At 43.2% G+C, this 576716-nt stretch overlaps 7 protein-coding genes across 16 annotated transcripts; 4 read left to right on the top strand and 3 right to left on the bottom strand.

Annotated features, from left to right (window-relative positions):
• Positions 1-601: 601 nt before the first annotated feature.
• On the top strand, positions 602-222020 carry NEO1 (neogenin 1). Of its 8 annotated transcripts, none has more exons than XM_049812362.1 (29): positions 603-1028; positions 66941-67258; positions 88305-88580; positions 92472-92625; positions 102274-102410; positions 143121-143275; positions 144120-144240; positions 168509-168728; positions 174779-174933; positions 175480-175628; positions 176683-176821; positions 180941-180990; positions 181879-182023; positions 183415-183525; positions 187166-187360; positions 188178-188273; positions 189425-189648; positions 193343-193481; positions 196211-196318; positions 199425-199619; positions 200279-200311; positions 204923-204991; positions 205827-205974; positions 207782-208020; positions 208738-208830; positions 214400-214558; positions 215910-216164; positions 216503-216639; positions 219125-222020. In XM_049812362.1, the coding sequence occupies exons 1-29, from the start codon at positions 914-916 to the stop codon at positions 219206-219208; spliced, it is 4419 nt and encodes a 1472-aa protein (XP_049668319.1). In that variant the 5' UTR covers positions 603-913; the 3' UTR covers positions 219209-222020. The 8 variants fall into 8 exon arrangements, with proteins under 8 accessions (XP_049668325.1, XP_049668326.1, XP_049668319.1 ...); XM_049812364.1 differs by having other exon boundaries at positions 189473-189648; XM_049812365.1 differs by having other exon boundaries at positions 168569-168728.
• Positions 222021-237179: 15159 nt separating this feature from the next.
• HCN4 (hyperpolarization activated cyclic nucleotide gated potassium channel 4) lies at positions 237180-342293 on the bottom strand. Its single transcript, XM_049812393.1, has 8 exons — positions 340918-342293; positions 310846-311269; positions 278588-278749; positions 269751-269969; positions 256121-256267; positions 253879-254119; positions 251821-251985; positions 237180-238958 (listed from the first exon to the last, which is right to left on the bottom strand). The coding sequence occupies exons 1-8, from the start codon at positions 341619-341621 to the stop codon at positions 237385-237387; spliced, it is 3636 nt and encodes a 1211-aa protein (XP_049668350.1). The 5' UTR covers positions 341622-342293; the 3' UTR covers positions 237180-237384.
• A 48832-nt stretch (positions 342294-391125) lies between these two features.
• REC114 (REC114 meiotic recombination protein) lies at positions 391126-414889 on the top strand. The gene is made up of 6 exons (XM_049812392.1): positions 391126-391341; positions 391857-391946; positions 405218-405301; positions 409981-410193; positions 412050-412118; positions 414728-414889. The coding sequence occupies exons 1-6, from the start codon at positions 391126-391128 to the stop codon at positions 414887-414889; spliced, it is 834 nt and encodes a 277-aa protein (XP_049668349.1).
• Positions 414890-414998: 109 nt separating this feature from the next.
• Positions 414999-474236, bottom strand: NPTN (neuroplastin). The gene is made up of 9 exons (XM_049812386.1): positions 473969-474236; positions 448558-448905; positions 442853-443021; positions 438321-438415; positions 429002-429135; positions 427184-427457; positions 417105-417126; positions 416508-416581; positions 414999-416075 (listed from the first exon to the last, which is right to left on the bottom strand). The coding sequence occupies exons 1-8, from the start codon at positions 474054-474056 to the stop codon at positions 416521-416523; spliced, it is 1191 nt and encodes a 396-aa protein (XP_049668343.1). The 5' UTR covers positions 474057-474236; the 3' UTR covers positions 414999-416075; positions 416508-416520.
• A 16964-nt stretch (positions 474237-491200) lies between these two features.
• On the top strand, positions 491201-502088 carry CD276 (CD276 molecule). 3 transcript variants are annotated; one of them, XM_049812388.1, is made up of 8 exons: positions 491201-491259; positions 493782-493929; positions 495331-495681; positions 496077-496373; positions 497227-497364; positions 499009-499050; positions 499531-499566; positions 500973-502088. In XM_049812388.1, the coding sequence occupies exons 2-8, from the start codon at positions 493881-493883 to the stop codon at positions 500993-500995; spliced, it is 936 nt and encodes a 311-aa protein (XP_049668345.1). In that variant the 5' UTR covers positions 491201-491259; positions 493782-493880; the 3' UTR covers positions 500996-502088. The 3 variants fall into 3 exon arrangements, with proteins under 3 accessions (XP_049668345.1, XP_049668346.1, XP_049668344.1); XM_049812389.1 differs by lacking the exon at positions 491201-491259 and adding an exon at positions 491694-491971; XM_049812387.1 differs by lacking the exon at positions 491201-491259 and adding an exon at positions 491695-491975.
• A 5832-nt stretch (positions 502089-507920) lies between these two features.
• Positions 507921-511219, top strand: LOC126043693 (zona pellucida sperm-binding protein 3-like). Its single transcript, XM_049812479.1, has 9 exons — positions 507921-508322; positions 509154-509272; positions 509357-509460; positions 509668-509845; positions 509921-510041; positions 510145-510236; positions 510306-510451; positions 510734-510853; positions 511089-511219. The coding sequence occupies exons 1-9, from the start codon at positions 507921-507923 to the stop codon at positions 511217-511219; spliced, it is 1413 nt and encodes a 470-aa protein (XP_049668436.1).
• Positions 511220-524482: 13263 nt separating this feature from the next.
• INSYN1 (inhibitory synaptic factor 1) lies at positions 524483-537415 on the bottom strand. The gene is made up of 4 exons (XM_049812391.1): positions 537230-537415; positions 536302-536464; positions 535225-535984; positions 524483-525367 (listed from the first exon to the last, which is right to left on the bottom strand). The coding sequence occupies exons 3-4, from the start codon at positions 535405-535407 to the stop codon at positions 524684-524686; spliced, it is 867 nt and encodes a 288-aa protein (XP_049668348.1). The 5' UTR covers positions 535408-535984; positions 536302-536464; positions 537230-537415; the 3' UTR covers positions 524483-524683.
• Between the last annotated feature and the right edge of the window lie 39301 nt (positions 537416-576716).

Consider the following 576716-nt stretch of genomic DNA (forward strand, 5'->3'; position numbering starts at 1 on the left):
ATGTATATTTATAGCTCTTACTGTGTCCTTTGTAAGGATACGGGATCCAACAGTAAGGCTAAATCCGGCTGGTGGTGGCGATGCGGCATTCAAATGATTTGGATTTGATTGGCAAATGCTGTCTAAAACTAATTGCCCCCAGGAGGATGAAAACACATTTCCATTTGCCTTTTCAAAGTACGTTCGCGCTTTTCTTCCCATTTATCTTTCGGTTCGTTGAGAAACGTGCTTATTACGAAAGCCGACGTCCCAAACTGAACAGCAGAAATATCTCTTCCCCCCTAAGAAAACAAGTTTCTGCGAGTTATATTTTTACCACACGCGCGCGCTCCCCCCTCCCCGTTCCCGCCTCCCCTTCCCCGCGGGCGGGGGCGCCGCGCAGGCGCGGTGGCGGGCGGCCGGGCGCGCGCACACCTGGTGCGGGGGTCGGCGGCGGCGGTGGTGGCGGGAGGGAGGGGAGCGCGTGCGCCGCCGTCTACCCCGGGAGAGGCGGGGAGTGGAGGGCGCGGGCGCATGCGCGCTCCTGTGTGTGTGTGTGGGGAGGGGGGTGGGGAGGGGGGGAGTTGTGGGTGTGGGCGGGAGGGAGCGAGGGGAGGAGCGCGCGGCGAGCGCCCCTCTGGCTCCGTGTGAGGGAGCGGCGGAGCCCGGCGCTGGGACCGGCCCGCGATGGAGTGAGCCGCGGCCGCTCCCTCCCGCGCCTCGCCCTCGCTGGCCGCTCGTCCGGGGCGGCTGCGTGAGCCCCCGCCGCCCGGCTGAGGGCCGCCTGCTCTCGGGGTGCCGCAGGGGCGCAGCCCGGCGGCGGACAAGCGGGGAGCGCGCCCCGGCCGGCAGGCAGGCAGGCAGGCAGGAGGAGCCCCCCCCGGGGGAGGGGCTGGCGCTGGGTGCCCGGCTGCCGGGCGCGGGGAGCGGAGCGATGGCGGCGGGGAGAGCCCGGCGGCTCCTGGGCTCCCTCTGGATCGCCCTTCTCCTCGGGCAGCCGGACCCGGCCGGCGCCGCCGCTCGGAGCGGCTCCCAGAGCCTCCTCACAGGTAAGGAGCCAGGCGAGACCCTGACAGCGGCGGGGGGGCGGCGGGCGCCGAGGGGGCGGCGGCGGCGGCGTCGTCCTCGTCGTCGCGGGCTCGGCGGGCCCGGGGCTGTGAGGGAGCGGCTGGGGGCGATGGTTGGGGCGGGCGCGTGGCCCCGGGGGTCCGCGGGGGTGGTGGTGGTGGTGGTGGTGGGGGGCAGCGGGGCGCCCTCAGCGCGGCGGTGCCGGCGGCCCCAGGGAGGCGAGCGGCGGCGGTCCGCTCCGTTGGTCCGAGCGGGACGGTCTGGGCGGCGGTGAGCGCACCAGCAGAGGCCACTGCACACCTCCGTAAGCGGGCGGTCACCCCTGCCGGCGCCTGGCGCGGGGAGGAGGAGAACGGGAAACACCTGAAGCCCCTTTCTGCGGCGTCAGAGCTTCAGCGGTTCACCTGTGCTTCGTGCTCTCCCCGCCGTCTGTGGGCAGGAGCGCAGGTGAAACGATTAGGGGCGCGCACGGGCTCTGCCTGAGCCTGGAAGACCCGGCGAGCGGTACTGGAACCGGTAGGGACTCTTTACCGGAGAGGAGATGACAGGCAACCAACCTGTGGAGAGGGGGAAACTCGCCTGAAAACTGTGCCGCAACGGCCCAGAAATGAGCGATCTGGCAGCGTTTCAGACGCTGTAGTTCTCGCACCTTTTACCATTGTTACCTTTAACGATCCGTTATTGAATCCTGCTTCTTTATAGGCTACGAAAAACGTAATCTCGTCCAGATGAAGCGTGGTGCGCGTACGACAAGGCTTTCTAAAAAGGCCCTTGCGAAAGACCGTTAATGCCTTGGAAGGCTCCCTAGTTTTGCAGTAATGTTATCTGCTCGTTTTGCAAAATATTGGCTTTAAAAAGTAACTTTTTTTTTTCCTCCTTGTCGGCAGTAGAAACTAGGAGAAAGCTTGAAAGAAAATTTGGTCTTGAATGTTGAATGCTGGGATTTTTTTTTGAATACACCCCTGTAGATTGAAGTCCGGTATTTTAAAAGAAAGGTCTGTGCAAGTGGAATTTGGAAAAAAACCTGCTCGTTAAACGAGTGGTTTCTAGCAACTTGGAAAAGTGAGAACGGTTAAACTCTGATATTGAATGGTGTAATTGTCCTATTGCAGATCACATTAGGCAGAAATGTCCGTGGTAGTTCTCGTCTTGGATACTGCTGATGTAACTGTGTGTGCTGACTCCTGTTGACAGGGAATATTTTTATTTATTCTCTTACACAGTACAAGCTTTGCAGATTCCAGGTCTGAAGCAGATACTTTTTTTTTTTTCCCCCTTTTGAAAAATACCATACTTGGACTCAAAAGATCTTCAGAGTATGTGTAATAGATAAGTTACTTTTTTGATGTGTAAAATCTTACCACGTGACGATTCTTTTTCAGTATTTACTGCTCTACTGACAGCTCAATGTAGTTACTGTTGTGTTGGTTGCTCTTTCCTACTTTAAAAAATCCCTTATGCTCTGAGGAAATCAAATTGATAGGTGAAGTTTTATCTGTTGAAGCCAAATACGTGAATTAAGTCAGCAAAGAGGGAGTGATGTGCTGAAACATGCAAAATAAAACCTTCATTGAAGCTGACTGTTTATCGGAGCAGGAATTTAGAAGTAACAGCGTGGAAATCTTGGGAGTTCTGGTGAACCCCTACTCTCTCCCCTTTCTCTTTTGCAGCAAGCGCTTTTATGCCCTATCAATGGGTACTGTCCCGTTTCATCCCTGGTAAGGACCAGGAGCCGGGCTTTCCCTAACCCTGAGGGTGTTTGTACCAGTTATTTAGAGGGAGTGAGTAACTGAGGAGGGAGAGGCTTTCTTGGTTCTTTGTCTCAAGGAAGATGAGATGCTTCAGGCATAGTGGATGAGCTTCATCTTTAATTCACACTGTTTCCCACCTGATTATTACTATTTTTTTCTTAAATAGAGGATGTTCCACATACTTTTCATATTTGGCAGGTGGGAGAGGGACATTCAAGTCCCTCCCTGCTCAAAGGAGAGGGAGTCAGGTACAGATGTTCCACATCACACATGAAAGCGCTCCCCTTTGTGTTTCAGATGCAAGGGTCTTCTGTCCTGCGCTTTGTGTGAAGCTTGATCTCTTTAGCATGCTCGGAATAGTCTTAGATTGCTGTAGAGGGCCGGAGAGGCAGAGGAACACCTAGTTTCTAGGTCCAGATGGAGGTTTAGCTGTGAGACCTGTGGCTCTGCTTGTCAAGACTGAAGTGCCACTTGCGATGTCCAGAACAGCAGGTTTTTAATGCAGAAAAAAAAAAAGAAAAAAAAAAAGAAGCTGGCCTTTTTGGTGTTTATAAAGATGTCATAAATGAGCAGAAGTTATAGATTTGGAAACACATATTCTTTGTATGTAGCCATGTATGCTTAAGTGACATTTGATCCCATCTATAAATAGCCAGTCATTGCTCTCTGAAGAAGAAAAGAGTGTAGCTGAATTATTGTAGGAAAAAACTGCGTAACTTCATTTATTTGTGTGTCTGTAAACATTAGTGTGTTTCCTAATCTATTTGGTTGCTTTGCAAATAAGATAAAATGAGCTACTGATTTTAGAATTGGGACAATATTTCACTTAGCTAAGGGAATAAAACAAAAAAAAAATCAGTAGTAAGGAACAAGCATCAAATTAAGCTAAATCCTGCCTCTTGTAACTGTTTGACTTGAGATTAATGCAAAAACTTTGATCTATGCAGGACTGCATTATTAAGAATAAAGTTGAAGTTGGTGTCACTTTTAATTTTTAATAGAAAAGCTGTGATAACCTGTAAGATAACCATTAAGATTGCAAATTAGATTATTCAGAAGCAGGAAATTTGTTCTGTCTCTGCCTGGTATTCTTGAAGTCCTTGGAATCAGCATGTATTTTGTGCTTAAAGGATAAACTGGCAGTTTTGGAAGTGCACAATCAAATGTAATTAGAAATTGGCGGGCATGAAAGCTGCACAAGATTCCCAGAACTGAACAGGTCTTTTTAGCAACATGTTGATTACAGATGATTGGCACAGTATTCACTGTGATATAGGATGCTCTTTCTAGGGTGCGAGAGTAGTGTATTGAGAACTGAAGAAGGTGGGAGCATAGATCATCTGGGTTCCTTAGAAACATAAGGTCATAATTTGTTTCTGTTTTGTATGCATGTCTTGATTATTTCTAAATATATCACAAGTTAAAAATAGAGTAGAAATATTCAGGTGTCAGTTACATCCCAAGTCACTTAAGCACAGGTCTCCAGTTGATATTCCTGTTTCATATAAATATGGTACGCGTCAGCCTCCTGTATTCTGGGTGTTGCATATGATGTGATAGAAGCAGTTTGCTTATAGCTCCTGTGATGTGCGGAGACCAGCGCCACTGCTTATACGCGTCTATAAACAGGCAACAGTGAAAAGGTCTGTTGGTGCTGGAGCATATTTCTTGCGAGGGTGAACTATTGTTCTAATAATCTGTGAATCGAGATACCTTTCACTGGGGTTGTAGTGATGCATTGTCGCTTGTCCTCAGCTGTAAGTGCCCAAGTTACATACGGCTTTTGCAACGTGTCGTTATTTGTTTTATTAGTCATCTAAGAAAATGATTTGACTTGCTTATGAAGCTATCCCACTAAACTGACATTTCAATTTAAAAATTGTAAGATGTGCGTATACACCTGTGCTTAGTATTTATCACAGTGAAAAACAGTAAACAAAACCTGTCATCTTTAAAAAAAAAAAACACAACAAAAAACCAACAAAAAAACCCCAACCCCAAAAAACCCCCAAAACAAACCACTTGGCTTAGTTACCTCCCGCTGCATTAGCAGTGCAATTTAAGTAAGGAAATTACATAAGGAAGATATTTCTTTATATAAACAAGAGTATTTGGTAATTCCTGATGATAACATGTCCTTGTGATTTACAAGACATTAACTTTCAACCAAAGATTGTCAGAGAAATCTGAACACCTACGTAAGCACCTAACTCAAGTTTGCTGTGTTGCCGAGAAGAGGAGGGTGGTAAGAAGTGAGCTTGGAAATGGGAGGGGGAGTTCAAGAAGACCATACAGAGAGCAATACGATATGGTTCTTAACCTTTACTTTCAAAATATAAAAACATTTAACTTGTGCAGTATTACCCTGAGTATGATACAGGGCTTGAAAGCAAATTTTTCTACCATCACAAGTTTGGCATGGAAATAATTTTGTGTATAAAGTGTATGCCGGTATGTTTGTAGCTAAGTTTTCTAAACATGCAGTATTTTTATATATGTAGGGGTTTTAAAGTTTCATTTTGCATTGTCTGTGAGGAGGTATAACTGAAATTCTTGCTAATAACTAATTAATGCTCGTTTCCCATAAAGAATCTGTCCTAGTATCAAGATGTCAGTCAGTGGATTGCCTCCAGAAGCCTCAGTGGAAGGGAGGCTTCACTCTACTTTGGTTCAAACAGCTAGTAGGTCTTCAAGTGGCTGCAGTACCAGAATTCAGCTGGCTGCAGGGCCAAGATTGCAGCTTCTCATGGGTTCAGCTTCGATGCTGGTTACAGAAGAGGTTTATTTACTTTCCTATGCACCTTAAGAACTGGGTGTTCAACCCCTGAAAAATCCAAGGTCTTAGTACAGCACTTGGAAACGGCAGCTGAGGCAGCAATCTGTGTTTGCTTAGCCTGTGTGCCGGGTTCTGGGTGGAGAGGTACTGCTCCAGATATTCAGAGGGGTGCTGCTTCAGATTATCGTGCTGAAATAGATTTCTGTGCCCTGAATAGTTAAATATAATGCTCTAAGGCTATTGGAGAAAAAAAAAAGGGCAAACCAGTTCTTAATAGAGAAAATGTCTCAGTACTGTGGAAACAACAGTCATATTTACTGATTGGATGCTATTGATTTACTTCTCCAGTTAAATTGCCAAGATGAAAGTGGTAATCCTGATTAATTCCATATAGATAGATAAGCACCATTTGTATGTGTATAGTTGCAGAGTTCTTTAGGAAAACTGAAACCCTAGCTTTATATGGTCTATTAGGTGCTTTAATGTTAAGTGGGTTTTTTACTATTTAGTATTCATGCTGAAGAGAGTAACAATTTTGTAAAATAAGCGGACTGTCAATTTATGATAAATCCTTTTTGCATCAGTTAAAATAGCTTTTTTTTTTTTTTTAAAAAAAATATTATTAAAGCTGCCCTTACCAAAGGGAGTGAAGGAATTGGCAATATTCTGCTGCTGAACTTTCTTGGGAGTTTGGGTAATTCCCTGGAGTATCTAACAACTGTGAGATGTTTGAGTTGTGTAGAAAGTGAAGAGATTTAATGTTTAATTTTAATGAAGACTATCTAATGTCCCTTTAACACTGATTAAGAAGGAAATTACTACAAAGCAAAATGAGTTTTGTTTTTTTTACACTGTGACTGAACAGTATCACTCCACTCATTGCTTCTGGATGTTTTGGGATTCTTGAAAGTGACTGGACATGTTAGTAGGAAAGAAAATCACAATCAAATCCCTAAAGGTGCTGTTCAAAAGGGACTGTCTGACTCAGGAACTCCCTGGGTTCCAAATACATAAACTTTGGTATTTTTTTAATGGCGTTCACTGATTCTCATTGCCAGTGTTTGAACTTTCCCGGTTCAGCTTTGGTGCCATTGTGACGTGACCAGGACTGAGTATGGCATTTTTAGGAAGTAATGTACTGGTAATTACGATGTGACAATGTTTTATTCCTCCTGTTCCTTTTGCGTTCTAGTTTTCATAGTTACTTGGTGAGAAATCTTGTCTTGAGTTGAGAAGTTGATCTAGAAACCGTGAATTGCACATTAGAGAGAGCTTTTTTCCTTCAAAATGCATCATTCTGCATACATTAGCAGTGAATTTTCTTTGCTGTGAAGTAGTTTGTGCAGCTGACTTGGTACTGGTTACCACTGGAGAAATTCAGGTACTCTGCTTGTGCCGAATTTCTTAATTTGCAAATTTTAATCTCTTTATCTTCTTTTTCTTAGTGCATTGGATACGTGTTGGCTCATCTGAATGACTTCTTTTTGGTAGTATGAATTTTGATGATTCAGTTACTTTGTCTTATCAAAGCATGGCAGCTTGATAATTTTTGGTATCCTCTAGTCATATAGTTTTGTCCAGACGTCTTTTTAAAAGTGGAAAAACTGTTCTGTGGTTAAGTTGCCCACTACTTCATTCACCTGTTCAAAGAATTTGAATATCTTACTGTCCTTTGTAGTTAAGTTAGGTAAGATTTTAATTAAGTTACCCATACAGGAGTGAATCTTACTGTGGTTTTGTTAATAAATTTTTTTACTATTGCCTTAAAAAACCCAGAACTGCATACTTGCTGGTTTTTTTCATTTTTCACTTATCTACTACAGAAGCTTAGAAAATGTGTTAGTTTTTGAAAGTAGCTGCGCTTTTTATAGGTCCATCAAATGTTTCAGCCCTTCAGATCACCTGGTGTGTTTGTACTCGGTGATGATGGGAGAGCCATTCTGAAGAAATCGCTTACCTGTCTTTGACTGCCACTGAAGGCCTGAATGTCTTTGCTGTCTTGTTTAGTGTGACTAGTAATTCCTATGGTTTTGTACTTCTGCCCCCTGCTCCCTTAAAATTTCACTTCCTCTCTCCTAGTTTTCTAATCTCCTATGTACTTTATATCCTTTTGGGTTTCCCTGGGGTTGTATTTCTGCTTGACCGGTATAGCTCTGTTGAACTTTGCCACCTATTTATGTTTTTTTAATCTTTCTCTTGGGCTTAGAAGTATGGACAATTTAGGAGGTTTTTTTGATTGTAGTTTGCTGGCCTTACGTGTACTTGGGCTCTTAATATTTTACCTTTGTTTTTATTTGATGGTTTTTTTACATGTCTTGGAGCTGTCACATTTTGTGACACTGGGTCAAAGCGTGTGTCAGTAGCCAGCACGGTTGTCTTCCATTATTATTATACTTTGACAAATTTATCTTGTTTGATGTGCTTTTAGCTTTTTTGACATGTGTTTAATGTTGATGTTGACCTAGATGTGAATAATGCAGTGCTGCTAGTATGTGTATGATATTCTGTAGTTTGAGGTTTGTGCTGATATACGTTTAAGTGGAGTTTCTTGCCTATTAAAATACTTAGTTAGACTTTGTAATAGTTTTGGAGAGACCTTGTGCTTTTCTACGGCTTCCATCTATTTAATGTTCTGCATGTAGTGTACAGCCAGGTATTAATGAGTGCTTTTTTATAAAACTTCTGCTTTGAGTGTCATCTTTACTATGATGTTTTGAGCCATGGAACATCTAAGTTTGTATTTATGTGAATCTGTGAATAGATATAATATTTTTATGTCTATAACATAGCACTTCCTACTACATTGTCTTGGAATTAACAACTGTATCTCTAATAATTTTGGTCCTGTTGATTTCTCTTTTGTCTTACTTTTGGCAGAGACACCTTTGTATTACTGGCATCGCTAACAGACTTGAGCACGTGGAGGCAACTTCTAGCTTTTTTTCAGCTCCTGGTTTTCAGTGTAATGGTCCAGTAGCTTGCTTCCGCTTGGTGGAGTAAGTCCTTTGGTGTAAGCTTCATCTTTCACAGTTTTCCCCTGTAGTTAATGAACCTGAACATCTCTTCCTAATCCTGCTCTGCAGTTCATGCATTGAAACCTTATAATGTAACTGTAGCGAGAGAGGGAGAGCCACAAATAGAGGGGTTTGGATATTCTTTCTAAAAGTAGAACAGGCTGCCAAAAGTCATTTAAGTCATTAGACCTGTCATGAATTTTAAGATCTCTTGAGTGTGTATTGAGAAGCAGAGTATAGCTTGCTTTCTAAGTCTTAAGGGGTTACTGTCACATTGGTTAAAAAAAATGAGTAATTGCTTGAAACCAATGCCTGTTGCAGTGTTGTACATAGCAGAGAGGAGAGTTGGGTATTAACAAGAAGATGAAGTACCTCCAAAAGTAGTTTATAAAGCCAAATGTTCCTGTTTGAAAACAGGCAAGGAAGGAGGAAGTGTAAGAAAACTGGAAATAAAGGAAAACTGCATCCAGAAATGTTTTTTGGTGTGGTGGGACACCTAAACAGTTTGTAGTATACTCCTGTGTGGTTGGAATTGGCATTTTTGGTGTTGGGCTGTCAGCGTTCACGTTGCAGAAAATCCAGGTATTTTGTTACCAGTTTGTGAATCTTTTATTAGAAATGTGCCTGGGCAGATATGAAACATGGCAGATATGAAGTCGTTGCCAAATGTTAATCCTATTTTCACGTGTTTAGTTTCAGCATTTCAAGATGGTGGTGCCATTAAAAGGAGGAGGACCTGCGTACTATGCCCTTCCGTTTGCTTTCACAAGCATTTGCGGAGGATGTAGAGAATGGGATCAGTTCCCTGATCCGCTGCGCCATGTGCCTGCATGAGTACTTGTAGTAGCAGAAGGAGGAGGGTGACATGAGCATGTGGGAACAGTGTCGTGGGAAAGCAAGACTGCTTTTTCTGGTGGGGGTAGAGATTGGCTTAGTATTTGAACATGAAAAGCACTGTGAAGAAAATATATCACGTGTCTTATGTCACCATATTAATCTTTAATATTACGATGTATTATAGCATATCAATTTCAGATCCGTAGACTAAAATTTTGTGAGAAAGTGGGCATTATTGTTTTAAAATGAATTTGCTAAGAAAATGTTTCATAAAAGTTCATCTTTAGATTAGTAATGAATTCTCAATTTAGCTTAATTACTGTTTTGGTTTGTCACTTTTTTCCCCACACTGAAATCTCATTTGTTTGACTGGTTCTGAAGTGGGAATAACACTACAAGTTTCATCTTAAAATACTTAGCCTTGAGGAAAAGAAATGTAAAACTACCAAATAGGTTACACTTTCAGAAGAGGATAGTGGCCAGGTAGTTCTTCAAATGCACTAGCCTCTTACTTGCTTAAAGTCCAGAGGAAACTTCATTTAACAATGATTACCTTGCGCAGCATATCATTTCAGGGGTCACTTTGAATCTGTTGCGTGCTAACGGCTGTGTTGTAGCTTTGTGAGGCCAGGACTTTCAAAATCATCCCTGTACCAATAATGAAATCCTGTAAGGAAAACACTTAATTGAAGCCTGGTTGGGAGTGTAAGAAAAGCTTATGGGTGTCGTATGATGTGACAATATGCTGCTGAAGGTGCATGGGAAGCAAACTTGGCAGCCAGACCAACCCCCAATGTGTGGAGGCTTCCAGCCAATTTAATGGCTAAGGCTGCCATTGCTCAGTTTTTCTCAGGAAAAAATTAATGTTGCAATCAAGCGTCAGGGATGTGTGCACACACTGGGAGGCTGGCGTGAAGGTGAGGTGTACTCCGGCTGTGTAGCTGGGGACAAGGGGGGGATGGAATACTGCTCCCTTCCTGCGCTGTGGCCTATCTCGGTATATTTTTGGTGGTTCTGCAGAGCAGTTTAGGGGAGGGTTTTTTGAAATGACTTAGTTACTCCTTTTTGCTTGAGGAGATAATACAGGGGTAGAAGTCAGTTATGCTGATAGACCTGCCTCTTCCAACCAATGTAATGGTGCAATGCGTCTTGACTTGTTTAGATGCTGATAAAGGGACGGTCTCAGGGATTATATCTGAAATTACAGGAGTATGTTCTTACTCATTTGCAAGGGCAAATTTAAATACATTTTGTGACACACTTTTTTTGTTAGCATTAAGAGCTTTTAGAGAGTATACAGCAAATTTTGGGTGTGACAGCCTTCCTTCGTAATTTTCCCAGGTTGCTTCCTTTTTTGGAATCTGACATGGCTTGTCTTCTGTTTGAAGTGTAAAATAGCTTATTTATCCTAATCTTCACATGTAATTGTCTGCTTATACCTAGTTCAGGTCTTTGGAGCCTTAATTTTAGGTTCTGTAGTTTTTTCTTTTGTTGCTATGGTTTCTTTTTACTTATCTCATTATTTGAAGTTACGGTACTTTTTGAAAAATACCTGAATATTAAGAGGTCAGAAATGGCTTAGATATCTGCAGTGATTTGGTAACCATTTCTATGTTGTGGTTTTATGTAACTTTGTTGAAATGTGGATGAAAAAACACACACAAACCATAGCTACAGGAAATGCAATGTCATATTGGAACTACCGAGGGTTTTTTTTGGTTGTGCTATTGAGTGTAAATTGTTGTTCTTCACCTTTTAATTTGTTGTCTCCGAGTACAGACAAGTAGTATTCCTTTTAGGTGATGTAAATATTGTAGGTCTAGCCTAAAATAAGGAGGCAGAATATGCAAGGTAACACCACAGCATGTGAACAGAGGTTTGCATATTTCGAATTTGAGTCTTTTGGAGGGGAGAGAAATTGATTTCTGCATGTGGAAGGAGGAGAAGCCGGTAATCAAATGCATCCAAAGCAGGGTCTGATCTCTTCTGACTTCTAGGTGGTGCTAGTTAAAGGCATTTTTTTTCTGGTTCAGCTCGATTGGAATATTTTGTGCTCATGGTAACGGCGTTATCAACCCAATATCTAAAGTATTATTTTTCTGAAGTAGTGTTTTCCAATTGTTTTCTTTATTTACTGTTGTTGCCAGCTTTTCATATTACTGAGGAAATTAATCTAAAGGAAAAAAAGCCAGCATTCGTGGTAGCTGAAAGTACCTGTCTACACTAGATCTGATCTACGTGTGCATTTTAATCTGTCCTATTTTTTGTACTCTGTGAAATTTACTGTGGAGGCACCACTGGTCATGACTCCATAGCAGAGGTTGAGCCTATGCTTTGGAGTTTCTTCTTGTTAGCATTCACATTCATCATGCACAACCTTTATTAGTTTAGCATACTATTTTCAAGCACGTCCTTTGCTTATTTATTAAAATTAAAAGGACCTGTAAGAAATAGATTTTTGCCTTTATTTTTATCTCATGTGATCGTAAAGAAATGTTTTTCCCAAGTTTAGCCTATACACGTCATTCCTGTTTCTATAGAATGTGTTGAAAGATTATCAGCTGATTGTTTCTGTTATGATTACAGATTAATATGTGGAGCATATCGATTGTTTAAATCTAATTTAGCTCCTGTGAGTAACTTTATCATTCTTAACTTGCATGCTGAAGGGCTGTTGGTTATTGTGAGTGAGTGCACTGAGTGGAGGGAGAGGGTGTGATGGGGGTCATGGTGCTTATTTTTAAAAAAAAAAAAAAAAAAAAAAATTGGCATGTGTAGATTCTGCCTCAGCTACTGGTGGTATCAAGTGCCTTGTTGAATTACTACCAAATGCAAAGGCAGATTCACTGACCTGTCTTGTCTGTGATTCCCTTGGGATGCAAAGCAGCTGGATTGAATTGGTAAACTGAACCTCACATCACAACACATTCAGTGAACTACCTATGTTGCTAGCATCTAATTTCTTGTAACTTGTGCAGTCTTGCTGTATGTTGGTTTTATTAAGAAGGTAAAGTGGATTGCAGGTTGAGTTGATGGTTTGTATCAGTAGCCCAAAGATTAAAAAACTATGTATTTTTTAAAAAATGTGCAACTCTTGACACAGAACAAAATCAAGAAATGGTTTTAAGATACAAAATGCACTCAAGGAGTTCAGACAGACTTAACTTTGTCATGCAGTGTCAGAAAAAAGGTAGAGGTTGGTTTTCAGCTAGGGAGAGGTTGATGCATGTGTCATAATTCCTTTTTCATAGCTGTATGGTTATTGTCTGCCATTACCTGTTAGCACAGATCTTTGGAAAACTGAAGGGTAGAGGTCATGTCACTGCTTGAAACACCTGAAAGGTAATGGTAGAATGGGGTAGTACTCTGTTCCCTAGTGGCCAGGAAATTGTCATGGATGTTATTGCTGATTTTTTTTATAACTTTCTTATTAGTGGTTTCAGAAACAGGACTTAATCTTTCAGGGCTTCCAAAGGTGCTGTGTGGTTGGGGAATTGTTACTGGTTCTCTGCAAATAAGCAGAAATATTTCTGTTAGTGCTGAGCAGTTTTTTTAATTGTGGAAGCTGTTGCAGTTTTTTAGGTAGCATTTGGAATTCTAGTAACGAGAACACCTGCTTCATCATTTGGAAAATTTCTCTTCAGGCTGTTTTCTAAGAGATTGATAGAAGGGCTTTAGATGCTGACCAAATGATATCTGGGTATCACTGTAAAAGCAGATCCACATTTAATTCATTCTTCTACCTTTTATGATAATAACTGTTACATTTATGCAGTCTCTTACAGCAATTTGAATCGGAAACATCCGTGCTGGTTCTGTAATTGCTTATATACTCTTCCAAGGCTATAACACAGCCTTCAGTGGTGCCTGTGCAGAAGTGATTTCATTTTGAGGTGCCATTTCCTAAATGTTTTTAGAATAAAAAAATATAATACTTCTTTTCAGGTCTTCTGATTTGCATGTGGGGGGAAAGATTGATTGAAGAAGGTAGCTGTAATGTACTCTGCAGGTGCATTGTACTGCTCACTATAAACGAGGTGAAAATGAAAGCATGAGCTTCATAGACCAGTTGGGCAAAAAAACCTCTAATTTTTGTAACTGACCTGCATTTTAGTATACCAATGAGAGCGTATACATGACTCAGAACCAAATTAAGACGGTGTAAATATTTGGCAAAAATAGCTCATAAATGTAGTCTCTGAATGTTCCTTTTCTTAGCAGCCTTTTGATGCAGGAAAAGAGCAACTGCACAACTTTGCATTTACAACTCATTTAGCTTACCAGAAAGCTTATGTTCAGTAACTTCTCACAAAGGCATTACATGCTAATTATTTATTGTATGCTTTAAGGCCAGAGTTCTTGCTTTAATAAACTGTTCTGGTGGAGGTTGTTGCTGTTTCTTTTAGGTTAGCTCCTCCCACCCCTCCCCTTTGTGTAAACTTTGTAGTGCATTTTCTCAGCATTTGCCTCTGAAGTTACTACTAGGCTGGATTTCACAACTTTTTGATAAAATTAGAAACATACTTCTGTGATAATTGTTTAATTGCTGTGGTTTTGTCATCCCTGTGTCTAACTTTTTTCTCTATAAAGATCGAACTGGACCTGATTTAATTTCTCTTCTTTACATACAGTTTTGCACTTTCCAACTTTGCTTTACAGAAAACGATCAATAAAAAAAAAACGTTTATTGTGGAAGTCTGTTTAAAACTGTTTGTGACATCTGGCATTGCTCTTTATCTTACTGTACTTGACTAAAAAATCTGGTGATCAGAACTACGACAGAAAATCTAAACTGCTGTGGTCATTTTAAATTAAGCTTGCAAATTTTTGAGAAACTGTCCTGGTAACTTGGAGATGTTTTTGAGCATGGCTGTAATATCATGCAAGAGCTTTTTGAGATTGTGTCGTGATTCTTGGTGTACAAAAATAAAGATTTTTAGACTACACTTCTGGAGTGCAGACATAACCTGGCTTGTGTCATCCACAAGGCTAAACCTAAATAACAATTAGGAAAGTGTATGTAAGTCTTGTAGTTAAAATCCCTGTTAGAATATTAATCAAAAATTCTCTGTATGAATCTATTTGCTGATGGATTTATCAATCCTGAAAAAATCCTAGATTTCCTTTTGCAACCCCCCACCCCACAGCATCTGTGGGAAGTTGTAAGAGTTGGTTAATGTACACACAGATATAGTTAAGGGAGAAACACACATACAATACAAGAAAAATGGACAGAGTTGGATGTAATCTGGATGTGTAAGGGAACGAGGGAGGTGGTGAGCTGAGCTATAAAGTGCCACAGATGCTTCTTAGGCAAGTGCACTGACATGCATAGTGTATCAGATGATGGTAGTAAAAGAGTTTGTCAGATCTTTTAGTGTCTTCCTCTTTTCTGTGCAAATCCATCTTGGAGTGGGAATGAGTAGCATGTCGTGCTGAGCTTTGGGTTTTATGTGGGTGAATAATGTGTTTGTACACAAGTCCCTTACACCTTTGCTGGATTTACAAACTGAGGTGGTTATCTACATGTTTAAAAATTTAAAACTTGTGCATCTTTAATGCTAATGTAATGCATAAACATGTACATACTTTATAGAAGTAGGATTCCACTTGATAAAGTCACAGAAATATAGTTTGGTTTCGTAAGGAGATTGTTGTATTTACTTTGTGACTTGCTGTAAATCTGTGAGGCTCTGTAAGGATATTGAGCTATGAGGTGAATAGGGCTCCTGAGAATTGGGGTGGGGAGGGGGAGAACACTCTCCCTGCACCCCAGAATTGGAAAGGACAATGTTTACGCTCTTTTCTAGCTTTCTAGCTGTCAGCAATTAGTTTTTCAAGTAAACATGAAAAGGATTTTTAAATATGTGAAGAGGAGTATAATTATGAGAATTGTACTACCTTAATGTGGCCTGGAAGCCACACTGAGATCGAATAATTTTATTTAGATATATTTACTTGGCTAAGTAGGTGAATGTAAAATCCAAACCTGAATACTGTAGTGAGGGCCTTTGTCCTCAGGATTGTTTTCTTTCAATTAGCTTGGAGCCTTTCTCAAGTGTTCCTCTTGTTCCTCATTGTAGAAAAAAATCTTTTTCCTTTCTTAATGCTTTTTTTTAAACCACTTTAACCCTTGACCACTCTGGTATGAAGTTGAATAGAAGAGTAGAGTAGCTGGCTGTGCTTGTCCCAAGATTTGAAATAGGAAGAGAAGTCTTGCTTTCCAATTTTGCTTGTTCTCCTTTTTTTCTAGTACATATTAGTGCAAGAGCAGAGGTTTATGCCTTGCTTAACAAACACTTAGAAACTTTGGTTGCATCCTGCAGGGATGTAAGGCCTTTTATTGATGCAAAAGTATCACAGAATTTTTAGAGGTCTTAATTGGTCTGAAGCTCAAAAACCCGCCATTAACGGTTGTAATTTAGGGTCATTACCAGTATTGTGAACCCCAAAAGATGTCTGTGTTCTTTCCTAGGCTTTGGATGTTAGAGAGCTAGTCTTTCTTTCCGAGGCTTGCTCTAATCCTGTTGCTGATATTTTCATTGCTTGACAGAGCAGAGGAATGTCTGAGGCCACAGCAGGGGGCTGGAGAAAGCTGTTCGCCATCAATGGCAGCAGGAATTGAGCTGTGACTGGGGAAAGGCTGCTGCACTCCCTCCATTTGAAAAGAAGTGGCTAGAGCCTAGCAGATTTTCCTGCCCAGGATGAGGAGGAGTAATTTACACGTGGCCCAGCACACTTGTCTTGTGGTGTGGGAAGAGATGAGGGCTGAATTTATGCAGCTTTAGTTGCTGGAGAAATTAAATGTCTTTCTGTAACTGTGGGCACTGAGGAGCAGGATTGCATCTAATTGCTTTATACCCGAAGAGACTCTTGCCCTGCCATGCCTCTCTGATACCAGCTTTGGCTAATGGTTGTATCAAAATGATAACAGTTTTTAGTGGTGGTAAAGTCTAGAAAGACTAAGAACTTAAACTACTACTTCTAATGTGATGGTTATCAAAGACAGAGCTTTTTGTAATCTGTTGTGTCAGTTTTTCTAGGTGGTTATTGTTCTTAATTCACACTTGCATTGGAAACATTTTCATGGTGAAAAGCTACTTTGTAGATTTATACAAAGATATAAATCCTGAGTTATACTTCTTGGCAAGAAAAATACATATACTATGAGAGCTAAGTGAATTTCATTACCCCAAAGACAAATGCAGAAAAGCATCTAAGAAGTAAATATGTTCAAATTATATTTCTGTCAAAACAATTGATTTCACATATGACTTAAACATAAAAAATTTACTTTGTTTATGTCTGAGGTTAAACAGTTAAAATATTCTGGAACATGGCAAAATACTGGGATATGGACAAGTTACGTGGAAATGTAGCTGTGCATTCTTGATGTTGTTTATCCAAACATTAGTCAAGGGTGTAGCCCTTTGTATCCTTTGCTTGAAAAGTGTTATGAATATCACTGTTAGATGTTAATGATGCCAATATTAAGTAAATTTTCTGTGAAAACTGAGTCACTAATCAAAATTAAGATTTTTTTTTTTTTGTGCCAAAAATTGATTTTAATACTTCTTATCTGTGTCTAGCTTTCCTGGGTTCTCAGGACATTATTTTAAGAAAAGGGTAAAGAAGTCTTTTACATGGGTATTAGTTTTGTGGTACAGTACGGATCTGACAAAGGAATTAAACTTATGAAGTGTGTATAGTCATTGCAAGAATTTTTCATGTGGGCTAAACAGTATATTTTTAATGTATTAAAACAGAGAGGTTTGTGGGAATTAAACACCGCTGGCTGCCTTGTGTCTTGAGAGCTCCGAAGAAAGCACTTTAATGACATTCACTTCACTAATTCAGAAGAATACAACCTGTGAATTTGACTCAACAGCTTTTATCAGACACAGATGTCACAAAAATATATAAGTACTTGTTTTGGTGAGTTTACTAGACTTCTAGTATCCATCCAAAAATCTCCGTAGCATGAGAACTTCAGGATACAATTTTAATTTGCCTCAGTTGGAGATAGAGGATACCATGCATATAGATTTATGCTGTTAAATTTAGACATAAAGCATGATATTAGCTCAAAGACCTACTTAAAACAGTTTCAAAAGTGTACTTGCCTCTTGCTGTAGAGCAGTGCGGACAAGCTCGCCTTGTGGGGACTTAGTAAGTAGCGAAACCCCTCATAATCTCAAAGGCAGTTCTGCAAGTGAAACAAAGGTCTGCTGGGAGAGCATGTGTATTGGGCTCAGGGTGCTGAAAGGTTGATGGCTCTTACTGACCAGAGCTTAAAGTGTGGTGCAGCACAGCTTAAATTGTTAAAATACAATCATTTTACTGAAGCAACTGATACAGGGTGTAGGCAAAAAGGTGTGCTGGGTTGACCCTGGCTGGATGCCAGATGCCCACCAAAGCTGCTCTATCACTTCCCTCCTCAGCTGGACAGGGGAGAGAAAATATAATGAAAGGCTCATGGGTTGAGATAAGAACAGGAGAGATCACTCACCAATTACTGTCATGGGCAAAATAGACTTTACTTGGGGAAAATTAATTTATTACCAAGCAAATCAGAGTAGGGTAATGAGAAATAAAACCAAATCTTAAACCATCTTCCTCTCACCCCTCCCTTCTTCCCAGGCACAGCTTCACTCCTGATTTTCTCTGCCTACCCCCTACTAGTGGCACAGGGGACAGGGAATGGGGGTTGCGGTCTGTTCATCAGGCATTGTTACTACTGCTCCTTCCTCCTCAGGCAGAGGACTTGGACTCCTCACATTCTTCCCCTGCCCCAACGTGGGGCCTTTCCCAGAGGAGAGTCCTCTACGAACTTCTCCAACATGGGCCCTTTCTGTGGGCTGCAGTCCTTCAGGCACAGACTGCTCTGGCATGGGTCCCCCATGGGGTCACAAGTCCTGCCAGAAAACCTGCTCCATGGGCTCCTCTCTCCACAGATCCGCAGGTCCTGCCAGGAGCCTGCTCCAGTGTGGGCTTCCCATGGGGTCACAGCTTCCTTCGGGCACCCACCTGCTCCAGCGTGGGGTCCTCCCTGGGCTGCAGGTGGAGATCTGCTCCACCGTGGACCTCCCTGGACTGCAGGGGGACAGCCTGCCTCATCATGGTCTTCATCAGCACGGGCTGCAGGGGAATCTCTGCTCTGGCACCTGGAGCACCTTCTCCCCCTCCTTCTTCACTGACTCTGGGGTCTGCAGAGTTGTGTCACGTATTCTCACTTCTCTCTCCAGCTGCTGTTGCGCAGCATTCTTTCCCTTCTTCTTAAATACATTATCCCAGAGGCGTTACCACTGTTGCTGATGGGCTCAGCCTTGGCCAGCGGCGGGTCCATCTTAGAGCTGGCTGGCATTGGCTCTGTTGGACACCGGGGAAGCTTCTAGCAGCTTCTCACAGAAGCCACCCCTGTAGCCCCCCTGCTACCAAAACCTTGCCACACAAGCCCAATACACCTTTTTGCACTATTTCATAAGCCTGTGAATTGAGAAGGTGGTGTGTGGTGGTACTAGCAATTGCATTTCATTGTTTGTGCCATACTGCTTGCTTATTGTCTGAAATACAGAAGTTATTTTAGGCATTATTGGATACTTTGAATTTTGTGTAAAGGTGTAGTTGTGGAAGGTTGTCTGCAGGTGTCTGACGGGTAATGGAAGTGGAAGGAGTGGCTGCCTATCAGGGCTTCAGTACTGCTTTATTCCGGGAACTGGTCTCTGTTAATGACAAGGAACTGATGGTGAGACTAAGCTGCCCTTTCTGTCACACTGGCAAATCTTAATCAATTTATACTTGTATGCACTTCTTGTTTTCTTATCAGGATTTTGGTACCTTTTGTAGTATATTTTTTCTGTAGATTTTTACATATTTTGGCTGCTGTGTGAACTTAAAGGAATTCTGTAGACGTGAAACTGCATTAGCAATTGGTTGGGCACTACACTCCACAGTGTGCACCCTGTCTCCAGTAGCTGTTCCTGGTGGTGCTTTGCATGCATGCTGTTTATTTTGAAGAAAGCTAGAAACTAAAATAAAATGTGTCAGTCTTTTCATAAGAGTTTTCATATGGAAATAAATCTACTTGGCTTGTTACTTTGACAAGTGGATTTTATTGTAATGTGTTGTTTCACTGTTTTGTGCAGATTATACCATTCTTATGCATATAGTCTGGTCACATAATAGTTTATTCATGACTGAAAATTATTTTGGAGAAGTGCAGAGCTACTAGCGGTTGTCACCTTCCTGAGTCTTTCTGAATGGCTTGAAATCACTATGAACTCTTGAACTGTCTCTTCTTGTTCCTCAGAATACTAACTTTATCACTTGGGAAATGAGCACAATTTGTGTGCAAAGAATACACAACACTTCATCCTTTTAATCTCCAATTTTACTTTATATGGAAATCAAAATACCAAATTCCAAAACCTGAATATTCTCACGTGACTGCAGGGTGTAAGGTGACCTCCTTGGCTCTGGTCCCAGTCCAGGAATGTATCGTTTCTTTGAGTTAGACTTTGAAACAGGTATTACTTTACAATTTAATTGGCTGCATACATCTCAAAAAGGATATAAACCAGTGGGTTTTTCCACCATGGAGACATAAAGGCTTGTTTCACAGAAGAGAAGGCATAAACAAGCTGGTACAAGGAACCCTGTATGAACTGAGCTATACTGTATACTTCAAGGGGGGGGGGGGGGAAAGTCAGTTTGTTTTTTTTTCTTTGGCCTTGTGGGTTTTGGCAGTGTCAAACAAAACAGTCAGTGTTCTCCTAGAAAAACTAAAGAATTCTTTTATATCTTGAAAACAGATTTAAAGACCCCCCCAGTCTTTGTGCATTGCTGCAAATGTTCGGTTTTACTTTTGCTGGAGGTTCTTGCTTAGTATGGTCACTGATGTGTTTTATGTGTTCTGATGACAATTTCAGATCTGGGGCAGCAACCAGCTGCTTTGAAATCAAAGGCCACTGACAATTAGAGAAAAGAAAAAAATGCAAAATGTTTTGAGGGGTAAACCCTTTGTTTTGGAGGTCTTTTTCTTTTCTCTTTTTTTTTTTCTTTTTTAATAACTGAAATTGATCTAATTAGCGTTTGTAGCTGGATCCAGAAGCCTTTTGCTGACCTATATTCAGACCCCTTTCATCAGCTCCTGTGTGGTTTAGATCTTGGTAGTAGTTATTTAGCAGTAAGGAGCCAGACATTGCAAGGAGGGTGGATAAGCCTTTTAGTCCTTTGAATCTTGTTTTGCTAGTTGTTTGTTCATTCCGTACTTCAATATTTGTGGCTTATCTTCAATTTTAATCTTATTTTACTGTTTTGACCTTCCTTGTTTGTAATCTGTGGCTTTTAATGCCTAAAAGGTCCTAAGTATTTGATCAAAATAAGACCTAATTCCCCTTCTGAAGAGAATAAATCACTTTAAAAGTGGCAGAAAGAGAAACCATATGCTGGCAAAATGTAGTTTGAGGGGAGAGATATAGCGTGTAGGCATACACAATCAATTACGGAAACTTGGCACTAATGTTCTCTTTGCTCCCTACTTAGCCACTTTCAGGCTTGTAGTGCAACTTAGGTAGTTTCCATTAATCTTTTTAACATTGAGAGCTCTGGGTGTAGAACTTCTGCATGTGCATTCTCTTAAAATCTCATTTTCTCCCAGTTCCTTCTGTCCTGATTTCTCTAGTTTCTAGTTCAGGTGCACCTGGTGTGTTTCATTCAGTTAGCCAGCTGTGTCAAGACTACTTTCTTAATTATTTTGAGTGGAGAACAGGGATCTAAGTTAGTATCTCTCTACTGTGTCATAATTGCAAGTAGGATGTAGTAATAACGTGTATCCTTCCTAATACTCTTTTAGCAAAGTCTTCTTGCTGTCCACATTTATGACAAATTCTCTTTTCTAAAAAGCTGTTGGTGAAACTACTGCGTTTTTATTACTTAGACTGGGGGCTAGAGGATAATTTTGTTACTGCTAACTAGTGAAGGTTGTTAAAGAGCTTTGAAGATGTCGAGTGCTGCATAAGTGATAAACAGTCTTCATCCTGAGGCAGAGTTAATCACTGATGAACATGCAAAGGAGGCAGCAGATGGGGGTAGCATCATGGCAAAAGAGTTCATAGTTACTTGCTGAAATACTTTTAGTTACGATGTTTTTCTCTTGTGGATTTGGTTACTAATAACAAGTTGGAAAAAAAATTATTAGAAATTATCACTGTTCTCCCTTTTTACAAAATCTGAGATCTCATTTTCAATGGCAATTCCTGGCCCATTAACTCCTGTAAATTTTGTTTAATCCTATCTAAATATTTTCTAGTGAGGTGTTTAAAATATTATTTAAACACAGGGTATCACTTAAAGCTGAACTTTTTTTTTTAAAAAAAGCTAAATATAGTATTGCCTACTTTAAAATCAATATTTATATTAATGTGTAACTAAATACTTTTGGTAGTACAAGCCTGACATTTAAAAGAAATTCATAGGAGTAGGGGGAAGTCACTAGATAAGCACTGGAAGTAGAGTTTAAGCTATCATCTGGATTCTGACAGATATCAGGCTTTACGCTAGTGCAAGAAAGTCACTTCAATGAAGGTTCAGTAGATACTTCATGCAACCTTAAATATTAATGAGGAACAGAAAAATCGGGGCAACTGTGTCTTCTGCTCCAGTCTGTAAATTAAGAAGCGCTTGTGTGAAGCGGAGATCCTAGGACCTTGTGATCAAAGCTGTTCAGATCACCAGCTGTAGACACTTTTGTTCAACAGATAGATCTTAAATGTGCAGAACATGGTAAACTTGTAAGTCAAGAGCATTAATTGTCTATTGTTTACCCAACCAAAAAACACCCAAACAACTTTTCCACGTGTTTACAGCATTCAAGTTAATTCTCTAGAAAAGCAGTTTGACACCAATATTAAGTAATTTTATGAAATAAATATTTCTTTCTAATGTAATAACATGTAAAAAGTAATACAGGTGGGTTTTACGCAGTATGATTGCCTGATGATATATGTAAAATATCTTATGTGGTCCAAAAATTAAGGTTTTGTGTTGGGATTACAGGGTATCATCTTGAAAATTACCAGCCTGGCTTTTGGGGGGAAGGTTTATAAGAATAAAATCATTATTTTTAGAACAATTGGGGATGGGATGATACAACAAAACTCTTCTTTTCTTGTTCTTCAGAGTAATAGGATTAATAGATTGTGGTTTTTTTTACTGTTTTTTTTGTTTTGTTTTGTTTTGTTTTTTTTTTCCTTTGGTCTGACTAAGCACTGAAAGGCCACCACCTGACAAAATCCTGATTTAAAAGTTTTGGTGACCTGATTTTTTTTTAGTTTCAAGTACAGCACTTCTATGGAAAATAAGTCTGGAATTTTAGTAAGTAACTAGTATAATATACATTAAGATCAGTTGCAGGTAGAATTTTATTATGTAAAAATGGAACAAAAAAGATCTGTTGCACATGCAGACATATAACTGTTTTGGCAGGAATTATTTATTACCTTAAAGATGAGGGAAAAATAGGGTTTGGAGCATGAAGAAACATCAGGTTAAATGTGTTGCAAAAGAAATCCTTTTCTTCCCCCCATGATGTTGGTGGTGATTAACTACATATTACTTTTCTTCTCTCAAACTTGTCCCCCAGCTTGCTTTTCCATTTGTGATGAGAGACCATGCTGCTTACACATGAATTATAAAGAGCCTGAGACATTAGGCATTACCTGATCAGTTCATTCTTATTCTCCTTCCTTATAGCGACGGGTTTTGCCAAAAGAATAAACCTATTGTTAGTGAGCCAGAAACAGGTCTGTGTCTGCATTTTGGGAATGTGCTTTTAATATTCTTGGACAACTTACCTCTGAACAAGAATTGTTGGTGTTGGAGCTGCAAAGACTGAATAAACTTCCTGAGAGGAAGCAATTGTAAAATATCCAGGAAGTTATTAGGAAATGCAAACTTTTGCTCCTTTCTGCTAACTGCATGAAGTGCTCAGGCTTTAATAGCACCAACCTGCATGCCATAGAGCTTGAAAAAATGGACTTGTTCTTCAGTAATACGAAACTCTTTTGTAGACTAGATGTCAGAAATGTGACATCAAGTACTGTTAAAGCTTGGGCTTTTAAAAAGGTTCTTAACCACCCTGAGAAAAATGGTTCATGGAAGCTCTTGGCAATGTGCGGTAATCTGCACTGCTGTAGAAATGTACCTAATTTTCATTATTTTTCTTGTTGATCCAATTTTTATTTTTGAATACTATCTTGTCAACTTCACTGTACTTCTCTCTGGGAAAAATAGGCAGAATAGAAAAAATAGACAAGGAAAGTGTAACAAGAGAGCCAGGCCTGAAAAGGGAGGCATAAGAGAAGGTGAATTTCTGTATGTCACCATCTAGCTTGATGGGGGCCCCCCTGGTTTTCCTTATTTGAACTTTACTGTGTCTGAAAACAGCCTTACAGTTGCTGCCTGTATTGTGCTTTCTCTAGTAACACTTTTTATTAGTGGCAGATTGACATAATGTGGTTTTTGTTTTGGTCCGTTGTCCCCCCCCCGTCTCTCACCCACCAGCCAAACCTGGTTGGTCTGATGCAGGATGGGAGTCACTGTGCTGCTCCACTGCCATTCCTGTGTGTTTTATCCTTGCTAGATTTAGACTGATTTTAAAAGAAAGGAATATCTTTTTCATGTGATTAAATACCCTTTATGGTGTTTTTGTGAAGAACTGGAGTCTATGAGGATAAGGAAAATTTTAGGTGATTAAGTATGTTCTTTAGCTGCTATAATAGGTGTGATTGTTTTGTCTTATTAACGTGAGTCAGAACTGTGTAGCATGTAAGTACATAGTCTCAGGTGGAATCATGATTGGTTGGATAACTGCAAGCATTACAAAAGTATAAAATCAGCCTGTCCTCCTTCCTTATGATAATATAGTTGAGGAATAGCTTTTTTGTGTTTGAACGTGACTATTTTGAAACTTGAGCAATTTTGAGTTCAGATTTTTCCAAAATCTGGTAACATATAAAAATTTCTTTTGAATTTGAGAATGTTCTTGAGAACTGAAAAATCTGAGAAATTTCTCTAGCTTTCAGGGTGTGAAGGAAAAACATTAATGTGTAATGTATATTTTGCGGCAGTACTTTCACTGGTCGGCATAGATACTGTTAACTTCTTTTACTAAAAGACTCCAGGAGAAGGTTATTGATGGAGCTGAAACATATTTTTTGAAGCTTTGAAGCGCCATATTTCTCATGTTGATTTTGTAGTCTGCTTCAGGGTTGTTCACTGTTGCCCATTGCTGCTGCACAGACCATGCTACTAAGAACCCTATCCAGCTGCTTCATCTTCTCTTTCCTCTCCCTAAAGCTTAGCCTGACTCAATGAGACACCAGTATACAGTAAGAGCAAAATCTGTGGTGGGCCACATGAAGTAAGACAGACTGACTATCTTTAAATGTGGTCAGAGTTAGTTTGCAGATTGTCCTCCTAGAAGTAATTCTGTAATTACTCTTTGAGAGAGAATACTGTGTCTCTGGTACACTTGTGCTGAGAGATCTGTGTTATCCCAGAGGAATGTTGCTGTAATGGTGCTTTGCAAATTGAAATTCTGTCTTTGTAGCAATGGCTTTATCCAGTAGTTGCTTTGAAAACCAGAACCAGTTCATAGACTGATGCTGGAAGCTGGTCGAGCTGGTGAAAGAAGTTGCACTTGGTTACTGTTCCTTTGTCACCTGCCTTGGGAGGGAGAGGACAGCTGTGTTTGGTGTTGATTAAAGATTTTCTTCAAGTTCAGTTGTAAATGCAGTGAGCTGTAGATGACACTTTCAACAGGAATATGGGAGGGTGCTGCAGTTAAATCCTTACCTGAAGGGAAGAAGCTGTCCTAGCTAGTTGCAGACTGCAGACGTGCAGCCCAACTCCTCAGGAAATTAGATGATCCACTTCCCACCAGCACTGTATCTCCATGTACTGTATGCTTGTAATTGGCACTGCTGCTGAAAGAAGCAGTGCTGCTGTGTAACTACAAGTGTATTTTCACAGTTTGAGAGAAGTATTCAGTGTTTCTATTGCTTTGTTTTATTTCTATAACACAAATCTGGGAGGAAGGAGGGAAGTAATTAATAATTCTGCAAGCAATCTCATGAATAATTCTTTCAGTATATTTGTAATTAGCATTGAAGTACTGTGAGGGTTTTTTGATGATCTAAAAAGTTTGAGTTTGTGGCCTTTTTCCTCTTGAGAGCAGTAAAACTTCTTCCTTGATTTTATTGTTTTTTTTAAATTTTGTGGGACCTGTTTGGAAACTATCTCTCAAATTTGCTTAAAATTTGCAAATACAGACTCAGGAGTTTCTGTAAATGGGACTGTGTGTGCGCATACATACATATATACTCACATGTGCAAAATTAGCCTTGTTTACTTAAAAGCAGCTAGAAATGATGATGTGAGTATGGCTGATTGGTGGACAGAAGGATTTTGGACTTGCTATTTCCATCTTTGACATGCAGATAGTTTTCATTGCTCTGCTAAATTATAGTTTGAGCGTGGTTTTTTGGGTTCTTTTTTAGCTTTGGCCTCTCAGTGGGTTTAGGCGTTTTAGCAGCTTGTAGAATGAGTTAGCAAAATTCAGTCTGTTTTTTCTGTGCAGTTCCATAGTAGCTGGCCATGCTTGCTTGAACTGAACTAATTGGGGTGTGATTAAACTGATTTACTTCTGAAGAGAATGGAAGTCTAAGTACATCACTAATGAACTCTAGAAGGTCATTTAACTTGTTTCTCTTCCTTCCTTATGCATATCTTCCTGTTTAAACTGGCGACTTTGCAGGACTTGCATTAAGTTATGTTTGGGCAGCACCAAATTCAGCGATATCCAGACTTTTGAGACCTTCAGGCACAGTGCAATGTAAGTAGAACTTAAGCATGAACATGCAGGGTTCATCTTGTCCCTCTGTGGCCCTCTCCAGGGTTTAGAAAGCAATTTGATAAAGCAAAAGAACTTTGAAATCTATTTTATTCTAGAATTAATAATGTAGGAAGTGGTGCTAGAATTTGATCCAATATTTATAGATTTCTGCTGTGCAAGAGTTCGAACAGCCTCATGAGGACAGTTTAAAATTCACAGTTTTAATAATCTCTTAAAGCTGGAAGAATTGTGGAGTCCTCCAGAAGAGTTTTGAAAAGAATTTGATTAGGAAGAGTTCTGCATGTTGCTGTACTATCCAGTTCATCTTCTTTCTATTATCGCTGGAAATGCTTTTTGTCATCATCTTCAGTATTTTGCTATTCCTGCAATATAAACCTTAGAGAATGTAATTGTGGTGTTACAGAACAGGTGAGACTTCTAGCTGAGAACTCTTGTTCTTGGGAAAACCCATCTGCCCTTTCTTTTAATCCACATCATGCATTGATGTCTCTTGCTTAGCCTTCTTGATGGCAATTACGGGTTTTATCCAGCTGCTGTGTTAGTTTCGTTGATTACAAGTGTTGGGCACTTCCGTCATATTGCTGGTGTGTTGATACCACTGTAGTCTAAAAGTGAGAAAGTTCTAATGTATCTTAACTGTAATTGTTTCTTGAAGTATTTTAGTTGTGGTTTTTATAGGAGCTGGTACGTGCCTGTTAACCCTCTTGAGGAGAACTTGGGTAGAAAGCTTACAAAAGTAACAGTCAGTCTGTTCTCAGTTGAAGTATGGATTCATCTTTGTATGGATCTCTTTTTTTGGTCCGGCATTGCGTGCTGTGAGAGTCCTCACCCAATCCCCAAAATGATGCTTGGGAGATAATGATGTTCTTAAAATTGTAATGTGCTCATTTTCCACTGAGCTCCCTGAAACACTGGATTTTAGAGAAAGAGACTATATGTTTGCTTATAGAATGATTATGAAGTAGAGTCCACCTACATTCTGTGCAGGGCTAAAATTTCTTGTACTAATGAACATAGGTCTGAAACCTGCTCAAAGAGGAGGAGGAGGGGTACTGGGGCAGAAGGCAGTAGAGGGTCTGCTGTTGGGATTTTAGCTGTCCTCAGCTCACCTGAGAGCCATAAGCAGGTGTGGGGATGTGGGAGAGCGTTCTTACCGCACTTCAATGTGCAGTTTCCTTTTTGATTACCCAGTAGCTGGGGAGTTGCCATCTCTTTGAATTGAACTTGTGGTGTGTTGAACCTAGGGTTGTAGAATTCAAGAACTGATACCCATACCCACAGATCTGGAAAGAAAGAGAAAATTCCATGTTCAGAAGAACCCCTCAGTTAGTAGGTTGAGAGAGACTAGCTTGTGCTAGCCAAGATGATCACTCCAGCACTTGAGAAATTGCTGAATCATAGCAAAGACTTCCTAGGACATACTGATCTTGATGTTAGCCATGCTTCATGAAAATGCTTTGTTTCTCTTGACCCTGGCAGCGCAAACTGTTGGTCCATGCTGGTTCTGGTGTCCTTACATGACTTACATATTGGCTGTATTACAGACACAAGATATATTGGGCACTGTAACAACAGAGCTAACACTAGTCAAGCTCTAAGGAAATGGGCAGCAAGCTTTTTCAGGACTATTTTTGGTAATTTTTAAGTAGAGAATGCCTGAGCATAAATAGACTTCCTCATCCACTAATGAAAGGATTGGGGTTTAATTTGACTTAGCGTGTTTTCTGGTTATGCTAAATTACTTTGATGTGGCCCTTGTGGTTATGTATTGAATTTTTTTGCAGCATACTGGCTCCTCTAGCTTAAAGCCTGCATGGACCAATGTTGTAGCAGATTTTGTTGGTAAAACTTCCGTATGTGTAAGCAAATGGACAGGAAAAAATATTTGTGATTTATTAAACTGTATGTTAGTCTAATAAATATTGACTAAATGTAGTTTGGGGCAGGGGTAAGTCTTTTAAATGAAAAGACAGATTTCAGCCTAAAGGGAAACTTTAAATGTAGTATCTAGGTGTGTTTAAACGAAGTCTCCAGTGGTGTATAGGTAGGACTACCAGCTACTCGAGATTTATTATACATTACCACTGTGCTTGAGGTTTGACACACACTGAATTCCCAACAGTGCTAGCATCAGTGATTTTTATGGAAGATTTTGCCATGAGGATGAGGTAAACTTCAGTAGGTTTCCAAAATTTTTATCCAAAATAGCTTCTAATCTCTACCTGTATCTGTATAAGACTTTAGCCTGCTGTTTTTCTCCAAGCTTTATGTTGTTTCTCTGGAAGCTCCTCTTAATGTTTGTTGTAGTTTGTGTTTGAAAGTACTAGGGATTCTCATTAGGACCTCATGCTTTTTTTATCTCTGTGTCAGAAAGGTTGGAGAGACTGCCTCCTCAAAGAGTATTATCTCATCAAATGTGTGTATTGAGGTCCTCAGGAAACCCTTTCCCCTTTAAAGGTGTGTTTTGTAAAACCTCGAGCAACAGCGGTGGCTTCCTCTGAGCTGTACCAAAGGCAGATGTATTTGGTTACTTTGAACTGTTTATTTACAGCATAATTCACCAACTAAAATGTGCATAAGTGATGCAGCTTTTTTAAAGGATCTTTCCTGTGATTCTCCTTGAAATAATGGCTTTCCTTCAGATCATATGCGAATAGTACTCATTCGTAGGTACTATTTTTAATCAGCCTTATTTTGAATGGACGTGTAGACAGTTGCTTGAATGAAGAACATGAATTATTTCCCTTTAACTGTCTTTTAACAATTCACCACCCTCCTTGCTGTCTGAGTTCAGTTCACCTGAGACTGAGAAGAACTGGTTCATCCTTTATTATTGCCAGGTGTATGATGTACAGAGAGGTCCAAGCTTGCACCTTGCTCTTGTAGGTGCTGCTGAGGGGAAGAAAACCGTATCTTAGAGTGGTGGTGGAGTACTTGCTGAGTAAAGGAATGGGTAACACATCTAGAAGGACAGATAGAGTTATGTAGTCTGTCACTTCACAGCTTTAGGGATTATAATATAAATGTGTTTAAACTGGTGTTTATTTAAATAGGCGAGTTGAGTAATAAAGTTCTACTTTTGTTGCCCAGCCATGAGTCCCAGAACTCTATCATTATCTAAATTTGTTTCATTCTTCACAAAAAGTCTTTCTTTGTCTAGGAAAATAAAACCACTCTGAACACCTGTTTTGAAGAAGAAAAAACCTGGACTTTTATGTATCACTTTAATAACTGCATGGTTCATGGCTAACATGCAGCCTTTCTTATATTCCCTGAAGGTGCTAGCGTCTCTTCTAAAATCAGCCTGTGGACATTGACCAAGTGCAACTGCTTGCCATAATGCAAAAATTGAGGGCTATGTCAGTATAAGAACTTCCTGGCAAAATGAAATGTCAGATGTAAAAATTGACAAAAACTATGCAGATTCAGTGTTTTCCTTGTATTTCAGGATAGCAGTTCATAGTGTTCAAATTCTACTGATGACCATTGACCTCAGAAGAAATCGGGTCATGTCCTTCAATAGCAGTGGCCTCGTTAAGATTGCATGATGAACAAAACAGCTGAAATCTAGGATTATCTGGGAGAGGCTTTTCATTTAAGCAAAATGTTCTTACAAGGAAATTAATTTAGGCTACAACTGATTAGTTTTCTGTATTTTATGTCATTGTTTGATATTTAGAATTGTTAAAACAATTTTTTTAATGATCTGCTAATTTGCAGACTTTTTTTCACTTTCAAGCCATTTGCCGATTTAATAACTTCAGTAGTTTTGCAGTTATAGCAATATAAAGATATATAGAGAGGACAGTGTGAGTATAAAAGTGCTGTCTGTGGCTTGCTATATCTCTGAGTCACAATTCAAACTTTAATGCAAGTTTTGTGATTTGTAACTGTTTTAGTGGAATGGATAATCCATCTGTGGAGGATGACTGCTAAAGCTTATATAGGGGGGGTCTGTTATTGCTTCATCTGTTGTTTTCGAGGATGACGGATCACAATGCCTGAGCCGATGGAATAGCATCGTTGCTGTCTTTATTCATTACTTTTTATTTGTTGCATTAGGATTCTGAAATCTCCAAGGTTTGAAAAGAACTTGCATGATGAAGATTTTGGATAAGTTTTTGAGGTCAGCTTAAAGGTGATAATATTTGCTACAATTTCAATTTATTGAATTATTACAATAAAAATGTTTACTTTATAAAGCATTTTTTAAAATGAAAGGGCTGGGGGCGGGAACCCCCAACCCTGATGTTCAGAACTCTTACATCAAGGTCATAAAGAATCTCGTCTTTTTTAGCAGTTTTGTGCATACTCATTCATAGTGGGGAAAAATGCTGGTGTTGAAGGGATCTTGGTTAATCTAGCTTGTTTTTATGCTTTTGCACTATAGAGCTGTATTAATTATTGACAAGGCTAGCCTAATCCAAAGTCACTGCAGTCTGAGGCATTAATTTACTTCATAGCCTGGTGTGAGTAGGAAAAAAAAAAATTCTTTCTATATATGTGAACCATATTTCTAAAGCCAGAAACATTGCTTGATGTAGTGTTTTGCATAAAATAGATCAGGGTGGGAGGCTAAACATATGATGAAGTGGTGTGTTTGTACTGAAGTTCAGCTACAAATGTTAAGTTTTCTTTTAAATGAAAACTCATTCTGGAAATAGTGGTAAAGCTCTGCACATAGAAGTGATGTTCATAGTTTCTGGTGTTTAGGTAGGAGATTAAATTTGTGTTTCTGTGGCTCCATTTGTTCATATGTTCTCTGTCTTGCCTCTGGCAGAGAACTACTTTGTGGTTGCCTAAGAGCCATCGTTACGGCTGACGCAGCCATTTTGCATAAAGTAGGGTGAAGAAGTTTAGAGAACCTACTGCAGAGTAGATTTGAAATTAAATTATATATTGGTTATTAGTACATTGTTGTAGTAGCACTCAAATTTTGAGTGATCGGCAGTCAAAGTTACGGTAGCTTGGTATTTTGAGTCTTGGGTTTCAAGAGAAATGTTTAATTATGTTTTGCAGGTGGTATTACCTTGCTTTTTTTTTTCTGTTCAGCTGTGCTATGTTCCAGAGTCACAGTAGCTTTGAAACACTTAATTTGCATCACTGAATCGGTTATCCTCTCACTTATTATTTTTTTTTTTAATTTACTTCTCACCCCAACTTCAAGATTCATTGCTAATGTAGCCCTTCATTTTATATAAAAACTTGCCAGCAGTACAGGGTACAAAATAAAGTGGTCAGTTGTTTCAGTTATCTTTGTAAGAGTTGCTACCCAACTTTCACCTGTTGTTTTTGACTAACAGCAGGGTATTTCTGCTCATATATGAGTTTCAGAGAGTTCTCGTTTCATTTAAAATATTTCTTAGCATCTAATCTACATCTGGAAGAAAGAAAGGGGTTTTTTAATAGACGCTGTCATGGAAGCATACTCCATACTCTTTATTAGAACTTTTTAAAGGATTTGGACAAATTAGAGGAAACTGATTTTTGGTCTTAGTGATATTTCCATTATTTAAGTTCTTTGTAAAATTAGACATGTGATGTAAAACTGGTAGGTGCCTTAGGGAAGAGACGTGTGGGTTATTGTTTGTAGATGTCCAAATAGGTTCTTAGACCCTCAAACTCAAAAGGGCAGAGGTCTTAACCTGGTAGGAGGTGTGGTGCTGAGAAGATGCTGCTGGTTGGACAGGGAATACTGTGGGGAGAAATTGGTTAGGGATGAGGATGGGATGGAAGAAAAATAATGATGATAAGTTTCTGCCAGGAAGTGTAAAGAAGAGATGAATGGATGTTGGGAACTGCTGCTGCCTCTCTTCATCGTCATGATGATGTGCTGCTCCGTGATCTGCTGAAGAGTTGGTGATGCATTTCTTAACCATGAGCTCTTTATACTCAGTCATCTTCCTTGGTTACATTTTTTTCACTTGTTCCATCCTGTTTCATAACTCTGTCCTAGCCAGTTTCCTCTGGTCACGTTTCTTCCTCTTCACCCACCTTTCTGGACTTCCAAACCCCCGAGATGCATTCCACAGCAGTATGTTCCACCTGTTTTCGGAAGCCCCTGAATCTTGGTTATGAGGTATATTTTGCAGGAGCGTGCTTAAAGCAGAGCTTGAAAGCAACTCAAAATTATAATGCCTTCCCATAGTACCTGTTATGCATAAAATATCCTGTTTCTACTTACCGGTGGTTTGAAAGGTACCAGCTTTCTTGGGATAAGCTCGTTGATCTCTTTTCCCAGCCCCATGAATTTTGACTGTATAACTCTCAAGTTCAGAAACCACCCATGACACCCTACATACCTGACATATCATTCTGCAGAGGTAGTAATGTTATCCTACAGTTTCTTTGCCCATCTTTAACTTCTTGGTGTCCTGGGGGACTTCATAAATATCACTTCCTCCAGCAAAGCTGCTGACATGAAGCAAAAGCCATGAATAAATTATTCATGTGCTGTTGATTTTCTATGTTTAGGAGTTAATGCAGCTTCACTTAAAAATTCTCTTCCATGGCTGAAGTTGAGTAAAATTGCTGTATACTAGGTTATGTTTTAATTTTTGGTAAATTATTTTACATTTTTGAACTGGTGGTTTCAAAAATGATTGTTACAGAAAAACTCCCACGGTAATGTTTAAATACTGTAGGTAGGTCCTATTTAAAAGGATTCATGGTGTGTACTTTGTTAATGAGGGCTGTTTTTTAGACAGTCACATTTATGAAGCAGTGGCTTCAAACTAGGTAATTCTGAAGATGTTTGTTTCACTAAAGAGCAAAACAAAACCCGCAAGCTAAACTCCCAAACTTCTCTAAATCCCCCAAGCCTGTGGTGTTGATTGCTTTTATCACATTTATGTCATGTTATTTTTCAAGAATGTATTTTCTTTGTAATTTGAAGAAAGTGTGAAATTATGTTTTCTCTCACTTCAGCAATTAGCCGTGAGGCAAAGGCATATATATATATGTGTATATAAATAGGTTAATTTTTTTAATACTGTTACAGTCCACCTTATCTGTCTTTTTATTTATTTCTTTGAATCTTGGACTGTGCTTGTTATGGGAAATAAGCACTTTTCTTTAGGTCACGGATTTAGTTCATGAAAATGTCCAACTTTATTCCACAAACACTTTATTTCAGGCACTGAAACACTGAAAAGAACACACTGTGAAGGTAGATGGGGAATTTATGTCTTTCAAAAGGTAGTAAAGATGTTTGAAAGCATCTACCCTTTTGCTAAGACAGCAAATGAGGAGAAGCAGTATTAGCCTTGCTTATGGCAAGGAATAACGCAGTGTTAGGGTTTACTAGCTAGTTACTAAATGAGCACTTGCAACATCTCAGTCATCTCAATATTGCTTTTATTTTTCAGTGTTACTACAACTTGTCATAGTAGTTTGCTTGAAATTAGACAAAAGAAAATAATGTCAATATTTAATTGTGGTGATGATCCTAAAAGGCAGTTGCTGTGATTTGAAAGCATTTGTCCTGCTAGTTTGTCTTGGTTTTTTGCCTTGGGCATAACATGTAATTCACTGTAGCTTTTTTTAAACCTGTTTCCTCAGTGACTGAGTGGCAGAAGACATGGTCAAAGTGGGTATCAGTGTTGTGTATACACATGTTGGAGTACATAATAGAAAATAATATCTTATAGAAAACTTTGCTGTATTTCTTTTACCATGCAGAATCCAGTGTAAACCAATATAAGTATTATGAGATGGGTATATTTAGCTGCTGTAGAAACGTGGTACAGGAAAACGCAGTTAAGTGTTCTGCTCTGTTCTTGCCTAGTGAAATGTGCCAGATTGTGGATCAGGGTAGTTGCGGGCTGTGCTGATGGTGAGGAGCCTTAGAAGGACCTCATGGCATCGAGCAAGTGAGGAAGACAGCAGCAGGTGAACATCAGTGTAGTTTCAGCATATGTAAAGCTTTGAGGGGAGAAATAATCCAAACTTAACCCACCTGCTGCTATGCTCAGCTCTGGCAGTTACGGCTTGTTGAGTCACGGTTGACGGTTCTCTGATGTCATTAGCTCAGTACGCAGTGGCAGCCAAACCAGTCAATGAAGTGTAGTAGGGAAAGTGAAGTTCAGTAGGGAGAGAGAGTATTGAGAACATCGTTTGCTGCTATATAAAACGCTGGTGGTGTGCGCAGCTCTAGTCTCTTGACTTACTGCTTTCTTCTGAGATGCAGAGGAGAGAAGGTTAAAAGGTACGGGTGTTCGATCTGGGGCGGAGAAGGCCGAGGCTGGAGAAGAGTCTGAGGGAAGGCAGTGGGTGAGGTGAGTGCACAATACTCTTCATCAAACCCTGAAGTACCAGAAGGATGAGTCACTTGGTAAAACCAATAGCTTAGTTAAAAACAAGTTACAGAGAGAACCACATTACATATGGGGAATTGAACGTCTGGAACTTGCTGCCACAGGAAGATAGAGGCAGACAAATTCAGAAAGGGTTCAGGCGTGTTGAGGAGTGACAGGCCAATAACAAGACAGCAGAAGTCTAAGCAGCAATTTAACCCCTACAATTTCTATGTAACATCTGTAGGTACTGGAGGAGTACAAGGGGAATGGGTTATAGAGAATGGTCAGGCTTTGGTGTCTTCACTTAATAAAAAAAAGAAGATGCTGTTGTTGCTGAAAACTGAACTGTAGGTCTTGCCTGGTGTGGTATTATGTACGTGTTCTTAACCAAAGCGGAGGCAACTCTAGGAAGTGCATCCTACTTAAAAAGAAAGCTTCCAGCTGGTTGTCATGCATTTCTCTGCTTCTTTTTATGATACTGCTTCTACACCTCTCCATTCATGGAGTCTTGTATTTTGCAAATCCTGGAGCTGTTGTGACACACTGTGCACGTTCTCTGCTGCAAGGAATGTTTTCTTTTTTATTAGTACACTGCTGCACCGTATCAGTTAGAAAACAGGAGTGTCACTCCTTCGGTTTCATGACTAGAAATGTGAACTGTTGATATGCTACCAGGCTTACAATCTTTTTACATTCAATAGCTGTTAACCAACAATTACAGGATTTATATATGACTGTTGCCTAAAAAAATTCAAACAAGTCTGTCTCTATACAATGCAGGGTCTTCTGTGATGGCAAATAGATCCTTGAGAATCTTCCAGGTTTGATCAGAAGAGCCTAAGTGGTGGGGAGCTTTCCGCACTTGTTGGTCATCCAGTCAAGTGGTCAATTACTTACCTTAAAAACATGATGTCTCTAACTAAAGCTTGTGGACAGAGGCAACACAAGGAATTGAAATACATTCTAGTGTTCTTTGACGTTATTGTGTGCAAATAATTACTGCTTTTGAGTTGCCTTCTGATTTCCTCAATAAAAATTAGGTCTTCTGGAGGGACTTTTACATCGCTTGCTTTTGTAGGCTTCTGCTGTAGTCATCTCAGTTTGTAAGTTTGGCCTGTGTTGTAGGTGTTGCATCTGAATACAGATTTCGGATAAGTTCTTACCCTTATCGATAGCGGAATACATAGTTAATGTTAAATTTGTGTGATGGCTCTGACTGCAGAGGGAGTTACAGCACACACTCTCCCACTTGTACTGGCAGCACTGGAGTATGTGGCTTAGGGACTTAGGGACATGGTTTAGTGGTAGACTTGGCAGTGTTAAGTTTACGGCTGGACACAATCTTAAACATCTTTTCCGACCTAAATGATTCTATGATTGCTCAGGATTTGAGTTTTCTTGAGCATTAGCAGAATAATGCCGGTATTCTCAAAGTGAATGTTATAGGAGAGATGTGGAATGTTTGCTATGTTTTTCATCAAAAATTTTGAAACCTGTGTTTGTCTTAATTACAAATAAACCCTTTATTCTGTGCCCTTCTTGAGCTGTCTAAAGTCATCAAAGTCTCTGCCAAATGGATCCAAGATAACTCCCATCTATAAGGAATAAGAAATTCATTAGCAAAAGCTATAAAATGAGTAAGGTTATCAACTGAAGTTAGTGGAAATGCTGGCATCGCCTCTCTTGCCAGCAGACTGCATATTTCCTTAGGCTGAAGTGCCTGTCGTAACACTTTTCTTAGGAGACAGAAAGGTGCGGCAGTTGTGTTGAATACGTGTTGCAGGAGATTGACGTTGGGTAAGTGTGAAATGATGCTGTTTCATCTGAACCTTTCAGGCTTGAAGTGGTGCTTAGTATACAGTGTCTTTAAAAGCCTGAGATAAATTTCAAGTGATTGGTAATAATAATATGGTGGATTTGAAATGGAGCTTCTAAATCTAGACTAGGATGAAAGGGAACTTGTTTTTTGGAAGTACCTTGTGTTTATTGTGCTACATATACAAATGCTTTACAAAGTAACTGAATGATGGGCAGTGCATTATGGCTTGCAGCTGTAAATCGTCTGAAGCTCAGTGCATGCTATTTTACAAGGGAGAAAATGTGAGTCTGAATGTCAGAATTACCTGTTGTCTAACCTTACTGAAATACCACCTTAGATATTGGTGTGGTCTCCTTCGTCTCTTTTTCAGGAAAACCAAATAGTATGCTTCTTTTCAAAGTAATGTATAAGAATTGCAGTTAAGGCTTGGGTCACGTCAAATATGGTCCTGTATACACACACATCATATCTCTGCCAAAGAGCTTACGGTTTACTTTTAAAGAGTTAAATATGGAAATGATAGGACATGAGAAGGGCATTGAAGTTGTATAGTACAGTTTTAGCGTAGGCTAAACCCCCAAATCTTTTCTTTTTATATTTAGAAAAGCCAATGTTTTTGTGGCATGAGTAAACATCTGGATGTTCTGTCTTTGCTGTTGCAGCTTCACAGAAATTGCAATTGTTGCATTTATTTACATTTTCCCTCAAGACGTGAATGAAAATGAAAAAACCACAAACTTTGAACCATTTCTACGCTGCATATTGTATTGGAGTGCTGCTCTTGAAGAGCTAGTTATTAGGTTTTTGTGAATTCTTCTCTTGCAGGAACAAAAGAATGGGAAAGTCTGAAATGCATGAGAGAAAGTTGGAGTTGTATGCGACTACAATGTACTTCTGAGAAAAGAAATAGACTTGTGGGATTGGAAGTGTATTTTCAATATCAAACACATTCTGGTGTCGGACAGTATTTATTCTAGTCCACTTAAAGGACAAAGCAACATACTGAAGTGGTTCAAATGATAGACAAGGAGTTAAATGGAGTTGAAGGTTTAGTTTGGGGGACTCTAATGCAAGCACATCTTTCAGGTACACACTTCACTGAGTTTAGAGAACAGGTTTATCTCCTGGGGAAGGAAAGTTTGGCTTTGGAAACACCTGAAAATGTGACATCCAGCAATGTCTTTCTAGCTGATACTGGATTAACTTTTCAGCTGCAGCATCACAAAGCTACTTTATTTTGCAAAATACTCAACTTCCAAAAATACTTATTTCCTGAATGTGGAAAACTAATGCTGTTTGTATTACTGATCCCCGTCTTTACAGATTGCTTGCTTGTTTGGTTCGTTTTTATTTTTGTTACAGTTGGTTAGATAATAGCTTCAGCGTTTTTCAGTGAGACTTTATTTTAAAGGCAAAATGGCATCCTGGGGAAATGAGCAGCTCACAGGAGCCTTCAGTTTGCATCCACGAGTTAAGAAATAGCTTTCCTTTAAGTGTGTTGTGGCACTGTTAATCCAGATCAGGCAGTTCTCTTTTGTATGGTTAAAATCCTGTTACTGTTCTGTGGAGGATGGAAGTGTCCAATACACCGTTATTGAAACTCCTAACACCAAAAGGTTACTGCTGATATCTCCTAATCTGTATGTTCTTTTATTTTTTGAAATTGCACAGCTTAACCCCATTTTATAAAATACTATTTAAATTATAAAAACCTGTTGAACTTGCTAGTTATAGTTATGAATGTTTTGTAACCTCAAATGAAAAACTCTCTAAGCTTTATATTTTCTTCAAGAATATTTTCTTACTGTTTATGTTTTAATCTCAGTCTCTTTCCCAGAGCTTTTTGTAAAATAAAAAAAAAGGAAAGCTAAACCCAGTTATTTTGTTTGGGATCATCTTTTAATTTCCTTTGGTCTTTTTTCACCTGTTAGTGGTCTACTGTTTTTCCAGAGTGTAAAACTATATTTGAAAAGCTAGTAGGTGCCTTTTTGGATAGTTATGACCATAAATATATGGATTGTTGAAAGAAGAAAGTAGCCTTGCTTACTTGCTTTTAATGTGTTTGACACTTCTGTTTTCCGAACCACCGTCTCTTACCTTTGACCACAGTTGAAGGCAGACTGAGGCAGTCGCAATGTTCCAGCTGTTGCTTGTGCTGCATACCTTCAAATCTGGTCCATTTGATGTGGACTGTGAAAATACAGTGAAAGAGGAACAGATAAATTAAACGGATAAAGCAGGTGAAGTGGAAAAACTAATACAACTGAACATGGACATTGTAGGTTGGTAGCTGCAGGAAGGCGACCATGCCAACAATGAACACACGTTCTGCCTCTCTTCATAGCCTCTTCTATTTCTGCTCACACCTTGGAGAAAAAGGAGATTATTGTCGAGCATTAGGAAGGGAAGATTGAGTATTTTAAACAGCTTAGTAGTAGCCTTTTCTAATAGTATTTGGGATGCATCTCAAGAGTTTACATTATAACATACTGGCTCCGGTACATGCTGAGACAACTCTTGGCCAGTAAGAATGGGGGAGAGCAAAAACTGGTTCTAAAATGAAATGATTTTGTGGATATCTTGATTTCATGCAACAAACTTTGTTCTTAGCACCTTTACTATCTGAATGCATTCTGTTCATGTTGTGGACCTTTGTCTCCTTTCTTGGAGGTGGAGTACTGCTCTGAACTGTGTCAGTTTTCATATGGAGGACCGTATCTTTGTTAGAGCATGTGATTTGGGGTTTCCTTTGACATTTTCTGAAATTCTGAGTAAGATGTTTTTAATTTTGACTACTGCCTGCAGGTTGAGGGAGAGATGAATTTGATAAACTACTTAAATGTTTTGTCCTGTTTTAACGCTATCCTCTCTCTCCTTGTTGTAGTCTTGCCTTTCTGAAAAACAGGATTACTTCTGGGAGACCTGCTTGGCAAGCAATAATGAGAGCCACTGCCTGAAGATAGTTGGGCTATTTTTGTTGCCTTGAGTGTTTTGGGAAGTGTGTATCTGTATAACCCCCTTGCCCGTAAGTTTTTCAGCTTATAAAAGTGCAAAAAAATAGTAAAACAACATCAGTCTGCTCAAGGCATAGTATACAGAAATTTTAGGTGGCCCTGCGTCTGTAACAGTAAGTTGATTTGTTTTTAAGGCCCACAGTTGGGGCATGAGAGAGTCACTGAGGATAATCTTTTTTTTCCCAGAAGAGCTGTTTAGCAGAAATATGAGTGTTTTTCACAAAGGGCACATCCTGTTGTGTTGTATTGCTGTATTGTACTCTTGGCTTGTGAAGTGGTTGAAGGAAGATGGAAGAGCTTCCTGATTACTTCAGCACTTGCACTGATTCTGTAAATGACTCAAGTTTAAAAAGATTGGTTTATTTTCCATCGATCATTATCTCTGTAAGAGTGCAGGCTGTTACTGACTTACAGGAGTCTGTACATAAAAACTAGCAAAATGGAGAATAGGGGTTGCAGCAGCAAGTCATAACACGACAGTGGTGTACCTTCACAGGAATGTGATTGAATGTGAACAGAACTTTCCTGACAAGAATTCTGTTCACACAGAAGGGTAAGAAGTTTATGTTTTACAGAGAAGGGAATTCCTATGATAGATTTCTTTTTCCTCTTTGCAGCTTGAAGTTGCTAGAACTGCATTTGTCATTAACTTGGGAGATTCGGGTGTTTTTGGGGAAAACATTGAGTTTGTTTCCCCTAATGTTGCTGTGAGAAATGTTGAAATCGCTTTATATTGCTTAAAATGAGGAGCACAGAAAATCTGGAGACTTGTACTTTGTCTTGGTTGTGCTCTCCTGGTCCTAATGGAGTATCTGAAATGTTGGAGGAGTTGGTTTTGTTTAGTTCAAAGGGAATTTAAATGTTGGAGGAGTTGGCTTTGTTTAGTTCAAAGGGAATTTGCACTCTGAATGTCAACTGCTGTTGTTCTGCTTTGTGCAAGTGACAGAGATGTCAGCGATGGACATCCGTGGTACAACTGCAGGGGGGGGACACGACCAGCCCCACAGTCCTGCCCTTCCTCTTGTCGGAAGGGGATGCTTCCCTGTGAGTAAGTGCAGACAGCTGCAGAGTATCTAGTAATAGTTGAGTACGTCAGCCTTTCATGAGGATCTTCTGCAAACCACCTTCCAGATGCAGCCATGGGATGTAGGACTGGGCCTGCTTCTGCTTGAGTAGGAGGTTGAGGATGGTGAATTTGATTTCCATTAAAAGCTGTCAGGATTTCATTAAGTGGAGTTGTGGAGAATGAAAGAATGAAGGGTTCTTGCATTTCTTTGCTTTTCTTTCTAAATATTTTTTTGGGCCAACCTCCCCAAAGACCATTAGTGTTAATAAACTGGCCCTTGCTTTTTATCGCAGTTCTGAGAATTTCACTTTCTCACTCCTAATGTATTGTAAGAGAAACTCTTTGGCTGTACTCAATCAGAGGACAGATGTTACCACCTTCCCTGCTTACCATTATAAAGCTATTAAATGTTCATATTTTGCAGGTGACTGGCCAAAAAGAAATCCTAGGGTTTTCCATGCTGTACAGTTATAATACTATGCAACCATCTAAGTTTTATTGAACTAGAAACACTTTTTTCTTATTCTGATATATAGCTGCTGAAGTTTTACCTCACTTCTCTACCTGTGTAACTTATTGTTCATAATCTTATGTAGTCTTACGAACAATAAGATTCTTTTTAAGAGAATGGGTTTACTACCTATTTGATTTCCAAGGTTTTGGTTACACACACACATTGTACTAAAACAGCACGCAGTAAGACAACGCATGAATATGCACTCATACATCTGGTTTACATGGGTTTATTCTAAAGCTTTGTGTAAGTGTTTTTTTTTAGTACGGGCAGTTCTTATATTGATAACTGTTTCTTGAGTGTTAAGTGTAGTCGTGGCATTGCAAATTGATCTGTAACTTTCTGGTGAGCTAAACTGTACTTATGTTTTCACTGATATCCTTCCCTACTTCCCTTGCTGACAAATTTCTTCAGAGTTGTGGTTTCAAAAGTGTGTATATATATATTTTTAAATAACGTGTGCATATATGTGTATGTAGCTTGTTTTATCATCTTCCTGAACTAAAGCTTGGATTATTATTTCTTTCTTTTTCCAGTTGTAATGAATGAGTCACTTCTGTTTATAAGGATTTGATTGTTTACTCTGACAAACCCTTGATAGGAGACACTCGACAAGATCTCAGTAAATCAATTTGTTCAGGATCTATAAGCATCTCATTAGCATTTATTTGCAATGTTCATTCTAAGCTCAGCTGCAGCTGTTTAACACACTGAATCTCTCAAAGATTTCCAGGATTGTAAGCATATGTTTTGAGATTGTGCTTTAAGTGGAGGAATTTTGTGGGCTTTTTTCTTCTTTTCATTGCCGCTGTTAACAAAGATCTTTTTGAATTGAATTGCAGGCTCTGTGTCTATAATCTTTCCCATTTTTGACTGCTGAAAGCTTAGTTGGAAAAAACATCGCTGCTGAAGTGGCATGACTGAAAAACTGTTCTTCTTCCTCTCATTCTTTTATTTCACCACTGCTGTGAGGACAACACTCACATTTTAGCTGTAGTTTCTGAAATGATAGTTAAAAGGAATCATAATGCTCTTACCTTCAACAAATCCCACACGGAGGCGAGTGATGTCATTGTCTTTGGGACTTGCAGCACAACGCATCTGGAATTTACATGGCGCAGGCTGCAAGTCAAATGATAATGCTTTATTTCAGATTGACTGATGTGCCTTGTAACACAAAAGGAGGCCAGGACTACCTGCAGCTCTCAGTGATTGATTTTTCAATACAAATCTCATAATAGTCTATTTCAAAGAAGTGTAGTGGAAAACTAGTTGAATACCGACACTCAAAAGGTAACTAGCCGAAGTTATATCTCCAAGATTTTTACGAGGTTCAGTTATTCGTGTTTTTATCTTCATTTCACAAACTAGACTGTAGGGAAGGAGAAAATAAAAAAATGGAAGCTTTTTCAGAGAGTGACTGGGTAATTCAAATACTACTCGCCACAGATTGGAGCCAGAGGATGCTCTGTACACGGCAGTTAGTGATCAGCACGCCTGTACGTGTGTTGTTCATTAAAACTGCACCGTAACTTTTGCAAATACCAGTTTTTAGGAAGGTATGCGTGTGTATAAAATGATTCCACTCCTGCCATAGCAAGTGAAAATACCTTACTGGCAAAGCAAAAGCTGGTATTTGACGCTTACCCATAATATTTAAATTCCCCTGACTTCTGCAGTTCGTACCACTCTCCACGGCTCACCTCGGTTGAGATAACCCGCCTTTATTTTTCTTTTGTCTTCACGTGATGGAAAAACGACTGCAAGGCTTGTTTCGGCTTAAGCGGGGGTTTGCGTGACCCCTCCGCATCTACCCCTCTTTGGGGGGGGTCTTCCCCTCTCTATCAGCCTGCCCTTCCGAGAGTGACCATGGAGCATACATGGAGCATCCGCATCCCTACTCCGCTGGTGTAACCATGGAAACGGCGGGGTGGGATTCCCAGGGCGCCCCATCCCCCTCTCCCGCCCCACCAGCCTTGGGGGCCGGGGCTGGGGCCGGGAGGCTGCCCCTGGGAAAGCCACCCCGGGCCTTGGAAGGCTTCCCGGCACGGCCGGCCCTTTGACCTCTCGGGACAGGCGAAAAACGGGCAGGCAGTGCTGCCTGCCTGGTGAGCGGCGGGCGAGGCTGGGTGACGCAGCGGGCTGCAGAGCTTGCCTTAAGCTTTCCGGCTTGCTTTCGTATCTTGCAAGCAGTTTGGCTAGGAAACTCAGAATTAAAAGAAGTCGTGGGATGATAAGCTGTAGTAATTCTTTAAGGAATAGATATTAATTATGTCTTTGAATGGAGCTGTTTGAAAAACCTGGATTGCGTCAGTCAGCCCTAGTGTACCAACTTTTTTTGGTGAGTGTATCAGAATAGAAAGTGTCATCAGATACGTGTACCTGAGGTAAAAAAGGCTGTTTATTTGCAGAAGCTAGGGGAACTTGCCTGTGTCTGTAGAAAGTTTTCAAAAAATCATTCTTTGTTTTCAGCAAATGGGGATCACATTCTTTCACCGTAATCAGTACGTGATCTGCTGAAGTACAAGTAGTCTGCAGTCCAGCAAGCTGTTTAAATATTATTTTCTAAGTTTCTTTCCTTATACGGGATCGGAAATATCATAGCTCATTCCAGCTATTTACTTGTAGATTTCTAGTACTCTGGATATCTTGCTAGGATATCAGGCTGGGGTTAACCTAGCTTGATCAATAGTTCAGTGAAAAATTGATAACATTTTCAGCTTAGATCTGTAATGGATCAGTGGTTTGGGGAGAGTCAAAATATCACCTGTACAAAATGTTTCTTATGGACAAAAATGTTTTTATGGCTGAACCCATTATGCTGAAACAAAGGTCTAATAAGGAACTTGTGGTCTAGATGCATAACTGCAGGACAGGATGAAAGCTGAATCTTAATGTACAGCTTTGGAGTGATGAGGAAGACATTTATGACAGAGATTCTGTTAATGTTCCTTTTCCTGTAGTGTAACACAAAAGAGAACGTAGCTTGGAACAGGTGCAAAAATCCAAGGTTGTACTTAAGAAGATTGAACCAAGGAGGCAGCGTAGCTGTGAAGATAAAGACACAATTTGTAAGCACGTATGGAGTTCTGGAGAGTTTTGAAGGACAAGTGTTCATTTCTTGAACTTAATCTTCAAATAAAATTAAAAAAAGCATGCCACTAACCACCAGGAAAGGCCACATTTGAGAGATCGCTTGTCCATGCCCCAGGGCCGTGATCTCATTCAACCACCAGGTTAATTTTTAAAAGCCTCCACAAAACCCAGAGTGTTGTGCCCAGTCGTTCTTGTTCCACTTGCCCCAGTCCTTGCCAGTTGGGTCTTTGCAGCAGGCAGCCAGCAGCATCCCTCTGCCAGCTGCGAGCCTGCCCGTATTCCTGTCTGACCTCTTGCATCGCCTGGCAATCTTGCTCTGTTGCCTGGCGTTAGCCGAGTGCTTTTTCGATTCCGTATGTTAGAAAAATTAACTTTAGATCATGAATGTAGGGAGAATTATCTTCCAGATTTACTTTGCAAGTAGTAGTGTACCCTCTTTGTGGTGATAAACTCCAGTGCCTCTTCTACTTTGCCGTTTTGTACCAGTGTTGTCTTTTGTGTATTAAATTACCCACTTTTTCTTGTAAGTCTGGTTGCTAACTGTGAAATACTAGAAAGTAGATTTGTCCCAACACCACACACAAATAACAGAAGGGTAGCCCAATACAGCTGTGGTACGAGGTTGTTAAAGTAAGGCTGGGAAATTTTTTTGTCCTGACACTGATAGCACAAAGATGAAATGACAGGCATGTGCCTGAAAATGCAGCTTGTTTTATTTCAAGTTTAATTTACATTTAAACTTCGAAATAGTGTAGTGTAGGCTGGTGGTACACTCTAATTGTAGCTTGAAATAATTTCCTCTTACTTAAGCCCGTTTGACTACACTGAAAAATCTGTCTGTCTTTAGTACCTCCACCTATCTCATTCTTTCAAGGTTACCGGTAAACTGGAAGGAGGAGCCAGATGATAAGGGGGGAATCTGGAGTGAAGAAAATACAGACTACTTTTTTTTGTGTGTGTGTGTGTGTGTTTGTGGTTACTGAAGGTAAGGGTCTGTGGCAGTTCTTAATAATCCTTGGTGAGCTCCAGCTTAACCTTGAATTGTATAGTGGGGAAAGAGCTCCCATTTCCCATCTGATCACTTAATGAAGACTCAATTATATTTTTTTGGCATAGCATTTAGAGAATGATCCATGAGTTGCATGCAAAATTAATGATACTTAATTTAATCGATGAGATATCACAGACACCTTAGTCTAATAATAAGTTTTGACCATGTTAATACTAATTTCTTCCCTGTGAACTAAAAGCAAGTTATGCAGACTTAATGGGCTGCTCCTGTAATGTTCCCCTCAGGTTGCTGTTTGGATGTGAACTTTGCATCTGATACGCTTTTGGTTTGGTGGGGTGGCTTTCAGTCACCAGCCTTTTAGGTATTCGGTTTTGGTACAGAATAAACTTGTGACAGCCAGTGCTTTGTATTGCAGACCTGGGAAGTGGCACTGCAGGTTTCCCCAGCCATTAAGCTTACCTGGAGTCCCAGTCCAAGCGGTAAACCTTCAGATTAACTGGGGTTTTCTAGTTTGTATATTTGGGTTTATACATGCTCATTTCTTGTTGAAAAATTGACTCAGATCTGTGCGAACAATGCTAACTGCTTGCCAAAAGATGCTCTCCTTCCAGTGTCATCCTTGCCCCTTTGGTTTTGTTGTGCTTTGTGGTTGTGAGACTTTGCTTTGTCTTGCCTTTTTTCACTCGCCTGTTCCAGACAGAGCTCTCATTAGACAGCATCCTTTTATGTTTTGTGGTCTTTTTCCATCATGTGGTCCTGCAGTGTAGCCCCAGATTTTCTAAAATCTCTAGATAATTATACTTCCCAAGGAGATATTTCTGATTAAATGCATTCTGGTAAAAGTAGTTCACCTAGATTACCAACTTAGGTGGTGATAGTATCCAGGGCTACCTTTTTCTCTGTGTATTCAAACAGTTAAACTGGTGAGATGAAGCCCAAGTTCATTTCCCCAAATTGTGTGGGACTGGAAATACACAAGAAGTGATACCTTGTGCAAGAGATGTGCCCTTGGCCAGCACACCACCTGCTTCGTGGAATAGATTTATGAAGAGCACTTGGACCACTTTAGCAATAATATTAATTTGAATGCTGAGGTAGAGCTAATGCCATTATTGGTTAAGTCTCAAATGATCTGTTGTACGCTTTACCAAAACCCATGGATTTACTGTCTGCCCTGTTTATAGTTCTGGCTTAATTTTTGCTTTAGAAATCATTACATACATACATTCATACAGCTATGCTGATGTGTGTATTTTTTACATATAAGAATATATAAAAATCAGTCAGTATATAACTCGGTATAAGAAGATTTTTATATGCTTATGTTTGGGATGTCTGTATTGTGTGCAGACAGTAAGACGAAGGTGACCTAGCTCTGGGCGCTCAGATTAGATATTGTTGTATAATGTCTTATTTCTCAAGATTCCTGACACACTTTAGCCTGTGGCTCGCTGAGCACCAGCCCATCTGCCTGCCCTGGTTGCAGTTCCTCTCAGCAGCTGAGTCGCGCTGGGCTCTCCTGTAGGCATTTGTTACTGGCACAAACCCTCGTGCTAAACATTTAACAGTCCCCTCATCCCCCCGAACTCTTCCCTTATCTTCAGCCAAAGCAGGGAGGAAGCCTTGTGTGGATTGCTGTGGCTGGATGTACTGCTCTGGGAAGGAGATACTGTTAGAACTGAAACTGTTAAGCGTGAAAATGTGAATAACTTGCCCCTCCCTTTTTTACTTTATGTTTACAAAGATAAAAACCACTTTTAATATATGCAAGCTATGTATTTTAAAACTTTGGGAAACAAAGTAATTGCGTTTTAATATTGGCTGAAAGAAATCTCTGCTGCATAGAAACCCTAATGAAGTAAAGACAAAGCATCTTAATATTCTTTGATTCATATCCCCTCTCACGTGCAAGCGAGATAATAGTGCAATAAGTGAAGGAGGACCTCAGTAGTGCATGTTATTGGGGGATTGAAAGCCAGAAAAATCTAAGATAAACAATGTTTTACAGAAACTTAACAGTTTTTGATTAAAAAAAAAAAAGTGAACTTGTTAATGTTTTATTTGTATATGTGGAACGGTGCTGTTCTTAAAGCACATCACCTCATAGATAGATGCTGCTTCTTTTGACCAGTTCCTGGCTTTGGTTTGCCTGCTTCCTCTTATAATCAGATCAGTAGCAGTGGATGTTTCTGTTACGGAGCTGATAGAATGATTTTACATGCACTTGTCTGGGACTTTTTCATGGTTAACAGCGACATGAGTGCTTGGCTCTCCTGGAAAGCTGTGTTTCATCCCTCTTATGGCTGAAAGGAGGTGGTTCAGTCCTTCTGTTTTCTGGTTGTTGTTCTTAAACAAAAAACGCCCACCAAAAATTCTAAACAAAAAAACTCTACCACATGGTATTCAACAATTTTTTTTTCTTGGAATTTTTTGTTTAAAAACTGTAAATTGCTCTACTAGAAAATACAGCTTTCCATTTGTGACAGTAATTGTGCTGTGAATTGACAGAAGTAAAGCTTTTTTCCCCCCTTAAATATAGCTTCTAAGTGTTAATAGTAGACTTATCAGGGACTGCAATCTAATTATCTGATTATACTGTGATTAAAGTATGTTTGAGTTAAAGTTTCTCAGGAGAAGGCTGTACAGTCTATTTACATAAAACCTCGGAATGGATGAGGAAAATGAGACTAAAGAATTTTTAGCTTTATAATAGTGTGTGACGGTGGTCAGTGGTGGTTGCCTGTGCGGATTAGATTTGCCCTTCAGCTGAAAATGTTTGTGGTTTTTTCTTAAAGGTAGTGTTTTGGTGACTGGGACAAATGACAGCAGAAATTCTTAAAGAATCTGGGAAAAGCTTTCTTGTAACATCTTTTGGAACTTGTTTTATACTGTGATGCTTGAGCTAACTTATTTGTGTAAATTGCTTTATATTTTAATGCAGTTCTATCAACATGTGTTATTTAAAATAGAAAGCTTGTTGCAGCAAGCATCGACAGTGATGCAGATGTGAAGGATATGCCAAATACCTTACCTTAATGCTAGCTAGGAAGCTAAAATAGAAGGGAAAACCAGGTCTCTCGATGTATAGTTGAAAGGTTATAGTTGAAAGGGAATGAAAAAAGGCTGCAGTTGAAGGATGTTTAGATCCTTGTATTCCTTGCTTATGTTAGTGGTGATAATCAGTGCTGTTCTTGGAGGGAGCAGTCACATCTGAGAAGTTGTAGCAGCACCCTGTCCTTATGATCTGGAGCTGGCAGGTGGTAACACCTTACTCTGTGCTTCAGTTACGGTAAGCGCAGTGCAGCTGATAGATACGCAGTCAGAAACATCCAAACCAGTTTCCATTGCAGGTGAACGGATCAACTTCTGAAGTTTGGAGCTCACAAAGAGTCAAGAATGGATGTAAAGATGTGTTTGGGGATGTGGAAGGACATTACAAGGTAGTTAACAGCTCTTGTGTCAAAGTTGAAGTTGTCGCTGAGTCTCTTGGTCATTGGGCTTGTGTGCTCCGTGCTTAGTGCCAAAACAATGCACTTAACACCACTGGTAGCATAAGCAAAACCATAATTACAATGTCAGCAAGCTCAACAGTCAAGCGATTCTGTTCACATTAGGTGAGGTTATGTTACAGCCTCATGGATACTCCAAGAATGTGTTGCCTTTTTCAAATACGCTTTGCAAAATCCTACTTCTGGGGTGAATGGCAGGTGCAGTTTTAAGTGGTATCTGCTGAGAATCAATTATGTCCTTCCTGTTGCCAGTCTGAATACCTAGAAGGTGTGATTTTTGTTTTGTTTTGTTTTTTTTCAGAGTGTATTCATCTATTGTGTCCCCTTCCTTGTTTCTATGTATGGTAACAGATGGATCAGGCATGTGTAGCTTTTATGGCTGGATTCCTCAGAAAAGATCTTTCCTAATGGTACCAATATTGTGGCTTTATGTGCTGCTTCCTGTGATTTCTGTGCTTTTAATTTGAAGTTATTTAACCCTAGCTCACTGTTGTGCTATGTCAGAAACGAAATAATGGAAAGCCGGTTTGGGGGTGTATCTTTCACCACGCTTTCCTGCTTTGGATGCTTGTATACTTCTTGCTTGCTTGCTTTCTATCGTTGCATGTCCTTGGAGAAGTTTGAAGCTTGGCTGGCCAGATCTGTGAGCAACCTGGTCTAAACAGACCTGCTTGGAGCAGGTGGCTGGGCTAGATGACCTCCAGAGGTCCCTTCCGACCTGGATTATTCTGTTGTTCTGGGACATGCAACTCCTTCAGCTGCAACACGTGAAAGGAAGCTCAGAACTGCATCTAAACCACGTTTTGTGAAGTATTATCAACCAGAAGTTTATTTCAGACAGTAAGTTGTCAGGTAGTTTGATTCCGTTGTCCAAGCAGGTTGAAGAGCTTTTTGTCATATGGAGGTAAACGTTTCTCTTGAGAGAACACTTTAAATCTGGTTACAGTCTATGAATTGGAAGAAATGTTAAATATAAATACTTTGTGTCCTGTTTTTACTTAAAAGTTCTGTTCAGTAGCTCACACTTCAGCTCTCCCTAGTCAGGTAAGCTTTTGCATCTTAAAAACTCAGGAGGCAGAGCCAAAGCAAAGGCTGATATCAACACAGACTGCACAGGTTTTTTGAGCCATCTGTTACATGTCTGAAACTTGTGCAGTTGTCAGTGCTGGAAACAGGTATTGCTGTTTCTGTGGAGTCGTTGGTTCCTTCTGGGGTTCTGTTGCCATAATTAGTCAAATTAGTATTTCATCAGGTCTGTCTATTTGTTTAACAGCTTAAAAATGAAGTTGTGTGAATGAAGTGCTGTCCTCCAATGTGATATGTGGAGTTCAGATCTGGGTCCTGTTTTGATATTATTTGAGCTGAAAAATTCTGCTTTGTATTAAGGAGAGAAAAATCTTGAACTGGAACCTTTCAAATAGCCAACCAGGTAGCTGTCAGACTACAGAACACTGTCTGTGCCTGCCAATTCATGGCGCAAACAGGATTAGCTGCAGCAGAGCCAGCAGGTTGAGGGAAGCGAGCTTGATGCTCAGTAGGCTGCATCCAGAATATGGCATCCAGTTTTGGGCTCCCCAATATGTCAATGTCAAAGACTTCATTAAACTGGAGCGAGCTTGCTTGGCCATCTACTAGCATGGCTGGGAGCTGAAGCGTGTGCCTTAGGAGAGGCTTGTTTGGCCCAAAGAAGTCTCGTGATGAGGGGATGGACCTCCTAGCAGCCTGCCCGTACCTGAAAGGAGGTGATCGAGGAGATGGAGCCTGGCTTCTCACAGTGATGCATGGCAGAAGGAACAAGCCACAACAACCTAAATAGAAACCTTGGAAGTGAACTGTTAGCTGTTTATGAACAGCCTGATCCTGCCAGTAGTCTGTAGCCTCTATAACAACAGATGGCCTGTGCTGCCTTTTCTTTTCTTGACTTTTTTTAGTGGGCAGGATGAACGTAACTGAAGGGAGACATTTCTCAGCTGAATCTAAGGAGAAGTTGTGCGCTAAACCCATCTTGCACTCCTTAGTCAAATTATTGTTTAGGATGTTTTACATATTTAGTGAGAGTGAGATGAGAGCTTTTACAGTTATGGGGAAATAAGGATAAAAGGGATATAAGCAAATTCCTTCTAATGTTGACCTACGAATTTGATTTTCTTAACCATTTCTGACCAATGTAGTAATTCAGGTAATAATCATATCTGTATGATAATCCAGTTAATATACGCAATATTTGTATTTGCACTCTTACTTCTTTTTAAACATGCTTAGTTTTGTACTTTGAAAATAATCTGTATTATAAATGGGTAAATTATTTTTTCCTTGCACATCTACATAACATTTGCAAAGCTAATACTTGCAAATATTTTTGCTAACATATTTGCAAAGCTACAGTTAAGCTTTTTATTTTATTCTGACAAAAACTGTGCCAATCAAAGCTACAGTGCTTCATGGGAATTTAGGAGGTTAAGTCAGTAAACAAGCTAGATGAAAGCTTTTGTTTGTCTTTAGAAAATGAAACAGGAAGCCGTTTCATTAATACACTTTCAGAAGAGACAAGAATTTGCGTAAAGCTTTTAAAACTGGTCTTTCAGTTCACTTTACTGTACTTTCGACTGAGATCAAATAGGGAAAGCGACGGCAGTTAGACATGCTCCATTAACATCCCATGGTTTATATTCTCAGTTCAGGTTAGATGTACAACTCCACTGCTTTCCGGGAAGGTGCAGGAATGTCAATGTTAACCCAGGTGCTTTCCTTCTCCCCTTTCCCTAGTAGAGAAGTGGAGATAACCATATACTGTCCTACTCCCCGTTGGAAAAAGGAGACATCAAGAATTGGGAGTTAAATTGAGGCATTTGGCTATTTTTCTTCTAGCTTTTCTTGGCTTACAGAGAACTCACAGCTTAGTGGGAATCTGTTACGGAAAAATGTCAACTGGATAAAGTAACGTGACTGCAAAGTTATAATAAAGGATTAGTGCAATTAGATTTTTCATAGATCTGTTTTGAATATAAATATGTTGTTAATAGTCTGCAGTTGCCTTCCTGAAGTATAGCTGTTTGATTTAATATATAAAAAAAGTAATAAAAATCCAATAATTTGCTCTACTCTGTGTATGTTCAGTGCACTTGAAATAATTAAGTTACAGTAAATAAGACTTGGAGATCTTTATTATTTTTTTTTAATATTCCAGATCATGTTTGTGCATTTCATGGTAAAGGATCACTAAGATTTGCAAATAATTTCTGTCATGTTTTGGCTTGGGGTATGAAGTGAGGTTAATTTATAATGACAAAGGTTCTGAGGTAGCTATACTGTTCCTGGGACAACTTGTTTAATGCATGAATGTAGCCCAGAGTCAGTGGTGCAAAGCTGTAACTCACGTTTGCTTTAGAGCAATTTTGTCGTAGATGGATATTCCCCATTGGGGAAGGGAGTGCTAGGCCAGCCAGGGCCTTATTCTGGTTTTTAAACACATTCTCTAACTGTTATTGATCTTGACCCAGCCAAATTGTATAAAAGGCATTAAATGTTTCCAGGATCAATGTGCAGAACTCACAGTTGACAGGATGAAAAAAATGTTTGAAACTTGTAAAACTGGTGTATTGTTGAGATGATACAAATGGAGAGTTTTATCCACTGCTCAAAGTTAAAAAAACACCCAACCGACCAAACAAAAAAACCCACCAAAAAACCTTGAAGGAGTTAACTTAGTGACACGTTGTTTGAGTTATTGCTTAAACTGTTTTCCTGGTGGGCGCTGGTCTGTAACGTAGTTGAGTGTTGTTTCTTTGCTTATTCTTGGCCGCAGTTAAAATGTTGTTCAGTTGTGACTAGTTATCCTCTCTTTTTTTGGTACTGGAGCTGATTGGTATATCAGATTTTAATTTCTGCATTTGCAAATATCTCTACATTTTTTTACCAGTTCAGGACCTGCAAAGTTTTCCCAAAATCTTTGGTTCAGTAATGTTCTGGTTTGTAAGCCAGATTATGTTGGGTTTTTTAATATGGCTAATTTATCAATGGTACAAATAAGATGTATTTGGTTGATGGTTTTGATGTTTTTTATAATTTTTCAATGCTTATCTTGAAAAAAATAATTGAGGTTTGAAAAACAATTGGTTATAGAGTGTAGTGGTAGGTGTGTGTATAACTTATAAAAGTTGTGCATATTAATAAAGTTTATATATTTGAGGGGCATATGTATATGTAAATATAAATTAAAAAGAACTAAAAGGCATGGAGTACATGACTTAGTGATTTGTTGCTTAAAATACATCAAGGTAGTTTATGTGGACTTCTAGATGGTTGCTACTATATTACAGCTATAAATGTTCAACTTTAAAAGATCTTTGCCAAAGATTGTATCGCTGGAAAAGTCATGTTCATGTGATGTTGCAGTGGTACCCCACAACCACATACGTAACCCTGCAAGGTATCTGTAGAAGGGGCTGGTATGGCCGTTTAGTGCGTTTACCTCTTGTCTTTCTGCGTTTACAGTGCTCTTACTGAGCAGTATAGTAATATAAAAATTAAGCATAACTGCTTCTTTCAAAAATATTGCTGCTACTTACTGTGCAGTTGAGACATGTTGGTCATAATATTAGAGCTGCTCTTTCCTCTCTTATCTTTGCCAGTTTAGTATTTTCTCTGAGCAATGTTTCATGTGTGGCAAGCTCTTCTCACTTGGGTGATTTGTTGATGCAACCACAGGCTTCAATCTGCGAGTGGGTGTGCTTGGATGTAGGAGCATGTTACTGGGGAACAGAATCCAGATATTTTTTGCCTCCGTTCTCCATTTGATTAAAAGACAACTTTTTAAATTGCAAGGTTCCTTCTTACATTTTCCAAGGGGTCAAAACTAGGCAAATTTCTCATCTTTGTCTAGTGTAAAGTGCCTTGCTTATTTTTCTGTAGTTCAGTTAGTGTTGAGCGTGTGATTTTTTGCTCTTGCTAGAGAAATAAATTTAACTCTAATTACAGTAGCTTTTCCTCAGTGACCATCAAATGCTCTACCCCAAGGCATTTGTCTACCTCAGTTATCACAATGCTAGCAGGGTCTTCAAACCTGAACAGTCTACCCTCAAATTAAAAGTAAACGGATGGGGGGTAAAAACGTTGAGAACTCACTGCACAGAATCCGATGAAGACTTTGTATAGTGTTCAGTTTGCGTGGATGCTCTGACGCTGTGCACTGGTTAACAGAGAGACTCTCTGTATCAGAGGCTTGTATTTCGCTAACTGGAGCAAAAGTGGGTGTCTCAAGGTTTTTTATCTTGAGGTTGTACAGCTTTTGTTTTGGGCTTCTTGAACAACAAATATAGTAAACCCTTACACTCAGTACCAAATCTAAACAAGTTGGTGATAGTATTGGTTATCTGTTATTTCCTCTAGTTCCCCGATGCATTCATTGTTTGTCTTGGTGTTGGTGTAGCTGGAATGGGCCGCAGTTTTCTGTGTCGCTTGGGGGCACATGCTGCATCTCTGTCCTTTCCGTGTGACTGATGATGTACCTATCAGCTGGCTATATACCTTTCTGCTAAAAAAGTCTCAATTTTGAACTCCACAGTTGGTCAGCTTGCTTTTACAAGAGTAGCTTTACAACTTAAATTTGTGAAGGGTCAGTTTTATTGCAACTTCATTTACTCGTGCAATGAACTCTGCCACAAATGTTGAATTTTATGGGGTAGAAAAACTAGTGTAAATATTTTTTTGAAATAAGATTCTTAAAGACATTGCAGTACGTTTGTAGTACTGTTTGTTACATGCATCTTTTCCTTACCTTTCTACTGTTCTCATTTTTTTTCCACTGGTATCCTGAAAGATCAATAAAATCCTCATTTATAAATTGGTAAGGTTAGTACATTTTTATGTATCGTGGATCAATAGCATGATTGGACAGTGGTTGCTTTACTAGTGTAGGAAACCAGAGGAGTGAAAGAGGCTGTACAATTAGCTATGCTGAGTGTACAGAATCAACCGATTGTCTTAATCTTTCAGCATTAGTCCCCTAAATTAGGGACCCTCAAATTGAGTGCTGAAACTCGTATTCTTTTGCCCTTTCCCCTTCCTTCTTTCCTCTCACCCCCCTCCCAAGGCAGTTTGTAGGTGCCAGCAGAGGTTGCTGGTAGTTAATTTTTTTCCCAGAGCTATTGAGCTAAAGAACAAAACCCACTTCTGGCTGCAGGAGTCCCTCAGTTGCAAGTGGCGAGATGCTTAGAGGCTGAATTTGGGGAAGTTTTGCTGTATGTTTGTTCTGCATTTAGGTGCTCCCTAGCATCTGCTCTCAACTACTGTGACAAGACACGGAGTTAAAAGACTTTTTTGCTCTGATGTGATGCGGCTGTTGTTCTGTTTCCAGGTCCTCTTAGATAATCCTTGCTTGATCTAACTTTAAAGGTATTTGTTAAGATTCCCCCCCGCCTCCTCTTCTGTGAAGCATGACAGAGGTCTCTCTAGAAAGACACTGGAAGTGATGTTCGGCAACTTTCAATTTGGTTCTTGCTTGCATCTTTTTTCTTTTTTAATGTTCAACCCTTTTCACTTTAAGCTTCCTGTAGAAATCAGGTTCTTTTCCTCCTCATATATCTTCTTGTATGCCATTTTTGACCATTTTGACTGGAGCACCCCTGACTTTGACAGCATTCCCCCTTGCCCTTCACACTTCTGCAAGCATCCTTTGTAATCTCTGTAATCACCCTGAAGCAGTGAATTGAATAGGTGGGCTGCAGCAGGGAGATTGTTCACTGAAGTGCAACTATTGTCTCACTTAAAGTGCATCTTTAAATGAATTTGCTGCATTGAATGTGTTCTGTTGGGTGCCCCATAACCTTGTTGGCATCTGAGAAATAGTAATATTACTTTACCCTTCATGCAGACTTCTTGGATACCGCAGTATGTTTACTACTTGGAAAATATTTAAGTAATTGGTTTCAGCAAATAATTCTCTTGTGATGTGTGGGGATTTTTCTTCTGTATTTATATTCTAAACCATATTTGAAGTACCAGTCTGGCACAAAAAAACCCCCAAACAACCAAAGAGAGAGGCGAGGAATCTGCTCCCTGATTATCTGGCCTTGGTTTGCAAACCAACAGGGAACCTGTAGGGAGCTAAACTGCTTGTCTAGCCCTGGTGAGGGTTTGGGCGAACCAGTTACTCAAGTCTGAGGGCCTGGAGCCCTGGGAGAGCATTGGGTGGTTTGACCCAAGCCTAAACAGGGTGTAAGTAGGGGAAGATGGAGGAATCTTTTCCTAGATGTTTAGCATCTTGCCTGCATTGTGTGCAGAATGTATTATGAGTCTTATAAATGGGTTTTCTGGGTTTTTTTTAACGCTTTGAAAGCCACTGTTTGTTTTTACTGTTGCACATATCTGAAGAGGTAAATTATGTGCCTGACTGCCCAGAAGACTGGAACTCTAGGAAAGGAAATCCATTACTCCAGGAAAAAATGGAAATTCCTCTTCACCTGGTATAACAAACACCGTACTTTCAGTAGCTAACATATGGTAGCTATTTCTGTGGAAAAGTCAAAGTACTATTGTTCATGATGATGAACAGAAAGAAATTTTCTTCCTTTTGTAGGTGTCTTTACAGTGCCCTCTAGTAATATTTTGTAGAAATGCTAGATGTGTCTTTTCTAAGACCAATTTGATAAGGTAATGAAAATGGTCACTGGAAGAATTTTAAAAAAAATATAAAAAAATTGAACCCTGGTCCCTTGTAACTGATGTGCTTTCTGAAGGAAGCACTGATAATATTAAAAATAAGTAAAAATTGCTTGCCATTCTTTTCTTTTTCATACTTGGTCAGGAAGAATGTGAAAAACTATAAGGACTCTGAAGTCTGATTACTCTAAAAGCTACCAGAGCTGACAGCTGTAAATTGGGTACTCCAGTAATGGGGCTTCAGCCAGGGCTGTGAAGTTACAAGCAAAGAAACTAATATTATCTGTTTGCTTGAAGTATAAGGAAGAAAATTGCCAGGGGAAAAGAGCCATACAAAGCATTCAAAAATGAGCTGGAATAGGCAAAAAAAAAAAAAAAAAAAAAAATTCCTGGCATACTGTTAATTTCATATGAAAGGTAATCACTTTGTCTTATTTTGACAGGTGAGAAAAGACAATTTTGGCATTGGATGAAGACTCTGTTAGTGGGTAGAGCGCACATTGGTTTTCGTAGTGCTTGCTACCCTGATGACAGTCATCACCCTGTGAAAGCATCTTAGCTCTTTTGTTAGATCATATATTGAACAACTAATCCAAAGAGTTTTTGATTAAGGTACCGTCTGTGCCTGGAGTTTGAATCAAAAAGGTTTTAACTTATTATCATTCTAGTTCATTTCTGTCATTAATAGCAATAGAAAGGGGATATCATATGCAAGAATATTTTGTCCTTTGTATCAAGTGCAAACCGGTACCATTTTTAAATCCTATGCAAGCTTAAAGGGATGTGTTAGTTAAAGAGATTGGCTGTTTGAATGGAAACTGGTGGATTTCTGAAATGAGAGAAATACACCAGTAATTCCACAAAAAAAGGAAAAGGTGGATAAAATCCTTTAAGCCATCCTTCTGAAATGGTTATGAAAAGAAATTTTGCAGTTAGGATACTTGGAGTGGTTCCTTCATTGGCTTAACTTGGAATATATGGCGTTAGATGATTGACTTGTTTTTCCTTTGATTTATAAAAGCAAAATCTCTTTGAAAGGATGTTCTTGCAGAAGGTGAGAGGTCTGTGGGACTCGGTTCCCAGATGTGAGTTCTATAAAACCCACAGGTTGTTTTTAAGCAACCTGAAAGAAATTTAAATTTTTGGTCTTAGTGGTTATAAAGGATTCTTTTTCCTTGCACACCAGGAGGAATAAAAAGTCCAACAGAACTTATTTTTGAAGCACAACTGGAAGACAGTTTTCTAGGTTTGAGTGTAGATTTAAGGCAGATGAAGAAAGCCTTGTGAGAAGGTAACCATATAACATTGGGACTCTAGACCGGACAAGAGAGGAACATTTCCTTGGTGGGAATTTCTTTTGGGACAAGTTGCACAAGAATACCATGAGAAGTGGTTATAGTGAATTGCACTTTAGGAGAAACTACTGCAAGAGGAGTTTGTGCTATCTTCTCTCCTTCAGTTTTCCATGTTTAATGGAACTGCAGCCCCTTTGTAAAGAGGCATAAGGGTTATGACTCAAGATGGCAGCGTTTGTTAGCTGGCTGTTTAAGGGAGCCACCATCACAGAACTTTTGACAATTAGGCAGCAACACTGCAAGTAATAAAATCGCTTTCATGCGTTCAAAATTCAGGTAAAAATTTCTAACTCCCTAGTGGTGTTACAAAGGCCATGCAACTAGACACCAGACATAAATGCATCTCTTAAGACGTTTGATATTTGAGATTACAATCTGTGTTTGGATTTTGCTGTTGATGGTTATCTTGTTTTCCTTACCATTATTTAATAATATATGAGGAGATGGCATCACTTACAGAAAGAGTAGTTAGAGTAAATGAGTGGATGCTTACTTTTCAGTGTTTTACTGCAGGCACACTGTACACTATTTGGATACTTTTTTCTTGGTTCTATTTCTGCATACTTTTTTTTAATGGGCCAGTTTTTTTTTAAATATAACTTTGTGTTTGAGGTCTGTCAGGAAGGTCAGTTAAGATTAAGCCAACAATAATTTGTTCTTAACGAGTGAAAGCTAACTGGAAGTGTAGACAAAGCTGTAAAACAGTTGCGCAAAGCGTAGTTTGCTTTGTTTGAATTTGTTCTTTGTTTATTGACTGTGCTGTCTGAAAGGCAAGGATGCTCCTAAGTTACCGAAGGCGAAGTCTTGAAAGACATTATTTCTTTGTTACAGTAATTCCTACGGTGAGTATCTTGCGTTTTGTGTTCTTATTAGTACATGATGTCAAAAACCTCAACTCGGTAACACTAAACCATTGGAGAATTACATGCAAAAATACTTAGCTTTTTCAGAACTTAATATTTCTAGATGGATGTATTTTGAAAAACACGCGAGCAAAAAGGCAGAGCAGAGTTCCTTCTAAGTAGAAGCTGCCATCTGTGTATTGATGACAGCCTGCACGTAGGCCTGTTGGTATTCAGATAGGTGCTCTTCACAATGGACCGTAAAGAATCATTTCTCTAAACTTACCATTTTATTGAGTAGAATGAGGGTACAGGTTTTCTGGTGGTATCCTAGGCTGTTAATACTCACTCAGTATTGTCCGCTTGGTCTGTATTGTAAGAAGGCACCTGCGCACAGGATTGACAACTAAAGAGAAGAGGAGGACAAAAGCATCTGGCTTTATGCCGTGCTCTTTCAGGAGAATATGAACAAGCAGTTTTCTTGCTGTCTTTCTGCAGCACAGAAACAACCCCTTTTTAGTAAAGGAGGAAAGGGGCTCTGTACAGGTTGTTTCCCTGTATCTTCAAGAAAAGGATGTTTCTCCCTTGTAGATCTCGGAATGTAGCCCCTTAGCTTGTGGGCCAGGACGAATCTGATCCACCTTACTGTTCTTCAGACGTCATTGCTAGCCGGCAATGCTTAATGACGCTGGGGTGAAGATGAGTTACTCTTTTTGATGAATATCTTTGTTACAGTGTATTAAATCATAAAAAGAAGAAATCTGCTTGTGGTGAAGGAGAAAGGAATCTACTAAGCCTGCGAAAGTCTAGATTTATACATGGCATTACTTATCTTGTAATGTTACATCACTTGCTCTCCTAGGTTCCACTGTCAGCTTACCACTGGAATTATTAAAGTACCAGCAGGATTTATATTGTACATCTGCAGTCAGGGATAGCTCTTACACCTTCTCCTTTTTTTTTCCCTTGATGCTTAAGTGCAATATCATTTTTATCTCATAATTTATAGATTGTAGAGTCTTTGCAAAGAAAGAAATGAAATGGTGTTCAGAGAATGCAGTTTAGAGAATTTGGCCTTGGCTTTTCAGTACGAGTGAGCTTGCCAACCACCATGTATACAATTGGGCTTTGCATGTGCTTTAAAAAAAGTAAGGTCCTAAAGATCTTTGGTTGGCTGATGTATATGCCATCATGTGCAGTTTAATTTGGTCAGGTAGTCTTATATTCTACATTGCCTACAAGGGAAAAATGTAATATTAAGCAGAAAATATATCTTTGTCTAAACATTCGTTCTGCTGTGGTATATTGTAATACCCTATATAAATTTTGTTTATTGGGTAGTGCAGAATGTTTCCAATGTTGTCAAGGAAAAAAAAATTAACAACCTTCTAATAGTTACATTTTATTGAGAGATTAATGCATGTAGCAATTTATCTATATAGATAATGCGCTCCTTAGCAATGAATATTTTAACAAAACCACAAAACAAGTTCATTGTCAGCTCTTGCTGGCAGCTTGCAAAGAATAGGATTTGTAACATCTTCAATTAAAATATGTTTGGCTAATTCTTGAAGACAGCTTTTTTTAACGATCTAGGTTAGGAAGGGCATGACATACTGGTTTTAGGATTACGAGGGCTATTGGGAATGTTAATTAAATTCTGGTGAAAAGCCTTTTAGAAGTTCAATCCTGCAGCAAGAGAGCTTGAATCTTTTATCGTTGACTTGCAATACATAAAAAGGGGCTTTATAATAGTTCCTGCCAGTCTGATTAGGATTTTGTCAAATGCTTCTATTTTACATGTCAATTTTCAAGGGTGTTACATGTGTACTCTTAAACTGCTTTAGAGTCTAATGTAAAAGGACAAGCATCATCCACCCCTATTGACACATCCTTCCTCAACATGTAAAAAAGTAATCTTTCTTCATCAAAGCCCTATATGACTCCTTCTAACAGCTGAATCCTTGTGTCCTACTAATCTAAAGTCAGGTCCTTTTGATGAAATATAGATTTGGTTGCCTTAATTTATCGTTCTGTTTGGAAAAAGTGGTTCTGAAATGATACCTGTGCTTCACATTTTCTTTCTGGGTGGTTATTGCAGTTGGTCCTTGTAAAATGGGATGCAGTTTCTTTCTGAAAGTTGTGAAATCTGGCATTAAAGTTCTCTGCTTTGAATGCAGTTGATGATTGTCATCAGGAAAACATCACTATTAAATAGTTTTGGTGGCAACAGTGAATTAAAGTTGAATCTATAGCACTGGTAGTAGGGCGGTCTTCTGACATGTATTGCCATGTGCTGGTTTGAGGTAATTTATATGTACTAAGTAGAACTGAGATCAGAGTGGTTTTGTCTGCAGTTATTTTCCTAAACGCCATAATTTCTGAAGAGCTTGTGTCAGGCAGTTGTTAAAGCACCCATTTAAATGATTTAAGTTTGATACTGGAACGCTTGTGTCTTTCAGAAATTAACTGGATAACAAAGGGAAGCTTCCTCCCACTTGTGCAGCTGCTTTGCATTTGCTATTCTAAGCATTTCCTCACCTGGAGCTTTGTCGAAGCTGTACCACTGCACAAAATGTGATGTAGCTAGCAGAACATATAAAAAAAATGAAAGTGGTCCTTCTGTAGGCATAGTAGCAGTGAAAAGAAGGCTAAGGGAAGTCTTGGGTTTCTTTTTTCCACTGAGGTATACAGCCCTTTGAAAATGCAGCGTTTGGAAAGAGCGATTGATGAGCTCTTTCTGTCTTACCTAGCTGCTTTCAGACTTCCTTTAGCTGCAAAGTGTTACGTTAAAACTTCCTTCTTTTGAGTTTAAAAGCCTTTTCATGGTCTTTGGGGAAGCATGCTGTAAGGAGAAGTTTAGGCAGATTCGTCTTAACTTTGTGAACTCAGTGTCATATCTAAAATGTGCTTGCTTTGGTCCTTTTTCAGTGAGAAGAGTTGCATGCTTATGGTCCTTCATCCTTCTACTGAGAGGATAAGAGGTCAGCTAGACTTGGCAAAGAACAGGCTAAAAGTACTTCATTGTTAAATATTTTCAAATCAGTTCTGTGGGATGAGTTTTATCTTGGCTGAAACAGTTTCAGAGCTGTTGGTTAACTTTGAGAACTTGAGGAGAGATGAGCTACAAGGAGGACTAGAAAAACCCAAAATAATTTAAATGGGAGGAGAGGAGGAGCTAGGAATTTATGAAAGTAGTCAGCTTGGCTTCAGTTCCTGGAAAAATTGAGGGGTGAGTGAACAAACTTTTTTCCCCCTACCTTCTTATAGAAGGTAATGTGGGTAGAAGGGTTAATTGATATGGAATCATCAAGGAAATATTTTTCAGACCATTCTAATTCCCTTAGTATTTAAAAAGTTTCATAGAAAAAAATAATTTCCCTTATTCTTTCCTCAACCACTACCATCCTGATAAACTCTTGAAAGGAAATAAGGAAACGTGGTCTTAACTGACATAGGATAGCTATGAAAAAGGATGGATAAGTGTTGAAGAAAGAAGTAAAGACAATGATCTCGAAGGCTGCTTTGTGTAGGATTTTGCACTTGTTTATTCTGAGTAAACTTCTGTTATATGTCTTTCACTCACAGCCTGGATGACAGAGTAAGCTATATTTGTTAAATTTTCACGTGACTTAAAGCTTGGAAGAGGGAGGACAAGGTTAGAGTTCAAAATCGGTAAACTTTTTGGAAGGAGGAAAAATTTGGAGGAGCCAAGCAAAAGTTAATACAGTTAGGCAGGAATAATCAGCTAGTAAAACATTAAATGGAAAAGAACGAGCCTTACGGCAGTTTCCGAGAAAAGGATCTAGGGATTACGGTAGTGAAGGCATTACAGATTGATGTAGTCGGCAGTGTTATGCTTCTGCGCTAAAACCTAATGCCTGTATGTTGGGAGTGATGAAGAAAGGAGTCGTAGAGCTTCCAAGACATGTGAAATGGCACTGTACCTCCACCTAACGCTGACCTTGTCTCTGCTGGAGCACTCCGTCGTGTTTTGGGCACAGCACTTCAAGAAGAACGTTGGCTGGTTGGAAGGGATTCTGAGAGATGATTACCAGAGCCCTACTATCTACCTAGTACTAAGTTTTCTGCCTAGTACTAAACTAGAAATGTTTAGCCTAAAGAAAAGGCTAGAGAAGGATTTATGTCCTCTAAAAATATGTAGAAGACTGTTGGGAAAGATGAACAGCCTGTTGTGCATGCCCACAGTGGCAAAAAGAAATGTGCTTAAATCACACCAATACTGCTTGATAGTCCTAATAATAGAGAGTGCGAAGCACTGGAACTGAATGGCTGTAGGAATTGCTGGGTCCCTATCACAGGTCTTCAAGGGCAGATCTGGGGTGGGGGGGAAATATCTGTTGGAATGAGCAAAATTTAACTGTTCCTGTTTCTGAGCAGGAAGATAGACTTGTCTTGATTTTATTTAAGTTTCTTGGGCTAATATTAACACAAATCAAGCCACTGATGTGTACGTACCCATGTGTGTTGTATTGTCTCCCCCCCGGCTCCCCTCCCCCCCCCGCCCCCCTAAAGATGAGTATGTGGAAGGAGGAAGGACTCCCTCCACAAAATACACCAATTCTGTCCTAAGTAATGTGGTGTCATTTAACTGAATAATCAGTAGGTTGATGGGAGTGGGAGAAATGGCTTGTTGACAGAAATAGAAGTTTATTAAGGTCTTGTATGTACAAAGCCTTTTCATCCTAAATCGAGGTTTAAATGTGGCATGAACTCAGTTGGCTTGGGGGGCGGATGCAGCCTACCAGCACTTCTCCAGAGTGCCCTAACTCTAAATTGCAAAACCTTTCTGAGACTGTGGGCTAGAAAGGTCTCAATTCTAGTTAAACTTCCTTCAAGATGGGACATAGTAATTTACCAGTCCTTTTTTTTTTTTTTTTTTTTTATCCACTGCTTGCTTTCTGTGCAGGAGCGTGGTAGTATCCTGAGTTGAAGCAGGCTGTGCTGCGTCTTCACAGGGCTCTTGGCAAGAGCTTTTCTTATATTACCTCTGAACCTGTCTGAGAATCTGCTTCCCAGTCTTCCTGAAAGTCTTGAATCCCTTCTGTGCTGCTGTTTCTTCTTGGCATGCTCTCTTGATATCCTCTGCTCTATACTCTGCAACGCTATTTCCTTGGGCACCTTGTTGCTTCCAGGATAAGAACAATCTTATCCCATCAATGGATTTGATCTGCTGCAGTCTGCATCAAAGCTAGACAAGGCAAACAAGGAGCCAGCCTCCCCTTTCCAAGGGTTTGATAGCTTTTCTTTGAAAAGCCAGGGAAGAAGGGCAGAGAAAAACAAAATTCAAGAGTGTTTGTATTTTGTTCTGGTAGGTGTCTGGATCTGTACTGGAAAAACTTACAGAAGCTTGTAAATGAGGGGGGAAAAGGTTGACAGCTTGGGTAGAATGCGTTCTCTTGCAAAACCCAGGGACAATAAAGCTGAATCTTTTAATTTTAGAAAAGACCTTTAGGTTTCTGGAGCAATGGAAGAGATGATACTGATAAACAGGTTAAAGTATTTTCATGCTGCTCATGACTCTTGTTTGTTTTCTGCCATTTGGTATATTAGAGCTGAAACTTGGTACTCTGCACACAAAGAATCAAGTACATCTGCACATAAGTGTGATTATACAAACCAAAGTAACATAAGCAGCACATTGAAATTTTGTGATTTGTTTTGGGTTTTTTGTTGTGTATATTTGGGGGTTTTTTTGGTCTTTTTCTTATCCTTAGGAAAGACGTTATCTCAAGGATTTGGATACCAACATAACAGGTCTCCAGTCTGAGACTGTTGCTGTCACTAGGGAAACTTCAGTCTTTCTGTACTTTTTTTTTTTCTCCTTATTTCCTCTTTGAATTCTTGAAGGTAGAAGAATATTTGAATGATATAACCTACAGAAGCATAATTTATCTGTTGTTTCTCTTGCACCACTCCTGTCTTATCTTCAGGTTTCTGTGAATTCTGAGTAGCAAAGACAATAGGCTTTGTGCAGGAAGGCTGGAGTCCCTCTCCAGGGGGAAGCTGAAGTCTCTTTGGAGATGAGAGACTTGCTGTGCAATTCAGTGATAGAGGGAATCATATCAATTTGTTAATTAAGGCTATTTTAGAAGGTAAATCCGATTAAAAAAAAAAAAACCCCACCCACCCCAAACCAAAAACAAAACCACAACCAAGCAATTGAAGAAGCTAAAATGCTTACAGGACAGGCTTGCCTTACAAGTAAAGGTCTCTTTCATATGTGTACTTTTTCTAAAAACACAGGCTTCATAATTATTCTGTGACTTAATGAAACAAATCTGGTTATTGAATGCAGTCTTCTTCAAGGTGGTCTTAACATACTTCAGCATTTCATTATCAACCTTACTGTGGAAGATATAGTTTTGAGAGGAGTATTTTTATGACCCTTTCTGAAGGTTTTCATATGTGTGGTAGAAGCTTCATTTTTTATTTGGCAATGCATTTTAACCCTTTTCTAACAATGCCTCTCAAGTGGTACAGATGGCCTTCGCGTTCTTAGGAGAAGTGCTTAAATGGAGAAACGACGTCTTACTGTATCATGTATTGCTTACTGCCAGATCAAGTAAACTGGTTCATGGGTATGTTTGCTACGCCAGTGTCAGATAAAAATAATGTAGTCTTGACCTGTGCAGTACAATGGAGAAGAGGTCTGTCTTCACCGCTTTATTTATTGTCTGAATGTTCATCTTAAAGACTACATGTAACTGGGAGGCAATGCTCACTCCCCCAATTTCAAGACTCTGCTGTTAAGAACTATATACAGGCTTTAAAGACCAACTTTTTTTTTCCCATGTTGGCTTTGGAGTACATGCTAACAGATAGCTTAATGATGGAAACCACTTGCACTGTTTTGGGTTGGTTTTTTTTCTTGGAAGAACTACCCCCCCCCCCCCCCCCCCCCACCCCCCCCCCCCAAAAAAAAAAAAAAAAAAAGCAATACCATGATACCAGTGACTTCTTTCTGGTCTCTCTAAACAGCCTATTGTCCTGTAGATGGCCAGTAAAAAAACCCTGTTAGCAAAACTGTAAGGCTTTTTAGTTGAAGCTACTGTTTTTGTTTCCTCAGTGGTTGTATACTGCTGTGTAAAGGGAAATTGAACTCCTTTGCCATAGCTGTTAAAGAACATCCTCATATGGTATGCTTTGAGCATGTGACTTCAAAAAGTTATTTTTACAATTTTTTAGACAGTGGCGGTCCGAGTCTGCCATTTCATGCTGAGAGTACATTAGTAGACACAGTGCTTGCAAAATAAGCTTTATTCATTAGGATTGTCATTTAGCTGTTGCATCTATGGCAAATAGTTATTTTCGAGGCCTTGCAAAAAGGCTTTGTAAGTTTGGCTGTGTGTTTGTTTTCAGCTGGCATTTTTAAGTGTTTCCTTTTGTGGCTTGCTTTCTTTATATGAAGATAGGAGGAATCCTTGCAGCTCTGGGTTGAAGTGACTTGCTTCAAAAGCCCTATTAACCTTTTAGTCTGTGTGCTTTCATTTTTGGTTTGCTGGTAGACAGATAGTAGTATTTCAATTTATATCGCCGTGATGTTTTGTACATGTATCCTACTCCCTGTCCCCAAGTGGAGGAAAGGTGGAATTTGTCAGAGTGTAGGTGGGGAGCCTGGATGTTATTTCTAAGGTTGGCTTTGTTTTAAAAACAAAGACCTTGTTTTGTCTCAACCCAACTGTATGCTGATTTGGAAAACTGTTCTTCCCTGAAATAATTTTTCTTCTTTCTGTTTTCTGTTGATAATTAAGTTAAGACAAGTCAAAGTGATATTGATACACAATATTTCTGCTTGACCAAATACACCAGAAATACAGTACTTAAAATTCACTTCTTAATGCAAAGTAGATGTTAATTATAGAATTCTTTTGGGAATACTTAAAATGCAAAAGTAATCACATTGCAAGATGCGTTAAGCTCAGAATTGGAGACTCTTTTTCTCTTGAGGCCTGAGTTATTCTTAATGTTTCTTAATCTTTGTTATACAAAACAAATTACTGCACTGTTGTGGTATGACACCCATACCACAAAAGGCCAAGCGCCTTAAGAGTACGTATTGTTTGTTATAGATGTGGTACTCAAGCACATATATTTGCATAAGTTTTGATGAGGCAGACTTCTGCCTGCAATGGATTGGTCTGGACTATTAACCATATTGATTGCCATATGAGCAGACAAATATGTTTTAGGGAAGAAAACCTCTTTGTAAATAGTCAAAGCAAAAATGCTGTCATATAGACCAAACTATTTCTAATGTGTTCAGGGAGACAATACTGCGAGTAGTGATAGCTCTTGTGCACATTACGATATTTAGAAATGAGGATGCATTTTTTGTTTTAAAAATGTAGAAGGCTAACCCAAAAATTGTGTGGTGTGTGATTTGTGTTTTACAGGATCCCTTGTGAGAACCTTCACTCCTTTTTACTTTCTGGTGGAGCCAATGGATGTTCTGTCAGTTCGCGGAGCTTCTGTTATAATGAACTGTTCAGCTTATTGTGAAACTTCTCCAAAAATTGAATGGAAAAAAGATGGGACTTTTCTAAACTTGGTGTCAGATGACCGTCGCCAGTTGCTACCAGATGGATCTTTATTAATAAACAGTGTGGTGCATTCCAAGCATAATAAACCTGATGAAGGATATTATCAATGTGTGGCAACTGTGGAAAGCTTGGGGACCATTGTCAGCAGAACAGCAAAGCTCACGGTAGCAGGTAAGTCTCTTTTTGTTGTCAAGTATAACTAACACCATGATAACGTAGGTGCATGCTTTGCCCTTGCAAAAGAAGGAAGGTGCTTTCCAAGAACGGAAAATATAGTTTCATCAGTTACCAGTGAAACTGGGACTGTGTATCTCATTTTATTATGAGTGAAACTGGGACCGTATCTCCCATTTTACTGGCTGAAAGTTGTCATATATTCTATTCATCTAAGCGGCTTCATGTGTGGGTGTTTCTCAGAAAATGCTGAAGATCAGGAAAACTGGAATGAATGGATTAAAAAAAACCCTGTCAGGTGCATGTAGTCACGATGAAGATTTACCACAGCTTAGAAGGGGAAAAAAAGAGCAGGGTTCTACTTCCTTTATGTATAAATACCCTTAAAAATAACTTTCTCTGCCTGCTTATATGTTAAGATTTATCTGCCCTCTGTCATGAAACATTTGAGAACCTTCTAAAAGCTAGCAATGTGTACGGTCCCTCAAGAACTGGAAGACTGGCAGAGAAAGCAGGAGTGCTGGGGTTTTATATTTTTCTGTTTCTTGAGTATCAGGTATGAACAAGGAGGTTTGAAAAGTAACAACCAATCAAACGCTTAAAACTTTCCTGACATATATGAGAAACCCAAGTCATAATATTAGCTTTGGTGTTTTGAGTAACCTTTAGACATGACTGGGTAACAGCTTTAGGGGATAGAAAGCAGTGAGTGAGTGAAGTTTGCTTATAAAAAATAAAGAATATGACTGGGGAAAGCGATCTATTTTCAGAATGTCATTTGCTTGTATCTCAGGGCTTGGGAGTGTCAGACTGTGTGTCTTGTAAACAGTATAACTGGAAGAGACTTATAATTACTTAGTAAGAGTGAGGCTTCAAAAACCAACCAGAGGAAAAAAAGAAAAGATAAACTAAGGCAATGTAACTAGGAAAAAAGCCCATGAAGCAATTTTCTTTTGTTTCTCTAATGATGTTTGCCAGCCTTTTTCAAACAATTTTTTTTTCTTTGCTTAATAAATGTCTCGAGGTAATGAATTCTTCCTGACTAGTGCTACAGCATCTCCCAGAGCTGCTGCTTACTGTCATTTATATTCTGATGTTGTTTCGATTAAGTTAGCTTGTAGCATTGTTGTGAAACATCAGAAGTGTCAGAAATAAAAAAATGGGGGTTTTATACCTTAAAGGAGTAACTTTCAGAGTCTCTGAATGAGAAATACATTTCTAAGTTTCTTGGCAATGAGGACAATAAAAGCAGTTCTCACACACTTCTCAGGCAATTACCACCTTCTTGCATTGCTGCTGTCGTGATTAATTTTGCTGCTTTCCACATGAGATCATTCAGCGTCTTGCTTCTGTTATCATTCTGGTCTATATGATCATTAGGTAAGGTTAATGGGGTTAAAAATGGAGGTAATCCAAAATGTCTTCAAAATTTCCAGTTCAATTTTCTCCTGTATCAGTGGAGAAGATACTAGTTTAATTGATAGTTTTTATAGTTTTAAAAAAACCAAACAACAAAAACTCAAAACAAAACCAACAAAAACCAAAACAAAACAACCCCCAAAACCTAAGCCAACGCAGTTCTGGTGAGTTTTGTTTTCAAAAAATTTTTGCTAGAAAACTGAACAAGTATAGTCTAACTGGAGCCAATATGAATGTTTGCCACACAAATGGTTGCCCCTTTGTCTCATGTTGGCCTAACGGCTGTATTAGATTTTTGATCGATTCCATACAATAAAAATTGTAATTATTTTTTTTTTGTGTTCAGAACTAGAGGAAACTGTCTTGACGCATGTTCTGCATTGCCTTATGCCATCCTGTTAAGTTGGAAACCTGCACAAGAGCATCCTCTGGCTGCAGTGTGCATAAGTTGTTCTGCTGCTCCAAAAGATTTGTCAAATGTAGAGGTGTGAAAACCTATTTACTAACTCAATTAAGTGCCAAGAGCTGTGCAAGACTGCACAGTTTAATCCTTCAGTTTTGGGGGAAGGGTAGCTTTAGTTGCTGAAGGCTTTGGAGTAAGAGATGGAATGTTTAAATTCTGTTTTAACTATATTGCTTTTCTTGATCTCATTTGAATCCCTCAGTTTTATCGGTGGGTTTTAATATTCTCCCCCCCCCCCCCCCCCCCCCTTCCTTTTAATTGGAAGCTTTCAGGCTGCGGTAAGTGTGGGGATAGTTAGCATAGTAAGATCTCTCCTTGGCCTCAAGATAACAGTGGGAGGTAGCTAATTCCCTTCTTAATTGAGCAGTGGTATGTTGAGTTCGTATGGTGTGTGTGAATGTTGTACTGCAGTGCACCTGAGCTCTTTAAAAGAGAACATTATGAAGCATAGCTTGCAATTTTTAACTGCTTCTTATTTATTAAATAACTTCATTGCCTGAAAATGACAAATTCTGGTGAGTAACATAGGCCAGGGCAATGAAAATCCAGTAAAAACGTGCCGTGTTCCACCATACATAGGAATGAATACAGATTTTGAGTTTTTAGTCTTAAACCTGCATTGTTTTTCCTAACAGCCGATGGATAATGCTGAGCAATCTACCTGTAGTGAGTCTTGCATAAAGGTTTAACAGGCTGATAAATTTTCAGAAATTCCTCGAATTATTTAAAGAACTTTTTATGTATTATAGTTTGATGGATCTAAAATTTTGGATGTTAGAAACTAAAGCTCTTTTATTGCTATGGGATGACAGATACTGATAATTCAAGGTGTTGCAAGGTGACAGAGGGACTTAGTCACCCGTTGTATGAAAAAATCAAACCAAAACACACACTCTCAATACCTGAGTGTGGACTGTTCAGACAGTGACTGAGTGTGTTATGTTACAGACCTACTTTCTTGGTTTCTTGCTTCAATTTATGTTTCTGACACAGTGCTATAAACTTGTCACGGCAGGGGAAAATTGATGATGGTGTGGATTGGCAAGTTTGTAGTGCATTTGACAGTGTGCTTTTAAAGAACCTTTTCCATATGTGATAATAGATGAGGAGCCTTTACTCTTCAGGTTTTTTGAGGTGTGAGAGTTAAGGTTTCTTACTGAGAAAGAAGAGACTCCTTACTGAGGAGTAACTGAGACTCCTATAGAAATTGATCTTTTCCTTCTTTAATCTAGTTTCTCATGTGATTTTAAAAAAACAAGTCACAGGTAATGACAAAGTATTAAATTATGGAAAATACTTGAAATCAGCACGTTTAGTCTGTAACTTGAAATTGCATGCTACTGTACCTTGATAGAAAGTATTTTACTGTTGTACCATGCTTCTAGTAGTGAATCTTTAATTTTTAGAAATTGCAAACAACAAGAAATTTGTTAATTTTCTTTAATGATCAGTAGTATCACGATACATGTATCTGTCTTTCCCGTTAAGCGTGTGCTTCCACATTGTGGTTCCTTCTAGCAAATGGAGTTTGTCGTTGCCCCTGTTGCTTCCTTCTTTGCTTCCTCCAGCTGTGCAAACGTCTCTAAATTGTATTTGTGAAATAATTAGGGTTTTTGAAAGTGGTTTTGCTTGCTTTCTTTGAAACAAGAATACGACTGCACAAACATCTGGGTAGTGGAGGTATGGTGGTCTTATAGTCCATATAATATATAGGTTTTGCCATTATTATGTTGGGTTTGACCTAGGGAAAGTCAAAGGAACTGCTTAATTTATGTAATGCCACAACAGTTTTTAATCAGTGCCTTACTACGGTATATTGGCTTTTGAAATGCAAATCTGTCTTTTGATACGTAAGTGCTAGTTAGATCTTAAGAAGGGTGAAGGGTTGGAATAGCTCTTACAAAACATGGATTAAAAAGGGGAACTGTGTCCGTAATTCATCTTGGAAAAATAAATTTGTATGCATTTTAGTAAAACGTATAATGGTACTAGCTTAAAAATATTCCCAAGATCATCTTTTTTTCCAGTCACTATTTACTACTACTTAGTTAAAGCTTTCATAAAGCTTTTATTGAGAGGACACATATGCGAAGATCTAAAAGGTCTGAAGCATGACAGTGGCACTGAGTTTCTTCATACGGATTTATCAGTTCTATGTATCCATTTAAAGACAGTTCGCTAAATTATTTATTTCACCTCTTGTCATCTTTTTTTCCCCAAGTGAATCCATCTGTTTTTCTTCCTCCTCTTCCACTTATCTTTGCATTTGGTAATACTTGGCTTTGATCTTTGTATGTAATTCGCTTGGTTGTGACGAGGTAGCTGTATTGCTGCCTCGATACTAACCTTAGGTATGTCCAAATTTCATTAATTCAGAAAGCACTTGGTGATAACTTGGGACCTTCTTTTTTCCTTCCGTCTCAATTAAATAACTTCCTTGTATTATTATTTCTTATTTAAATATTCATAGCAATTTTATATTCAAACCTTTATTTTGTAATTACTTTTAGAAAAAGTACAGGCAAATCACTTCTGTTAAGAAATATTCCTGCTGTGTAATATCAAAATATTAAATGGTTCAATAGTTAGAAAAGGCAGGTTTGTATTTAGTAAAAATGTAGTATTTCTTTTGGAACCATCTGAAAACATTGCAGGTGCAGCACCGCACAGAATGAGCATTGCTTCTTCCCGAAAAGTAATGCTGAAAACTCATGGTGAAGCTTCCAGTATTGTTTTGTGTTGAAAACAGAAACGCTGAAACCTTGACAGACTTCCCACTTTTCCGTTTACAACTAGTAATACTTGTGTGGGTTGGGGCACATCATGTACACACTTGGGAAGAAGATTTGGAGTTTAATTCTGAGTATGCTCTAGCACTTAGTGCTCTTGGCACGGTGTTCTCTGTAGTTCTCTGCTTTTCTGACCTGAATAAACCCTCCTCCTTCTGCTCATTTGTTCAGCTAATCATGCAGCTACTGGACCGCTGAAGCCTTTGGCTTCAGATCTACTGCTGGGGCATGGTGGAGGGATTGTTGCAGCTTCGTGAATAAAATTTGTCTTCACTGTTTTTCTTATCAGAACTTCATTTAAAACCTTCATAGTAATGTTTTTGCCTGTGAAATCAAGTATCTGAAGGCTAAATGTCAGAATGTGTTGACTTTGCAATTACCTGTCCCTTTGTATATGGTACAGTCGCATCCATGTGATATGCAGTACATAATCACTTTCATTCCTTTTGCTGACCGGTCTCCCTCCATGTATAGAATCAAACTCGGGGGCCAGAAAACAGGATAGGGTTTTGTGGTGAAAGAAACGCTCCATGATATTGCTCCCTCAGGTCTTGTACAGCTTGGAAGATACATAACCCCTTGGTCAGGGGATTGCAAAAAGTGAAGATGATTCCTTAGTGAGCAGGAGACTTAAGACCGGGGCGGAAAACTGCAAACTGTATTCTCTGCCGTGCTGCGTAGCGTTGCACAGAACCTCTCAATAATGAGGATGTCAAGCCCTTGAGTTGTGCTTGACCAATGCGATTTACTTGATGTCACTACAGCGGATGTAGAGAATGAACTTCACTTGAGAAATTGTTCCAGTGTTTAGCTGACTAGATTGCCTTTTTAAGGTTTATTTGCATCTTGACTATATCTAGCTTTGGGCTTCCAAATTGATGACTAGAAGAGCTGTCTACAGCAACTACTGTGGTATTTAATGTAATGTGGCTTGGAGGAATTAATTGAGTTACGAGCCAGGAGATGTTGATGTCTTATCCTGCTTCTATTGCAGGCTCATTGTATGGTCTCAAGAAGATCTCCATGCTTTGCCTTTTTCTCAATGGGATAATAAAGAATTTCTCTTCAATAAATTTAGAGTATTACTTTTTATAACCAAGACGTTGTAAATGAGTATGCTAAGAGAAAACCATGTAGAAATAAGTAATTCTGTATCCATTACAGCTTTGGGGTGATATGCAGTAGGTAAAGTTGTGGCCAAGAAATTATTATCCCGGACATTGCTTGAGCGCAGTTTGTGGGAGAGAGGAGGACCTGGATGGATGTGTTCTTGCAGTTAAAGCTAGCTCTCTGCAAGGCACGTCATCAAAGAGATGTGTCATGGTTGTGAGAACTTAATTTCTGGAATTTTATAGTATTGGCTATTTAATATCAAATCACTTCTGTATAAACAATGATGAATAAATAAGAATTTTGCTCAAGCATTAATTTGGGCTGAAATTTTATCTCTGCTTTTTGCTGTAACTACTAAGAACTGCATAGAAGTTTGTGGTTCTGGAATCGCGTGTCTTTTGCAAGTTTTGTCTAACTTTGAAGGTTACAACTGAACAGCGTTTTATTTCTTCCTGGACTCTGTGTATGTCTGTGCCATCCCTAAAGGATAAGAGAGAAGCTTAGCTCAGTGGCTGAGTGGAACAAACTATGTGCATATATCAGCTCCTCGGAGATGCACTTAGGTTGGAAATAACAGAACGCTTTTTACTCAGCATTGCATATTTCCTTTAAGAGTGAGGGGGGAAAAAAAATCTTGATCTGGTCTTCATGAATAAAGAACTTCTAGTACCTTGGAATTGGAAAAAACCTAAGAGCATAGATACTACAGTTGGAGAGTACTTAAGAGCACTTGAGCAGTAAAAGTAAGTGACATGGGTGATAAAATTTCCTTGCAAAAATACATTTTCTGTGAAAAAAGCATCTGCATTTTTCGTAAATTGGCTTAGATCAAAATGCGTTTCTTGTCAATGACAGTCAAATGGGAAAGGTGTTTTTAACAAAACTGCACTTTGTACAGTTTCTGTCAGCCGTTACTAAAAACGTGAGAGTTTAGACATGTAAGATAATAAATGTTCTACCTTGTATGTCATTCTAAATTCTTACAGTCCACAGTTGTCCAGTTAAAGTAGGAAAAAAAATCTCTGCGAGCCCTTGGACTGATCTACATTAGTACTTGGAGTGAAAGCAAAGGTCCAAATTCAGAACTATTATAAATATTTTCAGTGTAAGGTTAGGAAAAATGCATTCATAGACTTGTCATCTTTTTCTTTTTTTTTTTTTTTTTTTTTTTTTTTTTTTTTTTTTTTTAAGCAGTAATTGCATAAATTTGGGAGACGGGAACCAAAGTGATTGAAGTAATTTGTGATATGGAGCGCTTCACTTTTTGGGTGTGCAGCCTGGAAGGCTTTGCCTTTGAGAGACTGCTAGCATACCATCTATTTCCTTTCCTTCTTCCTTTCTGACAAAACCCAAACAAATGCCAAAGCAAAATGATGTTGATGTTTTACTCTGATCTTGAATGACTTGTATACCTCTCACATGGTGTTAAATGAGAGTTAGGGTACAATTTTTCTCCCAGAGTTTGTTTGAATTTAATTCTTTTTAGGGGGCATGGCAGGGGAGGACTTGGAATTGCTTATGAATGAAATAATTATTTTAAAATGAATCAGCAGAAATATCATCAAACTAAATCTGTTGTTTCATACTTGAACTGAAAGCCTTGGAGAGATCAGCAGGGTATCAACATAGTAACTTCTAGACTTAAGAGCAGAGGAAGTGTTGCTTTTGATCCAGGATGTATTCTCTCTTGGGCAGCAATCGGTCTGTCTCCCTTATTTTTGTGGTGTGCATGCCAGGAATTGCTTCCTGTAATTCCTCGAGCCTGATTTCAGGTCCTTCTCTGTCCAGTGAATTTATCGTGCTTTTTAGAGCACTGTGTTCTCTCCAGCAACTCATATGAAAGCAGTCTACCAAGTCATGATTTAGTGTCAGGCAGCTTCTGGCCACATCCACAGCAGATAGCTGTACAATTTGTCTGCAGCTGAATTGATTATTCTCATCCTGGGTGAAAGCCCACAGCAGGAGAATTTTAGACCTGCTTCTTTTTAAACTCTTAATTGATATCTAGTGATCAAGTTATAGCCTAGGTGAAGAGATTCTAATTTGCTAGTTGGATGATATTGAAACCACTGTTTCTATTTAAAAATGCAGGTTTTCTTAAGCTTTTCTGTTTAAAGTTTATTACACCGAATATCGAGTAAAATCGGAGCCTATTTTGACTAGTACTATCCCTGTCCCTAATTGCATGGGTCAGTGAGCTAGTTAAAGCTTATTTGTGCTCATTGGAGGGTTACAAATCCTCCTGTAGCTATAGGAGAGGGGGCACAAGTAGATCTGTAACACCCGTGCCTGAACTTCATGCTGTAGTAACAATTTCATGTTACTGTTCAGGAAAAAACCAAACTAGTATGTATTTTCTAGAATAGAATTAATGTGCAATGAGAGATCCCTTATTAAGCCCAGCCAGAAAATGGGGGGGGTGGGTGGGTGGGGAGGGATGATTTTGGATCCTTTCTCAGATGGATAGATGTAGGAGGAAAAACCCAAATTGGTGAAACCTCAGATGTCCATTACCAGCTATCCCGTTTACATGTAGTGGAAATCTCCCTTCTTGCTGTGATTATCTTGTTTAAGATGGTTGTGGTAGCTAATATTCTTGATTCTTAAACACACAGCAGAGAAGTGTTTAAATCCTGTGGTCATTCATTAAGTTAAGATTTATCTTAATTAGGCATTATCTTAGGTGCAACATTCCATCTCATAAACCAAAAAGATTAGGTTTTATCAGTTTACCAGCTTGCAACTTAAATTGTTAAGTCTTGTAATTAGCAATGAAAGTATCCTTTGTGCATTGGTTAATGGACAAAGTTGTCTTTATGTTCATGTACTTCGAAAAATAATATCAACTTACTCTAAGTCATAAAAAATAAAAGCTCTTTGCAGTATACATTCAAATCTTGACCTTTGGTTTTGAAAATGCGGAAGGCAATATAGTTAATCTCTAGAGAAGCATGAATTCTGTAAAAGGGAGCTTCAGTGCCAAATTTCTGAAATCACTTGGGTTTATAGTAGATGATCTGTTGATGGGTGATCCTAGATGGTGATGCTAAAGTAGAAGGTGAGAGCATATTGATGATGCATCAGCACAGCCAGACAAGAAAGTTGGATGAACTTTGTTTAGATTAGCTTTCTCATTTGTTAATATTTTCACTCAAATATGTATTTTTCCTTATTTGTTTTGCACGTCAGCACCAGCAATCCCTTTTGTAATTTTGTTTGACAAATTTTCGCATAGATTACTCGCTAAATCCCAAACTGTCAGGCAAGTGATAGTTACATATGCAGCCTGTATTCTTAACTCACTTCATTTTCTAGTGTGGGATTCAACAAGACATTTCAGCTTTAGTTAGTGTAAAAGTGAAGGGTCTCCACACTGGCATTGTTTGGATTTAACTCAACTGAATATTGCATTTTGAAAATGATAAGAACTTGTACTATCACACCTACCCAAATGAAAGATGACACAAAAGCTGTAAGGGTAAGAAGTATCATGGCAGAAATATGTGTTTGATAAATTCTTTATTTTTTTCATAATAGAAATTCAAGAGGAAGTTTAATGACACTGAAAAGGAAACAAAATGGAGGAAAATTATTTTTAATAAGGAAAATTTAAGTTATGAAACTTGCTATGGTTGATATCAGTGAGGTTAGTTCTTGGTAGCATTTTTGAAAGCATATGATATGTCTTATCATTCACAAGTACACTAGAAATAAAAATGTGAAATTATTAAAAAACCCTGCAACTCCTCCTTACTTGCATATATAACCCCCTATTTTGGGGGAGGGGGCATGGGGAAATGTCTCTAGATAATTTATAGGTTTCTGTAAAGGTGTTGCTCTTCCTCCTTTAATAGCTTCTAAAGTAAAATTCCTGGATTAGCTGCACCATCACTCTGCTCTTTTGTGACTGTTCTCAAATTGAACACATTAAAAATAAAGCAAAGAAAGGCTTCATGATGGAGAGACCTTTAAAAAACTCTCTCTGATACGATGAGCTTAATTGCTAGCAACTGTCCATGATTCAAGGGTCAGTGCTGTGATAATCCACACCTTAGCTGTTTTTCTCCAGATCCCTTTGAGTGACCTACAGTTTTATCGAATAATTTGCTAGTTATAGTCCTTTTAGTTTTTCTCCTCCATTCTGCCATGTATCCTTATTGTCTCTAGACATCTTTTTCAGCTAGATGTTTGTATCTGTAGAAGTTCTTTCTTCTTTGTATTTATGTCTCCTGTTATGTCAGTCTTCAAGTACTCTATTTTTGAGGGGTTTCGTTGCTATTTATAGATTCTGAGTATTTCTCCGGGAAATTGTTTGGTTTATTTCCTATCTCTAAATGTCTGTTGTCAGGTACCAGCTGTCTTTGTCACTGTCTGTAGAGTTGCCTGTAAAAGTTTTTCTGATCTTTCCTTTCTTCCAGTTTCTTGATAAATTTATCATGACAGTCCTTTCTGTGCATTAATCTTCTTTGAATAGCTTGTTCACATGAGCTTTCGTAATTCATAGCCTCGCCTGGATCTAAAATTATTTAACCTGTCAAGCTCTTTTCTTTCACCAGAATACTCGGATCTTACTCTTCTTTTGTTATGGCTATTGATTTTGTTTTAGAAAGAGTAATTGTGAGCCTGTACTTTTTTTTTAAGGCAGTGTATTGATCAAGACCTGAGGTTTCTTAAATGATGGGGCAATCTGCATACCTTATCTAAAGGTCTTCTCTTGAAATCCCAGAGTGCTTTCTTCATTGTCCTCACTATTAGAATGATCTTCAACAGTACCAGCTAAATTATTCCATAGTTTGCACATGCTCAGTTCATTTTTTGTGGTATTAGAAATGTCTACTTACCATGTTTCCGAGTGTCTGTACAGATCAAATTCATTGTGGCTGCTGCAGCTTTTCCTGCTGCCTTGAACTGCTGCTATTGATGCTGGAGCTTTTGTGTTCTTTGGCCCCTTAATTGCAAGTCCTGTCTCTGATTTTAATGGGGCTATTATTTCACCTACTCCATTAGCCGAATTATATTTTCTGTATTCCTGTGCCGTTTTGTGCAGCACTTTCTGAGCCTGACCTTCTGCTGTGCCACGGACTGACATCCCCCACCTTGCCTCCCATTACCTTTCTTGTAGTTTATGGTTGTCATCAATGACCTCTATTTTTGAAGATCTTCCTTGAATCACGTTTCTTGTTCCCATTTTATTCCTGGAATAATTTATTGATCCTTTCTTGATATCACCGGACTAGAGTTTGGATTTGTTTGTTTAGCCTTGGTCTATTCTCTAGTCTTGTTGTTCTTCAACCATATTCAATATCTTAGCAAAGATCAGTTCTTAATTTCTGGTCTCTCTTGTTTCCTCCAAAAGGTCTGATCTACTTCCATTAAGGAAGGCTGGATTAACTTCTTGCTTAGCATTTCTTCCTTCTACATTATTAGGGTTTTTTAAAAATATGCTTGAATCTTACTACGTTAGGGTTTTCCATAAGTGCTTCACTCCTAACTTGAGCAGCTATACACATCCAGTTATCTTCATTAAAAATTCTGCCAGGATGTGTTCTGCAGTTGCAGAGCAACTGTCTTTCATTTTGAAGTTACCAGGTGCCAGGCATTCATCCTGTCTCATAGCCAGTCTTACTCATTCATGAAATTCCTCTACCGCTTCTCTTGGAGCTGGTCAGGCTGTGAGCCTGGATCATCACTACAGACTTGGGATGTCGGAGAACATAGCAAGCATACATTCAGCTGTTTAATTTTATTATTTTATTTTTCTTTCTGGTTAGGAGCCCATACCCCGGTTGTTACAATATCAGGATGTATACATCATGTCTGCTCTTTATTTCTTGGTCTGAGTACTTCGTTATTCCTGCGACTTCTGTCAAAAGTAGCGTTTGGCAAAGTTGGCATCATAGAGTTATTTCTAGATGTTTGACTTCTCTCTTACTCAGTATTGTGCTGTCAGTCACAAGTCTAGTGGTTTCACCAGGATTATCTTGCTGACTTTTGTCTCATTTCTTTTCATCAAGCTTTTGAGAGAGAAGTTCACGTGGGATTATTGTGTCCTGGTTAAGGTGTAAAGAGTTGTTCCAGGCTAAGCAAGGTTTCTTAACGGTCAGGATCTCTCTATTTGTTTCTGTTGATGGACTGAGTTCAGCAGGTACTCTGAGCTTTCTGTGGCCTGGTTCAGAATCAGAATTGACCTCTAATACAGTTCAGAATCAGAATTGATCTCTAATACTCTCTCAGATTTGATCACATCAATTTGTAAGTTTGTTTTTTTTCTGACATCTACATGACTGTGTTCTTATGCTGCTGTATTTTGGTTTGAGCTTTCAGGATATTAGGCTTTGCAAAGTCTACCACTGGTTTGTAAAGGACAACTCTATAAACATTTTTTGTTTAAAATAAATCCTAAGAGAAACGTTTTTGACAGGTAAAACTTAAGAATAGTCTGATGTGCTTTACTAGTCCAAACACCCTCTTAAATTTGTGCGTGTGTGGTTGCTTAGTTTTGTTTTTAGTTTGTGGTTCTGTGGCAAAGCTCAGATCCAAGTTTGAGAGGGGATGATGGCAACCTCAGATTGGTGTAATCTAATCTGGTGCTCCAGGGCATGATCAATTTTCCTCTAACTTTCCCTGTAAGAAGCTTGTTTTGACAGGTGTAATTCTGTTCTTCTTTGCGCAGTATTTTGTGCAGTATTTTGCTGTATCTCTCCATAGTTTTCTGTATAGCTTCCCCATAGCGTAGTGTCATCGTATAATTGAGCTTGGAAGGGACTTCAGGAGATCTCGTGTTCAGTTGCCAGTTCAAAACAGCTCTGGGGTCATACCAGGTTACTCTGTGTGTGTAATTATATGCATATAGGTACTTATGTCAATGTGCTTGTTACTGATGTGCACAATGACATCCTTTCCCTTTCCCCATTTCTTAATTCTGATCAAGGGACAGCTTTTTAAATCAGTATATGCCATGTTAATTATGTTACCAACTGTGTTTAACAAAGTTAGGAGTCTGATTACGTACTGAAATTTCGCATTCCTGTTGTGTATTTCACATACTTCCTGTTGTAGTTTAGCCAACAAGGACATTTGGTAGGTTTTCCTCTCTTCATGTTATAATCCTTCTAAGAATACTCTTATCTCCCCTGACCAGTTGTCTCCTCCCCAGATTTTAGGCCAGGTTGCATTCTCTCCTGTCTAGCTTTCCTAAGCAAGGGGGGGGAATACATGATAGTTGGTGTTTCTTCATTGTAAAAGGGATTAGAAGCATCTGGCCTTATCTTAATTCAGGTGATGCTGGACTTCTGTTCTCCGTGAATGTTTTGTAATTCTGAAGCCTAATCTATTTGCTAGTGAGATTCATGAAATATGTCTTATTAACAAAATTGTATTTTAAAACATGTTTCACACTTCTGCCACTCAGACAAATGATGCTGAATAATGTTCAAGCAAAGGAGAAGAAAAAGATCTGTGATAATTTAATGAAGTGTCCACAGATGGCTGGACTTATTAATTTTTAACAGGGTTCGGGTGAGAAGCTGATGCGCTAACAAAACATGCGGCATCTTTAAGATCCGCTGCTTCACTGAAGGATAACAGATGTTGTAGCTATTTTAACAATAGGGTATCATGTTTCTATACCCCTTTACCTACTTGCATTGCTAAAATCTTCACGCTTCCCAAGAGGCTATTTTAATGAAGTAGTAATAGAGTTATGGATTTGTCATAAGTTCAAATTCGATTAGGGAAGCAAGAATAGGGGAAAAAATTAAAGTGTCTTAAAATTATCAGCAGTTTGTGTAATCATTCACAGTCTCTTATGTTTGAACAGAACAGTTTAATGCAGAAGGATTGTAAGGTGAAAGCTATAGGGTGGCAATGTCTGTAGGTGATACTACTAAAGTTAGTTTAGACTTGGGTAAGTTACGAGAAACTTGTGTAAGAGTAACATTGGGCAACAGAGGATTTTCATAGCTGGTATACAGGAGGTAGTAGGTTTGGAAACACTGTCAGCTGCTCCAGTGTTTAACTTTTTCCATACTGCAATAGAAATAATCAGGGCAAAAAAACCAGGGAAAACATTTGCTGAGCACGAGATGCCACAAAAAAGGCCTGAAACTAGCTTTGGGAAGCAGTTAATTGCATAAGCATGTAATGTGTGTGTGTGTTTAGAGCTGTTTAGTGCTTATACAAAGTATTATATTAAATTCCAGTCTGTGCAGTAGGGGTAGAGGAGACTCAGGCACATGACAAAAATACTCACAAAGACTTGATCTGTCAGGCTTGTGACCATGTAGTAAAGGTATGCAACCCTGCAATAGGCAGGGAAAAAGTGAATTCCTGTGCAGTCTTGGGTTGCCCTAGAGATGAGGAAGTTATTCTCTTTTCTTATTTCTCTGTTGCATTCTTGATTTGGCAAGATTGGTGCCGAAAGGTTAGTAGGATTCTAAAGAGGATTAAATGTGTGTATGGTAATAGCATCCATGTTAAATAAAATTGAGCATTACAGTGACTGCTAACGGTCAGTATTTAGAGCAGAAGGCAAGCATTTACTCTGAAGTTAGTTAGAACATTGTCATATGAGCAAGTTATTTAGTAATTGTTGATTATGGAAGGGTTTTTTTCTTTCAGCCTCCTTGAAAATGATTGGCACTGGCCATGGTCGCAGAGAGACTGCTGAACTAGATTAGCATCTGGCTCAGTGCAATGAATTCCTCCTCTTCTGGAAAGTACAGGAGATGAAATACTGGCTCTATTGAAGGCAGCAGACTATAGCCAGAATTTTTACCATCTGTGTTTTCCAGGAGCATGGGAATTATTGCTCTTCTAGGCACATCTTTTTCAGAAATCGAGACAATGGGCTACAAATCTCAGTAACCCTTAGACTGGGAATGCCGGCTGAATGGAACAAATTTGCATTAAGTAGATTGTTCATTCACATTCCTGCCATTGCTCTGGTCTTTTGATGACTGGAAGAGAGAGACAAAAGAGAAGGAGAAAATAGGGACAGAGTTTATCCCCCCTCCCCCCCCCCCCCCCTTCATTGTCCTAGGAGAAAACTTGAAGTTTGTGCTGCATCTATTTCCTATTGTATGCATGTGAGAATCGCACTGTTCCTTAGGTGTTATCCTACCAGTGTTTAGAGAACATTCCAAGTGGAAAATAATCCTTCCTAAATTGAGTTTATTAACCTGCATTCCTGCTAGGTCAGTAGTATTTTCCTTCAGTGTCCTAAAATCGATAGATAATGTATGTGTGCTGCCACAGAATGATTAATGTACATACAAACGTGAAAAAATTGTCTTTAATATCAGAACCCCAAAGTATCACTTATTATGTTCATTTAGCAAAAGATGGGGTAATATCGTCAACTGAATGCCTTGCACCACGTGGATGAAGAGTGGGTGCTGCTTGCTCATTAGAAATGTAACTGATTTTCATTAGATATTCTTGCTCAGTCTTGTTGACTGAAGTGATTGGGAAATACAAACCACTGAGAAGAAAGTATCAATGTTTTTAAAATTTAACTTAAATAAAATAGTTTTAAATGTGTTTGTAGTTTAAATAGACTGAATTTGCTTAGGTGGTAATGCATTCGAAAACGATTATAGAAAGTTAAGGAAATGCAGGCTTACAAGTTGATCAATTGATATTTTGGAGAGGAAAAGAGAAGCTCTTTAATGGAAAGATTCTGGACTGGTAGGTGGAAGAGTATTTTCTAGTAGTGTGTTGCTGCAGGAGGTTTGCCAGCACTCTGGGACCTGTTACTGTATTTATAAACAGGTCTCAGAATTAATAGTAATTAAGGCTTATATTTAGAAATCCTTTTGTCATACATCATTATTGTTTTGTGGTTGTCTGTTGGCTAAAGCAAAAGGGTCCTCCTCCACAATGGAGGCTTTTAAGCAGTGCAAATTGCAAATAATCTTAGAATAAGAGAAAATTACTCTTCAGGACAAAATTATAGCCTAGGTCAAAATATACATTTTAAAAACACACAGGACTATGATCAAATAAAGGCTTTACTGGCATTTAAGATGACCTGGAAAATGAACTGTAATTTCATTGCTAGTGAGTAATGAAACCATCTTAAATAAAGCTTATTTAACCTTAATGGAGCACCTGCACACAACAGAATATACAATGCCTCTTTTTGTCCTAAAAGTGAATAGTACTAGTAAGGGATTTATTTTAAATTAAAGCATAGTTGAGATTATGTTAGAAATTGCAGGGCTTTAGTCCTCCTGTAATGTTCTCACTTACGCTGTAAGTTGCCAATGCAGTAACTGTGCAAGTGGTAGTTGTACAGGGTAAAGAGATTGCAACAGCTGAGGTGAAAACCGAAGTCACAGTGCTCATCTGACAAAACGAGGAGGTCCAGGACTCCCTTCTAGACTGGTGAAAGAATTAGAATTCGGTCTCTTAATCAAGATTTCTAATGAATTGTGAATTCAGGGGCTAGTACGTTCTTCTTGAAGAATAACTGATGTAGAATCTGTGTCCAAAAAGGCAAGGGGTGATCATAGACCAATTAGTCTGATCCCAACACTGTGCCCTTTTAAAAGGGATTTTGAAGGTGAGGGTAATTAAGACGGAGGAAAATGGGAAGAAGGCTGAACTGTAACATGACTTTTGTCTGCTGTTTGCATCTGAGTTTCTTGATGAAGCAATTGATGTATTAGAGCACTATAATATGATGGGCATGCCACAATACAGCCTTTTGATACCCTGTCCCGTTAGAAATTATTAAAGGTCAAAATGATAGGAATTTAAATGAGAATATTGAGATTGATAAGCATTTGAGGTAATTATGGAAATGTAATGGGTTATATTGAGAGGGAGATTCTCGGAATGGAAAGATGTCTCAGACTGGAGTTTAGAAAGATCATGTTTAACATCCTCATCGGTCATTTTGCTGTAAGAGCAAAGTCTATACCTACAAAATTAGCAAGTGTGGCAAATTTAGGACACCTTGTTACTCTTGCTGTGGCCTGGATGGTGTTATAGGAAGAATTAATTAAATAATGCTGTAGACTGAATAATGGTGAAACTTATTAACACACTGTGCAAAGTCAAGCAGATACAGCAACGTTCTTGGTATTGTACTAAATTGGGACAGAGGGACTGGTGATTTTACGACAGAAAAGAAGGCTAGTTGGTGGATTATAGGATTGATTGTAACCTGCCAGGGTGCAGAGAGTTAATGTGATTGTTAAATCTTTTGGGAAGACCTTTTCAATAGACACAGAGAAGCAATTTTGTTATATTTCCATGGATGTCTGTGATCTTAAATTACAATAGGCACTTCAATTTGTCTGTTGTCACTTTGTCATTCTCCCAGTGGTGCATGGTGGGAGGGTAAGAGGTGGAAGCAGAGGGTCTGACTGCATTTAAGGAAGACGTTCTTCACCGTGAAGTCAGTCATGGTAGAATGGATTGCCTGAGAGGTTGTGCAGTCTCCGTCCATGGGGATTTTCGAGATCTGACTGGACAAATCCCCGAGTAACCTGCACTGACCTTGTAGCTGACTCTGCTCCGACTGGGTCCCTTCCTACCCGAATGATTCTGTGATTCTGAGTCTTTAAAGATGGATAGGATGGTTACGGGAACGAGGAAAAGAAACTAAAGATTGTAGGTTCATTAAGCTGAAGGAGAGTTGAAAGAAGCTCTGATTTTTATTCCTATGAATACCTTAGAGGGAGGGAGTAATGGATAAATATCAAAGATGCAAAATAATTAATACCAAAACAAGGTTAAGATCAAAGGACTAGAAGTTGGTTGCAAATACACTGGGAGGGGAAACTAGAAACTTTTTTCTCAGAGGAATGAAGTTGTGGTAGGAGCCTCCAGATAGTATTCCAAGAGGGGTGAAAGTATGTGATGGTTGGAAAAGGACCTGTACAAGGTTATGGAAGGAATTGCTTGACAAAACAGAAGTGATTATATGTCAAAAACGTAAAGTGCTAGAATTCAGTCCAGCTGTTCTGAAAGATTGGGAAGGTCTCTGGTTTTGTACCCCCTCCCCAATTATGTATGTGTTCTATGTTCAGTTTGTTTTCTGTCTATAGCATCAGAGGTTAGCCACAACGAGAGAGCAGGTATGCTCCCGCTTCTCATTGCGTTAACATTTTTGATCTCTCACGTGGTGACACATGATAATTTGTGGATTTTGGTCTTTTACTGTAGGTCTTATGTTTAATATAAGATGTGAAGATGGTGTTTTATGGGTTTGCTCAAATTAATCTCTCACGTAGTTGGCTTTGATTGCAGAGCACTGGAGTTGGTGCCATTGGCCTGGTTCAGACTTATTTTTCTGTGGGAGAAATAATATACAGAAGTTTTATGAAAAGTATGTATTAAAATTTGTACTTAAGTGGATGCTAATAATGAACAATTCTACAGTCCAAGTAAAGAAGTTTTTCATTCCGGTGAGAAAAGCCTGAACATGTGACATCAGGTGTTGCTTCTTGCTACTTTTCCAAAGATTTCTACAAAAATTGGGGAGTGAAGATCAGACAGTTTAAAAAAAAACAAACAAAAAACCTGTGGGATTTTCTTGAAAGCAAATGGGGATTCAGGCTGAAAATGATAGAAAGTACTATTTAACTAAGAAGTACACGTTATAGATTCTTTCATAGGCAAATATAGTGAATATGGACAGAGAAAACTACAGGAGATGGAGTTTTGGCACCAGTGTATAACTGATAAGCAGCATGTGGTAATATACTTCACTAGGAAGTTGAGGCCCAAGAGGTAGATAACTCGTCCATGCCTTTTCCGCCCATTCATTTTGAAGACCATGCAGTATTTTTCATCTGTGGGTATCTTGCATATTTCAACATCAAGTTAAAGTCCCTGATCTGAGTGATTGTTTATTATTCCTTTTTAAAGGAAGAAAGAATTGCAAAGCACTGAACTAGGTATTTAAGAAATAAATGTAAAAATACAGAAAAATTGGTGCTATGTGAGACCTTGTAAAAATACTGGGTTGAACTGTTTGGAAATGAGTTGAGTGTCTAAAACAATGTAAAAGAATCATCTTCACAAGTGATAAATGAAATTTTTTCCGGTTAAGTCAAACTTCTGAAAATGGAAGATAATGAAGAAGGGATTTCACCCTTAGGCTTGCTAAAAGAAGTGGAAAAGGTGAGAGCTGACTTAAACTGTCCCAGCCTCATTCATGTATAATCATGACTATGAGGCATCACCTGTGAAGAGACCTTGTGTGTGTGTTTTCTGATCTGAGGTCTTGGCTGTGTGCCGTAGCACGGAATTAGAGGTTACCAGAGCCTACTGCTTCACAGCAAGCTCCATTCTCATGCTTGAATAATTGTATTAGGATGGTTTAATTTGTGCAACCCAGAGTCCCACTTCCCATCTTTTGTATTGAAGGTACATAGCGTACTGACTTTAAAGAAAAAAATCATAATGTGTACTTGAAGCTGTGCGGTATTGAGAGCGGAAGGTAAGATGTCGAGAGTACTGATGGGGTGTTTCTATGACAATATTAGTTTTAAGTGTGAGCATTAAAAAAAAAAAAAAAAAACAAGAAAAAAAATGAAAATTTTACTTTGAGACTGCTACTGCAGCAAGCAAGCTGTGCCTTGCCCTGTGTGTAAGTGTTGACCGCACAACTGCCTCTGTGCAAACTGCAAAAGGGAGAGCTGATAATATAGCTAACCACCATGGAAAAAGGAGAGTGAGGAGACTTTTCTTTTTCCTGCCCCATGCTTTGTCCTCTTTCTTCCCCCATACTGTATTCTGTTGCCTTTATTGATAAACCATTTGTTTATACCAGTAACGGTAGAAAGGATATTTCAGTTGGAAGAGCTGATACTTCCCTGTTATGGGAAGTTGTTGTGCAAAATATGGTGGGTTGACCTTGTCTGGCTGCTGGCTGCCCACCCAGCTGCTCTCTCACTCCGCTCCTCAACAGGATGGAAGGGGAGAAAAGAAGATTAAAAAGTTTGTGGACCAAGACAGGGAGATCACTCGCCAGTTATTGTAACGGGCAAAACAACCTTGACTTGGGGAAAAATCACATTTAATTTCTTGCCGATGAAAATAAATTGGGTGGTAAGAGAATGGAGGCATAATCGAAGACAACTCTCCCTGCCCTCTTCCCATTTCTCTGGCTCAACTTCCCGCCTTCTGCCGATTCTTCTGCCTCCTGCTCCAGCCCAGTCCCCCCAGAGCAGCACCCGGAGCTGCCCTTCCTCCTCTCCCTCCTCCTGCTCTGACCTGCCTGTTGCAGGGCTGTTTCTCAAGCTTTCCTCACTGCTGTGCAGTGGTTCCCCCTTTCTCGGATATGCTTTCACAGAGGTGCCACCAGCTTCACTAGCCAGCTCAGCTGTGGGCTCTGCGGGGCCGCTGTGGAAACGGCTGGAACCAGTGGCAACCGTGTCCGACATGGGGAGTCCCCAGCCTCTTCTCACAGAGGCCACCTTGGCAGCTCCCCCACTGCCAACACCAGGACGTGGCCGCCCAAAACAAATGTGAAGCCATTCAGTGGACTTGGGGTATTTCTGGAGAACGTTTTTACTCAAAAGGCGACACATTTGTTGTGCAGCGCTGCCGGGTCAGCGTGGCAGTGCTCGCTTTGTGCTGTGCTGTGGAGAAACTCAGTTCTCAGGTACACTAATGTGAGAAAGAGAAATATTTACAATATGAACAAATGCAATTTTTACCTTATGGAGCTATATGTAAGGCTTTTTGCAGCTGTAGGTGGTAAATAAAGATGTTGTGTAGACTGTAAACTCGAGAGTGGAAGGTATACAAGTACTCTCTTTGTGAGTACTAGAGGGTATCTGTGTTCCACTGCAAGTGAATCAGTAGCTCTTGCAGAATATGGTTCAAACTGTATTTATTTGGATGTAACAGGCAGAGAGACTATCTTGATTTTTGCCACTTCTGGCTATATACTCATTAAGGATAGCAGCAACACTGGAGAAGTGAGCAGAGGTTACTTGCATGTCTCCTCCCATTTTTGAGGACTCAAAAGACTTCTGTTTTGTTGTCAAGATTTGCTTGTTTCTAAAACTACTTCATTTTATTTTAAAATCAGTACTTTTATCACTGGTTTTATTTGCCTTTATGCCAGCTATATTTAGCATTGTGCTATCAAATGTTAAGGTTTTTAAAGAGTTGGAGAGCAGCTTAATTTTTTTAAAAACTATGTTCACGAATCTTGACTTGGACTTCAAAGTTTGGTGTCATCTTCAGAATACCTCTAACTTGTTGCTTTTTAAACTTTTCTATTTCCTATTTGCAGGCCTTCCCAGGTTTACCAGTCAGCCAGAATCATCATCTGTCTATAAAGGAAACAGTGCAATCCTTAACTGTGAAGTCAATGTTGACCTTGCACCGTTTGTGAGGTGGGAGCAGGATCGCCAGCCAGTCTTTCTGGATGATCGTGTATTTAAATTACCGAGTGGAGCTCTAATTATTAGCAATGCTACTGATCTGGATGGAGGACTCTATCGCTGCATCATTGAAAGTGGTGGGACCCCCAAATACAGTGACGAAGCGGAGCTCAAAATTCTTCCAGGTATTGATCTGTTTTTATTTTAAAAAAATTAGTAATTAAAACATTAGTCAAGCAATAGGAGGAAAAAACCTAACAAGAATACTTACAAAGGGGAACACGTGAGAATCTGCTGTGTTGCATTTTTGTGTATTTTAAGTTGAACTAAGTGTAATATGTTTTGTGGAAGCTGGGGGTTGGGTTTGTTTTGGGTTTTTTTCTATTTAGCTTAAAATGAGTGCAGGCACTTAAGCTAAAGGATTTTGGCCCTTGGGAAGACTAACCTATATCTTGCAGTTGGGAAACAGAAAAGCAAAATCAGTTATCGGTGTTGAAACCCTTTGCAGTGGTTGGAGATAGACCGGAGACACATGCATACTATTTTGCTGTATTTAATGGTTTAGCTTTTAAGGGCTTTTTGGGAAGGCCTTCTTCTAAAGTCACTAGTAATACACTTCCATTGTGACATGTTACAAAGAAGGAGCTGACTGTTTCTTTGAGTATAAAAGTTTGGGGACTTCTGAGTTTCTCAAGCTTGAATCCCATGTTTAAAATACTGTTGAAGTTTCCAAAAGAAATTGGTGCTTAGTCCCTTGCTCTTAGGATGCTTAAGCTGAGGCACTTTTGTTCTTAGCATGAAAAATCTAAACATTTCAGAACAACAGGCATAGCTAAACCTTTCAAAATAAAAAGTCATCTCCCCTTTTGGAGTCTGGAGAGTTGGACCAAAAGGTCCAGTGCTCAAAGAATCAGAAATTGCTAAATATTGGGACAGTTAAATGTCCAATTCTCATGTAAACTGTTTCTACCTTTAGTGTGTTCTGTTTCACATGACACTATTGCACAGAGCTGTGTGTCACCAGATGTTCTAACACAAGGTTTTGAAAATTGATCAATAATAAGACAGGAATGTGAATCTCACTTTCCCAAACTAGGGAAATACTAGCTGTGCTTTGTATGAGTTTTCATAATTCTTTCCAGAATTTTATGCTGTGTCTTCCGAAATAGTCTTCATGTTGGAATTCTGACTCAAGTTTTACTTCTTGGAGATCTGCCAGAGGGGGTTGGTGAATTTTGGTCTTTGGAGGCTTTCAGGGCTAGGCTGAGCAATGTCATGGTTGGCCTGACCTAGCGTTGGCAACCGGTAGGACGTCAAGCAGGTGGTGGCATCTTCAGAGGTCCCTTTCAATGAATATTTCTGTTTTTCATGACTCTGTCACTTTTCTACTTAAAATGCGGAAATACACTTTAAAATACCCCAATTTTACAATTGCGGTTCTCTTTTAAAGTTGAGGTTATTTGCTAGGCTTTGGAAATTAATCACGTTTGAAGTAGGATTTTGTTTCATTAAGTTCTTTAGCCTTTCTGAAAAGAAAGCCTTATCTTTTCTTCAACTAAGGATATAGTTTTTGAAGAATGGCACTTTTGGGAAAGATGCTTAATTGAATTATTTTAGTTTGGTTTGCCTTCATGTTTCTACAGCCCCTCAAATGAATGCTTAAGACTTTTGTGATTTTTGTCGATTGAAGCTTTCCTGATTAAACCTCTATATTTTGTTGATCTTTTGAATTCTTTTGATTCCAGATACTGTTTACTTGCTTTTGTAATGTTTTGCTGAAGGTGACTAAATATAACTCTATTAGGGAATACAAAAAATGCTGTTTCATTGCTCAGTCATGAGTCTGAACGTGTTGATAGTGAAGTTTTGTGAAAATCCCTTCCAGCAGGCTTTTGTTTTGTTTTGTTTTTTTTAAAGTGGGATTAAACTGTTGCACAGGAAGTGTGCTCAATCTTGAGTGGCCCCATAATCGATTGTTTGGTCTGAGATGTATTTGAAAGAAGAATTTGAATTAATCTGTTCTTCACTTGTTTTATTCCATTTTTAAATTGTTGTGCGCCTGACAGCAACCCCACCGCTCTGCTTCTGAATCCTTGAAATATACCCAGAACACAGTTGCATCACACAGATTTGCATCCACAGACAGTGTTCTACTTTTCCTGATAGTGAGCTTCCTTAGGGCTTTCAGTCTGCCTTTCATCTGCGCTGAGCAAGCAGGAGGATACATTTCTGAGCTCTGCTACTTGGTAGCAGGTGCTTTCATAGATAGGAATGCAGAGGAAAAAAAAAACAACTTAATTTTTCAATCCAGTTTCTGCTAATGTGAGAACTGAATTCGTTTTTGTGAGCTTGGAGCATTAATGAGTTCTGTCTCCAGTGAATCATACCGGCTCCTCTCCCTAGTGTAATGATCGCTTGCTGGCAATGTGTTATATCCATTTTTTGCAACTTGGCTTGCTCCATATGCCACTCCAGGTCACTCTCACTGTGTTACCCGCTTGTTCACACATGGTCTTATTTCTGGTGCAAGCAGACTAGTTCCGTCTAAGAGGGAACGTGGGCAGAGCTGCTATGATAGTTTGTGTGCGGGCCTGAGACAGATGGTGTGATCCAGGATTGCTCGAAGTTTGGCTCCTTCTGCCTAGGACAGTTCTGAAACATGATTTCCATCCGGCCTGCTTCTCTCGAATACCCTGGCAACCTCATCGTGTTATACCTTGGAGCACGTGCATGCCCTTAGCTTAGTGCTGTAAACACTCGGTTATTGTTTTTAGCACTTGGAGCTGAAGAACACCAAACCCAACAACTTTCAGAAATTCCTGCAAGTATTGCGTAGGTCCCAGGTGAGACAGGGGCCAAATACTGTGCGTGATAGGCACAGAGTGGGCTTCAGTGAGCAAAAGTAGTGTAGGTACAGGATAGTTTGCCCCCACTGAGGGGACCAAAAATAGCTTGTCTGATTCTGGAGCTTGCTTGTCAGCAAACTTGTCAGTGCACAGCTGAGTATTGAGAATACAGCAGCATAAAGACAGGGGTTTTTGAGCAGTTGGTAGAAAGAGTTACGATAACTAACACAGCAGAAATGCTGTAGCTGGTATTAGCAACTCATTTCCTCTAATTATGGTGCAAGGCACATGCTGAAGTTACTGCAGAGAAAAAGGGTACAAACTGCGTCTTTTGTCCAGGTGTTACTGAGGCCCCTTCATGAGTTGGTCACAGTTCTAGTTAAAATTGATTTTAGAACCTTTTTCCTAAGGTTACATTTTGAAGAGTCACGGATATTTTTAGGAAAGTAGAAAAATAGCCTTTTGTTCTGAATATTTACAGTGTAGATTGCTGGACAGCCTTTATTGGTGGGTATGTTTTCAGTTCTCTCAGTCAAAATGGCCTTTTCCTGTAGTAAAAGAGTGTGTAAATATGCACTTTGCTTGTGCTTGTTTTTAAGGGGGTGGGGGAGAAAAAAGAAACAAAATCATCTCCAGCCCAATTCAAAGCAAAATCAAAACTACTTCACTGTTTCCATAAAGATGGAAAACCATGGTGGATTTTTTTTTTTTTTAAGATAAAGGTTGTGTTACTTCAGCGTGCAAGTTGCCTAGTTATTTTATTTCCATTAGGGTTGACTCTCTACTGCAGTAGTTTCATTTTCCAGTGCATAAAAGCACTTTCTCAAGCAGCTACCCGAGGAAGTCAGGAGATTGCCCAAGGTTGGCCAGACAAAGTCAAACCTATACCTGCCTTTACTAAATCTCTACTAGCTGGTGGAAGCTCCAGTTTCAGGGCTGTAGCTTTTAGCTGAAATTGTTTCCCAGGGAGTTTGAAGAGTCAGAATCCCAATGGTGGCAAATCAGTTTGCGTGTCTGGAGGAAATGGTAAAGAGTTGTTCACATGGGAGGCTGAGAGAGTCTCTTACAGGAAACTGTTTATGTAGGTAAGATGATGATTGAATGCTGTGAAGATGCAGAATAGAAATTAGATGTTTCATTTGTGTTGGTTTTTGGTTTTTTTTAAAAAAATATGATCACCTTCTGATTTTGCATGTGGTAACAACTTTGTCATTTACAAAATATTTGCAGATCCTGAGGTGCCACAGAACTTGATGTTTGTGAGGCAGCCCTCTTCACTTACTAAAGTTAGTGGGCAAAGTGCAGTTTTTCCATGCGTTGCTGTAGGATTTCCAACTCCATATGTCCGGTGGACAAGAAATGAAGAAGAGCTTACCACAGAAGGGTGAGTAATGGCTAACGTATATATTTTTATATAACGGTAGGAATCCAGCCAGAGTTAGGATTTTAGATTAGCACACAACTTGCTTTCTACTTAATTTTAAACCAGGGGAACAGAAGCTAGTTTTCAAATGCTGAAGGTCTTCTAGGCTGAATGTTATGACAGGTAAGGTAGTTCATGAGACTTGTGGAACAATCTCATAGTATTTTTTATTGCACACATCTGAAACCACAAAATCTTATTTGAAGCAGGAAGGTTATTAAGAATATATTACTTTTAGATTGCCACTGGAGTAAAAGAAGCAACTGAGGGAATAAGGACACTGCAGAAAAGCTAAGATGTCTTCATATTGGCGTATTACGCGTATGAAGCCCTGCACTCGCATTACTCTTTCTGCAATGAAAATGTCCGGTATGCATCTGAATGTTCCATAAAAATTTAAGAAGAAGTGTTTAAAGCAGGATTTCATAATTTCTCATTAAAACAGAATATTAAAATGTTAGGCATGATTGGAAAAAAAAAAAAAGGTGGGCTTTCAGGAATGCATTAAGTGAAAACTATTATACATTGTTATTGCTGATGTATTCATTTGAAATAATGTAGAAAAATACATGTAAGAACACAGAACAAATCTTATGAAGAAAATTTTTGTCCATCTAATGAACATACTTATTAGAACAAGGAAATTACAGATACTTGAATGTCTTCTTAATGTCCCTCAAAGTCAGTGGTGAGATTAATGTAGAAACAAAATAATCATGAAACAACGAGAGGTAAAGTTATATTGTGGCATGGCTGACACAGAAAGCAGCTAAAGGAATATGCAAGTCTCTCTACAGTACCAGTGATAGTAGTATATCTCTTTTTTTGTCAACTCTTAAATGAAGAAAATCCAAGGGCTTGTAATTTGAACTGTCTTTATCTGGAAAATGCAAGCTACTGTGCGTAATGACTAACAGTTCTAATACCACTGAGAAATTGTGTTGATGTCAGTCTGATGACACATGATTTAAATTCATTTTTTTGGTAAATGTAAGGAATCATTCACGTACAAAGGGTGGTACAGACTCATTAGAGTTGCACAATCAAATGTGGTGAAATGTCAGAATAAATGTGCCTGGCAAGATCTTACTTTGTTTTTCTTGTATGTAAAATGATGTCGTGTCATGTCTTTATAAATTTTTGCTGCCCCGCCGCCCCATCCTTTTCTAGGTTATGTCACATTCAGTGCACAAGGAGGTTAAAACTTACTTACTAAAGAGCTCTCCTTTTTATTTTCTTCTCATTTTTTTGACATAGAGCCCAAACTTTCAAATCCTGCTCTCATTCCAATGCTGTTAATTCCCTTATGAACTTTTCTATGCAGGTTGTCACGATAAGTTCCGAAGGCTTCACAAATATTGTTTTTTCTTTCCAAAATTCAGAGTGAGAAATTTTATTGGAGAGCTGAGGCATAACAATTTGAACTGCTTATCACCTGTTTTTTCAGAATGTTTGGCGTTAGTTTTTAGCATTACGTTCCTTTGTTAGAAGAACAGATTCCGGTTGACTTAAGCAGTAAGTACAACTCCTTCTGTGAACTGTGTGTCAGGTTGCCGGTATGGGGAGTCAGAGGAGAGCTTCCTCTGTGCTGTCACCAGCTCTTTGCTTGAAGCCATTTTTTCTTGAGCATCTTTCCATCGTCACATGGACACTGTGTAGTAAGGCAGAAGCAGGAGCCACAAGGCTGTCAGTTTTCCCAAACGTCATTTTACTGAACACTTCTCTACTCCTGCAACAAATGAGCTATGTGCATTCTCTGCGAAGCCCAAGGAAAGCCTCTCGTGAAACTAAAAGCTGCAGGTGCCTGTATGTTCTTCAAATCTGCTTGTTCTCATGTCCTCTGGATGTGTTTTCACAAAGGAGGATAAAGTTGAAAAGACAAAGAAATATTCCTCTTCTATTTGAAATAAATATTTTCTTCTGCTCTAAGACAGAACCAAAAAGGAGTGAATAAGGGTTTTGAACAATGAATGTTTTATTTCTTTTGACTTACTATTACTTGCAGAACCTTTCTGGTCTGGCTGAAGATGAGTGAGTAAAGTTACCTTGCTGATGAAATTGATTTTTAAAGATTTTTAATTTTTTTTTTTCCTTGTTACAACACTTAGGTTGTTTTTTTTCTTACAGTGAAATGTGTGCTCATTATAGAGTTTACTTTTAAGGTAGGTAAATGAAAAAAATTTGTGTGTTTTTTTTCTTTCTTTCCACTCTGTAGGAGTAAGCTTCCTTCATTGTTCATTAAAGTGATCAAAGTGCCAAAACTCTGAAGTCTGCTACTCATGACTATGACTTAACAGAGAAAAGTTCAAACAGCAGATGATAAAAAGTTCTTAAACTCCATTTACCTCGACAGCTGTCGTATTATTCTTTTGAATAGAATAACTGGAAATTCTCTAGAACTAAAAATTAAGGTTCTTTGTTGGAGTAAAGCCTGCAGTTAGACTGTTGCAAAATAGGTACCTTAGCTTGTTATGCATGGTCTTTTAATTTAATTACAAATTAAATCACATTTAATTTGTATTTAAATCCCCTTTCGATATAAAAGTAAGACTTTTTCTTATTAGCATGGCTTTTCTTTATCCCAAGAAAGAACTGATCCTTCTCATCAGGACAGGTTTTACTGTACCTTCTGCCTGGGAAAAGCTCTTAAATCATGGTTTTTGTTTATACACACACACTGCAGACATTAAGATACATGTATGTAGGTATACACACATGTGTATATACCTGTGTATTGATACATGTCTCTGTTCATGTATGGGCTTAGGAAACAAAATTCGGATAGCATGGTCAGGTATTTCCCCATTTTTTTACCCCTTGTTAAATGGTTTAGGCACACAACCTTATTTTTACTTCTGTCTTTTTAACCATGGCAATTCATCTAATATAAAAAAATTAAATATTTTCCTTTGAAGCTGTATTCCAAAGGAGAATATGTGTAGGAGCCAGTATTTATAGGAAAAACAGATTATTTTTAACGATAGGGAGTGGTGGGGTTTTGGAATTAAATATTTGTTATAAGACCTGAAAAAATGGAAGGTGTTTAATTTCAATGGAATATTTGTCGAAGACTGCAATAAGATTTATGTTAATGGATAAATATGAGTAAACTATAATGATGACAGTCTTGGCACTTGTTCAAACAAGCAGCCTGTAATGCGATACGTTGTGAAATTAGCTTGCTGTGATAAAATATTTTCCAAACCAATTTGAGTGAAAGAGAAGGAAGCTTTGAGTGTTGAGTGAGAAGCTGCGTAAGTTAATGCAATGCTAAAAGTTGCCATTGTAGTAAAACTGTTAGAACTTCAAGGAGACCTTTCAGAACTTGTTAAGGATTTTAAAGAAATAGAAATGATAGTTAGACTGCTGACTTTTTGGTTCCTCATAAAGAAGTCCATTAAAGACTATGAAATACCCAGGACTTGGGTAGGTCTCAGTCCTCAGACGCTGAAGAGTGAGAGACTGTTTGGAGGAAGGGTCTCTCTGTGCTTGCATCATCCGTATGCCCTTCTCTAGGCATTGCTGTCTGGCTTTGGTCTGCTCCTTTCAGGTCATTCTTACTGTATTTACAATTTCAGAGATAAAAAACAATCACAAAGTTGAAAATCAGACCTGATAACCTGTCACCGGAAAAAACATTTGACTTGTGATGAAAGTTTTTTGTTGAATTGGCTTGCTAGTCAAGCTAGGAATCTTGATAATATGTAATAATTTTCTCAAAACTACATTGTTTGAAAAGAAAGGAAAAGGCTAGAACCCTGTTCTAGGTTTATGGTGCTTGTAGCTCCAAACTAGAGCTTCAAAATACAAAGCAAGCCTTGAGGCTTGTATGTGTTCGCATGTGCCTAATATTGTGATACAGGGTATGCTGCTCGTGGATCTTTAGGATAGGCACTAGGAGTGCACACCTCCCCCGTCATACCTGTGGTTCAGCAGGGCGAATATGCATTCTACTTTTTCAGCTGGATTTCCTCCATAAACTCAGAATGAGTAATATTTCTGCCAGGAATGTAGAAAATACTGAGAGAAATGGAAGGAACTGGGGAAAGCCACTGAAGTGTACAGTTATTTGAATAAATCTTATGTCCTTTACAGAAAACTTTCTAAAGTGAAATCTCCTGTATTGTCAATATTACCTGACATAAAAGACTAATGAAAATGTTATATACAGGTTGAATAGTTTTTAAGATTTTGCCAACTTTGAGCCTTTCATACTTTTTTTTTTAAAATGTCTTGTCTGGCTAAGCATCCTACTGCGTGAGGGACTGGTTTTTAGCAAATGAAGGAGTAATTTTGTGCTTTTGATGATTCTGAAGTTGAAAAGTGAGATTTCAGGTGAGGTGGCTGCCAAGATGGATATTCAGAGCTTGGGAGGCGGGCACAGAGTTTCAAATGTTTGGAAGATGATGTTCTGCTTTGAAACCTTTCCAGTGTGTGGATCAGTATGTGCTCAAACATCATAAATTGTGTATCTCGATTGATACTTGGACACTTACATGGAAGAAATCACAAATGCATGTGCCACAAATTCCTCAAAAAGCTACAGTAAATGAGATGGCTAATCTGAAAATAAACAGTTGAAAGGACCCTGAACAATAACATTGTATTTTAATAATGCTATTGAAGCACAGCTAAATCTTCAGCGTTTTGGGGCTATTGAATTTAGCAAAATTTCATGTCCTTGAAAGATGCCTAGAGAAAACTGTAACATGGTTGTATGATTAATAATTTTCTAAAGTGAGGAGATTGCAAAGCTGAGGTTGCATGTGTGGCATTAATTTTATACTGTTGCTGTATGGGTTCAAATATGATCACATACATATTCTTAATGCAGGGGTTTTTCCTTAAAACTTAACTCAAATGTGTGATATTTTTAATTATTACATACTACTGTTTGCAAGGTATTCTGCTTTGTATTAAGTGAATTACACTTGCCCAACTTAGTAAAGGTTAAACATAGCAGAGTAATTATGGAGATTTTTCTGGTAGTACATTCCACAAAACAATCTAATTTACTGTCTAATTTTATCTGCTCTACTTCACCAAGACTGCAAATAGATTATAAGATGTTTCGGGAATACTAATTTAAAGGCGGGGGGGGGGAAGCCAAAACCTCAGGGTATAACTGGCTGTTTGAATACAGTAAATTAATAAAGGCTTACTGTATTTTGTGATAATGAAACACAAAAAAGCATGTGAGTTAGGTATCCAGAGTGGCTCCAGTAATTGTATATTGTGAGTGTGTAACTGAGGGCTGTATGGAATGCATATAAAAGGCTTGAATTTGATTTTCCTGTTCCCTGACATTTGAATGATCAATCTTTGTTTTTAATGACACTTTAAATTATGTTATCACTTTTATATTAAGCTGATTCTTTGTCTCCAGTGTCTGAAATCTGATTGCTTCACTCTTTTGTGGAAATGCTTCATTGTTCTTACAAAATTAAGATGTTTTTACTTTATTACAAAAGCAGTTTTGCTTTAAGCCCAGAATTTTTCTACAGCCAATGCATACAGAAGGAATCACCAAGGAGTCTGACAGATTGTTTTCTTCCATGTTTTTAACAGTGGTAAACTTGTATTGGATCACGTATGGGTAAACTCTGGACTCAACTCTAGATTTTCTGGAGTAAAATGATCAAAGAGAATAAAAGCATAGCACACAATTTAGATGGCTGAAAACTATATAATGTTATTTCTTGATAAAAAGGACAATTCATGTAAATGCTATCACGTTGCAAGCAGTTTGTGAGATCTTATGCAACAAATTTTTGTTGCTTAATGTGACAGCGTGTAGTAAGGTTTAATAGTTTTAGTAACATCTTAACTGTTGGTTAGTAACCATGATAGTCTGCTGCCTCACGATGCACATTGCTTTTTCAGCAGCTGGTTATGGGAAAATGAACATCATAAGGGACGTGTTGCTTTTAGATGGATAACTATGGAAATTGGTAGATATCCAGAAGAAGGCACTATTTGTCATCAAAATTACACTAACTGTCTCTGTAGCCTTTTATGATTCCTTTGCAATTGTTTTAGTCTCAGCTCTCACATACAGTCACTTCTTTCTCCACAGCCTTCCTTCTTGTTTTGTATGCTGTCATTGATAGATCTAGCACATTTACCAATTAGCTCCATTTATTTCTGCATTCATCTTACCCTCAGCAGATTATATACTACTTGGATTAATTTAAGTCGCCATGGATGCTAGAACAAATAATCAAAGAAGCTATTTTACATGATAAAAGGAAATACAAAACTGTATATGTGAATGTGTCAAGGTCCAGACTTGTCTCACTCATTTATTTTTCTTTAGGAGTGGTTTTAGTGCAGACTTAACATGTCTAACGTGCCATTCTCACAAATAAGCTTCAGTGACATTGTTTCTGTTCACCTTGAGAATGTTTGAAAAGCTCTTCTGTGGTTGTGGACTGTTGGTGTCCAGATGCAGACAAAGAGTGTCAAGAATCGGGCACAGCATTGTTTTCATAGATCTTTTTAGATGGTCGTAGAGCTTTCTTAGATGGGATAACTTCAACAAACTTGTGTGGTTTAAATCTAATGAATTTACTACGGTAGAATACAGGTGAATAGATGTATTGGGTTTGTGTGGCAAGGTTTTGGTAGCAGGGGTTGGGGGGTTACAGGGGTGGCTTCTGTGAGAAGCTGCTGGAAGCTTCCCCGGTGTCCGACAGAGCCAATGCCAGCCGGCTCTGAGATGGACCTGCCGCCAGCCAAGGCTGAGCCCATCAGCGACGGTGGTAACGCCTCTGTGATAGCATATTTAAGAAGGAAAAAAAGTTGTGGGACACACAGAAACAGTAGCCGGAGAGAGGAGTGAGAACATGTAAGAGAAACAACCCTGCAGACCCCAGAGTCAGTGAAGGAGGAGGGGGAGAAGGTGCTCCAGGCGCCGGAGCAGAGATTCCCCTGCAGCCTGTGGTGAAGACCATGGTGAGGCAGGCTGTCCCCCTGCAGTCCAGGGAGGTCCACGGTGGAGCAGATCTCCACCTGCAGCCCATGGGGGACCCCACACCGGAGCAGGTGGGTGCCCAAAGGAGGCTGTGACCCCGTGGGAAGCCCACGCTGGAGCAGGCTCCTGGCAGGACTTGTGGCCCCATGGAGAGAGGAGTCCACGGAACAGGTTTTCTGGCAGGACTTGTGACCCTGTGGGGGACCCAGGCTGGAGCAGGCTGTGTCTGAAGGACTGCACGCTGTGGAAAGAACCCACGCTGGAGCAGTTTGTGAAGAACTGCAGCCCGTGGGAAGGCCCCACGTTGGAGAAGTTCGTGGAGGACTGTCTCCCGTAGGAGGGACCCCACGCTGGAGCAGGGGAAGAGTGTGATGGGTCCTGCCCCTGAAGAGGATGAAGCGGCAGAAAATAACGTGTGATGAACTGACTGTAAACCCCATTCCCCGTCCCTCTGTGCCGCTGGCGGGGAGGTTGGTAGAGAATCCAGGAGTGAAGTTGTGCCCAGGAAGAAGGGAGGGGTGGGGGGAAGGTGTTCTGAGATTTGGTTTTATTTCTCATTACCCTACTCTGGTTGATTGGTCATAAATTGAGTTAATTGTCCCCAAGGCGAGTCTGTTTTGCCTGTGATGGTAATGGGCTAGTGATCTCTCCTGTTCTTATCTCGACCCATGAGCCTTTCATTATATTTTCTCTCCCCTGTCCAGCTGAGGAGAGGGCAGTGATAGAACGGCTTTGGTGGGCACCTGGCGTCCAGCCAGGGTCAACCCACCACAATAGAATAGGAGGAAGTGGGAGAAGGGGGGGGGGAGGCAATACAGTTTTGGCAGCTCCTGTTCGCATCTCTTTTGTACAGATTTTTCTTGCTTGGGATAGGAGACAGACCATCCTTCACCATCTTTGATTACCACTAAAGCTCCTTTTTTTTTCTATGTATTAATTTTTCATCTGATGCATGATAGGAGGCTTCTGCCTTTTTTTGGCTGCTATGACAATAAAATACATATCAAAATACTCCAGCATATATCTTATCTTCTTACTTTCTGTCCTCAAACCACTGTCAAGCAGTTCCAAAACAGAGTTTAATGACAAACTTCTCACTGTTTTCCTCTTAGCTAGAACCTGTTTGCAGTGGTGTCCACATAATCCTCTACTATTTCTTCAGGCATTCCTTTTTCTAAAGCTCCTGATACATTTTTTTCAAACTTAGTTATATCTTCACGCAAATTCCCTACACTTCTTACAAAACAAACCTTTTGTAGTTGTCTTTTTACTAGATCCTGGAAGTAGGATGCCTTTCCTCATGGTATACCTGGATAGGACATCTCCCTGGATGCGTTTAAGACTGCTTGCTTTCACTTACTTCCAATAATGACTTTGTTTGCTCTGCTTTTTAATGTACTGAATCAGAAATTTGATCAACAATTACAGTAACATCATAAATCAATATTAATGTGGCAGCTAGGTGAGTCAAAAGTCTTTGTGTCCTAACAATTTACTTTTCTAAGCAGGTAGGAGCCTTGGTTTTACTAACGTAATTCTAGTAAAATTTCAAATGGAGAAAGCAATTAAGTTGATTTTGGTACATTGGCCACTCCACAGAGACCAAAAAAGTTTATTGTTGTAATGTGCTATTCAGTTAATATTTTGAAAGAATTCAATCTATTCCTGTCCACTAGGGCATTGCTTGATAATGCCAGAAAGGAAGCCATCTGGTAGACTCTTTCATTCTTCTCAGCTGCAAATAAGAATGGTTCTGGATCAGCATCCAGTCATGACTTGTTGTCTCGGCTTGGAGTTTTTGGTAATGTTGCTGGCATTTTATTGTAGGTGCTTGGAGCGATGAAGAATCTTGAAAAACTCTTGTATGAGTTTGTATCGTAGGAAGGGGAATGATGGTTGCAATGGGAGAAGGGTGTTGAGGGTACTACTGGTAGCATAAAATGCTGCATTTAGCTGCTACATTTAGCATAAAAAGCAGATAGTTTCTAAAGGCTGAATTTTGAACCCTCCCCCCACCCTTCACAGGTCAGAGGGAGAAAATTCTATACAGAAACTTAGCCAAATTATTGAATTTGTCTTTTGAAAATTTTTTTTAAGCTGTATCTAATTCTGAAATCTCACATCTTATTGAAATGGCTATCTTTCTACAAAAAATCAATTACTATACACTATACAATATACATTACTGTTCCTTATGTTGTACAGGCATAAGTCTGGCATGTTATAGTTCACTTTTCAAGCAATAAGTCATTCTAGCTGTATCTGCAAAATGTGGGTTTTTTTTAATGATGTGGTGGTGTTATTTTATTTTTCTTAAGTTTTAGTTCCTATTTTCTAAATACCTTGGATCACATTTAATTAAGAACTGAAGCTTAAAGTGCAAAAAGATGAGCTACTCTTGTGGAATTGATGTAGTTGAACTTAATTTTAAATGTGAAGCCAAAGTATAGAATTTGACCATCTAGTTAAAAATTCCTCTCTAATGTGGCTCCTTGTAAATGGCACCCAGGAATATTATATATAAACACTTCTTCAGTTTATGCAGACATTTCAGGCAGAGGACTTGTGTGTGCTTCTCTGGTAACACTTTAAGTCAATTTGTCCATCAAATCACCCGTATGTCCTGTTTTGCACAGCTACGAAAGATTTCTTCTGCTTGCGGGAGGCAGTCTGGAGATCAGTGATGTTACGGAAGAGGATGTTGGGACGTATACCTGCATAGCAGATAACGGAAATGAGACTGTTGAAGCTCAAGCAGAACTTACAGTTCAAGGTAGGCTGAACATTTAATTTTCAGAAAGAACAGATCTCCAGATGACTTCTCACAAGAGTTTTATTGTCTGATCAGTTAAGAGACTGTTGGTTTTTTTGTGCCCTGTTTAAAAAAAAGCAAACACATCACAAAACCCCACACAAAACAACCACCCACACACCCCAATTCTGTTATATTGTTTCCTATGTTACTCTGACTTATTATTCAAACTGCTTATAATTTCATAAATATTCAAATGAGGAATTTGCTTATATAATACATCTTGAGCCTGGTTAAAAGCTGCTGTATATGCTCATGTAATATTAAATGTGATCAATGCCATTACTTTTCTAAAGGAGGACCTAGGTCACAGTGTAGCTAATCGCATCTGAAAATTGACCTATAATACTACTACTTAGGTTTTCCTTGTAAAAGGCACATATAAAGTATTTTTCATAATCCTCAAACATACTGTTGTTTTCGAGGAGCTTGACAGAAGATAAAAGCCGAGATACTTATTTAGTAATACATGATTTATTGTGTGTATAACTGTCTTGCTTACTCTCAAAAGCTATTTTTACTAGAAACAGCACTGAAATGTTGATAACTGTTTAAAAAACATCTTGTGGAACCTGTGCAAATAAGGTAGACTTGTTAAGGAGCAGGAAAAAAAAGAAAGGTGTAAGTTTGGCTTCTTTACCTTTCTTACATTTCATGAGGAAAGCTGTCACTTTTTTTTTATTAATTGGATCTTAATATTGGTTTAAAACTCTTCAGCTAGAACTTGCTGGCATGTTAAGAGTGGTTCATATATACAGTATCCTTGTAAGAGCTTAACTGACGTGTTTTACAATGGATTGTGGTACCAGAAAGTTTGTCTTAGAAGTATGTCTGAAGGAATAAATTTAATCACTGAACAACCATAAAGGAAGGCTTATCTATAGATGAAACCTTTATGACAAAAACGGTATTGTTTTATGCTGTGGGTTACCTATACTTATACCATGTAGTGTTAATGTAAAGGCATGTTAGCAGAGTTCTTGCTTATCTATCAAAACAGTGTATGAATGTTTTGACAAATTTTAGTACTGAAGGCATATATACTTAAGGTAATACATTTGACATGTCATGGAACTTCTGAAATACGGCTGTGTTTCTGGTACAGAAGAGTTGGAGAAGGTCGGTTGGGTTTAAAAGAAAAATATTAAGGAGGGAGAACAAGTTTTCAAAGAAAGTTGATCATTGAGCTGCTCAGTATTGAACAGCTAATGTATTCCTCTTTAGGAAGGTGGAGTATGAAGGAAGGTTTATATTAGCATTTACAGCATTTCTGCATTTTGTCACAGCTATATTTAACCATGTCTATGTAAAACTGAACATTAATAAGGTGCAGAATTTGTTTATGAACATATTGGGGGAATATTCTCCTGAAAGTACACTGTCAGTGCTTGCTTAGCATTGTTATCTGCTACCTGTAACTTAAGCTTCATCTTGCTTTTTATTCACCACTGGTCTTGGGACTAGCTTTCCAAGCAAGTCTTCTGCTTTCTGTAGGTTACTGGTACAGCAGCATTTTAGCTAGCTCTGCCCTTCTTTAAAAGTTGGGGAAGAATATCTGAAAAATGCATTTTCTCTGAGGCCTGTTCAAATGCAATATAGCTTTACTTTGACTCAAAGCATTTTGAAAGCCAACAAATTCTGGTCATGCAGAAAAAAACCCATGTTTTTCTTACCTTGTCTCTTGGGCCAAAAGAATAAAGATAGGTGCTCTGTGTTTTTAAATACTTACATGCTTGATGCTTCATAGCAGTTTATGATGGTTTTACACAACTCACTGTGTGCTGTATTTAATTCAGTTCCAACCTATATATTTTGCAGAATTGGTATGAGGCTTTGAGTTTTATGGGCAATGGCAGAAATTAGTAATGTGAATTGATATGATACACTTAAGCCAAGCAAGTCATAGGTAAAACTGAGATTATAGCCTTAATGGGTGTATAGCCAGGTCACTTGGGGAATGAAAGTGATCTTGAGATCGCTCTTTGCTCCTTATCTAAACTAATGTAAGTGATTTCTTTATTTGGTTGGGAAGATTTAGAATATGTTCTGCTGGTTCTTTTATGCTGATTTTTTTCTTATATACCTGCACAAAAAAGGAAGTATTTCTTTTAATGCTTGAGTATTAAAATATATTACAGATTATGCAGAATGTGTTTTGGAAAGTTGCATTTCTAACTTAGTTCTAATCTTAATTCTGCTTTTCTTTGAGAGGTCACTATAGAGAGTAATTGTATTTCTGCATTACTGTAATTTGGTGAAGGGTTGAATAGTTTGAGTAACTGTTATCGGATCACTGTATCATTTTCTTCTAGACTAGAAAAATTGTCATCTCTTCACACCAAATAACTGCATGATCTTGCTTTAATTTAAGCTGCTTCTGTCATTCTTAGAAATTAGTCTAGCAGAAGTTCACACAAGAAATCTATTTTTGGGGGGTATTGAATTCCTTTGTCTCATCTATTTTTCCGCATCCCTTTCTTGAAGCACCTGGGGTTTTTTTGTTTGGAGATTTCAGTAGCATACCAGAGGTTGTACTAAGGCAGTCAGTCTTTGTTTCCTTCTATTAACATTTCACAATGGCAATTCAGTGAGACACTTGTAAATCTCTGCTTAAGTGTGAGTAAGATGGCATTGTTTGACAGTGTTAGGACAGTTAAAGTGAAATGGCGTTCTTGTTGATGCCTCTTAACTGGGATTTCCCTGCAGTGCCAGAATCGGGTTGACTGAAACTTGCACGTAGTTAGAAACAACGCGCTTTATCCAGTTGCAAGCTTAAATTGTGCACTTCGTTCCAAGACCAGCTTTTCTATATCCTTTAACAATGATATAAAAACCTGGAGGCTAACATGCTTTCTCTTTGATGCGGTACCAGTGGCAGCAAGCTACCATGCATCCACTGCGTTGGACTGATTACCCGTATACCTGTTCCTCTGTGGTGGTAAGGACAAAATTGGTGACCTTCATCGTTAAAGGGTAGGGTACTGTGAAGTGTCTCACAGGCACGTGTGCTGTGCTCAGCTGGCGAGGAGGAGGTATATTTTGCTGTGCTGCTTGTGTGTTTGTATAAGGTAAATGAGAGATAATTGGATATATCTTATTTCCAAGGGCATACAAGTATATGAAGTGGTCAGCCCTGGGGGTTCATGTTTTTTTCTGTTAAATTTGGCACCATTTTGAATTCAGATAAATGTTACCTTAAACTAATGCAGTTTACTCGGATCCTCTTGTTGGTGATACCTGAAGATACCATCTGTTTCACATACCTAGAGACAGTCTGTTGAATAACCTACCCTGTGTAATTTAAAAAAAAAAATAAAAACCCATAAGTGTTAGAGGAGCCTTCTACTGCCCTAAAGTTTGCTCAAAAAAAAAATTTGATTTAATTTCCCTCCATACATCATAGAAGGGCTAAAGCTGGAAAAATGACTTTAACTAGAAAGGAATACTTGACTAGAAAGGTCCAGAAGAACATTACACAAATTTGTTTCCTCACTCTCTTTATCTACAATGTGTGTCTGGGAGCTAGAGTTATGAGAATTTCATTCTATTCAGAGGATGATGGAAAATTAATGGGATATTTTGGTGAAGACCGTTCTGAGAATATGCAAAAGGTATGCAGTAGAGGTCCTGAGAATACAGGAAAAAATAGCATTTCATTATTGGTGAAACTAAATAGTGGTATTGAAAGTATGTTTAGTTGAGAAATCATTTACGTTTTAGACGGGTTTGGAGAGAAGAATGTGTTTTTTCAGTAGCCTACATTTTTGAGGAGGGCAAAAGAAAGAATCATAAATGAATACCTGTTTTTGTCATTAGTAACGTTCTTTTTACCTTTACTGGTGAATTATCTTTTAAATTTCAACCCTTTGTTAAACCTGGTTATTCTTTGATATGGTATGAAGGGATTTTTTTTTCTTCTGAAATGCTCAGGGAATTCAAAATACTAAAAAATCTAAAGTACGTCTGTGAAGATGACAGTTTTTGGTGTAGCTTCTATCAGCTGCCTGGAATTAATTCTGTATGTACTGCTGAGTGACACCAGCTGTTGCTGCCCTCCTCTTAGTGGGGCTGTGCCCACTGCAAAGGTGGGCACCGTCTCTACATCTCTCCTCCCCACAGTCCCCCGTCATCTCTTGGCTCAGCTGCTTTTTGTGAGCTTTAAGGCACTTCAGTTAACTGAAAACAGACTTTTTCAGGCTGGTTTGAGCTGTCTTAGATCACTGTGATGACAGTGGGTGAGGGAGCAACTGACTGAATAGCTCGGTGATGGATCTGTTGGAAGTGCAATTTTCAGGCCTTTTCCTTGAAAAGGGGGAGATGCGTGTTGCCACAAAGTGAGGAGACACCTTGAAGCAAACTCAGAAGACTGCTCTGCATCAAACAGTTACAGAAAATAAAGTTTCTAGTTATGTGTGTGCAAATTAGAGATTTCATGTACCCGTAACTCACGCACCAAATTTTTTACTACCACATTTGAGAAGTGGTTTGAATATGGAAGAGAACATGAAATGTCCCCAGAGAAGATCTGCGGCTGAGAGAGTCTCAGCCCCTAAAGTTTAACATCTCTGAATTGCATCCACATTTGAGATAAATGGGGATATCCTAACTTTAGAGATAAATATCAAGTGGATGAAATGTGTGTACAGCTTTGTACCGACACACTTTTCCCTGAGTTAATCTTGGACACAAAAAGTGTATATCATCACAGTCTCAGGCCAAGCACCTTGAAGGTACCTTTGCCAGGGTAGGTTACTTCCCATGAAGGGAGGCAATAATTTGGTGTTTGAAAATCTTTGGTAGAAAGTCAAATTTCCATGAGCTGTGTTGACAGTGTTCCTCCCCCTTGCTGTCAGCAGGAGGAATGGTGCTGGGTACCAGATTTATTTACAACACATTTAATGAATTTAGAGCACTGGAAAAATTTGTTTTGCTCTCACTAGCAATGAAAGAATCTGTAGTATTTCCGTTAGATAAGAGTGGAAAGTGATGAAAGCAAAGCTGGGGAAACAAGCAGTAAATGTATTTAAAATGTAGTTGGCTGGCTTCTGTTCAGTCTAAAACCTGTGGCCTGGAAGAGCCATAGTGGCAGTTAAATACCAGGGAGGTTATAAGTTCATTCTTCATCTGGGAAATATTTCAAATTTATTACTGTGCCAAGCACCCCTGGGATTTCTGCAAATACTGTGACGTGGGTTAGATCACTGCATGAGCTTCCCGTCGCCTGTCTTGGTACTTATGTTGTAGATAATGAGTTTAGAGGGAGTTACTTTCTGTTGAAATATTTACTGCAGTTAATACTGAACCACAAAATAATAAACCAAAAAAATTTCCATTTTCATTTTCCTTATAAACTGATATGGCAGGTCTGAAGTCTTTAAAATAAATGAATCGTTGCATTTGTGTGAGAATAGTCAGAATTGCTCTTTTTTGTTGTCTGTGTTATTACCTTTCAGTGTTTTTTGGAATTGCAGGACGTTGGCTCTTGAGTCATGTAGGACAGCATTCAGTGCCTGATAGCGTATCTTAAATACTATACATTAAATGCCTTGCTGTGTTAATGTACTAAAATTAAAAATAAAAAAGGAAAGCTTTGGATTTGGGTATCTGTGGTGATAAATTAGAGGTTGCACATGGCAATAGGCTGATCACTACCTCATTTGTGCTGCCAGAGGAAATTGCATGGGAAAAATACAGATGCAGAAGTAGTGTTTTGATAGAATTATCGATTTTGTGCTTTGAAAGGAAATGCTGGAAATATTTTCAGTATAGCTGAAAACCCTTCTGCTAATGGCAAATCCTTATTCTGCAAAAAATATGTATAGCAGTGTTGGTCTTGCAGTGTAAAAAACATTTTTTGTGCTTTCTATGCCAGGGCTGCGTAGTAATTTAGATAATAAAAGAAAGAGAGATAAAGTCTATATTTTGTCTAGCCAATAGTTTTTAAATTAATAGTCAGTGACAGAAATTAGATTTGAAAAGATGATGTTATTACGACGCAGCAGAACCGTAGTTGGTTGGTGGTCTAGACTATACGAGCTGAAACATTCTTCTTGCCAGTGTAGCATACCTAATGCATTGTCATGCACAAAAACATCTGAGACGGTGAAATTTACAGTCTCTAACACTTGGAGCAAGCTTTGGCACACCCAAAAGAGGAAAGAAACGTAGTTTTCGCAGATCTGTGAAAGGTGTCTGTAGGTCTGACTTTCTGGGAAGCGATCTGTAACCTTTGTAGTCATTCCACTGTACTTTTCATTTAGCCGTTCTGTTTGCTTTTGGAGTAATGGGTGCTTCTAGTACAGAAGACACTGGTTATTGATGGCAGGTAATTATTTTAAGTTTTTGTATTTGAAGATCTTGGCTTAAAACTAATTGTGATTATGCTCCTACTAATATATGAATACTTTTTGATTTTTATTTATGGGTTTAATTACTGTTGTTTATACTTAGAGACGCTGTAGTCTGAAGCTGTTGATGAGGCTTTAAAACAGTTTGAAAAATGGCTCCCCTTTACACTATTATTGAGAAACAGGACTTCAGTCAAATAGCTCCCCTCCTATCATTAAAATAAGGTGAATATGTACCAGGAAGTGTGAGGTGAGTCAAAACGTGTGGCCCTTTACCCATAGCTTTATTTTAAACATCTCATTTTAAACATTTTTTTTTTAAACATCTCAAAAAATATTGAAAAAGAACGATTTCTAAACTTCCTGCATGGGAAACAGGCTGACTCCTTTGTTGCATCTTTACAATCTGTATCAGTCACAGTTGCCTTATTTCCTATTGAGGTTGGAAAGAGCAACCATGCAATCCTATCTGTTTAGTTTCCTTGTCTGGCACAAAGAACAGTTTTATTCAGTTTTATTTACTAACTAGCCTAAGTTAAACTTGTGAAGACTTTAAAATCAAAACAGAACAGTCATAGAAGGAAGAGTCTTAACATAAAGAATCTTAAACTTGTCTTCAAAAGTACATCTGACCAGATCTTCGTATCTGTGGCAGATGCTTTGAAAAAAGATAATGCCATCCTTCTCAAGAAATTGTAGATGTTTGGAAAGCGCATTAAATCCTATAGCAATAGAATAATATGTCTGGCTAACTGATATTTGCATTAAGCTTTCATTGTTATTGGAAACAGTTCTAGGGAAGAAATTTAAACCAGCACTGAAAATTGCTAAAGCCTTTCTTGTACCTTCTAGATTATCTCTATCGATTTCTGTTTCTAATTAAGCTCAGTGCTGTATCTTGATAATAGGCTTGCACTTCAATTATAGATACAGAAGATACCGCACTAAACCTGATGTGGTCAAAGGCTCGTACTTGGGACCAAGTATTGTTTTTTTCTGGTTACCTCGGAACTACTCTGGCTGGGGGAAGCTGTTAATAGTAAAAAGAGTACCTCAGCTTCGTACACATTCTTTCTTTCCCTTGAAACTGTAGTGCGACTGCATTAATGATCTTTGTTCCCTAGTGGTAAAAAAGAAACGCAGTAAGTCAGAGGGGTCTGATGTGGGGAAGGTGTATAAGCTGAACTCAGTGTAATTTTTGTCAGTACCATTGCACTTCACTGTATTATCTGAAGACTTCCTAATAGTCCTTGCTGCTCTTCCTAAGTGTAGTTTAATGTTTATGGAGTTGTAAAGTTTACTTGTGAGTTCCATTAGATATGAATATAGATACTTTTTGAGTAATTTTTGCCTCTGTCACATTTGTGTTCAAGGATAATGTTACTAGTGAAAAAGTTCTAAACAAATACTCAGAAACATACATGGAATTGGGGAGGAAGGAGATGGTAGCATTATTTTACAACTACATCACTTGCTCAGGCTTTACCTGGAGACCAAAAATGCCCATCTACATGAGATGCATAGTTCTTAATACTAAATGTAAACTTCCACAAAAATAAATTGTTCTTTGCACCATGGAAAACATCACACTTCTGCTCTGTTTAAAGATACTATGATCTGATTTCCGTTGCTCGTTACTGTTATGCAGGACTTCAGTTCAGCATAACCTCTGATTGCCTCTGCTTGTAGCTGCTCAGTTAATAAAACTTGCTCTGTAGTTGGTGAACCGGTGTAAATTTTTTTGGTGTGTCTTGATGTTTTTGTAAGACCTGGAGGAACATTTGTTCAGTTCTTGCCATATTTCAGAAGCATAAGGCGATAAAGGTTGTTGAAGAGAGATTGCCACAATTCTTGATAAGGCCACAAAAATTTGCTTTCTTTAATCATATTTCCAAAACTTATGAATGACCTTTGCTAAAATTTTGTAGGCAAATTCCCTTGCAGCAGTGCAAAAGTTTAAAATTCGGTGTTGGTGTTACAGGACACTGAAAACAATGTTGTAACGAGAAGCACTGGGGACCCTTCGCAAGCAATGATCTCTGCCTTGCTGCTTACTCCTGTATTTCAGTGTTCAAAGGGGCCAAACACTCCATGAAGCTTAGGGCTGGGGTGGTTTTCTGACCTTACCTGAAGTCAGGGTTGAGCAGAGTCAGCTGCCATCGGTGCCTTGTGCTGTGCCCGTGAGCAGAACCTAACTCCTGGGGTCAGGGCAAGTACAGGGTGACGACTGAAACCTGACAGTGAAGACAAGGATTACGTGTGTGCCTTGCGGAGATGCATCCCCTCTGTGGTATGAGCCTTCCCCAGGTCGATGAGGTGGTGTGGAGGCTTCACAGAGTAGGCGCTCATTACAATAACAGATGCTTTTTGGTTTAAACTGTTCTGCTGCAGAGGTATGAGTGTGATGTGTTCAACTATCAGAGCATGATATCCACTGGCAGACCAGGATGGGGAACTGGAAATGGGTGTACTGTCTCTCTGAAGCTTCTGGCACGGGATGTGAAAGTCTACGTTTGTCAACCTGAAATCAATCCCACCCTTTGATCATGCTGTGACTGGGAACGTCATGCCTGTGCTGCATCCAGAAACATCAGCTCACAGCACGTGCTTTTCCCAGCAGCGGTGACTTCCTGCTAACCGGCAGGAAGGACCATGGATGTGGCCGTTTCCAGGGTTTGGACGCCGTCCTGGGGACAAGCTGTCTGTGGTAACAGTGCAGTGCAGGTGGAGCCCCAGTGGTCTGTAGATAATAGTGTTGCAAGGTAGGCTTTTTCGCTTAAAAGAATATCTTTTCTGAGTACCCGGCAACCATTAATCGTGAGGTTCTTTTATATGAAACATCTGTAATTCACTAGACAATTTGATTCTATTTGGGAAAATTTTCTTTGTGTTACATAGGTGCTACAGAGTTTTCAAACAGGTCTTTATGGCGCTGGAAAAACAATTGCAAACCAGCTCCAAATGGTTAGGTGTTAATAAAGACAAAGATTAGATCCTTTTGGCAAAGTGCCCATAGCTGAATTGCATGAGGGGTGGGAGGTAATGTCTCCAGAACTGCACATGCAAGGAAGATGAGGTACACTTTGAATTTAAAAAAAGCTTTGTGATTTATTTATATAGATATAAAATACCATTAAGAAAGACAAAACTAAATTATTGGTAACCCATGCAATTCACACAAATGGTTTTCCTTGTAAATGTTCTTGAGTAATCCTTGGGGATAATGAAAATGTTACTAAATTAAGCAGCAGTGTCTTAAATATCTACAACGTAGAAACTGATATTGAACTAAGGGAATTGTAAAAGCTGGTTTCTCTTTCGGCTAGGATTTCTAATAAATTAAGATCATATTAATGGGGCTTTGAACCAGCTGCTGCTTTATGGAAAGAAATACTTTTTCCCACAGAATGGCTTTTAAAAAAACAAGCTCAGGTTGCTATCAATGCCTTTGGCCTAGCCAGTCAGTTACAGAAAATGCACATTTTTGTCTAACTTTCATATTTAGATATATTTGTCTAGCCTCCAAACTAAAAATGTGCTTTTTTTAGTTTGGAGCAGGATTTACCTGACACAGGATTTACTGCCTTGATTCTCAAGTTGGTTACACGATGAGGAAGTATGTAACAAGGCAGATTAGAAAAGAGACGCATGCTGCAGTACAGGGTAATCAGTCGTGTGTTAGTCAGTATTCCACTCCTTTTCCTAGATTTTAATTCATCGTGCTGCTTCCTTGTACTAAAATGTCCATTTGAAATAATACCGTTGAGGTGACTTTTTAATTTTGGGAAGACATGCAGTGAAGCCTGCCATCTTATTTTCTATACCTAGTTTCAGCTTGTTTCTGGATGATGTGTTTTTCTTTAGATTGTTTGGAACAAAACCCTCTTAATTCCATGAATTTTGTGATATCATGTATGTCATGCATGAATATACATGGTATGCTATAAGAAGCATGCCATTAGGTTCTTTGAGTTAGGCAGGAGGAATAATTAATACTAAGTGGAAAGTTCCTCCTCTGCGCAACTGACCCGATATTATAAATGACTCATGTTTTTCATACAGTGCTGCAGGAAAGGTAAGCCAGTTGGGTAGCCCAACTGGTTCATTGTTCTGAGTGCTCTTGAATACTTGTTAAGGATTGAAGGATATATTAGATCTAATTATAAACTAGAGATAGACTATAGGGTTTTCTATTACTGGTTTTATTCCCTATCAAAAAGAGATGACAGTTACAATTTCAATTAAAAAATAAAAGCTGAAAGATTCAGTAGTAACTTTTTAAGTTGCATATGCCAAAGACTTCCAGGAATTTGAATGTGTGAACTAAGAAGCTCATTAAAATGGCTTCTTCCTCTAAGTGAGAGCTCTTTTTATAGAAATTGTGCCCTAAATGGCAAGTATTTTTCTCTATATATCAGGGTCACCCTTCTGTGTTTAATTGGCTGAATCAAGCTTTGGATTCTTGGATTTATGGGTTTTAGGGTTTTCTTCCATTTCGACAGAGACCTTTGCATTGTTTTTGCACCACCAAATTTCGTGAGGAAATCTGAGGGTGATGTGAAAATGGAAATACTGAAGAACACCATGCATTACTTAAGTAGACCATACCGTAAAGTATACATATACTTTCTACCAAGTTAAATTTTTATGATAGTTAAGCTGACTCTCATTCCACCAGATAATTTATTTATCTAATGGGAGCTAGATTATTGCAGTTACTAGATGTCTCATTATAAAAACTGTAGTCCTTGGCAGGGAAGTTTATTCCAAAGTTAGAAAGATGAAACAATTCAGTAATTTGTTGTAAGGAGGTGGGCTGTTATCTGTGGTGACTTATTCCCTATGCAGTCTTGCAGTTAATTAGTTTGTCGTCATGCTGAGAATAATTTAAAAGAAAAACACCACGGAGTTTTGTTTCCTTGAGTAAACACTGTTTCTTTAGTTACAGTGTCAATTTAAGTTAAATATACTGTTTTGTAGTAGATGTGAAGATCTTTGAGGCAGGTGTGATCTGTGTAATAAAGTTGTTATATGCTTTTCAGTGATACTTCTGAGGCACTCTCCTCAAAACAGTGCTTGAAGGAGGCCTATAAGAAAATGTGAACAGGATCCAAGATACTAGATGGAAGGAAACTGGGCTCACAGCAGGGTAGTTAATGGTTAGTAAATGGCACAAGGCTATTTTTATATTGACTATTTTGCTAAACAGTCCTGATTTCTGCCTGCTCGGCTAGTCTTGTTTGTTTTCAAGTGCTGACTCAAAGATTTCTTCAATGGTATTTCTTTTTTGCATTCTTAGGAGGTTAGGAATAGTATCACAAAGCGTTTTACAAGTGAGGACATAAATTGCTCTACTGTATGGTAATTCAAAGTACCCTTGTGCTCTAGAAGTAGCATTCCATGTTACGTGCCTCTGACTCACATCAAATGATTTTAGTTTTAAGTGAAATATTTTGTTCTGTAAATACAACTTAAGTACAAGGGGTTTGGGTTTTTTGTGTTCATCATAAGTTATAATACTTGAAAGGCCCAGGTTAGGGGTGTGGAAAGGCCTGCTGTAACCTTACTGTCACTGGCAAGTTATACACAGAATGTAGGCTTACTAAAGATTCTCTTTATAAAAGAATAAATGTACTGCCCGCAATGGTGGTAGGCATGCAATTTACAAAATCTTCCCCAAAAGTACTACTTTGACAGTACAGACCTGAATCTGTAAACACAAGTTCACTTAAGTAGGACAATGTATTTTTTGCATAGGTATGTTGCAGAGTAGAATTGTACTTGAAGGAGACACAAAAGTTTTAGCAGCCTTCAAAAATAATTGTGCTTCACGCTCTATAACTCGGCAAGCTCAATGGTATTTTGGAGTTCCAACTTCAAATTAATATTCTTTGTTTATTCTAATGGAATATCTTTTATTAAATGGATGATGCCCTTCATGTTTGCAAGTCTGCGTGCTGTCTTTTAAGAAGCTGAAGGCAGGCTTTATGCGTAGCAATGAAGCTAAGAGGCTAGAATTGCAATTTAAAATTTGTCAGTCTTCTGTAATGAAAATCTCTTTAAGAAGAGTTTAGCAGTTCATAGCTTCTGAGAGTTGAGTCAATGCTGCTAAGCATACATTTTAGTAAATTCAAGTGTTTTACTGGAAGCTATGCATGATGCTCTGGGGAGAATTTTTAAAATGTAATTCTGCCATTCTTATCCCCTTTGGGCAAATAATTTTTCTTCAGCTTTTCCAGCACATGTATAATTAATAACTTTGTTTACTGACAGTGTCAACAATAACATAGCTCTGATTTATAGCATTTATCTTTGTCTATTTGCTTCCTCTCTAGCATGTTATGAAATGCCACATAGACAGAATAAACCGTATCTTAGGAAGGTGGTTCTAGTGAGAAGATAATAGAAAAATAGAGTGCATAAGCACTATCCTGTTGCATTCTCTTTGCAGAAAAAACATAAGGCCCCAATCGTTGTGCTTTAAATAATTAGTTGAAACTTTGTTTTGGACAGCTATCCAAGAATTTGCATGGAGTGGGAAGGGAAAATAACCACTGGAGGCTTTGTGGCGATCAAAAAGGAGGTTTTGTTATGTACGATCAGGCTTCCGAGGTTTCGTGAACTGTAGTGTATCTATCCTTGGCACTGACTGTAGATTTCCTTCCAGTCATATACTTAATCTGAATGTTGCATGGTTATTGCTCTACTAATTTGCTTAAATTATCATTAGTGTGATTATCCATTATAGGAGTGATTTTCAGAGTTGCTAATCTCCCTGCTACTTCTTTTGATTAAACTGGAATAGTATAGGCATCAACTCGGAGGATTACAAGCAAGAAAACTGAGGATTTAAACAATTAACCTATTAACTTATGTAAAATTTAGCTGGATTGTAAGTAAGTGCAATAGAATACAAGGAATAAAGCTTTTGTGAAGCCTCTTAAGTGGTTTCCAGTGACTGTTTTCTCGGTGTTATTGTTAGTAAAGCTCTGCATCATCTTATTAAATATATAGTAACATTAAATCAGTAGTTTGGGTACTTGGGCAAAATATTGTGACTTCAAATCTTAAGCTGGTTCTCCTGCAAAACTTAAACTTGGTTTCTTTAGTTTCACATTGAATTATAATTGTTGATCATTGTTTTCTAAGTAAAAGAGAAATTTCTTTGAAGTGTAGAAAAAGTTACATATGAAGGGAAATAGTTTTAATTTCTTTGTTTGCCTAGAATAGCTCAGATATGTAAAACTTTATTTGAAAGAGCACTCTTCCCTCTTTATTAAAATAATGATCCTTTATTGCACCACCTTACAAAAAATACTAAATATTATAGGATATGCTTCAGAATTATATTCCAGCTTTTTTCTAGGGAGGTTATAGTGCTTTATGTTAAAGCGGTCACTATGTAATTTATTAAGTTGAAACATGAGTAGTTGAGACTTTTATATCACCTCTTCCTAATCTATAAACAGTTACTAGTTTGTACCAGTACTGTGTGAATGCTCCACAGTCTACTATTTCTGTTTGCTAGGAAGAATTATCTACTTTAAGGAATTCAAAACTTACTGGGTTTTTTTGTTGGTTGGTTGGGTGGGTTTGGTGGTTTTTTGTTTTGATTTTTTTTTTTTTTTTTTAATGTAAGAGAAAGCAACTTGACTGAGGTTTGTGCTTTCCTGAATTGCAGCTGCTTCCTGTGAGCTGTTTCCTGTGAGCTACTATAACTGAAAAGCAATGATTCTTGTACTGGGTAGTGTTTCAAGATAAGCAAACTGTAAAGGCAAAAGAGTCTGGCAAATTTATAACTGTGCTTTGGAATCATGCTGGTTTGCTGCTTTACTTCTGTGGTGTTGTTTTTTTTTCCTTGTACTGCAGAAATAGAGCCAGGGACTTAGTTCTTTTGGTTTAATTTTAAACCTAACAGACTGCAGGCTCAGTAGAGGACTTCATGCAAGTCGTGGGCATCTCTCAGCTAGCCCCCTGCCAGAGGGGGAAAGCACTGTAACACACAGCAAGACTTTTCTATATTCGCTTTAGCTGCCAGTTTGAGCTGGTTCTTGCAGTGTGATGAGAAACACATCCCCAAATTCCAACTTTAGTAGTTCTAGAAGGCTGAAAGATTAAAGACATACTTTTGTGCAACTAATCATACAGTTTACAAAGATTGCCTTAAGTTTATTTTGTATCTTTACATATTCAAGTTGTTAGGATCCATTTTTTAATTTTTTTTCTTTTAAATGGAAATCAGAACATAACATTTTGGTACAGCACAATTTTGTAGTGGTCTGATGTTTCTGTTCAGTCGTAGTTGAAAGATACTCCAAATCCATCCTGCCTTTAACTCAATTCATATTTAAATTTCTACGACTTGTGATCTTTCAGCACAGTGAAATGTTTTGTAAGGTTTGCCATACTGGCTCAAATATAACGCAGAGTGTCCAAGGTGCGAAAGGGTCTATTCTCTTTAGTCACAGGCTGTGCTTTTAGGAGGGTGTTAATTGTAATACCACTTGAAGAACTCTCCTAGTGTGCTCTCTTGGTAAAAACCGTGCTGATCAAGGCACCGTAGTCTTCACCTCACCCAGCTGCCGCTTTCATCAGTATCGTATCTAGGTGTTAAACCACCTATTGCAAGACGTGGCCCCTACAAGTTCTGATACCTGAGGTGTCCTCCTGTTTCCTTGATGAAAAGGAGCGTGGCTGAGATGGGACCAGGAGAGGGGAAAGGATGTGGTGGGGCAACCTGTGGGATGGGCAGGAGTGCAGGCTTTTTGTCACGGGGCGCTGGAGACTGAACAAGTGTCTGCTGTCAGGGCCAGAGGATGGCCGTGTGTTTAAAGTCCTCTTATTTTAATGATAACACTGTGCAAACAAAGGTGTGTGACGGTTTAGTTTTATTGTGCGCATATTTCTGTGACCGAAGTGAACGCAGCAATATAACAGTAGTTGTGCTAGACCAAGCGAAAGGCTCATGTAGTCACTACCTTGTTCCAAAAGCAGATGGCTGAGAGAATTTAAGTAAAGGGCAAGAATATTTGTTGCTTCCCTTGAGTAATGTCTCGTTCTCCAGCCATTTGCAGATTGGAGATTTTCTGAGCTACATGTAGTTTTACATTATTTAGCAATCCTCGATAGATTTCTTTTCTATTAATCTGTCTCCTGCTCCTGTCCCCCCTCCTCCCCATGTAAACATCTTGTATTCACAGCATCCCATGACACTGGGAGGAACAGCACCCTCTTTTTTGTTTCTTTTGAACCAATCCCCGTTAACTTTATTTGATTTTTCTTTTCCTAGCTTGCATGGGAAAAGGCTGAAGCAATCTGTCCTTATCCCCTGCTCCCCACCAGACATGGCTTTTATAGGCCTTTATTGTAGCCTTTTCAGTTGTTTCTTTTCAGACTGCAGAGTCTTAGCTTGTTTGCTTGTTCCTTATATGAAAGCTATTATTGAATTGGATTGTAATTAAGGTTATTTTGGGGGTTTGCAAATTAGAAGGGACTTTGATGTGAAGATAGGCCTGCGTTCATTGATCTGGAAATGAAAGTGATTGGATAACTCTTAATTGATGTGTAAAGCAAGCCTACAGAACTTGTGTCATTACGAGCCAAAAAAATGGAAAAGCATAAACTCTCAATCTTTGACTTGATCAGAAAAAAAAGGTTTTTTCCTAGTGGCGATTACTGTAGGATATGCCTGGTTCCTGCAGTAGCGTGCTGTTGGAGGTTAACATCGTGCTTCAGTAAAGATGAGAGGGGCTTAGTGGAGCAGTGGATCCAATCAATTATTTTTACTTTTTGCAGACCTAGTTTGGTTTTTTCCCCAGTGAACTGAGGTAATTTGTATTCAGCGAACAAATGGTTTAATATTTGAAATTGTCTTAAAATCTATGCCCTTTTTGGCCTTTGCCAGCTTCTCGGTCTCCAGCACGCAAATGCACTGCCCCATTGTAAAGGCGGCACAGGCAAATGTTCAAAAATAAGAAATTTCAAGGCTACCTGTCTTTAATTTGTCACCTCCCCCTTCCCCCTTGTTACGGGATGAAGTTACGAAAATCTTAAATATGTGTTCTCCTGCTGTTTCACCACAGGATCTTACTGCCTTGTGCAGTGCACAAACTTCATAGTATTACTTTATTGAGAAAATATTCAATATTTGATTTATTTTTTCCTTATTCAGGGCATAGTACCATGATTTATTTATTATGCTCAGTTGAAATCCATATTTATTTCTGTTTTGGTATTCAGCACCATGGAATCTGAATCATTCATAAACACTAATGAATGTATTTTTGCACTCTGCTGAAATGAAGTGGTATTGAATCCATTTTAAAAATTGACTGAGACACAGAAAAATCAAGATGAAATGTATCCAGCTGTTTTAGTGCCCAGTATGAGACACTTAAACATTGATTTTTCAGAATATGCATCTCTTAATATGTCCCTTTAGAGCTGTGATTGGCATTACGTACTGGAGAAGGGTGAGCGGCTCTGCTGCTCTGTCCGGCCACTGACTCCGATCACAAGGCTGACAGGTTGCAGCCACCTGTCAAAAACTGGATTTGCTTTTTAAACATCCACCCCACCTGCCACGGGTAAGGCAGAGATGGGACGGGCATCTGCTTTTCTAGGAGCCTGTTAGATACAGGACCGTTGGTCCCCGTTTCGTGGTGGCTTCGCCAGCCGCCGCTCACCTCTGACAGCAAACGAGTTGGAGTCAGAAGCTTTCATACAGATCTCTGCCACTCGAGCCAGGAGGGGAACAGCCACCTTTCTTCTGCGTGCCCAGCTACGAGGGGGCTCTTTGCTGGGCTGGGGGGGCAGATGGAAGTGGAAGGTTTATCTCCATTTGCTGAGGAAACGGGAGGGGGAGGCTGGCCATCCTGGGCACCTCCAGCCTCTAAAGGGGGGCAACACTTGCAGGATTTCTGCCAGCCGTGTCCTCTTCTTTCTCTGATATCCCAGCCTGTCCTGACCTTTCTTGTATGCCACATTCATCAATGGCTTCAATGGCTACCATACTCATTCTCTCGAGCGTCCTACTAAACCCTACTTTTGAGGTTTCGGGTCCCTTCAGATGCCTACTCTTTGCTCAGTTGATCCCTATTATTCAACCTCTTCAGGCAGTTTATGCCTTTTTACCCTTTTTCCTTTGCCACCTCTTTCTTTTTCTCCTGTCTCCAATAGTCCCTCTGCCTTGCTAAGATCTTCTACAAATTGTGGTGCTATTAGCACTCCTACTGCTCTGGCTGTCTTTGTCCAGCTGGGCCATTTCTCTTACTGTGCTGTCTCCCTCCATCTGTATCTGTCTGTGCCTGAATTTATCCCACTTCTCCCAGCTTTCTCACTCTATCCTGCTGTTCTCCAGGCCCCTCCGCTTTCTCCAGGCATCTCTTGTGTGTCTTTGACAAAATGAAAAATTTAAAAATAAAGTCCAATTTTTCCTTTGCTGATCAAAATGATCTGAAAAACTGTACATTTATGATTTGAGGTTTTGAAAAATGCAACTCAAGGAAGGTAATACCCGTGGAAAACTTGCCATATTCCCATTTTGGCAAGTTATAAACTTGTTCTTACCAAGGCACTCAGGTGTCGTTCACTGGAGATGGAACCTTTACCTACAACAATAATTTAGAAAATAACCATACCTTTGTTTTACAGTCTGCTGGAAAGGCTCATCCTTAGCTGTCATTAACCATTTACTAGCTTTATGATAACACTGGAGTGTTTACAAATGTGTTAAGTGTGGTAATCATCTTTGAAAAGTCTTTATACAATAATAAATGAGTAATGATAAGCAACGTGATACCGCATTTTGCTGAGGACTAAAACTTTGTGGTAGATGTGTTTGAATTTGTGTGTCATGACATGTGCTGCTATGCTGGCAATTGCTTTAAACATACCTTTCAGGAAAAAATCCCCATATCCAGGATAAATATCCGTAAATGCCAGAAGTAATGTTTTTTATTTTCCACAGTGATTGAAGCAGTGCTGCAGATCCTTTCATGAAATAGTCTCAGTATGGATGGAGGATCCATGTTTTGTTTTAGACAGTAGCATTTTAGAAGGGGTAGGGGGGATCTGAACAGAATTGTCTCCCAAGCTTCTCTTGCAGCTTTGCTTATGAGAGGTGGCATGATAGTAACTGAAATTGAGGGTTTCAATTGCAAGTAGCCTTGCACTGAAAATTGGAATCAAGGGCCTAAAGGCTATAGGCCTCCATCTTGCAGAGGGCTGTCTCTGCTGCTGCTTCACCGTGTGTTCTTTGTGTAGAAAATTAGGGCTCTGGAATTCAATAAAATTTTCATTGCCTTTGGCGCTGCTGTAAGAAGTTTAAATTTTGATGAGCATTCTTGTTATTCAGATGTTTCCATGGTACTTAGAGTAGATTCAGGGTCAAACAAGCTTGATTTCTCCTAGAAGGACTGGGGAGGGAAGGCATAGTAAAACATAGAAATAATGAATGTAACATTTTTACATTACTGATGCTTAGATTAAGGTTTTTACTTCTAAAAATCATCCTAGAAGTTGCTTAGAAGGCTTGCTTTGAATAATAATCAATAATATCCACTGACAAGCATTGTGAATGAGCTGTTTTAGTTTATTATGATTGATAAACTTTTGCATATGATCTGGTTATCTCATTTTAATATAGAAATCTCTTTTGTCATCTGTACTTTGTCATGAGTTCTTCCTTAATTGCGAAGTTCACCTTGATAACAGCATGTGTATCCCAGAGTGTGCCTTCAGAAGTCTTCACAGAGGTGTCCGTACACAAATGGTGGGCTCAGTCTTAACAAAAAGGAAATAAATCTTTGGTATCTAAAATTAAAAATGGTCATAGAGGGGTTTTACTACAAGCACTAGAGGGGAGATGACAAGTGCACAAGGTATTGAGGCAAAACCTCCGTATCCTCACATAAAAGGAAACAGAAATTAGCAAAGGTCAAATAGAAAGAAGGAAAGATAAAATCTAACTAGTCGGCGTTGGCCTGAAATGGGTGCAGAAAACTGGAACCAAGTTTTGTGTTGGAAGAAGGATCGCCAAACAACATGACGTTGCTATGCTGGATTGATTAAGCAGAGAAAGCAAAGGATAAGCTGCGTCAGGGAGAGCTACGTGTTGACACCGACACCAGCAACTGAGACCTGCCGCAGTTATCACTCCGGTGAGCCTGGGGGACACAACGTGCCCCTCACCAGCCTGCGTGTCGAGCTGTCAGGCAGTAGCTCTGCTGCAAAGCCTGCTGGCTCTGCCTTGGCACGAGCTACGTGCGGTTGGATGTCTGCCTGAGGGGCTTTCTCACCAGGTGCCGTCTGCTGCGTCAGGCCACGATGGTATGGTGGTATGCTTTTCCTGCGCTTTCTGGTGGAGTTCTCCTGTCCGTTGTTGGTCTGTGGCCTGTGCCAAGGCTCACTGCACTCGGTTCTTGTTTGCCTTGTCCTCCTGGCTGTGGTTCGCCATGCTCAGCCTCTGTGCTTTACTTACCTCTTGTCCAGAGTGAAGCCAGTGTGATAGTCCTGTGTCATTCCACATGTTGGTGTTGCTGACATCTGGCAAGTGCAGGTTTTGTACATACGCACAATTATTCATTCATTTACATCATACATCATTAGTTTACGAATAGTTGGAGCTTTCATGTGTGCATTCACCTGTTGTGTGCAAAACAATTGCAGTTTAAGTTAGTGTAGAACACTTACTATTGGGTCCTAACGCTCTTAAGTCTTATGAAAACAGCTTTTCACTGATCCTTGTATGAAGTTCAGTGTTTCATCCATGCAGAGACTATCTGGGAAGATTCTGGCACATCTCCCCTAGCTCAAATCTATGGGTTATTGCCATATTCCACCCCTTGATCTGTTATGGATGCTGTGAATCAGAGTGCAGTGGCTGTACAGCACGCACCTCGTGTCTGTCAGCCCAACGCACGCTGGAAATAAAACTACAGGGAGGGCTGTGCTGTTCCTACACCTGCTCTTCCATCTCTGTTGTGCTGTAGTTGTGGTTCACCCACAGGAACGGTCCTTCCAGGCACAGGGCAGTTCACATGTAGAGTACGGTAATATAGGCAAAACGTGATACAAATTACAATCGGTAACAAATCCCAGGCTTTGACCGTTGCCCTAAGTTACACCCCACAGGACAGCTAGTCTGTTTGAGGGTAGTTTTATTGCCATGGGCTTCCCAATTGCAGAGACAGCCACATTGATTTTTCAGGGAAATCTATAGAATACATGAAATTCTGTAAAACGAGCTAAAAACCATCTACCAGTATTTATCCTTTTGACTAATATTTGCAGGGATTACATTTAATTTTCTACCATATTCATCTGCACCACCTTGCAAACACGATGCCAGGCGCTGTAGCGTGCCCACACGCCGCTGCTTTGCTGTCCTAATGGAAGCGTTTGCCAGCTGTGTTGAGATCCCAGTTGCATTGCTTCAGATTTTTATACGCACAGCGACCCGCCACGGTATTGGTGTGTGTTGTGTGACCAGTGATTAAGCCACACATCCCAGGCCTCAACTGTGTATCGCAGCGAGGTAGGATGAGGCTCCTTGAGGGTGGCTTCTTTTTGTATGAAAAACAGTACTTGCTGTTGCTGTTGTGACACCGTGCAGCACACTTAACTCCAGTTCTTCCACATGGGCTGCCCTGAAAGCTATCTGTACACAGTCTGCTGAGGCTTGCCTGTGTTCTTCACCCCTTTGTGTCATGGAGGGTGATGGGGAACTAACACCAGACAGTGTGATACTGCTAAGCTCAGTTTATTAAGCGGACCAAGTGAGGGATAGGCCATGTTGGGGGAAGCATTTCATTTGCACTTCCACGAATGTCTCGTCAACCGAGACATACCCCAAATACCAGTCTCGTGAGTCGGTACAGTTGAGCCTGGGAAAGTGTTTCATAGGAGCAGAGTGCTCAAGGAGGAACCCTGAGCTGCTGGTGAAGAACCCAGGACAGACTGGTCAGAGGGAGAGTTGAGTTTCCCCTGAGGTCTACTGCACTCACTCACCAGGGTGGTATTTGGGTGGTTTGGGGTTGGTAACATGCATGTGTGTGAGCATAGCAGATTCCCTGCCATGACCTCTCTCTTGCTTGGTCTGCTTAATAAATTGAGCTTAGCAGCTTCATATTGCTGAGTGTTCATTCCTCCACCCATGACCTTGTCAGCTTCTGTCCAAATGCCAGAAGTTCACACAGATCAGAGGAGGTGTCATGCTTTGTTTTCATGAAGGTGGTGATAGAGTGGGTATGTTTGAAATTTTTAACACAGAATGTCCTTTAAATTGAGATTCCAGACTTAAATTTGCAAACCACAGTATTAGGGCTGTACAACTGATGCCTTTCCAGGGTGGTGACATTGATCATCAGCATTTAGTTTTATAAAAGGGGGATCTGTGTAATGTCGAGGAAGCTTACTAAAAACGAAATGAAAAGGCACAGCCAAAAAGGTTAAATACTTAGCAAGTGGCATGGTGCTTGTTTAAGGAACTATATGATGTTCAGAGTGAATGGCTAAGACCCGTCAAAGTTACACTGGAAAGACAAAACTCCCCTGCCTCCAAGACCCCATCAGAAATCTCATAGCAGCAAGGTAAAGCAAATTATTTTTCTCATGTTCATATGCAAGTAAAATAATACAGTGCTTTCAGTCATTTGCTAATAACATAAGAAAAATCTTCTAATAGTTTTTTTCCAAGCCTGTCAGAGACAGGAAGCCTGCCAGAGAAAGCTTAGGGTCACCAGATGATTGAACGTAAAGAGAAAGGGGTGAGAAGATGGCCTGAAGCAGAAAAGTGAATTCTTGATATCCATGTTCTCTGCAAAATGGAAGCTTTTTTGTTGTTTCTAATTATTGTTGTTAATTATATTTTATTTTTTAAAATAAGGGGGGGGGCACTACCTGAAATTGTAGAGCTAGTAAAATGTATTTCAGAACAAATCCATAAAGTGAACAGTAAGTAATCATCAGGACCAGATGGTATTCACTCAAAATTTCTCAACAAGTTTAAGTGTGAAATCCTGAGTTACCAAGTGTGGTGTGTAACCTATCACTTACGTTGGCTAATCAGACTTTAAAAAAAAAACACACAAAAAAAAAAACCCACCAAAACCCAGCCCACAAACAGACTAAAGATATTTGGTCAGTGTGACATGAGGGGTTTTTTTTTAAGAGTCTTTTGGGAGAAATCTGGGAAACTGTGGATGAGTTTATCTGATGTCTGGACCAGTTAAATTGATGAAAATTATAATAAAATATATTGTTGTTAGACATTTGGGAAATACCATGCATTGAATCCATTTATGTATATTTTGTGGGGAAAAAGCCATGCTTTACTATTGAGAACCTTCTGAAGGATGTTGAGGGCTCTTTCATTCCCAGAACACTTCTAACAGTCACTAAGAGCCTCAAACGATGGCACTGTAGAGTCTGAGGGAATGACCTCCTGCAGATAAAAGAGAATAAATAAATAGTTTAACAGATAGAAAATTAGAGTGGGACTAAGGAGTTAGTTTTATCAGTGGAGCCAGGTGTGCACTGTTCACCATTTTTGTAAGTGATCTGGAAAAGGGGATTGTAAGGTGACAAACTTTGTTGTTGCTTCTGAGTTGATTGGGGTTGTGAGAATGAATGCTGACTGTGAAGAGCCTCAGAAGCACCTTGTGTAAGAAACAATCAAGCAATTAAATGTGAGGTGAAGTTCAATGTACTTTAAGGTGGTATATACAGTTAAACTTAGTTCTGTAAATTTAGGTAGCAGTGGTCTCTGAACTGCCAGGTTTTGCATGGGCATAAAATACTGAGGCTGTAATATGTAGGTCTTCTGAAAATGCAAGATCTTGAAAAACAAATTAAATGTTAGCAATTGTTAGGAGAGGAATAGGCACCTAAACAGAAAAATCGTTACAGCACTGTCTAAATCTGATGGTCCTATATATCAAATTCTGTGAGCAGTTCTTGTTCCCTCCCCTCTTAAATGTAGCAAAGCTCTTACACTTAGTAAAGCCAAAGAAGGTGTAGAGTGTAACAACCATGATCAAAGACACACGGAATGTTGAAAACTGTTCTTTTCTGTAAAATCATGAGTGCTGTGGGGAAAGCAAATAGGAAATGAATGCTTGTTTCTTTTCATTTGCAAGAACCAAGAGATATCACGTGGTTGATTAACTCAAAGATGTCGTGGTAACAAAGGACCACGCAGCCGCTCGCTCACTCCTCCGCCCCCCTCCGGTGGGATGGGGAGGAGACGGAGGAGAGAAAAGACAGAAACTGGAACCTCGAGGGTTGAGATAAAGGCAGTTTACTGGGACAAACACAAAGAGATTACAACAACAACAACGGCACTAATGAAAAAGTGTACAAAAAGAGTGATGCACAGTGCACCTGCTCACCACCCGGGACCTGACGCTCCACCACTTCCCCCACTGAAAACAGAGAGCACCCCCCAGCCCGCTCCTCATTTCTATACTCAGCGTGATGGCACATGGTATGGAATAGCTCCTTGGCTAGTTCAGGTCAGCTGCCCCGGCTATGCCCCCACCTCCCAGGTTCCTGTAAAAATTAACTCTCTCCCAGCTGAACCCAGGACATTATCCACCCCTTATTCTATACCATCTACATCATGCCCAGATCTTACATTTTTTTTTCCAATCAACCACTACTACTTTTCTGGTCTTATATATAAGTATATGGACTCCACCCCCCGACCTCGCACACACACACACGGTGTTCCTTTAGCCTATGGGCTATCCCTCTAATGTGTCCATCGATTTTGGGGCTCTATCTGTTGTAACAGTTCTTCAGGATAAGAGAGAGATGGTGTGAGATGTTGGGTTGTTGTACGCTGCCTCTGGAACTTGTGGCTAGTACATTTGGTGTAACTCATTCCCTTGGTCTGCAGGTCGAATATGTTGCTCTTGAGGAATTTGCTGGGTGCCAGTTCAAGTTCTATCGCTGTTGTACTTGGCTCAGTTTCAGAAGTCCATCCTGTAGTCATTTAGATAATTCTCACAATAATACCCTTGATATGGCATATAGACACTATAGATACAATGACATGCATTGGCAGGTTATTTAGCAGTTAAATATCATACAGCCCAATTCACCGGCTATTCTCTCCCAAAATCAAATCTCCCTGAGGTACACATCGAACCTCCCCATCCTTCTACATCACCCACCAGGTGTACCCGGGTCCTTGAGCAAAAACAACCCCTTGAATGGGTTTGCCTCTGCTTGAGGGAGTACTAACCCAGACTGTCTTTCCTAACATACTCCTCATGCGCACTACAGGGACTTTATCCCCTTCTACAGTATGTGGAACTCTTGGTTGGGTGGGGCCAGCCGATTGGCGGATCCTCTAGTATTAACTAACCAGGTGGCTTTTGTTAAATGTGTATCCCAATGCTTGAAAGTTCCACCCCCCATCGCTTTTAATGTAGTTTTCAGCAGTCCATTGTATCGTTCAATTTTTCCGGAGGCTGGTGCGTGATAAGGGATGTGATACACCCACTCAATGCCATGTTCTTTGGCCCAGGTGTCTACGAGGTTGTTTCGGAAGTGAGTCCCATTGTCCGACTCGATTCTTTCTGGGGTGCCGTGTTGCCATAAAATTTTCTCTTCAAGGCCCAGGATAGTGTTCTGGGCAGTGGCATGGGACACAGGGTATGTTTCCAGCCATCTAGTGGTTGCTTCCACCATTGTAAGCACATGGCACTTGCCTTGGCGTGTTCGTGGGAGTGTGATATAGTCAATCTGCCAGGCCTCCCGCTGTTTGTATTTCAGCCATCGCCCTCCATGCGACAGGGGTTTTTGCCGCCTGGCTTGCTTAATTGCAGCACATGTTTCACATTCATGGATGACCTGTGCGATAGTGTCTATGGTCAAGTCCACCCCTCGATCTCGAGCCCATCTATATGTTGCATCTCTTCCCTGATGGCCTGAGGTATCGTGGGCCCACTGAGCCATAAATAGCTCACCCCTACGTTGCAGTCCAGGTCCACCTGAGACACTTCAATCTTGGCGGCCTGATCCGCCTGCTGGTTGTTTTGATGTTCTTCAGTGGCTCGACTCTTGGGTACATGAGCATCTACGTGACGTACTTTTACCACTAGCTTCTCTATCCAAACAGCGATATCTTGCCACAGTGCGGCAGCCCAGATGGGTTTACCTCTGCGCTGCCAATTGCCCTTCTTCCATTGCTGTAGCCACCCCCATAGGGCATTTGCCACCATCCATGAGTCAGTATAGAGATAGAGCACTGGCCACTTTTCTCTTTCAGCAATGTCTAACGTTAGCTGGATGGCTTTCACCTCTGCAAACTGACTCGATTCACCTTCTCCTTCAGCAGTTTCTGCGACTAGTCGTGTAGGACTCCATACAGCAGCCTTCCACCTTCGATGTTTTCCCACAATGTGACAGGACCCATCAGTGAACAGGGCATATTGTCTCTCATTTTCTGGCAGTTTATTATACAGTGGGGCTTCTTCAGCCCATGTCACCTCTTTCTCTGGCGACATTCCAAAATCTTTGCCTTCTGGCCAGTCCGTGATCACTTCTAATATTCCTGGGCGACTGGGATTTCCTATGCGAGCTCGCTGTGTGATCAGTGCGATCCACTTACTCCACATGGCGTCAGTCGCGTGAGCGTAGAGGAAACTTTCCCTTTGAACATCCAGCCCAGCACTGGCAGTCGAGGTGCTAAGAAGAGCTGTGTTTCAGTACCAACCACTTCTGAGGCGGCTCGAACTCCTTCATATGCTGCCAAGATCTCTTTTTCAGTTGGAGTATAGCGAGCCTCGGATCCTGGATATCCCCGACTCCAAAACCCCAGAGGTTGGCCATGGGTCTCCCCAGGTGCTTTCCGCCAAAGGCTCCAGGTAGGGCCATTCTCCCCAGCTGCAGTGTAGAGCATATTTTTAATATCTTGTACTGTCCAGACTGGCCCAAGAGCTACTGCGGGAACAATCTCCTGCTTAATCTGTTCAAAGGCTTGTCGTTGCTCAGGCCCCCATTTTAAATTGTTCTTCTTCCGAGTAACTTGGTAGAGAGGGCTTGCAATTTGGAATATGCATTCTTCAAAAACCCACAACACCTAAGAAAGCCTGTGTTTCCTTTTTATTAGTCGGTGAGGACATAGCTGCTATTTTGTTGATGATGTCCACAGGGATCTGACGACACCCATCTTGCCATTTTACTCCTAAGAACTGGATCTCCTGCGCAGGTCCCTTGACCTTACTTTCTTTTATGGCAAAACCAGCCTTCAAAAGGATTTGGATTATTTTCTTCCCTTTCTCAAAAACTTCTAATGCCGTGTTGCCCCATACGATGATGTCATCAATATATTGCAGGTGCTCTGGAGCTTCACCTTTTTCTAGTGCAGCCTGGATCAGTCCATGACAAATGGTGGGGCTGTGTTTTCACCCCTGGGGCAGTCGATTCCAGGTGTACTGGACGCCCCTCCAAGTGAAAGCAAACTGAGGCCTGCACTCCGCTGCCAAAGGAATGGAGAATAATGCATTAGCAATGTCAGTTGTGGCATACTACTTAGCTGCCTTTGATTCCAATTCATATTGAAGCTCTAACATATCTGGCACAGCAGCGCTCAGCGGTGGCGTGACTTCATTCAGCCCACGATAATCTACTGTTAGTCGCCATTCCCCATTGGATTTCTGCACGGGCCACATGGGACTATTAAAGGGTGAGTGAGTCTTGCTGATCACTCCTTGGCTCTCCAATTGGCAAATCAGCTTATGGATGGGGATCAGGGAGTCTCAGTTGGTGCGATATTGGCGCCGGTGCACCATCGTGGTAGCAATTGGCACCTGTTGTTCTTCAACCTTCAGCAACCCCACAACCGAAGGGTCTTGGGAGAGACCCGGCAGGGTAGACAGCTGTTCAATCTCCTCCGTCTCCAATGCAGCTATACCAAAGGCCCAACGGTACCCTTTTGGGTCCTTGAAATACCCCCTCCTGAGATAATCTATACCAAGGATGCACGGGGCCTCTGGGCCAGTCGCAGTGGGGTGTTTATGCCACTCATTCCCGGTTAGACTCATTTCAGCTTCCAATACGGTTAGCTCTTGGGATCCCCCTGTCACACCAGAGATACAGATGGGTTCTGCCCCTTTATAACTTGATGGCATTAGGGTACATTGTGCACCAGTGTCCACTAGAGCCTTATATTCCTGTGGGTCTGATGTTCCAGGCCATCAAATCCACACTGTCCAGTAGACTCGGTTGTCCCTCTCCTCCACCTGGCTGGAGGCAGGGCCCCTCTAATCCTGGTTAGAATGTCCGTTACTCACTTTCTGCACATGTGAATCAGAAGTCCCTTTAAGGGGATCAGAAATGAGATCAGCCCATCTACTGCGTCTGGGGGACTGCTCACGGGAAACTGGAGCAGCAGTTTTCCAAGAAGGATTCTCTTTCCTGGTTGCTTTCTCTCGCAACTCCTGTACCCGTGTATCCAAGACTGAGGTGGGTTTTCCATCCCACTTCCTCATGTCCTCTCCATGGTCACGCAGGTAAAACCACAGGTTAGCCCGTCGAGTGTACTTTCTCTCTCCTCTCTCTTGGGCAGAGGAACGCTTACTCCCAATAACTGCGATGCGGGCCTGTACAGGTGAGGAGGAGGACAGATCCACTTTGAATTGCTGGAACTCTCGGGACAACTCCTCTACAGCTGAGACACAGACCCGTAGGGAGGAAGAAAGACTTCCTTCGTATTGCCGGAGTTGGACAGCCAATTCATCCACCGTTTGTCCATAGCCTTCTCTCCAGGACATTACTGCCAATGAGTTGGCATAGGTTGGTGGTGCACTTCGTAGAAACTTCCGCCACATGGGTTGTGTGCATTGGACCTCATCTGGATCTGTGGGTGACTGCGCATTTTCTGGATCATTATAAATCACCTCCAGCACGGCTAATTCTCTCAGGTACTGGATACCTCTCTCCATGGTGGTCCACTTGCCTTGGTGACATGTAACTTCATCCCTGAAGGGGTATCTTTCCTTTACACCTAACAGAAGTCGCCTCCAGAGGCTGAGGACTTGTGTTTTTCTCCCATTCGCCTTGTCAATGTCCCCTTCCCTAGACAGAGATCCCAACTGCTTGGCTTCCTTACCCTCTAATTCCACACTACTAGCCCCGCTATCCCAGCATCGGAGCAGCCAGGTAACAATGTGCTCACCTGGGTGGCGGCTAAAATCTTTTCGCATGTCACGCAACTCACTCATGGATAGAGATCGGGTAATTATTTCAGGTTCTGCCTCTACCTCCTGTTCTCGCGATGACCCTGGTTCATCTTCATCTCTCGCTAAGCGAACTGATTTCTTTGTGTGTTTCTTTTTCTGTACAGGGGCGACTGATACTGGCACAGGCTGGTTCTCTGGTTTAGCTGAAGTGTCTTTCACCGGGGTAGGGGCAGTCACGGTACCTGTTGTCGGGGTAGGGGCAGCGATGGTGCTTGTTGTCGGGGTAGGGGCAGCCACGGTGCCTGTTGTTCTGTTTTCCATCTTTTCTCCCTGAGGGTGCTGCCTAGTATCAAGCAGTGTTTGGTAGATACTGGCCAGGGCCCAGCACAATGTAGTGAGTTGTGTGTCTCTGGGATAGCCACAGCATTTTTCTTTCAAATATTCTATCACTTCATGAGGGTTCTGTAGTGGTTCGGGAGTGAACTTCCAAGTCACTGGCGGTGAGAAGTTCTCTAGATACCTGCCCATATCCTCCCACATGCCGTGCCACCCATGAATATCCAGCTTTGGGGCAGATCTCTGGGTGGTCCTCTTAAAGAGCCTTTTTGTAGCCCTAAAGAAGACCTGAAACATATTCAGGAGGCATAGCACTAACAGCACACTGGCTTGCGCATCCCAAGGATATTCAAAATTCTCAAAAGCTATTGTAATTAGTCGGAAGGAGAAAAGGGAGGTGAACGGACGGGGGGAGGTATCCCCCCTAATTTCCCCATGGATTGGGTGTAATTACCAATAAAATCTGACAGAAGGTGCCCAAGTTATCACTGCCTCATACAGATACCAGCTTAACCTCATGACCAGTGATGTAATCATTTCATAAGTCAACATTGCCCAGTACAGCAAAATGATAATCCCAATCACTCTCCCAGAGATGAGATACGCAACTACAGGCAATACATAGAGCATATAAGAGCTTACAAAACGCCACCATGTAAACAAATGAAACAACATTGTGACTAACATCTATTTATCCAAGAAATGCGTTTGGCAAATTTGTTTCAACACGCTCTGGCCAGATCTGTCGTTATCTCAACCCTTCTGCCCCATGTTGGGCGCCAAAAAGGACTGTCGTGGTTTCAGCTCGGCCGGTAACAAAGGACCAGGCAGCCGCTCGCTCACTCCTCCACCCCCCTCCAGTGGGATGGGGAGGAGACGGAGGAGAGAAAAGAAGAAGAAACTGGAACCTCGAGGGTTGAGATAAAGGCAGTTTACTGGGACAAACACAAAGAGATTACAACAACAACAACGGCACTAATGAAAAAGTATACAAAAAGAGTGATGCACAGTGCAACTGCTCACCACCTGGGACCCGACGCTCCGCCACTTCCCCCACTGAAAACAGAGAGCACCCCCCGGCCCGCTCCTCATTTCTATACTGAGCATGATGGCACATGGTATGGAATAGCTCCTTGGCTAGTTCAGGTCAGCTGCCCCGGCTATGCCCCCACCTCCCAGGTTCCTGTAAAAATTAACTCTCTCCCAGCTGAACCCAGGACAAAAAACATGGAAAAAAATGGTGAATTTTCTCAGGGGGTGTCACATGGAACTTATTGCTGTGAATATTAGGGCTGCTGAAGGCTTACCTGGATCCAGAAAGCAGTGAGAAGAGGTTTTTTAAAGGCAAAATCTAACCAAAACTAGTAAACACAAAGGTATCTCCTCTTTCTCAGGGAGTCCCTTGTCCAGGGATTGCTTGATTCTGGGAGAATATATGGAGATGTCTTGCTTTTATGCTTTTCTTCTATTCTGGCCTTGATACCTGCAGTTGGCTGCTGTGCGGCACTGTGCAGCCTTCAGTGTTTTTATGTTCCTGGATGCGTCCTGCTGATAAGCAACCTTTGTTTGCCAGTTATCAGGGTATGGTTACTGTGAAAGCAGTGGAAAGCAGATGCTGCATCTTCAGCACACACTGGTTAGATAAGGTGGGTTCTCTAAACACTTCAGACTATTGCCGAACAGATTGGCTGACAATAATGGATGTTATTTACGTTTACCTTTGTGTAGATCGGATTAAGGGAAGTGTGGGTGATGTTGCAGTCTTGCCAAAGGTTTAATGCCAGCGTGCAATTAGTGTACTGAATTGGGCTGCAACTGCCAAGACACCTCACAAGTGAAAAACATAAAGAAAAATAGTGCTAGTGTATAGGATGCTCAGAGAACTCGCTGTATGTTTCTGCACCTGGAAAACTTCCCAGACAATTCCATTTGTGGGTATGTGTACATGACCTCTGATTGTCTGCAGTCCAGATCCATGTGCCAAGCTAATAGCTCACAGCTTTTAATGAGAGGTTTTGCTGAATATGTAGTCTCCTGCCTATTTAGAAGTTCATAAGGATTGCTCTAAAAGACAGGTTTTTGATTTTACTAAAGCTCATACTGAAAAGAAGAACCCATTTTCATACCAAAGTAGAAGAGTGAGCAATTAATTTTTTAGAGTATTATCTTTTTTAGAACAGGGCAAGAATCTAGATGTTACTCCTGTGTAGGAGTTCTTCCTGTGCAAGAATGATATGTGTTTATATATATATATATATATACACACACACACACACACGGTTTTTCTTCCTATTGCAGTATTTATGTATTAAGCTTTCTTACCTGTTTGAGGTGTCTGATTGTATGACTGCTTAATCCTGCCTTTGCTCATATAACTGAATCCAGGACTTCCATTTTTCTTTTGGAGCCAATTTTCTGAGTCATTGATCATTTTCATTGCTTTCTTGTAAATCAGAGTTCATGTTTTCCTTGAAACGTGGTGCTCGAATAACATGGTCAGCTGAGGCATTGGTGCATGTTGGATGGAAGAGAGTCTCGGGAGCTGCTGTTATACGTCCATTTAGGATCGCTTCTTTTCGTACCAGTATGATACTGGGAGTCACGTTTAGCTCACGGTCATATTTCTGATCTCTGATAAAAGTCCTAGTTTCTCAGACCTTTTTCTGCAAAGTTTATTGCTATTACTTCCTATTCTGTAAATGTACAGTTTACTTATTATTTCTCCCTGAAAAACAAATGCACATTTCTTGAACTACATCCTGACATTTTAATTCTACCTTTCTAATTGATCAATATGATTTTACATTACTATTGTTCTGTACTATTTATCTGTCTGGTTTCTCAGTAGTTGTAATATCACTGAATGTTGGTGGGGGGGTTTAGTTCCTGCTTCAGAAATGTTTATTTTGGGGTTGGCCTCTGAAGAATAGTTCATACTTTAGCAATTTCTGAATTAAAGCTTTTCACTGTAAAAGCAAAACATTTGTTTGCAAATTAATTGAAATGCAGTCTGGTCATCCCCTGCCCTTCTCTCACTACTGAAATCATATCTCCATGTAGTAGTTGTTTCAGCATTTGTGCAGGAAGCTGTAAAGCACCAGACAGTCTACATGAGCAGAAGCACAGAAACATTAAGTGCTCAGTTGGGCCCTTTCAGCTGATGAGCAGAGGCTAACATAGTCTACCAGAGATCCCATTAGCAGAACATAAAAATAGTCCCTCTTTCTCTGCTTCATCTGCTAAAGAAGTGGGGAAGAATTCATACTGGTCAGGATGCCATAGACAGAGAACCGTTTATCTGTAGGTATGTTAGCTTTAATTTTCTAAAATATTAAAAAAGTCAATTATTTACTTGTTAAAAACAGACACATGCAGTCATTATCTTACTAGGTAAGAAAATAATACAGTGTCGCTACCACAGAAACTTTCACCTGCAGTTTCTGTTCATAAACAGGAACTTTGGGTTTTGTGCAATAAAAAATGCTGTGCATGTAGTAGTTTACATTTTTATAACCTTTTTTGTGTCTTGGTGCACCAATATTTATTTATTTGTTTATATTCATTTGAGAGTTTTCTATTCTGTGGATATTTCTCTAAAAAGATTCCTTTTTGTCAGCTTTTGTTTGCTATGCAAATTTCTCAGCTGCATATTAAGTGTGTTTTAAGGATATGACAGCCCTGCTCAGAGGTTGGGAAGACTTTTGACTTGCCTGCAACAGTTTTGGGTTTTAAATCTGTTGTTTCAGAGTACTTATCCATACACCTTTGCCATTTTTAAGGAAGAACATTATAATTCCCCATTTCTGTTTAAAGTGTAATTCCTTTTTTTTTTTTTTTTTTTCAGGATACACTTGACAAAACCCAGCTAATTTGTACAACTAGAGTGTAGAATTAATCTATGCATTTTATCTGTGTTTTGGTGGGAGTGCCAGGAGGTGAAGGATGTCATGTCATTTTGGAGTGGAATCAAAATTCTGGAAAACATGTATCTAGAAGGCCAGTAGGCTTGCTAACTAGTTTGTAATTACGCTTTGATACCATGAAGCAGAAAATATTTTTGTAGACTTAGGTGAATATAAGATGTAACTGGGATGTTGACAACTATTGCTCTCACTTTAATGGTTTAATGTTCTAATTTATCCTGAATTTGTTTAATTTCATTGTTTGCCTTGCGATACTTAAACACTTCGCCTTTGTTTTTAACACAGTGGGTCTGCTCTGTGGGTGCTCCCAAGCACTATCATAATACAAATAAAATAAAACATTTTCATCGGTCTGCCCTATGTGTCGTGCTACCCGGCTGACGGAAAGTGGTTGGTTTCAGCTAACTGGCCAAGGAAATTGCTATTTAAATAAAATGCACTCTGTATGTAATGCAGTCTTCTCTGGGGCTGAAGTTCACTGAAAAGTGAACTTATCCCAGGCAATGAAATTATGTCCTGTGGTCTGATATGGGATTGGAAATATCGACTAAAACACCCTCCAGTTTGGCAAATTTACAAAAAAATTCAAAGATTTTTAAATCCTGTCAGACATCTTATTAAAATAGACTGGTTTGTCACTTGACAAGTAGATTTGGAGAAGGTCTTATGTATTTCGGTGATACCGCTGCATGTGTTAATACTGACTCAAGGTGTGATTGAATGGATTAACAGGGTGGTCATGGTATCGCAGAGTTCCATCCTTCTTAGAAACAAACTTGCAGTTCTTAAAATTAAGTTTAACTTTATTAGGATTCTGATAGGATGTGTAGCATATCCTAATAGAATATCTCGTTGTCCCTGGAGGAGGAAATAAAATTCCTCTGGGCTTACCATTGTAGGCTGATAGGAAATGGGTCTTATAGTTAAATGTCCAGTTTCAATACTATTGGTAATCCTGATTGTTAACTGAAGTACAAGATAGGGATTCTACCCACAGCATCCATCAGAAATGTAGTTATAAAATGGAAGTCATTTGACCAAGAATGCTTAAGTCATGATTAATCGGAGATACACTATGAAAATTTATCAGGTCTACTTAGTTTTTGTATCTGCTATTTGGAGTATGTGGAAACTTTTGGAATTAGAAAATACTTTTGTATTTGAATGGTAAGCATTGATTGCTAAAGAAATATTTGTAATAGACAAGAGTATAGAAGGAAGGGGATGCAGAGATGATAAGAACTATGATTTGATTGTATGACTTTGGAAAACACATTCTTTCTTTTGGGGGATTGAGGGCATTTGCAGGTGGCTGAGGAAGCAGAAATGTCTACTTCAGTCTTGTCCTTGCCAATTTCTGTCTGGAAATGAAGTTGTTGCAGTTCAGTCCCTTGGCTGCCTTAGACTGTTGAAGTCATAACGCTGCCTCAGTGTGCGAAGGGAGTAGTCCTACGGCGGGGTTGATGCATATTCTTTGTTCGTGCTATAGAAGACAGCAGGTGACAAAACATATGCATCATACTTAATTGGGAAACTTAATCCTGGTGTGAGGCGTCTTGCCAGTTTGTGACACTGTGAAGCTGAGTGAGATCTTGGGTTTTGCTTCAAGTTGCCTGTTGCTAGGCCAGCCTTCACAGGTGGATGAAGTTCTCCTGACTTAGAGATGGTGCTTTTTACCACTCCAGACTTAGGAGGGACCTGTTTAGACTGGTCAAAAGCTCCTGTGGTTAGTGGTGCTACTGAGTTTTAACTTGCAGGTAGGGAGGACCATGAAGTGGGTGTTGCACCTGTGTTGTGAGCCAGGATGTTATACATACAGGGTGCTTATATAGTCACATAGCTCTTGAGGGACTTAGAGTTAACAGCGGAGTCATGTCTGCAGGAGTTCGGTGACTTGATGGGAGCAAGGAGAGTAATTCATCTGCATGGAACAAGGAAGGTGATAGAGAACGTGGGGAGACAGCAAAACAGCGTAAAAGAGATGATCTCTACCTTTTACAGTTGATCATGTGTATGTTGTTTTTGTCTGATGCTATGCTTGGACCAACAGCCTATTTATTAATGCTTTTTAAAATGAGAGTAAGTCTTTTGGAAGTATAGTTAGCAATCTGTGTTTCTGGGCCGTCAAAATGAGACTATTTTAGCGCTTCATGTACGACAGACAGTGTTTTAAATATATTAGGAAGTGAGATAATGGTGCAGCTGCAGCTGCCTGTCCTTTGAGGAGTACTAGACATGTAACGCCTAGGTCTCTTTTGGATACTTTTTACAGAAAGATTTCAGGCTTATATATTTTTTTTCTCGTTATGGTGGTCTAAACGGCTGGCCTGCCTGCTTGTGGTCACTTCTCTGCCTCTGCAGGGTTTTCTTTGTTGCTCGAGTCCGATTATCAGGAATCGCTGCTTTGCCACCATTAGGGTTTTCTTCCTCCTTCTGGGGAACAGCATGGAGGGGATTTGACTTTCAGGAAAGGTTAACGTGCGTAAAAATGAGATCTTCTCTGGAATAGCAGCATTTTGATTTGGTTATTGTAGGAGAAGGTTCATTGTGCTTGTAACTAAGAAAGTTGAAAGTTCTGATTAGTTAATTATGCAGAACTTGAATTTTTCCATTTCTTGTGTAGTTATAGCTCAGCTTGATGTTTCAGGTTTGAAACAGGATTGAGAAACCAGACACCTTTGTTCTCAAGTCAGTGATTGTAAGACTGAAAGGAAAGCTCTTCAAGAGATGGAGAGGAGGACTGAATGTAGTTAATTTCTCTCTTATTTGAAGCAGTACAGATGGCTGAAGTGAAAACAGATTCTTTTGACTATGCCCATGAAGGCCACAAAATTTCTCTCTTAATGAGAGAGAACAGGCAAGAGCTACTGACCACCAAAAAGACATTTGAAGAAACAGTTGTTCTGTAAAGTTCAGAATAAATGATGTTACTTTAATAGTCTCCACATAGCTGTTCAAAGGTTTCTAATCCTTGAGCATTTAAAAAACAACGCACAGACAATGTGGATCCTAAGCCAATGTTTTACTTTGTGAATTCACCGCGTTGGATTGTGCCAGTGCACAAGGATGAAGCAGATCAGAGCTTCAGTCCTGTACAGCAGCGTGTTGCCTTTAGCCACTCCTATACCTGAAGAGATGGAGGAGCAGAGACTTGGGGCAATTTGTTCCCATTTCCTTCTGATCACCTGTACTCGTGGAATGGGATCCATGCCCAGCATCCATTCCCATTTCCACCTCAGCGTGGGTGCAGTTCCTCTTGCATATGTGTAGTTCCTCAGCTCTTCCCATCATGTTAGAGCTGCTGGCTGAAAAAAGCATGTTATTTTTCAAATATTTCACCTTTACTGGGATTTAGCTTAGAAGTTTGAATCGACTGCTGACACAGATTGTTTTGTTGTTGTTGTTTCTTTTTTTATCACTGTTGTGATCAAAATATTTTGTCTTCTAAATCTACAAAAGGGCGGAAGATACTCTTGGCTAGGGACTCTCTAAGGGTCCCACAGTGCATGTGAAATTCTGTGTAAGCATCTTGCAATTTAAATAGTTGTTATTTGCTTGCTAACATTAAGAGGGATAGAAGTGGGCTGAGCTGCCAAGTCATCTTTGAAGTTTAATTGTCTGTTTGGTAACAGAACACATAATCTTCCATTACAAATCTTATTTTCTATGGTAATTGGCACATTTGCTCTCTGGTTATCAATTTAACTTCTCTACCACAAACATCTGTACTTGCATTGTGTTAATCTGTGTGAATGCCAGACATTCACGTAGTTAAACTATAAAAGTGAATTTTAAAAGCATTTTTTTAATTCATTAACTGGAAAGTAACTGATAATAAAGCAAGCACTTCTCATATTATTGTCCCTTTGTAAGCAGCTTGGCATTTGCTCCATACGACAGAAAAGCAAAATCACTTTGAAAAAAGAATGTGTTTCACATTCTTAATCTCCTAAACCACAAATATTTGAGAGCAGGTAATAGGATATCTAGTTCAACTTTCATTTTTGTGGCAAAGAAATATTGAATCTTATGATTCAATGTTAATGCCTGCTTGTGGATGATGCCCCAAGTTAAAGCAATATCAGTTGCTAAAGATATTCGTCTGCTTTCCAAATGTCTTCATTACAAGTTAAACAGTGGTGGAGAAAACAGAAATAATCCCAGAACTTCCCTTTGCACTAATTTTGTTTCAGATGTGATGGTCCATCGGTTCCCTTATCGGTTCCTTCCTCCTTCCTTGTCACCCCCTACCTACTCACCTCTGAACCTTTCAGATTAGCGATAGCCATTCCCAAACTATTGCTGTTATTTCTTCTGCGGTTCAATTTTGGGTTTGCTTTTAAAAAGCTCCTATTTTCTGCTGGTTATTATGGAAGTCTCTTACCTGGTAGGTGGATGTTGAGGGAAGTCTAAACAGCTGGCGACATATTCAAAGAGGAAAATATGCAGAATGCCACTAGAGACACCTGTCTCGAAGAATTTAGGGTAGGATCCTCCTATCATACAGTCTGTGCTGGGCAGACGACATGAATATGCTGAGGAGTAGGGACTTGCCCTTCTGATGCTTCTCTTCTTGAGGGAAGGTCTGCTGTGTCTCCTCTGTGATGTTTATACTCATCATTTCCAAAATAAAAGGATGTCTAAATATGCTTTTGAAAGAGATAACCATTAAAAACATAGAAGTAAATGGAAAACTGGATAAAAATGTGGTTTAATTAAAGATAAATTTTATCATAATACTTCTTTTGATAAAGTAACCAACTTTGGCAGAGGCAGTCTTGAACCCAGAGCAGCTATTTTTTGTGTTAAGAGCCGCTGGTGATTTTACTGAACTTCTCTTATTCTATCCGGTTTCTCATGCTTGAGTTTTACAGTGTAGCTACTCAGTACAGCAATTTGCATGTATTCTGAGGTCATCAGATGAATTTTTTTACACAAGTTTTGTGCTTTTGACAGTGAATGCTCTTGGCTTATGTTTATTCAGATTCCTGTGACAAGTTTAATACCTGGGGAAGGAGTTAAATGTTAGCGTGTAACGAATGTTATGAAAATAGGAGCATTGTACATATACAGAAAACTAACTTTTCATGTTTCCAATTTTTATGGTCCCTTTTTTCAACCATGTTAGCATTTTGAGAGTCGATATGTGTGTGTGTGTGTCTGCATACATACGGAGAAAGAGATTGAAAGGAAATGAGAACATAAACTATTGATCAAGCAGACTGCAACAAAATTACTCATTAGTTAAAAATGGCAAACGATGAGAGAGCAATGATCTATCACAGGCTGACATCAGTATGCATCTAGGAGAGGGCAAATACAGTAGTAGAATGAATTGGGCAAGATATTTGCTATAGTGATAACACTGTATTTATGCCATTTTTCAAGTCACTGGTGAGACACATCTGAAATTGCATGCAAATAATTGAAACTCCATGGGCTACAAAGATTAATTCAAGCTAGAGCAAATACAGAGGGTCTGCGAGGAGGGCGCTGGTGACTTGTCATACCAGAACTAAGCAAATGTGACTTGTTGAGGCTGCCAAAATAAACGCTGGGATGTGGAAAGGGAGTGAAGAAATAGTGCAGATCACAATAAATAAAAATGCTGAGGATAAATGCCAGGGAGGAATAAAAATTTAAAATAAAAGGCACTGTTTTCATAAAGAATAAATAATCGCAATTTGGCTACAAATAAATTCAGAAGACAGTTTACAACTGTCAGAGTTATATATGGTTATGACAGCCATCTGACACAGATAGTAAGTACAAAAATATCTAAATCATTTTAAGGTGGAGTTTATGACGTGTGTGGTAAATTTATGGAAAGTTTATACAAAATGGATGTCTGAAGTCACCAGCAACTGGACTCAGCCCCATCCAGATTTTTGCTCCTATGTGAGAGAGTTCGAGTGATGAATATATATGTACATCTTTATGTAGTTTCTGGTATAGGTTTACCTGCTTACTGGAGAGTTAAGCCATTTTCTTGCTCTATAAAGAAGTATTTCTACATGTTCATGTTCTCTTATTTAATTTATAATCTGAAGCTTGAGGGTTTTTTGGAGAGCTGCTTGTCTCCAGCTTTTTAAAAATATTAAATCCACCTACAAACCTTTATAATCCTTTCACAGGAAGAAGTAAAACATGATCTAGTATTCCTTATTGCCTAGCATGAAAGAAACCCCATTGATAGGTGAAGCGTGTAAAATGTTTGCCTAAACTCTGTAGCCCTTCCATATTGACTTTCTTTGATAAATATTAAAGGGCAGAAGGCCACTTTTGACTTTCCTGGAACTTGAACAATCAGACCTGACAACATAAGCAAGCAAATCACCCTTGTGTCTGTGAGCATAGTAAAACCAAATAAATAGGTGAATGTTCTTCATAATAGATGATATTCAAATTGTACGTGCCTGCAAACAGCTGCTCTTTCTGCCGCTGAGCTAAAGCGGGGAGTCCTTATACGCTGCTGGATGCTTCTTAGTGGCACATTTGTTCACAGAAGAATTTTAACGTGTCTGCGTGTTGGACACTTTGGGGCTTGTTAACAAAAAATTCTGTATCTCTGATTTTTTTATGGATTTTAAATGAATTTAATTAATCTTACTCTGAGTACATAAGGACATCTAAAAAGGTAGCTAAAGAGCCAGAGGTAACAACTTTGGAACATGTCTTAAACGAAGAACCTTTCTGATTTACTGTGTTAGGCAATACATGCCTTTGGTCCTATCTATTTGTAATACATTATCAGTATGATACCAAGGCATGTGTGTAGTGCTGTACATAGTGTTCTTTAGGCTTATACAAACCAGAGAAGAAAATCTTTGGATAAATACAGCACTGTCCATTTGATAGGCTGCGTTTCTTCACAGAAGTACAAGGTAAGGGTACTCTAGGAAAGTTTCATCTTAGTTTTGTGCCCATTCATTTTAAAAAGTCTTTTTTTGTATCATTTTAGCTTTTGGTTACCTACTGACTTCAAGTATTGAGTAAAAGAACTCTCTGAAAAAATTCTTTTGTATCAACTGCAAAGTTTTGTCTGAATAAATAAATTGTTGCGAATCATGATATACTCTTGTATAACACAGCCTGACTGCACTACCTCTGGTCTGTGTTTTATGGAGCTGCAGGTGGACTTACTGGGCATCAAAGTGTAGATTATTGAAAAAGTTCCAGACAGCCATTTTAATCTTAGCCTGACTTTTTAATTTCAAATCTTAACTCACTATCTTTCTGTTTTATAAAATAATAAACTTCGCTGCAGGAAGGGGTGAAGGCTTTTGTAAAACCTTTCATTGTCTTGCTGCGAAGCCTATCCCACAAGAATCTTTATTCGTGAAAGGGACATAAAACTGTTGCACCACTAAGCACTAAATGATTTGCTTAGATGAACTCTTGAGTTGGTGAAGGAAGAGTGTGAATAACATCTGAAATCCACTGCCTGCTGTGGTCTCTTGAGCATGCAGCAACATGCCTATGGCAGATAAGAGACTGCAGTGTATTTTTCAACCATGGAAATACGTTTTTCCAAATGGCATCTATGTCTCTTGATTTTAAAATACTTTTTAACTTTACACTTTATACATCTCGGTTCAATTTCTTCTTTCATGTATTCTCAAGAGGTCATTTCAAATTAAAATGGCTGGCTGTTTAACTGGCCCAAATGTAATTTTGAAGCAAAACAGAGCTTGTATCAGCTTCTATCAAACCCTGATCTGAAAATTGCTGCCAACATTGCTACTGTTCGTGCTAGAGTCCCTGAAGTCATCTTTTTATGTGTTGAGTCTTACTGTAGTTTTGAGTGTGAGCACAACTGATGTGTTTTTGTGGATGCTAATACTGTCTTTTGTCTTTTTTCCATTTTATTTTAAGTTCCTCCTGAATTTCTGAAGCGCCCTGCAAATATTTACGCTCATGAATCCATGGACATTGTGTTTGAGTGTGAAGTGACTGGAAAACCTACTCCAACTGTGAAATGGGTCAAGAATGGAGACATGGTGATCCCAAGTGACTATTTCAAAATTGTTGTAAGTATATTGTCCATTTTGCAGATTTTTAAGCTGTTGACCTGTCTGTTAGTCCTCTAATACATATGCATGGAAGCTAGGTTCTTTTACAGGACCAGCTTCCTATTTTTGTGCTATTGATGTTTGGGGCCTGGAAGAGAAACGGTTTCTTGAAACCTTCAATGCTCCGTAATTCAGTTTTTTTACTGAACTGCTAAGACATGTTGCTTATATTGTATGAGTCAATTTCTTTATAGCTTAGGCTTTCCATGAGAGACAGACACACACACAATGACAAAACACACTTCGTTGGCTGAACGTGTTAAAGTGCAACCTTGCCATGAACACTGACTGTGTTTTCTGCAGTCATCTGTGATCAATGAAAATTACAATTTCAAACAGGAGTTTAAATATAAATGTAACTGAGTTGTGGATTGTGAGTCCTGGCACACTGGTACTTCTAGAGGGAAATTTTAGATGTAGTGAAAGTCATTAGTGAGGCACAGTTGAGAACTTAATGGTTGTATAATTGGGTATACCTGAGGTTGCAGGATTGTAACAGTGAGCTATGAGGCTATATTCAGTGCTTAAAATATCATAAAAATGGCCGTGGAAATGTTATGACTTGCCTGTGATATGTGATGCTAGAAAATGATAGCCATTAGTAAGAGCTTGTGCTGCTTTTTGATGCTGTATAATTTGAGGATTCAGTGCGAGAGAGATGAAATCTGACATGAACTCCAAATACACTTTTCCATGTTACTGTTCAGAAGTTTCTCCTGTCGTAGTAATGTGCCATAACACCACTATTGTTCTTGCAATTGCAACCTATTTTTAAGTGTTGCGTTTTTCCTTTACTCTTCAGAAAGAACATAATCTGCAAGTTTTGGGTCTGGTGAAATCAGATGAAGGATTCTATCAGTGCATTGCAGAAAATGATGTTGGAAATGCACAGGCTGGAGCCCAGCTGATAATACTTGACCTTGGTAAGATAAACTGTGACAATACAGTGCCAAAAGATGGGGAGGAGCAATTTCAGGGGACCATTTCCAGATGATGTGTTATATCTATAACTCAGCTAGAGTAGGATTTTTTTTTAAATCATATGAGTGGTTCAGTGTTTTCTTTTGTACACTTAAAATTACTTAGGAGAAATTAAGGATTCACCTTATATTTTGTAAAACACGTAGAAAATATTTAGTGCAATAATAAACTGTAGCCGGAAGTCTGAAATACTGTTGCATGCTGAGATTTTAAAAAAAGTAACAGGATAGCTGAAATGAAAACAATTACTGAAATTACACAAGTGAAAAGTAAGCACTTAGAGTGCACCACCAATGAAGTATTTTACACTGAAGTCATTCCAGTGTCAGAAGCTTTTTTTTGTGCTGTTAGTTTAAAAAGTAGTAAGCTTTGTCATTTCTGCAAACTGCAACTGCAAAAATTTTTTTGAGTTACAGCTGCAGTTTAAGATAAATGTGTGTTATTTTGCTCCGGTCAGTGGAATTAATAACAGAACTCACCTTCTTGCAATGTCCTGCATTGCATATTTTGGATGTAAAAAGAGAATAATTGCTGTTATGATTAAAGACCTACTGTCTTCCATAAAAAAAGATAGTACAAATATGGTTGCTAAGGCATCAGCTTGCTTTCCTCGCTCAGGTCATATAGTTCTTAAAAATAATTTCGAAGAGCACAAGGGAAGAAAACCAATAGTAAGAGGGATGAGGGGAGAGACAAGTCAGACAAGAAAATACTAATTCTATACTTTTGGGGCGTTTTGTGTTGCCTGTCTTTTTGGAGTATTGTTTCAAAATTCTAATTATTTTTTTGTTTGGATGGAAAGGATTTAGGAGAAACAGTCTTATGTATGGTCAGAGGCATGATGTAACTTCACACTTGCAATTTTAACATGTGAATTTGCTAGATCTGGTTTTGGTGTTCAACGTACAGAGAGTAAACTGTTACAAGAGTGCCATACAGAGAGATTTTTCCATTTCTTTTCTGATTGTTTTGTGGAGTAGTTGTGCACTTATAACTTCTTCTGAATTCTCATTTGGATATGGGTATGTTTCATTGCTGGCTGAAGAGATGCATGTACTTTCCACAATGATTTGGGGAAGGAAAGGTGCCCTCTACTGGATTCAGTAGCTTTAATACTATAGAGCCATGGGATTTCAATCTCCGAGTAGTGTTAGGCATCTGGATCCAGCAATGGCCTACTGTCATCAGGTTGCCATAAAAATTATTAAAAGTAATTTTATTTCTGCTATATGCATGAATCACCTGAGTAGTTTCCAAATCTTTCAAGCAGAAGCATTATTCCATATTTTCCACATTTGAAAAATAATGAATAATTAATGTACTTGGGTTTTGAAGCCCTGCCCAAGTCTGTACTTTCACCCAGTTCCCAGTAGTGGTTTATAAATTACTATTACTGTTATTATTTTAGTTCCTGTGGTCTCACTCTTCTTCCTTTCCCTCCCCTGTTGTTTGCCCAGTGGTTTCTCCTTCCTGTTCTACTCTGGCAACCTGTCCTGTTATACCAAAGGACTTTGCCTTATAATGCTGTCCTTTTTCTTTTGCATGCTGCCAAAGGATTATGGATGCAGTGTTGATGGAGTCTCATTTTGGGTGTAAAGATACACCCCCGAAGTCGTATCATTCTGTTACATGGCCTGCAGTGTTTTTAACAATGCACTCCCTGTGTAACACTGATGCATTTTAGTTGTTGTTTTCCAACAGTAGAGATAACCACATGGTACATCACTGAAAGTACATTTGATTTTTCTTTTTTGTGGTTGAGTAGTGGGATAACAAGTAGTGCAATTAGGAATTAATGTGCTGTGTCTTAGTTGTGATATATGAAAACTGGTATACACAGTCGAAGAAAATACAGATATCTTACATTTTCATACCTTCTCGCAATATATGAACAGCGAAGAAGGAAACAATATTCAGGCAAAGAGGGTAAAGGTATCGTGTAGTAGTTCTTTCACCACAACTATCTTGGTGTAAAAATTAAAAAACACTAATTTGAGCAAAAACTATTCTGAACACTTCAATCATTAATTTGGAAAGCTGGGGTTTTTCTCCCCATTTCATACCTGATGATGAGAAATACCTACTTTGCCAATTTGAAGAGTAATTTCAGTGAAAAAAACGTTGATTAAGTACTCATCGAAGTTCTTCCCAATTAGCAGTGTGTCCCTTCCCTTGCTGTTCTCTGTTTTCTCCTTCCTAAATGGAATTGGCAAACATCTGGCTATATAGAAACTATTTCCCATTAGCCCTTTTGCTTATCATATCAAATTGATCTTTAATAAATTAAATTTAAATTAGAAAGTAAAAGCCTTATGGAACTTCTCGGAGAGGCGGCATGCATTCTCTATGGGTCAGTGTTGAAGAAAGGGACCAAGACTATTGTGTAAGCTCTATAAATGGACTACGGTGTTGATTGTGGTATAATTGACAACAAGGAAGGGGGTCGTTTGCTGCCATCAGAGGTGAGTTTGAGTAGCTGGAAAAGGCAGAGTTACTCACAGTTTGAGGGAGGTATGCTGAGAAAGGTTACATAGAAATAAACCAATAAAACTGTTTGCACTTTGCATATTATATCAGAACTTAGTTGGCTCTTCTGTACGTTAACTTGTTTCGGTCTAAACTCTTCATATGGAGTCTTCCAACATGTTGGTTTTTGCTGCCTAGAACATGGCTGCTTTATCCATAGCTTTATTCATAGCTTTATTGAGGTGTACTGTAAGGATTTCTGAGTGGTCTGAAAGTAAAAATACCGCATCTGTATTTCCTTCAGTCTTGGACGGTAGCAGAATTTTTAAATACAATAGGCGTAAAGTATACAATGTGATTATCTGCTACAACAAAAGGTTTTCTGTATTTGGACATAGATGTCTGACTTTGCAGGTAGCAGTATTTTTGGTGACTCACCTTGTCTTCTGCACGGTGACAGTTTCAGTACGTGAATATGTGTGAGTGTTGTGCATAGCCGTGCAGATTCTCATCTGCTAGAATAAGCTTAATATAATTGTTGATCAGATATAAGTTTCTTTTGGCTTGGTCTTTTTTGTATTTGGGGTGAATTCTGAAAAGCTGGCAGTATATACGGAAGTTATTTGTGGAAAATGTTGAAGAATTGAGTGGCTAAAAAAGTTAGGGTAATTTGAAGGCTTATTGGAGTGGCTGTTTTATTTTAAAATTCTGTAATTCTCTGTTAATAAATTTAGAAAAGAAGACTGTACTTGGAAATGGATTGGCTCTACAGAGTTCACAGCTTTTGCTTTTTCTGGGATATATGGAAGAATTGTGGCATTGAGAGAAGAGATTTTTAGGACAACTGTTCATAATTGGAAAGGTTAAAAGGGGGAGGAGAGGGAGTAGGATTCAGGTAAACGGTCCAAGTTAAATACTCGTCTCCTACCAGTATCCCTTGTATTTAACTTCAAGTGGAGAATTCTGCGAGAGAGTTGAAAAGCATCCCATCTCCTTTCCAAATACTTTGAGATTTGAAATTTTGTCCTTCTTTCTCAGATACTGGCCTTCCCCTGAAGGGTGAGTACCTTTGGGAATTTCGCTGGAGTTGTGACTCTGCTGCCTGGTCTGCCTTTTAGGGAGAATTTAAGAACCACCTAAAGGAAGGGAAGAACCTCAATTACCACGTTTGTCTGCACTTGCCCTCTGCCAGTGTTTGACAGGCTCGATGCTCCTCTCTGCCTCACTGATTGAGAAATAGGTGGTCTTCTCTCATAACCTGCAAATGGCACCACAGAGGATTCCTGCATATCCCAGTGAGAGGGAAGAACCTTAGCTGTGCCTTAGGAATTACTTTCTCGGCAACCTCAGATCTCTCCCCCTCCTTCTTTACACAAAACCAGCCTTTTTTACTTAAAAATTGATCCTGATTGGTGAGCCTCTGACTGTCTCAATTACGGATCAGATATACTACTATGCTTATTTAATTATAACAAAGCTATTTCTTGTCATCATTTTTACGGCATTATTTTGTGTGGTCTGTGAAAACCTCAATAATGGATACATTTGGGTTTTCTTTGTGGAGGTTAAATGCTAGTGACAAGACTAAAAATTTCAGCCAGGACCTGTAACCTGGCCTTTTCCCGTGTATCTGGCATTGCTCAGAATTGCCATTTGGGGACTGAAAAAAGAACAGGTGGTAATAAGTAAAAGGAGGTGCCTTTGGGGGAGGGAGGCAGATGGTTCCCTATCACCCCTATGTGATAGGCATTTGACAAGTACTCAGGCACCAAAAAAAAGGAGTGATTCTTGAATGCTGTATAAAGAAAAATCATAGACTGTAAACAAATATGCCATGTTATTTAGAGAACAATTTCAAAACATTATTTGAGATGCACTGTATCACCTTCAAAATTCCAAAGTAAGTGTAGTGTGCTGCGTGATTTTTGTATTTTTATACCGCAAAAGTTAGTGTTTGCTATTCTGTGCCGCATTTGTGAGTTGCATAGGAGTGAGATCTTCAAGTGAATGAATTGAATATGCTGCTTGTGTCCAGTAGTACACCATGCCAAGATTTTTTGTAGTGGAACTATCTATTTCTTTAAACTTAATTTTTTCATGAGAAATAGTACATATCCAAGTAAGGATACCCTACGGGTGAAGTAATATCACCAGCATGGGAGACAAGGAGGAGGAATTAGAAGTGTGCCATGTTGTTGCAGAGCTGTGAGGCCTTTGGGATTGCTGAGGCATCTCAAGGTGGCTCCAAGGGATGGGTACAGGCTCTTTCAGAAGGATGGGGCAGGGAAGCAAGGAAGAGGGTCACGCTGTATGCAAAGGGGTGACTCGAATTTATGTAGCTTGGAGAGGGCGATGAGCCAGCCAAGAGCTTATGCATGAGGATCAGAGAATGGAAGGACGGCACTGTTGTGTGTGTCTACTAAAGACCAGCTAATCAAGTGGAAGAAGTAGATGAAGCTTTCTTTACACAACTGGAGATTGCAGGCCCTGGTATTTGTGGGGTTTTTAACCACCTGGTGTGCGTTGGAATGGCAACTTGGTGTAGCAGGTGATACAAGGAGGTTTTGGAGTAGGCAGAAGGGAATTTCTTGACGTGGGTTATCTGTGTCTGACTGGATGACTTAGTGGAGCTGGCGTGTTGGACCTGCTGTTCAAGAGCAAAAAAGGACTGATCAGAGATATAATGGTCAGGGCAGCCTTGGCAGCAGTGATGATGAGGTGCTTGAATTTGGGCTCCTAAGAGAATCGAGCAGAAAAAATAGTGGAATTACAGCCTTGAACTTCAAGGCAGGAGATTTTTTACTTGTTCAGGGATCTTTTTGGCAGGTTCCCATGGGAGATTGTGTTAATGGGTGAGAGGCAAACCATTTGATCCTGAAGGACAGTCTTCTCAAAGCACAAGAATGGTCTATTCGAAAGTGCAGGAATTTGAGCATGCGGGTCCAGGAGACCAGTAGGGATAAAGAAGAAGCCCCTAACTGGGCTCAAACACAAAAAGAAAGTACATAGAATTTGGAAGTAAAGGCAGAAAAGTGAGGGATGTTGCCTGGATGTGCAAGGACGGAACTAGCAAAGACAAAGCTCAGCTGGAGCTGGAACCATTTCAGGGAAGGTCATGGACCAAATCCCACTGGAAGCCATGGTATGGGTACATGAAAGAGAATGATGACTGGGAAAATCCAGCATGGATTTACCAAGGGCAAATTGTTCTCAACTATCCCAGTAGCCTTCTAAGATTAAACGGTTGGCCCTGTGGTCAAGAGGAGAGAAGTGAATATTGTTTACTTCACCTTTAGCAAGGCCTTTGACACCATCTCCAGTAGTATCCCTGAAGCTTAACTGGTGAAATACAGACTTGATGGGTGGATGGTGGGGCGCGGGGGGAGAGCTGGCTGGCCCAGCAGAGTCCCAGTGTCACGGTGAATGGGGTGAAAACTAAGCGGCAGCCCAGGAAACGAGTGGCGTTACCCAGGGCTTGATTTCTGGGCCAGAGAGGGGTTTGTATCATCAGTGACCTGGATGATGGGACAGAGAGCATCTGTACCAGGTCTGCAGGTTACACCAGACTGGTAGGAGCAGCAAATACGTTGGCAGAAAGAGACCTGACAGAGTGAAGTGGGCTGGAGGGAACCTCAGAGTTCACCACTAGCAAATGTGCAGTCCCGCATCGGGGCCAGAGTGACTCCATGCAGTGGCGGAGGCTGGCTGCCACCAAAGAAAGCAGCTTTGCAGAAAAGGACTTGGTGGGATAGGCAGGCGGTCAAGGGATGTAATTGTTTCCCCCTGCTTGGCACTTGTAAAACCATATTAGGACAGTTTTAAGCTTCCCAACACAAGAAAGACATTGGCATAGTGGAGCCCCACTGGAGACCTACCAAGATAATTAGGGAGCTGGAGCATGTGATGTACTGATATATACTATGAGTCTGAGAGAAATGAGTTTGATTAATCCTTATGAGTGGAAGCCTAAAGTCTTACCGCTCAACCAGCTGATGGAGGGCATAGGGCAGATGGAGGTAACAGTAAAAGACTACAAAAAGGGAATTTCCGATCAGATAAGAGAAAACAGCCTCACAGTGAGGGTAGTTGCAGTTGGAGCAGGTTGCCCAGGGAGGCCGTGAAATCTCTGTTCTTGGAGATCCTCAAGACACACCTAGACAAGGCCCTGAGCAACGTGGTCAAAGGTGGCTCTGCTCAAGTGAGAGTTTGCACAGATGAGCTCCTGAGATCCCTCCTAACTAGTAGTATTGTACGATTCAGAAAGACTCAGTCTGAGAGGTATGAATGGACCCCATTTATCTCTTTGTGTATAGTCTTAATGTAATAGTCTTAAAGTCAAATTATGACAATTTTGTGGTATGTATTTCCCTGCTGATCTCCTTAGGAGAAACATAGATGTCTGGTATTGGTGGCAGTTTGACAATACAAACCAGATTTGATTAAAGTATAACATGACTTCAGTTGCACTGTATGATATTAATTCCTCCACTGAATTGCATTAGGTGAATCCTAATTCTGAGAGAGTTTTAAAGACATCACTTACTGATATAAATTGGTGCTTTCTTTGTGTAATTTAATTCTGTCCAGGACCATTGCTGCGTGAATAATTTTGCTTTATGTTGATACTTCTCTGCCAGAGTTTGGCCATGAGCTATCACAAGCCTGATAGCAGTGAAATGAGGTGGACAGGATTCCTGGAGCTTCCCTGACCCGCAGCAAGGTGGAGAACATCAGAAGTCTGATCAAAGTTTTATAGAGTCAACACATTTCAGCTAAGATTGTGCTGAAAAACTGGCATTTCTATACTGCAAGTGGTATTCGGTTGTTTGTGGTTACTTCAGGCTGACACAGACTCGGAGGTTTCAGTGGATCAGAATCAGAATCCACTCTTAGAAGCTATTTCAGCTCCTCTAAACTGGCTCCAATCAAAAAAAATCCTAGCTATAGTTGGATTTCCCACTTCTTAGTCAAACCTCGGACCTTTTTCGCTTAACTTGTGGAGTGTCAAACCTTTGCTTTTTTCAGGCTGTTTCTCCACTTTGACAACATGCTCTGAAATTCTAAATGTGCCCTTTGGTGCGCTTGCAGCCCTCCTGACTTTGCATTTGTTTAAACCTTAACGAGCCTTTTCTCTGCTCTATCTGGATTCTTAAAAAAATATATTGAGTCATATGGAACTGAGCATCCCCTCCTGTCTACCCCAGTTCAATATCACCTTTCCTTCTGACACTAAAGCACTGAGAACTATTCTGCTTGTGATTTTTCAGCCAGTTATGAATCCACTTTTGTAGTAGCCTTATCTGCAAGATCTTTGCTTGCTTTTGAAATGTCATGCGAGGCAATGTCAAAAGCCTTATTTAAATCAAGATGTATGAAATACTCTGTTTTCCATATCTGTAAGTTCCATTATTCTGTTGTAGGAGGCAAATATAAGTTCTTTTTTGACAAATTTTGGCTTCTACTGAAAGAAATCCAAAAGTTGGCACTAACAAGCCTGTGCTCTGATTTGAAAAACTTTGTTGCACTTTTGGGTATTTTCCATATGTAAAAATTTACATAAATTTAACTTCTATCCGTGTCTGGTTCAAGCCCAGAGACAGACAACTCGCATGTTACTTCAGGACCTATTTTGGATGATTTCACAGATATCAAATGTAACTTCTCATGCTCTCTCACATCTTATAGAGGTAATTTTTTAAGAGTATTTTGTATGCAGCCGCATACTATGAGTCAAGAACATTTAGTGTTGTTGTCAAGGTAATATAGCAAATATTTTCTCAATCTATGGAATTCCTGGAGACTATAGAAGTCCTTGAAAAATATGCAGGGTATTGTGGATGAAATGTCAGAGCAAGATGAAAAAAAGTTTATTGACTAAAAGAGAAGGACTCTGGGTATTCCTCTTGAAGACTGCTCTATTTCTTCACTCAAACTGAAGTGTCTTTGTGTTCTTTCTGTCTTACGCAATTTTGTGTGTCTTAATGCAAGGAAAATTGGAAGAGGTCCCTGTGGTTTACGTGAGTGGCTTTCAGAAGTCTTAGGGTCCACCAGAGAAGAAATTATGTGTAGAGTAAAACTGAATAATAAGGCTGCAAACCCTTGCAGCCAAGAATTCAAATTTTCTGTAAAAAGGAAAAAGTACTTGAAAGAAATGAATCATGGATCTCAGGGGAGCAGGAAATAGTAATGAACCTGACAGCAGGTCTGTGCAAAGGGCACTCAACTCTGCTAGGACTGAAAACCTGGTGGGATGTGAGAGATCCCATCTGGTCTCATGGGGAGAAGGTCCAAAAGTAGGAGGATGGAAAATCCACTGCAGTGAGTATCTTTAGAGACAAGACTAGCAGGGGAATTTCCTCTCCCTTTGAGAAATCTCCCCACTTCTGTCTGTCATATATCAACATATATCCACATTTTCTTCACTCGGCAGACTTAAGACTTTGTTTAATGTAAGCAACCAGTTGCCATATTAAAACACGGTATTCATACAGCATGCATAAGTACTCGTCTTTTTAAAAGAAAGAGTTCTAGGATGCTGTAGATACTATACTACAATTCTGCAAACAACTTTAAAAGCAACAAATGGAACAAATATGACCTCAATACTGATGGCATAATGAAGTTTTGAAAAAATAATGACAGTGCTCGTATTACGTAGGCGAAAGCTTTTCCAAACTTGCTGCCTCAATCACTGTCTTATAATATCAAAATGGCTTCATAGGAATGACAGATGAACAGCTTGTAAGTCTCATTTTGAAAGTTGTGGTTTAGGAACATAAACAGCATCTGAAATCGCAAACTGAATTCAAACAGGGTTTTGTAAAACCAAAGCCAAACTCTGAGAATATTTTGTTACTGGCTGTGTACACTCATTGCTAATTTTCTGTAAACATAACAGTATGTTCTCCCCTTTAATGCTGAAAGACTTTTTTTTCATTTACTTTTGATTTTAATTTACATTACCTAGCTATTATTCCTCAATGAAAGTCAGCATTTGTTTCTCATGGCTGCATGTATGTTCAAAATTGCCAGAAAGCTGTTTTAATTCAGTTAGTTTCATTTCTTGACTCAATCCCTGTTTAAAAAATGGCCTTTATTCCCTCTTTATGGCCCCTGTTTATATATAGTCTTATTGAGAAGTCAAACTGATTAAAGTAAACCACACTAGATCTCAAACTTCTTGAATTTTAACTTCATGAAATTGGGAGCTAAACAGTTCTCATATTCTGCGTTCAATACGCTATTTGTGTTTAAAGTTGGCATGCGCTTTAAATAAATTGCTCTAATTTAGATTAAATTAGTAATAGATTAATGTTTGCCAGTGCGCGGTGAATTGCAGGAAGGCATAACAAAATTTATAGGATGCTTTGATTGTGCTTATTAGTTTTCATTTCTTGTTTTATGACTGTATTTACAGTTGGCTTGGCAAAGAAATTTGAAACCTCATGAAGGTAATCATACCAGATTGTGTGCACCATGACTTAAACTGAAGTCTGCTCAGCACAAATAAGGGTTACAGAGATTGCTACTTACGCAGTTATGCTTTGAAACACTTGGACTGTGTCACCTGTTTAATCTTGGTTTTCATGAGTAAAATTAATGGTTGAAAGGTACTTGTGTTTAAAGAAATTATATGTCATATTGTAAAGAGGAACAATAAGTAAGGAATGTTAGGTGGAGAAAGGGGAAGGATGTGTAGGAGCAAAAAGCTTTGAGGTATTTTGAGAAACATTCAACACACATTAATACAGGTTTTCTATCCTTCACCTGTATTTATTCTATATTTATTGTACCACAGCAAAAGTGGAGTGAACTAGGATGTGTATACACTGTATGACAACTGTGAAACAGGCTTGAAGGCTTTGAGTCCCTGTTTTATATCCTCTCTTCTGGGTTATCCTGAATTCCCAATGGAGTTTCTCGGTCCAGTAAAAGTCTCTTTGCCACTAGAAAGGCTACTAAAAGCAAACACACTTACTGTAATATCACTTACCAAATCCACCAATTTAATTTGCTGTTTATCCTCTTATATTTTATATAATTGTTGTTTCTGGCAGCTTGGCTGCTGCCTTACTAGATAATGTAATGTCGGCAATGGTTATTAGCAGGAACCAAAGCTTTGCGGCTCTGAAACGGTATTGAGCAAATGCAAGTACGTTCAGTGTGACCAGCTACAGTTGTTAAGTGATGGTTGATTGTTCCTCTGCCTATATATGGCTTCTAGTTATAGGTGAAAATAAAAATAATAGGGGTGAGGAACATCAACTGTATGGGATACATTTATTGTATCATGATGGGTGTTTGTTTTTAGTGGGGTTTTTTGTTTCTTGTTTAGATGAAGAATATAGTGGCTGGATTAGCTTTAGCTTGATACCTCTCATGACTACCAAAGGCATTTCCTCTGCCTTTATTATTCATAAACAGGATTGTGAAGATTGACAGAAGTAGCCTTAATTTGTAATTGATCCTAGCCTCATGTTGTAAAGGAAAAGATCAGATTTTGTCAGTCTCGCACCAGAGGGGGGAACAAGCATGTGGATATGGTCTTAATTGGTTGCTTATATTTCAAAGTTGCTAAATTATACAGTAATGTCAGAGACAGCTGAATGCCATTTGGAGAAAAAGAAGGATTGGTTTACAGTTTGGTTGCATATGTAATAGGATTCGTACAATTGAATATCTGAATTGAGGAGAACATTCTTTTACTTCTGATGTCAAGTATTTTTCCAGCAGTCTTGACAAGCTAACCTAAATAGGTTTATGGATTTTATACCATAAGAAAATCAAATCTAATAAATAAATAAGTCTAAACCTCATTTTTAGTAATGTGCATTCAAATTCGCCTAATTTCAGTATTGAAACTAACTGCAAATTGTCACTGTTCTCACTGCATTAGAAATATCCTGGTGTGTTCTTTTCTTATTTTCTTGATTGTTTCCCCTCTCCTACTGCCTCTCTTCCACCCACCCCCAAAGAAACTACTAATTGTGGAGCCAAAGTCTTTAAAAGACAAATGGATTCTGCATGGTTTTCCTGTGACACATTATTACTGAAGGTGCTAAAGGGAAATAAGGAGAAAGACGAAAGTTGTACGTGGGTCTGCTTTTCTGAGCCCAAGTCACAGAGCTAATAGGGGCTACTGTGTCTCAGCAATGGACATTTCACCTTGGGACTAGAGTCAGTGTCCTCTCTTCTCTTTTTCAGCACCATTTTACATATAACTGCTTTTTAATCTCCTTGGTCCAGACTTTTTAACAGTGGTCAATGACCAGAGTAATCCACGTTTAAAATGTTGCATCTGTTGCTATAGACTCCATCATGTACGTTTGGGAAATAACCTCACATTCTCGTGTGCTGTGATGTGCATACCAAATTCCCACGCTTCTGAGCTAGTGAAAGAAGGTACATTTTGTAAAACGCTGCTGGGGTGTACTATTTCTGTTAGAATTAGAAATATGAAGAAGCAAAAGAACATTACCTGGCTCTTTAAAAAATCTTAAGAGTTCATAAGATTGGGTTTTGTGTCCTTTATATGACTGCCAAAACATCCTGATACCTCATCTAGTTTCTATAAAAACAGTGGGTCTGAGGTAGCCTGTAAGTGGTAAGGAAGGAGCAGATACATACGGTCTTCAACAGAGAAGTCCAGTCAAAATTAATATAAAAACCCAATACCACATCTAATTGTATTGCTCTATACACAGTTATAGGCTAAAAGATGAAAGGTGGGGTTTGCTTGGTATCTTCTCTCCCTTAAAAAAAATTTTAAAACTGTACATATCAACCTAAATGAATGAAAATAGAGTACACTAGGTATGTAAAACAAACAAGTAGTTAAATAAGTAGATGTTTGATAAAGACATTGGCAGAAATGAGTACAATTTTGACATACAAACAACTCGTTCAGTCTCATCTGTTGCAACTTGAACTTGCCACAGTCGCTGTGGAGCTGCTTGAAGTGTCAGCAGATCCCAAACTGAGGGAAATTCTTTCACTTCCCAGTTATTTCTCAGAGAAGACCACGTAGGCCACCATTCAGAGAAATGCTGTGTGTGCTGTAGCCACCTCTGGATTGACACACATCAGCTGCAGATATCCTAAATGAGAAGATGCACATTTTATCCTGAGGAAACTCTGAGGAGTGTTATGGTCATTTAAATAAAATATTCCAGTTTAAAATCAAGGGTTATCAAAGTTATCTCTAAGAAGCAGCATTGAACAGTGGCAGGAATTGCACCTGGTAGATGAACAACTGCAGCTTGAGGGTGGGTTATTTATTTCAGTTTAGGCTGTTACTGAGAAAAGAGAGAAAGGGAGCAATTACCCTGTGGTGTTTCTTTGAAAATACATCCTTAAATAGTCCAGTAGTGTGGTTTGGTCACGCTGCCCGTGTATTGGTACTGCTCTGCAATCAAAGCAGTGATTTAATCCTAAACCTGGCTGGTTGAAATTGTTAATGTTAATTATTTGTAGCGTTTACAGAATTGACAGCGTGCGTGGCCGTGTTACCTCGGGTACACAAACAGTGGGTGAAAACTGAGAAACGCTGCAAAAACCACAAACGGTGAGATTGGAAATGAAGGCACGGTGAAGTGATTTGCTCAAGGTGATAAAATGAGTTATTGGCAGAGTCCCAGTGAAACTTTAGACTGAGGGAGCAATCTTGCCTAACTCTTCAACTATGCAAATGGCTCCACATCCTGTAAGAACCAACACTTTCCAAAAATACACGATATTTTTATTAGTAGCTATCCATAAAGAGCTTTGCTCAAATGTAGCACGTTTGCTTTTGAAATAAAATTATTGCTCTCCTGTTATTATTAAAGTCAAATTACAACATATTGTTGCAGGCTCTGCTGTTCTGGAGAGATTTTTATCCTGCATAAGAGTTCAACTTATGAATATTTACATTAAGAGGACAACCTGTACAGGGTTCTTTTGGTGCGTTTACATGCATTTTTACTGCCTTGGGTTCTATATGTGTGGGGTTTTTAGGGGTTTTGACTCTCTTTTTTCAAGGAGTGGCCATTTAAAAAAAAAAAAAAAAAAAGAAATTCACTACAGCATTTTAAGGTTGTTATGTCCATCATTTTGTAATATGTAGTTACGGTTTGAATTCTTTTCCAATAACAAAACCTGTTTAAAAGTAGTTAGCTTTAAACTCCTCAGGGACAGGTAGAGATATGTTTGGCTTTTTTCCTTCTTTTTTATAGTGTGAGTCTCATGATCCAAATGCACGCGGGGCTTTTTTTCTTTACATCCTCCCCTGAAACACTGCTATCTGATCTGAACTGGGGCGCTCCTGCTTAGGTCCATAGGAGAGGCTGCCTTCCTCTGCGGCCTCACTGCTGTGTGTAATGCGTCAATAAGGTCTGTCACGCCTTTTTAGTGGTTGTTTTATGAGACAGGAAAAAATCAAATTGTTTCCTCTACACCAAAGCATTTAATCATGAAATGAAAATGGGAGGAGTGTTCTTTATCAGAATGGATTTTATGACTTCCTTTGAAAAACAAGCTTATGGTCAGAACGTGTTTATCAGTATATTTATATAGTCACAATCTATTCAGTGCCCATCAGTGTCCATTTTACATTAGAATATAGAACCAAATGGATGCTTAAAAATCATAATCAGTGAGGAGTGTTTAGGAATTTGCTTGTTATGTATTTTTGGTGGGCTTTTTGCAAGTAATATGCATGGAGTGAAGAGTAAATAACGGTTCTCATTCCCAGTGGTAATGTAAATTAAGCTAAGGCAATTTAAAATTTAAAAAAAAAAAAAAAAAAGGCATTTTGCCTGCCTGCTTTAGGCAGAAAATGTCAGCATAGAGAAATAAGTAGGCAAGCATCTCAATTTCATTTAATGCTTTTGGGGGGGGGGAGGGTCTTTTCCTCGGGATGGGGGATTGCGTTTGGTTTTTGAAGTCTGCTAGAGACAAAGTTGATTCAGAGAGCTGTGTCAGGTTCTCGTCCTCAGTCCTCTTCCTTCTCTGAGATGATCTAGGGAAATACTTTTGTGAAAAAGTAGTTACTTGATTCAGGATGATAAAGCAGCAAGAAGGTTTATAGTACTGAAAAGAAGCGGATAATTAAGTCCAGGTGGAACTCCTTGAAATGGTTTCCCCATGGGTTCAGGTCGGTCAATACCCCCCTCCCAAGGCAGGAGTGGGAGTTGCTCTGGTGGGAGCTGGGTGCTCCTCTTAGCCTGGCTCCATCCTCCAGCTGCACCCACAGCGCTTGATGTTGTCTGCGTCCCCTTGGGTAGCTCACTTCAACTCGTCCTTGTTCCAGGCAACGGTTTCGTGGGCAGCGGAGACCATCTAAATGGCTCTTTATATCCCAAGGGGAAAGTCTGTAGTTGTGCCACCTCTGTTGAAGCAGTTCTGGTGCCTGTCATACCCCTTCAGTACCTTCAGCTCTCTTGTAGCCTGCATGGAAAGCTGCATCCTCTTTTTTTCTGCACTAACGAGGCAAATTGGCTTTGGGGTCTGTGCCTTAAAGCCAGTGCAGAGCTTTATGTTTGTATATATGTAAGTACAGACAGTTCTCCGACGTGCAAGGGGCACGTGGGAGAGGGGAATCTCTCCGGTCCAGCAGACAAACTCCAGACAATGTTGCCTTGTTTTGCCATCAGTCATTGATTGTGTATTATAGTCAAAAGTAGTTAAAATGCTACAGAAGTTAAAAGCGTTGGCTTTAATAAGACCAGTATATAAGCACATAGAGAAAAATGCCCAGGGTTGAAAATTGCTGGCAACTTGGAGGTTTCTTTGGCCAGGTGGAGTGGTGAAACGAGACACTAATATACTGTTGCCATGTGAACATGTTTAAAAAGAAGAAAGAAAGAAAAAAAAGTTACTGGAAAAATACCATTATCAAAGATTCTACTATTTTTCTGTCTGTTTGGGTACCAAATGTCTTTTCTATACAGCGGTGAGCACTACTAATGGATTTTCAGTTAATCACAGCAAGTAATGTATAAGGCACTGCAATATAAACCGTAAAAACTCTGTACTTTTTAATTTCTGAGCCCGTTGTCCCTGATCGGTAATACACCACTGTTACACAGTCGTGCAGGCATGAGGCAGCTTTTATGGGGGTCAGTTCCTCAGCGGATGTGCTTTGCATTTCTGAATGGGTTGTGCAATTTTAATTCTAGAAGTAATTTCAAGGTTAGTAGGCTTTATGTCCAGCTGGCCACAGTTGTGCTTTCTTGTAGGTGTTGGTCTGAACGTTTTTGTGTGTTTTCTTTTTCTGACAAATTTCCTTATATAGCAAAATCACACAAAGTTCTGCAGTTTAAGTTATCTCATGGAGTGCAATTTTGTATACGACTATTGATACAATTTTGAATTTTCTCTGAAATATTAAATTTTGTTGTCTTTTTACGGTCATGTCAAGCAGACATAGATCTGTGTCTTGCACCAGGTAAATGGAGGTGCTGGTGGTTGTCGTTATAAAATCCAGGATATTCAGGAAAAGTATGTTCATTATACACAGCAGAAATTAGTTTAATACACTCTTCTTTCCATGTCTGCTTATTCACTTTTTCAGTTTTGCATGAAAGCACCTCTTAGTAGAAGAATAGGAGTCTGATAGATTTCTTTTAATTAGTTTTTCCAAGGGAAGGAAGTAATTCAGTTATTACAACTGATCTATTGAGATGAAGTACCGATTTCAGCATTGTGGCTATTTGTCCTACAAGAACTTATTAGGGCCAGTTAACGTGTTTTTCTTTGATTATGGTTTCCTGCAGGGAACTACTAGGAATAACAAGATGATGTCCCTTCTGTCATAAATTTATGAATTAAGCATTTGAAGAAGGACGACAATTTGATACGAGTAAAAACACAGGGGAAAAAAAATAGGAGAGGAAGTAAAATTTTAAAGGATAGTTGTGTAGCGTGGACTTACTAACTTTATTTCATGCTTATTACACTGCAACCAATTACTGCTGGGTTTTTTTAATACTATGAGGGAAAGTGTCAGAAGAAAATCAATGGTTTTTTACTATGACGCTTTGAAGTATCATAGCTTCTTGATCAAAGTTGAATCCTTCTGTTCTGAAGCAGGAAGAATGATATCATACACTAAAGCTCAAATTTAGGAAAATGGTGCATTAGGTAAAAGAAAGAAAAATGTTTGAAAGTCTTGATTACCTTTCCAGAATCAGTTAAATAGCAATTTATGTGAAAAATATTCCTTTTTGAGTAAACAGTTTTATCTGAATACCCCAAGTCAAAATTAATGTATTGGTACCTCAGATGCATTTTTTTCTTATGGTATACAGATAAATATTAAAGGTCCTTAGAGATCTGAATGTCCTAGGTCATGTTTTTTCCAACAGCTTTTTTTGGCAAAATACGAATTTGCTATTCTTAGTTGTTGTAGGTATCTGTTGATGAAATCAAAGATTTATTTGCATTTAAAAGCTATAATATCCCCTCTAAAGTCCTTATAAAGAGGACTTTTCTTCTGCAATAGTATATATTAACCACTCTCTAATGCCCCAGGTTCCTCGGTTGTCCCCATAACTGATTCCCATTGGCCAGGTCTGTCTTTTTCTCCACTTGCTGCATTATCCGTCTCCTCTGAGGGTGCATCTACGTGAAAGTTTCCATTTCCATCAGGAGAGCACTCGTGAAATTGCCACTCATGCCTGCTGCTCACCCGTTGAATTGCATCTCAGAGTGGTCTTGGATCTCGATGTCTTTAGAATGAAACTGAACTGGAAGATGCACTCTGGCCCCTGTCGGCTGTTCAGGGTAAGAGCTAGTCCAAAGTGAAACCTATGGAATCCATAGGTCGTGGGTGCTGGGCTCTCAGAAGCAGCTGGTTCACCCTCCGGTGCCTCTCCTGCTGCCTTCCGTTGTAGATGCAGCCTCAACCACGGTTCAGAAATCCGTGATGCTCTCATTTGACAGGCACTGTAACTGTGACTTTGTGAGCAGTTGAATATGGCCAAGAATAGTTCAGATATGGCCAGTAACTAGTTCTTAAAGTGTTCATACAACTTAATTTCGTACGTCTCAATACTACCTTCGTGAGGTAGGTTGTAGCAGTGGCTTACTCGTTATACATACGAGGTAGCAGAGGGAATTGGACTCGTCCCAGGTCATTCAGATAACAGCGGCAAAGCTGAAGCAGATAACATTCCTATTCCGCCTTTCCTTTGTGTAGTATATCCAATGGTCTAATTGGAATGTTATTGCCCAAAGCAGGAGGAAGCTGTGAATATGCCAGTAATGTGCCGCAGGAGGAGAAAAGGAGGAAAAAGGAAATCTAAATCAGAGAGGCTGAACAACGTGGAAAATATTTCTAATAATTAGCTAACAAGTAGAGCATTTCAATTACTAGTTTTCAGGTGTGGCATGTTTGACAGAGTTGTTTTTAAAAGATCACATCAGCATCCTGAAATGATGATGATAGAATAGCACCACAGACACACATTCAAATCGTTCGTCATCTCACCGCAGTGAATTACGCTAATAGCAGTGGGGGTCATTTTTCGTACATGATTAAAAGCTGGGTACCACGTTAGTGTAGCAAACTGATAGGCATCCGTAGCCTTTGCCTTTTAGACTTTACCAGCCTAATGTTGGTAAAATTAAACATTGTGCTTTTGCCAGTGAAGGATTCAAGTTGTAGAACTCGCTGATGGTTATTTGTTTGTTTGAGTCCAACTCCTTGTGGGTATTCACATGCTCCCCAGAACCTTGGGATAAAATAGTGGCAGTAGGTGATGTCGGCCCAGAAGAAACCCTCGAAAGGAGCAGCTTGACAGAAGGGATTTGAGAAATGAGCAATCCAGATGTGTATCCCCGCGTCTTCATTCTGCACAGCAAAACGAGCTGGGAACCTTATGGTTTGCAAAACATGGGTCTGGAGAGAGAGAGACAGAGAGAAGGAATTTTCTCTGACACCGAGTCAGTGAGCTTTGTGCTACGGCTGTCTTAGCTGCGAGTCTTGGTGTTGCACCTGGGCAGCACAAATGCACAACGCTACTTGTTGGAATCCTGTATGAAGTATACGTACCCCAGGTAAAAACTGTTTTTAGTGGAAGGCTAGGAAAACTCTACTTTCTCATTTTCCTGCCTACCTCACCCTGTTGGTGGATTGCTGGGTGTCCTGCATTGAGTGGGCTTCAGTAGTCGAACGTTACCTGTATTTGTTCAGTAGTTTAGACATCCTTCTGTTGCCTAGGTTACTACACAAGCATTAGAAAAATTACTCTGTGAAGCAGAAAAAGGACTGCTTGAAATATTTTGCTTTTTTTTAAACTTATTTTTGTTAGCTTTCAACTTCGTTAGATGCAGACAGATAAATCAAGTGACTTTCCTTGTCTATTGATCCAGAATTTAAATTGTATTGCGACAGTTCTAATGTATCCTTTTAGCAACATTTATTTAACCTCGGTCTCCCCCTCTCAGCCCCTGAGTGCAGTGGAGCCGCTGTTTAAGGAGTGATTCATTTTATGTCAGCTGTTTCGCTGAATGATTTCTTTCAAATGCTATTCAAGACAACGTGCTATATCTCGACTGTACAGCCTTTGTGTGATGCCAATTGAACAAGGACTTTTTCTTGATCCCTTAGAAAAACACAAGCTCAGAAAAACTGATGTATCAGCAGTGGTTGAAAAGATAAATCTGTTGTATATAAGTCTGGCATGCAACGTCGTTCTTTTTCCGTGTTCTTAACGTGTCACTTGCTGAATATGCTTATTTTACTTTTTTTAAATGAGGTTAATGTGAAACTGTGTAGGAATAGGCCTGCAAAGAATTTTCCAGAGTATAGTTACTTTTTTTAAAAGTGACGAAATATATGTTAGAAAGAACAGAGTTGTTTTGCATGTTACTTGTTACACCATGCTTAAAAGCTTGAAGTAATAAAGCTGCTCCCTTATTGGCATTAAAACTAATTTTAGTGTAATTACTCATTAACACAGCTCGGCACTGCTGAGCATTCTGCTCACACGGCTGTGTACAAATCAGTTTGTAATGGCACTCGAGGCATTTTGAGGAAGAATGGGGGAAGAAGGAAAGGAAATAACCTAGTCTTCTAAATACGTTCCACAGCTATCAACAGTACCAAATTGCTACCAAGCTGATATTTAATTGCAGCTTTCAGTGGGTGAGTTTTCATGCCTATTCATTGCTTACCTGTACGATTTACAAGTCCTTTGTGCTTTTATTTGGTTCAGTTTATTTTTCTGATGCCACTAGTTTTTTGTTGTGCTTGACCAATCTACCTATAATGCTGTCAGAAGGAATATTTCTGGTTTTGAGTCTTGGCGTGAGGATAAAACTGGGTTTCTGTTCATCTAGGAAATCTTGGCAGCTCTCCCAGACTCTTCATCTTGATGCCTGCAGGTTCTTCGAGCACTGTGTGCGGATCACTTAAGTAAAAGATGGATCTTTTTCATTACATAGGAAGACAAATACATGAGTATGTGTGATGTGTTTTAGATTAAGCAGACGAATTTTAAAAATTTATCAGGGGAATAATTTTCCTTAAAGAAATTCCAGCATTTTGTTTCAATTTAATTATTTTTTTTAAAAAAGCATCCTTTGTGTCAAGAGCATGTAATTTGAAGCAGATCACCCTACCAATTACCTACAGTATTACCAAGACACGTAAGAGAAACCAAGTATTAATGTAAGGTGATGGAAAATAACATGGTTTGCAATTTGAGCGTGAACGGGTCTCCCAGCTCTAAAAAGACAACTGCTGTACTAGAGAATGGTGGTCTGATACTGTTCTTTGGCGTTTTGTTCTTTGTAAGTTCATACAGGAGAAATTAAACTCCTGCAGTCTTCCTAGAGTTAAAATGAACAACTAAAGTAGCAACTGCCTGTTGTGCTGGATGTGTTGTTCGTTCTTTTTAAAAAATGGAGGCGCTTCGTATGTTAAGTAGTTTAAATAAATGTGTGAAGCAATCAATCAAAGAGTTCACCAGAATGGTTCAGAAGATGCTACTTCAGAAGGCATTTGGCTATGCAGCTGTAAAACACAAGTTTGTTTTTATAACAGCTTCCCTACAGATTATTCCTCAAACTGTTTCATGGTTTTAAATAATATTATTAATGTAATTAGCTAATAGAAGGGTAGGAAATTAAAGCTCTCTGCAAGAGGAAAATATTCAACTGAAGTGTAAAGTGAAATTTGAAATTAAATCGGAGTCAATCAAGCAGGCGCTCTGGGAAGGAGGCTGAAAACTACAGGCACCAAGGAGGTTTTTGCAGAGTGCTGTACCTTGTTCCTCAGTGGCAACATGATGTGGAAGGAGTAAAGGTAGGTTCAGTGAGTAAGTCTCCAGTCCAAGGGAACTGTTAGCATGGGCTGAAATTTAAATGTGGGAGAAAGCTGGCTGATGTAACCAGGACCATAAACGTGATACTGAATTGGCACTCTAATTGTTGTTTAGGAGCAGAGAGATGATAGTTGGGAAGATTCCCTGACCGCGATGCAGGGCATTTTTCAGTGGTGAGCTCTGAGGTTCCCTCCAGCCCACTTCTCCACTCTGTCAGGTCTCTTTCTGCCAACGTTATTTGCTGCTCCTACCAGTCTGGTGTAACCTGCAGACCTGGTACAGATGCTCTCTGTCCCATCATCCAGGTCACTGATGATACAAACCCCTCTCTGGCCCAGAAATCAAGCCCTGGGTAACGCCACTCGTTTCCTGGGCTGCCGCTTAGTTTTCACCCCATTCACTGTGACGCTGGGACTCTCCCCCCGCGCCCCACCATCCCCCTGTCCAATTCAGATTTGGCTTTCCTAATTCCACCTCTGCATGCCTGGATGGTGTGACTCTGTTTCCTTTGGTTAGCCATCTTGGTCTCTGGTTCTGCTTCCTTTACACTTTCTGTGTTTAAGCTGGGCCAGGAGTTCTCTGTTCAGCCAAGCTGCCTTCTTGCCATGCCCATCTGTTTTCTTGCGTGGAGGAAAATGGATTGTTCTGAGTTTGTGAGTGGTTTGTCTTTGAAGATCAAAGCTCTCTTGATCTAAGTTGCCCCTGAGGGCAGCCCATCCATGGGATTACACGTGTCCTGTGACCACGCTCAAGTTTCTTCTCCTGTAGTTCAATGTCTTGATTATGCCAGATGCCTTCCTCGGTTTCCTCAGGATCTTAAATTTTACCATCTGAGGATCATTTCAGCTAAGGGTGCCATTGACTATCAAATCTCTGAACAGATCTTCCTTATTTACAAATAGCAAATGTAGAAGAGCATCTCTCCTGCTGGGTTATCCGGCACTGGTGTCAAGTTGTCCGCAAGACACTTCAGTGTTTACTGCTTTGAGGAATGGTGACGTTGTAGGTTGGAGTAAGGTTTTAGCAGTAACTGTAAGTGCTGATAACTTTAGCCGGAACCTTTTCTGCCCTGAGATGCTGCTGTTGCTCCTTGGTATGTGGTGCTGTACCATTGAACAAGGGGTGAAGCTGCGTAATGAAGTATGCTGTACTGAGTAGTCTGCAGTAACACGGTTATCCTTGGGGGCATAGGAGCCCTGTCTGAGCCCAGAAGAGCTAAAAACTTGGTGCATTTCTGTAAGAAATCTAATTATGGGAACATAAAAACAGTTTAGATTTTGCACTGAGTGTGAAATTAATGGTATAGTCTATTGATCGGGAGGGGCTTGCTGGAGAATCCTTAATTGTGATCTGTGGCTCTTACAGTGTGGCAGGGATAATTAGGAAGATATTCTTGAGTACTTGTCTTTTTGTGATATGTATTTTCAGTACCAAAAAATGTATGTTCCTGGTGCTGGGAGTCTTGCAGAGTCCTGTAAAGACACAGGTATTGAAATAAAAAGTCTCAATTTTAGTATGAAGGCAAGAAGGAACATGTAATTGAAATGTAATTAAATCGGTGATTGTATTTACACCAGCAGTTGTTGGGGGAGTGAAACTTTCCCAGTTGACAGAATGGGCAATATCCGAGAGAGGAGATAAAACATGAATGAGAGCTTCGGGAAAGGTGGAAGATGCGATGGAGCAGTAACAGGCACGCCGGCACATGGGAAGGGAGAGGGCACATTGCCAGTGTCCCCGTGGAGCTGGGCCTCTGTCGTGGTGGCCGTGGGTCCCCAGAAGTACACCCTTGTCTTTGTGGTGGTGTGTTCAGTAGTGTTTCATGTGAAACAATGAAGTGTCTCAGTTCTGCCCACGTACTCGTATTACGTCGGGCAAATCTGGTAAGAGTAAGTGGTTTGTTCTTCCACCATTGTCAGTAGTTGCCTAAGAAATAGAAAGGAAAAAATGAGAGTTCTGCCAATTCAAGACCTACATATAACATGATGCTTTGGTTGACAAAGGGTTTTTTAGAATTTTAAATTAGGTTGTTGTTGATGATAAACTTCAGTGCAGCTGAGGCGTTCGCGGTGTGTCTGCCTGAAGGTTTGGTTGTTCAGATAACGTTTTCTGGTTTAGTCGGGGTTTTTGTGTGCAGTTTTGTCCTTGTCTGTCAAGGCACAAGTCCACGTGTTCTGGTAGTATGTTAGGTGGAGATGCTGCAGCTCTCAATAAAAGCTGTGCTAGTCCTGAACTTCTTTCTGGGGAAAACTGGAGCCATTTTAGTTAGTGTCTGTAATTAATAAGTGAATAAATGTATTTGGCAGCACAGAGTCCCTTGTGGAAAATGTCATCGGGTGGCTGAAGCTTGGTAAATAGTTAAGAATCCAGAAGAATTCAGGATATCCTGAGCTTTAGGGTTTTGTTACTAATTGTGCTTCCTGTAATACTCTGTGGTAATTGGGGTCCAGCTGCTCAGAATATTACTGTTAGATTTACTGGATGGATTGCTTTAATAGGATTTGGAGAACAGCTATTTGTACGTTACAGCCTGTGCTGTTAACTTGCCAACCTTTTAATGCAATAATCCCAGAGATTTATCCTAGCTTTAAAGTAGTAATACAGGAAGACGTACATGACTTACCACAAAAAAAGTTTGCAAAGCCTTCGTATAATATGAAGCAAGAGTTGTTTATGCTTGTTAGTAACTTTGTAAAATGATGTAATATATGTTATGAGAGGGAGAAAAAGAGTTGATGGAAAGAAAACAGTGACCTTAGCGAAGGTTAAGAAAAACTCTGTATTTCCACTGCCATACCAAGTTTGTCACCACATCTTAACCGTTGGCAGTAGTAGAACCCAACCAGTTCAGAAAGCAGTTGCCTTGTGACTTGACTTCAGTGTTTAATTGCACAACCTGGATGAGTTTGCACTTCTTAAATGAATTTTGTGTATTTGTCTGTCTTTTTTTTTTTTTTTTTTTGATTGAGAATAGTATATATTAATTCTGCATGTTAATTAAATAAAGTAGAAAATTGGGTCTGGATGTATTTTTGAATAAATAATGCAAGTCGGGGGTTTTTTTATTGGTAAACATTTGGTATTACATCTGGTTTACAAAGAAATGAAAATATTGTTTGCCGCTGGTACGTCCTCTTCTGAGGTCATATTTTATCCTCAGTTTTCACCCTTCCCTTTCCCTTGCCACTTCCATTACAATGGAGATTTGGTCTGCTTGCTCGACAGTGATGTGTCCTTTAATATTTCCCATTAGTTTCCAGTAGTTACCTTTGCCTGCATGTCAGCCTTCAGTTTAATGGCCTTTTTTGTGTGTGTTCATTTTCTTTTGTTTCCCATCGTGGTTTTGTTTATTTCTTTTGTGTTTTTTTTCTGTTTTCTTTTTTTAAACCGTGGTGATGTTTGCCCTTCATATTCCCCAATGTTTGCACATGACAAGATGTTGCCATCCCAACATTACCTCCCACTTCACTGACCAGTGCCACTAATGACCATCTAGCACCAGCTACAACAGGACCATTGCCTTCAGCCCCGCGGGACGTCGTGGCCACCCTCGTCTCCACTCGCTTCATCAGACTGACGTGGCGGACGCCTGTATCAGACCCTCAAGGAGACAACCTCACCTATTCAATCTTCTACACGAAGGAAGGTATAAACAGGTAAAGATCTCGACGTGTAAAACGGGTCGTGCTCTTTCATGACTCTTCTTCATGCTAGCTTTGCTTAGAAGCACTATGAACTTTAACTCTTCCATGCTCAAAGTCTTAGAGGCTGTGGAGTCCGAGGGGTTGTGTCCCCTTCCCTCCTGCACCCTGATTAGAGGAAGTGCATTTTTATTTGCTTCGTTACTGCATATACTTATTCTTAGGAGCAATGCTTGTGCATGTGTTTGACTGCAAACAGTTGCTACCTGCTTTTAGCAGACTGCTTAGAAACCAAGGGCAAGCATAGACTGTAACACCTCTTCAGGAACACTGACACTGCTATAAATGCTGTCCACAGCGGGCACAGAAACGTTCTGCAGATAAACCGTGTGCTACTGAGAGTGAGCAGTCACTTCGTGCTTTCAAACCTTGTAAATGTAGTCTGATTCTAGAGAGAACCATGTGGTAGGTGTTGGTTAAATGTTGATTCTCTCCTAGTAATCCCTGTAAATAGAAGTTTCATGTATGTGAAACACCCATGAGGTTTTGACCTGTTATCCCAATGGTTTAGTTCAAGCTACCCATTTTAATTCCTGATGGGATCTACTGCTCGGAATTACAGTTTCAAATTGTTGTGATAAGTTTGAAGAAGTTAGAGCTAACAATCATTTTGAGCAATGCTTAATTAATTGCAAATTATCTTGCTTATCAGATTTATTACTCAAGAGAAAATTATCTGTCTACTTACTGACTGGAGCATGAGGCTCAAAGTCATTTGAAGAGAATATAAAAAAAAAGTGCTGCTATTTATGGTGAATTGCCACTCTTTCTTAATTCTGTAGATAGACATCTTGTCCAGGCTCATGACGAATAATTGAGGCAATTAGTAACATTTTCTTTGCCTCAGAACTGTTGTTTTTCTACTAATTCCTTACTTTGGTAATATTCATTCTTACTGGAGATGTTTTAAGTGGATAACAGGTGGGATCTGGCCAGCCATTCTTGCTTCTTGCCTCTAGTCCTTCATGTTCCTGGTTGTAACCGCTCTACCAGCTGGGTTTTTAGGAAGTAATTTGCTGGAGATGGCTTCGTGCCTTTCCCTGTACTGCTTTTGAGGAAACAAAATGCATCCCCTTCCACTACATAGAAGACTATAGAAATCTAGAAGATATTTCTCTTGAGCTAAAAGCATGCGCAGAACAAAGGGTAAGAGGAATCTCATAATTTGTGGTGCATAACTGAGGAAATTACAGGATAACCTGCAGAAACTGCTGTTTCCAGTTCTTGCACAGCAACCCTCCAGGCTTGAGTTAATGTAGTCCACAGAAAGTTTACACAGCAAAGTACTTAAGCTGGTCCTTATGTGCAAGCAGGTGGTTTCATCGACTTCAATGAGAACTTTGTTTGCTGAAGCATCCTTCTGGATCAGGGTTGAGAGTAGGCTCTGAAAGCTTTTTTTTATTAGCACATACTATTTTCTCAACTTTACCCCTCCTTTGCTTTTTTGGAATTTTGTTGGTTTTGTTTTTGCTTTTTTGTTATGCCTCATAAAGACAGTTGGTATCACACATTTCACAGACTGGTATGAAAATACTGTGAAATCCTGCCTTTCAGCCTGGATTTAGAGAATGAGAACAATAAAGTTTAAAAAGAAAGAAAAAAAGTTCTGTTTACCGTTTTGATGTTACGTGGTACTTTTTGACCAGTTGGTTGGGTCTTGTGGAAACATTGGTTGGTTAGTGGATAAAAAAACAGATGAGCATGTCACAAACACCTAAGCAGGTAGAAATCAGAAAATTTTAAAGTCAAGCTTGCATGTGCAACCCTCCTTTCTTCCTTAGCTTAAATGATTGCTTTGTAGTCCCTGAATTATACATGATCATATATCTTTGCTGTGGTTTAAGTGCATATGTATCATCCCCTCATACTATTATGTTTTTGCCTACATGTACCGTTTTCATTGCATGCATTGCTGGATCCTTTTAGTAACCTAAGTGTTGTCTCTTCCTCACTTGTATTTGAGCAGTGAACAGACTAGGTATTCGATTTATTCACCTTTTAAATCAGGCTTGTGAAAAAAATGAAAAAAATTTGTATAACGTGGAATGGGTTAGCTTAGATGTTCTGACATCTCTAAACCATCTTTAAAGGGCTGTAGAGAGTCATCTTCATACTGTGAATCATAGGAGTGCTTAAATCTCTCTGTAGTGTATGAGGCGTGCGGTTCCTGAGGTTATCAGCTGCCTCAACCACCGCTATTTACGTTCCCTTTATTTTTATCTGTTCAGTGCAAGGAGGTACACACAGAAACATGGTAAGGTGTTCCTTAACTATGCCCCTTGAACTTACTTAGAGGACTGCAAGACAACTAGAACGTGATTTCCCACCCCTTAATCACGGGGCACTCCTGCAAAAGGCTCTTCTGTGCCCCGTCTCTGCTTTACGCCACCAACTGCTTCAGCTGCCAAGAGGTGCCTTCTGCCCCTGCCCCCAGAGAAATTACCTACTTCAATTTTAAACTCAGTGTCTGCTTGCAGAACAATGTTGGCCCCTAAGTTGAATGCGACAGACGATTTGGAAGCGGCAGCAAACAAGGAATTCCAGCAAAAAGTGCTTTCATCACTTGTGAAATGATTAAAGTTGGGTTTAACAGTACGTAGTGTCTGCTGAGGAGGCGTGAGTGACAATAAAGATCTGTAGGACTTGGGGGTTACTCTCTTAACAGAGAAACTGAAACTGGCCATGGAAGAGGAGTGTTTCAAAGCCTGGAAATCAGCTGTGAAGACAGCTTGTTTCTGCTTGTTTCACTGGCTACAGGGTGTCACCAGCTGGTGGCATGTCTTCATGTTGGCTTGATAGTATCAGAGGCTTTGATTGAGGCAATTACGTACGGATGAAGCGGGTGTCTCGTGGCTTTATTGTCACACCTCTAGAAGAACTGAAATAATCTGATCAGATAGAGATTAGTCTTCCTCATAGGTTGTATAGTTACACGGTTATTTCATCTTTGCATTAGGTATTCCAAATTGAAGACAGTTCCCCTGAAAAGGGTATGAAAATTCCAGTGTGTTGGGGGGGGGGGGGCAAAAGGAGGTTTGGTTCTGTGAAACTTTGGACAAGCACTCGGGCAGAACAACTCCAAACTTTCAAGATTTGGACAAAAATAAAAGAAATAGCTAGCACATTGCTGGTACAAGATGGTAAATTACATGTGTGAGATGCTAAAATAATATTAAACCCACAGTTCAATGTAGTGTGCTTCAAACACAGAAAATGGAGTTTAATTGTGAGTAATCACACTGTCAAAATGGCTCTCTGAGCTCAGTGCCAGCTCTACAGTTGACGTGGCTGGCACATGATACTCACTTCTTAATAATTCCCTGAAGGTTGTTTTTTATATGTAAGTGCAACTTTAAATTTCACGTTTCCAGTTTAACGCTTGTTTCTGGTTTTGAACTGTAGGCTTTTTCCCTTAGGTACTTGATAGCTATTTTAAACCTTAAGTCCAGTTTACAAAGCTCTTTAGTTGGGGATTAAACTGGAATGAGTTAGAACAGTCATAATGTTCTGTAGGGTAATACAGTTATTCATATAGACCATCTGTTTTGTTACCTATTATGCCTACCTAAACACATCAGAGCTCGTAAAAGGTGCTCAAGGCTCCCTAAGAAAGGGCATAAATGAGAGATTCATGTAGCACTTAATTAGATTAATCTCAACATATTTTTAACATACTGTTGCGAGGGAAGGCACAGTTCCTAGTTATTACTGAAAACTGCAATACTTTGACGTGTCTATTTATTTTTTGATAAACGTTGTCTTTCCATTAAAAGAATTACTTTTTTTTTTTTGTAATTTTAGATAATAACCTTGGACTGCTGATGTTTGGGTTTGGGTTTTTTTCTGGATAAAATCAGTGAGTGCATTTACACTTGAGGCAGAAGATGCAATATATTTTGCATGTCAATGGGAGATGAATGTTATTACACAGCTGTGAATCAGTTGGCACTTAGTGTGGGTTTTCAAATACCATGATTGTATCTAAGACACGTCTTAAAGAAAATTATCCATTTGAAAATGCGTTTTCAAGCAAACATTTTGCACTAGCTATAACTGGAAAAGTTAGTAAGAGAAAATATTTACTTTTTTCCCTGCCCCCCTCCCCAGTCACATTCTCTGGTGGGTGTGAGATTTCTTCAGTGTGTGTCTCACTTCTCTGTCAGCTTCTTTCTTGCAAAAAATACTTTATAAACATTAAAAGAAGAATCTTTTGTAAACATTTTTAATTCAAATGTGCTATAATGATGCTGCTCATTTTACGATGGAAATTAATAAAAAACTGAAATAAAGCTGTTTATGCAATACCATTTTAGCTCAACTTTCATGAAGGAGAATATTCTAGAAAATGTGTTTTAAATGGATCTTCAGTTACAGTAAGCGTATTGTTTCCCTCTGTATAGATATAGTGTAATAGTGCAGAAATCAACAGGGATTTCAAAATGTTTTCAACCAAGTTATGCTAAATCAACCGTACCAATTGATTTAAAAAGAAATAAATTAAGAATGGGGATTTTGGCATCATATTTCTGTGATACAAACCAAAGCGTAATGGCTGGAAGGTAGGAAAGGGGGGAGAGACTGTGGAATAATTTTGCCTGGGCTTCTGTATTAAAAATGATTTAATAGCAGCTAATCGTCGGGATGAGAATTGTCTGCCCTCTGCTGTAGAGCTAAACAAAGTCTAGTAGACAAAAGGGAAAGAATTCAAAGCAGTCACATTTTCCCTTTATTTTCTCAGTGGGGAAGTTTTTGATTTCTTCTTTTGTAATAGCGTTTCTATTTGTATTTACAGGGAGGAGGTAGCTTCTTTTCAAGGAAGGACAGTACGTAGCTGTCATTGCCCAAACGTAGCTCTGTGAAAGTTCACGTGGCAACAGCAACGTGTTGGAAGTAAAGAATGGAGTTAGTTGATGATTAATCTTTTAATCTTCCCCTCAAGCCCGAGCTTGATAAGAACCGATCGAGTTTCCCGAACTATGCTCGGCGCAAGACCGTGCTTCCGCGGGGCTGAAGCCGCAGGTTCCCCGTGACTGGGGGTCGCGATGGAGGTTCGCTAAACACAGGGCAGTAATCCTCCCGGTTGCCTCAATACGCGAAGTGTATTCTCCCAGCCGGATTACTGCTTTCACCTTGCAAAATGTTGGCCTCTTTGCTGAGCCTGACAGAAATGCTCGTTCCCACCCAGCGTGCGCTTTCTTTGGGTGCTGGCAGACACCCGGGGGGGTCCGGCAGCCCGGCGCTGTCTCCTTGGTGTTGCTGGAGGTGAGCGGCTTCGCACCGGTCTGAGAGAAGCCTTTCTCACGGGCCCGATTCCCGGTGTGTGAGACGAGCGTGAACCCCTGCGGAGGGACGGTTTCTGCTCACGTCGGACCGAATGAGAGCACTGGAGACACGGGCAGACGCTGCCTTTTGTTGACTCCGCTACTTGTGTGGTAATAGCGTAAAGGCTGTCTGCTTGGGCGTATGTGAGTCGGAGTCCGTGGATGTTTTTAAAAAATCTAAATATTAGGGAGGAACTAAGTAAAGTTTGGAGGTAGAAGAATACATTAAAACAGCTTCTTTGAAAAATACGCAAAAAGCAGCCCCACAATATTAACAAAAACGCCTTAAATCTCACCAGACACTGTGTATGCCGCTTAAATATTTTTCTTCTTCTAACTTTGGAGCAGGGTAACTATGTCACTATGAATTATCGCATGCTGTTATGAGAATAACAGAGAAACTACTTAGAATTTCGTGATGTCGAGTATAATTTATTCTTTTACTTCAGTGCGTATTTTTTCTTCAAAGAGAAGTTACAAAATTAGAAGCCGTTTGTCACCAGCAATTTTGGCATATTACCATTTTATCGTGTAGTCAGTGCAGTATAAATAACCACATCATTAACACATTAGATATATTCAAAGGGGATACGTCTTAGTTGCAACTATTCCTTTATTTACCCCTCAAAAATCCTCATACTAATCAATAATTGTTTCTGTGCCCAAACCTTTTGTTTCCTAAAGGGAACGCATTGAAAATACAAGTCGTGCTGGAGAGACACAAGTGACGATCCAAAACCTGATGCCAGAAACAGTTTATGTCTTTCGGGTTGTGGCTCAGAACAAGCATGGCCCCGGAGAGAGCTCAGTACCGCTGAAGGTGGCAACTCAGCCTGAGGGTAAGCGGTAAATATTTTGAGTCTTCTTGACTTTGGGATCGATTTTGTTTGGTTTGTTTCGTTTCGTTTTCCCTATTCATTACCTTTCCCAGAATAAGTCGATACTCTTAAAAGTTGCACTTGCAGACCATAGTTTCAAAATGATTTGCCAGGTTGGTGTGATTATATGATTTATTCTCACCATTAAGAAACTGAGAAGACATTCCTTGTTAAATTCTCGAAACTTTCTGTTATAAGAGGAATACTTTTAAATTGTCATTAACTGAAAGAGAAAAAAGGAATACTTTAAGAAAATGCAAAGTCTGTCATTTGTTAGGATCATTCAGGACAAAAGGAACCTGACGCAGGGAGCCGGATCTCCTTCAGAAATTTGGTCCCACCTTTACACCCCCTAATGAATCCATGTGAAATGCTGAAATGTGGAAAAAAATGCCCATCTTTTAACTGGAGTTAATCAATAGTGAAAGTTGATGCTAAAACAATTAGCTCCTAAAAATGTTAATGGTTAAGCTTGGTGACTAGCAGAGTTTCATGCTTCCATTTCAGTTCAGCTTCCTGGCCCAGCACCAAATATCCGAGCGTACGCCAGTTCGCCCACCTCCGTTACTGTCACCTGGGAAACGCCGTTGTCTGGCAATGGAGAAATCCAGAACTACAAGCTCTATTACATGGAGAAGGGGCAGGACACTGAACAGGTACAGAGCCTGGCTCTTCCTGCGTGATACGCAATGGCATTAACCTTTTTATTATGGTTTTACCTTAAATTTCTAAAGACACCTTGTGAAGTGTTCATTTTTCTGATAGCCTGAATCGGTTAGCCTGAAATATGGAAATAATGAAAATTAAAAATCCAGCATGAAATGTATGTGTCTTGGAATTAAAACAATTTAATTTTTTTTTTTTTTTTTTTGTGATGGCTTATTTAGATATTCATCAGCATCAGGTAGCTTTTGGGGAAGTCCATCATACCATGAGAGGAGAACACAAATAGCAGCTCTATCATCACTTGACAGTTGTGATTCAGATGGTGTAAAGGATGCTTGCATAGTTTTCATAGGTTGGCTGGTTTTTAGTAAAGTAGGCTAACTACTGATTTTAGCATGATCCTTAATATGAACTGTTCTTGAGTTCTCTGATCCAGGGATTGATATTTTGATAGTGCTGAGTATCTAATTGATTAAATTTTCTTCTGATTCTACTGGAAGAATCCAGTGTGTTCTGTAGAAGTATATAGGCTGCCACCTGAGAATAATCACAACTTTGGGAGGATTAATCCCAGTCACTTGATTTCCCATCTGACTGCATATGAGTATGATTCCAGCTTTAAAAAGTGAAGGGAAGAATATTTTTGTTAGCCTTTAAAATAACTTTTTACAGCAGTTTTTAAATAGGAATGTTGTATTCCTCAGATATAATTACCTTTCCTCCTTCTGCATCCCCCTATTCAAAATATAGTACTAATTTTTACTAACAGGCAAGTTTCCCAAATTCCTTTTCATTTACAGAAGCAGTGCCCGTGTTATGTATGATTTAAATTGGATAGGTAGAATTTTCTCGTGCAAGGTCACTGTTGGCCTCTTTACAAGTCCCGGCTGTATATAAACTGTGGGTTTAATCTGCAGGTGCTACAGAAAGGTGTCATTCCTGCTTTTGACTTTGAGTCTTACTGTACAGAAATTCTTAAGACATTTATAATAGCTGCAGACCTGATTCTGCCCTTGACTTATATTTATGTTTCTTTACGAAAAGGATGTTGATGTCGGAGGACTCTCCTACACCATTAACGGATTAAAGAAATACACAGAGTATAGTTTCCGAGTGGTAGCTTACAATAAACACGGTCCTGGAGTCTCGACCCAAGATGTTGTTGTACGAACGTTGTCAGATGGTAAGCTGCCTTATTCTAGTTCCGCCCCACCCCGCCCCCAGAATTATCTGGTAATTTCCTTTAAGTGAATTTTTAACCAGACTTCTATGGGGTTTTGTTCATTGTTGTCCTGTTTTATTAATAACGTCATTGTTGCGTATGGCCATACGTGGTGGAAGTTCCCCCAGAGGCTTTCCAAACTGGGTGAAGGAAAATTACCATACCTGCAAAAGTATCTTGTATTCTGATTATGAAACAACAGTGTCCTTCATTTCAACATCAGTAGTTTATTTCATGGGTTATTGATTCTACAAAGTATTAGGAGCAGACAGAAAAAGCGCTATATTGAATGCAGCAACTCCACATTATTTTTTAGGTTCTATAAGCAGACTTTTGCTTGTGGAGTGGTTTTATTTTAATTGTGGTCATAAGGGAAAATGTTGCATGTCTTTGGACTCCGGCACAGATACTCTTAAATCAATTGCATATAATAATGAAAGCACAAAGTAGTAACTGTATTTTCTGTAATGCAATTAAAGAGGTAATGTGAGCAAATACAGATACATGAACAATTGTGGTATGATCAGAGTTAATGTTAACTTTTATTTTTTATAGAGAAGTTTGTTTCTATATAAAAAGAGTCAGACCAAAAGTGAGCCTAGCCTGGAATCCTCTCTCCAGGAGTCACCAGAAGCAGAATAGATGAGCAGAAAGGAGTATTGTCCCAAATTCTCTTTGTCTCCAAAAGTTTGTTTCTGGGGGACTTCTTGAATCTGTAGTGGTTTCTGCCTTTTATTAATTCAGTTTCTCTTTCATGAAACCCTGTCAGCATCCTCTTTAACTCACATCAGCTTTTATCATCCACAACATTAAGTGGACAAAGATTCTATAAATGAAAAATCACTCCTTTTTGTCTGTTTTGAACCTGCTGTATGTTAGCGTCATTTGTTGCCTATAGCCATGCTGCCTGACAGAGTGAATAATCAGTGTCCACCGGCTCTCTCTGTCCCACTCCTCATTTTTTAGACTTTTGCTGTGTTCTCCCCCATTCATCTCTTTTCCAGATTCCAAAGTCACGGAAATGGTTAGCCATTTCTTTTGTGAAAGTTGTTTCAACCTTCAGTGCCCTTTTCTGAGCTTTTTTCTAGGTTTCTCTTCTCCTACGTGCTTTTAAAAATGGAGATAGAGGGAACTAAAATCGTATCGAAGATGCAAGCGCGTAATTCCTAGCACTTGACTGACGTTTTTGGCTTATTCTGAGCACTGAGGTGATATTTTGGGGGTAGATGGATCTTGGTGGAATTGGTCTGCTTAGAGCCATCATGTTGCACGTAGCGGTAGGATCATTTTTCCCATGTGTGTAACTTTGTCTACCATGAATTTCATCTGTCACTTCAATATCCAGGCACAAAATATCCTAAGGTTTTTTCTGCAGTTTTTTACCATCAGATCTTGTCTGTACTAACAATTGTCACCTCGCTGCTCGTCCCCCTTTCGTCACTTAGGAATGTGTTGAGCAACAGGGGTCTTGGCACATACCGCGGTGGAGCTCCACAGGTCATCTCCCACTACATGTGTTCCTACCTTCTCTTTCAACCAATTGTTTACTCAGGCAAGGACTTCCCTCCTAGCCCCTTTTTGCGTTGTTTCTTAAGACCTCCCCAGCAGGTTTACAATGTGGGATTTCCCTTTAAAAAGTGACAAATATGTATTATTACTCCACATATCTATGAATTTCATGCTTTATTGCAGCTTCAATTTATTTGCTTAATATGGGTTTCTGACTTACTACTTGAAGTTTCTCAAATGGAACCCCCTTTTAAATACTGGCATCAAATTTGCCATCTCCCACTATCAAGATAATGTGTGAGAGGTTACATGTAAGTCACGCAACCGTTTCGCTCCCAAGTTCCTTGAGAAATCCTGGATGAATAGCATCTAACCCTTGGCAACGCGCTGCTTTTCGTTATGTCTGACTCTTCCGTAATCCCTTATATCGACATTTCCGTCTCAGAGATCCTGTAAGTCCCTTGTAAAGGGTGTCATGGAAACCTCTCCTCTTCCTTTTGCTCAGTACAAATGCAAAGCAGATAGTTGTGTGGTCTTATCGTTTTCTCCCTGTCATACCCTGACCGTTTGCTAACTCTACAATTTCTCTACAGGGCTTCCAGCTCCTTACTTGTTTGAAGAAGAATTCATTACTGGTTGTAATGTCATTTTCAAGTTTTCCTGAAGTTCTTTCTGGCCCAACTGACTTTTTCACATTTAACCTGTAGAAATTTATTTTCTAAAGCTTTCTGAAGGATGTTGTCTTGCTTCTTACAATCTTACAACCCTGCTGCTTAACCATGCTGTTCTCCCCTGTCAATCTCTCAAATCCTTCCAGATGAATGATGCACGTTTTCTTCTTGTGTTTTCTTATTGTGGTGTCTGTAAGCAATCTCCGTTGTTTCCTACAGGGATTTCTTTCTAAGCTTCCTTTAGCTTCTATTTAACAAGCTTCCGCATTTTTATGTAGGATTTTGCTCCTAATCTGTTACAGTGGTTTGTTGCAGGATAGCTCTTCATGTATTACAATTTGAACCAAGGTTTATGTGCTGCTTATAAGGATTCCTTCTCTTCTCGTGGTCTTCCTGATCTATAGGAACCAATCGTGTATTACAGCTAGAAATGTAATCTCTGCATCACACCCTGATGGAGGGCTTTTCCCTTACCGACTGGTCCTTGCGGTCTCTCTGAGCCACCAGCATGTCATGGGCCTCCTGCCTGGGTGGTTACTGTACAACATACCAGGCCAGGCTATGCCTTTCCTATTGAAGCGTGGTGTATCAGCCCGTAGGAAATCCATTTTATTTGCCGGCCTGGTTAAATTCTTAATCTGGTCTGAGCCTAAGCTTACTTCAACATAATGTGAACTGTGCACATGGCGAGATACATGTATATGAATACATTTACATGCATGTATCCTTTCCTGTGTCCTACTGACTTTCTCTCACCAAGACTGCAATATAGGCGTTCATTATTAATCACTCCTTGTGAAACCCATGAGTTTTTTTAAGGTTGTTCTGAAAGTAGGCACCAACTGCGTAACAGCAACAGCAAAGCAAAAAAGCTTAGCTTTATTTCATTTCCTCTTCTTAACTCCTGTTGCTTTTTAAAGGACGTAGCATTTAATCCCTAGGTCTGGTGATTTCAGACTCAGTTCAGTTGGCAAGAGAGAAGGAAAAACAAATCCTTGTCATCTCCATTTCTGTTGTGGGACAGTACGAGAGGGAGATTTATTTAACCACACCCCAGTGTACCTTTCACTTACCGCGGGGCTGCTTTCACTTCATGCACCCAGGAGAGTGTTTTCTTAGGTATTGTTGTGACTGGTGTGAGTTATTTGGAAAATACATTATTCCCACCAGAACGATCTTCACCCCTGTTGTGCTACTTCCCTGTCCTTGTGCTTTGCTGGAGCCTCACCTTCCTGTCTTTGTTATCTCTGCCTTTGAGATAACATTTGTGAGTCTGAAGTGCTGTGATGGGGATTTCCTTGGTCTCAGGTTCTCTCTTATATTGCCTTTTTGTCTAATGGCATTTAGCTGTCATGACCAGCAAGTTGCTACAAGTAGTAAAGAACTAACAAAGAGTGGAAGTTTAAGAGCAGAAACTGTCTTTGTGATGCACTTCACCTGTTCAGTGACACAGAGATGGGTCGCCTCTGAGGTTTTCCTGTTACAGAAAACCATAACAACAAAAACCATGGCTAGAATTTTAAATGCAGGTTCCCAGAATCAAGCATGTAAATTAAAGATTTGATTTTGAAAAGTACTGAGTGTGATCTCTTGTCTTAAGAGTTTATGGGAAGTACCTTTACATATAAAACTTTTTTTATTTAGATACCCGTGATAAGTAAAGACCTGAATAAAAACTGAGTTTGTTCTTTGTGATGAAAATACATAAACCTCCTAAGCCAGTCACTCTATGTCATAAAGTACCTCTGGTAGAATTTTGTAGTTACTTTATATAGTGTCTTAAACCAGAATGGTTTGTACTTTCATAGTGAATGATAGCAGAGAGTAGTTGTGTATGGAAATACAGTATTTGATACAGTATATGGAAATTTTGGAGTTGTAATTCCTTCAATGTTTCTAGTCCCCAGTGCTCCACCACAGAATCTAACAGTGGAGGTACGGAATTCCAAGGTAAGGTGTGGAGAATCTCCTCTTTGTAACGGGTAAATAAAAGGTTGGTGGGTCTTAGGTCGACCAAATTTTAGGGCTGCTTTGGGTCTTTTTTTCTACCATGCTGCTTTTCAGCTATTTGAGTTGCCCAACAGGAGCATATCTGAATGTGGGGCTTGAACCATTAGAAACTCCAGTCCAGCTGTGGATTGTACACATGGAATGCAGTGAAGACGGTGACAATGTACCAAAGCATGGAGGCTAATGAGGAAAGAGGTTTAATCAGGCACAAAAGCCAGAAGCACCGGAGCTTGAATGCATTCCTGTTGATTAACTATTGTTTACTGTGTGTGTGCACACATATGCATGTTTATACTGTCTGGGCACTTCAGAAGAGAAAATTATATACTTAGTCATTATGACTTCAGTGATTATGATTGGAGATTTTTTTTAAAAAGCCTTTTTTTCAAAACTCTTTTCCAAATACCTTCTTTTATTGCCTGTATGATTAAAAATAAATAACTTCATGCACATAAACTACAGGTAACTTGTACCCCTTAGAGAAAATACCAGTTCTTAAAGATAGATCCTCAAGTAAACCATGTCTTAAGATAACCTGAAGAAAATGAAGGGGAAACCCAAGAGGCTATTTGTGAAACTGGAATCAGAAGGTCTAATAGGATTGAAGTGCTTAGAGGTGAACTTCTATAGGAATGTGTATGACCTGGGCTGCTGCTGAATCATAGGTTTTTTACTTTTTACGTATAGCCTGTGGTTTACTGTATGAAAAGGCAGTATTTTCTGTATGCATGTTTTTCCGTCTTGTGTTTCATGAAGTATTGGCACTAGAGTAGTTTCTCGGGCTGTGTGGGAGGCGATGACTTTGTAATGACCTTCTACCTTCCACAGAGCATCATGCTACACTGGCAGCCTCCTCCTGCCGGGACACACAGTGGACAAATCACTGGCTACAAAATTCGCTACCGTAAAGTGTCCCGCAAGAGTGATGTAACAGAGAGCATTGGTGGGACCCAGCTTTTTCAGCTAATTGAAGGTGAGCTATTATTTGCAAGCATTTGTTATCAGAAGGGACTTTTCAGGTGCCTTTAGTGGGCTGAGGCTCAGAGGCAAGTTTATGTAAGGTTCTTGCCTTGGAAGAAAAAATGAAAACACTTAAAATGAACGTTTGTAGGTTACGAGGTAGCGTGGGCTGGCTAGTGATAACCAAAGTCTAGTGACCTGTTTTCTAGCCCTAATTTTGCCACTGATTGGCTAAGTGGACCGGACAAGTCATTTTAAAACCTTTATAAAAGGCATAGGGGTTACACGGAGAAGATGGTCCTGAGCTCATTGTGTCTGCCCAAGTGCCAGAAATAAATGTATGGAGAAGGATGCCAAAGAAATGCAGTTTGGCTGCGTGGTTGGCAGACTCACCTGTTTGCATGTGGGTTTAAGGTAGGGGTGCTCTGTCTTGGCAGTGCTCACCAACAAGCCCAGCTCAGAGTCCTGTGAACTTAACTCAGGCATCTGTGCAAGTCATCCCACCTAGTTTCACTGACATCAACCTTTTTTCTTCTTTCTGGCATGAATGTAATACATCTCTTTTTATTTGGTACACTGAAAAAATCCAATCTAGTACATTACTTAGTAAAAATTATATATTGTTACCAGAACTAGAATTTTGTTTAACAGAAATAAACAGTACATGAGAACAGGAGCAAGACTACGTTTTGTTCATTTTTTAAGTCTCTGTAAATGAACAGTTGGTTAAAAGAGAAGAAATTGTGTCTCTTAGAAAATTAATATGCGCTTTTTAACAGGATGTTCTGATTTGTTCTCAGAAAACTCCAGCTGTGACTGAGTAAGTTTCAGTTCTCTCACAGAGTAGTTGATACGTGCCTGTGCCTGTAACTAGAGTGAGTGTATTTGTGCCAGGAACAGGGCCTGTTTAAGAAGTTCCATATATCAAATTTTGAGTGCATTTTCATACTGCTTTGATTATCGATTATACATTCTTATATACAGTAAACAAACTGTTTGCAGAGTTTGGTCACTTGCTGTTGATACTCTACACCTAGGTTTAGTTATGGATGCAGGTGGTTCTGTACTTAAAGCTAATTAGTAGCCAGAAATTAAAGCTGGCTGCAAACAGTACCTCACAGTCTCTTCCAGTGGCCCACAGGGACAGGCTGCGGAGTGTCACAGCCGTGGGTGTCTCCAGTCACAGTTTAGCTGTTACGTCTTAATTTGTGTCAGCTTCTTTACCGGAGCTGCACTGTGGGTAGTGCTTTTCCATTCCTGACCTCATGTTACGCTCAAAAGGCAGTGGTGGGGTGAAAGGCTTTTTGCTGTCAGGTTATGCCTGTATTTTAATTAGGAACTGTGATTCCTGTGCTCACAGCTGGAATTCCTGTGTTGATATCTCGCATACTCTTTGTCTCTTAGGTCTTGAACGAGGTACGGAATACAGCTTCCGAGTAGCTGCCTTGACTGTTAATGGTACTGGACCAGCTACCGACTGGATATCAGCAGAAACGTTTGAGAGCGATCTAGATGGTAAGATCTTAAATGTGAACATACTTGTGACATCAGAAACATTAGAATTCGTTGACAGGGCACAGTAAAGTTTGATTTCCTTTAAAAAAAGGCAATCCTGATTTTGTTCAATTGTTTTTACTCTATTCTGATTATACAACATGCTTTATTTATGATTAAGTGAAATTAATTTCTATTTTAACACAAAATTCTTGACAAGTCAATTAAATGGCTTGAAATTAAACCCTACTTCTACACTTTCTAGTACTGTATATTGGCACTATGTTTTTTCTACTAAGAAATACCCAATTATTAATTACAATATCGGTGTTTCAATATTTAAGTAATAATACATTATAAGATTAATATAATAATAATAATAATGGCTCAATTTTTATATTGTAATAAAATTCATCTTGTTAATCATGCAAGGGTTTACATGCTATGAACCAGAGGCAGAAGGACTGTTTTCTGTGAGGGAAGTAAAATAGTGATTATGTATTTACGTAGCACCTAAGTTATGCTAACGAAACCATTGAATTATACCTCAGAGAGTTCAGAGTAGTGATGGGGTATTCGGAGATGCCGTCCGTCAGTTGACTAGATGTAGTCCTGCTGGCTGCAGTTTGCAGTATTAGTGCCCGCACTGCGGTTGCAGACTTGGAGTTGTAAACTTTGTCGAATGTGAGAGAGATGCCACAGTAGGAAAGAAACAGTGGAAAATGCTGTCGTCAGCCATAGACCTTTGCAATCCTATCATTATGTTTCATTGGTACCATGCTCTCTTACAATATTTCTCCTGAATTTTTTTTTTTTTTTTTTTTGGCTTAGCCTCTTTTTCTAAAGAGAACGTTTGACCCCCAGTAATTGTTATTTTGCTGCTTCAGAAGAAAAGGGAGATTGATTATGTTTTCAGTACTGATAGACTAGTAGAGACCACATCTTCCATCAGAAATGAAATATCTTCCACCAAATCCATATATTCATGATATGTGGTATACAAAACCATGTTAACACTTTGTTTTTCCAGTGTAGAGTTTAACAATAAAAGTAGATGCAGTGAAAAATTTTGACCTTTGATAGTTGCTCCAGATGTTTGGTATTTACTGCACTAGACTAATTTGCAAGTGGGAACCTGACTCTTGCAGAATTCAAATGAGAAGATTTGTGAGCATCTCCCAGAATCTGACTAAAAGCAATTGAAATTGAAGAGAGGTGCCATTTTTAAAAGGATGGCTGGGGCAGATCTCTTTGGAACTGCCTGCATGGAGCTGGTGATTCTGGGTAGACCATTCCTGTTTCAGAGAAGTGTTTAATTACTGCTGTTGCACAAAAGGTACCTTATGCTTTTTGCAGGCCAGTCTCCCTGCCAGCGGCTTTGTTAAAGTAGCTGGAGGGTCGTTCTAGCTTAATGCCACAGAATCCAGTAATGTCTTTGAGATCCGTGTGGCTCGAAATTCAGTTATACTGGCAGCTGAAAGACAGAATAATGGAAGAGCTGCAATACTTGCTCTACGCTGTCGGAAGATTGCTTCAACAGTCAGCTGATGAAAGCGCTTGAGAGCCCATGCTTTGTTACGCAAAGTTGATGCTCAACTTAATGCTTGTCCTCTTACTGCTTGCTCTCCATTGCTTAATCAAAAACAGTGCAAAATCCAATATTAACAGTAGAGTTCAGTTTTTTAGTTACTTAAAATTACTTTTTAGACTTGAAATTACTTTCACCTGTGTGTCTGTCTAACTGGATATGACACAACCTTGCAGCTTTGAGAAACCACTACTTCTCCAGACTGAAGTAGAGCTCTGTAAATGGGCAACATTTACACAAGGTAATGAAAATGTACTCTGCTTTTGAATTAGAGTTAACAATACTTTGCCAGAGGATAGCATCAGGCTTAAGTCTAAATAGGGAAGAAGGTGGGAGAAGAAAAGAACCTTTTCATTCTGTGTTGATTTTGTCATTTTAATTTTTTTTCCAAATTAGAATGTTGCGGTCCTTTCAGGAAATCTAACTTTATGCATATTCTTTACAATGAAAAAAAGTAATAAAAATTCACAGTTCATACAATGCAACATGGTATTCATATCACTCTGTATACCTGTATGAGATGTTTGTGTATGTCCATACTGGAAAGAAGATGTATATTTTTTGCTTTTCTTTAGTAAGCTCACCATGCAAATGTATTTACAGCTAATCTTTAATTTCTCAGGTTCAATAGACATATAAGGCATAATTCCTTTTTATTCCATGGCTGCTCTTTGAATTTAAATAGAAAATAATTCACTTTATAGTATCATCTATGTAAATGGGAGCCAGAGTGTTACAATTTAGCGTTAGGAGGGCTGTGTAATTTTGCAGAGGTGGTGCAAGTCCCACCAGGAGCGCATGTGCAAGAGGTGTTAAACAGTTGTACAAAGTTTATCCCCAGTGCACTAACTTCTGTGCAGTTAAAAATGTCATCTCTTATATTGCAATCCTGTAGTTTTTCTGTATTTAATAGTTGTGAACTTTAATTGATCAGCTGTGTCAGCTGGAGGCCGTAAACTCCCTGGTCTAGCAGTCCAGTGGCGTATTATGATCCAAATAATCCTATTGTGGTGCTTTATTAAATGTTTTTAGATAAATGCAGCATGTTTCATTAAAATGAAATCCCTGCAGGAAGCAGAACTCTCTGAACTGATTTTATTTTAGAGTGGGGAACTCAGCTCACTATTGCACAGAATTATTTATAATCTGTCAACATACAGCAGGCTCCAGTGGCTTGACAAAAGTACTTCCTTAATTTCTGGGAAGTTAAAACAAAGGTACGGACACTAGTAGGTACAGATGTGCTTTTAAGTTCTAATCAACAGTGGGGAAAAAACTTTTAGTAAAAACAGTAGGGGATTACAGTGACATACTGTGGAATTCCTTCTGTTATTAAGGATCCCCATTCCATCTCTCTGCTGGGTTGTGATGAGATTTGTGTTGCTTGTGGGGGTAGGATTTGAACATTTGATACGGACTCTCTGAGTATTTTTTGATCTTCTGGTGTGGTTGTGTAGCCCCTGCGTATATTTTGTGAATTATGTTAAAGAGACCCAAGGATTTAAACAGCAACAAGTGTAGCACAAATCAGAAGAAACCTTTGCAGCATGTGCAAGATCCAGTTTACTGACAATTCTTAGAGCTCGGAATATTCTATTTAATCCTACAACGAGCTCGGGAACCTTTCTTTCATCATCAGTGTGTTTGCAATATAATTATTTTAATGCCGACAAGTAAATAATACGATGGAACTATAAGTAGATTGCTTTATGGAGGGGAAAGATGTGATAAATTTAATGCGTATTTTGAAAAATTACGGATTGGAAAGAACATGCACAAACATCAAAAAGTCTGTCTTGAAGCAGATCTGATACTTTTCTGCAGTATGATTGTCCTTTCTTTTAAAGAGAGGATCTATTAAAATATATTAGTAGATGAAGCTATGTTAATTTTCTTTTGCTTACTAGAGTTCATTGCTCTCCCTTCTACAATAAAGTTCGCTCTTTTGGAACGTACTCATTTTAATAGAGATGCAGAGTAGAAGTGCTACATTTAACCTTACGAGCTCATAGCTCTTCATGTAATGACCTTTATTTAAGAGAAATCCTTCAAATCCATTCTTTTCTTTAACAGAAACTCGTGTTCCTGAAGTTCCAAGTTCTTTACATGTCCGTCCGCTTGTCACCAGTATCGTAGTAAGCTGGACTCCACCTGAAAACCAGAACATCGTGGTGAGAGGCTATGCTATAGGGTATGGCATTGGTAGTCCCCATGCACAGACCATCAAGGTGGACTATAAACAGAGATACTACACCATTGAAAACTTAGGTGAGGAAAGTGAAAGAGCATCAGCGCCCAAGTTTTACCTCTCATTTATGTTACTGTTTTCTAATCATGGTATTACAAATAAATAAAACTACATGCATGTTTTTAAGAGGATCTTTTTCCCTATTCAGATATTATACTGGATGCCAAACTGTTAATAAATTTTAAATAAACTCCATTTTCTGATGATAGTGAAAGAGGCAGAGGAATAAAAAACCCCTCAAACTCAGAATCCTAAATTCACCGAGTTTGAAACATAGTGCATTTTGATTTGATGCTTTTCCTTCAACACTTATTACAACACTTTCATGCTGAGCAGTATTCCATTATTCTCCTTCTGGAGCTGCAGAATGGGTGGCTTCAGGCAAAAAAAGAAACTAAAATGTCACCAAGATACAGCGGCATCTACTTTAAAAGAAAAATATAGATTCACCCCTCCACAGAATTCTCTGCAGTAGGTAAAATATCCTGAAAGCAAAATAAATATTAGTATTGCAAACTATTGAGAAGTTCCATAAAATTGGAGGTTTGAGTACTTTTATAGTAAAGCAACTTAAAATGTTCATTTTAAAATGTTTTTCCTCACTACTGTTTGGACAGTACTTAAGGTATATTTCCTGTGACTATAGACTTCTGCTGTATGAGAGCTATTGAACACCAACAGAAGGTCCGTATGGAGCCTTTTTCAGTTCAAATTTAGACTAGTTATTTCATGCATTTCAGTTAAAAAATAAAATACTGAACAAAGAGAATATGGAGAAGCAGAAGACAGGATTCACTAACAGCTTGCCCTAAAAAGATATTTCTTTTTTCCCTCTAGACCCAAGCTCCCACTATGTCATAACTCTGAAAGCTTTTAACAACGTTGGTGAAGGAATCCCTCTCTACGAGAGCGCGGTGACCAGGCCTCACTCAGGTAAAGGCAAGGGGCTGCTTTTGAGTTCTGCACAGCTGAAAATTGTTAACATGCACAGCAGCTGAAAATGTGATGATACGTAATTTAAGAGTCTTGTTTTTCAGCGTCATCAAGTACACTCCATTTCTTTAACTGATTGGTCTTACTGTTTCAATGATTGCCTTGCATGTTTTAGCTGTTTATTAAACCACCTAAAATTGGTTTCGTTTTTAAATTACAAAGCTTTCAACTACTTAGAGATGTTCTTATTCAAAAAGTTACCATTACATTAGCATGAATTGTGTGGATGCAGTTCTAAAGGCATGGCCCTTATTTTGCTTTTTATGGGCAAGTATAGATATTTTTTTTTTTTGTCTTCTACACTGAGATTTTGAATATGATACCTGCATTTTTTTATCTAAGTCTCAATCTGCTGTCACCTGCACTAAACCAGTTCTTGACATATTTTTTTTTCATCTTGTAATACATTAATAAAAGATTTTAAGTGGAGAAATTTGTTTGCAAGTGAGCTATTATTATGCTATGGCTCACTGTGCTCCCTCCTAGACTGTGGACATTACTTAGTTATTTTGTGTAGATGTTAACACTTCTGTTTGTTTTAGTCTTCTGAAGAGCAGGAATTCTTATAGATTTTAGAGGACATTGGAATTGCAGTTTCTTCAGTTATTGCAAATTTGTATGATACTTGGAAGTAGATTGCCATTACCATTCTTTAAAAGGTGATGGGATTTCCCGGTAATTTTTATGAAGTGGCATTTACCCATCTAGAAGTCCAGCTCTTTTTCCTCCTCGTTGTTTCCTGGAAGAGGAATCAGTGGACATTCTGAGGCAAATAAAGTTAAAATTACTGTATGTTTAGGGTTCTTAGGCCATGGTTGAATGCACTGAACACTGCTATGATTAGGTGTATATATTAGCATATATATGTTGCCTTACTGTCTTAAGAAGGGAACACGATGCAAGAGTAATTTTATTAGCCAGTCTTATGTCACCTATTATTAACTCTGGCTTTTCTCTCTTTTTCTCCATTTCTCACCTTTCATTTCATTGTACTACCCTGCATTTCCTCTTTTTTGTTTTTGTTTACATTAAAATGCCACCTTCTCGCTTTTTAATTATAAAACACTACATTTTACCCATCAATTCCCTAGACACTTCCGAGGTTGATTTGTTTGTTATTAATGCTCCATACACTCCAGTGCCAGATCCGTCTCCCATGATGCCACCGGTGGGAGTTCAGGCTTCCATTCTGAGTCATGACACCATTCGGATCACTTGGGCAGACAACTCTCTGCCAAAGAACCAGAAGATCACAGATGCTCGTTACTACACAGTTCGCTGGAAAACCAATATTCCTGCAAATACGAAGTACAAGGTATTGGAGTTTCAACAACGCTAACGCAGCTGCGTTATTTCTGTGAGAAGAAGTTTCATGTTCAAGTGAGGGTTAAGTGAAAGCTGAGAGTAAAGACAAGCGCTTAAAAAATGGTATAGAGGTGTGCCCACTTCCATTTGAGATGCCAGGACTGAGTTCCCATCAGTACTGCTCAGTTAAATTATCTCTTCAAAGATTCTTCTAGATTTAGTGGAAGTAGTTGCTTTTGTGGCCTCTTCTGCATATGTATGTGAAAGACTTTGAGACGGAGTGTTGTGTGTGAGTGAATGGAAGAGCTGACTCGGGGAGGGAAGGCAAACACTTCCTGCGTTACCTTCTGCTGTGGAACCAGGGACACGGTGACAATTTTATACCTTCTGCTTCACCCTAACGCAATTGCTTTGTATGACAGATGTGGGCTTACCTTTAGAGGAGCCAATAATGCGTTAATAAGGTATGTGTTGCTAATGGCTGCTCTCCAGTTAGCAGAAGAATCTGAATTTGTGGGGCGAGTCTTACCCTGACAGTTTTAAGTTTCCTTTTACAACCTTTTCTGTTCATATGATGTTGATAGTGAACCTTTCCTTTGGGAACTGAGTGAGTGCAAAATATATAACAATAACTTTATGATATCCCTGCCTTCCTTGATTTTTCATCTACTGTTTTGATTTGGAGACTAGATTTGGGGTTTGGTTTATTGGTTTGGATTTTTTTTAGTTGGTTGGTTGGATTTTAATTTTCAGAGTTATCTGGAGGCCTCAAAAATGCTGACTGCAAATTTTATGTTTGAAATGAGACTCAAAGGAAATGATTGTTAAAATATCCAGCTAGTGGAGCTCCCTTTACGCTCTTGCAGAGCAATCTTGTTACAAACCAGATTTTTTTTTTTATTGAAATGAAAAGATGTGTGTATGTGTGTTCTTCCTCTAAAGGCAAGTTATTTATGAACCCACGTTCCTGAGTCATGTGCAGAGGATGTCTCGGGAGTGATTTCTATAATGCTGCAGTTTCATTAGTTCAGTGCTTAAAAAAACCCACCCTCAGTGGTACATGAAATACTCCCACCCTTCTCAGTGCTGGTGGCCAGTGGCCAGGAAGTTTTATTGTGGACCAAAAATAATATGTAATGACGGAATATAGTTCAGAATTGCTCACTGTAAAAAGCGTTTGCCTGAAAGGACATAAGTTTGAGAACATTTGTTCTAATCATTTTTAACCTATGATGTTTGGAAAATGCACATCCTGCTTTTCTGTCTTTGTTTCAGTCATAAATTCTGTACTACTCTGTTGGACGATAACAATTGTTAATTTTAAGAAAGGCAAAACCTCTTTTCAGCAGTGCTGTTCAGTAAGCTGCTGCATTTCAGTCAGGTCTTTGGTAACTTTATTAAGTACGGGCTACTATGTTGTTTGTCATGGCTGGCTCTAGCAGCTTTGTTATTTCATTGCATGTTTTGAGGCTGTTCACCCAGTTGCATCAGCGCTTCTCCGTTACGCAGCCTTGCACACAGAAATTTTATCGTCGGTTCTCTAGTATCCAGAGCTACATCTGTTCAACACAGCATTGTTTCTTCCATCCCTCTCATCAGTAAATTGGATGTTGATATAGTTCATTCATATTTTCTACATTGGCTCCCGCTTCTACACTGACACTCTTAAACTATTACTAAAGAAGAGACTGCATGCTTCAAGTACAAGTTAAGAGGTTCCACCTTAAGGAGCCTTATCTTCTTAAATTTGTATAGCATTTGTGTCAATCTAGAGCATATAAACACAGGAACAGCTGCGATACAATTCCTGAAGCTGAAAGACTCCACTGTGCTTTGAAGTGTATAGTTCCACTAATGTGGATCAGAGAGCGTTTTTCAAAGAATCTTTGGTGGTGGTGCAGAGTTGTCCTGCTCGCAGGCTACCTGTGATTCCGTGTGCTTTCAGGCATGAGCTAGAATATTAAATCTTAACTTAGATCTTTTAGGACTGTGTAAAAGGAAAATAAATTTTACAGGGTACTATTTATGAAGTTTATTTCTAGTAGGTGAGCAGGGTTTAGGACTGTGGGATATGTTGTCATTTTAGAAATAGTAAGTGGTGGTAAAAAACGAGGAAAGTCGTCTAACACTCCAGTTTAGCCTTTCATGTGTCATTTGCGTTCAAGATGATGTGTGGTGAAACTAAAAGATGCCAAGTTTCAAAGCCATAGATGAAAACACAACTTTAACCTGCAAAAAGGATTCCAGCTGCCACATATGACTGCAGCTAGGAGCTAAAAGTACTATAAACAGAATCGAATGCTTAAATGCTGTTAGCAATTTCCATAGGTATTCTGGAGAGGAAGAAATGGTGTGCTTTTCAGAGAGCAAGTCAGCTTGTAATGCAAGATGCTAGGAAAAGATTTTTCCTTTGGACTTGTCATGACATAATTGTCCCAGCCAAAGGTCTTTGCTCTCCAACTTTACTAGGGAGGTTGTGCTCAGTCAGGCTTTGTGACTGAATAAAGAATCGTTCTGCTCTACACTTAAATGTTTGAACCAGTCGGTCCTGATCACGTTCACTTTGAAACCACACTGAGTTTGTATCGAGTAAGGGTTTAAAATTAATGGAGGATTTTATTTCCGTTAGGTTTGCGATGTCTTTGTTGTCTGTCCACTCCTGTAACGTCTTAACTGGCAAAACGCATGTCTGTGAACAAGCAAAATACTTTGTACAAATCTAAATATCACTTGGCTAACAGTTTCCTGCCCTGGTGTAAGAAAAAAAGCTGTCACTGATAACTTGAGAAATAAGGGGTTTCTTTGCAGAATTCAGACTATTTTATTCATAGAGTCTTCAAGAAACATGCCTTTTCCTTGAAAATTAATTAGGTGAAAACAGTTGTTTTCTGAAGGCAGTAGTCGTATACAGTTTATGGCCCTGCCAAATATTGAAACAACTAACTCTTTAATTCTGTTTAGATCGCTGTAGGTCAAGGTAAGGAATATACATATCTGTAGATACATCTTTTTTTTTAATAGGCCTCAAGTACATTATGTTCATGTTCAAGTCGTGTATAACAGATATCAGATATTTTAACCAAAAGATCAAAAATTCTAGCTAAATGGCCGAGTTACAAATTCCACTATAAACCATGTGTAGTTTCAGTGTGCGATCCTACATAAACATTTTTTCTCAAAAAAAATCTACATATTAGTAAAGCTTCATTATCTTCAAGTCTCAGCACCGGTATTTTTTTTAAGTATGTTAAAAATCTACTGAAAATTCTAATAGGAATTTGGAAGGCAGATACAGATTTCAAGAAGGACTGTTATTGCTAGCTGTGCTTCATTATTTTCCCTAGCCAGATCAGTTAATGAAATGCTGTAAATTAAACCCCCCAAGTAGGCAGTGATTTAACCTGCTGCATAACAAGTGTGCCCTGGACCTTGTATTGCCTTTTTTTTTTAATTTATAATTGACTGCTATTAAATGCTCTTGCTGATTGCAGAAAGAATTTCTCATTTAGGATAAAACAACTGCACATTAATACTTGATTAATGAATTTGCATGACAGAGCAAAGACGTTACAGAATTAATGACCATGGTTATGAAAACGTAGCAGTGCTGAAATGTTTTAAACACTTACCTGAGACAAGGGTGTTGGAGAGCTGGTGATTGATGGTTTTCAGTTCAGAAGTTACTGACTCTGTTTTTCTTACAGACTGCAAATGCGACCACTTTGAGCTATTTAGTGACTGGGTTAAAACCAAATACCTTGTATGAATTCTCCGTGATGGTGACTAAAGGTCGAAGATCAAGTACTTGGAGTATGACAGCGCATGGAACAACTTTTGAATTAGGTACTGTTTCGTGTCTTTCTGGAAGGGCTGACGTTCCTGACGAGATGCATAAAGTCGAGTCTACCAGAATTCTGGAGGAGGAAAAGCATGTATTTAAAATGATTACCCTGATGAATACTTGCTGGGGGGTTCTTTTCTTTATAGTTTAGTCAGAAATTCTGATTAAAAACCAACAACGTACTTCAAAATTCAAAGGGATGATTGCATGCAAAAGAGTTTACATGAAATTACAGAGAAGTAATGACTAATGTACTACAGTTCATGGACAGCAGAGAATAAGGAAGGGGTATGCTTGAAATGTCTCAGAGCACGTTAATAGCAAACACAAAGAAAATACTTTAGCAAATAATAATTAAAATTTGCTATAATTATGATGATAATTATTACAGAGTGAGGAAGTGCATGAGGCAAATGAAAAAAAAAAAAAAAAAATCCCAGTAGAATTAAGATATCCAAATCAGCCCTAAATTCTTGTTCTTCCACAGAAATTGCCGTCTTGGTCCTCACTGCTGTAGAAATGACACACTCTCCAAGTACAGAACAGAAAAGGGTTTGTAGCCACCGGGAGGAACTTGGGCCCACTGAGTAACTGTGAGGTCCAGAACCAATCTCTCCCTGGACCTTGTTAGCTTTCTTTTTTATCCTGCAGTGTTAAATGATCTTTGTGCAATTAAATTTACTGCCTATTATGTTTAGGTTTCTCTTTAGATGAACTGTGAGGACAAAAAAGAGCCTATCCAAATTGCCCTGTAGTTTTCATGCTATATTAAAATATAGCAAAAAAACCCAAGCGTGCAGAGAATTAGCGAGATCATCCAAATACTCTATAACAAGGCATAAGAAAAAGCAAAACTGGGATAAAATCGGAAATCTCCTAACCTACTCTGAAGTCCCATAAATCCTTAGTGAGCTTCAGTGCTTTTGAAAACATTGTCTTAGTTTTCAGTGGGAATTCTGTCATGCGGAGCCAGCTACCATTCTGACAGCACAGGTCTGGACCGAGGCTCCTTTCCCGTTCCAATTGCTATGCCCATCCCACGTTGAAACACTTTAGTTGGTATTTTTGCCGACGCGCATACAATTCTCATCCATAACTCTACACCAAGAGCAGTGACTGTACAAGTTGCGCAAATAAAGTTCTTAAAAGAGAATTTGAAACTCAAAAAAGTACAGGAGTGAGGATGAGATACAGGAGGCCTCATTTAATTTAAATAGCAAGTAAATTTCTAGTCAGGGTGGTTGTAAAAAGTATTTGCAAATATGACCTAAAAGCTTGGGAACTAAGCAGCAAATGAAAAAAAACAACAAAAAAGACTAAATGTATTTTCTCATAACGGATCTTGTGATTTATATTACTCGCCAAATTCCTGAGTGTTTGACTCATTATTTTTTGAATACTCTTGAGTAGCAGCCTTGTGTAGGACTTGCTTCTCAGCTAATGCTGAGGAAAAATACAGGATAGTGGGTTCAGTGATGGTCTGTGAATTAGTAATCTCTTGTGGGCTAGTCCTGATTTTTCTTTTTTTTTTTTTTTCTCTGAAGCTTACTGTAGGGCCTTGAATCGTGCTTCTGTTGAGCGTGTCTTTAAGTATTTGGGATAATAGTTACAGTAACTTTTGAGCTTTTGCTATCCCTGCTTTCCAACTATTATTCTGCACAGGGATAATAGGTAGGCCGTCTCAGAGGATGTACGGATTAATTTCTAATAGGCAATATACATAAAGCTCTTTAAATGCAGAAAGCACTGTGTAAGCACTAAATGTTACTATTACAGTATTAAATATCCGAGGCGGATTTACTTTGCTAAAAGTTACCTAATTAGAAGTCTCACATTTTTCATAACGTGGCATTTCAAACTGTGGCTGGTTAATGCACCTTTGGAGACATTGGCTCTGTACGTTTGAAAGCCGTTAATCTAAGCCCCAGCTGGATACTTCAGTTCACAGCAAGAAGGGTGTCGGATTTCAGTCTTTTGCTGGAGCAACTTGTGCCATTTCCTGAATTTTAGGCAAGAGGAGGCTGATGGGAGAAGGAAGTGCTTTCCCCTCCTTTTCCATCTTACTCTCTGGCAACCCAGGGTAAAACGTTGCACAGTTGTGTTCAGCAAATATTACTGGACTTCAAATGCTTCTGCAGTGCAGATTTCCTTGCAAATCACAAATAATTCTTCACTAAAGTAAGTCAGTAATTAAGAATTATGATTTTCAATCTCTGGTGAATTTACTTTCCTGATTCAGATTCGAGTGGCAAAATGGCATTACTAGGTCCCACCATAAACCTGAAAATACAGAGATGCGCCTGTGCATATAAAATGTATTTATTCACAAGTGCATGTAATTTTTACGATGACGGAAGAAATTCAGGTTAGAAGTCGTTGACCCCAGCTGTTACAGTTACACAAAGATGCCATGTTTCTGAAGACACGTGGGCTCATTCAGTTGTGAATCGCAGCATCTGTTGACAGAAGTGCTTTAGAAACAGGTAACTCCTTATGGAAAGGCGATGCTGCACACCAGATGGCGTTTGCCATTTGAATGGAGTAACTCGGTAAGACCGCTACGCTAGGGTGGTAGATTTATTTGAAGATTGAACATTCAGAGCTTTTATTATTGGAGGTGCCTTTTTTCAGTGGTAAAACAAATAGAAAGCGAAGGTGCTGAGGTTACTTGCTTATATCCAGTGAAACTGGGCAACCTGTTTCTGATAGTCTGGTTTTTGTTTGTTTGCAGTTCCAACTTCTCCTCCCAAAGACGTGACTGTGGTGAGCAAAGAGGGAAAACCTCGGACAATAATTGTTAACTGGCAGCCTCCATCCGAAGCCAATGGCAAAATTACAGGTGCAGTTTGCAATAGCAATAAAGGCAGATAATAAGATGCCTGGTTAACAGCAGAATATAATCTGCATAACTATGTGAACGTTTTCCGTACTTCATTTAGCCTAGAGCTAGCCAAGAGGTTTATATCTTCTTTGTCAATCTTTTTAGTGGCTCAGATTAATTATTTACTTTTGTACCTAGTAAAAAAATATTAAGATATAAACTAACTGCAGTGTGAAATTGGAGTCTAACCGGAAATATAATTGAAAGTTTAAATATCTCAGTAACCTTTGCCTTCATCAGCTTGTGCTATTCTAATAGCATGCCTCCAGAAATACATCTATAATGCCTCTGGCCCATCAGTATTTTATTTAGAAGAATCCATCCCCATGCTCTTTGTCATCTTCGTGTCATTTTTGTGGCACGGAACAGACTTCAAGTGAGTTTATTAGTCCCCTGACATAACCATTAGGAGTAAATGGTTATTTGCCTTTGTAACTGCATCACTTCCACATAGGATAAATCATTTTACAGAAAATAATAATTCCTGTTTCCCTTCTGTAATTTCTGTTTGGATTCCCCTTTCTAAAGGCTTTCTGAAATAATTCACTTCAACTTTCCTCTTTTTTTTTTTTTTTTACCCCAGGCTTTAAGCTTAAAGCAGATTTTATTGGCATAGTTTGCAGTCTATGATTTTGCTTTTGTTCTCAGAATTAACTATGGTGCAGAATCAAACCTTGGAAACCTGTCACCGACTGGCATCTGATTAGGCAGCACTGTAGCCCAGGTTCTAGACTGGAGACTAAAACTAACTAGATCCCTCTGAAAAGGCAGAATAGCGGAGACCCTTAACCTTCAGTAATTACAGTGAACTTTTACGTAAGCTGTAAGACAGACCCCTAAAAGGCAAAGAGGCACTATGCATGCAGCCCAAAGGCTGCGGGTAAGACGGCATGGCTGTAACAGGTCTGTCTTTCTGGTATCGGTGCTAAAACGAGAGGGCAGGAGGGGTTGTGCGACACAGCAGCGCGCTGCTCTGCTCTACAGTCGGGTGTCAAGTGTGTCTCACAAGTGGAGCTGTAAGGACGCAACTCTTAACAGACAGCATCTGAGACTGCAGCAGAACGCCTGTCTTGAGCTGTCTGTATGTCTCTGCATGCATATAGCTGTTTATATGTTGTATGGGTATATTTTTATTTGGGCTATAAAGCCAATTCTGTGTTCTTTTATTTATTATCAGCAAGATGTTTCCTCTACATGAGAAAGAAGGTTTGACTGGAGAAACAAGAGCCTTTATCTTAACTGCAGGTTAAAGGACTTGGTTGCTAGTGGTCAGTGAGGGTCATTCAGACGGGTGTGAATTGTCAGGCACAAATACGCTCCTAAAAAGATAGGCCTGCCATCTTACATCAAGCGCATACACGAGAAAGGGAAGACAGTGTACAAAGAGATCAGCACGATGTGGTTAGCAAAATTATCACACACGTTCAATTTTCCAGGTAAAAAAAAATCTCCTTGCAATGTCTATACTGTGAAGGAGAACCTTCCGTTTATTCCTACGTGTTGAACGACAACGTACAGTATTTATCAGGTTTTGCGTAAGCAGCAGTTAACAGGTGAAAACCAAACCAAAATAAGCCATTCTGCAGTAAGTCTGAGTTCCCCGAACAGGAGATGGCCTTTGCCAGGGGAGCGGGGCAGCTTTCGGGGCAGCGGGGGCTGAGTGCCCTCTGGGGGAAGAGCCACCGCCAGCGGGAGCAGCAGTCATTACTCATGAACTCGGCTCAGTTCCTTCTGTGCACTAAGTAATGCCGTAAAAAAACAAGTGATGATGTAATTCCATGCACTGGATAGCGTGTCCGTGGCATGCTTGTCTTTTCAGCTCTAATCTCCTTTGGATGGGGATAGAGTGGATGTGCAATACTGCACTGTGCTAGTCTGGATTCCAGATGCTTGTGCATCGTTATAGTTGCTGACTAATTAGCGCAGTCGTAAGTTAACTCGGTCATCTTCTGCCACGGTACTATATATAGTGCCTTTAACTGTCACTACATATATGTTGCCCCTTCTTAGACAAGTTACAGTTACGTCGCTTTGTGACCTGTACAAGTAGCAAATGATGAAATCTACTCCCCAGTAGTTCACTGTGCCACCGCGGGAAGAAATGAAGCGTGCCAGACCTACAGCTGACGTTTCAAGCGTCGCCCTCCGTGCCACACTGGTCACTGTGAATTATGTGAATGGGGGGCATTGGCAATATTTTTCAATTGCTTGAAAGAGCTGGAAGTCACTCGGGAGAACGTCTCCCCTTCCTTACTGTAACCCCCAGACTGGTGGTCTGTGGAACAAGGGAAGCAGCAATTTGTGCATGAAGCAGCTGATGACCCAGCCCTGTATTGGTGCAAGTATTTATTTTATGCTGGGGCTCTGTGTTTCTAATATTAAAAAGTTATAGAGCTTTTACTTTGTATTGTAACTGCAGTATATTTTAATAACAGAACATAAACTCTTCCCTGTGACATGCAAGATGACTTCAGTTCTCTTCAGATTATTGTCATCTTTGTGAATAAACTAAAATAATAAAATTATTATAAACTTATATTTTATATATTATTTAAGTTAATTTATTAAAAATTATCAAAATAAATTTATAATATCTATTATAAAATATTATAAACTTATATATAAATATTATAAACTACTGAACATGTTCTTTAGCTGTGTATGAGAATGTTGTTTTAACATTAACTATTTTCTATAAATATTAATATTTTGAGGATGTTTTGGTAATAACAGCTTTATGTTATTTTACCTTATTTGGTCTATGAACAGGTAAAGAGATGGAAATGAGGAATTCCTCCATATTCAGTGAGCAGTGGTCAAAAATAATTTTGATATTTTAAATGACTTTTTTCCTCTTAACATGCACTTTTGAACAGTTTTAAGATGGGAAGGCTGTCTAATATTTGAATGTTTTCTTAGTCTTTGAAAAAGAAAGAATACACTTTCAGAAAACCCATAAACATTTAGCTGTGCAAATATCATTAAAAGTCACTAGAACATTTTCCGTGACATCTTATGACTGTCCTTTTATGTATAAAGTTCTTTTGCTTTTTCCTTTGAATAGGATACATCATTTACTACAGTACGGATGTGAATGCTGAAATACACGATTGGGTTATTGAACCCGTTGTGGGAAACAGACTGACCCATCAGATACAAGAATTGACCCTTGATACACCGTATTATTTCAAAATTCAGGCCCGCAACTCGAAGGGCATGGGGCCTATGTCTGAGGCAGTTCAGTTCAGAACCCCAAAAGGTAAACTACCGTGTGGATCTAAATATCTTCCTCCTTGTTTTCTGAATTCAGCCTCTGTGAGGATAAGATACAACCAGCCTGTATTTTATATTTAAACTGGAAAAGACAGGAAGACAGTGGAGTTTGACTAGAATGAAATTTTCTGTTGAATTGCTCTTTCCTGTAGTTAATACATATGCAAATGTTGCTCAGCTGTTTGATTAATTGTGTTGTTTCAAAATGACTGGTGGGCACTTAGGTCATCTAGTTATTAATGCTGAGGGTCCATGTCCTAAACGTGCTTTTTAGAAAACCAGTTTTTAGTTCCTTTAAGATTCTAAGTCTTGTGTGTCGCGCTGCTCGCGGGTGACTCGGATGATAGAATAGCAACTAGTGTGACACAACGGGCTCTTAAATCAAGAACTGCTTGGTGATGGCTAACCAGTGAAATAGTATGAATGCATGGCAGCCTGGAAAAAAGTACTCTAAGGAGAGGTGAAAAATAAAAAGTTTTGAGTAGATTTTTTTAACAGTACTTTTTCCACGTGAGTATTGGTGGTTAGAAATGAGCGCTCTCGCTAGTCTACTTGTGCTACGTGAAACTTGAAATTCTGTCTCTCACTCCTTCAAGCCTTGTGATCTTTCTCTTGTTTTTTCCTTCCCTGTGCTTGTCCCACTAGCTGAATCCTCAGATAAAATGCCTAATGATCAAGGTAAATGAATAGCCATGCTTTCTCTTTTATTTCATCCTTCACACATTTTGTTTTTCCTGTGAATGTGCTGTTGCGTTTCTTAAATAAAACAAACATCTGCCGCTCTAACTGTAAATGAGCAAGTTCCTGTTGTGCTTTTAATAGTGGAAGAACTGGAAGTCTTATTTGTGCTTTGGGTGTTCGGAATATAAAGTGATCTCTGTAGTCAGATGTCACGTGAAGGGACGAGCGGGTTGTGCCAGAGCTGAATCATTCTGTCAACATGAATTTGGATTAAGTGATACTCCAGCCAGCCTCTGATCGTTGATGCAAGATCCTCAGTACACAGAGGTGGAAGATCAAACAGTTATCTAATTAGCACAAGTGCTGTTTTGTGAGCTCTACGTCTATAATTATTTTCATAATAAAGGAAAGTATGCCTGCTCTAGAAAGCTTTTTTGCAAGAGATTCTGCTTGTCAGCTCATTTAGACTCCAGACTCTCCTGAAGAGCACAGCATTAGCTACTAAAAGCCTTAAGGTTTTAAAATGCTAGCCTGAAAAATGGTAGCTTTGAGTTTACTACATTGAATTATAAGGTGAATGTCCCAGGGCTGGTTTTGCTTTCTTCCAAATAACCTACAAGCCAAATAAAAAGAGGAAGAATTAGTCTAAAGGGATGAGTTTAAAAGGACATTGGCAAGCAGCTTAGACATACAATTAAACGGCTCCTAAAGGGGTTGAGAATGAGCTTTTTTTTTTACTTGCTTTTCTACTTGTTACTTAGAAGTAATTTAGTAAATACGCTTTTACCTTCTGTGTACCAAATAATGCTGATACTAGACAGTTATGGAGTAAATTCATATCCAGACTTGTGTAACAGAGATGCTAGCTGATCTATGGGGAAGCAGATGCTCACCGTGTCATCATTACTGCTCAATTGCAAGTGGAAGGGAATAGGAGAAAATTAAAAGGTTTTATGTAAAAGTTGCTGGTTTATGTTTCGCACTATTCTAACCTCATTGCAGCAGATAACTAAACCTTCTCATCCATTGTTATCATCCTAAAGTAACGTGTTCTTTTAGTAACAGTTTGATTAATTTTTATCAAATTATGTAATTTATGAATCCTGAAACCCTACATAAAAGCCAAGAGAGTTTTGGTTCAGAATTCCTGTAAGAACACTTGAAGATTATAAATCATGGCAGCGGGCTAAATGTAGCAAAGGAGAAGATGAGCTGAAGAGCAGAAAAGCCTGCTCTGTGACAGTATCACTGGATTGCGGAATTGTCTCTTTCAGGAAAAATAGTAAGCAAGTTATTCAAGACTGGGAAAGACCAAAACCACAATGGGATTGACTCTCTGGCCTTAGTGGTTCTCTCTTCTTGTCTCTCCCCTGCTTTAATTTTTTCCTTCTGTATTAAGCACACTGTATTGGTCTTCCACACACTTCTATAGCACAGAGCTTGCGTTAAAAGTTAGTGGCTGTCGCCATCAGGCTTCAAGGAGTTGCACTGGCCTAGTACAAAAGCAAAGGTTAAGGTATCTGATCCCAGTAAAACTGTCCTAAAGTAACACAAAGTTAAAATGTGTTGTCTGGCTGCAGATACCTAATGGGCAACACGGAGATTGACAAGATTACATGAAACTGGTTTCAGGGTTTGTTTTTGTTGGGTCTTTTTAATGTTATCTTAAACTGTTCCTTAATGTAGAAGGAAATGGAAAACCTCAACAACAAGCTTTTTAAGATTCTGGAAAAAGGCCGGTGTCCATACAGATGATGCAGCATGTGCATATGCTTGTTCAGAGCATATCATGTAGAAGCAAGGCTTACGCTCCCTGTCGTGGTGGTGACTAGCTGCTTCCAAGAGAGGTGATGAGTTACAGTCCTTAAGCACGCACAAACTGCAGAGAAGAGTCGGGTCGTCTCTCAGGTTGCACTGCGTAAGAGATGAGCTCCCCAGAATTGAAAGGCTAAACTACTGATCCCTGGTTTCAGGAATTAGATACTGAGAAGCATCTTGGTTAGGTACCTAAATTCCATCGTATTTTGAAAACTGGACTTTGTAGTTACCTGTGCATTTTTGGAAATGTGCAGACACTTGGCACCATGCGGTCAGTGCCAGTATTAGGCGTCCCTGAGCTGCCACGCTCTACGAGGATCGTGCACACGTAGTTATTCCCAAGGACGTCTACACCATTTGGAAATACGACTGCTTGCCAGAATACTGCTTTCTCCGTATTGCTGCCTTCCAATGTTTTTATTGTCTAAGTATGGTTTATATACTTTGTCACACATACGCACACGTTTGGGGGGTATATTAAATCTGCAGTTGGCTGTGTGAGTATATACATTGTTCAGGGAGCGCAGACCCCATGACAAACTGCACCAGCTCAGTGTGTTACACCCACATGTACCACATGATCCCTGATGGTCTGCACCAGTGACTTTGTATATCTTATTATCTACTCCATTATTTTATGTCATCTGTTAACTTCAGTAGCAATTATTTTAATTTTCTTTCACGGTGTCATTAAGGATATTGAATTACACTTGGCCAAGCACAGGTCTTTGCAGAACTCATTAGAAATATCCCTCGTGAATAATGTTTCTGCAATTATAATTCTTATTCTTATCAGTTAATTAGTTGTTAATCATGTTAATATGTGCCACATTGCTTTTTTATTATGCTATTTTTAACAAAGCATTGTACAGTACATAGTAAAATGTTCTATGGAAGTCTAAATATAGTATGTCTGCATAGTTACTGTTACCAACCAAATTGATAGTCTGACATCTAGTTTGTTTGAAAATACCTGTTTTCAATAAAACAGAAAGATGGGCATAAAATATGCCACCATCTCCTATCTGTCGCCTTTTCCATGATCTTGCCTGTGTTAAGGCTCTGGCTGCTGCACTAAAAAGGCATAGGGTGTCTGTTTGTCCTTTTAAAATATTGTCAGTTATTTTTATTCCCCCCCTTCTCCCGCACCTTCTTGAGTGCTCCAACGTATCTTCAGCGCCAGGTTCAGTGATTCAGAGAGTTCATCTAGGGGTTTTTTCACTTCTTTGCAGTGCATGTTATCTGGTCATGCAGTTGTCAATATATTAAATACAAGCTGCTTAACATTCGGTTAAATTATTTAATTGCTGCTGCAAAATTATTAGTCCAGTACTTCAAAAAGAGAACACATTTTCACTGAATGCAGTGTCCTGTCTAGACTGGCAGGTGCAGTATGTCCGTTTCATTATAGATTTGTCCTGCAATACAGCTTTCCCGTTATTTTAGACTACATCTAACTCCTCACAGCATAGATCGAACATTCCTTCTTATTATCCTTCTCAGGGCTTAATCAGTATTCTTGCTGGTATCTTTTGCTGGTTTTACCAATTGTCTTTATTTCACAGTGACTAATGTACAGGCTTTGACTTTAGGTTCACAATTTCCATTTGTTAGACATCCTTTAACACTTAGTACTTCTTGATTAGAGTGGATTTTTAACTGAGAAAATCCTTCTGATTGTGGAACTGCTGAATTTGCAGACTCTTGGTTTTTTGTGGTTTTGGCTTTTTGTGCATAACAGTGTAAAAATGTGCAAAGTATTATGGATTCCTATAGCAAGAAGGATGTTGTTCTTTGCATCTTGCCATATGTTTCCCCTACTACAGTATTTTTATCATTCATGGTAATTTTGCATGAGTGCGTTTTAATGAAAACACAGAAGTGAAAACCAGGGGTTTGTATATCTTTATATGTGGGAAGAATTCTGCTAACTCAGGAGAGGTCTTAACATTGGAGGTGAACTTGTGACTTCGTGTGTCTTGCTGTGGCAGCAAGTGATCTAAAGTAGACTTGAATTACGCAAGGGGAAGTACTTGTTGGAGTAAAAAGAGGGCAGCGTTTCAGTTGGTAGGTCAGCTCTTGCATTAGCACCTAGGAGCCTGCTAGCAGAAGCTCAGGTTCGGGAGGGGCTGTGTAATGTGCCTCGGTTTGTTCAGTTGAGGTACAGATTGTCAGCCTTATAAGCATAAAGCTTTGAAACTAATTTGTTTTTCCAGGTTTCACCAAAACTGTTTTTGTGATACTTCATTCTCGCTTCTGGTAAAGGTGAAACAAGCAGAAAAGAATGGGGAGAAGTTGAAAGCAAGTTTTTATGGATAGGCAGGAACTGTGCTTTTGATCCTCCACTTATTTCCAGTCTTCCACAGTTACTGTAATTAGGTATTAGGAAAAGAAACCTGTATAATAATTGTTTCAAGATGATTAACTGTCTGTACAAGTGTGGCAAAGCCATTTGCCTCAGTGTGTACCTGTGTATTACTGCAAATAATTTTTATTATATTTTTTAAATGAATACTAGTAGAAGCTCCTAAACTTACTTAAGAAAATAGTAATGCAGGAAACTAATTATTAAGTAGCTCTTTTGAAGAAGTGGTTCTCTTCTTGGAGAAACACAGTTGCTGTTGAAAGCCAAATCATGTTGTCGGGGAGAGAAAAGGAGGAAAAAAAAGATGCTTACAGTGGTTCAGAGAAGGTCTGAAAGAGCTACCTTAGTAATTCTAAAGTCTGTGTTTATGTGTACGTGCGTGTATATATATGTGTATAAAATTACCACATATACAACGTTTTTAGCTTCAGGATCTGCAGGGAAAGGAAGCCGCCCAGTGGACGTAGGACCAGATTACAAACCACCACTTGGTGGTAAGTGTTGTTAAGAAGCTTTTCAATTTAAATGCAGTGTCTTTTGGTCTTTCACTGAGTGGGCTATATCCTACTGAAAATACTGAATACATCTGTTCCAGTAACTTTTTCTCTTTATGATGATAGTTGTTCCTGCTCAAGACATTGTATTGTACTTCTGTGATTAGTGTTCTTGCCTGCTGTGTGGGGTATATGGGAAAAAATAGCATCACGTGCATTTACATTTCAGTCTTGATAAGCAGATCTTGTTCCTGGTTTGGTTTTAAATTGCTGCTATAGTGCACAAGTGTAAAATTAATTGAGTAAGAACACATTAGGAAGGAAAAAAAAAATCATCTTAACTCCTTCTCCTTATTAGCAGTGTGCATTGCGGAAGCCTTGCCCTAAGGTAACACTCATTAGTGTTATATAAAATGTGTTTCTTTCAGAGGAAAGTGACCACTGTAGAGTACTGATACCAATTCATGTGATTATTGGGTCCAAGGGGATGCCTGCAGTGCTGTAGTTTTAGCAAGGTTCCACGTTAACTCTCCTTAGACTGTAAACTACTGAATTTTTTTACAATAACTACTTGAGTTGGGTGAACATAAATTTTTATAAACTTTTAGTTGGAAATGGATCTGTAAAGCATCTTACAGATTTAATTGTACAGAAGCACAATTGGCAAATGACAAAAAAATAATCAAGCACTTCACTTGAAATCCTAGCAGACAAACCATCTTTCTCATTCTGCTTAATCTGCATGATTCTAGAAGTCTTTGGGCACTGCTTGCTTTTGATTGGGATTTTTTCTATATAACAAATAACCCCTTTCTGCCATCTCAAACTCTTACAGGCAGTAACAGTCCCCATGGAAGTCCTACTTCTCCCTTGGACAGCAACATGCTCCTTGTAATCATAGTATCTGTTGGAGTGATCACCATTGTGATAGTGGTGATAGTCGCCATCTTCTGCACCCGTCGTACAACTTCTCACCAAAAAAAGTAAGATGTCTGGGTGGCACTTTGCCCTGCCTACCTTTCTCACATAATTCTATTATTTAATCTTTTCTTTATGATGCTTTCTTTTAAGCCTCGCGGGCTCTAGAAATTCTGTTCTGACAGTAGATCAGTAATGGAGTTTGAATTCTTGTGTTCAGAAGATAACCTGCATCAATGCAGCTAAGCTATCATGTGTGTGATGATGATGATGCTGTTTTTCCTAATCAGTGTTTCAGAGTTTACAAACCATCAACAGTTTACAGGCAAACTGGGGCAATGCTTTCATGCATACCTGCACTTGCCCTCTCTGAGGAGAAATTATTGTTTAAAATATTGTTTCCAAACTTGAGCCAATGCATCTGTTTCGAGCTGTGAGAGCTCAACAGCTCAGGCAGATTCTCACTTCTGCTCTTAGCATGTAGCTGTGTGGAGTAGCTTTACAAGCTGTGCATGATAATATCCAACTTGTAGATAGCTTACTGGAGTGGAATCTGAATCTGGTGCTGGACTCCTTAGAAAAGTGCTCCAAAATCCTAAATATAGGTGCACATCTGAATTCTTCCCTCAGAGCATCTGAATTAAGACTACAGCAGTGATGCTTCCATTTATGGGCTCCTGAAGGTTGTTCCTGCATGTTCTTTGAAAGAACTGAACAGAGCTGAAACCTTTTTTGGGGGTTTGAAAAGACTCTGTTATGCAAAATAGAGTTTTAAGAAAGAGATTAAAAGCCAGGCTTAGAATATAATCTCCACTTGCTTTGCTGAAGCTGAACCGGCCTGCAAAAATACAAGTTCTTCAGGAGAGGAGAGCAAGGATACGTAAGTGATGGTCTAGCACCTGGGGGATGTGCTTGGGAGAGGGCAAAATTCATGGGCCTGTGCCCAAGAGATGTATTTTATTTCCAAAGAGCAGAAATAACCCTGTGAAGTCTTGCCTTTGTTTTCCCAGTTTCTAAGTCCTACCTCTCTTGTATGCAGCAACCTACAACCAGTGAATAACCTTCTGACCTGTGTTACTCGTTCAGCGACAGTCCTCAAAGCAGGATGCCGGGAGCACACCTGGCTGCGGATCACCTACATGAGAGACTCTGTTCATTGATATTCTCAAAATTGTCTTTAGTCATATCTTAGCCATTTCTAGGAAAAGTGCTACCCAGAAGGGACACCTTCCTCCATCATTGCCAGGGTCCAAAGTGGGGAGTGTGTGTGGAGGGCAGTGCTGGAACTCTACGTTTTCCTTTTCCAAAATTCTGTCGTGTCAAATGCCTGCCTCACAATCAGTTTGCTGCTGCTATTCTACAGCAATGAAAAAGCGCATCAGTTAGATGTGTCTAATCTGAGCAGTGGTAAAATGAAAGTTCTTGTCATTAATCTTAAGAGTTGACCGTCCTATTGGGTTAATTGGCTATTTGCACACTCCTTCTATAGCTGTTCTCTGAGGTTGTTTGTAAGCCCTGGAGTACGGGCACAACATGATGTACATACACATCATGTTTAGAATATACTCTTAATAACCATAAGTACTGGAAACCTAATTTTTGTTAATGAAAGCTTTTGTTAATGAAAGACTGTAGAGCACAGTTCTGCAGCATGTGCTAGCATTTGAGACAAATTTCGTGGCATCAGAGTTGCAGAATATGCTTTGAGATGTCAGATGTGGTCATATGTAAAATTCAAAGCTTCCTGCCCAGTGGGTAGCTTTTGCTGAGCTGGATACAAGATCTGAAGGAAATCTGAGTGAAAATTTGCCTTTTTCAACAAGTGAAAGGAAGCCTACATCTAAGAACATTTCATTTGTTTTCCTTCCCAAGGAAACGAGCTGCCTGCAAATCAGTGAATGGGTCCCATAAGTACAAAGGAAACTCCAAAGATGTCAAGCCTCCTGACCTTTGGATCCATCATGAAAGACTGGAGCTAAAACCCATTGATAAATCTCCAGATCCCAATCCAATCATGACGGATACCCCAATCCCTCGCAACTCCCAAGACATCACCCCAGTTGATAATTCCATGGACAGCAATATCCATCAAAGGCGGAATTCCTACAGAGGTGAGCTATCAATGAGTACTTTGACCATGATGTCTAAAATTAAGTACATTTTACTGTAGCTGGTGAAATCACTTTATTGACCTATTATTCAGTTACTCTTATCTTTTTTGTTCTTATTTTCCAAGTAATGACTTGGTTTGTGCCTAGTTTTTAAGGCACTCTGAAAAGGATGGATCACATGTTTTAGTGAGAAAATGGAGTGCCTAAGAGTTAAATCATGAATTTCCCTTGGTAAATACTGATTAGTAATCAGAAGCTCATCTAACAAGTGTTTCATATTAAACTGTTCAGAAATGTGTGAGATGTTTTTTCAGCGGTCAAACACACAATCAGGTTTTGGTGCTTTAACCGGCTACTGCTAAGCTCTTGAGGTGTGGGTGAGTTTTCGCTTGGTGAGCGGTTAACTTCTTAATCCAGCACATCTTACCCATACATGTGACTCTGCACCAGCACTCATTGCGCAGAGCCGCACTGCCAGAGATTTGTGTTTGCGTTGTGGCCTGGAGAGTTTCTCCAGTGCCCAATAATCGTTACCCTAACTGTCCTCTTTTCCACCTTCTAGTGAAAGATGAAAGAACTGGTTTTATCCATTATGAGTCACAGAACTGCTTACAAACAGGACAGCCCAGAAATAGAGAGGAGGATTGAAAGCATCTGGTATGGTATCACAGAAGTCTTGCTGCAATGGTGAATAACCTTCGGTATTTTTTCCTTCAGGGCATGAGTCAGAGGATAGCATGTCCACACTGGCAGGAAGAAGGGGGATGAGGCCCAAGATGATGATGCCTTTTGATTCTCAACCGCCTCAGCGTAAGTCAACAGCCCGCCTACCAGCTGGCTTGAAATGGGGAGCACCCAAACAAGCCATGTTGATACTGTATGCAAGGGCGCACACACTCACATACTGCCTTCCTACTTACTTGTCCTAAGGAATTCTGTCGTATCTGCAGTGGAAACAGTTCGAGAAGGCATCCTGAATCCCTTATGGTGAAGGCAGAGTTAGATTAAGTTAAAAGGGAAAACTGAAGAGCTGTATTTGAGCGAGCAGGAGGCATGCTGTCAAAGTGGGCAAGAGTTAGGAATGTGTCAAACAGTCTGTCCCGGTCTCCAGCAGTGGCAACTGCAGGTGCTTTTTAGGGAGAGCCTGTGAGCCTGGCTGCTTTTTTACAGTCCATTCCCTTTGTACTCTGCCAGTATCCAGCTGTTACATAGGAACTGGTAGAGTTGGTAAATCTCTATCAGGTTCTTCTCCACTGTTAGTTCTCTCCTCTCCAGACCAGTCACAGCCTTTTTAGCCTCCTCTCACGAGGCAGCTACTCCATCCCCTTTATCACTTTAAGTACCATTCTGAGGACCTTCTCGAACTTCACTACATGCTTCTTGAGATTCAGAGAGGCCAGAGCTGCACACAGTACCACCAAGGTCTTAGAGAGCAGGAAATAGTGCCCTCTGCCTTGTTCTCAATACCTTCCTTGCTGAATGAGCTACTACATTCTGTTGGCTTTTTTGGCTGCCATTGCATATTGAGCAAACGATATCAGAGATGTCAACCATATCTCCAAAAACTCTTTGCTGAATTGTAACTGCCAGCTCTGAGTTCAGCATCATATAGGTACCGTTTGGATTATTTTTCCCTCAGTGTATTACTGTACATTGAAGCGACGCTAAAGTTTACCTGCCTTCTCTTTGCCTGCTTGCTCAGTCTTGTGAGGCCCTTCTGGAGTTCCTTGCCATCAGAACAGTATTTGACTAGCCTAAAGATCTTAATATCATTGACAAACTTAATGATTTCTCTGATTGCTTCCGTGTCTGGGTCACTGAGAAAGAGAATTGATTATAACTAGTCCTAGCACTGTTACCTGGGGAATCTCCTGCTTATTTTCCTCTGTCTTGAAAATTGATTATCGAGCCCCTCCCTTGGCTTCATATCTGTAACCAGCTTTCAGTCCATAAAAGTGCTTTCCTTCAGCAGCAACTTAGTGTTTTAACTTCGGAGTGGAGCCTGTCATAGTCTTTTTGAAAATGTAGCTGTTGTTATATTCGCTGGTTCCCTTTATTGATATATTTACTGTCTTGAAACTCTGAGGCTAGTGAAGCAGGTTTTACTTTTACATGAGTCATGCTTACTCTTTCTAAATGACCATGTTTACCCATAACTGCAGTGCTCTTACTTTTATACAGAAATATTAAACATAACTGCTGTCCCCACTGCATGGACAGCTATTTGTGAAGCAGTTCTTGACCAGCTGCAGTTTACAGTCCACCCTCCTACAGCAAACCAAAATCGGTATGGATTTATGCTAACTGTGATAGTGGCTCATGAGCAGCCTCAGAAACAACTCAGCTGCTCATCCAGTAGGAGAGAATTAAAGAGCTGGGGCGATAGATCATGTCTCGGTGCAAGACATCCCCACTTGTGAGCTAGTCCCCTGATTTACTGAGCAGAAGAAATGGCTCTGAAGGAGTAACAGTGCTCATCTTTTGAAAAGGATACCAAAAGCCTGCAATACGTACAGTAGCTTTGCTCTGCAATGTGTCTATTATACAAATCTGTTAGAACATGGATAGACTACTGATAGAGGGGGAGGTTTTGTGAGTCTGGCAGAACAGACTCTTAAATGAGGAGGATGTCTGGTTTTTATTTCTTATTCGTGTGTTTCCCTATCAGTTAATGATGATTTGAGAGAAGTGCAGAATTGAAATTTTGTTGAGGCAGTAGAAATATATTTCAATTATTATGAAATATTTTAAGAAATAAACAATATATCTAGTTTTCAAATGATGATTCTGAGTTAGAAAGGGACTTATCTAATCCTCTGGACAACTAGACTGAAACCCTGACTTGAGAACACAAGTAAGAAGTACAAAAGTTAACAAGCAGTGACAGAACTGTGAGGCAAAATAACACAGTGCTTATCTGGTCTGAGCTGTAGACTTCCCTGAGCACTATGTTCATGTTCAACCCTGTAGCCAGGTAATTGTTACCACAACTTCTTGTGTTTTACAGGATGATTTCAGGCCAGTCCATTATGTTTCAAGTTTCTAACTTTTTGCTTTATTTACCTGAAGCGAGTCCTTGATGACCTGATCAGCTCAGTTTGTGCGTTTTCAACTGCTACCTTGTTTTACAACCTTTTTACAAGAGTAGTATCTTTTTTCTTGGTTGTAAAGTAAGTAGTCTGACACTCCTTGTTTTCTTGCAGTTTTACATGTATGAGGAAGGAGTGGAGGATGCAGTTTTACACTAATGATCTTTACTCTGATGAGCTTCTTAAAAGCTTGTCTGCTGTCAAATATGGTTGTCTAACAAGGGACATTGCAGCTATTGGATTCTGGTGATTTCCTGTCCCATGCCAGGTGCTAGAACATGATGAATTCAGACTTGTGTGACCCCATAACAAATTCAGACTGCAATAAGTCTTACCTTGCACTCTTCTAAGTGTTTTTTCTCTAAATGGGATGCAGCATTCGATACACATAGCATAAGATAAACTCATAGAGGAGCCAGTGCTGAAGTGTGCAGAGTGCTCCACAGAAACAGCGTAGCCAAGTACCCCTCGTACTATGTTATTCAGTGAGGAAGATACTCAGCAACTTACATGATCAGTCCCACATAGGATGAAAAGATGTACAGTTGACACAAGTGACACAGTGGTGATACATATTTTAGGGAGGTAGCATATTCCAGTTCTACCTTTTGATTGTATTCAAGCTGATGTGATAATGCTGGCAGATACAGTTGTGGACATGATTTTTTCCTTGCAGCACTAAACCCAGCTGTGACATCCCTTTTTGATACCAGTCCTGCTGTGTACGTTTGAAGAGCCTATCTGTTTCCCCCCTTTTTATTAGATATTGCCTTGCCCAGAAAGAATGAACCAGACACAGACACAGCTGGCTTGGTGTGACAGGTTAGCATGATGCACTAAATGTCAGGAAGGATATATAAGGTCTTCTGGTGCCCTAGGGCTTGAGATTGTTTTTGTGACTTTGTTTGACTTTTTATCCTGTTTGCAAAAGTTCTAAGGGCTTCCAGCTGTAGGTTTCTATTTTATTGTAAGTGGAAACATTAATGTAATGTCTTTAGATACCTTTCTGCAGAAGCTACGCAGAAAGCTGACACTGGTACGTGAGGCCCTTTCTCAGCAAGCAACACAGAAGGCAGGACCCATTCAGTGTGTTTCAGTCTGTGCCTGCAGATACCTTCTTATGGCACTTTCCCCCCCACCCCTGTAGCATTCAAATCTAGTTATTTACCACTTAAATACTATGTTAGGATAATTTAGTATGTTCAGGTTTAGTATAATATACAGTAATGGTGTATGCCTAGTTAGTTGCTTCTTTGATAACTGGAACACAAAAATTCTGGAAGGATATTAGGAAGCAAAGGGCTATTTCTTTCTTAGCACACCACATTTCTCTTTATCCAGTTCTTCATCTCTTTTCCTTGAAATTAAACAGTGCATCATGATCATCATTACTTGGTGGTGGTACAACATACTGCTTTTTGAACTGTAAAGCTATACATGATTAAGGTCTGATAACTCAGCAAATTATTAGCAAAACCCAGCAGTTTAAGCTGGATGGCTAGGTGGCAGGGCAAACTTTCTGGCTTTTCACTGGGTCACGTTTTCCCCACTTGCTTACCTGATTCTGCTTTGGATAGTGTTTCAGAGCTACTATGATTTTGTGTTCTTCTCCTCATCTCCAAACTTTTAGGAAATGTCTTGAAAGGTGTGGGTTTTTTTTTTTTATTATGGTTGCAAAAACATATAGGCGATCTTCTGTACTAACATGCATTATATCTGATAGTGATTGAAACGCTTGCTGAAACACAGGTGTAGACCAGTGGTTTCTATAAATAGAAGTAATTAAAATGTTTATGCCTGTAAAATTTTATGCCTTAAAATATTTATGCCTCCTACCTTGCCAACACTTAAGAGAACTGGTGTCTCTGACTGTTGCCTTTGCCCAGATTCCTGATTGCCAAGCTTTTGTGGGTTTTTCCTCCATTTGCCAGTTCCCTGCAAGACAAAGTGGTATTTTAGTCTTGCTTGAAGCTTTTAGCGAGAATATCTGACTTTTGACATCCCCTTGACAGCTGTCTCACAGGACTTAAATCTAGAAGCTACTGATCACTCGGTATTAGAGTTTAGTTACTCTTCATTTACAAGAGATTGATAATGACGTTAGCTTTCTGTTGGCGTAACTCAATGGGAGAGAGAAATTGTTTATTACCAATAGCTGAAAATCTCGTAAGTATATTGCTTCCACTGATCAATTCACATATCCTGTCCTGCTGACAGGCTGTTTTCCAGTAAATTAGGAAGTCAGAGGGTTCAGATTTGTTTAGCCAGCCTCTGAGTTCAAACTGCATGCATCAATGTGATAAGTCTTAACTGAATTCACCATTATAATGATGGATTTCTGCTTCGTGTCACTCCTAGAAAGTAACTTTCACAGGCAGCACAACTGGAGAATTTCCAGAAAAGGTTCAAAAGAAAATAACCAACCACAACCTTTTTTTTTTTTTTCTTTATGCTGCTAGTGGTAGCAATTCCCTCCTGGTTTTTGTGTTGAGACTCTTTCTTTTGGACAATTTTAAGCAATTCAGTATTTCAGTCTGTTGTAAGAACTATATTCTGCGCATGTTTTTCCTCCCAGCTGGGGAGTAGCGAGAGTTTGTTTTGCTGTTACCACAAAAGGGTGAAGGCAAGGGATGATTTACATGAAGTGTAAAATTCATGTGTCTCAAACAGGAAAAAGAAAACAGCAAGATAAAAAAAGAGGGGAAAAAAGAAAAACAGGTTTTTGGTTTGAGTGTAATGGAGCAGAGCTTTACTAAGTCCGCACAGAGGGAATGCATGGAGCCTTTGGTGTCTTGTCCTACTCTTATCATTTGTCTTGCATTATTTAATTAACCAAAGATGCCACGTTTGGTTACAATGTTAAGAAATTCAATGACATCTAGAAATTATTTTGGAATTTAAGCTCATATGTCTCCTGTATTAGGTCTGACATTTATAGCACAGTGTGAAATACATGGAAGTTCTAAAGGGAGCTGAACTTTATTTTGCTCAAGTGTAACAGAAAGCGCTTGAAAGATACGACCAAGAGAGATGTACTTTCTGCACAGGAAAATGGAGAGCTCTGCCTCTTTGGGGGGGGTTGTGTCCTGGCACGGAGGGAGCTAAAGTGCTGCAGCACAGTTGGAAAATTGGTATTGAAACATGTCATCTTGGTGTCATTGTAAATCTGCTGAGCAGCTGGCTCCCCTGTTCAGTGGATTTGTGGGAGAAGGGAGGGATATGGTGCATTTCAGTACATGTGCATGCTTGTCTGTATGTTAAGCATTTTTCTGTCTTGTATTCATTCACAGCTGTGATTAGTGCTCATCCCATCCATTCACTTGATAACCCTCACCATCATTTCCACTCCGGCAGCCTCGCTTCTCCAACTCGCAGCTATCACCATCACCAGGTCAACCCGTGGCCGATTGGCACATCTATGTCACATTCAGACAGGGCCAATTCCACAGGTGAGATATAAATGATCAGACAGATTTTGCTTGTAATGGAACAATGAGTGAAACATGTGGAAATCAAAGCCTGAAACTTAACTTGGTTGGTCTCCATTGTGTGTTCCATGAGACATAGAACGAGGGGTTTAAGTACAGACAAAATCCTTGATAGGTTGAGTTTTCTGTAAGCAGTTTCTTGTGTAGATCTGATATTGATCCTTGAGATACATGATGATGTCCTTGGAAAAGGAGGCTTAGTGTTTTACATACAACTTCAAATAGGAAGATTCCTTATTCTGAAGCCTTCAGCCCTGGAGTCTGAAACATCAGATTAAATCTAATTTGAGCTACATAATATGATAACTTTTTTTCCTAATTAGTTGTGTTTAAAACTGAGAAGACAAAAGCCCAGACTTTGCTACTGAGAGCTGATATTAGTTAATCTCCCTGAAGCACACAGAAAATTGTGGTGATTTCTATGTGGCATTTTCAGGCTTGAAGCACAACCATTTTTAATAGTTTTTGTAATGTCTCCAGTGCTTTGAAAATTCTGAAGCAATGGTATTGCTAAATTGCACATAGATAACATCTTGAGATTAAGTGAATTCTGAGTTTCTCTAGTGCAAGGTCTACATTTTAATTAAGGTGCCACAACCAACAGCGTTGTTTCCTCATGAAAACAGTTCATGAGGCTGCAAATATAAGGCAGACAATATTTTAGAGGCAGAGGTTTCCCTTGTTCTGTTTATACTGCTGAAGCGACAGCTCTCACAATCCAGATCTTTTCCTGCACGTGGCCCGAGTAGGATCACGATGCCCTAAATTCAAGATACCATCTCGTCGTTCTCTTGGATCAGGGTGGAGCCTGCTGCAGACAAACAAATGGAGCCTGTGATTCCATTTTAGCTTTCAGCAAGTAAAGAGATTTCAAGTCTATCTCAGTAAAAAATGTGGCTTTTCTGTATGCACTACAGTGATAATGCTTAAAGTATACCTATTTAAGAAGGCCAATACTGTGAAATACTCAAGAGTAAAATGAGAAAGAAGATTTGTGTCCCATGCTGTTTATCTGAGGTCTTATTACATGTAGCTGTTTCAGTGCAAAACTGTTGGTTTGGTATTATGCCTGTGGAATCATTGAGTTCTCAAGCTTATTTTGTTATTAGACAGCCATTGCCCTTCACTTTAAAAACAGGACAGTTACACAGAATTGGTGGTGTTTGCTACAGAGATGGTTAATCTGTGACTTCAATTCTTAGCTTTTTAACAGCAATCTTGGAAAAGGTGCTTGCAAACACTATGGTTTTGTTTCCACCTGACCACAGAGAACATTGCTGTTAAAGAAAATAAACCACTTTTTTTGTTGTAGAATCTGTTCGAAACACACCTAGCACGGACACCATGCCGGCTTCCTCATCTCAGACGTGTGCTGACCACCAGGATCCTGAAAGCACCACAGGGTCTTACCTGGCTAATGCACAAGAAGAGGATTCAGCTCAGAACCTCCCTACGGCACATGTCCGTCCTTCCCACCCGCTGAAGAGTTTTGCAGTGCCAGCCGTTCCATCAGCTGGTTCCACATATGACCCTGCATTGCCAAGCACACCATTACTGACTCAGCAAGGTGAGCAGGTGAAAACTGGCGAGACACACTTGCCAAAAAGAGAAAAAGGCAATTTTAAGAAGCAAATGAGAGAAGCTCCTTAAGGGGCAGGGGGGTAGAGTTGGGCATCAAAGGAAATTATGTCAGAGGCTGGATTGAATTTTGTTGGTACAATTTTTCAAGGCCTTTCTCTGTTATCTACATAGATAAACTAGACAAAAACTCAAATTCTGTATTCCATAATTCAAACTGTTCATTTTCCTCTAATAGAATCCTTCTTCTCCTTCTTCCAAGTGCTTTCTGGATAGAAAAAAAGAATTTATTAACTGAGGCATGACTATGTAACAATTTATTTTAAGCTCCTAACCATCCAGTTCACTCGGTGAAGACTGCGTCAATTGGGACTTTAGGAAGAACTCGACCTCCTATGCCCGTGGTAGTTCCCAGTGCCCCTGATGTGCAGGAGACCACCAGGATGCTTGAGGACTCTGAAAGCGTAGGTACTCTTACACTGCCAGTGGCTTTCTTTGGCAGTGCTTATCAAACTGTGGTGAATCTCTCTTTAATATGATACTTGTAGACTTTAGTAATATCTGCACTGAGACTTTCAAAGGCAGAGGATGATGAAGCTTCTGACTTCCACTAAGTGCCATTGCCTGTTAAGCCATATGAAAAAATATAGTGCAGATACCTTCTACACAAGGCAGTAAATTCAGAGAATAAACATTAAAATAGCAAATACTAGTAGTGCTTTCAAAATCTGAAAATTACTTAAGAGCATACCTTCATCCCCAATTACACAACACTAAACAGATGCAGTGCTTCCATCTATTCCAGTCCACAAAGCCCACTTGGTCAAAAACTGAAAAACCTTTGACAACGTTTTGGCTGAACTGAGGCCATTAGCTGAACATAAAAGTAATGTTCTCTGAGATTTCCTTTCTTGACTCATGGTCAGTGCCTCTGGTTTCTGCTAACCTATCACAATTACAAGAAGAGGAGAGTCAAGACAGATACCATCTATTGCACTAGTCTTTTCATTCTTTACAGTAGGTAGTGCCTAATGGAGCTTTTGTTTATGACTTGGGCTTCTATACACAGGCTTCTGTATTGGAGCTGTAGAAGCGCCCTGCACGTGTGTTTTGCCTGCTTACCTTGATGTAAAGAGCATCTTCGTTTGCAGAGCTGAAGGCCTGCAGCAGTGCCGTTTGCTCTTCTGTACAGCCTGAGATGTTGTGTTCATGCTGGCTTTGAGATGTCATTTATTTCTGTCTGGTTTGCAAGCATACTGTACCTAGAGCCTGTTAAAGTTGTGCACCTGCAGCTTCCTCTGCTGCTGCAGAGCATCCAAAGTGTCATTGCAGATGGAAAATTTAGCGTTAATGCCAAAAGGTTTAAAGCCATCATCCCAAATATGTTTTCAGATACTCATATGAAAGTATTGTGACTTCTGGGGAAAAATGCAACCAACTGTTGGGCTGCTTTGGAAACAGCTTTTAAGAAGTGAGGAAGTTTCGAGTGTCAGGCTCTGGAAGAGCTGTTTTCCTTTCAAATTGCAAGCCGAGAAGTTACTGTATTAGCTATTGTATTACTGCTACAGGAAATGTTTATTTTGCATATTTTTTTTTCTTGTTTCCTTATTGTCCTTTCCTTTTGTCACATTGTTTTTGTCACCATCTGTATGCACTGGTCTAGAAACTGTATGCATGCTTGATTTGGTGCACTTTTGCCTTTCTGTAGAGTTGTCGCTCGTACTTAATTATTTTTTTTTTTTTTTGGTTGGTACCAAAAATATTCTCGTTAGTTTATTCATCAACAAATTTGTAATTAATTAATTTGCCATTAATAAATTTCTTCATTAATAAATTAGTACAATATAAAGTCACCACAGCACACTAAATACTAGTTAAATTATGAGGTTTAAAAATTAGGATTAGGTAGTGATTTGAATTGATTCTGCTTTTTTATGAGAGCCTGTAGGAATGAGTCTGAGTAATTCCAAGTCGCTGCTATTTATCACTGTCGGTAGTCAGCAGATCATATGTTGGACACGGGACAGAGATTACTTTTCTGATACAATCTGGATTGCTTGGTAAACTGGGAAGTGCCTGCTGCATTCATTTCTATTTAAATGAAAGAAAGAAAAGGTTTGTATCTAGAAGCAAAGGAAGTGAGATCACAGTCAAGGTTGAGGGCTGCACTCTGGGAAGGACTTCAGTTTTATGGTACACAATCAGCTGAGCAGTGGCTTTAATATTAGACTTTAACCAGAAGGTCTAATAACGGACCTTAAATATATAGAGGCAGAAACTATCAAACAGGAGTTCTGTTGCTTCTGATATGGCATTAGCAGAGCTGGTACTGGAATACTGGGTGCAGCCTGGCTTGCCTTCTGTGAAAACGATGCTGAGTGAAGAGGGTTTGGAGAAATGCTCCAAGAACATAAGGGGTTGAAAACTGCATGGTATTGGGAAAGACTTGGTCAGCTTAGAAAATCTCTCTACATACCTGCATTGATGTATGAATGATGATAGCTGTTCAATATAGCTGAAGCTAGACGTTGAGGCTAAAAACAGTGTATGATTTTTAGCAAGCGTAATGATTCTTAAAACAGTTCTACTGAAGTGATTCCTTCAACATTTTTTTCCAGTTAAGCTGGTAGGATTTTTATAAAACATCTGCTTTGGTTCAAAGGAAGCTGTTGTCTTGCAGCAGGAATTGATAGAAGGAAAACAGATATGATGATCACAGTCTTAAAAATTAGTGAAACTATGAATTGCTATTGCAAAAAGGTCTGCGCTTGAAACTACTCTCTATTTTAAGTTATTAATTCCTGTAACTTGATAAATCTTCTTCTGCTTATTCCTGTGTTGGGGTCATAATCTATACCAGAATTGCCAACCATTTCTTCTTACTTCTTATTCTGTCCCTCTTTAAAGAGAGCAAGTAATCTTATCAATAACTCTGTACATCTCCCATAGAATTATGAACCGGATGAGCTGACCAAAGAGATGGCCCACCTGGAAGGACTTATGAAGGACCTTAATGCCATCACTACAGCATGACCACCTTCACCAGGACATGACTCCAGACAGTTTCACAAGTCTTGGGACTCAGCCTTGGAACACAAGGAATTGTACAGAGGAAAAAGAAAAGATAAAAAGAAAAAAAAAAGGAGAAAAAAAAACAGAAAGAGGGACAGCACATGAGAGCATACACAGAAAGCAAACGAACCAACCAGTGCATTTGTGCTACAGCTGGTCAAAAAGAGATGACCTTGTCGTCATTCTGCAATGAAGTCATTGCCAAGTTGAATTCCATGTACCTGCTGAGACCGTGCAGGATGGGACGCATCAGGCTGAAATTTAGCATCCAGACAAAAGGAAAAAAAGTGGACTTCATGGTTGTTTTTTTTCTGGTCAGGTTTTGTCTCAGTGGTGTGATTGCCCTGCCTTTTCAGTGTTGGACATTCGCATTTATGTACAATTTTATTTGTGTTTTTATTTTATCTTTTTTTATAAAAAGGAAAAAATACTGTTAAAAAAAATAAGGAGAAACTGTTGTTTTCCACAGCCTAGACTGACATTTGACTGCTTGTTCTGTTGTGTATGAAAATTCATTGCCAGCGTGGGTTGTTCTGTTTTGTTTTTTACTCTGCGTATAATTACATCCCCTTCTGGCAGTTAATCCACGGCCTTTTGGGATGCTGCACTGCTATTTGTAAGCTTTTTTTATTATTTTTATATTATAATTATTAAAAGCCTGACTTTCTCCTCTCATCACTGTGAGATTACCAGTCTGTCTGAATTGAAATGTAATTTGAAAGGCTTGTTTGTCGCTTTTTGTGCAGTTTCAATATTTTGAGTGGGGAAAAGTAGATGGGGAAGGGGAGGGGATCCAGGGGGAGGTTTCATTATTGTTGTTTTCCTGTCTCTCTCTACATTGACTCAAAAGACTGAAGAAAATGAAAGCATCTTCTGTAACGTCCTTCCTTGTAACTTCAGCATACTGTGTCTCTGGTTACTGAATTGCAGTGAGAGTCTCATTTAGAAACATTAAAAAAAATTCCTCCTGTAAAGTAGGGTTCCTTATGTTTAGATGACACTACAGCTTATTTTGGCAACAGTGCTCTGTTTTGTTGTTGTTAGTTTAAAGATCACATCATGAAACTTTTAAAGTGCAGATTGAGCGCTCATTCAGCATGGAGAACTTAGCACAAGCAGCAGTGCACACAACACTTCTCTGCTGGTGGTGCTTAGGTTTGACCTACCTGGACCTCCCAGAAGCAGAGAACTGTGGACCTCTTCTCATCAGTGACATACCCTATCATACTTTTGAGAACACTACATGTCCACAGGATCCTTCAGCAGCAAGTTAACCCCAGTGCAATTTCTCTATCCCAGGCCATTTAAACAAGAATCCTTCTCTTAAGGATTCTTCAGAGACATAAGCAAGGCAAAAATGTATTTTTTTACACTTTTGAAACCATTTGAAAAGAAAAACAGTATTAGTGACTCAGGTGCTGTTAACATATCTGTCTAGAAAGGAAGGAAAGTTAAAAGGGAACTCCTATACGAGGGGAAGGAAAAGGGTTTTTTCTTTTCTCCATGTATGATGGCCTGGCTCTGCCATACTCTATGAAGAGGAATGGCATAAAAAGAGGGACTCTATTTTAGAGAAAAAAAACAATACCCAGCTGCCTGATGAACTCATGTGCAATTTCACTTTTAAGATTAAAGGAAACTCAAAACTTACGGACAATTCAGATGCCAAATCTGTTCCTCCTGAGCAGTCAGATTTGTGATCTCAGAAGCTCAGTGATAACAATGGCAGACATGCAGGTAACGGGCCTTTCAGGTGCAGGACACTGCTGCTGTAGTCCACAGTGCCTCTGCTAGATGGCTGTACCTGTTGGAACATGAAGAGGAAATACAGTAATCTGCTTAAATTGAAATTTTAAAAACCCAAGAACTTTGCTTCATTTATTTTCTTTTATCCATTTGACTAAAGCTAAAAGTCTGGCCCTATTTTCATAGTCCCTGGCACTAAGAGAAGGGCGAGCCAGTGAATCAGCCTGGAGAGCAGCAGGGGTTTGGGGTATAGTTTTACTTCCTTTCTTTTCCTGGACTCTTTGTATTGTCATTTCTAGGACATTTGCTGGGTTTATTTATTTGAGGGGGAGAAGGAATCAAATGAATTGGAGCACCGTGGGCCACCTGGATAATTAATGTTTGGACTTTTAATCAATACAATTCAGGGCAAAATAAGCTACAGAATATGTATTTAAATAATAAAATACACATCCTGTCCTGAAAGGAGGGGGAGTGTATGTTTTCCTTTGCCTATTTTTTACCTATACCCAAAGAAATACCATCATACATACACAGTATTCTTAGCTGGTGGGTCTTTGTGAATATTACTTATGTATAACACCATGAATGTTAATATTGTCATTGAATTTGGGGAGGGGGAATATTTTTAATGATAAAACAACTGTTCAAAGTTGGTTTTTTAAGGTTAAACTAAAAAAGAAAAAAACATTTATTCAATTCAGTGTACAATCTGTATTGCACTTTTTCACATTTTAATGCTACGTTTTCTTACATATCCTGTGATTTTAAATTTGGAACATTGTGTATCCTTGTAGTGTCATAGTCAAGCTGTTAAGTGACAGCTTCCCTCAGAGACATTTGGGGAAAAAAAAAACCAAACCTGTATATTGTTTTATGATTCTCATGTAGAATAATTTTGAGGACTGCTGTAGACGTCTACCTTTCTGTACAATTTTTTTGCTTTTCTGTAGTATTTGCTGTATACTCTATGGCTTTTTTTAATAACTTCATGTTTATTATTTTGTATTGGAAATCCAATACACTTTTTTTAATCCAATCAAATTCTGGTCTGCTTGGAGAGTTTGTTCTCTTTAATTATTCCTATCCTTTTTTTTTTTCTTAATCAATATGGTGACCAGGTTTGGAGTTTTACTCACCCCTTTTTTGGTGTGGCTTGGCAGGTTGTGTCTTCCCGAGAGAGAAGAGGAACTGTTATTCCCCACCCCCCTTCCTGTGGGCACTGAGCATGTAGCGTCTTTCTGGCTAACTCCCCTCCATTTCAAAGCTCAATAACATCACCTTCTAACAAGCGAGCATCAGAAGCAAAGGTTTCAAATCAGTGAAAGTACATTTAATAGCCATAGTATTTTCCTGTGATTTACGGGTTTACTACTATAATTTTTTGGATGTAGCACTTTCTGTCTATGGGTCTTAAAGTGCAGTAATTGATAGCCTCATTGTTAATCTCATGCTAACTCCAGACACTTTCTTTCAATGCTAGATACTCACGCTGATCATCAGCCTCTTCTCTGCAAGCCAGCCACTTTCCCCAGCCACTTGTGTCCCGTGTTCTTGGGAGCATTAGACCATTCCTCATCCTGACCTCTGCAAACAGGAATACAAGCTACTGCATTGGTTTACACCCCCTGCTCCCCCCTCTATTTTGCAAGTCAGATCCTTCTGTTCACTCATCAAATAGTGCAACCACGCTGAGGTGTCAGGTGGGAACTGGACCCTGAAATTCTGAAGGGATGCCACAACCCTGCAGCTGGCCAGGGACTTCTCAGCCACGCTAGAATTGGTGGGGTGTGTACATGTCTATGTGTACAGGAGAGGAGAAATAGGGAACAAAGGCATATATCATTAAGTAAGTTGAGAGTGCCACAAGGCAGTGGCTACAGCAACACACACTCCTGCTCCGCTTAATAACCTCTAGCTTTAAAAGCCAGAAGTTCTTGCTAGGTTAGTCAGTGCAGGGAATTTGCTGTGCTAGTTGCTTTGCACGTCAAGCCAGGTGAAAAAGGGATAAGTTTTACGGGGTGTTTATCAAGTAGCCCATTTTAAGACAGGTAGAAGTAATACCTGCTAGGACTTGTGCCTGCCTGTGCAGCCAGGCAGTGCAGGACAGGGACACTAGAGGGCAGCGATGACTTGCTGGTAAACAAAGCTGCAAAGCAAACCCACAGCCTACACCGCTTTTGCATCCACCACGAAGAGAGTAAGTTGTTTCTCTTCAGCCTAGGTTAAGGAGACTAACATTTGTGATGCTTTCTTGTTAGTAGCAGTTCAGTAAAGAACTCAAGCTGCAAACTATAGTTTTTTCATGCCTAGCTGTGGCTTTCCTTGATAGCAAGGGGTTGCCTCAAACACCTTGGATAAATTGGTGCAACACTTGCAGGTATTTGCCCATTAAGAACAGCCACCTGTTGTAAGACAAATCAAGACTGGATTTTTAAACTCATAGCAAATCACTGTTCATCTCAAATAAAAGCATTCCTGTAGGGGCTCAATGTGATTGAACTAAACTGCCTTTGCAAAAAATGTTAAGCCATTACAACTTTCCTGTGGGGCCAGGTCTCCCCTAACCCAACACAGGCTTCAGCCAGGTTACACGTCTCCCCTTACTACACAGGGTGTGAACACATACAGCCTGTGTGACTTTTAAAAGCCAAAATTTTGAGCTCTGGTGGGAGTCCTTAGAACCTTCCATAAGCAGACACGGCAAAATTCCTGCCTCCTGAAAAGCTTGCCAGGTCTCCAGTGTGATGGACACGCTGGAAGTCAAGGGGACAATCCTCCTAGCAAGCAAATGTGCAGGGCTGACAGGGACAGAGGCAGCAGACAGGACCAGCAGGTTTGTAAAAGGAAAGCCAACCCTTGGCAGGCACAATGTAGAAAAAGTGGCAAGGAGAACACAAGCGCAAGAGTGAAAGGGTGGCAAACACCCGCAGATCCAGACTGCACACCTGCCTTTGGAAAACGCAGGAAAAGCCTGAATGTGATAGAGTGCCAGGGAGACAAACTAAAATGCAATGAGGGGGAGCAAAGGATTCAGCCTACTCTGAGTGCTGCTGGTCCACCTTGCTGTGGGGGAAATTGTCCTCCACCAGCTGAGAGAGGGTCTCTGATCAGTACTCCCTACAGGCACAGGTGCCTGACTCATTTCCCTTCCACAGGCAGGGCTGGTCACAGTTGCACTAGGACAGTAACCTATTGCCTGTCCTTCAGTAACTGAGAATTTACTTTTTCCAGGTACTTCCCAATTTCAGCTCCTGTTTCCTAGCCTTCCAGCACACACTGCCTTTCCGCCAGGCCTTCCTTTCTGTAGGGACAGTGGCCAAGACAGCTGGGTCCCATAGGACTGCAATGCAGAGCAAATGCTAATTTTCCTTGGCAATTTCTTAGGAGGAAATTCTGTTCCCCAACCCAGGTGTCTCGTGACATCCCACCTTCAGTCAGCTGCCAAGTGGCCACTGGCTAAGGGGATGCTGCAGGGTCCTCTGCCCATAGGGCATTGGTCATGGTGGCAGTTTAACCACAGCCCTTTTGTTCAACACACAAATGCACTAGTAACGCCACTACCAGCCTTGGAAACATGATGCAGTGCTGCTCACTGTCTGCAAATCCTCACCACCTGAAACAGACACAGGACAGCCCTGTTCACAACATCCTGCAGCAACCCATCACTGCAAAGGCTGGGAGAATTAAATGACATGTTAGAGATGTAGCAATAAAATCATCAGATGATAACCCAAATCAGTAGTACTCACCCTTAGCAGGCTCCAGGCAAGGGAAGACTGAACTGCCACAGGCTCCTCTACCTGGAGGTTTTGCTGTGTCCTTTTCCCTTCTTTCATTTTAGGCTGTCTGTCAGTGCCTCCACCTCCTACAAAAGCAGGTGAGGTCCTCTGTTCTGGGCAGCAAACCTGAGGGGAAAAGAAAGAGCAACCCATTTGTAACCTCAGCCACTGTCGCTGGTTGGCAAGGCCTCTGCAGGCAGAGCTGGGATATTCAGATGTGCATGTCTGAAAGCCCTAGCCTGACTGCAGGCCTCCCTCAGGACCCTTTCACATGGAGCATGAGACTGCTGCCAGAGCTCAGCCTCCCAAGGGTACTGCTAATGCAGACACCCAGGTCCCATCTTGCAGGGGGACCAGGGTGGGGGCACCCAGCTCTTGGGCTGCAGCACCATCCAGGGGGTTGCAGGGCGCAGAGGTTTGTCCTCAGGCTCAGTAGAGCCTGGCTGTGATGCCAGACACATGCCCTGTGCCCTGGCCAGGGAGAGCCCAGGCAGGGGTTTCCCCAGTGAAATTGGGAAACTGGGAATAGCTGCGTGCCTGACAGCTCCATCCCACCCAGCATCCTTCCCCATCCTGACATCCTTGTACATGAGGAAGACATCCAACCCCATTTCTCCTCCATGGGCACCGTCACCATGGTAACAGCATCCACTTAATCTGGCCAAGCTCTGTGCTGACGACGGGAAGGCCTGGGCAGCTTCCCTCCTGCACAGGGGTTTCCCTGGCAGCTGCTGCTGGTTTATGAGGCACAGCCCTGGTCCCGCACTGCTCCTATCAATCTCGCTGTCTGCAGTGAGGATTTGGAGCCTTGTGGAAAAAAACCCCTGCCACTGGAGAAGGGCACTGAGGTACTGGCAGTGAGCAGCTACCAGGTAAAGCCCTTCCCCAGGGGCTCTACGCCACTCCCCAGTGCCATCTGTAAACCCTCTGCCAACACCCCTCAAACTCGAGGGCTGTGTGTCCTGTGTTATCCTGTGAGGGAGTGTCACTGCTGTCCCACAAGAAAAGCCACCCTGCCAAGCCCAAGGAGCAGGATCCCTCCAGCAGCTGGACCATATCTTGCCCTCCCCAGCCTGGGCCCTCTCCCTTTCATCTCCCCCGTCTCTGCCTGGCTGCTCTTGCTCCTCTGGAGCAAACCAAAGGTTACGGTATTTCTCCATCATTTTCTGAAGATGCACATAGCCCTCACAACATCCCCATCCCCCAGAGAAGAGGCTAGAGGCACAGCCACGTGAAGAGGTGCTTCGCAGGAGCTCCTTTGGCTGCATTCCCTCCCAGACCCCTACAGCATTTGCTGTCCTCCCTTGCCCCAGCTCTGCACACCAGCACAGATAACCAGGGCGGTCTATCCAGCCCAACCTGCCTAGGCTCCCCAAGTGGTTAGTACCTGGCTTGCAGCATTTCACCTGGCCCCAATCGCTGCCTTTTCAGGGAGCTCCAGCAGCCAAATGCTGTGACGGGCTCCGTAACAAACAGGGTTACTGAGCTGAGGCCACCTCAGCCCCGTGTGGGATCGGCCATAGTTGGAAGGGGAGAAAATATGCTGCTGCAGCCAGTGCTGGTGGAGTAGGGCTGGGTGTGCAGGGAAGGTGGTGAAAATGAAGGGACAAGGCACTCCCAGACGTGGGGCTTGGGGGAAAATACTGCCCAGTCCTAGCCCCAAACCTGCTAGCACTGAGGGGACTCTAAAGATAGGGCACACAGCCCAGCTACCGACACGCTGCAAGACACAGCACCTTCCAGACCCTTTCACTCCGTGTCCCCAGGGCCACCTCTAAGTGGAAGGCAGCCACAGCCAGGGAGACAGAGCCCCCAGCATGGACTGGGAGCCTAGAGCCAGGGCTCAGCCTTCCCCCCCCACAGTTGCTCCCAGCAGCCAGGAATTAGGATGACTACCAGCACCTCCCAAAAAATGGACTTCAGATAGCAAGACACCCCAAAATCCACCCCTCTTACCTAGCCAGACCTGGAGGAGCCTGCTGCTTGGTGTGAGAAGCCAGGGGCTCTGAGGAGCTGGGCTGGAGCCTGTCCCTGTGCCCCATCCTTCCCCAGGTGCTTCCTATCTCCATCCCAAGGGCAAGGGCCCCTTCCCAGCTGAGGGCACCAGCCTGAGCACCCACCCAGTGCTGCTCATCACTGTGGGCTGATTCTGGCCACCTGGCTGGGCTTTGTTTTGCAGGCCAGCCTGGCTCGTTTGCAGGCAGGCCTGGAAACAGGGGGCTGGGCAGCAGTGGAGTTTTAATGGGATGAGGGCTGGAGTGGGGACAGCCCTTTCTAACCAGGGTTGCTTTCGGTGCTGTGTGAGACATGCTATGAGCCACTGAGATCTAGTAAAACCCAGCAAGCAAACAACAACATCATGACAAACTAGAGATGGATGCTGAGTCCCCAGTGCTTGTGACTCATGGCTTCTCAGAGGAGAGACACCTCCCCAAGGCTCGTGTCTGCCTGTTTTCTTACTACTTGAACCAAATTCATACTACTTGAAACAAACCCTGTGATTTTGGAGACCATTTTGCTGGAGGCAGGGAGGAAAAAATGTGTGTTGTGCCCATGCCCAAGTGCCTCCAGGTCTCCCTGTTCATCCCTGGGCTATCTGCAGCTCCTATAGGTACCCTCACCATGGTTCTATGGGGTGACACTTGAGCCTTCATGGTAGCGCTGATTAAAACCTACACATTAAGCATCTTTCTAGAGCTAAGTATTTATGTTCTCAGTTGCCACAGCCTCTCCAGGAGGACAAGGCTTACAGTGACATGAAATATCAAGATGTCCTGGCACTAAATCTTTGCCACAAACTGTGAGCTGCAAGAGGGGCCTGAGGCACCAGGGAAAAGGTTAATAATCCATCAGGGACACTGTTCCTGCCTGGCAGTGCCACCACGAGCTACACATGTGGTTCAGGCCAGCAATGTCCTTCCCCCAACATAGAGCCCTCTCCCTCCCCAGGCTGGCCAGGGGTCCTGTGTTCCTGGCAATACATTCAGGCTGCTCTTTGGGAGGCAAGCATAAATGCTTACAAAGGAGCAGGATTGAAGCCCTGTCCTCCATCTTTCGTCCCCCACAAGAAGTCACTCCCAAGTCTGCTAGGCCCTTCTGACTCTGGTGGGTTTGCTCCAGCAGCACCGGGATGTGCTGTACCCCCCACCCCAGGCTGGATGGTATGGGTGAGCTCCCTTCTCCCAGGTGGCTGTTTCCAGGACGGTGAGGCAGCTGGGCCAACTGGAGCATCAGCAATAGCAAAGAGCAGCTCCCATCTCCAGCTCCCCCGCTCTCTGGTGAGCCACCCCAGGGCCTGTAGTGGCCCACACAGTGCGGCGGAGCAGCACGTCAGCACTGAGCCTCTGCAGAGAGGAGTTGACAGTGATTGGCATGCAGAAGGCCGGAGCTGACAGCATCCTTTGGCCACAGCAGGCGGCCAGCGTGGGTGGACAGGACACCTGAGAGTCAGCACCGGGTCTGGGGAGGGCAGCTGGCCATGCCCTCCCGTGGGCCACCCCCACTGTCCCTGCATGCTGTCTCCTCTCCGACAGAGCTGGAGGGGGAGAGCACCCGTGCTCTTCCAGAGAGGCTGCTGTGAGCCACATGTGGGCGAGCCCCAGCCATTCCCATCACAGCTGAAGAAAGCGGATGTATAAAAACAAAATAAAAGGGAAGAGGGGGGAAAATGACCCTGAAGAGCTCTCTAATTTGCAGCACAGTCAGGGAGAGCAGCTTCCCAGAGAGGGGAAGGCATGTTTAGACATGTGGCACTGGGAGATGCTGTTTTAACACCTTCCTGCCTAGCACTGCAGGACAGCTTCAGGCAGCTCCCATTCCCTTCCCAGCAGTGCAGCACGGCTGCCTTGGTTGGGGGATTTCTGGAGGAGGTGGCCGCCCCTGCACACAGGACAGGAGAGCTGGGTCCTGCAGCGCCCATGCCAACAAGAGGTCTCTCAGTGGAAGTCCTACAAAATGCCTGGCATTTGCTGGGCTAAAGCTCCCATTTTTAACCTGTCAAGCTGTTGTTTCTCCTCCATTAAAACAAAAGAGCATCTACCTCTTTTGAGAGACTTCAGTCAATGTCTTTTCTAATCAGGTGCCTGCTAAAAGGTGGACTTGAGCAGAACAGTCACTGCCGGTGATTAGGGTCAGCTGGTAGCTGGAGGCTGAAAGGCAGCTGGTTTGCAATGCCTTTTTAAAAGACAATCAATCTACTTCCCTGCAATTCTAAGTGGTAGAACCAAGTTAGGATTTTTCTTCCCTTAATTTGCCAAGAGTAGATGGCACCATAGCCAACTCCATTAAAATCAGAGCCTAAAGTCAAAGAGGGGCTTAGGCACAGGCTCAGTGTGCTGGAATTAGAGAGATAAAATGTCTGAGGCCTCTGCAAATGACGTGACAAAACCAATGTGCATATACTTGTGTTAAAATTCAACAACTCTTTATCAACAGGGAGAAAGCAGGCAGTGAGGGGATTTGTTTGAAGATACCTTGCCAATCCAGACAGCAGTCCCCTCGGATTGCTGTGATCAGAGCCAGGCAGGGACAGTGCCTGGCAGGACAGGGCTGGGGACATTGGAAAGGCCCCAGCACTGTCCTGGCTCTGATCACAGCACAGCCCCGGGCAGGCCAGACCCTCAGCTCCCCCCCAGATTCACTGAGGTGCTGCTAACAGGGTCATCAGGGAGGGTGGCAGTGATAGCAGACAGCTCATGTACAGGGTCATGGTGCATGTCCAGTGAGGCCTTTCAGCCCAATTCCTTAAACGTGGAAAAACTTGGGATCTCAGACTTCAGCACTGATGGCCTGTGTTGAAAAATAGGTGCTGCACAGCTGTGACTTGGGGCCAGGACCTTGGTGTGTCCCAGCTTCTCCACTTTGTTTCCTCCTGCCAGAAAAGCAGTGTTCAGCCAAGCCTATGCCTCTGCAAGGTGGGGGAGGGGGGGGGGGGTGTAGCATTCCTCACACTGTGCCTGAGCGGCTTGATTTAATTTCTGCAGACTTCTGAGTCTAGGGTTGAGCTAAGAAACCAAACTGGCTGCCGGTCACACCCTGGCTGAGGGGCCACATGCACACACAAAATTGGCATCACAAACTGAGCCTTTCTCTGTGTGGGGAAAGGGAGAAAAGTGACCAAGGAACTGCATGGCTGATGAAAAGCGGCTGCAAAACCACCTCCGACTCCTGAGGGCAAACCCAAACTGCATCTTTCCCTGCCCTGCTTCTCTTTCCCACTGCTGGGGGGAATTATTGAGCCCAGCTTTAGTTCAGTGGTAGGAAAGGGCCACCCACATCCCTACTCACAGGCCATCAATAGGTCACCTCAGCCAGGGATGGAGGGGGTGGGATACTGCCTCAAGGGGGTAATGGTGGATGGGGAGGGAGTCTATGGTGTTAAACTGCCACCAGCAAAAATGGCCTACTTGTTTATGCTAGTACCTCCCAGTTCCTGGGCTTTTACCCCCTGCAGCCATCACCCTGGCCCAGCTCTTCCGCAGCACTGCCCCACCAGCCTGGCAGAGGGGCTCGGCACTGGAGCAGAGCATTGGCAGTGGGTTCCCAGGGTCCCGGCATGGGCTGGCCTCTTTTCTCCCTTCTCCTGGGACTCACATGGTACTGATGCCCCACCTCAACCTCTCAGGGGCTTGGAGAGGTGGCTGCCACCCACCAGTGCTGGGCACGGAGAATTACCTTCAAGGGGAAAGATACTGCCTCATCAGGTGCTGGGCCCACGCTGGTGCCAGCAGCTGCTGTCTCCAGTTCACTAGCGGTGAAGCTGTAACACTGTCCTTGCCTAGGGGAAGCAGAAACTCCTGGTCAACCTTTCAGTCCAAGCATGATCCCCAGCACCTCACTGCCAGGGCTGTCGAGAAACCAACCCTGGCCCCCCTCCTTTCCTTCCTTGGCTTCCAGCTCCCTCAGCTACAGGACTTTGTTCCCACCCTGGTGCCTCCCCCAGGGTCTGTATTCCTGTCCTGTACCCTTGTCCCAGTGAGGTACATGGCCTGCTGGCAGAGATGGGCTGGGCTGGAAAGCATATGAATATATTGTCTGTGCCCTCACCTTCCTCCCTGCTCACCATGTCTCCAGTCCCACAGGGAGGTTTTGGGGCTCCTTCAGTCGCTCGTGTACTCTCCAGTGACGTGTGGTGTGATGGGCAGTCTGGCTGGAGGCGGTGCAGAGCAGCTTGTGTGGGAGACCTGCTCCAGCTGGGGCAGCAAGGTATCTGCAGGGGGTTGGAAAAGTCCTCTGCCATCCCGCAGGGGTATGAGCAGCGAGGTGTCGCCTTTTTGCCTGGACCCTGCTTCCTCCTGCTTCCGCCTGAAGGTGGAGGAGCAGCAGCAGGTGCCCCTGCACAAGCCATGCCAGGCCTAGAGCAACTTTCTCATTTGCTTTTTACATACTGTGGTTTGCACACGAATGGGGGCATTGCCTTGTGCACATCTTCCCTTCCACATGCCAAAGTGCTCCTCTTCCACAAAATAACAGGGACGCAGAGGTTTGCACGCTCACATGGTTTGCAGCTCAGGTCCCACTGCCATACTAGTGCCTTGGGCTGGCAGGTTACAAGCTTGGCTCCTGAGGCTGGATGGAGTGAATGAGTGAAAGTTGTCACCGGTGTCTGGTTTTCTTTATTTTAAATAAAATATATACTATGATGTATTAATTTCTTTAAAGTGGTGATTATTAATTTACTGATGTCTTCCCTAGCAAGGAGGAGAAAGGTGCAAATCCCTTTTCCTTTTGGGCATTAACCAGAGTACCTTGTAGGGTATCTGTTGCCTCCTCTGAGCTCACCAGTCCTGTGCCCAGTGCTACAAGATCCCTGAATTTGCAGAGGAGATAAAAAAAGGACTCAGCCAGGGCATGCACAACCCGATCCCCGGTGCAAGGCTTCCTGGAGACACATCAGAGATGTTGCGGGGTCTCTGTTACAGTGGTTGTGCCTGGAGGACAATGCTGAGCGAAACCGTCTGCTGAGGGTCCTGCTGCTGCCCACACAGTGCTCCACCATTCTGTGCTCAATGAACCTCATTACCTTGCTGGTCTGACCAGCTCAGTGAGTTTGCAAAGAGGAAGAAAAACCTCATTTCCAAGAGCTGAGCCTCAGCCTGCTTCTCACTGCAGCTCTGGCATCACTTTCTGTCTAAGGCTGGCTGGTGCAGGGGGTCAGACACTCCCAGTGTCTGCAGGAAAGCATTGCCAGGAATAGGTCTGTTCTATTGTCTCCAACACCCCAAAATCTCTCACAGGGTCCAAGAAGTATGAGCTTGGGAGCCCCTCCCTCTCTCCCACAACCTGAATCTTTTCTAGGAGGGAGGGTGAGTGGGGTGGGCAGCCAGTCCAGGACAGTTTCCCAAGACAAGGCTGAAATTCCCATGAACAGCCCTTGTCAAACTGACTGGGGAAAAGGAGAAATCACAAGAGCTGGTGATCCTGCATTTTTCCCACTCTGAGCCCCCACACCAGTGGGCTGGGTCTTCATAAGGCACTGCAGGGGAGTTAGTAGCGATCAGGAGGTGGAGAAACCACCCTGTTGATAGAAGGGTGACTTGGCTCTGGTATCTGAACATTTTGTTCCTGATAGCCAGCGTGCAAGTATCATGAAATCCCAGGGCAGTCTTAAGTCCCTTCAGTAAAATAAGGGGGCATCAACACATACGCTAAACCAGTCAAGCCCTTCCATGTGTGCTTTTCTACAACTGATGGGGCCTCTCTGGAGGGTGGAGCCAGGGCTTTTCTTTGGTCAGGGAAAAACTGTGTCCTACTGATCCACAACGGCCTAGAGCAGAGACATGGCTACTAGCTGTGTGGAAATGGTCTGGGTGAGGTAAAGATCAGACTCCATTAGCTAAGCCATGTCACTGACTCCTCTGGTTTCATGCTTGTTGAGAGGCCTTCATGGTTATTGTGTTACTGTGATCTGCTCTGTCCTCAGGTAGGGCATGAGAGCCTCCTGATGTAGTCCTGCCCATCTGTCTGCAACTCATGGCAGCGGGGCTGTGTCCTGAATCCCTGCTGGCTGTTCACGTAGAACAAAAGGCAGGTTTCACAGGGAAGTTTAAGAGCTCAAAACTTGGATTTTGTTCTACTCCAGCATGAAAACCTTCAGAGTTTACATATCATCTGTGAAATATAATTTTAAAATAAATTTTTGATTGGGCAGGACTGACTCACAATCCCAGTTTCGTCTGTAACAGTAATGGCACGTAAAATAAAAAAGCCTGGCACATACATTAATTTTGAAAGGCAAAACAAACATTTTACTGCCTGAACTTCCCTCACTGAAACTCCAGGACAACTGACCCACGAGGGCAGAGGCATCTGGTTTCAAGATAATGGCATTTACTGATTAAAAACTTTGGTTTACTCTTTCCCCACCAGCTCAGCTCATTTACAGCCAGACAAGGGCAGAGAATTGATGGAGGGCGACCGACAGGGTCTCCCATTTTCCTGTACCATCCAAAGCAGGAGGGAAGAGAAAAGGAGTGTCCCGCATGGACTGAGCCTGTGCTGCGCTGCGTCAGCGGGAGTGTGTGTGTGTGTCTGTGCACCCTTCTCTGCAAAATACTGATTTCATTCATGGCCCTCGGGCTCCTTCTTCTTTTGCCATCGCTGGCATTGGGAGTTCTGGTAAAGAAGGTCCTGGACCTTGTTCTCATGTCATCAGGAAAGACACACTGTTGACATGTTCACAAATTCAAGTCTTTCAGAGGCTGAGCAAAATGTCAGAGGGCTAAATGCAACCATTGCATGAAAAGGCACAAAAAAAAGAAATTTCAGAGAAGGAAAAATGAATGTAAGACTATCAGCAAGGCAGAGGTGAGGAACTGCATGGAGGTGAGAAGTGAGGCTCTTGAAATCAATTGGTTGGAGGAGAGGGAGCAGGGAGGATGGTATCTACCTATGTCTCACTGCCACAGGCTGTAGGACACACTCCAGCAGCTGGGCTGCTTGGCCCTACATTTTCTCAGCTATGAATAAAGGGCATGGGGCCATACAGCTCCCATGTGAGCTACTGACCCAAATCATCAATTTTGTGCATACTTCCTAGAATGGGTTTGGACAAAGACTCGAAGAGGGTATCACAGGAGTGAAATGAAAGCTAAGAGTTGAGGCTAGTTTTACCTTCCTAAAATACATCAGGTCCTGACCTTGGCACCATCATCCAGCTTAGTCTGAGACCTCGAAACGGCTACTTCCCTTCTTCTGTCTTTTATCCACTTTCCATGATAGTCTCTATTCCAAGTTGTTAATGTCTGTATCCTGTGGTAGGGCTCCTTAGACTCTTCTCTGAGGATCACAAAGTCAGCCAGAGTTTCCAAGTCTGCTATTAATGTGAAGGATTTTCATACACACATTTGCAAAGCAACTACCAGATTTCTGCTTTGTACTGTTAAAAATTCAAGTGTAGGCAAAAATTTTAAACTGTTACTGTCAATGGCTTAATACAGACTTCCTACAAGAATGTGTGAGGTGGAGATGTGACAGCAGGTAAACTACTAAAGCTCTTAAATACATTGGGAAAATACAGACAGGAAGTGAGCCAAAACCCTGCATCTTCTCTGTTCAACAGGAAAGAGAAGACTGAAATGCCACCCAAGTTTTTTTTTCTTCTTTAAACCTCATCTCATGTTGGCTGAAGTTCAACACTTAAAGCAGACAGCAAGTCAGAGGGATGCATTTTTCATGTTTTTATTTACTAAGGTTTTTATTGTGTGTTTTATATTGCAAACCCCACCCCTAGAACTCTTCCCTCCCTTTCCCCCAAAATAAACCAAAAAATAACAATAATAATAAATATAGTTCCACCTACTGAGACAAGCCTAGTGTTGACTGGGGTTCAGTCGGAATAACTCAATATTGGCTACTGCACTGCTAAGAACTGGAAAATCAAACAATATCCCCATGAAAAACAAAGCAAAGGAACCCAACTGAAGAAGAACGTTCACCAGACTGGTGGATGGAACGCATGTCTACCAGAGACAGCCCTCGGGGTGTTTCTGTGCACCTCCATTTGTCTGAGTGTCCACAGGGGTTGTTGAGATTCAAGTACCAATGCAGCAGTCACAGGACAGTCATCCATGAGGGCTTGGCATTGCTGGGCTGAAGACCTTTCCCACCTGCTTATGTTAGATACCCCAGACCCAAACAGCTTAGCTCCCAACCTCTTGAGATGCTCATTCTAGGGGCCCTCCAGCGTACAAGGAAAAAAGATTGCTACAACAAATATAAAACTTAAAAGGATATTGTGAGTCTTCCTTCTAGGAACTGTCTCATACCTACGAAAATATGAGAGGGTCTGTGAGTCTGCTTCAATTCCATCAACTGATTCTGTCTCAGGATGAACCTGTACATATTTGGAAAAGCAGGATCTATATATTATAATTATCACCTGCCAATCAGGCCTACAGGAGGGTCAAAATTGACATGTATTTTAAAACTAGGATATATATATATAAATATATGTGTGTGTGTGTGTGCTTACACATGTGCATAAATAGACTACATATGTGTATAACTGTATACTATATATATAAAAGCATGTGTGTATATATAGATAAATATATAAAATCTATACACACACACACACACACACACACACACATGCACCCCTCCCACCACACACACTCACACATATATAGTTGCATGTAGCTAGTAGAAAAAACATTTCTAGAGTTCCCCTGACCCTTTAAGGAAGACCAAAGCTGATTACATCTGAATTCTGAGCCACCAAAGCACGTTGAAGCAGGAGTGCCCAGGAATGCTTGCAGCAACATTCAAGATACAGGCACATTTCAAGAGTTTTGCAAACAACTCGGTATAAAAAACAATGATCAGCCAGTGTTTTGGGAGAGAGCTGGGGATAGGAGTAGGTAAGAGAGGGAGTTCTATGGACCTGTATCGTTACTGTGGTTAATAGTTTTTTGGCACTGCTGCATGAAATCCTGCTTTCCCTCTGAGGGCTGGAGGGACCCCATGATAGCTGGAAACAGAGGGAGGCTGGACATGTGTTTCTAACAAGTGTTAGAAAAGTTGAGCACCTGACTCTTTACAGTGAGGTGGCTGGAGACACCTCTTAGCCTAAGAAAAAAACAAAAGAGAAAGAAAGGATCAAAGTAAAAGAAAAGGAGACACTTGCTTGAGAGGTAAAGGCTGTAGCTTCTCAGTGCTGTGTGCACCCAATGGCCCCTTACTGTCTTCATCCCACTTTGACTGCCTTAAATCAGGGGAGCCCAAAAAATCCAGCTCAAGGTGCCTGCCAGGCCCCAGATGTGTCCAGTGATGCTGCAACTGCAGGGCAAGACCAAAGCCAATCAGGTGCAGGCTGTTATTGCTGGTGAAATCAAGCAAACGATTTCAATTCCCCCATCAGAAGAGAAGCATGGACCATGGCTGGCCAAATTTCTGGTCTAATCTGGTTTAATGGTATAAACAGAGTTGTAAATCTGGAGAATTCTTGGCTGGGCACCAGTATTACCCTTGGTGCCTCAAAGCTCAAACTCCCCTGGGCTAAGGAGGAAGAGGGGTGGGGTGACTGCACCCCCCTTTTCAATCTTTTGCTACCCAGTTCTCTTCAAAGCAGTCAGCCCATGGACACTGAGACATTAAAATGAGAAAGGGAAGGTTAAAGTGCTGCCTCTTTCTTCATCCCTCCCCTTGCTTTGCATGCCCCAATCTGGAAGGCAGCACACACGCTTTCCAAAACATGGAGAGGTTGAAGCTTGGGCTCTTCTGCTGGCCTAGGCCAGCTGCCTGGCATGCTGGCAGAGAAACAGGACTTCTCCCACAACCCACATCCATGACACCTACAAAAATACAGAGGGGATATTCACTGCCCTCCTTGTGACTTACAAGGGATTGCTTCTTGTTCCCACTAGAGCATCAGTGGAATAAGAAAGAGAAAAGCATCTGAAGTCAGGCCCGTCCATCTCCTGGTCACCTTTATCTTCTTCAGATGGAGTCCAAACAAAAACTCAGCCCTTCTGAAATCCCTACAGGGAACTGCATTAATGAAACTCACCCCTCTTCTTGCTTCCTCTGCAACCTGCTGATCACAGGAGAAGACCTGGGAGGAAGTGAAACTATCTGATGTGCACAGTGAGCCATCCAAGTGCCCCTATATCTAGGTGCTGCGGGCCAGGTTCACAGCTGTGCAAAGCAATGCAAAGCTGAGGTCACCCAAAGCTGTTCTAAAAACACCAGCTACAGGCCTGACCTGATGTTCCCTTTCATGGCCCACGTCAACCTCGGATCTTTGTCTCAACAGGATAACCTTTTTTGGTGGCTTCTATGGCTGATCATTCATATGTTCCAGCTCAGGCACACGCCTTGTCTGTGCGTTACCTCGTTGGATTAAATTTTCTCATATCCTTTTGTTTCATGTATTAAAATATTCTATAAAATCAAGTGACCAAAAATCTATAGCTCTAAGAATACCTGGTTATCTTCTTTTTTTGTTGTTTTTCATGTGTTTTTTGTTTGTTTCTAATCACAGTTAAACCTAAACAAAAGAAATGGAGAAAAAAAGCGGGGGTGGGGGGAGAAAAGGAAAAAAATGATTCATGAAAGTCTAATCAGGAACTGAATTGCACAGCTGACATAACCAGCTCTCAGAAGGAGTCCTCACAAATTGGAGGGCAGTTTGGATCTGACAGGTTCCAGATCCCCTGTGAGCACTATGGATTCTTTCCGCCCACCAGCAGTCAGAGAAGCAGCTCCTGCCGCGCTGGCCCCAAACACCAGCGGATGCGGTAAAGAACCTGAGGACATCTGACGTGGTAAAGTCACACGCCCAGGAATTGAGCTACAAGGCTTCCCAAGAAGTCCAGTCCCTCCACCAGGAAAAGGAGAGAAGCTGGAAATGGATTCTCTAGAGGAATGAGGAGAACTTTGGCTCAGTGTCTGAGCCAGCTCTTGGGGCAAAGATGGCTGGGAAGCAGAAATCAACTTGATGTCCTGGTTCAGACGTCCCGGTGGCACAGGTGGCGTGCTCTTGGACTGCAGTATCTGCGGAGGTGGGCTGGCGGTCTGAGGCAGGAGCAGAGATCCGTGAGAGCCTGAGGCCCCGGGAGGGCCACATTGAAAAGTTCTTGTTGCCACTGGGCTCTGACTAGGAGGACTAAGGCCAGAAGGGGTGTAACAGGGAGAGGCGACACCAGACTGTTGTAGTGGAGACATGGAGGCAAAAGGTGGCCGTTCTTGGTGGAGTTGGGCTATCGTTCCAGTTAAAGATCCTAATGCACTTGGATGTGTTTGGCACAGGCCTGAGGACGGCCCACCAGAGGCCTGTGCCAGCTGGCTTAGGCTGGAGGATGGAGAGTTGGAAGAAGGAGGGGGTTGGAAGTGATTAATTGCCCCCAAAGTCCCACTGCCCGAGAGCTGCTGTAACTGTCCCCCCTGCAGTGGTCTTGTGGTGGGCTGGAACTGGTTGAGAAGACTAGGGGGTGAGTTTGATGAGAGCTGGGTGAGTGATGTTGATGGAGAGCTAGTTGTAGCTTGCTGGAAGTGCCCAAATCCACTGCTGGAAAGGGCTGGCTGCTGCTGCTGCTGCTGTTGCTGCTGCAGGGGCTGAGCTGTACCCAAGGGTGATCCAGAAGGTGCGTGTTGGAACTGGCTCAGTCCCACTGAGGATGCACCGCTCAAACCCGGCTGGCTTGAGCCACCTGGAGGGGATCCCACCTGGAACTGGCCTAAGCCGGCAGCAGCTGAGAATCCTGCGAGCTGCTGGATGTGGAAGGAAGAGGATGAAGGGGTTTCTGCTCCTGGTGTATGCAGCTGGGATGGAGTACTGGAGGGAGAGCCAATGGCAGAAGGGCCAGTCGATGGGATTAGAGACTGAAGTCTTTTCAGCTGTCTTGGAGTCTGGTTGGATTGTTGTCCCAAGGAACCCAAGACGGACACTGGAGGACGGAAGATGGCTGTCGGGAGGCGTGGGTGGTGGGTCAGAGCTATAGCAACAGAAGTGGTGGCTGCTGCAGCTTGCAGGGGTGCCTGGATCAGTGGAGTCCAGATGACAGGGGTGGGTGTGGATGCGGCAGCGGCAGCAGCAGCAGCGGCAGCCTGGACATTGTGAGCACAGTGTGCCATCTCTCTGTCGTGCTGCACAATCTGCTGGATGATCTCATTCTCTTGGTAGTTGAAAACACCCGAATTGAGGTCATGCTGGACTTTATGCAGCAGAATGGAATTTTTCTTGCCTGTAGAGAAAGTGAAGAGAGAAAGAGTCATTCTGATATGTCAAAGTATGGGAGGCTTCCTCAAAGCTTCCTGCCAGACTTTCCTCGAATTGTTGGCACTGTCTCCCCTCCATTGTCATTATGGGATCTATGTACAGTCTCTGTGCTCCAGCAACAAGATGACAAACATCACATCTTCTGCTTTTGGGGTATGAACAACAAGCCTCAAGATCCCATAAAAATGTGCCTGAGAGGACACATATTCTTAGTCAGACAGGAAAGTCACTTTTGATAAGTGTGGCAGACGGGTAGCAAAGCTTATGAATCTGGAGGATTCCCATTTTGCACCTTATAATCTGAACTTCCATTAGAAAAAGAGAATAAATCCCAAGGCTGCATTTTTTTTGTGTGTTTGCAAAGGAAAACCTCAAAAATATAAGTCCAGTGAAGTCTCCTGAGTCTTCAGCTACTCTCCTTCAGCTACACCTTTTCCTCATCTGCCTCATGCAACTTGTTTGCTCTGGAGTCAAATATGTGGTTTTAGTTGAAAGGAGATTTCTCTATGAATAAGGGACAGAAGGACTTTACGTGCTGGAAAAGCTCAGCTGGCCCAAGAGACCTCAGACATGCTGAGCTGCCATCTTACTTGGCCATGCCCTTCTAGCCCCAACTTTAAGGAAAATGCAGGCTAGCAAACGTCACGTTCCAGCTGGACTTCCTAGCCTGCAGCAAAATATTAGCTCAGCGCTTTGCCTTTTCAATAGGCTGGAAAATGTGGCATAATGAGTTTATCTGGCCTGAGCATGCACCTGGCACTGAAGGGATGCACTCTCCTGGACTGAAGGACAGAACCATTCAACACAGGGGGATGAGATGCTGCCAGTGATGCCCTTTCACCAGAGCACAAATGCCTTCTCAAAGGAGAGGATTTCGGCTGTGGACAGCCTCTCTGTGTAAAGGCTTTCATATCTCTGTTCTCATAACAGCACACAAATTGGTAACTGTGCCAGCATTGATTTATAAGGAGCTGGTATATGCTGATTTGAATGATTTTCTTACAAAATTAGTGTGGATTAGATCCCTGTTCTTGCCTTTTCAAGGGTCCTCTATCCTGACCACATGCCAGTTTGAAATGATGACAGCACCTGCGTATGGGCTTCCTTTTTACTTTTGTTTACTGAAGCTGTTTGGATTTGAAGGGTTTGGCCTAGTAAGTTCTGTGCGTGTGTGTGTCTGTGTCTGTGAGTGTGCATGTGCATACCTGGTGCCCTGGTTGCTTGTCTGTACGCAGCTCATTTTGTAGCTGAACCCTGGTTGCTTGTCTGTACACAGCTCATTTTGTAGCTGAAGCTCAGGAAGTGAGTGTGGAAGGGTCATCTCTAGATGAGGCACCAGCCAGTTTGGATCAGATCAAAAGCTGTATTAACCCTCCTCCTGAACCAAATGTATCCTCAGGCCCCACACCCATTAGCAAACCTCTGCTTGGATTCAAATGTCATTTCTGCTGGTTCCTGTGTGGTCACTTCTAGTTCCTGTACAGGACCAGGGCGAACAGACAGCATCTTGCCAATTGCTGTGGATTTACAGGGCATGAGATAGCTGCAGGTATGGAATGGAGGCCTGGCTGTGGAAGGGCCTCTTTTTCTGTATTTTAACCCCCAAATCATGTCATGCTTTAAGAATTAAAGGCTGGCAGCACAGCTCACATCAATTAAGTTGCCTGCAAACAAAGGCCTGTCCATTAAACTTGTCTCCACACTTCCAGGAAATCACAACTTTCAAGATAAGTCAACTGTTGATATTAATGACTAAGACCACAGTATGACATTTAATTTGTCCCATACAGCATTCTAGTTTAAACTGGTCAGCTGATAGTTTCCAACAAGGAATGGTTAAAAGTGGACTGCCATGTTGGGTAATAGTTCCCAGTAAGATTCCAGAGCAATTTCCTTTCAATCCAATACCTATACCAGTCAGATCTCAGATCTTTATGTACAGATGTGGGTACATGTCTGGGCATGGATGACATCCAGATTGTTGTTTGGGATTTTTAGTGTATGATATATCTTTTACATCTGTAACAGATAAAAGAGTTTAAGGACATGCCTCTTACTCTAGCCAAATGTAAAATCAAACATCTGGCGGCAAAGAACTTGAATGACACTCTGAAGAGGGTAGCTGGTATCCTGGTGTCCTAAAAAGTAACACTGAAATGGTAGAGTCTTGAATATAACTAGCTGAGTTCCAAACCTACCACCAGAAGAAGGTAAAACAATTATTGCACAAATAAGGAGGAAATTGTAAAGTAGAAGGGAGATACTAGTCACTACCACATATAATGCTAGGAAGGCATACAGTATGATGTTTTAGTTCTAGTGTCTAGCTGCAAAGCATGAAAAGGTACAGAAAATATCCACAAGAATCAGGTTTGAAAAACATCAGTGAGTAAGTACAACGTATTCAGCTTCTCTCAGTGAAGAGGTGATTTGATACCACTTTATAGGGAACTTCACAGACAAAGGAAGCTGCTAAGAACCATTCCCTTCAGTTCCTGAAGGATGCATGAGATATTGTGATTGTAGACAAGCCCACAAAAAAAAAAAGAAGGAGCAATCTAATTGTAATTGTAGTTAAGCACTGGAAGAACACACTAAGGGTTTTTCCTCTACTGTACTTTTTAAAATCAAGCGTTTATCTCTTTATAAAGGACGAGGTGTGGTTCTATCAAGGGAGTGCTATGCAATAGTGCTAGGCAATTGTTCAGAGCGGGTGAAGCTTGCATTCTACAGTGGGCTGAACTGCACCATAAAACCAAACCACTAAAATGCTGACAGACTTTTGATTCTGGATCTGTAACTGGTGAATTTGGGACGTGTCTGTTGCGGCTAGTGGTATGGGATGCTTAATGCTTTTGTGTTTTACCTACTGCTAATCACTCCCCAAAAAAGCAGTAAGGCATATGAACTGGCCTTTCTTTTCTCACCTCGGGGAAAGATACCAGCCCTGGAAGAACACAATCCTAAAGACAAACAGTGTTCTGAGCTGCTCATGTCATTACAGAGCTTGTCTGCAGTGGAAGTGCCTGTGTAGAATATGTATCTATGTATCTGTTTCATCATATACCAGACTGGAATAGACAGCACTGGATATCCCCGAAACAGACAGATCCTGGTTCTACCTGCCATTCCTGCAGCCAGGCACACCAGAGGGAGCATGAATGTCACCTTTAAACTTAAAAGCATTTTTGCAGTGAACATACAGCGAAAGAGAGTGAATGGCACAGAGGGTTACACTGCACACACACACAGAGTAATTTCCACCTGGTATCTACCAGAAACATATACGCACTCACAAACAAGAGCTGCTTAAACAGAAACAGAAATACTACCTGCTCCAAGTCTGGAGAGAAGGACCAACCTATCTAAATAAAATTGACAGATAAGAGAGAATCTGGCCAGCACACTTGAGTTAAAGAGGGATTCGGACTGCAGGTTTGTAATCATTCTCTTTCTGGAGTTGAAGGTACAAATCCCAGCATGGGGAATCTGTAGCTATCTTGCACGACTGCAAGGTCAGGATGTGAATGGGAGATGGCATGCTGAGTTCAAAGCAGACAGGCAAAAAAAGCCACATTACCACATCTGCTTTCTTGCTAACAGACTGTAGCAAAACCAGTCTGAGGAGGAATGGCTAGGGGTAGAAGAAGGAGAATCAGCAGATGTTGCTAGTGCAGCTTTCCAAAAAGCTAAATACCGGGAACTGCTCTGTGTTTCCATCATTATACCTCATCTCAATCTTTTAATTCCATGTGACCTGTCTTTGGCTTCTGATTTGCTTGTCTGTGCTTGAATAGCCTGCAATTTTCAATGCTGCCCTCAATTCAAATGAGAACCCATAGCGATGTTAATCAGAGCTGCACGGATGAATTGAGGGGACTGATGTTTTCATAACCGGAGCTCTTGAAAACACAGAAAGAGCTGAACAGCAGACTCCGGTTTCCTTGGCAGAGCACTAAATAGAGAATATGCTAACATTTTCCAAACATGCAGACTATTTACTGGAAAATGGTTTGATCAAAGCTCCTTAAATTTGTGTCAAATTGATAAAATAGTTCCAGCCAAAAACCTTGGATTTTTTTTTTTAGTTTTTTAAAACAGAACATTTCAGTTTTCCTTTGACATTACATTACACTTTACTGTTTTCCTGAGCCCAACTTGAATGTATCAACTGTTTCATTAGATCAAATTTTTCTTTTCTGTTTTGCCAAGAAAGTCTCAAATTTCTCCTCCTGATCATTTAAAAAATTACTGAAAACACTTTTGCAGTTATTGAAAGGGAGAGGAATTTTTCAAAATCATTTTTCAAAATTGTAATTGGTTAGTAGACTGAAAAATTAATTGGTTCCACCATTCTAATTAATTGCATCATTTACATGATGATTCCACACACCAATATGTCTTATTAGCTGCTTCTGGAGAAAATCCTCCTTCCAACCAGCACCAGATGAGAACAGGCACACAGCAGAGTCCTGGTGGGACAAAGACATTTTCCTGGCAGGTCTGACTAAGGTCCTCCATGAAACATAAGCCAGCAGTGGAATGAGATACTAAGAGCAAGTTCGCTTGGGCCAGTGGTTCTGAGATTATTTCTCATCATCATCTTATTTATGAAATTGCTTCAGTTTCAAATTCATTTTTCCTGCTCTGGATTTACTGTCACAACACCTGCCTCAAAAGGAGAGCAGAAAAGACAGCAATCAGAGGACTAAAAGGCTGATTAGTTTGGCTCTGTGTAACCCTAATTGAAATGATGTTCTGCAGCTCACAGCTACATTCAGTGAACCGCAATAGAGTCCTGTGTTCTTGCTAACCCAATGAGAAGCTCCATTAGGAGAAAGGAAAAGGGACTCCTGTTTCCCCTTCAATCTAATCACGGCGGCATGGAGGCTGTATGTACAGAGTTTCTCCTATGTTTTTTATCCCACAAAAATTACAGTGCTGACCTGAGTCTAAGATACTGAGATAAACAATCCACACCAGCATTTCTCCGAAACCCAAAAGCACAATACAAATTTACTGACGTGCCGTGGAACTGGCATAGGGGCCATCTGCAACCACCTCATGCACCAACTCCCCACCCTTGCTTCCTCTGAGGTAGCTCAAGGCCCCTTACCTTTTCTACAAAGGAGAAAGAAGCTGCCTTGGGTTTCTGGAGGGCAAGTAGTATGCGACAACCTGATGAAGGGAGGACTGGGTCGCTCCCAAGCAGCCACTTGGACTGGATGTGCGCCTGAAGAGGACTAAGGGACAGTTAAACTAATGGAGCTACAGAAGCACAGTCAGTTAAAGGACTTAAGACTATAAGGTCTCCATGGCACAACTGACTTTTTTGTTGTCTTTGTACAGCTCGTAAGACAATATGATCTTTCCCCATAGTCGGGCAAAAATAAGTATCACCAATGGCGTGCTCTGGGTTCGAAAACCTCCCTATTTTCCCCGTGGCAACAATAGGCTAAATACAAGGGGAAAAGGAAGATATTTAGAGCCTAGAAGATGTTCATAGCAAAGCTACTGGTGCTTTGAAGTGGAGTGGGGTATTAAAATTATGGAAACTAAGCAAATAGATGTTGCTGCCTTAATAAAGAATTGCAAAGTCAGATTTTCCTCAACTGTAGATAGCACACAAAAGAAGAGGGAGAAAGGCTCATGTGATTTCATAAAAGGAGCCAGCACTCAACAATAATTCTTCTATCAAATAATCAAAATTAGCCTTCTGTTGTTAAAATTCTGCACAGACACAGGGGAAATTAGCTGTGACTTTCTGTTCATTTCTCTTTTCAGTTCTGTCTAAGCCCACTGGCTGCAGTTTAAGAATTCAGGTCACTAAATTGCTTTCTGAATTTACATGTATTTGAAATAATCTCACTTTATTAGGCTGGTTTATGACCTGGCCTGCCGTCAAAAGTGGCTGCCCTCCTGCCACATGGTTACTTCTTTCCAGTCTTCGCTTCTTATTATTCATACGACTGGGTACTAAACACCCTGCTTGGATCACTGGTTGCAGCAAAGGGCTCACAGCACATTGCACCTTTGAAGGCAGTCTTTAACCTCCGTCGCCTATGGGTTACTTGTGTCCTGAGCTGGTCTCCTGTGGTAATTCAGCTTGCTGCCATTGTCCCCAGAGGGGCAATACAGGCAAAGAAACCCTGGACATACTCAAAAACTGGCAGTTTGCCACAGCTGCTTCTGTGCCCCAGGGGAACTCTTCTGCACTGGCACTATATTGGTTGGAAGGTCTCACTGCACCAGCTCTTGCCACTGTCTTAAGAATCCGTGTATATAGATAAATTAGCTGGAACAGAGATTTCAAAATAATTCTTAACTCCCAGTATATGTGCTCTTTTCCTGTTCAAGCCTGATTTTCTCTTGAATGTAAGTTAACCCACACTGAACTGTTATTAACTGTCATGTAAAGGTTTCTGCTCAGACTTGAAGTAGCTCTTGGAAGCAAAGCAAAGCCAGCTGGATCAACTCTAAGAGCATCCACAGAGAGTTCAGCGCACTTAACAAATCTGCTCTAGAAACTAATTCAGATTAACTTTGCTGAGAGCCTGGTTGTGTAAATACATTACAAACTGGGTGTGCAGTTCTCGATGAACTAACTGCTCTGCAGTAGTTGCTATTTGTGTGCTCTTCCGCCGTATGTACAAGGCAGCACCCACCTGCATTCTGCAGTTTCATTTCTCTCTTGCTAAAGCTGTATCCTTTGAACTCTGGTGCTACATACAAAGTACTAACAGTATCTCCTTCTCCCCTGCTCTGTCCTCTGCAAGCCTATGTGGAGTTACACCTGTACACAGGGGTTTTATTGCAGGAAAGCTAAATACCAAAGTGAAAGGGAAATAAATTTTATCAGTGTAGAGCCCATTGTATTGGGGAGGTTAGCTGAATCTGTCTTCTTACTACCATCTTAACAAACAATAATGAGTTCAAAACTTTAAAATGGACAATTCCCTATCTTTCCAAGTGGAGGTCTTCCCTCCCTGTACAGCACAGGCCTGCCAGTGATTGCTTCTCCTCTCCCATAAACCAACTACATATCTTCCAAAATATAAAAAACACATAACTTTAACTGGGCCAAACTGCTGTATGTCAAATGATACAAAGTGAATAACGTTATCTGATGAATCTCGTGACAGTTAAACAAAACTTAAAATAAATTAAGCTCTTCCCTCACACTCTTCACATTTACGCCCATCATAGAGAGCTTTGCAGAAAAAAAAATTGAATATATAGAGCTATCTAGAGCAAACTGTTTGTGAATATCGATGAACAGGTGTAAGAATTGTGTACTTCTGGAGTGTCTGTGATGCCCTGTGCTGCCTGAAGCATGGTGTCCTGGCTGTTACTTATTGCTGGAGACTGAAGCCAAAGAGCTCCTTTCTCCTCAAGTGGCTTCTGTCTGGAGCCAAAGCTCCTGCACTCAATTCTCAGTGCCCTACTGGAGCTGACAGCTGTGACAGGGACAGATTCTGGAAGACTCTGATCATTCTGGCACTGGTTTTCTATCAGTTGTGTGCTTTGCAGTGTGGTCTGGTTGCAGATAGCTACTGGGCTACCTTCAAGGCAGCAAAAGTCCCCTGAGTCTAGAGGTGTGGTTGGTAAGCAGGTCCTACTTCGTGTAATCAAAGAAGGGGTTGAAATTTTTAAAGGTGTTGGAATGATAAAATGTTATCCGAACAGGTGTTTTATTTTGATACAGATAGCGAAGAGCTGTGGCCATGGGTCTCTAAATATAAAAGGAATTGGGTAACTTGGGGGACCCATAGAGATGGGGCACAAATATATTGTTATCTCCTACAACTCCCCTAACTCTCTCACTTCGGCTTAATGTCTCCCAGCTAGCCAACTACCCGTTTGTAGTACTAGTGACTCCTGCCTAGAAGACCACAATTCCCAGAGAACTTGTACCCTGCAACGTAGACGTGGCTTGGAATAAACTGATGTGACCAAGGTCATTTACAAAGTCAAAGACAGGTCTCTTGAGATCTCATCACCACCCCCACTGTCCCTTCTATTGGGGTGTCTTAGGCTTTATTTTCCTTCTAGAGTTGCATGAGAAATGGCACTTCATATTCAGGTGAACAGGGTTGCCAGTTCACCTTAATTAAGCTGAAGTAATTAGCATTCACTCATGGCTGGTGAATTGCTGATATCTTTCCCTAGGCTAAATAGAAAATACCCTGAGTCTGGACCTTTACTTCCAAATAAAAAGAAATTCAAATATTCAACTCCTGCTTAAGTCCAAGCTTCTACCCTGCATATCTGTGCTAGATAGTGTTTCCAGGGTGTGATTCACCTAAGCCATTTTAGATAGCCACCTTAGGAGAAGACAAATCACACTCTAAATGCCTTTTTCTCTCTGCTGACTATAAAAGTCAGATTCAGATCTCCACATTGTAGTGTTGCAAATGATGGGAGAGGATTTCAAGTCAGAGGAATACACACAGTGGTATTTGAACTTTGATTCCTCATAGACAGTTATGTTCGTGGGTTATTCAGGTGATGAGAGAGGACACAACACAGGACGACCTGTGTTATCTCTTGTCAGCCACTGATACCCTCACCTGCTCAGTACTTGGATAAGATTCCACCTCCTTAAAGGGCTGGACAGAGTTCAATGTGATTTTGAAATAAAGCTTTCTCCCAAAGCACACACACTCTAGCATTGTACACCTGGGCCACAGGAACTTTTATCCTTATTTCACCTGTGCCTGTATCAGCAGCCTCAAATAAGAAGCATATATATACACACACACACACACACACATATATAGTCTTATGACCAAATCTGCTTGCTCATTTCACATGTGCAGCTCTTTGGGGGTTACTCACTTGTGTACAGTAAACAAATTTGGGGACTACAGTCTGGATACAGTGTAAAATTTATGCTGAGTACATATGGTTTTATTTATACACATTTCAGTCCGTTTCATTTACTCATATGGTCTTGCACAGCAGCTGCCACAAGGGACTAAGCAGCTAAGAAGCATTCAAAGACCAAGCTCCACCCTTGTTAGCATTATTTTCCCTGTAGAAGAGATGAGGAACTGAGGCACAGAGCAAAGGCATGACAAGGACAAACAGTGAATCTGTGACAAAGCTTGGCACAGATCCCAGATCTTCTCATTCACAGTTCACCTAGCCTAACACAGGCCAGCCCTTCCTCTGAGGCAGCAGATCCCCGAGTATTAGTCATGACTTAGACAAGCAGGGTTGCAAACCCAACAGCATTTCAATTGCGGAAGTGTGATCACGAGCTGACAAAGAGGGTGCCCCATCAAAAAGTTTGGGAACAGCTATTTTTGTGGCTTGTTTATATGACAAAGCTTTTAAAACTTCTACCACTATAATATCTTTGAACAGACATTCTTGTACCCCAATAATACTATTTAATGATATTTAGAGACTGGTATTGTGTTGTCTTAGCTTTTCATTGTTTTTTCAGCATCTGCAATGCCTGGAGGAAATGCAAGGCACTTTTAATTCAGGGTTAACTGGGATCCTTGTATCAAAACATATGCAACCGGCATTCAAATTGTATGCATTTCAAACTATGTGGTGAAAAATTCCTGATGAAAATGAAAAAATAACTTCCTCTGGCTTTAAGTATGCTTTTAGCTCTCACCAGTGACCTCGATATGGATGGTAAGCAACCTTATGACAGACGTTTATGGTATTTGTTACACGACAACGAACAATGGAAAATAACTGTCCCCAATATTTTTTGAACGCAGCAGTGAATTTTGATTCGACAATATTCACGACCCATATTGTATTTACTTTCAATGACCATTTGAGCAGTTGTGTTTTACAAGTGCAAATACTTGTGAAAATATCATTTTAAGCTTCAATGGTCACTGAAACCTAGTTTCAAAGCCAGTCAGGACAGAATGATGCGACTTACGTAACTGACACACCACAAACTGGGACGATTCACAAATGCTTGTCAGACAAAGAATTACTCACTGGAGAAATGAACAAATTATTTCAACACACAAATACTACAAAAAATTTTACAGCTTGGTCAAGAACAAGAAAAAAGAGGGAGATTTAATGAGTGATAAAATTATCATTAATCTGTGATCAGCCTAATTTCCTTGAGCCTCAGTCTTCAAGGCCATCAGGCAGGTGATATTCTGCCGGTTGAGGAGTTCTTTAGTCTGAAGTTTCTCAGAGAGCAGAGTTAAGCAAGGACACAAATCTTTGTAGAATCCCAGCCTTAGTCAATTCATGGAGACTAATCCCTTCCAGTCTTTAAAGAGCTCTTGCAAGTGCAGAACACCTGGGAAACTTCTTTCCCAGCCATGCATGGCACAGGTAGGATGCCAATATCAATTGCCATTAACAACAGAGGTTACAAGGATACATCAACATGCTCTTTGCCCAGCGATAAGTGTAGCTGACAGCTCCCTGGGGGGCTGTGCCCTCCATGCTGCTGCACTGCCACCTACCAGCAGGAAGCGATGGGGGCACGCAGATCACGGTGCATCTGCCCCTCCCCTTCCCCTCTGCCTAGCCACAGGCTTTCAAACTGCATTTGCTCCGCAAAGTGAATGCCTCGTCGCACCTCCAGTCAACCAGTACTGCTCCTGTTGCTTCAAGGGATGAGATGAGGTCTTATGTTCTCATCCTGTCTCCCTGCTGCCTAGACAACCCTAGACCATGCTTTCCAAATCCTCCATATAGCAGGTAATCCTGTAACCAACTCTCCAGTCACTGTGACTGGATGGACTGAGATTTTTCTCCCTGCTCTCGATTCCTCACTGCACAGGGGGAATACTGGATGGATCTTATCCTAGTACCAGAACAGTGACAGAGCCCTCTGAATACATTTCATGTACTCAGTGAGGCATGGGCTTCTCAAGGACATGTTTCATCTGGGTAGAAGGGAGTTAGTGAATGCACCACTGACTTGGAAAGATGCTCCCATTTGCTTTCATCTTTTGTATAGATCCCGAGCTGAATGTAACAGGAACCAAAAATATGGTCCTGGTTCATACCTGCCTTTTACGAACTGCTGTTCCTTAACTTCAGTCCTCTAGAATAATTCCTCTACTTTCAGAGAGAGTCTCAGCAGAAGGCAGTAATCCCGACTTCCCTAAAAAGTCACATGCTGTTACACAGCTACTGCACTGCTCTTTCTGGATGGTGCGTGTTTCAGGGGAAGGTGAAGAAATGCCTTATTTATAAAGACAGGGATTTCCATGGGACCTGCCAATTTCAGTAGGGTGCGCATAACTCCCTTAGGCTCTTTGGGGAAATTCCAGCCAAAGAGTGTTGGGCACAAGGGCATTGGAAAGTGCTACAAAGATGCTATTTTGCAATAGTAGAGGATCTAAAGTTGAGAGAACAGGCAGCTCTCAAGTCTGATGGCCAGGGAAACAAGGGTAGCGCTAGGATTTTCAATGTACCACTCTGAAGGTCTCTGCCTTTTATATGGGATAGGGACTAATATTGTCTTAGGTCAGCAGAATGGCAAAAGGAGGGGAGGACAATGCCCGAGCTCTGCACCAAAGGGCCTGTTATTCCAGTTGCTCTGTGTCACCTTCTGACCTTATGTTGACATTTTGCAGCTGTCTGTGGAAGGGAATTCCTCCTAAGGGAAGAAGTGTGTGAGGTTCTTCATGCTGGTTCAGAATTTTCCATGAATTTTAGTTACGTGTGCAGTGGCACACAGAGCAAAAGACAAGAACCACAGGATGCCCTGCCCACCTATATACACAGTCACAGAGAGCATCAGGCTAGGAAGCTGAGCAGCACTGACCACCTAAAGCTGAAGAATCTGAGATAAGTCAAGCTGGCCCATCCCTGCTTGCACCTCACATTACGTTTTCTTAGCAGTTTGTACAGTCTAATTTAAATAACTCAAGTGATAGGACTATTGCCACTTACACTAGGGCCTCATTAGCATGGGCTTTGCCAAACTCTACATATTTAGCTCATAACCTTTTCCTCAGGGGTCATACTTTCTGATTTGCAGCAGGTAATGAGATGCACAGAATACAATGTTCCTGGCATGAAAAGCCCCAGAGGCACTGCACCCCTTGCTGGGATGCCAGCTTATTCCCTACACCCCTCACCCCATTATCCTCCTCACCTTCTGCATTGTACTCAGACCTGCACTGACCTTTTTGATTTTGAAAAGCAATGAAAATGTATGCAGTTTTAAGAGATGTATAATAAGAAGCTAAAGAAGTTAGACTGGGACTCTGAATGCTCAGTCCTCAGCTCTGCAAAGACTTCTTGCATGACCTTGCATAAGTTACTTAATCTCTCTGTGTTAAACGTCTCTGATTGTGACCAAGGAATGTTATCCTGGTCTTCTTTAGTTAGACAAGGATGTTTGCAGCACACATTATGTCTCCCACAGGATGGGAGAGCATCCTGGGATGGGTCACTGTAAGCTATAACAATCCAGTTATACCCTTTGGTTAATTGTGTTTACTTTGGGCTGCTGGAGGTTAGGTTTTTATCAATTGTGTATTTATACATTCTGAGCTGAGATTAAAAATCTAATGAATTCATCACCATGGCCCTGATGGCCTCAGATTGCAGATCTTGGTTCTTCAAAAAGACCTCTTGAAAACAAATGGAAGCAGGAGCTGGCAGAAATGTGTATATGTGAGAGAGAAAGTGAGAGAAGGATGTGGATTTAACTGGTTGTCAATGGAGCTCCTTGTAAGAGCTGACGTCAAGCAAGGAAAGACAGGCTGGGATCTCCTTCAGTTCACAACTCCAGCAAAGGAACTAAGGACCAAGCCTGGAGATGGGGTACCAAGGCAGCAGGTAGTGGGAGGGAGACCCTCGCACCTTCTACTTACCAATTCTGTCCAGCCTGTCAAGAGCCACGGTTTCAAAAGCTCGCCTCATCATGGGATACTCTTCCAGTACTTCGTTGAAGTTGTCCACCGAGAGGGAGTAGAGCCGGCAGTAGGTATCAGCTCGCACGCTGGCTGTGCGCCGCCCACGGGTCAGCAGGCAAATTTCTGTAAAGAAAGACCCAGCCTGAGAACACGAGGATAGACACCATCACCCCTGCGATACAAGACCTGGCACTATCACTCACAGGCAGTCCTGCCTGCCACCCAGTCTCCTCTCTAGCCGGACTCTACCTGCTCTCCCAGTGAAAACATGAACAGTGGTAATATGCTGCATATGCAGTAACATTTAAAAATACCAGGGGGCTCAGTTGTGGCAGCTGCAATTAGCCAGACAAGTTTTGTTATGGTGGATTACCAAAGATATCCTTTGTGCATTCAAACTGGAGAAGCCGTCTTTCTCCAGCTCCTCATGGGCACTGGGAGCAGAAGGTGAAGCCATGCTCTCATTGAAGCTCTCTCCCTAGATTTGCAGGAAAGGCTCTGGGCTGACCTGTGGCTTTGATGCCTGGTAGTAATTTTGATCTCCACACTCAGAACGTTTGTCTTTTCAAAGTTTTTTGTAGTTATGCCACAAGCGTACAGATTGCCAGGGAAAGCCAAGTTAGTGACACCTACTAACTCTTGGTGTATTTACACTGCAGTCCTCTACTCCTAGGAGGATGCTCAGCAGGTTACAGAACAGAAAGCCCTTGATCCTACCATAAATGCCTGACTTGGGCACAGATGCTCCCTGAACACTCAGCGGAGAGTGTTCCTGATTTTCCACTGATTACACACAGAGTACAGGCAGCTAAGACAGGCACTTAAAGACAGATGGTGTGACCTAAAGACTGACAGCACTCTTCTCTGTGCTGTATGTTGGGTGTCAATCCACCAGCACCATTCTCAGGATTCATTCTGGGTCTACCCCGAAGCACCAGTATAGCAGCACTGCAAGGTTATAAGTGCATTATTAGGCTGCTTTCCTAAGGAAATGATGCTTATGAGACCATGCCATGTGTGTAAGGAGAGGAGTTGTGTGTATGGTATCTAAACCACATTGAATGTCATGGGCAATTTTCATCAAATCTGTCAGAGTCAGGGTATCATGACTCAACCCTGTAACTTCAAACTGACCCAACTTGTCAGGGACATGCAAAATCCTTGTACTCCAGGTAGGTGCAGACAAGTTGTTTCACAGGAACTAAGAGTCTAAGAAGAGTGTATGAAAAACATGATAGGGATTTTCTAATAGAGAAAAGGCCTTATAGAAGGGAAGGCAGGTTTCATTCTGCCACCTCTCAGTAGGTCATTAATGTACCATAGTACATTCAGTGTTTGTTCTGAAACATGCATCTACCAGAGAACTGCCTGTCTTGGGCTGTCAGTGAGGTCTCTACAGGGCTCTGATAAGAGGGGTGTCTCTGTGTTACTCATAAGAGCAATATCCTAAATCTTCTCTTACAGTCTTTTCTGACCTCATGCTAGTTTCACTGTTCCAGAGTTCTGCTGCTGATACATTACGCCTGCCTGCTGACCTTCACGTCATTTTGCTGAGCCACAGGCTTGGGAGATGATGGACTATGTTTTTTCCTCCATGTTCATACAGTACCTCATATGATAGATGCCAGACAGTAGGACTAGGCAACACTATAAATATGCTTGGAGAATTGAGAACGCTCCATTTTTTTTATTTAGGTTCTCAGCTTCACAGATCTGTCAGTTTGCTTGAGGCAAAAAGAAATGAACCTACAAGAAATAAGTTTCCCTTCTCCGTTTTGTTATTATTTATTATCTAGACTCCTGCACTGCCCACGAGTCCCAGTCACCTCCCATTGCGCAATTTATTATATGGGAAGCTGCAAGACAGGTGAGATGAACAGAGATGGAGGGTGGAGGAGGAGGTGCCTGGGGTATCAGTTCCACATGCTGCCATCCCTGTGCATCCAGGACAAGTTAAGAAACGTATGAGCAATAGCAGTGGGTATCGCTGTGTAAGGTTGATTGACTAACACACACCTCCGAAGTAGGAGCCATCTGCCAGCTTGGTCTCCTTGTTGCCTTTGGTGAGGACGCTCACCACCCCGTGCTGGATGAAGTACATCTTCTTGCCAATGGTGCCCTCCCGGATGATGTAATCCCCTGGCTGAAACACCTCGAACCGCAACTTGGTCAACATGGATGTCACAAAGTTGGGATCTGCATTGGCAAAGAGGGGCATGGAGGCAACCAGCTTCCGGCAGTTGAAGTTTATGATTTCCTGACCATGATGTGATGCAAAAGAGAGAGAGAGAAAGAGAGAGTGGGAAGGGGGAGAAAAGATGGGACAGGGAGCAGAAAAGACACACATATGTTTAGTCAACATCTAATAGCCTTTGAAGATCCCCCACTTAACATCTACATTACAAAGTGGGGGAAAAAAAATTTCTGTTCCCTTAGTCTGGCTCCCCCAGTGCAGGCTGGAATGGGCTTCTAGATGCTCAGAGCATGTAGCAGTGCAAGCTGAAGCTGACAGCTTGGCACCATGCCTCATGGCTTTCCTTCATATGCTTTCTCTCTGAGCAGGGACAATACCCCCCAACTTCCCAAATACACACAATATACCTCTTTCTGCAGGAAACCTTGGACTGTGAGAGAAGTGCATAGCACTGGTGAAATGCTGTATGAAAAAGCCCAGGGCTCCTCTCTGGGAAAATGTTATAACTCACCTTGGCAGCCCTACATTCTCTGTTGCCCTTGCTTGTCAATGAGATATTAAACAGCACAAATGTGCCAAGGTGCTTAGAGAAAGAATTATCCCGGGCAGATGGGGACAGGGTCAAGAGAGGGGAGGGAGAGGTGCCCAGCAGTCACTGGGGCATGGGCTGGATCATCAACCTCAGATGAAGAAAACCCAATTCAGCTGTTCAGCTGTCATATAGCAGACAGGGACTGTGCCTCCTCCTGTGGCTTAGGGTCACCTGGAGGGTATGACAGCACTTTCCACTGCACAGGAGCTGCTCTGTGCCATGTCAGCTCAGACTCAGAAAGCAGCAGAAAGCGATACTGAGTAAATCACCTCAGCAAAACACTCCACAGCCAAGCAGGGAGGGAGCATCTGGATGACTGGAGCAAGAAGAAAGAGAGTTGGGGAAGCATCTGTCTCCTCCTCACTGGGATTCTTTTCAGGTTTGCCCTTTGAGGCTTCAGCAGAACTAGTTTTAAAATATGACTGGTAGATCCTCAGTTCTTCTCTCTCCTATGGAGGTACATTACTGGGGGGAGGAAGACAGAAGGAAGACCGCTTCTAGTGCTCATGGGTGACACTGGAGGCATATACTAGGGAGAACCTGCACTGCTAGGATTCAGCTATGGAAGGGGGTTTTCTGTAAAGACTCCTTTGAAGGGTGTGCCCTGCTAGAAGGCTCCTCCTTCCTTTGACTCTACATGCTGTTACAGCTGATGGAGGGGGCACAGAAGAGGCCAGCACACCGTGCAAAGGTTTATATAAACACATGAGATACAGCTTAATATTAGGGAGCACAAGGTGGGAGCTTACTGAGATGCCGTAGCAGGTAGCAGTACACATTTGCATGGGGAGGGAAGGGGTCTTGCAGAAGTGTGAGGTAACAGCAAGGCACTTTCCAGAGTGCTCTCCTGCAGGGGCTATTTGGGAAAGGGGATGACATTGCCAGAAGTTGCCATGACCTCAAAAGGTGCCAAGATGTACCTATTCACATACTGAGTGGGTGGCAGGGCCTGCATATTGCAGCCCCCACTGCCTTTACGTCAGACATCTCTTGTGCCGCAGCAATTAACAGACTCAGGCAGGAGTCCTGCAAATGCCAAAGGCCTGGGTTTCTCTCTCCACAGCAGTGACTTCTGCCGTGACCAAGGCAAGGGAATACCAGATGTACACCAATGGCTAGGACAGTGACTCCCTCTGAATGAAACTGTCTCCGACAAAGACATAGCCAAGCTGTGGACCACATTCTTCTTGGCCTTGCTCTCCTAGAAAGTTAGGCACAGCACAGCAACAGGTACAGCCCCAAGCAAAATGGGGCCTTTATGGCTGCTCAGACACATGGATGTGCTGTCTCTGCTGGGCGTGACACCAGAGCACGCACACAGCCAGGGCTAATGGGGAAGCTGGACTCCCACCACTCCTGTCACCTGATGGTGTCCTCTGCAAAGTAGTAGGACAGGACACTGCAAACCAGGAACTCCACAGCTGCTGAAGGTGACAGGAACATGCACTGCCCATTCACTGCCCCCTCCTTACCTCTCGGAGGGGCTCACTCAGCTCTCCCAGGATGCTCTCCTCATCAAACATCTTCCCCTGGTAGCGGTGCTCATAGTAATCATGGATGCGCTGCCGCATGTCTGCTGGGAGCTTGTGGAAAGACATATACTGTTCCACTTGTTTGTACTGTGCAGGGGAGAGAGGAAGAGAAGGAGTCACCAGGACATGCGACAAATGGTGCCCGCTCATGGACAAGCACATGCTAGACCGTACCCATACCTGCTTTCTTCACGCCAAGCCAGGCCCAGGCAGATAAATCTGGTGCAGGGGAGAGCAACTGTCTGAACACATGGGCAGTTTTTAGACATCTTTGGTATATTTCCCAAATGGCTGCCCCATGTTTTAACCTTTAAACTTATCCTCAGCCAGTTACACTGTGGAGACAACTTCTCATTCCCTGGGTGCTGAGCAGCCCAGGTGCCTGTTTTCCCCTACACACAGAGCAAAAGCTGGGAGCAGAGATGAGTAAGAGGTGCTCAGCTGGGAATCTCCTCTCAGCAAATATTGCTGAGTGAAGACTGTCCAAACCCTGTGCAGAACGAGAGCAAGGAAATTACAGAGTGCCCTCAAGAGAAGGTTTTCCCACGGCACATGGCAGAATGGGGGCCAGGGTGTATGACCTGGCAGCTTGGCTCTAGACCAGTAAGTGATGTGCAGCACCTTGAGGACTCAGCCAAGCACAGGAACCCACTGTACCAGGGGCCATACAAAACAGCAGAACACAGTTCTGCCTTGGATGTTCATAGTCACAAACTGAAGGACACATACAGACAGAAATCTGAGTTACTCAGTTGAAGCTGCAGTACCCGTGGCCTGCTTTTCCTCTCCTCTGCGTTATTCTTGTCTGCCCCACTATGATGGCACTTTTGCTCTCCCACCTGGGGCTGCACAGGTCCCTATTTTCTTCACCTTTTGCTTGGTCTCTATTGCCCCATGCACTTGTGCTATCTAACTTGTCCATGTTTTTACCTAATAATTTGCATTTCCATCATGTCACTTAGAGGGGAATATAAGGGCACGCTCTGACTGATGCAGAGCAGTATTTGGGGATGAATGGTGCTTTCTATGAATAAATGACACTACCTCAAGGGCACAAGACTGTAAATGGGTCCACTTGCCTTGAAGGTGCTGCAGGGACAAGGTATGTCCATTGCAATTGTCATGTTCCCTCCCACTCGTACATAGCACAGAATATGATCCTGACCGTATACCATACTAAATAATGCTGACAAAAGGACAACGCTCCCCCTTTGCCTTCCATCTTTCCCCTCTTCTCCCCAATAAATCTGTCCCTGAATGTCCCTTTACTGCAGCTTGTGCTGAAGAGCCTAATTACCGAACTTCTGCTCATTACAGACCTCCCCTGCACACACCAGTGTCACTCTGCTCTCAGTACAGTCTGTGCTGGCACTGCCTTGCATGCTAACAACTTGATCTGCACCAGAGAGGAGAAGGAATTACTCTAAGAAGCCAAGGTGGCAGAGGGGACACTCGGGGTTTCCTGGCATTTCCAGAGCTTTTTGTCTGTTGCTAGCAGCAGAGGAGCTGGCTGTAAATATTCATGATCACTACAGCATGATCAAAGTCAAGCAAGTCACCACCTCCCCACAGGGAGCCAAGCAGAGAATTGGCAATGAATGCTGCACTTTATTATTTGGATTGCTGAAGTTCTGTAGAGACTGGCAGGACGCTATGTCAGGTGGTGCTATGCTGGGTGCTGCACAGAGTCTGCAGCTTGTAAATGAGGGAGATAAAGGGAGCAGAAACCAACATCTCGCATGTGGACAACTCACTGGTCTAAGCCTGTTGAGAACTTTGCAGGTTATGCTCTTAAATACTGGAAGTTTAAAGGCTTGGCTCAGATGCCTAAACATAGATGTCTGCTGCAACTGCAGCATTTGAGACATCCATGGGACCTGGCGAATCTGACATAGGATATGCAGGACACTCATTATGGAAAGGGAAATCATTAGGCACTAGCTTTTGCTGACTCAGGTTTATTAAATTCATCCTAAATCCAGAAACAGTTCTCCTTGTTTTAATCCTGCCTTTTTGTTGAATAAATTATTTGCCAAAAATATCACTTATACTCTCAGTTTTAGCCCAATGTCTTGAAATGGACTACTGACCAGTGTGACAAGATGCCTCTCATCACCTGCTGCCAGCCACCTGCCAGCTACCCCTCTTCTCTCCACCATAAGCACTTGCTATCAATCTTCAACTGACCTTTGCTTCTCGGGAAAAATACCCCCAGCTTCTCAGATTCACAAGCACCGGCTGGATGGGGTGGCTCAGACTCTTTGCTTATTCACTGCTCTACATGGATTTATTGCTTTGTAACAAAGAGCAATAAATTACTGCTCTGCAAAGTCCCTAGGGCTTGTCAGATTCTCCTACAATCACTGTCCCTACATAAGGCTCAGAGTAAAAACAGGACAAATTTACTTCAACAGAAAAAAAGGTTCTGCTTCTGATTAAAAACATGGTTATAAAAGAAAATTGTAAAATAAGAAACCATAATTCTCTGTCATAGTTAAGAAGTACACATCTTGGCCCTCCTGTCTTTGCTAGTGCCACCTCCTCTCACCCACACCAGCTGGTGAGTTTTGTGGGCTCTTAACTCTCCCTCACACACAGATGGAGTCTGCAGAGGTGCTCAGAAATGAAAGCATCAGCCCCTTCTCTCTATGTTCGGTAAATTGAAGATTCATGTGGGGTTTTCCCCCTTTCCTTGGAGCTGCTCAACCAGGCTGAAGGCCACCACTCTTGCAGCAACAAGCATCAACAGCGACTAACCGAAAGGCCACTAAAAAACTGCATGAGGGAGGGCCTTTCAATGTGTAGTAGGAGGTACATCTCTTCTCAGCTCTACGCTCTAACCAAGAGCACGCCTGAGGTCACCAGCAACTCTCAGTGGTGGAACAAAGCAAAGGGGTAAGGGTAATCGTGCGGTGAACGTCAACAGCAGAGTGCGTGGGGATTAAAGTCGTTGCCTGATAACCCTGAATTGACAGGTCTTCCTTTTTTAACTGAGGCCCTGATAGCGTGCAGATCTGGCACTCTCTAAAGCCACTTCATGCCCTCTTGAGTTGGCACCCCTTTGAGTGCCTTTCAGATGTGGCCAGGCCTAACCCAACAGCCCCCTTTTGCATCCTTTCTCCCTTGTACTTGTCTGTTCTCATCTCCATGTCCCCAGTCTGACCTGTGCTCAGAGGAACGCACAGAGATTAGTGGCCTCTCTGAGTTCAGCTAAAAAGACTCATTAAGGAATTATTTAAATCTCTCTGAAGACAATAGAGTCCATTTAAATCCTAACTCATTTTTTTAAAGTGTTTCTCCTCAAATAAGCCCTTGAAGGAGGTATTAATATATCAAAAGGAAACCATTTAGCTGAGTATTTTTCCTTCTATAACTGGCCACTTTCCCTAGTTGTCTCATGACTTCCCTCCCCTTCTACCAAAGCTCAGATCACTCACAGTCCAAAGGGAACTAAATATTTTCAACTCCTTCCATGCCCTCAATCCCTGTCATGAATCCTCCTCTCTCTGGCAGTAATAAATCAGTGGCTGAAAAGGCTCGACTATTTCCTTGCCCTACTTCTGAACTTAAAACGGATCCTGCATCTTCTCTCTTCTTTTGCTCCACACACATCACTCTTCCGAGCTTCAGATAAATGCTGGTTTCCATTTTTGCATCTCAGTTAATTCAAACACACTTACACACTTTCACAGTATGCCTACCAACATGGGCACACCCCCATAACCTACTGTAATGAAGGCACTTGGGATGCTTGTCTACCTCTATCCAAAGATAAATATACATTTCCTATACAGAGCTGTTGTACTGTTTACATCCTTCCAGAAACAGGCTGAAATCTCTGTGGGACGTAGCTTAATCTTGGTCACAGTCTCCAGATATGGACTCCATGAAAGTCAACAGAGATGTACTTGCATAAGAAAAAGGAGAATTGAGCAGAGTAATGCGTTTTCAGTTAAGTGAAAAATTATGATGCTCTTGACAGTATTTCAAATGCTGGTAGTACACATCCCGTGAGACTCGATTAAGATACACATAAGCAGCCACGACATACAATGTTGTGGCTCTATCAAGTAAATTAGTGCTTCACAGGGGTAAAGATCAACTCATGAGATTCACCAGATGGAGTGTCTTGATGGGACACAGTTGCATCTTTGTTTTATTTAATCTGACCTATGATTAGGAGTAAAACAATGCAGCTCTCCAGCATTTAATAATCATCAAAACCAAATAAACGGTTCCTTTTTTTTTTTTTGTCTTTTAAGTCATTTATATTCCCATCCTCAGGATTTGTTCTATGACCAGATCTACATCTTACTCAAAATGATCGAGACACATGTTCTCATGGAGTCAAATGACTCCAGGAGTGAGTGTTTTAAAGGAAGAAAAGGGAACTTCTGTAACATGATAAAATCATGCTGACACTGCTGGTGTAATCTTTGTTGGTTTCTCTTTACAGAGCTCCGTGCTTGTACATATTTAGTGTCAGTCTTTGCTTATATAATTTTGCTCTTTCCTCTTGCTGAAATTTTACTGAGAACCGTTACTGGTGCAGGCTATCACAGTTTATCCGGAGTCTGCCAACACTTAGGAATGCAGTTGGCTCTACACACATACTCATGCTCAAGAGCACTGCCCTGCTGTTCTCCAACAAGAATATAGACATTCATAAAATTAAATGTGCACAGGGCTGTCTTCTCCGTAGCAATAGGAAGGTGATTGAGGGGGACTGTATTCAGGCATATGCTGTCCTTTCCATATTCCCCAGCTCCCAGGCAGCAAGAGGATGGGCTTACAGAGGAGGCTGAAGCAGGAGCTGAATTCCTTCACAGAGAGAACCAAAGGAAACTCTAAATGAATTAGTAAGTGGAAAGACAGCTGGGTTGCCTGCATGAGAGGAGTGGTAGTTGTGGGAGAGGATCAGAGTGTGGTACAGGCAAATTGTAGCAGGTTGTATAGGAACCGGTGGTTATTTCAATACCAATTCAACCAAAACAACTCAGACCACATCTAGCACAGCAGCAAACATTATCAGTGCTACTTTTGCTTTCTCATTCATGAGCTAAATGTAAACCCACGTCGATCTACTCTTCAGCTTTGGAAGCTATTTGATAGCTACCTCCATTCTGCAAAAAGCTTTATGTAATATACCTGGTTCTGAGTTCTTCCAAAGAGTGGGTTAATTTTGTACCACAGCACTAGCTCAATTTTCTACAGGAAGATGACTTTTAATTGTTGCATGTTAAATGCTGAAAAACATGGAACACTTTTACCCTTACTGCAGTGATACCTTCAGAAATTGCCTTACCTAGAATCAGGCTCTTTATTTCTTGCTGTGTTACAAAGACCACAGACACTAGCAGAAAATTCCTGGAGCTTTTTCCCCACTTTCTATACAACATTCACTACACTGAGGATGGCTGCAATGGTCAGCTGCTAGAGCTGCCTCCCCTTGCTGTTAATCAGTAGCTGTTCAGGCAAGGATTATGCTTCAGGATTATATTTCTGAGCTGTGAGATGTCAACAGGCTGTGTAGGGTCAATTATGAGCCTGATGAAACAGTTGTTTACTTCTGCCCATCAGCTGCATTGCTGCAGTAGCCACAGCACAAGCCAGGGAACCCCACCATGGGGGATGGTGCCGTTAGCACATAGCACTGAGTTTGTATTCACACACCCGGAGGACATGCCTGGCTCTGCTGCAAGCAATGGAAATGTCTGCTAACTTCAGGGATACAAGGAGAGCAGACCCAAGAACTTTGGGATAAATCTCTTTGCCTTAAATGTTGTGGGCAATGCCCCATTTGTATGCTCTTACAGGTGCTCAGCCTTAAGGTCTAATCCTGTGCATCACGGGAAGGTAGTGCAATGATGAATGTATTAGGTACAAACCTGTACAACATGGCTACAGAAACAGCTTGTTTTCCATGACTAGCTCCAGCCTGGGAAAAGCACCTGAAGAGGATGCCTTGCTGGGTTTGAGAGGTCACATCCTAGCATAAGTCAGTAATCCAGCATAGGAAACTTTTGGACCTGGTCAATGAATCTTCTATTATTCATTAAGCACTGTGAAACTTGTATCACAGGATATTCTGGAGATGTCAGGTCATGTCACAGGATTACATATCTGGAGGTGTTATGGGGAAAAAGAGATCAACATTACTTTTATCAGAAGAGCAAAATGAGAGAGATGAGGTAAAATCTTGCCACCAGACAAAAGCCAGGGATAGCGAAAAGGGAACAGTGAGTCTGTGCCATTTGAAATCAGTATTGCTGGGAGCAGCCTTTTGCCAGGAGAGATGGCTCAGCAGGGAGGCTTAGATCTTCGCATTATGATATATTTATTTATTTATTTATTTACAGTTCAAGTGCCAAAATGAATTTCAAAACTGATAATGAAGTTTGAAATCCCACACCGGGATACGAAGAACTGCTGAGGCAAGAGCACTTCCCTTTCCGTGACAACACATGCAGTGCGTGCATGCACAAACATACTGCTCAGACCAGGCTGTCATCGACATTGCTCAAGAACAGAACTATTTGTCTGGCTTCCACTCTCAGAAATAAGATGTCAAAATCCTAGCTATAATCACAGTATCTCTGATACAGCAAACCAAGACAAATCCCTAACATAAACCTGCTGACGGAAGGCAGTCTACACAGCAGCTTCGTTTTTCCTTCTGTAAAGATGTGCTACAAAGGCACTGCAATGTCACTGACTCCTTCCCTCCCTTGTTCGTGGGAGCATGGAGAAGGTACTGCATGTACCCCTGCACTTCATCATACAGTCATACAGGCACTGCCGCCCCTAAGATGGACACTCACACACCTGGGCACTGAACTGTCTACTTTAAGTGCTGATGACCACCTCATAGATATCAAGACATTTTTTACAGCTTCAGAATGGGGCTTCTTTTAGTAACACATGGGTAAACAGTTTCAAGGAATAGTAAGTTCACCAATGAAATATTCTTTTGCAAGAACAAAAACTACTCGACCCCAGTTTAGTTAAGGCCATAAAGGGAGGGCAATTTGAACTGCAAGATGTTTTTAAAAGAAACCATTAGGTTTTCCTTCAGAAAACATTTCCATTTTATAACCAGCCCAGGATTCTTTCATGAAAACCATTAAATAACCTTAAAACAATTGACACAAATTTCTGATTTTTTTGGTTTAGCTGAACTGAACGAATCATTATTTATACCACCTCATTACCTATTTCTTACAAACATTCTTCTAAAATCGAGATGGATGTAGTATCTGTAAAAGGACAGCTGCCTTGCAGCGCTGGATGCACAATCCTGAGCCAGCCATTCTCACCAAATTTTGGCTGCTTATTGCCTAAAAGCAGTTAGAGACTGAATCACAGAGTTAAAGAATGATATAAGTTGGAAGGGACCTCTGGGGATCGGTCATGTGGTCCACATCCCCACGCAAAGGAGGGCCAGCATACGTCAGGTTGCAATTTTCTGGCAGCCTCCTTGGACTTACTATCTCATGTGGGTGGGTATGCAGAGCAGGTGGGGATGGAGGACCCTTTGCTATTCCAGCCATTCTTTAATACATCGGGGGAAGCCAGACCCCTCCTGTTAACTTAAGCTGCATCTAACCTTGCTCCTTTCACTTGCTGACTCTGGACTGCAAACCAGCCAGAAAACCCAGGCCTGATTACAGAAAATACTACCTAGAGGCAGTGCTGAAACACCAAGCCCAGTGCACATCAGAAGCCCTTGCTTCTAGATACAATAAATAAAGCACATCATTTATAAGCCTTGTTATCAACCCCAAATGCTTTGATTGACAGTAACATGGGATATAATAGTTCTCAGGCCATCTCTTAACAGACTGAGATAATACACAACTAGTGCAGTCATAACAGGATAAAGCAAGGCTCTCCAAACTTTTTCCAATTAGGAAATTTGATTAAATTATGCATTTGATTAAATTTTTCAGACACCTTTAATTTCTGGAGTGCTGCACACTCCCTACCCTCTCCTTCACACACATTACCAGAAGAGTAAGGAAGCTTTGCAGCTTTCCTGACATCCAGAACTGAGACGTTAGCTCAGGAGGAGACTTCTACATAACCCCTCTGAACTCCAGGAATCTGGAAATGTCACCTGAGAACCTACAGACATTGGTGACCAATCATCTTGGGAATGTCACTTCAAATCTTGTCCAGACTGGTAATAAACATGAAATTTCCAATCTGACAGCTTTGTGGCAGAGTAAGCGTGGGAATAATGACGGTCTTTGCCCAACTCCACACTAACAGAGCAGCTGACACTAGCTATTTTAATGTATCTGTGCTGTGTCATCCCCAAGGTAGCACTGGCTGAGCCAACCCTGGAGCCACAAGAATTAATACTGCTTTGGTACAGTGCTGTGCTTGAGTTAATTAGCTCTGCTTAAAGGAGGGGTGGAGAGGGGCTAATCAGCAAGGGCATGTTGCCAGGCTAATGTGATTATACTGTATTCAGGACCCCAGCTAGGATCTCTGCACTGAATTCCCTGCACAGGTTCATTTGGAGGCAGCTCAGAACACCGAACTGCACAGTAGAACAGCCTAAAAACACAGGAGTAGCCATGAAGGGTCAGGCTGAGGGCTCCTCTCATCTGGTGGTGTGTCTCTGACAGTTTCAGGTGCTTTGAGGAAAAGGAGAACGAATGAGAGAGGCACACAGCAATCCAGGTCCTGGCCATACCTTCCTAGCTTTTCTGACAAAAGCAGATTAGGGATACCCACTGCCAGGGGTTGTATCTGCATGTTAGCATTCAACATTTGAAAGATTTTCCTTACATGAATTTGTCTGAATAGTCTGCGGCTAATCAAACTTTGGACCTCCGCAGCACCCTGTAGCTCTTAGAGTTCTACAGTTTAATTACATACCATTAAAAAATCCAAATCACTCCTTAAACCTGTTGCCTAGTAAGACTCTATACTGCTGGTCTCCAAAAAAGAGCAAGGACTGACTAAGCCCAGAAGACAGATTTTCAGCTCTTGTAGTAGACAGGCACAATGGCAGTGTCTCACTTTCCCTGTAATTAATATTGGTCTAACATCTGCTTTGTTCTCCAACAGAGATGGCACATTCCAGTTGTTATGCTTCAGCATTTACAATTACTAAATTTTCCCCAATTAGTCTTTGCTGAATCCAGGCTGATGACAGAAGGGCTGAAGTGTTGATAGTTGGACAGTAAAGTGCTTTTTTGCTTGGATAGACAGACCATGGGATAAACCTGTGGCAAGAAGGACTGTGCTGATGATTAAGCAGGGCAGTTTCAGGAACTGAGAGGTGATAGCATTAGTGCTTCTGTAGGATTTATAGACTGATTCTCTCTTTAGTGTTACCTGCTTGCCCACTTGCAACTGTGCTGCAGCAGGTGATTCTTCAGAATAATGACAAGTGAATATGCAAGTATCTATCCAGTTTCAATATATATTTTAAGAACAAGAGGCATTGGACAGACTGGCCAGGAAGGAAGAGGAGCAGGGGAATGAATGTGGAGTGCAGAGAGCTTGAAAGAATGCCAGTGTAGCAGACAGATCTTGAGGAGAGATGAGGCTCTGCAAGGAGAGATTACGGCTTTACTGGGCTCTGCAATGCTGACAGCAGCAATTCCTACCTCTCATCAGTCATTCTTCCATATGTACCTGAGAAGATAACACACGAGAGTTGAGCCTCTCTGCAGGATGCTCATCACTGCTTGCATCCTGCTGGGATGGGAGAGTGAAGCCCAGAGTCTCTCTCGGCGTTGTTCCAAGGAGCATGGCTGCAGTAAGCAGCACAATCACTGCTCTCAAAAGCCTCAAGGTTACAGAGTCTGCTGGGGAGGATGGTGTGTATCTGTGTGGTGACTTGACATAAATATTAATCCAGCTGAGCTTTAGGATTAGAGAAAGAAATTAATAGGGGAATCTGCAAAAAGCATGAAAATAACTTGCGTATCGGTTTAGTTTATTCATCTCCTGGGCAGGAAACACTCTTCCTCTCTTGTGAGCCACAGTTACTGCAGGTTGCGGGGTAATTTTGCAGTCAATTATGAACTTACATGTTAAGGCTTGAGCTGATCCACAAATAACTGAAAAGGGCCTTGCACCTCTGCTCTTGCTTATGGACTTCCTCCACTAGCACCCTGCACCAGCCCTGGAACTCAGTGGACTCTACAGTAAGCTAATTCAACCCAGTAATCTGGCAGAAAACTAATCTGGAAAAAAGAAATCAGCTCAGTAGAGGTCTGAGAAGCATGAAAGGTGGTGCACAAGAGTGAAACGGTGCAGTTGAGAATAATGGCAGGGAGCACTGGGTGAGAACAGGTATGTGAGGCTTCCCCACTTTGGTCAAAGCTGTTGAATCAATTCACTTATAATATGTAACTGCACAGCATGACTTGGGAAATTTTTCTATCAGAATCCTTCAGGATGGACTTGTAGTAATACTCTCTCACATGTAGGAAATAGACACCAATCTTGGGTGCAAAAATGTTTTGGTGTTAGACACCAGACTGGGTTAAGAGAGAAGAGTCAGCTCCTGATCCTGTCACTGACTCTCTCTGTGACCACGGGCAAGTAATTTAGGGCATGACACACTCTGCAATGCAAGATGGGACAGACAAGTCCCTTCTAAGTTTGCCTCTGGGACCAGAAATAAAACAGTCTCACTTCAGACTACCAGATCTAAAGAGCTATTCTGATTCAGAGCTTTTTAAGGGAGGCACAGAGCCAGACGTACGTGATGGCTGTGCCACTTCCAGTGCCTAAGCTGATGTGAGTGCTCTGTGCCACATGGGACTCTCCACTTGTACCCAGAAACCTCGGCACTACACTGTCTTGGAAGGTACACCTTCCCTTTCCAAATTCCCCATGCTTCCTACCACCCCATCGATCGGCTACAGCTTCCCTGCCTTGCAGAAACCAGCATAGCATGAAGTCAGATGCTACAGGAGGACATTTAGACAGGACTGGGATTGAATGTCCAAATGTTCAATGAATCCAACCCAGAGTGAGACAAGCCTGCTACCGAAGCCAACAGACAGCACATCTTGGCTTTTATTCCTGTTCTCAAAAGCCCTGTTTGTACAAGCGAAGAACAAGCTGGTTTGGCAGAGATCTAGACAATCTGAAACTTTACCACAAATTCACTCCTGAACCTTGTCCTGAAGGTTACACAAAGCAAAGCCTGTCAGTACTGTTACTAGCTATAACCTGTCCTGTCACTACGTTATTTCTGCCATTCCTCTCCCTCCCCACCCTCTCTCCTTTCTTTGGCTACTGCCAGAACAGCTGCTAAAGTCTCTGTAGCCTGAGCCTCTGCTGAGGTGAGAGGCAGAGCCCTGTTTGCAGCCCAAAGGTGTACTCAGCAGAGGTCTCTCAACTGCTGTCTGCTTCCACCAATCGACCTCCAAACTTGTTGAGATTCTTTGCTTGTAATATGCTTCAACAGACACATTGTCCCATGAGGACTGAACTAAATTGAGTTGCAGGGCTGCAAATCACAAAGCAGCCTCATTTTAATTATGGCTATTCAAGTGCTAAGGAATGCAGAAAGTAAATACATATTTGTTTTTAGGCCATCATTTGTCCCATTTGCAAGAGGAAAATGAACGTACTCAATCCCTGAGGCATTAATCCTAGGAGAATACCTTGGGAAATGAACCTGCTATAAGCACTACACAAGAAATACACCCTTTCTTAAACCCTCTACTCACTGCTTTTGTCGCAAAGCTTTTCTCCTGGATCTATTAACCCTCTTGTTCACATCTCCACATTCTAATAAGGCTTTAGCATTTCACACTTCTGCCACCCCCGCCGCAGTCCTTGCTGGCTCACTGGTGACTTATTTCCCTGAGCACTGACTGGAATCCAACTTCCACGGTCAAGTTCTGCCCTTGTCTTCAGACCTGGCTTGAGAAAAAAATCATAGTGCCCAGTCCTGTAGGTGTAAACTTGGCTGCAGCTAGGTTGACCAGGTGGTTGGATTTGCAAATCAGTCCTTGACTTCTATGCTACTTCAAACACATTTGAATATATACTCTGCATACACAGATTTGATCAGCTTGCACTCCTAGTGCTGCAGTGTCCTTCTCTTTGGCACGCTTTACCCTCAATTAGAATTAGTCCAGCCAATCTGTAACACAATGGTAAAACTCTATACAAAGCCCACTGCTCCAGTTGCATCCCAGTCCTCCACACTTCTCCCGGGCTTTTCCCACTTTTGGCCCTAGCTGTGGTTTGAGATCATCCCTATCCTCAAAGCATGATTCAGCCTCTGGTCATCTTTGCTTTCACTCTCTGCCCTACTCTCTTTCCAGGGCCCAGCATTGTAATCCTCACGTCTCAAACCTGTTCTTAGGCCATCTAACAAATCCTTTCTCCCACCTCCACCCTGAACCAAAAATTCACCTAGCCTGTGCATGCTAGCCATAGTTTACCCACTTGAATAACACCTACCCTTTCACCTAATCAAACTGCACCTGGCAGGGTCAGAATAGGGCTAGCAACTAATTCTTCCTCTTCTTAATCTTCAGATCAAATGTATCCATAAGATCCTGACCAGAAGACCTCCTTGCCTACAGCATCCTCAGCCCTACTAATCAAGGGCAGTTACTTTTGTTGATGCCTAAAAGTAACCTACAGCCTTTGTGGTGAAGTCTTTTCCTCACCTCTGAGATGCACAGGCCCTTGCTCTTAGTTGCACACAGTCACTCTTCAATTAGCTCTCCTGTTTTGTAGAGGTGCAGGCCTACTGGTTCAACCAGACGTTGAAGGCAGAAGTTTTGCCTGTCTATGTCCTAAAGGTAAAAGTATCATTGCACCAGCAGCCCCTTTGCGTTAGATAACAAAATGTCATTGTACAGACAGCGATATACTGAAGGCACGGAAAGAGGGAATGAATTGTCGCAGTTCCATGAGATACCCCTCATCAGCTGAATCACAGTAACTGACCCTGTTTGTCCCTTACCATCTTACAAATTCACAGCATCACCTTAAACCCACCACCACCAGTTACTGCTGCTGCAGTGGTAACCTGATCAGTTGTGACATTTCTGTCTGTGCCCTACATTATGCAATTCAACAACTGTGCAATTAATTTGATAGCTACCTGGGGAACCTGTTCGGAGCTCCTGAGCTTTGATCTGTGCTTTGGGGTTTGTTATGTAGTTTCACTCATGAGCACTGAAGTGAATAATCCAGATACTTTTAAAGAAAGTACTTGCTAAACAAAAGCTGCACATTCTGGAACATTCACTTGGGATTTGAAACAAGATCTCGGAAAGGAAAAAGTGACTTCCAATTTTAGATACCAGTGACATTGATAATGTTGATCCAACAAGACAGTCAGAGACAACAAGAATCACCCACTTGCCCTACTATTATTCATCTGATCTTGCATCTATTTCCTCCAGAGGGTCTGTTTGAGCAAACGGATGGGTATGATTACCAATAAACTGCCATGGTGACAAAGACACCGCTCCTTTGGCCTTTCACATGGGTCACTGACAGCCCTGGCTTCCTCCAGACAGTGCGGAAACCACCCCTGGGTCACATAAGGGTTGCAAAGCCCAGTCCTTACCTTCTCCTGGTACTGACGCCGTGAGGAGTCCAGAGATTGGATTAGGGCTGTGGCATGGCCGATGAACATGGCATAGCAGGTGGCACCGACAATCATGCTCAGCATAGTGAGCCACACATCTGACATGCCAACGGGTGCCTGCTGCCCATACCCAATGCAGAGCATGTGACTCATTGCCTTGAACAGCGCATAGGAATACTGCTTCCCCCAGGAGTCATTCTAAAGAGACAGATAGACAGACAAAGCTTTAGCAGTGGGACAAGACATTCTCTGAGATGTACACATTTCAGAAAAGGATACCTAACGTTAGACCTGAAAGTCCATGTTTAAAGCACCTCTATATGTTAAACAAGCAACTTAATTCTTTGATGGCTTGGAAGTGCTGGGCACAGTCAATTTAAAAAAAAAGCCCAAATTCAGTCATCTGACATTAACTGACTTTGGCCAGGGTTTTTACAAATTCCATGTACTCTTTCCAGCAAAACTTTCCAGAAAGGAAGCCAGACAGTCTGACACACTGGTAACCTGGGATAAACTTAGATGATGCATTGGGATATTTTCAAAATGACCCACATGTGGGAGAAGGAACTGAAGCAAATTATTATTTCACCGGGAAATGGACTTTAACAGAGAACTGGTAAAAGACAGCCTGAGCAAGGTTGCCAGCAGCAAGATCTTAGAGTGGGCAAAATCACTCCCCAGCAATTTAGGAAATGGTCAGGTTATCTGGTCATTACCTGAAGAGATGGGAAGGGCAGAAAATTAAGATGATAATGTCCAGACGGCAAGTTCTTCGCAGTGTAAAACAGGGCTTTTTTCAAGGAGCTGAGAAAACTACAAATGGTCTCATTTGAGAGATGCAATAAACCACTGTGAGAAGCCAGCTGAAGTCAACGGCTTCTTTCGGACACCCTGTGCTCTCCCACTGCAACTAACACAAGAAGCACCTCAGCAATTACATCATGGGGTAGAGAGGAAAAAAAAGCATAAGTTTCATGATAATTCTGATTAGCTTGAGTTCATGGAACAGCTCGAGGTACATTTACTATCCTGTGGGTATTATATGCTAGCAAGTCCTTGCCACAAAACTTTGTAAAATAAATGCACTGTCATCACACATTGCTATTACAAGGTATGTGAAAAAATACCTCTGCTACAGTGACATTCATTGCAGCACATAATCTGTATATTCATCAGTCTTCTTTCTGTTCCTGGGAAGGTGTTAACATTATGGCTATAGCTGTGCAGATACATACACCATGGCAACTTAGAAGGTCATTGTACAGAAGGCCTGTACAAATAGACAAGCAATACTTTTGTGAACTCCCTTCAGAGAGAAGCAGCAGCCTCCGCACCACTGACCAGCAATGCTGGGAGCCCTGGAGTTTACTGGATACCTCCTTGGAGGTGTCTAATCACAGTCGGGCGGATGGCTGATGACCTCTCTGCAAACAGCTCTCCGAGTGTCACTAACATTGATGGAAATTTTTCAGTAAGCTTACAAGTAGTAAACAGAAGCAAAGCGTACTGTTGCTGTTTGTGAGTTGTGGCAAAGAGCTGGAACCTCTGGAGAGTGTTAATGCTTGGTTAGGAGATAAGCACATGGACAAAGACAGGCGATAGTGTTACCCGGGCCATATTCAGTTACATTATGCAAGACAGGCCTGATTCACACTGCAACAAGAAGGGCAAAGCAACAGAAGTGGCAGCAAAGCAGACACAGAAGCAGCAGCACATTCACAGCCCCAGAAGAGACTGCTCCCTGCTGGCGCCAGCCTGTCTGGGCTCACCTTCTGAACAAAGCAAGAACCTGTTCACCTCCTGCACTGGAAAAAACTACCCTTGAGTCGTGAGAGAGACAAGAGACAATGTGGCCATTGGTGTCTCTATTCCTGGCTGTGCAGCTGGCTTGCCAGTGTGTGAGGAGTCCCAGCCCAAAGGGGAGCCTTGCTACAAATGAAGGCAAAGAGCATTAGCACTCCGCTGCCCACACAGGGCAGCAGGAAGGATCCGACCATGGGTGCTGCCTGAGGTGTAAGCACCAAAGGAGTGAATCTGCGTGCTCCTTTGCCTCAGCCGTGTCTGTGCTGTGGCCCCTAGAGTCCTGGCCGAAGAAGTGGGGAGGGGGGGGGACACGGCATTTTTCTACCACCCAGGTCTTATGTCATTTTGCTGACCCACTTCTGATCTGTGAAGGCATCAAACATCTCACACACCTTACACAGGCATCCCTGCATCTTCACTGTTAAAATTTCCAGGAGCCAGAGTCCCTTTCCCTCAGCCCTGTAATACTAGCAGTCATAAAGCCTTGGTCCCTGCACTTACAGAATGGCAAATGCTGTAAACTCTATGGCTTTAGCCCATCTATGGTCCATGCTTCAGCAGGGAAGTTGTCACCCTGAGACAACAGGCAGGAGCAGTCACACTTGACTAACCTTTGCTTAAAATGGTGTACCACTTGTAAAGGTAGGCAGGACATTCACAGCTTTACTGGGGCAGAGGCAGTAGTGCAGGTATCCTATCCCATCCCTTCCTTGTTAAATTAATTCCTTTCCCATGCAGGCATTTCTCACTGAACATTGCAGGAATGCTGCTGCCTTCAAAGTTCAGTGTGGCAGTAGTTTAACAGGGCAGCACATCTCCACAACAGAATTGAGAGCAGGGAGAAAAGAAATGCCAAGCTGAAATTCCAAAGGGAATGTGGGGGAGACAGAGTAAGAACAGCTGAGCTGGAATTTGATATATCAGGGAACTGGCTGCCAGGGTCTTTAATTGCCATGAATTATCAGGGCCTAAGAGGAACATCTGGGTATCAGGCAGGTTCAAGTTTTAAAAGCCATTCTTCCAGCAACTTACTGCTCAGGAGTGCTGCTTATGAGGAAGCTTGCCAGTATTTTGTAGGAATTAGTCATCCAAAACTACAACATCCAACATCATTGAGCCTCCATTGCCTGCAGAAACACTTCTGGCTCCCTGGGAAGTCTACACTTACAAGTCACAACCCCAATTCCCATCAGCAGCATGGCTCCCTGTGAGCACAGCCTGCTTCGTGCCAGACTGAGGAGATCGCTGAGTAATGACAGACTGAGGGACAAGAGCTGGAGAAAAACATGGAGTGTTTAAAAAAATATCCTGAGCAATGTGGTCTACTGGGAGAAGAGATCAAGGGCTGCTGAAAGAGAGGCACTTCCATGAAGGGGAAACCTTTCAAAGCAATTACCTTTAGGACACAACCTCCAAGCTCTTTGAGCATCTGTAAAGAGCACTGGATCCTCATGGCACAGTCTATGCGATGACTCTTTGCTTACAGGTCTCAGTATATCTTTAGTTTTTAGGCCTGCTCTACACTATTTGTTTTCCACAGAATAAGCAGGCAGGTCAAGAATGCAGCACTTTAAGCCAGACTAGTAGTAGTGGTTCCAAACGTACTGTGGACACAAGTTTACTAGCATCATGGTGCCTTATACTGATACAGCTTGTTTCTGTAAGAGCCATACCCCTACACTCAATACACCACTATGCCAGTCCCCGCAGTGGGAGGGTTGTACTACTTCAAATATACTGGAGTGGTTAAAATGGCCCATTAGGGTAGGTAAATGAGGCCTTAAACTGCAGAAAGAAAATCACTCCTTGTTAACCAAATCTCAAAGCAAGCTAAAATGGAGCTACAGATCTGTGCTTGAACATAGTCAAGAGGGATGTTATCTCAGACACATGCCAGGCACTAAGAGCATTTGCAAAAGCGAGTTAAAATTACTTTGAAGCTGTTTCTCAGACTATCTTGTTTTTAACATCCACACTGGCAGTACTATAAGGGTTTCTCTGGGATTAGTGTCTGGACTGCAATGCCTCTGCTCAGATCCGCCCTTGAATACTTGGAGACATGTTTCTGGAACTCTTCAAAGGCAGAGTTGGGTTCTGCAGTATCTTACAGAAGCACCTAAAGAAACGGTATGGTGTCTTACAGGATGTTCTGGGTTTGATGTACATTTGAGTGCACCTGGTTGAGCCCTTACTGGAGAAGATTACAAAGAGAGAAGTAAAGACACAGGGAAGTACTGGCAAATTCTTGACGTACAGGCATAGTCCACAGGCACAATGTTATGCCTGTCTTACACTACTAACATTTCACAGTATTAAGGAGCTGTCTGTAGTGAAAGGGCATATTTCAATCTTGTGAACTCCTACATTTGTCTCAGCAGTGATCTTATCAACAGAGCTGTTACTTGGGGGTTGCTACTGCACACCACTTATGTCAAGCTGCGAAATAAGGCCTCTGAACATCACTGCCCTCCCCTGGACAACACTGTAACTGCTGGGCCGGGAAAACAAACCTTCAGATCCAGTTTAAAGGAAGGGAATAGTGGGACGAGAAATGGAGATGACAGGTCGAACTTCACATCGGACAGAACCTGCCTGTTCTGGGCTTACTTCCAAGGAGAGCTTTGCATGGCCTTCACCTCAAGAAGATATTTTCTCAGGACTCTGAGTGCACCAGCCTTAACTGCCCCAGTCAGCCTTGCCTGGGACTGCCACCCATGCACCCATCGTTCCTGGAGCTCCATTTCAGCGCAGGCCTGAGCACCCAGACCTTGCCTGAGCTAGCTGTACCTGTGCCCAGTCCTGGGCCCTGAACATATGCTTTAGCCTTGTTTCCAGCCTTGCCTCTCATCCCATCTCCTGCTGCTCCTAACCAGACTCCCAGGGTAGACCCTGGACATGACTGTCACCCTGCCTTCACTGAAATGGTCAACGGACCCTGTTATCACCACTTCTGCTCTGCCCACCCTGTTTCGGACTCGTAGGACTGTGCCCAAGTTGGCGAGGGCACTGCCTGTGCAGTGGTCACCCTTGGCTCCTGGCTCATATCCCATCGTGGAGCAGCCCTACTCTTGCTGCTCAGTGACAGACTTTATGAAACATGATAATCTACTACACAGCTTCATATGCCTGCTGAGTGAGGGTAGGAGGGATCTGCTGGACCAGAGGCTTGTGGGGAGTGAGGAATCACACAGGAGATTGCTCTGTGTTCCACAACACATGCTGCATCTGTTTCTCTTCCTCCTTTCTATCAGCAACACTACAAGAATGTGTTGGGGGGCGGGGGGGGGGGGGGGTTAAGCTCAGAAGGAAAGCTACTCTCCTTCTTTTCGTAGAAGGGAAGATGGAAGACGATTAGTATTTCCTATGCAAGGTTGCTGCATTTGACATGGGGATATTTGCCTTCCCTGCAGGGTTTATCAGTTGAGCACAATACCCAAAGGAGTGAACCACGTGTTTCCAACAGCTTTCAGGTCTCAGCAGAGCTCAGATTTCTCTGATGAGGAGCTGCCAGGCAAGGGTCTTGGGGAGATGCTGCTGCCCGCACACATGCCGCTCTGCAGCTGACTCACTAGCTTTTCTCTTTTTAATAAAGTGCCCTGTAGGGAAGCTAATACTGAAGCCCCTGAGACTGGGGCTGAGCAATTAATACTGAAAACATCCTTCCCTGCCATTTTTGACCCAGTTCAGAAAGAAGTCAGAGACTCACTCCTTGTACAATTGCTAAAGATGAAACATGGTGCATGTAGAAAACACCAAGATGAATTGGACCCAGAGATTTATCGAGCCCCCGATATGCTTTTGGCAATACCAGACCCTTCACAGATCCCCTGGAAGAGGATCAAACCTTTAGGAAGCAGATGGAAGGTGATGAATCTTCTTTCCCTGCTGTGTCGGAATCAGAGCTGGTTTTATGGACTGCCAAGTGACTAGGTGGGAAACTCTGGTGGAAGAGCAGCACCAGCATACTCAAGGAGAAAGCCTCCAAAGCATCTGGTACATCACTTTTGGCTCCCTTTGGCTGTAGCAGCTTCAAAAGATTCCTTTTTTTTCCTACAGTGGTTCCCTCCCAGCTTTTTGGCTCCTGTGTGTAATCAGGGCAGTCGTGTACCAAGTATATTTATCTTCTCAAAGCTGTGACCAGGTCAGTACAGAAAGTCCCAAAATCCAACCTACCAACTCCCTGTCACAGACAGATGCCATCCTGGCCTCCCACCTTCCAAACCTGTCCATCACAATTCTCAGATAGAGCCATTCTAAAAACTATCAAGATCTTGGCACTGAAGTCTGAGAACAGCCCAGACCACCAGTTTCTTGTTGTTTCCTGACTCAGTGGCCTCTCCTATTACTTCACTATAGACTATATGTAAATTGTTGCACTAATCATGCCATCCAGATTCATCACTGGTCCCAATGACACATCTGGAAATCTTCTCAGGAGATTAGAGGACAGAACCTTAATGTGAGAAGAAACTAGCTGATTCCAGAAGAACTAATTATTCTCTTTGTTAAATGTTCTAAAACCAAGCTATTTTGGGGCTGGCATATTCCTCTACAGCTTCTGGAGTGAAAGCCACCTGAACTGTAGGTGGGGCATATAACAGTCTCTCCAGCTCTTCATCCCAGTTTCCTGAGGCTCCATTTCTGAGACAATCACTGAGATAATAATTTTTTTTTCACTTTCATTAAGTGGAAAAAGTGAAGGTGATTTAGCTGTAGAGGAGAAGTGCAAAAAATCACACAAGGCAAGTTTAATTCCCAGCTTCAGAGGCTCTCAAGGCTGCAGCATGAGCCCTTGCCTGGTAAAGGTCTGCTCTGGATAGAAGCTTTCTACCCTGCCCCTCCTGGAGACTCTGCTGAGCCCTCCTGCCTGTGGGATGCATCCTTCCCCCCTTCTCCTCAGTCTTGCTGCTAAGAAAGGTGCCTAAGCTAAATCTTTTCTTCCTTTGTCCTGTCTCCTGCGACCTTTCAAGACCCTCTCCCTTCACTATAGTTACCTTGATGGTCATTTATAGCCTCTGATCATAGTCTGGCCCAGGTAACTCTTTTTCTAGGTTATATGAATTTAGCTGTGTTTCCCTTCTCATCAGGCTCTGATCCCAATATGTTTGCAGCTCTTTGTTCCACTGGGTTACACAAGTGGTTTTCTGGCTTCACAGCCTGAGTGAAAAGTGTCCAAGAGCCAATTTGCATTAGCTTGTGCCATGCATTTCTGCAACATACTCAGTACAACCACAGGTCTCAGACTGTTTTAGATACCCACCATTACAATATTTACTTATCCTCAGAAGCATCTGGGGAGGCAGAGCTCTCTGAGACTCCCATCTGACTTGCCAACAGAACAGAGCTGGGAACTGAACCCAGGTGTCCCACTTTCAGTCAGTGCTCCAGCCACTGGATTATTCTTCCTCTTACTGCATGTGTCTGCCATTGCTAGTTATTATCTTCTGTGAAGGTTTTCCATGCACCAGTTACCAGTAGACCTGGTTGTTTTGACTCTTCAGGTCACATTGCGGCTTGTGTTGCAGCTCTCATCTGTTGGCCTTTGAGCCAAGTGTGCTACTCACACTTGTAACTCTGCAACCCTAGATTTTACCTCTTCCCCCAGGGTTGGATGGGAAAAGTAGATAGAAGTTGTTGCCATCAGACAACAGTCTCCACCCAAATGTTAGGGTAAAGGAAACATGGTTCAAATCTGCTGCTCTGAAGCTGTCCTGCAAGTGCACCATAGCCAAGTCACTTCACTGGATGGGGATGATACCTGTCTGAGCTCTCCAGGATGAGGAGTTGTATGTCCTTTTGAACTTGAATAGCACAAGCACAATGGGGCCCTGATCCTTCATTGTTCCTGCCACATAAATAATAAAAAGGCAGCATGGGGGAAGATAAGGCAGCTGCTGCATGCGTTGTTCTTCCATTGTAGATAAATAAAGGGTTCTAGTCTCCAGAACTGTCAGTCTGGCACCTTTCAACAGCAGGAAGTGAATTATTATTGCAGAGGGAAGAAATGAATAAATAAACAGACGACTTTTTCATGGATGCTCACTCTTCTCAGGCATGGGCAGCATGTGCCCATAGCTCTGCATGTGGGAGGCATGGGAAGTTAGCACTTCTTTTATACATTTTACATTTGTTCTGTTCTGCCCGACTGCCTGATTTTTTATTATTTTTTTTTAAGAAGAAATTGGCTGGGGGAATCTGGAGGTTAAGAGCTGCAATAAGAGGCAATTTTTTAAGCTTTGTCAGTTTTTGCTGCTTAATCAACTGGACATTGTCCCTTTGAATAAAAGATCCTGAATTCTCAGCGAAATGGTTGAAAGGTACCACGAACTCCCCGTGCATTTACCATATGGTATAAATCTCCCTCACAGCAAACAGCAGAGTGAGCAGCACAGCTTTGGATGTTATTGGGAAGTCTGGCTACTGATCCCAGGATGGGAGACCAAACTGTGCCTTGGCAGAGTCTGTTTCAGCCCCCTCTAATGGGATACTGTGCAGCTCCCCAGGGAGAAGGGTGGGTGACGACACTGACCCTTCAAGTGGATATGCAGGAGAAGGCTTAACAGTTGCCCTGGAACCAGTGATGGAAATTATGGATCAGTCCCGGCTATGGCTCTAGGACCCCCTCTGCCTCCTGCCTTTGGCTCAGAACATCCAGATACCAGCAGAAAACCGTTTTCAATCTTGTTCTTTGCTGTTTCCTGCCAGGAGGGGGAGCCTGGCTCCTGCCTTCTGCTGCAGGCAGCCCGCAGCAGGCTCTGCTGGGGCTGGTTCCTGCTCTGCAGCCCTGAGACTGTCTCGTTGCAGAGACCGCCTCCAAGGAGTCTCCATGCCCACAGTGCCGTGGCTTTACAAGTGCCTCCTGGACAGTGGACGAAGGCCCTAAAAGGAGGTGGGAGGAAATGGGAAGCTGGGGGATGCCACATTAGTGCTGGGAGGTCAATGCTGAAATGGTGATGCTATGACCGAGGGCCTGGGTTTAGGGCCATGAGGGAGCAAGCAGGGCAGGCACTTACCACCATGCGATTGAGGGACACCCAACAATCATCAGGGAAGTCCTGCAGCATAGGCACAAGGAACTGGAGGCAGCCATCCCAGTGACACAGCAGCAACATCATCCCAATCAGGTTCACAATCCGCACCACCGCACTGGCCAGATCGTAGGTCATGTGGAAGATCTGCAGGGGACAACAGGGAGCAGATTAGATGGCAGCTCCCCAGACAACCAACCCAACATAATTAGATGCAGTACCAGGGTCAAGAACCTTGCTAAAATAACAGAAAAGGCTGCATCAGCTCAGCTCAGGTCAGTCACAGTATGCAGGCAGAACCAGCTGAAAAACAGATTAAAAACCAAAATACAAAATCATAATCATTGACCCCTCTTGCCCTTTGATTTGCCTTCTAATTTACATTAAAAGCTCCACAACTCATTCTACAAAATAAATTGGTTGCAAATATTTCTGGAACATCAGCCACTCCTCAGAAATAAACTCTATCATTACATGTTTTTAACTGCAATGCCCTTCTTTGATTTCTGCTGTTGTTGAATATATGCCACACAGTGACCCATGGTGGAAGCTGTCTTTGTACTGGATGTCAGATGCAGTCTCTGCAAGTATCAAACGCAAGAAAGTATGGCCTCAAACTCAGCAGCAACTTCTAGAAGAGGATCTGATTCGACTATTTTCCTGTATTTCTTGTATCGTGCTGTTATATCACTTCCAGTCTTACGTGAAGGTGGGCAAGGAAAAGATAAACATGGCAGAGCTGTATAGCAGTTCTTAGCAAGGAAGCCCAGAAACCTGTCAATAGGCAACAGCAACCACACCTCTGCAGTCCATTCTCTAACGCAAAGGAAATCTATGGCCATGTTTTTCATAGTGCTAGTCATAAACAGGACACACTGAGAAATCCAGGTGCCCTATTACCAAAGCTGCATATGCAGTCAAGAATTACTTGATGGACACTATTTTTTTCCTATGCATGGTGTGCTGCAGAGAAATTGGGTGCGCTTGGGTCTTTTATGCCCAGCCTTGTGATGACTGTTAGACACACAGGGTGTGCCAGAGACCGCTATCCTGAGCTACATATCTGCCCAGGTTTGGTTTTCCCTACCTTACAACATGCCACAGTGAGGAAAGATGGGCTCTGGAGAGCGTGGCTGGCCCTGGGTGGCTCAGCACAGAGCCCACCTTCTGGCCTCTTTTGCCATTAACACAGCTTATGAAGAGAGATCTTCAAACTGTCCCTGGGCAATGGTTTGGATCCAGTAAGGACCATACACTTAGTCCTCACAGTGTGCTGGCTTCCAGCTAAAGAAGCCTACTGCATCACCCTGAAAACAGAGACCCTGAACACATCTGGCATCGTCTCTCACATGCTGCTATGTCACCACAGCAATTTGTGATAGAGCCAGGATGGATGGAAGCCTGACAGCCGTGTCCACAGCCCTGCCAACGTGTCCTGCCCTAGAGCCTCCTCTGGAGAAATGTTAATCACAGACACACAGTCTGGCTGTTTCTGGTAGAGGAGGAGTGAAATATTTGGACAGCTGCGTGTGAACGAAGTGGAGAAACTCACTGCTGTCAGCTGCTGTAGCTGGGACTTCTCAGGAGGCCTCCCCATGGTTTGAAGGCACATACAGCCTCCCTGTTTTGCAGCCCAGCCCACAATCTGGTGACACAATGTCCCGGTTGGATTTGATGGAAGGGAACAAAAAGCAGAGGAATGTGAGGAGCAAAGAAGACTACTGTGAATCAGATGCTGCTGCGTGTCCCAGCTCTATTCCCGCATTTCCGCCCTGACCTGTAGGATGGTATGCCCTTACAGGGTATATTTCAATCATCACCTCTGTCCTAATGTGGCTACATCAGCTTGAAGCTTCCCACAGAGCTTGTTTACCCCACCCTGCAGCCCCTCTTGCTCTCTCAGTCCTGGACTCCCTAACAGCCCTTCCATAGCCCCTGAACTCTGGCCCACAGCCTCTCCGCTATGTTACCTGCAGAGTCCTCCTCCACAGCTCTGCTCTTGTACCTCGGCCCTGCCCTGCTGCTCCAGCCCTGCGTAGTCACACTTTCTGTTTTCTGACCTGCCACCACACCTCTCATTACAGTGTGACTCCCAGTGCTGTTGTAAAACCGACCTCCAAGTGAGCCATGCAGAGCAGCACACAGCGACACCTATCCAACTTCACCATTTCCTTAGGGATGTAGAAGGATTAACTGTCAGTTCTTTGGATGTAGAACAAACCTGTAACCACAACTTTCTTATGGGGCACGAGGCAGTGGGCCCAAAGGCACAGAGACCCTGATACAGGCTTATATAAGACAGCAAAGTAATTTTCAGTTTGCTGAGTTATTAATAAAAACTATGTGACTGAAACTGCCAGGAGAAGCACTCCTAGAGCTTCCTGAGTGCGGAACACCTCCAGAGCACTGCCTGGGCTCCACTGAGCCCCAGTGTAGGAAGATGGGCATGCAGGGGGGTGACCCAGCTGCCTGGGAATCACCTCCAGAGGGGCAGGTGATTACCGAGGGAGATGACTCTCAGGGAAGTATCTAAAGCAGGGGATAGGCCATAGGCATGCTATGTGACTGTATGGCTAAGTCCATATAACTCCTTGCTGCTCTGACAGAGATAGTCCTGCTCCTCCCAAACACCCATGGCAATATGTACCTGCCATCTTTGCCTATACAAGGGATCAGCCTCCTCTGATCCCATAGTGAGTCAGTTCAAGCAGCTAAAAAGGCAGAAAACTTTTGTTATAAAAGAAAGGAATCATGGGTTGTCAGTTTAGCTGCCTAAACTGGCTCATCACTCTGTTGTCAGAGCTAGCTGTTCAATTTGAATGCCTGTTTCCACAGCAGATATTAACACTTCTCTACCTAATCAGGATGCCACGAGGTCATATGCATTGAGAGATGCCAACATGCTCAATCCAGACTGGGAGAGAGCCACAGAAGAATGCTAGAAACCAGAAGGATGAATGATTTGGATAACTGCTTCTAAACTCCATTATTTCCGCTGCATCCAAGATGCAGGTGGAGTCCACAGTGTCACTTAGTGTGAGAAAGGCTATTCTAGAGATATTTCTGGGCTGAAAAGAAGAAAATATCCAAAATCCAGCATGAAAGGCTGTTCTAGGAAATCCAACTCTCATTGCTGATTCAATAGGTCAGTATGAAAGCTGAGCACATAATTCATAAAGAATAATTCCTACTGGTTTCATCTTTTCTTTTTTTTTAGCCCATTGCAGAAATGATCATTCTCATAACCCAAAGTGAATCCAGCCTATTTGAGTGACAACCATGGGCTATGATTTTAATGAAGCCAGAGCGGCAATTTGCAGAAGGATCTCTGAATGGATCTTTTGTATCGCCAGGGTTTTACAGTGCTAATGACTTTTCCTCTCCCACCTATGTGTGTTTTTCAAATAGCTCCAGCCCTCCTGTACCCCAGGGAACTCCAGCCAGGGACAGGGAGAAACCCTGTCAGATTTAGGAAGTGCCTTTCTTCCTTTAATATATTAAAAGCAGAGAGTGAAGAGCCTGAGGAAATGGATGGTTTAGGGGAAATGTGAATGGATATGGAGCTTCTTATATGATGATTGGGATCTATTCTAGTCAGGCTAAGGCAGAAAGCCTTTATTCTTTGGTGCACCTCCAAAAAACAGGAATAAATGAGTGTGTTTGCTTCTGCCATTAGGCCCCACTGCCTCCTCTCATGCGCTAACAACTCACACATTTGCTGGTGGCTGAGAATGGCAGGTCTGTGCAGAGTGTGTGTATGACTTGGCTCAGAGGTCTTCCTTCACCGCTGGGTCACCACCCATCATGTAACCCACCTGTAAGCATAGGACCCAGTCTTGAAGCACAAAGGGGAGGAGAGTCCTGCCTCTGTATTAACACTCGGGTGCATCTGCTCTTGTAGTGCATGGATGTTCCCAGTCCACCACTCAAGAGAAGCCAGGAGCTCAGTGGCCATTCAGGATTGCCCTCTAATGCCCAGCACTGACTACGAGGGAAGGATCACAACTGAGCTGACACAAACTTCTCACACAGGTAAAGACAGCATCTGCTTTACGCAAGAGTGGATTCAGCTCACCTACTTTGGACCTAGAGATCGAGACTATATCATTAGAGTCATTGGATGGAAACACGCACCCAGAAGGTGACACATCTGGTTTGTGGAACTTTTTTACCTAAGAAGGAGATGCACTGTGTCTCAAGAATTCCTGTGTCTCTCGGCAGCCCATAAAGTAAGCCTAGATAATGAACTCCAACTGTAAATGTCTGAACTGCAGATGAGACAAATCCGATTTCAAATGTCAGTATCAGGAGTTACCAGCTCATGCCCACTCCTTGGGATACATTTGCATTCACGTGCAAGAGAAAAATAAGAAATACTCACTGTGCAGCACACATGAATAACTGTGAAGGGGTTTGAATGAACACCTTTCACTGAGAAGCAGCTCCTACTGTAAATAGGTGCCTGTGTTGCAGGGAATACTAACTCCAGTAGTGTGCTGGAGAGTGTCTAAGCCAGTGCTGCAGTGCCCTAAAGCAGTCTATATAGCTTGCCAGGGAGAGGTGGGGAAGAAACATTCTAGAATAGCTCACCCACGAGCAGAGGAACATGAGTGGTAATTGGAACTTCTCTGGTTTTCATCATTAACACTCAGGGCTTTCTTGTCCTGTTGTAACACAACCCAGCCTGGGTCCCAGAGCAGCACACCGCCTTCTGCCCCTGGAACTGTTTGTGCTTTCCGGCTTTCTGCTGCCTGTGATTTGGAAAAAGGGAGTGAGGAGGAGGAGAAGGACAAAGCACAGAATCACGCTTAGAAGCACCTCTTTCCAAGGGTATTCTCTGATAGAGCTAATATCCCCGTTTCTTGATTGTCCAAAACAAGCTGTGGCTTCAGAATCCCTGTTACAAAGTCGGCTCTGTCCTTCTAACCAAAGGACACCTTGCAACGCTTTCTGAAAGGACAGCTTGGGAAAGTGGGAGGATCAAAACTTTCCTCAACAAAGTCATCTCTGGTTATACAAGAGCTCCATCTTGGAAATCCCGCTTATACAGAACAAGCTATCGGGATCCTATCAGTATGAATCTGAAATCTTATCAGCCTCAAATAACTCTGTACAGTACTCCTCAGTTGGCTCTGTACTGCAGCAAGATTCCTCTAACCTGTTCACTTGAGCTGGAAGAAATCAAGGACACCTTGGAGAAGTGGGGGCTTGGCTCTGGCAGTGAAACAAGGACTTTGAAATCAAAGTTGGATGCTTAATTAGACGTGTTGGTTTATGTTGGCACTCAGCTCGGTGTGGCTATCCAAACGAACAGGTCACCAGAATTTCTCAGATCCTTGACAGCAATGTTACGTTAGTGCGTCTGTCTGTCTAGGGCCATGGAGGCTCGACTCCTCTGAGAGACTGAGAGCCCACCGAGAGGACGCTGCGGGGAGTGCTGTGCAGGGCGGCAGCTCAGTCCAGGCACACTCTGCACCAGCCCTGCCAGGCCCAGGCCAGCTGCAGCAAAGCCTCCGTCTCTGCGCTCGGCATCCCAGCATGTCAGGCTCTGCAGGCTGGGGTGCGACTGCACATCCCTGCTGGCTCTGAGTGTACCGGAGGTGCTATGCTTGAAACAAATGGGTTTTCCTGAGGGTCTGGGGACTGCAACACAGAGGCATACTAATGATTCTGCTTGGAGCCTGCATGGCTGAGCTGGAGCTAAACACCTTGCCAGAAAGAGCTAACAGCATCCATGCTCGCTCAGCTGAACACTGGCTCTACACAGAACCGACTTCCATCCACAGGGTTTATGAACAGATTCTGCACTACAGGAAAGCAGTGAAACTGCTTGTTGCCTTTCACTACCTCTACCAGCAACACAGCAGTATTTCTGTAGCACTGCATCCAAACTAAGAAAGCCTGCTGGTCCTGAGCCAGTGCTGGTGTCTCTATCCACACTATGGTTAATATAAAACTGTGATAAATCCCCTGTGGATAATCAAGTAGCTGTGACACTGCTCCAGCTTAATAGAAAACAAAGAATTTACTCTTAATTTATGGCTTAAAAAACCCAAAGAACTTAAAAGGAAATACAAATCTCAAAAGAGAATCAAAACAGTATCATATGTCTTTCTGAGTGCTCTAGGGTCAGAGTTAAGTTTGTTCTGCTGTGAGGAAATACGTGCTTACTTATATTTAAGAAGAGTATTTGTGTACTATGGGGAAGAAAGTTGACATGTCTTCCACTCTTCCTTTCTTTACTTGGCTTTTGTAGATAACAGAGGTAAAGATACATTTTCCTCACAGAGGCATTAGCTGCCTTTTCAAACCTAAGTGTTAATCTCTCGATATACTAGGGATAGGTGGTTGCTGTGAAGAGCTTTTCTGAGCCTAAAATACTATTAGACAGATTACTGTAGCGTTGTTGTACTAGGTCCCTGCATCATCGGCTACGGTGTCTCTGCACATCACCTATCTAATCACTGACTGGACCTCATCCTGTTTAGTTACGAAAACTGACTGGACAACAGTTTAAGCTCTTATTCATTCTGGCCAACATGCAAATTAAAGGCAGCTCATTGAAAAACCAGTGGTTTTGCTCATTGAGGAATCACTACCACAAATCAGTGCCAATTCTTGTGGCAAGGGGCAAAACATCACTTTCTCCACACTTAGCAAGAGTCTTGACTAACACAACCCAGGTAAGAGGGGAAGGGTTTGGGAGCCTTGATGTGCAGATCCATCCTGGGACGCTGGAGAGAGGGGAGAGACAAACAACATGCAGAATTCGCAGTATAGGCTTCCCCTAGAATGAAAAATCCTTTCCAGGCACACACAGCATTATGCACATCAGAGCACCAAAGCATGGAAGCCATGAGCATACACAAGGTGCACACAGAGCCCAAACCCCTGAGCACCTCAGACACTGTAAGGACACACAAGAAATCAGAGTTGAGAGAGAAAGGGCAGCTCCCCAAGAAATTCAGCCTGTTGAGTAAACCCAAACCCTTGGGAAACACAATGTTTCACCAACACAAAAGCAACACAAAAGATCTCAGCTGCTGTTTTCCCTCTCCTGATGCTGCTATAGGAAGTGCATCATCAACCCCTTTACTTGCTCCTTCCTCCCCAACTTTCTATTTATTCTTCCAGTGATGTCACGTTTAAGCTGTGCCAAAACATAAACCAATTTTACTCCAAAAGATTTGCTGTCTCGAGTAACTCACCAGGCCACACATTTGGTTCTTACCTAAGAATGGACAAAATGCTGTTCTTGCCACTAAAATATACAAAGATAAAAACTCCAAATTTCTGAGGCAACTGTTGCTTGGGCTGGCCTGCTGAAAAGGGCCTTAGTTAAGGAAGAAAAATTATGTAAAGGAACACAGTTGGGCTTATTTACAACTTCACAGTGTACTGGGAAGCAGGACTCCCTTATGAAGGATCAGCCTTGGGTCAGACAGTTTTGGCTGTGCTAATCACAATGTATTTGGCAGAACGGTGCAATGGTATGGGAGGGAGGGAGGGAGCTTTGGGATCCAGATTGTATTGGGACAACGCTGAAAGCACCAGCGAGCACACAGCAGATGGACTGGAGATGGGAAATCATCTGTGGTGCACAGATACATCTGCAAGCAGTGTGCAGATTCAGGGATGCACTCGACAGTTTGAGATAGTGTGGGATTTGGTTCTGCCTGCTTTTTGCTGTGCCAGCAAGGAAAACTATAGCCAGAAGATCAAGTTTTAGATGAAGGCAAGAGTTTGGGGTTGACTCTCTTTTTATGCTTGCCTTGCACCAAATGACATAATCAATGTCAGCAGAGTTGCTGATGCTGCCTTGAGTCAGTGCGACAGGAGAATCAGGTCCGTGATTCATTAGGTTTAATGCTCACAGGGGAAGGTATTGTGGAGTGTGCTTGTCTCAGGGCTGCCTGGAACAGCGAGTTTGAGGGAAGTGCACTGAGTGCCAGGTGTTAAGAGAGATACCCAAGTAGATTTTACACTTAAAATATAATAATCCTTTGTGCTGCTGTGGCAGTTTTCATCTGAACGTCTCAAAGGGCTCAGCTGACATTAATCTGGTATGCTTCAATATCTCCAGTGAATGTGTAATCTCCATTATTCTAGATGGGCAAAATGAGGCAAGGCACATAAAATGGAAAAGCCACTTGCCAGAGGCTGCACAGGAAGCTGAGAGCAAAGTTTTGAGCCAAATTTAGGGATGCCAGCTTTGATCTCGTGCTCTAACCACTGCCCACATACTGTGGCTACTAACTAAAGCCCAAGGAGATACCCTTCACGTTCAGCAACAGCCACTTCAGCACCAAGAAAAGCCAGAGTGTGTATGCGCATGCAGGGCTGGGAGAAGTGATCTTGCAGCAGCCTGGTGATGTTAAAAGCTCTGTAAGAACATGACTTCATGTAAGCCTGCAAGCCTCTAGCTCCTCCCGAGATGATTTAACTCTTCCCAGGCAGCTTGCTTCTGGCTAATGGAAGTTCTTCTCCAGGTAGGAGCTGAGGGGCCATAGACAGAGAACAGCAGAAAGCCCATACAAAAAATGAAAGGAAAAAAAAAAAGCATTTTCTTGCCTTCTCCCTCAGAGACTTGTGTCAACTGGAAAATATTTACAGCAGAGAAAGGTGAAATAGCAGGACTAATTAGCACTGAGAAAGCTGGCATAAATGGCAGATGTTTATATATATATATAAACCCCAAAGATCCTGCCACTACCATGTGTTTTGCCTCTCGCACTCTCAGAGTTGAGGTTGTCAAGACAACAGCCCCCCTTCCCCTCCCCATGCCACCGTTCCCAGCCTAGACTTTAATCTTCATCATTTTAAGAACTTTTGTCACCACGGCAACATGACACAGACTTTTAAAAATATTTTCTAGCACAACTCAAACGACTGTCTTTCCTGCGTAGTTTTCTTTAAACCTCTATGAAAAAACATTCAGGGTTGGATTCTGCCTCCACTGAACTGAGCTGTAAGCCTCCCATGGGTGCTAGCTAGAAGGGACAGGAGCTGGCCAGTGCCTGGCATTTTCACCTCCCAGAGCGAACGTGTCCCAGAGCAGCAATGCAAGGACTGGGGCCAGGGCTTTTTCAAGAACCTCTATGCCTTTGGAGGAAGCACCCCTTTGCTTTTCAATGGGGCTTATGTTCTCATACATCTACAGCTCAGATTTTCAACTTTATCTCTTGATATAGTTAAATCCCAGAGCTGTAATTAGGTTAGGTGTCTCATTCTCAGTGGGAATGAGCTATCTTACCTGCCTAGGCATTTTTTGTAATCCCTCATGGCTCTTATCTGCATCTTTGGGAATTGTAGTTCTTCCAAGAGGCTAGCAATGAATCACTTCTGGAAATAGGTCACAGACTTTTTTGGAAGTTTAAGAATGACCACAGTCATCATGCAAAAGGTCTGTCTAGCTCAGTAGCTATACATAGATATGCCTAGAGAAAGAAATACTCAGGAGGCTGAGGGGAAAGGAAGCAAAACTACCTGAGAAGGAGACAAGAAACACAACTGGTTTGAAACTGGGGCCTCAAGGCCTGGAAATGGCATCAAGAAGGAGCACTAAGTGGTCTGAGAAGCTGGTCCACATGGCTCTGTGCTGGACTGGCACTCAGTGAAGGTATTCATAGCTGGAAAAAGCAGCTGAGCAGCAAGATGAGGTAATCGATGGATGACTCAGATGATGTAGGTGAGTCCAGGCTGCAGACTATGTCAGAAGGACCTCATTTGCGGTCTGATCAAAAATTCACTGAGCTATGTGGGAAAACACCCCCTGAATGCAATGAGCTACCAGGCACAAAGTCAATTAAAACAGTTAGCATGGACAAGTAATGAGACAAAGTACTAACAGCAATATGGATCAGGTTATGCTATTACCTAGGTCAGTGACACCCTTTCCTTTTGAGCATGGATCTGTTTTCAGCTAGGAAGTTAAAAAATTTTATAAACAGGTGTCCTGAGGAAGGGGATCCCAATCTTCTTTCCTCCCAGCAGCAACATCAGGTCTCAAAGCTGGGCCATGTCACGTACTGTTTTGCTGTTTGCCTTCCACTATATGAGAACTTTACCATGGTTTGGGGAACCCCGATTAACAGGTAGGAGTTAAAAACCAGTAAATATAGAACACCTTCTGGGACAGTTTGGTCCAGGGAAGAAATAGTGACAGGCAGTCAAGACAGAAGTATCCCAGAAAGACATCAGTATCATGGGATAGGCTTAGTGCTCTTATCTATCCTCTCTTACCCAAACACAAGAGGAGTTTTTATCAAAGTGAAGGATCAGCTGATGAGAGGAAATGCTCTTTTTTTCCAAACAGTGTGCAGTTTAGCTTGCAGAATACATTGTCGCAGGAATCCTCCAGGCCAGGAACTTGGCAGGATATTAAAGACATGCCTAAATAAATAAATGGCTGACTAATAATAACTTTAAAAAATTGGTTTACATTCTTCCTTTTCACTGCTTAAAAAACCCCTGAGGAATAAATTTACCTGTGAGCAGATTATTTTACAGCTGTTGATTTGGAATTCATCACGTGCTCCCTCTGAAGCATTTGATCACTATTAAGCGCAGGAGAGTGGACTAAATGAATGTCTGGTCTGTCACAGTTTACACATATGAACGAGCCTGACCCAGAGAACTAGGGACTGCCAGCTGTATTTGTATCCATAAACACACAACCAGAACACGGAAGAAAAAAAATCAGATCAAGAGAACAGATCATTCAAATGAGAGAGAAAATTGTCTTCTCAAAATTCAGATGCCCATAAAATAGCCATAGTTCACATTCTAGAGAACGCTGTCACAAAAGAAATTGGCAGTGACCTTTGTCTTCGTATTTCTTTCAGTCCCACTTGAATTTTTTAGTTTAAGGTTCAGAACAGATTTTAAAAACTCCAAGATTGTCACTTAATGTGCTTACCGATTCATATGATTACCACCTGTGATATAATATAAACTCATGAGGTCCTGCCCAGTAAATGCAAACTTGCTGAAGAACTACAGAACTCATGCAGTTTACTCTTGATCAATTAGTATTTCTTTAATGCATCTTGCATTTCAATCAAGAGAGTAAAGCACATGCAGATTTACCCACTATTAAGCCCTATTCGGATGTCTGTAAGAGCACACTGAGAGACGCTGAGCCAAAAAATGCACGCCCCAAAACAGAATGTGCATGCGCCTGTTTGTCTCCAAAACACTTCTCTCTGCCTAATCAAGGCAACATCTGCACACGCAGGTGAGGCCTCCATCTCATCCTAGAATGGGCTTGAGCAGTTGGAAGCAGAGTTTATAGGCTCTTTCCCTACAGAAATCTGGCCCATGGCTCCACAGCTAAACCTTCATATCAGGGACCCTATAGAAGCAGTGCAGAGATCAGGGCAGCAGCCAAAATGAGTCCTACGGGCTCTTTAAAAGAACTGCAGCTACACATATTTTCACACTGATCTCTTCTCAGCTCTGCAGCTAACATTTGTTTAAAGGATCAGGCTTTCCGTCGACTGAAGTGATGGCAAGTTATTTCTTCCTGTTTTTAAACAGAGCCGATAATCTAAATATCTACATGCTGCATCTGCCCACTGAGGCTGGCGGTGTGTTATGTTTGATTATATTTATGTACAAAAGCATAACTATTGCTGCTTATAGCACAGTTCAGCCTGCCAGGATGGTTCACATTCTGCAGGGAGATTGAGTACTTTCACCTAACTCAATCCTCTAGTTTAATTTGATTACAACCACAGCAACCAAGCACAACTTCCACCCTTGACTTTTTTTATGCTGTTGGTGATTGTAACATCCATGAAAGGAAGCAGCCTGGCAGGCCTGGAGACTTGAATGGTTTCATGCGCCACGAGGCAGAGAGTTTGCACAAAGGTAACGAAAGCCCCACGGCCTGCAAACTCAGTGACACTGTATTTTAACGGAAACCAAAGTTCACAGATTGAGGGTGCTCAGCACAGCGGCCTGATTTTCAGAGGGGCTGAGCATTTGCCTGCAAAGTCTCCGTTGATCCACTTTGGGCACTCTTTCTTTTTCTTGCTAGTTAGCTTTCAGAAATGGCAGATGAAACGACTGGTGCACTTCGCACTGCAGTGATAAAAATTTTTGACTGCTGCCCTGGACAAATTCAGGAGAGAGGTGTGCCAGGCTGCTGGGTAGGGCTGCTGTTTGGTTCCTAGTAGCACAAACTGAAATTACTTTGTTAGTTTTGGGTTTTTTTCCTAAATTGCTTTGACAAAGACCACTCTGAACATTTCCAACAAGGTTCTGAATCATCTTTCGGGGGACCTCAACAGTCTGCTGGCAGAGTGCCAGAAGATTTCATTGCACAGACTGATGCAAATTTATTTGCATACAGTGTGTCACACACGTCGCATCTGGCCCAAGACAAGTAATGGATACAAATGCCCTCCTACTCTTTTAGAGTAATAATAGCAATATAACCTTTTCAATATTGCAACATCCACCTTAGAGAACACATCTCTTAAAAGAAAAGCGCAGTGAAAGTAACTCCCTGAGTAACATACCTCAGAAAACCTGTACCCTCCCGTAACCTTCATAGAGGAGACAGAGAAATTAGAGGAAGAGGAGCTGCTGGAGGATATACAGCCATTACCCTCACATGCACACAGGCCGCACTGATCCCAGAAGACCGAAGGGGGGAAAGTGGCTGGGTGCATTTTTTATTTGCTTTAAGAATCTGGGGCAGGGAAAACTGTTTTTTAACCAACAAGCAGTGTAGATTATATTTATGAAAGTACGATAGATTAATTCCTGCTGTGGTTGTATATAGGTACTTCGGCTGATTATGAACTAAGTCAGAACAAAGATGTTTAAAAGCCGTATTTAAACTCTACCTAAAATATTCTTAAACCTCCATTAATAGATGCTGGGCAGGAACATAGTCCCTAAAGGCTGCCATTTTAATTAGAAATCCAACAGGAAATGCTGCCTGATGACAGGTTATCAAGGCTAAAATCCCCAGAGCTGCAGCCCGGGAGGAGGAGACTTCCACAGCTCTTTTAGGGGTATATCATAATAATATTATAATAATCATAGTAATAGTAATACTAATAGTTTGATAAGGATGTTGTATGTTCCAGCAAAATACAAGGGTGTTATAAAAAAGTGCTGCTGTCCTGCCTGTTTCCAACTGTGCCTCAGAGGTTGAGGCCTGGAGGCATGTCAAGCTGATAATATAAAGGGGAGTCCCCCTTCTTATACACAGTATAGGCCTTTTCTGTCCTTGAAACAAATCTTCACACTTTGACATCCTTTCTTTGCAGCAAACCTATACCAACCAACCATCCAAAAAGCAAAAGCTATTTGTAAATGCTTTTAAAAGGCCACACCCTTCCACAGGCAGGTTTTAAACCTTTTCCCCTGCATTCGATACTAGATCCCTGTCTGTCATTGCTGGAATGGACTCAGACACCACCGCAGCATAGTGAGATGCTTGCACAAATGTTAACAAAGTCCTAATGAAAGCTTTTCTTCTTGTTGCATCATATGATCAGAAAGTATTTTATTGGTATTTCTCTCCAAAAAGCACATTGCATGATAGAATTACTTAAACAAAACTACTTTGACCCAATTTTTGCTATTTTCCTTCTGAAATGGCTTTGCTGCTACATCTATTCAACTTTTCCTTTTAAACCTGATGGGAATGGGACCCACCACGCTCTCCTGATTAATTCCTCTCCTGGCCTGTGAGCCTGACTTCCTTCACACTGGCGCACACAAAGAATAATTTCACCCACTTCAGTTGAAACTGCAACTGAACAAGGTCAAACCACGTCAGATGTGGAGCCCAACTGCTCCAGAAAGCTCTCTTTGGCAGCAACCAAGATCAGTTCATTCAGAACAAGGCATAAGAAACCTCACATCAGGCAGAGGGATGATAACCCACCTCCTTGGAAGATTTCACCTGAATGTGTAATAGTGAAAGATTGATTTAAACTTGGAAGCCAGAGTGTTTTTTAACCTTCCAAGCTCTTGTCTACCTTATAACTCTGAATATACTTATAGCTCACATAAACATCCAAACTGCCCTTGAATTGTGTTGTCTGTGGAAGAAGCTCCAATGTCTGAATACATGCTGTCTGAAAAAGTATTTCCTTGAATGCATTTGGAATTTGCTGCCTTTTCGGTTTCATTGACTGCTCTATATCTTTGCAGAATACAGCATGAAAAAAATATATGGTCCTCATCTTTTTCTAGCTCACTTATTACCTTACAGGCTTTTTCTTTTAATCTCTTCCCCTTAAGGGAAAGAATTTCAAACTTTTCATTTATTCCAGGTTGTTCTCAATCATTCTCATCAGTTTTTGCTCAATTCACTTTACTCCTACAGTGTAGAAGTAGCCCAAGTAACTAAAATTGGGATACTTTTATACTCAGTTATCCTACGGTGGACATTTATATTATCTTTTAGTGCTTGTCTCCACCCTGTGCTCCCCCAATCCCAGTTCTGCTTTTTTATCCCCTCCAGCAGAGAACCAGACAGTAAGAAGCTATACAGCAGAAGCTTCTATAAAGAAGCTATACTATGAAACAGAAATGGAGCTGCTTTAAGTGTTCATATTTGCTCTGCCTGGTTTCTTGTTCAGTTTTAAAAGAAATTGAGTCCTTTGAAAATTCACTTCATAACCTGCTTACTCAACCCCTCCTGCCTTGCCCTGTACAGTCTGGATCATTCTTCAACTTCTACTGCCTTGTCTGATTTAATGACACCTCATTGCTGTGAAAGCCCCCAGTCCAGCAGTAGGAAAATTTGCCCCCATCAGTGTAAGGAGAAATGGGCAGAAGAAATGATGTTAGCAGCACTGAAAAATTATCAGGGGAAATGAAGTACATAAAAATGACAGCATTGATCATTCTTTACAATCCCCTAGTAGCTCACTGCATGCTGCCGCAGCAGAGCCTCCCTTGTCAATATCTCTGAATATTTATTCAGAGAAATTAAGTCCGGGGTAGAATCTGCTTTACCTCTGTGACTGATCTACACTGGCTATGTCTACAAAGGCTACAGACTGTGTACACAGAGGCTATATGTATACCGGAAAGCAAGAATGAACTCCAAGCAAGCAATAGGTATGTGGACCCAGCCTTGTGGCACACACTCTTCCACCTCTAGCAGCGGCTGTAGCTGTAGCACCAGTTCAAAGGATCAACAGTGATTTCAGGAGGGCTGAGTATCTCAGGATATCTGCTCCTGGATGGTGTTCAGCCTTAGTCATGCTTGGTCTGTCCAGACCACATGAATGAGAGCTGTGGAAAAGGGCAGAAAATACTCAGGCCCTCCACCTTGGAAGAAGCAAGGCTATGGTGTAGTCCATGTCTGGATGTGTGCTTGTACAGATGCAGTGCAGATACTAGACAATCCAGGACTCAAGTGGTTCAGATTCTCACTGAAGTGACAGCAGGAGTCAAGAAAGAGTGACATTGCCATTTCTCCCCCCCAAAAGAGTAATAATAATAGAGTGGTAAAACTGCAACATAGGACTAGATTTCTGCCCTAGAGAGCAAGCCATGCTGTAAGAAGGGATGGAGAAGTGACCAGTGCAGTGCTTCAGTGGTTTGCTTTTACTATAATGAGCGTCTTTTCCATGAACACGTCTAACCTAAGGCAGAATTATTATTAAGTGTCAGCAGTGATTATAAATGAAGCTGGATCCCTGACCCCATAAAGCTTTGGCAGAGCAAGAAATGTGAATCAGGACACAAGCATGTCAGGCAGAGGACGTAGATACCAAGAGCAGATGCAACATATGGGATCAGGCAAGGAGAACCAGCAGGGCAGTAGGGACATTATATTCCTAGACAACATTGAAGTACTCATTTCAGAAAGCTTTAGCACTAGGACTAAATGATTATCTGTTTTAAATAATACTATTAGTTGCTTTCTTTGTGTTTACGGTGCTTTCCCCTCCACAAAGTGAACAGAGAGTTAAGTTCAGACAAGGAGTTATGCTAGAGCAACATGGGGTAAGAAACAGGCTGTTTTGAAACCCAACTTCAGGCAAACTCGACTCCTTCTCAGACTGCTGTCATCTCAGCAGCCTGAGAAGGGGTGGTGGGATGCCTCAAACAGATAAGGTTAAACTGAGGATGGGATGAAGCAAATGCAGGGCACCAAACTTGACCTCTTCAGATTTCAAAGCCTGAATGGGAAAACTCAGATATAAGCCTGCTCCATCAGTTTGGGGTTTAGCATGAATTCAGAACCATGGGATCTGATTTCCCAGTTCTGTGTCTGATACAGCTGAAATCTCACAAAATGAAAGATTTTGCCTCCTTTCACTAAACTTACAAAGAATATCTGTTGGGTTCACAGCATCATCATATTTCAGAATTTTGTGCACATGGTGGGCAGCTAGTGAGACAGACATGGGAATTGCACCGAAGCTTCTCTTCGTCATCACCTGCAAACTGGTGACCTCCTCAAGAGAATTTGCTCTGAAGCACACAGATGGGTGTAGGCACTCTGAAGAGCAGTAAACAAAAGAATCTGAGGGATCAAATATTTCACAGCCCCCAACAGGAAAAGAGTCAGGAACAGATGTCTGATATCCCAGTTATTAATTTGGATCTCCCTAAAACCCCAGGCACCTCAGTCCCCGGAAGGATTAGACTGGTGTCCAAATTTTTAACAAGTGATTGTTATTTGAATCTGAGCTACGTAACTCTCCCTTCCATAGAGACAAGAAATTATCTGAACATCGGGATTTCATTACAGATCCCATCTCCCATCTGTAGACTAAATATCATGGAGGATGCAAACACTTTTGACAAGACTAATGAGAAACAACTTGGCAATTGTCTCTTCTTCAGATCTACTGGGTGTCAAGAGGGAGGTGAGGAGGAAAGTGTTGAGGATCATCATGGATGAGGTGAGGGGCATAGAGCAGAATGTATTGGGATGCAATTAGAGAAAACCCTAAACTGAACATCAAGCAAAAATACTGATTGTAAGGCTCTTTTAGCAGCATGCTAAAGAAAAGGTAGGAAGCCATATAATTTAGGGCATCAGAAATGGATATGGAGTACAGCAGGCTTCTGTGAGCAGCTACGATTGCACCTAGATCTGCCCAAGCCAGCATATCTTCACTATGATTCAGTACAACCAAGGTGACCTGGCAAACCCTTATCATTGCAAAAGGCATAAAGGGAAGACCAGCAGTGACAGCAATGGACAGGACAGGCCAGCCACAAAGACAAGCATCTGGCCAGTATGTCCTGTCACCCTCCAGCAAGCCAGCTGGGCTTTGCTAAGTTGTCAGCCCCATACACACAAATATACACATGTACACAAGATGAAAGGATGTCTCCACCATAACTGATGACCACAGATGACCTCCAGCTGCCACCGCTCCAGGAATCAAGAAGATCTCTCCCTAGTAAGCCTGTGAACTGGCTGACATTGCTCTCCCATAATTTCCAGCTGCAGGGAGCTTAGCCCTTCGCACCTGGCTTCGAGTCTCTCCAGCAGTAAGCAGAAAAGCGCACAGCTTGCTATCCTGCTCCCAGGAGGCTGCGGACCAAGGACTCGGAGCACTCCGCTGCCCTTGCAGTCAAGCCTCCCAGCCAGCCACCTGGTCTGCCACAATTTCCTAGGCTTTCAACACAGAGTTATGCACTAACCCCCCTTGCATGGTTATGTCCCAGACTCGTTTCCCCAGTGTCACCCCAGCTTGCTCCTGGCCCTTTCTCCTACCACTTTTCTGATGCCAGTGCTGGCATCTGGAGTTGGCAGCTACCTCCCATCCATCAGCCAGCTGTCAATTAAGCTGGCGCATTGGTGCAACCTTCCCACCTTCCCGGCTCCAAAAAGCAACGCACAATGCACTGAGCTGCCAGCCTGAGAGGCAAGGAGCTGCTTGTTAGCTGTCACACAGGGTAAGCTCTGGACCATCTGCAAACAAATGATGGGAGCAAGAAGCCACGGTGTGGGGTGCTGATGCCTAGCCCTCATGCTGAGGAAATACCTTGTCTGGAACAAAATATGCTCTGTCCCTTTTAGGCTTGGTCTTTCCACTTCAATCACTGTGGAAATATCCTCTCCCTCCTCTTCTATTTGAAAGATCTCTCCAAAGAATAGTTTCTTCATACTTCCAATACAGTACAGGAAGTTTTGGGATGGTGTCCTACAGCTCACGTCTTCCCCAGGAAGGGGGAACACATGCAGGCAACTTTTCCTCCAAATGAACAGAAAAATTGCTAGCTAATCAAAACAAGCACTGTGAGGCACTTCACTCAAAGGGCTGATTGTAGCACTGGCTCTTCTCCCTTCCCTCACCCCATTAGTTGATCAGGGTCAAATGCAGGGCTCTGAGACTGCCTCCCCTCTGTCTGCTGCTGCTGGCCAGAGGCTGCAGAGGTAGGAAGGAAAGGTTGAAATGAGCAGCACATCCTGCAGCTGGCAATCGCTCAGGCTGGGGCAACATTTACCAGGCAAGGAAATGGCAGAGCAGTCCAACGCTTTCACCCTCAGGAGCTTGCTGCACTGCACTTGTAGCCCACAGTAGCAGGTTTGCTTGAATACAAAGAGCAGGGAAGATGAAGCTGTACAAGCCTCCGCAGGGGCTATGCAAATCTCGCCAAGGCCCATGGGTATTCAGTGGGGGTATGATCCTGCTCTGACATGTAAGCTCCCCCCTCCATGGTGCTATTGATATCCAGACTAGAGCAAAGTCAACAGAGATACATATGCATTTTTCTGCAATGCTGGTGAATCTTTAAAAGGAGGAGGGATGCCTCTCCTGTGACAGTGCATGGCTGGTTTAGCGGATGCACCGCTGCAGACAAGCTGGCAGGGAGGTCCAAAGAGCTTCCTCTTTTCAGGGGCAGATGGAAAGCTGCTGCCAGCTGCTGCAGGTCCCCAGTCAGCACTCTGTGCAGCACATCAACATCTGAAGGCTGCAGATAAGGGGAGAGTGCTTTGTGATAAGGTTCCTTTTTAAGGAACCATCTCCTGTAGGAGCTTGCAGCATTCTGTGTCTCAGGAAAGGGGGAGGGAGGGAGAGGGTAAAGGCCAGAGGAACTTGTTCCAGCCTGGCTCCAGACCTAATCGTCTGCATTCCCAGCACTCACAGCAAGCCAGGATGGCAACTGAAGGGTTTTTTCTGTCTTCCTAAAGTGGCCTGTGTTCTTCCTTCCCTGCCAGCTCCTAAAATGACCTTGAAGAGGGCAAGGAGAGGGGTAAAAAATCTGTATACAAGAAGCATCATCACAATGTGCTTGTATCTCATCTCCAGCAATGTTATTGCCATGGGTCATGAGAGAAGCTCCAGGAAGGGTTCCTCAAGTTCCCCTGAAGCATAGCTGCACTCTACCCACATGCACTCATGGGATGCACTGTTTAAGGCAGCAAAGCAGGCCAGAGCTGCAATCTGCTCACTGCTACATGCTCACCCCTCTTCCTCACAGTCGATACAAGAGAGATCTCTCCTTTTGCTTTCCATGCTGGAGAAGCCAATTTCTTCCGCCTGGCAACAGCAAAGCCCAGATCTCTACTCTCTGGCCCACTTGTTCTCTGTGGGCCAAAGCATAGTCAGATCCTGGCTAAGCATGGCAATCTACTGCATTGGAAAGCAATCAATCCCCTTCACAGTATATAAGACAATGCTGCAAGATGAACACCTCAAAAAAAGTGACAAGGTATTGCTGCTTGACACATTTAAAACTTATCTGACAACAGCTCTTGAAGATCACAGACAATTCTGTGCCAGGACAGACTAGATGATGCAGCAGGCCTTCCCCATCTCTCATTTCTACTGTCTCATTTCACAGAAGTCCTCTCCATTCTGCTTTCCTCCCACACTGCCAGCCTTCTTCCATATTTCTTTCACATTCCAGAGTTGGACTGGGTCTGCCTTACCCTCAAGACAAAATACAAACATGTCTTTCAAGTCTGGAGGGAAGAGAGCTAAAGGGAAAAGTTCTTATCTGCCCTTCCTCATACCTGCAAGCTTGAGGTGATTTATCAACTGAAAAAGGCAGTTGATAGGATGTCTGTGCATCCTGGCAGAGAACAGACCTTTGAAGAACTGCTCAGAGTGCAGAGGAGCAAGGCTCACCCACAGGCCTGGCCTGTGGGGAGGGGGAAGAGCCTGCTGGAGAAGGCACAACCAGCCTGAATCACACATATTTTTGTCCTCTCTCCACCTGTATGCAAATGACAGCCCTTTTTATCCTTTCTATGCACGAAAGAGTAATATGGAAATAGAGAGGAAGGTGATCACAGCACAAGCTCCCCATGACTTATTAGTGGCTCCACTTTGCATCTCCCATGGATACTCTAGCACAAGGCAGGGACGGAGATATAGGGAGATACAGGGGGAGTGAAGAAGTGCTGGGCTCCTGTGATACCCAAAGTTCATCAGTGCATTACAACACATTTACACAAACCCACCAGAAGAATATACCCCTCCAGCTGTGGGGGATATTGCCAGCCCCCAGGGAGCCCCTGGGAGGTGTGCGGTTGGCTAGCCTTTCTCTGGATGGTCTCTTCAGATATCCCTGTGGCACATAAGGGCAGGTAAGGGCCATGGTAAGGCTCTACCAGCCAAGCCGTTTGTCAGGGCTGCTCCAGAGCTTTTCTGACCTCTGTGATGTGCTGTAACAACTTGCCAGTGTAGCAGAGGCACAGTTCCCCTGACCAAGCACTTAGGTTTTTCAGAGAAGATTTAGAAGTGAGGTGAATTTAGGGGGATGTTGCATCCTTCTAGCACTGAAAAGGAGGAGCTTCCTCAGTGACATAGTCATGTTGACATGTCTCATCTCCCCTAGGTACACCCTGCTACTTGCAGAAACCAACTAGAGCTGGGCCCAGTAGATAGGACTAGTTTTGGGTGGAGGTGATGAGAGGATAACTGAAAGTTATTTATCTGTTCAGTACCTTTTATTGGTGATCACTGCTGGGCCCTGACAGAAGACTCTGGACTTTGGCTGCACCAAGTTTGTATAATTAACTACACAATTCCAGCTTAATTCTTTGTAGCATCAGAAAAGCCAGGCACACTGTTGGGATAAAGTGGAATTAGTGGATGTTTGGGTGATGCATACTGAAGAGGAGTCTAATCAACCCTATTCGAGGGACAGCCTCTCCAAACTGGGCTGCACTGAGACACAGCAAATCAAGAGGAATTAACACCCGGCAGTTTGCCGGGTGAAAAAAAAATATATAAATGAAAAAAAAAACCCAACAAACACAGCTGCTGCGTCTTAACTACTCTCCACCCCCTCCAGGGACTTGAGGAAGAGCAGGCCTGTCAGCTGCTTTAAGGGACATTATCCTCACAGTTTCTTCCCAGCGTTTACAAGGAAGCACTGCTGCTGCTTGTTTGATTGCTTGTCACTGCCAGCACAGAGGGAGGTTCTCTCAAAGTTCACCCTCCACAAGCTCCACCACACAAGAGCGGAGCCAGACCTAAAGTGATCCTACAGGAGGGTGGACTCCCAGCTGCTCCCTGCTCCCCGGGGTACAGTTCTGTGCACACCCCAGCACTGGGCAGTGTTTTGCAGAGTGACTTTCCCTCCCTGAGTGCGGTGCCCCCAGTGTTGCTGCTCTCTCCTCAACTAGTGTTGCATCAAGTCACTTCTTTTCCAATTTGTCTCTAGCCGTCTTCAGCTCCTGGCCCACACCTGACTCACTCCTTACCTCAAGGTTTCTTCTCAGACCAGTCTCTCTCTACTCCAGATCCACATACACGCTGCATAGACCATCATCCTTTCTTGACAATCCATCCTGGCTGGATCCAAACCTGAGAAACACACTCCCCAAATTTCTCCTTTTCTCCTAACTCTCAGGGATTAAAGATACAGAGTAACCATGATACCATCCTCTTCTATGCTCATCTACCTTGATGACCCCAAGTCAACAGGTCAAGCGAGAGGATATCAGATATATCACAGAATAATGAAAAGCCACGAGACAGTAGGGTGTGCTAAGATAAAGATATATATGGGCCACATTGGGTTAGGGCTCTGTTTCTAGAGAAGACTAGGAACAGTGTCCCCCCAGCCCTGAGGGCAGCCCTGCCAAAGCATACTTAGCAGAGAAGTGTATGTTTACGTCACATCTGATTGGGATGGTTCAGGGTCTATCTCAGAGCAGATCTCAGGCCTAATGGCACCTCAGAAGCGTGAATGAACTGCAGGTGTTTAAGATCTGTGAGGCAACTACATTATTATCTTCATTTTATAGAAAGAAACATTGCAGGACTACAGGCATGTATGGCTTATCCTAAGCCCAGAAGGAAACTAGAAGAAGGATTCTGGTGTATCTGTTTTCAGATCACATCTCTCACTTTCTTTTTCCAGCTGTCACGAAAGGCAGAATGTTTCCCATGATCAGGCCCTCCCTGATTTTTGGCTTCTCCCTCATAAATACTGGATGAGCAAGTCGCAAAGATAAAATCACCAGCAGTTCAGCAGGGAACTGCCTGCTGCGTGGCTCTGCCAAGGTACATAGGGCCACCACTGGCATTTTACATTGTCAGGGAAAATAGTTTTCTCTTTAGACTGAAAAGCCGAAGTCCACAGTCTTCATTCCCCTTTTCCTCTCTATATACACACATATACCCTTGCCTTCTGCCCTTGACCAACCAGATTGCATGGAGAACCACTGAGGTGAGAACTGAGAGTGCTGCATGGTCCAGGCTCCTCTGCAGCTGACGCAGCTCAGCACTGCACAGTGTGTGGCTGGCTGCCACCATCCGTCCCTCTGATGCTGCAGTGAATCCAACGGCGGCACTGCTGAGTCACACACTGTGACTTGCTCAGGGAGCCTTGGGGCGGGCTTGGGCTGCTCAGCTCTTCGGGACCATTGTGCCATTGATCCACTAGGAAAAGCTTGAAACAAGGGGCCCCAATGAAATGTTCTTCTCAAACAGTCACAGAGCACTGATCACGGGAGGGGGAGAGGTATAACTCACCTTTACCTGAAAGAATCAAAAAAGTAAAGCACTTTTACTTTCTTGAACATAAGAGAATCACAACGGGTAAGGTGGCAGCACAATACGCCTGGGCTGAAGATTTTTGTTGTAAAGTTTTATCTTTAGTCTGCAAGGATTTTGCATGTGTCACGACTAAAATACTGTACGTGTGGTGCAGTCCACTTCAGGAAGTGCCACGGGTAGAAGAGGAGGCATATTAATGAAAAGCAGGGCCATTACCCTACTCTCTTCAATTTTATGGCACAGTCTTACTGAGGAACTTCTGGACAGGCATTATCCAGCTCACAGCTCTGGCAGTTGCTGTTCTGCAGGACTTCTTGCTTAGGACGGGGGGAAGACACAAGGGAGGAATAGTTACCAAAATACCCCTGACCATGTAGGAGTAGAGAAGGTGACAGACGCTGTAAGAGCAGAGAACAGGGGACACACGTTCCTTGGAACAAAAAACTGGGGTGAAGATCAGCACCATCAACAACACTTTAGAATTATTCCCTGGTGAAGTGGTGCTTGAATGAAATGAATAAAAAGGTTCTTGTACTGAAGTCATAGATTACTTCCAAGTCCTTTTCCAAGAAGGCAGTAAGGAAAATTTTGCCACATATTGCAAAGAGATTTCAGAAATATTTTCCATTCTAATGTGACCCAGGGAATGTGGAAATTACCTCACCCTTTCCTCTAGCCCTTGAGGTATTCCTGCTTAATCAAAACTGGGAGAGGGAGGAGTTAAAGTAGAAGAGGAAGCTTAAAAATAGGTATCCTTATGAGAGAAGCAAGAATAAAATGTCTTCTCTCAGCTGTGAAAAAGTTACCACATTGATTTCTGCTTCATAAAAATGAGGTTAAGTTGAATGCATTAAGCTGGCAAACTGGATAATTGCACGTCCTGAAACTGTCTTCAAAACTGCTCTTTTCACAGTGGTGCTTAGAAAAATAACTTCATCAATAAGGCTCTTGCCCATTAAACCTTCACACCTCTCTCTGCCTCACTCAGGAGTGAAGCTTGTCTTTCCCAAGACAGAATTCTTCTTCCTTTCACCTCAAACTAGTGGGGAAAGTAAGGCTGTTTTGCATTACACTAGCATATTTCTGTCAAGAAGAAAAAGAGGATGAAAACCAAACAAGTTCTCAGGGCTGGGACTTTCCAGCTCCAGTTCCCCACAAATAGTGTGTGGCAGAGAGTCTTGCACTGTGTCTGGCAACCTCTTCTCTAGACTGGAAGTGAGAATTGCTCAAAAGCCAAAGCATGGCCTCGGGTTTTGCTGCCCCGTGGAAGAGCGTTCCTTACTTCCCCAGCCAGTCTGGCCAGGGTCAGGCCCTTCCAGCCAGCCGAGCCCTCACACAGCCCTGCCAGCAGGATGGGTCCTGACCTTTCTGCATGGCTGACAATGCCCTACCCCCCTTCCTCAGCGCACAGCTTGCCTTTGGCTACCTTGTTTGCATGGCAACGCATATAAATTCTTCAACTTACAGGATTACCTAATGGTGGTGCTAGATCCTGAGGTCCGAACACTGCACTCCATCCTAGTCATTTGTCTAGGAGACGGGTTCAGGCTTCTACTCTGCCTTGAGCTCTGCAACACAACAGCACTTGTCACAGGGTGTTGTGTCTACAGACAGTGAGGTGTACTGATAATTGATTGTTCTCTCCCACCAGCCCCATCCACTTACTAGAATAAAATGGACTAGGTAGGTACCCACTACCGTGGATTCCTCTGGTGTACAGTGGTGCCTCAGAGTGCTCACCAGCTTCAAGGGGGGAGACAAGCAAAGCAAACCAGACAGAAGAAACCACACACATATATATCTAAAGAGCTGTTCAGATACAGATTCTTTTCCAGAATACAACCCCTTAATTATGCCACTGAGTGGGGTATTTTTCTCTTCCTGCTAGCAGAGATTTGCTCTCCTTTTCACTCCAACTCCAGCAGGAGCAGCTGTTCAGGTCCCCATCTGTCACTTCCCCTTGCCCAGTGACTGGCTCAGAGCACATGAGGATGCTCTGTGGGGAGATGAAGTAACTGACTTCAATCTCTCTTGGCAAAAAGCAACTCCACGCTGCTGTGCTCCTTCTTATATTTCAAAATCTCCTTTTCTTTCTCCCCCACCAACCAGCTTGATTTTTTTTTTCATGGTCCTATTTGGGCCAAGCTCCTGCTTCATTCACACAGCGTATGGATTCGGCACGTTCCCTTCCAACCCTGTCTTGCTAAATACAAAAAGCAAGGCAAGGAAATGCTGTTCTCTTCAGCTACCTCATTAAAGTTTTTCACTTGATATGAATGCAATCAATAGTGCCCTCCTGGAAGAAGCTTCAATGAGAGGAGCAATTAATTTGCTACCACTTGCCAAGGCTAATGTGCCTTAGACACACTGGCCTTAAAGTATAGGGTGAGTTTGGCAGAACATGATTCCCATACCGCTAAAAGACAAAAACAGATTTGGCATTGGATCAGCAACCCAAATGGTAACAGGAATCTCCCTCTAAATGGCTTCAAAAGCTGTATCGGCTGCCCCCAACATCAGCACCATATATCATGTATGTATATATGTATTGACACAAAGCCATGCAGAGCACTGTGCAGGCCAGTTAGGGCACATACACAACCTGAGGTGCTCAGTTCCAGCTCCACAGAGGGTACAGCCCTTTCAGGCTGGCCTTCACAGTGCTTTTTCTATGGGGCACAGCCCTATTGATGCGTGAATCTGTGTTCCCAGACATCTACAGGAAGTGGGCACTGCCCTTGCTGGTTCCTGAGCTCACAGGATTTTTCTGTGATTTAGAAGGCTCCCAGAAGTTTTCCTTAAGCTTTGCAGTCAGAGTACAGGGTTGTCAAGACCCCTCTTCCTGCTACAAACGTATCTGATGTAGGTCACAACACCTCATATGTCACCTATATGACAGCAACATGGCAGGCTCTGTCAATATGCTGAGGGCCCAGGGTCCCTACATCACTGCAGCTGAGCATGCCCCATCAATAAAGTGTGTAGCCTACATGGTATTAAATCTTAGAAAACAACACTGATTGCAGGAGGAATCCTCATGCTAGACTCCAGCACTTCTCCTTTGAGGACCCTCTGGTTTTCTAACACAACAGCAATAATAAAGCCTGCCAGAACCCCCCCTCCAAAAACAATGGCCTGAAGAAAAATGACAGGCAGCTGGCAAGATATGGGCATTGAGCTGCAGGCAGCTGGTGCTGGCAGAGAAATACAGAGACGTGAGGTCCCCAAGAGAAAGGCAAACTTACCACAGTGTCCAGTGAAGGGACACGTAAGGAGTAGGCTAGGAGGAGTCTGAGGGAAGAGGAAAATGAAAGGCTGGAGCAGCAACTAGCTATCACAGTGATTAGAGATCATTAGGAGATCAGCCTTTCTCTTTTGAAAACCTTTATAATTCCATCCCGGCATAACAGCCCAGACTGATGATCCTTGTGACACAGAGAACCAGAGGCTGGGCACAGGCAAGACCCTCTTATTAAGATGCCTTACACCTCGGTCAGTGGGGACTTCACTTCAGATGTGTGGGGGAATTTAACCCCATTGCTACTGCTACAGAGAGCCTGAGGCTTACCAGGGCCAGTCCCCCAGATGATTTTGTCACACAGGCACCTGTCTACTAAGAACAAATCAGAGAAAAACACCCGTGAGACAGCAAATTACTTTCACTTGCTACAAGCTGGATCAGAGCTACTGACCTAGAGACAAATGGCTCTGTGTCCTAATCCCAACCCCTCAAGCCATCTATTCCCCCTATCATACCATCCTGTTGACAGAAGACACATTATGCACTGCCAGAAGGTGATTCTAAAAAAAATAAAAGGCTTTTTCCTTTTCATGGCAACCTCTGTAGCTGCACAGCTATTCAAATATTTGCCTGGCTCCTTATAATTCATTATAACCCATTTTTTATGATATTCTCTTTGAAACAGTATTCCCATTGCCCAGGTGGGAAGCTTAATTTGCATTATAGCAGTAGAACTTCCTGCTAAAGACAAACTCCACCAAAAAACTTTTTTAGGTTTCTTTCTCCTGAAACCTAACATGGCACAGGGCAGGGGATGGATCACTAGCTGCCCATGGGCAAGTGAGGGAAAATGCAATGTCTGTACAGGAATGGCTAAGATCTGTTTCCTTCTGTTGTCTGTCCTCCCTCCACAAGGATGTGTGCTGCACAAGTGAAAACAGTTCAATGTAAAAGGCTGTGGTAAAATCTTGAACAACCTTCTAATATGTCAACAAGAGTTTTTTGCCATCGATTTCAGTGCAGCCAGGATTTTCTTTAAAAGGAAAAGATGCTCCAGTTTTGGGTTACTTTTTGCACTGAGAATGAAAATTACTGTAACTTGCATTATGGTTCTAATAAGCTCCTGTAATGACATTAAAGACAAATGCTTGATAATGCTGCCTTCAGAAATGAGGTAATGCAAATTTAGGAGGAAACCCAGCCCATTTTCCCCCTCCCTGCCACATTACCAGTGTTTGTTGAGTCTGATTTTACTCAAGGGTGGCCAGAGGTTTTAATGAGTTACTCTCATGGGTCTGCCTTGCTATTTAACACGACAGAATTGCAAATCATATCGATAAAAAATCTGCTAAGCTATTTTGAACTGCTTATGGAATGGGACCCTGCTGTGCTACTCAAGAACAATCATTTGCCCAGCTCCTCCCCTCTCAGGATCCAGTTATGGATTTGGCCTAACATTACATCCCCCAGGCCACCAGCCATGTTATTTTAATTTAATTTAAGGAAGGCTACAAATAGGTCAGAAGAAACTAAGGGAATTAGCTGTTCAAATCAAAAAAAAAAATCAATTGGGAGCCATATTCTCATAGTCTTTGGAAGCTCTCTCCTAGTCCTTCCACATAGGCCCTCTAGCCTTTGAATCAATTTTCAGAATATGTCTGAATCTTCTTAAAAGTAATGTCATCTTTCAGATGATGTAATCTGTACTCAGTAACAGACCTGAGAAGATGCATTCCCTCCATTCTAAAACTTCTATGTAATATGGAAAAAGACAGCATTCAGGAAAGTTTTACATCAAATAAAACTTTTTTTACATCAAGTTTTCATTGATGTAATAGTTTGAAAATCACCAAATTGTCCTTTTCTTCAGGCTTCAGCTGCAAAAATTCAAAACTATTTTTTTTCTGACAAAAACCTCAAAAAATCCTCACTTATGATAACCTTATCATTGTGATATATATCAAAACCAGTTAGTTCCTTTCCTTACCATCATAATCCCTCATATAGATACTGAAATCAAAATATTTTGGTTATCGTAGCCTATGTGCTATTTGGAAACCAATTTATAGGAGTAGGATTTTACTGTTGTCCCAATAAATGTTCCTTGTTTGTAAGTCAAAATAGTTTGATCCTAAATATAGGTTACTGCATCCTGGCACCAAACATAGGGGTAGGTGCTGTACATAAAACAGGGAAAGCGCAGCAAATTGCTCTTAGGAAAAAAAAAAAAAAAATCAATCATTTTTGCCTATGAAAACCTAGAGGTTTTTTTGTCTAACTCACAATCTGAACTGCATTGGTTCATTTTGATTGAGTATATGGGATACATGGTATTATTCTGCTTTTATTCTTTCTGCTGGGTGACCTTGGGATAAAGTTTGTAGTTAATGTTCAGAGTCTGCTTTCTCTGAACAGTTTCTCAGAGACAACAGTGTGAAGGCCCAACTCCCTGACTCTGTAAGTGACAATGTGCCTCCATGTTCACATAGTGAAGAACCCCAAACCAAACCAGATACCCTGAAGAGCTGTTGTAGTGGTTCAAAGGCCAAGATGACGAGAGCTTCTGTGGGTATGAACAAGGCATGACTGGAATAGCCATGTTTGTTCTAACCCTGGCAGTACAGCTCCAGACACAGACTAGGCCAGCTCTCCTTGTTCTCTGCCTATGGACTTGGGAACTACCAGACACTGAAGTTTATAATACGATATTCAGGCAAGCCAGGCTTTAGCCAGTGCAAGTATGCCTTCCTACATTGCAATCAAGCTTCCTACTGCAGGGTAGATAAGGCAGACACTTCAAAAGGACTCTATTTATATTCTGCCTTACTAGTAAATTCATTTGTTGGATCACTCATGCAAAATGGATAATGCAAATGAAACTGCTACATTTGGAATTAAGCTTATTTTCATACTCCAGTGAACATGAGTGCATTAGATTGTTTTTCTTCTTTTTCTCTTTTTGTTTTTCTTTAGGTTATTTGCCCAGCTGTGGTCCCCAAAGCACTTGTTTCAGATCTGGGGGACGATGTCAGAGTAGTCCGCTGCTGAGCCAGAATGATGCAGGCACTTCAAACCGCTGGCTCTTGTGCCCACAGACTCATGACTAGCATTGATCTGGAACTGATGAGTGGCTGGCTGTTTTACAGCATTGCAGCCTTAGAGAAGGCTGCTCTCTCCTCACTGCAGGGTGAGTGATAAATTCATGCAGAGCATGGACAATTGCAGGGGAAGAAACGGAGAGGCTCACTGTGAACTCAGGAAGTGACCACTTACCCCTGTACTCACTCAGAGTTACACTAATGCACAGATGTAACATTCATCTAGGAGGCAAAGTAAGTAGGTTAACATCCCTGTGTACTCTGGATCCCCCTCTCCTCCTCATGCAGAGCCCAGAGCCTCAGCACTAGTTATAAACAAGGCAGCAGCAATTGCTTCATCAAAAGTCACTGCATCAGCTCAGTACAGGTGAGCAGGGATGCTCTATCCAGACACAAGTCTGCACGCTCCCTGACTAGTTCATCCACCTTTATTAACTCTGCCTCAGACTGTCCTACACATGTTCCTGTAGTTCACATACATACTCTTCTCCAGTGAACCAGTGTGCCCTACTCACAAGTCTTTTTTAGCTTATCTGGCCATATGCAAAGAGCCTGAGAGAAGGATACTACCTAGCAGATAAGACATAGAGTGGGATAGTGTGGAAGAACAAAGGAGAACAGAAGTCTTCAGCAACCCCCTCTCCCAACAGTCCTTCTCCTTTACCTCTGCACAGCAACCTGCCCCTTGTGTTCACCCAGAGTAAGTCTAGTCCAACAGTGCTCCGTCCTACAGGAATTAACACTTCCAGATCACCAGTGCTGATCTGTGCAGTGAGGAAAGATTAATGTGAACTTGCACAGATAGATCATCTGTAGGCACTTCAGAGTAAGAGGAAGAAAGAACTGTCAGTATGGTTCCAGGGAGCACAACCATTTACTCCCGCACAAAGATGAAGAGGCACTTCTTTTCCCTGTCTCCTTGTTGCTTTGTAGCATGCACTGCACCAATGACAAGGGATCACCCCTGCTCTCTGCTTCCCTCCCCCATTTGAGAACGTGGAAAACCTCCCAGTATCATAGTCTCTCCGGGAAACTGCTGCTTGGGTCGAGCCCTGTTTGAAAAAAGGACTATCACGTTTGCTCTGCTGGGCTCTGCAATGCATAACAGAGTCTGCATTGCAGTCTCAAACTGCAATCCAACACCATCTGTCCCTTCCACTTGCAGCACAGCATCACTCCAGGGAGTCTGTTCTTCAGCGGCGATCCAGAGAGTGCCTGGCTGTGCTGTCCCCCAGTACCCACAACAGCCAGCAAAAGGGAAAAATGCCCCACCAATTTGTATTATTGCAAGCCTGAAACTAGAAATGGCCGCTCAGTGAAACTGTATGAGATGCAAGACAGGGAAAGGGTGCTGATTTGCTTTCATTTTATTATTTTTAAAACAAATTCAGAACATTCAACAGCAAATATACTTAAATCCTCTTCAACCACCTCATGGAAAAGAACTCAAGGAGCAGAGACAAGCAAGCACAGAGCTCTGCACTGCTGTGGCTACATGTAAATCTGTATGAAGGAGCTACTTTAACAACAGCCTAAATCACCAACTTGCCTTTCCTGAGCATTCTCGGATTGGAGGACAGAGAAGCAATGCAACCAAGGGACAAGACAACAGACCTGGAGATATTTCATTGCTCTGCTAAGTCTCTGACTTACTGAGTCACACTGGGAAGGACACTTTTGCTTTATTTATCTCCATCTCTCTATGCACTTCCTGCCTGCCTGTGCTATGAAGCAAATTAACCTAGTAGTGAATTCTTCAGGGCTGTAGCTGTCTCTCCCTATACATCTGTAACAGCACCTTGCACAATGTCATCCCAAACTTCAACAAGGCATTATGCTCTGCTGTAAGTGAAGCATTCACAAATTATAACACCACAAAGACGAAGCCTGAAATTTGTAAAGTATGCACCAGTGCTCTCCCTCTGAGTCTGTGATGCTGGAAGGAGGAAAGAGTTCAGCTCTATGAATTAGTGTTCTGACAGCTCGGTGCAATCTAGCCATGACTTGCATGGCTGCTTTCCCTTCACATTCCCAGGAGCACACTCTGCATTAGATCATGCTCTGCATCAGGCTCTGCTCCAAAGCAGAGGAGAAAGTATGGGGAGGAAGATGAAATTGCCTTGACCAGCTTTCCTTGTCCTGAAAATATGCTCCTGACATGTGGAGAAAGCTGCAGGGAGCTTTCTCTCTGCTTTGGAGAGCATGGAGACAGGAAAAAATAACTAATTTTCAAGCTGCTTGTAATGTTGTGGCTTCACTTACACTAGGCCTGACAACTCAGTCTGCGTATTGGAACTCCCCTGGGAACAGCACAGGTTCCAGGGGTAGTGGGGCTCTTGCTTTTCACCAGACCTTTATGTCTTTAAAAAGACCCTATTTGTCTGCAGATTGCTCTTCTTTCCTCTTCCCCTTAACACAGTGTCACAGAATTTAGAAAGCAAGAAGGTTATAAATACATCGCCAAGCCATTTATTCAAGAGATAAGCATGTAAAAGAAGATGCTTGGGTAAACAAATGCCACAGGTTCTGCAAATCAGCTGTCTCTAGACCTTTCCTCTGAGCTCTTTCTGGACCTTTTGGGACTCTGAGGGGGCAAGACCCCACTGTCCAGCTAACTGCTCCAGTCACAAGCAGCTCTGTAACTACACACTTCCTGCAGGGGGTCCACCTGTACTTACTCTCCTTCCAGCCCACACATCATCTCCACAGATTATATATATTATGATTGTGAAGCATATAGTACAGTCTCAAGTGACTAAGTAACAATATGTTGAAGGCCCTCTTGGGAACCTGCTACAAGCAAAGCATTAGACTCAAGACACAATTCTTTAGCATTCACACTGGGATAAAGTAGGAGAATGGGCATTCAAGGAAAGCACTTTTGTGTAATACCAGAGTAAGTGGAGAAAAGATTTAGGATGCAAGTGCATCACAGCCTCTGCTCACCTCCTCCCACTGATGAATATAGCGGATGAGCCGGGAGAGCCGCAGCAGCCGCAGGAGGCTGAGGATCTTAGTGAAGCGTACGATGCGCAGTGCCCGGGCTGTCTTGTACACCTCAGAATCAATGCGGGTTTCAACGATCAGGAAGATATAGTCCACAGGGATGGAGGAGATAAAATCCACCACAAACCAGCTCTTCAGGTACTTCATCTTGATCCTCTGTGGGTCTAGGATGATCTCTGTGTTGTCCTCCACCACAATGCCTGTTCGGAAGTTGAGGACAAGGTCGATGAGGAAGAACGTGTCTGAAACCACATTGAAGACAATCCATGGGGTAGTATTTTCATCCTTGAAGAAAGTGATGCCCACAGGGATGATGATCAGGTTCCCTACCATCAGGAGCAGCATGGTCAAATCCCAGTAAAACCTGGACGGCAAGACAGAGACATGCGAGATCAGCTATAGCATAGGAGATCAGGGAGCCCAGGTCAACAGAACTGATGTGCTTCATACATCTCTACTGTCATTCATTCCTTATGCTCTGCTAGTCTGCCTGCTGTACTCAGAGTGCACAAGCTGCTAATTAAGTACTTAATATCATAGGAACACTCATCTTCTGGCTTAGAGGGTTCAGAAAGGAATTGAGTACATGGCTGGACATGCCCACTTGAAAACTTTGACTGGGACTTTAGAGCCACCCAAGAAGAGACTGACATACTTGCAGTTACTACAATGACTGTTAGGTAAAGAGAGAGAGAACAAGTATTTGGAAGGCCTCAAAGTTCATATGCCAATAGAGCCGTTTGGGGTTAAAATCATCAGGCTTGCTCCTACGGCCTGATCCTTCTTTAGAAGTAGCTAGCACTGACAGCATTGGGATCAGGATGGAACTGAAGACCGTGCTGTGATCTACAAGGTTCAGTTTAGATTTCCTGCTGAGCCAAGCTTATGCTGAGCCTGGACTTTAGGAGTTTAGTCCACACTCTCTAGACTCCTCTTTTGTACAGAAATAATCAATAAAGCTTGGAGTCATGTACCTGGAAATACCTATTTCATTTCTAAAGTAAGCAATGACAACATTTAAATACTGCTCCAAGAAGCACAGTCTCCAGGAAGCTTATCTCCACTTTAGTGGCAAGTCAACATTATCCAGTTACAGCAACATTCATTTTTGGTTTTGAAGGCACACACAGTCTGAATATAGTTCCTTATTCACTTGTTTGGGATTTTTTTCAAGATTTTCCCCAGGTATTAGTCTAAAAGATACACAATCACACAATGTTGCCACAACTCACCCAGACAGAGGAATAAAAACTTTCCTGGGTTTCATACTTTGTTGAGGAGTCTCACAAAGGAGCCTCATTGCCCAATACAATGGCGGTCCAGTCCCCTCCAAATGTCTCACATGTAGAGATGCCAATGGATTGTGGTTTCACATTGCCAACATTTCATGAGCTCTACACTGTATACTACAGGGTGGCTACTATAATATTGTGAGGTATCATAAATAACTTGTGTTAAGATGCACTTGTCGCAGCAAATGAGCAAAGTACACAGAGCAAACCGATTACCAGGTTTGGTTGCTTAAACCTGAAGATGCAACATGCAAAAAGCTGCAGTGGCTCTTCCAGTCAGTCACACAAATTAACATGGTGTTTACATTATTATTAATCTCTTGAGTACCAAATAAGCCTAACTTCCTAGACCATAAAAAAGACAACAGCAAGTTAACACAAGAGAGAGACTTGAGCCTTCCTTTAAACCAATCATCTCAATAGTGAAGTCAACAGCGTGACTCTGGATTTACAATGATGTAACAAAGAAAACTGCTGGGTTTGCTGAAGAAGGACATGCACATACTGCTTCTCTATCTGTCTAATGGATTACAGTCAAAATCACTGAAATGTTTTAGGAGAAATAATTTGCCTTAAAGATCCTCAAAATCTAGCTTTGATAAAGAGTTGTTCAGCTTAAGTCTGGGCCTTGGACCAGACTGAGCTGCTGCAGAACAGTATCACTGTAGTGAGGCGACTACGCCGATGCGTTAAACTCTCAGTTTAAGCCTGAGCCTTGGACCAGACTGAGTTGCTGCAGAACAGTATCACTGTAGTGAGGCAACTATGCCGATTCGTTAAACTCTCAGCAGGAAAACAAAATGGAAAGAATATGCCTTAAAAGCTTTCCCTGTATAGATTCTCTCTCCCTGTTAAGAATATAACACTTTAAAGCACCTAAAAGCATATTTAAGATTCCAGCTATTACACACATACAGACAGGGTCACAAACCAGCAGCACACCAGTGATTCTCAGAAACATTCAGCATAGGCTGATGGGAATGGATTTCAGTATGAGCAAAGGTATCCACTAACAAGGTTTCTAAAAATGTCATCAACTGCCTCTTTCTTGCTCTCAAGGTGCCATGCCCCTCGCAGGCAAGGTAGCCTGCAATCCTTCACTTAGTATAAAGGCACAGTTGGTGCTGGTAGACACTCAGCAATGAGATTTGTCCATATGCTTTTAAGAGCAAGGCCGTGTCACACAGTAATATGCATTAATACTGTACAAATCCATGTCGCGGTCTTCCTTATTAAGGGCCTGAGATGATGCTGCAGCTTTCCTAGTCGATTAATCCAGATAATCGCACAATAGCAGGAAGTCTGGAAGCAGTGTGTATATTATTACCGAAAATAAATAACCTCCCAGCCATCTTTAATTTGCCTTAGGGGATACAGAAGGAGATATGCACAAAGAAAATTATTTTTCCCAAGTTTCAGATTAATGGTATGAGACAGACATGGCCAGACATGCAGAGATGTAAAGGTAAATGGCTTTCTTCAAAGATCTTTGGATTTCTGTGCCTCTTATTTTTATGCTGGCTGGTGATTTCAATACTTAGTGGCAACTGGGGACAATGACAGCAGTGGCTAGGACGGCTCACAGTTTAAGTAAGATGTTTTCCACACACACAACCCCAGTAAAATGCTTTCTGCCTGACTGTAGCTCTTCCTGCTACCCCAGTCTCTTATAGTCAAGCATGGTCATACTATGGTCAGCTGTCCCGTATCCTGATTTACAGCATTTCTTGCTGTTCCAGTTCTAAGACCTTCAAACTCACTTCACACACACTCTTCAGTCCCAGTCTGCTATTACTGCTAAACTGTCCACAGAGAATCATGGTTTGCAATGTGGGCAAGCAAAGATGAAGTGCTAAAATTCATTGCCTGGTGTTTCTTAAACCACAGTTCTCCTCAAGGGTGTACTAGTGACTCAAGATTATTGTCACAGGCTCCCCTCAGTTCTGACCTTTAAAGCCATCACTTACAAAACACAGTTTTATCCAATGCACCCCTGCTAATAAAAGGGTATCCAAGGTGTCAGGGAGGAGATAATCTTTGGACTCTACAAAGGAGGCAGAAAAAGCTGAAAACCATGAAGAATTTGGTCTGCACACCAATTCCAGAACAGGAAATTCACCCGCCTCTACAATGTAAACTGCCTAGAAGTTAAAATTTAACTATTAAGATTCCACAGCTCCCAAACATTTTAATTTTACCCACATATGAAGTATGATCTGCTCAGGGTGGCATCACTGGATTTAGACTGAACAGACTCTCAGGGACCACAACACCTCAGAGGTCTAATATCATGCATGTGTCATTTTGTATTTACACTGAGGAACATCTTTTCACTCCCTGTAAATTATTGGCCAGACTGACTAACGGTGCATGTAACGTACACAAGGGCAAGCACCAGCTATTAATAACCCATGTTTTCTCTACTTTTGTTGTTTCTTTCACCCAGGGATTCCACAGAGCTGACAGTGATGAAATTGGCTCCGCTGCACCCATGAGAAGCAGATAGAGTCATTATCCTTGTCTTGCAGATAGAGAAGCTGCATGGCAAAACTAAGAGAATGGGATTTGTCCACGGAAGTCTAAGGCTAAATAAGGGTTAGGACCTGAATTTGATTCTTGAGTCTAACCAGATCTGAAGCTATTCATATGGCTTGAAAAAGAGTTTAACAGAGATGCATCTCATAGACATCTTCCTCTGATATCCTGTCTTCTTCTCACTTCTCTTCCTGTTTTCAAAAGCCTACATAAAAAATTAATAAATATGAATGTATTGTTTTATTATAGTTGACACAGTGCAACTGAACAGCTCACAGCACAGGGAACAGCCACCACTATATAAACCAGATGACTTGTTCAAACATACTTGTTTTTTATACTACATCCTGCTCTATGCACACTTCTTAGATCTGAAAATCACATTTTAACATGCACTGCTACCTCCAATCTTTTAATTCCTGATATATTATTTAGTTGTAACAGAATGCATCTTAGTGTGGCAAAGACACTTCAAGAATATATGTTCTTTAAGCATAGTTGGTGTCACTCAGTTGATTTGATAGTATGTACGCTTCATAGGTATTAGTTTGTGGGTCTTGACCAGAAAGTTAGATCATCTTTCTGTTCTGTCTAGTGCATGATGTAACAGCAGGCTAGGACTATTGCTTTCGGATGTAATTTCTTAAAATTAAATAAACCTTGATTTTTCAAAACTATTCCATGATGCAGTGTAACCAATTACAGTGCATAAGCTCAGGAAGGATTATGACCAATTGGAAAGAAAATAGTAAATTGCAGCAGTTAGCCTGGTCAGCATCACTGTGTCAGTATGGCATTCAAAACCTGCCCCTGAATGGGGCACATTTGTGGCCTTAACTTCTGTTCTTGCTCTGTAGTGTTTGCACTGTCAAGAGAAAATAGACTTGAGCAACCTCACCTCTAAATTAACAAAGCTTTTTGGATGTTTTCACTTCTGCTGAAAGGCAGCCAACTCTGGGTTGAACTGAGGTGCTGCCTGGAAGTGCACAGAAAGGAAGCAAAAATAAAAATGTATCTAACTGAAAATGCCAGGGAGCCACAATATTCTCACCAAGAATGGAATTTAGCTCAGACGCTGTGGCCAACCTTCCTAACCTTACAAGAACAGATCTTTAATGAACGTATCTTGCTAAAACCAAAGCCAGAGACAAATCTGATTGCTCTTTGAAGCCCAGGCAGGAGCACTGGCTCGGCGCTGACTCAAGAAACAGAGTGCCACCTACTGAATCACAAATGACATCTCCATCCTCTGCTTTGCATGGGAAGGAATTGCAACATTATTCCTTTAAAATGCTGATGAAAATCTACCCTTTTCTCCAGAGTGGCAGCTCCCTTCCTCTGCTCTGGATTGCATGTTGAATTAGACGCTGCTGTGCTCACCAGCAACTATACTGACAGGAAAGAGGTCGTATTTTAATTCCCAGCACTGCTAGTCAGGCTAGAAATAGAAATCATCTTTTGTAAAGAGCATTAGCGGATGTCAGTGTGGCTGGAGCAGCAATGGTGGGAGGAAAGTTTACTCCAGAAAGCAGCCATTCACATAGGTATCTGAACACAGAGGAGAGAGAAAGAGAAAGAAGCAGGAAGAGATCCTTCCCTGTCTTTGGAAGCATTCCTTCTCCCAGATATGAGTAGGCGTATTTCTACTGGAGAGTTACAAACTTTGCATTATTCACAGAGATAATAGGAGGAACACGGTGATTCACTGCTCCTAAACACACTAAAGGACACTTACCAGCTACCCAGTCCAAGAATTCACTTGCTAGAAGAATTCATTTATTTATAGGGAGTTATTCAAATACCTGTGTACTTGAAAACCTCCTTGAAATGAATACCCACTAAAAAAAGAGTCAAATGATGACTTACAAAAATATTCTGCATGCTATATAAGGGGAAATTATTAGGGGGACCTAGCTAAAGGATAAGACAAACAGTTTTAATTCCTTCTGACCAATCTATGCAAATAATATGTATCCTCTGCCATCCTGAATAAAACCCCTGAGAGCACTGATAATTAGCGATGCATTACGACAGCATGAGGAAAAGAGCTCTGCTGTGTCCCAGCCTCCTCTAGCCTCCTCTAGAATTCCCTGGCTGCCTGCTTCGGCAGCACTGGCTGCTTCTCATTCAGCTGTGGTTGTCCCTGTCTGCTAGAGAACATGGGCTGCACCAAATTCAACTTCACTGCCAGTTGTTGCTATGCAAATACATAGAAAATAAACAGTGCAGGTACACCCAGGGCTAATACAGTGGTTAAGGGCTACACTCAGATTACCTGCACCTGTGGACCTAAGGAAGATGTTCAACTATCTCCTCATGATGACAGTAAGGAGGCAGGACTGGGAGCCCTGTACAGCTAGTAGTCTGAACTATTTATCTTTCTTTTGAACTTAGATGCCATAGTCATCATGATGCCCCAGCTGGGTATTAGAGAGTAAGTGGTATCAGTGAGTTATTAAGAAGGGATACAATTCTGCATGTGATTAACTTTCCTATCAGGAGCAGAAGGACTATTAGCTAGTGATGAATTTTAAGTGCTTACATAAGCAGGTGTATGAATAGGGCTATCTCACAGTACACCATCCGCTACAAATGAGATGTATGCCTGGGAGCGCTTTGCATCCAGATTTCTTAAAACTCATGTGTTGTCTTTGAGAAAATTTTCATTGAATTCAACTGTCAGTTTTACTTGAGGCAAAATAATTTCCAAGGTCTGTATTTAGCCTTTGATTTAGATTATCTCCAATCTACATAATTGCTCACCTAATCCCCTCTGAACAGTGCAGAATTCCATACTGTGTTTCGAGTTTAACACATACGCTCATATTATTACACTAAAATGTAATTACATGGATTTTGGTGAGTGGAAAATTAAGAAAGCTATTGCTTATGTAATACTTCAAAATGGCACTTGCAGTCCAAACAAGGCAGCATGTTAGCTTTTTATTGCTTCTCATCAATTTTTAAATCTAACACTACATTATAAAGGAATAATCAACACCCTGCTTTTTGAAAGTAATGTCCATACATTAATTAAATCCCAATAGACATAATTAAGAAGGTATTATCATCCTATATTACAAATAGATAGACTATGAGATAGTAAAGATTTAAGTAACTTATTCAGAGGTAGAACTTCTATCCGGAAAATATGGTTGCCTAGTTTCAGAAGGTTTCCAGTCACGTTATATACTGTAATTTGATCAGTAGCAGCAAAGGGGAAATTTCCTTTCTTTTCCATTGTAAAAATACAAATATACACATTATGTAGCGATATTTTTATTCCAGCTATAATACTTGACAATTTGCAAACAACACGTTTGAGGCACTGATGCAGTTAACCAATTATAGTACATTGTGAATTATGCCCTTTCTTTAACTTACAAAATGCAATGCATTGTATCAATATGAGTTAGCTTAAATTATTAGTTGTTTGATAGTACCTACAATACACTTATTCTACTGTCAGGCTTCTTAAAGAGATGAAGATTTGCATGACATCCAGAGCGACCACCCAGAGGGGCTTGGACAAACTCCAGAACTGGACCCATGTGAACCTCATGAGGTTCAACAAGGCCAAGTGCAAGGTCCTGCACCTGGGTCGGGGCAACCCCTGGTATCAATACACGCTGGGGGATGAAGGGATTGAGAGCAGCCCTGTGGCGAAGGACTTGGGGGTACTAGTGGATGAAAAGCTGGACACGAGCCAACAATGTGCACTTGCAGCCCAGAAAGCCAACTGTACCCTGGGCTGCATCAAAAGAAGCATGGCCAGCAGACCAAGGAAGGTGATTCTGCCCCTCTACTCCACACTAGTGAGACCCCACCTGCAGTACTGCATCCAGCTCTGGGGTCCTCAGCACAGGAAAGACGTGGACCTGTTGGAGCAGGTCCAGAGGAGGGCCACAAAAATGATCCGAGGCCTGGAATACCTCTCCTATGAAGACAGGGTGAGAGACTTGGGGTTATTCAGCCTGGAGAAGGAAAGGCTCCAGGGAGGCCTTATTGCAGCCTTTCAGTACTTAAAGAGGGCTTATAAGAAAGATGGGGATAAACTTTTTAGCAGGGCCTGTTGCAATAGGACAAGGGGTAACAGTTTTAAACTGAAGGAGGGTAGATTTAGACCAGATATAAGGAAGAAATTTTTTACAATGAGCGTGATGAAACATTGGAACAGGTTGCCCAGGGAGGTGGTAGATGCCCCATCCCTGGAAACATTGATGGTCAGGTTGGACTGGCTCTCAGCAACCTGATCGAATTAAAGATGTCCCTGCTTACTGCAGGGGGGCTGGACTAGATGACGTTTAAAGGTACCTTCCAACCCAAACTGTTTTATGATTCTATGATTCAATGTGACAGAGATTTTTACAGGAGAAGTCAAAAGAATTGAGGACTAGTAAAGCAGACCTTATGTCAAAGGTAATCTACCAAGGAATGTGTTTGTCTGAACCACATAACAGCTCAATGCTCTCAATAAACACGGAGTTTGGTAGCTGTTGGCACAGCCCCTGCTGCCAGCGCAGTCAGAGTGGACGACAGACAGCACCACAGTGGGCAGCCCTCTCAGATGAGCCCAGGCTTTTACTGCTGTGATTATAAAAGCCTTGGACCTTGCACTTCCCACTGGCTCTGGTCAAAAACTGCAAAACACAAGGTGAACTCATTACCAGGGGAGTTACCTTTTTCAGCAAGTATTAGCTAAGGAGAAATGGCAAAGCCTTTGCCTTTGTGGGCTCTGGCCTCTGCAGGGAGGGAGAACGTGCCACATCCCGGGACCTCCAGGGAAATCTCCCCTCTAGTGCTCTTCTGGATAGCTGGGACACTCAGCATTGCCTATGCGAGCTGCTAGAGGAGCCACCAAGAAACTGTGGTGACTGTCCTTCACAAAAACTAGATTTATCAAGATAGAGACATTTCTATGGCCTCCATCTAGTCAGTTTAAAACAGGTTTGTGAATCAGCCAAGGCAGAGAGTCCTGACGTTCTGTGACTTTATTGGAACAACTTGTGTCTCTTGTTTTTCTGTCTCAGAAAACCCAAGCACTTTGTATTATCTTTGCGCTGAAATGCACCAGTCATAAACCAAAACCATGTTAAGAAAAGTATTGCTCGAGCACGTAAAAAAAAAAACAAACTTGAACGGTATCCTACAGAGCTTTCACTCAGATAGGGAACCTGATGATAGAATTTAAGTGACTTGGCTAGGACAACAGCACTCTAACTATTAGATAGAGCTATCTTTCACTCAAGTTCCTCCAAATGCCATATGGTGTATGTGAACAGCAAGTGGTATCACTAAGCTCAGTTTCACGGAGAGTGAGCAAACCTTGCAGGGTGTCATTTCATTACAGTCTGAGACATGTCAGGACAGAGAAGTTCATGAAGGCTACAGCGCTGCTGCCTGGCTTGCATGTGTCCTGGGATAACGAGGGTTCTGGACATCTAATCTGTAAAGTCAATGTCTACCACCTAACCCTACAGTGTGCTTAATAGAAATTGTATAAGCATTTTCAAGAGTTTTATGTGCAATCTGCCATTTGATAAATGCAAATGTATTGGAACATTTACACCTAGTCCTTGGTCTGCAGACATACTGTATCACACAGAAACAACATGCTCCTGCACTTCATTTCCAATAATGCTGAAACACAAACATGTCACAAGAATAAGAAAAGTCATGGTGGATTCTGCACGAAGTAGTCAATTGACCAGTCTCCTCAACTCCCACTGCCTTCCTGCCTGCAGATATCATCTTCACAAATTAAACCATATCTTAAATCTATACTTAGAGCCCAATCTTCCCAGAAAGGTAAAAATAAAGATTTCATTTCCCCCTTTGGGGAATGCACACACAGAAACAGACATAGCCACAAGAGACTTTGTTTGTTCCGGCTCTAAATTTAGAGCATGGAGGCCAATAGAGCACACATCCCATTTCCAACTAAAAACAGCATTAGTAATATTTTCTCACTTGCCTGGATGCAGCTATTACTACCTCGTGGAGAACTCCCTTGTAACAAGCTGCAAAAGCAGTGAAATTTTTGTGGGTACTACCTATAGGAAAGCTTATTCCCTCTCTTTTTGAAGGCCAAAAGGAAGAATATTTATACACTGAACCTAGACAATTTATTCCTGTTCTCATAGCACCAAGGTGATCAAAGATATAAATTGCAGCAGTGGCTGGAGACACCGTTGGGAAGATAATATGGTACAGATTCAGTGAGAGATGTATAAGCACAAGTTTCCTCTAGAAGGAAACCAGGTCAGTGTAACCACTGGCAAACCAAGCTCTAACCTGTCTGGACAGACTCCTCTCCCTGCTAGTGGTACGTTAGACCATTTCAGGCTCCTTGTTGAGGGAAGGTATAGACAGATTGCACACCAGCTGCTGGTGGTCTGGGATCACCTCCTACAGAGCCACGTCACTGCCTAAGATGTGTTCCACTCCATGGCTGTCTCATCAAACTTCATCAAAAGAAACCTGCAACACCACATCCTCCAAGAGTTAGAGAATTTAGTACAATTTTCTATTTGTAGCATTTAACCAAAACTGCGCTCATGGCAGAAAGCCCAAGTCAGAGAGCTTAACCATCTCTTCACATCCCACCCTACTGCACTCATAAATATTTCTTGATTCCCCCCTCCTCTGCCCCCACCTCCATGCTGAATCCCAAAGGTTTTCAAGGTGTTAGATGTGTATTGATTTCACAGAACTCCCAGAATACATTATGTATGAGACTGACATGCTAACGGCCTGGCAATTCTGCATTGTTTGATCTTCTGAAATCTCTTGCTTGTATGAATATGGAAAAGTTCCTTTTTGTTTGCTGTCCATTGATCCAGACGTTGACCCTTCTCTGTGTGCATTTATCTCTGATGATTTAATAATGAAAAAGACCAATAAACTGAGGAAAGGAAGGAAGCCCCTTTAGGGGGACCTATTGCCATGGAAACCTGCCATACGTTGTTATTGTAGAGAACGGATAGATCAATAAGGGCTGCAGCTTCCAAGTCATCATGAGTGTGTTGTGGAATGTGAAGGACTAAAGCCTAAAGACATGCATAAGTTGTGACATTATGAAGTTCGGGCCCTGGCCTATATCCAACATCTAGCATGAGTCAAATTCAAATGTTCGTGCTGTCTGTTAGAAAGGTGGATCTGCACTAGTGAGTTCTGAATTGTGTCAAAAAGCAGCAATATTGGGCCAAGGGTGTGATTTGTACCTAAATATATGAAGGAAAGCAACTGTATCTTATTTCAGTGCACAGACTCCAATTTCTCAGAGACATACAGGTGGAGATTTCAAAGCCTACTTCTCTGAATCTGATGTTTCACTGTTACTTGCCAGAGTATTAACAGCAGCTCACACTTACAGGATTCAGTGCTGCAGGTACAGACTTTACATCTACATAGATGATATAGATATATATGTACGTATGTGTGTTAGTTCAGAGTAAATGCTACTGCAAGAGTGGCAGAGGACATACAACACCAACTGATGGAACAGGTATCTTCCACCAACTTATCTTCTTGGTAAATTACAAGGATGACAGGCTGGAATCTTAACTATTTTGTATTGACATGGGTCTCCTGACATAATATGAGTTTACACGAGATGAGGATGTCAGCCTCACCACCAAGAACCCAATTTTACTAAAATTAAACACTAAAATAGGGCAGAGAGATGAGATGAGTCACACAACTAGATAAGAATCACAGTTTAGAAAGTGGGGGACAGTGGAGAGGACATTGCTCTGCTTTCTGCTAGCTGTTTTGCTTCGGATAGACAAATTTATGCCCTCATGCTCTGTAGCAGTCCACACAGAGGTGACAAACAAGCAGATAGGTAAGTCATCAGCCAGGCTCAGAAAAAGACTTCTAGCCATTCAAGATGCTAAAAATGTTCCTCCTAGGTATTGCTATGCTACAGCTTGGTGTTGATTAGGAATAACAACCCTAGCCTCCCCAAATGGAAAGCGAGGTCAAACAGGAGGTCTCTTATTACAACATCTAGGCTCTCATAGAGGCTCCTAGAAACCCAGGTTTGGGGTACCCACCATAACCTTTGAACCATGCACCACCAGGGCAACCATCACCTCAGCAGGTCACTGGTGGGCTTAAGCAGCCTTAGAAACAACTATGTATGTTGTTTAGCTGAGTAGCTGGCCATTTACATCCAGCTACCTTACGATGAAAGACCAAAAAACAGAGGAAGAGCTTCCTGTGCCTGAGAAGGATCAAACCTGAACCTGATGCAGCTGTTGTTCAGCTACATGAAGCAATTTACTCAGTGAGACACATCTCTGCTTGCAGAATAAGGCATACATGCTCTCATATTCTCTCTTAAACTTTTAAAGTTACTAGGATTTATGTCTGAGACAAGCAACAGCACCTGACAGATTTCAGCACCCATGCACGCTTGTTCCTACCACTCTGCATGAGCCCTAGATATGTCAGATGGGCAGGGAGACAAATTTTAACCTCTTTCCTGCTTAATGGCAGGACGGGATTCCAAAAAACAGAAAGAGGTAATAGAAAGTAGTTTGGGGTTTTCCAATGGTCTGCTGGAATGATCATATTCAAAGCTGTGTTACTCTACACACTCAAAACTTCCTCAACCACATGCTCACTGAGAAGAGAGAAAGCCAGAGTGACAGAACACGTTGCCTGCATATAGCTTTCATCCCTGACAAGGACACTTCACCACAGACCTAGCGGTTACACAGCACAGGGATAAGAAGACCTGGAAGAGAGGGTTCACTCCCAACTTACACTCCCAAGTCAAATGCCTTCTTTAACAGGTATTGCTCCTGGGTTAAAAACACTTTGGCCAACAGGGATGGCAACTCTAGTGCAAATTTTCTGCCTACTCTGTGAACAAAAGCATGGCTTCAAATGTTAGAGGCTGAGGAGGTGCCAAAGGAGCAATGTGTAAGGACCATGGATTGGGATGGATGGAGTATATATTTTGTACTGTTTCCAAACTTCAGCTCCTACTGATCAGTATTATTTTATAAGAAACAACAGAAGAACACTGATATACATCATTACTTTCAGCCCTGGTGGGAAATGTTAATGCTGGCGTCACTGTTTCAGACAAACTTCAGCACCGAGTGCCACAGCCATAAGCCTCTTTCTGAGGGAAGAGAAGATGGGGGTGGAAGGGAGTGACGAGGTAACAAGGTAGTGACTATGTGTGTTTCAGTTTCAAAAGCAGAAAATAGTTTTCCTCCCCAGCGCTCCTGCTGCTAACATCAGACTCTTGTTTGCAATGAGTTATTCAGGCTGGATTGGAGCACAATGAATCCTCAAAAAGACTAATGCTGCTGGGATCTTGGTACTATTCAGGTATCCGAGACCCCAGACAAGAGATGAATCACCTTCTAAAAATGCAGCAGTTAAGGAAAAAAAAGTCCAATTGCCTCTGATTATTTTAGGTCTCAGAAGAAACATACTGTGCTAAGGCTATGCTTATCTAAGGCATCCACGTGAATCCACTATCCCCTCCAAACACTGGATGCTGAATTAATTACTGCATGTACTGAAACAGTATGTAGCTCACAAGAGATTTTTTTTCCTTTTGACCTCAAAGCACTTCATGACAGGTGGCTGAGTCTCATCCTCAGCATCTGCTAGCAGGGGAAACTGAGGCACAGAGAGGCAGTTGTTTCCCAAGTGCCTCACTCACATGCAAGTCCACAGCAGAAAGAAGAGAGACCAGTAATCCTGACGTCCACTCAAGCATCTTAAGGGCACTCAATTCAGCTCACAACTCAGCACTTCAGCTCTACAGAAAGGCAGTTCCTTACACAAGGAGCCACTGTGCTCCAAAGCCTTTTTCAGTTTATTTGTTGTCTCCACAAACATATCTGCATTGAACTGACTGAAATGAGGAAACCCAGCAGAAGCTTAAGGGCAGCAGGAGACTTGGGGGAAAATGAGGAGGACTTGGTGCATACTCTGAGATAGGAGAATGAAAAACTCAGAAACTGGGCATTTAAAATATATTCACCCCTAGAAAGGATACTATCAGACACACTTGCCCAAAGAGAATGCTTTGAATCACTTATTATACAGAATATAAAAAATTCAGTGGCCACATTCAGGGCATATAAGGCTTCTCCCCTCCTGTCAGACTGGTAGGAGCCATTTTGGCTTTTCATTTTCCTGTGTGGCATGGAGCATGTTACATGACACCCCTGTAAAGGAAGCAGGTGCTAGGGGATCTGTGCATTTTCACTTAACACACATCTGGCTTTTGCCAAGATGCAGGATGTTGATGGATCTCTCCCGCTCTTTCCAGGACATGCTGCAAATTTCTGACTTCTGATCTTTTGTAGAAAGGACACAACTTGTGATGTGGTGGAGATTCCCAGGGGATTCTCCTTTATCAAAGCTCTAATCCATGTTGCAGGGTCTCAGTGACCCACACAGTCCTCTCCAGCCATTTGTTCCTGTCAAGAAACCTTCTGAAGCAAGCTGTAACTGCAGCTCCTTCTTTCCTCACCATTCTGAATCACCATTCTGATCAATGGGAATTTGCATAATACCTCTCTTTAAAAAATTATACAACACTGGTTGCAAAACACAGCAGCTTGCTGTAACTCTACTGTCACGTCCAGTGCTGCTCCTCCAATATATATAGTACTTTTCTGCCAGAGACATCCAGACAAATAGTGATGGGCACCATTAAAAAATGCTTAGATAAATCTTTTCCAGTATGGGCTGGACTTGATCTGCTCTATTTAAGTCAATGGAACACAGCCATTGAGCCCTGGGGGAGCAAGTGCCAGCCCTAAATCATTTCTTTGATTAATTGTTCTTGGGAAGGAAGAATTCATTAAGCATTCTGCTCAGCAATTAGAAATAAATATATTTTTAGAATGAACAACCTGCCAGAAACAAGTTGTTTCAGAAATATATTCAGATTGATGCAGCCCATTTTCCATCAATACATAACAAGGAGGCTCCAGCCTGCCAGTTTTCATCTTACCTAGAGGGACACTGCAGAAAAAGGTAGGACAGTCCTCTCACTGAAGAACTACTAGACTGTGCCGTCTACACAACTCAAGTTCAGATTCTGTGAGCAACTTGCTAGAAAATAATGTAGTTTCTCTATATATTAGTTTTCCAGAGATAAAATGGCAATATATATCCTTGCTATTTCACAGAAATATTACAAAGCTATTTCTACAAACAGCTGGGACAATGCAGATATGATAGTCATGAAAACCCAATCAATAATGAAAAAAACCCCTGTATTTGCACTTCAGCATCAGGGCTCAGACATGCTATAAATTAAATGTGAAATAATGTGAAATCTCTTTAAAGACTTTTGGACATATGACCAATATAATTACCACAGACTTCAGGTATAACTGAAACATGCAAGTAGTTTTGTTGACAAAGTAAACAATTACCAAAAGGATAGCAGGACAGGTATCTATTCCAAGGCAGTGATATTCAAGCACTTTCCTGCCTATTTAAGGTGCAGATTCCACTGACAAATGAGATGTAAGTATATATTTCAAATCTACCTGTTTTAAATTTTAAATCCCCTTACTTCAAGGCAGGAACTCACCACAGAGCTCTTTCTATTTTCTTTTCCTCTTTTGGTGAGGACGGGGTCTATTCATGCCTGAAGCCCAGAGAATCACATGCAACTGCAAGATGGACAATGGCACTTGGTGGATACCACAGCCCTCCTCGCCAATCTAGAAACATGTACTTCTGGTCCCAAGTCTGGAAGAAGAAACCCTAAAAGAACCTAAACATGCTCTTGGTACTGAAAGTTACAGCCACAAAAGACTATTCCAGACCTCTAAATTTTGTGTCTTAAAAGAAAAGACATGTCTTATCCTTTGCTTGTGGTGCCTAGAGGCAAGACTGTTCCCTGCCCTGTTTTGGGTACCTAGGATGGGAGCAATGTCTCAATGAATTCCAGCTTTTCCAAGAAGCAACACAAGAATGCGCTCTCAAAGGCCCTCTTCTCTAAATCATGGAATATACTTGTAGTTTTTTACTTCTACACATACAGGACCCAGTTTCAAGGCCACTGTTGCAGGCACTGACTTAAACTTTGATTTCAGCAGGAGCATATTATGTAAATTAGCCAGGAACTTGCGCACTTCAATAATGCTTGATTACATTATTTCAATGTTTTTCACCTTTTTAGTTAATCCAGTCCTTCTGTTTAAGTAAGCTTAGTAGTAAGGCAAAAGCTAGGGGTTTCCTCTGTGTTCTTTCAAATTCATCCCACCAGAAATACATGTGATATGACTCAGTCCAACTGGCTGGAACTCAATAGATCACAGGAAGGCTGAGAACAAGAAGTATAAAGATGGTTCAGTGATGTGGGTACCTGGAAGAAAGCTCTGCAAGTCACTTGAGCCAAGATCCTCAGCATACCCTGGTTTCAGTGGGGAACAGTGGAAGGTCTTCCACTGGAGTCCAGGAAAAGCAGATAGCAGATTAGCTCTGCTCTCAAGTATATAAAAAAACATTTTAGCTCATTAGCTATTCAGATTGTAAATTAGGGATCTCCTTTATGAAAGGCATCACTGAATCAAAAATAGCTATTTTGTGGGCGATGAGCAGAAAATTCAGTGCTCTAAAATACTTCCACTGTAGCAACAGAGAGCTAGCCTCACTAAATCCTGCTTTGAAGATCCATTCCACAAACATCAAAATGTGAATGTAATCTGTTATCTCTCACTGTAGTGCAGTATTAGCAGGTCTCAGACAGTGCTAGACACAGTGCCCATATGTGCTTCAGAGGTACGTATACAAGAGAGACAGGCCAGAAGTAGCTCTAAGGAATAAAACTGATTCCCAGTGTCACCCCCACTAGCTGCAATGGATTCTCACCAAGGAATCTGTCTCCATAAGTCTACTGAAAAAAACCTAATTTCAAAGAAATTATGATCTATCTTTCTGCATCCACAAGAGCCCCAGTGTGTGGAGAAATAATTTTACCCAGCACTGTTGCAAGGCTAACGCTGAGGTGAAATGCAGCAGTTACACAGTACACAGCAGAACAACATACAACTACTGCTTCAGGGCAGTGTGTGAATAAAGCTGAAGTACACCATTTAAACTACTAAAATTACTTGCAGTGTTATCTGTCTGCTAGTAGGCTGCTCTGTCAATAGCCATGGATTTTGAATGATCAGGGTAGTTTATATTACTACAAAACTACTTTATTTGGAATACCCTCCCTTCTGCTTTCTGAGCTAATCAGGACCATACACATTTTTCCTTTGAAAAAACAGTTTTCAAAGAGCTTGTGAAGAATTCTCTCCCCTCCTCTTGTGACCAGCTGTAGGAAAGCTATGCTCCACCTTGAACCATTACAACTGGAAGTATAGCCAACCATATGTCTTCTTCCCTAACTGGACTGCAGATCTTAGTATCCAAGTTTGGGGCAGGCACAAGTTTCCACTTATCTCTCCTCATTTGAATGAAGGTACCCTTTCCCTGAAAAAAAAAACTCAGCCACAAGGATGTGTACAGAAAACAAGGCCTAAAGCTTATTCGTGGGCCAAGCTGAGGAAATGTGAATGACTAACGTGGGCCAAGCTGAGGAAATGTGAATGACTAACGTCAAGGCATCTTGTTCAACTCTTTCACAGCTTGTCTCTGTACATCTTATCTAAGAAGACTGGAAAGAAATGCTGATGGCCTGCCATTACTGAGAAAATGTGTGTGTGACAATTACACTAGAGGAAGTGTTTAAGAACAGCTCAGTGTTGTGAAAATAATACCCTATAACAGCTGCCAAGTCCCAGAGGGGTTACATCTCCTGACTCCCCAAGTCATGCATGACTTCTATACATCAGTGTCTCCAAAAGCTACGCTCATGGATAAGCATTGTCTTTCATCTCTATGGACAAGCCAGCACCTCTGTCATTTCCTATTCACCAAGGGGTGCTCTGCCCTGCAAAGAGGGTTGTGCTGATCGGGAGACTGAGCTTTTGAGAAGTTTCACTGCTTTTTTTTTCTGCTTTAAAATTTTGGCTATGGGAAAGAGAGGACTGGAAGGATGTCTGAGGTGTTTTAGGGTGGGAGGAAGAGCAAAAAAGAGGTAGTGGTGGTCTGAACATAGGAATCACCACCCTGTGGTACCAGGGAGAGTGATAACTGTGCAGATGTTTGACATGCTCAGCTCTGTTTTACGCTTCTCACATCCACATCATTCACGAGGTATTGTATTATTAGATGCACCCCCAATGTTATGTATTAATTTCCAAAGCAGACTCATTCACACACACATAACACATCCACCCACATGCAGTAATGGTTAGACAGACACAAAGTCATCCAGCAGCCAATTATTTGGGGTGGGAACAGCTTGCATTAGCTCATGATGAAGCTTAGCCTTAATTCTACTGAGCTAGAGAGGCTGGGAGCCGTGCATTGCTCTCCTGACTGACTGCGGATCTCAGAGCAGGGCAGATGATGTCAAGGCAAATCTTTTTTTGTCTGCAGTGCAGACTTTGCTGTGTGAATTTACTTGCAGATGAGGCTTCCAGATCCCCTGTTCAAAAGCAGGAGCCCTAGGCCATACCCACATCTGCCTCTGTTAGCCTAAATTCCTGTTTGTGCTGCAAAAGGAGCATGCAACCAGCAGAGCTGCCCTTGTTTGGGAGTCATTGGCACAACTTTAGATCAATATATGTAGACAACAAGAAGCCAGAGGAATTCACCCCATTTGGATGATGGATCAGGAGTAGATGAGAGAGGAGTGCCTGTGGTGCAAAGAGGCAGCAGAGGAGCCCAGTCATAACGGGAATACACCGAGAGAAGCTCCGAACAATGTAACTTTATATGAGGTTTTGCAAAACTGAGGACCACAAACTTTCCAAATGCAGTCAGGGTTGAGCCAACAGTCATTGCAAAATCTGGAGTTTGATTTAATTATGTCTTCGACCCAGGCATTTGTTCCAACTCCCAACTGTGCAACAAGCCTTGCTGCTCTCTAACGATAGTATACACAGTGTATCACCTTAACCAGGGCTGGCATGATCTGAAGCACACTTGTGTTTGCAGTAAAAGCCAAGGGTCACAACAGATTATCCAAAAGATTCAACAGTCGGCGAGCTTAGAGAATGTTTTCTAAAGCTGCCACACCACAGAAAAGGACAGACATCTTGCCAGCTCCTGTGCTAGACCTTTTATTCGGGAGTGTTTACTAAAGTCAAGAAGTCACATATTCCCAAAGAAAAGGGTAGCACACCTTGCAATACACATGACCAGTGAGGAAAAGATGGAACATTTTCTTTTTAAAGCATCTCCAAACCCCATGCAGGGGCTGCACAATTCACATTTACAGACACAAAAGGTAAAATTCATCTTGTCTCCCTCCCCATGCAGGCTTTTTTCCTACCTTTTTTCAGCCTAGTTCTAAATGTGCCACACAATATAGCACCATACATGGAACTGCACAGGCGTTAGTAACCAGTTTCCTTATTAAGACAAAGGAACCAATTATTCAGAAATCACCTAACAGTACATGGATCTACTCATTTTTGTGGTCCTAAGAAAAGATGGACAAGAGATGTAACCAAATCTACAGCAGTACACAGAAAAGGATAATAATGAAGAAATTCTCATGAAACTGCCTTGTAGATATTAACCACACCCTTGCTGACATCTACTCTGGCATCTTCTGTTACACTAAAATATTTTTGAGTTTTACAGCTTCTTCCATGGCCCCTGGCAGTACCATCACCCCCTTTTCAAAGTTGGAGAAATCAAGGCACAGAGTATTCTGTTCAGATGGCTCACAGGGTCAAAACTAGATGCCTGCCCTGCCTTCCAGTTTGTCCTTCGATCTGTTATACACTGCTTATGATTCAAAGTGTATCTGCAGCTAAATCAGCATGGGAGAATGATACAAATGGTTTGTAGAGGCATCAAGGAGAACAGACCATGATCTGTAGTCTAGACTGGTCCTTTCTCCTGCCCTCCCCACAATTCACAGAAAACCAGGGATGGAAAAAAATATTCCTCTTGCTATTAATAGAAGTATGACTTGTGCGCGCATTAGTGCTTTAAAGCAAAGGGGAAAAGATGAAGCATAAAGAATTTGTGCTTACTGAAAGCGGGTTTCCTATTGTTAAAAAAGCCGCATAGAGTCAGTCATCATTATTGTTTCTGTTATCATTTTGACTGTTGGGAGAGCTAGTCCAAACCCTGACACTGCCAGGAAACGTCACCTTTGCACTGCTTCACTATGCCTAATGCAACTTCTGCTTCTCTGCAGAGAGCCAAGATGTCACTGCACTTGCTCAGCCCACACCCCTGTGCTCTGCACCATCCCTCCAGCCTGGTCACAAAGGTGGACAGAGGTGAGAGAACACACAGAGCAGGGCTGGATGATTAGGGGCCTCCACTTCCTCCGTCTCCTGGAGACATGCACAAACACATGTGCACACACAACTCCTTTGCAGACAAGACATTGCACTGGGTAACAATGAAGTTAGTACTGTGATGAGTTAGCACCTTGCCCTTAAATCACGTGTGAAGCAACGGCTGGGAGGAAGGGACTTATTCATGTAGAGTCCCCAGGTCTTTGGAATGCAGCTGTTATCTCCTTTACAAGCTTCAGAGCGCCGATAACTTTGCAAGACGTATCTTTCCCACACCCAGGCAAATCCAAACGCACTTCACTAGCCTTTCCATCCCCCAAACATGCAGAGGGTGGAACCAAGCATCAGATTAACAGTGCTCAGCAGCTCTGACCAGGAAAACTGAATCCCATCAGAGTTCCTCTGCATACAGTCTCACTGGAGCTGTGTACAGGGATGAGGAGTTACTCAGTGCACAGCCACTGACTTCCTGGGAGTCACAAAAACCCTGAGCAGTTGTGAAAATAAAAAAAAAAAAAAAAGGGTTACATCTCCCACACTAGAGTAACAGCTGGCAACCTGCAGCACCTCTCCTGCCTCCAAGCTCTTTAACAATAGATGCATAAACACAGACAACCTCTCCATCCAAAGAGGCAGAGATTTAAATCCTTAATTAGCACATTTGGACGAGTCACCACAAAAGAGATTAGCTTTTGTGCATCGCTGGGGAAGCATTTGTGCCCCTATAATGTCCAAGTGGTGGGCCCTCAAGCTGACCTTGGAATTCCCCTTTGGATGCTCATCTGCTTTGCTCCCACCAGCACTGTTTTCCCCTGCTGCATGCAGCGTCTCTTCAGGAGTTAACAGCCTGGTTTTACTACAGTCTGGTGCTAATACTAGGCACGGGGTGACCATATTTGATGTCAGCCACTGTGAATATACTGCGTGGAATGAATAATTTCAATTTGTAAAGGGACTTCCCAGGTAGCAAACCATTCAACACGGAAAAGGGGCAGAAAAAGGTCTCTATAATAGCACCTTGTTAGCCCCACACGCATCTGCTCTCTATTCTCTGTTTCTGGAGTCCTAACTGCTTTGTCTGCTGGCAAAACCCTGATTTTAGTGCTGTCAGCACTGCAGAGCTGTTAGAACTGCACAGAGCCAAGCTATGTTCTCATCTGCCTTGTGCTTACCAAAAAAATTGCCCACTTAAGCAAGGATACCTGAGCAGTTCTTACTGCTTGTCACATATAAAACAGCTTTGATTTGGAGACCCCAACATGAACTTGCAGTGCTGCTTGGTCAAGAAACCTTGTCCTGACTTGTAGAGTGAAAAGTGACTGGTTTACAACCATCTCACTAAGAAATGCCCAGATAATGTGGGAATAAGCACTGTATTGCTGCTAGAGGAAGAGGTTATCTAAACGTTTCAAAACGGAACTTAAATCAACCCTATTCACCATAATAACACTGACTCTTCTGCAACACAGAGCAAGTAAATCTCATGAAGTTATAGGTCACTGGACACCAAAAAGGTAATGATGTCACCAGCCAGGTGCTGCCTGATTTGAAAGATGGTTGTGGATACTACATCTGCACCAGCAGTCACAGGAATGCATATGGGACAATGAGAACCAATAAAGGAGGGGAAGAGGATGTAGGTCTCTCCACATGGAAATAAATCTATGCTCTGTTACAAGCCAGGGAAGGGATATAGGAGCATTTGTCAGAGTTGGTGATTTTCTTAATTCTTCCTCTTGGCCTTGAGTTCTGGAAATAGTCTCATCCCTCCACACATAGGAACAGCCTGGACCTTGTTCAGCCATAGACCTCCTGGCATAAACATTTAGGGGTAAAATCTTATGCTCTCACTAGTCACTTCCCTACAGACTGGCCTTTCCCTTACACTCATCAGTGGAAATGGGTTTTTTTGAAGTTCTCAAAGACAGAAAAGGAGTTGGCACCTTTGTTTTTGAGTGACATTCATCTGTAGGTAAATTGATTTAATAGCTTGTTAGAGTGCCAATTAGAACCAACAATAACTCAATTGACCTATAACTGCCTTGGCACCAACACAGTTTTCAAAAATAAGAGAAAGGAAGAAATCTATGCTCTGGCAGAGATGAGAGCTCAGATAGTTGGTTTCAAGAGCAAACGGAGGGATTCATGGGCTTGCTAATTGGATGCTCATAACACATCAGAAACAAAGACAAATTTCAATGGTTTCAAGCTAAAATGACACTATGTTATCTCCAGACAAAGATCACTCTTTTATCTGCATAATAAATGGATTTCAGTGCAGCAGCAGTGACTCTACAGCAGAAAAAACTCAGTGCAACAGAAAGCACTAGCACAGTTACCTAACCAGAGTAACACTGTATTGAAAGCTTAAGTGTACCTGCTTATAATAGTACTGAAAAGTCCTACACTGACTCTGTGCGTGCCTACCAATAAACACCTTTAGAAGACACATTTTTTTCCCATAAATAAAATCTGTTTCACACTAATGCAGTGGAGATTGTGCTTCTATACAAATTCATCATTTAAAATGCTTAGCTCCAAAGATTGAGATATTTCAAGTTTAAAAAATAAAAATGGGTAGAGTTTGTCTAAACATTGCTGAGGTGGCAGTGTCCAAGAATGGAAAGAGGGATCACGTCGAAGGGTTTTAAATTACTGGGCAAAATGATCCATTCTTAAATCAGGAAGAAAAGCATGAACTGAGAAAACTGAGATTCTTTGAAGAGTCAGAGGGACGATAGCAAGTAAGAATATATAGAAGGAAAGGAAACTAATCTGGGAACACTCGCCCAGAAAAAAACCTGAAGGATGGAGGCTGGCAAGGGAGGAAACCGGACTGCGTAAAGTGCCAAGAGCAACATACTGCAACTGGAACATGGCGGGGGGGGGGGGGGGAGGGATGCAGGAGAGGCATGAATAAAAAACTAAGGCAAGGTGGAAAACAGTGATCAGATGATAAGCTGAGTATTGGGACCCAAGACCGGCTGGACAAGAAACCTGCCACGAGAAGCCTAGAAAAGGGAGATGGGACGGGTGGGATAAGAAACACAAACTTGAAGTGAGCGATGGGGAAAACAACAGGTTGGACAGAGTGGGGCAGAAGGCATAATGGTTAGGTACTGGGGAGAAAACAAGCAGAGAGTTTATAATAAGCAGAGTCTATTTCCTTTGGAAGCCTGGAGAGTAACCCAAGAACCTGGTGCATCATTGTTTCTCTGCTGTAACTACCTGCTACAGGCATTGCTTAATTCAGAGCAGAGGGCAGTGCAGCATATCCTTGAAAAGATCCATACCTGTTAATAAATCCAGAGATATTATTATGATGAGGATAGGGATTTATTTGTTTTTTAAAACCTCAACAACTGTACAAAAACACTGTATTAAAAATTAGACTGCAAAGTCAAAAGCTGAAGTTATGAAAAAGCAGAATGGAGGTTAGTTGTACGTATGTATTATGTTACAGTCATTACATGATTCAAAACAGCTCTTCCCATAGAATTCATGCTTCATTCAAGATGAGAGGAAGGACTTGAGGCAGATGTGTGCAGGAAAGAGATTTTCTATAGGAGCTCATTTCTTGCACAATCTGGAAGGTTTGCAATAAAAGAGATAAGGAACTGCAGAATGAGATGTGATGGCTAGGGCAGATGAGCGGTGCCCTGGAGATTCCATCTCTGCCAAAAAGTTCCTGCAGAGGTGTTAGGCAAATCGCTCAATTCCAAACTGTAATTAGAATAATATTATTGGGTGAATACTATGTCCTTGTTTACAGTTTTTTTGTGTGGTTTTTTTTTTCTACAACAACAAATAAACTAACAAACATCAGAGGCTTAGGGAGAGGGTAGGTGGGATAGGCATGCCTATTTCTTAGTCTGGCTGCTCACCAAGCTAGTCTAAGAAATGGTCCAAATCAGAATGTCCCAATCCTCTTAAAGCACCCATTACTCTTAAAACAGGTAGTCATTATCTCTGTGCCCTTGTCTTCTGGGTCACAGCGGTGTTTGATCCCTTACTAAGCACCCACAGAGGCAGAGCTCTGAACATAAGGTATGCTGTGTAGTGCTACCTACTCTGCAAAACAGGTCCTCAAATTGACTACACCAAGTTAATGAATGGTTTTGACCTTAATCTCTATGAGTCTCTACCACCTTGCTATAAACTGGGGATGATAGTACCAGTTTCCTAGCCAAGGTGTCAGGAAGCAAAATGAACATCTACTGCTATTATAGTTGAATATTTTATAAGTGCTAAAGAAAAAAAAGGCCATGAGAAAATTAACCTGTTTTTTTCAGAATAGGATCTGAATAAGATATAATAAATATGGTATGCTATCTTACAAGGAGAGATGGAGAAAACGTTAAATAGTTTTTCACAAAGGAACCATCCCTGTGTGCACTGAATGAGGCATGGGTTTCTGTGGAAGAGATAATATGTTCATCTATTGGCAGAGATTTGTATGAAGGGCCTGAATTAAGTTTATGCAGAAAATCTTAATTAGCGCCTTCTTAAATCTCAGTGCTTGCTTTAGTATTTATTTATACTCTTTCATCTCATTTTCTGCACGTGAACATACATGAAAATACCGTAATATTATATGATTATAGTCTTAAAACATACTATGGTGATATACTGAGGTGTTTCATTTACTGAGACCTTCCTGTTTTCAAACACTGCCTTTTGTAGCATCTGAACATGTCTCATACAAAAAACTATATCTCCACATTGATTGGCTAGTGTGGGATTTTTTATCCTCTGCCTCATGACATGTGAACTAGGGCAGGAAACCTGTGATGACTTGCTATGGACATGGGAAGTACGGCTGCACTGGTTTGGTCCCCTTAGTTCATGGTCACAAAACCATGTTTCTTCTGCAGCCTGATTCACAGTCCACTGAAGACAACAGAAATCCAACCCATGCTGTTCAGCAGGGTTTGGATTATCCCTCATATTCTTGTTGTTTGGATCCCCTCACTCTGCTCCAGCAAAACTGCCCTGGGAATTAACAGGAAAGTTGTCTGCGTTCAACACAGCAAGATCTGACTTCAGGAAAGCATCTCCCGTCACTCAGCTAGGAGTGTCCCCATACTATTTTGAGGCAACTGCCATCAGCATGAACAAGAAAAGAAGATGAGCTGCCTACCAATAAACCTGTGCCTGATTTGCACTTGTATTTGTTTCTAACAACAGACACAGGTGCTGCTACTAATGCAACTGTTTTCCTGACCTTTCCCTCTAAGCAGAGGTTTCACTGAACCAGAATTTCAATTTGCTGAAAATAAGGCTCACACAATGGGTAGCTTTCATTTTACTTTAGTATGCGCAGTGGACAAGTCATAAGTTCAGAGTTTGTGGGCAGCTTCTGAATGTGGATAGGCGTGAAGTGAGGCCAGCACAAGAAGCAGCGTTCTGGGCATCAGGTACAGAAAAGGGGGTTACTGTCTGAGAGCAGGGGGAGCAACACCCCCCAAGTGAACTGCCAAAGTCAGTAAGCAGTGCTGTATGCTTCATAAATTGTTTATCCTTCTAACAAAATAGTGAAAAGCTTACGAATGAAAACAATCTCCACAGACAAAGCAGCACTCCCTGTGGCACTCTGGAAATCAGTTCTACTCCGAGGAGTGGAAAAGGTCCTTCCCACACACATCCTTCCCATTTTTGCTCAGTCCCACCAATGGTACTGGGTTCAGTATTTAGTACTACAATTAGTAAATCCCACTGATTCCCCATGAGAGACAGTCTGAATGACACTGCTTAGAGGGCTGGAGCAGTGTGAAGGGGAGCAAATGATTTTGTTCTTCAGGAATTCCCCTACCTTATACATCGCACCCGAGTGTCTATTTCTTTTGGTGCCACAGAAATCTCCCCAGGTTCCCAAGCAGATAGGGAGCTCTGGCAGAGGAAGCAAATGAAAAAAAGGATCTGTTTGCAGACAAGTATTACAAGTAAGGGAGAACAGTGAAAAGAAAAATTCTAAAACCTGAAGCTGGGACTGTTACCGAGTAGAATATTTTCCATTGTTTTCAAGGAGGTAGCAGCTTCTCTTTTCTGTGAAGAAGTTAATAGATTACTGGGCAGTGAATAATGTGCAGTTCTATTTACATCCACTGTTTGGACTATTTTGGTCCTTCGGACCGTGTATGCATTCTCAGGCCTTTCTAAAAGCAGCATGCTACACTTTTTTGCAAGCCATTCTGGATAGCACCTACAACCAGTATGCTTCAGTCAGCTACAAACTAGATAGATCATTGTTTGTCTGGAATTTTTTTATTAAACCAATTGTACTGGATCAATGCTTCCTCTAAGCAATAAATTACAATTCTACCGACCCAGTGAAAAAGCTTTCAAAGTCGCAGACAAATCTTGATCTAGGAAATAGTTTGGCTCTGCACCGATGTGCGATCAGCCACAGATGCAAATAAACTTAAGCCGCTAGCACATACATCTGCACCTCAGAATAGGAGCTAGTATTCTTACTTTCATTAGAAATTGCTAAGACACATTTTAAGTGCTTCTAGAACTAGTCCACTGCATTAGTCATGGGTACTCAGGGGCACTGAGTTTGGTTTTTATAAAGGTCATTTGGTGTCTTTTCCCCTCACAATGGACTAAAAGCAGAAATCAACAGAGCCTTAATCTATATTAATTTGCTTTACTCTTGGAGGGTCATGATTTGCCACTGGAATTAGCTGTATTAGATGCTAAAATGATAATTTAATGAGACTATGATGAAAGCCTCTGTTCTATTCTGAAACAGGAACTCCTCTCCCATAGCATGAAGAAGCAGCAACTCCGTGAAGTCAGAGAAATTACACCAATGTCATTTCGCAGCAGAATCAAGCTCCAGTAAATAGGGCTGGAGTGTTCCCTTCAAAACTTCTAATCTCAGACTGTACTAAGACAGGAGTCATGAAGTCCGGAGCTCTACCAAAATGCTTGGAGATGCACCTCACTCTCAGAAGTGAAACTGGTTTCTCCAAAAAGAGAACAAGATCTGGATCTAAATATTTATTAACTTGAAACTTGTACAGCAAATGCTGCTGCACAGCTTTGGTGACAGCAAAGTGCAGGATAATGGAGACTCATGCCTCTTACAAGATCCTAAAGCTCCAGAATCTGCACCCATCTATAACAAGGAGCAATCACGCATTGCACTGCGTAATTTGCAAAGCAGAAAATAGAGTCCTTTGGGTCAAGGATATATTTTGATAATATCTGCTCTTTGGTGCAATCTGCTGCATTTCAGAGGTCAAAAGATGTTATTCATATTCATGTGTTTTTTCCAAGACAGATGCTTTAGTAGCAGTCAGAGAAGGAGGGAACACAAAATCCGAACAGAATCTGGGAAAGCTCCCGCTCTTCTCCTTCCAAGCAGCCATTGTTCATAGGTCATTTTTCATGGAAGCCCACGCATTTTCTCTAAGCAGCATTCATATTCAAACAGATATGCTGCAAGTGACCTAGAAAGAGGGGTGAACCAAGTTGCACCCAAAATATACATACTGACCACACCGTGGTGCATCCAACTCCTCCTGGGCTCTTCAGATGTCTCTCTGTACAATCAGTACCTCTGCCCCATCTGATTTTGATATATAATAGTAGAGAGAAAGCACATATTTGTGTGCTAGGCTTCTAGCATCAATTTAGAAGAAACAAAAAGCAGCAAGATATCAGCCTACCTGGAATCTGACACCAAGCAGAGAATGTCTTGCACCAGGGTACGGATAGCCAACTCACTGTGCTTTCTCCGCACCAATGCAAAGCTATGTCAGGGGAGGATTTTGTTATTAATACTAACGAGTCATACATGTATTCATATATATCTGCATGCATACGAACATCTGAGTGTTAGCAGACTCAGTGTGATCAGCTGGCCTGGGAGAGTCTAAGCTTCCCTGCATATTTCCATTCCTTTGTGTAAGGCTAGGAGTGGCCCTATAGCCAAGTACCTCAGATATAAAAACTTAGCTCATAATTTACTGTTCCGTTTTAAGGAATAAGCACTGGTTCACTAGGAATCTTAAAAAATAAACTCTTAGGACCATCTCACCTTGGGCAAGGTGGTTACCTCAGCTACTGCTACAATCCTTTTACTTAAGTTTGCCAGGCTGGTTCTATGCTGAAAACATAGTCATAAAGATGGAAGGGAATAAATCCACTATACAGATACATAGAAGATATGCAAACTGAACACTACTTTTTCATAAATCCAAATACAATCCAGAGACTAAATCCAAAATTCCTTGAGGGTGCAACACACAGATAACATCTTGCTAGAATAACCTAAGAAAGCTCAGTACTTAGTTTTTAACTCCAGACTTGTGGCAAATAATACAAAGACCTATAGCCAAGAGTATGAAATCAGTTTTGTTATTTTTAAAGCTAATCACTCTCACATTTCACCGTGTTTGTGAGGTGTTACTTGATCAGTCACAACTGGGAAGCAATATTATACTCTTTCCAATCTCAGTTTGAATAAGACTGTACTTGCAAGGACTATGTATCATGATGTAGCTACTGGAAACCCTCATATGCTCCGTCAGCTGTGCGCCTAGGACACTTGAATGCACTGAATTTAAATGACAGTGCAGTCTTCCAATTCACATAGCCTTCTAATAACATTTGTTAATCCAAGCAAATATCAAGGAACCTGTTCACTGCCAGTGCTGAATCTCCTAAGTGTGTGGACTGCTTGCTAAATCCCTAAAAGGTAGGGTCAAGAGGTTTCTGTCATTTCTGTCTCTGAGCACTGAAATCCACCCTGGAACTCCTTCCTGCAATTATCTTCCTAACTGTATTTTAGGGAATAACGCAAGATTTCTTGAAGAGTCCAACAGTTCAATAAAATCATGTAGTTTGATAGATATGTGTTTGAATAATTTTCTTCTGTGTGCTTTTAAATGTGAGATGTAAGCCAGTTGTAATTAAAGTTGAAGCAATAAAGCCTTGCCATTGATTGCACTAAGTAATTAATTATTGATTGCAGTACTTTACATACATATTGCAGAGGACAATTCACCTGTGCAGTAGACAATACTTTACTCAGAAATACCCAAACACAACCCCTCTCCTATACAGAACTATACAAAAATTGGCTACAAATCAATTTCTTTATTAAGCTTCATGGAAATGTTGCCATCTGAGTGAAAGCAAGCCATTACTTTCATAAAGACAATGTTAACTATTACCTGCCCAATTTAATTTTGCAAATAAGGATTTATAGATGCAAAAAAGAAAATCTTTCTCTGTAAGACTCTGAAGGTGTTAAGTTCCCTTTTAATGAAGTCTGCTATCCCCTGCACACACCAATTCCTGACAAGCAATGCTGCAGTAAGAAGCCTACAGAACAGCAACAGTAGCAACATCCCTCCCTAACTCTTGGGAAAGCAGAAGGAAGAGGACTTGCAGGTACGAAAATGGGAACTGAAACATTAACCAGGCAGACCATACGTTCTGAACTGGAGATGCAGGACTAGTTAAGCAGCAGACACCACTCTTTTAGTCTAGAGTTGTGCATCAGGTGGGAATGTTTTTCCCCATTTACACTGAACTTATGGAGAGGCTTTCCCTTACAAAAAGCCAAAGCGAAAGACATTTGTTGGTTTAAAAACACAATTTAAAATTAATAATAGTGTGGGGACACTAAAATTAAGCTTAAATATAAATGAAACCTGCAGATTGTTTGACTGGAGCAGATCTTGGATGTGTTCTCCAGCTCCTCTGACTAGGAAATTAACAAGGAAAGTTAAGTCTGGGTGTGTGCGCTGTGCGGAAAGGTCTGAGCTGGACATGAGTGGGCCAGGAGGGGGGGATTGTACCTGAAGTCGCTGTAGGGATGGATGATCCAGAACCCGGCAGACTTAACCCTTTCCTGCTCCCTCTCCACGGCCTTCTGGCTGCCAAACATCCTCAAGGAGAATTTGTTGACCCCCGGCTGGAGCATGGCCCCGAACTGCCTCTGCATGAAACCGGCTTGGCCCAGCCTCTGCTCCTCATCTGGGGTGATCTGGTCGCACCCTCCTCCTCCTTCCACTTTGATGGAGGTAGAGGAGCAAGCCCGGGGGGGGTGCTGCTGGGGCTCCGGCGGGGATGCTGGTGGTGGGGGCGCTGGCAGTCCCTGCTCCAGCTCCCCACTGCCGGGGGGGCTCTTGTCCTCACTAGGGGAAGCCGGCTCCCCTTCACCGCCAATCAGCCTCTTCTCCTCGGCCGCGTCGTGGAGGTGCCTGCTGGTCAGCGAGGACAGGCTCCCTTTGAAGCGGCGGCAGTCCCCGTTGGTGCTGGTCTTGGCGCCCTTGCTGCCTGCCTCCGTCTCCTGGAGGCCGGGGTCCCCCCCTCTGCTGGGGTCTCCCCCGAGTGCCCGGGTGCTCCCAGCAGAGGGCGAAGGCAGTGGCTTCAGCCTGATGCTCTTCCTCCGGGTGTCCTTGTCGCTGTCTTCCTCCTCGTCCATGATCGACGCCTTGGGTCCTATCTGTTGGGGCAGGCTGTAGAGCCTCTTGCGCATGGAGGGGGGCAGCTTGTCCATGGCCGATGCTGCTCAGTTAGAGGGAGAGACCCCCCTGCTCTGCCCAAGGAGGGGAACCGTCACTGGCCCCAGGCCCCTGCCCCCAGCTCAAGGGGCAGAAAGGACCGGAGACTGGCGTGTCATCTCCTTACCAGACTGTGGCATCCACAGGCTCTGCATCAAAACACAGGCTCTGCATCCAGAAGGGAAGGAAAAAAAAGAGGGAAGGCAAAAAAGTCCCCCCCCACCTGCTCCGTTGTCCCAATTTGGCTACTTGCTGCTTGTCTCCCCTTGGTGAGTGTTACTGCAATCCCTGTCTGCTCAGATCCAGAGCACTGGGCAAGAAGTCTAGAGGAGAGCCACACTCTTCTGGCTGGAAGGCGAGGGAGAGAGGCAGCGGCAGCAGCAGCAGCCGCCTTGCCATGTTGGCTTCGAGATGCAAATGTGCTGTGTCTCCCGGCGGGCAGACATCATCCGGAAAGAGAAGCTCAAGCCCTGGTGCCTCAAACTCCTCAACCTGCCGGCCAATAACACAATGAACTGCAACCTGCAGCAGCCACTGCTTGCTTACATCACTGTCATCACTTATTCCTCATGCAGCCCCTGCTCCTGGGAATATTCATGAAGCGATCCCATTCTATTGGGTTGCCATAGGAGCGACTACTGCACACAGGCTCTGCCTACCTGAGCCAGCACCCGGGCTTCTTAAAAGGGCAACGCCTGGCTGCCAAGGGTGTGTGTGGCTGAACGGGCGCCGCAAAGCTGCTGCCGCTGCTGCCGCTGCTGCTGCCGCTGCTGCCGCTGCTGCCGGGCTGCAAGGACCGCGTCGCCCTGGCGCTGCAGAACTCCTGCCGCTGAGCAAAAGTCACCCGCGGCTCGGCTTTAGCTGACAGTGCCAGGCTTAATGCCATCCTTGGTTTAACGGTAAAAAATACCAGGCGGCCGTGAATTTAAAAGTAGCAGCATCATAAACATTAAAAAAAAAAAAAAAAAAAAAAGAGCAAGAAGATTCCTTTTTCTCTTAGATGCTGACGATCCTTTCTCCTTCTGGAGTTGTGGCTGCTTTGTTGCAGGTTTGCTTGTCAAGACCCGGGGTTTTGTGGGAAGGGGCAAATCCAAATCTAAAGAAAAAACAGCAGTTCACCTTGAAAATCTCACTTGCATGCAAAGCAGGGGCTTGGGGAGTGCCTGTCTTTTCTAGCAGAAGTTTGCCTGCTGGGAAACACGTTGTGTTTTGTACCTGTCTGCACTACCGAAGGTTTGGAAGGTTTCTTTTTCCGTTGCTGTCTTGCTTACCCGTTAGACATGCAAAACGTTACTATTTCTCCCTTGCGGGGTTGGATCTGTATAAGTAATTTAAAAAAAAAGCTGCATCTCTAAGAGCTCCCCTACTGGATTGAGGGAGGCTGGTCTGGGATGGCGAAAAAGGAGTGTGTGGGATGCGTGGGCTCTCTGTACTACTTGGGGAAACCCACTTCCCAGTGGGCACCTGAGTCAGCACTTTCTGCGGCTCACCCTCGACTAGCGTGTCTCGCAGGAAGCTGCTCCTGGGAAAATAACAGCTCCGGATGGGAATCCTTCTTTCTTTCACTGCTGGCTACAATGCACCTCGTACAATAGAGGCCAAAGCAGTGGAAAAAAGGCTAAAAAATCAGGCATTTCCCTACCTTTTGTTCTTTGAGACTTTTTTTTTGAGAAAAGGAGGAAAAGAGGTGGCAATCAATCCTGTCCTGTGCTTCTTTGGGAATGGCTGTTTATTCTGTTAAGAAGTTCTTACATTGATAAAACTGGTTCAAATTATTTCAAATTAGTGTAAAGCCTTTGAAACCAGTGGAGTTAAATTAAGAATCTGTTTAGCCATATGAGATACTGTTTACATATATTTTTGAATAGAGTCAATATCTGAAGCTTTCTAGATACATTTAAAATCATACCTCCTAGGAAAAGGAAACCACGTGAACCGTGCAGACAGGCAGGGAGGCTAAACACAGGCAACAAATGCCCACTGCAAACAGTGAGGAAATCCTCACCCCATCTCTGCACTTCTGCTTTCATAAACAAATATTCACCTTTTCCTTTCCAGAGTCACCTGTCACTCGCCTAAGGTAACTCTGCCATGTAAAGCAGCAGGATGTTACTTAAGCTCTTACTTCAAGGAAATGCAACCATCAGCAGTGACTTCACCATACACACAGACAGCACATGCTTCCTCATCTTTCTTTGCCTGCTCCCTCACTCTCTCTCTTGAATCCTTTCTCTGAAATATTCACCTGCTCCTCTTCTTCTCCCACCTCCTGGCACAACCTAGACGGGCTGTGACTCATTTGAAAAACTCTACAGTGAAGCTACCCAGTGCAAAAATTATTTAATATTATTATTTTCATCACAATTTCTGGTAGAACAAGCTTTTCAGGGGAAATAAATCTTGAGTTTCAAATGCTCCTGTAGATTAGATAATGTGAACTAAGCCAGTGATACAATTAAAGGTCTTTTTCCTCTTCTTCCCTCCTCCAGGCACTAGGGATGCTGAGGTGTAAGCACTTCTGTGCCTAAGCTGCAATCAACTGCTTTCCAAAAGGATGTGTTTTGATTAATGAGGTGCATAATATCTGAAACTGATGCAGCTTCTTAAACACAGTCCCTAATGTTCCCAGAGAATGACAGAGCAATAAAGGACGTGCTCAAGGAATCAAGCTGTTCGTCCTCTTTCAGCTATAGGTATTCTAGCTGGCTCTCAGAAAATGCCCACACTCTTCATTTCTTGGCCTTTCTGGGATTATTCTCTGAGTGCTGCCTTATTTGGTGACAAAAATAAGATTCTCTTACAGCCCTGAAGTGGGGAAAGAACATAACAGAGCATGCAAGAAGCAGAATGCTCCTTTATCACTTCTGTAGCTAGGAAAGAAAATTATCAGGTGCAAAGACTGAATCAGGCTGACTGGCACACTGCTGCACAATTACAGAAGCATGCAGATATCCCCCATGCCCGGAATTCTGGCTAGCACTTCCCAGCCACCAGTGTCCAGTCTATACGATGCATATGATTCCTCAGATGCAGTTAAGTTTTTTAAGTTTTTTTTGGGGGGGGGACCATGTTTGTTAACCTTTACACCTATCTATAAAGCATTAAGCTTCACTTCAGTATCACACCTGCTTTGAAGCAATTTTTCAAGCACATCATTTTAGCAAATACTGTAGTCCCATTTTGGGGAAGGAAAAAAAAAAAAAAAAAAAAGCTTAACCTGAAATAAGAGCCTAAGTGCTGTATTGAATCTAGGCCTTGTCTAGCAGATAGCCCAAAGCAGGTAGCCCAAAGTGCTAAAAACCAGAACATGCATTCTTGTGTAGCTCTGTCTCCAAGTGTGGGTTCCTAAGCACTTCTAAAAACTTGGCTCCAGGAGTTATAGGTACCAAACTCAGAGGGAGTTTTAAAGTCCTTAAAATGTAATGACAGTTTTGTGTCCAGAGAACTTCAAAGTAATGATATTTTCATTTGAGAGCCTTCCAAGAACTAAGTGCGGGAGGCTGGGAATTATCCTCATCTAATGGTATGAAACTACTATCATGGACATTATTTATCATCAGCATTATGGCAGTGCTTTCCATGTCAGCAAATGGACATTTATAGGCACATTTTTAGAACATTTCAGAAAAGCTAGGACAGTTGTTAAGACTAAGTCTTGCCTATCATTGGCTGCACAGTACATTCAAAGGGGGTATAGAGAACCCACCTGCCTGGAGACCTGGAAAGGGGAGAACAGGTTTTGAGGGAAACAGGTTCCTTTTAAACAATATTTGTCAGATACTGCTCCAAGATTTGGCATAGATACAAAGGGAATGGATTTAGTAGGGAGAACACAGGTGAAACAGCCACAGATTCATTTGTTTCTTAGGGGATTTTGCCAGCTCATATATACATATTTATATGTACAAATATACGTGGTGCTATTTTAATAAAAATCCAGTGCTGCAATGCAAATGTGAAAAATCACATTCCTAATGTGCTCAGAACTATAGAAGAATAGACTGAGAGCCATAAAAACTGATATCCTCTAGCTCAGGGTACAAAAAGCAGCAGTGCAAACTGCTGTGTTAGGACCACCCTTGCTTGGGTGAGTTTCAGTCATCACCCTTGAACCTTTGTATTCTCAGATAAAAAAGGAGTCAACAAACATGTGGTATAGATTCCAAGAATGGGAGCAAGTCCTTTCAAAGCTTCCTATTGTTCCTAGCAGGCAGCAGGAACCTGCAATTGGCATTTGAAATTAATGAAATATTCAATAACACAAAATGGGGAAATTCTACCTCAGAGTTTTAGTGGTGGAGTCTGCACTTGCTGCCTCTGCAGCTTATGTCATACCTAGAAGATAATAAAGAAATAATCACCATAAATACACAAATCTTATCTTCCCCTCACCCCTATTAATTACCCAAGTGTGCTGTCACACTTGTACTCTTTGAAATTCAGCCAATGCTTTCTCATTGCTCTATCATGTTCCTTATAGAAACTGTAAAGTGGGGGATTGAACTGCTGGAACATATGTTGAAACCTATTTAAGGTACAGAGAAGAGGGCACCTGAGCATCTGGCCAGGATAAAGGAAACAGCTGAGCAATGGGAAGTGAGATCCATGCCAGGATGCTGGACTCTGGGGAGTCACCCCAGAGGTCAAGGAGGAAAGAGAAGAGTCCCACAGAGCTGGACGTCAGGATAGAAGGAAGAAGTCCACTTTGGCTGTGCAAGAATTGTTTTGGACTGGGAGAAAGAACAGTTCAACAGCTCCCATCAGTGGGAGCAGAGATATACTAAACAGATCCCTAACAACAATGGACTGTGGAGCCTTGCAAGAGAGGCAGCAGCAGGAGATGAGATACACAACAGGACAGAAAAGCTTGTATCAGGAAGTACTTGGAAAGCTATATTAATTCCAGTTTCCAGTGGTAAACAAATCTGGAGCAATCCCATTCTCTTCACCCTTATAACCAAGATCAAAATATAAGCACTTGCCTAGGATATAGGGGGTTGCTGGGAATGTACTTATAACTAAAAAAGAGCTTTGCTGCCAGACTACGAAAAAAGAAATGTTATCCAAAGAATCAGCCATTTTGGTATCTATGGAAAGAAGTTGCAGACTATACAGAAAATAAACCTCTGAGATTTTCAGGATGTTTAGATGTTTTGCAAAAGCTGGTAATCCTCACTACAGCAAACTAGCTGAAAATGATAGCTAGAAACAGATTGAGTAGCATGAGCATCTTACCACCTGACCTTTAATATTCCCCTTGGAGAATAGAAAACTTAATAGAAATAGAAAAATAGAGACAAGTAACCAGCTATGAGGAAGAGAAATTACATAGAATCTGTAAACTGCTGAGATTAGAGCAACTATATGATTTAGTCACGATTACTTTTAGTTTATGAGGTACCTGCATTTTTACATTATGGTCTAAACAATAAAATTTGCCTTCCAAATGCATATTCCATCAAATTTCTATTTAAAAACCAAGCACTAGCTTATTTTCCTACCCTCATCTGGAATTATTCAGGAGAGGGTTGAGACAGCATGGGGAGATTTGCTCGAACTGGATCGGTTCAGTGACTATCAAATGACACTTTCTGAAAATAGCACCTTTCACCAGCATTTAATGAGCTGTAGCTTCACAAAGAATAATGGACCCCTTTTCAAGAGTCTGTCCCTGACGATGCATCTTCTGTCTACATGAACTGTACTATTTTTGATTATCATGCAGTGCTGGATTTGATGGGAAATGTGCTATTGTCTCCAACAACAGTAATGGCAGCTCCCAACTTTGGGAAGTCCAGACTCTGCTTTTAGTGAGCTGAATTCTGTCAGGGCTGACTTTAACCCTTTCTCTTCCTCAGTAAGTGAATCAAATGAACTCAACATCATGATGTTGATGCAACTGCAAACCAAAGTTTCACAGCCATACCACCTGTCAGACATTTATACAGCTCTGATTTAGGAACTCATAATCCTAATGGATGTATCTTAACAATGCCTCCCTGCAGAAACTTGCTGAAGACAGGCAGAAGATTTAAAAATTTGAAACAAGAGACTTAATTAGAAACAAGATGCTCTGTGAGCAAAATGGCTATGAAAGAAATGTCCCACAGGTTTATGCCTTGTGACTGGAGTCTCCCATGTCTAATGTGCAGGATTCAACACAAACTTTTCCTCCATAATTCAAAATTGTACTGTCATGGATTCTCTAATGTTTAGTAATTTGTTGATGCTGGTGCCATAGGCTGCAGCAGCTCTGAGCAGAAGACCCTCAGAGATCCCTTCCAACCTAAATTATCCTTTAATTCTATGATTCTATGGCTCAAGAGGAATTCGCTCTTTACTCCAGCTACCTACTTTCACAAATATGTAGGAATATACTATCTTTGAGACAAAATCCCTCTGTCAAATTTGTTTTAAACCATCAAACAGGTTGAAATATTAGTAGGAGGGAACTGACAAGACTGATGGATAGAAAGCATGACTGTATAAGCTGAATTTCCTCAGGTAAGCAGCTAGAAGTAATTTCATGATTTTGGAGAACTCAGACATTTCCATGCTTATTCATGATTTCTGAACTCCTGAAGATAGCAAAATTGCAAAAACAAGCTTAGCCAGCATGTCTAAACAATATGGCAGTAGAATAGCTTCAAGCAGAAGATTCTAGTTTATCGTTACCCCTTACATATACCCCTGGTCATGCTGCTACCCACAGAGGGATGTTTCAGGTAGTTATCCCTTCCACTCAGTAACCTAAATGGAATAGAATTTCACTCCCAATAAAAACAAGGCCAAAGGCTAGGGAGATACAGTATTTCTGCCTGCATTTCATTCCTTACTGGTATAAGTACATCCTCTACAAACAAGCAGCCAGGTTAGGCCAGTCTGAGTCCTCAAGACAGTCTGATTATCTTGCAAGAGAAAAGAATGATTTGTGCCACGGCCATGTCTGTTGCTCAGCAGCAGTGTCTGCAACTGTCAGCAATGCTGAGTGCCTCAGTGAGCCAGTAGATAAGTAGAAGAAAGGGAATAGGCTTCAGTTGATAAGGCTGCAAATAATTCTATGAGGTTAAAATAAAGGCCTCCTCTGTCTGGGCTTTGCTTTTAGAAATGAGCCCTTCAGTGGTACTGCATATAACCCACTGAACGCCAGAAAGATCTTGTGGTTATCCTAAATCTGGAGATTATTTCCTTGAGTTTGCACCTGCCTATGTCTACACATGCACATTTGTGTTTGTGCTATTAAGCTTTTATCTCAATTCTGGATCAAAAAAGCACTCCAGATCTAATTTGGACCTCTGTCTGTCACTTGCTACTGTTGTTTCATTATAGGTGTTACTGAAGCATTTAAAAAATCCTGCTGATATCAAAACCTCTGCAGAGGAAGGTAGTCCAGTCCCAGTCTAAAGAGCAGAGGAACAGAAAATAGCAGCAGAGTACATAATCTCATGGTCTTCAAACACTGGTTCAGTGCTGTCTGTTTCCTTTTTGCTTGTTTAGTTTTAAAGAAGGCTTTGTCAAGAGGAGCTAGAGCAGGGAAAAAAGACAGAGAAGGGTGGATCCAAACTGGAAGAGAAGAAACTAAGAACATGGAAAGAGGGCATGGAGAGAATTGTCTGCATTGCATTCACCTTTCTGTATGATAAAGTTGTGTTGCAATGCTACCATTAAGGAGGGTAAGAACTTCCATTATAAGCTTCTTTATGGTCATTCTTGTTCTCAACCCACTAAGATGACATTCTGAAATCCTTATCTTCACCAAAAAGTTCATTTCCTTCTTTTGAAAGTTATCCCTGCTGGTTTTGGAAACAAGGTTGTATGTATAGAAGAGAAAAAAAGAGAAAATGCACTTTTTCTGTTCTCTTTTTTAAATGGTATTTTAGGAACCAATGTATTACCCAAGTTGCTAATAATAAAATGAGATTTGGACTTCCTAATATAAGGAAGTGCAAGTGCTGTACACTTGACAAAGATTAAATATCCAGTAAACCCCGAAGGATGGAGGCAGAAGGTTCATTCAGCGTTTTTTTATCTGTGCTTCTTCCCTGGATGTTCCTTGCCAGCCACATCTATTCAGACTGTATGCCCTTGTGCTAATTAATATCTATCGTGCAGGCATCTCCCTAGTTCTTAGGCATACAGACTAAGAACTAAGATTTTATCTTACACAGTAACCACACAAGCTGGCCCTGATTAAACAATGTCAAATGCTCAGATGCTCTTGGAGCTGAGCTGCAAGGCTGTGTTCGGCTCTGCACAGGCAGGGAGTGACCAGCCCTGCACCACACTGCAGCAGTTCTAGAAGTCCATCCAGGGACTCCCCATTGATTAATTTTCACAGCCTGTACTTTCATTTGTTTTCAATACGCCGCTGACCTTTGTGTAAGGGTTTAAACAAAGCTCTACAGACTCTCGAGGCCATTGCCTTGATAGTATCAGTTCATCATTGTATAAATTTGTCTCAGTGGATGGTAGTCTTGTGTTTGTATGTGTGTTTTTTTGCAAGGGGGAGAGATCCCACTCACCTGGCTCTTCTGTGAATGCTGAAGCTTTTTTCTGGTGAAATCAATGAGAAAACTGCACACTGCATCTCATGTTACTACTCTGTGCTGTTTAATGCAAGGGCAAGACAAAAAACAACCGTTCTAGATGCTGCTTCCTGGACTCTGTCTTCTTTTCAGACAATGCCCTTTCCCATGTGATTTGTAGAAACATTCCTGGGAGCAGGACCAGAAGACAGGCTTTCCTGATTTTCCCCTAAACCATTAGCTGACAGAATCATATTCCCTCCTGTGCTCTCCTACCGATTGATGGTGTCTTAAATCTTCTGTTCAATGGAGCAACTTCACAAAGATGCTTCCTGTGGGACACTACAGGAACAGAAAAGCGGCATTTGCTTCACCAGCTGCAATTTAGGAGAAGAGTGAGAACTGGTCTGTTTGTTTTTTAAAAAAAAAACCCAAACTTAAATCTTTATGACAGTGTTCTAGATGATGTGAAGATATATGCAGCTCCACACACGGCTGAACTGTAGTGAGACAATGGGGAGAAGCAATTTGTGGCTACTTGATTTTGTCAGCATTTCCCTTGTGGCTAGGTTGCTTCCTGCTCAGCACACAGGCTGGCCCATAGTCCCTCAAGAGCAACCAGGGCACAGAACAGAAAGATTCAGTGTCCCACTCTGAGCTTGGTCGGGCCCTCAGGAGTTACACACTGTAATATACAACACCTTTGAGCGCCTATATCCTTCACTGGGTCTGGCATAAAAAACTTGCCTGAGGTGACACAGGACATCTGTCCATTTAGCTTCCCAGGTTATACATGTTCCTATGGTGTCTAGCAGAAAGTTACTAGCAAAAACCAGTTACTTCTGCTTGCTGCTCCCGTTCACTACTGCTGTAAAAAAACCTGTATACATACTTAGATATATATACTTTTATATATATACTTATATATATATATATATAAAGTAGCTTAGTGTTGTGGTTTAACCCCAGCCAGCAACTAAGCACCACGCAGCTGCTCACTCACTCCCCCCCATCCAGTGGGATTGGGGAGAAAATCGGGAAAAAGAAGTAAAACTCATGGGTTGAGATAAGAACAGTTTACTAGAACAGAAAAGAAGAAACTAATAATGATAATGATAACACTAATAAAATGACAACAGCAATAATAAAAGGATTGGAATGTACAAATGATGTGCAGGGCAATTGCTCACCACCCCCCGACCGACACCCAGCCAGTCCCCAAGCGGCCATTCCCTGCCCCCACTTCCCAGTTCCTATACTAGATGGGAAGTCCCATGGTATGGAATACACCGTTGGCCAGTTTGGGTCAGGTGCCCTGGCTGTGTCCTGTGCCAACTTCTTGTGCCTTGGCTGGGCATGAGAAGCTGAAAAATCCTTGACTATAGTCTAAACACTACTGAGCAACAACTGAAAACATCAGTGTTATCAACATTCTTCGCATACTGAACTCAAAACATAGCACTGTACCAGCTACTAGGGAGACAGTTAACTCCATCCCAGCTGAAACCAGGACACTTAGTAAAGCAGACCTAGACACTGCAATCATTTTCTCCTCCTACTCCCATAGAGGGATGTCAGACTAAATAGCACTCTGAAGCTGGCGACATCTCAGTGCATACTCTACCCCAGAGGAAGCACTTAAGGTTAAATAACAACAAATACCAATTTCCTCCTTCTGAGTAACTTCATGTCATAGTGGATGCTCGACAGGCTGCTGTTCAAAGTCTGCGTAAGAAAATTTGTACACACTATTAGCCATTTCTGTGCTTGTTAATTCTGTCCTTGGTTTTCACCATTCTGCAAACCCCTTCACAAATCCCTTTTTCAGTGGAGCAACAGACTTCTACTTCCTCGGATTTGCAGGTTTCACTTAACAGGATTAGGTGACATGATTTATTTAGAAATATGTGGTGATAAAAATACCCAGTTCATGAGTAAGGGGGGGAAGCTCACAATTTTGTTGTTGCTTTTTTAAATTCAAACTTCTCAGCAGGGAAAAAGGTTCAGATCAGGCATTTACCACCCACATTTTTCAGTACTCAAGAATGCTTAACTTTTTCTAGCAGGGAGAAGACTGGAGTGGAATAAATAGAGAAGACAGTCTTGCTGTGGGACCTAAAGAATGTGAGATTCAAAATTACTTGATCTTCCCATCAAGCCTAGGGCTGACACAGAATTTGTGAAAACATCTTCCTGCAACTTTAAGTAGTCTGAAGAAGACTTCACTAGCTTACTTTGGCTTTTCACAAGAAGCAGATCTACTAGTCTAAGCTAGCTAGAACATGTAGCCCTCAACCATGCACTTACTCCCTGCTCTACAAGAGGGTGGTATCAGAGCTGCTTTGGTGCTTCTGCCCTTCCCCTTTTCTTGGAAGGTCTCCCCAGTGCAGAGGACTCTCAAAAGCTGGTTAAACTGTACTCAGGACTGCCCTTGCTGCTTGTGGTAGAACATGTTAGCACCAAATCTAAGCTGAACCTTCTGCTCAGTGGAAAAGAACTGGAAGACATAATTTAATAGAAAAGATCCTGAGAGCTTAATCTTTTTTTTGGTTAAGCAAAAGGAAGTATAAGTAATTATTTGATAATAATCTGTAACTACCCACATGGAAAGGTGGAGACCTGAACACAGAGGAATCCTCACACCAGCAGACATAGCTGCAAAAGAGATGCTGCTTGGAAGCTACACACCTTCAGGCCAGAATTAAGTTAATATTTTTTAATGTTGAGGGCAACTAACCTCTAGATTAACACGATGAAGTTTTTTGTAGATTCTCTGTCACAGGAAATAATTTTAAAAACAAGATTAGATTATTTTTTATAAAAGATCTGCTTTAGCTCAATCCCAGATACTGGACTTGAATCTGCATTTAATTTGTGTTAGTCCTAAATCATGTCACACACGAGGCTAGAGTAAATGTTAATAATGTTTCTTTCTACATGAAAATCTGGAAAACTGGAAAAGCAAATGACCAGTGACCAGAATGCTGACACCCTTTCCTGGGTCATTTATGAATATGCTGAACTGCATACATCCCAGCACAAATCCCCGAAGAACTCTGTTGGCACTATTGTGAGGCTTGATCGTTTACTTTTACCATCTGTTTCTTTTGTTTACCCAACTACTTACCCATGTTGGGACCTTCCCTTATCCTCTTGGGCTGCTTAGTTTCCTCAAAAAACAGATTTGCCAAAGCCTTTTGAAAATTCAAATGGACAGTATAAATCAGATCACCATTTCCCCATTTATTGATGACTCTTCAAAGACGTCCAAGAGATTTGTAAACTATTAGGACTCCCCTTTTACAGAAGCCACTTTGACACTTCCCAAGTAGACTGAACTAGATCATATTTATCCAAGTTCATGTCCTGTAGGAGGTTTTTGGTCCTTAGAAGTTCAGGATTCTGGTTTTGGTTATAGTAGTCTATTTGACTATTAAAAGATTTCCTTTTAAGCTGGGAAAAATAGCTAGCCATTCATAGATTTTGTTTTGCTGCACTTTTAAAAGGGTTGCAGCCAAGTGCTGCATGTGTCCTTTATAAAACCAGTATTATAAACCAGAAATGGATTGGTCTTTATTCCTGCCTAAGAGCTGACAATACTATTGCCACAACACCCACCTGACGATGCACCTGATTTGCAATACTGACTTCAACTGACTTGCAATATCCCCGTTCTGTCCCCACCAACATCTTCTGCAAATGTCAACTGGCCCTCATATACACATACTGCTCCATTACTTGGAGTGGAAAATCTTTCTCCAGAGCAGAGCTGCAATAAGAATAGGGGTCTGAACATTCAGTTGTGTAAATCCTAGTCTATAGAGAAGGTGTACATCGCGTAGTTACTGTACTAAAAGGACAAGAATACTGAATTGTGTATTGCTTATTTGATCCAGCATACAGCAGAACGCTTGCCTAATATCGAGTCTTATCCCACTACATAGCTTTGCAAGTCAGCCAAGATCTTTCCACACTCCTCTTGTTGAAATCATACTATCCTCCTTATTCATCTCTGTGTTTTGCTTATGCTTCTGATACTCTTCAGTGCCAGCTCTGGCATTCTGATTAAAATCAGCCTGCAGGGGAACTGTTAGTCACATGTGCCTGAAGCTGAGACAATACCTTTCATTCTTATTCCTTGGCTTGTCTCATACTCTTGATGGAACTGCTAATATGCCTACATGGAAAATCACAGTGTCATATGGCCTTTGGGTCATTATCCCAAGAGTTCACACACACTTGTCAGATGCTTGTGCCCACATGAAATGGGAGTACATAGAGACTTTTTTTTAATGGGCTGACTATTGAGAGCATCTACCAGGCTGGACCATCACAATTCCATTTGCAATATGGACCTGCTTCAAAGAAAGACCCACAATGGATTCTCAGGGGTCATCTCTGCGTCTTGCAGATATTTTGCTGGGAGCGTGGCAGTATGACATAATGGTGAATCCAAATTAAAACCCATAAATGGTAAACTTTGCTGGTGCATAATGTTCATTTTCCTGTAGAAAATGCATGCAAAATAATGAGATTTCCCTGTCTGTGTAACTATACTGCATGGATTTCCAAGTGCAATGAAGTGAGCTTTAGCCTTTCATGTTTTATTAATGCCTGGTAGCTAAGTAAAATGACTAATAAACTGGCACTTTAAGGAACTGGATGAAGCCATTCTGAAGACTGAATAATAACTAACCATTCATTTACTACGTTCCCTCTAGCAGTTTTTCAGTATACATAGAGTGAAAATCATGGAGCTACTGAAATAAGTTCACTCTGTTTTGCACCAAAGATGCTACTTACAGTAGGTGCACAAATTCACTTCAGCAGCTTCTGTCTAGTTTCGCTGTAGGGAAAAGGAGGAAAAATGGTTACCTTGCCCAGATTACCACAACAAAGTCAATGCTGGACCCAGTATTAAAAACCTGTAACAGTCTTGCTGTCACTTCCTAATCGTTAGTCACCATTCTGCAGCATATTACAAAGGAAGAAAGTTAAAAAGCTAAAGATCCCCCAAAATCCAAATTAGTTTGAGGGGTTCTTTCCTTATAAATCCACTCTTTCATTCTAGTTCCTCTTTATAAAGGGACCAAAGAGAGGATTTCCTGAAATAGGGGAAAACTAGGCAGAAGCACTCTTCGATCTGTGTTTTCACCCAGTGAGAATAGGAAATTCACACACATATTATCACTCCCATGTGCACTGCTGGGACAATGCCGATTGCCAGTATTTTTGTCTCTACTAAAAATTAAAAGAGGGAAGCCATATGCACTGCTTAATTTTCTAAGCAAGCCACATTTGTACCGTATCAAACTCCTAGCCTTTGTGACTGTTTACTGAAGCAAGTTTTAATGCTACATGAGATGAAAGAAGCAAGATGCTCACTACAGAGAATCTAAAAGATTTCACCAAGGCCTCTCAGCAAAGCAGGGGCAAGCCAGGAACTAAAATACAGGATTTCCTAATTCCTCATCCCATAATCAGTCCATTGGAACAAGCTATTTCTTTCCACTTGTGCTTGTTCAACACTGCCTCTTAAAACCAAAATCCAGCTGTTGTTGCTGAACTCAAAGCAGCTTTTCTTAAGCGTTTTCCTAAATGCATTCCAAAACATACTTGTTTTCACTAAACCTGATCTACCAGCTGCCACGACCATTGAAACTGGAACAGCCCGCTTCAATATCCACCTGATATGAATGTTCTAAGTAGACATCTCTGACCAGAAAAGAAATCCCAGGCTGGAACTTTAGGACTAGATAGTCTCACATTTTTTTGCTTTGAATGTATAAGAAAAGAGATAATAATGCAGTATACAAAAGATTGTACTACATTATTCAGAGGGCCTTATTCACCTTTGATTCCTGTGCCACAGATACCATATACTGGCAAGTATCTGATTAGGAACTGGAAGATTTCATAAAACAAATAGAGCAAGTGAAATTAAAAAAAAAAAAAAAAAAAAAAAAGAGTCCAGGCTTGTAGTCAGAAAAGGTAGAAGGCACTGCTGTTTCAAGGTTGTTTTGCATTTCAGATCAATAACAATGAACGATCTCCCAGGCAAAGTCAGCTAAGGTCTCTGAGCCTCCAACAGCCACCTGGTCTCTCTGCTCCCATCCAGTTTTATGCACTGTGGGCCACTTCTGCAGATGAACATCACGGACTATATTCTGTATAAGTTGATGTGAAAGCTAATGTGAAGACAGAATCTGAGAGCTTTCCTAAGGTAATAAAATGGGGATCCTCAAAGCCTGTGTAGCCTCCGTTGAACTGAAACATGCCACAGTCAATGAGAATCATTATGTTAGGAGACAGTTGTTATCTTTTTGCCCTTGACAGAGGTCAGTCTGGAAATGCTAGAGGTGAGCATGTGTTTCCCAGAAGAAAAGGCAGTACATGCATGACATGTATTGATGCTAGCAATTCCAATAATTCTCCCTTCTTGAATTCAACCCTAATTGTAATGTGCCTCACTGATGATTTAGAACATTTGATTTACTGATCTTATTTTACTCTTCCTGCAATTCACCTCTTTGATCAGATTTTGCCAGCAGGTTTTCATTACCAAATAGGTGGGTTTTTTAAATAGCACAACTGCAAGTCATCATCATAAATATCAATCTTCATAACTCATCTGAGCACTCTATGTTCTTGTAATGTTGTGTGTCAGGATTCTGCTGTGGAGATAAACCCCCATCTTTGTGGCTGCCAGCTTCTCATTCCTTTCTTTATTGATTCTCCCCTCTTTGCTGTAATTGAGTTTTTATACTTACCTTGTTCTTCAGTACATAAATGCCTGTCAAGAGACAGCCAAAGATATAGACGAGGGATTTCCACTTCTCATCACCTCTCAGCAGAAGAGGGTGCTGTGCAACACTGATTAAAAGAGATACTTCAGAAACTGAGGCAGTTGAGTTGAGGATTGCCTATCCAGGTATCAAACCATGTACTACTCATGTCAGCTGGTGACTGTAGGAAAAAGCTTTTCCACTGAATGGGGAAGGTGAAAGGAATAATCTGCAATTTTCCAGCACTGACTTATCTGTTCTGAGTTGCCCATGTTAAAGCAAGCCTTAAAGGGAACTTTATTTTATTATACAGGACTGTAGAGAGGCTCCAGTACATGTCACTGTTCTGAAATGTTTGCATGTTTAAAGTCCAGATTCACCTTTAGTTTAGTATGGACTCAACTATATTTATAGGTATGTGTTTAAGGATTGTGTCCTTAGCTGACAGGCAGCAAATGAGCCTGTAGCCTCCCTGCTACAGGCTACTTTTACTACATGACCCCAGACTCAGATGGAGTGGTAGTTAACACAGATCACTCCACGCAGATCATGGTGGCTATGTCAGCATAAGGGATCACAGACGATGTGTAATGCTGCTGATGTCCTCAGCGGACACTTGTGAGCCACAATTAAATGATGAGTTAGCCACCCCTGAGAAAAGAGGCAGAGAGGTGGGTAAGGACTTTATTTCTAGTTTTTCATCCAGTTTTAATGGCCAATCTCTCAGTTTTCCAGTCTCTGAAAAGACAGTACAGACCTGCTTAGAGACCCTTTACAATAAATCAGTTAGCTATGACTAGATACAGGACCTCTGCTCTCCCAAGGAGGAAGCTACATCTCCCTGTCTTTCCATGAATTACCAGGAGCCGCCTTCGAGATGCCCGGGCAGACAAAGGTGATGACCACCTTCTACAGCAGGCTGCCACTTGCTTTCGGCATGCAGGACAGCCTCTCACACCACTTTTATTCCCTAATGAACCATGTCATAGGGCTGTTCAACTCTGGCATGAAACAGACTGTGTTGCTCACCAGGTGCTGCTCTGCGTATCCCGGCATAAAGTGGCAGCAAACTGGTGAGTGAGTCTGCTTACTGCTGCTATCTACTGTATGTAACCAAACTGAGCAACTGTGTGTCTTGGGGCTGTCTACTGCTAATGGCAGTGAGAAATTTTCATTCTGCAAAATCATTGCTGCAAGGGCTCCTAGAAAAGCAAAAAGGTCTCACTTTAAAAGCTTCCAGAATTCAGCATAATGATTGCTCTGACACTCTGAATTAATGTTATGCATATACATATACACTGGATTAAACTATTTCTTGTTCTTTTTTTGGGTAGTTCAGATAGTTCCATTTTCCAAGTTACCAACTTGGAATTTGGCAGCCATTTTCAGGTCTGTGCAGCAAGAACAAGGCATGCACGTATGAGTTTGTTCTGAATAAGCAGCACATTTTTGGGTTTTTTGTGCTTCTACCACTAGAGAGCAGGAGAATGGTTCTCCCAGCCGGCTCTCGCAGCTCCGGCAGGGATAGCTGCTGTGAATCACCGAGGAACTCGTTATATAAGTGAGTTTCTGAGGCTGACACTCGCTGTGAAGCTGGACAACCTTTCAATCCATTTATCAAACCCTAGCAATTGCCATTAACAGACAGATGAAACCAGGCTAAGTATGAAGCAAAAGAGAATAGTCTGCATCCAGAATAACGTGTTGAAGTTCTAACAGCAATACAGACAGACAGTCACGACCGTGTGTTTTACTGACACAAGCTAGTGCTTTTTTTTTTTTTTAACATAAGAGTCTTGCCTAGATTCCACCCAAGGTGAAGAAAATTCACTATTAATATTAAGGGTTGAACTCTGCCAAAATATACCTAGAACTAGAATTACAAGGGAAACTCTTATGTGCTTTGTAGTCTGTGATAATTACCCTGTGGATATTTTTGCATAATTCAGAGAGGTCTCCCTGAACCATGGAATTTGGTTCAAGGTTTTCAGTTTTTCCTAATGTTTAAGAAAATAATAGGATGAAACTACAGGTGTGGTTTCACACACTGATCTACCATCTGGCAGATGCTGAAAGAGGAGACATCTTTACCCTCCAGCTCTGCTCTCCCTTCCCCTTTCCTTGCACTCATGGGACCTTCAGAGCAAACATTTCTATTTGCTAATCCAGAAAAAGTGGGGGTTTTTTGTTTTGCTTCTTTAGTTGTTTGACAAATTAGTAGACTACATCAGTTTATTAAAGCACCTGATGAGAGCCAGAGGCAGTAAAAGCAGCAGAATGTAGGAGGTAGCTGGGGAAATAAAGCTTCCCTCTTTCAGCAGCAGTAACCTTTTGATCAGGTTCACTCTGACACCAAAACAGCAAGGTAAGGTAGAGACATCAGGAAAGGATTCTTTGCCAGGAAAGCTTCTGAGATGTTTTCAGAAGGAAGTGCTGGAAGCCCTGAAGAACATTCTGTACTGGGCTCTGACTGGGCAGTATCAGTACCTCTACAGGAGTCTCAGGACTCTAATTTCAGCAGTGTACGTAACTCCCTGTAAAAAAGGACAGAGCAACTGTGATTCGCCTTCCAGGATGAGATATCATGTGATAAAGGACAAAGCAGTGAATCACAAACTGAAGGAAGACCTCAAACAGAAACAACTGATCCAAACTGTATTTCCCACTCCACATACTGTGTTAATTCTTCAAGTGCAGGTTCTATGTAAGATTGTCCTGCCTGCGAGTCAGCATTACCCTGCAAAACCTTCTGGAAAAGGATGATGTAAACACAGCTCTTACAAAAAAGTGTTGCCTGCGTCTTGAGGTTATGATTGGCTGTGACTGGACTTTGCATCCAGCAGTCCTGTCACAGACATGCTACCGGCCCAAGAGTGACACTGATCCACTCAGGTTGATTCCAGTGATTTCTACAGTCCAAGAAGTATTGGGCTTGTTCTTCTGCTATATACTTCAGAGCAAATGCATTGTTAGGTGGGACAAAGGCAGGCAGATACCAAGTGGAGTTTCTCAGCTACTCTGAAGTAGATTCAAATTCCTCTCTGCTTTGTTCCTTCACAAAAGTAGCTTTTTACATTGAAGTAATTTTCCCACCAGGCTGTATCAGCAGATTGTGCTGAAACCCAAGACACTGATTTTCTCACCTGCGATAACTAGCTAAGGTTCCACTTTACATATTGACTGACCTATTTAAGAAACAGGCAAGTCCTAGGGAGCATGCTGCATAAATCAAATGTGGCAGGCAGGGGAGCAAAGGCTCGATTTCTAATGATAGTGAAGAATGTGCATCTGCTTGTACACTTAAGTTGCAAACTTCCTTAAGTGGACTGATGCAATCAAGGGACGAATTATCTCCGTTATGGCAATGTGCTCCAGACAAAAGTCCCGTTAAAAGTCCTGACTGTGAAGCCACCATTTCTCAGGTTTAGAATGAACAGGTCAAATTCTCTGATCTGAGCTTAGTTTATTTCACAAATTTGTTTTAGATTCTTGTTCAAGTTAATGAAATGAAATTCATTGTAGAAGTTAAAGCTAGAAAACAACAGAGAAGGAATGAAGATCAGACATAGCGTTGAGAAAGGAAGATGCAGAGTAGAAATCTGTCCCAAAACTTCATGACTTGCTCATGTTTTAATGAAGTATTAGGCAAGGCCTATATCTGTTACTAATGAATGTTAAAGAGGGCATTCATAGTACAAAAAGCTAGGTCTATTGCCTCCAACTTCCTTAGTGGGAAACTCTTCCAGAACATCCATGGCGTGATGCTTAGAAAGGTCTTTTCCTACTTTTCAGCCTAAATTTTACTTACGGCCAGCTTATGGCCATGTATTCTTGTCCCAGTGTATCTTAGCTCATACATGTTTTAGATGATTTCTCGCATTCCCTTTGCTGCCAGTCTTGTCCTCAGCAGATTCTGTGGGATTTAGCCCCGCTGTAGTTCAAATAACTTCGTGAGGGAGTTATCACTCTGCTCTATTTCTGTAGTTTGTCCTATTGTTATGGGCTTCATTATGGTGATTTATAGGAGAAACCTAGCTAAAACCAAGCCCAGCTGTGTTAGGGACTGCATAAAACATACCTTGAGAGACAGCTCTTGTTTCCGGGGGTTGATGTTCTAGATAGAGGGTCAGAGAGGAAAGAGAGGATGAGGGTGAGAAGGTGATTTAATCATGCTCACGTAGTCATTCAGTAGTGAAGGCAGGCGTAGGGCCAAGGTCTCCTGCATACCAACCCAGTTCAATATACCAATGTTGTTTCTCTGTTATGACACTTAAGAAACTTCAACTAATTTTCCATTTGCGCAGTTTCACCTTGTCACGATCTATGTAACAGATAACACCTAAACCAGCTCCAATCTGAACAGTGTAGTCTAGAATGTGTATAGCTGCTTTTGCAAATAAACACTGCTTTCCCTCCAGGGTCTTGCAGACACCAGCTCTGGTGTGCTTGCACACTAGATAAACATAAATTTGTAATTGATTCTGTTTAGCTTGCCACAGGCAGTTAAAAGCAAGCAGTTTCAGATACAGGCTATTCCTCAGTTGGGAAGGTGCCTGTGTATCTGAAGTGTGAGGTCAAATGTTGATGCAGAAAATTAGTAACCTGAGTTCCTATCTCCTGTTCTCAGCTCTGGCCATGACTCATTACCTGAATCTAATTCTATTTAAACTGGTACACTTTGAGGGATTCCTGCCACTAGCTCCATCCACCCTGATAAATAAGACCACCATCCTTCCTCTGCACAAAAAACAATCAAAAGAAGTTGGACTGTTCTTACAAATAACCTAAGGCCAATAGCTTCCTCAAGTCCTAAGTACTATGTGTGACCATGGGCAAGACCTGAGGCCTTAGTATAAACAGAAAATTGGAGATAAGTTTTCACTAAAATATACCAGCAAAAAGGAAGAGAAAACAAAGCAATTTGGTGGGAGAATCTGCAGTGGCATTGTATTATGAAACAAGGAAAGAGTAAAATGTCTTCTTTCCCACTGTGGTTAAATTGAATCTATAACATGGTGTTCTGTGATGGGCTCCTTATTATCATGAAGACATTGACAGATTTTGTAGGGAGTTCAGAAAAAAGCAACAGAAGTGATTAGGGAGCTGAAGGGATTGACTTGTGAAGAAAGATTAAATTAACAGAATTAAATATGTATAGATTGGCTCAGCAGTGACTGGGGGCCCATGATAGCCACCTACCAATAGCTCAAGGGTTTGAATACAAGAGGGGAGGGAAATTTAGTTAGTTATGAAGCACTATAATGAGAAGGAAGGGAAAGGGAATGGAGTAAAGGCAGCATAGGCTAAAGCCCAAGAGAGCTTCTTGACAGTGAGATGTTTTCTCGACAACATGTCTCGTTAACATGTCTCGACAGTGAGTGCTACACGAACATTGCAACTGATAAGAGAGGATTGTCCAAATCTTGTGGAAATGAATGTCTTGGGAACAAATGCCTAAACAGCTCTGGTATACAGAACTGGAGTACAGAAAGGGAAAGCACAGTTGCCCTGGAAAACACTCTGACGTCACTGTAGAAGTACACTTCACCTACTTCAAGTTCCTGGACAACTCTTTTGAGTCCTTAGTTGCAAACAGGCAACAATAGGGTATCAAGAAAAAGGAAGCACCAGCCTCTGTGAATTTGGGCAGTGTAACATAACAAATGTGTTAGCATCAGCAGGAGGCTTGTTCACGGACTGAGTGACTGCATCTGTTATGTAACAGAGACTCATGGTGACAGGAATGATAAGGTATCTATACGAAAAGGCACTTGAATGAGTCCAACTATTCTTAGTTTCCATGCGGCTGCCCTTGAATGCAGCCGAGGAGCAGAGTCAAAACTGAGGGAGGAAACATCTAAACAAGAGTGGCCTTCAACCTCACCCCTCAGTTTTCTTGTACACACATATTTTCAATTTCAGAGCAAATCGAAACTGGTCCAACACTTGCTAATTGCATATATATATATATATATATATATATATATGCACTATCCCACAGAGCTCTCACAAAAACAGAGACTAATCAGAGAACCTAGCAAGGGAGCGTGTGTGTGTGTGTACATGTGTGAAGCATAGCTACACCTGTTAAACTTCTGCAGGCAGTTCACAACTCTTCTATAAAGCATAATGTTGCCCTAATTCAGGAAAGAATCATATCTGTAACCTTCTACGGGTAAAATAGGGAGAATTGCATTCCCCTACTCCCTCACAATATTATGAACCTGATAAACTATATGTAAAAAAACTCAGAGATGTCTGGATGAAAGCACAAAGGGTTCATGTTTGCAGAATTCAGAAAAGGTTGTCTTTACATTAACAGGTCTGCAGAGAGCTAGCATTTTGTTATGGACAAAGGCTAAAAATTCTCATCTTTCTACAAATTATTCCACTACCATTAACTGGTATCTCCCAAACCAAGAACAATCAAACCTAGTTATTCCAAAATCCAGCTAATTATTTATTCTTAAGTAGTAAAGGTATATATCCAGTCATACTGTACAAGAGGCCTGTAGACACTTGAAGAGGTACAATGGCGAAGGTGTCAGGGACAACTGCTTTTTCTAAAATCTCATTTTAGAAAGAGAGAGGTCTTTTCAGCAGATGCTGATTTGCAAGGCTGGTGCTCTGGCCCTGAGGAGATCATCTCAGGGTATCTTTAGAAATTACAAAGTATTGAGTGCACACCTTGGAGAAAAAGCAACACAGATAAAATCGGGATATCGGTTTCAGCTAAAACGCTGGGATTGTGCTTGAAAGAAATAAAATGTCTTCAAATTACCAAGCTTATCTCTTGGCCTTGTGTTTTTCCTGTGCCTTGAAGATGTATGTGCTCAAAGCTTTTCCCTTTCTTTGGACAATAGGGGCTGCAAAGGAGCCTTTTCAGTGTGTCAGGTCAATAGTCCAAAGACTGAGAAGGATTTATGCTATAGATAGTAACAGCATCAAAGAGGCCATTACATCTTCAGCACCAGTAATCCCCATTTTAAAAACTCCATTATCTGACTGGTTCTTCATTTGCTTGTCACGTAGTCCTTGTTGTTGTGGTAACTCGGAAACGAATGATGTAAGCTTAATAGAGACAGTGACAGAATTGCCTGTCCCTGGAATTCAGTCAGGATGGTTACGGGCAAAACAGAAGGAAATCACAGACTAATAAGGGGTTTAAAGATGTTAACTGAACAACAGGAATAAAGTCTGTGAGGATGCTGCTGCAATTGTGAAATATGCATCAGACCTTCTTGGGGATCGACTATTTTCTGATTTTCATGCATCATTCAAGATCAAATCCCTGACTCTCTAGTTTTTCAGAAAACCTTTCAGTGTAGGTCATAAATAGTGAACAGATCTGTTCTCTGGGTTGGACATTGCTGGATTTCTACAGAAATCAATGTCTGCTCCTCCTGGGATGATGGAAAATGTGTTCCTTTATTAACTGGAACACCAATTATTTGTTAATATTTATATCCGCTTCTATGAAATTAGATGTCTTGGTAGAACAAAAAGATGCAGCACCTCTCTGCTCTTGGGCCACCAGTTGCAGTGTAGTTCAAACTGGTTCAAGACTCAATGTATTGACCTACACGAGAATATTTGGTTTATTCTGGAGGATGTGAGCTGTAACTCAGGCAGCCGCCTTCTCTTTGATCAGTAAACTGAAGGTAGAAGTGGGGCTCGTTTCTCAGCAAAAAGGAAAAGGAAGACCAATAGGTTTGTAAGCCGATCATGCCTTATCTGTGGAAGAATCCCTTGCCTTCAAAGACTCCTCTTAGTAGCCAAAAATAAGAGTCAAAAATAAGAGGCTGAGAATCAGAGTTATCATTCCAGGGAAGACCCCGTCAGGTGTAAGAAAGACCATGCTCCTGAGTGCATCTATATCCCAGATCCAACCTCTACAAATCACAGCCCTTAGCAGCCTAGTAAAAAACAGGTTTCTGCAGGATTAGGGAGAGATTATCAGAAAGCTCTAAGAATGTACTAAAATAGGGAACACAAACAAGACCAGTTATGGCACTAAATATTGTCAGATCATCTTTAACTCTCAGGAATCTGATGCAAAGTATGTTTTAAACCAACTTTTTAAGATGCAATGCCTCAGGCAGGGCCAAGGCACATGGCCTGTGACTAAAAACCTTGTAACAATGACACCAAGTGAGAAAACACAGCTTCTCCCTTAATGAGCAACTTCTGTAGTGTTTTTCTTGTATGGGACTGAAAGGACTCATCACTGAGCTGTAGCATCTGACTGAAATATGGACTTTCTTTTGGGGAATAGCCTAATATTTTTGTCTGGAATTGGAGCAAAGTATCCTGTGGAGTAGAAGCCAAGATGCAATGTCGAAAATGACAGCTCAGCAGCAGCCCATGGAAGAGCCTGTAAGATATGAAGACACTGGAGTAGTTAAGGAAATAAGTCAGCTATTTTGGTTGCCTAAAAAATAAACAGGAATTAAGGAAGAAAAGATAGCCTGGCCTAAGCTGCTGTATGTAGGAAGGAGGGTAGAAACAACTTGTTTCCTTTAAAAAAGGTTCTCAGTCGTTGGTTAGCAAATCATATGTAGTAAGGATGGATGCAGATTCTCTACTGCTGCTTAATGAATGGCAGCTGGCATACATCACAGACTAAAGAGATATGATAGCTGAATTTTCATGGCTAGAGTTGAGGGTGGGGGAAGGATCACCCTTCACTGACTTCATTGTCACCGTAACAATGATGTGCCATCTCTTTCTGTCTGCAGTTTTGGACACTCAGCAGCCTCAACAAGAGTAATTTATTACTATGTGCTCTTCATTTATTGTATCCTATGAATTTGGAGGAAACAGCAGTTAAAGAAATGGGAAGATAAACCCGCATTTCAAATGGGCTTGTGATGACACTTTGGCAAACAACAGAATTGTTTTACCATAAATTGCTTGTGATGGTCAGGCTGTGACTGCCTGTCATGGTTTCAGCCCAGCTGGTAATAAAGCACCACACAGCTGCTCACTCACTTCCCCCTGCCCCGCCACAGTGGGATGAGGAGAAAATAGGAGAAAATATAAAGGCAGGCTCGTGGGTTGAGATAAGGACTGGGAGGGATCACCCACCACTTATGGTCACAGGCAAAAGACAGGCTCAACTTGGGGAAGAAACGAAATCAATTTCATTTACTACAAATCAAAACAAAACAAGGACATTAGGAAGTAAATCCAAACCTGAGAACACTCTCCCCCCAGCCCTCCCTCCTGCCTGCCTCAACTCCACTCCCGGTTCTCTCCACCTTCTCCCTGCAGCGGCGCAGGGGAACAGGGGAGGGGGGCCTGGGTTGGTTCCTCGCATGTTGTCTCTGCCGCTCCTTCCTCCTCAGGGGCAGGACTCCTCACTCGTCCCCTGCTCCAGCATGGGGTCCCTCCCACGGGAGACAGTCCTCCATGAACTTCTCCAACATGAGTCCCTTCCGCAGGTTCCTCACAAACATCCCTGGCGTTGATCCTTTCCACGGGCCGATCTTCAGTGACAAACTGCTCCAGCACAGGCTTTCCCATGGCCATCTTCGGTGGCATCCGCTCCCCCGCTCACCTCCATGGGCTGGGGGGACAGCCTGCTGTCTCACCATGGGCTGCAGGGGCTGCAGGAACCTCTTCAGGCGTCCCTCCTCCCCCTCCTTCCTCAGTGACCTTGGTATCTGCACAGGGGTTCTTCTCACATCCCAATCCCACTACCCACTATGGGTTCCCCTTCTTAAATACGTTCTCCCAGAGGTGCTACCACTGTCACTGATGGGCTCGGCCTGGGCCAGAGGCAGGTTCGACTTGGAGCTGGGGAAGCTTCTAGCAGCTTCTCACAGGAGCCACCCCTGCAGCCCCTCCCCTGCTACCAAAAAACCTGTGCCACACAAACCCATAACACTGGCTTTAGTAGATTCATTTCATTCAAATGAAGGGAACAGCAACTCTGCATTCACAATGCCAGCCAGCACTGTGTGAGGAGAAAGGAAAGTAAGTGCTCATCTTCTAAAGACAGATCACTATTCAATTTGTAGTGTCAAGGTCCTCAGTGCACCAATAGGCCTTAGTTGCCCCACCAGCCCTACCCAAACATCCTCTGCTCTTTGCTTCAGGAGCTCCATTCAAGCTCAGGCCTGAGTACCCAGTCCTGGCCTAGGCTATGTTGTAGGTATATCTGTTTCCATGCTTGTTCCTAAGTTATTTGGCTTTCCTGGCCTGACCTTGGATCTGACTTGTTTTTTGCCTGAGGATGGCTGGACTGTTAATGGAATCTGTTACCATCACCAGCCCTGTCCTGCTTGCCCAGCTGAGGTACTGTGGGACTGTGCCCCACTGGTGAGGATGCTGCTCCTGCCTGTGCTGTGGTCTCCCTCAGCTGCTGGCTTGCCTATCCTTGTGGAACAGCCCTGCTCTTGCTGCTCCCTGAAACTTAGTAATTTCACCTACAACCTCTTTGTGAGGGCAAGGTGTGTGTGGATGAGAGCAATAGGGATGCTTGTGGGTAGAATTAAAGCAGCAATTCTTCCATAATTACTTTCTCATTCATAGTTCTCTCCTTTTGCATACATTCATTGTGTAATTCATTGTCAGTAACAAAATGAATGAAATTAAGTCTCAGGACTAACTCGGATGGGGGATTTGACAAAGAGTGTTTTATAAATTTGGGATAAGGTTAGAAAGAAGACAGAGCGACTAGAGAATGGCACTGGTAACCAGAGCCTCAAGAACAAATCTAGCTCACATGCTGACATCAGTAGAGAGCCAGAATCAATACCTTCTCTTGATTGCTGGATAGAGAGCATTAAATTATTTCAGTTCTGTTCCCAGACAAAAACTAGCTCGCCTATTAGGAACTGGATGAGCCATGGAAAGCAAACCTTCTCCCCTTTTAGAGTGGCACATGCACGCATAGGACAGGTTTTTCTGCTTGAATCATTTGATAGATGTGTAAAAGTCTGGAGTTCTTCAAGGCTGTTAAATATTTATCATTATGAAAATCATAAATATTCAATGGAAGTGTTGTAATTTGAAAAACAGGACAAGATTTTGGGCAGGTGAATAATCTGAAGGATGTGTGTGCCTCAGTTTCCCATATTAAGCTTTTCACAACATAGGCACAAACTACTTCCAATGGGATATACCCCTGTTTAGAGATATTAAAAAGGATGTGTGTATGCACTGAAGTATGCTTCCATTCCATAGGCTGATTTGCCTTCATGTTGTATTGATTTTAAAGAAACAGAATTATAACATCTCAGTACAACAGAATGAGGAAAATATTGCTAATGCTAATGCAGAGCTCACAGCAAATTGTAGTCAAGTCTCACTCAAGCATATGAATTGCAATGATGCTCACTTTCACAGCAGTCTTCCTCCTAGGAAACTTAATATAATTTTTCTTGCTCTTCTTCAAGAAGAAGATTAATATCCCAAACTTGCAAATAGGGTCATATGCAATTTCAAGACTTCCGCAAGGTTACGCTATCTTGGTTTCCAGCCTAAACACTAGACAGTTACTAAGCAAAGTAAATTTCAAGTGTAACTGTCACATTGGGGAAGATCTCCAGAAACAAAACTGCCTTAAAGCCAGAGCAGATCTAACTCTGTAAGGATTATTTGTCACACACACTCTTAAGCCATTTGCTTTCCTTGCTCTTAAGTTTACCTAGATAAAAGGAAGGTCAGGATTTGGGCACTGAACTCGTGACATAGAACTATTCGATGGACAACATAAACTAGATCAAACTTCATGCTGTTCAGACTCCCTCACACCCTGCCCCTAAAACATGGAGCCTTAAAATTAGTCAAAAGCCTTAGGCAGGTTTGTGTGGAGCAAGGTTTATGCAGATCAGGGGTTTTGGCCCTTACAGTACTTAAAAAAAGTTAGAAATAAATTACACTTTTCCCTGCAGGTAAAAAAGGCACTATGTGCATCTTTGCTTTTTAACAGTTCATCCTCCTTCCTGCTGTCAGTGACAGCAATATGCAGCAGAGGGACCCAAAGTCTTCTGCAGCTGTGTTTGAGCATTGTGTTACACACAGCAGGAACACGGCGAGGACAGCCTCTCACAGCAGTGCAGGAACTGGGACAGAGACTGACAAGGAAAAAGTCTTTTGAGCTCAGTCACCCAACACACCAATTAAAAAGGAGCAAGACACGCATCTATTTCTAAAGGCTTTTTTTCCTGCCATTGTTACAGGTTTTTAAAGGTAGATGGACGGATCAGACCAGTGAATAAGTGGGACAGTGGTAACGCTCCTAAAATAGCATCCCCTACCACTAATAGATCCTTTTCTCTGTACCTGAAGGGTAAAATGTCGGTTTCCTTTGCCTTTCTTCTTCTTGTTGCTACTACGTATAGCTCTGAAAATAGATTTTTACAGTAAACAGCTCTGGGGGCAAAACTTATAATTGATGATGATGTCTTGGACAAAGAGGCACCCTGTTGATAATCAGGCTGGGATAAAAAGCCATTTTCTACGCCATATATTTTCACTTTTTTTCACCCCAATGAAGTGAAGCTTTTGGGGTTCTTTTGAGTTTGTCTGAGGTCTGTATTGGCCTTCAAGTATGTGCAATAATACTGTCCAGCATATGACAATATGTTGTACTCCCCACAGGTCTGAGTGTGATAAACATTTCCTTTTATGCTCCTTTTGGTCTTTTAGCTCAAGCTGAACTTAAGAGTGGTGGTCCAGTGTTTTATCTCAAGTCAAAACCAAGATGGGGCTATGGAAGCAGCATTCTCAAAGGAGTCCAGAGCGTGATGTTCATTAAACAGCAAACGTATGAATGACATGAGACCTCCCTTGCAGTTCAGGCATCTACTGACTTGGAATAGAGTAAAGCAAGTCCCCTAACTAGCAATAAGCAATCTCAAGCTGCTGAACAACACTGCTCATCCAAACTGCACTCTTAGACTGTGAGTGAGACGTAATCTGAGAAGCAATACTGAACTACACAAATTGCAGCATTCAGAAGACAGAATGATCCCTCTCTGGCAGTAATCTGAAGTGTCAGCCATACTATCTTCTAATCACATAGGCAGATTGGCAACCAAGACACAAGCTCAAAACTGAGGTTTCATTTCGAGAGTCTATATAGATAAGCATGTATATGTATACATTTATGTAAATGTTTATGTAGGCAATGAACAAAGAAAGACACATCAGGGGCAGGGTTTCTTATCCAATATATGTCCAATCTAAATAGTGCACTTTTAAAAAAACTTTCACTTATTCATACATCACATCCACTGTTTTTCAGATAGACAGACACGTGCAACAAAACTGCATACAGCCTCCACGTATCCACTCCTTAGATCTAGAATACCAGGAATTTGCTCGGTTTGGGAATCTGTGATAAGGATTTAGTCTTTCTACAGACTCTACAACTATCATAAAAAATTACTCCTTGCAGCTACAGAAAGAAACCTCCTAAAAGTGAAACCAGGAATTTCACAACACAGCAGAAATCTGCCTGCTCCTTCCCCCAACCCATGTAGATACAACTTGTGGCGTAAGACAAGTGATGCTGAGTAACATGGACTAGAAATATACTGGGAGTCAGTACAAAATGAATAGTTTTGTTCCTTGACTGTCAATGGCATCTCAAAATCTTTAACTGCCCTCCCTCATTGTTCCAAAAGAAAGCAAGTTAATGTTATTAAGGAATATCTTTCCTTTCACCTGATCAGCTTATTCTCTCTTCTCCTTCCATCACACTTCTCTGCCACCTACTAAATGTGTACAGGGATGTTCTCACAGGCTTGCTCAGGTTCAGACAGATTTTTGCACAATATCTTTTCGGAAAGAATTTCTACTTTAGCAGTACCACTTCAAGTGTTTTAAACCAGGCCCCACTTCAAGTGCTTTAAACTAGGCCTTCAAAACCAAGAGACCTATATTAAAATAATGACTGCCTAACAATTCACTTAATGTTTTTCTACATCTACGAATGTTATCTTCTATCACCTCCCCCCACCCCAAAATATATAACAACATGAATCTGTGATATTTGCCTTGTACTCCTAACTTGGAAGCTGCTGCATTCAAGAAGTACCAAATGTTTTGAGACTCGAAAGAAAAAGAAAAAGAGATCTAACTATATTGTTGAAGAAACTATTTAAACTGCCACAGCTGACAAGCTCAGTCAGAAAGTCAAACTTAAAATATATGAGAGTTCTACCAGCGGGCTGTTCACTTACATGGGAAAAATGATCCAACTGCCCTCTCCAGATGGCAAAGGCAATATGAATTCTTTATGCCACCACAGAATGTAAAACAATGAATTTTAAAAAATCTGATTTAATATAAGAAACTCTAGAGTAACTGCACTGATGACATTGGGATGAATTCCTGTCTATTTACTCAGTGAAACTGAGAGCACACTTGGAGCCCATATATTCAGACCAAAAATTGACCATGCTTTGGAAACCATTTACTGCAAATAAGCAGTGATTCAGTCAACAACACCTTTCTCTTGAAGGCAGGTTAACTGCTTAAGTGAGGACTTGCCTTGCAGACATCAAGAAGCAAATATTTGAGATTTAAATTCTTGTATTTCAAAGAAGCTGTACCAGTGAGAAATTCTTATTTTGATAACCAAGTTGATGAAAAAATATCAGACTAGCATTTATGCTTGGAATTACAAATGTGCTTAAGTATCATTGAAGCCAATGCTTAAAGCTATACATTCCCAAATCATTACATCAGTCACTATGCTTCTGAGAATGTACAAGTTTTTTTAGGCCTGGGGCATTTTCTTACATATGCACAGGGCAAAACACAAACGGGTCCAAACATTGCTAAGAGCAGGAAAAGAACCCTAACCAATTCCAAATCCCACAATTACAATAAAAATAGTAAAAGCACTGATTAATTAAGCTCTAAATTTTCTACCTCCAGACCTCAGGAGCAGAAGGAATGATATAACCAATTACTATACAATGGAGAAATAAAGAGATCAGGCAACTATGTGAAATCCCATGAAATTCTAAAATAAGCACAATGCTGAAAATAACATTCAATTTTATTAACTTTTTAAATACTTAAGGACTAAACCCACTGCTTTTAACAGGCTGCTTACAGCCCTCACTATGCAGTGCTGTATGACCAACATATATGTTTGTTCATTTATTTATTCTTTGCAACAAAGACTGAAATTTACTTGGAATTTAGATTTTACTTGGAAAAAAAAATCTTACTTTGATCAGCAGATCCGTCCAAGTAAAAGGATGATTCTCGGATTTCACACTAACAACAACATGAATAATAACATAATTTAGTTGATTTATGTATTTACAGGGTTTAATATAGTAGTTGCTATTGAAGAATTTGTGACATGTAGGTTATATCTAGCACTTATGTATATGAAATAATAGTTAGCACTTGAAGTTCAAAAACCCTGTAGCCTAATTCTTGACTTCTGGAGGACAGAAAACATTCTGAATTGGTTCCCTTCCCATGGCTCTATGCACTGAGTTTTTGAACTTGTATTAATAGAGAGATTCCTAACATCATTCTTCCACTAACTGTGAGACTCCTAATAGCATCCAGTATCTTGACGGATAATCTCCTAAGGGGCTTGATGCTTCCAGAAAGCTGTGGCAGGGACTCGGGAGACTTCACCAGTAAATTCCAAAACCTGCTATATGCCTAACACATCTATGAGAAGAAAATGTACAAAATGTCTTGATTCTTCACAGTTCTCTTTATTTCTAGTTAGAAGGTGTCCAACATATGAATGAGGTGGCAGAAATAATCAGGGGTTTTTTTCTTATTTGTTTTGAGACTTTGTCCTCTCTGTCAAGCGCTCTTGTATTATGACCATGATAAGCAGTAAACTCTTCCAAGGGAATCTACAAAATGAGACAGTAAAGAGGGCTCCTGCAATCACACCAATCCTCTTAACTGCTGTAATGCTTTGTGCTGATGTATCTAGTCCTCTTCTGGCACCATAAAAATATCAAATGGTATTCACAGCTATCTGTACCTTCCAGAAGGACACACTGCTCCATCCACCAAAATGTATCTGCCAGAAATGGTCATAAAAAAAAGAGAAGCCTTTATGAGTCATGGGCAGAGCTTTTCAACAGTTGCTAAAGGAGGATTTTAGAACTTCATAGAGAGGTAAGAGTTACCTCTCTGTGACTTTAATAGCTGCAACTCTTTCCACTGACTTTAGTGAACTTAATGGAGCAACAGAAAGGCGACTGCTGTCTAAGGGGAGGTTACCTTAGTCGGTGCAGCACTCCAGCAGTTTTCATGCACACTTAAATCTTCCCAAATTCAGTGGGAATTCTACACATCTATACTACATCCATTACCTTGCACCAAAATATCTTTCAACAGTGCTTAGAGCACCATGAGTAATATCTGTCACTTGGTCTTACATCCTCTCAGTAAGGGGAAAAAGTACATGCAGGTCAATTGTTACCCACCTACACATGCACAGATTTGTTGTCAAATGTCAAGATGATGCAAACCTTGCATTTGAAGCAAAAAGTGATCAGATTTGTCAAAGAAGTCCTCCAATTCTTTCTAGAGGATAATAGTGATGAATGCATCCCTCAGATGTACGATTTGTTTGACCAAACATGGATGTCTGCAGTGTAGATCTAAGTTATTTACTCATCTCTCTTCATAATCAATGGAGGCACAATTCCTCACTCTTAATCTGTGTATCTGTATCTATAATGGGCTGGACACTCTGGTAGCATCTCCTTCTCTGCAGTGGCTATAAAGTGAGCTATGTTGTTACCAGCCTTGATGTGAACATCTGACGTGCAAAATTTTACACTAGGGGAAACAAATCCTACCCTTGCTGCCAAGAAATGTTCCTCCAGTCTCCTGATTCACTAACTGAAGTTGTCAAGTGTAGGCATGTGTCTTCAAACAGCAGAGGCTACAAGCATTGAGGAAAACAGTCTCTCTACCTTATCATCTACCATGATGGCTGTCTCATTCAGCTTTAACTGCTGCCACCTATTCTTCCCTTATGGGCTGACCTCATTCTAGATAGTACTGAAGTTGTGCCTGGAGAAGGATGAACCAAGCCAGTGACCTGGTAAGCCACTTAAAATGTGGAATGTGATCATATACTGCCTTGAGTGTGAACCAGAGTCTGTGGACACACAGGAGCATGAACGAAAATCCCAGAGTTTTAGAGACTAATGGATGGTTGCTACCGAAAACACACAAGACAGAGACTGAGGAGACACAGAGAAGCTACAGAGCTAACTTTTTCTTCAATAAAATGAGTCTTCTCCATATTGTTTTGTAACTACATAATACTACAAAATGCACAAGTTTGTAGATGCTTCTCTGTAACTTTTAACTGAGCTGTAGTTATGCAGCCTTGGTGTGGGTTTTCAGAATACAATGGGAGTATGTTTGACATCTCTGTAATGGTCTTCTGCTGGGAATGGACTTGCCCCTTCACAAGGAAATCCTATTTGATAACCTTCTTGTGTCAACACAGTCAGAACTAATCATGTCCTCTGTTACACAGGGGATAAGTTCCCATATCCCACCAGAATATGCTGCACCCTTAGTAAATAACTGTCCCTGAGTTACTGATTGTTCTGACAAGTAGGGTCAAAGTGTGTACCACAATTACCCTGGATTTCTGAACAGCTACAGTGTTTGGTGAGTTCAGGTATAGTAGCAGTGTCTAACTGACTGGAACCATTTGCTGTATTATCTGGAAACAGACATTCTAGTTGGAATGAAACAATATATAGTTGGTAGAAATTCCTGACTTTTCCTATGATCACAGTAAGCAACTAGAGCTGGATTCCTTTATAATTAATAGGGATCTAATAAAATAGTTCAGCATTACTTAGGAAGGAGCTTTAATCTGTGAAGTGACACTGCCCTCCATTCCCTTGCAGATGGAATGCATCACAACTGTGAATTCATTTTAGCATTACTTCTCTCTCTTCACAACCATAAAGCAGGGTAGTATCATTCCCATTTTCTAAACAGAGGACAGAGGTACAGCACAGACTGAGGAATATACATGATCTTTTCAGTGCAAAGAATGCTTGGGGGCAGATCAGAAAATTACCCCCAGTTTTGTACAGCTCTGTGTTCTAGGATCCTCATTCATTCATTGTTAAGTCTTCACAGCCACATGAAGAACATCTGGCAATAGAGATCTGAACAGGAAAGGCAAAGACTATCACTCTGCTCAATATCAACAAGCAGATTTTATCATCTTCTTTCTTGCCCTCGTATCAATAATGCCAGAGAAATTATTACCCTACAGTCTCCTTCCATGTCATAAGAACAGTTCTGTACTTCAGCAGAAATGAAGTGCTTCACGCCACGTATTTTCTAGAGAAGATTGCACATCTGGGGCATATACATTAGTTCAACACAAAGTGTGAGACAAACAGACCAGTATTCTATTGACTTACTCATCTTGGTACTGCTGCAGATATATATTACAGAAGGAAACTCCTACAGTCAGTTCAAATTGCTGGATAATACACTCGTCTGCCAGCCTTCTGAACACAAAACTAAGTGGAAATCATCTTAAACTCAATGAATGCATGTTTTTAGAGGCAGGATATGGATTACTGAGATTTTGACAGTATTTCAGAGCAAGGAATGGCTGCTGCAAATTGACTGAATGGAATTAAACTACTCCCTTGTTCACAATTTAACAAAAACTAGCACCTAAACTGCATCCATTTGTACAAGTGATGCACGAACCCTACAAATGTAGGTGTCACTGCTTTGCTGGGAATGCACTGGTTTTCCATTTGGCAAAGCTTCAGCACGTGGCTTCTTGCACAGCTAGAATTTGTGGCAGAAATTAGACTTCCCTATTCTTAAAATGCAACAAGAACGAACATGAAGACAGATTTCCAAGCAAATCTGTCTTGGTAGAATTGTTGTCAAAGTTGATCCAGGAAAAAGGGACCAGAAATAATAGCTCTGGATCCAACATTTAACAGTGATAACAAAGCAAACAGAAATGTGCATCTGCACACACACAAATACACACAGAAAGACATTCAAACTAACTTCCTGAGGATCCACATATGTGCAAAGTCTTTGCTGATTCCTTTTGTGAATGAAACAAAGATTGGCAAAGTGATAACAATTTATCTGTCAGCACAATATTGAGAGCACTTTGGTAAATTGAGATGATTTAACAAAGTGTGATTTAATACAGCAATATGCAAGGTCATACATGTAGAAACAAGATATGGAAATATCTGCAGATTAGGGGACTGTACCCTGACAAAGCAGTGGTCCTGAAAAGGTGCTTGCAGGTGCTCTCAGGGCTTTTGTGACCATGGACTGTAAGCAGCTAGGTAGTGAGGAAGAAGTGTGAAGGTCTCGGAAAGAAAAGCTTTAAAGTAAGAGAAGAGTTCAGTATGTTTAATCTATGATAAAAGGGGATCAAGAGGTCATATGCTTATTTATAAAAAGGCATTACACTAACAACTAAAGAACTTTGTAAGCGAGCACAGAAACACATAAAGATAACAAATGTCTCAAAGGAAGTGGGAGATTATAAATAGGGAGTACATTTTAAAAGCAAGCTAACTATCAGAACAAACTACCAAACAAGATGGTGACTTTTCAGTCATTTAATACCTTTGTATCAGGACTGGATGCTCTCCTGGAAGGTTTGCCTTAGCCAGATAGGACTTCTCATCCTTCAGTGAGGAATAGAAGGATGAAATGGTCCCTCTGCTTTTCCTTTCCGTGAATCTAGCACAGCTGTAGAATGGGTATTATCTTCATGGGAGAAATGGTGTAGGCCAACACCTACTCTTTTCTGAACTAACACATGTACATACACACAGAAGCCTATCGCTATGTATAAAATAGCACTGCCTGCTACTGCAGGTAGCAGACACATGTACAAAATGTTGTGCAGTTCAAGATACCTTAATTCCCAATCAGGTTCACATAAACTGTGTGAACATGCTGAAGAAATAATTTCATAATTAAGTACATTCATAATGGCTATTGGTACTACTTCTGTTAGATTCTTTAAAAAATAATAATGTAACAATGTTAGCCAAAACTGCATACCCAGTGTGTACAGATTAGGCTTTAGGTACCTAACTTAAACAGTGTGCTTCAGGCTATAGTTACTTGTGTCTGCCTCACGTATCAAGTGGTAACTGACAGTCTGAACTCTTCCCATACAGATAAAATATGTGTCCTTCATTCCTTTGCTCTCTTTGAATAACTGACTTGTTAAGACTGTTCAGCTCTGGCTGCTGAAAGCAAGTCCTGTACTAGCTAAACTTCTGTGCTTGTTTTCTTGCTTGGAGAAAACAAACTGGCTCTCACTAGGGCCCCTGTTTCTAGTGCTGTTAACAATCAACAACTTGCATGGCTCCAGAGGTATTACTGCCCAGTGTGCCATGCATTTATCTAACAGTACGTCAATTCAAATTACAACTGCTACGAGGAAAGAGCCTAAAAATAGAGGCCTTCCAGGTGGTTCAGCAGACGGATCCATTTGCCATACATGGTAGAACAAGTTAGCCTTTTCAGACTATGCTTTTCAGAGTAACAATATCCCATTAAATTATGGCAGGAGTCAGCGCTGGTCTTAGACCAGAGGAGGACTAAGCAAGTACCTAACTGCATCTTAGGTGATTGGCTGTGAGCAAACACTGAAGCTTCAGTGTTGCATGCCCACAACTGGGTATAGGTAATAGGCAGAAAAGCAAACAGGTTACTAGACAAAATGCGGGAATCCAAAGGAGTGTAGCTGGCAACTCTTTAAGACACTGCTTATCCTCTGGTCACAATTTCAGATCAGTCAGGACATAGCATTGGTGGCAGGCTTCTGTGTTTGAATGACTGCACAGTGGCTGTGCTCCTGTGGAATCTCATGCCAAGGCCTTGTGGAGGAATGAACACCCTCCCGTCCCACCTGCCCTTCTGCAGATACTTCTAATGGAGTCCATGGCTGCCAGACTAAGCAGAGAGGTGAATTCACAACCAGACTACAGTCCCAGACAACTTGAGTGGTTTGTTCATACCAGTGTAGGAATTCCCTCTCACTTCCTGCTCTCTCCTCTGGAGCCGGGCTGAGCATATGTGTAGTTGAGAGAGATATATGTTGCTATACTTTGACCTGTACCTGCTCTACAGGATAAATAGGGCCCATCAGTTTACTCTGCTCTTAGGCCTGTCATGTTCTCTGCTATCTGTTTGTGTTTTTTTTTAAAGTGTGGCAGGTAAGCATGGTCTTGGTTAGGCAATAGCAATGACTGTCATCATATACATACACACACCTAGATACCCTTCACAACATGGAGAAAGATTCCACCACCTTTCTCCATCACCCAGCAGGAAGAATCATTTCTACCCAAACTTAATTCAAAAGGACTTTGAGACAGTGCACTTTCTTCCTTGAATTTCCTGTGAGACGCATGTCTTCCTTTTTAACAGCAGCACCTGCCACTTGCATGAAACCTAGCAGGAATATTTTTTACTGGCCACAATAATGACTGACAGGGAAACTGCTCCATCTATCCTACTCTGTACGGCATAAGCCATGGCTCCGTAGACTCACAGCGAGAAGCACATTTGACTTTATTCAAGAACTTCAACATCATCTTCAAATGTTTCCACGTTCAAGCTCTGATAAGGAATGAAACAACTCTAACTGCTGGGATAAGTCTGAGAATATTAAGCCCAAAGAAGGAAATATGGGGTGCAGTATCAAAGAAGGTACATGTCCTTGCCTCAGTATTAAGAATAAGATACTTTTTAACTTGTATCTGGAAAAACAGTAACACTGCTAATACCACCTACTGAGGGCACTGAGCAATACTGACAGCAACCACAGGAAATGCGCAACTTAACAGAAGGTGAACAGCCTGTAACAGGCCTACTCAGCACCACCCTCTTTCTGCTGAATGCTTCAAGAGTTTGTATACAAAGTGTTATGATAACCAGTTTATGCCTGCCCTACTCCTCACAGAGTGGTGAAGAAGAAGAGGTACTACTGTTTTTACAAGGTGATTTTTTAAAAAGGATTTATCTTCCTGATTGAGCTGATTAAATTGAAATGGTACAACATCATTTAGTGGCTTTAAAACAAAATCAAATCACTGTTTCTGAGAGAAATGCTCTAGTTAATCTACAAGCTGCAGTAAGAAGCACTGGGTTAAATTCTACAGCTTATGGTATACAAGTCAGGCTACATGTTCCCAATGGAGTCTCCAATTCTCAAGAAACTGTATCCTGAACTGTACTGTAGCATTCTTTAATGCAGTGCATGTGTGTTACATAGATTCCTATACTGCTTTCCTCACTGTACCTGAATGTCATCCAGCTGTATGCCAAGCAACATGACCACAGGAAGTTTGTTCTTTTCCCTCCTTTTTTCCTTGAGGTCTGAATTCTATGGTGTATGAATAAAAGGACTGCCCAAGAACAACTTCTTAGGATCGTGAGAAGATTCCAACTAAATTGCTCATCTGATAGGATCCACAAAATATCTCAATACAATTGTAAAAATAAATTGTGTCCTTTCACTGTGCAAAAGGAAGAAGAAAAATGAATATTGAACAGTCACAGATCCAACCAGACATAGCTCCTGTCTGTCTCTGAGCCAAATTTATAATTACTTTTTCTATTTTATCAAGTTTCAAGCAATGCACTTCAATGGAGAAAGTTAGCAAGAACAATTCTGAAGTTAACGTGAGTGTAATGGAATTCGTAAACTCTCATATAAGAAAAGTCATCAGCTGGAACCTGAAGTCCCTGACTTGTTCTCTTTAATCAGCAATGACTTGCCAGTGTCTTCTGGATCTTCACACTGTTTCCGAAAGCATTTTGAAGCACCTAGATAAAGCAGTATTTTGCCTTCTATCCGTTTAACTTTAACTTCTTTTGGGACATTTCTTTCTTGAGTGTTCTTCTATACCCTTGCAATAATACATCCATACACTTCAATAATAGTAAGTATCATGATCCCTCTGGCACATAAGCCAGATTAAGCTTTAGAAGCTATAACATATGCTGAGGTCCTCAGTTCTTAGTGTCACATCATTAACAGATACTCCCACCTTTCTTGTAAAACAAAGAGTTTTATTTCTAACTTGCAAACTAGAGCTTGGAAAATATTATGCTCACATTATGAGTGTCTAAGCCTACTGTCATCCTAGAGCAAAAGAGGCAATGAACCGGCTCATGAACTAATGCTGGTGCTAAAAATTGTCCATCCATGTCTATAAAATGCAAGCAAGATGGCCTTAATGGAGTAAGGGGGTAGCTGCTTGCTGGTGCTAATTCCATATGAACTTGCAGTTAGGCTGAGTCTTTTCATCTCATTATTACTTCATAACTAAAGTATCCCATAGTGCTCATGGAATAAGCAAACACATCCTGCTCAGGCATTACTATTTGAATAGTTCGTCGCAGTAGGATGAACCCTTAACTCTCACCTATCAATTCTTGATTATTTTTTCAGAGAGATTGTTAGGGAGAAAATATTATTCATTTATATATTTATGAGCAGATGATAGCACTTTTAAAAACTGATTGAACATATTGTGTCATGAAAAGATTGTTTTATATGTACTTTAAAGGGAGAAAATTCCTGACAGTTTAAGTCCATGAGTTTGCGTATGAGGCTGATCAGTTACCATTATGAATGTAAGTGGCTATTATTCTTGTATTTCCTATTACAGCAATATGGAGTTACATTTATATTTCATATTACAGGCAAAGACACCCTGTATTCTGAATCAGGTCAAAGTTGCCTGCCATATGCACTTCTTACCCAATTTCTTCTTTGGCCCACAGCTGTAGGCTACGGGGGATGGTTGCCTAAAACACTGCTGGTGCATGATGTGCAACTATCAGATTAGCTAGTGCCTATGGAGTAATAAGCAGTAAAAAACAGAACTGCAAAAGAAACTCTTCTGATCTCTAGAAAACTGCCATCTGTTGTATACTTTTTCCCCATCCTACTGTCCATGCTGAACACTGCAAGCAGTGTTGCCCCATGCCTGGCACTGCTAGTTGGCCCTCTGATTCTGAAGGTTAATCTCACAAATTTACAACTATTTTAAGGCAAGACAAAAATCTGAGTTTAAAGCATATGACAGGGTGATTCTAATGGTTGCATCCTGGAATATTTCATGTAGCTGACCATTTACTCAGTTTTGTCTGTCTGCATTCTGACAACTGGAAATAATTTGGAAATCCTTCTTCAGGGAAATAACAACTCTGTGAAAAAGTTGTATGAGATGAGCTAAGTTCAGAGCTAAGTATCTGAAAATTGAGTGGCACTTCATGGTATATATTAAATACTGATGAGTGGTGCCTGGGCTTAAGTGATTTGGCAAATCTAGAAAAGGTCACTTAGCAATTAAGTAACCAACAGAAGTTGTTTCAGGACACGTGTTCTTGCTTCTTGAAGGCTTATTATTAAAGCAGGTAAGAGACAGAGGATGAATGTATGCACGCTGGTGGAATGAATAATGTGTGTGCATGTGTGCAAAATTCACAAAATTCTAGTTCCCCAGCTGCTGTGTATGATATGCTGAGAGTTTCTTTTAGTTTGGGTTATCTGGATATTTTTAAAGAAGGAACAAAGGGATTTTATTCATCCCTTTTAAAAGGATTAATAAAACAGCACTTTTTCAAAACTTTAATATTGATAAAGATTGGTGCCTGGATTTTGTGCCTGAAATGACTTCCTGTGTATTGTGCATGGCTAATGCAGCACATATTTCTGTATGGTTTCTAATATCCAAAGAAACAACTAGAAAAGCATGACTTTGAACTAAGAAAAGGGTCATATAGTAGAAGAACAGACATAGAGGTGCAGACTAAAGATTTGTTTAGCTAGAGTCCAGTCTCCAACAACAGCTAGTAGGCATGTTCATGACACAGTTCACAGGCTTTCCTGACTCATGTTTCCTCCGAGAAACAGGGAGACCACATGTGTACATTCAGTGTGCCAGGCTGCATTCTTTCAGGTCTGTTTTTACCCTCACATTTTTATTTATACTCACCCCACTCAAAGTTGCACTAAGTTGCAAGACTTTCTTGTCAGCCTCTTGATCTTAGCCAAGCTTGCCCTCCATAACACCCGGAAGGGACTGTGAAACCTCTCTCAGAATCCACCATCTCGCTGGATACCCTGAGGGAGCAGTGGGCACTGTTGGGAGTGTTTTGCTCAGTGTATCCATCTGTTTTCTTCTCCCTATATTTTTCACTACTTAACCCTCACCACTTTCTCTTTTGTTCATTTGTTGTCCCCTGAACTCATTTGTTTTTGTACTTCTTCCTGGTCTCTGTTTCCTGTACCTCTCACCCTGCTTTTTGGAGGGAAGGAGGGAGAAAGAAGGCACATGCTTTTGCTAGGGAAAGGCCGCTGACTATTCTTACGGGAGGGAATAATGAGTAGAGTAAATAATAGTGAAAAGTATAAGAACAGGAAAATCCTATTAAAAATTTCCCTGCTACAGTCTCAAAGATTCTAGCAAGCTATGGCTCAAGGACTTTCTGGTTATAAGGGCTATCTCTGTGTTTAACAGCCCATCACAGATTTTTTTCTCTTGCATTTGTCTAATTACTTTTCAGACCCATGTAAACTTTTGGCATCTGCAACACCCTATGGCAAAGACATCCATAGATGAATTGTGTGCTGCTGTACAGTCAGGTATGTATTCTGTATTTTTGTACATTTTTCTTAAAAAGAATAAATCCTTTAAACATATGAAATAATATATTCGTTTTACAAGAAACTCTCAGATCAATGCGGCCTACTCTGCTTTTCAAAACCTTAAGAAACAACACTCTTACAAAACTTACACCTGCGGGAAGAGAAAAGCTACAGATTGCATCACCTTGCTATGCTGCTTTGAATGTAAACGAAAAGCCCAGACATTTAAAGGATCATTTCTTCTCAATATGGAGAGTGGTTAGCTTTACTTGCAAGCATATGACTCTGCACTTACACCAAAAAGCAAAGTATTCTCTGCTGTACACTGTCCAGTAATACCTTTAAAATTTCCAAATACTTTCAAATTGCTTCTATGTTACTATTTTAAGTACTGAGCCTCTTTGCTATAATGGCTTTTACTCCACTAGTGAGATACCTACAAGTTGGAAAGACAGCACTCATGATGAATTAAAGCAGGGTCATCTTGCCCAGTACCTTCTATATGGCATTAAACTATCCTTAATACATACAGCTAGACTGGACCTTCATGGCCAGAAGCACAAATCCTAAAAACAACTTTCAGGCTGTTACTACCAAGACAAACAGGCACAGCTTACCAGCATGCCAGCAAGCTTAATTCTGTTTTGAAGGTAATTTAATGCAGTAGCCTCTATGATACCTTACTTCTAACAGGTTTGCCTGACCACCCAGGGAGCATGAAGAAATCTATGGTGAAGGATATGTGGAAACCACACCAAAATCACCTTTTTGAGGGAAGACATGCCAGAGTGGTAGAAAGTTTAGGTGATTTGTATATTTTCTACAGCAGTGGCTTTCAATCAGAGAGCCACACTACACAGAATGTGAAATAGACTCTGAGGCACTGGAAATGTTAGTACAATATAAAACTATTACCTTCCAGTCCTTTACCCTTCAAGTTAAAATATTCTGTCAGCCGTTTTTGGAAAGAGGCTGTTTTTGAAAAACATTGCTTTGCAGCATGTGAGGAGAAAAAGCAGCTTGAGAATAATCTCCAACCTTCTTCCACTGTGACCCTAAGCCTCACTTCTGTTCAGGTAGCAGAAATGTCTCTTAACAATTACATTTTTCTTGATTAATGTGAGAGCTTATGTCAAACGACATCTGAGTTTTCCACTGACATCAGGCCATTGTTAAATGTTAGCAAATACCCTACCTCTGGAATGCTAAGATAGGAAACCAAAATATCTTCTATCACAAATGGCATTGCATCTATCACACTTGATTTTTTTGCTGTGAATAATAACTAAGATATTGTGTTTATCTGCATCCCTGTCTATTCAGGTCTTGTGTAACAACAACAAATAAGACTGAGAGAGGCTCTTATTCTTACCTTCTGTCAAACAATATCAAGAAGAAATCAGCTGAAGCTGGCAAAACTGTTCTGCTGTGAATTTGCTGGATGATCAAAATCACACGCAGGTTCTGCAAAGAATGACAATTGATATCTCTCAGTTTTCATGCAGCAACTAAATTAGACTGAACTAAGCAGCTGCCTACTGTATTAAAATTAACAAAAACATAACTTAGACTACAGAGAAGACATTCCATATTTATTAAATGATGATACTATGCTTGGGTCTATAAAAACATGGGACAAAACCAGTTCTTGTCCAAGAGGTACTAAAGCAGGCTCAGAGATTATAAAACTGTAATTTGAAGGAACATCCAAAGCTTAATCATGCTTGCCTATTTGGCAAATGTCCCCAGTGAAGTCAGGGACAATGGAGGAGAGTTACTTTTGGCCACCTGTATCATAAGGGAGCATGAGAGATTGATATTTGCATTTATCGCAACTTAACAGATTAATTTCTTATGATATACAGGAAGATAGCACTCAAGAACAGGGAGATATCATCTGCCTGATACTGATTCAGAAAAGATAATCTTATAAAATATTCCCTTATGTTGAGTGTCTTTGAGTTAGTCAAATGCTGAGAGACTGTAATGCTGTTTGTCTACTATTACCAGCGAGATTTCATCAATGTAGGCTAAAGGGAACCTGACCCAAAGTGCTGACAGGAAAAATTGATGAATCTCACATATTTTAATTAACAAGAAAATAATCATGTACATTACAGTATAGCATAATTTCTACACTGCACCATATGCAATCCAATAGCAAAGCAGAAGTCTCTGAGGGCTGGAGAAAAAACAGGTCTGTAATTTTTGTTTTAGGCTATTAGAGCAAACAAAGATTTCCTGTGTAACACTGCATGCTTCTGATCAATACTCTTCTTCTATACATAATGATTCTGTCATCTTTGGTGAGATGGGAATGTCGCCAGTATCTAGTATTAGATTATTTCGGGAAACTACAAATACTTGATATCCCATTCCCTGGCTCAGAGACTCCTGGCATAGAATATAACTAACTCTCATGGAAGTTAATCTCCTGCACCAGGATACAAGAAAGACCTCCATTTTATGTGTGGTAAATACAAGTAACATTAACAAGTAATACATTAACCGTAAGCTGAAGAACATTTTGTTATAGAAGCACATCCTTGCTCCTATAATGCTATTCATATTAATAAAAAATACAGGGGAGATTAAGCAAGTAAATTAAATTTATTAGTATTCTGCTGCTTGCCTCCTAAACAGTGTGGTATTCAGGGGACTAGAGGCTTCTTCTCATGTGGCACATATTCCAGGTTATATGTCAGAGGGACAGCTGAACGTGGCAAGGTGGGTTTAAGTGTACCCCATAGTATACTTTTTATTGGAAGGTATAGCAACTGTTCAGCTGCATGTCAAAATCTCATGTCATTAACAGCTAGAAAAGATTCTTCTCTACTTTAAATGGCTGTATATTTGGAACAGGCTGCTTTGAGTCTTGGAGCTATCTGTCATTAAACTCTAAGTGGTTCTAATGTGGGTTGTTTCAATTGAAATATTCTATTCTATTCTATTCTGGCATGGAGATAGAGGCACAGATATACTACAGTAGCTGGACATGTTTAGAGTCCTCTATTCACCTGCTCCACTAAGTCCTAGGTTGAACACATGATAATCTAGTAGACTAGAAAGAGAATTCAAAAGGTGGGTGGTGGGGAGAGAATATCCTTCTTTGAGAATGCACAAAAGTTCAAGACATATTTTCTTCCTTCTCTATGTACATGTAACTCTCACTGACATCAGCTTTGGGGCTGAGACTTGAAGAGAGAATCAAAGTGGTATTTTCCCCTACAAGCTCACTGCAAGAACTGCTAAAACCAGTTAAATGTAGCTTGAGGGGAAAAAAATCTATTTTTTTTCTTCACAAAATCTCTTAATAATCTGCTATTTGTTTGGGCAGAAACAAACTTTCACAGAGTTGTGTACGAGTCAGAAGTCCCTTCCATTATTGCTGTGTTTATAGCAGTATATACAGGCTTATGTTAGGAAACATCCAGACTTAATCAGTGCAAGAGTTACAAAAGCAGAGATAATTACAGCTCCTGTCCACATCCAAGACTGTCAGGAATTCAGTTTACAATAATTACTCTAAGTCCATATTCTTCTCTTCCTGCTAGGGTCACTATTTAACCAGTGGTTAAATGAAAAACAGAGTTGATTGGTATGGGAAATCTTGGCAATGGTGAGGACTATTTCTCCTTCTACAATCCTCATCAAATAAGGGGCATACAACAAATTGCTTATCTTCAATCTGCAATTCTCCCTTCCACCCATCTGTAAATTTGAATTAATTAATAAACGCCCTTATGTTTTCAAGGTCATGGAAAATGAAAAGCACACAGCAAAATGGATGCACTGACAGTGAAGGGTGTTTGTGGGTGGGGTTTTTTTATGTAAATGGAAATTCTGTGAGGCAGAAGCTCCTTCATCTGAGCCATGAGTGCTAAAGTTAGAAAACTTAAAAGGAAATCAAGGGAATGCAAATAAATTATGTTTGAATAAATGTGACCCTCCCTAGAAGAAGTCTACGGCTTTATGGAACAGTCTCAAAATACACGAGGCCAAAGACATCACTAAGTCAGGGGTCGTCATGCAAATTCAGTCACGCTGCTGCCTTTTGTTTATACCTGCTGACTGTGGACAAGCTCTTCTTTCCATCAACACTGGCTGTTCACAAAAGAACTAGCACAGGGCTCTTCCACTTGTTGCACACCAGCCACACAGACCTCATGTAGATAGACTTTTTTGACATCTGTATCCACCTACCTATTTAAAGCTTCTGACTCAATTTGAAACACTCCAGCAAATCCCATGGCAGTGACCATTAAGCTATGCAAACCACAGAACTACATGGCTACTTTTTTTGTCACATGACTCAGTGTACACATCAACATACACTGCTATATAAGCTTCCACAGCTTCCTTGTAAATCTCAAGCATCCTCACAAATAATATAATTTAGGGAGTAAGATGAAGAGGTCATTTAGGTATACAACACTTGACAAGTTACAATGTCACCATTAGATAAACAGAAACAATACAAGAACTTAGGGAATCAATTTCTGGAGACACACTAAAACTGAGTAACTTCTGGAAAAAGGGATAATTAAAGACTTCACTGGAGAAAATGTTTTATTTTGGAAAATGAGAAGGATCAGCTGCTTAAAATACTGGAAGACACTGAGCTGAAAAGACCCTTTAATTCTTGTGGTGCTTAATGGGTGGATTCTCAATCCAATCTTAATCTTGATACGGCTATTAAAGAGAAAAGAGAGACTATGAAGTATAACTGCAAATTATAATTTGAGCCTGATGCCTAATACAAGTCATCAGACTTCATTCCTACCTTACAATACTTGAAGTATGTTCAGTCAGAAATGCACTGATTTGGTTTCTGGTTTTCACTTAAAAATGCAAAGCTCATTGCAAGGGGTAGATTTTAGCAAGGAAAAAAAGTGAAACAGGATAAAACCAATGAGTAAAATTCAGTGACTGCAGTTCACAACAGCTGGGGAATGAGGTCTCCTAATAGGTGTGTTAACGTCTGACACTCTTCAGGACAGCAGAGGCCATCATACCAGAGCCTAGAACACCACGTGGTCCTTGGGTTTGAGTTTTTTTGTAAGAAAACTAGAAGTTCATCTCCCTCAATGCTGACATATGTTGACAGAACTGGATGAAGTTATTTTTGTGATGGGTACAGAACTGCTATGCAATAATCAAATACCGAGATGCTGTAATTACATTAGCACTGAGAGATCTGGGCAGTGAAGTTGCCGACTGTCAGATCACATTCAGATGAAAATAGGTACAACTAACTGTGAAATGTTGATTAATGGAATGAACCTGTCAGTTACGAAGGAAGTCTCACAACTACTAAGAAAGCAACTAAAGCTTAAGATAGTGCTCTCTATTATAAAAATCAAAGCAATAAATCAAGTATTCTGAATAGAAAATTTTCACTAGACTGTTATTTATGCCACTGTGAGTAATCCTATTTATCCCTTTAACATAGCTGGGTAGAAGCAGATGGTAAGCTGTCAGTACCACAGGGAAACCTCCAGAATTTCTAAAATGTACCTTTTATTGCTTATTTTATCCGTTTCATTCATCTGGTAGCCTCTATTTTGCTAATACATTATTTGTCCAATTTGTCTAAGTTACTCCAGTCCACCCTTTGCACTTGTGGCAAATCTACACTCACACTTGACAATGAAGTTATGGTAATATGATTTCATTGTTGCTGTTACCACCACCGTTATTATTAAAAATCAGTAATGAGTAGATGGCTCAGCAAAATGCCTAGTATCAAAATCAACTGTTATACATACCACTCTTTCTCCATGGATCTCTGCTTCTGGCAGAGTTTAACTTACTAACAGTACTACTTACGTTTGCAGTGAGAGAATTAAATTTTAGCACTGCAGTCTGTGAAGTCTCAAGCAAATATAAAGCACACTACAGTGATAAACCTGCGGCACTTACATGGGATTTCCTATATCATCTCTGATGCAACACATTTTAATCTGTCAGGCTCACCTACCAGTCTCTTCCTTCTACATTCTGTAATTTTAAAAAATTGGCAAGCACTGTAGCCTTTTACAAAAAAACAACTTAAGCATCTTCCTACATGTCTTCTTGCTGAATACAGAACTAATCATGCAATTCCCCAAAGAAATCAGAATCAGCAAGAGCTTGTGTATCAGTCTTAATACAATGCTCATTTCTCCTGGTTCAAACCTTACTTTACATACATGTAAAAGCATAATGTATTCATGTGCAAAACCTAAAAGCAAACTAGTAGACCCTAGTCAAGCAAAAACCTATGATCAAAAAAATTAAAGGGTGCTAGAATCATGCCTAAAGTTCAGCATCCAAAGTAAACATGGTGGTGATTGGTACATCTAGACGAGAGCAGCATGAGATACTGCCCAGTCGTGGTCGAGTTGCGCTGGCTGAGCTTCAGGTCTAAATAAACTGCAGTTACTGTATACGCTACTGAGGTGTGAAGGAAAGAATATGTATAGCCTTTTACACACTGGCTTTAAGTTACCCTAATAACTCCTTCTTTTCATGTGTGATTTCAATAATACATTATTATTAAAGGATTTGATGGGACTCTCTGATGCTCTTAGTTTACTTCTCTCTCTTTTGAAACCACATTTTGAAATTTTTGTTTTGGTAAAAGACTGAGCTTTTGTTTTCCTCCAGCAGAAGCCTTTAGCACATCTGCCAGAAATCACTCTTGGAAACCAGACACTAGAAGATGCTGCAAACAAACTGTTTTCCACAGAACTTCAGCTGAATTAGGGGAAAATAGATTCAATGTATGTACTCATACTATCTTTCTCTGACAATAATATTTAGCTCCTTCTGTAGTTTCCAAGAAACTCCTAAGTCTACAGGCCAGTTCTGAATGTTTGACAAGTGCAATTTGATAAATCCTTCTGGGGAAGCAGTGATTAGAGAAGGCAACTGGCAGCTAGGAGGCCCACACTGCATTCCCTGTTTCATTACTGATATTTCTGGATGACCTTGTCAAGTCATTTAATGCCTTTCTGCCTGCGTTTCCCTATCTGCAAAATGTTCAGATAAACACCTTCCTTTTGAAAACACTGTAAAATTGTTTGTTATGGAAATAGTTCCTTGGATGTTAATCTGGCTCTTGGGGTGTAACATCAGATGAAAAACACAATGGCCACGTGACATAATTGTCAATCTAATATTTTCTAACAGATTAAGCCACCACAGTTTAAGTAATAGGTTAACCTTGTACCTGAAGGCTTTATTTCAGACCAGAAAGTAGTTACTCATTCCATTTTAATCTTCTTCATATCAGCCAAGCCAGCATCGTAAGTGCAAACCATAAAGGTAACACCCCCCCCCCCCCCAACTGGCATAAACTTCCTTGTTCTGCTTAATTTAAGAAGTATGACTATTTAGCAAAGCTTCATCTTGGTCAAGTATATGCTGCTGGCAGTAGGCAATGCTCAGAACTGGGATTAAAGCGTAGTACCCTCAAGCATGCAGATGGTTTAACAGCAGCTATTGGTGACTGGCATCCCTAAGTCTGTTCAGGTCAGTAGACTCTCATGCACATCTTCCTGAATGGTAGCAGGCTCTTCCATGCCCTCTCAATGACCTTGACTGGCTAATGCATGTTTTTATTCTTAATGGGCCAAGATATGTACTATAAATGGAATACCTAAGTGCAGTCTTATTATGAGTCATTTCACCATCACTCTTTTTCTAGAGAAAGTGTAGCATTACATAATCCTAGGAGGAACCTAATAGCAGAGCGGAAGCAAAATGGGAAGGGAGACAAGGGCAATTTTATTAATCCAGCTGTACAAACCTAGGCTGGCTAACAACATGCAACACACACTGGAAAGAGAGCTGCTTTTTAACACAGATCCCACTTCAGATATCACAAAAGCACTGCTGAAGTTCTGTGAAGCGAGCACAGCACCTTGCACCAGGAAATGAAACGGCAATTTAAGAGTTTAGGACAGCTTTTCTACAGGGACTTCGACATATTTCACCTTAGGAAGGAAGCATGCTGACATCGTGACCGGCTTCCACAGGCATTTCACTGCACGCAGCAACGGATCACGGCCGGTTACACCGCCACCTCCTTCTCGCAGCTCAGCGTTAATGGCGCTCCCTCACTCCCCACAAAATGGCGGCCGCGCGTGCCCCGGGGTCCGCCCTTCTCTCTCCCTCGGCACCGCCGGGCGGGCCAGCCACATCGGTACACCCGGAGACTGTTAGGAGAAGGGGGAGGCCAGTAGCCGTGCTCCCCTCGGAGAAGTAGCACCCAGGGAAGGGAAGGGAAGGGAAGGGAAGAGGATGGGGATGAGGATGAGGATGAGGACGGGACGGGACGAAGCCCCGCTGAAGAGAGCGCAGTGACTGCACCGCGGCTCGTGCGACTGAACCCTAGAGAAAGACCACGGCCCGCCCCAGCGCGCTACCTCATTGGCTCTCGTTTCTCTGCCTCCAGCTGATTGGCGAACAATTCCCCCCCACGCGCTCTCTCTTCCCTTCTATTGGCTCCCGCTTCCCGCCCAACTCCTGCTCGCCGGCCGTCGGCGCGATGCTTCTCCCTCCTGTGCAGCGCCGTCCCCTCAGCGCGGGGATGGCGGTGGCCGGCGAAGGTCGCAGTTCCGAGCCGGGGCAGGCCTCTGTGCCGGGAGGCACCGGCGACACCTCCCTCCTCGGCAGCGCCACAACGTGGCCCCTGAAACGCTACGGCCGCTTCCTACCCCCGACGGATGGCGACGACGAAGGGCAAAACACCTCCTCTTGGAAGGTGACGGGCGAGGGAGGTGGGGGGGTGGTGGCTGCTTGGTTTTGCTGTAACTGCCTCCAGTGGGGTCTAGGAGGCAGCTGTGTAGCAAGCAGTAATAAGTGAGGCCTTTGCAGGTATCTTTTTGCAAGTCCAGAGCTAATGCAGAAATCGGGAGAGATTTTGCTTCATGAATTATTAACGTAAACACATCAGTGATATGATAGTCTGTGGCCCACTTTTTTTTTATTCCTTCCTTCAGCAGTGACCTGTAGTATTAGGAACTATAGATCAAGTTGGAAGAGTCCAGGTAGTTGTTTAAAGTAGTTAAATCTGTATGAGACTTCAATTAGTAAAAAATTCTTAAGTGTGCCTCTTGTCTGTGAAAGTGCCGAGCAAGTTGCATTACTGAGAGGTAAATTAGACACCTAACTTCTAGCACCGACCTTTGAAACTTTTTATTTTGCACTAGAAATGGAAAATGTAGGTTCTGTGCTTACAGGGCTAGATTTTTTGGTTTTTTTTCTATCTTTTTAAAGGTTTTTGAGTCAAATGAAGAATCAGGCCATCTTATCCTTACCATTGTGGTATCTGGCCATTTCTTTATTTCCCAAGGGCGAACAGTACTGGTAAGTTTCTCAGGTAGGAAGAACACTTTTCCTCTCATGTTAGCATCAGTAGTAACTTTATTTCCCTTGTTCTCTCCTACTGAAAGGAAGCTGCCAATTTTATTTTGCTCATGGAAATTCTCATGTGCCGCTTTCTCTATACATTTATCAGAATAATACTGAAGGCATTATTTCATACTGAGGAACAGTGTTTCTTCTGTGGCTCTAAAAATCTAGATTAAGATGTAAGACTAAGTGCTGCTGATGTTGAAAGATACATGGGGGGGGGTTTATGATTCTTCTGCCTAAGAAAACAGAGAAAATACTCTGTTAAGATTTGCAATATGATCCAGCTAGTTTCTTGCCAATGATGTGTTAGTATTTTGGTTTTGATAATTTGGTTTATCAAAGGGTATGTTTTTTTCTATGTTGGGTAATGTGATCTAACATACAACTTGCATTCATGGAGAGAAAATACCAACTTCAAAGTTGTGTCAGCTGATTTTCTTGTAGCCTCTACTTACTTAAGCATGACCAGCTACTAAACTGTAAAGATTTCACAGTGACACTGAAGAGGTTAAAAGAAACACTCCATCTAGAAGGAGTTGGTTTGATACTCATGACAGAGAAGGCCTGTGCTGGAAAGTGGAATCAGGTGTGTTCAGTGCATATCACCAATACTCGGTGATGGTAACAAGTAGGAATTGGCTGATAAGTGTATTAGAAAGCTATTACAAACCACTGGAAGATGCTGCAGTATCAAGATAACACAGGCTTTTTAAAAAAAATACAGAATGTGTAAAAGAGTATGTTGTAGCTTTAAATATGTATAAGCTTATAAATTACTTTTTACTGTGCCTCTTAAAAGGTCTTAAACTTACAGAAATATCCTGTAAGTATAGGGGGAGAACCAAGGATGCCCTTGAGTTTTTTTGGCCTGTGAGTGTGTTAAGAATATTGAATAGACAATGATAGAGCTAACAGAGAGCTGTCAGTCTGGATATCCCTCATATAAGACATGGTATTTGGCTCACATATTTAGTGAGAACAAGTTGAATGTTCTTGGACGAGGTAAAAATGGAACATGGCAAGTATTTTAGCAGTTGTGTTGAATAAGAAAAAGGGATGGAGTAATTGAAAGTCCAGATAGTTAAAAGAAATGCAACTGAAATGAGACTTGCTGCCACCTCTTGCCAAATTCTGCTTGGAATGAATCAGTTCAGAATGCACCTCTCCTGGGGCTGGTCCTGTTTTCAGTACCCTGATCAGACAGCTGTAACTGTTTAGTAGCTAGTAGACTTACATCACTCTGTAGAATGTCCTTGAAATCACCATATAAAGGCTGACTGAAAGTAAGTTTTAATAACTAACTAAAGAGCAAAGGTGGCACAGACAGAAGCTGTAGCCCTTCAAATACTGTGTCTGGCAAAGGCTGAATCTGGCAAGTAACAATGGGCAGATAAAAGTGTGCCGTCATGATGAGTGCAGGAAGTATAAAAAAAGGTTTATAAAAAGACTTGGCTGAGAAAAGCACTTTCTTGCAGCTCTTAGGTTTAGTGGCTAGTGAAGCTTTCAGTTAGCTGCCTTGCTTGAAGTGCCAGATGAGGAATTTCTGAGCTCTATGAGGTCTGTTTCAGCTTCTAAGAGACACCAAGATACTGCAATAACAACCACAGCCTAAGAATAGTGGAGAATAGAGGTGGAACAGACGTGCTTGGTAAATGTGGCCAAAATATAATACCGAGAGTTGGAAAAAAAAAAAAGTTGTTTTTGTGTTGTTGTTTTTAAAAAAAAAGCACATTTATTTTGGCAATGCTTCTATACCAACCTTAAGGGCAATACCGACAACATTTTATTAAGTGTTAGAGAAGTTATGCAAAACTGGTGACATATGCATTTTAAAACCTGACTGTCAATTCCTTTGGGTGCATTTTTTTGAGCACATGTAATGTTCTGTGCATACAGAACTAAACTAGTGTGAAACGCACTGGTACAATATGCCCTATACCTATTTATATTTCTCAAGGCAGTTGCAGTCTTGCCACCGTTCCTCTTAAACACACTTGTCTTGCTGAAAAACCTAGGAAAAACCCAATCCACTAGTTCTGAAGCTGGGCAGGCATCTTCAGAACTATGTTAGGTTTCCTGTTTACAAGGAATTTGGTCCAGCGCATCTGGCTTAGTTTTACTGCTTAGGCTTGTTCCTTAGCCACATGCCCTCTCAGAAACGTGTCCCTTTTCCCAACACTATGCAAGATGGATATGCAGTGATAAAATTCTTCTTCCTGGACAATCTAAATCTACATGTGTCTTTTCAGTCTTTGAAGAACAGTCACTGGAATCTCTTTAGTAAAGCAGCCAGTATCATCAAAGAGAAAGATGATGCACAGGGGTTGTGATGAAGACGACAGCACAGGCAGTGATGCTGTTGGCCAGTAGCCGATAACAGCTTACAGTGCAGTAGATTCAAGCTAGCCAGAACTGCACAGGCCACTGCTGAAATTTTGCAAACTCCTTATTGAGATTGCAACAAAAAAGTTGCAATACTGTGCAGTCTATGTTATTGCTGTAGAAATAATTAGACTGTAGAAATGGTTAATCTCACTGGTTCTATCTCCCTCTAGTCTCCAGCTCTCAGGAGCTGTCGGAAACCTGTCACAATATTTAAACAGGCTTTGCACAACTAGGTACATCTAGTTCTTTTGAATCTGTCACAGACCAAATCCTCTCACTGTGGGTCCATTATAATGGACATTTTGTCACAGAGGATAATGCACAAGTTTCTGCTCCAGAGGGAATGTTTCAAGTTTGATAGAATTGTTGGAATTATTCAGCTCGTGGTTTTACTGTGTACACTCATTTCTATTTGCTGGCCTGGGCTACTGAATATTTTCTTTTTATTGCCAAGCTGTTCTCTGACACGTACGTGCTGCCTTACTCACTTGCATTGAAATTCCCTCTGATGTACTAACAGAGCTGTTTCTTGCTATGTAGTAACTGTACCATTTAAGTTGTTGATGTCTAGTCTTTTGATCTATCTTCTAATCCCTACTTTTCAGACCTTTTGATGTACTACAAGCTCCTGGTTTTGAGGGAACTGGATAACAATTATTGTAGCTTTGTACCTTGTACCTCTATGTAGGAACACAGTGATGTACAAGATCTGTGTCACGGGGACACCATTTCCTTCACAACTTGAATAACTATATTATATTTTTGTAAAATTTCCACGGATTAATAATAAAGGGATTTTTTTTTCCCCCTCTAACAATAATCCAAGAATGAACTGAACAGCTCATTAAATTCAAGAATTCATTCGGTGGTGAATGTTCCTAACTATTTTATTTTTTTTTAACTGTAGCAGTAATGGTAGAGCAGGAACTCTTGCTCCACCCCAAGAATTTTAACATGAACCATCCTAAGTAAGAGTTTTAAAAAAAGAGTTTTCACCCAACATCTGTAACAAAGAAGACTTATTAATTGGATGCTTTTAAAATGGGCAATACTGTAGTATGATACATTCTTATCTCTTCTAGTTTAAAATTGGCAAGCAACGTAGTAAAAACAGTGCATTAATAGATGCAAACTATCTTGGTTTGTACCTTCTGTTTTCTTTAGGATGATAAAAGTCAGAAAGCATCTGTTTTTCAGTGGTGTGTATGTTTTACAAAAGTCAAAATGAACCTTTTTAGCTGCCAGCAAGCTCTGTGTTATGCTGATAATACTATGGATGGATGCTATTACAAAGTCAAGCAAAAAAACCATCATCACATACTGAAAAGTGTGGACTTCCAGACTTCGGCTGTTTTGTATTTCACATATAACTTTTCTTTGTTCATTCTTCTGCAGTTAACTGTGATGTTAACTGAACTAATGCTTGCCTAAACTCAGTGCTGATTAGCATCATAGTTAGTTTTCCGCTAATCTCAGTTGGCCAACATGCTAGCGATAGCTCCCACTGTTTGCTCTCTCAGTGAGCATGGGCCCTACAAATACCTTTTTTGGATGAAGACATATTTTGTTCTGTTGCTTAGTGATTCTTTCATCAAACTTTTTTCATGTCAAGTAATCATTTATGAAATACTGAAGTACATAAACCATTTTCTGTAATGTACTCTCCTGTCTGTGAAAACAAGAGGAGATAGCTTTTATGTAAATTATTTACTTAGTGAATCCTCTTTGGTGTCTACCTTTCATCTACATACAACTTTCATTACAACTCCATTTGCACAAAATGGAGGTGGTGTAGAAATGGAAATCTTTATTTCATTGGCAGTGGGATTAACATGATCCATTTGTCCTGGTTTCAGCTGGGATAGAGTTAATTGTCTTCCTAGTAGCTGGTACAGTGCTATGTTTTGAGTTCAGTATACGAAGAATGTTGATAACACTGATGTTTTCAGTTGTTGCTCAGTAGTGTTTAGTCTCAAGTCAAGGATTTTTCAGCTTTTCATGCCCAGCCAGCGAGAAAGCTGGAGGGGCACAAGAAGTTGGCACAGGACACAGCCAGGGCACCTGACGCAAACTGGCCAACGGTGTATTCCATACCATGGGATGTCACATCTAGTATAGGAACTGGGGGAGTGGGGGCGGGGGGATTGCCACTCAGGGACTAACTGGGCATCGATTGGTGGGTGGTGAGCAATTGCACTGCACATCATTTGTATATTCCATTCCTTTTATCATTACTGCTGTCACTTTATTAGTGTTATCACTATCATTATTAGTTTCTTTTTTTTATATTGATTAAACCGTTCTTATCTCAACCCACAAGTTTTACTCCCACCCCCACCCCCACCCCAATTTTCTCCCCATCCCACTGCCGGGGCGGGGAGGGGGCGAGTGAGTGAGCAGCTGCATGGTGCTCAGTTGCTGGCTGTCGTTAAACCACGACACCATTCTACGAAGAATATTCAAGTGTTCCTGACTTGATATCAAACTATTTTCTGTACAATGGATGTATTTATGTATTCTTAGTCCTTTTTATTTTCTTAAAGCAGGAATGTTAAGAAAACTTTTCTTTTTCTTAAAGAATTGTAGCTATTTAGAGCCAAGTGAGACTCTGCCTCTTCTATGATCCATTTCCAAAAACAACATTTATAAAATAGTCACATATCCTAACAACCAATTTTTTTAATACATACAGAAGACTACAGAATTATTTTTGTGAGCAATAAAATAGTAGAATATTTCATTAATTCCCTTTTAGTAGTCTCTTTACTACTGGAAGCTGAAATACTATTTTCTTGCTAAAAAGAATGCTACAATGTATATACCAAGTCTCCAGGTTTCTAAACCAGGCAGATTAGTAAATACCTTGTGCTGCGTATGCTGCTATGTGGTGAGGTGCTGTAGGTTTGAAATAATTGATTACAGTATCTGAGAATGCTCCAGAACTGGCCATTAAAGTACTTCCACGCTACTGTGCCAAGTAATTGTGGACATGTTCAGTGTTTCCATCAGCTGCTCAAAGAGAACAAATTATTTATTTTAATGGATAAACTTTTGGGTAATGGGTATATGTTCAGGATCACTTCAGACATTCTTTAATGACACTGCCAGTGACATATTTGAAACTATTTTAACAACTGCTTTCCTTTTAAAAATACAATCTACTACTTGTGATCAGCCAAATGGAATGAAGAGGAGGTTAAATGGAACTTCAGAGCATGGAACATAAAAATCCCTGATGTGTAATGCAATTCAAAGGGTGTTTTGATATGGTTTGGTTTTGTTGGTTTTTTTTAAACCAAAGGTCTTAATTTGGAATTAAATTACATAACACTTTTAGGACCTCTTTTTTGCTGCAGTGTTGCCTAACAGACTGTAGAAAAATCTCATTCTTACATACTGTAGATAATGGAATCTTAACAGGAATATCTCAACAGCATCTCTCAATTTCTGGCTATACTCTCAAGATACATCATGTTCTATTTACCACAACTCTTATTTCCTTTCCCTCCTTCAAATTGGCATATCATGAAAATTGTATTTTGGCGTTTTATTCAACGCAATTGATTCTGGTGCTAGAATTCTTAATATCCTACAAATTAAACAAATTGAAATTGTGAAGAGGATTTATTTAAAAGGATAAAATTAATCCAGAGTAATTGATTTGTGACCCGATCTTTTAAAGTGTAGACTAAATGTCATCAGTGCCCTCCTGGTCCCCTCATGACTTCTAATAAGCTAACAGTGCTTAAGATACAGTAGATTCTAACTCATTAATTAGGCAAGCATTCAACAGCCATTCTGATGTTCTTGATGCTCTCTTAGCAGTGCCTGGAAGTTATGCACTAAATTTTTGAGATTATATTCACAGCAGTGCCCTGGGTAGATGAAGGTCCCTGTGCAATAAATGAGGACATCTGATGGAAACCTAGAGAAGTGAGCAGGTTGCTAATGCTGCTTAGTGGTAGTACATTGCAAAGCTAGCGGAAGGTTGTTTTTCTATTAAAGGTCCTGTGATTGCTATTTTAAAGAGTAGAAGGAATCTACTTAGCTTTATTGACTTATGTAGTACCACAATCGTAGTTCAAAAATTTCAATTCTAGTTTGTCTATTTCAACATGTGCTGTTGACATGATTGTTTTGGACGAGCCAAGTATCTTTCTGCATTAGCTTCCCCATTTATGCTTGATATAATGATACATTCCTGTTGTATAATGATTATGATTGGCAGCAGTAAAGAGTTTTAAGGAGTTCTGATCTCTACCTTTCTCTTGCCCCAATTCTTCTAAACCCAACTATTAGAATAGTTTTTAAAGAGTAGCGGTGTCTCTTAATGAAATGTATTTACCCTAAAGTTAGAGTTTAACGTATGGTATTGATCTACGGAAGTATATATTTTGTATCAAGAATTAAAGAAGAAATTGCTTAACTTGACTTACTAATGGGATGTCCTGAAGAGCTTTAGCCAGCTAAACCCATGAGCATCCAGTTCACTTCTCTAGGTCCCTGGTCAAGTGTCACTGTTCTAAAGTGTAGTTTAGGGGAAAAAAGATATTCCAGGTTCTCACTATGAAATATCGAGGTTCGTCCTGAGTTAGGGGGTATTCACTCCTTCAAGGGACTGTAGTTTGTACCCATCTGGGGGAACACTTTCTAGAAAGCTGATGCCTGGCAGCATGTGCTCCTGCACCCAACACTTTGCACTTTGGCAAAAGACATTCATCAGATGTGGAGTCCCCTGGGCATGGTTGTCTCAAGGGTGGCTGTGTGTGTCCTGTATTTGCTACTTCATTTAGCTTTCCTGCCTCTGTAGCGACAGAGCACTCTTGTTTAATGAGTTCAACACTGATGTGTTCTTTTCCACAATCAAACTTAATAGCGAGATTTAAGATCTGGCTTCTAAGAGATTAGGGTTTAAAAAAAATTGCATGCAAAAAAATAATGCAGAGCCTAACATCCTTTTATTCCTTATTCCAGTTATCTTGCTGTCTGTCTGCCTTGGTATTTTTTGGCCTCTCGCCTCCTTCCACTTCCTATTCTATATTCTGCAGATCTGTTTGAGAGAGCTAATGCTTACACTAAGATCTAAGTTACATACAGCCTGTGAAGCACATGATTTCTGCTGTGCTCTCATCTTTTCAACGATGCTATACATGACACATTTGGATACTGACATGTAGCTTGGAAATTTTTACAGGGACAAATTTCTGCTTCCCCCACTCTACAAGTTGTCATGTTTGGGGATTTTTTTTGTTGTTGTTTTGTTGACACTCCTACTCTCAACTTAGTTTTCAAGACAACTCGTACTGCAGGAATAAAAACTAATGTATTTGGCCTTATTTTGGTCTCAGAAAAAGATAAAAGTAAGGAAAATTTCTACTTCTAGGTGTGTTGCAAGGTAATTTGATTGGAATTATGCTCAAAGTTTAATTTTCACAACTTCTGACTTTAGAATTACATTTTTATTCTGCAGCCATTAATGAAAGGAAGAATTTTCAATTTTTTATAGAGCAAGCAATTATCTAATTTAAAAAGTGTAAAATGGCAACTCATTCTCTTTTGGGAAGGCAATGAGTTAAAAATTGGTATTTTTCAGATATTATGCAAGCATTTGATTTATAATCTATATATCAAGTTTAAAGCACACACTTCCTTGCGAACAACGTTTTCCAATTTTACTTAAGTTTTCTGAAAGCATCTCAGTTTGTCTCTAGTGTTCAGTATAATACTTGAACAGAATTTACAAGCTTTTTCAGATAATGCTTCATAACAGTCTTTTCAACTACAATATTTCTATGCTGTTGCAGACTTTTACCGGATGTATTAACCACATTGTGTAGATACCTGAAAATAACATTACCATTCCTTTGTTGTCAAATTAGTCACTTCTAAGAATAAGCAAGGTGTTACTCAGTATGAATGTTAAATAATAATAGTACCTAGAATATTAGAGGTCAAAAATATTGGTATTTGTAACTTAACAAATACCACTTCAAACCTAGATAGTATTATTTCTGAAAAGTTTTCTCACTGTACCTTATATCCGCACTGTGGTGAGTAGACCCATGGTGTGGAGCTCTGGATAGGACGACACAGTAACAGGGCAGTGCCTCTCCCTGTCTGGGGAAAATGGCAGGTTATTTAAGCCATCCCTACTGGTTTGGTGCAATGTTGCACGAGCTTGCAGGTGTGGTGCTAATAGCAGCAGAGCATCTTACCCTTCCCCAGAAAAGTGCTTTCCCCAAATCTCTTCTTTCACCCTACAAAGGCACTGTGAGGGGATACTGTGCTAGTTTGGGTGCCCAGTTGTGTCTTGGTAGCTTACCTTGGGAAATGAACGGATTAAGGAACTGTCACAGGTGCCTCCCTGGAAACTGAGCATGGCCTTTGCAAGTAGAAGATTGTTTTCTGGGGAATTGTACCATGGGTGCTGCCCAGCCTGAATCAGAATGGTGCAAGCGGGATGTTGTCTGAGGTCTTTAGCTTTTCTGTTCTGTCACCTTGCCTCTGTTTTCAGACAGGACCACTCTGGCAGCTATGCACAGGGATATTAATTAATACATTAAAATTCCTTTGATCTCATGCTGAACTCATAATTTCTTGCAAATGCACATTCCCAGTTTGTGGGATATCCAGCTGACTCCTTAACCCATTACATTATACAATGTATACATTCATTCTGAACTGTGAACTCTTGAGCACAAACTGTTTTATTTGCATTTCGTGAGCCTTTTATAAGTGGCAGCCAAAACTGGCATATGTGTGTCTTTGTGTGGCATCCTGGGTTTTTGTTTGTCTATTTTAGAATTGGTTGTAATTTAAGGGCAGAGTAAAGTTTGTGGCAAAAAGAAAGTTTTTCTTCCTAAGCTATTGTTTACACATAGTTCAGTTTCATTTGAAAGCATCTGTCTCGTGAATGAGTGAATCCAAACTAATTGATGCAAGCCAGCATAGCTGAATTGTGACACAAAAAACATTTCTTAAATATATATTATTTTTTAGTGAAGATAGGGTTGCCTAAAGACCTTATAATCTAACTTAAAATGGATAATCTGTTCCTGTGTTGCTTAGCACCACAATGTTTCTAGATGATACAATAATAAAAATATTCATAAATAGCATGCAATACCTTCCAACATAGATCACAGGCCTCATTATCCAGCAGCTTTTTGAATGCTGAAATGTAAAATCAGAATAAAAGTATTTCCCAATTAATGATGGACTAGACGGATGTAAGACTGGACCAGCATTATTAGCTTTTCTGCCTCATGTAAGGTGGTTGGTCGTATATTGCCTGCTTCCAAAACATTTAGGAAATGTCTTCCTTTGTCTTCTGCTTCAGCTTAATTCCTCTCAGGGTCCTCCCTCTGAGAGACTTAGATTTTTGTCAGAGCTGCATGAAGCTGTTTTCCTTTAATACAGTGTTCTTACAAGTACGATCCTGAGAATAACATGAGTATATGCATGACTGAAGGTTAATGATCAAACTTAGAAAAGTCCTGTGATTTACCTCTTCAAATTGTAAACATTTGAGGTCTTGCATTCCTGCCCAGTTCTAGGCTGCCTTTTTGTCTATATTGCTGGTTAATGTTATACTGCCATCTGTCTTTGCTCATGCCCAATACTGCTCAGCTACACCCAGCTCTGAATGTAAAGCAGCTATGGATGTTGCCTGCTCAAGGAGAACAATGACCACAGCTGCTTTGTTCTCTGTATTTGTCAACCTGGTGGCAGCAGCAATCTGGAGGGACTACTACAGTTTTTTTGTCAGTACATATGTCCAGAGCAGATTTAGAGTCAATTCATTATCTCTAGAAAGGCACAAATGGATTATAATCTCTATATATTGCCATGCAGTTTCTAGCTAGCTCCTGATGTTGGCAAAGATCCTCCTGACTTCGAGTGATGGAACAAGAGACAGATTTATTGTGGTCTTCATTCTTCTTGCATTGAATTTGTTCACCTAACTTCATATGCAGATTTCATAACTATTCCATTGTTGAAAAAAGAGAGAATTGTCATTGTTAAGAAGAATTGTATTTTGTCTTAATTCAGGCAGCCTCAAATACAGCCTGTGCGGATTGAGGTAACATGGAAAAAGCCACAAGGAACAGAATAGACTTTAACATGGTGCAAAATCGGGCTTATTTGCTGCTTGGAACTGAAGAACATCTAGAGGATCCTGACTGTAATGACAGTTACTGATGAAACAACTTAACGATGGAGTTCAGTCTGAGTAGTTCTGCAGATCCAAGTTTTATCTAAAACATTCACTCTCCTTTTTCAGGTAGCTTGCTTGTGCCAAATCAGGTCTGTTGTATTGCTCGAGTACTGCACTGAGTTCTTCTATTTGGTTTAACTGTTCTTAGTTATTTGTTTCAGCTTGGCAATAAACAATCAACCAAAGGTGCAAGAGGAAAGGAAATACTTTGTGCTTTGTTCTTCAGTTAATTAAACTTGAAGTAAATTAGATTTCAGTTAATCAAATTCTGGGGTTGGAGTTGAATGTTAGGAGTACATAAATAAAAATCCCAAATGCTGTTTTTTTCCAGCTTGCTTTACCTCAGAAACAGGACATATAAAAGGACGACAACCTGGGAAACACCAAATAATTGGTAGGGAAGTTAAACGTTGGCTACCTCTTATGATTTTTTTTAAGGCAGTTATTATTTTAAGGAGACAACATTTGTTCAACTTATGTCTTACAGTGAAAGGAAAAACACTATAAAAATAGACTTAATGTGGGAACAGCTATATTTAAATAAACACAGTTGGTGTATATCAAAACCAGTAACTATTTGAAATGAATAGAGTAAGCACAAATGGCCACAAGTTAAAGTGGCCTAGTGAAAGAATGGGATATTAGAATTGCTTCACTAACAGCATTTTGGGGCTTGGTAGTGGAATCGGAGGAAGACCAAGTGGCAGTGGAGAAATTGCCTATGGCAGGAAGCACTAAGTGTATAAGCACAAGCAGCTGTCATACTCCAACACAAAATCACTTCCTAGGCTGGTTGGTTGTCCAGGACTCAGCCTGGCTGCTTATCAAGAGTGAGCAGTTCTGAACTGGCCTGTGTGTTTTGAGAAGGTATGGATATTACCCTTGATATAAGTTAAGTTAAAAGATACTCAACATTTATAGGTTTAAATGAGAGAAATAAGTCCTCATGCCGAGATGAAATTCATCTCATGTCAGTGTTTATTTCACAAAAAATAAATATAAATGCACTTGGTCTACTGCATTCCAAACAGTGAGAACCTTTACTTTCAGGGTACTTGTATAAACATCAAGAATACACCCTTTCTGGAAGGGACAGTTTAAAATATTTTTTTCTGCTTTATATATTCCAGTTCTACATATCCTATCTTTCTCTCTGTTTGGGCTTGAGAGCCTGTTCCCTGCCCCAGTCTCTGCATCACTTTCAAAGAAATATCTTTCTTACCTTTCTGTTGCGAGGCCTATCATTTGCAGTTTGTCCCTCTTAGTATCCAGATTCCTTTACTAATTCCTGTAAGAGTAGAGGATAGCTTGGTACTTCCCATCAGTTGCAAAGTGAGGTCTTCCTATTTTGACCTTGAGGCCTTTCACACCTTAGCAAGTCTGACCTTGAGACCTTTTGAGAGCACTCAGTGCAAACAGACATGCTGCAAGTGACTGGCCCATCTTACCTGCTGTCATCATCCAGTTTTACAGTGTAGAGGGAAATTCTTGTCTCCCTCACCTCAAATCTTTTGGTAAGGATACTTGCATGCTGTCTCACCATTCTGGAGCCTATCATAGCATGTATCTGCTCAGCTACGTGTCTGTGATCCAGTTTGCCTTTGGTTCAACTCTTCAATGCTTTCTAGATGTTCCTCTTGTAAAAGTTCAGTTAAAAAATCTACATGCAACTGGTGCATGAGACTATAAAGCCAGTGCCAGCACATTAAAAGAGCAGTGTCTTACTGAGGTGACTTCTTGTACCAAAATAGAATGGCAGGTGGCTTCCCAGCCTGGACCTGTGTAAGATGGATAGTAACTCTGGCAAAACCACACTGCTGGTGGTCCACGGTGGACATGACTTGTGGTTCTTGACCCTCAGGACACCTATGAAAAGCAGCCTATGTGAAAAGCTGTGGCCATTGAAAGCATTATGAGTTCAGATAAAACAGGTAGGTAATTTCCTCCCTGCCCTCCCCCCCCCCCCCCCCCCCCCCCGACTTGCTAACTAATGCCTATGTGGCAGTCTGTGGAAAGCACCCTGGGAGACACAGTCCATTGCCTTGCAATATTTATATGATGTTTTCAGCTTCCTGCGGTATTTTTCCAGAATGCTGAGCAGTCTGTCTTGTTTGAAGAGACTGGCAGTTAATGCAACTGGAGTATAAAAACATCTTTATCGAGTTATCAAAGCTGCTTCTTGTTTACCTGAATTCCATCTGGAGAAAATGCCTCTCTGGGCCTTAGATAAACCAACTGCTGTCCCATTTTTCAGGTTTGCCTGCCCTCTGCTGCCCTCTCGGGCAACTTCATGGGATGCAGAAGAATTTAAAGCTCTCAGTGTTGCAGCTGTTTTATTATGCATTTCATGGAGACTTCTGTAACATGCACAAATATAAATGTAAAATGTATATGGAAATTAGAACGTACCTTGACATAGTATTGTTACTGGAGCTACAGATTTAGATTCAATGCCTAGTTTGGTAAAAACTATATATTGGCAATTGTTCAGATACAAAAGTTCCACGTATGCAGATGACTAATCTTTATTAGGGTTTAGATTACATCACATAACTTAAGTGTGTGCTTCTGAGTGTTACACGTTTGCTGTGCAAGTAGTATGTGTTCTGCTTTATTTCAGGAAGGCTTTTCCTTAATTGATTCCCACAAGTGGCTAAAGATAGTAAGAAGAGCAGACTGCCTGCTGCTTTGTGCACAGTCAAAGGTAAGTTGAGTTGCTTTTAATATTTCTAATAGCTAACAGTTCTGTATAAGATTTCTTAATATTGGATAAATTAAACCAGAAGTTCTGAGATACTGTAAATTTTCTACATAAATTAAAAGATTTGCTTTTACTCTAGGTATTAAAAATGGATTGAGTCATCTTTAATGTCTTTTGTAACTGCTACTATTCAGGTCTTTTAGACTGCTTTCTGAGAGTTAGCTACTAAAACAGCTAGACCTGTATTTATTTTAGAATTTATCATCTGCCATGGCTAACGATTAAAAAGATGAAGTGATTCTCTTACATGTACAGAAGCATGCTACCTATGAGTCATACTTCACTCTGGCAAACAAAGCATCTAAACAAACCATTATTTAGCCATTCTGTGGCCCCTGGCCCAGTACTGGCAGGCTGGTGATTCAGGCATTTGGTATTCAAGGCAATGAAAAGGACCTAGGTTTCTGGTCTTCATCTTGGGATCTCATGAAAAGTGGTTGATTAGCCTTTAAGTAATTAAATGGCACTTGCTTGTTACCCGCTTATGTATATATCTCAGTTTTCTTGGTTCTTAGATGAACTCTGAGAAGTTTCTTACTCATCTACACTGAGCACTCACCAGGTTTTTCAGAAACAAAACCTGTTTCAAAATGAGAAGAGTTCTCCCTTCTCCCCTGATAGTTTCTAGGCTTTTTTTCAGCAGAAACAGCTGCCTCTAGTTTAACTATCTCTGCTTGACAAGAGAATTCATCTCTAAGTTAGAAACAGGAATTCTGGAAAAAATATGAGCCCCTTGTTCAGTAGCTGCTAGAGACCAATTTTAACTCTTTGCCCCATTCACAGAACTGTAAAGGCATAAGAATATCTCAAGTATTCAGAGATGTTCTGGAATTCTCCCCTGACAGGAACTCTGGTACAGATTGGGTTATTGTAGCTGCAGGTAATGGCAGTATCCAGAATAGCTGGAAACTCTAAAAATTCCTGTTTAGTTGTATTTTATCTTTTATTTGATCTTTTTTATGAAAGACACAAATATTTCTTTATAGGATGTTGCAAACCAAACACTACAGTTTGCAGAGGGGAGAATGCCTTGCTGATTGCAAGATGAAAGCAGATGTGAGGCCTAATAAACATTGTTTAAATATAAGGACTCATCTTGTTTCAGAGTAAGCCTAGCCTAATGGTGGCACTAGGAACTGCAAAAATATCATAAACTGTTTTAAATTCATGGGTTATGCTTGCCTGAAACCAAAACACCTTTGCTATCTGATTTTATTTGTCAGATTCTTAAAAATGTGGAATATCACTGAAGAAGACTACCAAGCTGTTGCAGTAATTAGTTCTGATGAATCAGATCATCAGCTTCCTTTCCAGTTAATAGAACTAGTTCCCCAGCAGAGTGTTAAGGGATTCTGCTGCATCTCACAAGAAACACAAAATCAACATCACAATCACTTTGAGGCTTGAACAAAGCTCTGAGGGCCAGTTAAGAAAAGGAGGAATATTAACATAGTCTTAAATTAATTTAGTGCATTTAAATGTTTACTTACCATGAACTCACATGACAAACTGGATTTAGTGGCACTGCAGTGGTCCTATCGTACAGTTTCTCCACTGTATACCCTAAATTATAGCTGAAGTGATTCTGTAAATGCGGTCAGCGTATATAACTTCCATACTAATCTTCAAAAATACTTAAATTCAGGAAGCCAGCCACACCATGTAAGGGGTTACATCTCAACCCTGCTAGACCTAAGTAAGGAAAGAGTCAAGCAGAAGCCATTTAAGCAGAGGAAAGCAAGCTAGGTGTCCTGGTTTCAGCTGGGATAGAGCTAACTGTCTCCCTAGTAGCTGGTACAGTGCTGTGTTTTGAGTTCAGTATGCGAAGAATGTTGATAACACTGATGTTTTCAGTTGTTGCTCAGTAGTGTTTAGACTATAGTCAAGGATTTTTCAGCTTCTCATGCCCAGCCAAGGCACAAGAAGTTGGCACAGGACACAGCCAGGGCACCTGACCCAAACTGGCCAACGGTGTATTCCATACCATGGGTCTTCCCATCTAGTATAGGAACTGGGAAGTGGGGGCAGGGAATGGCCGCTTGGGGACTGGCTGGGTGTCGGTCGGGGGGTGGTGAGCAATTGCCCTGCACATCATTTGTACATTCCAATCCTTTTATTATTGCTGTTGTCATTTTATTAGTGTTATCATTATTAGTTTCTTCTTTTCTGTTCTATTAAACCGTTCTTATCTCAACCCATGAGTTTTACTTCTTTTTCCCCGATTTTCTCCCCCATCCCACTGGATGGGGGGGAGTGAGTGAGCGGCTGCGTGGTGCTTAGTTGCTGCCTGGGGTTAAACCACAACACTAGGTTTTCAGAAACCAGCTCCTACATGAGTGCACAGGGCAAATAAGGAACATGGGCAACTAAAAATTACACTATTATTTCTGATTTATACTGTGCTTGGGTTTTTTGAAAGTCATTAATATTGCATTTATAGTGAAACTTACTCTTTTCTTAAGAAATCTGATTTTAATAGGGCACTGTGGACTCTTAGCTAGCAGAATGAGTTTCTAAACTGTATTTTGAGAAGCTTAGTGTTAACATACTCAAAGGAACAAGAAACGTAGACGATACCTGTTGCGGATCACTGTTGAAACTCAGCTGTACTAGTGGAAATTTTATTCTGTGAAGCACACGAGTGTCTGATTCTGAAGCCGTACCTGTCAGATGCACATTTCTGTCTTAAACTTAGCTGAAACAGCTGCGTGGCTGTGACTGCCCTTTATACAGCTCCATCTCTAGTTATCACTTATCTCACATTAGTCTTTGATGTGCCTCTATGCATAACAATTTTTATATGAAACTATCTGTAAACAGCAGCAAGACAAATGTTCTTAATATTCTTGTACAAAGTCATTTTCCTTCACACTATTTTCGTTGAGCTTGGCCCTCTGTCCCAGCATGGGAAGAGGTGCAAATTTGATGATCCAAGTGACCTCAAGTTTCTCTAATACTTAGCTCTTGTATGGTTCAGATGTTACTGCCCAGTACTCAGTTTATGCTAAAACTTGACATCATCTTAGCTGAATTTGAGCACTCTCTCTCTTTTCATAAACGAAAAATGTTTAACTTACAAAGTCTACTGTTGTTTATAAACTGCAGTCTTAAGTATATACCAGTCCTTATGAAAAAAGAGAGGGCAATACAAATAGCTCAGACTGAAACTTGATTTGGGGATTATAGGGATAACTAAAACAAGTGTTCTTTGAAAGTGTCCAAAAGGAATTCAAATTAAGATGCAAGTTACCTTTCTGTCATTTTAATGAGAAGTCACCTGTCTGGCATATCCACAAATCATTTCTCAGTTATGTGAAGCTGACCCAGTTAAGCTGAATCTTAGTTAATTAGAGGAAATGTAACTGGGCACTGGTAAAACAAGTGCTATAGTTTGAATTATTTTGACATTTTTCCCTGTAAAAGGTGCTGAGACAAGCTTTTATGCTTACAATGCCCTAAAAATCATTTTATGCAATACAAGCATCTTAAAATAACATGCATGTAAACATACAGGCTGTCATAAGGGCTGGCTCATCTTTGAGACAAAAAACTTTGAAGTGAAAGATGTCCTTGTATTTGTGTAATCAGCAGGCTAGCAGCATATCTAGTCATTAAAAAAATGGTTTTGATGTTGAAATCCCAGAAAGATGAAGACTCAAATAAGCTAGGTCGGTCTAAGGAAAACTTTTCTAGTACTTCAACTGGGTTTTAAATTTGAAATTTCAAGATCAAACTGAAAGTCCCATTAAGTCACTTTCTAAACAAGGCTCTTTCTAAAAGAGCCTTCAGTATCTGCCTTATGCCAGTTGAACGGGCTTAGGGCAAGCTTATCATGCCTGACAGACTCTTCAGTCCTCCTTTTTCAGTGCAGTTTGCTAGACCTCATGTACTTAAAATATCTATTACGGTACAGCCTGACAACCTATACTGGGGGGTCAGAGCTATCCAGTTTGATTTTTAGCATTATTTCACTATTTGAAGCAATGCATGTGAGTTTCTTGCACTCCTAATCAACTGCGTTGGCATCTATTCAAGGAAAAGCAGCATTCAGTTGGGAGTGCCAAACAATTTGTATGTTTACACAGGCAGACGAGGTAGGTAGGTAAGGCTGGGTTTGATGCAGACAGGAACAAAAATCCTAAATGGAACATTCAGTTCCCAGAGCTTTTAGTTTAGATTCCAAAGTTAACTTCTGCTTACTTTAGTGTAATTTCATTTTTTGTCACAAGTAACTGTTCAGAGTTGGCATGTCCTTAGAGGATACTACCTGCAGCAACAATAAGAACTTAATTTCCCTGCTATACATGTAAAAACTCTGTCATCATGGCAAGGTTTGTTCACTTGGCTAGACCTTTAATTAGTTGACAAATGGCCCTGCTCACTTACCATTTTCTTGGGGTTGCTTGAACTGATTTTCAAACTGGGAATCATAGTCTTCTGGTTTAGCTGCTGGGAAAAATAATGAAGATACAGCAGGGAAAACTTGTTTGGTTTTAAGTTGGTGCAGTGATTTGAAAATTTATCGCCTTCTTCCTAACTTTAACAAATAGGAATTTAATTAAATCAAAATAGTTTGAGGGGATTCACAGTTAATTTAATTTCTCTTTTTGGCTTTTGAGCAGAATGAATGCCGCATGTTTCGTGTTCAGTTTAGTGGAGATTCAAAAGAGCAGATGCTGGAACACTGCTACAGTTGCATTCAGAAACTTGCAGAGTACGTACCAGTTCAAGTAACTGATGAACAAAGCCAGAAGCTCTATCACAGTCTCAATCAGCTGGCTAATGGTGAAAATCAAGCAAAGGACACTGAACAAAATGCATCAATACTACATACAGTAAGTAAGCAAGAACATACAGACAGAAAAATAATCGGCTATTCGTGTTAGATCTGTAAATGCCAAGCTTTACTTCTGAAGAAAAAGTTTTTTGGAACTATGTGACCATCTATATGAAACACAATTTGGGAAACCCAAAATTCAGTTTACATCCAGGGAAACCTAGTTAGTGAACAGGGCTAGAGCTATTCAGGAAGTCAACTGCTGGCTACCATCTTCCCAATTTCTTGGTGTACCTCAAGAAAGTTAACAGAAAAATGCTCAAAGAAGCGGTTCTAGGTCCTCAAGCTTATTGTAATGTACCTCAGAGCAATGAGATGCCTTCATTTTGGCCTCCAAGAGGTCACTAATAACCAAAATGAATATATACGTTTCATGTGATCATAGGAAGAATATTAGCAAGCATATGGAATGAGATTTATAGGTGGGGAAAAAAAGCTTTGCTCTGGGGTTTGAACTTTCCTTTGACTAGGGACCCTGGAAACAAGAGAACAATTTATGCAGGGCTCAGGCAAACATAGGAAGTTACTAACCATTAAAAGAAACTGCAGCAAACACTACAGCCAAGTGTTATTTACCAGTTCCCAATCAGATGGTGGTATGGTTTGATGGAAGACTTAGATGGTTTCTGCTGAGGTAAATGAACAAAAATGGGGCAGAAGACAAGAGCTGAATAGTTACCAAAAACCCATGTCTACAATTTCATCAGTGTGGATTTCAGCTAAGACTGCTGGGAACAACCTGGCAGACTTTCACATAAATTATACAGGGTAAGAAAAAGGATTAGAGCTGTTTAAGTAACCATGAATTGTGTCCTCCCTTTTGGGTTTACCTACTCCTGTTTTAGTGTTAATAATAGTAAATATGCAATTCTATCAATCTGAGCTTCACCTGACACATTTAAAAGTGATTTCAGGGTAGGAACAGAATGTTTCCCCTCTCCAAAACAAAGACCTAAGGTAAATGGAAAAGGCAAAGGCAGATAGTGTTTCTGAGGGTGACTAATTCTTAAACGTATGCTCTCTTGGGTATCCAGAGGATCACATTTACCAGCTCTAAAAAACATCCCTGCAGCTAACTTAGCCAGTAAAGCTCTTGATATGTGATAAAAATATCAGGACCAAGACTGAGCCCTGAAAAAGCAATGTCAAAGCTTTCAGCTACATCATTTTCATGATATAATCTAGGAAGGTTCTACTCTACTGGACAGTGGAATCATATTTGGTAGAGAAAGTGGGCAGGGGGGGAATATATTGGTAATTTAACTTACACCATTTCCAGGAAGGCATATGGGAGACCTTCAACAGCTGATATTCAATATTTATTGTTTATTCTTTAAGCAGATTACCTATACTTTGGGCTTTGCTCATTTCCTCATAAGCTAAAGAATGAAAGGCAAAGAAAATATTTCATGGCAGAATGCTATTGAACACCAACAGTCATACTGTTGGTATTAAAAATGTTCTTGCTCCAGAAGTTAAACTGAAAACTTCACTCAGAAAATAGAATTGACAGTTTAAACCATCTTTTCAGTGATGTGACCCATGGGAAGGAAAAAAGCATGCTCGTAGGGAGCACTCATACACAGCATTTTCTAGTTACTTCCAGTAAGTAGTTTAAAAGTTATCTGAGTTTAGACATGACAGTTTAACTACAGGCCCATTATTTCATGTCTTTCATTTTTAAAGACTTGAGCAGATGTGCATTCACGTTCCATAAAAAGATGCCTTTTTACTGCATAAGGTAGCTGAGCACATTCTCTTCCCGTTATCTCTAAAAATGGAACTACTTCCCTTCTTGCACATAACCACACTCTGCTTGGTAACAAGCCCTTATTTGCATTTGGTATTTTGTAGCCAGATGAGCCTCTATCAGATTCCTGTACAAGCCTTGGAGAAAGAAGATCTCTAACACAGCTAGCGCAGGTAAAAAAACCCAACCCCAAACTAAAAATCTATTATTTAGATCCTATAACTGATCTCTTGGGCATGGAGAGAAAGCAAGCTATCTCATATTCAGTAAACATCTGGTAAATGACTTCCCTGAACATCAGGATGCCATCATCTATACCAACAAAACCACAGGATTTTGTGTAATGATCTGGAGCTAGGAAATAAGCTGCAAAACCAGGTATTTCATGGTGTAATTACTTCATTTGCATAAGAACAAACCACACATTGAGAGCAAACAAATACCCGGAGGTCACATCCAAATAAATGGCTTTGTCACTCTTTTGGCTCTGAAGGAATTACTTCTGCTGTCATAGCTTAAGTCCGAAACTATCAATCCTCCTTGACCCACAGCAAAAGATTCCCTAATGCAACTGACAGCTTCCCTGTGATGTCCAGGGTAAAGCCGTATTTAAAAGTAACTGGAAGTTAATTGTTGCTTGTGTACTGTGAATTTGGGATAGTGCAGAATCAGATGACTGAGCAGAAGACTATACTCTTGCCCACCTCTGTTGCTGTGCAGTTGCTTCTAGGGGTCTTCCTTACCCTTTTTCCATATTCGCAAGATGATCAAGTCAATGTTTCTTCACATCAGTGGTACAAAGGATAATTCCTATCCTCCCTGTTACAAATCTTGTCATCTCTTAAACCCAAAAAAGCCTTTTAAACACCTCTTTTCAGAAAGTAAGAGTTCCCTATACTCTCAGTGGCGAGTGCTGTATTATGTGTGCTGCTGGTTGGTTCCCAACAGTTTTGTTAGTGTCCTTGTACAACACAGTGGGAGTGCATCAATGAGCACGAGTAGTCAAACAAGGGGCAGTTTGCCTTCAGCAACTGTATTTTCCATGACCAATCTCTGCTTTAAGAGGTAATACTAGGAAATGCAAGTTAAAACCAACATTATAAACAGCTTAGCTTCTAAAAACTGTTATTCTGTGGTCCCTGTGTAAGATGGGAGCACGATACCTGCTTCAAACAAAAAAAGCTTTCTGCCAGTGAGGCCTGCATTTGCTGTACATATTTTTCTGTCCCTCGCTTGAAGTACTAACAAATTCCCCAGCACAAGACAACTCCTTGATGTAGTAGTTTCCCACATCCTCCTCTACTTGCCCCTCTTACTTCTTAGTCAGCTTAACCCAGCTAGGATCTCCCATGCCCTGGCCCACACACTTGCCCTGCAAAGTTTGCTCCAGGCTGAACTTCTTTTCCCCACTCCCACGAGTCAAACACAGCTACACTCCCAGCTGTCAGTGTGCCTGGTCCATCTGCCAGTTGTCTCGCACCGATACAGGTTCATGCAGCAGAAGCTAGGGCCTGACTGAAGTTAACAGCAATTCCACCTTTCTCAGACAGAGAGGCTTGGTTTAGCCTGCGCTGCTCGTATCAGCATGTCAAAGAAGAGGCTAAAGTAGGCATCTGAAGTTTTTTAAAGCCAGATACAGACTTAACTAGCATTAGGCACTTCCCCCCAATAACAAAACCATCCACCTTGATCCCCAGCCGCCTCTGGACATCATACTTACCTCACCACAAAGTAAGTGTTGGTGATTTTCTTTGCTTCTGCTCTCCCATGCAAAGCATCCGTAACTGATGCTGCAGTTTTAATGACTTCAGCACAGACAGGTAAAAAAAAGTTAAAGGCTGAGCGGGGGATGAGGTCTATAGAACAGCTGCAGCCTGAACATGGAAACATTTTGGTACAAACACTCAGTCATTAACACATACTACACACAACGTCGTTTAGAGCGAGCAGCAGCCCTGGCTGCAGTAGGGCCTTTGAACTGTGAAGTTACTATTTCTTTACCATGGCTTACATCCAGCAGGAAAGCTGGCAGCTGGCCACAATGAAGTTTTAGTCGAGCTGCTTTCAGCTTGTTGTCATAGGAACAGCATCATGGAATTGCCCAATAACCTGCTGGTCCATTAGACTTGCGCATTTCTCTAGCGTAGAGCAGCAGCGTCACGTATGGATGCTGGGAGGCGGTCAGGGCTTCCTCAACCTCAGGACATGATGTTGTGCATCTTCTGCTCTGCTGCCACTAGTTTTACACCAAAAAGCAACATGATGCACACAGCTCGCCCACCAAGGGAAAAACCTGGGGGAAGGGCTTAAATGGGCATGAAAAGGATGTTTTAACTCTTTAAAAGCCCCATAATTAACTTCTAAAAGACATCTTGCTAAATTAAAAGCTTAGAACTGCATACTTGGTTATTCTGACACAATTCAAGTAGCCATACATATGCTTCCTACAGGATCCTTTTCTCTTACACAGAATGGATATTGAAAAGAAAGCCATGTTACCCAGGCAATTGGCATTTCTGATTTAAATAATTGCAAAAAAATCCAAAGTTGCATAACAGCTATATTGGAATTGAAGCTAGGTGTCAGAGAAAAAAATTTACAGACACGATTGCAGAAATCTTATCTGATGGAAGTATTCGAACAGCATTAACAATGAGGCAGATGCATCTTTATTAAATACTAAAGGAAAACTTTGACGTTGCTGCATTGTTACAAAAACACTGTAACATTACCTTTCATGTCCAAGACTAGTGCAACACCTTTGGTTTTTTTACTTTCGTAGTCTGTGCTGAAAAAGAAGTCTGAGCTCCCCCTTTTGTATCAGCATTCGGCGTGGCGTGCACAAGAGCTGAGGCCCTTCATTCGCTTATGCCTTATGGATCAGAATTTCCCAGCTTTTGTGGAAGATGTGGAGAAGGAATTGAAAAAACTTGTGGAAGGTTGAGAAATACCAAACACCAGCTTATTACCACTGGAATACACACTCCAGGGGATACCCAGCACTCAGGATACACAAGCTTAAGTGTGATTAAATATTTGAAGAAGTCTCACGCTGTTTTTTGTCAGTGTTTTATTTTTAAAAACAGGTGAATCCACTTTTTATACATCATTGCACTTCAACAAATACACAGAACACAAGTTCATGCATCTACAGTTACGCACATCATGAGAACCCTGTTAGGTCTATTTCTACAATCTTTAAATCATGAGAAATTACAGTGTCAAACTAAAGAGTATAACTAGTTGCATAGAATATCACCATGCTGTAACATTTCATCGTTTAAACAAAACAAAAAAAAAAAGAAAATTATAAAAGTTTGCCTGAATTGAATGTACAAGAATATGTTGAACACATCAGTGCAAAAGGATTTGAGAATTTACATGAGTTAACAAAAAAAAAATCACTTAAAAAGCAATCATATATATATATTTATAAACTGAAGTTTTGTTTTTGTTTTCAAACTGCATTCCTCCACCACCATGTCAGGCCATTCCAGCTTTTGAAGTCTGATTATAGGACACCCGAGTCTCTCTATATAGGTTAAGCCCTTAAGATAATTTCAATTTATATTACTTCTCTAAGTACCAGAACAGTATAATTCTCTCATCTTTCAGACATACAGTAAGGAATGAATATCAGCAGCTTAAAAATGAAACACAATTACTGTATTTTGGTTTTCCCCCTCCCCCCAAATATAAATATATACTGTATATATTTTTAAGTTTTGCTGTACTTTACAAAAAGTATCACTAGATGGCAGCAGTGCGTTTTAGAGCTTTGCCAATTTAACAGCTACAGGAAGTAAAAAATGGCGCATGCGTGAATCGACTTACTACTTCTAATGTTTAAATAGATTAAGGAAAAAAAAAAAAAAGCAACATTCACAGCACATCAAGCCCAAAATAGTTTACACCTTCTACACTGAAGCATTATTAAAATTTATCTGGCTAGGTCATCCTTGCAGGAGAGGCTAAATAAGGCATGCTTTAGACAGTCATATTGTTGCTCACTTGAAAAGGAGGAGGAAAAAAAAAAAAAAATCAGACAGAACTGGAGTTCTAGAACCAAGAGTTCCAACCCTTAAATTTAGCAGGTCATATTGCCATCAGTCTCTCAGAAACTTAAAGCTCTAAAAAAGAAATGAGAAAAGGTGCTAGTCAATGCCTGGCAGCATTTTCAACATCACGTGCCATAACAACGTGCAATCAAAGCGCTTAACATCTGGGTTTTGTCTTAAATGAAGATAAAGGCTTCCCAACCAAAGTTAGCTTCCAGATTTTAAGATTAAATGAGGAAACGTTTGGGGTTTTTTTTATTAGCAAGAGTAGTGATTATGTGGAGTTCAACAGCTACTGGATCATTAACTACCTGCATATTTTATGAAAAAAATCTTGTGCTAAGCCACAGTGCTCTCTGAAACGTGGCAGGAAGGCTAGCGCCATCCTCTGAGCAGCTGGTAACTTTTTAATACATGGAACGAGTTACACTTACGCACCCCAACCACTACAGAAAAAGGAGGACTTTAGCCTGACCATTTGAGATGTGTGCGAGTCATACTTACATGATAAGCATTTTTAATTTGTGTTTCTCTGGCGTAAGTTTTTATCTTTATGATTGTTTGTAGAATTGGTTTTCCTGGAGAAAGAAAGAATTAAAAAAATGCACCAAAATCAGTCACAAGCATAGGAAAAAAAATGTCTTTGTACATAACAAACAGCATTTCATTCTTCCTCCTCCTAAGTGGCTAAGGGCAACACAACTTCTAGACATTGTATCTTGCCACCTTCTTTCCCAGTGCAATTCACCTCCTACATCTGTCAGTCTGCTTCCTCGTTTTACTGCTTCCTTTTTTACAACTGAAGCAGCTTCCCCCCCACCCCCCTCCCGCCCCATGATATTTGTAAAAAGTGTATCAGATTGGCTATGCCAGGCTGTCAGGGAGACCATGTGTGGCTTCAGCAAAAGTACTTGTTTCGAACTCCTCCAGCAGTATTTGTTTTTCTAGCAAGGACCTCACAGATACCAACGCTAACAAACAACAAACCAAAGGCTCCAATACCATTAGTAATGTCGCACGTAATATCAACCTGATGTACTGCAACCTCTCATAAACCCTCAGATTAAGCGCAGTAAATTTTTTTTCTTAAAATGCACTTACATTGGCCCAGCTGGTTCATCATCTGCAGCAAGAATTCCAATGCAATCCAGGGAAAGACAAGGAAAGGAAAGAAAAAGTGAGTCAGTCTTTGCACCGTACACCGGCTGAACTGCAAACAGCAAACCAATCTATCTACAGCGTTAAAGGCCATTCCACTTGGTAGTGCAAAGATTCATGGAGTTATTTTTCTGGATTCAAGTTTTAATGGCAGGTATGTTGCTTCGATGGTTTTAGTTAACACTTTGAATGCTTGTCATGAAGAACTGCAACTGTAGCGGACAGATTGTTGCAATATGGTCAGACTCATCTTGTCCCCAAGTTCCAGTGGTTCAATCTCATAAAAAATAGATGAGAAGACAAACCAACGTTTCAGTTGTAAAATCCTGCTGGTTGTTTTCTTGCATTGATTTTTTTTTTTTTTTAATATACTTTTTTTTTAAGCTGTTCTTCAGCTGCTGATGGGTAATTACTGGTATATACACAACAGAGTATATACACCGTATACTCATCTTCCCCCATGGATGATACGACCTCTACATATTCCATTTTTCTCAATGTCTAATTAGAATGGACCAGGTTAGGAGGAGGTTGAAGGTGCAATACTTGAGTGAAGCACCCAAACGTAGTCCTTGGGCAGCAGCAGGCATTGTGTGTGCGCCTGATAGAGCCCAGGGCTCAAAACGCCAGGGAAAGTTAGGGGTGTTGTAATACCTCCAGACACAACAGACTTCAGCTACAGAAGACTGACAGCATTCTTCTGCCTGTGTCTCTTGGCAAAACTATTCTCTTTTAAGAATTGGAAAAAAATCTGCCAATGAGTAATGTTTTGCATTCGCTCTTTCGTGACCAATTGAACTTTTTTTTTTAAATTATGAAACACCTTATTTTGCTCCCAAGCTGCAGTACAGAAGACAGAATTGCATTTAAACAGCACTACAAAAATCAATCCAGAAAGTTAATGCTCCTGTAGAAGTATTTTGGGGGAACCAATTCAGTACCTGATGTTTTTGGCACTCGACAGTTGCTGTTCCCACCTCATGCTGGAGGGATTTTTCACTGAAGTCTTTAAGAAACTCTCAGCAGGATTCCACAAGGGTGCTTAGTGCACATGAAGCAGTTATGGAAATTACAATCTTAACAGTGTAGGCATCCGCATGAGCACACGCTAGGAGTAATGTCGGTCAAATGGGACATTACTCCACCTGTACCTTGAAGGCAACGGATAGGCAAAGCCACCGCTAGCACAGACAGTGACCGGAACAAAAAAAATACTTCAAAAAAATAAAGAACTAACCACAAACCAAGAGCTTTACAGCCAAAATAACACACTAGCGACACACCAGTGTCCACAGAAGTCCATTACCAGCAACAGTACACTATCGGACAAGATACAGAGAAAACTAGGACTAGTAAGGACAACCAGACATCAATGTGCTGTTGTATATACAGTGGAGATATACAGAGACACATCAGGTACTGAAACACAAAGCACAGTAAATCTAGAACTTCCTTCCACAAACATCTTTTGATTCACAAAAGATCTTAAAGCAGGCTGCGCTTCGCACTCCACACGCTGGCTGGGAAGAGCCTCGGACAGACAGCAAGCCCTTCGTTCCCCCACCCCCAGATCAGTACTTCTACCGATGCCATTCTGCTTTAAGACTCTGTTATCTCAGCTTTCTAACAAGCATAATTGACATCTTTGAGAGTTTGTTTGGCTGGACTTCAGAAATATCAGACTGCACCGTTAAGATACAAGCTCTCTCTCGCTATAAAAGAACCATTTTTCTTTCTCTATTAAAATATTTAGATGCCTATTTCAGATAAGTAGTTTTGTGTGTTTAAAAAAAAAAACACAAACCAAAACCCAACAAAGCTTCACATTTATAAAGGCTGCCATCGGGTGTTTTCCTAACAAAGATCCAACAAAAATGCCTATTAGAATACTTAAGCTTATATGGTGGATCGCCACCACTCGCCCCTTTCCCATCTATAACCTAAATGGAGATAAAATAAGACTGAGGAAAATTTCTCTGTGCATTACTATCCTGGTCAGCCATTTAACTGCTGGAAAAGCATCCCCAGTACAGTACAGACAAAGACCGAAACCTCAGTGAAATCAGGGGGCAACAGAACAACAGAAAAATAAGTACAAAATTAGACTAAATAAAGATTAAAAACAGCAAACTGAAATCCAAATTAGTTGTGAACGTGAATGAAGAAGTTTTAAGAAAAAGTGTTAACATTATGACTTGTGCATTGTATAGACTGAAGCGGAGATTAAACAAACTCCAAAGCATGCAGATCTCTCACTTACCACCATTTTTTTAAGGGTATGATGCAATTGAAGGGGAAAAAAAAAAAGTCATAGTAACTGACAAATATCAATATAACTCAAAACCTTTATGCCAGAAGACCTGCTCTAGTAATTGATTGTCTCTAATAGTATGTACAACCTATGGCCATAGAGAACATCCTCCCAGTATACTGCTTCATTCCATTCTGCACCCATGGGGCTCCCGAAATGCTGCCAGGTGAGCTGTAATTCTGTAATTGACCACACTAAACCCCTCCTTTTGCAGATACTTCCTTTTGAATTTGGAGGGGATCTGCAGACTCCAAAACCCCCATTGTTTATATAATACAAGATTTAAAAAAAAAAAACGCAAAAAAAACCCCAAACAAACAAAAAACCCAACCAGCCAAGCCTTTCCTGTGGGTATAGTGATCATCTGCTTAGTGTTGCCCTGAAACAACACATTTCTGAACTGAAAGGTTAGAATTGCTGCTGTCCTTAATGCATTGCGTAACATGTGTAATCAATTCTTCCAGGCAAAACTATATGGACATTAAAATTGCAAGATGATGACAAACTGATTTGCTTTAACTCCTCCACTTGTATTAACTGTTTGGGAATGTAACCCATGCTTTGGCAGTCTGAGAAGGGTGTGGTAGTGTTTTGTGCCCCCTCTCCCCCTTTCAGCCTTATAAATTTAGGCATTTTAGATGTTACTTGGTTTCTTTTACCTCCTTTGGAAAGCTACAGTATTTATTTTTAACATCAAATTAATCTTGTGTAGCCTCTTATGACTGCTGGAAGTTAAAAATGAAACAGTAATGGGTACTTCCAGCACTAAGTTTCAAATTTTTGCATGTGAAGGGACTCTACGTTTCTGCTTGTGCTTTAAAACTTGCAAGGAAATCTACACGGAGAGGAGTTGACACCAGCAGCTTCAACAATGGTTCTTACACTGGCACGTGGCAACCCTCAGACCTGCCTTTACAGATCAATAGTGAATGGGAGCATTATTAAAACAAAACTCATGTTCAGTTTCTGTTCAAATGCTCAAAAGGAAAAGCCAGCGTCTGTGGCAGCTTTGGGGTCCCGTTTTAAATCTTCTAAGGTCTGCAAAGCAATTGGTTGGAACTATTACAGAGACAGCTGGGGAATTTTTATATTGAAAAGCTAGGTTAAGATTTTGCTTTCTGGGAAGAGAAAATTTGACAGTAGCTTGAAAACTTTTGGGAAGAACATTTATAAGAATTTAGATGTTTGCCCAAGTTGGAAAAAAAAAAAAAATTCAAAATTTTTCAGTTCTTAACTCATAAAACATTTGGAAGGCTCTACATCGAGCACTCAAAGCAGTCCACAGCCATGCAGGACCGTGACGCTTTCTCACAAGGTAGCTGTTTGCAGGGACACAAGCGTTACAACCTGCATTAACCACTTAGGGCTTTGGTTGCATGCAAAGACTCAAAGGTGGCATTTACCACCACCATGCACGTCAGGTTTGGAGCAACGCTCTTCTCTTTGGCTTCATTAACAGGAATATATTGTGGGAGGAGGGGGAAGAAGAGGTGAATGGAGACGCTAATCTTGTTCCATGAAGCAAGCCAATAAAAATAAAGCAGTTGCTCTGAAATGGAAGGAAGGCACAAGTGTATCGGCAACAGAGGCTCTCTGGCAAAGGTTACTTACATCAGACTGGAGGAATTCTGATCCTCTAATAGCATCTAACAAACTAGTATACAAAGGCCCGGAGGAGCCAGGCTATTTGATTACCACTGTGATACAGTGATGCTTGCTGTTGGGTATAGTTGATAACTACATGGTTTTGCAATGCGCCCGTCTGATGAATTCTCCCGTTGATGAATTTTAAGTGTGGGAGAGAAAGGTGCGGGTAATAGAAAAAAAAAAATCAAAAAATTAAGTTGGTACAAGGTAAACCATTTCAGTGAAAACATTTTGTTCTTTAAATTACTTACAGTAACAGCAGGAACAGGGAAAGTCAAGAAAAAAAAAAAAGAGTATTAGAAAGAATGTGGGGATATGGATGGAGCTTCTGCAGAGCCAGAGCAGAAAAACATTTATGGAAAGTCTTTGTATTAAGCTGAGAAATGAGAAGGGAAGAATGAAAAAGGACATGTTATATATAACCCAGTCACCTCATGGTTTTGAACTAAAGATCATGTAGAATACAGATTTTAAAGTAAAAACTGTTTACATTCCTATGGGGGAATGTAGCCAAGAAGTTTTTACTTTCTACTTACCCCAGCGCACACCCTTTAAAACAGTATCTTTACTATTTTTAGGCTATATGATCCAACAATAACAGAATAGACACTTTCTTTAGGAATCTTTGATATACTACATTCAGGTCACAATGGCTAATTGCTACATCTGTCAAAAATAAGCAGCTTAAGCTATACCACAGAGGAATATAAAGCTATTTGCTTCCTTTTATTGTCAAGGGAAGTCCAAGCAACTTGCATTCTGAGCAAAACTCATCAGCAGCCCCCTGCTGAAACTGTTTCCCATTGTACATGCAGCAAGGTGCCAGCATCTCTGGCCTCAACATGCCACGTACATGCAGCTTTCATCACCAAAGGCCACTGGAAGCTGCACGTTATTCACCCACTCTTGATTTTACAAAACCTAGCCATTCTCTGGAAAGGGTATGCGATCCATATATTGCTTTACCACGTGTAAAGCAAGTCAAAACTCTCATTTTGAAAGGATGCAGAAATTCAAGTGCAATCTGCCCTCCCTTCCGCCTTCCAGCACGTAATTTGGATGCAATAGGGATCACACCTGCAGGCAGGTTACTGGAGGTACTCACTGCAGTCACCTCGCCTTCCCAGGAGAGCGAGAATGCCCCTAAATCCACAGGCAAGACAGCAAGAACCCACAGTGGGGATCCGCTAATGCCATCCTTGCACCATTTCTGGTGGAAAATACAAATTTCACGGGTTCCAAGTTCCTTTTTCTGCTATACAGCAGCAGGAAAAAAAAAAAAAAAACCACCAAAAACCAAATTCACTCACAAATCTGAATTACATGAAGGAGGAAATACTAGCAAAGTTGCTACTGAGCAGCCCTGTTCCGTGGCATAAAAAGCAATTCAACTAAACACAAAAAGCAAGGTCCATGCAAAAAAAATTGCAGTCAGGAAATGCCAAAGTTAAAGGAGTGTCCTCGCTCTTCCAGCATGGCAGCGCTTCTAGACAGAGGTAACACCTTTCACAAGGCCAGCGAACACATTGGATAAATGTCTTGTAACGCACAGCCCTTTATCCCCCCTGAACTCTGAAACCTAAGTACCCTCACTCCACAGCTAAACAGTAAACTGAGAAGAACTGCTCCAAATTTAACCAGGTATCTGTCACTCTACCCATCTGCCAAGAGATGAGGTAGTTGGCACGCTGAGACAGGTAATTTTTAGCCTGTGAAACACGGAGATGGGAGAAAGGGAATTAATTCAATTGGCTTTGTTTTGCCTGGCCAGGTAGAGTTCCCAAGTGCTCTGGAAAGCATCCCAGACACCTTCCAGGACAGAGATAATGTTTCTCTCCAAACAGTCACATTCCCCACTAGCAACTGGGTGCTTTTGTTTAGCATCAGTTATCAAAAGTCCTTTTTGGCACTTCTTTGTTAGGCCTCACCAAAATGGTACAGCACTCAAGCCTTGTTTTTTAAAGGCTGATGCAGCTGTAAGACCACTGACTTTTCCATGAAGTTCTTACAAATATCCTCTTGTGCGTATACAAGTGCACTGCAAACACAAACACCGAAATTACTGATCTGGTTTGTCAAAGGGTTTTATATATATTCTTCTGAGGTTTGCCTGAGAAACACCATATTCCTGTAAAAACAGTTCTTCATCAGTCAGGGTGGAGTGGGGGGACCCTCAGGATTTTCTGCCTCAGTACCTTATGCTACATTGAATTGGAGGATTCTCTGGAGATGTGGAAATGCTAAATAAATAGTTCAATACAGTTCTCAAAAAAGAACAGCAAGATGAGCAGTTTCTGGAAGGTGGCACCTCAGTGAAGGCAAGCTAATACAGCTGCGAAAGGCAAAAGGACTCAAATTAAGTGTGCCTTGTAGTAGTGGAGTCTGGAGCAACCCCGCTCCAGCTTCCAGCTTGGACTGGTTCTGTCTGAGGGGATGAAGTCAGCACACTCCAAAGGGCTGCCTGTAACTTGTGTAGGCTTAACTAAGCCAGCGCTAGAAACTATGTCACCTGGGTACTGCACAAGGTGAAAGCTCAGCGTGGGCACCAGCATCTCCCAGCAAGACACAAGATAAATGCAGCTCAACTGCATTTCATCCTACACTGTTACCAGTCAGGCTCTGCACAGGCTGCAGGTGTACTTCCAAACTGTCGATTTAACAGTTCCTTCAGCTCCAGAAAGGCTTTGATTTTTCTGTATACAGGGGAAGCTACCATGTTTAGCATCACTGTTTTTCTCCAAAACTTTAAGATAACCTTGAAGTGTCCTGAATAAGTCACCTTTACACTAGGTCTATGCAGAAATCCTCACTCCTGAGAACCCTTCAACAGGACAGACATTAGCCAGTACATCAGAGGATTCTCAAGGGGAAAGAAAGCCTGACTGAACATGGGAGACACCTCTTCCTAAGGTGGGATCTATGGCACCCTGAAGCATTGCAGAGGGGCAAGACTACAGGTACAAAGCTTTGCACCCCAACATTTAGGCTGTTTACTGGTAGGAGACACCTTATCTGCAGCAGGAGGACGTGCCAAGCCAAATGATAACAATCCACTAGGCAGCGGTCCAAAGAAAGATGCAAAATGGCTATCCATCCTCAAATGTGGCTGGGGGTTTTTTTGGCTGCTTTTACCTGCTACTCCAGAGCAAAGGAAGAATATCAGAGAAATCTAGTGACGAAGGAATGTCCAGAGTTATTCCACCATGGGAAGACAGGGACTAGGGTGATGGTGGGGAATATGAAAGAATCTCAGCGTCTAAGGAAAAATTTGGAGTGGTCCAAGGGCAAGATTCACACCCCAGCAAGAAGGGCCATCAGTGAGTTTACTCTGCTGATGAGACTATCAGTTTTTTCCCATTAGCAAGGAGGCACTAACAGCTCAATCATTTTTTGCTGCAGCAGCTTCACATGAAGATCTGGCATAACCACAACCCTTGTCCTTAAAGCTTAACACATTGAAACCTATACTAAAAAAAAAATATTCAGAAAACCAGCTGATAGTTGAGAGAGATCACAGTTGTTGCCAAATAATATTTATATTAAGTAATATGGTGTTTAGACTAATATCTGCATGAGTTGCTGGCTCAGCTCTAGGCTCATTGATGTTACCCGCTACAGCTCACCACAGCACGCGGAGGCGGACGTATGATTTTGGAAGCAGAGTTTAAATTCCAAATAAGCACGCTGTTGCATTAAAACATTAACTTTGGCATTTCATAACAATGTATTTAAAATAATAAAATTAAGAATAACCTAGAGTAGAACATCCAAGTGTGGAAATCAGCAGACTATTGATTTCTCACATATGCATTTGTCAAATGCCCCTGCTTCTAGGGTGTTTCCCACCACGATATCACAGAAAGCTTCAAATGCCATTACAGAAAACGCAAGAGTATCCAAGGGAATGCAAGACTCAAGTTGGCCTTTAGTTGAGAAGATGTTATGCCGACTGTGTCTCTTCATCCAGGCAAATCCAATATGCAGATATCGACTGTGATATTCAGTACTGGATTTTGTCCTCCAAGAAAGTGGACAGGGAAAACATTTGTCCACCACAGAGGTGCATCACTCTCCAGGACTCAAGCTTAGTTGCCTTTAAAGTAACAGCAGACCAAGCAAGCAAATTTAGTAACCTCAGTTACTTGGCTCATCATCTTGGACACCTTCATCAGAGATGAAGAGCCTGGATCCCTCAGGCATCTGAAGAGCAGCCAGACTAGCCAGGAAAACTTCAGCCCTTGAAACAAACAGGTAATGAACTCTTCACCTCCAATGTGTGCTTAGTCGCAATAACATGGTGGTTGCACTGCAATCTGGTCAAGTCAAAGCCAATTTCTATTGGATTAAGTCCATTAGAGGCTGTTTTCAACAAATATTTACACATCAAATTACAATCTCATATCTTGTTTCGGTCCTTGTGAAACTTCATCAAATGAAATTCTGAAAGGCAGGGAACTATGAACAGCCACCAAAGAGGCGAGTGTCTCCCCAGCCATCCAGACAAAGTTAGGCCAACGTGGCATAACAATATGGGAGATGTGCAAGAGAATGTTCAAATGGTCTTTTTTGAAGTTTTCTGGGCTGGTTGAGAGCCACTTTGAAGACAAACTGCTGGCAGTATAAACCCCTTAGCAACTGTGAAGCTGTTAGTTATGCAGAGGAACATGCACAGTTTATATTTTGTTGTCTACAAACCTAGACCAGTCTCAATGCATGCTCTATAAGCAGTTAGTAAATGCTACTCAAGTGGTTAAGATCAAAAGCTAGTTTCCTCTAGGTATGCACTATTTAAGACAGTTTTGATCTCCTACAGAAGTGACCCAAGCCTCAGCCATTCTCAAAGTATTAACATTTATTACTTGTTTTGTAAGATTATTTTTTTTCATTCTCTGAAACATAGCTCAGGAACCATGAAGTTGGTTTTGCCCAAACTTCACAAGCAGATCACTGTTTCAGCACCTGTATTTTCATCCCAAAAGACAAATGTCACGCTGCGTTGTTATCAATCCCTTATGCAGCTCGACAACCACATCGCTGCTGCAGAAGCTACAACACAGCTGCCTTTGGAAGTTATCTACTATGCTACAGGGCTTGTCCAACCCAGGAAGATGCTAATGATTCAACGCTTCCCGTACTGATCCAGCGTGTTGCCCTCCACGTACTCTGGAACACCTATGTTACTTGGACACGTCATGTTGCTACAGCATGATGGCATACCAGCTGCTTCTCACAAAGATTCCTTGGTTTTCTTGAGGAACACTGTAGTAAGCAGCTAGGTGTCACATTAAAGGCTGTTTCTTGATATGGTTCTTTCAAATACTCGTAGCCTCAAACGGCCCCTTCCCCCATCTTTTAAAGAGGAAGATATGCAGAAGCTCAAAGATGAAACACTTACTTTTTTTTGTATATGATAGTTTAACTAATTAGCGCTACCATCAAACCTGATAATGAAAACCTAATCTTTAGAAAACATATGTCAGTGGCTACTACAATTAGATACAGTTTCCAGAGTAAACTTAAGTAAAATTCAGTTACGCACCAAAATAAGAGCCCTACCCCCACTCACTGAAAACATGTTTTATTTTTGAAGCACCTTTGCGGTCCCAATCCCTTTAAGTGTAATGCTTCCTTACAAAACTTGCCCAGTGTCTGATCCAGATGCCACATGGAAGAGTGTTTCCAGCTCTCCCCCTGTGCTGCCCCATGCTCCTTAGGGCTGACACACAGGATTTCTCAGGGTTACTACAGCAGGAAACAGATGGGAGCACTACACCCCTTGTGCAACAAAAGCTTTAAAGATATTGAAATAACCGCCCTCCCACCCCATAGTCTGAGATCTGTGGGAAATCCAGTGTTAGGACTTCGGACAACACTTGGACCCTCTGTGCTTGCTGGGCTTAATGTCTGGAGAGGGAACAGATGAGAAAGCAAAGGGCTCAGAGCTGAATTAACTGGGCTGCTGATCCTTCCTGCCACAAAGCCCCACTCCCTTCTGCTTCCATAAGTTCGCTTTGCCTTTTTTTTTTTTTTCTTCCTCCTTACAAGTGGCTTTGAGCACACTTACCATCTGGGACTTCATCCGGCCGCTTCCTTTTCTCATAAACAACTATGATGACAACGAGGATAACGATTTCTGCCAAGATCCCCAAAAAGGGCCAGAGGGGAGCCAAGTGGCTGCGGACACGGAGGATGGTTGTGACTGAGACAGAGCCGACCTGGTTGGTTGCATTGCATTGGTACTCGCCAGGATCCTCGTTTATCTGTAGGTTTGTGATGCTGAGCTCAGTGTAGTTGTCTTTATTTGAAATAAAGAATCTGCCGGAGGAGTTGTTGATGTCCTGATAAAAGGAGAAAGGTGAAAAAGGACAAGAGCAAGAAATTTTATAAGTTCTGGTGCCTTTTCATTTCTGCGTCATGGCAACTAGAAGAGTTTTGAGGGATTCTTGCAAATAGGCTGGTTCCTTAGCGCAACAGAAAAGCCCACCACTAGTCTTTATTCTGTATCTCTCACTGAAGTGAACTGTGCTTCAAAACAACAACAAAAAATGCCAACTGAAAACCTGTATTTTCATCCTACTTTAACAGTATCAGCCATGAAATGCCAGTGCTTGTGATCATGTAAGCTACCATGTTATGTTCCCACCCTTTTGCTTCAAGAGAAACCGTTACACTCCATTCACCAGTGAACAGCAGTAAGATGACACAGGTTGACCTAAACAGATAAGACAAGTAACAGGAGAGAGGATACATTCCCTAGCAGGGGCCAAAACAATTTCAGTGTAGAGGGGGGGGAAAAGAGAAAAAGCAGTACCAGTTAAGATTATTCTACACCACATTAGATAGCATTTTCGAACTATCTGAGGTACGACGGCCCTAATAAAATTTTGCCTTTGCTATGTTTTTAAAAAGAAACACGCACTGCTCACAGATTTGTGGGCAGGGCAGCCTAGGCCACTGACTTTAGGAATATTTATAAAAGCTGGAATTCAAGGCACCACATTCTTTCTACATTTGAAAAAGAGAATTCCAGAGTTGCTTACATTTAAAGAATCAAAAAGGGGCAAACCTTTGACAAAATATGGATGTTTGACCTTCCTGAAAGTTAATCTTGGATGAATTTATCAAATAACTTCACCAGAAAAAGTGTGAAGGGAAGTCTGCACACCACTGCAGAGGACTCTGATGACTCACAGCACTTGGTAAGTCACTCATATAGCACTGTCCCATAAAAATTTAAGCTCGCACTTAACAGTGAACAATCAACTCATACTGTTGTTTGCTTAACATTTTTAGTTCATCTATCAATCAAATTGCTACCTCTCTGGTAGATCGTACAGCAACGTAAAAATAGATGGGCTGAAGGACTTAGCAACTTCCAGCTTCTCTTCTGCTATTCCAATTGCTGGTCAAATTTTCTTGCTCGCTAGATCAGTTGCTACATGGAAAAAATACGATCACTTAAAACACAGTAGGTATCACTACTGCATCCTCATAGTAAGTGTTGTGAGCTCAACCAGTGAAACTGAAAAACAGTTTGAGAAATTTATAACCAAATGCATTTTTAAATCACATTTCATAACTCACGTCTTGCAATTTGTAGCAGATACCCTGAACATCATATCTTTCTGGACAGTTCATAACTTTGCCCAACAGCAACGCAATGAGCAACTCTCTTCACACAACAATATAAATACCCATTTTATACTCACTGCTGCTGAAAAATTTCAGCTTCACTCACTAACATATCAGACGTTTGAGGAACTGCATTTTGAGAAGTTATAAGGCACCCTAAATAATATATGCCTAAACCCAAGGTGCTCATTTCGTGCCTTACTGGGGGTTTTGGCAGGTTAATACATGCCCGACACCCCAGTTTTCTTACCTCAAATACTCCATTGACCTTCTTGCGCCACACCCACTCGGGATGTGGGAAGCCCACAGACTTGCAGTACATGAGGGCCTCCTGCCCCTCATTTTTATTTTCACTTCGCTTGTGGCCAGTGATGTCAGGAGTAGCTACAAAACAAAAGAAAAACTGTGTTTACAAGCTGCTTGTTAAAGAGAGAGTTATTACAAGCTCTGAGAATTTGAACAGAAAATAAGTGCCAAGTTCCCTGGAAGCTGTTCCTTTCCCACATTGAGCCTATCTTAGACAAGAAAAATTGTGATTCCCGTGTCTCTCCAAGCAGCATCTCAACTGAAGATCTGCAAGAATGTGCTCCAGGCTTGGTTTGCCAGACAAATTGATGGACAAGGGAGAAATCTCAACATCAGACTTATCTACCAAAAGCCTACAAAACTAAGACAGCCCAGCTGTTCCCCAGTGTGGGAAGCTCAGAAACATCCATGTCTTGCTCCCCACTGCTCAGAAGGTCCCTGAGGCTCTGCAGTACCTTCAGCTTTAAAAGAGAGCTGTCAGAGATTCTGGTTACAACTTGCCCATGGTATCAGGACTCTGAACTGACACTGTCTTAACAGGAATTTCTGAAAGCTGAATCAAGGTGTTCCTCCTTGCAGCAAGATTTTAGATTTGGTCCGCACACATGCTGTGACTTGTTACACTTTATGCTTGTTACACCTTACAGTGACACTACTCCTGGGTACTGTTGAGTATTTGTAATGCAGCAGAAGTCAAAATCCCTCCAACACAGAATCATTTCATTTAGCCTATACACAAAAACATATATTCTAAGGAGGGTTGCAGGTGAAGCTGGGCAACTGCAAGCAAACCACAGCCCTGAATACCAACAGAGGGTCTTCTGAACTAATTTCTCTATAAATAATGTCACTGCTCTTTGCCACATTTGCCACAGCAGCCCGTTGCAGCCTAATACCTCACGAGAGATTACAATGGATCAATGGACTGCCTGAGCTGAACCTTGGCTTAAGCAGATGGCTCTGGTGCGGTAGTGATCACCTTTAAAGCCCATTCGCTTTCTAGCTTGCTAATTATGTCACACGTGGCCTGCTGTGTGATCGCAGGACACTGATCTGTTAATCCAGTCAAAGTCCTATCTGAGTGCTCCAGGAAAAGACCCCCAGACACTGGAATTTATCACAAGGGTCTATTGAAGGAGAGTTCCCTTTACCACTAGCAACCCCTACAGACAGATACAGAGAGGGAGCACAGGTTTGTGACAGCTTATCTGGAGCTGCAAGCTAAAAGAATTAAGCAAATTTCACAGTTCTGATCAGTCGCAGCAAACAAAAACAAGTAAAACATCTTGTGCAACCAGACAGCATCAGCTGAACCTGCTCTTTCCCCAAATTACATGACAACTCTTTGGGAAAGTGTTCGGCAAGTTTAAGTGCTAAAGGAATTATCCCATTTCAAAGGCAAGGGCTTTTCAAATGCAGAAAGCATCCCACGCCTTATTCCTGCAAGATTCTTTCTGGACAGTAATGCAGCTGATTGATAATGTTGTTAGAGGCAGAATTAAAATAAGCTTCTGAACAACAGAAAATGTTGTTAGAGGCAGAATTAAAATAAGCTTCTGAACAACAGAAAAATCATGGTTGTAAGAATACTTAAGCTATAGCCTTCCTTAGTATGTGTGTATTCATCTGAAAAGACACCATCAGGAGAGGCTGATCAACCCAAGCTTTTCTCAAAATGCCTGTGTAAATTCAAACAGGATTTCCAACATAAGTGTGAGCTTTGCAGAAGTTCTGCCCATTTGCCATATAAAGAAACATGCTTTTGCTGCTTACAGAATTATTAAGTCTTAGCTGCATTTTCTAAGGCATGATTTAGCTCCAACTCAGGAACAGCCAGAGCTGTCAGTATGCACTGACTAGCTGAAGAGATCCTCCACGCTGGATGCTGCTACAGAGGATGCAGAGGCCAGTTTCCTTAGCAGAGATACTGCCCACTGGAAATTAAAACTAACTCCAGGCCTTCTGGTAGAACCCTTAAGGCCACTTTAAAGTATTTTAATATGTTAAACATCTTCTCTTTTTTTCCTGATTTTTAAGTAAACATCTCTTCAGCAGGGAGCTGAAAAAGAGCTCATTACCTAAGAAAAATACTATGATTTTATCATCCCATAAGGATGATAGAATACCTAAGAAGGTAAAGGAAGTACTTATCAAAGTCTGTAAGCATTCACACAGGCAAAAAATGGCTTTGGTAACAATAGTCAATATACATGATCACATAGCAAAACTGACAGATGAAGCTAGACAAGTGTTGACTAATTGCAAGATGATGCTAACCATAACCATGATATAGAAGAACAAGGTACTACAGGTTTTATTCATCTTTAAGAAAACTGACACCTAAAAATCTATCTTTACACACCAAACATGAAAATACTTTGCAATACATTAGACACGAACTAAATGAAGACACCAGATCATAATAATTCTCTGGTCTTGTGCAAAAAGAAGCTGTGAGGTATAGAAACTGAAGCAAGCTGGACAGGAAAGAACATTCCATACTTGCTGAATGATCACATACTACCTGTCCCTACAAGGGGCAATAATACTTGGAGGAAATTAAGTTTTCAAGCTGAAGGTCTCCAAGCAGAAAATAAATCAGCTTTAGCATCGAAGGTGCTGCATTACATCTTCAGGATACTAAGCACCAATATGCACCTGCAACGTCCTTTCAAACCACCCTCTGCAGCCTCGAAGAGGAATATAACATTTATTCCAAAAGATGATGGTTCAACAAGAAGTGAGTTTCATCTTGTTATCTACTGAAAGGCGTCATCTCTTCCTTGCTAGGCTCGCAAAGTTCTCTTTTAAGCAGAAGCTAGGTAAGCCCAGTGACTTCCCTGCAGTTTTTGCTTACTTGAGGATGATATGCAGAGATCTCATCCAAAATAGTGAAAATGAAAGGCCAGCAAAAGCATAGCACAAGAGACAGACTTCAGGTGGCAAGGTGATGGTCCCCACACTGGCACTGATGGGTTGTCAAAAGCGATTGCAAATCACCCCCATTAGGAAAAGAAGAAATAGGATTCATCAGCTTAAAGTTGAAGCCCCATGGAGTCTCCATCTGTCAGCTCTTTGGTTTTCACTGCCATCTACCAGCAGACAGCGAGTTAAAGCAGAACCTTGCAGAGGAAAAGGGTACAGTAAGTCAGCACTCCGCAGCTGGCCCACTTTTTCTATATGGCTGCTGATAGAGAAAGAAAGAAAAGAAAGAAAGAAAGAAAGAGGGAAAGCTTTCTAGGACACCTTAACTTCTACTGCAGGGTGACCTAGTGTTCTCCTACAGCCAAGAGATAATTATATTTCTTTAAGAGGACATCTTCGCCGCGTTATCCCAATAAAAGCATAAGTGATAAGAATACGTTCTGCTCTTTCCTTGCCAGGCACAGTTACACAGCCACCATTTCCAGCTCTACTAGGACAGGGACTATTTTTGTATGCAGTCTGAGGGGAGCACTACATGAAATATTAATATTTCAGGGCATGATGCTAGCCAGTTTCAAGCTATGGCTGATTCAGTACTTACTCTACCAACCTATTTGGCTAATTGTGTTTTGCTGTACAAACTACAATTAAAATATGGCTGCAACTGACCTCAGTCACAGATTTAGCAACAGAGCAATGTTTGCATGTGAAGCTTTTCAAGACAACATTTTTCTTAACACCATTCTGCTCCAGTGCCAGTAACAGATAAAGCACAGAATGAAGCAGGTTTTGTACAGAAAGGATTTAGATTTCACTTCAGCTTTTAAGCAGCAGAATCCACGTCTCTGTTCAGATACAGTTGGCTGTGGAGATGTGGGCACAAAATGCTATGTCAGCTCCGACATCAACAAAACCAAGATAATGCCCCTGATAAAAGAAAGCAAGTTTTTTATTCTTACATTGTGAAACAGGAAAACTAAATACTGAAGGTTTGTTTGAAACAGCATAAGGAAGAACAAAGAGAGGCAGGGCTAGTTTAAATTAATTGCTACCAAAAAAAAATAAATAATCAAACCACAGATTTAGCCATTCTTGACACAAGAGTAAACTTCTGATAAGCATCATTCTTTTGATAGGCTTAAACTGAATCACAACAGAAAGGGGGTTTGTGCCAGAGCAAACATTGGACCTCCATGTTTCAAGTACCCAACAGGCACAAAATACACTGTACAGCAACTTTCTGAATGGTATGCTTTTAATACAGCCCTGAAAAAGAGGTGGGTTTTTTTCTTGTTAGAGGACATGCAATGTCTTTTCTTGATATATAGGAGGTATTCAGCCCTTAATTTCCAGGTATTTTCAAGATATTTTACTAGCATTGCTAAAAAGGAGAGGAGCAGTAACTTGCGTAACACCTCCAAATCATGTCCCAGTTCACAAACCCCCTTCAAGTTTTCCCATTAACAGACAAAATTAAAGCAAGGGCAAAAGCACCTAAAAATATTCTTGCATGTAAAAACTATTATGTCTTATGGGTGACCTAGTAAAAGGGCTCTGGAAGATTTATTTTTCTGCATTGGAATTCTAATCCATGTCTACCTTTATAGCCTGGGTAGAGAGCTAAGACACCAAAGGTACTGCAAGAAGGGAGAACGTGACATGCATTTTCTGTGTAATGCTTAAGATCACTCTAAGATGCCGTTGTGCTAAGAGAATGCCCGATTTCTTAATTAATTTCTGGTACAGCATGGTGAAACTGCAGCAGAGCTTTCTTAAGACAGCCAGGATTCAAGAAACCAAGACCTTCCAAGGCTGCTGAAATAACCACTCATTTTCCAGCATGCTGCTTGGGCTGGAGCCAGAGCAAAAATGGAAGAGTAAAATTCTGAGTGCAGGCATTGTTTGTGAAATAAGAGCCCCCGGCTCAGGTGAAGGTAGGGGGTATAATAAGCATTTTTCAGAAGTGGTAAGTTTTATGTCTCTCAGAAGGAGCGAACAGGACTGGTCTAAGCACTTGCCATGGGGAAATCAATAGCAACTGGGGAGGATAGAAGACAAAGGTGCAAAACAAGAAAGGGCTGAGGAGGGAAGTCAGAGGAATCCCCTTGATGAGATAATGGCAGAAAGGCCTTATAGGAAGAGGCATTAAAAAGCTCTACCTGTCCAGGTGCACAGAAAGAAGGGAGCCTTTCATGGGAAGGCAGGGCAGAGAGAACAGATGCCCTCCCATCAATATCTTTCTTGATGCTTGCACCACTTCTGAGCAGCCAGGGGGAACTGGAAGCATGTTCCTCCCCATCTGGTTCTCACTGCTGCTTCTCTGCACCAGACAATGGTTTGGACTACCAGAAGACAAAGACAAATTTGTTTCCTCCTCCTTCTCCCAAGATCTTCGTAAGAGCAGAAAGATTGCAGAAGCAGAATTCTTCAGGGTTGCACTTTGGGGTTTGTTTGGTTTTCTTGTTGTTGGGGGGGGGGTTTTGTCCTTTTTTGGGGGTGGGGGTGGTTTTTTTAATTTTAATCCTCAAGTTTTCAGAGCTCTAGCATCACAACAACACAGCAAAAGCACTGCAGGTATTTCCACCGCATGGCAACGGAGAAATTAAAAAAGCCTACTTCCAGATGGGGAGTAGACAGCACACTGCATTTTTGGCTACTGCCTAGCATGATCATCACTGTGTCTGCTGAAAATAACCACATCATACATCACAGCCTGCTTACCTGCAACGCTCTCAGCCAGATGACTTCACTGCAAAAGCAAAGGGTAGGGTAAGATCCCTATTTCAAGGCAGAATCTTCCCAATATCAGCATTTGCTCATCAGCCTGTTGTTTCAGGCTTAGAGCTGCGCTCACAAAATGCCCCTAACAGCTCTGAGAATTTGAGCAAGAATACTCAAAGTCTCCACTAGACACTTCATCCAAAAGCCAACTGTATGAGGGAAACCAGACTTATGCCATTCCTTGGAATTCCGACAGACTGACATTAAACCCCAGTATTTTCAACTGCTGTTATACTAGTGCTGCCCTAGTAATTTTTTTACCAGGAAAATCTGCTTTAAGTATGCAAGCACACCTAGCTATTCTAACAGCAATGCCTGCGTTTCTGCATTTTTATCTTCTTACATAGCACATGCAGAGATTCAGGAAGAAAATAGGCAACATTACATAAAAGGCAAATGGCACTGGTATATCCTGGATTACATCTGCTGCGAGGCATTTGTTAAAGTTGTTCACAAGTTGTCAGAAAGTCACTATTTTGGTCCACAAGGCACTTTCATATTCAGAACCATCTTTTCTATGTGCATCAGCAGTTAAAAATTGCAATATAATTACAATTAGCAATTAAATTTGTGTACAATTGTTTAACCATAAATACTGTGACAGGCCACACATGCAGCTAAGCATTAAATTATGGCATCTGCACGGTCAAACAAGATTCGTGCATCACTGATACATCACATATGCCTTGATTAACAGCTAGGTAACATCTCTACACATGAAGTAGTATCAAAAATCTGTTTGCTTTGAGAACTAGAACTGTTTTGGCAGAACATGTAGAATATTTACACCAAACTGCAGGAATCGCAGAGAATGCCTTCCTTTGCAAAGTAAAAAAAAAGCCTGTGTACCCCTTGCAACTAGCATGGATGTTATTCAGAGACGTTTACGTCCAAGAAAATATGTGCAATACCATACAAGTTTAGCTGTATGGCTCTTCCAGGAGCAGTAACTCAAATGAGTACTCTCTGATCAGAATGAATTTATGTACAGTGCTAGGACTGCAAGGGGACTGCAGAGCTCTCTAACTTGTGCTTTAAATGCAGTCCCAATTTACCACTACGTAAGTTTCCAAGTAACAGGAATTAGATAGGATAGATCTTTTCAGTCTTTTCAGTTTAAAAGTATACATGCATTCCAATTTTCTTTGTGGAAGACTTGACAAGGTACTTCCCACTCTAGACAACCCCTGGTACTTCTCTCTGCCAAGAAAGAATTCGAGGCCCATCAGCCACTCTTGTGATGCTGTAAGGAAGAGCTGGAGCGTAGGGTTACTGAGTCCTGAAATTGCGACTGCTGAGCAAGCTGCAGGTGTAATACCTCCTGAGAGCAGTGCTGGAGTCATTAACTTTTAACTGACGACTACTCATTTGTATTTATATATAAATTACCTGTGAAAAAGTTGTTAGTAGGATTAGTTATTTTTCTCACTCTGCCCTTTGTGCCAGTACTTCAATCAGATATATTGGCTTTTCTTTCTACAATGTTAAATCCTATGTCCCTGTAAACCTCTCTGCCAAGTTCTCTTGGTGTCCCCGCCTGGCACCAGACAGCGGAGAAGCCCTAAGCCAAACGTTTCCAACAGGTATTTTAAGAGATTATACAAAGCTAAGAAAGGTCTTAATCTATTACCAAAGTTAAATTTCCTGTCTCTGGAAGTGGTTTGACACCCAAAGCAGACTAGAGAAGGCAGAAAGTACTTAAGATCTTAATTAAGATAATATTGCAAGATATAGCAATTAGAGCGTAAAAGCAGAATGCAAAAAAATCCCCCCCCCCAATACAAAAAAAAAAATGCATGCCTGTGTACCTTGAACTCCCAGAAGATAAGTTCACCAGAAATACAACACAAGTTTGAATTCAATTTGCTGTAAGCAAGGCAATAATTACTTTTAGAGGTGCAGTTGGAGTCTTTTTTAATCCTAGGCCAACAGGAACTTCTGGTGCATTTGCATGAGCACATATTTTAGATTTCCTTTTTCCTTGCAGAGATAGCTTCTGCACCAGATTTGGTTAAACCCTAGATATATTTTGATAGGTTGTTTTATGCAAGATCATTGAAAAAAAAACATTTAAAATCAACACAGGAAAGCAGAAAGCTTTTCTTGGTACAGTATCACTCAGAATGCTTATTTATATGACAATATTTCTATTCCCCAGGAAACTGTTTGTATGGTTCAAAAGATGCTGTTCTCCAGAGAGGAAAGATGTATTCAGCATAATACTGTGCATTTGTCATTTCACACAGACTGCTGTATTACTCCCACTTCCTCACTTCGGCTTCAGGAACCTGACCATGCAGTCTTCAGTGAGGCACCAGAAATTCCCAGGAAAGAGGTCAGCTTTCAGCTTTTGCTGCAGATCTGTGGTACCTAATTTAAACAGTAATGATGACAATATAGATCAGGATAGGCTGCATCACTGCTACAGGGATGCTAAGAAATAGTGTAAAGCACCCTCCTTCCCATTCACTATTTTCAAACAGCAGCAGACGAAGCTCTACATTTAAGCTGCAGATGTAAGGAAGATGGTAGGTAATGTTAACTTAGATTTCAAGCAAGTTTACAGCACGCCTTCATAAAACAAGCATCAGTATAGTCACAGGCACGCACAGGCTGGTTGCAAGACTTTTTTTGCACGAACTCATCTGCCTTTGACTAACAAAGCTGCCATAAGGCATCAATTCCATCTTACTGCAGCACCTAAGGGGCAAACCACAGCTACTGCAGAGCAGTGGGCCAGTAATTTCCACAGTTATTGAATGAACAAACCACTGTATTGTGGCAGCAGTTTAACACTGTATAAAACACCATCATCTCTATGTTACCTCTATGTTTTATGTCTAACAGAAACACTGTTCTTTTGTTCAACAATTACAGTAAAACTCTATGGAAACCCTTCACATTTTGCAGTTCCTATCCACTATTTTAGGGTCCTAAAGATGTCAGAAGACTACTAACGTGCACAAGACAGAAAAAGGTGCATGAAAATAGAAAACCCCAACCTAGTACAGGGCACCTGTCCTAACCAGAACCCAGGCTTTCCCAGCAACTGAAATAGTCTCTGCAGACAAAAAACAGTTCCAAGATGCCACATGCAAGATACTCGTTCTTCTTTTTCTCCTATTCAGAACAGACAAATTCAAAGTACATTGAAAACATTCAGATGGCCACATTTACTGTGAAACAGGGAGGAATCCACAGCTGTCTTTGCATGAGCACAGACGTATTCTACAGCAACCTTGATCCTGCTGGACAGGCACACTCTCTTGTGATAGCCAGATTTACCAAAGGAGTGCAGAAGGGCATGCTAGAAGGTGTTGTAGTATCCCCTGTGTGGACCACAAATGCAATGGTGATATTCCCGTATCTGTGAGATCTCACCCCTACAACTGTGTGCAAGACTTTCCCTTGAAATTATAACCAAGGATTGGACTCTATATAATGAGGAAAGGCCTCCCGAGTTAGCTCTCTTGTACGGACACCAAGCGAGATGGCAGAGGCAGTGAAAGCACTTCACTTTCAGGGAGATGAAACAAAACAAAACAAAACAAGAGTACCTCTCACTTCTATAGTGGCGTTGGCTATAGGAGAGTTTGAAAACACAAACACGCACAAGTATTCCCCTGACTCTTCTGCTCTGGGCTTCAAAATCCTGCAGACAGGGAGAGAACACATGAGCCATGTTAAGTACTGTGTTAGCAACCAAAAGTGAGCAGGCTAGGAATTTATTCCTCCCCTCCCACCCTCCACTTTAATCTTTTAACTGAATTTCACAGCTATTACTTGTCAATTCAAGGGATGTTGTACAGACATACCTACTTGAAATAAAGGATGTTGTTTGCCCAGAAAAAGGGTGAGCTCTAGTCTGGAAAGTCAGTACCAATTTAGCTGGAAAAGCTGCATTTAACTGAAAAGCAAAGAAGGACCCTGACACCTGTTAATTATGCACTACAGTTAGCTTGATACAAGTCATCCTCAAGTCACTAGCCTATTAGACAGGTATCACCTCCATTGAGGGAGAAATGTGATTTGTATGTACTACCTGTATTGAAAAAAAATCATACATGGCCAACTGGAAAGTGACAGACTACAAATACAATCAAGGCTTACACTGTCATCTCAAACTGTTTTCTTTTTTTCATAACCAAAATGAAACTGGTCCATTAATAGTTTTCTCTAACTCAGAACGGATGCAGAAAAACTGCAAAAGCTGGTCAACTCATGACGGAAGGCACCACACAGGAACCCGCTGCCACTTAAAATTAGGAAAGACTAATACAATAACAACTAGTAGAGGAAAAAACAGATGCAAGCCAGCCAGAAGAAAATCAGAGCTGCAACAAATGCAAATGCAAAAAAAAAAAAAAAAATCAAGATGCATTTACACTCGAAATGGTGCTAACTTCAAGTCCACCAGCTTTTGCTGTCCTTTGAAAAGCTTTCGGATACAAATGACTTAAAAGCTCTATGCATATGTTCTTCAGATTTACCTACAAAAGACATCTTAGACTAGAGACGCATACAATGATGTGACGCAGTTTACATCTCCACACAGCACAGAATAAGGCAGAGTTCTCCCCACCCCTCTCTTCCGTTACTGAAAGGCTTCTTGGCTCTCTTTTTTAATTATTAATTTTTTAAAACACATTAAGTAAATAGCATGGAGATGAACAGAAACCCTGCAAAAGAGCATTGTAATAAAATAATTTAATTACACATGGAAACTGCATAGACACATGGAAAAAGCTGCTCAGTTTAACACAATACTTTGATTCAAGTCTTCACTGTGTTTACAGCACTTACATTACAGAGTCGCCAGTGAAACTTTGAAGTTAGTTATAAAGTTGTAAGTCTTTCAGATAAACAACAATATTACCACTTTTCACAGAGTTAAAGATTATCTTAATGACAGAAAGAACGATCATTTAGTATCAAACATCAAAGCGGTAACTGTGTTTAAACTGCAGGCAGGTACAGTATCCTTAGAAAGTACACAGCCACCCTGAACATTAGTGCCTGCCAATGTTGCTGGAAAAAGGTGCAGTGCTCACCCAGCTGCAATGGGGCAACTCCACCCAACTATTTCCATTACTAAGCTATCCTACAACACTGCAATAGTGAGGGAAGGCAGAGAAAAATACCTGGCTTTCTGTACTGGCATTTAGGACCTTAATAGTTAAATAATCATAGTCTGACCACTGCTTTTTATCCACTACAGTCCATGCTTAAAGCAGAGGGGAGGGGCGTAAGACATTGTATTCTTTCAGTTCTACATAAGCTTCTTTTTAAAGTCTGAAACTATGGCACCCTCTACTAGAGTATTATTCCTGTAAACCATTAAAGCAAGTGTAAGTTGATATAGCTGCAAAGTATTATAGACAAACAAGCACCTGAAACAAGTTTGCTTAGCCAACAACTTCCCTCAGTCCTGTGTTTTTAGGAAGAGCCCAGCTTTTTGTAGGTGTAGACTTTTCAGCAGATGCAAAACCACCCAAAAAAAACATTTTCTTCAATTTAGCTCAGTAACCTGCTACTTAACTCTGAATTAACTGATGAGGAATTTGAAAAGAAATCACTACTTTTCTCCTCCAAACTATGAACATAGACTGGGGAACAGGTCTCCAGAATGAAAGCACAGGATGGCCAAAACCACTTCCAGGTACTTTCTGCTTGTAAAAGAATACACTACAAATAATTCTTCCTCATTTTTAATTGAAATGGTGAACTAAAAAGCTGTACTTAACTCTGAGCTTTCTGACTATAGCTGCCTACCAGCAAGAGCAGCTACATCAAGTTTGAATGAAGAATTCTGAAAGATGTGTTCAATTTCTAATGTTGTATGATGCAGGATTTTTAAGATACATAGTTTAACTTACAAATTCTGAATCTTTCTGAATGGTAAACAACACTGAACTTCAATGAACTAACTACATTTCATAGTGAAACAACACAGCTTAATGACTGAAACACCAAACCTGAAATATTTTTTATTTTTTAAGAAAAATAAGTAGAATGCAAAAGACTAATCAATCATGTAAAAAAAGATGCTGAAGTTAAATAACCTCTTTTAACTGTAACTATGTTGACAATGTTTGCATTAATTTGGTATTTCTGGATCAAAAAAAAAGTAACCAAATGAAGCTAGAAATTAAGGAAGAAATCAAATGCAATATGACCACATGCAATGAAGAAATGCCACAGAAAGCCTGAAACCACAACATACAACAAAGCAGCTTATAAATGAGCAGGAATTTGAGGTCTACATTGCAAATGCAAATTTTCCCAAATTGTCGAGCTGTCCTGTGATTGCAGCATGCTCTACCAACCCTTCATTCATTGGGAACAAAGTGACTGTCTTACAGTCTGCCCACGTTACTTCCTCCTTCTCCAGGACATTAAAACTGAAGGCAAGTTTAATTCTTCCTTTACTGAGAAATTTGAAAGGAAAAATCCACCCTAGTTTGGAATAGAGAAGTCAGCCTTGATACTTAGTTTCCTGAATAATAATGTGCAAATTTCAGTGATCTTGATGCAATGTACCTTTAGTAGCACTCAAGCTCATCCTTTTGAACAAGACTGCTCATCAAGTTAATTGCCAGATAAGAAAGCAAAGCCTTTAAAACTAAGACCCAGTGTTAAACATTGTACTGAGGAAATAACAGGATGTAATTATGGAACTAAATGAGACTTTTTTAACTGCAAAGCTGAATAGATGATGCAAAGTGAGCTAAAGTGGAAAACAAAAGGAAAAACTTGAACACATCTTTATCAGAATCAAACACAACTTCCATAATCCTGTGGATGAAAGGATGCTTTGCTAAGGCACTGAAAGCCTTGACTATTTCTTAATCCTGTGCCAGTAAGCAACATCAGCATGGTAAAGAACCCACAGTACTCTGCCAGAGACAGAAAAAAGTCAGTTCAGCATGTAGGCACGTTTCCTTGCTTTAGTGCAGACAAGGCACAGTAAAAAAGATGTACTATAATACAGTGGGCCTTGCCCAGACATAACCATCTCTTTCTAACACCTGAGTAAGAGGGTCTGAAGTGGTCTCATGTCTCCAAAGAGTAAGTTACCACCAGTGGTTAAGACACTCCTTGAGTGATCTTCATCCTAGCTTAACACTGAACAGAAAGTTCTATTTGCTATCCACGCTGGCATCAAGAGAAGAAAATGGAAGGGGGGGGGGGGGGGGGGGGCGGGGGGGAAGGCAAGAAAATTACACATACAAAACAGATCTCTGATAGCATCACTGAGCAAGCTTCATATGCTGTCAGCAACTCAATGGCAAGAAAGCCCCATTTCAGGAATACAGAAACCCTGAAAGGATTTCTGCTTGATGCAAGCTACAGTGAAACAAAAGAGGTGGCTGTACATGTTCTGTTCTCCTTCACACCCTTAGATGGAAGGTAGAAATAAAGCCAGAGCATGTGCACATGGAACAGATTAATGCTGAAAATGTGGCTGTGCTGACAAATAAGAAACACAAGTGATACAGCTGTACTGGTTTAATCAAGATTTGGTATCATTTCATAGTAGTGGTCTGACAACTCATCAGTCACAACTCAGACAACACCATCGTTCATCTCCCAAGGCCAGAAAATTACTAAAACAGCTTATTTTAGCAGTGATTTATGTGCTGCATTTCCCTGCACACTAAAAATGCACAGCTGCAGATCCATCTTCATGTAGACATAAGCAAGACTAAGACTGCACAAGATACTCAGAGGAAAAGAAAACTAGACTATATGTCTGTGCCTATGTCCACACATTATGTATACTCTAGAAAAGAACTAAATGAGTTTAGATTGAAGAGAGAAGTTTACAGTATGTTTTTGTTGATATTATGTTTACATGAGCTAACTGGGACAGCTGTAGACAGCAATTTTTCCAGAATTGTTCTTCTAACGCTATTCACAGATGTACTTTTTGTGGAGCCTCTTATGCAGATCAACTCAATTTGTCTGACCACTGAAGCTGAAACAGGGACCTTGGAGTCCCAACTTCCCATCATCTATTCCAAAGCTGTATGTCTACCAGGCTTGTTGTTCTCCAGTGTAACATGGAGGTTATTCCAAAGAGACTTACTTGTATTCTGTAGTGTTTGAAGATTTTCTAGTGCCAGGGATCTCCTCTCCGTTCTTCACCCAGTAACTGGCAGAAAGGGGGCTGGGACTTGTGGTGAGGTTACACTGCAATGTGACAGCCGGACCATACAGATGAATGACTACATCCTCGCTGGCATTGATCCTGGGCTCTGAAACAAAGGACACACTAAATAGCAACAAATCTTCACTGGCAATTGTGCCACACTAATCTAAAATTCAAAGGGAAATTGGGAAGGGAAAAAGACTACACAAGGAATGTCACTGCACTAATTTGGGAGACATCAAGAAAGTCACAAGAAAACAGCTGACCACTAGTAAAGGCAACACCTTATGGATCAGCACCCCTATATGGAAAAAAGAAATTTGTTTAGATTGTTTACCTTAATATTTAATATCACTACAGATTTCTGTGTAACACCATTAATCATTTTTTACACACTACTGACCATAACATGGGAAAACACTTGTCCTGTGACTACACATAAGAGATCAGCTGGTCTCAGCTGCTGGAAGCAACTTCTTTCTGGCTATTACTTGGTTCCTCTACTTTGAGGTTTAAAACATACCCATTTTCTATATAGAATAACCCTCAAAATTAGACAGTCTTCTGAATAATATTTCTGGACATCCCCCTGCAAAAAGACTAATGTCTACCCAAGGAAAAACATCCTGTGCACACAAGATATTTCAAATAGCATGACTTTTCTGATGTCTGAAATTCAAGCAAGCACCCAGTGTGAATAAGGCACAAGTCTGATGAAGAATGGCTGAAAGCAGCCCTTAATGCTTAACAATAAAAAGTAAGAATATACACCATGTTAGAGTCGGGAACAATTTCATTTCTAAAGTAACCTTAATCATAAACATTTATGAAGGGGGGGGAAACCAACCCTGAGCCTCATTGCATAAACAGACCACAAGAGTTACACACTTTGCTCGTTGCATCACAAACTGAACCCAGGCTGTTTTACATTATATTTGATGGTAACATCAAATTCACATTTTTTAGGGGAAAGCCTTTCAGTAGTGAGAAGATTAGTATGAGGGCACTGTCCTTACATTTAATAACCACGTTTTCTTAAGATGATGCAGACAGATATTACTCTCCAATAAATAAGGCTGATGAATTTTTATAATAGTTGGAGACACACTTCTTCCCAAACTTGGAAAAAAGACCTTTCCCTTGAAGGTCTCATGGCTCACAGCTGGTTTCAAGTATTCTGTAAAAAAAAAAAAAACCCCAAACCAAAAAAACCACCAACCAAAAACCCAAACCAAACCCCTAACACAGGATGACAGAGCTTAAAGGAAATCTAAGAATTCTTGCTATTTGTCTTCCAAAAATATCTAGATTTAGTATTGGCTATAGTTACAGCTTGAACTAAAGACCACTGCTATAGCAGTCTCTACCATGTAAATGCTGCTGTGGTGTCCTCTCTCTGATGTATTTCCTTACTTTAAAGGGTGAAATGAATTCCAAGGAGGTAGCAGTCATCAGCTGCTCTTTTCAGCTACCACATTCCTGCAGCGCCAACCTCTCTGAATGCAAGGGCTGCCTCCTCTGCATTCTGGTTGGCAGCAAATGGCAGGAGGGTGAGCAAGTCGGTCAGTAATGAACGTCTTCATGACTTTTGCAAGTCAGCAACGGATTTTTAATTCTGTAAATTTTGTTATGCCTTGTGGTAACATATTTGGAATATAAATTTAATCACATCCATGCAGTCTTTTGGATATTCATCTGCAAAGTACTTGGAACACAAATTATGAAACGGAATGAGGGTAAGTGGAAAATACCAGTACCGTTAGAAACACTGCATTTTTCATCACATAAAACATTCACCTATCCAATAGTACAGTACTTAGATTATTGCCCAGAGAGGCAGGGAGAAAAATTATCTACCTACTAATAACCTGCCAAAGTCATTTGACTCCTGTATATCCTTTCCCCCTTTCTTCAGCAGGCTGGCTACATAGCTTCTTTCCACAGCTATTTAAAAGTAGGACTATCATTTAAATGCAGAAAAACACAGATAACTGTAGTAATGGAGTGGTTTTTGACACTTCTAATAGACACTTTGCTATTATCACACATTTTCAACTGTGTTTCTGCCTCATTGTTCCCATACTGGGAATTTTAACCATGCAAAGATCTGTTTGGGTCCTATGGGGTACAAAATTGTTTTGTTAAATTAAGCCATACCATTACTAGACTGCCCTAAATGGTTCTCCATACCCAACAAAAAGCTTGTGTCCATTCTCAGAAAAACACTAACAGAGCTCTGGAAATATTTTTAGTAACGTATTTGGAATAGTTGATTCAGTGTCAGAACACTTATCTAGAGAAATAACTTTTGGTAGAATTCACTGATCATACTGGGTTTTGTTTTAAGCGTTTTTCTTTGATGATGAAAGCAGCGTCTTCAAGTCTGTAGCCTGCAAAATAAATGCAGTGGTTTCCTTTCAGAAGGAGGATGCTGGCAGGACAGGCTTCAGGCCGCTGTAACAGACTGCAACGCATCTAGCGAGCATTGTTACAACAGATGCTGATGCTGTCTGTGCTGTGCTGAGACACAACCTAAAGTGCTGATCAGCCTGCAGCGATCCTGGAAACGGAAAGCATACATATGGAATGCTATCATCAGAAAGGATTACACAAATGCTAGCAACAGGAAAAAGTCAGAAAAAAAATAATCTGAATCAAGTCCCTAGAGAAACTGGAAAGTTACAAGACTTAATCCAGAAGGGTTTTGACAGTGGTAATCTTCTGGCTTTCATATTCTGTTGATAATGGACTCTTCAGCCTCTACCACTGATGAACCAGGACATAGAAGAAAAACCTGCCTGGAGCTCCAATGACTACTTCTGCCAACTCATACCTATTCCTACCTACATCTCTGCTAAACTGCGATGTCCAGAGTATATTTACAGTTGTCTCAAGCTTGCTTTGCTGGAGTTTGCTGGGGCCTTTTTTTCCTGACTTGCAACTTTTTAAGTTTTAGGGTAAGAAAATTAAAGGCAACTGCAGTCTCATTTACATCTTTTACCTGCATTTATGTTACTTTAGTTTATTAAAGAAAAAAAAAGCAGCAATCAGGCACTCCTAGCATGATTTAATTCTAGAAGACAAACTGAAAATGGAATACTACTGGGACAGCGACATCCCAAGAAGAATGTCCACTTGAAAGAGCAAGATGCTGAAGAGTCTTTCTTTAAATATCATTTAAACTGCCCATTTTATGTAAGAGCAGGTTGTAAAGTTAAAAACCAACCAACCAAAAAAACCCCTACCATCAGTAAGTGAAATTCTTTATCCAAATTAGGAATAAGATAGAAGCCAGATGCTAGTTCTTGGATGCTAACTTTTAAAAATCAAGTTGCATTTTAACTCTCTGCATTCAAGTTCTGGTATTTGAGACAAGATGTGATTTAAAGGACAGTGAAAGATGTTGTGCTCTTTTGATACATTTGATATTTCTTTTCAGTGATGTTGATGTCAAATAAGGCCAGCAGCAAAATGTCCACCATTAGCTGGAAACTCCAACACTGTTTAGTCAGGAAATGCCCATTTCAAAGACAAATTGTGTTTTCGCACACACAGTACAGCAGCTGAGACATTTTGGGCAGTTTCAGATAAGATGGTCTCCACCTTCCAGGGACAGCTTAGAAACCTGCCTCCCCCCTTATCTCTGTTTCCAGCATGGTCACGCAGGAGTTTGATGTCCAAGTGGTCTGTTTCCCAAGCAGTAGCTGGTCAGATCTCTTAACATACACAATATTACAGTGTAAAAGCATTAAAGTATTTGGCTCAACATTTCCCCACACCATGAATAAAACACAAAAGCAGAATTATTATCCCAGGCACAAGGCACTTAACAATGAAGTCACAATACACACACTCCAGAATTAGTAGCACCAGATGCAATAAGACAATGTTAACTGGGGAGGAAGACGAAAGGTTAAACTTCAGTCCCCGGAGCAGGTTAGTATCAATGGCCTGAGAGAAGAAAAACCCACTTTCCATATGGAGACATTTTCACAACAATTCATTCCCAAATGGTGACTTTTCATATGAAAAGGATTTTCTCCCTCAGTAGGTTACTAAAACTGACTGGACACAAAGAGAGGTACACAGGACCACCACAGACTTGCCACACTCAAGAAAAACTAAAGGTCTCAACAGGGGCAGAAGAACATTTGCAGGAGACATTACTTCCTAGAAGACAATTTTTTTTAGCTTTGTCTTAAGGTAGTATCATTTCCTAAAGTTACATGGCTCTTGCCGTGGTAGGTGATGCAAGCAATGTACCCATCTGAGTCCTTTGGGACCTCAAAGGACAAAGGAGAAATCAAGCATTAGGACTGAAAGCTGAGCAGGTTTGAGCTGAATGACCCAATGCCACTTAAGTTTTCAAGTCAATCCACATCACTGGGTTCACTGTCTATTTTTCCACATATATTGATGTTGTTTCCATTTTCCAGAGGGAAGGTCTCTGATCCAGCAGTGCCAACTGCAGCACCACACTTTAGGGAGAGTTTTGGGGGTTTTTTTGTTTGGTTGGTTTTTTAAAAGGTATCCAAAACCATAACTGAGACATAATTACAGAGTTTGACATTTTTATACCCATACAAAACTCAAAAGTGGTACAGAAAAGGTTTATTTACGCTATTGTGCTCTGTGCTAGTCAACACCTGTGCTCTATTCTTTGCCATCTTGGGTCACTGAGAAAGCAAATTCAGTACCTCCATGCAGCAGGCTCATGTTGCAGATTTAATTCACTCAACCTATAACTCATTAGACATTTGCTTCACCTTGCTAGCAAATGCAAGAGTTTTGCATCTTACACAAAATGAAACACGGTTCTTCTCTACTGACTCTGATGATACAAATTTCCAAACTCATTTGGGACTGCTTTAAAAGCAAGCTGAATGCAGAAAAGCCTTGTAACAAAAAAAGAACAAAAAGCAATTCTGGGTCAACCATATTCTCTGCTTTTGAAAGCTCTGCTGCTGCCAAAAGTTGCATTCTCAGATGAAAGTCATTTAGCTAAAGTTATTAGTTCAACACTGGGGGAGGATATTCCCCCCCCTCTTTCATAGGCTGGATTAAGAATAGCTGCATCAGTTCAGTGCTGCTGCATCAGAGAACTCATTAGGAACATGCTGCTGTTCAGAAAGGAAAAGAAACACCACCACTTCATGGAAAAATCCAAACATTAACAGTCACAGGTTACTGAAAGGGAAGGATTTGTACAGAAGCACATATGCAACCAAAACCATGTGAGAAGGCATTCAGAGAAATTCCAAGAGAACAGAAGAAATAAACCGGTTAGACCTGGGAAGAACACCAAAATCAAATACAAAGGCACTCATGGAGAAGCCAGCATTAGCATGGCTGGAAACCTACTACAAAACTAAAGGGGGTAGGGAAGAAACACAAATTCAACACCAAGCTTGTTTTCACACAGAAGCTATAAAACAGATCCATAGATTTTCCCAAGTCCTTTGATCCTAAGGAGAAGAGACACAGATGGCAGACAACGTCAGCACTACAGGCAGAGGAGCAGTCTCAGGTTCAAAACAACAGGACAAGGTAGCAGAGGGTTTTTATTGGGGTAACGGGAGGGTAAGGGTCACTAGACTGCCTCTAGATACTACAGTACCACTACTGTAGGGTGCCGGACTCACTCTGAAGGACGCTTATAGTAGCCTGGGCTCGAATCCATGTTATGGAGGGATTTTGCCTCAAGTCATTCCTCCTGGGATCGTTGCTGGCCCTGCACTCGTAAGTCCCAGAGTCTTCCAAGGTAAGGCGGGTTATTCTCAGCACACTCACCCCATTCGCCCCGTAGGCAGTGTTAATGGTGACACGGCGCTTCCGAGCGCCATCCCACAGCTGTTTGAAAGACTCAGCCCGGTTGACTTCAGCATACCACCACTGGATCTCTGGAGTGGGGTTCCCAACCACATCACAGTACAGTTCAAAGGCGTCCCCCGTGAGTTTAGTTTCTGACATGGGCGACTTGACAAACCCAGCTAGAGGGAGGGGCAGCAGAAATGCAGTGACAGAGTGGCAGAAAACAAAAGATCTTATAAAGAACAAAGCAATGAGGTGCAGAAAACAAAGAGTTAGATAAGACATTAGCATCTACAATAACACAACTTGCATAGAAAAAGCACAACACGGAACACCTGCGGATGGAGGTCAATAGTTTGAGAGCAGTGTGCTCCCACTCAGAGTATTCATGGGAAGCACAGCTTCACGGCATGAAGTGCTTATCCTCGCCACTCCAGGGCATCCATCCATGGCAGCTGTACTTGGGAAGCCATGGGCTGCAAAGCACACCAGCTAGGAGGCACCTCCAAGCCGCAGAGCAGACTGATGGGTTTTCAAGCCTTTTTCAGTCACATGGACCTTGTAATTGGCAAGTGTTAAGTGTTAAGTGTTCATGACCAGATGACTTTTCTCTAAAGAGTTTTCTTGCTTTATATGACCTGTTTACAGGGGGGGAAAGGGTAAAACCCTAACCTTCTGCCCTATACCGCTCACAATTGTGAACTCTGCTTTGACCTCTTCTTCCATTTATTTCAGACTTCTGAGGCAGGGAATTCCCCAAGATACAAGCAACCTACTTTCCTGAAGTAGCTGGATCACCACAGCTCCAGGAGTCTCATAACCTTCTAAGGTGAGGGGAATTTCAGTGATATATATATATATATATATACACACACACACACACAGATAATTTCATTAGTTACAAAACGGACAGCAAAGGTACTTCAACAAACCACATGATTTTTGCCTTCTGAAATGAGATGCCATGCTGATATTTGTGACCAGGCCAAAATATCCTTATTATGTCATGAAATCCTTCAATACTTACCAGCTTCAGAGCTGTGTTAAGAGCACAGACATACTAAATTGTCCTTCAATCCTATTTTCAAAGGTATCTATTGAAAACAGTGTTGCCTTAAAGCTAGTCTCTTCCCCCGCCAGGCCCCCCCTAAAACTAAAAGATTAGAATACAGCTGGCCAGACAGATTATGCAGCAAAACCCGTCATATTGCTGTGTTCCCTGGGCAGCAGGACTCCTCATCAGCAAGCAGAGTTAAGAGTGCCACACAGCTGATAAAACTCAGATTGTTTCATCCCTTTCCTCAAATTCACAGCTTATTTTCAGGAAGAGGATTGAAAGACAATTCAAAGGATTTTAGAAAATGGAAAGGTGGACTTAAAGCCTTGTTCTGATGCACACTCATTAAATAGCATTCATTCCCCCCTCATCATTTGACCACACACACTCATGAAACAGTGAAACAAACAGTTGTACGCTGACAGACAATGACATGGGAAGTTTGTGCTATAGATGCATCTCCAAAGAATCATTTGGGCCAGAAAAGACCAAGAGTCTCTAAAGCACACACACAAACTGTTCCTTGCCGGGACAGTCCTGTTTGAAGAGCAACTGTGCCGCAGCTGTGAGTAACAGCTACAAGAACAAACACTCAAAAATAAAAAATACTAACCTCAGAAATTGTTTCAGTTACAAACTCATTTGACAAGGATTCTCCAGCCTTGTACTCCAGCGCTAAAGGAGATGAGCTCTACGCTCAGTACAAATACTACAGCAAATAATCCATTGCTGCAGGGAGAGAGAGGAAGAGCTATTGCTCTAGAAGTGCCCTAATTACTAGCAGTTACAAACTGCATTAAGACCACCGTTGTTGTTTCTTGAGGTTAACAAGGATCACACTGTTTTCACGCTGCTGCTTGAGATAACACAAGAGACCAGGTTATGATCTTGCTCTGCTGGACTGTCCCCATTTCAAGGGATTCTGAACGAGGAAGGCTTTGTATTCCCATAAAGGCATAAATCAAACAGCGAGACTGGCATCTATCTCAATGTGGTTTACTAGATGCAATAGGCTAAAGCAGTAGCATATGGCACAGGCTAGCTTCTTTCCAAATCTTAGGGGTTCTCTCTCCTATACTATAGCCTTTTTTTTCTCCTACCTTCCACCATAATATTGAAACACCACTCACAGCTGAAGAGATGACTAGCTCAGGGAAGACTGCTCAGAACACTATCCCCCTTCTATGGGTTCCCAGTTTCCACTAAACACTGCTGTACAAAGATGATGAACTCTCCTGTTGTGAAATGCATCCCTGAAGTCAAAGGCCAAGTGACCCAAACCCCTAAAGCTGCAATTCAATCCTACTTCTCCAGCTGTCCTGGCTATTAAGCAACCATTTCTGCAAGAAAAGGCTTCTTACCTAGCCTTTGTGGCAGGGATAAATGGGTGTAATTGTATATTTTAAAATAACTGTGAGCTGCACTGTTGCTGGGGCTACACAATAGACATATGTGGTATGAAAGAGTACTGTAAATCCTCTTATTAAAAGGAATATCAGTAATTTGAATAAAACAGGCTGTCAAAAGCTTTTGGTTTTGAATCTGATTCTGTATTTGCTAAGCTGTTAAAAGTATTATAACTTTTGCACAAAGCCTAAAAATAATTTAAAAAGATTAAACTGGACAACTGCATCAAAAGGTCTCTTTAGTAAATATTCTCCCAGTTTAAGTTTTAAACCCTACCATTTCCATCAGTTTCAAATCCTCTTGAAAAACAATGTCTCAGATTATGATATATTTCAATGCAACACTCTCTCTTTATCTGAGTAACCATGTCATCAGCACAGATAACTCCATAATGATGGCAAAGAAAAAACAAACTGGATTTGGTGGCATTCCCCACCAAAAAGTGCTCTTTAAAAAGTTATTCCAGGTTAGAATAAAATCCTGGAAGGACAAATGGGAATGAAAGTGGTAGAAATGCCTCCATATACAAATTAATAAAAACTCTGCATTACAAAGGAGTGGCAGTGCTATTAAAAACCCTACACAAGAGCCTCAGATTAACGTTTTGCATTTTCAGTCATTCAGAAACAGCAAAGGCAATACATCAAACAGCATTGGTAAGTTGAGGCGATGCTTCCAGCTACAGTATATCTGCCAGAAGGCCATTTCTGATTAAGATATCTAGCCAGAAGCTGCAAAAAGAGCTGAAATCTGCCAGTACCAAGCAGACATGTTTAAAAAAAATTTTAAAAAAGGCTAAATATTACAGAGTATGAATGCTCCCTGTCACACAACAGGAGTCTGGAAACTGAAGTACTCCTGCTTTTTGGCAATTGTCACTGATTTCCATAATTGTTCAAAACCAAACAGAAAATGATACCATACAGATTTCATTGCTTACATAAGAGGCTTTCAGAGCCCAACAGTTTCCTTACTTGGTCTTCTCCAAGCATAGTACTTGCTGCTTTGTTATTATCATGTTCTGCACAATTCTAGACACAGGAGCAGCAAAAGAACAAATACGTACCAAAACACAAACAGATCAAGCCAAGAGGTCAAGGTTTTGTTAAAGTGATTATACTAGATCTGTTTAAAACTGAAAACCTGCCCTTCTTTGAAATTTATAGCTGTCTTCTTTCCAAAGTGTAAACTGTAGGAAGCACTGGTTGCAAGAATAATTTTCAGCCCCAGCTTGCAAGTGTCAGCCCTCTACAGAATAGCAGAGCAAAACTGCTGTCAATATTCAAAAGCTCACAAAGGTCAGGGCTCTTGGGAGGGTGTAGGAAGGAGGCAATAATCCATAGATCACACCTTAAGATCACATAGACCCATGGGAAGCAGCAGAGTAGCCCAAATCTTAAGTGAATCCTTAATACCAAATACAATAGGAATAAGCACTTTTAAGTGCTTACAAGAAAATATTCTTACAAAGTTTTGAAACTGTAAATTTTCATTACATTGACAGCTGTATTTATTTCATTATAGTCATAAATGAGTTATTCTGTTGCACAGTCTGTTTTCCTCATTAAAATAAAAAGATGTTTGAGAGGGAGGGTTGTTCAGGTTTGGGATATTTTTAAAGCTAATGGTTATCATGCAGAGAACAAGGGAAACCTCTTGTTAAACACCCCTTACAGGTCTTCATGGTATACCAGAATGTAAGAAAAATAATGCACAATGGTCCTGAACGCGTAGCTATTCAAGTACCCTATTATGTTTCCAACCAATTATTTTTTTTTAATTAATTGATGGTTATCTGCCTGAAGGACAGAATGAAAAACTAGTGGCAATAACATTAAATCACTTCTGAAGTGATGCTTATTGATTGAAGATTTGATCTCATCCACCAATTGTGAGGATGAAGGTGAGGAAAGCAATGGACTCATGCTCTAAAACTAGAGAAGCAAATTAGTCTCCACATACAATTCTGCCAAAGAGTAATGAAATCCAGTGCACAGCAGGGCTCTTCATGTTTATAAACCCCTGTATGTTAAAATTTGTATTGTAGTGAAGAACCACTAAATCCGGATTAAGAAAAAATGCCTTTTGAAAGACAGGTGCACTTGAACTGGGAGTGAGGGAGAAGCTGAGCTATTCAAAAGGCTGGCCAAAAATTTCCATATGCAGTAAGAAAAACATGTACAGCAGGCTCCCAGAGCCAGAAAGCTGGAAAAGCTCCATATTCAACAAATGCAGAGTTCAGAAGAGGAGAGTGGACAAGAAGCCTAAAGATGGAGAGTTTAAATGAGCGTAAAAGCTTAGCTTTACCACTCCTAAGCAACCTGTTTTCATTAATGAGGCTTTATCAATGAAAGACACCTTTTCAGATTAATTTTTGTTCTGCCAATATTTATGAGCTACCTGTTGGCCAAAAGCAAGCAAGGCCAAACCAAGCTACATTCCAGCTTTGGCATATAAATAAATCACAGCTTTACATACTAGCAATACCCCTTCCAACTTCAGCACCTTTTCCAACTGCAGCTATTTCCCTCAATGACGGAAGCCAGAGAAGAGTCAGTAACCAAGTACCTCTGGAAGAGGTGCAGGTGGGAGAAGGACAAGGCTCGTCTTCTTGCTGATGTGATCATGTAACTGTAGGATTAAATATGCATACAACTAGAAATTTATACATATTAGAAGTGTGTGGAATATTTAACTGTAATTTTGACCAGCTTCTGAAGCCTGTAGAGCAGCTGGTGTTCTACCTTGGCTGGAACCCCCCGAATAGCTTAAAAACAGTATTGCAATGACCAAAGAGCTTCCCAACTTCCTTGCCTGCTAGAATGAACGCACAAAATAGGATCTTGATAGAGATCAACAATTATTATAGAATATGCTAACAGTGATCTACCAGTCTAAGAATATACAGGAAGCAGTACCTGACAAAATCATCCTTGAGTTGCAGAAATAATTGCACTATTGATTTAAATATTCTATGTTACTGAAATTTAACAGCAGGTGCACTAGGTTGTGAAAGAATCAATGACAACAGCATTGGAGAAGCAAAGCAGGAAGAATATTGATCTCCCCAAGTTAAAGTCCAGTCTAAGGAAAGTGTTTTTAAAAATAAAGCTACATTTTGCCTTAAGAAAAAGTAGGTAAGTGCTAGCTGAGGAAAGGAAGTGTTAAACCAGTCCTAGCAAAGACAGAAAGAACCAGGTTTAAATGAAATGCAGGTATTGCAAAAAGCCCTAACAATGTAGAACAAACTAATTTCTCTTGGTTTTACGTTTATCAGGCATGAAGACTAAAGCTGAAAACAAGCACAAGACCATCAACATCAAATAGCAAGAGGAGACAGTCTTGAAAAGAGTCTGCAAAGATCAGGAAACAAGCAGCTATGAAGCTCCAAGAGCACAAGAGGCCGTTCAGAGAAGTTCAAAGCAGAACACACACACGAACATACAAAGGTGATCTAAGCGAGGGAAATGCAATGTATTTCCAAGGATGTTTTCAACCACAAGGAATATAGCTGTAACAAAGCAATTTTATATTTGGGGGCAAAGCAGCACACCTCTCCATCAAGCAAGACAATGCTCCTATCCTATCGTGATCCCATCTTTATCTTGTGGGGAATTCCACTTATACAAAGAAAGAAAACACGGTTCAAAGCTCAAAAAAAGAGAGTTTGCAAAGCTAGTGCAAAAATAAACCTGATTTTCAGTATGAACCCACAATACACAGATAAAATCTAGACTGCTCAGGGACTGAATGCTTTACTGACTGTCTATGTTTACAGTGAAAACTGTCATGTAAACAGAGAGGCTGATGTTTCCTATTTGTCCTATTAGACCACCGTAAGTCTGTATTTCACTGCTTCTCCACTGCTCTCAGGTGTTTAGCAGAATTCTGGAGACTATTTCTGTGCACTGGTTGAGGGCTTAGCCTGCAATTCCACTTATTTATGGACTGAATAAAGTAAAGCTAAGCTAGCCCTTTTTTTGTTTCCCTTTGTCTCTGAAAACCCATTAAAAGATTTCCTATTAATATAAAGTAATTCGTTTTTGTAAATACATGCCTTCAGGAATGCCTTTCCTATGGAACATCAAATGGAATATCAAAAAGCCAAATATCTTTGCCAAGGTGAAGTTTTTTACGTTCTATAGACCAGCGTTATCCAAAATGCTCCGGTTGAGATATTGGTATATTACTCCAGCAAATGCCACTACCCCTGGTATCAAAGTTCTACCACCAAAAACAGGCATTAAGGGTTGAAGCTTTCAGCGAGCTATCTTCATTAAACTGTTTTCACACCTTTTTCCTAATTGGCATCCTGGATTGTGCAGTCTGATATTTTTAATAAAAAAATCTTCCAGCTTTTCCAAGTACCCTAGGCTCTGCACAGGTAAAATGAAACAAAGCTTTACCACCACTGACACATGCTTCAGAGTAACTAGATAAATCGCTTGATCTTCTGTAGTGGAATTAAGCAAAAAGCCTGCAGTTATGAGGATTCAAAAGGGAAAAATAATATAACCAGATGCAAACAGTTCACATGCTTCTGAAACGCTGCATTTGTACTGTCTCAGAGACAACTACCTTCTTCCAAGGGAAGTCTGGTCCTGACACCAGAACTCAGGGGTTCAAAGTGTGGCTGGAGCTCCAGGGAACGACCACGCAGATTGCCGTTTCAGGCAAGAGGATAAAACTAAGTGCTAGCTGTAACGACTTCATTAAAATGTGAAACCATAGATTATCTTGGGCAGCCCACAAAGCACTTCTCAGCTGGCTTTGCTCTGCCCTCTCTTTAGCTTACTTTCACCTTTATTACATGGCAACAGTCTCACTTATAACTTGCATCAGAATATCAAAGAAAACCGCAATAAGAAGCTGCCCTCCTCCTCTCCCCTCTCCATTTTCCTACTGCACCCATCATCTGGGCTTTGAAAACCCGAGCACCAGGTGTTTGCTACTTAAACTGGTATTCTGTCTAATTAACACCTTTTTCTTCTTCACTGAAGGGTGTTAATTAAGTGATAAAATTTTGAGCGCAGAAAAAAAGCACCATCACTTTGTCAAAGTACTGCATTTTTAATTCATTTAGGATGGAAAAAAGGCAGCCTAATTAATGTTTAGTTTCTTTCCAATGCTCACCTTTACTAAACCAAAGTATTTCAAATTAGTCAAATCTACAAAACAGTGACAGCCAGCACACCAGCTGGAGAAGATACCTCAAATCCATGGAAAACACTTAAGTATCCTGCCTGTTTTCACCTATTATCTAGCAGGTTTGATGGCTTCCCATTCTTTTATCACCAGAGAACATCGTTTTTAATCATACCACTGATAAGAAATGGGTTTGGTCTTAATCACTTCATTGATGAGGGTTTAAGTTTTACAGTACACTCCCTGTCATCTTTGCTGAGTATGACCCACCAGCTGCCCTAGCACCGGTACAAATTATTTGCCACCTCAACCTTTGGCTATAGTCTCCTGAATGCACTGCACCAATTCCACAAACTAAAAAAAAAATCGGCATTAATTTTCTTGGTCTGTTTTGCCCTATTCTTTAACCAACTACAGAAGCAGCTTTATAAACAGCACTGACATGTGTATCAGATACCCAGATGAGTCTATACTGCCTATAAGCATACCGAGAACTGGAGCAATACATGAAATTAATTACTGCAATCTCATTTTGCAACTTTATATGTCTGAAGGTAGGTTATGACTTACTACAGAGAAACAGTACCCAGAGAGTATCATATAAAACGCATGGGCCCATGATGTAGCATTAGATACATTTCACAGTGACAGAAACCTGAGGATTACTTTCTCTAGGTCCACAGACATAAGGATTAACTTTTTTTTTTTTTATTCAGACTAACATTCCTCATTTCTCTGTGCATTAGAAAACCCTGCTTAGTTTGACATGCAAAGAGATTTATGGACAAACTAGTTTTATTTGTTTGCTGAAGGAAAATTCAGAGAGTCCTTAAGTAAATGGATTTAGAGCCTTTGCTGCTGCGAGGCCATCCTGGGAATATGCCCCACTTAACCAAGAGACACTTCTCTGCACAGATGGATAGAGAAAGGACACAGGGATCAGCTTCTAGGTTATAAGTCAGAGGATTCATGGTTTCTGAAGGTCCTCTGGTCCAACCGCCTACACCAAATGTAAAACCCTTAGATCAGGCTGAGGCCCTCAAGCTGCCCATTCATCTTCTCCCACATACATTCACACTGTGGATGCTTTTATTCAAGAGTTTCCTCAGAATAAAAAAAGAAGTGCTTAACTTCACACCACAATGATTTTCAAGTGCAACTATTATTTTATGGTCACTTTTATTGTGCAAAAACTGATCTCAGTAACCATAATTCACTGAAAAAACACATCAAAGCACAGTTCATAGAAACACTACTGGGTAGAAAAGACACTGGCATGTCAGCAATTACAGCTACACACATCCAATTTCAGGAAAGTACTTTCATCCCGAATACTTTCTCATTATATAAACTCTTTGGGTTCAGAAACCTTCTGTGGACATCCTTCTCATATTCACACATAATTTCATGAGTTGTGGACAGTGTTTACAATTCTTCTACTTTTGCAGCAACCCCATACCTGTATGTTTGATACCATAAGGCAGAAGATGTAAAAATAGATTCAAGTCTGGAATATCCAGCAAGAGAAGAATGGTCAGAACAAGAAATTAGTATCTACGCCCTCATTTTGGGTCCATATTGATGTCATCCTGCTAGCTATAGTCACATGTTGAAGTGTAAATGCTCGCAGGTCTTTTTTCCTAGTTCTCTAGCTGAAAAGAACAAAGCTTTATAGTACCAGAGAACCAGAAGAAGAACATAGTCTAAAGAGGTAGCTGGAACACCAACTTAAGTCTTTTACAAACAACTGAGAAACTTGGTATTTCACTGGGTTACTAGAAAAATGATGGAAGAAAACTGAAATACATTCCACTGTAAAACAGTAAGCAAAGCCTGATATCAACATTTAATTGCTCTCTTTGTTAAGGACCTCTAACTCGCCAATTCCCATATTTTTTCTGCAAAGGACTTAAAAGTGCTGATAACTAAATCAGTGGCTTACATGTATAAACTAACTATTCAGATGACACATGAGGAGCAGACATGGGGTAAAAAGATGCTATTTTTGCACAAGCTTGTCTCTAAAGTGTGTTCTGCAGTCACTACCATAGCTCATTTTCTACTGAGAGCAAACTCTATTTTCAATTTATAGCCTCCTCTTTATCGAATTCTGCTTTTTCTTTTAAGCCCATCTGCTTAAGATGTGTTGAAGGAGTATAAATTAAAAAGCTCCAAGCCTCTCTGCCCTGTGAGTTTATGTATTAAAGTGATTCTTTCTGCTTTGGACATCCTGGTTGGAGAGACATTTTTAAATATCACTGCAGACATGATATTAAAGCATTCACTTCTATAGTAAGTACAGAAAAATCTCTCATTTGCTTATAACGCTGGGACCAGTGCTCTCCAAATAAACAACAGATTGACAGAGAAATTATGAAGCCAGCTCTGATCACTGTGAAGCACGCGTTAACTTGCCTGTGAAACAGTTAATGGTATCCGGATCAACAGCAAGTCCATGCATTTGCTCAGTGCCTTAAAAAGCGCATACCTTCATATTTCAAAGAAAATATTAAAAGAGCATCAGTGAAGAACTGCTCCTAGCCATCTTTGAAGTAGCTCACATACACCCCAAGTAGCACAGAAGACAACATCCTAAACAGAATGATATTGAGCTATGTGACATTTCAAACACATGCTTTAAAAAAGGCAAGTCTGGGTAACTTCATTCAGCTGTTCATGTAGACCAACAACTTGCCCAACACCAATTAAATAAATGTGGATGACAAAGCCATTTGAGCAATTCCAGGAAAATGGCAAGTTGTTCCTCAGAGGACACACATCTCAATTCTGGCCAGCACCGGCAGAACACAAGCCAGGCCTAATATTAAAATATCTTAAAATCCTAAAGAGGCTTGTCATCATCACGTTCCTGAATGCTACATGCATGACTAGAAAACGTTCCCCTGGGCTGACTGCAAACTGAAGGGTTCTGCGTTGGAGGACTGATGCAAGAGTCAAGTGACTTAAGGCAGTTTTCATTCTCTAGTCAACTGATTAGGGATTCAAAGCAGACATATAAGTGGTAATCAGGTTCAGTAAGTACTATGCTCTCCCTTTAGTAAAACCTTGAGCTATAAACTATTCTAATCTGAAGGCAAAAAAAATCCCCTTATCTACAGACACTTACAGAACAAACAAACTGGCTGCTGGTATCAGGCACCCAACCTAATCACCTTAAGGAGCTGGGACTTGCTTGATGCTGGCATAGCACAGGATGCTATGCCAAGCCTTTTTAAAACTATGTAATTGTGCAGCAAACACTGCTTTTGCATGCCTGGTTGTTCTAAAGAGTGCACGTTGTCAGGAAGCTGGTTCGAACGCATCAAGAAGCATTTATCACAAGAGATTTCCTTCCATGGAGAATTTGTAGACTAGTTTCTCAAAGGTTTTTCCAAAGATTAAGCTTGCATCATTCTCAGAAAAGGCAGCCATTATTCTCCTGTTATTTCCATTTATGCTTCTCCCTGGCACAACCTGGGAACAAGATGACTTACAATCACCCATGCAGGGAGGGAAAAAAAATTAAATAATCCAGCATTTATTGGTTTTAATTCCTTTTAAGTCACTACAGAAATATTATCTTTGCAGCTAAGGAATATACAAGAGTTTCTCTAAAGCAGAAAGATACAGGAGCAAAAAGGCTCCTGTAGATTGCCAAAAAATCATTGTTGACAACTAGGAACCCACTCCCTTTAAATAAGTGGGAAAGAATTCAGCTTCACAACACAAAAGCAGAGTTACAGTAGTCAGCAATTTAAATTTGTCCAGTGCTTACATGTAACACAGCAACTGAAGCCTGCATGCTAAGGATCTCAAAAATTTTTAATACCACTAGATTTGCATCTTAAAGATATTAAAAACGCTATAAAATGCTGGTGAGGACAACCAAAAATATCTTGTGTTCAGATCAATTATTTAAAATCCTCAGACTATGCCATTAGATAGCTAAAGGTTTAAAGTACTCCTCAATTTTGCTTTGACCTTTCCTGATACAACAAATGTGTGTTTGAAAGGAGACTGATTACATTAGTCTTTAGCATGAAGGAAGCACATACTGAATGGCAAACCTTTTTTTTTTCCTGCTTTTATGCATTCTGCAGAAGTACAAGCTGCTCCATCTCATCCGTGATCAAGAAGCAGGACATTTTAATACACCAACCTTTTAAAAGAAATGCCCTTTGCAGAATTGTTGGATTATGTAACAGGTCACACAATCCGAGGCAGGGCTGAGAACAAGTCATTCAGGGGAAAAAAAAAAAAAATATCTTCTACGCGCACAAGAAATACTATTAGCAGAAGGTATAATACATTTTAGGTACAATACATTTTTAAATGTAAATCAGAGTTCAACTTTTAAACGGAGCAAGATCTGCCTAATAACAATATTTAAAATACTGGCCCCACTGCAGGAGATGGGGTTAGAGCAGGGATGCTTTATTTACTTCAAAAGTTTATGCTCTCTGTAGCTGGACAGAATTACTGCCTACTAACTTCTAACTTCAGAGTAACATCTCTAGCAGGTCAGGTCTTGATCTCCCTTGTCAGACAAGCTACGCAGTGTATACATGCAACAGTGGACAGCCCAAAGACAGGCTATTCTCCAGGAGAACATCATTATGGCATTCCAGTTACAGGGACGAAGGCAGCAGGAAGGAAATGTATTAAAAAGTAGCAGAGATGGCACTATTTGTTTGCCAGATTTATACTCCTTTGAAAATTGAGATACTTGTTCCAAGTTGCATTTTTGAATAATATTTTTTCCCCGAACCATTTCTACAGAGCAGTTCAGCTTCTCCCTGTTTTGACACATCTACTACCCTAAAAACATGCCTTTGACCAGAGGAAGGCTTTGCTAACTCGGACATCCACATCAAGCTGTCTACCAACACTTACGACTTGTATATAGGACATGCCAATAGAAATAGCCTTGCCCTTCTCACTGCTTTGTGCCAGTACATGTGGCTGCATCAGGGTTATGTCATAAATCGGATCCTAACTTGGACCGGCGTTTGATCTCACATGGCCTACTGACACTGCTTAGATTATTAGTACAAAAATAAACTTCTGAGGGCAGCTCTTCTACAGCATCAAATATCGCTATTTGAGATGAAATTCAAGTTCCATATCAGCCAAGATTAACGCAAGCCTAACTGGTGATTACCCACACTGTTCATCCTAATCCACACACAGAAATCACCTTCCTGCAGCCAAAGGCTGTTCATCACAGGGGACTGAGCCACTCAGATCTCCTGACTTTGTCCTCACACAAATTACGTTCTGAAGGGCAACAAACCCCCCCAAAACGCTAGTTATGGTTAAAGGGGTCCATTTTTGAGCTTCTGGGTTTTCTAGCTAAGAGAGTCAGCCTTCCAGCTTTAAACACAGCCTACAGCCCTCTTTACTAGACTCCCCTACTCCTACTTCTTTTGCAGCAAAAGCAGCAATCCAATTAAGGGCCAAGCAGATTTTGACTCTTCAAGTAAGCAGCATAAAAGGGAGCTGACATAAAATACTGAGAGAAACCTGTTCCTTTGTTCAGAATAAAGAAGAAAATTTACAAAACACCACCACCAAGCTACCAGTGCTAATTATGGGACAGGGGTGGGGGACAGAACCCAAAACTTATCTGCTGTAAAGCTTCTGCAAGAATAAAACAGGTGAAGCCCCCTAACAGTTCACTAAGCAGTCTTTAAACATTAATTCATAAATTCTTCTGATTTTTTTCAACTCAGCAGCAGTACCACCACATCACTGATAAAATGCATTTACGCAGACAGCTTGAAGGGAGTAAAAACCAGAAGCTTGAAAAGCAAAGGTCTGAGATGGCTTCACTACAAAACTGATGAGAAAGGAAAGAAAAAAGTACCATACAGAAGTCAGTGGCAAGATCCAGCATGCCCCAACCATTAAGAGAACACAAGTCCAGCCTACTCAAGATACCAGGGAATCCAGACCCACAGCTAACACACATTTAAATAAGTGTTCAACTACATTTTAGAGATTTTTTGGTGTTTGAGTATAAATGGTGACCTAAACAATTTGGTTAAAATCTAATTTGAATCATCTCCCTATACTCAAGTAAAAAAGGTACTACTTCTATTTTATATTACAGCACCGTTAAAGAGCTGTTGTACTCAACATGGTAACAACACTAAAAAGTCTCACATGCTCTTGAACCAAAGACCACATTAAATCATGCAGTCATTTTACAACAGCATTAGAAGATATTGTTTAAATAACTTACTAGAGACCAGACAAAAGCACTGAAAAAATTTATCCTGTAGCAGGCCTTTAACAGTGGTGGTCGTGGCAAGAATGTAAGAACAGGGCAAGCATGTAGTGATCTTCTGCTGGCTGTCAAAAGTTTGCTGCTGAGGGTTTTCCTAAACTAAAGGTATTTTCATTGCCATCTTAGAGCAAGTTTACATTTCCACAAAGAAACCAAAAAGCTTTATATAGTAATTCTCCATCTCTGAGAGGCAAGAACTCCCATTTCAGTTTGCAAAAAGAGGATGACAGTGTAATATTTGGAAAACCCTTTGGCAATTATAAATCCACTTCATTTTGCCACACTGAGGCCCCAAAACAGGAGAGCAGCAATGCAGGACAAGGCATGCTCATACTGGTACTGACTGGGCAGCCAATGCCAGATTAACATTTGGTAGATGCTGTTGAAAGGATAAATCATCTTTGCAGTTAATTTGCTGCCTAGAAGAGGCATAAATAGAGGCAACAAAAAAAGAATGTGACAATACTTAGCTGAAAACCATTAATGCAGGCCACTGACAAACAACTATAACTCCCAGACACTTACTGTGTACTAAAAAGCCACATAACTTATTTTATCTACTTAAAGCAAGATTTGAGAAGATGAAGATGGAGGTACAGGGAAAAGAGAATACTCTAACAAGTACCGTATTCATCCATAGCCTTTTAAAATTCCTGCCTTGGCTGTTATTTATAGCTCCTTAAAAGCTATTTTTCTCTGTCCTGTCATTTTTGCTCCATTCTCCCAACTAATTCCCTTCCTAGAAACCAAACTGACTCCCCCCCACCCCCCTTACTCCATATGGCTCAAGATTGGGGTCACTAAATTGATCCTGGTATTGCTAAAAATAGGAGCTTCAGGAGTCTGAGAGCCAAAACGTGCAGCTTTGCTTAAAGCTATCTTATACCCCTAAGTGAGACCATAAGTTGCTACTGAGCAACACAGAACTTGCAACAAAGCGTTGAAAAACCTGTCAGTTAAAAATTTAACAAATTAAGTCTGAAAGTCAACCATCTATACCATATATCTAACTCTCATATTAGGTTCAGTACCCTCAAAACTGGGGAGAGATGCAAACTGTCCCGTCTACATCAAACAGTTTGTTTCTGGAAGCAGCCAGGAAGGGAATGCTGCATTACCACATGCTGTCCTCTCTGCCAAAGTTACAGGAGAAAAAATGGGGAGAGTTGCACTGTAACCAATCTAAGCACAAATAACACAATAGAAGGAAATGAAAATATTTATACTACTGTCATGTTTGATAACAAGCAGAAAAGGTCTCACAGTACCAAGTTGTTACAGCCAGGTACTCGAGCATCTTTCCCAACCATTGTGCATAAAGAAAGAATTGGCACAAATATGGTAAAGCTCAAATAATTCAAAAAACACAAGGGTTAGAGGTGATAGCACTTAAACTGGAAGGGGAAATCCAAAGGTGAATGTGACCTAAAAAAGCATTATACAACGGGTGCCAGTCATCAACAGAAACACAACCCCAAATTTAGAAGGAAGATAAAACAATTTTGTGAAACACAACCTTTTTGGCAGTTCTGAAAACACTAGTGGTCAGGCCAGAGACTGATGGTCACCCCCGGGGCCTGCACAAAGAAGTGAAGCTTGTAAGAGCAAAAGGGCAAGTACCCCAAATGAAACAAGATAAACAGAAATAACTTGCAGTGTTAGTTTCTAGATTACAGGGACCAAACGGGCACAAAGTACAGCACTTCTTAAAGCAAAATGAAGCACAAAGAGAGTGGCAACCTGAACATATTTTTCTTAGTGCAGATGTAGAATGATTATACAAAAGAAAAGCTCTCCAAGTAAAACTGTCTATTTGTTCAAATAACTGCCAAAGACAATCCTTTTACCTGCAATTTGGAAGTATGTGCACCAAGTCCTCCAGTATGCCTGAGACATACTCAGATTTTACCATTAGGTTAAACAAAAATCACTTGTTTCTAATGGGATGGGTCACATACAGCATAGCAGACAGTAACAACTCTGCTCACTTTGTCAGACTCCCACCACCACCACCACCAATGAACATGCAGTGGGGCGGGGGGGAGGAAGCCTGACCAGGCAAGGCAAGCCCTAGCTTTCCAAATATACATAAATAGGGAGAAGTCCATCCAGAGGAGACTTCCAAAGACCAGGTGCAGACTGGCTCCGAGTCACAAAACCAAGGTGTTCAGCTGCTTTGGGACTGTGAAAACACTTCCCCAAGGCAACTCTCTTCTAGTGAAGTGGTAAGCCTCAACAGCAACTAACCGCTGAACTCACTGTTTATGTAGCCTGGCAGTCATACCAAGAGGAAGAAGGTAGCTGCAGAATTTGTCTTACCGTATGCAAACATTGAATAAAATGGTATCGCCAAATAATGAGCTTCCTATTTATTTCCTAGAGTCATTAAGGTAGTTTGTCACAAGTGTAAACTAAGATGCCTAATAGAGCCTACACTGCAAGTCTTCAGATGCAAACTTGAGAAACAGGATAATGCCTCACTCAGAATAAAAGTTTGATTATTTGGTGACTATCTGGCTTAAAACTGCAACTTGTACATCCTGTTACATTTCTCACTATACTAAAGCCAGCTGACTTGCTGTATATTTATTTATTCTCTCCATGTCATTTATTCCTGGCTTTGTTTGATCTCAACCTCTTAACCCCATCCTCAAACCTCACTGGAATAGTTTTCAATCTTTTCTGCTATACCCTCCCCTTTCTAAATAAAGATTACACAGGACTGCACAGAGTAAGAATCAGCGCAGAACTAAGAAACATTTCAAGTTACATACTGTGATATAAGTTTCTCCCACTTCAAACTAGACCCCCAAAATGTGAATTAATGTCATCTTACTTCTAGAAAAATCATACAGACAAGTAATACTATGAAGTGTGAGAGTGGGAGTCAGCTGCTTGCAACCTTGGATGCTTAAAGGAGAGAGGACAAAATAATACTAAGTTCCCTGAGAAAGACTGCTTTAGGTAAACTTTCTGTATATACAGGTTAGAATACCTCAAGCAGAAATCAACAACCAAAGTGTAACAAACAGAAATCTACTGCCCTTGCTTGAAGATACATAAAGACAAGATCAACAACATACTGCAAAACTGTATGTTATGGATCTTCCAATTCCTTGTTCCATCAGCCTGCATTACCTCCTGGTAACAATGATTCTAACCTGCTCAAACAGGGAATTAAAATCAGTCCATCTTCTGTAACACTATGGATTTTTAGCACCAGGCTACCCTCACCCCACCAATAATTCAGGGGAAAAGATAATCCTTGCACATACAGTAGCCTGGCTAATCTTGTCAGTCTTGTGCCCAAGACAAGAGACCAGCTTTCACGGTGCCATGGAAAGCTGTGTATCACAGATCTAAGTAATCCCCATGTGGCATTTATTTTGTCCTCTACTACAGTTCTATTAACCATCCTTTACTGTACTGAGAAATAAACAAATAGAAAACAAACACACTCGTATCCAATTCTCGTGGCATCTTGCAAAATCTTCAGATGCTGTATCGAGGCACCTTCCTTTCCTTTCCAAACCAAGCAATCCTAACTTACACAACCACCTCTAGAGCAATTGCTCTTTTAAGCTCTGGACTGTAATATTAATTTCAGATGTTCCTCAAGCAGTAAGGTATCATAATATTTTGAACACTTATGTCAGTCATTACATACTATGTTTAGCATCACAGAAAGACAAGAGCTTCTTAAACATTACAACACTTGCATGAATTTAACGAGACTAACAGAAACAGTGCAGCTGAACTCCTATTTATAACTGCATTTAAAATGGTTTAGCATCACTTAATTCATTATTAGGAGTTTTGAACGAGTATGACAGGGATTAAAATACTTCTACATTCACAACTTGAACCTTCTAAGGTAGTTAACTACCACAAAGCTTTTCTAGAAAACTAGGCCAAAAAAAAAAATATCCAAGAGTGATCAGTCAATATGGTATCTACTTGCTTTTTAAAAATGCACTCAAGCATCTGCTTTTTCAAACTCCTGCTGTACGCCTTCACCAAATTATTTCAGTCTGCCTTTGGTCTGCCATGATGTCTGTTGGGAGCCTACTGCATTGCCAAAATCCTTGTCAAGCTCTTTTCTAGGCATTTAAGTTCAATTTTCTCTTTTTTTAATTTAAAATATATTCTTTGTCAGTTTTACCAAACCCCAGAATTAAATCCTCTTCACCCACTTCTACTGCTGAAGTTTTGGACTGATTTAATCTTTTCACACCTTCCCTTTTCTAGTCTATTATATTCCCCTTACTCTTATTTTCTCACATCTTCAATATGCCTGTTAGAAAATGCATTTAGTTTAGGTTTCCAAACAAACGCACAGGCTATAGGGATAGCCACCATGATCCCTCTGTGTACTGAAAGCTAGCGTGGGAAGTAGTAAGTAGCTACGCTACTTTGCAACGCCAAGTAGCACTTCGGCTCAATAGATTCATTAATGTGGCATTTTAAAACATGTAATGTTAAACAACCCTATGCTAATTAGAGCAATCTAAGACCTTCTTTTTTTCTTTATTCAAACCAGAACAGGACATTATGATCTAATTTTCCTCTGCAAAAAGGTCTCACAATGCAAATCCATTTAGCTAGTCACCTACAGTCTTGGGCACTTTCTTCCTCCTCATCTGGAAAATTTGTTCTTTCAAAATATCCCTGCTCCTGCTTTTTCTTTGATATATTGAAACGCTTCCAACCTGATATCAAAAGCTAACACAGTTGATATAAACATTGTGTCCCTGAGACTCCATCTTATATACTGAAGTTCCAACTACACCTCCAAAGAGCAGAAGACAGACGCCTCTTCCTCCCTCCTTCAAAAGCAGCTGCAAAGTAGAGATCTCTGCTATCCTACCCCATTTCAAGATCAAACCTATTAAGAAGAAGATAAAGGCTCTCCTATCCTACAGCTCTTCAACAGTGTGCCATTTGGGGTCATATTTACTCAACATCTGCTTCCCAGGATCAGAGCCCATTGTTCACACTTTATCCCATGCATACACACCTTCCAGCAGCCAAAATACTATGCTGACATGATGGTGCTGTTTTTCACTGCATTCTGAATAGGAATGGTGGGGGAAAAAAAATAATCCCATCTTGCTCTCAAAAAACTTCTCATTCTTAATTATAACAGATCTACAGCTTCTGAGACCATATGATGAAGAACCCTTCACAGCTTCAAAAATTATTGTCTTTTTTCTTGAATGAGTTTGCATCACTGCGTAAGTGGTGACTTCAGCCACACAGATGACCCAAATAAGCTTCAAGCTTATCAACAGGGCATGAATTGTTAAAAGTCTACAGTAGTTATCCTACTAGGGGATAAATACCTCCAAGTTTTGACACAGATACAGACATTCAATCCAGGTTGGAATTATATTTAAACTCACTCTCCTTCAACACCAAAAAAAGACCATGGAGTACAAGACATCAAAAATAAAAGTGTTTAACTTGGAGTGGAAATAGATTTAACATATTTTTAAAGGCACACAAATAATGTTTCAGACAATTATCACGCTTTGAACAACTGGATGTTATATTTGACACAGAGCTTCGATAACTCCTGAGTTATGTTTTAACAGCCATTCTCCCTCCTCCAACTTTATACAAGTCAGGTTTCATATTATAGAATTAACAGGGAAAAATGACAAGCCACTACAATCATTATTAAATACTTGTAAGCGGCTTGTTTTAAGAAGTTTGACTGAACACATAAAGGCTGTCCTCAAGCATCTAATAGATGGTGTGCAGGATCAGATACTAAATCTGCACATTCAGCCCGCAGCTCTGGCAGCAGGGGCAGCACCTTAACCACTGATGGGTTTCTGCAAACAACCTCAGCACAACTTTGGTGTGGGCAGAAAGCTCAGGTACACAGAAAAGACTGGAAGGAGATACTATCATCACATATGCCATTCAAAACAAAGTATGACCATAGAGATAAACAGTCTCAGGGAAGAGCTCTACAACCAGATTACAGGTTGCTTTGGAAAGTTTGGGGGTGTCAAGCTGCTGGGTTTAATTCAACTCCTTCTGCAGTACTTGTGGAAGATGGGTGAACAGAAAAGGGCAGACAGTGCCCATGTTTAAAACATTAAAATGGAAAGACCATGGAATCGCAGACCAGTCAATCCAATTTCAGCCTCCAGAAAGAACAGAAGAAATCTGCTTGGAAGGGCTCAAAAATGGAGAAGGGCTTGGGGGAGGGAGGAACCGAGTTGTATTGCCTACCTGAGGTTTGAGACAGCTTGCCCACAACAATCTGACCTCCTACTGTAAAGATAATAAAAACCAAAGGTGACTCTAGAGGAGAAAGAACAGACGCAGTTTTCCTAATTTTAGTAAAGCTTTTAATACTGCCCTATACAAGCGCCTCATAACCAAAAATAAGATCTCATTAATGTAGCTTGGTGTACCATGTTTATGATTTTTATGAGATAAAGTACATGAACAAGTAGTTGGAAAACAGAATGAAGTAAGACTGATGATGGGCTAGAGGGTCACTTAAGCTGATAAAACCAAAGCAAGCTAAAGTAGGGGTGCATGCTCGAGCGGGTAAAATAGGACTTTTGACAACTGGAGGAAGACATCAGAAGTAGGCGAGACGCCACTTAATAAGAACATCTAAGAACTACTTGGTTTAGGCAGTAAAGGAACACAAAGTAGCAGTCCTGCAATGCAAGACCCACCCACCATAAAGGATCCCACTGGACGTGAGTCAATCATGTTTTAGTGTAAGAAACCATTTGTCCCATGATGCAAATGGGAATGCCATATGCAAGACACATTGAGTGATCCTTCCACTCCACTGAATCTCAGTCTGGTCCCAACTGGAAGTGTGTCCAGTTCTACACACCACACTCCAGAAAACGTGACTGAAGAAAATCCACAGAAAAGCACCAGAACAGCCAGGAAAATACAACTTACCAAGAACGACCATGACAATTAACCTGGAGAAGTACAGAAAGTAATTGCTGATGAGAAGGTAACACCCTCTTCCCCACTCTAAATTGAATGGATAAAAAGAATAAAAAGCCTAAAATGGTAAGAAAGCAGGTTTAGAGAACTTCACTGCTAATAGATAAGCAGAAACAGTTTATCTAATTTTCAGTCTTAACTGTGAGAGCTGCAGCACCTCCAGCACTTGAAGTTAAAAAGAGTTTGAACACTGGCTTTACAACCCAAGGATGAGTCACAAGGCTAGCATTGTCCTTTACAATACAAGTTTTTACAATTGCCTCCTCTAAAGTAGTACTTGCAGCAAAAGAAACAGCCCATTGTGAAGGAGAGAATGCACCTCATTCATGAATTTAACAAGAAGGAGTCTTCATACAGTGAGGACAGTTAACACTCTGAGTGTATTTCATCATTGAAAAGTAGTTCCACTGAGTCCCTCGATTTGAACTGTTTCTCAACACAACTAAAACTATTGTTTGAAATGTCAGTACTAGCAGTTATTGCCTTTTTACCTGTTAGCTGAGATCTGTCAGAATTCGGTGCAATTTTCAAGTGTATAGTCATATTGCTTGTATTTAAGTTTCCTATGCGGGAGTTGTAGGAGGAAGGAGAATAGCAACGGTGGGAAAGAGAACAGAACTTTGAACATTTTCCTCAATACTCAGCCCACACTCACACTCTATAAATGCTGTATGAAACTGTTTCTTAGTTTTATCTGGGGACCATTAAAATCATATCAAAATACAATCAGTGCAAAATGGATGAGAATCAGCAGTCAGAAACAGCATTACAAGGATTAAAGCAAGGTTTTTCACTTGCTCTTTTAAGAAGAAACTCATTTTAAGAAGCTACTCTTCCTCATTTTATGGTCATTTCTATACTGGTTTCTGCCAACAGAAAAGCCACATTTTATTTTCAGCCAGCTAGTTATCTCCTTCTCACTCATCCAAACAGAGGAAGAAGAGCAGAACTAAACAAGTACCACCTAACTTAGTTTGGTTTTATTTCCACTTATGTCTAGCTTTGAATAACCCAAAAATTTTATTAAGTCAGCTTTCCATTTTAAAAATGTGATGAAGTTTAAGAATTCCCTCCTCTATACAATATGTGATAAAGTCTGGTTTTAAGCGCCCTTTGCCAGACCAAAGCTCTGAAAAGGGAAGAACTTGAAAAATTGCTAGCAATTCAACTCACATGTTGGTGTGCTGTAGAAACACTGCAGATTTCATGGGGGCAGTCCAAGCATCTATTTTAGACAACAGTAAAAATACAGCCATGCTCCTTTAAATCCAAACACTCTAAGGTGAAAGTATTACCACACTGAAGTCTTTATTTTTAAACAAGCAGCTGGAGAAACAGAGATATTGCAAAGGTTAAAAACCAAGCAACATGTTATTCGTCACCAAACAGTAAGTCAAGCACCATTCCATAAGGACGACGCTGTCTGTTTTGAAGCACTAAAGTGATTTTCCAACAAATACCAGTTGGAAACTACAGGTTTAACACAGATCTTCTTGACAGACTGGCTTTTTCCAGCTGTTCCTCCTCACGCTTCCTCATCTCTCTTCCAGCCCTCCTTTCTGTCACTTCATCTAAACTATGCTCTGGATACAAGTGACAAGCTAGCGTGCATCAGAAATGCAGCCTCGAAGAACCTGACAAGTTTCTCAGAAGAATGCTCAGGAAAAGTTAAATTTCTGACACGCAAATTTTTCTGTGATCTTTAGGTGTTTATGCAAGAGCTTTAAAAATAATCCTTACAAGTGTCAAAAACCTACTTCCAGTTTTTGTAAGCTTAAATCTATAGGTGACTCCGATTCAAAACTTTCTGAATTGCATTCACTCTGGAAAAATCCCTGGCAATTCAACAGTGATCTCCTGCCAGAAGCAGAAAAAAGGCTGCTTCCCACAGACATTCAGGATTCCACTTGGCATTTTCTGTGGTGACCTGCCCTGCAGTTTCAAAATTACATTACAATTCCTTTATCATCCTAAACTCACGTGGTGTTACTGTACGTTCAACAGCACTTTGACTATCACCTTTCATTACACTGACAGCTCCATATCAATAATAGATAATGCGATTCTTGCATATACGCTTTGGGATCCTTCCATATACCTTCAAAGCACACATCTGTGTGTTAGATATAGATACACTTTGTTTTTAAAAGAGCTGTCACCAACATACTTTCATGTGCCTGTTCAAACCACCAAAATAATTTTTCTAATGACTGACAAGGAGTTTACATAATTCAGGAAATGGCTATAACTATTCTTCATGCCAAAGCAAAAGAGGAATTGTTCCGTTTCACGAAGCAACTCACTGGCCATTATTTGCTGAAAGAAAACAGCTCCTGCGGCAGGGCCTACGATCTTTAAATGTTTCCCTCTGTTACAAGAGCATTCAAACTGGGGTAAAAATTCAACAGCAGCAATAAACCTTATTCAGAAGGATCTCTATCTTTCACTTGGCTTGAAAGTGCTCTACTCCTTTCCAAGAAGATTTTCACTCATCTGTGTAAACTCCTACAGCAGTACAGATACTCAGAGTCTCCCTTACCACTTAATTGCTTGGATGACCCTAGTTAACCAAATAAAAATTAATGAGCTTTCAGGATACACCTGGGGTCTGCAGTCTTACTTCATGCCAAGATCTGCTACTGCTTGGTTCGCTACATGTCAGGAATGGAAGTCATAATTAAGACATTGAAAGGCTAAGGCTTTCCATCTATCCAAAAAAACTTACTTCGTTGTTGGCCTCCAGACAGGTAACTACAGTCAAACACCAAACCTTTGCACTGCCTACCAGCTCTTTGGAATTGTTATACCAGGTGCTGGCATTTGACACTTTGCCTGCTAACTCTGCACAGGAACAGCTTCAGGCACAGGACCCATTTAACTTGCACGTCAGAAGACCACTCCCCTCGCTCCACCTAAATACAAGGGGAAACACAGCATCGGCAGATTAACCCTGCCACAATGATGCTCAGATGGCACAGCTATCACAGGAAGCAGACAGCATCTCTGCAACAGAGAGCCAGACTTTAACCACAACTTGGCCCAAGTAGCATGGTCCTGGGAGCTTGTGGAAGTCGGGTCCTTAATTCTCACTGAACTCCAGTGGGATTTGCCAGAGTCTCTTAGGTTCCACAAGTAGTCCCTTATATTGCAGAAAGCCTGCAGTTTTCATTCATGTAGTGTGGATGCCAAAGCTTCTTCTGTTTGGTTAACAGAGACTGGTTAACAGTTCTGGTTTCAGACTGCAAAATCTGCACACACTAATTAAATAATTCTGATCTGGGACCTTTGGTACATTATTTCTTTCACCTACATCTTTCCTATCATCAAATATGCTGAAAGCCTCAGTGTCTCTTCTAGAGCAAACAGCCAATGAAGCTGACCTTATGCTGCAAGGCAAAATTCACTTCAATAGAAGGAAAACGCTAGGACTGAATATCTGCAGAACAGAAAGGAAAGAGAGAGAAGGAAGGATGAAACAATGAAAACTTGCACGGGATTGGTATATTAGCAAGGTACCCCTTCCTTCTAGGTGAATTTTCCCAACGCACATAGACTGGAGTCTCTTGTGAGCCAAGATCCCTGCCCTTCACAGCATTTACAGGCCAAAGCATCCCTGACATTCGTTTCACCATGATGCTGCATAAGAAGCTGCTCCAGAAAGACTGTGCTCGAGTACTTCTGGAGCAGACAAAACCTGCCTTCGTGGCTCGCTCTCCTCTTCAGATGGCACGATAAGACACGCATTTTTATAAGCGCTGCAGGACCTTCCTTCAAGCAGAAGGCTCGCACTCGGTTAGGCCAGCCTCTTGGCCCTGCTTCATTCTGCCACTAATTGTCATGCACTTGGCTGCAAACTCATCAGGGAGGAGGCATGCCGCGCTAGATTTAGCTCATGCTATCCTACAAGGAAGAGAGAAGGGTGGGTTGTTGGTTTTTTTTTTTCCTCCTTCTTTTACGCTCCTATCAGAGGACCTCTTTAGTTGCTAAGGAACTACGGTTTTATTGCATTATAAATGATTTAAGGCAGCCCGGCAGATGCAGGTTTAGTAGGCGGGAGGAGATGTTCCATTTTACCGGCAGCACGAGACGCCTCAGGAGAAGCGCGCGGGGGGGGGGGGGGAGGGGGGGGGGTGAGAAGGAGAAACCGCCGCGGTGCGGCCCTGTCAGCGCCCCCCCCCCCCCTTCTTCCCCTGAGGGATCCGAAAACACGGGGGGGGGGGGGGAGGTTCCCCCCCAAACCCAGGGTCGGGTACAACACCCCCTCCCCACCCGGGCTGAGGGGACGGCCGCGGAGCCCAGGGTGTGCCACCCCCATAGCAACGCGCCACCCCCGTCTCCCCCCCGCCGCTCTCACCGTTCTGCGCCGCGGCGGGTCCCGGTAGGATCGCGGCCGTCACCAGCAGCAACGAAAGGGCAGCGGGGAGCGGCCCGGAGCGCGGCATCCTCCTGTTCCTCGGCCGGGGAGGGGAAGCAGGAGGAGGAAGGGAGCGGCGGAGGAAAGGAGAGGGGAGGGGAGGGGGGGGGGGTGAGGCGGGCGGGCGGCGGGGAGCGAACCGGCTCCGGCTCCGTCCTTCTCCGCCGACCTCCTACCGCACCGCACCACCCGCTCTCGCGACGCCGCCGCCGCCGCCTCTCGCGAGATTTGGCCGGGGGCGGGGGGCGACGCGCGCGCGGTGCCGGGGGTGTGTGTGGCGGAGGGGGGGGGGGGGGGGGGGGGAATGTCACGCGTCAGGCAGCCCGCCCCCCTCCTTTTCCCCTCCCCTCCCCTCAGCCGCCATGTTGTCGCCGTTCCTCCAAGCCCCGCGGTTCCCGTTTTTTGGAGGCGCTGAAGCTCCTGGGACGGCGGCGGGCTGCCCGGGCCTCGCACCGGCGCTGAGGGTTTCGGTTGAGGCTGTGGTCCCCTCAGGGGTGCTGGGGGTGGCATGGCGGGGGTGGGGGTGGAAGTCCATCCCGCTGGACGGTCGGAAAGGTGCGGTGTGAGAAGCACCGCACGCCTCTTCGCTTCTGTTCTTCGTGGGCTTAAAGTGCCGGCAGATGGAGGGGAAGGCAGGCCAAGGGCCAGTACTTTGGCTCCAGTCAGAGTTGCAAGGGTAGTTAAGGAGTTTTACGTGCCCGTCTGCAGGGGCTGGGGGTGTTGGAAGAACGCAAAATCCACCCCAAAGGGGTCAGCTTCAAGTCCACGCACCCATGAAAGACTGAAATTACTTTAAACGCCATTTTATCTATCACTGCTACTCGTTTATCTAAAAAAATCGTTAATGTGTTTTTTTTCCAAGGGCCCTGTCATTTTTGCACAGGTCAGAAACCAAGGAAGGTGTTTGCCCCAGGTTAGTGGTGGAGTTGGGGACAGAAAAAACAAAAAGCTCACTCGCAGTTCACCAGACCTGTCAAGCATCCCCAAAAATGACCGCTGATGAGCTTTGGGCAGGTTTTCTCTTCATTTTCCTGTCTGTAAAACACAGATACCAGGTCAGATCTGCTCCTTACACTCTGGTTGCTTTGCGCTGCGCTGGTGACCTGAGCTGATGGTAAGCCCCGTGTTGCTATTTAAGGTGGATTTCTGACTGCTCTCCCTCATGGGATGGCACAACCAGCTGGAGCCTGCAGCTGAATGCTTGTCACTCTGATGCTTATCCAAAGCAGGGAGATACAGGAGTTGCAGGAGACCGTGGGACAGGCCAGCAGAGAAGGATGCCGGGGAAAAAAAAGCAGAAAATCTCTCAAAAACAGATATTCTGCTTTCTGCCAAGTCCTCTCTTTCCAATCTTCTGCAGGCATTTGTGAACCCACAACGGGGCGGACTGGAGGAGTGGGCGCAGCACCTGCTTGCCTTGTGGTGGTAACATCCAAAACAGTCATAATTCCTCACACCACTCTACCACTGCAGCAAGAGCTTGTTTGACCAGGGCACAGCCTGCAGCGGCTGCACAGATCGTGCCCTTGCTCCCCCTCTTCCCTTGAAGCAGCCACTTGACTTGGCATCCCACATCCTTTTCCCTGGCCTGGTAGTTCTCAGCTGATCATTAGCAAACAGACTCAGAGTCCTTTTACTGTTGTTGTGACTCAAAGCACTGAAAAGGAGGATCAGACACCTTTTTCACGAAGACTCTGCTGCTCGCTTGAAGCCAGTGAAATTGCTGCTCGAGCATTTCAGGATTTCCAGGATGATCCTGAGCTTAAGGACTGCAGCTTCACAGGGATGAGGTCACATGTGAGAAGCATTTGGGCATGTGCTAGTGCTGTAATAATCCTGGCTGCCCCTAACTCTCCAAGGATGCCGTGGTGCTAGATTTGATGTGCATCAGATATTCCACTGCGCCGTGTATCCTGTGCTGGAGAATTTCCATGGTGCATTTCCATGACTCACTCTTCATGCCAGCTGAATTGTCTGTGACACTACTTTTTGTTTTCTTGCCGTGGTGCAGAAACATCCTCTTTTTCCCTCTCTGTGGGACAGTTCTGACAGTAGCCCTTGCAAACCAGAAGGAATGGGCAAAAAGATCCAGAAATTAGGGTTTCACACGGCAGTGTCCTTCTTTCTGCTTTTTGCATGCTGTTTTGCCTGCTGAATATTAGCTCCAGAGGATTTTGCTGTAACTCTCCTTTTTGCAAACACCCACTCGGTAGTAGGCCTTACCTACACTCGACTGTTTTCCAAGTTTGGAACTAGTTAGCGCTGTACTTGCCTCTCAGCATGGTTTGTATCTGCACAGTAATACTTGTTTCGTAACCATGGCAGCTCACAGTGACTCATGCTGCCAGAGGCCTGGGCCGAAGTTAGCAGAAGACTTTTTTTTTTTTTTTTTTCTCCTCTGTAACCAGCTCAGCACACTGTTGTTTTGCTAGATCTTCTCCCCATAATTGCATAACTCGCCCATCACATTCGCATTCCTCTGGCTCTGTCTTGGGGACAACCCTGGGACACACTGCCCTGCTTACCACTGGTTTCACCCTGGTGCACGTGCTCACCGTGAGCTTTGCTCTGCCAGAGCGTGGAGCGGCGGCTGCTGGGGTTTCCCTCAAAGGTTCTGATCGGAGATGGTTACCCAGAATGGTTAACAAAGGCACTGCACAGACTGAGCTAACCTGTGGGTTTGTGGTTGTCGCAGAGGTGCTGTGAGCATGCAACACAAGAAACCAAAGCAGAAGATCGCCATGGCCAGAAGAGGACTATGCTGACGGGCCTGATCTGAAGCTTGCTGTTGCCTTCAAGAGCCTTTTGGGGAACATAAACAGGGTTCCTACGGATCCCTAATATATATATAGTGAGATCTCTTGCTGCCATACTCAGGTATCCAGCCATGGCTGGTACAGGGTTAAAACCTGTTATTTTACCATGCACGAGTACATCCTCTTGCAACAGGTTGCACTTATAGTGGAGTTGTGGAGAAAAAGAAGATTTACCAGCAATGGATTCAACATAGTGGCTTGGTAGTGAGGAAAGAGGTTTCTTACGAAGGCTGGTATTCCACCAGACTGAGTCTTTACAGCCTTACAGGTGATCTGTTTTGCTTACATGGGTACGGCAATTCCTGACCTGATGAGTGGCAAGGGGAGCTCAGACACATCAAAGTTTCCAAATACAGTAACTCAACCCCCCTGCATTTTCCCTTCCATCAAGACTCATCTTCTTTTCACCTGGGATGTCTCAGTTTTGATTATTCTCTGATTATTCCTTAGGACTTTGGCAAAAGCAGGACAGAAAATCTTGGATCCAAAACAAGCAAAGAGGAAGAAAAAAACCCCATCATCAGCAGCAAATTTAGGAAAGAGTTTCAGTTCTCATTGCAGAGCAGTAAAGAGGCATCATCCTTTTTTCTGTACAATCTTTGAGCCTGTCTTCTTAGAACTGGAAATGTTTAAGAGAGAGCTGTTATTTCAATGTATTTATTGATACACTTTGGCACTTGAAGCTTTGCCTCTAGAAGTCTCACTTGCAGTCACCTTCTTTTAAATCTATTATTGGCAAGTTGAAAATGTAGGGTAGAGCATGAAACTCTCGCTGACGTCTGGCAGTGCAACTGAGCTATTGCAGCTGTTCTCAGGGCTGAGAAACGCTGAATAATGTCAGTTAATACTTTGAGGGCGATATGCTAGGGAAAACACAGATCTATATCCAACAGGCTCAAATCAGCTTGTAGACAGAGGCACACAGTGTATTTGCAAACTAGGATGCCCCGGCACTGTAAGACTGCATTGTTAAGTGCATGATCAAGATAACGTGCTGTGTTTGTTTTGTGCGTGCGGGGGAAGAGATGAATGAGCCAACACAAAACAATTCATGTGTGCATTTATATACATTATATAAGGCCAGCCAGACTCAAACTCGGCCCTTGGCGGTCCTTGCCTGCCTTGCAGCGTGGCAGAGGTGTGCAGCTCTGCAGCGATCGATACTGCTGGAAGTAAAGCATCCCAAGAGGTAGCTCTGCCCTTTGGGTTATACATATGATTAATGTGCATTAATCTCCCCAAAGGCACAACGGCAGGCGGGGAACACCATTAACCTAATCAGATAACAGAATGGAGCCACCAGACAGAGGTGACACCCATCTCAGTGAGTCACCAGAAAGGCTCACTGGCTCTTCTTACAGACAGGGGTGTGCTGCACAGGGGAATCCTTACAAACTTTCATCCTAGATAGCCAGAGAAATATTGAACTGAAAAAGTAGCGCTCTGAGGAATGAGAGGCAAAGGAAGAGCTCATAAAAATCAGAGAAACATGCTCTGAGGAATGAGAGTCAAAGGAAAAGCTTCTAAAATCATAGAAAAATGGGCTTTCTGAAAAAAAGAGGAAACTTCCCAGGGTAGTAATAAGAAAAGACTATAGATGTGCTTTCTTATTTTGCAGAAAGCTGGCTTTACACATCTCAACCCCACTGGGTAATGGCAGTTTGGTTATTTCAAGCAATCTCCCATCCTCCTACATGTTCAAATGTTCTTGTCAGAACTGGTCAAAATGTTTTAACTGTTGGTTGGTTTTTTTTCTGAGAAGAAAGGTCTTTTCACACAAAACAAACATTGTGACAGAAAGGGTAATTTTGGTCAGAATGATTTGTAATGTAAACAAAGAGTCCAACGAGAAATACCAGCATATTTGATTTCATCTTTGTTATGACAGAAATCTGAAGTTCGTCTAACCTTATTTTCTGCAGAAGAGGAGAAAGAAGGACAAAAAGAAAGTGGGTTTTTCCCCCCCTCTCTCTGACCCAACCCCAAAGTTATTCCTCTTAACTGCAAATTTTTCATCCAGCTCAGCGATGCAGTAATGTTTTTCTCCACCCACTTTTTTTTTTTTTTTTAAGAGAACTGGGTCCGATAGCTTAGTTTCCAGTTACAGATGCACAAGAGCTATTCTCTGACCTCTTTATCCCAAGGAAAGGGATTATGTTATCCTGCTGTTATTGGGAGCAGCCCCATCCAGCCACAGGCAGGATGCACGGGGACAGCCACGCTGCACCCCAGCTCGCTCTCACACACTGTGGGTCCCAGCAAGAGGCCTCCAAGAAGGCACAGGGGAAAACCTGAACATCTGGAGCAATCTGCATGACGCAAAGGTAAAGTTGTGGATGATGCCATCAGAAGTAGACGGCAGGTGGCACCCATGGATTAGTGCAGGGCTTGCTCAGGGTGAGTGCAAGCCAGGCTGGGCAATGCCTGCATCTAGGGTTTAGCTTCATCTTGTTGAAAAGGTAGAAAAGCAGGGAAGTGGGCTCTTTTGATTGCATGCAGGGACATTTCTGTGTCCCGTGTGGGGTGGCCTGCGACACTTTATCACTCAGGCTAGTCCCATCACATTTTGTTAGCCTAGGGATCAGGCTTGGCTTTGGTCAAGTGGTGCCTACAGCAAGCAGGGGTATTGTGCCAGGAAGCAGCAAGGGCAGTGCTCCCAAAGGGATGGGGAAGCAATGGAGACACCACAGCTGGCCAGGAAGGACCAGCCCCAAGATACCTGAGTAAGGAGACCAGGAGGCAGCCAGGGTCAGCTAGGAGTCCCAATCATCAGGTACATTCACAGCAATAAGGTAGGCTTGAGATCAAGCTGAGAAATTAATCCACGGGTCAGGATTGATCCTAGTGAGACCAACCAGGGTCAGACACAGCCAGATGATCCCTAGGCAGGTCCAAGGTAGCAAAACAGACCTGAGTTCAAGCTGGGCAATCAATCTGGATCAGGATTCGGATCAACAGGGCCCACAGTTAGATACAAGTTGAACTAGAGACCAGCACCCCAGAAGCACAGCTCACATGAGGAGTGAGGGCTCTGGGCTCAGCTTAAATGGGCTCCCAAGCCCATGGGCAGGTGTGGGTGGGAGTCCCAGGTGGGGCTGTTCAGGGACGTTAGTGTCCCCAGGACCTGTCACCCAGCCTGCAGGCATAGGTTGCTCAAGAGGTAGAAGAGCTTGTGCCCTCCCCAGGGTGCTGCACGCTGTTTTTTACATCAAGGGACACCTCAGTGACCCACATGGTCCCTCCTCTGCTTGTCAGGCCTGTATTTGGCCATGCCATCCAGCTCTCTGCTCTTCCCTCCTGGGCTCATGATTCCAGGTCCCAGCTCCCCTGCGACATGCATCTCTTCCTAAAGGAGCACCCACATACAGCCATCGCTGTGGGGGTGCTCAAGCCTCGTTTTGGGGGGGCTGGAGGCAGCCCAGTGACCCAAACTTCGATGACAGCTGTGCTATCATGGCTTCGCATCGACCGCAGTCCTCTCGCTGCCTCCCCCTGGGTCCCAGCCGCGTGCAGCTAACCAGGCAGAAACGCCAATACGTTTGACTAAACACCGATGATTAAAATGAAATGAAGACGATCAGGCTTGGATCGTTGTGGTGACAACAGAGGGAACAGTCCGGCTAGGAGTTCGTTACCGAGCTGACAAACAACAGCCTGCGGCAGCACAGGTTGCTCGTGATGGTGGGCAGTGGGGGATCGCGCGTGTCGCATGTGCTGGCTATCGTATCTATTGTACGTCATGCTTATTTTCAGCATCCCCTGCAGGTTATCCTTTACCAGCTAAATCAAAATTAAAGGTATTAGCTGGCCTTTACAGTATGGTAAGTGATACAATTTTCCTAATCCTGTGTGATGCAGGTCAGATTAGACAGGTGGGTTTTTCTAGCCTTAATGGCTCTCTTGGCTTTCTCTGGTCAGGCTTTCTGAGGTGGGGCTGTCTGTGCTGGCCTGGGGCACTTTTATTTTAGCCAATGATGCAATGGCTTAATAAAAATGATTTGATGAAACCCGAGGCTCCTTTCTCCATTGAGAGTATGACACCTAAAATAAATACCAGTCATGAGAAAGAATCGCATAAAGCCATGCAGGCACTAATAGGCTTTAATGGCCTTGAGCAGCTTCACCTGGGACCCTCACCCACACACCTCCCTCTTCCCATTGCTCCATCTAAGCTCAGAGCCAGGTAGTTCCTCTTGGTTTAAGCCGGAGTGTGGGTGAGTCTATCCTAGCTTGGGCTCTTGGACTGGCCTTTCTGGGGTGGGATCTACATATCTTCTTATAGTTAGCTTTATCTTCTGTCTTGCTGCTCTGGGATGGACCCCCAACACAAGCATCTTCCCTGGGGCTGCTTGGATCGTGCAGGATGCTCTGTGCTGGTGAGGTTCCTGCCTGTGCTGTGGTCACCTTTGTCTCTTGGTTCAATCTGCTGACGCTCTCTAGCACTTAGAGATGGCAGTGGGTTTGATGTCATTAAAGGCCAACTTTTCTGCTGCTGGAAGAGGAGGGATGGTGCATGGTGCAGCTGAAAACCTTCTAGAACATCACCTGTGATGTGCAATCCAGATCCAGAAACTTCCTTACAGGTGACTGGGGATAGCTGAAATGCCTGAGTGAACTGGAGTAGCCAAAAAGCATCTGTTTATAACCCCCAAGAATGGGATTCAGGGCTGGGGCTGTGTTGGTCAGTGCTAAGGCCTGGAAATGAGCTAAACTGTGAGAATTGGGGGTTTCTTGTGGAGGCTTTGGGCTGTGTGTGTGTTGGGCATAATGTTTAGGCTTCAGACCTTTTTGCACCTTTGAGAAACAAAAGCTACTGAGGAAGCTGTGGTGGAGAGGGCTTGGGAAGAGCTTCTGGTTGCAAATGCAAAAAGAAAAGCAGCTTCTGAGCAGAAGATTTTTTTATCAAGAGAAGAGGATGAACAACGGGGGATAGCAGTGAGTGACCATGGACTCAGCTGAATATCTTCAGTATCTCACCTACAAAAGCTTGGAGGAGTGTCAATAGGGGAGGTTTAATTGATGGCAAACGTTATGGCTGGTACAGAATTAGAGGCGCTCCAGACTGAGCAGGGAGGACTTTTATAGCCGTGAACAGATGAGCATTGTGAAAGATGACTGTGATTCTTTGCGCATTTCTGGGTTAGATTGCAGTAAAATTGCAGCAAAAAGCAATTTTGCTTTAATCAACTCTATAACAAAGCCCCAACATAGGAAAGAGCAGAGGGCATCAGAAGATAGGAAATTGTCAGTATTGCTGGAGCTTAAAGATAAGACTGTACTCCCTCCAGCTACACCAAAAGAAGATAAATTATCCATAGGGGCAATTCAGAAAGAAAATAGCGTACAATTAAAGTTGTTTGAATTACAGTTTTAGGGAAGCACTGGTGGAGGAAAAAGCCAGTTTCAGTGGAAAGTCTGAAACTTCCTTCCCATGTGCTTTTAGAAAGTAGAACTAGTTTTGGGGAAAAAAAAAAAAAAAAGATGATAAACTGGGCAGGGCAACCCTTAAAGAAGAGCAAAGGATGCGTTAAAAGGAACCTTATAGAGAGATGCTGAGACTAGGTGATGTGTGCATGGAAAGGGAACCAGCTCTGAGCTTGCCAGGAGCAAGAGGCGAGTCTGGGAAAGGCTGAAGAGTGGCAGGAAGGCTGGAAATCTCATCTCCGGAGGTCCTTGCCAGCAGTCCTGGCTGCTTTGCCTCTCAAAGCCTGTGGCTGGGTGGGTGGCGGAGGACGGCTGTGCTCTGGCAAGGCTGGGGTGCTAGAAGCAGAGGTGGGTGCTTGTGCAGCTGCGACCAAGAGCATCTCTTCACCCTCCATCCCCTGCCCAAGGTCTCCAGGCTCCAGCATGGGGCATTGTACCCCACGATGCTGGTGGGCTTTGAGAATGGTTCTCAAACTTCAGATAAACCTCAGTCCCAAGGCCATGTGGTCTCCAGAAAAAGCAGATGAGGAGGGTGCAGAGGTATGTGGTTATTTCAGGTTTCTGCTGACATCTGCCCTTCTTTGGGCTAGGTTTGAGTACAGTGCAAACAAACCACAGGCTAAAGGTTAAAAAAAAAAAACAAAAAAACAAACCCCAAACAAAAAAGCTGCTAGAGGAGTGTGCTTGCATGAGCTCAAATAACTGTCCTGAAGCTACCCGTGTTCCTGATGTGGCTTTGCCTGGGCAGTTTGCTTGGGTCAGGCAGGGCAGGTAAGACCTGTAGCCACATCCCCAGGTGGGTCCTGCTGTGGGTCAAGGGGGTCTGTGCTGCAAACCTCCCCTGAGGCTCATCAAGCTGCTGCAAAAGCGTGGGGGAATGAACAGCTGATCTTCAGTTTGTCGTGACAACATCTTTGCCTGGCTTTGTGAGTGGGAATCTCCTTGTGGGACTGTTCCTATGCAGGCGGCAGGATATTTGGGAGAAAGTTGGTGTATCCTGTGCTGCAAGATCCCCTAAAAAGCTGACGGTTCCTCTTGCTGTCCCACCAGCCACCTGTCGAGGGGGCCCAGCTCCAAACAGATGGCAGTGGGGAGGACTGCGATAGGGATAATGGTGCGAACGTGGCATCTTGTGCATGATACGTTTGACAAGTTGCCATGGGACAGCTGCAATTTATAAAGCCTAAAGCATCAGCTGCAGACAAGCTTCGTAGTGACTTCTGCAGTTGCCATAATCCTTTCCTTGCTGGCAGCTGCCTTGGAGGAAGAGGAGAATGAGGAGGAGGAGGAGGATGATGATGCTGGTGGTGCTGAGATGGAGGAGCTGCTTTGGGAAGGGCTTTTCTTGGAAAAAGCTCTGCTCTGTGCAGTACAGGGTGGGCTCCAAAAATGTGTGGGTTAGTCTGGAAATGTGGTGCACTAGCACTCGGCTTCCTGAAATCAGCTGCTCTGGGAGCAGCAGCGTGGGGGTTATTCCCTCTCAAGGCTTCATTTTCCTTCAGATCATCCCTTTCCCTCTGCTGTAATAACTCCTTCTCCCCTGTGACCTCTTGGGATAGCTATGGCACAGATTATGGCTAGGATGGAGCAGCTGATGGGCAGCCGGGACATGTGCTGCAATGCCAGCTGGCTGTCACCTTGGGCTGCGTGCGTTGCTCTGACTCCTTCTGCTGAATTTCTACCCAAGCTGGTAGGAACCAAACCACCCCTTAGGCTTTGACCTCATTTCAGACTTAGGTAAAGTTTGCTAGTGCATTCCTGGGGAGAAGAGGGACAGACAGCAATGCGATCAGCACTTAGTTTCCCTAGGAAACTGAGCTTAAAAGGGGTATTTGTTGTGTCCAACAGCAGGGACGCTAATGGAATCGTGGTCCCTTTACTTTAGGGATGCTGCTGTGCTGTAGAGGTTTTTGCTGGAGCGGTGGGCGTGCTGTGCAGGAGAGGTCCGGGCTGTGTGTCCGTCTGCAGGCTGACAGCAGGCTCTACCTTAGGAGCTCACACAGCAGATGGTGAGCAACGACTGGGTGGTGGAGGCTGCCAAACGAGACCTGCCACCCATGGCTCTGCCAGGTCCTGCATGGCCTTTGGTGGGCATCTCCCAGGCAGGAGCTGAGGTCCAAAGAGGTTGTAATGCAGAGGTAATGTAATGAGGTCCAAAGAGGTTGTAATGCAGCCTCAGACTCCTCACTGTTTACATCAAGTCAGCCCCATGGATGGTTAAGGTTATATTTGGGGGCGGAATAGCATAAAGCTTGGCATTAGCTCAGTCGTGCCCTACTATAAGGTTTGGCCAACTTCACGTACCTTGTAATTGTAAATAGAAGTGTTGAATCAACCATTAAGAGTTTGCATTAAGAGTCTGTGCAGCTTTTAGGCAAACCTGGTATATCTGCACACAAATTGGGAGCAGCATGTATCCTTTGCAGCTTACCTTGTATGTAAGCAGGTCAAATACCTAATGGGCCAGGCATGGTTTGTTTTTCAGCGGAGCGAGATCTTTTGAACTTCTGCATGGCTGGACTGCGGTGTCACTGCTTTCCTTGGGACGTGGTGATCCCGTCCTGCAGTGCTGTGGCTCCACTTTGGCACTGCCCAGGTATTTATTCTGCTTGATTTCCTTTGCGCGTGCACTTGAGGTTGGCTGTGCTGTTGCTGCTGTGCTGCCTACCTGGAGTTTGCTTATTGTTGCAACGTGGGGTTTTGAATTTATTGAACAAAACACCTTAAGCAAAAGCTTTAGAGATAAAACTTTTTTTTTTTTTTTCAAATCATGACTTGATGAAAGCCGTAGTGAAAGTAATCTTACGGGGTGTTACTGGGGAAAAGAAAAGCCTTGTGACTTTTCTCTGATAAGAAAATACCTTGCCAATATTTACAGAGAGCTAGCCTGCTCTGAACTGAATTAATTTCCTGGGAAATCAAAATGCAGTACATGCTTTGTAACCGAGCCAGAAAACCCTGCACTCCTGTCTGCTTTTCTATGAACAGGCAATTCGTCTGGTGTGGTCAGGAGATGGAGCCCATGACGCAGCGATGATGCGTCTTGGGACACTGGGTAAACGTGCTTGCTAGCGATGATGGCAAGCAGGTAGGAGGTGGCCACGTGGCAGTGTTTGGAAAGCTGCATCTGGTTGTTGTCAGTCATTGGAAAGCAATGAAAGCTGTGGGGGTTAATATATCCATCAGGTAAGGCAGGGAAATGCATGGATGTGACCTTTGAGACATCCCTGCTGTGAAATTCCTCCTGCCTCCTCCACGTGAAATTGGGGAGGGAGCTGCCAGTGCTATGGGACCTTCACCCCAAGTTAGGGTGGACTCTGCAGCTTCCCATTTCTGTCCCTACCTCTGGCTCAGTCTACATTAAAGCGGACGCATGGCAGGACCAGAGCTGGGGTGTCCAGTGGTCCCAGTCACTCGCAGGACAGAGAGATGCCTTTTGCAAAGCTGTCGGTGCTGGACTCGGGGTGTTTCTCTGACCTCAGGTTTTGCAGGTGCAATGCTCCTGCCTGCTCCCTTCCAGGCTGGCATCCACAGCCAGGCTGGAGGAAGATGAGGGGGACAGGCCCTGGCTATCCCACTAAGAGGGTGGCTCTGGTACAGCAGAGGATACTGGGGGGGACAGATGAAGGCTCTGGTGATGCCTGGAGCTGAGCACAGAGGAGCGATGCCTTTGCGGGGGGGCAGTTCTCATATTTCTTAGATTTGGGAAAAAAGCTCTTTTTTTTTTTTCCTTCTTCATACTGTCCTTGCTGGCTGTTTGGTGATGCTGAGTCCCAGCTTCCCTTAGTCCAGTGGGGTTGCTGGAGAGCAGATGTGGTGGCTGCAGGAGAGGTACTTCATGCTGCAGATGCTGATGGCTACAAGACTGGGTGTAAGGACTGGGGGATGCCTGGAGGGATGTGGAAAGAAAGGGTGAGGAAAGGAGGAGGAAAAAAAAAAGCCTAATTTTCCATGTCAGAGGAAGGGGAACTCCTCTCCAAGGGCCTGGTGCACAGCTCAGTCTAACAGCTTACTCTGTCCCTGTGTGCCTGAAAGGCAATGCAGCTGAAACAAAGAGGAGCCTTTTCATTCTGTGGTGTCTGCTCCAAGGCAGGCTGCAGAGAAACCTCTGCAAATAAGGTAGCTTCATCTTCCTGCTCCTGAGAGGTCCTGTGTGAAGTGAGGAGGCAGGGAGTGACGTGGTTTTGGGGTGCCAATGGCAGCCAGGCATCCCTGGAGCCCAGATCTGGGCAAAACCCCCTTAATGTCCTCCAGCTCTGCTCTGGGGAATGGCCGGTCCCACTGAGGATTTTGCCTGAACTGTGCCCAGCAGAGCAGAGGCAAGGTCTAGTGAAGGGATCCAGTGCAAGGATTGCTTCCACCACTGTTGCAAATTTAATAGCATTTTAAAAAATAAATACCCTTGGGTCTGTGACTGGGAAGGCTGTGTGGGCTTGGCTGACTGCCGGGCACAGCAGGCAGATACCTGTCCTTAGCACGCATGTGTATTGGGAGGGCTTTCCTGATATGGGCTTTCATAAGCATTTTCCAGGGGGTGCAGAACCCCGTGTTGTGGGGTAACCCTGTGCTCACTCTCCCTCATTATGCCTTGCAGACCCCTCAGGGCAATTTCACAACAGTTTGGGCAAGACTAAGTAAAAGTTGTTGCAGTGCTGGTCCCTTTTCCCTACTCCACAGTGCATGCTCCCACCCCTTCCCTTGCACTGGGGCTCCCCAGTGTGAATTTGGGGTGCTGATCCCAATAAATTGTTAACTTTTCAAATATAACTCGGCAAGATTGGTTCATGTGCAGTTGTGGGAGCACCAGCACTGGCAACTCAGACCTCTAGCGCTTTCAGCTGTTGCCATCCTGGGTCCCATCCAGATTTTAGGACAGATAAAACCCCCCTGAATTTAGGGGGCAACCATTTGCAGTAGCTGGTCTGAACTGAAGGACAGATGAAGGCTCCAAGCCCCCATTTTGAGCATCTTCTGGTGCTGAGGACTTGCTGGGTCTGTGCTTGGGAAGGTGAGAGGAAAGGGCTGGTGCGTACCTGGGTGCCACCGAGGTGCAGGATCGGGACTTGGCCAGGCATCTGGGAACCCATCCTGATCTTGCTAGCATCCCACTGGGGTGGTTCTGCATCTGGAGTCCATTGCTGGGCTCTCTGCTTATGAATGACCCTTGTGTGCTGCAAAAATGCTGAGCTCTCTCCAAAGCAGCCTCCTGCCACATGCACTGACCTAAAACATCTGTGCTTGGGCGGTGGCAAGTGACTCACCGTCCCCAGCCCTGACCCTGCATCTCGGGATGGCCACATCCAAAGGGTTTCAGCCCTGCTTCTCCTGAGTGAGCAGGATTGAGGTTATCCAGATGCAGCCTCATCAAAAAAGGCTTGGGAATCCCAGGTTAGCGTTGTGGTGATTGTTTTCTCTTCGGACTGGCTCGCTGCTCTGCCTCTTGGTTTAAAGCAGCTTCAAAACTCCCTTCCTGCTCCTCCAGATCCTTTGCTTTTTGCCGCTGTGATGTTCCTTGCACTCATTTGAGGCTGCAGTGAGAGGACCTGGAGCTTTTTTCCGTATGTCCGAGGATCCTGCAGTGGAGTAGCTGTGGCCACTCGCCCACAGATACAACACACTTACCATTGTGTGGATCTGGCTGATGTTCAGTTCCAAGGTGCTCCAAAATGGATCATTGTGGTAGCTTTTGGGGGGTGGAAATCTGCACATAGCCAAGGTGGAATTTACCCTCCACCCCCTGCCTTTTACTGAATCAGTCGTGAAGATGATGTGTGCCAGATGCCCTGTGCTGGAAGGAAATACAGCAGATCCTCCTGGGCATTGCATATTTGATTTCTACGCTGTTAGCAGCTGCAAACTACTGGTGCTGTGCAGTATTTCCATTCTGTTGACGGGAAGGAGAAGCAGCCATGCGAGCCTCCCTCGGATGTGCAGAGCTGACCTGCAAACTGCAGACACCTTGTTGGGAGGCTCCGGATTTGCCCTGCGACCTCCATCCATCCTCTCTGGCTATCCTTCTCCCCTTGATCAAATTCTGGCTGAGCATGAAATTAAACTTGCAAATTGCAGCCCTCTTCTTTGCCTTTCTATATTTTTTTTTTGTCATTATTATGCACATTTCTTATGCACATACCTTGGGTACTGCAGGGTTTGAAGAAGGAAAATTAGCCAAAAATAATCATTTGGGATGGAGATCATCTACTATTTAAATTCCTCCCCAGAAGCCCTTTCATTGTTAATTATAAGCAGACTTGCAAGCAGCATGGATTTTAATTTTTAGCTAGTTTTGATGTTGAAAACATGTTTTGTGCCTTTGTTTCCAAGGTCCTTAGTTTTTACTATTTTTTTTTTTCCCTGTGTTTTAACACTAAGAAAGCTCCTGGTGCTCAGATGCTCACTTTGTATCTTCAAAGACTAACAGGAGTGGAGTTGCACTTGCAGTTAAGATATCAAAGCTGTGACGCTGCTTTTATCATGTGAACTGTTGGGAGAAGGGACAAAGTGATGAAGCTGTGAGGGTGTGAAGCCCTGCCCTGGGCTGGGAGGACTGGGATTTTGCATCTTTTTTTCTTTGTGAAACCCTTGGTTTCCACCTGCGCTTTTGGGTTGCTGAGCTTTGATGCTGGAGATGCCCATGGACCTATTGTTCCTGGGAGAGGGAATAATCGCATGCAGAAGGTCCCTGCAACCCACTTGTCTCCCTGCTGCAGCGTTGGGGGCTGATGGCTGGATCTCTTCCATCAGCTCCCAAAAAGGTTGGGGACAACGGTGTTGACATGGCTCATGTCTGGTCTGCAGGAGCTTCTCAGCCAGAGCCAGCACAGGCTGGGATCAAGCAGCTGCTCTGCACATCCAGCAATACCCACACTAGGCTGGGCACGGAAAGAGAAATCCTCTTGATTTGCAGGGCACATCTGCGAATCAAGCACAGGGCTCCCGATTTAGTTGCGGGCTTTTGAAGTATATTGGCTTCATCCTTTCTCCTTCTTGCTGCTGTCACCCACGGTGCCTGGGTCAAGGCATACCAGCTCTGTCACTGCAAAAATCCTTCCTTGCCTGCAAGGGAGGAAAAAAAAATAAATAAAATGGTTTTAAATATAGCATGTTTTGGGTTATTTTTATTTGCTTTTTAATTTAAGCCCTGCAGGTTTAGTTGTTCCAGCTCTCCTCTGTAATCAAAAGGGTGAGGAGCTTCCTTTGCTCTGGAGCAATGAAAGACCCAAAACTCCCACGTGGGTACCTGGCTGTGGGGCACAGCCTGCAGCCACTGCCACCGGAGCCTCAGGGACACGACGAGAGCTGCTGGTGCCCAGAGGCCCTCTGTAAAAACCAGGTTAAAAACAAGAAGCTGCTTCCTTTGGGGGGAAACATCTGTTGTGTGTGCGCTGCTGAAAAATCACCCTTGCAAAAAAAACCCCAGCCTGATTCCCTCCCAGTGCCCTGCTCTTCTTCCTCCTCTTCCTCCTTTCCTGCTGTGCTCCCTTTCCTGGTCTCAATCCTGATGCATTCCCCGCCATGCGTGTCAGGGACTGGTGCTGGGTGCCTGCCTGCCCGAGGCTGTATAAAAGGAGACGTTGTGCGTGGGAGCGTGGGAGGAAGCTCCGCGGCTGCAGCCCTGCCCCGGCTAAAAGCGACCCGATGGGGTTGTGGTGGGAGCCATGGTGGTGTTCCCCAGCCCCGAGAGCCCAGCTGGGCTTCACCCCTGGGAAACCACACTCCAAAAGGCAGCGAGATGGGTTTTCCAAGGAAACTGCAGTCACTTTGGGTGGTTGATGGGGGAGGGAGCCTGCCCTGATGCCTCGTGTGCCTGAAGTCTTGCTCTTCTAGATGGGGGACAATCACGGGTGTCCCCTTCCAGCACCATGGCTCCCAACTATTTGGGGGTTCCCCTCTAGCCCCCCAGCAGTATTTTCAACCGAGCACATGGTGTGTGTGTGTGTGTGGGGTGTTGCCGATGCCTCCAGGCAGCTGGTGTGGCTAAACCATTAGTGTTACCGAAATCCGGAATATAACTCCTTAACACCAATGTGAAGTTAAGAAGCAGGCACTTCGTTTGTCACAGCGCTGGGGACGCGGGGGATCGCTCCTCCAAAGGCGTGTCCGACGCAATATCAAAATCCATCAGTTTTTATAGGCTTTTTCTGTCAGGTCATTGTTACATAAGCTCTTTACATAAAAAATGCATGCTATGCTCGCTCTGAAATTTAACCTTTATAATTATCGGTTCTTTGATTATATAACCTTATCAATATTCTTACTTAAAAACAATCATTGATCAATTTCACTTAGCTCTAGTGATTGGAATCTTCGATACTCAAAGCGAGATGGGAAGGGTAAGGGCTTTCCAAGCAGCAAAACTGGTGTCCGTGACAGTTTCCTTAGTTTCTTGAAACAAAACATAAAACCCCCCAGTAACTTCCTGGTGAGGTTTCTCTGGTTAACCATTTCAAACTCCAACGATATTAAGGTTCCTATAGCCACACATAACACCCTTCCTAAAGTTTCTCTGGCTACATCTCAAACTTAACAATCCTATACATTATGCTCCACAATTCTACTTCTTAATCAAACCTCACTCTTCTACGTGATTAAATTTTGATCTCTTTATCAAAATCTTTGCAACATTACCCAGGGTATTCCCCTGGGAAGCGGCCTTCGTCTCCACAGGGGAAACTCCAGCTGCTTTTTTTTGGGTTTTCCCACAGGACGTGGCTCGACCCTCCTGGTTCCTCCCAGGCTCTGGGCACCCCAATCTCCCTGCCTTGGTGCTCCCCGGCCCCGTGTACCCCAACCCCACCCGGGCCGGGCCGGGCCGGGCCGGCCCCGCCGCCGCCGCCGCTCCTCCTCCTCCTCCTCCTCCTCCTCCTCTGGCGCCGGCGGGAACCCGGCAGGAAGCGGCCTCAGCCAATCAGGGCGCGGGGTCGCCGCCCCCGCCCCGGCCCGCCCGCGGCGGAGCGCGCGCGTTCCCGCCCGTCCCGCGCCGCCTTCCCGGTAAGTTCCCGCGCCCGCGCCCGCGGCTCTCGGCGTGTGCGTGCGTGTGTGTGTGTGTTCGGTAATCCGGGCGTTGTTCCGTAGGGGGCGAAATGAATGAGGTTTTTACCGAGCCGGGATCCACCGGGGCGGCGTGGAAGAGCCGGGTAGAGCCGGTGCCCGAGGCGGGGTGGGTTCGGGGAGCCCCGGTGGGTGTTGGGGAGGGGGGGTCCCGTCACTGTCGTTGCGGGGGGCTCTCGGGGGGCAGGCGGTGTCCCCCGTGCGGATGTAGGGAAGGAAGCGTCCCCGGCTGCTTATAAATCCAGCCGATTTAAAATGCCATATTTAATGTATAGAGCTAAACCCCACCCCAGCCGTGGGACAAAAAAACCCAACCAAACAACCGGCTCCGAGAGGAAGTGATTGTTCCCTTTTTCCCCGGGTTGAGCAAAAGGATAACCCATCCCTTCCTTTCTACCGCCAAATATCGCACCCCAAATCCCTGCCTGGCACCCCATCTTTCCACCGCTCCTTCGCAGGCCGTGCCCTGCTTCTCCGCAGGGTCCTGCCTTGCGAGCGGGGAGCTTCTGCTGCACGCCGAGAAGTTAAGCGAGGACTAAAAATAGTCTGGAGCGGAGCTGGGCTCTTTACTATCACAAAGCCTGGGGTAGAAGAGGAGCAAAGCGGGGGGCTCAGCCCAGGCACCTGCAAAAGCTGGGACCAACCCGGACCGGTGGGTGAGGACTTCTTGGACCAGCAGATGTTTTCTTTACACCTCCAGCTATCTCAGGGTGATAATTTGGCAGCTGATAATCTGGGTATTGTAAAAATGCAGTGGTTTAGCTGTATGATAGTAAATATGAAATGGGGAATGGGTGATGCATGGTCCCTGGGGTCCCGCTGCAACAAGGGATTTAATTATTCCATGGGTTTCTGGAGGGTTCAGCCATCCTGGCTTGCCGTGGACGAGAGCATCCCTCTTCCAAGGGATGTGTTTGTGGGGTTCGTTATATCCCGACTTGCAATGAAAGCTCAGGGCCGGGGCAGAGCCCATCCTTCAGCTGGGGCTTACGCTGCAGGGATGGGGAAACTGAGTCACGGAAAGGCAAGAGACCCACCGAAAGACTCCTGACTGCAGAAGGAGGGTTGGGGACGTGGGTGTCCCCTTCCTGTGACACCTCTGAGATGGTCCGGCAGGACTTGTAGGTCACGAAACCTACAAAATATAATTTATTTTAGCATCACCAGGAAAAGGAAAGAGCTCCAAGGGCCAGCGTGAGGGAGATGAGTCACGGTTTCCCTTGCCCAGGCAGCTGAGCGATGCCCCGTCACCCTCTCTCACCACAGCTCCCTCCCTTCCCGGCTGCCTGGGGTTTGGCATAGGACTGGCTCCAGGCTCGTCTGCTTGGGAAAAGGCGAGAATCGGGGGAAGACGAATTATTTGTTTTCCCCAAAGGAGCCTCACGCTTGGGAGGGAAGGAGAGGGGATGGTCCCTCAGAGCTCTTGGGGCAGAGCTGTGCCTCAGTTTCCCCACCCCCCACCCCTGTGCTTCAGCTTCCCCGCTATGCCTCAGTTTTCCCTGTGGGAGCTGAGCTGAGGAGAGCTTCGGGGCTGCCATTTCCCTGATCAATGGGGATTTAAGGAGGAAAGCGCTGACGGCTGAAGTTGTTCCCGCTGCACCCCGGGAAATCAGTGCCGCAACACTGATTTATTGTGAATACGGCCATTGCACTGAAAACTGTCGGTGCTAAAGGCTCAGTGTAGAGCAGCGGGGTTCTGGGATGTGCTGGGACAGGGATGGGACACGGCAGCGATGATACCGGCTGCGATATCTGCATCTCGTTTATGCTACGAGGAAGGAACGCGGGTCACGAGGGGCCTGATGAGCTCTTGGCACGGCTCGGGAGGGATGCTTGGGAAGCAAGCCACGGTAGCCAGAGGTGCCGGGCAGCTTGCCATTGCCTCTCCCCCCATCCAGCTTTAAGATGCTCTGGTTTTATTCCCCATTTTTCGGGGCAGCCTCGTGCCGGAGACTTTCCTGCCACAAGCAGGGATGAACCTCTCAGCCCTCAAGCCGCTGGCAGAGGCGGGAATCCGCAAACCTCTTCTGTTTGGTTTTTAGCCATTTTGGATACAGGGAGCGAGTTGCCTCCTCTTGGAGGACAGGGATGTAACAGCCCAACCCTGTGGGGAAAAGCTGGGAAAGAAAGGAACAAAAGGGGAGGAGAAGCAGTGAGGAGGGGAAGAAGCTCACGTGGCTTCCCTGAGCACCAGCCAGTGCTGCCGGCACAAGAGCTGCCTCCGGGTCCCTCACGTCCCTGATGCAGGGGATGAACCCGTCCCTTGGCCGGTGCCAGGCTGGAGGCAAACCCCCTCCTGTGTTTTACGATGGGGTGGGTGCTCTGGTTGCCGCGTGGCAGCCGGAGGGGATGGCTGGCATGGGATCCTGATGCCTGGGGGATGCCAGTCTCTTGTCCTCTCCCGCTCTCTGCCCCTGGTTCCCAACACCATCTTAGTGGTTTTTTTTGTATTTTTTCCCCAGCTCAGGGCACTTGATACGAGAGAAAAGACTCCCCGTGAGAAGGACGCCCGGGGCCGTGCTCGCTTCTGCTTTCTTACCCAGGCTTTGCTCACCCCAAGGATGCTCTGCCCGCTGCTTGCACTGGGAGCGCTGGCGCTCAGCCTGGCAGGTGAGCGGGGCTGGAGGGGGTTTTGCGTGGTCCATGCGTCACCACCCTGAAGGAGATGTCCTGAATGCCACATTCATCCCAACAGAGCTGCCTTTGAGCCGTGGTTCCTGGTGGCAGTGCCCACAAGGTGTTTCTCCTGTTTTCGTGGTCCTCCAGCTACCCAGGGCATCACCCCATGGGTGTGATGGCTTCTGGTACACGCGGGCCCCCCCTTGTAGCAGGGGACGCCGCGTCCCGTGTGCTACAGCTGAACGGCGAAACCGTGGGATGGTTTCCTGAAGGTTTCTGACTTATCTGGGTCTGTCCCCATGGGCTGCAGCTCCTGCCCCCCCCCCCCAAGGTTGCAGCACCTCAACCTGGGAGAGACATCGGGACTGAATCCTCTTGGGATGCCCAGAAGCTAGCAGCAATTTCGGCCAGGCTGGGTAGCGTTCCCAAAACCTGCTGGCATTTATTATTAGCCGGAGGGAGACGTGACGCTCTCGAGTCTGCCAAGAGCCAGGCAGGCTGTCCGAGTGCTCTTCTCCTGCCTGTCTGCCCGTCTGCAGCCCCTGGCAGGTCTCCTCCAGCCCAGCTTCTTCCCGCCGCTCCTCATCCTCCCCATTCAGGCTCTTGCTTAAAATTTAATGTCACGTTGCCGCCCTCGTCCCCAAGGAGGTAGTTGCTGCAGGTAATGGCTTTGCCGTGTTCTGCGACGGTGTTGAGGTCAGAATATAAAGCAAATGGTCCAAGGTGAGATTTTTTTTTCCCCTTTTCCTCCCCATTTTGGGGTTGGGGGGAATTGGTGAATGAAGCGCTGATGGTGCCCCAGGTCTGCTTTGGGGGACATCGCTGCTCGCTGCCAACAGGCACCCCAGGACCAGCTCCGCGTGCGGAGGGTCCGGCAACCCCGGCATGATTGGCATTGCTCCCTGATGGAACGGCAGGGTTGGCATCCTGCCGTGGCTGGGCGACGTGGTCGGCATCGTGCTGCGGTACTGGGACGAGGTTGGCATCTTGCCGTGGCATGCCGGTTGGCATCGCGCTGGAGCACTGGTGCCATCTAGAGCTGGCTCGTCCCGTGTCCCTGCTGCTGTCACCCACCAACCTCCTCTCCCCGTGGGGAGAAACCAGGCTGCGTGTCCTGGGTGGGTGCAGGTTTGGGTGCCTGTGGGTGCAGCTGGCAGCTGAGGACAGGGATCCCCCAGGTTTGGTGCTGGATGTGGGGCTGTCTCGCTGCCCCACAGAAGGGTGGGCTTGGCTGGGCGTTGGTGCTGGGGAGGGTCCTGAGATGCCACCTGCCAAGGGGTCCTCCCATGGGCATCCCTCGATTTGCTTAGATGTTATCCAGATGGAGAATTAAGGAGATGCTTCTGCAGGGTCTCACCACCGCGTGCTTTTGCCCTTGCCACCCTCCTGCAGGTGCTATGGAGATCCAGGTCCCGGATGAGCCCGTGGTGGCTCTTTTCGGCCGAGATGCCACCCTGCGCTGCTCCTTCTCCCCCGAGGCCAACTTCAGCCTCGATGACCTGAGCCTCATCTGGCAGCTGACAGACACCAAGCGCCTGGTCCACAGCTTCTCCGGTGGCCGGGACCAGCTGGCAGACCAGGGTGGGGGCTACGCCAACCGTACGGCCCTCTTCTATGACCAGCTGGTCCAGGGCAATGTCTCGCTGCTCCTCCGACGCGTGGAGATCTCGGATGAGGGCAGCTTCACCTGCTTCGTCCGGGTCCGGGACTACAGCAGCGCGGCTGTGACGTTGCAGGTGGCAGGTGAGAGATGGAGAGTTGGGGTGTCCCTATGCGTCTCCCCAAAGAGAAGGGTTCTCCATCATGCTTTGCTCCTTTGTGGAGTCTCTTTCTCTCTCCACCCTTGCTGTGGTTTCCCCATAAAGTCAGGTCTCTGTTAGAGACCAACCAGCCGCATCTCCCCAAAATATTGCTGGTGGGGGGTGCAGTCCATTCCCTCCCATGACGGAGAGGCGCTCAGTTGAGAGGCCACCTGGAAGCATGGCCGTAAATGAACCAAAGCTGGGGAAGCTTCAGCTGGTTGGCCTTATCAGCTGGAAGAGTCTGTCCTGGGGCTTGTCCAACCTCATTGGGTTGCTCCAGATCCTGATCCTTTGATCTTCTCCATTGCGTCATGCCAGCTCTCCTCTCCCTTGCAGCTCCCTACTCCAAGCCCAATATGAACCTGGAGCCCAACAAGGACTTGAAGCCAGGAGATTTGGCAGCTGTGACTTGCCACGCTTCCCGTGGCTACCCTGAGGCCAGCGTCCTCTGGCAGGACAGCCAGGGTGCTAACATCACAGAAAACGTCACCACGTCCCAGGTGGCCAATGAAGAAGGTCTCTTTGACGTACACAGCGTCCTCCAGGTGCTGGTGGAGCCCAGCAGCACCTACTCCTGCCTGGTGCGAAACCCGGTGCTGCAGCAGGAGACCCAAGCTTCCGTCACCATCACGGGTGAGCCAGCGAGGGCCAAAATTGGGAGAAGTGAGGGATGGGATCTGTCTGAAGAAGGTGACCGTGGTGGCACTGAGTTCCCTCCTGTGGCCCAGAGCCACCCTGGGGGTTGCTACGCCATATCTCCGCTCTACCTCTCTCCCCATGGACCTACAAGGGTGACTTGAGGCTGTGCTGTCCTCCCCTGTCACCCCATGCCAGCTAGAACCAGCATCCCTAGTTCTTAGTCTCTAGCTTTGCTAGTTGCCCCGTTCCAACCTAAACCACCCCAGAAAGCCAGCACAGGGCACGGTAGTTGTCTTCTCAGCACATGGCCGTGGGATGCTCTTGATTCGGGGTTCTCCATCCCAGCTGCAACAATTCTACTTGGGAAATACAGGCTGGAGGAGCTCGTCAAACACATTCAGCCTCGCTGCTTCGCTCTGAGCTCCTCCCGCTGCTCGCCTGGAGCTCTTTATAACCTTGTGCGCTCCCCGGTAGCGTTAATTAGTGTTTAATTACGCTTGGTACGGCACTTGCTGGGTTGGGAAGGTGGGTCCCTGGTGGAGCATAAACTTTTTGGCTGGATGCACCAAACTCTTGCAGAAAAACTTGTGTGGATGCTGCTGGTTGGGGACAGAGGGGTGGCTTTTGGACGGGCTCCCAAGCATGCGAGCAAATGCTCAGCCTTGGGGTGATGTCTGGGGGGGGACGACAGGGTTTGGGTCAAGACTTTATTTGAAGAAAGAGCAATATTATGGGAAAAAGTCTGATTCCCAGCACTCTGGGAGATATCCCCCAAGCCCTGGTGGTCCCCACCAGGTCGGGCAGTGGTGCTCACCGTGGTGGTATTTCTCTTTCCTCCCCCTGCAAGGCCAACACCTCGCCTTCCCCACAGTGGCTCTCTGGGTGACGGTGGGACTCGCCATCTGCGTCGTGGGGCTGCTCGCCGTCCTGGCATACGTGTGCCAGAAGAAAATCCGCCAGAGCTGTGAGGAAGAGGAGAATGCAGGTAATACGGCAGCTACCTCTCCCCAAAGGGGATGGGCTTTGCAGCGGGTGACGGAGGGTGATGGATGGGGGGAGCTCGGGCAAATTTTAACCGGCATGGATTTGCCTTGGTGGTGGCATCTCTTGGAGCTTCTGGGGTTGGCAGGCACCAGCAGATCCGTGCCAGAGACCCCGTGCTCGTGCATCGCTCCAGGCAGCTATTTCAAACATACACCTGGTTTACCTGCCACCCAGCGTGTCCCTGCCTTTCACCTTCCTCCTCTGAGCATCCTCTGCGTGTCTGGTACCCACAACCGGGCGTGCGTGGAGCATCTCTGAGAAGGTGCTTCTAGCACTTGCCACTGTGCCGCAAGTGCTTTGACACACTAAAATAGCATGAGAGAGATGCTCCATGCTCTTGTTTTCTGCATCTGTCTCCTGGTTTTTGTTTTTTTTTTTTATTATAGAGAGGTGTTTTCACAAAAAGGGGGGCTTTGTTGCTTTAAAAAAGCTGCCGTGCTCCGAAAATGGCTGCAGAAGCAGCTTTGCTGGCGTTCCCCTTTTGTTTTCTCTCACTGCCTCCGCTCTGCCAAAGCCTTTCCCTGCCAGCATTGTGCTGCGGGGCCGGGACCCGCAGGCTCCAGCCCCAGGGGCTCCCGCTTTGCTCCCCCTCTCTCTGCCAGGAAGGACGTCGGTACAGATGCCACGACGATGCCTGGCTGTCAGGTGTCCTCAGCGGTAGGGACCGAGAGGGTTTTCCCCTGGCAGATCCCAGGGAATCATCTGCAGGGGATACATAGAAAAAAATATGTTTTGTTTTGTTTTGTTTTTTTCCCTCCTCTGTAACACAGTATTTTCGCCTTGGCCAGGGGATACGCAGTGCCGTGACACTCAGCAGTGGCCCCGCGCCAGCTGACCTCAGTCCTTTAGCATCAAGACACAGCTCCCAGTCTGTGATGTTTTGCACCAACGGCTGCACGCCCTTAGCAATAACCTTTTGCTGCGGCTCTTGGTCAGCCAGAAACCAGGCAGGGACCCTGCCCGTGAGCCTGGCAGCCGCAGGAGGCAGGAGCAGTGATTTTTGCTGGTCTTTCTGGCCGGGAACTGCATTGTGGCAGGTCTTACCCTTGGGTTGCAAAGCTCCTGGGCTCCAAGACGGGGTGGCAGCCTGGTGGGTGTTGCGGGATGGAGAAGGGGATGCTCGTCTCTCGGTGCCGATGGGGTATCCCAGAGGCATCGGGGGATCCGTGGTGTCCTGGCTAAGCCCCTCACCGAGCGCCGCTCCAGATGGCAGCTGCGCTATAAATAGGGAGGCAAGCGGCTGCGCTGCGTCACCCGGAGCTGTGGCTTTTTCGGCTTTGTTTGTAAGGGATGTGCCACCCTGCCACAGCCTTGTCCTGGGGAAAATACCCGCCGTGGGGTGCTGGAGGGGGGTCCAGGTGGGTACCAGCCACCTCCTCCCCGAGCATCACCAGCAGCTCGGCAGCGACTGGTCCCGAGCAGACCCCGGGATATGGGGTGATTGTAGGGGGCTCTGAGCAGCCGGGGATGGTGGCGATCCAAGGGGAATTCATCAAAACCGGCTGCCCGGGGAGATGGGATTCAGGGTGAGCACTGGGGTGGAGCCTGGCAGATGCTTCACACTCTTTGGCTTGCTCTTCTGCAGGGACAGAGGAGCAGGATGAGGAGGGGGAAGAACCCAAGACAGGTGGGTGCATGATGCTTGCTTATTATATATGTGAGTGCATTATAGCGTGTGCTTGTGCCACCGTCCCCTACGCGAGCAAGCACCCCGGTGTGCTTTGCACCCTCCATCGGTGCTCAGCCCTCCCGTGCTCGCCCGTTCTTCGACGTACCCCCTCAGGCTGGCAGCCTCCTGATAAGCCATCCTATCTCTTAATAAAAAAGCACTCGTGGTGCTCTGCTGTCATCAAACGGGTTAATTATATGCCCAGTGATTGCCTTTATCTGCTGGTGCAGGAGCAAGCCTGCTTGGAATGCCGGCTCCTTCGCTGCTGGGGAAATTTAGGGACCGGGGGTTTGTTTGCGATGAAAATTGGTGGGTGCAATTATTGGGGTGGGTTCCCCAAAACGGGGCTCTTGGCTGTTTCCGCTGGGGAGGCGTTCCCTTGCAAGCCCCCCATCCCGCACGGTGGGGACTGACCATGTGCTGTTTTGCTTTTTGCAGCTCTGCAGCCGCTAAAGAGCGCGGAGAGCAAAGACGGTGAGTGCGTTTGCCAGGCAGTGGTGTAGGACCATGAGCTGCCTCATGATGAAAGTTTCTTCCTAAGCACACTGGGGATGATGCAATAGATGCTTTACACTAAGATCTGAGCATCTCCATCATCCGTCATTGGGTTTTGGGGTTGTTTCCCCCCCCACCCCCCCCCCACCCCCCCATTTTTTCAATTTTTTTCATTATTTTTCCCCAGTTTTCAATCAAATTTTCCCAGATCAATTATTTCCCAGCATCCATTTCCACTCCAATTTGGGTTGTGCTTTCCCTGGCCATCACTTGTATCTCCCAGCAGCAATGGAGCGATGCAACCAACAGCACTGACGTGGCATTTCTTCTGTTATCCTTCCTTTTCTTGGGCAGCTCAGGGCCGAGAAAAGCCTCATGCCACCAACCTGGGTCATTGCGAGGAATTTGGGTCTTTTTTTTTGAGCATTGCCATCAGTTTGCTGAGAGGCGGGGAATTGCTGGGGTCCGTCCTCACCTTGCGGAGAGGGAGGCATGAGCTTCATCCCTCCGCATGCAGAATTCCCCACCAGCAGCCTGGTACCAAATTTCTGGTGGAAGTTCATGAGAATTGGAGTCCCAGCTCCTGTTTCTGCCTTTCGGTATCTTCTTCCAACCTCCCAGCTCGATGCTGCCAACAGCCCATCACCCAGCCCAGCCCAGTGATGGGCTCCAGCACTTTCCGTGCCTGGTCAGCCTCGCTCCTCCCCGACTCATCCTTGTCCCAAGATCTCAATCTTTTAATTTATTTCCTTTCTTATTAAAGGCAGAGGCTTGGCCTCCGCTGCTGGTGAATCACTGCTAATTTAACCCTCCCTTCCTCTTTTATTAACAGCCCTGTTTTTTCTCTAATACTGTTTTCCCCCCCACCCCAATAGGTTTATAAAAGCCTTTTCTCCCTTCCCCTTCACACCTTTAGCAAAGCATGAACCTACTCAGCTTTTCCTCTTTTTTTTTTTTCCTCCTCCCTGCCCTTATCTCCCCCTCGCAAGCTGCCACAGCCCGTGCTCGGCTTCCCAGCCCCTTGGCTTTTCATCCCCTGATGCAGCCTGTTTGCTTAACCCGATGTGCGAGACATCTCCCGCTTGCTCCTCGACCACTTTTTCAGCAGAAACAAAGCTTGAATAATAACATCTCCCAGGGTTTGCCAGCTGCGGGGGCGTTTCTAGCCGGGAGGATGGATGGAGGGATAAAAACACACCTACGTGTGCTTGGTTGTATTTGCCTGAGGCTGGCATCAGCCCTGGGAGTGGGGATCTCAGTTTTCCAGGGCAGGGAGAGCCCAGAGCTACCGGTGACCAAATTAACTCATTAATTTAGACCTGGGAATTATTATTCTTTTTGAATGTCTTTGCCAATTTGTATTTAGTCTTTTGCTTTCTCCCCAGATAACGAGCAAGAAATTGATTGATGGGAGCTGGGACACCCCCCAAGCAGCACCTTGTGCCCTGGACCAGCCGAGATGTCCCCAGTGGGGACGAGCTCCGGGTCCCCTGGGGAGGGCACAGACCTGCTGCCACCCTTCATCCCGGGCCCCATCACCCTCCTCCTCCCCTGGCCGTGTCTTCGGGGCGCCCTGGGGCTGGAGAGAGGCTGCGTCTCTTTATCCCCGGTGAGTCCCGAAGACTGGTCCATCCTTCCCAGGGATGGCGTGCGTTGGGTGGAGGCTCTTCCCTGTCCGTCTGTCTGTCCCCGCGTGGGGCTGAGAGCAACTGGGGTTGACTGTTCCCCCCGGCACCCTCTGTGCCTGCTCATGTGTGGCCACAGCTGAGCCAGCCGCCTTCCAGGTGCCTTCCAGGGCAAATTTCGGTGCCCTTTCCAAGCCCAGAGGCCTTGAGAGGGATGATGGGCTCAGTGAGGTCCATGGGAGAGACCGATGGAGCCCTGGAGGCTCCGGGAAGATGGATGGGACCTGCGGAACCCCCAGGGATGGGGGGACAGAGCCGGTGCTCTCAGCCCCGATGGATGCACCTCTCCGGGGACGCGTGGGGACGATTATTTTTTCACGTTGCACCGCTGTGGTTCCCGCTGGACTTTTATTTTTGCCTTAAATGCAAAAACCCATCGGGGCGGTTATCCCCTGCCTCAAATTAACCCTTTTTTTTTTTTGGGGGGGGGGGTTGAAAGGCAGGGCTTTGGAGGGGGACCTGCCGGACAGGTGAAGCCCCACCTGTCCTCCCCATGGTGACAAAGCTGATGCTTTGAGGGCTAAAGCACTGGTGGGGATGAACCTGGCTGGTGCGTGGGGTCGAGCCCTCATGTTTCTCATGGGATCGGGGGTCTTTGCCCCTGTGTGTGTCCTGGGGGTCCTTCCTCTGCTGCTGGGTACCTGCAGGGTGCATGGGGGCACCCAAGCCACCGGGGTGAACAGGGTGACACGTCCCTGGTCCCGTTCCAGTGGGTGGAGAAGTTCCTGCTGTGCCCCTCTGGCTCTTCTGCTGGTTTTCGTCGTTATTTAAAATCCAGAATCTAAAGGGGATTTTTGTGCCTTGAACAAATAAATTCGGGGGTTGTTTTGGACAATGCTTTCTGGGCTCAGCGTGGTCTCTGGGATGCAGCTTTAGCTGTAATTAGTTTAGATATTAAAATTCCCGGAGCAAAACCTTTACGTCTCCCTTTCAGCCCAGCCCCATCTGTCCCTCGGTCCCCTGCTGCCACCACAGCACCTTGCACCGTGCTGCCCTCATCCATCACCCAGCGCAGGGAGAAAACCGCTCCAGTGATGGAGCGATGCCTGCCCTCATCCCTCTTCTTTATTTTAATACCTTGAGCAGCAGAACAAAGAGCAAAATCCCCAAGGGACGTCGTCATCTGTCTGAGATTGCTCCAAAATTCGGGCTGGTTAATCCCATCGATAGGATGCAAGCGGGGTCTGACGGGGGCTGGCGGGGAAGGGACCTTCCTAAATCACCCATAGAGGATTACTTTTAGCTGTCCTTCCCCGGGCAAGAAGCCAGGCTCTGCATTTCGATAGAAAAATATTTCTAAAAGCGAGACAAGGGAAAGCGTGCTAGTATCAAACTCAGATTAGGGAGGGGATGGATGGCGATTTCATTTAGGGGCTTTAATGTACAGCCTGAATTAAGCACCGGTGCAATTTTTAATGAGGTGCCAGGAGCTACCATTAATATTATTTAGCACCCAGGCGCTGGGCTGGGGGAATGGAGCCATTAACCACCTCCAGCTCCAGTGGGATGAGTTGTCCCCATGTTCAGGACATCCTTAAAGGTCCTGAGGTAGTACCAGCATCCCTGGGGATCTCTTCTCCAGCAAGGAGCTTTCGGGGGCATTTCTCTGGGCAGATTTGAGGGGTTTTTTTTGGCAAAATACAGCCTGGGCCATGCAGGGAAGGGAGATCTTGAGGGTGGCAAGGGAAAAAATCATAATTAAGCTGTGGCAGCCCAGGGAAAATACTGCTTAGGTGGCTCAGGCTTATGAGCCATCCCAAACTGTGAGCTTCTGCTCACTGCTGTCCCTGGGAGGATGCGCTGTGCTTTGGGATGGGATAAAGCACCCCAGGAGGAGCTTAGTTGTCCCCCTTGCCCCCAGGTACCATCCTGGGGCTGTCCAGGTGATGGGTCTTTTTAGGGGAGGAAACCATCCACCCTCTTCTTCAATGTCTCCTTAATCCAACACGCTGGTTTATGAACACTGTGGATGAGACCCAGGCGGGGATGAGGCTGGCTGGCTATGATGTCGCAGTTCTGAGGGGTTTTTTCCATTCCCCCAAATCCCCAACTTCCTTCTCCACCTGCTCCCAGATAACGGCGAACCTGGCAGCTGGGAAAATGGGATTTAACAGGGTTGCAGAGTGCAAAGGATCCGGTACCGAGAGCTGGCAGCAGCTCAGCCGCCAGAGCTCGCTCATGTTTGCTCTCATCCCTCCCGGGAGCAGGCGAGGCTGAGTTCATCCGAACACCCTCGACGGGTAAAAAAACAACAAAAAAATAACATTTGGCAGCTTATTTCAGAAAATGCTGGGATGATTCTCTCTCTAGCACTGATCGATGGTGGCTTGGTTTCCCCATCAATAATAAATAAAGGGCTCCTGCTTCTTCTATTGACCTAATTCCGGAGGGAGGGGAGGATAGAGATGCTGAGCCTTGTTGCTGCCTCACCCTCTGAGGACAGTATGGGATGGAGGATGGGATGGGATGGGATGGGATGGGATGGGATGGGATGGGATGGGATGGATGATGCCCCCGCAGCGCTGGGGCAGCATTGCTGCCTGTCCCTGTTGTCCCCTTGTCCTGCCCTGGTTTACGGATGGGGCCGTGTCCCTGCAGGCAGCAGGGATGCTCTGCAAGGTGGGTTGGACCCAAGAGCTGCCCTGCACCCATGGGTGCCCCTGTCCTGCAGTGTGTGTCAGCGGTGTTTTCCAGAGATGAAGGATTTGCAAGAAGCACCGTTTTTCTACATGGGCTTGTTTCTGTGGGGTGATGTGCCTTTCATCAGGATGAGCAGGATCTGGCTCCGACACTGCCTCCAAATACCCAATTCTTGGCCTCAAAATTACCAGGCTAGACCCAAATTCAGCCGGAAAGCTCAGAGCAACCTGGCTGAGCTGCTTTCTGATTTTAAGGCCACTACAAACATAGCATCTGACTTTCCCAGGGAAAGCAGAGCCCAGAAACAGCCCTGGGGCTGGGTCTTCCTACAGCTCAGCTGGTGAAGGCAAGGAGCAAAGCCCCGAGGCCAAGGCTGTGAGCCTGGGGGAGAGCTCATCTTAGGGAGAAGGAATTTTAAAAATCACTTTCTACCTCTGCTCGTCGGTTTTCGTGGGAAGCAACATCCAAAAAAAAGATTTAAATTGTCTAAAAATTCAGGATTTGTTGTGAGCAACTAGTTTTTATCTTATTTGCCTTCTGTTTCCTCCCAGTGCAACAACTGGGATGGTGAAATCACCCAGCTCTGTGCCAGCTCTGCTCGGGGAATCTGCTTTCTGTGGGCAAGCAGGAGCCAATGCAAAGTGCTGGCACGCTCAAAAGCTCTTTTTCGGCAAAGAAAGGCCTTGAAAAACTCTCCACTTGTGCCATTGATCCTGGTTCCCAAGTCCTTTTGATGGGGGATGAAGAGTGCTGTGGTATTGCCGAAGGAACCACATGGAGTTGGCACTTTCAGAGCCAGTTTCTTCCTCCAGGGGCCCATTTTTGGGAGCCCAGTCCCAAGTGGGTTATTGCCTGCAGCCACAATGCATCTGGTCCCGCTAAGTCAGAGTTAATGGAGGGGTTGAGAGACATTTTAATTACAGATTCGGCTATCCTGCATGATTTATCCCAGGTAACTCAAGCAATTTATCCATCAGCAGTTATAAGGGATCTGATGCAGAAAGAAAGTGCAGGGACTATTTATCGCGGTGACTCAGAAGTCGTTTAAGAGAGATTTGAAACGAAACAGTGATGTTGCTTAAAAAACCCCTACCTGGCATTAAGAAGTTGTCTCCAGCCAGGAAAATTAATGAGCGATATCATTTTCAAACTCCAATTCACCTCTTTTCCTGTGTTAGCCAAGCGGGGTTTGTTTCTCTTTGGGATGCGCAGCCGAAGCGTGGCATGGGGATGAGGGAATTGGGGTGATGTTTCAATGTCATTTTACGATCGGGTGGCATTTCAATGTCATTTTACGATCATTACTCACGGTGGGTGAGACAAAGCCCCCCGGCAATGCTTTTGCAAGCGGGATCTGAGCTGGCGCGCTGCGGGCTCAGTGGTAGCATGATTTTCTCTGGGACCATTGAGGAGAGGTTGGTGTTGCTTAATGAGCCTTAGAGAAGCATGTGGTATCTCAGGTAAGGAGATGTTGCTTATACAGTGCCAGAGAAGTATTCAATTCCCCTATTGATACAGTATTTAACACTCTGGTGAAAAAGCACCCTGGCAAATAAATGGATGCCTTCAGATGAGCCATCTAGAGAAAAAGTACTGATGGTGCAGTTCTTTTCCGTGCCCGACAAGGAAATGCTTTTTCTTCTCTCAGTTGGTGAAGTTGTGTACAAAAGTGAAAAATTCAACAGAAGGCCCATCCCAAAGGGATAGTGTCATACTGCTTCCTACAGCATGGATCAACGACTTCCACTGTGGGACTCCTCCTGCTCAACTGAAGGCTTTCCAAGGAGTGTGGATGGGGCGCACGCAGCCGTTGACCTTCCCCTTCTAGCAGGGACTCAGTAAAGACCCCGAGCTCCTGTTAGCCCAGGGAAGGACAGACTACTGCAGCAAAAAGGAGATGACCCCCAGTGTCCTTCATTGCTGGAGGAAATCTATAGTCAGAGGACTTTGCAGATGGAAAGGACTATTCCTTCAGAGCTATTAAATACAGATTACAGTGATGGATGCGGCACTTGCTGCGGCACGAGGGCTGGGATGTGGTGGATGTTTTGTTTTTGTTTTTGTTTTTGTTTTTGTTTTTTTTTGCTGCTTATTGATCTCTTTTGCACCCAAATGAGAATAAAAGCTGTTCCTTACCCAACAGGTTCAGACTTTTAAGGCCAGTGAATCTCCCATCTGTGTTTGGTCCCACATGTCTGAATTTATTTTCCACCATCCCACTCCCACTGCTTCGACCTGTCAACCTTTGGCTGGAGCTATTGCAAGGTGCGAAAAACCCATCTTTGAGCAGAGAAACTTTGGGCTGTGGTAGCGTGACACATGGGGCTCGGGCTGAATGTGGCTCCTTGGGTTTCTAGATGAGCTGCATCTCTCCCTTTGGAACAGGAGCAAAGGTGCGTGGGGTGCAGGCACCCATCCACGTAGACCTGGTTCCCCATAGAGATGGTTTACGGGAGGTTGAGTGAATCAATCCGTGGACCTTCAGTGCTATGTCCTGCTGCTGGGCTGGGTGATGGGGCTGCGGGCAGCATGAGCATCACCTCCCATCCTCCTGGATGCCTTCAGCTGCAGGAGCCGCCTTGAGCAAACCCAGCTTGTGAGGTAAAAGACACCAACCCAGCACAGGGATGAGCTGGGTTTGGAGCTGATCCACTGCTTGCTGAATTAATAAAGAGGGCTTGAGCCGCTGGAGAGGTTTTTCTTGTTGTATCATTTATTCATCACTCATAAAAATATCAGGGGCAAGGCTGGGACATGGAGATCATGCCAGAAAAGGATGGCGTGCGTGCGTGTGGCATTATTCACGCTTCAGGGAGATGACAGCCAATGCCTAATGCATGGGCCAGCAAGGGAAGGGGATCCCGCCAGGAATTTGGGTGCACCCCCACAGTCCTGGTGGGAGCTTTGCTCATCCAGCTCAGCGCTGCGATCTCCCCTACAAGCAAACGGTGCAGGTCACCCCCACCCCAAACCCATCCCACAGATCCTAGCAGACCAGGAGGAAGATGCTTCAGCCAATGAACCCCATTTCCCAGGGCACCCGTGTAAAGCACCATTAGAAATTCAATACGAATACAACCACTCAGGCTAAAAAAACCCTCCCGGCTTGTTCAGCTGCACTGTTCAAGAGCGGGTGTGCACAGGGCATCACCCCCATGTCAAGGGGACCCTGCTCACCAAGCTCTGCCCCTGCAGCAAGCAGCTTTGAGTGACCCCCCAACCTCTTCATCCAGCTCAGTGATGTAGAGCCATTAGTCATCGTACTGTACACACGAGCAGCTGTGCCAATTAGCATAATTAACACATGAGGGCCAATTAATCTCTTGATTATGCCTGCCATTCACTTATCAGCTGCTATTATGGGAAGATCGGCTTTTGTACCTCTGCTTTCTATGCAAATAAGCCGGTTATGACGCCTTCATTACTTGATATACAATTACCCAGCGCAGATACCCATGAAATCGAGCACGGACAGATTGCCAACACACACGGTCCAGAGCCCAGGTGGATTTTGCAGCTAAAGTCCTCTCCGTTTCTGAACGTGCCACCTTGAGTTGTGCTCCAGGACCTGGGTTTTGGGGAATTGCTGATGCTGATGATGTGGGGGAGACCAGAGGAGAAATGCTTGTGGGACTCTGACCAAGCCCTTGCCAAGTTGGTGGTCAACATTGGCTCCACCTCATATAGCGAGAAGGACACGGGCAGAGGGCTTGTGGCCAGCTGGCCACTGAGGTGGCAGCAGCTTGCCCGAACAGGCAAGATGGAGGGACACAGGACAAACTGCTCCAGGGCAATTCCCAGTGGCAAGTCCAGGGAAATCACCCTCCATGCCCTGAGAGGGAGGGATGGTCCCAGCTGGTTCCCATTGCCCTGGGCTGTTCCTGGCTGGGTGGGGGCCTGCCTGCAGCCCCCAGGTGTGGGGCTGGGCTGGGCTGGGCTGCTGGGAGTGCTGGTATAAAAGGCTCCTGAGCAGCATCTCCTCTATGAGCTACTTTTCCTGGAGTCAGGATGGGGTCTGGAGGCAGCATGGGGCTTGCTCTCTTATGTTGGGCGCTGGCTGAAGCGGCATCTTACAGCCCCTGGGCTTTCCCTCAAAGGGACTCAGGGGTCTTGAGGGTCCGGGGCGATTCCTCTTGGAGCTGGCCCCGTGTGCCTTCCTTCTCCCCTCCCTGGGCATGGGTGGACATCTCCCAGCTCCAGGCTGCTGCCCCGCTGCACCCAGTGGCCGTGCAGTGCCAAGAGGCGCAGATGGTGGTCACGGTGCACAGGGACCTTTTTGGCACAGGGCGCCTGGTCAGGGCTGCGGACCTGAGCCTGGGCTCGGATGCCTGCCTGCCTGTCGCCCAGAACGCTGCTGAGAGCACGGTGACCTTTGTGGCTGGGCTGCATGAGTGTGGCAGCACCATGCAGGTGAGGTGGGATGCTGGGGTGAGGGGCTGCTCCATCCCTGGTAATGCTGCGTAGGGAACGGACCTTTGCTGGGCTTTGGCCAGCACTGGGTGGGTAAATGAGAGTTATTGTGGACAGCTTAACTGCTAAAGAGTAATGGGCTGTGATGCTGTCGAATTCATCTTGGCAAAGGTCTCGGTCCTAGAAATGACCTGGTAAAGGTGATGTCAGGGTTTGGGTGAGGAGGGTGTCATCTGGTAGCAGTATCTCTGGTGAGGGATGGTATGACCATAGCAGAGCTAGTTTTCAGAGTATGGATACCATCCTCAAGCCCTAGATGAGGTGCGCGCTCAACAGCAAGCAAGGCTTGTAGTGGTTTTATGACTCGGATCCAACTGGATGCATGAGTCTATGAGGGAACTGGGCATAACTTGAAACTGCAGTGTCTGTCACAGGGGAATTAGGGAAAGGGGCTTGCTGACCTTCTCAGCAGGAGAGGAGAAGGGCTGCCTGGAGCTGGTGTGCCCCAGTTAATCTGGGGGCAGCAGGTTTGCAGACCTACTGTCCTACAGCCCCTGCCCACCTGATGTGGGTACTTGCCAGAGTGCTGAAGTCCTTGAGACTGACCTCCTGCAGGGCTGGCACCCTTGTTCTCCTGTGTTTGCATGCTAGTACAAAGCTTTGTGGCATCCTATAGGTACTGGCTTGGGAACGTGGAGGACAGCCTGTGCCTTTACAGCTGATGGACCTGTGTGTCCTAGCACAGTCAGTGCTGGGTACCCAATGATGCTGAGCTTCTAGTTGACTAGTTTGTTTTACTGACTTATCAGCTCTCCCACATGTCCTTTCTAGATAACCCCAGACTCCTTGATCTATAAAACAAGTTTGTCCTACAAACCTACCCCTTCTGGGAATCCAGTCATCGTAAGGACCAATGCAGCTGTGGTTCCTATTGAGTGTCACTATCCCAGGTGAGCAAATGGGGGCTGTGTCTTTGCTCCTATGGACCTGAGGTGATGCTGGCATCTTAGTTAACATGCATATCTTCCGTTTAGGAAGAGCAACGTCAGCAGTAATGCCATCTGGCCCACATGGGCTCCCTTCCGCTCTACCCTGTTAGTGGAGGAGAGGCTGATGTTCTCCCTACGCCTCATGAATGGTGGGTGCAGCCCTGTTTCCCTCGGGTCCCTGCTCCTGCCAGCTCTTGGCCACGTGCGGAGAGCCCAAACAGAGCTATAACCGGGGCTAAAATCAAATCCTGCAGAACTTAAACGTGAGGTTGCTGTTCCGTTAAGAGGTCCTGTGTGCGAGGGAGGGCAATGTGCTTCTCTCCAAATTGACCTGTAACCTTGACTCTACCTTCCAGATGACTGGGGCACTGAGAGACTGTCCAATGGCTTCCAGCTGGGGGAAAGCCTGCACCTCCAGGCTGATGTTGTTTCTGGGGGCCATGTACCTCTAAGGCTCTTCGTGGATGACTGTGTTGCTACTCTGAGTCCAGACAGGAGCTCCTCTCCCCGATATGCCTTGATTGACCTCAGCGGGTAAGGGGTGCAGTGCTCTCTGGGTGGTACTGCTGTAGCTGGCTGGGATGTCCCTGACTTCTGACTCTTGTCCAGGTGCTTGGTGGATGGGAGATCAGATGACACCACTTCAGCCTTCATCTCTCCAAGGCCGAGGCAGGAAACGCTGCAGTTTGTGGTTGATGCCTTCAAGTTTGCAGGAGATGACAGAAACTTGGTGAGATGCGGTGCCCAGCCCTCCTCCCTCAGTGTGTTCAGAAGCTGTGCTGTTCCGTGTGAACAAATTTAACCTTGGATGTCGGTTTAATTTTCCCTTCCAGATCTATATCACCTGCCACCTGAAGGTCTCCCCAGCTGACCAAGCCCCAAATCCATTGAACAAGGCCTGTTCCTTCAACAAAGCCAGCAGCCTGTGAGTAGCTGGTGCACGTAGGGAGGGGACCAGCCTGGAGAAGAGGGCTTACAGGTAATTCTGTTTCAGCTGGGCTCCTGTGGAGGGTACTGGAGACATCTGCAGCTGCTGTGAGACTGGCAACTGTCCGCTGTACGGAGGATACTCCTGGAGAATTAACCCTCCGGCCAGGTGGCCAAGGAGGCGCTTGAAGAGAGATATCTCTTCCAAGCAAGGTAGGGCTCTGTGTGTCCAAAATGTACCCCCAAGGCAGGGTGACCCTCCAGGTTGGGATGGCCAAGATGCTGGAATATTTTTAGCAAATGCATACCATCTTAAGGACAAACCCAGCTCTTCTCCAATGTCCTTGGGCAAGTAACTGTATCTGTGTGTCCTCATATTTAAAACTACTAGAAAGCTGCTCTTGCAGGATCCATCTTTCTGTAAGCCCTGAAATCCAGACTAAGCAGGAATTACCACCTCCCCTGTGTGAAGTCATTCATGTCATCTCCTCTTAGGTGGGTTCTCAAAGGCAGCAGAGGCTGAAGTCTCAGTTGGACCACTACTAATCCTTGATTCGGCTCAGGGATTGTGGAGTTCCTCAGGAGGCCTTGCACCAGCAGGGAAGACCTCACCTGGTATGTGGTGGTTTTTTGCCATTTGTTTGACTGTGTCTTCAGGTCTCAATTGAAGGTGACTCCAGGTTTATCTAGTCATGAATCCCCCATGATTTCACACCTGGACAGGGACTTTCTAGTATAATCACCAAAAGAGAGTCTGGGGGACTTCTTCCCAAAGCTACCTGCAAGTTCACCCACTGACAGACAGTGGAAAGCCATTAAATATGTAGTAATTGGCTCTTGTCTCTTCCAGGTGCTGCTGAAGGACTTCCTACGCTGGTCCAAGTTGCCATGCTCACAGCAGCCACTGTGCTGAGCTTAACTGCTCTTGGACTGTTTCTTGTGTTCAGAAAATGTAGCTGCCCTCCTGGAGTGTCGTTGTAACTCCTAGCCCTAATAAAGAGAAACGTTTCTGTCCTCCCCTTGCGTCCTCGGTGGGGAGGAGGGACAGCAGTCAGCCTTTGCTCTGGTCTGCTTGGATGGGAGTTGGGGTTGTTCTCATACACCATCCTTCAGGTAAGCCATCTCCCGGGGTGGCCACAAGCTCTTGGGAAGCCACCATGACCCAGTGGTGGGACCAAAGATGTAGAGAGAGCTGTTGCTGCCTGAGAGCATCTCCCAAACCACAGCACTCGGAGATGGAAGGTACCTCTTTGCAGGAGGACTTTTCAAATGTCCAGCGCTGCTGTTGAGGCTCCCTGTATGTTGTATGCTTCATGCAACGCTGTGCCTGACAGCGAGGAATCCTAAACGCTGGCTGCAAACGAGGTATGGCTCCTATTTTCAGGCAACAGAGGGAAGAATTGATGCTGCTAACAGTTGCTAAATGGATTCTTGACTCTAGAAGTCCTGTTTGCTCCTCCTTAGCAGGGCTGATACTGGAGGATGTGATAACAGCAGCTCTGTCTTGGGCTTGCTGGTGTGAGTTGTTGCAGCCTCGGTGAGGAGGCACTACCTCTTGAAGGACACAACAGTAGCTCTAACTCTGTGACTTTTGTGGGTGCTGGGGTTGAGTGTGGCTTCTGCCGCTGGAAGAACTGGGAAAAACTTGGTGTTAGAGATGGCTGAGGGCTGAAGATGGGTCTTGCTTCTAGTTGGTATGGTCTCAGCTGCATGGAGAGCAGGGAGCAATGGCTGGATGGGGAGGTGGAACTGGTGACTTTGTAATTAAGAGAAAGGGGACAAATGGGGAAATCTACTGGTCCACCTGCTCTAAACAGATAAGTTTTTTTAAATATAAAGGTGGGGGAAGCCCTCAGCCAGTAGGTCTGCCTAGATTATCATTAAGTCTCCTTTCAGCAGCCTTGGGGATTCTGTTCCTGCTGTGCTGGAAGAGCTGTGCTATAGGGCACAGGAGTACTCGTCACACTTAAACGGAGTCAATATGCACAAGACAGGCCTTAAAGCTCTGTTAAATTGCTCTCCTTGCTCTGTGGCTTGTTCCTCCTATACAGCATAGGCCTATCCTGACCTCTTGGCTTAGGCTGCTGAAGGCTTGAGACGTCTTCTGCCTGGTGGAATTCAAGCTGGGTATGAGCTTTTGGTGTCTCCGCTCCTAATGCGAGTTGTACACCAGTTGCACTTAGGAGCTTGACTAACAAATACTTCTCAAAAGTGGTTTGCTTACCCTGGGCTGTGTACCACGTGCCCCAGGGAGCAGTGGTCACCTCCAGTCCAACCTGGAGGCTGCAGGGTTTTGTTAACCCATGGTGGAAGGCCATGCGCTTTGAGGTGCTACCCGGTATAAAGGTTGTAGCTCTGCATTGGGCGAACTAATCGATTGGGTGAACTAATCGCCTTGTTTTATGTAACATGGGACTCTGTGCTCCTGGGTGAGCACAGTGATGGCGTCGGATTCCTTGAAGTGTAAATGTGCCTTGGTTAGTGCTGGTGACCCTTGTGGGCTTAGCGGGGAGAATCCCCAAGCCTGTTGACTCCATCCTTCTGGTCTGAATGACTTCATGCCTCGTGTTCTTGCTTCCTATATCCTAGGAGGAGTCAATGACCCGATGCTTGCAACAGCCTTTTCTGAGCTGAGGAAACTGCTTTTGGCCCTGGATAGAGTAAAAAGGGGCAAAGCAGCAAGGCTGACTCGGAGCAATGCCAGCAGCCTCAGTTCTTGGATGTTTGGTCCTTTGCTTCTGCTAGCGCCTTCTGAGAACTGCTGCTGTTAAAGGCATTGCCTAAATTTGGCAGCTGAAGGCTGGAAACAGCACTTCTGCCCTGAAGCTCTTGGGCTGCAATCCCCTAACCATTAGGCTGCAATCTAGTGATGCTGATTCTCCTTTCGATGTACTCCAACAAAGCCTGGGTGCAGCTACAGCTCTGCAAATGAGCCTTCCCTAACACTGAGAAATCAGCTTGGCACTTGGGTCCACGGGCTCTGCAGGGTGTGGAGCAGGAATCCCTTCCCCAGACAAGCTTGTTTTGAAAGCCCAGGGATGATGTGCTTAGAGGGAATGTTTCCTGCTTCTGTTTTCAATGAATTAAGCAGCTGAGCTGAAATAATCAGGTGGAAAAATGAGGCAGCCGTGTAAGCTTTTTGGCTGAAATCTTTCCAGATCAGGCTGTCAGCCTTCATGTTTTATGCACAAGCTCCTTCCTGAAGGAGTTACAGAAGATTAACCCCCCCTCTTTTTTTCTTAATTTTTACCTTGACAGGGTGGCATGCACTGTGAGGCTGGTCTGAATGTGTGGCTGGGCTGTGATGCTACCCTTCCAAAATGGTTTTGGAGATCCAGCCATGCCCTCTGGGTGGGAGCTGGAGGTTGTCCTTTACAGGTGGTGCCATGTGTGTGGTCCTTTTCTAACCAGCTGTTTTAAGGCTCTTTGTTAGTCTATAAAGGCACTTTCTTCCCACCTTCCGAAGACATTTGTCACTGGGTGGTACCTGCTACTGTTGCCCTGTGCCATAGGGCTTTGATGGAGACCTGTGTTCCTCTGGGTGTCCCATCTCTCCTGCAAGCTCTTCCAGCTGTGAAAGCCCAGTCTCATGCTGGGCAGGTGCTGCCAGAACCACCTTCCTGCCCAGACCCATGAGGAGTTTAATAAAAAACCCAAGCTTTGTGGTTATTTCCTCTTAATTCAAGCTGTGGACTTATGACCTCCTCTGGTGCAGGCTATAAGGAGGCAGCTATTACCATGGGACTTCTCCTCTCTAAGGGCTTCAGCATCCAGGCTAGAAAATGGTAAGGAAATCCGATTGGGTTTTTTGAGTTATGGCATGGAAGTCCTCCTTTGCTATGGTGCTCTGCCAGAAATGCTGTGTGCAGGGAGCGCTCGAGGAGCTGCTGGGCTGATGCCAGTGGGGAAAGGGATTGCTCCTAGCTGTGCCAAGTATGGGGCTGCACATGTTGCTTGTTGACCCATACATTCAATTTGTTTATTGTTGGAAATGCCTTCTTGAGTTACCCCTTTAGCTGTGATGGACAGAAACCTTTATTAGTGAGCTGGTGGGTAACCCATGCCCAAAGCCTGAACCCTCTTTCCCTTTTGACCTGTGCCCATGATACTGGCAGTACCTAAAGCGGCTGGGCTTTGTGTGGGCAGAAGAGCCTGATTTTTTGGGCTCTGAGCCCTGTTGGCTCTGATCCTATTAGCATTAATCCCTCAGCCTGTGCTCAGATCATCTTTTGAAGCCTGTCTTTAGTAGGAATGACTTGTGCTGGGAGCTGCTCTCCTCCCCTTCACAGCCCTGGGGGAGGTTGCACATCAGCTACTCTTGCTTATAATGCTGTTGGTTTCCCCTGTGATAGCCAGCATGTTGGTGGATTTTAGTTTTATAATTTAAAACAGCTGTGAATTCTTTAATAAATTATTTATCCCAAACCAATATTCCCCCCCCCCCCCCCCCTATTTACCAGGAAAAAACCCTAATAGGAGTGCTGAGGAAAAGGGCTCGGTGGAGAAATGGCTCCCAGAAACCCAGCCCTGAGCTAAGGCTCCCAAGGCTGGGATTGCTGTAGGTGGATTAAGGAGCTGGGGAGGGAAAGGTGTCTCATGGGGGATGACAGAGTGTTTACCTGATTAAGGGACCAGGCAGGAATTTGTTACTGGATGCTCTTAAGAGCTGGGCAGTGCCAGGTGCTGCTCCGCTGTCCCCGAAGGTACCGACACCTCTTGCTGGAGCTGTAGTAGGTGACATTGCAGGTCCATTTCTCTTGTCTGGTTTACCATAGCCCTGTGCAATTGCTTGATGAAGAGAGAAAGTGCGTGGCATGTGCTGGTGGTGATGCCCAACCCACCTGTGATCCCCATCAACCTCAGTCCCAAAACTGCTGCTTCTGGACTTTATTAGCATTCGTTTCCCTTGCACATGTGAGCATCTGAGTAAAGACTTAATTAGGAAGCTGTAAGATGCTGGCAGAACAATCAATTTGTGGGAATTAATAATGCGAACAAGGGTGCATCGTGGTTATTCATGTGTGTCTCCAGCTTGCTGTAAGTGCCCTGTTATACGGAGATGTTGGTGATAGGCCCCATAAGTGGCCTTCAAGGCAATTAATTAAAAGAAAAATAATTTACCATGTAGGAGAACAATCAAGTGGTACTTACAGGAATTTCAGGGTAAAAGTGAGCTGCTTGGTATGTTCACTTGCGAATTTGCACTGTCCCGTGGAAGTGGTGTGAACATCAACGCTCATCTCCCTTCTGCACAGCAGAAGCTGCTCTGCCCTGTTCCTCTCTGGTCATAGCCCATCTGGTATCAGACAGCAAGAACAGTTGATGATAAGGTCAAATAATTACCGGAAAGCTTTCCCAAGAAGTGAGTTGGGGCTTGTAGCAACTTGCTTTTGCAAGCCTGCAGGGAGTCTGGGTGGATTTGGTGGTCCTGTTGCCTGTGCCTTGATGGGTTGCTTGGCCATATCCCCGTGGGATTGATCTTGGAGAGATGCCAGCAGCCCTGGACCAGCCCGAACACAGGCACGTGGACAACCAGGGAAGGGTGCACGAGCTTTTTGCACCTCTGCGGCATCTGCGGGCAGGTTGGAGGCAAGCTCCTTGGGGATGCAGCAGCAACCAGGGAAAGGGAAAATTGAAGGGAAAGGAGGAAATGTTCATTTTAGTCATGCCTTAATGGCTTGTTACAGCAACCAAAGAGTTTGCATAGACAGACATCATTCTTTCTCACTGTAGTTCACCCTCATCCTCCAACTCAAGGAGTTGCAGTTTATTTTTAAGCAGAGTATTTGACATGGCAAGACTTGAAGTGCTTCACTTCATCCCGTGGGACTGTCCCTTCCATGGCACTGTCATCCGTCCTATAGCAGAAGGGACCTTTCTGCAAAGGATTCCTGGTCTGTAAGGTAGGTAGCTTAACAAAAAAAAAAAAAAAAAAAAAGGCAACCAAAACTTCCAAATCTGATTGAAACCTCCAGGTTGCTGCAGCCGGGCTGTCATTTCAGGGGTTTATTTTCCAGTTTCAAAAGGAAGGAGCCTCCCCTGTTATCCCTGAGCTGTCTGCCTTGCAGTTAAACACAAAGCAAGCCGTGTTTGTGGAGCCCTGCAGCCACAAGGAGGTACATCTGCCCAGCCCAAGGTCTTCCCAGCCTTATTTATTGCCTTCCCAGCCCCCCAAGCCAAGAATCCTCTTGCCTTAAATGCTGCATGTGTTATCGCTGCAGACCTGGACATTTAAATAGGAGGCTGCAGGCACCCATGCCCCGTGGTGCAAGGGTCTCCTTTCCACCCTTGTTTTACCCCTGTGAATAAGCTCCCTGATGTCCCAAGGATCCTATTTCTGCTCCAAATGTCTTCTGGATCTCACCCTGCTTTTTTAGCTGCACTATGACCCCAACTCAGGGCCTTTAGCCATGCTCTCCTACTGCAGAGGTGTCCCTGCATCAGCAGCAACTGGAGTCCTGTGAACACATGGGAAGTTCATTAAAAATAAAGAAATATTCCTCATACTGAAAAAAAGCAGGAAAAATACCTGCTGGTGTTTCTAAAAGTTATCTTCTATTTTTTTTTTCTTTTTAAAGCTAAGAGGTTTGGGGAGAGGGCACCTGTGAGAAGGGTTTTTCCATCACTGACGTTACGTGGGGCTGGCTCTTGCACCAGCCCAGACGTGATGTGCTTGGATGCGAAGGCTCCGGGGATTTATTTCCTGAGTCACGTCAGGCTGAGGACATGACATGATGTGAGTTGTGTCCTTTCTCAGCCCTCTGCATCCAGACATTAAAGAAGCCATTAAACTTTGCTGCCCAAATTTATGCATTAAGCATGTACAAACTGACAGCTGAGTAACAGGGCTAATTTCCCAACGATGTACATTATTAATGCCCTGCCTGCACATGTTCAAGGAAATCGCTACACATTTTTTATTCCTCCTTTTTCCCTATCTGTGATGATCGGCAAAGCAGAATGTTATTCTAAGCCCTGAGATGCTGCTGGTGGAGCTTTTACAGGCAGTGACCTTTGCAACAGTGTTTCCTAAGCACTGAAGTTGTTTATTGTAAATAATATCCATTTTCCCTGTGCAGACCTGGAGAAGAAGCCAAAGAGGAACATTTCTGGTCTCTATTGCAGGTATTTATTCCCATCAGAGACAAAAGCATTTCCCCAAGGAACTAGTGTTAATTCACTTCTCGTGTTTTTGCTGCTAGAAAAAATGTGCCGCGGTGTAAATGGAGACAAAGGAGCAAAAGCTATTTGAAAACACCGCTGGTAAATTAAAGTTTTGCCGTATTTGCTGAGATAATTTAGCGTAATTCCCTGCTAATGAATTAATGCACCACTTCTTGTTCATTATAGCTTTCCTAATTTGATTGGAGCTCTAAGTGCTAGCTAGCTTCATTACCAGCAAATATTAATGTAGTAAACAGGGTTTTGGTGGAGTCCTTCATTCCCAGCAAGCTTTGTACCCAGGTGGTGTGTTGGGAAAGGGCTGGGAGGAGGAGGAGGAAGGCCAAGGATGCTGCCCATCAGTGAGGCTTTATGGGTGCCCATCAGCTTCTGGGTGAGCAGCATCATCTCTTGGTGGCCACATCCAAGGGGCATGGGGTTGCCCAATCCCTTGGTGGAAAACATCCCATTTCCCCGCAGCATCGCAACCTTACAGGGAGGAAAAGCAGAGCTAAAAATATGATTATTGCATTAAAACCATCATCAACTGTGGGCTCATCGATGGAGCAAGGGGAGCAGCTCCATCCCACCACAGCCCTGGCTTTGCTTTTTACTAAATATAGCTTTCTTTTTAATAAATACATTGTAGGAAAGATAAGAAAGCAGAACCCAGGTGACATTTATTTCTGAAGCCTGGTACCCACATGGCTTTGATGGCCAGGCAGGGGAAAACATCACTCTGCAGCCCCCCGTCCTTCTTTTTTCATTTTCTCCCCCCCCCCCCCCCCAAACTTGCACCAGAGGCTTTGGCCTCTGGTGGTCCTAAGGAGCCTTCCCACCATCCTGCCTGCGTGGCCGGGGAGCCGAGAGGGACAGGACCGGCTCCGTCTCAATCATGTTCTTTGATGGCAACGGCTGCATGCATAATTTAAGCTCTGTGTTGCTTACACTGAGTAATCATCTCTGCTCTGGCTAAGAGGGGATGGGGAGGGAGAGCTTTCTTTTTTCAAGCCTTTTTGTTGTTAGTTTCTCCCCAAAGTGTTTCCTAAGTGCTGGGTGAACAGATTTTCCCGTGCTGCATCAGGCACGTGCCAGAGCCTGAGATCCGGGCATCGTCCAGCATCCCAAAAGTGACTGAGGACGATGTCCCAGAGGTGAACCATGGATGACATCCTGGGGCTCTGCATGAGCCAACCAGTGGGGAAATAATTTTTTTAATCTATCGTTTGAGTCGATGGGTGCTAGTTGTGGAAAGATGTGCTTTAATGTAAAGCTGAGATAGGGATGTAATCCCACAACTCCGGGTATAAGGTTATGAGGTTCCAAACGTCCTCCTGACACCTCTTGGGACTTTGGGCACAGATTTTGATGAACATGTTGAGTCCCACCTGGCTCAGGTGGCCTTGTGGACACAGTTCCACTCCTGTCTGAGACCAGGGCATGGTCAGACTCAGCAGCAGTGCTCCTTATTATGGGCTGGCGCTGACGTCTTTTTTTTTTCCTGTTGTTTTTTTTTTTTTTTTTTTTTTTTTTTTTTTTTTTTTTTTCCCCTTTCTAAGAGCCTCAGCATTTTAATTATTTATTTGGAGCGTGATTAATGTTTTGTCTGACGTTGTTCTGCCAGGGGAGCCCCGGTACATTTTGGTTTAGCGAGATCTAATTAAGAAGTCCCATCAAGCATGTCATCCCTTGTCTTACAAGTACCTCCAGGGCTCCTCTGGCATGACTGCATTTCGGCAGGCTCAGCTGGACCCGATGGCTCTGGGAGGCCTGGGGCTCTTTTGGGGGGGTGCTGCCCTGCAAACGGGGGGTGCCCCAACCAAGCACCCCTTGTTCCAGGGTCGAGACAAGACCTACATTGCTGCTGCCTCCAGGGTATGGAGGTAAGAGACACTTTTGGTCTCAAATTTGCCGTTTCTGCCTGCGTTTTGGGGAGGATGTTCTTCTCCTGAGAGCAGGATGCGGCCAGGCTGAAGCCACCCGCTCCCCACATCCCCAGCGGGGACGAAGCGTGGAGTGATGACAACGTTCACCCAGGGATGTGATGTGATGTGGGGCCACCACGACATCGGTACCCGGCACAGGTCTCCGAAGGGGCGGTGAGGATGGAGGCAGCCCCGGCGTGGGGGGCACACGCGTGCGTGTGCACGGGTGTGCGTGTGTGCCCACTGCCACCCAGTGGTGGGAGAGCACCCAGCAAAACGCATTTTATAAGGCGAGAGAGCGTCATAAATAAATATACAGTTCCCATTGACGTAGTAAGGGCTCTATCCAGGTCCCAGAGGGTTGAGCTCCAGGAGCAGCGGCCGCTGGAGAAGTGGGTTTTGCTGGGTTGGAGGTGGTGGTGGTGGAGCTGCCAGGTAGAGACCCTCACCTCGAGTCTGGCCTCCTACCACCCTGGGGGAATTAAATGGCCTGGGCAGGCTCAACTAGGGACCCCCGCACCTTGCCCGTGGGCTCAGAAGCCCATTTAAGCTCAGCCTGGGGTTATCGGTCCCTGCTTGAGCCGTGCTGCGGGGATGCTGCTCTCCAGCCATGCCCGTTGACCACAAACTTATTCCCACCTTGCCTTGGACGTGCCTCATCCTCACCGCCTTGCCTGATGCTCCGAGCTCCCTCGTGACACCGGTTTCCCCCTCATCCCCCCTCGGTCTCTTGCTGAAGGTGGGATGAAGGTCCTGCCTCCTCCTCCAGGCATGAAGTGACTGGCAGCAGTCCTGCGGTATGGAGGCCTCCAGCAAGCTGTGAAATTACAGGCTGGCAAGCGCCAGGCGCAAACGAGGATTAATTAGCGTGCCATGGCCACGAGCACCCATTTCAGGCCCACGTCTGGCCAGGCTCGGCTTATACATCTCCATCCCGCAGCTGCCGGGAGGGCTTGGCTGGCAGAGCCCGGAGGGGGAGCGTGAGCAGGGGAGCTGCTCTGGTTGGGGTTTTAGTGCCAAACTACATCGAGGTGAATCCATAACCCAGCGCTGAGTCACTGGGTGCCCTGATCCATGGCTTGGGAGAGCCCTTGAACCTGCTTTTCTCCTCCGATGGGGATGGCCTGGGCTGGGGGCGAGGAGGTGAAGGGATGCAGGATGCTGCGATAATGCCCCGGGGAGAGAAGGCTGGGTTTGTGCTCCGGATGGGCGCAGTTTTGGGGTGCTGTGAGCAGCATGGTTACGCTCTCCTTGGTGCGGAGCTCCTTACCTCCTCCCCATGCAGCCTTTTCTTGCGAGGAGATAACAGCCGCCAGCCAGTTATCTGGCTCCGAGGCTGGAGATAAGCAGAGGTGGGGAGGATGCGACCCCCAGCTCGCTGCACCGTGGAGCAAAATCGAGCTGGGAAGATGCAGCTGAGCTGCACCGGCCCATGGGGACCATAGCTTTTGGGGGGATGCTCCTTTTCTCCCCGTGGAGCAAAGCACCCTGGCCGGAGAGGTGAAGATGAGGAGGGAAGAGCCTTCATGACCCCCTCAGAGGGCACAAGACGGATTTAACTCCCGAAAGCTGGGAAGCAAGGATGAAGGAGGGCTCCTCTTGCAGCTCTAAAGAAGCAGCATTGTACGAAGCGCTGGTACATCACTTGTAGTAATTCAGCTGTGGAACAGCGAGGAACAAATAAGACAAGATGCTGTACATTAGCAGAGGCAGGAGGCATAGCCTCTTCCTTCGAAAACAAAGCATTTGTCTTCCAGCTGCAGCGAGCAACCAGCCCCGAGCGGTGCAGGGTGGGGGCCAGCTAAAATGTAGGGATGTTTTTACCAGCTGATGAGCTACAAGGGGGCTGGTTCTAGCCTGGTCTGAGCCGGGGCTATGCGAAATAAAGCCCGTCTCTGTGGGGGGAGAGGTTGCTGCAGTCCCCTGAGAGCGGATCGTAATAGATTTGAGCAAAAAAGCTGCATCTAGGTATGGGGAGAGCTTGGGTTTTGGGCTTCCAGCGGTGGTTGGGAGGAGTCTAGGGGCCTGTGGGTGCAGTTTGGGCTCCCATCCCCTGGAGAATTGGCCTTCCCAAAGCCCGACCCCGAGCCAGAGCTCTTCCTTAGGCTGGAAAATATCCTGTTATCCACTTTGATGGTTGCCTTTCATGTCAGCGAGCTCAGAAGTGAAGTCTCCAGGCAGTTGGGGACTATTTTCAGCCCTCGCCGAAGCGAGACGTAGCGAGACGTCTTCTTCTGGGAGGAAACTTTTCAGCTGGATTTCACGAGCCGGAGGGATTGGGTGAGCTCGGAGGAGTTTCTTCAAAACACAAGCCCCAGCAGAGCCTCTCATAATTCAGGTCAACATAAATAGGAGCCGTGGGGAGGGTCAGAACTGGTGGATTCGAACGTGAAGCTGAAATTCTGCTTTAAACCCTATCAAACCCTGGCTCTGGCCGGAGCAGCCGCTGAGCATCCTTCCCAGCCAAAAATCAGCAGGATGCATGGCAGAGGTATCCGCCATTCTGGATCGCTGGCCAGTCTGTGTCCTCGTTTTATTTGCTAATGGTTTCTTTATTGCTTCTTGGAGGAGACATGAGCCCTTTGCCCCTGCCTTTGCCGTCTCTTGCAACTCTCTGGTTGCTGTTTTGGGTGTCCCTGAACAGGTTTTGGGGGCCAGGGAGAGGTTGGGGTTGGAGGACAGGGACATTGCCGGGATGCTGTGGGGGAAAGGTTCGTTCGTTTGTTAATATATGAAGTCGAGAGAAAGACAAGGTGTTTTCCCAGTCTGGCTCTGGCTGCGTTCCCCATCGCCCTCCTCGTGGCCACAGGCTAACCCTGACGAGCTGGATGTTGTCCCAGCAAGAGCAAAGTCCATTAATTCGACATCATTAATAACTAGGTTCGTGGTGCAATTAACAACATCATTAATAACCTTGTTACTGGTGTAACAAAGCCATTTTTACTAGTTTGAATGGTTTCTCCATATTTGTCTTAATAATCATTCCCATCCTCTTGAATTTTACCCTAAAAAACCCCAAACCCAGCAGGTTTTCCAGCTAAATATTAATAATAGCAAAACCCCTCTGGGTGTGCAGAGGAGCAGCAAGGACATTGCCCGTGGTTCTCCATATATCAGTGGTGGCTTTTATTACCCCTTACACCGAGCAAAGGGGAGCGGAGGAATTGCCCTCGTCTCTGTTTACCCCTGTTTTATGGAGGTTTTCCATCCGTGGGCCCGAAAGGTTAATACAGCGCTTACCACCGCTGTCACTTGGATTTATCAGAGAGCATGAAATAAAGCTTGCACGGCTGTAAATTCATTCCTAATAGAAATGTAGGGGAAGAAGCTATTACCCTTGTCCGTATGGCCCTGGCTGCAGCAATTGGCTTTAAATCCCTGGCCCCAAGGTGAGCGCCTTTGCCCTGAGCTGTGCAGGAGCTGGAGCTCTGTATCCCTGTGTCGTGCCTCAGTTTCCCCTCTGGCTGCTTTTGCAGGTCATTCTGGGGCTGCAGGCCATGCGGGTGCCCCCAAATCCAGATCAGCCAGAAAGCATCTCCTCGTGCAGCTCTGACTACTCTGAATTTTTGCCTCGTGCTCTTTCTGACATCCTTCGGGAGGAGTTATTAAAGAACAAAGCTACATCTATTAATCATGCTTTTACAATGGGGCCAGGCTGTAAAAAGCTCATAAAAATAAATAAGTAACCAGCTGTTGACATGCAGAGTAATGGAGGGAGTGGAAAGGAGTTGTCCCATCCCACATCTCCCTGTGCTGGTGCTGGGTGAGCCTGGCTGTCCCCTCTCTGGGACGTGGGATGGGGACATCCCATCCCTTGTTGTGAAAAACCAGGAGCTGATGCTCTCCTCGGGGTCCCAGCCTTGGGGGTAGGGGCAGACGTGGAGGAAGATGATGCATCATCAGCAGCAGCATTATCTTTCCCCCCATAGTCCCCTCTGCAGGGCTCTTCTCTCTCCCAGGGGCTGGGATGTCCTGGTGGGAACGCGGATGGATGCTCTCTGGACGGGAGACACCAGACCCTCTCAGGCTCTGCACGAGGTGGGAACATATGCTGATCCCCCAGGTGATGCCATGTCCCTTGGGTCCTAAAAACTAAAAAACCCCCATGTAATTCAACATAATTTGGGTGAAAGGCTTTTCTCCTGCTACGATTTGGATTGGATTTAGAGTGTTTTGATCACTGCCGCTTCCTCTTTGACGGGTGTTTTGTACGAGTGTCCCTTGCCCGCAAGAGCTTTGCTACTGGCTCTGGGGTGACACTCAGGGTGGCACTGGGAAAAGGCTTGAAACAGATCATCTCTGACCTGGATTAAAAACAAGGAGTCAAGATGGTGGTTTTGTGCTGCCAGGCTTGGAAAAAACACCATCGTGCTGGGGATGCTCGAGGGCTGGCGGTGCAAATGCATCTCCGCAGGAGGAAGAGCCGGTGGGGAGGACACGGGGTGTTTAAATCCAGGACCAGGTGCTGCACCGACCCTTTTCTTCGGCAAAACCTGGAAGCTGAAAAAAATGCCAAGGGTGGATTTGGAGGTCCAGATTCCTTCATTTTGTAGAGCAAATCCAGCTTTCTTCCTCCCAAATCGGGGCTGCGGCTTTTGAAATGCAAAACTAGAAGTGGGTACCTGAAGGAAAGCTGGAGACGTTTCCCACATCATTTTAAGATGATCGCAAGACTTGGAGGTCACTAATATTTCCCCTGCACCTGGTAGAAAGGATGGAAATCGTGTGTGTGTGGGGTGTGTGTGTTTCCCCACCCTGTCTCCTCAGCACTGGGGTGGTTTTGCTCTCTGCAAGCCCCTCTTCATCCCTCTTGGGCTACGTGCTGGCCGGGGTGGGGGGACATTCCCGGGAACATCCCCGCTCCACTCAGACGTCAGATATGACAAAGCAGATCGCACGGGCTCTTCTTAAGCCAGACAGGGATAAAATGTCCCGGGGAGGGACATTTGCCCTCCCTGGTCCAGCCATTTCCCCCCCTCCAGCATCCCCACCTCCCCATCCATCCCCCAGCCACAACCTCAGATGCGCTGGCTCTCCCCTCCGTATAGGCTTCCCTCTCTTGGTACATATATACATATAATATATATATGTTATTGTTATTATTTCTCCATGACGGACGGTTTATTGATCTGAAGCTTCTGTCCACAAAAAAAAAACAGTTTGAAAATTCCCTGAGCCTCGAAAATGACGGGTAGGTAGTTGCGACATTTGTCTTCTTTGCCACCTTTTCATGTTGATTTTATTATTAGTATTGATTTATTTAAATATATATTTATATATATATATTTTTTTTTTCTGTCCCTCCCCAGGAATCCCCCCATCCACCCGCCCTCCCCAAATCCGTGCGGCGGAGCCGGCGTCAGTTTTTATTTTTAATTTTCTGCTTGGCCGGGATATAAGGCAGCACCGTCTGGGTGCTTTTATCGGCTACGGTCTGCGTGCTGCTGTTCCTCGTCAGCCGCCGCGCCGGGGGTCCACCACCACCACCACCGGTGGAAGGATGCTTTGAGGGTGGCCCCGCCAGCACCTTGCGGCCGGGTTCCTCGGGGCCATCATCCCCCGGAGACACCGTGCTGTCACCGTCCCGGTCGTCGTCGCAGCACAGAGCGTGGTAAAGCACCTTGTCACTGAATCGGACCCGTTCCCGCGTGCCAGCCGGCCGGTGATGTGAGATCTTCTGGCTGGCCGTTGTGCCGAAGGCTTCCTCGCTGGATGAATCCGGGGTCCCCCCACCGCGGGGACCGTTGGTGATGGGGATCCCCCCGTTCATCAGCCGGTAATCAGGCTGACGAGCCGGCGGGGGCTGCGGACGCGGGGGCTCGGGACCGTCGCCAGGGTCGGAAGGGGTGGAAGCATCCAGGAAGGAGCAGAATTCCCAGCTGTCGGAGAGGATGTCGGAGGCAACAAAATCGAGGGGTCCCAGCTCGAAGGCGCCTCCCCCCTTCTCGCTGCTGGAGGTGCTGCTGGCCGTTGCTGTTGTCCAGTCGTCCGGCTCCAGCTCGAACTCGAAGTCGGACGTCAGTCGGTCGATCTGGCTCACCACCTGCAGACAGACAGACGGACAGATGGGCAGAGAGGAGCTGCTGGACGGGACCCTCCCGTTTTTTGCTCCGTAATAACAGCACGTCCCTAAATCTCTGCCATTTCCCCTGGTGCTACCGGTGTGATGAGTTGGGAGGTCTCAGCCTGAGTGGAGATGCTCCAGGAGCCCCTCAGCAGGGACCAAAGCCCACCCAGTGGCACAGCACCCATGGGGCCCAGGCAGGCAGCGAAGCCTTGGGTGCCCCTAGGTGCTCAGTGCAGCAGGGTGGGCCCTTCCCAGGGTGGCCCTGGGGTCCACCTTGTCCCCCGGGACCACGAGTGCCACCCCAAATCCCTGTGCACATGGTGTCCTTCGGTTCCTTGCACTTGACCACAGGGAGCCGCCAGCAACTGCCACCTCTTCCCCCTGGAAAAGGCAACTCCGTGGTTGGGGAAACTGAGGCAGGGGGTGGAAAATGTCCCAAGGTGGTGGGACAAAATACATGGGAAGATGGTGGCGGGGGGGGGGGGACGGGGGACACTGCAGGGACAGTGCTGCCACCCCCTGCCCTGGCTGGGATGCTGATGGGCTCAGTCCCCAATCCTCCATCTCTTGCAAAGTGTTGAGTATATCAAGACTCATGGTGGCTTAGGGATGGGGTCACAGCCCTGCCACGCCGCAGGGGACGGACCCCACGGGGGGCATGAATAAAACAAGCCCTTAAAAAGATTAAAAATAATAGATGTAGCGTCCTAGCTGATGTTCAGGCCATGGGCAGGGCTGGAAGGGGAAGACCTCCTTCCTCCCACGGCTCCCGTGGACCATGGTCTCCATCTGACGACCTTTGGGAGCAAGAGGGTCATCACCCACCTTCAAGTCTTTAATCCCATCCAGCTCAAGAGCTGCCCAGCACTGAGCACAGCGCTAATCCTGCCCAAGGCTCCCCAATCCCAGCCGAGCAGCCCGCTGCCGTGGCATCCGGATGGAGCCATCGCCATGTCTGCAGGAGCATCGTGGTGTTTCTTGGCTGGTGGTTTCTGCGCGGAGATACGCGTGCGGGGGCGTGTGTGGCTTTAGTTTGTGTGGGAGGCAGAGCACGACGTGAAAATTCAACTCGGCAGCAGTTGGAAGTGCGTATTTTTGGCAGGGTTGCTGGCTTGCCTCCCCCCCTCTCCAGGGGAGCTGGCAGAGGGCCTGGCTGGTCCTGGCGCTGCCAAGCAGGAGGTGGGCAGCGGCAGACAAGGGCGGGGGGGGCTAGGGGGAACCCCTCGATACCCCTTGTACCTCTTTATGCATCTAGTTGATGCATTTTGTGCTCCCCCTCCCCCCCCAGCACGGGCACCCGAGGGCATCGGTGCCCCCCTGGCACCCCGAGGCTGTGTCCCTCCTGCTGCACATGGAGCATTTGGGAGTGAAGAAAAAACCACCTTTGCTTGGCTTTTTCCAGGTGGTTTCTTCATGCATAAATGTTGTTTTTTTTTCTGGTTATTTTCATTATTGCCTTTCTCTCCCCGTCTTTTTCCTTCCGCTGCCCTTCCGCATGCCCTTTCGTGGTGGAAATCAGCCACAAATTTCCCAAAATAGGGGAGGGAAGACAAATCAACGGGCAATATCTTGCCAAACACGTTTCCTTTCCTTCTCCTCATGCCACTGAAAAACCTTGCCATATCTCCACCGGTCCCCTGGTTCATCAGTGGGTGTTGGACCTCCTCATCCACAACGAGTAATTAACCATGGCGCATTTCTCTGACATTTTTATGCTGCTGTTATCCCATAACTCCATTTTTTTGAGCGCTTTTGTGGGGAAAACTGAGTCCTTGGGCTCAGACACCCCATCCCATCCTCATGTTGGGTGGCCAAGGGTGGGCACCCCGAAGCTGCTGTCACGGTGCCAGGTTGCCCTTGGTCTCTGCATCCCTTTGCTAGATGGTTTGGGGTCAACACCATAAATCGCTAGAAATGCACCATAAACCACAGCTCAGCAGGGCAGGCTCCTCGCAAAGGCCTCGCGGTGGATGAGGACGCGTGGGCATCTGAAACTAGGAGCCCGGGGGATGATTACGCTGCCAGCAGCCGAAGTGGCTCCATTACATTCTGCTGACCTAATTTTAATAAAATCCCCATATTCGAGCTCCAAATTTCACTTTTTGACAATCCTGCCCGTGCAGCTCTCCCGCTCTGCCAAGCTCCTGAGATGGCACGAAGGATGACAGACCCCAACCCCCCAGTTTGCTTGTTGGGGGGATCCAGCCACGGGCACGCAGCAACCCCTCTTTTAAATCAGCCGCAGGTCCCCGTGGGACATCTCCGGGCTCTGGCTTCAGCTATGACCATTTCTTGGGCTACCAAACCCTGGGTGACAACCTGGGGACAACCTGGATGAGCATCTCTAGAGGACAAAATAGCGTCACCTCCATATGGGGGCACATCCCCAAGGGGCGTAGGGGTCCGATACGGTTTGGGTGAAGGCTTTGATGTGTGTTTTTGGGTTTGATGGGGCTGGATGTGTGCTTTTGCTGCCTGCTGCAAACACGGAGCAGAGCAACTGGGGAGACCTGGGAACGGGGAGACCCTTTCCGTGGTGGGACCAGCTGATGCCACCAGGAAAACACGGGTTGAAGGGCTGGGGATTGCTGCCTGGGAGCGTGTTGGACACGTTGGCAATAAGATGCCAAAACGGCCATCTTTCCAGAGAAAAAGGAGTGGGTTAGAAATAAAAGGACCTGAGCCCATGGGGATGGTCACTAATACACCTTAATGGCCCTGATCAGCCCCAGCTGGGACCCCCACCCCACTCTGCCCGTGGCCCAGGAGCCAATATAAGCTGCTTTCCTGTGCTGCATGAGGACCTGTCCCCAGCCCCACATGCTGGCCCCGCAGATGGTTTCTCTCCTGGATGGATCTCTTGAAGCCCATCCCTGGTCCTGCTTGTGGGATGGACCTCGGACCTCCATTGTGTCCCTACCTCCTGGGGGGTCTTTGGGTCCCCAAAGCAGGGTAATGGTTCTCATCCCAGGCAGCAGAAGGCAATGGGCTTTACCTAAGCTCCTCAACTATGATATCCGACTTATTTTTCCTGCCTCCTTGCCCACACAAGACCTCCAGGGAGGATGGGCAGGGGCCCATCCATCCTTCAAGCTTTGGCTTTGAAAGGTGCTGAGGGCAAGCTGGGAGCATCCGCACCAGCATCTGCAAGAAAGTCTTGAAATTAGAAAAGGTGATTTCTTCTGTTCCCAATGCACCATCAGATTTCTTTTTTTTCTTTTTACCATTTTTTTTTTCCTCTTTTCTTTGGGGGACAAAGGGTGAAACTTGAGGAAAAGAGGAAAAAAAAAAAAGATGATGTGACCTCTTCTTTCTCAGTGACAAGAAAGAATTAGGAAAAAGGGCAGGAAAAGAGCTGCCTTTGGGAAACACCCAGCTATTATTATTTTTTAATAAGGCAGCAAATGATTCTGCTGAAAGCCTCAGCTAAAATGAGATCACCTCTGTTTTCACAAAGACTCAGCGATTACAAGAGTGGGTTCAGGGCGAGCATCTCCCTGGGCTTTGAGTTGGGTCCCTGTCACCCAGGGTCCCTGCTTATCCTCATCACCTCCTGCGATTCAGGCTCGGTCGGTGCCAGGAGGAGGCACATCCCCATCCTGGTCCTCATCCCGGTCCTCGTCACGGCACATGGGGATTAGTGTCACATCAGCAGTGGCTCACTAAGGGCTATTTTTAGGAACGCTTTCTATTTTAAACGGGTGTTGGTGGCACGGGGCGGGGACATGTTAAATACCTATGTGACACTTGGTACCCGCTAAGGATTTAAATGTAAAGTAGGATTTGGGGTTTTCTCCCCCCTTTTCTCCTTCTTTAGACGGGTTGTCAAAGCTTTTTTAGCTGAGGCCATCGCTGCTGGCAGCGGGAGCCAGGGTGAGAGCAATGGGGAGGAAGGGAGGGATGGACCAGATCCCATCCCGCTGCCTGGGATCGGGTGGTTTGGGGTGAGATCCTGGTGATGCTCTCATCCCCTGGGAACCAGGGTGGATCCGTCTCCCTACAAGCAGGCGATGAAGGTCGAGGTGTCCCCGGCATGTGCTGGAGGTGCTGAGGGGTGACCGAGAGAGGACGTGTCCCCATCCTCCCTCACCTTTAGGTTTCACCTTGTTGCAAAGAGTCACCTTTCTGGTGACAGCAGAACATCCCTGGTCAAACCAGGGATACCTGGCAGTGGGAAAATAAGTAGCAAAAAGAATTCCCCTTGACCTCATGTGTGGCGTCACCAAGGAGCCTCATCCTGCTGCGCCCAAGTGCCCTGAAAACAGGTGCTGGGTGGCCAAGGGTGCTCAGCTCTTCCCCAAAGGGATGAGATTTGAGGTACCTGTGGTACCCCACAGAGATGGGCACTGAGCAACGATGTGCTAAACCGTGGCGACGACCAGTTCACACCCCCCCAAAAAAAACCAGTTCCCACCATTCAACCCAACTGGGAGTGCTGGGTGCTCCACTCACCCCACGGACGTTCCCCCACACCCATGGCTGTTGCTGGCAGCCAGAAGCTTTTCAGATAAAAGCCCGAGTGCCCCAAATTGGGTGTTTACCTCCCCAGCTAAGGCAGATGTTGAACATCTGGAGCGTCATTGTTTTTTAACGGGATTTTTGGTTATTGGCTGCAAATCGGGCACGGAGGTCCCTGGCTGCGTGTTGGCTTGGTGGCTCCAGCTTCCATATTTTGGCCATGCTGTTTCCTACTGAGGAGCTAAACGTCCTGGAAGCTCGAGAAGATGCTGGAGAGGTGAGGGACAAGGTGGGAGGATGAGAGGGGACTTCAAAGGCTTCATGGCTGGTAATTGGTAATGCATATTCCCGAGGCCGGGGAAGGAGCTGGAAGATGCTGGGATCAAAGTGGTGCGATCTACCAGCCCCTTCATCCCGGCATGGCCTTTGAAGCGGGTGGGCAAAGAAGATCGGCGCTCAGGGTGGGCGAAGGGGGGGGGGTCCGGGTTGGGATGGGATGGGGCACTGCGCTGCCTGGGGTGCCTTTGCCTCAAGGATGGAGGGACCCGTGTGCGTGTCCCCTCAGCTGCCCTCCTGTGAGATGCAACTGGTTTTCCAACCCAGAGCCAAGCCTCTCATCCCCAGCCAGGCTGGGAGAGGTGAGCAGGGATTTTTGTGCATCCCCCCCCACCCAGGCCCCAGCTCCCTCGGCTGCTGGCTCGGTCTCCATCCCCAGCCCTCTGCTGCGCACCAGCAGCGGCACATTTTGGGGTCCAAAGCGTTTTCCCATGTGACACAGCTGCTTTCCCAGGCTGGATCTGACCTGCCTGGCCCTGCAGTGTGCTTTGCCACCAGCTGATGCACGGAGGGGATGTGCAACGGGACCGTGCAAAAAATCCCCAACACTATTCCCAAAGCATCAAATCACCCTGGAGGCATTTGACACCATTGATTCCTCCCTCCACGGGGGAAAAGAGCTACCCCAGAGCCCCATGACCCCGCAGCCAAACACTCCTGGAGCAGGGACCTTCCCGCATCTCCCAAACCACTTCTTGGCGCAGGCAAGGTGAGTAAATATTTAATAAGGAATAAATGATTAATTGGAGCTCGCAAACTGAAGCTGCGTTACAGGGGCCTCTCTTCCCCGAGTTGATGCTTATAAATGAGTGTGCCACAGATCTCGGGATCATTTGCTAGATCATCAGCCGCTAAATAGTTCAAAATCGTCGTGCAGATCTCTAAAACATGTTATTATTAGAATAATAAGCCGCCTTCTCGCCGTGAACTTTCCCAAGCGTTCCCAGCTAATCACCTATTGATTACAACATTATTAAGGTATTTATTATCATAAGGGGTTGCAGGGAGGATTCTCCTCCTGCCAAAGGCTTGGAGGGGACCCCTCGGTGCTGCTTCCCTTGGTGGTGGGACCCCACTGCTCCCATGTTAGGGGGTGCAGGAGTGGTAGGATCCCCTTCCCGTGGGATTTTGTGGGGTTTACACCTAGGGAGACTCACGCAGACATTTGTTTCTGTTTCCCACCTCTGAATATACCCCGGGGATGGTTTCCGACCCCCAGCACTAATCCCCCAAGGTTGGGAAGGAGCTCAGCCTTGCAGTGGAGATGGCTGGGACCTCCTGGGGTATTTTCTTCCCCATGGCATCGCTCTTATTCCTGCGGGAAAAGGCCAGGGCTGGCACGAGGCACGTGGGAGGGCAAGCAGTGTGGCAAGCGCTCGGCGGAAGCGCCTTCCCTGCCTGCCTCCTGCCTGATTTCTACTTCCAGTGTGTGATTTCAATCAAAGATTTTAATAATCATTTTCCCCGCATATAATACAGCCCTGTCTTGGAGTGCTGGGGAATAATTATATACACAAAAGGGAAAGAGGGAGGGAGGGAGAGTGGGAGCGGAGAAACTGGTAAAACAGCATCCCGAATCCAACGGACATTAGGAGTGACAGCCTTCAGGTGGGAACCACTCCTGGGAGCTGGGGATGGAGCCTGAACCAGGGTCTGGTCCCACATCGCATCCCCAGGGATGGGCCAGTGGAGCGGGGCTGCCCTGGGGTCCCCCACTGAAGCCTCCCCCCCGGATCATCCTGCAATCCTGCCCGAGTCCGGGACTCAAAATCTCTGCTGAAACAGGGACAACCTGGGAGAAAAGCCTTATGTGAGCCAGAGCCAGCTGCGCCTGGAGCTGGTGAGTGGTTTTTGGAGCAGGAATCATCCCCGAGTGAAAGCCCTCGTGCCCACACAGGGGTCTTGATGGCTCCGGGGGTTGTTTTTGCAAGGTGGTTATGACCTGTCTGCTTCCTTCAGACCTGCAAAGTCCTGATACCCAGCTCCTCTGGCAAGGACAACCTGGAAGGAGCAGGTCCAGCATCACCCAATGGCCTCCAGCATCACCCAGCGAAGGTCTTCTGGCTCCACAGGTGCCTCTGGTGCAGCAGGATCAGGTCCACCACTGCCCTCACCGAGCATACCCAGCTCTGTGCCTCGACCCGCTGGCCAGGCTCTGAGCAGAGATGGGGGCAGGGATGGACATTTCCGAAGCCCCCATGGTGGCTCCGTCGGAGAATAAACCAATATCACAAGTGCCAGGGCCCTGAGGAGCCCCTCCTGGGACCCCCACCCATGAGCCCATTTAGGCTTGGGACCATCAGTCCCTGCCTGGGGCTGCAGGGCTGCCTGTCCCCAGCGTTGTCCCCGTGTCCTGGCCCTCACCTCCAGCCGAGGAAGAGCATCGCTACGTACAAAGTAGACAACTACAGGGGCTTATTATTTTTTCCAACATCCTAGAGCTTACAATTCGCCAGCCTGGTGTCTACCACAAATTGTCTGGGTGGGCTCGAAAGAAATTTCCATGTAACGTGCTCTCATCACACTCGCTCTGAGCGATCCAGAAGATAAGGGGTTGAATTTCCAAAGCCTCTAATTCTCAACGTCTGCTTGGTTTGGGGAAAACCAGACCTCTGTTTCTTTGGAGTTGCTGGAGCCTGGTTTAGCTGCACCGGTGTGTTTTAGCTCCGGAGCCCGCTCTTATACTGAGTTTTAAGCTGTTTTGTATAAATTCAACTAGTTGATGGAAAGTTAGGCTGTGCTGTAAGAGTTGTTGAGAAAGGTTGAAGTTTAGGACCCACCTCATGGTGGGGACCCCATGGCTGGCTCTACACTGACCTGGCCACGTTGTCCCATGATGTGAGGGGCTTTTCCAGGGCAGCTATGGGATGCAGCCTGGGAGGTCACCGGTGTCTGGGACATGCCAGCTCTATGGAAAAATCATCTCCAGGCCTCAGTGCTTCCCAGCCCCCTCTGGAGAAGCCATCTCATGGGACGTGGACGCCCTCCCTGGCACAACAGCAGGGTCTCCCTGGGGTGAGGGGCAGAGGCTGGGTGTCCTCTGGCCACCTTCTGCTCCTCAAAGCACAGGGACCTGCTGCACCCAGCTCAGCTCTTCCACCTTTCAACGTTATTCCTCCTCCTTTAAGCCTGCTTCCCAAAATGTATCTTCAGGGAATGCCAAGAAGCCTTTACCCCTCCCCTGCGTCCTCAGGCCACCTTCTCCTCTTCTCTGCTCCGACGTGCACTGGTACCTGACCTGGGCAGCCTACCAAGGATGCTGCAGAGATGCCCAAGGTCCTTCTGGCCCCAAAAGCTGGACGGGGACCTTGTGGAGCCACCTGAAGCTTAGTGGGCAGCACTACCCCGGCCTCAGCTGTGAAATGGTGAGAGATTTATCCCATCCCGGTCCTCCTTATCCTTTGTATCCTCAGCAGGAGGGATGCTTGTATGATTGTGCTGGTCCCACCTGGCCTTAAATCCGTGGGCTCAATAAAAGGGGTCAGTTGCCATCATCCTCACTTTAAAGGCCTCTTTAAGCTCCTGGAGGAGCATGAAGTGAGCTTAGGCTAAATGGAAAATAGCTCTGCCTCCCGATTATTACTATTATGACCATTTTTAATCCATCAGAGATTTGTCAAAGGGGTTTTGGACTCCCCCATTGGTGTTGTGGGGACTCGAGGGCTTTTTGCTTTGGGTGGCAACGTTTGCTTTCTGCTGCAGGAAGGACCAGCAAAGCCATGGGAGAAAGGAATATCTCTAGGGATGCCACGGACAGGTTCGAGCCCTTGTGGGGACCCATGAGGCGTGGTAGGAAGTGGCATCCCCCCGGCGCTGGCTTTCCCGGTGGGACAGCCTCTCTAAAATCTCCCGAACTGAGCGGAGCCATCCCAAAGGAGGTCACTGCATCCCAGGGGATGCTTGAGGCTGGAAGATGTCACCTCCCTGACCGTGGCCACGTCTGCGCCGAGGATGACATCGGTCCATCTACATCAGCGCTCTCTGGGTGACAGCCAAATGTCACCAACCCAAGGGGGGCTGCTCCATGGCGGCCCCATGGCAAAAGTTCCACCAGTTTCTGCCCTTCCCGGGGGAGATGAAGTTTTCCACGGATCTGGATATAACCCCGTGCTTGGCTCAGGCCACAGAGAGGATGCAAACGCCCTCCTGCCCTATTGCAAAAGCAAGCTGCCACGCCGTGCTCAAGGCTACTGCACGCTTTCTGTCCTCCACTTCCACTGCCACCTGCAGAGATGTCCTAAATTACCAGTCCCACCCAGGTCCCCTTCCCCTCCACCTTGTAGACATGTGGCCCAAACACTTAAGCCACAGAAATATTAAATTCCCCACCAAACTGACTCTGCTGTGCCTCAGTACTGGGAGGAAACTACAAGCACACTTTATATGTGTATATATGTGGGTTTTTGTTTGGTTTTTTTTGCAGGAGCAATGGACCCTGACAGCCAGGCTACGGGAGAGCCAGTTGCTTTGCCCCCCTGCCCGCCCTGTGGACCCCCGCCCATCGCACCCAGGACTGATGCCGTATTTTTGGTGCTCTCTGCAATGCCAGAGGGACCCACCGTCCCCTCTCCATCCACCTCCCTGGTTTAAAAGAGGCCTGGACACCCCCCCCCCCCAGCCCCCACCAAAGCAGAGCACAGCTAACTGTGGCATGGTGCCGACGGCACCCCCCCAGCTCCGGTGTGTGACCCCGCAGTTCTTCTCCCACTTGCCGGCACCCGCAGGGCCGGTGCCTCGGCCGGGCCCCCTGACCCCGAGCAAATCCCGGTGTCAAGGTCAAGAGCAATTTTGCAAGCCATGCCTCTTTTTTTTTCTCCCGTCTCTCTTTTTTGAAAATCCTATTGCTCATCAGCCGGGCTGTGCCACCCCAGGTCCCTCCTGGGGCTGAGGGGTTGTGGGTGCTGAGCTGGCTCTGCTCCCCCCAGCCTGGCCCTGGAGGCAGGGGACAGGCAGGGGAATGGGGACAGGCACCCTCATTTGGGGCCAGCAGCTACCGTGACCCGCGCAGGGATGCGATGACACCCCGGGGGCTTTCCTACCTCCCGGAGCTCCTTGGCCACCTCCTTGAGCTCCTGCAAGATGCCTTCTAGCTGCCCGATCACCATTTTCATCCGACTCCGGATCCTTTCCCTTTCACAATTACTCTTGCCGCTGCTACAATTGCTGCTGCTGCTGCTGGGGTGGTCACTGGGTTGCCTGTCCTGGCAGGTCCGGGAGTCCATCCTTCCCTACCGGCCTCGGTTCCCGGCCCCAACGGCTCTGTCCATCCTGCTCCCCTCTAGCCGGGTGGCCTGGCGTCCGCGCAGCCCCTCTCGGCCGGGGAGCTTTCAACATCTTAACGTTCCCCTGCCTCCAGGAAAGTCCCAGCCGCACGCTCGCCTCCCTGCGAGGTCGGGGGGCTCCGGTTTGGAGCGGGGAGCGGGGTCGGGATGCACCATGCGGAATGGGGAACGTTGCAGAGGGGGCTCAGCCGGTGGCCGTGGGGAGATGTGGGGTGGCCATGGGGCGAGCGGAGAAGGTGAGCGCTGCCTGGTCAGGCAGGGTTTCACCTGGCTGCTGCGGCGGAGCTGGAGGAGGAGGAGGAAGAGGAAGAGTCCCTCGGATGTCCCAGGAAGCTAAAATCCAGCGGCTCACGCCTTGCCTGCTCCCCAGTGCCGGGGAGGGGGACGCGGGGCTGGGTGGCCCTGCGGAGCGATGGTGCTCCCCGCGTCGGGCCCTCACTCTGGGGTCGTCAGCTCCAACGCCGGGTGGTGGGGGTCTCCCAGCCGGGTGCAGGCGTCCTGGGGAGCCCAGGGTCCCCTCCTGCAAGGACAGACAGACAGACAATGTGAGGGAGCCGTCCCTTCTGGAGCCAGAAAGCTGGGGCGGGGGGGGCTCTGCCCACTCACGCCTTGCCTTAATCTCAGCCCCGGCATGAGGACAAGCCCCCGGGTGCCCCCGCAGTGGCCCCCCCTAATTGATGTGGGGGAGCAGGATGGAGCCTGTCACTATCCCTGGGACTCTCCCTTTTGCGCCCCCCCCTCCCCCCAAGTTTGAGACCTGGAGACTGGGCACAGCGGGGTCTCACTGAGGATGATGGATGGACGGAAAGCCAGACAGCCATGCAGCTCAGGAACTTACCGTCAAGATCCAGACCCCCCTTGGCTCCAGTCCAAGCGTTTCCTTGTCTTTTTTTTTTTTTTTTTCACCCTTCTCCTTTTCTTACTTCCTCCCCCTCCTCCTCCTCTTCTTCCTCCCCTCTCAGGGCTTTTGCGTGGCACAAGAATTGTCCGGGGGCCACTTTCCTTTGGTCGCTGTTGGAAGGGGTGAGATGTTACCAGAGGTGATAGGGAGGAGGGGCACGTCCCGGGGGACCCCTCCGCTTTGTTGTTGGTAGTGGGGGTGTCAGGCAGCCTCCTCCCCCCGTAGAAGCCATCCCGTCACCATCCTCCTCCCGGCTTCAAGCCCCAACCCCACCTCGGCCGAGGAAGCAGGGAAAACCCACCTTGCCCCCAAATGCCCCCCACGCTCCCCCACACCTTCTCGCGGAGGGTGGGAAGCAGCATGGGCGAAGGCGGAGTTGGGGACGGGTTGGGGGCATCCCCCCAGCTCGGGGGTGCACACAGGGAGATGGGGGGGGGGGAGCCCCGGCATGCTCGCATCTCCATCCCCGGTACCCGCATCCTCCATCCCCGCTGCTCGCATCCTTCCTCCCTGGTACCCGCATCCTTCCTCCCTGGTACCCGCATCCTTCACCGCCGGTCCCCGCATCCTTCATCCTCCGGTCCCCGCATCCTCCATCCCTGGTACCCGCATCCTTCATCCCTGGTCCCCGCACCCTTCATCCTCCGGTCCCCGCATCCTCCATCCCCGCTCCCCGCATCCTCCATCCCCGCTCCCCGCATCCTCCATCCCTGGTCCCCGCATCCTCCATCCCCGCTCCCCGCATCCTCCGGGCCAACGGGGATGTCGGATATGGGTTACTCTCATCTTCCATCCCCCTTGCCCTCACCCCCGCACCCCTCCCCCGGTTCCCCCACCCCCCCCACCCCCCCCGGGACAGACCGACGGTAGCGTTACCGGCTCAGGGCCGGCCACCCCCCGGGCGCCGGGCGGGCGGAGCGGGGCGAGCGACGCCCGGCGCCCCGGGTAGAGCCATGGGGCGGGCGGAACGGTGATGGGCGCCCGGCCCCCGGCCCCCGGCCGCAGCCTCCCCGCTCCCCGCGGCTCCCGGTTCGGCTCGCCCCGGCGGCTGCTGTGTCAGAGAAAGGGGCCGAGCCTCCGCCGGGCGGCGGGGGGGGGGGGAGAGTGGGGGGGGTTTAAAGGGGCCGGGAGCCCCTTTAGTAAGGTGCAGAGAGGGGAGGGGGGAGGGGAGCGTCTAGGGAAACTGAGGCAGGGCTGGGGAGGGGGGTGGCGCTTGCTTGGAGGGGGGGCTGTGCCTCAGTTTCCCCACTCTTCCTCCCCCCCCTCCCCCCCCCCCCCCTGCCCTTTAAATAATAGGCTTATTAAGGTTGGTCCCTTCTGAGTGGAAAATGTCCGTCCCCGCCCCGCAGGTCATATTTGGGGCCGGTTTCTGCAGGATTTGTAAAAAAAAGCCAGCATGCCCGGGATACAGGAGCATCATCCTAGCAAAGGTCCCTGCTGCAGGACTTGCCTGGGCAGGAGAAAAATAGCAACCACGGGCCTGTATGTGTGTGTTTGTGTGTGCGTGTGTGACGCCGACGAGGGGAGGGAATCGGCCTAAAGTGGGGATCCAGCCTGGGAAAATCCATCCAGTTTAGCGGCAATGGGAGCAAGGAGAGATTCTCATCCTAGAGTTGAACCGCGACGATAGGTGGCAATCCCAGGTCTGCAAGAGGCGAGGCGGCGTGTGCGCATATGTGTTATTTATTGCCTCCTATCGGGTATGTTCAAAAGTGCTGAACACACTTTTTGGCGTGGACCCGAACTGACTCATCCTTTAGCGAGCAGCTCGTCGCAAGATGATGCTTTCGGGGGCCCTTCTGATTCAGGTTGGGGTCCAGCAGTGGCTCCCCGGGATGGCTGGGGTGCGTGGTGGATGCCGGCGAGCGATCCCACGGTGCACAGCCTTACTGTAATGATATTTTCCAGGGTAACCACACGGCCAGGGGGAAGTTTTCAGCAGGAATCTCCTCCCTGCAATAATTTGCACCTGAAGCTCAGCTGGGGACGATGCGGCCGCCCGGGACCCCGACAATTGCGACGCTCCTCCGCTCCCAGGCTCTGAGTTCCTCTAATAGCAGGTTAATGCCAGCTCATGCTTTGCCTCTGCCATTAACCAGGCAGAGCTGAAAATCAGCGGGGATATCGGGACAGTAATTTGGGGAAAGAGTGAAGGTGGTAAAACTGCGATGGAGATGCTGCTCCCGGGAAATCCACCTTGGACCGGCGATGCGGGACTGGGTGAGGTCTCACCTCCAACACGCACGGTGGATCCGGCAAAGGCGGTAAAAGATATCAAATGATTTTGGCCAGAGAAGGACCTGAATAAACTACAGTGGGGGGATAAAACGAGTAGCTCAGACGTGGACTGAGGAGGAAACACTGCTCCATCCATGACTTGCTCTTCCCCTCTCCCATAGGCATCTGCTCGTCACCTCTGTGATGGGTACCAGCAGCCCAGGGAGTTTTGATCTGAACCAGGTTGATAAAAGATGCTTGTAAATACCCAGTGCTGGAGAGTGGAACCCTGGGTGTCAGCACTGCCCAAAAACCCACCTTGGAAAGTCTTGGAAAACATAAGGCAGCAGAAACTTTCCTGCAGGGATGTCCAAAGCCTCCAGCGTGAGGTCGGAGGCTGGAGCCGTGTTTCCTATCACCTTCTGAAACTCTCTGGACGGTGTCTTGAGGATGTGAAACGAGGGGGAGCCAGTGAGCTCTGCCCCTGGAAAGGGGACAGAAAGGCTCAACCTTTACGAGACACCCGAGAAGCCAAACCCACAGCATGCCCCACCTTTTGCTCCTGCTTTCCTTTGCTCCAAACCCCAGGATGTCCATCCTCAGCAGGTCCCATGCCTCTGCGGCTCCAGGCATCCCCAGTGCCAGGGACAAAGCGGCGGCTGCGGGGAGGGATGTCCTTCTGTCCTGCCTCGCTCCTGCTGTGAAAGCCATCGTGTTTCCAGCTGCTGGTGGATTCATCATTTGTGGAGGAAGAATAGAAAGAGGGTATTTTATTAATTTTTTTTTAAATTATTTTCTGCTTTTATTTTCTGCTTTGCAAAGCCTGAATTCCTCCCCATGAAGAACTTGGTGAAGGACACAGCTTTCAGCAGGAGCATCCCTGAGAATGCTGCTTCCCACCTGTGCGTCACAGCCCAATTTGGGGCGTCACGGACCACCCCGCTCTCAGCATCTCACGTCCCTTGTGACTGATCTGTGTCCCCCACCTCCCGGCCAGGTCCTCTCCTATCCCATCCCACCTTCCTTGGGGTCTCCCCGAGGAGTTGGGGGGGATCTCCAGATGCTGCCCAGCTTTGGTACCCCGCTGATGGAGGGTCGGGGTTTCCCCGTGGGACGGACGTGTCCGGAGCATGATGGAGAGAGAGGAGCGGTTTCATTCTCACTTCCCTAATCTCTCTCCCTCCCTCATTCTGCAATCTTTATTTATGCTTTTCGTTAGATCTGATTTACCAGGGATTTTCCCAATCCATCAGGAAAACTGCTGGGAGGGGATTTCTCTGCAAAGCTTTTGGGCTCGCAGGCATTTTATTTTCCGGGGTTGTGCCAGGCGGTTGCTGCAGGGTGGCTCTCGGATCGCCAAGGCTTAGCGGGGGACCCCCGTGGCAGGGGGGTCCCCTCTGTCCCCCCAAAATCTCCCGTCATGGCCCCAGGATGGAGCCGGTCCCCATTGTCATGCTGCTGGCAGGTGCCCTTCGCTGCCGAGCCCGCTGATGTATCGCTTCCCCGCCGTGACTCACTGGCACAGATCTAATTTCTAATTAAATAGCGATTCTTTTCAGAGCCATTTATTTCTGTTTCTTTTGTATTTTGATTGGAGTGTCAGTCAGTTTTTCACCAGTTTGTCAATTCCTCTTTCCCTAAAGATTAGCTAGGAGAGATGTGAGAATACAGAAATACATGTTAGCAGTGCCGAGCCCGGGAGTGCCACGGGTCCCAGCTGCCTGGGGAAAATCTGCAGAGAATATGATAAAAAGCCAAGAAGGAGGAATAAAATAATCGTTGTTTAGAGCAATCTAAACGCCATCTCCCTTCCCTGGCCTGCAGACCCACAGGTCCCATCCTGCCATGTTCCTGCAGCAGCAGACGGTGCCTTCTCCCAGGAGAAATCCCATGGGATGCTCATGGTGAAACAGCCTTGTCCTGGATTGACTTTAGCCTTGGGCCATTTGAAACACGGAATGTGGGGATTCATCTCTGAGATGCTCTAAAACGTGGTCCTTGACGCTCAGCAAGAGGCTTGGGGGAGAAGGGGACTCCCCTGCCTGCTGGGGCTCCGCTTCCCAGGGGAAGGGCTGGGGTGAAATCAAAATTCCTGCACTCAGTGATAACTAGGGATTTTTTTGGTGAGATGGTCAATGACGGGCTCTTTTGCGGGGCTTGAGTCCATTACTCACCAGGAGAGTCCAGCAGCTCCAGCGCTGCCTGCTCTGCCTGGTGTTGGTGTCATGGTTGGCATCCCCAACACCACGCTCCAGCTCAAAGCCACGTCATGGAGGGTCCAAATCCCCCAAATTCTCAGTGTCTGCTCATCCCAGCGAGCAGAGAGTCCCTGAATTTCAAATTGCAGCCTGGCCGTGGTGAGGATGAGGAGTAGAAACTGCTGCAGGTGTTGAGCAGCCATGGTTTTGCTCAGCCAACGTGCTCAGGCCACGTGTTGCAGCCGGGTGATTTCAGGTCGACTTATTGCTTTTAAGCGGGTAGAAAGAAAAAAAAGCCTATTAAAATGGAGTGGCAACATGGGCGTGACCTGTAAAACCATCTGCTTTATTGGGAATGGGACATGGGAAAATTCACAACTGCTTTCCAAAGAAGCTTTCAAAATGGGAAACTGCTCCTACCTTGAGAAAAAGGTTATGTTTTAATGAATTTGTCTTTCTCGATGGAAAACGTGTATCCCATGACATAGAGCTGTTGGCCTGCATTATACTGACTTGGAGATGCTTGTATAAAACAGTGGAGCAAATCACCACCCCAGCTGATAGCCCAAATCAACCCAAACGCGCTCAACCTCCCTCCCCAGGGCTTTTAGTCCAGACACATCCCACCTGTGAAGGATGTGACCATCAGTAGAAAAGGATCCAGGGGCCATCAGTATACTTTTAAGGGGTCTTAGAATAAGGGCATTTCTTCTGGTGCTGAGGTTTTTGGCAAGGGCAGGTTGTCCCCATGCAAGTGGCGGAGAAGCCGGCACTGGTGAGCAGCGAGTAACCCCAAAGCAGAGCTCTTTTTTCCTGGGATTTGGTCCTGTGGGGTTTATTTCCTGATTTCCAAACTCTTTAGAGGCCGTGGGATCTGAGCTGCTTTTAATGTTAATGAGGTCCCTGTTGCTGCAGGGCTGGGTTGGGGATGGATATGGGACTCTCTCCATCACTAGGTCAGCTAAAAGGCCTGTGGAAATGCTGCTCTTCTCCTTAATATTAAAAAAGTTGGTCTCAGATGGAGACAGGGCATCCCCAGCATTTCCACGTTGTTCTGGGCTTTATCCCGTACTTGGACGGATGGATCTGGGAGCATCCTTGCTTTCACAGCCAGCGGGTCTGCGTATCTCTGGGTTTGGGCAGATCCATCTGATCCCCTGTAGCAGGGGAAATCAATGTGGGTTCGTGCCCTTATTAATTTCACGTTGGGGAAAGCGCACTGGGCTTGCATTGAAGTATGAAATGAAGTAGGCAGGGAGTAGGGAGAGCAAATATTAGCGCTCTTAATGGCCTTTTGTTTTACTAGCAAAACTGCTATTAATCACCCCGGTGAGGGGAACCGAGTCCGCTCAGGGATGGCTTATCTGTGCAAACAGCGCGGGAAATTAGCGGAGGGGAGACCTCTGAGCTGCCACGCTGGTGCTTGAGTATGGAGTGAGCATGGGGTCTGGAGGAGCCCTAAATGGGCAGCCTTAAAAATGCACATTTTTGGCTTTGTTAGAGAGGTAGAGGTGTCTGCGGGAGGGGCAAGAGGCTCCAGTGGAGAGCATGGGGCTGAAAACCCCTGCTGAGCTGGCAGGCGGCATCGATGCTCTGTGCCTCAGTTTCCCTTTGGTTTCCATGTTTGGGCTGAAAGTGCTCCAGGAGAGCAGGGAAGGTATCGGGAGGCTGGTGGGCAGCAGGCAGATGGCACCAGGGATTGGGGCGAATAAAAGTTATTCTGGTCTTTTGCCTGGGCTCAGAGTTGAGCCCCTGGAAAGCATCTGCTAAGGTCAAGCACTAAAGCATCTTTTCTGCCACCCTCAGCTTGTACCCAGCTGTCTTGTTTGGAGTTTGGTGTGCCATATTTTGAGTGGAAACCTTTCATAAAGGTGCTGATTTGAAGTGTGGCTCAGCAAGCGTTGTGTTCCTCTGTGGCTGCCCAGCTGGGAGGACTGGGGAGGTACCAGGGATGCAGCAAGGCTGGGCTTGGAGGAGCCCCAACAGCGGCCAAGGGCTGTGGGCCAGCGCTGGAGCTCAATAGCAAAGCGGATTTTTCCAGCTGCTTTTCAAAAAAAAAAAAACCACCAACCAACCCTACCCAAATAAATGCTGAAAAGAAAAATAAGCCTTTCCCCAAAGCTTTGGAAGAGGGTTTTCCAGCTTCCCTTGCACTTTCCTTTCCCTTCGAGGGATGCAGCATCAGCAGTGATGTTCTGTGAATGAAATGCTGATTTGGCCCAAAGCTGCAACCCCCTCCCCCCCCCCCCCCCATTTGACACCTGCCAGGACAATTATGCCCAAATAGGATGGTGCTGGGGCAGGAGATGTCCTTGGGAGCTCTGGGCTCAGTCCTGTCCTCAGGGAGACCCTTTGCAAGGAGAATACCAAGCAGATGGACCCAACCTGCGCCAAGGGGACCTTCTGCTAATCTCATTTCTGCGTGTTGCAGAGTGCCTGCCTGTGGGATTAGGCCAACTCCTTGGGCTTCATTTACATTTTTAAAAGCCTTGTCCGTGACCTTATCTGAGTTTCTGGCTCTCGTCTGTCTTCTGTAGTTCTGTGGGGACCGAGCTGTGCTGGTGAGGGCTCACAGGTGCTCTAGTGTGGCCGGGCTGGGGAAATGGCTACAGATAGGAAGGATGAAATCAGTGGGTTTAGGGATGTGCTACCTTGTCAGCTTTGAAGACCCCAAATGATTTAAGTGGGTCTCCAAAAGCAAAGTTAGACTTGCAGGGCCAAGTCTGCAGGAGCCAGCTGAGCATCCCTTGGGACCAGCGGTCCTGGCAGACCCCGGCCACAGCAATGCTCGAGATGACTTGAATTTAAAGATTCCTTGATGTTCCCTGACAACTTCACCCCAGATCCCCTTTGTTTGGATCATTGTGGTGCTGGGGTGGGAAAACTGAATCTCCGCTTGCCTTATGTGACCGTTGTGAGGGCTGGATGTAATTACAGCATCTTTTCCCGCTGGGCTGGTATCTTGGTGTTGAACTGAGGAACGTGGGAGCCGAGCACGGGCAGGGGAAAGGTGACCTTGCTTGTGTTGCATGGGAAGGTTTCCATTTCAAATTCTTCATGATTTATGGTGTGCAATGATAAATAATTAATCAGGGGGACCTCTAGCCCCAGAAGGTGGCAGCGTGGTGAGCGGGCTGCTGCAGAGCTGGCTGCGGGCACGGGGATGTGGCTGCTTCTGGGGCAGGACTTAGGATGGGGGACAAACTCTGCTCGTTTTGGCCACCATCTCCTTATTTCACTGATCAGAAGCTGCTTCTACCTACTTGGAAGTATTAATATTAATGTAGGTGGTTACTGCTCTTGTCTCACCTAGCAGTGCCCATCCCCTTGGCATCTGGTCCAGGAGGGTCTGAGCCATCCCATGGTGTTCCAGTTGTGATTCACTGGTTAGCCAAAACAGAAATTCCTGTTGAAATCGCTTTCAAACTAAATCTTTTTTGCAACAGGAATGGAAAAGCAAAATCACGGGGAGTTTCCGAACGCAAATCTCCTTTTCTGTGGCAGCAGCTTGTTTAAATGCTGCAGCGAAACAGCGCTGGCATCCTCCAGGCACAAACAACTCTCTGAAACTTGGACAAAGGCATGGAAATTTGGGGGTTGCCAAGCATTCTGTGGGTTTTTTGGGCTGAAATTTTTTTTCCTGGAAAACTTTGGCTGTCTCTGCTCCAGGGTCCTGCTTAGCATGGTGAATTTGCAAATGAAAATCCTTTAAGGTCGGTAATAACTGACGAGTTTTGTGCCTTGGGGCTGGCTGAATCCACTAATGTGATGTATGAAAGGCTGTTATCAACACCAGTAACATTAGGGGTTTCTACACCTGCCCCCCCCCAAGTATTAAATCTGCTTGGTTTCCCGGCAGGATTAATTAGCGGTAGTCAGAACTGCCCAAGATGGTGGGAAACCCATGTGATAATGTGCTTTTTCATGTCATCTCCCTTCATTGCTCTTGCCGAGGTAAGCGTGCTAGTTAAAAAATAGAGAGCGTGACGCTATGCCCTGTCTTAGCATGTGGGCTGGGTGCTGGACAAGGGCAGGGTGCCCAGCACAGCCTCATACAAGACAACAGAAAATCTTCCCTGCTGCATGTGTGGATTTGAAGGCCAGGAATAGCTTAAAAAAAAAAAAAAATTAAAAAAATCTCAAAACCCCATTTTGATCCTTCGTGTGCTGCCAACTTATGCCACAGCCTGGTCCCATGTCTGCCTGGGGCATCCTTGGCCAGGCTGGGGGGAAATTTAATGCAGGATTCTCCTGGAGTAGGGATGATTTCAGCAGTGTTGGGTTTCCATGACGACCTGTGCGGCATCCCGGGAGCCAGGACCGTGCACACATGCACACCCCAAGATGCAACTACCTGGGAAATTGGAGGGGGGAATAGCTACAGCTTTGCTGAGTCACTGCTGGCTCGTATTTATAGACACTGGCAAAGCTTGCTTTGGGATGCTAATAATATATTTCGTTAATCAGAGGCCACAGCAGAGAGCTTCTTGCCTCCTAATTCCCCACCGTGGCAGAGCTAGGGCTTGTTAAATAAACAGCCGTGGTGCTTTTGAGGGGGGAGAAAAAGCCGAGAGTTGCCCCCAAAATCTCTTGTGAGCTGGTGCGGAGGAGGAAGGGACTTGTGCATCCTTCTTGGGTTTGGGCTGTGACCCTGGGAAAGCCCCTTCCCTGCACCTTTTGATGCCACAGGGTTTGCACATCGCCCCGCACCATGCTGCGGGGACCAGCAGGTGCGACCAGGTTGGAAAACCAACATCAACAAGGCCAAACTATACTCTGGATTTTATTCCTCCAAAGCTGGCAAGGGGCTCCTTGCGTTGCTTGTCCCTTCCCTTGGGTCACCCTGTGCTGTTGTCCCTGCTGCCACCTTCACTAAACCCCCTGAGAGGGTGGCGACTGCCACGGGAGGGGAGTTTTGATGTGGCTGCTACTGTTTTGCAGCAGCTTTTAAGGCACAGTGGCAGTTTGGCATAAAATATCCTCCAGATGAATATTTTAAATGGACTTTAGTAAGATGCTAATGGGTTTTCACAGCTGATGACATTAAGGCCGTGTTCCTTCAAACCTTGAGGAGCTGACTTTGACGGGCTTCTGGTTTTTTTTTTTAATCTTGCTGCTTTTCTGTAATTGATGTGATGTTTGCTTTCCTCCTTCCATTAAGAAGTCTTCATTTTGGTCTCCTCTGCCCTGGTGGGATGCTCCTAGGCAAGGTCCGTGGCAAAGAACATCTCAGCCCATTGGAAGAAAGATGGGAAGCTGCAGGTAGGGTTGTGTTGGGTTTGGCTTGGTGAGGAACCATCCACACATCAGCCTGGTGGAAAGAGATTTGTAGCCTATGGAAGCCTGGGATTTCCACGTTTTTTTCGGAATCATCTCAAGAGCTTCGGAAATGAAGATGAGTGAGGTGCTGTCCCCATTTCGCAGCTCTACTGGGAAATGAGAAAAATGGGCTTTAAATGTCCATCCCTTGTCCCTTGCTCTGCTCCTTGCCCTGGGTTTACGGCTCTTCCACCAGCAGGTCCTTCCTACTGTCTGCTTTTTGAGTCTTGGTCCTCCCATGGCTGTGTTTACCCTGAGTTTCTACCCCTTGTTTGTTGATTTAAAAGCAAAAGCTGGTGTTCCCGGGTTGAGGATGCATGCTATCCATGAACGGGGTGAAGGAGGAATTTAATTCCTTTGCTGATGAGCCTGCGAGTGTTTAACGGTCCCCGTAAGAGTTGAGTTGTGTCTCAAAGCCTTTCTTACTCCAGCACTGCCTGCAGAGGAGAGGCTGGGGCAGGGAGCTGGATGAGCAGATCTACATGATGCTGAGAGCCCACCAGAACAACATGTAGCCTCTTGTCCCTCTCCTTCCCCCATCTGGAGCCCCTCCAAGAAGCAACGAGGACCCTGCAGGGCATGGGACATCCCAGTGGGCTGTATCTGCCTGGGGACTTCCCAGCTGCTTCATTGCCACAGTCATCCCTAGATTTCAAACTCATCCAGCACGTGTTCCAGCTTTGGTCTCCTCTTTGTTAGGAGCCTTTTGGGACAGGTTGAACAAAATACAGCTGGCTGCTTCTGAGCTTTGGGGAAAATAGACATAAATAATTCTGTGACTGATTTTTTTTTTTTTTTTTTGCTGAAAGGTCCTGTAAGGGATGGGATGTGGATAGGACACCGTGTAAAAGTGCTCCTAACCCCATGCAGGCTTGACTCTGCTCTTTTCGGCGTGCTTAGAGAGGATCAGTTCCTCCTTGTGAGCTGGAATACAGTTGATGAAAATGCAAAGGATTTAAATCTTCATAACTTGGAAAGGATTAGACAAATTTTCCTTAAACCTTTGCTTCAGAGATGATGGCGAGATGTGAGTGCCATGCCTGAAACTTCAGAAGGCATCACTTAGTGACACGGGTTCAGCCTTCCTGACTCAAAGATGTTTGCTACAAGGCTTGGATTACCCATTGCGATCTGCCTTGCTCCATCTCTTTGGTAAGAGCCAAGTGCTTAAGTATAGAAGCAACTGCAATATATATATATATATATTGCTTCCCTTAAACCTCATAGGAAAAATAGGATGGTTTGTTTAAACAGCTTTGCAGGTGCGTGGGCAGGAGCGAGGGAGGGTGTTGTGTGTTTGGGTGAGGTGGGGACGTGTCGCTGAAGTGCCTGAGCTCTTGCTTTGGGGAGGGGGGCAGTTGAGTTGTAAAATTGCACACGTGTGTGTGCACAGACCACCTTGAGTTTTGGCTGTGGTTGAGTTTCAGCTCTGGGAGTGATGAGCTGCTGGTGCGCTGTAAGGTTTCAGTGCTGGGGGTGCATCTGGAGGATGTTCTTCCCTCCCCGACAGCAGCCTGTCTGTTCCGCTTCTGCACAGCAAAAGGAAAGCACCAGCTCTCCCCATGCTGAAAGTCAAACAAAATTAACCCCTGTGAGTGGAGCTACTGGCTGGTGCCCTGTGACAGTGCTGCGAGCTCCAGGCTGCACCCTCCACCCCCCCCGCAGTGTGTATTGAGGCTTGGGCAGCTTTCCGTTGTGTTTGGGGTGCACAGCACCCCACAAACCCCCAGGGGCTATGGGTGGGTCCCGCACCTTGGTGCGATATCCCCTCCTCAAAGCTTTGCATCTGCTGGAGAGGGACAACTAGGAGCCATGCTCCTGTGGGATTTGGGTGCTGGCTGGAGGGGGAGAGCTGAGGGTGCTTGTGGTTGGCTTTGATTGCAGATTTTCATCTCACCAGGGTCTTCTTCCCTTGTGCTCCCACCTGAAACCCACTCCTTGAGTCCTCCCTGCCTAGCAGTAGGAAGGGAAAGGAGGTGCTGGGACTGGGCAGGAGGGCTGGTTTTACTCTGAAGGCACATCCCATCTGCCCAGTGGGAAACCCCAGGGATGCTGAGGCTCTAGGAGGAGGACCACCACAGCCGTCTTGTCAGACCCTGATGCTGGGACTGGGGCCCATCCAGCAACTTTTGCATGCTCCCTGGTGCACCCAGAATATGAGCGTACACTTACTTTGCAAATCCAACAGCTTGGAGATGTCCCACAAAACCTCCTCAGCCTTTGCCCTTTGTTTCATGCGAAGAAGTGGGAGAGCGATGGGGAGAGTTGGGAGCTCAGAGGCAGAGGAGGATCTCGGAGGACACGCTGCCCTTCCTGCTGGTGTGGCAAGCCTGGAGGCCAAAGTTTGTGAGATGTCTCCTGGACCTTGTCCTTGCCCATCTCTTGCCCCTGTGCTAGCTCTGGATGCGGGATGTTCTTCCCTCCCCAAAGAGGTGTCCTGGGAAGAGGGCCCCTCCAAGAAAGGGGCAGTCCTGGTCTTCCCTGCTCACCAGAAATGTTCAAAACCCTCAGCTCTGGTGATGTATCCCAAAATGAGTGCGTCTGGGATGGGTTCTGGGAAGGAGAAATTGTCCCCAGCAGTGTCCTCCAATGAGCTCAGGGGTGAAGAAACATATCGGGAAAGCCAAACTGTTTTTTCTCCCCTCCCCTCTCCAGCTCCCTTGTTTCTGTTACAAAAAAAAAAAATCAGTTATTTTTAGAAACTGTTTCAGCATGTATAAAAGGTGACCAGCTGAGGCTGTGCCATCTCTCCCAGAGTGATGCTACCATGCGGGAATTACCCCCTGCTCCGAGGTTCAGCATCTGTCCTGAGATGAAACAAGTCACGAGGGCTTAAAAATAGCTTTGAGAGGCTATGACGTACCACTAGAAAATGAAGGAGAAGGGGACGGGGGGAAGCCCCAAACTCTGTGACCTCCATAACTTAGTGCCTCCAGGCCTGATTTCTCTGATGGTCATTCCCTTTGCCTGTATCCCTGCCTCTGTGCATCCCTTATAGGAGATTTATCCCGAGGTCATGCCTTCTCTGTTTTGGGAAGGCACAGTGGGACAGCAAGAAATAAGTGTACTGGGTGGTAAAGGGAGGAATTGAAATAAAATGAGCCTGTAAAAACATTTCCTAATGTCCTGTGCTCAGTCTGCTGCTTTTAATATTTCCCAGTTTTTGCGGCTGGGTGCATAAAAATATAACTCTTTACAGGTTTTTTCCCTGTCCGGAGACACTAAATCTGTCTTTTTTTTTTTTCCACTTTTTTTTTAATGCTTTGTGATGGTTTTCAGAGCTGGATGAATTTTTCTAGCCTGCTGCAGGCTCTGATTTGCCTGGGACAGATGCTGAACAGGCTGTCTTGCACAGGGACAGCTATCCTGGGCTTTGAGAGGGCACATTTCCTCACTGGTAAAGAAGTTGAGAGCAACTTTGAGTTATTCTTAAGTGATATCAGAATGGCTTTTAAGTAGTAGAAGACGTTTACTGCTGGCAGCTTGAGCTTAGGCAGGAGGGGAGCAGCTGGAGCATGGTATGGGCTGGGATCTGAACTACAGTGTAGCATTTTAAGGGATGCAAGAACAAATAACCAGACCAAAAAACCCCCACCAACCCTGTTGCCTTAATCCTGTGCTGGCAAAAGGACTAAGAGCAGGTTCTGGCTGCTTCGTTGTGTTTGTGGTCCCTGGGCATGGATCCTTGCATTGCTGGACAATGAAGCTTGGACGAGCAGTGGTGGGAGAGGGACCAGACTGTCCTGGGCTGCAGCATGCACTGAGTATCCCCTCCGCTCTGCTGCTCTACTTTTTTCCATGCTTTGGAGTTTGGTTTGTGTGGGTTTTTTTTAATTTTATTTTATTTTTTTATTCAAGTTCCCCAGTCCTCAGTGTGAGCATTGCATCTCCTTTAGCTCTTTTAATTTGCTCCTTCCCTGAAGTGTGTGTAAGGACCAGCCCCTTCTCCAGCCATGGGAGCTCCCAGGGCTGGGCAGGCAGGTCCCCAGGAGACACCCCCAAGGTGGAAGATCACCCCATTCCCACCCTCTTATGTTATCAGCACAAGACCGAGGCAAGGCAAATAAAATCTTTGCTCCTAAGCCATGTTTTTCAGTTGCTGGCCTGCCCAAGTGGGGGGCTGTGATTTGTGTCTGCAGCAGCAGCTTTAGGCAAGGGGGAGGTTGTGAAAACATCTTGAAATGAGGTTGGTTTTTTTTGTAGCTTCCCTGACCCAAGAAGCTTCAGGCTTTTCCCTGATCTTTACCCTGAAGCACGCATCCTCCTCCCGCTGGTTGCAAGGATGAAAAGGAGAGAAAAAAAATAATCCATGTTTTGGGGGGCAGAGGCTCGTTCCCAAAATGCCTGAGGGCTTCCAGGGCTCGGCATTGCAAGGCGTTCAAGCTGCTTGGTTTCGGAGGTGGAATAAAAGCCAATGTTCTTGTCGAGAGGAAAGCTGAAACGTGATAACAGGGCAGGGGGGGAGGGCAGTTGGGGTTGTCCGAGTGGATCAGAGCATTGTGTTCTCCTCTTGCCTTTGAACAGATGTGTATCATTGTGTCTGCTGCAGCACAAAATAAAAAATGGAGCCGAACCAAATGCCTTTTCAAAGGAAATAATCTCTTGTGTGGTTCCTACCTTGGGAAAGAGCTTGTTCCCTTTCCTTCCCCCTAGTAAATGCCAGTAAAAACAGCCTGTTCCCCCCAGAACAGTATTTCCCAGCAGGGATATGTACAGACAGGAGGATTTTTTAGCCGGCTTTTTATCAGGGCAAGTTAAATTCTTTGGAAAATGTCACCTTATGTGACTTTGCAACGTCTGGCCAGGCTGACGGTGCCAGGGAGCAAAGCCAACCCCTTGGATGTGCCTGCTGGGTAATGTCACCTGGATGTAATGACCTTGGCTCTGGTGTCGGTGGGTCCCTGCGTGGGACATGCTGCTGTCCTGGCTGACGCAAAGGCTGGGACAAGAGCGAGTTAGAAAAGCTCTGGTGAGCCCAAAAAGCATCCCTTGATGTAAAAAATATCTTCAGTTTCCTTTTGTCTTTGAGTTGTAGGGGAAGCGGGAGGGGAGAAGGATGCTGTGGCAGAGCATGTTGTGTGCGGGCAATGTGCTTTTATCAAAGTTCAGATGTCTCGGGGGAAAATGTTTCTGGCCAGGGCTGAGCATGCTTTGGATGGTGGTTTTGGTTTTGTTTTTTGTTTTTTTTTTTTTTCTTATCAAAATTAAAAACCACTCGCTGATGGATGAAAATGTAAGGTCATCATCTCCTTCCCCAGCTTGCCTGGGGAAACGGCGTTTTGCCCCGTGCAGGGAGGAGCTGGGGGTCTGGAGATCCTTGGTGCACAGGAAAGGCTGGGGGTTGTATCAACACCTTCCTCCTGGCATCTTGGGTTACAGCTTGGCTCTGGCTCGTCCTGGGGAGATGCAGCGGGGGTGGCTTTGGTCAGTGAGAGGCATGTGGCCAGTAGAAGAGACATGTGATGCTTTGTGGCCCTTGCAAGCAGCATCTAATGGTCCATAGTGGGTCAGTGCTGGGATGAAGGGACCAAGCTGGGCTTTGTGGGTGCCCAATAGTCTCAATCATCTCAGAAACCATCTCCTGCCCTGTGCTGTTGCCCTCGATCTCAGCAACGGTGGCTGCTTTACATAGCCCCATGAGCCAGTTAAGACCTTGGGATATGTGCTGGGGGGGTTTTGGCAGCAGAGGAGGTTAAACCAGAGAGTTTTGATCATGTACCTCTTAGATTGTCTGATTGTGGGTCAAGTGGCCCAGCAGCAAAGCTGTTGATTAAGTTATAAGGGTCTGGGGAGGGGATCAGGGTTGTGCAAAGCTTGGACAGAAGTTTGATGCTGAGTGATAAGAACTGGGGGCAGATTGGGGCTGGATGTAGAAGAAATCTAGTGACAGTTGTGGAGGACTGTCCTCCACCAGCTTGGGAGTGAGGTGAGAGCATCTGGGGTGCTGGGGAAAAATCTCCATGTGGCTTCCCTGGCCCTCTCCTCTGGGTGCTGCTTATGGGTGAGGTGGGTATTTGGCCAGACCCCAAGCAGCCATCACATAGGTCCTGAGTCCCCTGAAGAACCTGTGGCTGGGTGCTGGGAAGAAGTGGAACACGGTGTGTTCTGACTCTGCCGATGGTCCTGGCAGTGAGATCCTGGGGATGGGGCAGAGGGTGGGGAAACCGCTGTGGTTCTGAGGCTCCCAATGACAAGGTCTCATTCCTCCCCTCTGCCCGAACCCTGCTTTAATGGGAACACGCAGCGAAACAGGAGTTGTTAAAGCTCTCCTTGCACTGGGGCTTTTGATCAGGGAAGTATTAATTACGTTCGAAAGCAAAGGAGAAAGACTAATGAAGGGGAGATCAAAGGGAGCGGCAAGCATGCTGAGTTCAAAACCACGGCTCACCGTGTGGGCTGCTCTGCAGGGACCTGCCCCAGGATCTACCGAGAAGGTCCTTGCCCTTTTCTGGACCGTCAAAGGTGATGGGGCATCTATCACAGGCTGATCTCCATCAGGAAACGCTCCGTGGTGCGACCTTGGCTGCTGGCCATGCTAATCATATCAGAGGAGTGATTATTAATTATTTAGCTGGGGAAGGGCACAGGGCTTTGTAGCTCTTGGGTTGCACTGGCCCAGAAACACAATGTTGGCTCCAAGGAGGTTGTGCAGCCCATAGGCGTCGGGCAATGCCCTGGGTGGGAAGGGACCCAAGGATTGGGAAGAGGTTAAGCTAAAAGATAATATTGGCACAAGAAAAAATGGGGAAAACCTAATGGGGAATAGATTTAGGCTGGAAATGGGGAGAAAATGTACAGAGGGAAGATAGATCGACAAAAATGTAAAGCCACCACAATGGAGATGCTCTTGGGGATGCTTCCTCGCTGCTGAGGACCGGGAGCGGGTATTGCCTGATAATTCATTTGCTAGTTGATGGAATAAAAATGCAAATATTTGCCTTGATGAATTGCATCTGGCCGTGGGGGCCGGTTGAATAATGAACCGCTTACACATAGATATTTTGTCCATTAGCTGGCAGGAGCTATTAGCAGTGTAACCTATTTGGGAAGATGATTTGACCAGCGATGGGAACTCCTGCAGACAGGAGGGTACCAAGATGACACCTGGGGTCAGCTCCAGGTGTTGGGGTTCACTGCTGGTGGATGTCCACTTCGCCAGCCCTGGCCCTCCTGTCACAGGTATCTCACGCTTGAAACGACTTCTTCCACCCCTTATTGTCCCTCCCTCATCCTCCACTTTCCCCTTGTTGCCTTCATCCCTCCCGAGCTCCCCATCGCAGAGCGTGGACCTGCTTTGCCTTTAATCGGAAAGAAGCTCCTCCTTAATGTGTCTTAAATAGTTTGTTGTCTTGGGCAGACAGGATTCCCCCAGGAGCTGTATATTTTTAGTGCCCAATATTGTTTTAATCATAGCGAGGAGTGCTGCTTGGCAAATATTATTTTGGGATGTGCAAAATTAGCGATCCTGCTGTCAGGGAAGAATCAGATGGCGGCTAACGAGTTTGGAAGCATGAGCTGGGTGGAGGATCCACTAGGAAATTAAAGCAGTTTTGAATTTTCCCTCTTCCATGAGGCTTTTTCTTTTTTTGTGCCCTGGGCTTTTATCAGAGGTAGAGAACCAAGTTCCCTGATACTTTTTGCAGGACCTGGTTGATATGTGCCTGGACTCCCTGGTGGCTTTCCTCACCAGGTGTTTCCCCATGTGTCAAGTCCTGCAGGATTTATCTGGGTTCTCCTACTGGTCTTGCCTTAAGCCATGGGGCAAAGGGCTGACCTGATGCTGTACCCCATGGGGCTGAGCAGAGGATGGGTTTGCCTTTGGAGGGGTCTTTGGTTGTTCTTGCAGCTGGGCAGCTCTGCTCTGCCAAGCCCTGGCTGACTTGGTCTCCTCCACCTCTTGATTTTTAGGACACTTTGCTGAAATGTTGGGTTATTTGTGTCCTGCATCCTGAGAGTCCATCCATGTTGTGTTTTCCAGGCTTTTTTGGATCAAGGGGCGAGTTGGGGATCCCCTGTGTTATGGGGGCAGCAGAAGGCATTGGGACTCCTTTGCTGGGCTACTGGGAAGGTGCTGGGAGCGGGAGAGCTGCTGCAGCTGCCTTCTGCATCCTCCCAACATCCCTCTGACTCTCAGCTGTGATTGCGGAGCAATTCCCAAACCAGAGGGGTTGCACAGCAACAGGAGCTGAGAGCAAGGTGGAGAGGAGCGGGGGCTTTCTGGTTAACACCGATGATGCCGTTTGATCCTCCCCTTTGCTTCCTCAAGTTTAGACATTGCTTTGCTGGAAGAAGCAGCAGCAATCAGGCAGGGAGCTGCTTTTGCCCTCTTGCAGCTGTGTCTCCTGCGTGGGGAACAGAGCACGGTGTGTGGGCACAAAAAGCACATATGGGGTTTGTGGGGCTGCTTTTGGGGCTCCCGTACCTTCCCCCCAATCCTGGGTGGGTGGATGGTTGTGGCTGGCTGGCAGCTAGCTCCAGACCTGCTTTTGTTCCGGGGATTGCGCTCTCATTTCTATCCAGCTACTGATTGTCTTGACCATTTGTACACTGAAGTGTCCAATTCTGGGCTGAAACAACCCCAAATGAGAATCAGCCTGATCCTATCAAATTGCCAGTCAGATTGATGATGCTTCAGCCTTGCTTGGTTGGAGGGGAGCTACAGAGCGAGCCCCTCCTGAGCACTAGTAGTTTTTTAAAGTTGGGGTTGTGGGGTAGTTTTTACCAATGATGATAAATTGTAGTGTGTAACAAGCTGGTGGGGAGAGGGGAGTTATCAGCGTGGGTGACAGGTCCCTGAAGCCCCTCAATTGCCCCCAGCCTGCAAAGTGACCTTTGTGGGTGCCAACCTGGGGTGCATGCTGGCATTAGGGTTTTCCCCAGTTTGGTTTCCTCTCCAGGTGCTCCCCAGGGCTGGCTCTGCTGGGGTGATGGTGCTCCAGATGAGGATGTATATGTAGAAGGGCCGTGGGGGTTTGCATCTTCTGTGGCTGGGCACAGTGGTCAGCAGTGAGGCATCGTGGCCATGCAAGGGCAAGTGGTTGAGGTGTCTTCCCCTCTACCTTCTCATCTCGGGCTTGTTTCAAGCAGGTTTTGCACCTTGTGAAAAGTGGATGCTGAGTGTCGCTAGCAGTGCACTCTGCTCTTGGAAACTACTCTTCTAATAATTTGCATAAACAATCTTTTTTCTACTTCTCATTTATAAATGACTTATTGGGACAACCCTGCTTTGGAGTGCCTGGGTTCAGCACCGAGGGCCCAGCAGCAGGTCTGTCCTCTTAGACTCGGCGAGTCTGGGCTTGGTGCTGGTTTGCCACTGATTGCAGATGCTCTCTCTGTGACTACAGAGCCTTAAGGATGACCTGCATCATCAGATGCTTACCCTCAGATTTAGAAAGCCCACAACAGAAAGAGGCTAAAGCGGAAACTCTGATCACCCTGCCCTGGGGATGCCGCCCTGGAGCCCACCCTGGAGGCTTTTGGTAGAGAAACAGGATCTGCACCCTGTGGGGTTTTTTTTTATAGCATGGGTTCCTCACCCTTGGCTGCTACCCATCCAGAGGGTTTTGCATCTTCACATCTCGGCAATCGTGCTGGGAAAGCCCTGTGCTGACCGTGTGCCTGGGGGAGCACCACCTTGTACTCAGAGGCGAGGGATGCTGCGTAATCCCATCCCAAAGGGCTGCCCTGATGCTGGCCTCGCAGCGAGGCCCCTGCTCCCTCCCGCCCCCCTCGCTGCCTTTTGCATCTGGAGAGGATGGCTTTTTATTACAGCAATTTCCCTGTGTTGCATAGCCAGCGCTGGGGAGAAGTGCTTTTGAAATATAATTTGTGCATTAGCTCCAGAGCCCACTTGTGGCTTTGCTAGTAGCTTGCGCTTAAGTGATGCTCTTGCTGGGGAAATGAAGGGGTTTAACAGCCCCGAGGACGGATGCAGAGCCATCTGTGTGCAACTGAGCGAGCGCCTGCCTGACCTGGAACTGCCTGCAAGCGAACAGTTCCTCTCGCAGCAGAGGTGAGCTCGTCCTGGTGCTTCACGCTGGCCTCCATCAACTGCAACCAGTCCCTCATCCCAGGCCACCAACCCTCGGGAATTCTTCACACCCTTAACGGGGAGCTCTGGGGTCCTCGGTACCTCTCTCAGGATTGCCACGATGTTTTGGAAGCTGGTGCTGGTTGCACCACTGATAGATGCAATGGCAGATTTCCTGATTTCAGATATTTTTAGAGTACCCAGGTAGCCTGTTTGCTTTTTGTAAGTGTTTCTGGGCAATGGGCAGGTGTTTTCCATGCAGGTCCTCAAACCTTTCTCATCTGCTGCCCTCCCCGGCGGCATCAAGGAGGCCAGCTTGCCCAAACAGATTGGTGTGGAACCTTATTTATTTGTAAAGGTCTGCAGCTGCTGCAAGGGAGAGCAGGGAGTGACGCCGGGGACTGGCACAGTATGGAGCCACCTGGCATGGGATGCCCTGGAGCAAGTGCCGCTGGTGACAAATGATGTGTTTTTGCAGGGCTTGGCTCTTTCTGAAAGAAAGAGCAGGACTGTGTGCTGGCCCCCACGGTCCCTTTGAGCTGGGCTGGATGTGTAGCGGTGACTGGCTGCTCTTAGAGCCCATGGTAGGGGCAGGGCATTGGGGTCTGCTCTTGGCTTGACCATCAGCCCATGTCTACCCTCGTGGTGCGGTTTCTCTGTGCTTGTGTTGTTAGGTCAACCTGCCTCCCGGGAGGATGGGGGAAGGATTTGGGAATGGATGTTCCCCCAGCATTGCATGGTGATGAGGTGGGGCTCCCGGGCTCTGCTCTACAGTCCCAACTCAAGTCAAGTCACCTGCTATGTCAAGGTACTCCACTATGTCCAAGCAACCGGTGCCTTCAAGCAATTTGAAGTCAGGCACCTAACGCTCTTCATCTTGCTTAAAGAGCTCTGTGGAACATCACTTGCTGGATTTAGTCTGCTCCTGAGAGCGCTAATGTCTCCAGAGACCAGTTGGGTTCAGTTCAAATGTCCCTACAGATGTGGTGACCAAATTGTCAGCAATGGAGAAAGGACCTACCTGGAGCGAGATGAGTGGTGTTTGCCGCATGGTTATGAGTGAATATTTGGAGTCCTCGTGTCGAGGACAACTCCTGCAGGTCATAAAGTTATGCTGAGAGCATCTGGGTAGGTCTAGACCTTGCCCTCACCTAGGCTTTTAAACTTAAAGCTACAGGGGGAAAAGGGACTGGATTTATGGAGCTGTCCTCACTAAATGACCCTCAAATTCCTAATTTACAAAATACCTCTTTATATACAGCTCAGATATTCACCAAGCTAAATCAGAGCTGATTTTTTTAGTGTTTATTGGCATGATTTAGGGTGCTGCAGCTTGCTATCCAAACCAGTGACTGTTAGCACAGTGAACCTAATCGATCTTTCCCTGTTGGAAACTCTCTTCTGCTGCTGCCTTCAATGTTGTGCTCCGAGGTTGGTGAGTACGAGTGCTCTCTGCGTGTCCAGACACCCAAACCTGCACGCTCGGAACAGGCCACCCTGCGCTTCTGCATTTCAATAACGGGATGGAGCTCACCTCTCACCCTCTGTTAATGACATTTCACAAGGTGATATTACAACCAGCTGATTAAACAGAGGCTATTTGAGTTGAAAAATGAAGACAGGCCCCAGAAGGCGTCTGCTGCTCTCCGTCCGAAGGAAGATCATTTTGATTTACGAAGAGGCTATGAAAATAAACCTACCCTTGGAGCTGCTGTTCCCTGCTCCCTCCATGGGGACCTATCTGCAGGCTGGGTCCCCCCTGGCATCAGAAGGGGAGGTTTGCAACCAAAGCCGTGACTCGGGTCCTTGATCTAGAGATGCTACTCATTTTCCTGGAGACAGCAGAGGATTGGGACTGGGCAGGATGGGGAGCGGAGCTGCTGGGGATGTGGCGTTGATCACCAGGGAATGATGCTGCAGGCGGCATTGGGCCAGTTCGTTGCTTAGGTGCCCATTGGATCTGCAGGCACTTTGAGCTTGTCCAAAATTCACCAATTAAAAAGCCACCGTCGCAGGACCATCCTTTACTGCCTGCGGCTCCGTTTCCAGGGGCGAGCTGGGGCAAATGGCACTTTTCCAATCTGCAATTGGACCAAAATGCTCCGAGCTGAGAAAACTGTGCGGAAAACAACTTCTTTGGGAAGAAAACCAATTATTTTCCCACCCGAAATACATATCTCTGGATAATGCTAATTGCATATCTCTGAATAATGCTAATTGCACACAACCTCTGTAAAGACATATGTAGATAATAATACCTCCGTCTTCAAATATCCTCTTCAGAAATCTCATGAATATGACTAAAATGCCTCAATTTTGTCCCTTTAAACACTCCCCGCTTTATCACGAGGCTAACGAGCGTGGCGGGGGGCGGAGGAGCTGGTTTCCAGCAGGCGATGTAGGTCATGCTCCAGTTTTTCTTTCTCCAATAAGCAGCTGTGGGACCTTCCTCCTTCCAAACCTATTCATGCCCAGACCCATGAATGCAGCATCACGGCTGATGGCACCGAGCAGCGGTCTCGTGAATTGGAAAAGTGCTGGAGCTCACTGGGAACCTTCTTCAGCCCATGGCTGTAGAGATTTGTGCTGTCCAGATACCAGGCTTGGAGGACTGGGCTGTGACCGCTTGCTTTCGGGCCATGACCGCTTGCTTTTGGAGAGATATGGGAAGATGGGTTGGGGGATAAGTACCTCTTTGGGGGGCTGCTTCTTTGGGAACTATGCAGAGGGGTAGGACCAGGACCGTGCTGGCCGGCTGGGTGGCCTCGTGTTTGTCCCACGTGCATGTCTCCAAAGGGAGAGCTTTCCTTTTCTAGATGATCTCGAGCACCTTCTGGAAATTAATTTCCCCACTCTTGTGTTCCTCACCCCATTTCTCTCCGTGTCCCCAAGCTCCCGGGGATGCTCAGGCAGGTCCCTCACCACCACTGCGGTCCCTTCCTGGCTGTGTGAACCCTGTGTGCTGGTCCTGGGGGGGGATGTACGGCTCATATGTGGGAATCTGACTGTCTCCGAGACCGGTAAATATAGCTTTAGCGAGAGCATGTCTGCATGCGTGTGACAGTCTGTGCAGCCAAGCTCTATTTTTAGGAGCGCTGGCAAAGGACACACACACACACACGGATCTAATCACAGCTTCTCCCAGGCAAATGTTCCCTTTCTCCGGGTTTCAAGCCATGCTTATCAATTTCCTCTGCATTGTTTCCTTCTCTTCTCCTGTGACATGACAACCCACTGTGGGGAGGAGAGAGGAAATGAGCCATGATGGGGAAAGAAAGTTGGGAGTAGGAAATACCTGAGTGGGAGCAGGGTCTGGCCCCCAAATTGGGGGATGCTCTTCCAGCCAACAGCCCCGGCCTCATGGGTGGGCTGGGGATGCTCCAGGGGCTGGGTGTCCTCCGGGACAGCTTGCATTTGGGGCAGCTGGGATGTCCCCAGGATGCCCAGTTTTGCTTTGTGGGGTGATGGAGGAAGAGCACGATGCAAGGAGGAAGGTTGGAGGCTGAGTGATAAAACAACCATCCTCTGGGCTGCGATTTAGTGCTGTTGGCAAGAAGGGGTTGTTAATTAAGACTTGCAAGACGTCCAGCTTTTTCCCCAGTGTGTTTTCCTCTTGGCGTGGCTCTCCAGGGAGGGATGACATCAGTTGCAGGTCAACAGCATGGTCATTGGAGGTCCTGATGTGTATCCAGGCTCAGTTGTGCTCTGGGCTGGACAACCCCCCAAAATCTCACGGTGTCAGCGAGAAAGCAGATTTCCCCAGCTGTGCTGCTCACAGCTCCCCTTGGAACAAATATTCTGACTGATTTAATTTGCTCCAAGGGCCAGGGAAACCACACGTGGTTGAATTTCACAGGGTGACGACCTCTGACAGCCCCATGTCTGGGGGGTGATAACACCTGTGCCAGCTCCAAGCCATAAATATTTCCATAAGCGATGCACTGCAGCCAAGAAAAGTATATTTTTTTTTTTCTTTTCCCCTGACTGATTTGCAGGCAGTGGAGAGAGAAGCTTCCCAGGGTCTCTCCCTGACTCATTAAGTGGTCAGAAGCAATTAATTTAACCCCTCGCTTTCTCCATTTGGAAAGACAAGGAGTTATTAATTGCCCTCAGAGGTGGCAAAGATGGATGAAGCCAGTTAATGCTCGCCCTGAGCTTCCAGTGTAGTTTCCCTTTTCTTCAGATAGTGAAACTAAACCAGTTTGATCCCCCAAATTCAGCAGAAATCCTGGCGTTTTAGCTAAAATGCTCCTTGTCTGGCATTAACAGAGCAAGTAAAAATTCATCATAGTCTACACAGGACTGCTGTGTGGAGTCTGATTTTGGGGCAAAACCTGCTTTTCTCAGAGAAGACTACAAAATAGACTTTTTTTTTAGTTGAGTGGCATAAAGATATAAAGAATATTCTGAAGCAGAATTACCATTTTTTAAAATTCTTAGTGAGCAAGACCAAAATTGTCCTAGCGGGTATGTTGGTACTGTTTGCTTTGACAGGACTTTAACTTTTGATGTTCAAATGAAAAGTTTGAAGCTGTTTTGTCAAGCAGAAACCCATCCTAATAAAAAAAAAATAAAATTAAATGCCTAAACAGGCTAATTTTTTTTACTTGAAATTTAGCAGAAAAAGGCAAACCGGGTGTTTGCCAGGCAGTTGGGTCAATAAATCTCCTTTTTTTGTTGTTGTTGTTTTTTGTTTTTCTCTCTCTTCCAGGAAAAAGGGTGGTGGGGGTGGCCAGCCTGGAAAAGCCACTTCCGATTCCAGGCTCGAACCAAAAAAAGGCATCACGGGAGATATCGGGGAAGAAAATGGCTCTCAGCGGTGGTGCCACCCGAAGGCCCTGTCCCTGCCAGCCCTCCACTCCTCCAACTGATATGCCAAAACCCCAAAGAAATATATTTTCTAAATGGGCTATTTGCTTTCCCTTACCATTCACCATAAACACAGCTTTTTGTCTCATAGCAAAGATGCACTCTTGCTTTTATAAGCCTGTCTTAAGCACCACTTCTTACATCAATGGTTTTAAATGAAAAAAAGAAAGCTCTTTTGAATACAAATGTGGCATTTACTTCCTTAATGCCTCTCTTGCGCTAAGCTACCTTCAAACCCATCAGAGACACTTTAATATATTGAACAGAACTCCCCTCATTTTGATGCTAATGCAGCATTTCATGCAGATAATGTGCTTGAATCATGTGCTGAAATACATTAAAGGTGAAATCTAGAGCTTCAAGGAAGTGCTGGTGGCTCAGCTCTCTCTTCCTTCTCCATTTGCATCAGCAAGCTAGGTCTTGCCAAGGTCTCTGGCAGGTCCAAGGCCAAGCTTGTCCTATATAACATGGTTAATATCTTTTAATCGATTAAAAAAACACAAATCACCTGATTTTTTCCATACCATTTCATTGCAATGAGATGTTCACTCGTGGGACTCCCTGCTGCAGGATGCTCTGGAGGACAAAATGGGTTTCACCAGCTTGTGGAGAAGATGTTTTAAGGGGCTTTTAAGCATCACTGTCTGGATACAGCTTCCAGCATCCCTGTGCCAGGACAAGTTAATAGCTAGAAATGAGTTTTTAAACATAGGAAGGGCATCAACATGCTCTTGGTTTGCTGCTTGCAAGCTTCCACCTTTCCTCTTGGCTTCCTTTAGTTGCAGGAATTGCTGACCCCACCTGGATGGTTTATAATGTTCCTGTTCTCATAATGCTTGATAGCATCAGCTGGGTGTCCCCTGGTGATGGGAGAGCGGCTGCTTCCTCCATTCAGTGTCCTGAGTCAAAACTAATAATAAAAAAGCTCCAAATTTGGGTCAATGTGAAGTGAATCTTTTTTTTGGGGGGGGGGAATATTTTTTTAAAAGTTTCCATTTTGGGTCAGCAGGTGTCAGAGGACTTGACAAGAAACTCCTTGTTAAAAGGAAATTAATTTATTTGTGGAAACCTCATTTTGTTTTGAAAAAAAATCAAAGGCAGGCAAGTCAGGGTTTGGAAAGACTTTCAACTGTGCTTTTCTGTGACTGTGTCATTTAAAAAAAAAAAAAAAAAAAGAGTCTGATTTCTGCTGAAATTCCTGTGATCTGGGTCTGCAAGTGCCTGTGAGCCCCAGAGGAGCTTTTTCATCCTAGGTGGGCCATACTTGTGTCCAGTATTTACTGCCCTCAACATGGTCTAGTGACTGAATAATCCCCTACAAAGCTGCTTGCTGGTGCAAAGGGGAGCAGGTGGAGGCTGTTCACTCTGCTCTTGCAAATGAGGTTCATTCCTCTTAATTAGTGCCACTCACTAATGAGCAGCCATCCCTTCAGCGAAGCCCAAGGAGGGGCAAAGGGGCCATATTACGTATCCCGTGGAGCAGCCTGGCGTCTTCCACTTGCATGGGGGAAGAAAATGCTGATGCAGAGAACTTCATCCCTGGGGTTTTTTTTACTGTTTTCAGCCACAGGAGGGGGGAAATTCCCTTTCCTATCCCCCCAAGGATGCCATTATATACTTGTTGATGAATTAGTCTCAAGCTTTTGTTGCTCTTCAGGTGGTGACCCGTGTGCAGATGTGTCTGATTGAGCCCACTTGCTGCTCCATCACCTCGACCGTGCTACGGTGAGACCCAACTTGCCAGGGGCATGGGCTGGATGCGACCACCCTAATGGGATAAAGACGGGACCCCTCTGTGTGTGGGTAACTCTGGGGTCCAAACTTAATAGTCTGGAAGGAACATGTGTCTGGAAGAGACCCAGGTGCAGGTCCTGGTGATGACGTGACTGCTGTGAATGTGTCTCCTGGGGGAATCTAAAGAAGCAGAGAGGGGAAATGAAACCTTTTTCACCCCTGATATGCTCAATCTGCTTTGCTTCATGGAAATCTTCTTTTTAAAGCAGCTCTGCCCTTGCTGCAGCCCCGTCTTGGAGGCTTTCCAGTGGCTCGGAGAAGAGGCATGGTCCCTGGTCAACGAGACTAAGCTGGAGGTGGAGCTGTGCGGCTCTGCCTTCCCTCCTGCATAAAGATAGGTCAGTCCAGGTGACGTGACCCTTGCCAGAGCATCCCACAGCCCGTCCCTTGCTGGCATTACCATCTCTGTCCCTCTCTCAGCCCAAAGTCCACCCAGGAAGGGTACAGGGCTATCAGCCCTGAGACCGGGGCCAGAGCTTTGCTTGGGTTGAAACACCCTTATCAAACACCCGCAGGCATCCGTCCTGATCTGAACTATCCTCTGCCTGACAAACCCGTCTCTCCCATTACAATAACTGCCACTGACATTTCAGTAACACGTTTCTTCCCGAAGGGATTCCTGTATCACTTCTCCTGCCGCTGAAATATGGCCACCAGCGAGGATGGGCACCCATCTGTCATCTTCCCTTGCTGGCAATCGGGGCAGGGAGATGCTGCTCGACACATCCCCGGGCAAGGCAGAGAGCATTGCGAGAATGACTCAGAGGGATGGAAAAGGGGATATTTTGGAAGGAAAACATGGGAAAATGCAGGTGAAAACATGGGGATGGCCTCCATTACAGGGTCCCCAGGCAGGCCCTGTGGTGATATGTTGAGTGGAGCATGTCAAGAGGTCATCCCAGACCATGCCATAACTTTTTTTCTCACATCAGTTCATCATTAAAGAGTTTCAGTCCTGGCGAAGGTGTGGTACGGCCTCTCAGGTCTCAGCTGGAGCGGGGATGGCAGAGGCAGAGTTTGGCCAGCGAGTGGGGCACCCCAAAGGGAAGGGGGTCACAGGGTCTGGCTGCCCCCCAACTGCAGCAGGAGGTCTGGGGAGACGATGGGCATATTTCAGGGGAGCTGGTGTTTAATGTGCCTCCCTGAGCCAGCTCTCCCAGGCTGATGCATTTGCTGTGTCCTGCTCACATATGTCTTCTCCTTGCAGGTGGTACCTCAGCTCATGGCTGAGCATCTCTGGTCCTTCATGTCCTCCTGCCCTGATGCAGATGGGTACAAGCCAAACGCATGGAAGGAGCTTGGGCTGGACAGAGAGGTGCAACCTCTTCTCCCAGGCTAACCCCAGGTTTAAGAGAAGAGCCGCTCTGTCACCGCAGGAGGTGGAGGAGGGAGCTTGCAGCACCGAACAAATCCTTTCTGACAGTTGGGAAATGCCGTGGCCTTTGCGATGGAGCTGAGCTGACGGGCGGCACTGCTCCCAGGGAGGGCTGAGCCTCCTCTTCCAGTGCTGCTCAGCGGGGACCATGCCTGCGGCAGCACGGTGCTTGGAGATGGATTCAGCAAAGGCAGACTTGGACCCCTTGGAGCCCCCCTTGGAGAGAGCTTGTACTTTTGCATGCAGGGTGCAAGCTACACCCATAGCTTGTTGTCCTGGTTTCAAGCCTTGTGGCTGGTTTTATCCCCTTTCGCCAGTTGCACGGTGCTGGATGTGCATCCAGAGCCTTCCACCGTAGCTAGCTCAGCTGGTGCCAGGTTCAGACCCGTCTCCTGGGGGACCTACAGCAGTGCCTGCTGAGATGCATGTGGTTTTGCGTTAAGATGGAGGAAATCTCAGGCCTGTTTTGACCACCAGCGAGGTGGTGGGCAGCTGGAGAGCATTGCTTGCCTCCCACAGTCCCGATTTGGTGCAGCCTTCGAGGATTCTCCTCTCCATGAACCATCGTCCTCAAGCGGGATAGCATCAGCTGGGCGCTGGGACAGTCACTTTGGGGCTGGGAGACCTACCCGTGGCAAATCATGGGGTGTTGGGGGGTCCCAGCCAGGCATCCCCCTTCCTTGGGATGAGCCGAGCCCCTCTGCTCTATGCCCAGAGCCTGAGGGGGCTGCACTTGCCAAGGCTTGTCCTCGCCCCCGCCAGCACCACCAGCCGAGCTAATTTCCCCAATTAAACACTATTAGTCCTTGAGCGAAAGGAAGAGGGAGGCGGCGAGGAAGGATTTTTATTGGGAAGTCGTTTGTTCCTTAATTGAATTGCTCCCGTTAACAGCGGCGAGGAGAAGAGGAACAAAAAGCCAAACGGGAGGTAAAGGCGCTTAATTCACTTCTGCTTGAGAGGAGCTAATATTAATAAACTTCTGGATGAAAGGATTTGCAAGGGTTTGTTAGAGGGATTAACTCCAAAATGGTGATTAGATTTCCCAGAGTAAACTCGGCGATAAACAAGGGAGACAGTGACATGCATGTGCGTCCCTGTGAGGAGTGGGGTCCCTCCCAACTGCCAGACCTGGAGCACGGAAGAGTCGCTCCCTGCTCCGGGGTAGGAGACTTGCTCCACATTTACCCCCAAACCAAGCAGAGATTATGTCCTGGGTCCTTCCTAAGGGGGCCTCGACGTGACTCACCGCAAGGACCCTGCAAATTTGAGCTTGGATGGAGGTGGCACCATTTAGAAGAACCATATGGACCAAGGAGCAGGATCTGGGAGTCGCTTGGGTGTCCACCCTCACGGTGGTCCCACCAGCCGGGTGCCATTCCAGGGCTGGATGCTCAGAAAAGCCTGTATGTGGCCATCCATGCAGCTTTTTCCGTGAGTACAATATGTGGGCATTTGTGTTTCAGGGCTGTGGGGAGCATTGGGTCAACCTTCACCCTTGGGGGAAGAGAAGGAGGAAACTCTGAGATCTTTCAGCTTGCCTTTTGGTTTTCTTTTTAATGAAATGTTTTGTTTCAGGCATTCTGGCACACTGCTAATTTCAAAAATCAACTGGGTTGACTTTTGTCTTTTAAATTATTATTTTTTAAATTTAAAAATGGATCTAAATAAGAGGATATAAAAGCCTGAAATAGTACACACCATGTTGGGCCAAAGAAACTCACATTGTCTCGAGGCAAAGAAAACATCTCTGCTTGTCCTCAACCCATTTTTTTTCTCTTCAATTTTACTGAAGCTTGCTGCAAGTTTCTGTTTCACATCAGTGCAAATATTTATTTGTTTTCCTCAAGTTTTTGGTTTGTTTCCTGAATTAACTATCCATTCTGCTCCATGTAGAGGTAGACACAGACCTTCACTGGTACCTTCTCTCCTTCCTTGCCCAGCTGAAGAACATCAGTACCAGAGGGCTCATTTGGACAAACCTCTGCATCCCACCATACTGCACGTTAAACCCCTGCTCTTCAAACTCCCATTACCCATCCATCATCTGCACCAGAGCCACCACAAGCCGTAGGAGCACCTAGGGGGCTTTTTCAAGTTATATCTGCTGAGGTAGTTCTGTGTAGAGTCCCACACTATGCTCTTGCAAGGACCAAGCATGGAGAAATCCACCCTGAATCTCAGCCAGGGTTGCTGGCGTTGAAGGAACGGCCAGCAGTTGCAATCTGGTTGCTTTGCTGATGCTGGACCAGTGTGAGACCTCCTCTGGTTCATGGTGGGCTCTTGAGAATAGGCAAATCTGCTCAATGAGGGAAGAGAGAACCAAAAGCTGGTCCAGAGGTCAATGTTGGCTGCATGTTGATGGTCTTCAAAGCACTGCTTGCATGGTAGAATCATTGAGCATCCTTTAGCATGTGGAGGCACCCAGCCACACAAGCATTTTGGAAACAGCAGTCTAGCCATTTTTTTCCCGTAACAGGGTGAAAAATTGATGCCGTCTCCATTTGTCAGATAGAAAAGGGGGCCCAGAGTAGCCAAGACCATCCAACAGAGAGATGCCCAAATCTGCTGCTGAGCTGCCCAGCCCTGGAGGTGCCCATCCGAGCAAATCCCTCTGCGGTTGAGCAGCTACGTCCCAGCATCAATGGGCAATCTGAGCTGTTTTGATTTCTTTATGCAGACTCGTTTCCTTAAAGTGGGATATTTAAGAAGGGAGGAGGGAAATCATTTAGAGGGTTGCCGTCGGCCTCCAGGCATCAAATTTTATCTGCTTCAAATTATTATGATCAGATAGGAAATGCCATCTGGGGTAGGGCCGCTCCGGTGCCTTCCCCCCTAATTCCTGCTCTTGACAGCCTGAGCTTAAACCCCACACTGAATTTATGAAAAAGTAAACAAAAAAGTCAAAACCAGCAAAACAAAGTCCTTGCAGGGAGCTGGGGGTGCTTGGCCAGGGCAGAGGTGAGATGGCAAGTGCAAAGAAGGGATTTGGTCCTTGCTCTGCCCTGGGTATTCGAGGGCATTGGGATATCAGTGATGCTTTAGGGATGGGGTGAAGCCAGAGAAACGTGGCTGAGAGAGCATGAGGCTTACTGTTGCTCTTTCCCTGGCAGATCCTGGATTTATTATTCATTTTAATGCTTTCAAACCACCCAGAACAAAACATTTTGGTGTTGTTTTCTTAGGGCAGAGCACAAACCTTACCCTTCTGGGGTGGGAAGGTGTCCCCATCTCCTACCTGAATACTCATCATTCCCAACTTTATCCAACAGGACAAGTCTGCTTTCTCCTCCATAGCCTGTCCTCTCTCTCATCCCTTCCTTTCTCCTTGCTCTGCTGTTCCTGGTGCTCGACAAGCCCAGAGAAGGAGAGTCCTGGCGGTCAGGATGGTGTTGAAGGTCCTTTGGAGCGGAGACTCACAGGGGGGATGCAGGGACGGTACGGTCACTTTTTTGGGATGCTCATGCATCGCTGGAGATCAGCGAGTGCTGGCTCTGGGCGTGCGGTGACTCACCGGGACCGGCAGCCAGTGACTCATGGGCAGGTGCTGCGGGATCCTCCATGGGAAATGGCCTTGATTTGCTCCAGCGAGGATGGGGAGGCTGGAGGGAAGGTAGACCCCCCTCCAAATCACCCCTCACTGCAGCCACGGCCCCCCTCGTGTGCTCACCGGTAACCCCCTTACCCATCCCTGGAGATCCCAAACGGGCAGTACCGCATCCTGACCCATGGTGTTTGCAGGACATCCCCAGCTGCTCCTGCCAGCTCTGTGCCCTCCTCTTGTGCCCAAGGCATCCCCACCTGCCACCCGCTTTTGTCCCCAGCATGTATGGCTTTGAGGAGGGGGGATCTGGTCCCATCCCTCAGGGATGCTGCCCTCTCCCAGCATCCTGGACCTCCTGGCTTAGCAATCTCTGGTCCTTTGGGCCTGAGGAGAGCCTTTTCCAAGGCTCCTTTCTCCCCAGAGGGGTATTTGAATCCTCTCCACATGCTAAATTGATGCTGCTGAATGAGAGGTGCCCGTTGTCGGATGAAGGCAAGGTTACGGCACGTGGTTCTCCATCCCAGAGCAGGCAGGATGGAGGGTTATTGCCACCTCAAACCTGCAGCGATGCCGGAGCCTGCTCTTGCTAAGCAACCTCGAGACTATTTTTTTATTAAATCACAAGGTTGGCTGATAAAGATAACTTGACTTAATGCACTTTGACTTCTGTGAGGCGTTTGACTTAATCGTGCATCCCAGCCTGATAAAAATCCAGCACTGCACCAGCCCTGTGCAGCCCGTGTTAAATGGATTAAAAGCCAGTTAGCGGAGAGATCGTTGGTGTTGCTCTTCTGCTCTTTGCTATATTTGTCACTGAGCTGAAAAATGATATAAAATAAGTGCTGGACATATTTGCAGATGCTAAAATGTGGCGGAGCAGAAAGGGGAAGCAAATAACCCGTTAAATAGGGATGGCCCCGGCGGTGCAGAGGGCTCGGGCTCTGCTGAAATCCATCTGCTGTTGTAATGCCAAGGCAGACCCAGGAACGTTGAAAACAAACAGGAGGGAATGTGACCTCTGTGTCCCCAAGGAAGAGCCTTGGTTGGGGGGGTTAGCCAGGCTGGAGGTGCTCACAGGTAGGGGAAGGGGATAACTCTAAGCAGAAGATGGTCTTCAGTTGGGAGCAGCACCAACAGCGTCATCTCCCCAGCACCCATACTCATAGGCGGTGTTGGTGGGGAAACTGAGGCACGGGGCAGCCCCGCAGCGTAAGGACTACCTGGGAGTTGGTTTCTCCAACCCCAAATCATGCGGTACCTCTGCTTTTTATTTTTTTGGGGGTGTGGATCCAGGGCTGCCCCTGGGGCTGAGCCTTTCCCTGTCCCTGCACAGTTGTGGATGCCGAAGCCGAGCGCTCCCACTGATCCTCCGCTTCTCTTGTTTCCTGACCCTGTCACCCTGAATTGTTGGAAAAATGCCTCTTAATTGCTAGACACTCACTTTTCTGCTAATTAACCACCTTGCAGGCATTTAGTAAATGATGCTCTTTGTTCATAATTACCAGGAAAAGGTGATTCCTACCTCCCAGAAGCAAACTCATTTTCACCTACCAGGAAACAAATTTTCTTTTCTTTTTTTTTTTTAAAGTTGGTGGGCTGAGAGAGCCTGGGTGTTTTACAGAGAGGCAGGCCTAGCTCCAGAGGGTAGTTTGATCCTGCAAAGTGCTGTTTAGGGATTCAGGGGCTTCGTTTGCTTTTGGCCAGTCCCTTTGGAGAGCCTCAGAGCCAGCCCAAGGGCTCTGCTACGTCCAGCTCTCAGGCTGCCCATGGACCCTCACTGGGGGTTTTCCCTGGCTTAATCGTGTGGCATCTCTGTTTAGTTTTATTTAGGTCCTCTCCCAGGTTTTAGGGTTTATTTTTGGGTGTGTAGGGGCAGGCATCATTCCTCCGGCATGGTCCTTGCTTAGCTGAGCTCCTTTATCAACAACTCCCTGTATTGCTTGTACCCATGCAGCAGAAGGGGAAACTGAGGCATGAGGCCAGGAGCACCTGGCTGGGTGGCACCCGCTCTGTGCTTGCTTGGGCATCCCATGGGATAGGAAGCAGCAATCCAGCCCTGATGCCGGGGAGGGAGACGGATCTGGCCCTGGGGCTCTGCTCCCCCAAAAGGGGAACGAAACCCCTGGGGTCCAGCGAGGCAGCTGAGCCAGCACTGGGAATTACATTGACCCGACACAACTCATTTCACTCATGGTCTCCTGCAGCAGCTTTCTCTGGCACAGAACCACCAGCCTCATTTCCGACTCGGTCATCACATCACTGATTGATATTCCCCATCAAAAATTGGTGGTGAAGGCGAGAAGTTATTTCCCCTCTGCAAAATTGCCAGTGGAAGAGCCAAGTTCAGCCTTCCTATAAATAACCCTGGCTGCAGTCACAGTGTTGTCACCAGTTCGCGTGCCACGCGGTCCCTTCCCCTGAGCCTGGCTTTGCTAATTCAGCACGTCCGCTCACACACTGGAGCAAATGATGTTAATCCTTCATTTCCGAAAGCCCAGGCCAGCATGGCTTTAGCTTCCCACCTAAGGCATTTGCATGGCTCATCCCTGGCACAGGACAGCCACCGGTGGCCACCACCTGCCTATCAGGCCTGGAGAACAAGGTATTTCCAGTGATCCAGAAGGAAAATTTCCCTTTTCCCTGCAGTCTTCCTATACAGTATTTGCATGAAATACTGAATTTTAGAGTGCTTCTCCACTCAGGGAAAGCAAAGTGCCAGACCAGCTCCTCGCAGCAGCATCCTCCTTGAGTAGCAGCATTCCTGGTGCTAGAAAAGGTGAAGTAGGTACATTGAAACACACCCAGCCACAAATCTCTTGCAAATGCTAACCCTGGGAGTCCCCAGGCTCTGTTGCATGATGTTGTCCAGCCCAAATCCCTTCCTGTGGCGCTCGCAGAGCCCCCCCCGCCCTCCGCCTCCACCACTCACCAGCTCCGTACCGTGGGCTGACTAGAAGGGAAGGTTGATGGGAGAGGCTGTAACTCCACCGGTGCTCTCCTGACTGATCTTCAAAAGTGCTTTGAAGTTGGGGAAATCGGTGAGGCTTTTTCTTTCTTTCTTTCTTTTTTTTTTTCCCCCCCCTTGGTTACTAAACTTTAGAACTTCACTTTTTAATGAGGAAGGAGCTCCGCGGCATTCATCAAATGCTGCCGGCCAGCAGGACTCGGGAGCAATGGCTGAGCAAATGAGCAGAGAGATTGAAAAGCCAAAAAAAAAAGGAAAGAAATTCCCTCAGATGAGGGTTGAAATGTCTTAGGGGAAGCCCTGGTGAAACTGTCCCCTCTCCACGTGAGACGTCCTATCGCGTGGGGACATGCATGCTTCGCTGGGCCAAGGACACTGAGCGGGGCAGTCGCAGAGTCCTTGGCAGCACTAGGAGGTTGCAAAAAACCTATAAAATATTTAAAATATATATTTTTCATATTTAGATTTTGATTTAGAAAGAGAAATGTTGCTCATCAGATACTTTTAATGGTTACTCAGATATAACTCATGGCTTTTTCCCTGCAAAAGCTCCCAAATATAGCCAAGGATCTGTTTAAATTACAGGCAGGACAAAACAGAGGAGGCTGCTCTGATTTAATAATAACCATAATATGGATATTAGTCTCCAGGCTTTGTCATGCAACAGCTTGTATTATTAAATTCTTCACACCCTGGGCTAGTTTTATTCTGTAAATTTGGTGCTGAGGTTGACAGGCATCTTGGAGATGAGCATCTTCCCTGGGGTCTGCCCAAGGCGAGGGCTTGGACGGTCCCCCCCCCCGGACTCAAATGATGTGTTTTTGGCAGCCAGCACCCCAAAATGAGAATAGTATTAACCCTGGAGATACGTGCTGGTCCCTCCTCAGTGAGGTGATGGGAGGGGGCTGCCTGGTTGCTTTTTTAGGGAGTTCTGGAGGAAGTAAGATGCTCTGCAGAGACCTGTCTGTCCCATCCTCCCTTCCATGAGGTTATTCCACTGCCCAATTTTAATCAATTTTACATGGGAGGTTGCTATCTCAGAGGGGAACAGGTCTTGGGTGCTGCTTATTTGCAGCAGGATGGCTCCAAAGGAGGAAACTAAGGTGTCAGGAGGTGCCCAAAATGATGCACCTGAGCCTTTTCTAATGGCAACATTGATTCAGGGCTGGGAAACAGATTACAGGCTGTGTGTAAAAAAACAGTGGTCACAGATTTTTGATTCAGCAGGGACAGGAAAAGTCACCTTAGTAGAGAAAAAAACTTGTTAGTTTTTGTCCATCCTCTGGTCCAGTCCCTGGCTCATGCAAAGGCTTTCAGCATCCCTCGGTTTTGCCTCTGTGGCTGCAGACCCAGGCTTGTCCCACCACATCTGTGCCGGTGCATTTAATGTCCTGAAATTGAGCATTCTAATTGGGGTTTTCTAGTTGTTGCTGCTGCTGCTAGAGCAGCTAGGGTGGGCTTAGGGGCAGGACCCCAACTGTCAGCACCTGTGGGATGCTGCTGTGGCTCTATTAGAGGGCTGGGGGAATTGGGGGCAGCTGTATTTTTAAGGGAGCTGTAGTGCTACGGGCACTCCAGGAGTGTGTGTCCTTGCAGGGTCCCTCTGGCTGTGTGTCAACACCAATTCCCTAAAATTGGGGCATCATGCGGTGAGTGGGGGGTGCAGGCAAAGGGGAGACTGGTGCTGCTGCAGGGTTGTAGGCTGCTGGGCATCCCTGATGATAGTCCTACCCTGGAAAAGGATGTTTCCCGCTGTGGCCTTGTCCCAATGGTACAGTGTGTCCCTTTCTCCATGGGGGGGCAAACCCCTCTGCCCTCCCCAGATGTGGGTTAACCACATAATCTGCTTTTCTTACTGCCTGGGGGGGCCTGAAGCCCTTAGAGAGCCCTTTAGTGCTGCTACCATACTGCTCGGGAGCGGGCTGGGGCTGAGCATCCCCAAAATGTGGCTGCTGCCAGGCATGGGGGCTGCTTGGTACTTCTAGGGCATGGGTCTTCTCACCGGGATGTGGGAACTGGACCCCAAATTTGGACCTGTGGGATGGGGGTGTCCTTGCCTAAGCAGATGCCTGCTGGGCCAAGAGGGTCAGGGTGGGCGCCTGAGTGACGCTGCCCTGTGGGGATGCTCCTTGGGGTGCTCGGTGCTGTGGCAGGAAGGATTTGGGGGTGGGTGATGGGGCAGGACCCATTCGCAGGTAGTAATAGGGTAAGGGGCCAGGCTGGCTCGGGCTGAGCAAGTGCCAGGGCAAGAGCCTGGCAGCTGACCCGTTAGCATTTTGCTGCCGCAAACTGGGGTACCAGTGATCACCCTCGTTTTGAGGCAGAAATCCCTTTGCTGGCCAGGGTTTGGAGGCTTTGCTAATTCCCTGTAGACCTTGCAATGAGATAGGACTCCCCAAACCCATGGCTTCGGGGAGATGCTGGAGATGCGTCCGTTCCCCCCCTCTCCAAGATGTGTTTCAGCCCTGGTAGGGGATGTGATGTCCCATAGGGATGGGAAGGAGGGACAAAACTGCCTGCGCCGCTCCTCTTCCCGCAGCTTAGGAAGACTTGAAAGGAAAGCAGATGGTGAGAATGGAGCTGACATGGTGTGAGGAGTGGATTATCAGGCCAGAGGAAGAGAAAGAATTCAAAAGAAAAAAGCCAGGGCTTGAGGAGATGGGATCAAATGTAGTGCCAGGCAATGCCTTTGAGGTAGGAGCAGACAAGAAGGGAGGGAAAGAGCCTATCAATTACAAAAGTTTATGGTCCAGCTTCCTAATTACTCTCTCCTAATCACATAATGTGTTTGCATTGCTGGGTAAATGGCTATAAGAGCTCAACCAGCTGGACAAGCATCCCAGGCACCATCCCCCTCTGATCCATCGGCTAGGAAAACCTGAGATGATTTTGCAGCACAGGATGATCATAGCTTTAATTAGCCTTACTTCTTCTTTTTTTTTTTTTTACAACATTTTAATTTTCTGTCTGGATTTGTGTACATCTCTCTGTAGGTAAGTGGCTTAAGGATGGGGGGGGTGGCAAAACCACATTGGTGTGGTTCAGGAGGAGGAGTGGGAGCTCGAACCTCTGTGTTGCGTTTGTGCTGGTCTTTGCTGAGCTGTCTCTTGAGTGCTTTGTTTTCAAGGAGAGGGTAGAAATCAAACCAGCTCATTCATCTTCACCTGAGAAGATGCTGGCACCTGCTTTCCAGGAAGCAAGGCTTGTTTTTCTTCCCATAGGGTTGAAAAGCCTTTATTTCCCAGTTTAATTAAATATATTTTGCATCCCACCTGAGCAGGCTCTTTGGGGGCACCTCTAATAAATTTTTGGGATGCGAGAGCCTGGCTCTGTCCTTGCCATCCATGTGTGATGTTCAGGAGATGAAACCATCCCAGGACCTGGAGCAGAGCCTGTCCTAGAAGCTCCAGTCATGGAGATCTGCTCGCTCTGGGTTAAAAACAGGAGGGAGAAGGGATTAAACCTTTCCAGCCAGTTGAGGGGGCTCAAAGGGAGATGCAGAGGATTTTTAAGGTACGGAGCGGTTGCTCGACGTTACAAGAAGGTGGTGACTCCGTGCCAGGACCTGCTGCAGCTCTTTACTTGCTTGAAGGGGAGATTCAGGCACCCTGAGGATGTACCCAAACTGATGTTGTTTTGGCCAGGGAAAAAAAAACCAAACCCTACAAAAAACCCCTCCCAGGTTTAACAGCTGAGACAGAAGGAGAACAGAATTACACGTGCCTTTTGGTGCTTTCCGAGTGAGAACAGCTTTCCAAGGTGTTTGGGAAATGTCCAGCCAAGAAGAGCATCCTCTTTGGCAGTGTGTCCCAGCGTCCTTTGTCTCCTCATCAAACAGAAGAGCTGGTTGTCTACACGGGGGGATGCTGGGGGGGGGGCTTTTTTGGATGTGAGAAAGAAACCTTTGTGCCTGCAAGTGGCTTCAGGGTTTTATTGATGGACCAGCCAAAATATTCCTGGCATCTCCAAGAACTGGAATATTTTCCTCACGTGATTAATTACTCTGATGTACTTCGTGTGTCTGATTTAAGCATCATCCTGAAGCAAATCCCTTGCTGTTGCGGTGCCTCAGTTTCCCTTTTAGTGCCAGGTTTGCTCCCTCACCCCTGCCCATAAAGGTACCTGCTGCGATATCAGCTCAGCTGTAGGATCCACCTGGCATAAGCAACATGGAGAAAAAACATTACATTTCACCACCCTGTGATCAGATATGCCTGGAACATATTTCTCAGCCTTCTTCTTTTCCCTCTATCCCCAACTGCTCCCAGCTGGGCTGGGAACAGGGCTCTGCTATGGCGATGCCCCATGCCACTGATATTTAGGGTGACATTTCCCACAGAGCGGAAAATCCTGTACTGTCCTGCATGTTTGCATCCGATGGGAACGAGATGCAGCAAATAAACATAGCCCCAGCATTGCCTCCCCCCCCCCCCCCCCAATTACACAGGTAATTTATTCTGTGGATTTCACGCTGTACAAAGCACCTGGAAAATAGCTGTGTGGGCTTTCCATATGGGTTGCTATTATTTTCCAGGGTACAGAAAACAGATTGTTGGAAGAACTCCCTGTTCTGTGGCTTGTGCTATTTTATTTTTTAATTTTTTTTTTTTTTTTTTTAAAGCAGAGCAGCAGTCAGTGCTGTTTCCTCTCTGCTGAACGTTGTTTAGAGATTGCTCCTAGTGCAACTCGAAGCAGGAAAAGGCTTAGAGTTTTTAATTAAAAGCTTCAATCTGCTCTTTCCTCTAAATGCAAAGTTTCACCTATGGGACGGGAAGAAAAAGAATAATAGTAAAAAAAATAAATCTATTTTTACTCCATGAGGAGGGACCGAGATTAAACCGTGGGGTTGCTTCTCTAGCAAACCAAGTTGCGTTGCTCCTTGGGGAACTCAGCAGCAGGTTGGGATGGTTTTGGGAAGCCTGTGGCTCTGCTGGGCTGCGAACATCGCTGATAGATTTATTATTAGAGGCACCTTTTTCTTAAGTATGACCCCTCTGCCTGAGCCTCCAACAGCTGTGCTGGGCCCGATCCTGTCGAGCCCCCTGGCTTCACCCGGAGCCTGTCTGCATGTCCTAGGAGGGTGAACCGCAGATGTTTCCCTGGCCCGCTGGCTGTTCAGCAGCATCCATGCATGGCTAAAGAGGTCAGCTTGCTTTTAAGCACGTCACCGAGCATCTCTGTCTCCCCTGGGATGCGGGCTACCGAGAGGAGCCTGTGGGGATGGGAGGGAGCTTTCACCGCAGCGGCTGAAGATGCTGGAGAACACGGGAGGTCCCCGGGAGGGGGATGCGGTGTCAGGAACGCAGGGGCGAAGGGCTGCTCCGACTCAATAGTCGGGGAGTTTTTATTTGCAGTGTAAATAGGCTGGCTCCAAGGCAGGGAGAAGATGGGTCTCCTATATTTGGCGCTGGGGAGTGCGTCTAGCTCTGCCTGTCGTCCCTCCATCTGCGATGTCTGGCTCGTCGGGGTGGTGAGGAGCCCCCAGCTCAGCGCTTTCCTCGGGAAGCGAAAGCTTTGGGAAGTCGTATGGAGGGGTTTTCCCCCCCTTTGCTGATGATGGGAGAAATGCTCCGGCCCCTTTTTGGCCGTTCGCGATTCCTTCGCTGTACCTGTCTGCTGCTCTCATTGAAGGGGGACCAGTGTCCCCAGGGTGCCCTTATGTCCCCTGGGGGATGCTGGGCAAAGGCATCCTGCCCGTCTAGTCCCATAAATGTCATGGTTCATGGGAATAAAAGAAGGAGGAGAAAGGCAATGAAGGGAAAAAAAATATCCCTGTAACCTACAATAAAAGGAAGATGCTAATAAAGATACTGTTCATTTGTTGGGCTGCAGGGCTGCATTTATATTCTCTCTGGCTGGCGGCTCTCCGCCTCTGAATTCAAAGCCGTGTCCTGGGTAAAATGTGAAATGTGCTATAAAAGAAGGGCCAGCAGCTGGGAACCTTCCCCCAGCCTCCTTACTGGGGGCATATCGGTGGCAGGGGTATTGGCTGGGGTGGTAGGGTTCTAGCCCCTTATACCTCCTTGGGGTCATTTTTCTG

The sequence above is a fragment of the Accipiter gentilis genome, chromosome 10, assembly GCF_929443795.1.
Source record: "Accipiter gentilis chromosome 10, bAccGen1.1, whole genome shotgun sequence".
In the NCBI taxonomy this organism is placed as follows: Eukaryota; Metazoa; Chordata; class Aves; order Accipitriformes; family Accipitridae; genus Astur; species Astur gentilis.

Coding starts and splice junctions, on each gene's coding strand:
- NPTN (XM_049812386.1), bottom strand. CDS start 474,056: ATGCCGCGCTCCGGGCCGCTCCCCGCTGCCCTTTCGTTGCTGCTGGTG. Junction 427,458..429,001: donor AGGTCAATGGAGTATTTGAG/GTAAGAAAACTG, acceptor TCCTTTTATCAG/GACATCAACAACTCCTCCGG. Junction 416,582..417,104: donor GATGAACCAGCTGGGCCAAT/GTAAGTGCATTT, acceptor TTCTTTCTCCAG/GAAAACCAATTCTACAAACA.
- REC114 (XM_049812392.1), top strand. CDS start 391,126: ATGCTTCTCCCTCCTGTGCAGCGCCGTCCCCTCAGCGCGGGGATGGCG. Junction 410,194..412,049: donor ATGCATCAATACTACATACA/GTAAGTAAGCAA, acceptor GGTATTTTGTAG/CCAGATGAGCCTCTATCAGA. Junction 412,119..414,727: donor CTCTAACACAGCTAGCGCAG/GTAAAAAAACCC, acceptor TTACTTTCGTAG/TCTGTGCTGAAAAAGAAGTC.
- INSYN1 (XM_049812391.1), bottom strand. CDS start 535,407: ATGGACTCCCGGACCTGCCAGGACAGGCAACCCAGTGACCACCCCAGC. Junction 525,368..535,224: donor TGGCCAAGGAGCTCCGGGAG/GTAGGAAAGCCC, acceptor GTCTGTCTGCAG/GTGGTGAGCCAGATCGACCG.
- NEO1 (XM_049812362.1), top strand. CDS start 914: ATGGCGGCGGGGAGAGCCCGGCGGCTCCTGGGCTCCCTCTGGATCGCC. Junction 182,024..183,414: donor GCTTTTTCAGCTAATTGAAG/GTGAGCTATTAT, acceptor TTTGTCTCTTAG/GTCTTGAACGAGGTACGGAA. Junction 189,649..193,342: donor CTGCAAATACGAAGTACAAG/GTATTGGAGTTT, acceptor TTTTTCTTACAG/ACTGCAAATGCGACCACTTT.
- HCN4 (XM_049812393.1), bottom strand. CDS start 341,621: ATGGACAAGCTGCCCCCCTCCATGCGCAAGAGGCTCTACAGCCTGCCC. Junction 278,750..310,845: donor ATATTCATCAGTGGGAGGAG/GTGAGCAGAGGC, acceptor TGTCCCCTGCAG/ATCTTCCACATGACCTACGA. Junction 238,959..251,820: donor TGACAGGCTGGACAGAATTG/GTAAGTAGAAGG, acceptor CTTTCTCTACAG/GCAAGAAAAATTCCATTCTG.
- LOC126043693 (XM_049812479.1), top strand. CDS start 507,921: ATGGGGTCTGGAGGCAGCATGGGGCTTGCTCTCTTATGTTGGGCGCTG. Junction 508,323..509,153: donor AGTGTGGCAGCACCATGCAG/GTGAGGTGGGAT, acceptor TGTCCTTTCTAG/ATAACCCCAGACTCCTTGAT. Junction 510,854..511,088: donor AGCAGGGAAGACCTCACCTG/GTATGTGGTGGT, acceptor TGTCTCTTCCAG/GTGCTGCTGAAGGACTTCCT.
- CD276 (XM_049812388.1), top strand. CDS start 493,881: ATGCTCTGCCCGCTGCTTGCACTGGGAGCGCTGGCGCTCAGCCTGGCA. Junction 496,374..497,226: donor AGCTTCCGTCACCATCACGG/GTGAGCCAGCGA, acceptor TCCCCCTGCAAG/GCCAACACCTCGCCTTCCCC. Junction 499,567..500,972: donor GAGCGCGGAGAGCAAAGACG/GTGAGTGCGTTT, acceptor CTTTCTCCCCAG/ATAACGAGCAAGAAATTGAT.